Source organism: Hemicordylus capensis, chromosome 3 (assembly GCF_027244095.1).
Source record: "Hemicordylus capensis ecotype Gifberg chromosome 3, rHemCap1.1.pri, whole genome shotgun sequence".
NCBI classification, from domain to species: domain Eukaryota; kingdom Metazoa; phylum Chordata; class Lepidosauria; order Squamata; family Cordylidae; genus Hemicordylus; species Hemicordylus capensis.
Window position 1 is genome coordinate 149,695,499 of NC_069659.1, and position 476,469 is coordinate 150,171,967.

Sequence of the window (476,469 nt, forward strand, 5' to 3'; positions counted from 1 at the left end):
TCTATGAAGTGAGAACATAACCACTTAAGTACATGAACAGACTTAAATAAGGTTCAAGAACTGCACTTGTCAGTCTGAGTCCAGATCCATATGAACAGGCCCTAACCTCTGTTGCATCTAGAAAGAAAAAAGGACAAAAAAGGGAGCCAGCCTTACAATTGCACTATAGCAGGATTTTGTTGAAATGCTGACCTCTACTGGCAATAAAGGGAATAGGGTGTTAGTTGCTGACTTTACCAAAGTTTTCAGGTAATACAGGTGGATAATTTAAAATTAGGGCATGTTTGTGTTTTATTACGCGATAAGATATATCGAGGTTGAATGGTGAGACAGATTGGTTGATTGATTAACACATTTAGATGCATTTGATATCATCTTTACAAACGAATAGTAGGGAAACACCTGATGGTCCTGAAAACCATAGCGGCAGATTAACCAATGCATCTTGCTCCTGAAATCAAGCTACAAATGCAATAAAAAGGAAACAATGAATGTCTTCTAGGGGCAGAGCCACTATTGAGCAGATAGGTTCAAAGAACTGTGGCCAACACCAATCAGGGGCTACGCCTGGCACCCCAGCCACACCCCCTGCATCTGATGTCAGATGCAGGGGGTGTGGCTTTGCTCCCAAACAGAGCATATTCTGGGCAGCGCCGCATTCACAGCACACCAAGGAATGCAGCGCACTGAGGAATGCAGCGTACCTTCTGCGAATGCAGTGCTGGCAAGTATTTGCTCTCAAATGGGGCCACACGGCCCCGTTTGGGAACAAAGCCACACCCCCTGCATCTGATGTCAGACGCAGGGGGCATGGTGGTGGTGGCCGCCAGCAGGAAGAACACAGGCCACCAGCTGGCTTCCTCCACCAGTGATGTCTTCCCTATCTCTTGTAATAAAAAGTGGACTGGGAAGATGAGGTTAGAAGGTTGGTGGGGATACTTCAACCTATGGAAGATATTCAATTGTACCCTGTCACTGAGACTCATATCCTACCACTTATATCCAAAAAACAAACAACAAATGGCCATTTTGTGAAGGCCATTGAAAAGCAATTCCCCGTGGTGGTCCTCTACCTAGCACACATAATGGCCCGATGAAACTGGAGGTTGGTGAACCCGTGGTTTCAATTTGAAACTCCAAATTGAGCTGTAGATGTTAGTCAATCCGTGGCCCGACAAACTCCAGTTGTAGGAGAGGGTAGTCCCTCCCTGCTGCTCGGCCACCGAGGTTGATTCCAGCAAGCTCCATGGCCAGACTGTGGGCAAAGCTTTGGCATATCAGTGGGGCAGCCATGATCGGCCACAATGTCGAAGTGGACATGCTGAGCGCAATGGTCCATTTTCAGCACACTCTGCCCGCCCTCGTCAGGGAAAGGGCATTTAAATCGCTTTAAACATCCTGCCATGCCAAGGTAGTGCTCCTTCTGACAACGATGGCACTGGCATCCTCCAAAGAGCCCTGCACTCTGATAGTGCTGCACAAGTACACAACCCTGCTGTCCTGGGGTCGCTTGAAAATGGGGGCTCTCCTCTCCCACAATTCCCCGCACTGTCAGATCTGCATACGGTGCAACGCCGGACTGGGCCATGGAATTCTGAATGGGTTTGAAGATCCCTCCCAGTGTCGTCCCCCGTCTGTGTCTTCCCCAAGGTGGCGGGTGCTCTAGGCCATGTTTAAAAGGCAGCCCCAAGCAGGGATTCTGGAGCAGCCAAGTTCTATTTTTTACATTGAAAAGTTGGGGAAGGAGAGCCCAGTCCCTTCCCCTTTGGGGGGAGTCCGTGCTCCCTAGGCTTACTCATGAGCAAGGCCAGTCACCAGGGTCAGTAGAGCTTCAGTCTTAGGGAATGTACAACTGCTTTAAGGCAGGATCATCCAACCCAGGATGGACTACTTGCTCACGAGAGTGCCAGGCCATGGAGATACCCCCTTACAACGCATAAGAAGGACCATCAGAATGGAGAGGAGAGAATTGCCAAGCAAAAATTCTACTGTTGCCTGATGGCAAAACAGGCCACTGGGGCTCTATATCAAGCTAGGTGGTTGTTTGGAGGAAAGCTGTGAGGAGGGGTGCCCTGGAGACTGCTTTCCTTGTCTTGGCAACTGACACCAAGTTGCTGTCAAAGTGTGCCCCCTGCCAGCCCCACTGCCCATGTGGACATGTGCACCTTTGCTCATGCCCCAAAATAACAACCCCACTGACCTGGTGTTGCTTGAAAATGGGGGCTCCCCTTTCTTGCGATTTCCTGCACCGACTGATCTGCATAAGGCACGACACCAGACCAGGCCCTGGAGTTCTGAATGGATTGAAAGTCCATTCTAGTGTCTTCCCCCATCTGTGCATGCGACTAGGCTATGGCACATGGAGTGTCTAGATTGTGGGTGTTTGTGTGCAAGTCTTCAGAGGGAATGGGATTGGGTTTGCAGAGATCCTCTTCTATCTTTTACCATAGAGAGTTGTGGCCCCATACAAGTGGGGCCCCTTTGGTTGGGTGGGTGGCCAATTCGTGAGCTTGCAGTCTGTGGGTTGACCAGTGCCCTCAGTGCTGCATTGGTCTCCCCTGAAGACCCTCTCATGAGAAGGCAAGTCTGCCAGCAGCAAGCTGCTGGTTGAGAAGGATATTCTGTGGATCTAGATTTATTTGTAAAATATGTACTGGTTTATTGTAAATGTTTGCTGGTCAATGACCGAATAAACTTATATCTATCTAGATGGACTGCTTTGCTGGTGTAACCCCTCGCAACATCATCCTAGGTTACAGTGGGACAGACTCCCCCTCCCAGCAGGCGTGGATGGAGCATGCTGGAGTGGCAGGTGAGTATGGAGTCCAAACAGGTGAGTGACAGGGATGAAGAATGCCTGCTAGGTCCATCCCACGCCTGCCACTCAAGTCCACTCAATGGGAGGCACCTGACCATGCGGGTAAAGGGGGTATGGGATACCTGCTTTGCCTGGGGCACCCCCAACCCTTGGGCCAGCTCTGAACGCATGAAGTAATGGGCTTTTGAAACTTTGAGACTGCTCTGTATATCACCATGATATATCAGAGTTGGGTTTTTTTTGCAGCTTCCACAGGTGGACTGCAAAGTTTAAACTAATCATAAAATAAAGGCATTTGCTTTATTTACCCACTGAAATGAAAAGTACTGAGAGGGTCAGGCAAGAGGACATACTTCTCTGGCCCTGTCTTTACAGTACCACAGCTATTCAATGACATGGACATTTGTCAAGTATCTTCTACTTCCAGATTTTGTTTGGGTTGACAAGGATTCAGCAAGATAGTTTTATTCATTATCACATTCACTAGTTTCTATTTTATTCCCTTGTTTTTAATAGATTAGTTAAAATGGTTGTTAAAGGAAAGGTTAAAAATTAGTTTAAAATCGCCCACTTGCCCATTTCTTTTGTGGGTTGGGTGGTAGGTAGTGAGGTGTTTCGTATTTCTCCATTGTTCCCTATGACCAAAACACTTGAACCGTTTCAACTTTGTTTTGTTGAAACAGACGGCTTGACTGCTGTTTTCAATGAAACATCTTGGCCACTTGTGTTTTGTTTCGAGCTCAAAACAAAATGCAAAATCCGTTTTGTGCACATCCCTAGGTCCTACAAGCAATCCTGACTATGGGAATATTTGGAAAAACAGAAATGAAAGAAATACATTCACACACTTATAAGAAGCTTTTATCGGCAAATACTCTTCACTTCCAATTTAGGTGGATGGGATTTTATACCAGATTTTTTTGGTTATTAACTTACTGGAAAGTCTTGCTTCTTCCATATCAGGTAAAACCAGGGAAAACACCACAATTTTTTTAAATGATTCATTATCAAGTCATTTGTATATTAACAAGCAACAATAAATGACAATTCAAGTTTAAAAATAAAATCAGTACCTTGTGCATTGACACCCCCAAAGTCAAATCTCTCACCTCACACAATTTCACTTACATACCCCTCTTCCTCCTCCATTCTTATATCCCTCTCTGTCCCACACACATTCTAATCATCTGAATGCTCTGCCCACCCCACACAACCCAAGTGGCATTCTGGGAGTGGACATGGTCACTGGAAAACTCAATTCTAAAGGCATTGTCGGAAATTTAAAAAGCAGTTTTTACATACCTGTTCATATTAATATTCATTCAACTGGAAGATTCCTATTCAAGCTGCATAAATATTGTTAACATAACTAAAACACACATTCATTCAGACTGAACAAACAATGATCAGAAGACAGGCCATCTTTCTATCGAAAGCCAGACTATTCCAATTTTTATAGACTGGGTTATAATTAGGGATTCACATAAATGAATACTTGTCAGTACCAAAAACTTGTAAAAGAGTATCCCAAACATTTGAAAAATGCTTAAATGAGTACCATCTGAGGCCATCTCGCTAACCTGCCCCCTCCTTCTGCCAGTTGCCCTTGCTGCCACACCCTCACTGCCGCTTGCCAAAGGCTTTCCCTACAGACAGGAATGGGGCCTTTCCCCTTCTGAGTGGCTGGAGAATCACTGGGAATGGACAGCAAACAGTCTGTTCCCAGCGGCTCTCTGGCCACTCAGAAAGAGAAAGGCCCCACTGCTGTCCACATATAGGAACAGGGCCCTTTCCACTTCTGAAATGCCCAGAGAGCCACTGGCAAGCGGCGAGGGCTCAGGGCAATAGGAGCAGCGATGAAGGCATCCAGAGTTGCCCATGGTGAGCAAAGGGCTGTGCTACCAAAGTGTCAGGAGGAGGGGGAGCTAGTGAGACATCCAATATTTGTGCGTACCAGACCATTTCTGCAGATAATCACTAGGGGACCTAGTCTTTAAGATGATGTGAACCCCAGGCCATAATCTTAAAATGGCAGCCATGTGTGAGCCTATTAATCTACCACACTTATAAACTTTCCTTCTGCCCCCCACAAATTCTCAAGGCAGTCTACACAATGTGGACTTCTCCATCCATTTCTGTTCAGATTCTGAGCTGAAGTAAACACACAGGTCAACTTCGTCTTACAATCTGCCTTCCCACCCTCTGCCCTTGCAAAATGTTTGTTATGCATTCTACTTATCTAGACAGCTGCACCAACTGGATCAGGCAAGCAACCCCAATTGCTAAAAGATTGGTATTACAAGGCTAGAAGGCACCACACGACTGATTCCTGGACAAACTATCTAGCCTAGCACTACATAAATCTGTTGAATTTAAAAAAAAAAAAAAAAGACAACAAGGAAGTACCTAGTTTTCGATAAGCAGAAACCTTTAACTGACCCAGGACATTCCTTCTTTATAAAAGTGAAACTTACTAGTCCTGTTTTGGGAAAACACCACTGTCTGCAATTCCTGTATATGACTGAGATCATTACACACGCACCCTTTTTGTTATTAGTATTGCCCTTGCCCCACTTTTCTTATCACATTGCACTACTATTCATTTGACATAATTTTGACTGTTTGCTTGACATAATAACGTGCATGTTATATGAAAAATACAAAACAGTTAATATTCAAATACAAACCCAGCTATGCAAAGACCTTAACTTCTTCCACCAAGAGAGAGGAAATGTTAGATATCAGTCAGGAAATCCCTCATATGGTTAGCGGTCCTATAGAACAAATCATCCTTGGACAAACTACATGTATCCTGTTATTGAGATGGTTTTGTTGATGGTGTGTTCTCAAATCTAGCTTTTTTTCCCTACCTCTTTTTACAAGTGTTATTCTTACGGAAAGTGTTATGGTTGGGGTTTTTTTAGTGAAAGCACACCCTAAAGTATGATCCTGAAATTAGATATGCCATACCCACAGAAGACTGCGTGCAAAAGGCAGTCAATCTAAAAGATCACCAAGATAACATCTGAACAATGTACGGTGCCTATAAACCACAGTGTCTGAAAAACATGAGACATACACAGTAGAAAAATTAAGGCTTATTTTAAAAGTGGATACATCTTTATAATTAATTCTTGAAAACGTGCCCGTGGGGATGCGTTCCGGCACCCTGCGGATTGGCTGGGTGGTGGATGCGCCGGATTGGCTGGGTGGCGGCAGCTCACGCGCAGCAGGAAGCCATTGAGCTGCTGCCGGGGGAAATGGTGGTGGCGGCGCGCCCACCAGGGTCAGGAGGCGGTTGAGCTGCCAGGAAGAGGAAGTGGCGGCCAGAGGGGAGGAAGAAACCGGCAGGAAGCAGGAGAAACCACGGGCAGTGGGGGAGAGAAGGGGCCAGAGACGCCCACCGGAAGACAGAGTCAGGGAGAAGGGGCTGATGGGGTGGGGGAAGAGTCGAACTAGGGGCACAGACGCTAGGCGCCCGGTCAGCTAGTAGATATTATTTACTGTTAAACTCTTTTCTTGTTTTCAGTTCATTGTGACTCAATCCTGGAGCCTGTTCTGAATGTCAGTGCTCAGCCATGGAAGACAAACTAATAGTAATTTTAAAATGTTCCTGAGCTTGGGAAGAATTCCTTTTGCCAAGGAATCACAAGTGAATCCCACCCATGTGGGATAAAGAAGCATGCCTTTCAGCCAGAAGGCATAGGCTGCAGGCAGACTTTAGCCCTGATATTACTCTAAAAAATAAATAAATAAACCAAGGACAGCATAGAGTAGCAGCCTTCATCCGTTTACAGATCATCAGCTGAAGATCAGTGATACAGAGCACTAGATACAGATAATAAACCTGATCCAGGTTTCCAAGGAAACCTGACCTATTAAGAAAAATATGAGTTCCAATATTTTTGTCAACGAATTCAATTTTATTTCCCCTATTCCAATATCTTCACTTAATTATAATATCTTTATTTTTATTTAAAATGTACATGGTTACTTAATGTAACCTACCACTGTTCATATTACATTTTAGTAACCCTGTTCAGTTACATGCTATGCTTAAAGAAAGGGAAAATGAAGATTAACATCTTTCATAAGTGTCATTAGGAACCTCTGCAAGATGACACCCCAGAGTCCTTTCTTCTTTTATTGAAACTGCATGGCCAAGTACTTCCGAACATTTCTCAAAGCTGTGGCCAAGGAGATGAATAACATACAGTATTCAAAAATATTTCAGAGTAGGAAAAAAGATAGGGGGAATTTACTTTTGGCAAAAGGAGCTGTTTGACAAGCTTTTCTGGTTTTCCACATTTCCTAATTTGGAATTTGTTTTATGCTGATTTTTGAAGGAACAATCAATTTTTCAAAATAAATACTGAAGTTATAACATATTTTATGATTGAAAGTACTTTTCAAGTGGAACCTCTCCAGTAAGTATCCCCATTCAAGAGGCAGGCATTTCCAGTACCACCCAATATTGTTTCCTTGTCCAATATGTCACCCATGAAGAGACAGCTTCCTCTTCTTGACTTAGACCTTCAGCGGTCTATCCAGGAGCTGGCTAGAGTCTTTCCTTTGGGCAGCATATGAAATGTGTTGATTAAAGTTCTTCATTGCAGGCATTCATCAGTGCTGGAGCAGAAAATTGGTAGCTACATTAAGGTCATTATTTGAAGCTCTCAAAGCTTCCAAAGCATCTACTCGGGAAAACCCCATTTCCATGAGCCTTGCAACCTATCAGAGAAATAAGACAAAAACGGTCTTCAGTTGGAATTTAACCAAGCAACCAACATAATAATATGATTTAAGGGACCAAACAATAAGTAAAGGTACTACAGGCTAGAACCCTGGTCAACTGGACCTTGCTGTAACATTGATATATGAAGGCCAGTTCTAATGATTGATGTCCAAAATGGCACAGGCCTCTATGAAACTGTACCAACTCCATGTTCATGTGGAAATCATTTTATTGAAAGTGCTATAGCATTGCTTCCCATATCAGGTCCACTATTTGTATTATTCAGACCATGCAGGAGCTGCTGTGATGCCCTTCTTCCCTGCACTGCTAGAGTTGCATGGCTAGTTCCAGGCAGTATGGAAGGAACGGACACAGCAGTTCCTCTGAACACCAGCGTTAACCCATTTTCAGAGGACTGATGCTGATGTGGGAAGAAACCGCAACATGGATTTCTCCCATGTGGCCTGGGTCTCCTCATGTTATCTGGCAGCATAGGAAAGACTGATGCTGCAGCAGTTCTTCTAACACTGCCAGGATGGTACAAGCGCCTAGCCTTAGTTTTCAGCAATTTTCCCTGATGTGTTAAACATTTTGGGACAGAGAAGTAAATAATGGAACCTGAGACTTCTCCATTTGTAACAAAGGGTTCTAAGACAAAATAATGTCCCGGCAGACCAGCTGACCCCACACAAATGCTTCTAGCCACTTACTTAGACTTGGTTCACAAGAGACCTTTTGTTATCTACTCTTGCCAACTTCAATGCTAATAGTTCTGGAGTCACTGTACTAGGTGAAAGGTTGCCTGCTCCCCACAAGCAGAAAAGGGTTTCTCTCAGCAACCAAGTAATTTCCCCAACTTCACAGATAGCCTCCTGAATGAATTAGTGTCCCGAGTTATGGGCATGCAACTGAAGGTTCACTTGTCTATAGGCTCCAGATCTAAGCAAATGTAGTAACCCCACAATAGGGGTGTGCACGGACCATTTGGTGTGGTTTGGTCCAAATTTGGACCGAACCATGAGTATGTGAACTGGTTCAGTCAAACAGATCGGCTGGTCTGGTCCGTTTGATGAACCAGCTCAAACCTGTTTGAAGTGGTTCAGGATCAAACAGCTCAAACTGTCCCAGTTCATGGCAGTCCAGTTTGCAATCAAACTGGTTCTGCACATCCTTAGCTTCATAGTCCACTGAATTCAGCACTACCAATACATGTACAGCACCCTGCCCATACTATACTGAAGTACAAATACAAACAACTGAATGGACTTTACAGTTCTCTACTAATTTTGTTTAGACAGGGCTTCCCAGTGTGGTGTAGTGGTTAGAGTGCTGGACTAGGACCGGGGAGACCTGAATTCAGATCCCCATTCAGCCATGACACTTGCTGGGTGACTCTGGGCCAGTCACTCCTCTCTCAGCCTAACCTAATTCACAGGGTTGTTGTGAGGAGTAACTTAAGTACACTGCTCTGAGCTCCTTGGAGGAAGAGCAGGATATAAAATGTTAGTAATAATAATAATAATAATAATAATAGACTTCAGTAGAATTCTCTAGGGATGTGCACGAACCTGTTCGGAGACCCTTTTATGGGCCTCAGAACAGGTTCAAACACTGGCCGGTTCGAAAGTTCGAAGGGGGTAGGGGTAGGACTTTAGGGGTGAGGGAGGGTGCACTTACCCCTCCCCCCACTTTCCCCCTGCTAGTGCTCAAGTTAGCTAAAATCCCTGGGGTGGCAGCATACCTCCCTGCTGCCCCATCTGCTTCTTTGGCCGGAAGTACTGGGTGCGTGTGCGCACGCTGGCTGCGCATGCACACATCACATGTGCACCCTCACACGTCAGATGTGCGTGTGCTCGTGATGTGCGCGCCCAGTACTTCTGGCCATTTCCGGCTGAAGAAGCAGAAGGGGCAGCAGGGAGGTGCACTGCAGCCCTGAGGAATTTTACCTAACTCCAGCGCCAGTGGAGAGAAAGCGGGGAGAGGGGTAGGTGCACCCTCCTCCGCCCTTAAAGTCTTACCACACTTCTTCGAGCCACCCCCACCCAGTTCTGTGCACATCCCTAGAATTCTCCTGCCACTCTCTGTTTAACATAGCTCATTTTGCTATCATTGTTTGCTCACACTTGGTTTTTTCCTCTCTCTTCTGCTGCATGAAGATAATGTTGTATTACTTCCTGTTTTCCGGAGGCTGCTTCTGACTAGAGATGTGCATGAATTGTTTTTTGAGAATTGATTTGAACTTGAATCGAACCACAAAAACTCGAATTGAATTGAAAATTTGCAATAAATTTGCCCATAGGCAACAATGGAGAACTTGAACTATCTCATTGTTCCCCACGGGTAGGTTCTAGGGACACCAAAGTGGGTTGGGTAGTAGGGCATGATGGGTGCTACTTACCACAAAAGAAATGGGCAAGCAGGGGATTTGGTTTTTTAAAAAACATCCCCCCAAAACCCCAATGGATCCAATCAGGGTTTAGGTTAAAAAATTAAAAAATAAAATAATTGCCCACTTGCCCATTTCTTTTGTGGGTTGGGCAGGTAGCACCCATCACACTGTATCATCCAACCCACTTTGGTGTCCCTAGGACCTACCCATGTGGAACAATGGGGTGATTTGAGTTCCCCATGGTTCCCTATGGTCAAAACAAGCAGAGTGCACACATTTTGCAACTCTAGAGGAAAAACCTGGGTAGAAGTGATTGTGTGGAAGCAAGGTTAGAGGAAAACCTGGGTAGCTTTTCCTCTTACCTTGCTTCCACACAATCACTTCTACCCAGATTTTCCTCTAACCTTGCTTCCACACAATCAAAAATTGGGAGTACACACAGTTCCTAAACCCAGGTAGAACACAGTTTTCGATTGTGTGAATGACCTCATAAATGCAAGACAGAAGCACACACAGTCCCTCCCAACACAAAACTTATTTATTTATTTATTTAACATATTTCTATACTGCCCCAAACTTGCATCTTTGGGTGGTTATTTTGCCAAACACACAGTCCAAAGATAGCAAAAAAAGAATCACTGACCCAGAATCTACTGCCAGTCACAGTGCCTGCACATCATTGGCACAAGTTGCTCTCTTACCCACAATTATGACTGGTCCTCACCTGCAACAACTGCCACAGCAGCACCCTTAGCAGCCAGCAAGCATAGCTATAAGCTCAACTACAGGAACATCCTCAGCCTTGTTTTGACTGAATGAGTACACCTTGCAATGAAGAATGCAGATTGCAGAGCAGACCACATCAGTGAGTGAAGCACAAGTTACTCTCAAGGCCAGACATAGAGCTCATGTCACAACAATCACCAAGAAAGTATTACATGGAGAGAGGGAATGCTGAGCTGCCACTGTCCATTTCTCACCACAACACCATCTCACAAACAGACCAAACAATAACTCAGTGAAGGAAGGAAGGCACCCAAGTGCCACCTTTGTCAATCTGAGATCCAGCAAAACCAGATAGTTATAGCAGCAAGCAATAGCACAGCAAGCTTATTATACTTAGTTACTCACTGAGAAAGCCACAAAATCAAACTTTCCTTCATTCCATCCTACTTCCTGCCACAGAGAGACAGGAAGACAGAGCAGTCATCACCTAATGGACCAATGGTCTGACAATAAAGTAACAAAGCTTCTAGACTCTTACTATGATAAAAAGTCTTCTTTCTTCTCTTCTCCTCCAGCTTGTGTACATCCCTGCCTGCCTGTATACAGTATGAATAACACCATGGCCTCAGATTGGTGTTGGGTCCTGGCTGACACATGGGGCAGGGCTGACACATGGGGGCCTGGCTGACACATGGGGACAGCCTGACACATGGGGCAGGGTACCAGTATGTATTTCATCACCAGCCATGGCAGTGGCATGCGTGCATGCCTACGTGTGTCAGGAGCACTAATGGGCAGACTATGACACATTTGTGTTTGGGGCTGGCATTTTTCCACAAGAGCAGCCATGGCAGCAGCAGAATGGTGCCCAGCACCCGCAGTGGGGATGTTTTGCCTGGCCGCAGCCCTGGAAAAACAAGCGCAACCCACATGACCAAGTTCAGAGTGTGTGCCATGCAATGGATAGACACAAATTGACCCTGCCCAGCTGCTTTCATTATGCTGGCGGTATGTCCATGAACCCTTGGTGAAGGTTTGGCTGCTTGGACAGCCATTGCCCCAACTGGTGATCCATGGCCGCCAACAGATCACCTGTGGCATGGTCAGTGTCCAGGACCTCCACATGCTGCACAGCACACTTGTGCTTCACAACATGAGAGGAGCTGGCCACATCACCACCAGCAGATGTCTCCTCGCTCTCCTGCCCCCACCAGTGTGCCATGAGGGACAGGAAAGTAGCGTGCTTCCTACTAGGATTGGTCCAGAGATCCGCAGTGAAGTGCACTCTGGTGTCAGGCACTGCTGAGTGCAGCTGCCCGAACATAGCCTCCCTGCATGCCCGGTACACGGAGGGCACCATCCGTTTCCTAAAGGTGGTGTGTGAGGGGATTTGGTAGTCGGGGCAAGCAGTCGGGGCATTCTCCACAACCTGGAATGGCTGCTCGTCCAAAGTGATCATATCCCCAGTGGCCTGGATGATGAGATGAATCACTGGGTGGCCAGACCGCTTGTCCACTGACTACACCCTCTGTGCAGGCAACTTCCCCTGCCTGGGAGCAGGAGCAAGTGCCTTGCCATTATTTGAGGACACACCAGGCCTATTGCTACCAGCAGAAGCAGGGACCCCTGGGTGATGCCATCACAGGTGCTGCAGCATCCCCATTGTCCCAAGACACTGGGGTCCTTACACCTGCTGACCTGTGTCCAGCAGTGGGAGTGGACAGTATGATGTGGGTCACCAAGGTGGAGTGTAAAGTGGTCCCACACCATGCTGCTATCAGTCTGGGACTGTTTTGGTGGTGGTAGTACTGGGGCTGCTGGTTTGTTCTAGGGGCCACCATTACCACCACCCTACATCTGGGGCTGAGAAGGTCCAGGAATAACTGGAATGACTTCCACCTGCTCCTCCTCAGTCTCAGACTGGGTGAGGGGCAGTGTTCTCTCTAATTTATTTCATCTGTGTGTGGAATTAGTTTTGTTTTGGGCAGCAATATCAAGGCATGAGTGTGCGCATGTTCATTCAGAGTTGTGCCTTCCTGATTCAACCTGAGCAGACATTAAAAAACTTGTGAACACACGCATGTGTGCACGCCTTATAAGGAACACAGTTGGGGAGGCATGGCACTGATAACAGGGACTGGGGAGGATGGAGAGAGTGATCTGTCTTGGCTAGAAGTCAACAACACCTCCTCCTCTATTGCCACAAGAAGAAGAGGTTCTTCCCTGGTATGGGATCCCTTCTCCCACACCTAACTTCTACCATAGTCACAATAGGTGGCTGGGTGGTGTGGGGCTAGGCTCCACTGGATAAGAAAGCCTGCACATAACTACATCTGCAGAGATGACTTGGGATGTAGGCCCTTCTCACTGTTACCCGCCACAACCAGCATCACCTCTCCTTCTGCCTGCCACTCTGCTCCTGGCTCTGCTTCACAGCCTCTGGGATATCATGGGTTGTGGGTTTTTTTTTTAATTAAGCCCTAATTATTATGGGAGGGGGTAAGAAGGGCCTTTAATGGGGTGTGGGGTCAGGGGTAGTTTTTTTAATGTTCTGTATGCCACACACAGTGCTATCTATAGCACTGTGATGCACACACAGCAGCTAAAAGAATTACGTGCCCCCAAATAAACAAGCAGGCAAGTCAAAGGGAAGGGGAGGCAAAGGGCTACAGTCCTGCCACATCCCTTCCCCAAACTAGGCCCTATTTAAAGAACTTAACTTGACCAAGGTGGGTGGGGTTCTCACCTGTCGATGTCTTTGGCTGTGGGTTTCTAGCAGCATTTTTTGCTGAAGTCAGCCAGGTGTTGAGCAGACACTGGGACTCAACAGTTGTGGGAGGGGAGATAGGCACCAGTCAGGCACCATGAAGACATAGATTTAGTGGGCATAACAGAAACCTGGTGGAACAGTGAGAACCAGTGGGGCACTTTTATTCCTGGATACAAACTCCATAGGACAGGGGGGGAGGATTGCAGGTGGACTAGCACTGTATCTGCAGATAGTATCAGATAGAACAGATAGTATCCAACAAGCTAGAAAACCAAGGAGGACGGCAGTCCTCCACAGAATCATTGTGGGTGACAATACAAAGACTGAAAGGAAATGTGTTACTAAGGATGTGCTATTGCCCTCCAGACCAAAACACTGAGTGTGACCTGGAGTTGGAGAAGCAAATCAGAAAGGCATAAAAGAGAGATAGAGCTGTAATAATGGGTGACTTAAATAACCCTCACATAGACTGGGCAAATTCACGTTCAGGAATTGAAAGAGAAGCCAGATTTTTAGAGATGCTAAATGACTGTGCCTTAGAACAGTTGGTTGAGGAACCAATCAGAGAGAAAACAACCTTGGATTTAATGTTGAGTGGAGCCCAGGACCTGGTGCTAGACGTCAGAGATGTAGAAGCATTGGATAATAGTGACCATAGTGTGATCCAATTCAGCATATATGTGAGTGGAGCACGGCCAAGGAAATCCAACACTGATGCATTGGACTTCAGAAGAGGAAACTTCTCAAAAATGAGGGTACTGGTAAAAAGGAAGATGAAAGGGAAAGTTGGGAGGGTCAAATTGCTCCAGAAAGCATGGAACCTATTCAAAACCACAATAATAGAAGCTCAGCTGGAATTTATACTATGAAGGATGAAAGGTACCACCAAATTCAGGAGGGCACTGTAAGATATTCCTCTCAGGGGATGGAGCCACTCTGGGAAGAGCAGAAGGTTTCAGATTTCCTCCCTGGCTTCTGGAAGATAGCGCTGAGAGAGATTCCTGCCTGCAGCCTTAGAAAAGCTGCTGCTAGACTGTGAAGACAATACTGGGTTAGATGGACCAATCTGGAGAAGGAAACCACTGGCGGTGGTGGTTTCCCTCACCAGCCGGCTTGGCTGATGCCTTCCTTGCCTACCCACTCGTATGCCACCACCATTTTCTTGCCTATACCCGTGGCTATCTGGCAGCTGCTCGCAGACTCTCGCGAGAGCTGCCACACATGGGATTAGCGACGGGAACATCTTAGAGAAATAACTATAAAGGAGAAGATCATTCTGCACTGTGAAAAACACACATTTAAAATAGAAAACAAATTCTGAGCAGGAGCGCAGCTCAGGTAAGGTGGAGAGAACTCTGAGGTGAGGGGGCTGTGGCAGCAGGGTGAGGGGAGCAATCAAGTACTTGCTCCCCTCACCCTGCCACCTGAGCCCCACTCCTGCTCCTCCCCACAAGAGTAGCAGCAGCAGTTGACCGGGCTTAACCTGCATAGAGCATCTGCACGCTAGTACCTGATTGCTCCCCTCACCCCTGCCACAGCCCCCTCACCTGAGCTTAGCTCCTCCTCCTCTTCCTCCTCCATCCTCCCATTGCTTCCATCTCTTGCCCTTCTAGAACTCTCTTCATTAGCAAACCCCCCATCCAGCTTGATCAAATGAAGAGTGGAGACAGTGATGCTACCTCCACTGCTTGGGCTGGAATTAGCTGCCGTTTGGCTACTCCCCTCCTAGAACTGTCTTCTGCAGTTCAGTTAGACAACCATTATGGAAATTATAAAAAAGAGTTGGTGTCTAAATTTGCTGATTTTCCTTTTTCAGTTCCCTTTTCCCTTCTGTACACCCCTTAGATTGTAAGTCACTATTTTAAAATAAAAATCACTGAGAGTGCTTTAATGTAGTACATAAATGTAAAATAAATACATCACATACGTTAAACAATAAGCCCATGCAAACTACTTAATATAGTTCACATTTTCTTTAGAAGCTTTGGCATTAAAAATAGTTTTCTTATGCCTATTGCTACTCACTCCTTTTCCAATCAAATATCAGGGGAACATAACTATGATATAAGTAACAGAAGGAAACTGGGTACTCTTTTATGTAGTTACCATCCACTGGCAGAATACCAGATCTGCAGCTCTATTCACAACTCACTTGAATATGACCACGAACATTAATACAGGATTCAGCTGGATAACATGGTAACTATTCAAGAGAGCAGAATTGTGCTCAATGTGCTCCTCTAACACAAACCCCATTTTCCACAGTGGCAGGACTGGTAAAATACTTGAAGAAGAGCAGGCCCATACAGCTTTTATAACGGTTTCAAGACATTTTAACATGCAATACATGGGTAGTATGTGCTTCAGTGCCTCACTCTGCACTATTTCCTCACCCTTTCTTGTTCAGCATGGAGATGCCTCAGAGGAAAAGCACAGTCTCTGGACCCTCAGTTGTTGGCTATAGTGCCAAGCAAAGATTTGGGGGAAGCCACAGATGTGCCTCAGGTTAAGCAGAATACCAGTAATGAGCCACATAATTTTGATTTTCTTTTTTCTTAACCAAAATAATCAATATGTAAGTGTTCACCTGTTCTTCAGACACTTCAGCTGGAGGTAGTACCTCATGTTCAGTCTGACGATTATCCTGATAGTTTGCATTACGTCGATGAAGTAGAGGAGGAAAGAGACGATTCCAGTTAATTATTCCTCCCTGCAAACAAATATCCCAAATTAAACATAAAACTAACAGAACCATTACAATGGAAGATAAATTGATCTCCGCCACGCAAAACCCAGTTTAAAACAAAACATAAAACTTGTATGAAATTTGTAAATAAATAAATAACCTAATAAATTCTGCATGACTCTGTCAAAACAGGACAGAATACATTCTACTAAATAAAGTTTGTTTTCTACAAGCATAAATGCACATTCCTATCTGCCACTGGAAATCCTCCCTCTCCCAGTCCAAGGCTGATTTAAGTTTGTCCCACAGTTCAATATTCTATCCCATATGTGGCTTGTCCTGCTTGGGACTGAAGGGCAGGTCTGTTGTAGGAGTAGAGGTAAACCTTCCTTTCCCCGATTCTATTATAAAATGTCCAATTTTCAGATTTTTCTGGTAGTTAGGATGTCAGGGTCTAAGCATGTGCCAAATTTGAGCTTGTGAGGAAATACTTTTCTGTCACAGTTCCATATCTCCAGTTTCAAAGCAGAGATGTATACATGTCCTGCTTTTAGAATTTTTGAGTAAGTGGGGCATGTCAAACCATGTTATTTGAGTGGCATGGAATTTTGATATGTGTGTATGTCCGTCTGTCAGTCAAAGCCAATCATCTCTCTCTCTCTCTCTCCCACTCCATACCCCATCATCCAGATACACATTATGCAAGAGCAACTCTGCTTATGAGTACCATCATCTGAAGTGTAAAAAAACCAAGGACAGATTGGAACATGAATTTATCACACCCAAAGCCACAATTATTTGAAAGCTCAGTACTCAGTATCTTCTGAGAGACATAAAGACGTGTTCCAGATGCCTATGTAAATATTCTTAACAATAACAAGAAGCAACAGCTGCACTTGTTATTTGATCTAAGCACTAGGTTGTCTTAGTAAAGGTTTTACCAGGTTAAGGCATTTGATCCCCCCCTCTGCCCACCAATGTAAAACACACTTACCAAGTTTTCACTGTAATTTCTGCTTTTAAAGTAATCCCTTTTTAAAGAAACATTTGACTAAAGAAAGGGGATAGTGAAATAGGAGACCAGTCATAGTTCATATCAGTGATTTGAGGAAATCTACTTTTTAACACGCCTTGTACAAAATGTTTCCGTATCTGTGGTTCCAAATGGCAGAGGACTGAATTACTAACTTGTCGCATATTTAGCCCTGACAGAAGGAAAATTCAAACTTAAACCAGTATTGTTTCATATTGACTGAGAACAGCAGTCCAATTTGCACCAATTCCAGGAACCTTTCGTAAAAAGTTTATTCAAAAGAATGCAGTTTGTTATAAGGGAGATTGCCTAGTTTAAGGCTGAGAAATACATTAATTCTTACACTGAATACTGTTTTAAGCTTGTCTATTTAATGGCTTCTTAATAATCACTTATATTCAATTAAAGTTCTAATTACTTTAATATTTATAGTATTGTCTCGCTTCTGTATTGTTACATATTGTTATATTTATAACAACATTGATGAGAATCATTAATAAACTTGAAGTAACTTATGTCTAGGTAGTGTTAGGCAATATTTCTTTTGGGGGAGAATTTTGTCCCAAACAACCCATTACTCTTTCTAAAGGCAGAAAATTCTCTTAGACTTTGCTGAGCAGCTAAATGGAAAATGTCAGGGGGTTTTGGTCACCCTTGCCTTTCCTGTTTTTTCAGCATCTGAATAACTGGACTACCACCTGACTTCCATTAATGAAAAGTTGTGATTTACATTAGTTATGAGCCCACTGAAAAATATTTGATTGCTGTTCAGAACTTAGCTTTAATTATTCCCTGTGGTGTTTCTGTGTTGCAGAGGTAGACTGTTTTTCTTCCTTTCTTCCTCTCAGATTTGTGAAAAGATTCTACTTCTTTCTTGTTTCTATAGGTTTCCTTCCTGCTGAGGCTATAAGTCCTGTTTCTCAGCAGAACTTTGTATTAAAAGGAATCTATTTTTGTCTGCTTGGATTGTTTTTTCCTTTGGATGATTATTTTTTTACCCTATGCTACTTCTAAAGGCTTGTCTATGTTAGAAGCTACTTCTTTTGCTTTTATTTCTTTTATAATTTTTTTTGTTTTGGCCGAGACAAATACTGATGCCAACAACTTTAAACATAACATTTTAAATACAAATGTAAAATGTATGTTAAATACAAATGTAAAATGTATGTTTAAATTGTTTAGTATTTCATAGACATATTTCTATGATCTTGGCCACAGAGACTGCACAGGACACTGCATCATACAACATGATATTTTAAAAAGTTTTTAAAATGTTTTGCATTGTATTGAATTTTTTTTTTGTGTGTGTGTGTTTGTGTGTGTTGTGGGGGGTTTTTTTGGCCATGTTTTATATGCTTTTATTGGATGTTTTTACGTGTTGTGTTGTAAGCCACCCAGAGAATAATTTGTTATGGGGTGGCTAATAAATAAAGTGTATTATTTCTTGTTTACACAGTCAGACAGGTGTTATTGACTGGTTTGTTTTATCCAGACATTGAGTCCTTCCCAAGGACCTGGGATGCCAGAATTTTATTATCAATGTTGTTGCTGTTATTATAGATATTGTCGCAGAATATAGGCTGTTCCCAATAACGTTGTTTTTTGTAATTGGCTGATGGTGACTGCTGATGGTGATTTCTGTGGCCCCTATAGTATTGAGGTGCTCTTCAAGTTGTTTTGGAATTGCACCCAGGGCGCCAATTACCACTGGGATTATTTTTGGTTTTCTGCCACAGCCTTTCAATTTCAATTTGTAGATCTTTATATTTTGTTATTTTTTCTATTTCTTTTTCTTCTATCCCCTGGTATTGCTATGTCAATTATTTTGACTTGTTTTTCTTTATTCTCAACTACAGTTATATCTGGTGTATTGTGTGGCAGATGTTAGTCTGTTTGTAGTCGGAAGTCCCATAATATTTTTCCATCTTCATTTTCTTCAACTTTTTCAATTTTATGGTCCCACCAGTTTTTGGCTACAGGTAGCTTGTATTTTTTGCAGATGTTCCAGTGTATCATCCCTGCTACATTGTCATGCCTTTGTTTGTAGTCAGTCTGTGCGATCTTTTTACAACAGCTGATTAGGTGGTCCACGGTTTCATCTGCTTCTTTACAAAGGCGGCACTTGCTGTTTGTTGTGGATTTTTCGACTTTTGCTCTTATTGCATTTGTTCTTAGTGCCTGTTCTTGCGCAGCCAGTATTAAACCCTCTGTTTCGTTCTTCAAGTTGCCATTCTTAAGCCATTGCCAGGTCTTGGTGATGTCTGATTTTCCACTTATATTGTGCAAATATTGACCATGCAGGGGCTTATTTTTCCATTGTTCTGCTCGGTTCTTGACTTGTTCTTTCTTGTAGGCCTGCTTTCTTTCATTGGTGTTGAATAGTTTTGCGTTATTGACCATTTTAAGTGCATCTTCTTCACTGTCCTTGATATATTCTTCAAGGCCTCTTTTCTCCTCCTCTACTGTTTGATGGAGTTGCAGCATTCTTCTTCCACCTGAGCTGCAAGGGAGGTACAGCCTATCAACATCACTGCGGGGGTGCAGAGCATGATTGATGGTCATGATTTTCCTGGTCTTACGATCCAGCGTCTCTAGCTCTGCCTGGGTCCAGTCTATTATTCCTGCACTGTATCTGATAACAGGTATAGCCCAGGTGTTTATGGCATGTATGGTGTTCCTGCCATTGAGTTTGGACTTGAGGATTTTTCTAACTCTCCTGATGTATTCACTTCCCATTTTTCTTTTAACTTCAGTGCGTGCGATGTTATCAGCCTGGAGAATGCCCAAGTATTTGTAATGTTCTTTCTCTTCCAGGTTCTTGGTCTTGCTTCCATTGGGCAGTTCTATTCCTTCTGTTTTTGTTATTTTCCCTCTGTTCATTATTAATGCAGCACACTTGTCTAGTCCAAACTCCATTGCCATATCGCTACTGAATATACGCACAGTGTTTAGCAGTGATTCGATTTCTGACTGGGACTTTCCATACAACTTCAGATCTTACATGTACAGCAGATGGTTGATTTGACTTGATGTTTTAGATGTTTGGTATCCGGGGCCTGTTTTGTTTAGTATTTGTGAAAGTGGGGTCATGGAGATTACAAACAACAGAGGGGATAGTGAGTCCCCTTGGAAAATACCTCTTCTAATGCTAACCTGTCCAAGTGTCTCGCCATTGATTGTTAACTGTGTACTCCACATGCCCACTGCTTTTTTTAATATATCTGAATGTTTTTGCTGACACCAGTTGTTTCTAAACATTTTAGTATCCATATGTGAGGCAATGAATCAAAAGCTTTCTTGAAGTCAATCCATGCAACACTTAGATTGTTTTTTCTTCTCTTGCAGTTTTCTAAAATCATTTTGTCAATCAGCAGCTGGTCTTTTGTGCTTCTGGTGTTCGGGCAATTTCCTTTCTGTTCAACTGGAAGCGGTTTGTTAGTTAATAAGTGTTGCATCACTTCATCTGCTATTATTCCAGTTAATAATTTGAACATGGTTGGCAGGCAGGTGATCGGTCTATAATTACTTGGAACTGCACCTTTTGCTGGGTCTTTCATTATGAGATGAGTTTTCCCAGTTGTTAGCCATTGTTCAACATCACCGCCTTGCAAAATGTGATTGAACTGTTTTGATAGTTGTTTATGAAGGCTTGTTAGGTGTTTAAGCCAAAAGCCATGCAGTTCATCGTTGCCTGGCGCAGTCCAATTTTTAATTTTCTTTGCTCTTTCACTTATTAATTCTGGTGTTATTATTAGATCTTGCATTTGTTGGTTACATTTTTTGATCTCTTTCATCCAGCCTTTTTTATTATAATCTATTGGATTGTCCCATAATTTCCCCCAGAATTGCACTGTTTCTTCTTTATTTGGTGTTTCTACGTTTCTTGCAGTTTCTCCTTCTATGCTTTGGTAGAAACGTCTCTGATTCGACTGGAATTGGAGATTCTGCCTGTGTTGTGTAATTCTGGCTTCATATCTGCTAATCTTCTTTGACACTGCTGTTATTTGCGGCTTTATTATTTCCAGGACTTCTCTAATTTTCCTTGAATCTAGGTGGTATTTTTGGATCAGATACTGTTTGGTGTTTGTATGGCACCTGTTGTTGTTGTTGTTGTTGTTATTATTTCATGTCAATGTCACAGCAATATCACTCCAACATTGCATATAACAAAGTAAAATTTCAAGGTGCTATACAATGTGGTCCAGTGTTCACAATCTTTAAAATGGAAATAATAATGACCTAACAGGTAGAGCTGGGATGAGGATTTGGCATAAATGTGAATGAAGTGACACTAAAATAATTAGTAGTACTTGTAATAAATAATGTGCTATATTAGATGCATTAGAAAATTGTATGATATTCGACCATGTAACATACATCACATTTTGGTGAAAGTACAGCTTGTTTGTTTGCTTGATTTATATACTGCCTGATTTCAAAGGCTCTAGATGATTTACAAAAAACACAATACAAACAAAATAAAACCAACTGTTAAACAATTACAATTTAAAACATTCAAAGATTACCACAATCAAAAAATTTAAACAGCAATTTAAACAGTGGTACATACACTGGTAGCTTCCAGATTGGATTACTGTAATGCACTCGTATGTGGGGCTGCCCTTGTATGTAGTCCGGAAACTACAGCTGGTTCAGAATGCGGCAGCCAGGTTGGTCTCTGGGTCATCTCGGAGAGACCATATTACTCCTGTATTGAAAGAGCTACACTGGCTGCCAATAACTTTCTGGGCAAAATACAAGGTGCTGGTTATAACCTATAACCTAAACGGCTTGGGCCCTGGGTATTTAAGATAACATCTTTTTCATCATAAACCCTACCACCCACTGAGATCATCAGGAGAGGTCCACCTATATTTGCCACCGGCTCGTCTGGTGGCTACTCCATGATGGGCCTTCTCTGCTGCTGCCCCAAAGCTTTGGAATGTGCTCGCTGCTGAAATAAGAGCCTCCTCATCTTTGACAATTTTTAAAAAATCTTTAAAGATGCATCTGTTCACCCAGGCTTTTAGTTAAATACTGTTTTAATAGATTTAGCACTGTTTTAAAACATTGTTTTAAAATTTTAAATTGTTGTAATGTTGTAATGTTTTTGCTGTTATTTATTTTAATTAATGGTTTGATTTTTCTGTTGTGATTTTTTTGTTTTCTGTCCTCCAGAGGTTCCTAACATCTTTCCTTCGGATGGCAGAAGGATAACAGATTTTTCTTCCCTTCCACCAAAGAATAGTTAGTTTATTTGGAACTTTAATATTCTGCCTCTGTTGAAAAGCTCTTGAGCTGCTTTCAGAGATGAGTAAAATTATAAGTAATTTATTAGTAATTTGTAATGTATGAGTAGTAATTTGTAACATAAGTAATTAGTAAAGATGAAAATTTCCTGCCACGATCTGCAGCTGTGCAGAATGCTGCAAGGATGCCCCTCTCATTTAGTACAGAGATTACAGTAAAGACACCAATTTTATTCTAATTTCTGTCATCATTTTCTTTATAGTGTTAACTAATTTTTTTATCACATTTCTAATGCCTTAAAAAAAGCTGATGAGAGAAAAGTTGAATTCATCCAGTGTTAAGTGTTAACTGGCCCTCTCCACCCCCAGCACAGTACCTCCAGTGACTGTTGCTGGTGTCTATCTGGTGTTTCTTTTTAGATTGTGAGCCCTTTGGGGACAGGGAGCCATCTTATTTATTTGTTATTTCTCTGTGTACCTGAACCATTTTTGGAAGGGCGGTATAGAAATCAAATGAATAAATGAATGAATGAAAGTGATATTGTTAGCTGAGACCTATGTCTACAAAATTAGACACTGATATACCAATGGGATTAAATTTTTAAAAGTTAATAGGTTCAAATAACAGCACTGTTCTTGTATGGAATATATATGTATTTAACCAATGTTAATATTTAACCAACATTTAACCAAATTTTGCTGGGGAGGACCAGCAATAAGTGGATTAGGGTAGTTCCCTTAAAGTATCAATAGTTTTGAAAGTAGGCCTTAAAACCTCATTATGGTGGTATTCTGCAATCTTATCAGAAAATAAGTGTGTTCAAAACTGAAGGGGTGATGCATCCTCTCCATAAGTAATTTTGAGCACGTGGGGTCTGCTGGATGGCTCCAATAAAAATCTATCTTAATTACATTCAGGGAGGCCTGCCAATGGATGAGTTGAAAAGAAAACAGAACAATGGTCATCTGGCGGCCCCAAGCATCTCACTGCCTCAGGGAGCTGCCACAGTTTTGTCATAATACAGTTTTATTATAAGTAGCTCTGTTGCACTGAATACAACAGTGTCCATTTTCTGAAAGCTGACATGAAATAAACAAAGCAGAGTAATAGAATGGCACAAATGTTAACTAATCTAATCTAATCTAATCTATCTATCATATTTGTAAACCACCCCAAACTTCCCTCTCTGGGCAGTTTACAACATAAAACATATTAAAAATTAAAACCTTAAAACAATTTAAAACCACAGTCCAGTTAAAAAGCTTGGGTGAAAAAAATAAGTCTTTAGAGACTTTTTAAAAAGTGTCAGAGATGAGAAGGGTCTTCTTTCAGCAGGGAGCAAATTCCAGAGTCTCAGGGCAGCAACAGAGAAGATTCATTCCTGCATAGCCACCAAACAAGCTGGTGGCAACTGCTGACGAACCTCTCCAGATGTTCTCAATGGGTGATGGGACTCATGGTGAAGAAGATGTTGAGGCTATTCATACGAGCGAGCAAAACCCGGCTAAGGGAGCCAAGCTGATTAGGGATCGCGCCCGATCCCGGTGGCTATACGGCAGCAAACATTTAGGGAGTTGCCTCCTAGATAAATGTAAAGTGGCCTAAGTAACATCCTAGTTAAATAAGGTTAAGGGAACGAGTGCTCCCGTAGCCTCATTTAACTGATCGTGTGTCTGCCGCGGCTGATTGCGGCTGTGGCGAGCACACTCGGGGGGGGGGGGGTGTCCCAGTAATGCACTGCATACTCGTGCAGTAAATTATTGAGGCTCCGGGACACTTACCGATCATGAGAAGAGCTCTGTTCTCTTAAATACCCAGGGCCTAATCTGTTTAGGACTTTATAGATTATAACCAATTTGATAGTAATTTAACACACTGACAGACCATCTCTCAGTCAGAAAGCTCTTGATGCATTTCACAAGAAAATCAGCACAAACAGAATAAAATCGCATATAAAAATAAAGTAATAAAAGCAATAAATGGAGATAGTGATTTATCTCCAATAAATGGGGTGGGATTGAGCCAATTGAGGGACAGGTGATTTATGAGGTTGGTGAGTATGTCTTCTTTTAGATCTTCCCTCAGCCAAGAGACCCAGGTTGACAGCCTAAACAGTCTTCCCCCTCTCCAGGTGCTGCTGATTAATGCCAGCTTAGTAGGCTATCTATCTATCTATCTATCTATCTATCTATCTATCTATCTATCTTTCTTTCTTTCTTTCTCCAAGGCATACCCACCACTAATCCCATGCATGGTAGTTCTTGTGAGAGGGGACGGGGTGGAAAATGGCGATGGCGGCCAGCGGACGGGCAGGGAAAGCACCAGCCAGGCCAGCCGGCGAGGGAAAGCACTGCTGGTGGGTGGGTAGGGAAAGTGGCGGCAGCTGGTGGGCGGGGAAAGAAAGCACAGTGAGGGAAAGCCGACTGGGAGTGGGAGAACGGACTGGAGCTGAAGGGGGGAAGAGAGCAGACTGGGGCTGAAGGGAGGGGGGGAAATAAGATGGGGAGGAGAAACAGGAAGAACTGGGGGCACAGATGCTCTGCACTGGATCAGCTAGTAACAGCTATTACTCAGGACTTGATCTGTGATGAGGGTCTGATATGGTCTGGCATGCCCAGCAAAGTTATCCATGTACCACTAAAGGAGGTTATTATGTGGGGTTTTTGTTTTGTTTTTTAAAGGGAACTTCATCCAAGTCCCTTACTGATTCTGGACACCTGTTCTGGGACTTCAGTACTTCACCAGTTTTTAACCTTCAATAAATATCATGAATTATAACCATTTTTGTCATTATGAAGTAATTTTGCATCCCATCCACATGTATAATCAGAAACAAAGGGAATATTATTGAGATAGAAAAATTCCATTATTACTGGTTGAAAGAATACTTAATATGTCTTCAAGTATTATGTTACAAGAATTCTGATAAAAATTAACCTATTTTTAAAAGTTTCAAAATTTGAAATACCTATTTACTGTCTTCAATTCTGTGTGTTACCATAGCAACCATTTCCTCCAAAAGCATTTTCTAACTTTTTAACTTAACACGGTTCTCACACAGCAGCATTAATGTGATGTGCTATACATAAGCAAATAGCTGCCACGCCTTTTGTAGAATTTCCAAGCTGACCTTGGATAAAAAGCACAATGTCCACTTATGGATGCCACATTTTATGCCACAGTGAGTTGTGGGTTTTGTAATTCAGAGAATCTAGCATTCTCTTTTTATTTTATTTATTTATTTATCCTACCCACTCACCTCCAGTACAATACTGCTTGGGGTGGCTTTTTATCTGTCCATCCAGTGTTTTTCAGCCTCAGTCAAGAACAAAGGGGGCAAATAAGCTCATATTTATATACAAAGAGCAGAGGTGAGGCCAGGGGCGTAACTAGGTTGTAGTGGGCCCTGAGACAAGATTCTTAAATGCCTCCCCCCCCCGCCGAGAAATTTTTTTTTAATGACTTCAAAAGGAAGATCGGGTAGGCACTGGGTGGGGGAGAGCCTCTGAGGGGCCCCCCAAGGGTGGACTCGTGGAGCCAAACAAGAAGGAACTAGCAGGCAGCACCAGAACAAGGAGGAGAAATTTTTTTTACATGACTTTGAAAGGAAGATCGGGTGGGGGAGAGCCTCTGAGGGCCCCCCCCAAGGCGGGGGCCCCGAGACAACGGCCTCCCCCTGCCTAATTGTAGTTACGCCCCTGGGTGAGGCATATGACAACACAGTTGTCTGGTTTTTTTGCACAGGAGAGATGACCTTGTATCCTGTCAACTAAAAGGTTAATGAAAGACTATTTTGCAGATAACTTGTGAAAGCAGGACGTACAGATGGCCATCTTTTTCTTACCAACAGGTCGGTGCAAAGCTTTGGCTGCAACAGAATTCTCTGCACAGTCCCCCTGGCACCAAGTTGAGGTAACCATTCCCACCAAGCACAGCCACACTTTGCCCAAAGCCAGTGGGACTCCTTTAAGGGAAATGCAGCCCTCTTTAACTCCTGCATTATCTTGGAAGGCATGCACAGAGTGCTGGGAAATGTAGTCCTTCCCAGTGTTCTCCCCATAAAACATGATGACAGGTGTATATTTGGCTTTGCACAGGCCTAGCCACCAAGTATACCTGAACATGTGTGAATGAACTTTGTTGCAAAGGGCAGGGATGAAGCATCCTTGCATTCTGTAAACAGGATACAAAGGGTGTGAAGATTGTGTAGTAATTATTATTGTTACTAACACCTCATATGCTCAGCTTTCTGAGCTGATGAAAGATCAGCTTTCAAAATAACAGAAATGGAACAAACAAGTGCGCAGACGGTCCAAGCACTTCCAGCTAAGGCAGCACAGCAGATGACAAAGCTGAACTTGAGAGGTTGTTGCTAGTTCAGCATTAAGAAAAATAAGCCAAATGCTACCCATGCCTCCCCCTCTGAGGGCAGCAATGGCCTAGAAATGCTTGAATGGGGGGGGGGGCGGAGAGACGGTTTGCATGACTTTGGAAGAGACAAAATAACACAACCAGAAAACAGTACTTTAAAAAATAAATAAATTGCAGCCATTTCCTTCCCCCGCCACCTAGACATACGTTAACTTTTAAAGAAAAAAAGATTATTAAAGAAAGGTTGTGATTATCAAATGATCACTCTAACATTATAATTAGGCATTCTGTGCTGCCAGAAAGCAAACGCTGAAGTTATCACAATCAATTCCGAAGAAAATGTGTGAATGCTTCTTCAACAAATCACGTAATAACCATGAGCCTTAAATCTCTGAGAACAACTCAATTTTCGTTTTGACTAAAATGAAGGAAACACTTTGTCATTTGAACACAGCTTAAAACCGCCAGATAACCACCCTCAGGCAGCATATTTGGGACAGCTGTCTGCATATCTCTCACCTACCTGCTTTTTTATGGGCCTTCCTAGCCAAAAGTCCAACTGGATCTTATTTTTAGAGCTATACTCCCATTATCCCAGATTCACTCCAGCTAGCATGACGTTCTGTCCCCACATAGTAGACTTGTGAAGCTAGCCTTACTGCAGGAAGGAGACATTTGCTGTTTGTTTGGTTTTAAACAAAAAACAAAGAAAGCAGAAGAAATGGGTGCTCCACATGGATGGCAGCACAGATCCTTTGCATAATAAAGATAGACAACAAACAAAGGCAAACAAAGGCAAAGTTTCAAAATCAGAAAGAAGAGATACACTTGCTGGGGTGTGTGTAGGGCAAACATGAATACTCTCTTCCTGGAGTGGTACAGTGGGGAAGTGTAAACACAGTACAAAATAAAATTCTCTCTAAAAAAGCTTAAGAAGTATAGCAAGCATGGAAGAAATTATTTGTGTTGCCAACACTGGTGATGTCACTGTCCAGTAAGAATTCTTTATGACACGTGCAAACCAGATTCTGTAAAGCATTTGCAACAGTAATGCACTTGCTAGCTGGAGAAGAATAATCACCAACAAAATATTGCATCTGGTGAGAAAAGGTGACACCTCTGCAACAGATGTTCCTCTTTGAGGGCTGCTGTCTGAATTATGCACAAACAAGTAACAACTGTGCATTTACTGTGTAAAAATGAAAAAGATGCATGATTTAAACCTGACATTTTGTAGACTAAATTTCAACATGTTTTCTAGTCACAGAAGAGCCCTTCTGGATCAGACCAAGGGTCCATCTAGTCCAGGATCCTGTTTCCAACAATAGCCAAGCAAATGCTGGCAAGGAAGCATGAGCGCAACAGTACTCTCCCATTGTTCGCCCTTCGCTGGTCACAGCTATTCAGAAGTACACTGCCTCTGAAAATGGAGGATCCATTTAGTGATAACCGCTATTAGCCGTTGATAAACGTATCTTTCATAAATTTGTCTTACCCCCTTTTAAAATGGAATTACCCCCTTTTAAAAGCCAGTGATCACCACTGATGATTCACACCTTGGGTCAGCAGATTCCATAAATGAATTATGCATGGTGTTTCCTGCTCTGAATTGGTCTCTTTCCTCTAGGTTCCTGGAACCTAGCAAACTTTTGCTCAGAACAGGATAGCCTAGTAATCAGAGAGCCTTTCCGAGGCTTGATTTGGAACAAGCCTGACACAAAGGAGTTAATTTGACCTGTTTTGAATTGTGCCTGATTTATCATTAGCCCCTCTCCCTTCTGCCAGCCACCCTTCCCCTCCAAAATGTGATCTTATGGAGGGGGACATGTGCTGAAAAAGGCTCACAGCAACAAAGAACAGCTTAAGGCCTAAATGCTGTTGTGAGCATGTGCTGCAGATAGGGTTGCCACATGTCCAAGATTGGCCAGCACAGTCCAGGAATCAAATGTCTTGTCCAGGATGTAGAAAAAGTCTCATCCTGGATACAAAATATTCAGGAATTTCAGCAGGAAGATTGCGTAACGATTTACACATTTCCCCCAGTACTTCTGTCCAGGCATTGTTGCTACATAGTGTCAGTGTTTAAATTCTTACCCTTTGTCTGGCATCAGTACTGCCGACAAGACTCGCTCTCTCTCTCTGGTTCAGTAATCCCCTGCCACTCTTTTCTGAATCATCTTTCGCATTAGTGAGAGTAGGAGTGGGCCTCTGGGTTTAGTTGTGAAGTCTATGGACAGAGAGAAACCCCTTTTCTCTAGTAGCACTGTTGAGGTCCCACTTCTTTCTAGAACATTCATGACCTAATGCAGCATCTGCGGTTATGTGAGGGGCCCTCTTTGCCAACAGGAAGTATCTCATGTGTGGAGCAGAAGGGAGAAATGGAAGGGGCAACAGGTCATAAAACACAGCTGTGCTTTACTGAAAGATGCAGCTCTGCTAGATGCAAGAAACATGAAAGCTGCAGCTCTGTAGAAGAAGCTCCACTCCCAGTTGCTGCTCTCAAAACTAGATGAGCTCCTAACCCTCTCCTGTGCAAAATGCTCTATAGAAAAATGCACAAAACAGCTGCCAAGCTCCACTATTAAGCATTCTTTCCAATCCCAGTAAAAAAAAGTAGGGTTTTGAAATTTACAATGAGTGTGAAGCACCAGATGGGGTTTGTGCGGGGATTTGCCCGCTCTCCCCACACATGAGCAGTTTCTCTTTGCTGGGAGGCTGGGGCGGCCGCCCAGACACGCGGCTGCTCCGGTCGAGGACTCCCGCGCCTGGCTGCAGCTCCGTCGGGAGCTCCAGGGGCCGGGGTCAGGGGAGTGCCGCCGCACTGCCCCAGCCCCCCGAATCCCAGGAAGTCACCAGGCAGGTATGTGGTGCCTTTCTGGGGTCCCTGTCTCCTCCCCCACCACCCCAGTGTGTCAACCGTGGCTGCAAGCAGCCACGGCAGACACACGAACAAATAAACAAGGTTAACAGAATGCTCGCTCCGTTAACCTCGTTTTGGGTGCGGGGTATTTAGGTGGACTAGCCGCCAGAGAACCACCGGGCTCTCCTGCAAGCCCAGTGGTTCTCACGACTGCTTGGAAACGGACTAAGGGAGCCCAGCCCGGTTTCAAGCAATCATGTGAATAGCTTCTCTGTTTCTCAACAGTTGTGCCCAGGAATTTGCTCTGACTAATATGGCAACCTTAGCTGGAGCAGCCACTAAATCAGGAGACTGGGGGGATGTCATTTCCAATGCCTCTTAGCATCTATGGATGCCCCCGCTCATATCTGAAGAAACATCCAATAATGCCAGGAATAATTTGAATTACATTTCTCAGGCATCACTGGACACTCCCAGGAATACTCTCTGGCAAAAGGCCACAAGGATAATATTGGACAAAGAGGGGTGCTGGTGTCAGTGAAAATTGTAGCAGCAAAAGCCTGCTTATGGCAGTTGGTGGCTCCAAATTTATCCCCTCACAGTTTGGGTCCAATTAAGAAATGGCTTAAGGGAAACCCCTGAATTCATCATTCTGAACTCCCCTATGTGAGCCTTGGTGCCATCACAAATACCCAACCCCCCAGCAGTAGCGGCCAGTGAGGGCAGCGCCAGGGCAGTAGCCAGAGGCGCCATTTAAAATAAATGAATCGGTGCTTACCAATGTTAAGGCAGCACCTGCAAGCTGCCTCAAGCAGTGGCGTTCCAACCGGCATCCTGTGTGGGGCGGCAGCATGGCGCTGGCCTCTGCATGTGTGTGGAATCTCTGTGCACGCACAGACGCCAGAGGGATGCCGGTCAGGGCACCGTTGCCCCGCACGGGATCCTGGGTGAAGGACCACTGCTTGAGGCAGCTTACAGGTGATGCCTTAACATTGATAAGCACCACTGTTCCTTCTAAGAGGGATTCCCAGATATTGTTGACTACAGCTCCCAGAATGCCCAGCTGTAGTGGCTTTTGCTTGGGGAGTATGGGAGTTGCAGTCAACAACATCTGGGAATCCCTCTTAGAGGGAACACTGCTAAGCACCTGTTAATTTATTTTTAAAAGGCACCTCTTGCCGCCGCCCCGCACGGCCCTCGGTGCTGCTCTCACTGGCTGCTAGTTATGGTTTTTTGAACTGAAATGCCCCAGAATGAATCATTTTGGTTGCCTTTTTCTCCATCTCTTCCAGTTCTATAATGATTCTTTAAGGTGGAGCAATCAGATTGCACATAGTATACCCAAATGCAGCCGTCCCATATATTTAGACATTATCAGGGCTAGGCCATGGGGAGAGTGGAGCCAAGAGCCAGAGGACAGAGCTTGGAGCCAGAAGGACAAACTAGTAATCAGAAGAACAAGACAGTAATCAACAACCACAAGAACAAAGCCAGAACATAGCAGAGCCAGGAAGACTGCTGTCCAGGCAAAGTCCCTGCCCAAATAGGAAAACCGATATAGTATGTTTTGCCTAGGAGGGCCAATAGCCAACTGAGATGAGCAGGGCCAATCCAGTGCTGGAGAACCCTTCACTGCCCATCAGGAGATGCTCCAAACTGTAGCCTCAGTTGCTCATCATATGGAATGACAATAAACAGAGCCAAGAGCTCTCAGTGGATCCTGACATATGTTTACAAAGCAACTTGGTAAAGGGGAGCTTAAGGAAAAGTGGTAACATTGCTCTCATTCTGAACTAAGACATGGACATCAAGATGTAACCATTGTAGATTAGCACTATCAGTTGGGAAACATTATTCATATGATCATTTTTCTAAAACATGCTAAAACATGCTCAATGCGTTTTCCCAATCTAATTTAAAGCGTATATTGCACAAGGGAGATGTAGATAAAGAAAAAACACAAAACAACTCTTCATCTATAGGCAGAGGAAATCAATTAAGCAATTTAAGCACCTAGCCAGGGTTCCACAAAATATGCTTTTGTACTAAGAGGCTTGTGTGCAATTGCTACTATCTCCCTTTTCTCATCAACTCTTTCATCTAGATGTTGATTCCTAGTGTTAAGAACACTGTGTTGATCAAGACACTCAGTGGTTACGAGGATGTTGGGAAAGAGGGTGAAAAAAAGAAGAGTCTGAAAATGTATTACTAAGGGGAAGCATGCAAAATGTTTATCCACCCTAAAACTAGTATTGCAGAAACTATCTCCTTCACAAAACTATATACAAACCTCACGATGCAGATACACATATTTCCTACACAAAAAATTACATACAAAGCTCTGCTCTGGCAGCTTCTCCGAGGTTAATGTACATTAGGCATTGGATGCACACATTCCTTCTAGACTAGTCACGCAGATGTACCGGGGTGCCATTAGGGGCTGGCAGCTTAGTGTCCCAAATCTCAGCAGCTGCCTCCTCCACAAATGGAAGGTGGGCAGCTGCCTGTGCTGCTGCTCCAGCGACAATACTCACTTCTTGTCCCTGTCTCCTCCTGCTCCCTAAAACATGCTGTGTTGAGGTCAAAGGAGGCACTTTAGTCCCCAATAGATCACTTGTCTCCTCCAGTTTCCCTTTGGGGAGGAGTCAGGCATAATTATTGGGGGGGGGACATGACTGAGTATAATTATCACAATGGGAGCTGTGGGCCCAGGACCTGGTATTTTGACTGACTAGCAACGTCCCTGCTGTGTAGGCACTTTTTTGTGTTCTGGTGAACAAAAATCTATATTAGTTTTACTCCAAAATATAGATATATTAACAATATAGAACCACAGTCTGTATTCTCACTATATGAAAAATAAGTAACATATTATCATAAAAATAATCTGAATAAAACCTGTATAAATCAGATAGAATCTTCTTTATATATATTTCTCTTAGATGTACCCATTGCTAATCCCATGCATGGCAGCTCTCACGAGAGTTTGCGAGCAGCTGCTGATAGCGCCGGGGATGGGCTAGATAAATAATATGGCGGTGGCTGGCTGACCAGCCGGCCGGCCCAAGAAAACAGTGGCCGGCAGTTGCCGGCAACCAGCAGACAGGAGGGCAGCCACAACTGGCAGCTGGCTAGCCAGCCAGCTGGCAAGCAGCCAGAAAACGATGGTGGGAGCAGGTGGACAGCAGGGGGGCACAAAAGAAGATGGGGGTGGGTGGGTGGGGAAGAAGGTAACAGTGGCTGTGGGCGTGCAGGAGAAGAAGACAACAGCAGGTAGGGGGCGGGTGAGGAAGGAAGAAGACGGCGGGCATGGGGCAGGTGGGGAAGAAGGTGGGCAGGGGGAGAATGTGGCGGGGCAGGCAGGCAGGCAAAAAAGCGGCAGTGGCAGGGGAGTGGGGCGGGGGGGAGACAGCTGCGACAGCAGTGAACTAGGGGCACAGATACCCTGCGTTGGATCAGCTAGTATATATAAAAGACAATTAACAAAATATACTTGCTAAAGTAAAGATAAAAGCCATCATAAATATATAGAGAAAGGTCTGTAAATATATAAAATAAAAAAGTCTCAAAGGGGATGCTCCAACGGGTGTCCTAAGCCTATGTGTGGAATGAACTGCTTCACATGTGGTTTGTACTCCCGTGGTGTGGCACAGCACAAGGAGGTACTTTAACAATCTGATGTTCTGAGCCAAACAAGTTTCAACTGATACACAGTTTTTGTCAGCAACTCCCACAGCAACAGATCTGTTAGAAGTAGACTAAATGCTGAATGTTTAAGCTATTATGTGGGATCACAAGGAGTGTGATTCATCACAATTAATCCCACTGACAAAGACTGTGTTTGGCTCTGGACATCAGGTTGTTACAGTACGCCCTTTTATTATGCTCTATTTATCTGAGTGAAACTGGGAATGGACATGTTTCAGTATGAGTTACTGGTTGTTTATTTTAAAAATCAGCACAAGACTTGCTAAGTTTTACAAGTGGGAACAGAGGAAACAATAATATTTTTTGGAAGTGACCTAGGAAGTCTTACGTGGAAGTCTAACCCTAACCCTGCTTGCTCAGACCAGGAAACCTCTGCAGTATCCCTGGCAGATGAGTGTCCATTCTCCCCTCTTTGAGTCCTTTAAAATATGAACCTACAAAGCTGCCTTCATAGCCCCTCTCTTTTCCTCAGTAGCACTTACAACTTCCTCAAACATCCACTCACCACACCCTATAAAAAATAGAGAAACTAGCCTGATCTTCCACTCTATCCCCAGTAGCCCTCAACAACCATATTCTGTAAGACTCTTTAATGTTAGCCAAATGCCTATAATAATGATGGGCAGGATATGTATGCAAAGAGGACAAGTATATTCCCTCCCCATAGGATGCCTGTTGGTGAGGACAGGCACCCACTGCCACAGGGTAGAGTTTGCCCTCACTGCAATTTTGCCTCAAGTGCTTCACTTCGTTTTCCCCTGAAGGAATGAATGACAGCCATTTCACCTATATGAAAACGTAAGGGCATACATTCAGCAACACCACTGAGGGTGCGAACAAACCCAGTTTCCTGCTCTTGGTGTCCTCAGCTATTAAATGGTTTTACTACCTTGTTATGGGTTCTGTTTCTTATCTGTAGACAGTTGACAGCAGACCTGGGTTGCCACTAAACAGCTGCAAAGCAGAGGGGAGAAAGAGGGTGTGACTGGTGAGAAAAGATATGGCGAGCAAAGCTTTGCTTAACTCTGCTCTTTTGTCACCTATCGTATTGCTACTGTAACTCACCTCTTCCACCCCAAACACTTTTCAGTTTGCCATGTCACAGAGAAAAACAACTGGGGGAAGAGATAAATAGTGCCTCTGTCTTCCATTTTTCTGCTGTAAATCAACCCTGTTGCTTGCAGTTGTCTGGATATGACCCAGGTATGTGGTCAAATGTTTGGTTTGGCCCTCAGTAATGGAATATTGGGACCTGCTTATATAGCTATCTGTTTCCACATGTGTGTGTCTGTGCATGTGTGTACACACACACACACACACACACACACACACACACACACACACACACGTGTAGCTGTCACTGCTTAGGCCCATCTGGTGGCTCTTATAATTTCCCCATCTCCTTGCCTTTGAAAAGCAAGAAACAGGGAACACTGAGACAAGAAGTGTAGAGCCCATTCTTCCTATCTCTTGCCTTTTGAAAATGCAGGAGTGGGGAAAGTAGCAACGGTCAGGCCTGAACGATGGTGGGAGACCCAGTGAGGCAGTGGCAGTAGCAGCTGGGTGCCTGCAGGTTCAGAACCATCTGTGAATGTCTATTTGCCAAGGGGTGGCTTTCCCACCGTTTGGTAAAAAGCCACTCCAATGGTGGCAGGGGGAAATAGGTAGAGTGATGAGGGCATCTTGCCACCCCACCAGCACCCTAATAATGTATTGCTTGAGGTGAGTGCCTCACTTCACCTCGTGGAGGAACTGCCCCAGCATGAAACACAGGCAGGGCTTTTGAATTTGAGTCTCAATTTTGCACAAGCAAGACTATCACGTGCCTTTCTTGAGGTGGCAAGCCTGTAAAGGTGGGGAACACATCCAATGAGCTTACATTTTTAATGAAGAAAAATTGCCACCCAGGAAAGCAAAGTTCCTAGGACACAGGGGATTCTGAACGGAGCAATCCCACGCCACCCTAACTCAATCAAAACAATTCCTTGCCACTGATTGAACCGGCACACCCAGGATCATGACTTTTGTGTCCCTACCAGGTGCTTTAGTGAGAAACCGGTGAGGAGCAAGAGTGGGAGAATTGTACTCAGTAGAAACATATGTTTGAGGGCAACTGTTTTCCAGTCCTTTAAAGCACAAGAGGGCTTTTCCCCTTGCAGGGGATGGGGAAGTAAAATTGGGCATGAGTTCTCCAAGCTGAATTTCTCTCCCCACTTTAGGCCATAGGATGAAGGGAAGTAAGCAGCTTCAGCTTAATACTAAAAGCGGCAAGTGAGGGCTCTTGACTGTGTGTTGCTCTCTGCTGCCAAAGCGTAAATGCAGCATGAGGGCAGCACCAAGTCTCTGCTGATTTGTGAGGCCTAGAGAGGCAGAGATCTCAGCAAGATTTTTCTGCATACTTTGAGGGTCCCGCCTGGACTGCAGGGTCCAACTCCCCAAGCCTTGCCACTTCACCCACTTTGGTGTCCAGTGCATCTGCTTATGTGTCATGCACTTTACACACAAGGGAAATGTTAAAAGGATTGGAAAGATTATCGGGAAGCAATGTTACCCTGCCCCACCCCTGCAGTGAGAGAGGGGCACAGGATCTATAAAGTGAGGGACAAGAGAGCCAAAAATGAGTGGGAAGACTTTGACATTGTTATGGATGACCTGGAAAGCAAAAGTTTGGGAAAGTCTGTTGTGCAATCAGGGAAACATGACAAGAGGAGGAGAGGAACAAAGATACAGTACTTGATTATGGGAGGTGTTTGGGTGGTCTGAAGCACCTAACGGCACAGCAGGGAAATAACCTGCCTAGAGAGCAGGAGGCTGTTGGTTCGAATCCCCGCTGGTGTGTTTCCCAGAATGTGGGAAACTCCTATATCGGGCAGCAGCTATATAGGAAGGTGCTGAAAGGCATCATCTCATACTGCACAGGAGAAGGCAATGGTAAACCCCTCCTGTATTCTACCAAGAAAACCACATGGCTCTGGGGTCGCCAGGAGTCAACAACGATTCAATGGCACAACTTTTCCTTTACTTTACTTTCCTTCCCAGTAGTCTGAGTACTTATAAAGTAGAGGGGAGAAGAGATGCCCAAAATTTGAAAGAATCTCAATCTCCAGAACAATTGACAAGAAGGAATATTTATGGACCTGTCAAAAAAAAAAAAACCCACAGTCTCCAACCTGAGAAACTAAGGCTTTTGATATCAATTATGACTTCAGTAAAGTCATAATTACCATCATGAAGCTTGTAGGTCAACCCTGAAGTACTGGTTCATCAAATAGTTTATGTATTATTATGATTTAGACAAAATTATACTTGTATAAATGGAAAAACACAAACATGATCAACTAAAAAATCATTAGTTGTGTATTTCCACTTCACAAATACATTATATCCTTAAGAAAAAATGTTTCCATTACCTGCTGTTGTCTTTGTCGCCTCATGTGGGCAAACTGAGACATCAAGATTTGCCGATCCAGTAATTCCATTCGTTGTTGCCTCTGTATGTCTATAGTTGCTCCCATTCCAGCTCTTATCTCATTGGATGGTTCCGCTGATGAGAAAATTGGTTCAAGAGTCCGAGCAAATATTCTTGCAATACCACAGGGCACACAGAGTACACGGTACACTTTCAATACACTACTGCTGTAGCACATTCCAGAAATCTGAAAGCACAAAAAATTTAAAATGCTCAATATACACCTAACAGAATGACTTGTTTATAGGCAAAAAAATTTATGTCTAACAAATTATTATCTGATGTGGTCCATATCATCTGATATGATGATTTCAATAATCTGAAAAATTATATAAATTTTATAATTATTTAAAATTTTATAATTATATAACATAATTATAAAAATTATATTAATGCTAAAAAAGATTATTTTAAGACCAAAGCAAAACTCCTATGATGACATTCTTTGTGTCCCACACGCTATTCTAGATTTTTCTGAAACATGAGTATATTATCAAGAATATGGTTATTGTAGCAACTAATACAATGAACTATTTTTAGTCTGAATGATAAAATTGAAAAATATGCATATTCAATCTCAATACTTACTCTAAATTACTCTTTCTGAAAGCATATGCAGTCTTAAAGTGTCAACACACTTAAGAGAGGAGCTGTACTAGTCAGTCATTATGTGCCACAAGTGTACAGATATCTGTACACTCATACATGAATGACTGTACCTGCATTCATTTAAAAGGTGAAACCGAGTAAAGTAAACGGTGCTGTCAAGTTGGAGTCGACTCCTGGCGACCATAGAGCCTTGTGGTTGTCTTTGGTAGAATACAGGAGGGGTACTTTGGGAGGTTTGCTGCCAGAGCCATGCAGCTCCCACTGCAGCACACGGCCTCCCAAAAGTGGGCTGGGTAACCTTAGCCCACTTTTGGGACATTGGGATAATATCTTCAGTGAAGCTATTCCCATGACCAGAGGAAATCAGGCTAAGGGAGCCTGGTCCGATTTCCCCTGGTCATCTGCTGCCACGGGAGCCACGCGGCTCCCTGCAGCACACCGCAAAAACTACCCTTCCCCTTAAATGAGGTTAGCGGAGCGAGCGCTTCGCTACCCACATTTTGTTGATTGTGTGCTGCTGCAGCATGGTTCTGCACCACAACATATGAGGAGACCCCCGCTGAGAGGCTGAAACAAGCCTCCTGGCCCCGAGGGTCTTTCCAGTATGCCCCGCAGACTCAACGTGGGGCATCCTGGAACTACCGGGGGCTGTCTGTCTCCCGATCCCCCCCACCCCTGCTGGCTCCGTGACGGAGCCAGCAGTCATGTGGGCAGCCGATCTGGCCGCCCAGGGACGGCTCCCTGCCTGTGTGCGGGGAGAGCGGGCCCTGAACTACCCTGAATGGCACTTCACACCGATTGTGTGAAGCGCCTCAGTGAGTTGTATCCAAAGAAAGTTAATCATGACTAAGTCCCATTGAAATGAATGGGACCTAAATGAGACAAGTTAGTCACAATTAATTTATTCAATGGTGCTTAATCGTGACTAACTTTCTGTAGATACAATCTGCTGACTGTCAGCTTTACATCTGATGGCAATGATTTTCACAGATCAGCCTGAATCAACATCTGTTTGGCTTGTTCTAAGCCACTTCAGTCAATTGTCAAGACTCTACTTTAAGCTTAACGACTTCCTAATCATCATCAGTCATCATCATCATCATCATCATCAATCATCATCATCACTTTGTGTACTCAGAAAGTACACAAAGCACATCATATATATTACCTTGACATAATTCTTACCACAATCCTGAAAGATAAGTAAGTATTATTATCCCCACATTGCAGCTGAGGGGACAATGAGGCGAGTCTCACGATCGGCGAGAACTGCCATAATGGGGTTTGCAGGGAGAGCGGGCTTAGCCCGCTCACCCCGCAAACGATCCCTGCTGCAGCCCTGGTCAGCCGAATCATCCACTCACACGACTGCCAGCTCCGTCACGGAGCTGGCGAGGGCTGTGGGGAATGGGGGCAGCACAGCCCCCAGAATTTCCAGCATGCTCTGTGTGAGCGTGCAGAGCATGCTGGAGAGACCCCCAAGCCGGGAGGCAGCTTTTTAGTCTCCTGGTCAGGGGTCTCCTCGTGAGTTGCCACGGCGTGGAGCTGCACCGCAGCAACACATGATCCGAAAGCCCGAGTTAGCGGAGTGCTCACTCCACTAAACTGGGCTTATGGGTGGGGTAGTTAAGCGGGTGACCCGCTTAGGAGAAACCAGGCTCTCCTGCGAGCCCGGTGGTTCTCACGGTCTGGCAAAATCGGGATAGGCTCCCTTACCTCGATTTTGGCAGACTGTGAAAATAGCCTCAATATGATACATCAGCAGAGGGTACAACTTGTGTCTGATATGCTATTCATTTCCCCCTTGATGTCTAATATGGCTCGTGAAGGTGTGACACACTAACTCCTGACACCAAGACAAAATAATCTCACTGTGCCAATGTCACCCAATGACAACCAGATAGTTATTCCTGGAGCAAACTAAAAGGCAAATTCAACACATATTCTAGTATAGTGTGACGTCAGTATTTTTATACTGGTGTAAATTTCTCAGACTTCAGAGCACAAGACTGTTTGCTACATATTTTCCATTCATTCCTTCAACTATGTAAGCGTATGTATGGCATTCTACTAGGTTTTTGTAATTTCTTTGACATTTAGAACTTCCTCTTCTGCTGGTTCAGGAGTTACTGCTTAAAAAGCTAAGTACATGCAAACTGAAGTTGTTTTCCCTGCTATAAAATCTGTTTTTCTGATTGAAAAACAAGAAAAGCCCTTGGAGAAGGTCTAACCTTTCTAAACCAAGAATGTTAGAAAAGGAATAACATGCTGGAGTTCTTATGCACTAGCCTCATAGTTACAAACAATGTATTACTATAAATAAGATACAAGAGATGAACATTCATCTCAAACCCTAAATCACTAGTGAGCCATCAAGCTAGATGCTTACTGATTGAAACTGGACATTTCCAAAAAGAGTGGGTAGAGGGTCCAATTTACCTCTTCTTAATGTCCAGTTTCAATCACTCCAATTTGGAGTTAAGAGCTCAGTACTACTATATAATAAGTAGAGGACACTTAGCATTCTGCGTGAAATCTGGCATGTTGAAAATATCTCTACTTTTTAAAGTATTTTGTTAGTGCTCAGTTGAGTGACTTTAATTTTTTTTTTTAAACCTATTTATCTCTGTCTAGTGGTCCGCATCCTGTCATCCCAACATTAAACCACAAAGAAAAAAGGAAGTGGCTGTGGCTTTGTTTTCACTTCCGATAAATCAAACAGACATTGCTACAGGGCAGAGTTATCCATAAAAGATACACAATTCAGCTAGAATTATCCAAGCTCAATTAAAACATGAAAAGGGAAGAAGTTAGAAACTGCTGTCCACACAATTATATCCTATGCATGTGAAACAAGATTGTTCCATCACCCCATGCAATGTTTCTTCCTTTGTTTTCTGTGAACAGACACCAGAAAACAAAACAAAAATTGTAGTTTAACACGTTCACCATGACTCAAAAGGTGCTTGCTATTAGTAAGAAACTTAAGCAACACCTTCGTTATCTCACCATCAGCTGTGGAGTGCTGTTTATTTCCAAACAAGTGACAGTTTGAAATCGTGATAACCAATAGGAACTCAACAGCCAGTATATGGCTCAACAGGACAGGAGGCAATCAAGTCTAGATCTCAATGTTAGTCAAAAGTCTATGTTACCAGACAGCCATCTGGAATTTAAGCTATGAGCTTGACAAAGACTGTTGCAGAGTCAGGCATTTGGTTCCAGGAGGAAAGCAGACCTCCAACTGGACTAAAACAACACAGGCGTGCAACCAGACCTGATGCACACAGCCTGGAAAGGCAAAACACCCTAGATCCTTGAATTCTTTGTGAAGCCAATTTCCATATGGAGCAAGCAGGGGTCTTGGACAACACAGTAACCATATCCTAAAATGCAATTAAGGCAATCTCCAAGTTAATTATTTGGCCCTATAGGTAATTGCACTCCCAGGCCCCAATAAAGACAAGACATGTATAGTTGGATGAACCAGGTCCATTTTTATTAATTTAGATAACACAAATCCTGAAGCGAGGCATGACAATTCAGAGTGCAGTTACCACAACTAAGGGGCAGTCTCACAAGGAGGACCGCCCAACCCCGGGCAACAGACTGGGTGTTAGTTCCACCTGGATGGAATCTGAACATCATAACAGCCAGGGGGTGAAACCCCACTGGGGGTAGGTCAGGCAGCCCCACCCACCCAGGCCACAAAACTCTTGAGTGTTGGGTGCCGGCCTGCCCTCCAGTAGCACAACCCTGCCCACTATAGTCGCATGAGAGCAGTGGGGAGCAACACAGTCCTAATTACCTCCTTCAATTTTTGAGCCTTTTTAGATTTACAACTGCTGCTAGGGGACTCCAGAAGGAAAACCCTATAATATTTGCTTTTAGACACATGGTATGTGTGTGACTTCTAATGTGGGAGTGTGATGGCATGGTCCTCCCTTTACTGTTCTGAAGCGTCACTGGTTGAGTAGCTACTTTTGCAGTCTCAAGCCCTGACTCCCTGAGCTGAAGTCCTAAGCTGAAATCACTATCTTTGGGTGGTTCCTCATGAGGGCTTTTGCAAGGAAACCCTTGGACCTTTGAGCTGAATCAATGGAACCTGAAATGGAAGTGCCGAGGCTAGGCCATTTCCTGTGTGGGCTTACTACAGGAAGCCTGAACCACATTGACTTGGAACCCTCATGCTCCCCTGATTGGCTATTGGAACACCAAGTGCCTTACCTTTTGGAACTTGATGCCAAGTTGGCAACCTGCTGCCTCTCCTTGCTGACTGCTTTGGCAGCACCCTTGTGGATAGGGCCCTTGCAATCTCCCTGATGAGATCTACTCCCCTGGCTAGTAGCACAGGTACAAAAGTTGCTCTTTACTCTTTCTCTCTTGCTCTTCTGTATGGTGTGCACAGATCAGTCAGACTGTGAACCAGTTCGCTGCGAACCAAGATGATTCGAGCGGTCTGATTGTGAACTGCTCCGAACTGAGCAGTTCAATTCATCAACCCGACCAGCCCAGCCAGTGGGTTCGACTAAACTGGTTCGGGGACATGTAGTTTGATCCAAATTTGATCCAAACCGCAGCAACCCTGCTCTTCTCTATTTCCCCCTTTCTCCCCTTTTATCTCTACCAATCACTAGGCTACCCAAACTTTCACTTGCTCCCTCTCCCCTCTTTTTCTCTCTCTACCTGGGAACTGCTTTCTTTCTTGTCACCACCAACATTGCCAATTACCTTTTTTCACATTGTGCCTTTGCTCTGTAACAAAATACAGAGCAGAGGCACAAAACCTTCTTGGATTTCAAAACTTCTCTCAGAGTCTGTCCATTCTTTTGAGATACTCTGACATGTCTCACCACCATCTGGACTGCATCTGTGTGAACTATTACATGCCTGCAAATTTAGTTCTGAGTTATTTTCCCATTTTGGTCTCAAAGGACTAGTGTACATGTGTATAGGATACATGGGTGTGAGCAAGTAATCTTTCCATTGCGTGGTAACCTTTGCATGGGACAGAGCACAATCTGAAAACAACATGTGACTTTCTTTTTAAAAAACTATTTTAGAAGTGTTTATTTTAGAAATCAACAATGATGACATTTAACTTCCTCAAACTCACGTGTGATGACATTCAATGATGACATTCAACTCTCTCAAACATCACTTGTGATGTGATACAAAAAAGTATCACATCACATCACTGTAGCCGCACCTCAACAGCAGCCCAAGGTATAGGATAGGTGGGCAATAAATTTAAAATAAGAACTAAAAAATTGCATTATAAAGTGTCAGAATTAACCTTACCAGGTGGTATTAAGGAAATCACATGAATAAAAAGTGTTAAATAATACTTTATTATACTGCCTTCTCTTTAGTTGAAGGAAGGGTAAAATATTAGTTAGGAGTTTAGATAACATATCTTAAGGAATAATTCTTTGAAAACAAGCCATGTATAAAATATTATGGAAATAAACACATTTCCATTATCTTTCATAAATGGCCTATGTTTCAAGGAATAATTGTCTGTCAAATTCTACCATTTACGGAACCACATATACTGGTTAATACCCAAATAAAGTTAGTAATGACTAAGTCCCACTGAAATTAATGGAATTTAAGTTAGTAATGACTAACTGGTCTCATTAATTTCAATGGTACTTACTCATGACTAACTTCTTTGGATACAACCCAATGAGGAGATTCACATGAGCAGCAGATACCAAACTAGGTTCTGTTGCTTGTGTGCAGGAAGGGGAGTCGTGCAGTTCCCTGCAGCAAACCCAACTAAATGCCCCCCCCTTAAACGAGGTTAACAGAGCGAGTGCTCCGTTAACCCCATTTTTGGGGTAGTGTGTCTGCCACGGCTGCTTGCAGTCACGGAGGACAGACTTGGGGAGAGGGGATGGGGGACCCCAGGAATGCATCACGCACCCGTGCGGTGCATTACTGGGGCTCTAGGAGTGGGGCACTGCACCCCGGCATTTCCCTTTGCCCGACTTCTGGAACTGCTGGACAAGCTACAGCTGGGCGCAGGAGCACCTGAGCAAAGCTGCCAGCCATGTGGGTGGGTGATCCACCCACCCAGCAATGGGCTAGTGATTGTCTGTGTGGAGAGAAGGTCAAACCTTATGGCTCTACACACTGATCGTGTGAAGAGCCTCATAGTCTCCAGACTATCTACAGAAGTAGAAACATGAATGACTGAACCATGAAGTTATTCTCTGATTTATCTCCAGCTGCTGGCACTTTTTATTCTATATATTTTTATTATTTATTTTTACATTTATATCCAGCTTTTCCTCCGAAGAGCTCAGAGCGGTGTACATGGTTGTGTTTATGCTCACAACAAATCTGTGAGGTAGGTTAGGTTGAGAGATACATGACTGGCCCAGAGTCACCTAGAGAAGTTTTATAAAATTCAAAGAATATCAGATTTTATTTAAAAATATTTCTAGGCATCAATCTCTACTTCCACGTAGTAAATAGTGACACAGGATGAGGTAATAAAGGACAGCCCTAAGGTTGTTTTCATGTTTCAATCTGCATAAAAAGATTCAGGTCAAAATGTAGCAAGTAGTTCTGATTTTTCAAAATGTCAATTTCTTCAGCTATTTACCATTGGAATGCAATCTTACATAGCTATTTACTCAAACTATGGCCATGGCTTGAATTCATATGGTACTAATTCCAGCCATGAGAATATATCCTTTGTCAGAAAAAACAACAACACACTGATCATATCTCAAATGTATACATTTCGTGTAAAATATGATTACTTGTGGGCACTTCACTTAAAAACCTAACAGCACATCACCCTAAGTAATTTCTTGGGGAGAAAAGAAGGGACTTTGGCTTTATAGTGGTAGCATCCTTGACATGAATGCTCAGGAAAGTACAACACTAGAGCAGTTCATAACATTTGGTGGTAAGGCTTATTTAGTTTCATTTATTTAAGATATCTTTAGGTGCTTTTCTATTTTAAAAAATTAACAACGCAGTAGGGCTGTGTGTTGTGTTGAGTACATGTTGAACCTCTCATGCCTTCTGTTGGGAGTTGCTGGAATGAATTCTGCCACAAGAGAAGGGAGACTCGAACAGTCAGAATTCTTGGGAACCAACCTTTGCTGTCATTGCAGAATTCTGTCAAAGCTCTGTCAGACCCCCATGCCTGCTTCCCTCCTCCTCCATCACCATCTTTGACTAGGTGGCAGCAAGGAATAGCATGTACACTGCTTAATATTCACTCTGGAAGGAGCACACATACGGGAAACTGTCTTATGGCTTCAGTTTAAAAGAAGTCTTTCCCATCCTTTAAAAAAATGTCCTTTATAGGTCCTGTGAGTGGCACAGATGCTTCTGGGACTGGTATGCTGCAGCCATGGGGATTCACAACCAACAAGGCCCTCTTGCCAGTCACCACCCACCTTACTTCCAAAAAAAGAGGTGCCCAGAGGAGGACTTCTGAAGATGACTTCAGTACCTGATAGGAATCTAAAGGAGCAGGCATTTCTTCAGGTAGAAATGAGTATGCACTAAAAAGCACTTTGCATTTTAATTCAAAGATGTATTTCAGCACAAGAAAGTTTTGAACGTGACTCCCTATAGACTCTTCAGAACGGAGGTTGAAGCCATGCCAAATATATAGTGTAATTGAATTAATCTGCTTTTGTCTCCAACACAAAGGAAGCGACGTCTGTCAAAGGATATCAAGGAAGACTGTTTCTCCACATCTGCCAAAATAACTAGTGTAGACATTTCCTTGTTTAAAAAAACAAAAATGAAAGCCTTAATTTTCCTGCCAATTCTTCCAAAAATATCTGCTATCAACCAGCTATTAAAAGAAAAACAATGAAAGAAGCCTTAGCCAAATATGACCTAAATAGCTAAATGAGACTAAAAATAAGTTGCTTAAATCAAAGTTATATTGCAGCAAAAAACAGAAAACAGCACAACAGTCAGTACAATAGTTAAGATAAAGATAGGAAATAAAGAAGAGTTAAACCTGACAATTTTAAACTCTGCCACCATTTGCTTATATCCATGCCTGTGGACCATGAATTCTGAATATATGCAGTTCTCTCAGTGATGGAGCTTCATGCATGCATGGGGCTCCTTTCCAGTTTTCAACAGGAAAGAGACTAACTCTACAGATCCCATCTGAACACTGAATTATAGTCATGAATTATATAAAATGCTGTGTCTTGAGAAGCACTGAAATTTAGTATTACCTTAAAGACAAAAAGGTTATTATTCACAGAAACCTTGTTACTGGTAACGAACGAAAGTGTATATCCAGAAAAGGTGAGGAAGCTCACTTTACTGCTTTAAAAGTTTTGAGTGGCTCATTCTCCTATGTTAAGAATCAGCAACTGGAGGTCACTGGGTCAAAACCAGCCCCCTAAGGAGCAGATGGTGCGTGTGGGGAAGAAGCACCTGTGGCAAAATGATCTGAGAAGAGCACTTTTGGGGGAGTAAGAAATTGGTGCGTTTGCCTGCCATGTCCACTCCTGTCCCTTCTAAAGCCCTCTGGCAAAACCAGTTGTCAACCAGGTCTCCAGCTCCCAGATTCAAAAAGTGTAGGGCAGATTCCAAGGAAGCAACAAGAGAGACCTGTCATGAGACACTACAAATGTGGCTATGGTGATGCAGTTCCAAGGAGGGAGAAGATCCTACAGAACATCCCTCAGCAACCAAGTCATGGCATTGCAGCCACAGTTTTTTCTTTATTTACTGCCATAGGTAAAGGATCAAGCATGCAACTTTTTCAGAGGCTCTCCATACACACATCTGTGGAACAGTTTGTTTAAAATTACCCTAAATCTAAAATATGCATAGCAGAGACAGACATGGAGATGACTGGTTGGGGAAGGAGAGAAGCACTGAAAGAAATGCTTCAAAGATTATTTCTCCCCCACTTCGCCTGCGTGTGTGTATGTATAAAAGAGGGCTCAATAAACATAGCTTGTGTGATTTAGTCCTTTGTAAATAAAGAAGTAAAATTTCATACTTGTTGGCAACTTTTCATTAGCTGGCATCAACTTGAGTTTGGTGCTGGTTTGGCACTGGATATTTCCTTCAAATTTCAAGTCTACAAAACTATAATAATAAGACACCAAAACCATGAACTAATCAGAGATTCTATTTTTAAGTATTTATTTGTGTTAAATGATGCATATACGTTAGGTATGCTATTCTAAAGAATTCTTTGTATAAGGGGAAGTAAAGTGAGGGGAAGAAATTAAATGTAGTTTCCAAGTTTAATTTAATTATGCCAGTGCTAGAAACTGACTCACTGTCTTTTAAAAACAATAAGCCTACCTACTTACGTTAAGCCTACTTTACTAGGGACAGTGGGCAGCATGAAGATAATTTCCACTTACACAAGAAGAAAGTTCTGCTCCCATAATGGGGAGGGGGTACTTTTGCTGATCCCCCTTTCTTCTGCTGACCCCTTCACCTCCTGAAAATATATCCCAGAGGATCAGAAGACCCTCAGGGCAAATTTGGGGGACAGAGGGGGCTGCAGAAGAAATAGGCATTGGTGACCAGTGTCCCCCTCTATTGAGCAAGCAGAAAAAGTCTGGATGGTGCTCAGTATCTATGGAACTTTAAACATATTCACGAGGGTGGCACAGTGATTGATTTGTTTCAGAGGCTAAGCTGGGAAGACAACACAGAACCAAAAAGCCGTTTCAGTTGGGGTGGGGGTTGCAACTTTTGGAATCAAAGTCCTGCTCCTGTGCCTTTAAAGCACCATGTTCTTATTGTGGGGAGGGAGATGTCTCCCTTCATTTATCTCATTTCAGTTACAACAATTGCTGTAATTTTCAAAGGAACAAGTTATAAATAAAATTAGAGGGTAGTTTTCAATTCTCTAGCACTATGCTGCAAAAAAAAAGTTTTCAGAGAGAAAACAAGAGAGAGAGAAATCCCCGTTCAGCCATGATACTAGCTGGGTGACTCTGGGCCAGTCACTTCTCTCTCAGCCTAACCTACTTCACAGGGTTGTTGTGAGGAGAAACTTAAGTATGTAGTACACTGCTCTGAGCTCCTTGGAGGAAGAGCAGGATATAAAATGTTAGTAATAATAATAATAATAATAATGATAATAATAATAGACTTCAGTAGAATTCTCTAGGGATGTGCACGAACCTGTTTGGAGACCCTTTTATGGGCCTCCGAACAGGTTCAAACACTGGCCGGTTTGAACGTTCGGAGGGGGTAGGGGTAGGACTTTAGGGGTGAGGTAGGGTGCACTTACCCCTCCCCCCGCTTTCCCCCCACCGGTGCTCAAGTTAGCTAAAATCCCTGGGGTGGCAGCATACCTCCCTGCTGCCCCATCTGCTTCTTTGGCCGGAAGTACCGGGTGCGTGCGCGCACGCTGGCCACGTGTGCACACATCACATGCGCACCCGCACACGTCAGATGTGTGTGTGCTCGTGATGTGCGCGCCCAGTACTTCTGGCCATTTCCGGCTGAAGAAGCAGAAGGGGCAGCAGGGAGGTACACTGCAGCCCCGAGGAATTTTACCTAACTCCAGCGCCAGTGGAGAGAAAGCGGGGAGATGGGTAGGTGCACCCTCCTCTGCCCTTAAAGTCCTACCACACTTCTTCGAGCCACCCCTGCCCAGTTCTGTGCACATCCCTAGAATTCTCCTGCCACTCTCTGTTTAACATAGCTCATTTTGCTATAATTGTTTGCTCACACTTGGTTTCCTCTCTCTTCTGCTGCATGAAGATAATGTTATATTACTTCCTGCAGCTCAGGTGGAAGAGGAATGCTGCAAGTCTATCAAACAGTAGAGGAGGAGAAAAGAGGCCTTGAAGAATATATCAAGGACAGTGAAGAAGATGCACTTCAAATGGTCAATAATGAGAAACTATTCAACACCAATGAAACAAAGCAGGCCTACAAGAAAGAACAAGTCAAGAACCGAGCAGAAAAATGGAAAAAGAAGCCACTGCATGGTCAATATTTGCACAATATAAGTCGAAAATCAGACATCACCAAGACCTACCTATGGCTTAAGAATGGCAACTTGAAGAAAGAAACAGAGGGTTTAATACTGGCTGCACAAGAACAGGCACTAAGAACAAATGCAATAAGAGCAAAAGTCGAAAAATCAACCACAAACAGCAAGTGCTGCCTTTGTAAAGAAGCAGATGAAACAGTGGACCACCTAATCAGCTGTTGTAAAAAGATTGCACAGACTGACTACAAACAAAGGCATGACAAAGTAGCAGGGATGATACACTGGAACATCTGCAAAAAATACAAGCTACCTGTAGCCAAAAATTGGTGGGACCATAAAATTGAAAAAGTTGAAGAAAATGAAGATGTAAAAATATTATGGGACTTCCAACTACAAACAGACAAACATCTGCCACACAATACACCAGATATAACTGTAGTCGAGAAGGAAGAAAAACAAGTTAAAATAATCGACATAGCAATATGAGGGGATAGCAGAATAGAAGAAAAAGAAATAGAAAAAATCACAAAATACAAAGATCTACAAATTGAAACTGAAAGGCTGTGGCAGAAAAAGACCAAAAAAATCCCAGTGGTCATTGGCGCCCTGGGTGCAGTTCCAAAAGACCTTGAAGAGCACCTCAACACCATAGGGGCCACAGAAATCACCATCAGCAATCACCATAAGCCAATTACAAAAAGCAGCTTTACTGGGAACAGCCTATATTCTGCGACGATATCTATAACAACAGCAACAACATTGAGAATAAAATTCTGACATCCCAGGTGCTTGGGAAGGACTCGGTGTCTGGATAAAACAAACCAGTCAATAACACCTGTCTGACTGTGTAAAATAATAATAATAATAATAATAATAATAATAATTTATCTGTATGAATTGGTTACATCTGCACAAGCTCATGCTTGAAAAGTGCTTAATTTTGTAGATAGAATCACCACAGCTCTATGCTCTGAATTTGTATAGTTGTGTTACTGCCTGCAGTGGTTTGCAAATAAGCTTATTTCCTCCTTACAACGTATTTTTCTCTGAATATACATACTTTGATACATAGTATGATAAAGCAGAGTACTTTTCAAAGGAAAAAGCTTATGTTAAAAAACATCATTTCTCCTCCAGCCCACAACAAAGCACAGGGAGTGTGTGTCACTAGGAGACATTATGTGAAACCAGGATGCAATCCTGCCTCCGCATGACATCTGAAATGGGCCTATAGGACCTGCTGTTGTGCACAAAATGACACAGACCACAAAGTTAATGAAATATTCTTATAGGGTTTTTTCTGACCAATGGATTACTTCATTTAAAAAAAAGAATTCTTAACACAAAAGCAGTGGCCATGCTCTTGGAAATTAAAACAATTCAATTTTATACAACAACATCTCCAATATGAACATCTCCAACATCTAAATATGCTATATTACGGTTCCATATGCTAAACTTTAATCTAACTTTCTTGGGTTGTTGAGCATGCTCAGTGGGGTTCTCTTTGTCTGGTGGGCTGAGCATGTCCCATGTTTCTTCTTCAGGTTATGATCTGTGAGCCACAGGATGGACACTGCCAAAAGACCATGCTCTTTTGAACTCCTTTGTTGATAAAAACAACACAGTTTGGACCAGACATGGTGGCTATACATTACACTGTTGACAAGGTGAAAGTATGAAAGCCTAAGGGACCAACATGGCTATTTTAGGGGCTATAAGAAAATTTGAAGAGACCCAGGAATGTTGGGTGCAGTAAACTGAGAGGCTCTCACAGTATTTTCTTGCTAATTATATTACTGAGGCCAGCATGAAATGTGCAATCCTGCTGAGCATTTGTGAAGCAAAGACTTATGGCCTGATCAGAAGTTTGGTAGCCCCTGAAAAGCTTACAGACAAATCTTTTGAAGACTTGATGGCTGTTGTAACTGATCATTTTCTTCCCAAGCCTTCTAAAATTATTCAGTTTTTTAAGTTCAACAGTTATGAACCAGGGATGTCCGTGGCTGTCTTTGTCGCCAAACTGCACCGCATCTCTGAGCAATTTGGGAGGTACTTTGAACACTATGCTAAGAGATCTGCTTGTGTGTGGCATTAATGAAGAAAGGATCCAAAGTTGCTTGTTAGCTGAACCTGTTTTAGATTATTAAAAGGTCTGAGAAATTGCAAAGGGCATGGAAGCGGCTACCCGCCATGTTTTGGAAATGGAGGGGGGGCAACCCCGTTCAGGCGGCTCAAGTCCTCAGTGCCCTGGTGCATAAGATATCAGATGCTGCACTGCCACCTCAGGTTTTTTCTGGTGATCAACGCCCTGCTCCAAGGAGGGTATCTTGTTTCCGCTGTGGGGAAAAAGGGTATCTAGGGTCTATGCAGCTTCTAGGGACCTGCTAGCTTCTGCCTGCAGCCAGGCAACAGCTTGTTAGACCATTCTGGCCCAGTCAAGGGTGGCCATCCACCCAGATTCCTCCCCCTCCCCCACCTCCCAGCATAGTTGCCGTCAGTTTTGTGTGTGGCCAGGCAATCCCTGGATGTTGATTTGTTCACCATCTGGTCGGGTAAGTGTCCCGCCCTGCTGGCATTGGGGGTAGAATCTTTACACTTACCCAATTCCAGGAATTAAAGATCTCTATACTACCCTAGCTGGTGGGAAAACATTCACCAAGATGTACTTGAGTGATGCATATCAACAGATCCCTCTGGATGACAGTTCCAAACCTTATGTGGCAATCAATACTCCTAAAGGACTGTTTTGCTAGTGGCTCTCGGCCTTGGGGCAAGCTGCCTGGGGTTGGAAGATCTTCCTGACATCTCTTCTATCAAGAAGTCAGCATATGTTGTTTGAATCCTGGTTTTGTTAAGTGGTTGGTTGTGGTTGGAGCTGTGGTTGGTTGGACTGAGGAATGTGCCTGGGAGAGCAGGAAAGTGGGGTTGGTGTGGGGGCAGCAATACCACTGGTAGAGGGCAGAGGGAGATATGGTGGTGGGAGTTGGGCTGGCCATTACAGGGGGAAACAGTCCAGGCAACTGAGGCCTGTTCCTTTTTCCAGCTCTTCTCCCAACCCTGAGACCCCTGGGAGCTCTGAGAACACTCCCTCGAGGATTAGGGTGCTGCTGCTGAATGCCAGGTTGGTTAATGCTAAAACATCTCTCATTCACCATCTGATTGTGGATGAGCATGCTGACCTAGTATGTGTGACAGAGACCTGGTTGGACGAGCTGGGTGGGGTTGGTCTCTCTCAGTTCTGTCCTCCAGGTTTCCTGAGTGGGCAGCAGCCCTGCCTGGAGGGTTGGGGAGGGGGCGTTGCGGTCATCTATCGAGAAACCCTCCCCATTTCCAGTTTCCTGGTCAGGCAATCTCAGAATTTTGAGTGTTTGTCCTTGAGGATGGGCCTCCGAGATAGGTTGGGGATTCTGCTGGTGTACTGACCACCCCACTGCACTTCAGTCTCCCTACCTGAGCTGGCAGGGGTGGTCTCAAGGTGGCCTTGGGGTGGTCTCAAGGTGGCCTTGGGTTCCGCCAAACATTGTTTTGGAGGATTTCAGTGTCCACGCTGAGGCCCCCCTAGTGGGTTCGACTTAGGATTTCATGGCCTCCATGACAACCATAGGCCAATCTCAGCTGGTATCGGGCCCTACCCACATGGCAGGACACACTCTGGATCTAGTTTTTGCCAACTGGGGAATAAATGATCTGGAGGTGGGAGAGTTTGAGATAATTCCCTTGTCATGGACAGATCATCATCTGGTGGGGTTTAGTTTGACTGCTCCGTCTGCCCTCTGCAGGGGTGGTGGAACGATTAGAATGGTCCACCCCCAGAGGCTTATGGATCTGCTTGGATTCCAGACGGCCCTCGGGGAGTTTCCAGTGTCCAGAGATAGTGACCCTGTTGAGGCCCTGGTTGATCTCTGGAATGGAGAGATGACTCAGGTTGTTGACACGGTTGCTCCTAAACGCCCTCTCTGGCTTGGTGGAGCCCATTCATCTCCTTGGTTTTCCTCGGAGCTTAGGGTGATGAAACAACTTGGACTATGGCTGGAACGAAGCTGGAGGAAGAGTCGTGCTGAATCCGATCGAACACGGGCTAGAGTCCATTTTAGGGACTACTCCGTGGCGGTGGGGGCGGCGAAGAAATGTTTTTTCTCCGCCTCCATTGCATCTGCTCAGTGCAGACAAACAGAGCTGTTTCGAGTGGCAAAAACATTGCTCCACACATCCCCCCAGATAATGGGGGAGGAATCATTTACAGCCCATTGTGATCATTTTGCTTGCCACTTTGCAGATAAAGTCACTCACATCCGTGCTGACCTGGACTCCAGTGTTTTGGCAGTTCCGGCAGATGTGCCTTTGGTACCATCTGGTCCCACTGTGTTGGATTCTTTTCAGCTGGTGCGGCCTGAGGATGTGGACAAGATCCTGGGCAGTATGCAAGTGACATTGTGCGCTCTTGACCCTTGCCCTTCATGACTAATAAAAGCTGCCAGGGAGGGTACAGGCAGATGGTTGGAGGTGATCATTAATGCTTCATTAAGAGAAGGCAGGATGCCATCGTGCCTCAGGGAGGCGGTGATAAGACCACTATTAAAAAAGCCCTCCCTTGATCCCTCCAACCTGGACAACTATAGACCTGTATCTAACTTGCCCTTTTTGGGCAAGGTGATAGAGTGTGTGGTGGCATCCCAGCTGCAGAGGGTCTTGGATGATACGGATTATCTGGACCCTTTTCAATCTGGCTTCTGCCCCGGATATGGGACTAAAACTGCCTTGGTCGCTCAAATAGATGACCTTCGCCAGGAGCTAGACAGAGGGAGTGCGTCCCTGTTGGTTCTGCTGGACCTCTCAGCAGCATTCGATACCATCGACCATGGTATCCTTCTGGACCGCCTCTTGAGTATGGGAACTGGAGGTACTGTGTTGGAGTGGCTCCATTCCTTTCTTGGGGGGAGGTGGTCCAGAAGGTGGTGCTGGGGGACTACTGTTTGGCCCCGTGGCCATTGGCCTGTGGGGTCCCACAGGGTTCGATTTTGTCCCCCATGCTGTTTAACATCTACATGAAGCCGCTGGGAGAGGTCATCCGGAGACTTGGACTGAGTTGTCAGCAATAAGCAGATGACACTCAGCTCTGTCTCTCCTTGTCACCTGATCCTAGGGAGGCGGTGGATGTCCTGAATTGGGGATTGGAGGCCGTGATAGGCTGGATGTGGGCTAATAAATTGAGACTGAATCCAGACAAGACGGAGGTACTGTTGGTCAGTAAGAGAGCCAATCGGGATGAGGAGATTTTACCGGTTCTGGATGGGGTTGCACTCCCCTTGAAGGAGCAAGTACACAGCTTGGGGGTAGTACTGGACCTGGCTCTGCTTTTGGAAGCTCAGGTGGAGGCAGTGGCCAGGGGTGACTTTGCACCGCTTCGGCTAGTGTGTCAGCTGCGTCCCTTTCTCAAGAAGGCAGGTCGGGCTACAGTTACCCATGCCTTAGTTACATCACAACCTGATTACTGCAATGCGCTCTATGTGGGGCTGCCCTGGAAGAATATCCAGAAACTGCAGCTTGTATAAAATGCAGCAGCTAGGGTTCTATCTGGAACTGCCTGGTGTGATCACATCACACCTATTTTGAAAGAGCTGCACTGGTTACCAGTGTGTTTGCGGGTCCAATTCAAGGTGTTGGTTTTGACATTTAAAGCCCTTAACAGTTTGGGCCTGGGATACCTGAGGGACCGCCTGCTACCAAGGGTTTCTGCCCGCTTGACAAGATGATCTGAGGGGGCTCTGCTCCGGGTGCTGACAATGAGGGAGGCTTGGTTATTGTGCACGCAGGACAGGGCCTTCTCTGTTGTTGCCCCCAGGCTTTGGAATGCTCTCCCAGTGGCCATTTGCTCCTCGGGCTCCGTCACAGTTTTTAGAAAGCTGGTTAAATCTTGGTTTTTTATCCAGGCCTTTACATGATTGTTTTATTGCTGCTTCTGTGTGTTTTTATCCATGTATAGTTTTCTGTGTTTGTATATTATATTTTTTAATATCAGATTTGTTTTTATATTTTTAGCTAAATACTTTTAACTCATTTTTATTATGTGTTTTAACTTTTGTAAACAGCCTTAGGATTGTTTTTACTGAAATAAATAAAATTGCTTGCTGTTTGCCATTTCAGTGGCCCCAGGCATTTTCGAGAGGACTATGGATACTTTATTCCAGGGCATGTCTCACATTTGTATATACTTGGATGATATTTTGGTAACCAGGGAGATGGAGGTGGAACATTTGCAAAACTTAGACAAGGTGATGACCAAGCTCCTGTTGTCTGGAGTGGGTCTCAAGAGAGACAAATGCATTTCCCAGTCCCCAGAAGAATCCACAGAATGGATGCAGCAGGGTTACACCCAGCTGAGGAAAAGATAAGGGCCATAACTGAGGCACCACCCCCAAGTTCCATGTCTGAACTGAAGTCATTCCTGGGCTTACTGAATTATTACAGTAAATTCCTGTCAAATTTGTCAATAAATAAATAAATAATTTATTATTTCTCTGTGTAAACCACCCTGAGCCATTTTTGGTAGGGTGGTATGAAAATCGAATAAAGAATGAAAGAAAGAAAATGAAACCTAGCTCTGTTGCATGTCCTTTTGCATACTGGTATTAAATTCTAGTGGGGGCCAGGATAAGCAGCTGCCTTCTCAGAAGCCAAGCAGCTATCAACGTCTTCTACCCTAATAATAATAATAATTATTATTATTAATAGACTGGACCCAGGCAGAGCTTGAGATGCTAGATCGTAAGACCAGGAAAATCATGACCATCAATCATGCTCTACACCCCCGCAGTGATGTAGATAGCCTATATCTCCCTCGCAGCTCAGGTGGAAGAGGAATGCTGCAAGTCCATCAAACAGTAGAGGAGGAGAAAAGAGGCCTTGAAGAATATATCACGGACAGTCAAGAAGATGCACTTCAAATGGTCAATAACGCGAAACTATTCAACACCAATGAAACAAAGCAGGCCTACAAGAAAGAACAAGTCAAGAACCGAGCAGAAAAATGGGGGGGGGAGCCCCTGCATGGTCAATATTTGCACAATATAACCAGAAAATCAAACATCACCAAGACCTGGCAATGGCTTAAAAATGGCAACTTGAAGAAAGAAACGGAGGGTTTAATACTGGCTGCACAAGAACAGGCACTAAGAACAAATGCAATAAGAGCAAAAGTTGAAAAACCAACAACAAACAGCAAGTGCCGTCTTTGTAAAGAAGCAGATGAAACAGTGGACCACCTAATCAGCTGTTGTAAAAAGATTGCACAGACTGACTACAAACAAAGGCATGACAAGGTAGCAGGGGTGATACACTGGAACATCTGCAAAAAATACAAGCTACCTGTAGCCAAAAATTGGTGGGACCATAAAATTGAAAAAGTTGAAGAAAATGAAGATGTAAAAATATTATGGGACTACCGACTACAACCACACAAACATCTGCCACACAATTCACCAGATATAACTGTAGTCAAGAAAAAAGAAAAACAAGTTAAAATAATTGACATAGCAATAGCAGGGGATAGCAGAATAGAAGAAAAAGAAATAGAAAAAATAACAAAATATAAAGATCTACAAATTGAAATTGAAAGGCTGTGGCAGAAGACCAAAAATAATCCCAGTGGTAATTGGCGCCCTAGGTGCAATTCCAAAACAACTTGAAGAGCACCTCAACACCATAGGGGCCACAGAAATCACCATCAGCCAATTACAAAAAACAACGTTATTGGGAACAGCCTATATTCTGCGACAATATCTATAATAACAGCAACAACATTGATAATAAAATTCTGGCATCCCAGGTCCTTGGGAAGGACTCGATGTCTGGATAAAACAAACCAGTCAATAACACCTGTCTGACTGTGTAAATAAATAAATAAATAATAAAAGAACTTGCTTTGTCTTGTGATGCTTTGCCATATGGTATGGGGGCAGTGTTGGTCCATAAAAAGCTGGATGGTTTGGAGCTTCCCACTAGTTATATGTCTAGAAAATTGGTTCCAACAGAAAATAAATATTCACAGTTGGAGCATGAAGGGCTAGCAGCAGTTTGGGGGACAAAAAAATGCCCATTCGTTTCTGTTTGGCAGACATTTTGTCCATCGCTCAGACCACAAACCACTGCTGGGTCTATTTGGAGAAGATAAGCCGGTGCGTTCACTGGTTTCACCCAGGATCCAAAGATGGGCTTTGACACTGTCAGCTTATGATTACCATTTTGAATATAAACCAAGGCCATGGGGCACGGTGATACCCTTTGTAGACTTCCTCTGCCAGCTATGACCAAAGTTGTACCTCAGCCTATGGAAACTGTCCTCCTTATTGAGATGAGGTCCACTGTTTCTATGAATGCGGATAGAATCCAGCAAGAGACTAGTGCAGGTCCTCTTTGTCCAAAGTTTGGAGGATGGTGCCTGCAGGATAGGGATGTGCACGAACCTTTTTCAGCATTCTATTCCTAGAACGCCAAACAGGTTCGGAACACCAGCTTTCGAACCAGTTCAAACGCGGAGACGAGGGCTCCTTTAAGGGATGGAGAGGGTGCTCTTATCTCCCTTTCCCCCCTCTGGCACTGCTGTAAACACTGCTGGCATGGGGCGGCTGTATTCCCTTTTGCCACCCAGGTCAGTGTAATAGCAGAAGTGGTGGGCACGCATCATAACACCTCCACTTCCGGTATTACACTGAGCGGGGTGGCAAGAGGGAATACAGCCACCCCGCACTAGTGGTATTTACAACAGTGCTGGACGGGGTGGTAAGAGCACCCTCCCCACACCTTCCCCTGCCTGCCTCTCGGGTGTGCACCCCTATTGCAAGATAGACAGACATGGGGACACTGCCCTACAATTGTACTGGCAAAGATGAGATTCCTTGATTGTTCAGGAGGGGTGTTTGCTCACAAGTTCACAATTAGTTATTCCCTCAAATTACCAACCTGAAGTTCTGACATTGTTGCATGAAGGACACCTGGGTATTGTGCACACAAAGGCATTAGCCCACAGTTATGTTTGGTGGCCTGCCAAACATAACTTCAGTCATAGTCAGACAGTGTGGTAAGTAAGGTGCCCTTACTTCTCTGGGAATGGTCGCAGTACCCTTGGTCAAGGCTTTAAATAGATTATGCTGGACCTTTTCTGGGCAAAATGTTCCTCATCATAGTTGATGCCCATTCCAAATGGAGTGAAGCCCACCCCATGACTTTGTCTACAGCTGAAGCCACAATTGATAAGACACTGCCTTACTTTTTCTATTTTTGTATTGCCTGAGTCTAATTCTCTTGGGTTGTTGAGCATGCTCAATGCGGTTCTCTTTGTCTGGTGGGCTGAGCATGCTCAATGTGTTTCTTCTTCAGTTTGTGATCTGTGAGCCACAAGATGGACACTGCTTGCAGAGAGTGCTCTTGTGAACTCCTTTGTTAATAAAAACACTGTTTGGACCAAACGTGATGACTGTACATTACAGAAAGTTCTAGTGATCTATCATCCTCTAGCATTTCCTATTTTTCTTGCAATTCTCAATGGGGTGAATGAGGCACCACCTATTACTTACTTTATCATCATGACTAAAAACTCAGTCTTCATGCTGTATTACAACTACTGGGTACATGTTTGGGGTGCATGCTACTACTGGTACATGCACTAAAATATTCTGGAACGTTCCCTTTGCATTAGTTCCTGCCAGTTTAGCATGAGAGATGCCTACAGAAAAACTATAATGAGTGTATGTGTCCTATGTGTGCTATGTTTTCCTTTAAAGGTAGCTCAAAATGAGGATATGAGCACAAGGACTGTGCATGTATTGCAGTGACCCTCTTTTTACCTATTCCAAGGAGCCAGAATGTTAAAAGCATTTGAGTGCATGCTATATCTATGCAATTGTCTACCCAACCATGATTATAGTGTTTACAGACTCAACCATAGTAATGAATATACAAATACATATTCAGATCTGAAAATCTGACCATACTCTAATGGTAATGTCTACTATAACCATTAGATAAGATACATAATATACAAGTGGGAACTCACAGCAAGATGTTGCAGTGTATTCCCTAACAGGAACAGGAAAGGTCACTGAACATAGATCCTTGTCAGGCTGTTTGTGGGTTTTTTTGTTCAAATACAGGGGTTCTCAGGCTTGGGTTCCCAGATGATGTTGGACTACAACTCCCAGCATCCCTAGCCACAGTGGATAAAGACCACTGTGCCCAGCCAATGATAGGAGGTCATCCAGAGACCTAAGTTTGAGGACCCCTGTTTGAATAAAAATCAGTTTACTAATTTACAAACTAATATATTTATTTATATCTGAAGAGTTCCAGATACCACTACCTTTTTTTTAAAAAGGGCAAACTATTTTGCTTCCAAAATGTCAAGGGATGACCCAACTTCAGCATATGATAAATGTAACTTTAGTCATTGCTATCTGTGGCAAAATACTATTTTGCTTTGATTTAAATCTATAAGCAGCTTTCCTTCTTAAATAGATATCCTAAGTGGGGTGTAGTATAGCATAAATACCATGAACAAAAGAACAGGTACACAGGAGGGGGCTCTTTCAAATAATGGGGAAAAACAAGAGCCTACATAAAAACTTCACTTATCCCCAAAATTGTAATCTCTGGTGCCTTTTCTGATTTCTGTTACAAAAGAAGATGCAACTGCCTGCCATGGGATGCTGTTGCACAGGAGACACTGGGAGATATATATATATATATATATATATATATATATATATATATGTATATATATATATATATATATATATATATATATACACACACACACACACACACACACACACACACACACACACACACACACACTGAACTTGTGATCAGTTCTTCATTCACCAGAAGGAGGAAAGAGTCTCTCATGTGATCTGGAAAAAATATTAAGTGAGTACATAAAATATTTCTGACTCTTTCAGCAAGGAAACTATGATGTAATTCTTTAGAACAGTTTTAAGGGACTTTCCAGGCCGTAAGAAAGTGTGTGCAAGGATCCTGGGATGCACACCATGAAGTAGGGTTCAACCTGTATGGTGCTGTTCAGCTGGATGATGCATGGTCCCACTGGCAACAGTGTGAAGAACTTGCTGTGGGTGAAGTCAGCTGTTGAGCTGGCGTTAATTCCTGCTGCTGTCTGGGTCTCTGCTGAATAATCTACTTGCATTCTCATCTGCCAAGAAAGGGGGTACAGGAGTGCCAGAGAGTGGGCTCCTTGGCTGGAGCCTGCACCTTGTAGGCTACACAGACCTTTTGCTCAGGGAACACACAGTGTCCATCTACGGCTGAATTCTCTGCATGTTTACTTAGAAGTAAACCCTGTTGTATTAAATAGAACTTACTCCTAAGTAAGTGTGAATATGATTGCAGCCTCAGTTATTGTGGTAATTCCAGGCCTTTACTCAGCTTGTTACAACCACTGCAGGGCAATCACATTTGTCCCAAACTCAAAGTACAAAACTGAGATGGTGGGAAGCCTGCTTCTTCTCTTTTTTATTCTTCTCCTTCTCCTTCTCCGTTTTATTGAATTTTATTGTTTCATCTTGTTGTTAAACATTCTGGGGTCTTAAGACGAAGAGCAGTATATAAATATAAATAAAATGCTCCTCCCCAGAATCTGATGCTGTGCTAATTCTTAATCTTCATTAAGTATTTATTTATCTATCAAATTAATACACCACCCGATATATGTATCTTTAGACAATGTACACAATGTACACAATTTAAAACACAACAAATACACAGAGTAAAACCAATTAAAACAATTTCACAAGATACAAAAGTTAAAACAATTTCATGGGATGAAAACAATTAAGCAGTTTAAAATTTATTTAAGTTAAAAGCCTGAGAAAACAGATGTGTCTTGAGGGTCTTCCTAAAAGCAATGAGAGACGGAGATGCTCTTATTTTGACAGGGCGCATATTCCAAAGCCCTGGGGCAGTCATAGAGAAGGCCCGGTCCCGAGTCTCCACAAAACGGGCTGGTGGCAACCATAACCATACCTCCCCGGATGATTCTAATAGGCGGCATTAGTGTGGAGAACCATAAGTGTTATGGGAACTTATTGGGAAGTGTCTGTGACACAATGAGTAACTTTGTACATTGGGTTATACAGATTCCATGCAGGTCTTGTCATTTGTTGTGAATACAGGAAAGGGACCAGCATTGACACTCTATGGAATTTAGATGGACATTAGTCTTACATGCAACCTCCATAGTGACTTTATACACAAGTTCAGTTGGATTCTAAAGGTTTGTTAAAGAGAATGTTCTGTATTGCACTTAAGGTTTCTATTTAATTTTTTGTAAAAAAAATAAAGTGAAATTACAAATATATGTGTGTCTGTGCATTGCGATTTTGTCAGTTATCACTGATGACAAACACTAGCCAGTAGAACTCTCTGATGCACAAACACATTTCAGACTGCATTCACAAAAGCAATTAATGTATTATCTGATGGAAAGACTACATTTTCTCAGGTACCAAATACTAAGTTAAGGTGCTTGAAAAATATAATCTGTGCAATGAAATATCTGTGCAATCACTAAGGAAGGATGTATGTAAAGCCTATGAGAAACAAAGGTACATTTGCTGTTGAAGAAAAAACTTGACTGCACTGAAAGACCTTAAATATCACAATATTCATTTGAATCATTTCAGAATATTCTTTGTGCAAGATAAAGTGAAATATACATGATTATAGTTGTGATACCACCCTTGCATGCTTCATTGTATTCATATCTATTGTCTTTAAGTTTAAATTATTGGCAGCATTTATGAACCAAATTGTTGCCAAATTCACCCTCCTTTCTGGTATTAGAACCATGAGATGAAAACAAACCTGGGCTAGGCACATGAGAATATTTAAGAGGCGTACAGGTGGATGGGATAAGGGGGAAACACATGCCAGCTTGTAGAAGAGAGAGGTTTGTAAGGGCAGGGAATAGATTGGGCATTTGGGGTGAGTATGGGGAGCTGCTAAACAATTGCTTGTGAGACAAAGAACTGTGCTACACAGTTCCCCACCCCCAGTTACCGGTTTCAGCATATAGAGATATAGATTAGATAGATAGATAGATAGATAGATAGATAGATAGATAGATAGATAGATAGATACATCAAAACTTTATGAGTTAAAGAACAAATGTGTGCTTTGAAATATAACACATCGAAGAGAATAATAGCAGTAATAAAGTAATAATACTTACCAGTCCACTTAAAGCTACAATCCAGATATAAGACCCAGAAGTTAAAAGCTACAAGACAAAAACGTGAAGTTTAAAATAGGAATTAGATTATGCAAATATTATTTTCCAATTAACTACTACTATAATATATAAAAAATAAAGTAGCTGGCATGAACAAAAAATTGATAGATCTGTACAAGTAGGAAAATAATGCAGAGACAGAAGGAAATCCAGAGTACAATAGCAGAAAAGACCCTGAGTCACAAACAAGATTTACCAATTAAATTAAAAGAGTTTGGGATTATGTCACTATAGTGATGGGGTGGTTTGAGTCCATCTAGATGAGAATAAAAAAAATGTAACCAGTACAACTGAATAAGCATACTCCAATCTGCTGAGATTTTCATGCTGTTAAATACAACTGGATTAGACCCAGGATTTTCTCCATAGTCTCTTAATAAAAACCAATTATTATTTCTATAAGAGGAGCAAAATGACTTTAATTAGCCATCGATTTACCCTAAAAGACAGCTTTTTACGTGAAATATATAGCAAGAAGTTATGAAGCTAGAATAAGCAATCATTGATAAACTAGTTTATGAACAAAATGCTCCCCATCTCTATTCTTTAAAACAGCAATGAGCATCGCAATGAAGCTGCAGATAGATCAAGCATGCTGGGATACTTAAACCAAGAATGGCCAGTATTAAAAGAGCTAAAAGTCTGCCTAAGTAGTGCAGGAGAGGCAAGCATGAGTAATAATCTGAAACTGGCATATTCAACTTCGAGCTCTAAAACCCAGAAAATGAACAGGTGCATATTTTGGCAATTTCCACTGGCACTGCATTTTTGGACTTGCCAAAAGTGTACATGCGAAGCACTTCTTACAATTTTGCATACTTTTTCTTTTGTAAATAACAGGATAGCACGTGCACCTTTTTCAGTCTTTTTAGATCTTTGTCTGGTTAAACCTTGATCTAAGGAACACACCCTGATGTATGCTCAGACTTAATCTACTTTTGTACTGTATTGTTTGTATTGACATTGTTAACATTTTGTATTGTTTTGTTTGTATTGACATTGTTAACTGAATTCCAGCAAATGCTTTGAATGTGTGTCAAATGCTGGACAGTCTGAAGGAAAGAAGCATTTTCAAGTGTCAAAACCACATCATTCAGCAAGATCTCTGCTGCTGACAGACTAATAGATCCTTGTGATGAACTGTTTAACGGTACTCCTATCAGCTTGCCATGATAAGAAGGAAAAGTTAATAAGGCAAACAGAATGTAAGATAACTGTCTAGCTGCAAGGTTAGTAGTTATTGCCCTAGCTGTCAGAGGAAAATGCTTAACCAAAATAGCAGACTTCATATAAACCTTACTTTATTTTTCCTAGAAGTTGGAAATAAATCTGAGTAACTGCTAGATCGTATATTTCAAGAAAAATACTTTATACTTTCAGAAAACAGTCATTTTTGTTTCTCTGATCCCACAGTTGTTGGTGCAAACTCAAATGTGTCTTACACCTGGCAACGGTCAAGCTAATTTAGTCTGCATAAAAACTTCTGCACTTCATCTCAGTTAACTGAAGACTTTGAGGTTTTCCCCTCCCACTTCATTTTGCTTAACATTCAACCTGAAGAAGAATTCTGGAGAACCTGAAAGCTTGTTCAATACTTTGAGATATTTTAGTTGGTCCTAATCAAAGTATTACCCTACTATGGACTTGTTTTCGCATGTTAATTAGGAAAAATAAATAATTCAAGGTCAGGTTGAGGCAATACAGGTAGTACACTCAAGTTCATTACTGAGGGTGTTGTCCTTAGATCAAGGTTTAACCAGACCAACACAGAAGATAAGCCTCCTAGTACTGATATGTTCATGGCCAACCCAGGTTATTCGCTAAGGTTAGTCCCTATTCAAACTCTAAAGGTTTCTAGTTCCTGCAGGGTTCCAGTTCTGTAACCGATTTTGTCACCGACTTCCATCTTTCACACTTGCAACATGCATACTGGTTTACTGCATACAGTGTTGACAGAATTAGTGCCCATCTCCAGTACATTCTACTATAGCAACACGCAATATAATATTTACTGGAAGTTTTCAATTTTAATTATCTGCCTTACAGTTTAGGAGTAAACAAAGCATGTGCTACCTGTTAGAATTTTCAAACAATGTACACTGCCAAGAAAATGAAAAGCAAACAAATCAACACATACAACCCCAGCTATAGAGGCAAAGGGGCACCTTTTAATGTGGTAATTCTCTTTACTGAGCAGGGGGAGAGTAACTGGCCCTATCCACCCCCAGCACTGTACCTCCAGTGACTGTTGCTGGTGTCTATCTTATGTTTCTTTTTAGATTGTGAGCCCTTTGAGAACAGGGATCCCTCTTATTTATTTATTATTTCTCTGTGTAAACTGCCCTGAGCCATTTTTGGAAGGGCGGTATAGAAATAGAATAGAATAAAATAAATAAAATAAATACTGTACCTGCAGACCCAATATATAGACCAGCGTCTTGTTTGTGATAGAAAATTGGCCTAGAATGTGTGTCACCTGCACTCTTGGAATGGAGCAATAAAATGGTACAAAAAGAGCAAACACAGGGCCCAAGCTGTTGAGACAAAACACAAATGCATATTAGGGGTCAACAGAACTCTCTCTCTCTCCAAATGAATTCTGAATAATGCAACCATATCGTGCTGCTTTTCAAAATGAAAATACTAGATGACAGTCTCAAAAAATTTACTCAAGGAAGTCCCATTGGAATTAAAAGGACAAGTTAGACATGAGTAACTTTCCCTCTTAATTTTAATGGAACTTCTTCAAGTAAATTTTGTCAGTCATTATGCCTAATGTACTTACACCAGAATTCTAATAGAGATCCCACCCACCCCCGCCCCACATCACATTAGCATTAGGCATACCCTGGCAAAATAAACATCACAATGAAAATGCAGAGGGTGAGGAAAGGGCCCTTGATTGCATCCAACCTGCCTCACATGCATTCAGAGGTACACCTAGGTAATTTTGGAGCCTCAATCTAAAGGCCTTTGTAGCCCCACCCCCACAGCTCACAAATTAAGCATCATCATGCTCAACCAGGCACCCATACCACCTGGGACAGACTAAAGAGGATTTAGCCCCTGGGGCTGTGGAGGCCTTGGACTTAGGTCCCAAAGTCCAGGGGTAAGAGCACCTATACATGCATTATTTATATTTCTAAATCAATTTTAATCCAAAGTTTGAAAAATAATGTCCCGAAAAAAATAGCAAGTAGTCACTGATAAACTAGTTTCTGAACAGAATGTTGTTAACAAAACTTAGATAACTATAAATACATTAACAATATAAATAAAAGGATCATGAGAGGCTCAAAGTTTGTCTACTAATCTAACACTTATAAAGACTCAAGATCACCCATTTTGAGTCTTTGTAGATAATAAAATGGAACAATACCATTCACTGTGCAATCTTAAAACATACTTTACATAAAACTTATTTTATGTGGTACAGTCAAACCCAGTTACTTTGTCAATAATTTTTCACGTTTGACCTGTTCTTACTAATGCTCTAATGTGTGTCCATGACATAACACCCTATGCCCTCTTCAAAATGGCTGACCCAGGGCTGGGTCCCACTGCAGAAGCAATGCAGGCAGGGTGCTGCCACCAGGTCTGCCACCAGGGGCACCCTTGGCGTACTCTCCCTGGCTGGCTGGTGCCCACTTCCCAGCTGCTGACTCTGCTGCCAGGAACAGTTTTGGATTTAGCACCAGGGACAGTCTTGGATTTAACCCACTGTAGGGTGCTTGCTCTGCTGCCAGAGGCACTTTGGAGCTCCCTGAATGTCAATTGACTGGTGCCGTTGTATCTCTCTATTTCTGCAGGGAATTCCATGGCAGCAGGGAGAGTCAGCTACACTACCGCCTTTAAATGGAAAGGTAGCAACTTGTAGCAGCAACCGATCAGCAAGCTGTGAATTTGGGATGAATGAGGGAAACACACCCTGGAGGCGGGCACACGATAGCTAGAGATCTCCAAGACCAACCTGGTAGGCAGAGGCAGCCCCTTGCTGGCTCTGCTAACAGGGCCAGCCTTGGAATCGTCCTGGGAGCCAAGTGCCTTGTTCCACTGTAAAGTGTACCAATGAGTGACTTTCGACTCCTGGTGACCACAGAGCCATGTGGTTGTCTTTGGTAGAATACAGGAGGGGTTTACCACTTCCTCCTCTGGCGCAGTTTGAGATGATGCCTTTCAGCATCTTCCTATATCGCTGCTGCCCAATATAAGTGTTTCCCATAGTCTGGGAAACATACCAGTGGGGATTCAAACGGGCAACCTCTGGCTTGATAATCAAGTCATTTCCCCGCTGCGCCATTAGTTCAATTGTCTCTCTCCCTACTTTGCAGGGAATTCCAAGGCAGAAAGGAGAGTCTGCTACACTACCACCTATACACGCAAAGTAGTGGACACAGTGGAACGCAGGACCAAGCCTGAGTTTGGGGTGAATGAATCAAACATGTGCCTCGGGGGTGGGGGTGGGGGGAGGAAAGACCTATCTCTGATCTCAAAGTGCACTTTCGCTGGCTCCAGGGCGCAGCCACAGGGCTCAACACCCGCAACTAGGAAAACAACTGCTCCAATATGTTCGGAACAGGCAATCCAAAGTGAGTGCTGTGTAGCAGAAATCTGGGCTACTAGGCCTCAAATCCCTGATGAGAAAGTGAACCAAAGTTAATGTTTAGGATGAACTGATGATTTTTGGAATGTGTGATAAGGAGGGGCTTGGGGGGCAACAATGAACAATGGGATTACTGTACTCTGAAGATCGGACATACGTAGTTGGGACCATAATGTATCTTGTCTAGAAGAACCATGATTGGTCCTTCTAGGGGGGAGGATGCTCAGTTTACAAGAACCTTTGTATAACTAGATATTAACATAAAGATAAGAATGAGTATATAATATATCACCACCATTTTGTGGGGTGCTTCACCCATCACCTGTGTGTGTCAGGTGAAAGCCTGGCCGTGATTTTCATTACCTAATAAAGTGCTTTGAGTCTGACAGAAGGGGTGTTTGGCCTCTACCTAGAAAGAACCTAGAGTGTAGTATTTCTGCTACAGCTGTCAGCACTCCTTGCTGAAGTAAGAGCCTCCCCATCTCTGACAATTTTTAAGAAGTTGGTTAAAACACATCTGATCACTTTTGCTTTTAACTAAATTTTAATGTGAATTGTTTTAAACTGTTTTAGTGTTTCAACTTTTGTTTTTATTACGGGATGTTATGTTGTAAACCACACAGAGACACAAGTTTGGAGCAGTAGTTAAAAATATGCTAAATAAATAAAATACAGAAGAATTTGCTCAGAAAAAGGTTTTCACAGAAGGGTTTGTAGATTAAGTCCTTGCATCTCTGACATGAAACAAAGGTTCAGGTAATGTACGCTGACCTTTGCTGGATTTAAAGTCAGAGCATGGGGGAAAGTTGTTTAATATTTGTGAGGTTGTATGGTTAGTTGTCATCCTCCTCAAAAAAGAGGTTGTGGTATTAGGCTTAAAGGCCATTAGAAGTTACTTTGTAAGGAGTCTAATTCTTGGAATGGAGGAAATAAAAATTGGTTTCACTTGTACCTCAACATGGTATCCAGACTCTCTGGTAACACTACACCAACCAGATGAGACACTATGACATCATCATGCCCATCACTAACATCTCCCTCTGTTCCTAATGATCAATCTTGTGGACAACCCCCTCCACACAAACTTCTGCATTAGTCCTCCCTCTGGAGGTTTATCCTCATTATGGAATTATGAACTGATATACCTTTGGTGGCTTTCTAGCTTCATAATTAGCTTTTGTCTTTAAGGTGCTTTTTAAAAAGCTGGATCCTGTGCTGCAAGGTCAACTAAGGTTTGTTTTTCAGCTTAATAGAAGGGACTTTACAATGAGGTGACAGAATTGACTGTGACACTTTAGAAAGTAGCTGGGAAGAGATCTGCTTAATGCTCCCCTACATTAACAAAACAAAACCATAACACATCAGAGAGAACAGGTACACCTATCTGTGGTAGCTGCCTATGTATAGTAGTTTACGTAGATGCTAGCTGTCTACTTATATAAAAGAGAGTGGTCCCCCTGCCCCACACAGGATAATTTAAAAAGTAGTCCATATTCTACCACCTCATTCTACTGTATGAATACCGACTTACAGTGATGGGATGGAGGGTAGAGTGCAGAAAGGAGATAATTTTAGTCCTTTTTGGAGTTCTTGATTATGTAATTCTTTCTGGTAGACACCAGTGTATCACAGACTTTTCCATAATCAATAGTCTCACGTGGTTTATCTTTTAGTGGGCTGCAGGACTGAATACCATCAGGGATAAGGGTTATGTAAGGGTTTTATGGCGAAGCATTTAAACATGCAAATCCCTTACTGTCATGCAGTCTAAAATATTCTATTCCCAGCCACACATGGGACTGAGGACTGTGTAGCAAAGCTTTAGACGTACAGTATGTTTACCACATTTACCTAAGTTTGCATTTTTTTGTATGCATAGTGCCCCACAACACATTCTTTTCAGTTGCACTTTTACAATATAGTGAGACGCTCTTAACACAATTGGTGGGGAGAGTGGGCTTAGCACACTTTGTACGCACATCTGTGGGGAGAGTGGGCTTAGCACACTTTGTACGCAGACGAGGAGCCGCTCGTAGCTGGGCGGCCAAATTGGCCGCCCACACGACTGCCGGTTCCGTCACAGAGCTGACATGGACGGCGGGGATCAGGGGCCTCGTGGCCCCCAGAAGTTCCAGGATGCCCCGCACGAGCGTGCAGGGCATCCTGGAGAGACCTCTGAACCTGGGAGGCTGTTTGCAGACTCCCAGCAGGGGTAAGCTTGTGTGTCGCCATGGTGCGTAGCTGCGCCGTGGCGGCACACGATCAGAAAACCCAGGTTAGCTGAGCACTCGCTCCGCTAACCTGGGCCAAGGGGAGGGCTACTTTGGTGGGCTAGCTGGCAGAGAACCACCAGACTCACCCGCTGGTACTCACGATGGGGGAAAACCAGACTGGGCTTCTTTAGCCCAATTTCCCCCCCATCGTGAGAATAGCCTCAGTGACAACGCAATGCTGTGCTGGCAGAGGGAAAGACTTGTGCACACACGGTCCACCCCTATGTGATGCTGAGGGTCTAAACGACTGTTGCTTATGATTTTTTTAAACTCAAGCATTTTTGTTTTCTTATAAAGACAATAGGTTAAAATGATGAGCAGTTGAAAGCCTATTAACAGTTACAAGTTCCGTAAGTGTATTAATAGCTCATCTCTTAACACCAGTTAACTGTCACTAACTGAAAAAAATCTGACTTCAAACTAAATTAGATTTTTCATGGATTGAGAACTGCACTGATATAATTTACTCATGCAAAATTCCCCACACCAAAATCTAGAAATGTGTTGGGGAAGTTTTGAAATTCTCTAGGTAATTTCCTATAGAACTATTCTCTAGCATAAATTGCTTTTTAGTTTATGTATATGTCATCCTAGACATTATGTAAAACAACTTTTATTTTAAACTTTAGGCTTTGGGGGTTCTTTTTTTGGAGCTTTTGCTCTGAAGGGGGGAGAATCAATAGTACAGAATATAGCCCATTAGCCCTTCAGAAATAGTCCTTCATAAATTTTTAAAAAGTATTTTAACATTTTCATTCTCTGTCACATAAACTCATGTGATGCTTAAGGTATCAGTCATCTTAACTTCTACGAACAGACCACAATACATAGAGAGAACTTGCTGTGCCACAAACCTCACTCTGCCTAGAAACATGGTTTATATTCTGAAAACAAAACATTGACTAAAAGATAAATACATCTGAGAACTATACACTTCTTCCCTTCTGTATGTGATAGTCATTCAGAACTAGGCTTGGACAGAATACCTTCCCACCTCCAATATTCTCAAAAATGTCTTAGGGAGAGAATGTGGGAAGGGAATTATGTCAAATTTGCAGGAAAACCCTGAGTTGTTTAAAAACAATTCTTGTGAAGGTTTCCCCCTGTCCCCCAGCAGTTGGCGCATGAATCAGCTTTCCAGATAGAACTTTTCCCCCCAGTATGCCCCTCATTCAGAAGAAAAAAAATTAAGAAAAAACAATGGCAGCCAGCCGCAATTAGGGGATACAGAAACAACTGAGGTTCAAATATTGTTACTTGTTTTGTTTAGTTTTTTGAAAAGGCAAACAAATCATTCTAAGCTGCTGACAGAATCTATGTATGCCCTCCCAAATCCATTCACCATGCTGCTGCCACCTGAAATTTCCCTGCAAGACCCCCACTCTTTGTAGCTACCTTGCATGCCTTCACAAGTTGTCACCCTATTGCCAGCTCATATTCCTTTGCAAGGCCCACGGCCTCACAGGCCCCTGGAAGCCCCTACTCTCCCATTGCTTCAACCACTACAGTGCGCACTTCAGTGCTGTGCATTAGATGGGTCTCAGTGCTACACATACAACAGCCACCTTCAAATATCTTAAGAGCTGTCACAGTGAAAGAGGAGTGAACTTGTCCTGTGTGCAGCGGTGGGCTCTCCTTTGCTGGAAGTTTTCAAACAGAGGCTGGATGGCCATCTGCCAAGGATGCTGCAGCAGTTTCCTGCCCTAAGCAGTAGACAACCTCCAAGTTACCTTCCAAAGCTAAAATTCTATGATTCCCCTCTTATCGTCACAACAATCCTATGAGGCAGGGGAGCAACAGTAGGAGAGGGGGCATGCCTTTATCTCTTGCTTGTGGGCTTCCCAGAGGCATCAAGTGGGCCACTGTGGGAAACAGGATGCTGGACTAGATAGGCCTTGCCCCTGATCCAGCAGGGCTGTTCTTATGTGGCAGATTAGGCTGAGAGTATGTTATTTGTGCAAGTTACCTGGTTAGCTACATGGCTGAGAAGGAGGCTTTGGACTTGGGTTTTCATTCAGTCCTACTCTTCCAATGCTCTAACCATGACATCACACTTCTCAATCTTGCACACAGACACAGATATGCCTATGAATACACTGCACATGCTCAGGAATTCTGGACATGCTCTGATTCATTATACGAAGTGGATTGGGATCTTACTCCAGAGCAGAATGGAACAGGCACTCAGTACATGCTCAGATCACTGAGATTAATGAACAGGAGGCATATGAAGTGAATTCAACAGACATATAGATTCAGTCACAGCACTGACTGCAGGGAGGGGCACTGACTGCAGGAAGGGACACAGGATCGGAGGAAGCGATAATAAACAGCTGCTAGTCTTCTGTGTTGTGCAAGATCACTCTGTCAGGTTGTTAGAGCAACCCTTTAGACTGCATAAATAAAACTAGACTGCAAACAAAATTTCTCTGGACTTAGAAGGGTTTGGGGCCTTGGTTCTCTTCTCTGGAAAAATACTTGTTTTTCCCCAGAAACTGCTTTATAAAATAAATAGAATCTCTCAGCTACTTTAGAGCCTTAAAAAAACCCACTCAGAAGTCTCAATCCGCCCCCCCACCCCCGAGCATGCTCTTTAAGATACTCTGCTGGGGTCTGTTTCCTCTGTCAGCTGTGGCCACAATGAGCCATCTATGGATATGTGAATTAGTCCTGTGTGTGGAATCTGAGAGTTGGGAAATGGTGAATGGGACATAATCTTCTAGAGCATTCTCCCCACAAAGAATTTTTTTTTAAAATGTGGGTAGAGAATATTCTAACCCATGTCTACCCAAACACAATTTTTCTTCTCTACTTAGTAATATATTACTTGTGGAATGCTTGTGTCTGTCTCTTTTACTTAGATCAGAGCAATCATACAAGTTGATAGAGATTTCACAAATTTAAAGAGAATTATATGCCTTCAAATACCTATATGAAACAAACAATAAGCATTCTGTTGACGAATAGTTTCATATATCACAGAAACACTCTCATATTAATTAATCATTTATAGTATCACATCCATAATTGTAACAAGATTATATTAGTATTATAGTTTGCAGAATTCAAATTTGAAGCCCATTTCCCCCTCTTTTGGAATATTTTTTTAGTGGTATGCATGAAGCCATTTTTGTGTTTCAATTTGTACCCGAATTGAAACACCCCTGTTTTGTTTTGGGATTGAATCTGACACACACACACCCCGAATCACCCCTGGTTCATTTTGTACCTGAATTTTCCCGAATCCAAATAGATTCAGATTTTTAAAAGGGTCCCGGGGCAAAAAGCGTGGGGGTGGGGGTAGTGCCCAATGGGTGGAAGCTACCACCCAAATGTCAAAGGAATTGGGCAAAGGGCTGATTTTTTGTGAATTTTTGAAGTTTACGCATCTTTAAGACATGGCCTTTGTGGCTGAGGATGATGAGAGTTGTAGTCCAACAACATCTGGGGGCCCAAGGTTAAGAAACCCTGCCATAGGGAATAATGGGGATTCCATCAAATGCACCCCTTCATGTCGGGGGGAAAGGGGTGGCCCAGAGCGAAGTGTGGTGGGTGGTAAGGAAGCTAACAGAATGGGGACAAGGAAGCTACCAGAATTATTTCAAAGGAATTGGGCAAAGGGCTGATTTTTAACGATTTTTTGAAATTTATGTGTCTTTAAGATTTTCCCAATAAGGAATAATGGAGGTTTCAGCAGCCCCATAACTCCACTTGAGGGGCACTGAGGTGGCCCAGAGCGAGTGGTGGTATAGTGCACATAGGGTTTCTGAGGTATTCTAAGTGTAGATTATCTGGTTGTAATGAGAATGGATTCATGGTTTGTCATTGAAAATCTCATATGCTACCAGAGAATCTACACTTAGCACACCTCAGAAACAGCAAAGCCCTGTACCCCATGGGTTAACAAAACAGGAGGGTGGTTGGCACCTTATGTGCACTACACCACCACTCGCTCTGGGCCACCCCAGGGAGAGCTGATCCACCCGCACTGAGAACGCAGTGCTGGCCGGAGATTTTGCCTGCAAACGGGGCCAAGCAGCTCCATTTGCAAGCAAAGCTATGCCCCCTTCATCTGACATCAGGTGCAGGGGGTATGGCTGGGGTGCCAGGCGTGGGCCCTGATTATCAGCAGCCCGGGTTCTTTGAACCCATTTACTCAATGGTGGCTCAGCCCCTGGGTACAGGCTAGCAATGCCCAGAAGGAATGGTCACTTGGGTGAGTTGGATGACATTGATTTTCCCCATGCCAGAACTGCTCCCCTTCTGGGCCAGACAACAGTTGCATAGAAAAGGACAATTTATCCCCCCACCTCCCCCAGATTTGGTTTCTCTAATTAGATGTGACCAGAGCAGCAAGGGACTATACATAAAGAAGTAGTAAAACTGGGTGTAAGGATCCCACCACTATACAGCTCCATAGCTTGATGTTTTGCATCAATCCAACAATGGCACAGTAGCCTCTCATTGACCATATTGGCAGAGCTAGACATGACAGGACCATATGTTCACCCCATCCAGGTACAGCAGAGGGGTTAAAGATTCTTCTTTAATAGTAAAAGGTATGCTTAGGAGTGGGGCACTGAATCTCCCTCTGAGAGTTAGCCAGGAAAGGAGAGAAGTGCCGGAAGCAATTGATTGCGGGAAGTAAGATATAGAAGGTGGGAGAGTTCAGAACCTCTCCTACATGGTCCTTTTAGTGTTAAAGTGCAGAGCAAACTTCATGTTGTATTAAACACATAATTTGGCCTTGGCAGAATGTTTTTTTTAAAATAGCTGTTGCAGTAGAGGGTGTGGATGTGGGTGTGTGCGCGCACACACACTCATCAGAACTGAGGTTTTGGAGGAGGAATCTCTAACTTTTTGTCCCCGTCAGAGTCCTGACCTGGCCAACTTCTCTGTGGCCGCTATTCACACAGGAGGAAAACTGGTCCCCCGCCACCCTGCCCCACTCCGCGAAGACGTCCCAATCTGAGTGGTTGATATTTACAAAAAATAAAAAATAAAAATCCAAGCATCCCAAGATCCAACTACAGGTTTAACATAACATGTAGTCTGGCTGTGTCACCCCATCCTTAATTTTTATGTGATTGGGGAGAACACACACAAAAAATGTCTGCTCCCCTAGCATCTAAATTGATATTTAGTTTTCAAGGCAGAATGGGGAAGTTTTGTCTTTCTCACAAAGGGTGGGAATGTCTGGTACCTGCAGCCACACACACAGCCCTTCTTGCATCACAGACACAGCTCTTACAGGACAGGCTAACAACCACATTCTGGTAAAATATTGTCATTTATTTATATATCAATATTTAGACCTCTTTTTTGTAAAATGTTTGTAAAGTTGTTTTAAAAACAACAACAAAAAACACCACCCAAGGCACTGTGCCAACACCACATATTGCTGTACTAACTTTTTCCTTTTAAGACACCCGATGAAGAAAATGTTGATCTATGAAAGCCACATTTTTAAACAGTATGTATTGATTAGTATTTAAGATGATATCAGACTTGTACTTTCAAAAGGAGTATGAAAAATGTGAGATGAATAGATGCTCTCACTTCCCATGAAAACTTAGGTATGGTTCAACCACAGGAGGGGAAATATCACCACCTCCATAAAAGGATAGTCTGTCATAATCACTCTTAAAAACAACATGCAAAGGGGAAACAGTTGCATATGAAATGTGTGGCAAATACGAGCACAACCCTGGAGACTTAATAAAGCACTGGTACGTGAGTACAGAAAATTCTACATTTTGTTTTCTTCAAAAAGACAATTAATTGTTGCAAGGAGTCAAATATTCTGATGTGCACAGGAGTGAGAAGCAGCTGTAGAAACATATTTATGATAAACCAGTTTTTCTTTCTTTCTTACAGAGTGTCAGATCTGCAGTGAACTTTTATGTACATTTTAACTTTTATTTCAATAGCAAATTATTTTTCATGAAGGTATCGGAGCAGGGAGAGAGAGAAATTTCACTGATAGAAAAAAGATACTTCTAATAAATATCATTGTTCTAATCAAAACTTGGCTTCTTTGATAAGCTGTACCATTAGGCTACACTGACAAGAGGTTTTGATTGTCTGACAGGTCCTGAAAAACAGGTCTTTGAAACAGAGGTAGTAAATTAAATGTTGGCTCAGGACAAGGGCTCACAGAATATGAAAGGAGAGTCTTGTGGCACTTTAAAGACTAACATATTTATTGTAGCATCTGCTTTTATGGGCTACAGTCCACATCTGAAGTAGTTTTTGCTGTAACATACCAACATAGTTATCTCTGAAAGTTACAAAATAAGAAATGTTATTAAGCTATTCTTATGCATGTTTACTCAGAAGCTCCTTTGTGCTCCATGGAGCTTACTCTCAGGTGCATAGGATTGAAACCTAGAAAAATATTTTCTGACAGAAACTGAAAATCATATCCTTTCAAACAGTGTTGTCAATGATTTCAATATAATATGGGCTATACCAGAAGAAGTGTCTTTGATAACATCTTGATTTTTTAATTTTAAAGGATCAAGTCTTACATGTTTGGATTTGTGGTTCTTTATCTTTTAACCACTGACATTAGTGCCACAAAGTCTGGAAATTAGCCTGTTTAGAAGGTGGTGAAAAAAGTAATGGGGATAGGTTAATGGTGTTACTGTAAATATATATTAAACTATGATAATTTTCTCATTGCAGTATGTGTTAAATGCATTTTAGTACTCAATTGTGCACCAGAGTGGCTTGCTGCCAGCTCAAATCAATAGACCATCAAGATGACAGTAAGGCTTTTCAACTTTTCACAGGCAATCATATTTTAAATGAAAAATGATTGTATATGCTATCTTACCCATACTAACAAAGACCTTATCCCTGCCAGATGCAGGTTATCCCTTCCTCATTCACAATAATTCAACTTCACTGAAACTTTACTCTCCAGCCCAATAATTTCTTCATACTGTAAGGCTACAGACTATTGTATTTAAACTTTATTTTTGATTCACTCTTGACATTTTGATAGCCACTCTTTTTTTTTTGCAAGCTTATTAGATCGGCTTACAGTTTGCTTTTGAAATATTAATGTTGAGATGCATTTTCTTATCAAGCTGCCTTTTGCTTATCACATATTTATTCCAGTTAGAAAATCTGGAAAACAATTTTCAGTTAATGCCTTTAGTTTGGGCAGCCCCCAAACATCTGTTGCAGCTCCCTCCTTATGGAACACCTTGCCTCCTGAGATTAGTAATGCCCCCTCCCTTCTGTCCTTTAAGAAGCTTCTGAAAACTTATCTATTCTTCCAGGCTTTTCGTTTTTAGTCTCTGTGTGTGGATTTTTTCCTTTCTCCCCATTCTTTCTTTTTTCTCCACTACTGTTGCTTTAATTTATGTAAACCGCCTTGACTCGAAGGAAGTCAGGAGGTCAATAAATTTGCTAAATAAATATGGAATGGAACCATGATACACTGCCTGTTAAAGGCAATGATTCAAACTACTTTTTATTCGGCTGCACATCTTGGCCCAAAGGCTAACACTGCTCTAACTGGCTGTTGGGTGGGACAGAAGGGCACTTTTTTGCCACCATAACCAAATACAGGTTTAAAATGTTATAACTACTAAGTACTGAAGTATCATGTATGGAATAAAATATGCTTCAACCTTGCCTCTCAGTTATCCCCACTCAACTTGGTTGAGCTCCACTGTCCAACACAACTAATGGTAGCCTTACAGTGTGAATAAATTATTGAGCAGGAGGGGAAAGTTTCAGTCTCCCACTCCCAGTCTCACTTCAAGCATCAAATTAAAAAGATTCCAGCTTTCTTTAAACGGCTATGCATATGGACACCTGGCTGTTAGGACTGAATGTACAGCTAGAGATACATATTCCCCGCTCAGCTAGAGATTCATATGCACAGATGTCTGCTTCTGAGCAGGCCCGTAGCCAGCTGGTGGCACGGTGTGTACCTGCCACACCAAAAAATTCACTTTCCTCCCCAGCCTCACAAGTTATATTTTATAACTTGCCTCTCCTGACCTCTGCAATCCTGCCCCCCCCCCCAATTTTGAGGCTGGCTACAGGCCTGCTTCTGAGTACATAATTGCCCTTAACGGGATCATAACAATGATGTTTCTGAAAGAGAAGTAGATTTTAAAATGTTGGCCTGAAACTCCACGGTTGGTGCTGCTAAGCCCAAAAGTCAGGAACCACATGCCAAGAAGTTAGTAAGGGACATGGATTGGAGTGTGGTAGTGCAATCTAATGTTGCTGCTTAAGAAAATCTCCCTGACACAAAATGAGAAACCACTAGGAGTTATGCTAGCAGTGTCTTCCCCTTTCTCTTCTCAGCATTGTTTGGTCTAAGATAGGTTCCTTTTTTCTTTCTCAAACAAAAATACCACGTATAATAAAGGCAGGAATGCAGTCCCTAAGAATGAAGTCTCACTTCAAGACAGTGTGTGCATAGAACTGCAACCTAAGTGGTTTGTGCTAAAGAAATATCACCAATCCAATCCCAATAAATAAAAGCTTTTGCAGAGAGAAAACAGTGTCACAAGCAACTGTGCTTTGCTTGCATTCCAACAAGCAAGAGCAGCTTGAGGAAGGGCAAGTGCCCTCCCAGACAAGTAGTTTTCCTCCCCACCTGCCCCCCACCAATTCTGTTTCAGAAATCTAATGTGGGACATAGGTCGTCCACCCATAAATGCACTTTGCCCCTTCTGTGCTTTAGAAAATGGGGGATAGAGGTTACCCAATAAAAAGAGAGAGAGAGAGAAGTGGGGGAGTACATTCTAGTCATCCAAGGGCAGCTATAGAAGCGCAGAAATAATTTTAATATGAATTGGACTAGTGGTCTGTCTATATTAATTAAGTCACAGGATAGCCACGGTTGTAAAGCACGAGACTCAATGTGTGAAGCTTCATGAAAGCCACATAACCACTTCTGGTGCCTCCACAGCCAAAGACACTTTTAACTTTTTATCCACTATGTATGTTGGAAAACACACATCAACCTTGTTTCTTTCCTTTCAGTTATTTCTGCTGTGTATTTGCTGAGCTCAAGGGTCCAACACAACTAACTATAACCACGCAGTGTAAGAAATTCTTACATTGGATAAACCAAAGTTAATACATAAAAGAGTAATGAGTAGTAATTGTGCAGCAAATTGTTAGAAGCTCTTGTGAAATAAGACAGCACTGTGCTGAAAGCAAGATAAGAATTTGTGCGCAGGAAGATGAGTGTCAAGAACAGCAAGAGTAAAATATTAAAATCTCCTACTTAAATGTAGCGGGTGGGGGGGGGAGAGCAAAACTCCCTCAAAAACTCAAAAGACTAATCCCATGGAAAACTTCAGACAAAAATTGCCACAATGACAAAGTAAACCCTGGGGGCCTATTTTAGGATACTAGGGACCTTCAGACAAAGGATATTTCCAGATTTTTGGTGCAGTGATGCATCATTGACAATAACTTCTCCCATGAACAAAAGGAGAGTTCCACTCACACAGAGACCTCTTGCATGAATGCAGCTCTTTTTCCATTCATGGAAGGAGCTGCTAAGACACACTGCAACAACCAAGGTCTGGACATTCTTAAAGGTGATTAGTTTGTTGACACAAATGAATATATGCATGAGATTCAGTAAATCACTGTCCCCCATCATACTTAATAGTTTCCAGCCAGTATCATAATTGTCATTCTTGGGCAAGGTATGGTGGTGACCTAACACCAGGGGTTCCAGATGATCCTATCTGGATCCTTTACAATCCCACTTCAGGCTGGACTTCAGCATTGAAATGGTGTTGGTCATCCTGATGGATACTCTGTATCAAGAACAAGATGGGAATGTGTGTCCCTGTTGGTTCTGCTGGACCTTTCATCAGCATTTGATGTCATCAGCTATGGCATCCTCTGAGTCCTGGGTCACCTTGCTGGAATGGGAGACACGCTTTTCTGGTGGTTCATATCCTTCCTGGAGAGTACGTTCTAAATGGATTCCTGATGAGGGATTCCTGCTCAGTGCCCTAGACTCTGGTTTATGGTGCCCCACAACAAGATTCAATTGTGTCCCCATGTAATTTAACATCTACATGAAACTGCTGAGAGAGATTACCTGAAGTTTTTGATCTTAATACCATCACTATGCTGATGACACTCAGTCTCTCCTTTCCATTTAACTCCAGGGATGCTGTAGAAATGGTGGGCCAGTGCTTGGAGCTGGTAAAGCTCCAGAGCGGGGCCAATAAGCAAACTTAACCCCAAGAAGACAGAGATCAAGAGATATGCTGCTCAGGGTGTAGGCTTTCAACCAATGTTAGAAAGGGTGGCACTCCCTCTGAAACTTCAGGTCTCCATTTTGAGGTGCTTCTTGATACAGGTCTGATGTTGGATGTGCATGTGGCAGCTGTGGTGTGGGGATCTTTGCTCAGATTTGGCTGGCACATCAGCTGTGCTAATACCTTGAAAGAGCAGATTTGGCCATGGTAACACAGGCTTTGGTCACCTCAAGACTGAACTTGCTTGGAGCTGGTATTGACTATTGTAGCACAATCTACATGGGGCAACAACCCTAGAAGAACAATTGGAAACTGCAGGTAATACAGAATATGATGGCCAGGTCGTCGGGATCATATTATGCCGATCCTGCATCAGCTGTGCTGGCTTCCAATTAGTTCCCAAGTCCAAGTAAAGCTGTTGCTTATTATCCTACAATTTGGTTACAAAGCAGCTGAAGAACCTCCTCTCCCCATATGAGCCTGCCTGCACTTTGCACTCATTTGGGAAGACCCTCCTGTGTGTTCCGTCAGAGGGACACTTGGTTGGCATATATTAGAAGGCCCTAGCTGTGCTCAGATTATAGAACATCCTGCTTCAGAAGACGGGTTTTGCACCTACTATTTCCTACTGCTACTGACAGATGAATCTTTTTAAAGTGGCTTTTCATCTGTGTTAATTTAGTAATCTATGCCATTTTAGTGGATACCGTCTGCCATGTAATATGACCCATTTCATATTTAGTTTTTAATTTATAATTTCACTGTTTTTTACTTGTTTTATATTGTTTATGTATGCTGCTTGTGTGCTCAAATAATGAGATATCAATATTTTTTAAAAATAATTATACTGCTACATGGATTTCCTTGCTATTCAAATCCACAGTCTTTCTATCTCTTTTGTCTACTCCCTTTTCTCTAACAACATGACTGATCCCTTTCCAAGGACTTTGTGTAGAGGACGATGACTGGAGGTTAGGTAGGGGGCTATAGGAGAGAGGGACTTTTCTACAATGGCTTTGAAATCCCCAACTGTGAAAGGAGCTTGCTGGCACCATTACTGTCCTTTAGGTCCTAGACAAAGTCCATCCTGTTTATCCAAACTTTACGTTACTACTCTATCAGTGTATTACTGTTAACTGTTCTTTTTTTGATTATTATTGTTTTAATATTGACATTGTATTTTGTAATACTGCCTTGTAAATTGTATTTTGTATACTGCCTTGAGGTCTTTTTAAAAGGAAAACTGGAATATGTATTTTAAAACAAAGAAATAAGAGAGCAGGGGCCACACACAACTTAGGTAGAAAACTCAAAGCAAATAAAAATTAAAACAATGTATTTTACATCTACCCAAACTTACATCTGCTCACACTTTTTAATGGTTGCAGACACTGAGGTCATTCACACAATCAAAAACTGTGTTCTACCTGTGATTGTGTGGAAGCAAGGTAGGAAGAAAACCTTTTCTCCTACCTTGCTTCCACACAGTCAGGGGCATACCAAGGTTGGAGTGGGCCCGGAGACAAGATTGTAAAATGGGCCCCTCACTGCTTCCTTTCCTTCACCTTCTACTAAGTGCAGAAGAGATCTCAGTACACCGGGGCGGGGGGCACTAGGACAAAGAAAAGGGTGGCTGCCCTGCCCCTCTTTAATATAAAATCTAGCAGTTAGTTGAATCTATGTCCAGCACTAAAAAACAAAAAACCCAGAGTTCTTTCAAGACAGACACCTCGCCGCCCCCCCCCCCCCCCGACTTAAGCCCTATCAGTCTTAACCTCCTGTACGCCATCTCAAGCCTAACACCAGGATTTGGGGCTTGTCCTTGTCTCTCTTTAACATTCAGCTTGATAAAGGTAACTTCAGTGTTTCCTTATGATATTTTAGTTGGTCCCAATAAAGGTATTACCTTACTTTGGATGCTTTCCCTTAATAGACCAATGGCTACCTACTGGTCAAATTCTGGCCACCCAGAATTTCAGGGGCCCTATCCCAATCCTATCTGACAATGCCATGGATTGTACTTGGGACCCCCCGCCCCTTCTGCATGCAAAACATGTGCTCTTTTACAGAACTAGAGCCCCATGATCCCTAACAGACAAACGTACACCACAGTCGACAAAGATTAGGAATTCTAACATAAAACACAGAACACTGGAAAGCAGAACTGCATAAACACCTAGTCAAAGGGAACCATGCTTGTAATTAACACCAAGGCTGAAAGCTAAGCAGTTAGCACAAGGCCAGCCATGGTACAGAAGGGTTTTTAAAAAAAACTTGTTCTTGTTAAATTAGTGGGAATCATCAACTTTCTGATGCCAATCTACCCAGTGCCTGCTTCTGCTTTAACATGCCACCGGGCTCTTGGTCTGCTCTTTGCCCCCTGCTCTGATTCTCACCCTCTCTCACCCTGTGCAGCTGCTCTTCTGCTTTGGATGTCAGCCAGCCCTCAGCACCAGTATTCCACCTATTTTCTTTCCTCTATGTGCAGAATGAGTTTTGTTTTGGGCAGCAGTTTCAAGGCAATGTGTGCAAATTTCGTGTGCCATTATAGATACAAGTGTATACACACACACATCCACAAATATGAAAGAAAAAATGGATTTCAGTTATTTCCTTTCTTCCACTTCACGTCTGCACATATATCTCAACCAACTGATAGGGAACAGATTCAGTCCATAACAAAAATAAATCTTGAGTTCATCCTAGTGAACATAGGCTTACTATGGAGTAAGTGTACGTGTGTGCGTGCATGTGTGTGTTTAGTTTGTGCCAACCTTAATAATGTTTAGCCATTCCATAGCTAAAATAAGGAATTTAGTCTCCTTTGTCTCCTGCATTCAGTACCCCACTTAGTTAAAAGATTGGTTAGAGTGTTGGATGAGAATTGGGGAGAACTGGATTCAAATCCTTCCATACTCAGCCAGGAAGCTCAGGGGATAATGTTAAACTAGATACTTTCCCTCATCCTAACCACCTCACAGGATTGTTGCAAGAATGAAAGTAGGAAGAAAGAATCATACAAACACTATCCTGAGCTATGCCAACAGAAAGAGAAGTCACCCACCAGCAATCAGTAATCAGTTAGTCTCTCTCTCCCTCTCTCCTAATTTGATTTCAAACCAGACAACAGAATGGAATACATGGAGTCATCTCAGTTTCTTGGGACTTAAGTAGTAAGCATTTCAGGGACGGAAGAGAAAGGCAGCTTAAAAAAAAAAATCCCCATCATCAACTGATTTGCAAAGTCTTGTTTTGATGCAAGTCTTTTTTTTAAGCATTTATTCAGCAGCTCTTTAGCCCCTTATCAACTCAGCCTGCAAGATCCCAACATTGAACACTAACTGTTCTCTCTGCCTCCATCATGATTACTTTTAAAAATACAAGTTTCTTTTACCTTCCATTGCTCCTCCCCTTCTTGTGAGACAGCAGTACCAAGGCAGCCCCCACCCCTTTCTCATAATCTCTCCCCCTTTTTTCATTTGTTTTCTTCACATTCCACTTGTTCCCTCAACCTGATGGTTACTTTTTAAAAATAAAAGGTTGAAAGGTTCGTTTACTGTCCTCCGCCTGCCTTGCCTTCTTGAGGGTCAGTCAGCACAGCAGAACAAGGCAATTACGCAGCCCTCAGGCAGTTTCTTTTCCTTGACATTCTTCTTCTCTTCCCTCTGCCTGATACGACTTGCATTTGCTTTACCCCCTGCCTTCTTGTGAGTCAGGCTGCCAGCAACAAAAACGAAACAAGGCTTTTCTGCAGCCCCCAGCCAGGCTCCAGCCAGCAGCTTGGCTTCAACGCTCCAGCACTCCCTCTCGCTGCTGCTGCCTGACTTTGCCTGCCTGACCTCACTCCATCGGCATGCTCTTAGTTTCAGTGAGTGAGTCTGCGCAGAGCATGGCTGGCCGAGAGCAGCCACGCTTAGAGGCAGGCAGGAGGCAAAAAGAAGAAGTGGTGGGTACTGGATTACTTCGCTGCTACCGCAGCAACAGAAAATAAGAAAGAGTAAGAAATGAGGAAAAGAGAAAGGGCAGGGGCTGGCCTTGGGGGGGGGGGCGGCATCAGAGGCTATGGGCCAGGAGACATTTGTCTCCTTTTGCCTAATTAATGTTATGCCCCTGAACACAGCCACTTCTATACAGGTTTCCCGCTTACCTTGCTTCCACACAACCAAAAATAGGAAGCACACACAGATCCCAAACCCGGGCAGTTTTTTATTGTGTGAATGACCTCATTAATTACTCCGTGCCCCACTTTCAACAAACACTTCAAACAGACCTCTCATTTTATGGTATGTCAAGCTGGATTCATATTTCCAGAAAGCAGGCTCCTTCATTTATAAGAATTTGCCAGTTTGTGTGATGAACTGAATCAATTGGAGAGGTATGCTTAGGTTAATTCTGAAGAAACAAAAAGTGTGATTTTATTCATTTGCTTTCAAGTTCAAGTTGCTTTCTCCCATTTCAGACTTTTTATCCTCTAAGCTGATGTTCTGAAACCCAGGAATTCCCCAACTTTAAATCATTTTTTAAAAATTCTTTAAGGACTTTAAAAAATAATTTTACTGCTATTAAGCTTCTGGTTTTCCAGAACACAGACCTACCAACCTATGATAAGGAGGAACATGATTGTCATAATTAGTCATAAAACATTTCCATTTCTTCTTCTGTTTCACTAGGTCTTCTGAACTTCCTGGAGACACAATAGTTATGGCAACAGGCAACATCACCACTAATAATGAGACCTGTGATCTATATGAACACCGAGGTTCAGCACGTATCTTACTGCCTGTGTTCTACAGCCTTATTTTTGTAATTGGAGTGCTTGGAAATGGACTTGCCCTCATCGTGATAATTAAAAACAGAAAAAAGATGAATTCTACTACTCTCTACTCAACAAATCTTGTTCTGTCAGACATCTTATTTACTACTGCCTTGCCTGCAAGAATAACATACTATGCACTGGGCTTTAACTGGCCATTTCAAGAAATAATCTGCAAATTCACGGCACTAGTCTTTTACATCAACATTTATGCGGCTGTGAATTTTATGACATGTTTGAGTATTGACAGGTTTGTAGCCGTGGTCTGCCCTTTATACACCAGGATCAGAAGACTTAAAAGTGCCACATATATTTGCTGTTTTGTGTGGTTTCTTGTATTCGCTCAAACTCTCCCATTACTTGTAATACCCATGTCACATGAAGATGGAGAAAGGATTACATGCATGGAATATCCAAACTTTGAAAAAATCCCACATCTCCCATCGGTTCTTCTTGCTGCCTGCTTCATTGGATATGTCCTGCCCCTTGGGATTATACTAATCTGCTATTCTAAACTTAGTGCTAAACTTTGCCAAAATGCAAAAGAAAACCCATTAGCTGAAAAATCAGGCACAAACAAAAAGGCAATTAATATAATTATTTTCATCATTGTTGTCTTCGTCATCTGTCTCACTCCTTATCATCTTGCCATTATTGTATATATGAGTAAGAAGCTTCTGCCTCAATTTAGTCCTGAATGCAGTGATCAACAAATCTTCCAGAAGACTCTCCACTACACTGTGTTCTTGATGAATCTGAACTGCTGCTTTGATCCTTTCATCTATTTCTTTGCATGCAGAGGATACAAAAGAACAATAATGAAAATACTGAGACGTCAAGGAAGCATATCACTATCAAGTGCTGTCAAAACAGCTCATGAAGAAAGCTCCCGTGATATTGGAGACACACAAATGGCTCCTCTCACATCAACTTTAAATGGAAAAAGGTGAATGCAACATACTTCCAGAGTCTCAATACAAAATAATTTTGGCAGAATCAAAAAGCATGAGGGAGTTGGGTTTTTTTAAGAAGCCAATACTCTGAATCTTCCAGGGATGGGAGAATGTGTCATGTGACATATGCAGCAGCAGCATGAACATGAAAAACTAATATTTTCTTTGGTTTTTTTCATTTTGTGTCATGGCACAAGTTTTTCCAGAGTGCTTTCATCATATTCTGTACTTTTTCATTTCTGAATCTTAGTAACCTAAGCAAGAGAGACATTATGAACAGGTTTTTCTGGCAAGGATACAAGCTAAAATTAAACCAAATTTATCTGAATAACTGGGCTGTGATTCATACCCACTTGGTTCATCTGACTAACACAAAAGCAAATAATAAATGCAAAGAAGAAGATATGTGGAAGGATAATAAAATGTCATTGTATACTAAAGGAGAATGTCTATGGTGTGGTGGTGGTGGTGGTGGGAGTTTGTTTGCACTGGGAATTACACTTCAATGGTTCTTGTCACTTTTTGCTCAGAATTGGAGAACTTCTACTTAGATCAAGGTAGTTTTGGGGGTGTTTTGCTTTTTAAATGCTATATATCTGTACAGACAACTGTGTTTTGGCAAAAACAAATAACTTGGCTGAGATAGGGGAGTTTGCAGCACCCTCATACACGACACCGAGGAGAGTGAGAAAGAGAGAGTGATGATAGCGGAATTACACTGTAAGAAAAATGCAAAGGAAAAAGGGATGACTTTAATGAAATAAAGGCTTGGTGAATGGATGGTTATCAGCAAAATAGGTTTTTTTAAATTAGTTAAAACCCTCCAGTAGAAAAAATAAAAAGCAAGACAATGACTAAGGTAAAGGCTATTATTAAATATTTGTCCATACAAATAGGAGCTATGTGGCATGTGGCGGTTTCTCACCTGCCCATGGTTGCCCGCTGTTCAGGGTAGACAGGCCTCAGGGGATAGAGAGGGGGTTGACAGCCACCCTGGTCCTCCTCCACCTGTCAGGGAGAGGGCTTGTCCTGCTCCTTCTGGGGAGCTCTCAGGGCCTGCCAGCTCCCACCTCTGCACACCATCTCATCCATGGCTGAAACGTCTTTTCAATAAGCCCTTGCATTCAGGGCACGCCCATGCATCTCCCCCTGGCTCCTCCTCTCCTGGCCCTGCTGCCTCCCCATTAGCCCTCCAGACAGCCTCTAGGGTAGCTGTCTTGCTATGCCCCGGCTCCGCTTCCAGCGCCAACAAGCAGCACCATAGCAAAGGGGCATGGGCAGCTTTCCTTCTGTCGCAACCAAGCAATGGCTCATTGGGCCATGCCGGTCCAGTCCTGAGCACCCCCCGACACACACACACTGTTTCCTTGCCCTCTCCGTGTTCCGGGGCTGGGTGCTCCTGGCTTCTGTTGGGCCCGGACAAGCTGGGGCCTCTCCTACTGCCACCGCACAGAACGGTAAGTGGTCCGCGCCTTTGGGAGCCAGCAGGAGGACCTGACATGCTATTAGTACTTGGTTTAGCAAGCAACTAAGTCTCTAGCTAAGAAACCCAGAAGCAAAAATACAGACATATTAGAACAGGACATGAAATGAGGCTTGGGTGGCAAGCTACTTGAGACAGGACATGATATTTTTAGGGACAAATGACATGAAAAGTAGCTGAATGTTTCATTATGGAAGTGCTTATACTTCTGTACGTTGCTTTTACTGCCCAGCAATATATATGCCTCTAAATAGTTGCAGAGTGATACCCAAAACAGTTACTCTGGAATAAATATAGCGCAGCTGCGTGTGCAGGTGTGGAACTGTGGCTGGTTTCAAGCTGGAATCAATTCCCTCCCAGCTGCCTTCTGTTTATTGAGAGAGATTTACAAACCTCAATAAACAGTCAGGAGGACTCCCATGTTGCCCTGGTGCTAGGAAAAATAATGTGACACTTGGAAGCTACTCAATATGTAAACTTTTAGGTCCTTCTTTAAGCACATCCTTTACCCCCCCCCCTTTTTTTTTTTAGGTCTGAGACTCTCAAGACAAGAAGTATCTTTATTTGCTTGTAAAATATAAATATCTATTCTTTAGGTCCATATTCAAGTATATATGGAAAATTAAAACAAACTTATAAGAACAGTGTTCTTATCACTGTTTTATCTTCTTGATGTTTTCCTGAATGTCTTATTAACATACTTTCCAAAAAAAAAAAGGGTTACGAGATCATGTCCATGTGTTTCCATGTCTACATGTCCCTCTCCATAACTTTTACTTTTTTTAGCCGATACAAACAAAAGTTATAGTACATAGGAGGAGATCCTAGAGATTCCTAACAGGGATATTTGATCCACCATCTTGAAACGATATGGCAACTACACAAATTATAACCACCATTTATTTACGACTCCTGTGTTTGCAGTCCAATACAGACCAAATTGACAGTCCATGGGTAGGGCTTCTGAAGAATTATGAAATGGGTATTTTTATTTTGATCTGCCATCTTGAAACAAGATCTGACCACTCAGCTTATTCATAGCTCCATGAACCATGGTCAGATTTACCATGTTGAAACAAGTGGAGAATAGGATCCACTCAATCTATTCAGAACTTCTTGGTTTCGGACTAAGAACAAGAAAAGCTAGGAAGAGAAAAGGGGTAAGTAATCAAAGTTACCTAGTGATTACATGGCTCTGTTTTAAAAATTGTGGTAGCAAACTTCATGTCAAACTGATAACTAGAGACTGACATAATAAAGAATCACAGAATTGTCTCAATCACACAACATCAAATACTGTATTTTCCTGAATCCAACACTAGGTTTTCCCCAGGTTCTTTGATCTTGGAGATCAGGAGGTTTTCATAAATTCAGAGCCCTCTTTCTTTCAGGTAAATACATGTATAAGCTGCATTTAATGTATATTTAAAAATAGGGTTGTCTAAAATTCTGAGTCCTCTTCTATTCAAGTAAAAACAGTATTTTGCATAAGTACAATGACAACCACCACCAACTTAAATTTTGTGTTTGACTGTGGTCATAAACAATGACATAAAGTCATTCAATTAAAAAAAAGTTAGCCTCTCAAAGTAAAGCAATATTAAATACCACTGATTTCAACTTGAAAGAATTAAACATATACTTAACTCTTTCTGGGGTGACCCAAGATACTGCCAAATGCTGCCTTGCTCCACACGCTTTGTGTGAGCAAGCTCACTTGCAAAACTGACTCTTGCAAGCTTTGAAAATAGTGCATGGGTGAGGAAGAGGCAAGGTTGCCAGCAGCCTCCCCAAAACTTCTTGTGCTTCTTGCAAGCTTTACAAGGAACGTTAGGAAATGTATTTCTTCCAAAGCTTGCAAAGGTCAGATCAGTCCCAAATATTTGCTCCAATGGCGATGGAAGGGAGCATCTTTCTGCCCTGCTGGTGCCTCAGTAATCGGCTACCTGAATTCTCCTCATGAAAAGACCTCCCCTTGCTCTTTCAGTGTAACCAGAAAAGAAACATGTTCAACTTGGACTGGACCGCACCTTTTATTAGTTAGTCATACAGATGGATTGTAGAACACATTTAAATCCTAGTCTGATGAAATTGGTAGAACATTTCTACCAATGCTGTGATTTAATTGTAATTTTATAACATATAAATGAAACTATCAATAGCATTAATTCAGATGAAAATTCCCCATGGATCAATGGGTACAAATTTGAGGAAGGTTTACCTATACTTAAAGTTCCTTATGTGACTGACAGCTTTACCTGGCAAACACAAAAGATCTTGAGGAAACATGATCTGAAGGTTAATGTGGACTTTAGAGTGCCCATGAACCTGAAGCAGCATATGGCAAGGTTCAGGCTTTACGACAGTAAATGTGAGGTGGGGGGAATTGTTTGATTTGTGAGCATGAAGAGGGTAGTTGTCTAAGCCTAAGGAACAGTCTATAAGATCATCTGTCTGGAATGTGAAGAATTTTACATAGGGGAGACAGGTATAATGGTATAAAGAGCATTTGCCAAACATGCAACATAATAAAAACCGTTTGAAAGCATGGGCAAAGTATATGAAGGAAAGACATAAAGGATAAGTTGTGCAAACAAAAATGTTTATTTTGGCTCTAGAAGGAAATATAGTAAAGTGTAAGATTAATAATGGTGGCTGCTTCTGTGATCAGAAGGCTGGTGATCAGAAGGTCCCAAGCCTTCCCATCAAAGAAGCAACTGCGAACATGTTTACAGCATTTGCCTCTTCAAACACTGTAAGCACTGAAAGGATGATACTTCTTGGCTTGTCAGTGCTAGGGCGGGGCTTGCTAGTGTGCTCTAGGAACACAGTACTCCAGTATAGCATCCTTTTTTAATGACTGTCTGAACAGGGCTTCCGTTTCTAGAGCAAGAGATCTCGACTATCTATTGTGGATGGAAGAGAGGCTCTTTGATGCAAGCAGAAGCCAGCATAGTTAGTAGGCAGGGAAGGTGTATAGGTCAAGAGCACGAGAACTCAACAATAGCACTGATGTACAGGGATGGAATTCAAAGTAATCTGAAAAGTATTTTAGGGTTTCTCCCAAAAAGAACTTGACCTTTGAAGACTATTTCAGAATCTTTCCCAAGGAAAAACTGAAATTCAAAGAATTTCAAAGAGGTTTCTCCCATGAAGAAGTTTCAGGGAATTTCCTTCGATAGTTTGTGCAGAACATTAGTATGCAACATTTATATGGTACTTTCCCTGAATGCTCCAATTACTTCTTATAGCATTACCTTGATATTTCTTATTTATATTATACACACAATTCTGCACTTTTACATTATGTACACTAAGCAGTGTGTAAAACAAACAAATTAAAACTGGAAGGGAAGAATTAGTCCATTAATTCAAATAAATACATGAAATTGAACTTCCACCTCCCCATCCCTGCTTTGGTTCCCTGTCTTCCAGATATTTCTGCTATGGTCCAGACCAGCAGTGACCCCCAAATGCCTATAAATAGTCGTATATGCAATGCAGTGGCTTAGGCTTCAGTGTCTTCCAGCCATTCACTTAACTTTGCTAACTTACACAAAGCATTTGAATATTTAGATGGCGTGATCTCCACATTGCAAAAAGACATGGCTTTTCTGCAAAGTCCAGACATATCAAAGCAATGTCTCATGATCTCCCCCTGTGGCTTCACTGTGGGTAGAAAGGAAGGAAGGAAGTCTGGTGACTTGCAGGAGGCAAGATGATGTTCCTCACTTTATTAATACGGTCTGAAAAAGCAGAGGGGTAACTTGTTTCAGAAATACCAGCAGTAACAATGTGATCCGTGAACCAAATCCTACAGACAAGCTCATAACTGACAATAACAATTACTAGTGCTAGATAAATTACTTTATTACAAGCATTGACCAGAACCAACAAGCAGATAGCCATCAACAGCAAAATTAACATTTTAACAAGACAGAATATATATACTACTCAACACCTTAAAATGACAGATAGATAGATAGATAGACAGACAGACAGACAGATACACACAACATACTAATAATCATAAGAACTTAAGAACAGCCCTGCCAGATCAGGCTCAAGGCCCATCTAGTCCAGCACCCTGTTTCACACAGTGGCCCACCAGATGCTACTGGGAAGCCTACAGGCAGGAGCTGAGGCTTCATCAAAATACTTAATCTAAGTCGAAATGCTGCACTCAAAATTCTAGTTATAATTAATATCTTGAATAAACTCTTGCCTGACCTTGCAGGCTGCAGCACAGAGAATTTAGCTACACCAAATGTTGATAGATTCCAATCTTCAAGAAGAAAGGAGGTATAAAACTCAACTGACCAGCTCCACATATTCAGTAAAAGAGAGGCAATAAAAGTGATGTGAATATCCCAATAGAATGGACAATATAAAAGCACATGAGTCACAGTTTCAATTTCCTCTATGCCTCATGGGCATTTTCGGACAATATCTTTTGTTTTCCTATATCTGCCCTCAAGAACCACAGATGGGAGAGCATTAAAGTGCTCCATCGAAAATTATCACCGCTGATTCAAGGTTGTCAGACTAGCCACTAGTGAGATAACTGGTTGGTTTAAGATAGTTCAATAATCCACCATGGCTGTTACTACTAGTGGCCAAGCTAAAATCCTTCTGTCGTTCATTATCTTGGGTATGTTGCTTAAGAATTTGTTTAGCATTGTCATATCCCAAAGAGATTAAGAAAATAGGAGAAAACCCTTATGTACCAAGTTTATCCTGCAAAAGCCTGCTCCAAGTGGATTGAAAACTGTCAATCAACGTGAATGGAGTCAGGTAAGCTGGAATTTTCTTTAACTTTTAACCAGAAATTAAAAAGAAGGAACCAAGTCTTTGCCTCTACATAAATCAGGCCTATTTCTAGTTGCAATACAGCATTAAGTACACATCTTGCAACTGAGAACAGAGCCCATGGAAATTTAGATTGTATCACTTCCAACTAAGTAAAACTGTGATATGTACAGAGCTGAGCACCATATAGCAGTTGTGTTAGGGCCTTGGCCTTGAACACTTTAATGGCAGCCAGGATGAAATCACCCCCTCTAGAATGGAAAAAAATTGAGGATAGCAAGGCTGCTGCTTTGGGAGTTCGCTCTTACCTGCTCAATCAGGGAATTACTAGGGCTATAATCCAATTAAATAAATCTTAGTGGATTAATTATTTTAAAACTACATATGTCACCGCATATGCCACCGGCAGCTGCCACCGGCTCGTCTGGTGGCCACTCAGGGACGGGCCTTCTCCGCTGCTGCCCCAAGGCTTTGGAATGCGCTCCCTAGTGAAATAAGAGCCTCCCCATCTCTGACAGCTTTAAAAAAGTCTTTAAAAACACATTTCTTCACCCAGGCTTTTAATTAATGTGGTTTTAATGGTTTTAAAATATTATTTTAAAAATTTTAAATTGTTGTAATGTGTGTGTGCCCCCTCCCCCATTTTTGTCTTAACGAATGTTTTACTTTGTTTTTATTATGTTGTAAACCGCCCAGAGACGTAAGTTTTGGGTGGTATAAAAATGTTTAGATAGATAGATAGATAGATAGATATGGCAATTGCCATATCCTGTGTGTTTGGGGGTGGACTCCCTCTTCCAAAATGATGCCTGCTACATCTAATAAAATATATTTGTTTTCCTTTAGAATTATTTTTTCACTTATGCAGATTGAATAACTGACTAAATCATATTTGTTTATTTTATTACTATTACTATGGTATTATTACTATTACTGCACTTTAGTTGAAAGACATCCAGAGAGACTTGTAATTGAAAACACAAAAACATTAAAAACAGCACCACCAGCTCAATCTCAGAAACAGAAATAAATAAAGCACCAAATTAAAATGGTTCTAAAATGTAATACTAAAAAGCCTAGGCAAACAAAAATGTCTTCCCTGGGCAGCAGAAAGACTGTAATGATTTGTACCAGGAGATTCTCTCTCAGGAGAGGCAGGATGCTGCAGCGGCAAAGGTCCAATCTCCAGTTACCAGCTGCTCTAAGAAGGGCTTCTGTGAATAATCTTACTGAAGATGTTATCCCTGGAATCATTTCTTCACTGGAGATTATTCCAAGACTATCCTTTAGAATTCAAGGTCTGATAACAGGCAACAGAAAAAAATGAGTAGAATTCCAATGGCATTCTAACCTAAAGGCCAGGGACAGGAATCACCCCTCATACAGCCATGGTTTTCATAACTGCCAATACCATTCCCGGTCCCCAAACCAGCACTAGAACAGCTGATGGCATCACTCCACTGGAGGGTTGGTCCCTGCCAGGGGCGTAACTACAATTAGGCAGGGGGAGGCCGTTGTCTCGGGGGCCCTGCCTTGGGGGGGCCCCTCAGAGGCTCTCCCCCACCCGATCTTCCTTTTGAAGTCATTTAAAAAAAAATTTCTCCTCCTTGTTCTGACGCCGCCCGCTATTTCCTTGTTGTTTGTCTCCGCGAGTCCACCCTCGGGGGGGCCCCCTCAGAGGCTCTCCCCCACCCAGCGCCTACCCGATCTTCCTTTTGAAGTCATTTTTTAAAAAAATTCTCGGCGGGGGGACCCAATTAAGAATCTTGTCTCAGGGCCCATTCCAACCTAGTTACGCCCCTGGTCCCTGCCCCTGTGAAAGAATGTTATGCAAGCACTGGCAGTGACAGAACTCCACCCAGACTTCCTGTGCTGCATGCTATCGGACCTTTCAGTCATTTTAAAAAAATAATAGTGTAACCCTACAATGTGTGAACATAGTGGCAGGACTTCACCCAGACATCTGGACTTCTGCCTGTAACAAGATGTAGCTTTAGCTATGATACACTGATGTTTATGCAGCTAATGCTAAAAGGAATGTATATAATTGAGGTGTTGGGAGTTACAGACAACTAGCTGCCTTACAAAGCTGCTCTGGAAACTATGGGAAATTTCAAAAGCCCTTTGTGGCATGTTATTTAAGGGGTGAGTGAGTTTCATCTGTTAAAAAAATAATAATCAAAAATTCCACCGTTTACATGCAAATTCTTGCACTAAAGGAGCACTGTGGAATATACCCCCACCCTGAATTGTACCAAAATATAAAAAGTGTCACATCTTTGTAAAAATATTGGCATGCCATATATTAATTTCCCACTCAGATGTAAACAAATCAGTGTTTCGATTGTGGTGATGAAAATTCTGTGTCTTCCTCTAAACAGACATTTGTTTTGAACTGTTAAATCAAAGGCAACACACATCTGCATGTGCTCTATAAGAGTTACCAACTATAGCACAACCTGTGGTTTTTATTTTGAAATGCTTTCTCCGAACAGCCCAAAATTATCATTGTCACTATCTTTCGCAAGGTGATATGCATCAGTACTAAACAAGAAAAGGAAGTGAGCCTGCTGCAGCAGCCTTAACACTCAATTTGCTTGCAAAACATTCTACTTCTTCTCTTGACCCTGTGCCAGTTCTAGCTGAATTGCACACTTTCTTTGTGGAAGTGGTCCTGAGGTTCTCTAAGGTACACAACCAGTACTATTGCATTGTAACTTGACGCAGTTGCCACATTAGATATGCACTCTTAATTTTGAAAAGCATTGTTCTCCAGACAATCCAATGTCTAAAAGAAAAGGAAGTCCAAGTTTCTCTAAGAGGCAAAGGATTAATTTTTTGCCATGGGGAATCATGATTTCACTGTCTTCTAATTCTTGCACTCTTTTGATTACTGAGTTGGTAGAGGTGCAACATACCACAAATACTGCTTTTAAAAATATATATTTTAATAGGGGAACACAAAAGGTGAATCATTTGGTATAGAGCCTGAGTAGGAAGGCACGAAGGCTGCTGTTGCTACACTAGGCTTCCCTCACCTCTTTTCCGGATACTTCAGCCACAGGCTATAATGGGAAATCACTAAAACATTTATAACTATTTGTTGATTGCGAAAAGGGGATGAAAATGCATGCATGGTGAGTCCATTATACCCTATGGTTTTCAGACAGATTGGTTTGAGAGTTTCTTTCTAGGCACATTTTACACTTTTGAAACTTGATTATGGCTATCTAAATCTTCCCAATCACCACATGGCAAATGGAACCTGGGCGCTTTCCAGACTAGAACCTACAACGAGGTCAGGGCATATCTCAGAAGTGTGTTTCCATACATGCTGCATCATGACACCGCAGTCCCTACATGGACAGCAGGGTACTATTCACATTTCCAATGCCTTGTTTCAAATTTAATTGCTGCGGAATAGAGCTAGGACACTGTATATCTGCGTGAAAAAGTTGCTGTTTTTTCAGGTTATTAGTTGCTGCAAGACTGCTCCCCCTGCTGTTTACGTTTTGAATGCAACTTGCCCGAAAGGGAGGCATTTTGCTGCTGCTGAGCAACAAGACTGTCTGGAAAGCGCCCTGGAAGGGTTACTTTTGAGATTTTCACTAACCTCAAAGTAGAGTTTTGAATTTTTGAGACAAAAATAAGGCAGAGTCAAACTAATGCTCAGTCTGCTGTTCTGAATATGAAACAGTGGTTAACAACGCACGCACATCCATAGGCTATAATGGTAAATCACTACATATTTATAACTTTTTCTTTTCAGAACAGGACAAAAATCACATGCATGGTAGACCCTCCAGGCCATTGGTACTATAGGAACCAAGGTACTATAGGAAGTGTTTATTTGCATGTTTATTTGTACCATTATTTACAACACACAGAGGAAAAGATAAAGACAAGCTGTTGGAGAGGAAGAATTCAAACTATGTTACAACAAAATGACAAAATCTACTGTCTTGAAGCCCTACCATGTCTGAGTTATAACAATGCATTGATGTGATAAGGGTGAGACTGCCTTATCTGGGGTGCAGGGCTGGGGTCAGTGGCCAGCCAAGTCCGGCCCTGACCAAGTCCATGGTCAATCCCAAAAACTCAGGTCCCACATGGGGAGCATTCCTGGAGGAGGTAGCAGCAGTACAGGTCTCTCACACCACTGCCTTCTCCCAACGACTTCCCCATCTACAAATAGATAGTTACTTTGGGGAAGATGCAACAAGCTCTGGATGCAGAGACTCTAGGAGGAAGGCTCAATCACTGGGCGGGGAGTGGTGGAGGGGTGAGCGGAGAAGGAGCCAAGGCTTAGAGACCCTGCGGTGGCTTTCCCCACTCCCACCCTCCTTCCTTGATGAATAAAGGAGAAGGTAGCAGCAGATCCTTTCCTTCTCCCACATCCAAGGGTGCCACATCCCACTGTTCCCATTCACCAAGTGACAGGAACCCACCTACCCACTACTGCTGTAATGTCTCCCTCCCTCTTACCATTCCAGTAAGCTCGGAGGATGGAGTGGTGGGCATAAAACGTCATGAGCAGGATCTGGGTCCAAGGCTCCAGAAACTTGGCACTATGTCAGCTGGGGTCTGAAATGAGAGCATCATGGGAAACTCTAAATGCATATATCCTCTGCACCTCTCTAGCTTTGAATCTCCACGAGCTCTCAAGGTTGCCAGATCACATTCAACACATACATACCCAATCCCATCAGGATCCAACACTTCCTGATCAATTAAAATGGTCTCACATTGAGAAACGAAACCCTTAACCAGATCTCCAGTATCTTGGCTCGATGTCTAAGTGGTACCCTGAAATCCCTTCATCTCGCCAGGTACAACAGCCACTAAGACTCCCAGCCCCTATAACGAAACCTTGGCTTCCCATTGGATAAGCAAGTGACAGCTGTCCCCACATGGCTTAACTAGGTGAGGAAAGGGTCCTCCCCACTTTTCCCCCACCTCAGCCAGCAGGCTTGAAAAAGCATCCCTGAATTTGTTGCCTTTTACCATCTGGAGCTAGACCAGAGGCTTGGATTGGATTCTGTTTATAAGTACATCTTTTAGACTGTGTTAGGAATTAGACAAATGTTAGGAATTAGCAAAAACATTTTAATTTTCTTTCTATGCCTGTGCTCTTTCCTCTAGCAAACCTATTCATTCTATATTAATCAAAAGCTTCTTATTTTAAAAAATACTGTACTGGGTGTGTGTGTGTGTTGGACACTGGGAGATTCCCTCTCCTATACGTCTGCCCACCGGTTATACTACCTGTGGGCAGGCACGAGCTGTCTCCCAAATCTCCTTCACATGACGTAACTCAGATCTTCATGGCAACCACGGGGATTTCCCAATGAGTCATTGGCTCAGTGAATATGGTAGGTTATTTTGGGTTATTCCTTGAGCATTCGAGTGTAGCCCGATTTATATCTAGGGTAAAAAGAATCCACTTTTTGCACAAGTTTTTTTGGGCAACTTCGAACTTGCAGTAAACTCGCAGTAAAGCCTGCTGTGTGAAAAACGTCATGGGCAGGTTACTTGCTGATGAAATATAGATTTGCAATGATTATTTCCCTGTGCAGGGGTGGCAGACCCATTAGGATGACCCACCTTCCAAAGTCGATAGATCTAGATACAGAGCCTGTGAGTCTTCTGCCTCCACAGAGGGAACTAACTGGGGATCTGAGCACCTGTTCCAGCCCCTGACCAGGAAGTGAGCTGGCTCTGGGACCCTGCAAGGGCCCTTGCCAGTGGACTCAGCCACAGCACACATAGGGCAGAAAGGAAAGGGGCAGGGTCTCAGAGGGTAGGGTCACCCAGCATATTTGTATGGGCCCCTGGCCTGGGGATTTCCCAGTGCCAGCTAACCTCAGGAGTAAGTTCAGAGGAGGCAGCCTGAAGGCTTGGCCTCTTGCAGAGGCATTATGTCTGCAATGTGGGGTGGTGACCCTCTTTATAGAGCTCATGTGGTCTCTGGTGGTAAGTGCCTGTGAAGGGATGCACCATAGTTGATGAACCTGCATATGAAACTGGCTTTTGCCACTAAGTGACACTGCATATATCCTTGGCCTGTGGCCTCTTTCTGCAAGACCCAGACATGTCTAGTCACAGCCCCTAGGACACCAAGCTCCCCATTTGGGGCAGGGATGATCTTAAAACATGTTTAACTGTACCTAATACATAAACAGAATGCGTGATTTTAATATGTAAACTGAAAGGCATTTTTAAAATAAATATATTTTTCCTAAGCAAGTAATTACATTGCATCAGCAGAAAATAAAACCCTGTTTGGATTTGACAACAAGACATCAAAAAAGAATTCAAATGCTATATACTAGTATTTTAATATCATAGTAATAAAACTGGATGGTTGAAAGTTATCCAGACTAGATTGTATATAATAAATCCAAATCTATTTTATACTCTAATAAAATAGATGAAAAGTGATCAATACAATTTCATTAAAATAGTGTCCATGTATCCAGCTGAAAAGATAGAATCCAATAGTTCATGTCTGAAATATCATGTCCTCACCAAAAAAAAAAAAAGGGAGAAGTGTTGACAGATACTCCAAAGTAGTTGCAATGAAGCATTGTGGTTTAGAGATAAATTGTCAAATCTTGATTTTCCCAATTTCTAATTAATCTTGCAAATATTTTTTGACTATAAAGTCTTCATCAGTGGCAATCTTAGAAAAAAAATCATGTTGTAATGTAACCATGCATAGTATTTAACAAAGGCCACTATAAAACTAAAACAATTGTACAAGTTATACAAAATAGTGTGTCCTAATTTTCAATCATCCAGTTTTATTACTAGGATATTAAAATACTAGTATTTAGTATTTGGATTCATTTAATGTCTCATTACATTGCATCATCCATTTCATGCACCTTGAAATAAAGCTGTTTTTAAAAGAAGGAAACTAAATGCTGCTCTATAGCCAAGGGTAAAAACAGTTAAAGGTATCAGTAATATCAGCAGCTATGTCAGGGTTGCACAACTTGTGACTTGCCAAGCTGAATACTACCCAACAGCTATGGATGCCAGCCCATCAGAGGTTTAATAAATCTCTTACTTCTATCTGCCCAGTGCTGCAAAAACAAGGAGGTTGTTAATAGGGATGTGCACGAAACAGATTTTGCATTTTATTTTGAACTCCAAACGAAACGCAAATGGCCAATATGTTTTGTCGAAACAACAATCAACCTGACTGTTGTGACAGAACAAAACTCGTAATATTGTTTCGGCCACAGGGAACAATGGGGCAACTCCAAACACCCCATTATTCCCCATAGTTAGCTCCTAGGGACACCAAGGTGGGTTGGGTGGCAGGGCATGACGGGTGTTAAATACCACCCAACCCACAAAAGGAATGGGCAAGCAGGCGATTTTAAACCAATTTCTAACCTTTCCCCAAAACACCTCTATGATCCCATTTAAATGATGAACCATCATCATTTTTACAGATCCAAGAGGGTAGCAAAGACTGGAGGTTTATCAAACTTCTAGTGAGCTACATTTGAGTTAGTGAGTCACAAATTGTGCAGGCCTGGTAAAAAGTAAAGCCTTCGCTATGTCAGAGGACAATGCAACACCAGCAAAGGATGTTATTTATTTGATTTGATTTGATTTGCCACCCTTCCAAAATGGCTCAGGGTGGTTTACAATTAAACCACTAAAACAATAAAGAGCTAAAAACAAATTAAAAACAACAACAATTAACAATTTAAAAACATTTTAAAACAGCAATTAAACAATTACAGTGATTAAAAGCCCCAAAATCGGGTTAGAATATTAAAACAAATTTTAAAACCCTGGAAAGCCAGGCCAAACAAATACGTTTTAAGGGAACATAGAACATATGTTTGTTCTATGGCTATATTAATATCAAACAGCAGAGGGCAATGCTGTTGCATCAGTAAGTCGACTCTTTGGACGGCAAAGGCAAAGTTTAAATGTCATCCATCAAAATTCTAAGCAAAATCTATTCAAGATAAAATACAAGAAATGTCTCTATGATATTTTGAACAACCAATTCGAACCTATTGTAAAACAGGCTCTCTCTCCTTCCATATGACATGTGTCAGACTCCCAGGGAATGAGGTGGTCTCCTAGTCCTTCTTGAACTCCAGAATGACTGGAGGAACCCCAAAAAGGTCAGCCTCAGGAACAGCCAAGGGAAGAGGTTAGCTTGTCAACTGAGTCCTCCTCTTGGCTTGCTGCATTCAGCCAATTCCCTCTCCTGGAGAACTCCTGGCTCCCATACTCAGAAGCAGCTCCTCCTCATCAGCTGCCTTATCTTTAAATAACCCAGTGCAGAGCTGACAGGGCTCAAAACCTACTTCCAGCCCCGCCCCCTTCCTGACCTTGCTTCCTGCCACACTCAACCTAGATGTCTCCCTGAAGCTGCTTCCTGCAGCTCTCCTTGCCTTGCCCTCTCAACCCCACTGGGATCCAACTCACCTGGGCCCTTCTCATCCCCACTGCCCCCTAAAGGGAACAAAAGCCTCAGAGCAGGGATGTCACGCCCTTCTCTAGCCTCCATAGGGCCACCCAAGCAACCAGGTAACATGGAATCCCAACAGACACCACCACCGCCGAAGTGGTTAGAGGTACTTCATCTTCATGTTCAAATAGTCCTGAGAAGTAATCCGTGTTGGCATCTTCCCGCCCTTTCTGATGAAACACTTCAAACCTAAATGGCAGCAAAGAAAGATACCAACACAAGATGCTGGCATTCTGTTCCTTGATCTTATGCATCCACTGCAATGAAGCATGCTCAGTTACAAGGAAAAACAGATTATCTGTTAAGTAGTACTGCAGGGCCGCAACAGCCCACTTCGTGGCTAGGGCTTCCTTTTCCACTGTCAAATAGTGGTGTTCTGCAGGCCGTAATTTATGACTGATGTAGACTACAGGATGTTACTGGCCATGCATGGTCTCTCTGAGCTAATACTGCCCGAATCCCTGTCCCTGAGGCATTGGTTTAGAGCAGGAATGGCAATGAAAAATCTGGGCTTCATAAGACTGGTTCAGACAACAGGGCCTTTTTCAAACTCTCAAAGGCCTCCAAACTAACAGTGTCCCATTGTAACTGTTCTGGTTTTTGTTTTCTCAGCAGCTCTGTCAAAGGGGTGGCCCTGGAAGCATAATGAGGGATGAACTGCCCATAGTATCCCACAAGGCCCAAAAACGTTCTCAGCTGCCATTTGGAAATTGGTTGGGGGAAGGTCTTCACGACTTCAACTTTATCTGGCAAGGATTTTACTTGTCCACCTCCTATTATATGCCCCAAGTATTTCAATTCCTTAGATCCCAAAAGACTTTTGGGGGTGTTAATCTTCAGGCCTGCCCTGTCCAAAGCTTCCAAAACAGCATGTAAGTGCATCAGATGGGATTCCCAAGTAGGACTGAATATTATAATGTCATCTAGAGAAGCTAAAGAGTACTCCCAACATTGACACAGGACCCTGTCTATCAGATGTTGAAAGGTGATTGCAGCTCCATGAAGGCCAAATGGCATCGTGATGAAGTAGAATAAACCTTGGGGTGCTGCAAAGGCTGTTTTTTCGTGGTCCTGAGGTTGTAATGGAACCTGCCAGTATCCCTTAGTTAAATCCAGGGAAAATAAATACCGGGCTTCTCCCAGCTGTTCTATAAGTACATCAGCTCTTAGCATGGGATATACATCAAACTTGGGGATTTGATTTACTTCTCGAAAATCAAGAGAAAGCCATATGGAGCCATCGGGCTTAGGGACCAATACAACTGGATTCCTCCAGGCACTTTTGGATGGTTCAATCACTCCCAACGCTAACATTTCCTCCACTTCCTTCTCCACGGCCTCCCACCTTTTTCGGGGAATTGGCCTCCAGGCCGTCTGCACTACCTTACCTGGCATTGTTTCTATCGCATGATAGACACTCTGGACTCGCCATGGTCGGCTAGAGAAGAGGTCAGGAAATTTCCTAAAGAGGACTTGTAAAATAGCCTTCTGGGTCTCTGTCAAAGTACAGCCCTGTGGAGGTTGTACTGTCAGCAATCTGGCCACCCAGAAGGGAAGTCCAGAAAGATAGTCCACAATACAAACTGGGCTGCAGAAATGGAACACAGCTTGGAATAGTTCTTTATATCAGGCTTGGGCTGAAAGCTGTCAACACGAGGGTTGACAAATGTTGTCTTCCAGCGGCTAACAGAAAGCTGTTGACGTGCTTTATGGTCCAAGCTGATAACTCTCAGCTGGCAGGGATTCAAGGCTTATCAGCCCTCTGCAAGAGGCATTTACTCCTCCTGACAGTTTCCAGCTGTGCTCTTCGGCTTGTGACACGCCTTTGCTGTGGAGTCAGTGGCGGTTGCCTGCACAGCTCATCTTCTAGTCTGTCCGTCGCTGTCTCTGCTGGCTCAGACTGCTGTGCCTGCTCTGAAACATCAGTCGGACCTTCCTCAGCCGTCTCTTGGGAAGTGACAGCCGGGCTCTGCCCCTCAGGCACCCCTGCATCAGCTGAAAGGCTGTAAGCTTCCTCTTCCTCCTCGCTATCTGAGATCGAGGGCATGACATGTGCCATGGTTTCCTCAAGATGGTTCCAGGGCAATTCCCCTTCTCTTAGAGGTTGATCCTCTCCCAGGGCAGATACTAGCATATGGAAACAGTCTGGGGGCCTCTCGACCCAAGCCTTCAACAAGATAACATGCAGCCTCTAAAGAGTTCAAGCCCCTGATCTGCATTGCACATCATATGTCCAGGGCCAAACTCTCCACCATGACATATGGCCCCCTCCAAGGACCCCCAGGGCTTCCTGGGAACATGGTTGCTTTCACCAACACTTTACTGTCTTTCGGGAACTCTCAGGCCTTAGCCTTCCAGTCATAATATTCCGTTTGTTTTTGTTGGGCTCGCTCTGCGTTAATCAGGGCGGTCTGCTGGATCTGCGCAAGGTGTGCTTGGAGCTCCTCCATATACTCTTTAAGGAGTAGCGGTGTGGGTCCGTCTGTGGTGACCCAGCTCTATGAGTTCCATCGGTCCCCGGGGCCTCCGCCCATAAAGAAGTTCAAAAGGGACATATCCCATTGACGCCTGGGGGGTCTCCTGCATTGCAGACAAGATTGGATCCAGATAGGCATCCCACTGTTTCAGGTGATCCTCAGCAACCTTCCTGAGCACTGTCTGAGTGTTTGGTTGAAACACTCAACTAGCCCATCAGTCTGTGAATGGTAGATGGATGCTAGCCTCTGCTGAATCCCCAAGTTCGAACATAGCTGTTTCATAGATCGAGCCACAAATGGGGTCCCGTTATCAGAAAATATTTCTTTAGGTAGGCCCACCTGTGCAAACAGCTTCATTAAGGCCCACACCACCCTGGGTGTTCTCATAGTGGTCAAGGGTACCGCCCCAGGGTAGCGGGTTGCATAGTCCAATATGACCAACACATATCTGTTTCCCTGAGCCATACGAGCCAATAGGTCTACAAAATCCATCCCACTATGTTCAAAAGGAGCAGAAATAACAGGTAAGGGCTTCAACGGAGCAGGAGCCGGAGCCCTGGCATTGGCTTTCTGACACAAGGGGCACAAGCGACATTTCCAGCAAACACACAAGATCAAGGTGAAGACAACCAAGGAAACAGCAGCGAAGGTATATAGGGCACTGTAGGGGCCACTGAGTATATCATGCACCTTGAGGGCTGTGAGAACAGGTAGATACTCGGCTATGGGCTTCAGAGGATGATGTCACAGGGCAACATGGGAACTTCTTTTCCTTAGGTCCAAAAAGATGGAAGAATTCTGGTCCTGCCCAAAGATTAATTGCTCTGCTCGTCTAGCACAACATACATCTTCAATGCTTTCTCTGAAACTAGCTTGGGGAAGACTTTCATAAGGCAGATTTTGGTGCAGAACCTTTGATTAATTGTTCCACCACATACTTTTGTGCATTTTGAGGTGATACAGTCCTGTTGGTTTCTGCCCCCACCGTGTCTTGATGTGGGTATGCTGGTTTCAGGAAATTTCACTCTTTTATCATTTGGGTGCAACATGGAGACATGGAAGTCATTCTGACACTTCTTTCACTCTACATTGATTGTGTAGTCCTTAGCGAAGTAACCAGTGGACAAGCAGCATCTGAAGCAGTCCTTTTGTCCATTCAGCATTGGGTATTGTGGCATTATGAATGAAGACACCAATGTTTCTGTACAATTGCTCTGTGGAGGTGCTCTAATTTCACAGAGTATGTTGTTTGGGGGTATTTTATGTGCAAAGGTATCAGCTGTGTTGGGAGCAGGTGCACTGATACTGCTCTTTGTATCTCTCAGCAAGAGTGGTCCACTGCTCTTGCATGTTGTGAGTTAGTTTCTCTGTGATGCGTGTCAATGCATGGGGTGTCTCCAGGTACTGCATCCCAGAGAGCTGCAGGCCAGCTTTTGCTTCCTTGACTTGAAATAGCAAGTCTCCTAGTTCCATCAATCTTTCATAGTCACCAAGAGCTATTTCAGGAAACTTGTTCAGTCACACCTCAAGGTTGTCTTCAATAATCTTGGGTCTTCCACAGGTCAGCTCAAGTCTCCTCCAAGATTCTCTGAGGGCCATGGTTGGGTCTTGCACTCATGCATCTCTTATCCTCTTCATATGAATGAACAATGTGTCCCTGACCAGTCAACAAGCAGTTTCATCTCTTCCCTTGGGGCGAGGTTCATATCACCCATTACATTCTTGAACGTAGCTTTCCAGGTTCAGTACTCTTGGGGTTGGTCACTGAATTTGTAGAATCCAGTGGTTGAGCATTTTTGGCAAGCTAGGCATTTGGCTAGATCTGTGGACATGACTGGATCTTGTGCAGCATGTGGTGACTCAAACTTTGGCTCAGGTGACCTCATGGGTGGTGGATGCAACGGCCACACTGGAGCAAGAGCTTGCTGCACCCACATGGGAGCAGGAGACTGAGGGGCCCACACTGCAGGGAGGGGTTGCTGTGGCTCCACCAGAGCAGAAGACTGCTGGAGTCACACCAGAGTTGGAGGCTGCTGAGGTCACACTGGACCAGGTGTGGCCACGCTACTGAGGCCACGCCAGAGTGGGAGGCTGGGGGGGGGCACTGATTGCTGCATAGACAAGAGCAGTTGTTATATTTAGTTAGTTAGTTAGTTAGTTAGTTAGTATACCGCCCGTCCAAAATGGCTCAGGGCGGTTTACAATTAAAACAAACCACTAAAACAGTAAAGAGCTAAAACAAATTTAAAAAACAATATAACAATTAACAATTTAAAAACATTTTTAAAAAATTAAACAATTACAGTGATTAAAAACACCGAAATCGGGTTTTTAATTTTAAAATAAACCAGATATTAAAAACCCCAAAATTTAGGAAGCTGAGAAAGCTTGGGTGAAAAGATGGATTTTCAGGTATTTTTTGAAAATTGCCAGAGATGGGGAGGATTGTATCTCTGCAGGGAGCACATTCCACAATCTCGGGGCAGCAACCGAGAAGGCCCGTCTCTGTGTAGCCACCAAACAAGTTGGCAGCAACTGGAGACGGACCTCCTCAGATGACCTCAATGGGTGGTGGGGCTCATAATGAAGAAGATGCTCTCTTAGATACCCAGGGCCTAAGCTGTTTAGGGCTTTGTAAGTTATAACCAGCACTTTGTATTTTGTCCGGAAACCTATTGGCAGCCAGTGTAACTCCATCAGTAAAGGAGTAACATGGTCTCTCCGAGATGAACCAGAGACCAACCTGGATGCCGCGTTCTGAACCAACTGAAGTTTCCGGACTACGTACAAAGGCAGCCCCACGTAGAGCGCATTACAAAAGTCAAGTCTGGAGGTCACCAACAGATGTACCACTGTTTTGAGGTCATTGATCTCGAGAAACGGGCACAGCTGGCGTATCAGCCGAAGCTGATAGAAAGCACCCCTGGCCACCGCCTTAACCTGAGAAACCAGGGAGAGATGTGAATCCAGAAGTACTCCCAGACTGCGAACCTGTTCCTTTTGGGAAAGTGTGACCCCATCTAGAACAGGTGGATCAAAATTGTCCCTAGAGTTCTGAGCCCACACAATAAGTACCTCCGTCTTATCTGGATTCAGCTTCAGTTTATTCTCCCTCATCCAGCCCATTACTGCTTCCAGGCAGGCATTTAGGGAGGATGATTTTATTTATTTATTTATTTATTTACACAGTCAGACAGGTGTTATTGACTGGTTTGTTTTATCCAGACATCGAGTCCTTCCCAAGGACCTGGGGTGGCAGAATTTTATTGTCAATGTGGTTGCTGTTGTTATAGATATCGTCACAGAAAATAGGCTGTTCCCAGTAAAGATGCTTTTTGTAATTGGCTGATGGTGATTGCTGATGGTGATTTCTGTGGCCCCTATGGTGTTGAGGTGCTCTTCAAGGTCTTTTGGAACTGCACCCAGGGCACCAATTACCACTGGGATTATTTTGGTCTTTTTCTGCCACAGCCTTTCAATTTCAATTTGTAGATCTTTGTATTTGGTGATTTTTTCCATTTCTTTTTCTTCTATTCTGCTATCCCCTGGTATTGCTATGTCGATTATTTTGACTTGTTTTTCTTTCTTCTTGACTACAGTTATATCTGGTGTATTGTGTGGCAGATGTTTGTCTGTTTGTAGTCAGAAGTCCCATAATATGTTTACATCTTCATTTTCTACAGCTTTTTTAATTTTATGGTCCCACCAATTTTTGGCTACAGGTAGCTTGTATTTTTTGCAGATGTTCCAGTGTATTATCCCTGCTACCTTGTCATGCCTTTGTTTGTAGTCATGCCTTTGTTTGCAGCTGATTAGGTGGTCCACGGTTTCATCTGCTTCTTTACAAAGAAGCTCGCTTTACAAAGAAGCTTCTTTACAAAGAAGCACTTGCTTGTTTGTTGTTGACTTTTCTACTTTTGCTCTTATTGCATTTGTTCTTAGTGCTTGTTCTTGAGCAGCCAGTATTAAACCCTCTGTTTCTTTCTTCAAGTTGCCATTCTTATCCATTGTTATTATTATTAATAATATTATTTCCATTTTATATCCTGCTCTTCCTCCAAGGAACCCAGAGCGGTGCACTGCATACTTAGGTTTCTCCTCACAACAACCCTGTGAAGTAGGTTAGGCTGAGAGAGAAGTGACTGGCCCAGAGTCACCCAGCTAGTATGATGGCTGAATGGGGATTTGAACTCGGGTCTCCCCAGTCCTAGTCCAGCACTCTAACCACTACGCCACGCTGGCGTTATGCCAGCTCCTGAAGAAATTGACATGGAGAAGTAGATCTGGGTGTCATCAGTGTACTGGTAACATCCAGCTCCAAATCCCCTGATGATCTCTCCCAGTGGTTTCATGTAGATGTTAAAAAGCACTGGAGAAAGTACAGAGCCCTGAGGGACGCCATACTTAAGCTCAGATTTTGAAGAGCAACAGTCTCCAATTGACACCATCTGGAATCTATCCGAGAGGTAGGAGCAGAACCACTGTTAAACTGTGCCTTCCACCCCTCAACACCCTCAGACGTTCCAGGAGGATACTATGGTCGATAGTATCGAAAGCCGCTGAGAGATCGAAAAGGACCAACAGAGCCACACTTCCTCTGTCAACTGCCAATTGGAGATCATCCATCAGGCCGATCAAAGCCGTCTCCACTGCATAGCCCGCCCAAAAACCAGTTTGAAATCGGTCTAGATCAGGCTTCCCCAAACTGCGGCCCTCCAGATGTTGCTGAACTACAACACCCAGCATCCCTAGACACAATTTTTTGTGGCTGGGTATGCTGGAATTTGTAATTCAGCAACATCTGGAGGGCCGCAGTTTGGGGAAGCCTGGTCTAGATAATCAGTTTCCTCCAAGACCGCTTGGAGGTTATGGCTGTGCTGCCACCAAGGGCTGTGTCAGAACAGGAGGCTGCTGGGGCCATGCCAGGCCAGGTGGTTGCTGCAGATGGGCTGGAGTGGTTGGTGGGGCCACACTGGGCCAGGAGGTTGCTGTGGTGGCAATAGTGGTTGCATTGGCAGGAGTGGGGGCCATGGCAATGCTGCCACCAGGGAATGGTGCAATGATGCTGCCACCAGGGACCGATGCAGCTCATTTTTGTCAACAGTCTGTTGCATCCTGGCATCCAGGTGGTGTTTATTTTCATCTAGCTCTTCTATGGCTTCACTGGCTTTGCATGAGCGCTACCAGATTACAAAGTTGTGGCACTCCCGTTCTGCACTGTCATATGTGTGGGCAAATCTACACAGTTGACTTTTAGTGAGGTCCTTCTCTTCTTTGATCAACTCCCATTCTACCTCGCCTACTAGCTTACTCAACGTTTTCAGCCATTTAGCCCTTGTTTTCTTTAAGGGCTTGGCTCCTTTTTCTGTGGCTGTCTTTTCTTCTTTTCATCCAACTCTGGGGTTTGTTGCATTCCTCTACTCAATTGCTAGCCTCTCTCTTCCCTGCCTCTCTCCTTTTTGTTTGGCTGTCATACAGATTTTCCCCACTGGATGGCGTAGTGGCGCTATTTTAAGCTTTGGGGCTGTATGACAGGTTTGGGGCTGTATGGCAGGTGATATAGGTTCTGCTACTAGATGGCACTCTATGTGCTGCCTTTGGAAGCTTTCTAGAACTATAGCCACGTTTGTGTCAAAGGAGACAAACTGGAGTTACCAAGCTCCTGGGTAACATTATGCTGACCACGCAAACAGCTGCCACACATGCACAGGGGCTAGATGAGTACAGTAGGTGGGGCAGCTGCACGTGGGAAGCGCTGCCGCTTTCCCCAGCGGCATCTAGATGCTGCTGGTATAGATGATTTTTTTTAAGGTACCTCTCGCCACCCCTAGTGCCACCCTCACTGGCCACCGCTGGTAGAAAGCGAAACAGGAAACACAGCCAAACCCACTGTCAACATCTCATTGGCTACAGACTGGACTAGACCTGTCTAATAGCTGATTATAAAATAGACTCCGCTAATTATGTTCTGTTTAAGGTTAACTAAGAAGAAGATTGACCCAGTTATAACATGACTTCCTACTTGCATGCATTCTATACCTGTAATGCTCCTGTGGAAACACCATAGGTAATCAGGAAGTATGATATTCAGAATTTCTTCTAAATATATATAACATTCACCAAGCATGTTCTGGTGTAAAAAGTGGTACATTCAGCTAATTTCAGTGGCAAGATTGTGTATGCAAAATTTGGTATATATAGGTCATTGGGTCATGACTTTATTTCACCAACCAAAAAACCAAACAATTCTTCAAATTGTTCACTGCTAGAAGCCTCGCTAACTCAGTTCTCCTCCCTGCAACAAAAGGACTTTGTCTCCTTCCAAAGAAGGATGTTAGCAACTTTGTGATCCTTGATCTCCAGCTCCACAGACCAGCTTAGGATAGGTATAGGACAGTAACTCTATCTCTTTCTCTTTGCTGCTTATCCTTCATCTCTCTCCCTGTCCCTCTATGCTAGGGTCCTCTGAAGCCTGTAATCTTAAGGGCCAGCATCCTGTAATCAGGATCCCTGTCTCAGTCCTCTAAGAGATAGTTAACTGCTGCTCTGTCTTGTAAATTTCCAAACTTTAATAAATTTAGCAACTGTTCTTCAAGAAGCCTGTCTTGACTACCCTTTTGGATAATCTTAACACTGATGCTGCCTTTAGCCACAGACAGCTTTCTGGCTACCTATAAGACAACATGGCTGTATACACATTTGCATCCAATTCGAGTTTATTTTCCCCATTTAAGGCAAAGCCTAGTCACAAAGTATGGTAACAATCACGCTTCACAGCAAGCACGATAGCACAAAAGAACAAAGAATTCACACATCTGTTATCCCTCAGCATCCCAATGGTTAGAGTTTCTTAGCCTGTTGTCTGCAGGACCTCTAGAACCTTACCTGCTCTTCCTTGCTTTGTACAGTCTCTAGTAACGGCATCAACTTTCTGAGTTACCACAGCTGCTCCTGTTGGGGTTTTGCTTGTAAAGGCATCTTTTAAAGTGGTAATTCCCTTATATTTTGCAGGAGGGAGCAACTGGCCCTATCCAGCCCCAGCACAGCATCCCTCCAGTGGCTGTTACTGGAGCCTTCCTTATGTGTGTTGTTTTTGTTTTGTTTTTAATTATTTTGAGCTCTTTGGGGACAGGAGACCATCTTATTATTTCTTTTTCTATGTAAACCACTTTGAGAACTTGTATTGGAAAGCAATATATAAATATTTGTAGTAGCAAGACGTAGGCTTTAGGAGGAGGAGGAGTAGCACCAGCAGCAGCAAATGAAGGGCTACCAACAGAATAAATAACTAGCATACTAAAAAGTGGCTATTTGAACATGCTGACAGCAAATTGCTGATAAAAAGCACAACAAAACGTTGCAGTGCATCCCCAGCCCCTAACAGAAATGCCCCCTTTTCAGGGCTCCAGTCAACTTGGACCAGCAATCTTGAGAGTGTTGTTGGGCCTGCAGAGGATCACTTTTTAAAAAAAAAATCCACCCTTCCCCCACTGTGCTGCAAAGTGCTCAAGGGCTTAGGACTTCAGAGCTGGCTACCAGCCCTGAACCTGGGTACTATAGTGAGGTGGAAAACAGGGAAAGGATTGTGTGTGGAGAAGAGGTTTTTCAACTTCATGGCACACATTGCCCTGATGCTCATCTTCAGGATACTAAAAGCTGTTTGGGTCTCAGACAGGCCAATTCCCTTCTCTGTCCCCTTCATTTTCCATTTTGTTATTTAACTGGTTGTCAGGAAGGTTAGCTTCCTGTTGTGATAGGATGGGATCACATCACCCATGTGACCAATCCAAGTAACATTCGGCATCAGCAGACTCAGCATGCGGCCATGTCAGTCTGTCCAGCCAGTCTGGAGCCCATTTCAGGCTTCTCTAAGCACATGCGCGTGCACAAAGAGGCCTGAAATGGGAATGCAGACCAGCCCACACCATCAGTTGGAAGAGAGGCTTGAAAGAGAAAGAGTCCCTGTTGCTGCTCCTGCCACAATCCCTGCTTCTGTGGCCGCCTCCGCAGCTATTTTAAAAAGAAAAATGTGCCACCTCCTCTGCAATCCCTGCTATCATGGCTGCCTCTGCCGCCATCGGCGGTGATTTTAGAAGGTAAAATATGCCGTCTCTGCCCCAATCCCTGCTGCTGCGGCTGTCTCTGCCACCATTTGTGGTGATTTTCAATGGTAAAATGCTGCCTCCTTTATCCTCCTCCCCCCAACACAAGCGAGCCTTTACTTGTAAAGGGGAAAGTTTACTGGATTTCCTTTTACAGGTATGGCTGTGGCCGACCCTCAACCTGCAGATAGATGAGACTTCCCCCCGCCACACACACACGTATGCCAAGTTCGGGTACCTATTTCCTGACCACGGATACACGAAACCACAAGTGCTGAAACCGCGGTTTGCCTATACACACATTCAATATGGTCAGACACTTCAACAAGGATCCTGGTAATGGAGAGATTATCCTTATAGACCACAGCTACTCCACCTTCCTACCCAGGTCCTCTCACCTGCTCCTCAACAGAGTACCTTTGAGGGAGAAACTGGGACCAGATTGGGCCCCCAGTCTCCCCCAACCAAGGCTCTGTAATACATACCTGGTCGGCCCCTTCATCCAGAATCTAATTATACATGATTCCTGACTTGTTCTGGATCAACCTGGCATTACAATAGAGCAAGGTGAGGCTCTGTGGTAGATGGCACTACTCCCCAAGGTCAAAGAGGTGGCAGGACAGCCAGAAAGGGAAACAGCTATTAGATTTCTAATTTCCCTTCCCTTGTAATGGCCCACTGACTTGCCAACGTTACTTCTTCTATTCCCTACCACACCATAATCTGAGCCACACCATAATCTGAGGATACGCGCCGTCTCCCCATTTCCAGACAAAACCAGACACATTGTAAACCAATCTCACCCAGGACTTGATTAAAACAGAAACCAAACTATTAAATGCCCACCCACGTGTGCATTCTTGGGCCAGGAGGCCTGGCCCTCTCCCTCGCTGTCCTCCAAAGGAGCAACTCCTTTTGGTGTCACCTCTTTGGTGGTGACCCCGCTGGTGGCGGGCCCACAGCCACTGGCAGCACCCTACATAGCCCAGAGCAGTCAGCTCTGGGCAGATGGTGTCCAGGAACTGCTGTGTCACCCCTCTGGGCCCCAGTCCTGCAAAGACTCGCCACAGTTCAGCAGCAGAACTAGGGGGCAGACAGCCATCAGTGGGGGCAGAAGCAGGCACCCAGTCCCTCACCTTGGGATCTGCCTGGGAAGCAGATGTTCCTCTGCCTGTTCCTCTCCTGCAGGCTTCTGGGAGGCTGAAGTCACTGGCAGCACCGTAAATAGCCCAGAGCAGCTGGCTCTGGGCAGATGGTGTCCAGCAACTGCCGAATCACACTCACACACACACCAGGTAAATATGAACATATTTCCCTATAATACTTCAAGCATGATTCCTTCATGTATACTCCATCAAAATGTCTGATTTTAATCTGTTAGAGCAGCAGAAAACCACAACTTGCAGACCAAAAGGAAGCATTTGATCAGCTGATAACGGTCACAAGAATGAAATACTTTGTTTAGACACTAACAAATTATGATGCACAAGGGCTTTATTAAACAGATATAACCAATCAAGGAATTAGTTGCATTATGACACTTCCTGGTTCTAAAAGAGCGTTTCTATTTTAGTACACGGAAGCTATTTCAGAGAAGTCTGAATCTTTTACAGATCTAGGCGAATAAAGAAGGCATCTCTAAAAGACCATAGTGAAAGAAGGTAAGAAATGTAATCAACTGTCCATTCTCCATGTGTGCCTTTTATTAAGCAAACTTCTTTAAGATAAGAAATATGTATATCTTTTCCAAAGTTATAAGATTAAAAACTAGTGCCACTAGAATTTAAGACTTAACACTCAGATTTTAGCATTGTAAATTAAGTGAACTTTTAATCTTCTCAACTACATGTGACTGTAAAGATTATTCCTAGCTTTCACCCCACAATCAAAGAACTGGGTTGGGAGTGGAGAGAGAATTGTATTAGCAAGACAGTTTCCACAACAAAATGAGCAGAATTGCTTTCACTTGGCTGAAATAATGAATAGACCAGATATAAATAAATAAAATAAATATCCTCACGCCCCCAATTTAATGCATGGACACTCAAAAAACATAGAAATGCTGAAAATGATGGCAATTATTTCAAAAGGTAGAAGACAGTTTCTCCCGTGTATTGAAACAAAACCTCAGACAAATGCAGTACATATACAGGCATGGCTAGGATCCAAACAGATACTCTGGGCACACCTCATGGGCTAGTCATGTCATTTTTGTCTCTGGACGTGGCTTTCATCTCAGATCACAATGGGCAGTAATTTGCTATGTGGCGTATGAGTGTGCTGTTCATGCAAGTATGCCCCAAGGCCCCTTGGGTACGTGGAACTAATGACATCATTCTTTGGATTCCAGCTCATGTTCTGTTGAATTGTAACAGATGCATTATTAAAATAACTTTTCCAATATTTTGTTTTGTTTTGTTTTACACTGATAGTAAAATGTGTTATTTTAAAATGTGATGGTTCTTTTCACATTATCTTAAAGATGCTGGTAATCATAAATAAATAAAATCAAGCCACACAAAAACCACCAACCATTTCAAATTCTTGCTATTCAATTGATATCTTGATATTCAGTTATTCAATTACAGTGGTTTGACAGTTCCATTATTAAATATAGCAAATGGGTCAAAATTCTCAAGTCTTATGTTCTCAAGATGCAGATCTAAGGGCCAAGTACATGTTATGTTAAATTTGTAGTTTGGCTCTATATGCATGTGTTTTTCTAACTTAAATAGCAGCCACATACACGTGTGTAAGACAGATCAGGATTGGGAATGTGCATGGCAGAAGCTTTAATTCTACCATAGCCCCAATCTGTATTATGACACTCCCCAATTCTCCAGCAGCTGCTATTTATTCCAGAATGCAATTCTCAGTAAAGAGTTAAAGCCTCCAAACCCCCACCCCCACATCATGGTTCTAATTCTGATCAGGTCCCCCGGGGCTGCTATTAAAAGTTAGGGGGGAAATATACAAGCAGGGCCAAACTACACATTTAACATAATGTGTTGTTTGGCCCTAGATGTGCAGTTTTCTGAAAAATAAACAGCAATTCAAACCTATAAAGAGCCACTGGTATACCGGTAGTATCCTGTAGCAAGTAAGAATTGCCCGGGAATTGACCAGGAAGAAACGTTTTTGGAAACTGGAAGATAATATATTCTTGTTTTCCCCTTTTAGGCCATCAATGCACCACAAATAACTACAAAGTTTTTGTATGGCCAGGCATATTAGTAAAGGTTTAAATTTGCAGTGGACCAGTCATTAAAAGACTACTGTCCATATTAAGCAACAGAAACACTCTGGCTGACATGATGTGTAGCCTATCACCACCATCATCACCATCATCACCAGGAGCCCCTGGTGGCGCAGTGGTAAAACTGCCGCCCTGTAACCAGAAGGTTACAAGTTTGATCCTGACCAGGGGCTCAAGGTTGACTCAGCCTTCCATCCTTCCGAGGTCGGTAAAATGAGTACCCAGAATGTTGGGGGCAATATGCTAAATCATTGTAAACCGCTTAGAGAGCTTCCTCTACAGCATCAGGGCTACCTTACAAACCTGCAGCACCCCTGACCTCCATACTGCTACTTCTCACCATCAGTCAGAAAACCAGAAAATTCAAGCTTTTTTCTTGCATTATTTTTTTCATCTTCATGGCTTAAGCACTAGCATCTAATTCTACAGATTCCTTGTGCTTGCATTGGCCCTGTGACACAGAGCTAAGAAAAAGAAAAGAATACAAATGTATAAAATCTTCAAGTATATCAGAGGCTTTCAGATTTTTTGTTTGTTTTTACATCTCGCAGTGTTTCCTTCCTGGCCAAATAAATGGACAATTTAATTTTAAAAGCTATTGCCATGGAGATTTCCCCCCACTATTCTTCTCAAAAGGGCAAAATAGAGCCTTACTTCTCTATTACCCATCTGTATATTTTATTTAATTGTTTGATGGAGTCAACCAAGTCAGCATGTTATACCAGGATCTAAGGACAGACTCGTGATATCAGCTGTGTTACAGTGCCAGGTATATCCCCCCTCCCCTGGAAAAATAACAACAACACTAGTAGAGTGGCTTTTAGATGCAAAATACTGACCAGCCATCCAAATTGTATTTAGGAGACAAGGCAGGGATGCCTAAAAAATTATGACTGGGGGAGGCACAGGTTATCTACGAAGGTGTGAGTGGGCAGGTAATGTAATAAAGGTTTTGCAGACTTCTTAATAAGTTGCAGTTCAGTAAGCAGGGCTAGTCTTAGGAGTGCATGAGACTGAAAGTCACGCAGGGCACCCACCTGAAGGGGAAAGTGAGCTGAATTTGGTGGCTTTCTGTTTGTTGATTGTCTTGTACAAAGGCACCCCTCGCTCAGGGTAATATTTATCCTAGCTGATAGTAAGCTACTCCAAAATATCTGGTATGTACAGCTGCACTACCATAACTGAATTGGTGGTTGTTAAGGCCCTTAAAGTTGCAGACAGGTGAGTTGTCTACATTTCTGTCCCCATTCCACACCATCTCGGCTCATTTTGCCCTATAGCTTTGCATATTGCTGCTATGCCACATCTGGCAATTAAGACTGTTGCTGGAACAGTCAGGCTGATAGACTTCAAAGCTAACTATGATAAATTACAAAAGCAAAAGCTCAAAGGGCAGACCATAATCTTTGCAAGAAATGAGTATGTGTCAAAGTTGGCAGCACCCACCATTTGTAGAGATGAAAAGAAAAAGAGGCAACTCAGATGCAGCAGCTCAGAGGATGGTGAGAAAACACTTAGTTTTCTCCTTCAGCCACAAAAGCCAGTGGGTGGGGGGAGGGGAGGGAGGCGATGCAAAGCAGAACAGGACTGCACCAAAAGGCTCCAACAGAGCGAAATCTTTCAGCATGTTTGGTGGCTCAAGGAGACAAGCTTCCACTTTCAAAGTCTCTGCTGCTAAGAGGCTTTGTGAGTTTTTAAAACCCTCCTTCCCTCAACTTCACCATTCTGACTAAAATGTATCTCAGTTAATAGAGGAAAACATTTGTTATTCTTTGCTATGGTGGTATTGAAGAAGCCTGCTGTTCACAGTCTGTCACTTATATGAGTTTGCACTGTTGCATCCCATATAAGAAAACCCACTAAATATTCAGAAAGCCTGTCTGCTAAATCTTTAGGTATAAGGTATTTCTTATATGATGATAACTATGTAACAATGAGTAAATACTAGGTAATCGCTCTTACGCAACATTTGACAGTATCTCTTTGTGGCATATTAGATCTTTTGTGATATGCACAGCTCTGTTCTACAACAGAAGCAGGCAGAAGGTAAACTGTGTTCCATTGCTAGACTCCCTAGGCCAATTCTTGCAATGAATGTTGATTTTATTTTTATTTTATTTATTTATTGTTGCATTTATATACCACCTTTTGTTAAAAGACAACCCCAAGGCGGTTTACAAAAGTTAAAACATACAATAAAAAGACAACAAAAGTATTAAGCTAAAAAATATAAAAATGCAATGAATGTTGATTTAGTGGATCTTGGCCTGATCAAGGAAGGCACTTTTTATGTTTTTATAAAGGGGTACCACCGGGCTCTGAGGTCACCAGGATTCTACACCGCCTCGATGGCACACTTTACCTTTACAATTATGCCATCAATGTTAAGAGATCCTGAGTACGCATGCACTGTTGCTTTGTAAATTCCACTCATATTGGTGTGCACCATGAAGATTCTTTTGAACAGAAAAAGTAGACTAAGTAAAACTGGCCAAGTTCAAATCCAGTTTGGATTTGAACAAACCTGGGGAAACCACTTTGTGTACACCCCTAGCTGATAGTTTAGTTTGATCTGGGCTCAGTAAAACTACTAGAGCCAGCACATTATACTCATTTTTAATGCTATGATTTTTTATAGAAACAGTTCAAACCAAACTAACAGCTAGGGGTGTGCACAAAACGGTTTGCTTTGAATCCAAACCGGATTTGAACCAGGCTGGTTCGATTCCCCCCACCACCTTCAGACTAGGCCCAGGTTCAGTTTGAATATGAACTGGTTCGGAGTCCTACCGCAAAAGGGAATCCGCGTCATACAAATGGCCCATGTGCATGCATGGGGGCCAAAAAAATGGCCTCCATGCATGCACAGAGGCCCGAACTAGGCCCAAATTGGGCCCAGCCAGCCCTGGACAGGGGGAAGCTGGAGGGGGCCCAGGGAAGCTGCCGCCACCACAGCCGGGTACTTCAGATTATATGAGAGACTTGTGAGTACTTTTAAAATACACATAGAAGCCCCTCACTCTTGCTGGCCCCTTTACTGGATTCCCCCTTGCCAGTAGGGCTCCAAACTGGGCCTGCACCAGTTCGAATTTGAACCAAACGAGGGCCCTGTCCGGAGGTGGGCAAAACTGAACCAGGCCCAAACTGGGCACGAGCCAGCCCTAGACACTTGGGAGGAGGCCAGTGGGGACGAAGGAGTAATCCAGTTACTTTGGATTATATGGGAGACTTGTGAGTACTTTTTTAATACGTATAGAAACCCCCCATTCCTGCTGGCTCCTTTACTGGTATACGGGAATCCTTGCAGGATTCCCCTTTGCCAGTAGGGCTCTGAACTGACCTGTTAGGTTCAGTTTGAGGTCAAGAGCCTTGGACTGAACTAGTTTGAATGCAAACTGGCTCGATTTCAAGCCGGTTCGCATATCCCTACTATCAGTTTAGTACTCTGAATTACAGTTTTTTTAAAAAGCAAAGATAAAATGAGCTGCATTTACATTTAAAACTCTTTGTTAATATGTCAACTAAGATTATTCAGGCCGGTTTCATTGCACAAGCCTCTGCAAGTCTTACAGGTGGAAGGAAAGGGGGATGGGGAAAAATCTCTCTATTTTTAGTTAAAAGCATGGGTGCCATTAGGTATGGATCTGGAGGCCCAGGTCTGTGTGCCCGCTCTCCTAGAGGGCTCCATGATTTTCCCCAAGGGAAAAGAGAGCCCCTATTACCAGTATATTTCTGAAATGTCTTGGCCTAGAGTTCTAGAATTTGGCACACATGTAGGACAGGTCAGCAGACCTTGTATACCGATTTTGAAGCAGATTGGTCAATCGTTATTTTTAATGGGTTTTTTAAAAAAAAAATTAAAAAACCAAAAAGTCCTATAAGTGGCTATTTCATGGCAGAAAATTATAAAAACTTATGGAATTGAAGCCCCCCCTCCCTTGGACCATCATTGCACCTCCATATGGAGGAATCTGTCCATAAAAGGAGATAAATATCACCCCCCTTTTCACCCCCTTTTATATTTCCAGAATGACTAGGCCTAAAGTCCTGAATTTGGGCACACATGGGAGAGGTAGGATAGGTTAGCAGGACTCTGTGTATTGATTTTGAAATGGATCAGTCAATCCATTAATTTTAATGATATTATTATTATTTCTTGTTTACACAGTCAGACAGGTGTTATTGACTGGTTTGTTTTATCCAGACATCGAGTCCTTCCCAAGGACCTGGGATGGCTGAATTTTATTGTCAATGTGGTTGCTGTTATAGATATCGTCGCAGAATATAGGCTGCTCCCAGTAAAGCTGCTTTTTGTAATTGGCTGATGGTGATTTCTGTGGCCCCTATGGTGTTGAGGTGCTCTTCAAGGTCTTTTGGAACTGCACCCAGGGCGCCAAATATCACTGGGATTACTTTGGTCTTTTTCTGCCACAGCCTTTCAATTTCAATTTGTAGATCTTTGTATTTGGTGATTTTTTCCATTTCTTTTTCTTCTATTCTGCTATCCCCTGGTATTGCTATGTCGATTATTTTGACTTGTTTTTCTTTCTTCTCGACTACAGTTATATCTGGTGTATTGTGTGGCAGATGTTTGTCTGTTTGTATTCGGAAGTCCCATAATATTTTTACATCTTCATTTTCTACAACTTTTTCAATTTTATGGTCCCATTATTTTTATTATTATTATTATTATTATTATTATTATTATTATTATTATTATTATTATTATTTATTGTTTACACAGTCAGACAGGTGTTATTGACTGGTTTGTTTTATCCAGACATCGAGTTCTTCCCAAGGACCTGGGATGGCTGAATGTTATTATCAGTGTTGTTGCTGTTGCTGTTATTATTATTATTATTATAGATATCATCGCAGAATATAGGCTGTTCCCAGTAAAGCTGCTTTTTGTAATTGGCTGATGGTGATTTCTGTGGCCCCTATGGTGTTGAGGTCTTCTTCAAGGTGTTTTGGAATTGCACCTAGGGCGCCAATTACCACTGGAATTATTTTGGTCTTCTTCTGTCACAGCCCTTCCATTTCAATTTGTAGATCTTTGTATTTTGTTATTTTTTCTATTTCTTTTTCTTCTATTCTGCTATCCCCTGGTATTGCTATGTTGATTATTTTAACTAGTTTTTCTTTCTTCTCGACTACAGTTATATCTAGTGTATTGTGTGGCAGATGTTTGTCTTTATATTACCAGAATGGCTGGGATTAACGTTCTGAAACTAGGCACACGTGCAGATCAAGATGGCAGGACTCTGTGTATTTTTATTTCAAGGAAATTGGTCAATCCTGTGATTTTTAATGAATTTTTCCCTATTGTTTTAAAGCTGCCAGAAAGAGTTATCTCTATCCACACAGTACTTCACAAATAGTGAAAGCAGAACTAACTGTTACATCTTAATAAATATTTTTTAAACAAATGCACTTTGCTCAAGTTGGTTTGTTATCCAAAGGGTCTGCATGAGAACTCTGAAGCATAGGGAATGTGTTGTGTTTAATTTATTTTCCTTACGAATGCACTATATACTGAAGTTGGTTTTTTATTTGAACTGTAGAGCAAGGGACATGTTTTGTGTCCCAAGTTAGTTTGTGAATGGTCAAGGAGTTGTGTGAATCCACTGCGGCTTGCCCAGTTTTGTTTTGGGTTGGTTTTTTTTGGGGGGGGGGATGCACTCTGGCCCAGACCTGTGGATTTGTGGTGAATGATCAGTTTCCACTCCCTCCCACTTCTTCTCCAAATGAACTCTGGCCCAGAACTGTGGGTTTGTGGTGAAATGTATATAAATAGAGAGGATGCTGCCTATCTTTTAGGAGAGGCCCCGGAAATTTATTAGCTCCAGGGTCCAAAATTACCTGCACTCTTGGTAAAAAGAGTTGGGATGTGCATAAACATCTCAGGGAGCCGTGCATGGGGCAAGTGTTGGTTCCTTTAAAAGGACCTTGCCTGCTCCTCTGGCCATGTGCTTGCCGACTCCGCAAGCAGGCTGCTAGGAGTAGTGCTGCTGCCGCATTCAGCTTTTTGAACAGCGAGCACCATGCCCGGAAAAGCATGCTGGGAGCAGCACTGCAGTAGCACATAGCCTTTTGAACCTGGAAAAGCGGTGGGTCAGTGGAGTAGCAGGTAAGGTCCTGCTTACCTGCTTTTTAAAGGAACCGACATCCCGCCCCGCTAAACCAGTTCGAATCCTGGCACCCGAACTGGTTCAAGTATATCCCTATAAAAGAGCAGAAAAACAAGCTTGTAGAACAGAGGTAGAAACATACTATAGACTGCATCTCTTGCACAAAAAATGACATGAAGATTTGGTTGGATATGATCAAATATGAAACCCTTCTCCTCCCATTTGTATTAGAATTGTACAGCAATACAAGAAGTCCTTGGGCCCACAGAGTCTGATAAGCTCTTAAGCTATACTGGAACATCAGAGGTTATGTTCATTTTGAAGAACAGGCTGCCCAATTTAAAACACTGTTTTTAGAAAAAGTATTGATGCTTTTACCCTGAAAAGCACAAGCATGGAATTCTCTGGTTCTAAAAACCCCATCCAACTGTGAGACTATTATGACTGGACTACAGAACTTAATTAGTTATTCTGTTTTGTTCTTAGATACCATGTTCTAGAAGTTATGAATAACTACAATCAAAGTTTCATGATGGTGTCTGGAAATAACCACCCTGAAGAATACAGAATCTCTTCACTTGTCTTCTACAGCTTTATTTTCATTATCGGCTTACTTGTAAATGTCACAGCACTCTGGGTCTTCAGCTGCACCACCAAGAAGAGAACAACTATAACTATTTACATGATGAATGTTGCACTGCTTGACTTAATATTTATATTTTCCTTGCCTTTTCGGATGATTTACTATGGGAAAGGCTCTTGGCTTTTTGGAGACTTTTTCTGCCGGGTTCTTAGTGCTTTCACTGTGTTTTACCCAAACATTGCTCTGTGGCTACTAGCTTTTATAAGCGTTGACAGATACATGGCTGTTGTGCAGCCCAAACATGCAAAGGAACTCAAGAACACAACCAAAGCTCTGATAACGTGTATAGGCCTTTGGATAACAACTCTTGCTACAACTTCTCCACTGCTATTTTTATATTCAGATCCAGATAAAGCTTTAAACTTCACCACTTGCATTAAGATGATGGATATAATCTACCTAAAGGGAATCAATGTGTTAAATTTATCTCGGCTGACTTTTTTCTTCTTGATCCCCCTATTTATCATGATCGGTTGTTATCTGGTCATCATTCACAGTCTCGTTCATGGAAGAACTTCCAAGTTGAAGCCTAAGGCGAAGGAGAGGTCAATCAGAATTATTGTGACACTGATTATCCAAGTGCTTGTGTGTTTTGTACCATTTCATATTTGTTTTGCATTTCTAATGCTCAAAGATGGACATGTGAGCTATAGCCCATGGGGAGCATTTACTACCTTTCTTATGAATATGAGCACATGCTTAGATGTTATTCTGTATTATCTTGTTTCTAAACAATTTCAGGCCAGAGTGATCAGTGTCATGCTTTATCGCAATTATCTTCGAAGTGTACGGAGGAAAAGTTTGCGATCTGGGAGCATGAGGTCATTAAGTAATATCAACAGTGAGGTGATATAACAAGAATAAAATAATATAAAATATAGCTAAAGGACTTGAAGAATAAGAAGTATGACAAAGCTTAAAACAAATTAAAATAAATGTTCTGCTAATTACATTGTGGCAAAGGAGAAAATAATAGCTCTCTCGCTCTCCCCCCCCTCTCTATATAGAGAGAGAGATTACTCTAGCTCAAAATGTGCCAAGTTTCTTGCCTATTTAATAAATTTCATTGTGTATCATTATACTTTTCTGATCTTTGCTGACTAGGTGTCACCTTCAGAAAGCTCTAAAGGAAAGCACTGGAAAGGACTGCACTTCCTAGTGCTCCGCACACAGCTTCCCAGACATTGTTGAGGCTCTAAGGCTCAATTTCTCTTTAAGGGGCTCCGCGGGCACAGGGAACAGCAGAGCATTGCATGCTCCAAAGAGATGGGAAAGGCTGCCTCTGCGTAACGCCAGCAAGACTGTGTTGGTTATTTGGCTTCAGCTATTCAGAGACAAATATCTGTACAAGCCTACTTTCTATTCATATATAATTCCCCTCCCCCATGTTCATTTGCAGCCTTTGTTGCTCATCTGCTGCTGTTTGGGTGCCTCTTTTAAAAAAACTTGAAAGAGCTTCTTCACTGCATGATCACAACCAACTGGAGATCAGATAGTGAATATGACAATCAGATGTTGCTGTGTGGTTATATCAGGACAAGTTAAGTCTTCCTTCACTCTGAAAGCAGGGGCTGGGGGGAAAGGAGGGAACACATCCACACTGCCCAAATCGCCAGGGCAATACTTGTAGTTTTGCAAGGCAAGGCTTTCCACTTGATAGAACTCTAGCTGTGTGTAGTTAAACATGATTAGTATGATAAAATGTAGATGCACACTATCATCCACATTTGAATGTGCATCTTGTTGAAAAAAATGCCGTGTGAACGCAGAACATCTGCATTTGAATGTATCAAAACTACATCAAAATGAGTGTTGGGTTGGATGCCCTGGCAATGGGAATGCAGTCTCTATTACCTCCCTCACACCATATACCCCATTACAAACAGGTTTTGTATAGCAGGTTTCTGGAATCCTGCTATAATGGCAGGGTTCCAGGAAAGCATTCACCATGGTTGCTGGAGTGACTGCCCCTCCCAGCTATGGCAATACTAGTACAGTGAGTTGATAACAAGAAGACTTTGACGTTTTCTATTTGCTTGGATCTTTGTACAAATGCTGCAGATGAAGAAAGCTGGCCAAATAACTCTGAAGAAGCATGGGGGGGGGGGGGCAGATGGGACCAAAAAACTTATCTTTGCTAGGGTGAAGGCATGGCCTGTGATTGCAAAGGTTTGCAGGGAGGGAGAGAGTAGAAGAAAAATCATGCAAGGCAGAGCTAGCCATTTCTTTCACTTTCTTTCAAGGGCATAGGGACTTCAGTGGCCCAGGAATGGCTCTAGTCGATGAGCCCTTGTCCCACTTCTTTGCTTGTGTGCCAGCCACACACCCTGACTCTGACATCAAATGCAGGGGTGTGGTCAGTAGGAGGAAGGGTTTGCACAGCTGGCCCCTTTGCAGCTCATTCACAGTCAGCGTTTCATTGCCGGCTGGGTGCTTTCTTCTCTCTCCCTCTAGCTCCCAGCGAGGGACAGGAGAAAACCCCCAGCTGGCAACAAAGCACTGGCTAGAAATGAGCTGCAGGGGGCTGCAATTCCTGTTCCCAGCCAGCAAGTGCTTTGATTGTCCTGGGTGTGGGATAGGACAAGGGGGAATGTGCCATGGTGCCCCCGCTCCGACCCTAGAGGCCAAGGGAATGTTGCCCTCCCTTGTCCAATAGTGGTTACATCCCGATTTCTTTAACATGGCTTTTAGATCAGAATTTCAGAGGGGGGAAAGCAAGTATTTAGAAATGATAAGACTGATTTGGCTGATCATTTACCTTGTAAGAAATGCAAGAATTGCATTACAGTTGGCAGAAGAGTCTTTGTTAAAGAAAAGCTCTATGTTTACACACTCACAAGGATCCTGTTTGCAAAGTTAATCAGGTCTAGTGGTTAATGCTAGTTAACCTGAGCGATTTGACCAGGATTGCCCTCAAATTCTGCAGTCACACAATCAGCTTCACTGGCCTCACTAATCTTGATTAATGCTTTAACCAGGATCTTTATAACTGTGAGAATGCAGCCTGTGTTTCACAGTCTGATTCTATACATGCTTAGTTAGAAGTAAGTCCCATTGATTTCAATGGAGCTTACTCTCAGATAAGCATATACAGTCATCCCTTGCCAATTGCAAGGCTTCCATTTCTGGAAACCCTAGTGGTTGGTGAATTTGCGGTAGACAAAGCATAGAAAGCATTGGCAAACAGGTTTAGGGGAATCACAGTCGCAAAAAGACCAAATAAAACAGTTGAAAATAGAAAAGAAATCACCCCAGACCCCACAAAATGACCCCCAGACCCCCAAATTGCCCCTAACACCCCCTTTAAAAAAAAAAAACCCAGACTGCAGGTACTCAGGTAGGGTAGTCACAATTTTCCAGTCGTGGATATTCAAATCCATGATTGGGAAAACCATAACAGGTGTGGGGTTACTGTAATTACAGTCTTAGGATACAATGGCCAATGTTTGTAAATAGGGTGGGAAATGTTGCTATAATATAAGATGTTGCTATAATATGAGAAGATTACTCTTCTCCCATTTATCCCAAAATTTAACTGAATTAGTTGGGTTATTTTAAGAACTCTAAATGAAAGATATTACATGCCAAAAATGGCCTGGTTTCATCATTAATCCTAAATAAAAACTAAAGCACAGAGCATAGTTTTTTCAAACCCTGTGGGCAGAAAGTTTCAGTAGTCTAGCTTGGAAAAATAAAACATCTTTGTTATTGATATGATTATTGGTGTTAAAATCTGTTTAGAACAATAATGGTTAAAACAACAACAACAACAAGAAATAATAATAATGATAATAATAATAAGATGATGATGATGATGATGAGGATGAGGATGATGATGATGATATTCAGAATTTCTTTTTAGAACTAATAACATTAAACCTTTCCCTGATCATATTCTGGTGTAAAAAGTAGTGCATTCAGCTAATTTAAGTGGCAGGATTATTCTTGCAAAATTTGGTATCTACTAGCCGGCCCGCACAGAGCATCTGTGCGCTCTTTGGGGCCGGCTGTTCCCCGCTCCCTCCTGACCCACTCTCCCTCTCCCTCCCTTCCTCCTGCCCCACACTCTTGTCCCCCTCCCCCACTCTCTCTCGCCCCCTCCCACTCCCTCCTGCCCCACTCTCTCTTGTCCTCCCTCTCTTCCCCTCCCACCCCTCTCTCTCATCCTCCTTCCCCCTCTTTCCTGCCCCACTCTCAATTGCCCTCCCTTCTCTCCCCCTGCTCCTCTCTCCTGCCTTCCCCCTGCCCCACTCCCTCTTGCCCTGCCCTCCCCCCTGCCCCACTCCCTCTTGCCACCCCCCTCCCCCTTGCCCCACTCCCTCTTGCCCTCCCCCTCCCTCCCCCTGCCCCCTCACTCTTGCCCTCCCCCCCTGCATTTTTAAAAGTTCTACTTACCAGGCCGCCGCCACTCCTCCTCCCGGGTGGCGAACAGGAAAGTTCCACCGCCCGGTTCCCTCCCACCCCAGTCTCCCACGGGCTCCTGGCCTCGGCGGCCAGTCCCAGCACCGCCTGGCCAAGAGCAGCCTCTGTGGCCTGTCCCGCCAGCAGGCCCGCCACACCAAGTGCCGCCTCCGCGGCCTGCCATGCCCGCTGCCGCCGCTTGCCAGTCTTTGCGGCCGGCTGCAGGCCAGCCACCTCTCCCCTACCCCCACCTTCTGCCCCGGTATCGGGGCTGGCTGCCCGCCGCCCACCGGCTGCTTCCCTGCTTCGGCCGGGCCCGTCACTGCTTCGCCGCAGCCGGGCTGGGCCCACGGCCACCACCCGTCGCCAGGCCAGGCCCTCCAGCGGCCCTGGCTCGCAGCTGGCCAATTCTCCTCCTCCTGGGTGTGCCAGCCAATCAGGCACCTCCGCAGCCCAGCCAATCAGCTGGGCTGCCGGGATGCATTTTCCCTGGCACACCCAGGAGAAATATATATATAGCTAGGTAATCAGAAAATATGACTTTATTTCTCTACAATATCCCCATCACTTAATGATGCTGATTATTAAGATCAACAAGAGGGGTCCGTCTTTGGGTGCCACCAGTTCATCCGGTGGCAACCTGGGATAGGACCTTCTCAGCTGTTGCCCCTAGATTGTGGAACTGCTGCCCATGGATATAAGAGGATTATCTTCCTTGGAGGCCTCCAGGAGAGCCTTAAAGACCCATCTTTTTAGCCCGGCTTTTAATGATATCTAGTTTTAAGGATATCGAGTTTTAATTTTAATGAGTTTTAATCTAGTTAAATGGTTTTTTAAAAAATTTAATTGTTTATTATGTATTTTTTATTTTAATATAAACCACTCTGAGCCACTTTAGGAAGGGCAGTATATAAACTGAATGAATGAATGAATGAATGTTTCACATAAACAAATTATTCAAAATATATAATAGATTTGCATTTGTAATTGAAAGAATCCTTCAGAAAAACATATCAACTTTCAAAGTAGATTTTTCCCATTGCAGAAGAGCAGGAGAATTAAACAGATTCTTTTTAGGTACACAGTGTGACCATAAAATAGAAGTAACAATAGACAATATAAGGACTGTACAGAAGCCCCATTTGGAAAATATAGTAAAGGTTGCATCATAAGTCCCATATATGAACATCAAAAGAAATTTCTATAAGTACACCAAAGCAGGATTATGTGCACATGAAAGGATGCCCTTCCTTTAAAAATTTTAAAAGGCTTTAACTACATCCTTTGAAAACATATCTGTAATACCCAGAACTCCGATACCGCTTAACAGCTACTTACAATCCTGAAGGCAAACTATGGATAGTGAGGCCAAACGAATATTCCACAACTTCTACAAGGAGAAGATCAAACAACACTGACAGCACCCAGGATCCCAGCAAAAAAGACTGTAGGTTAAAAAAACAGAATCATGAACAATAAATGTAACGTTTATTGAGCTATGTAGCATCTTTTCTGACAAGACTGGGGCACATGTGCCTTATGGAAGACATTTCTAAGTTCTCAAGATTTTGGATATGACAGCAGGTGTTTAAAAGGTCATTATCAATCGGACAAACATAACAACCTTCCAAATTTATAGATTTTCAGTATCATTTCCAAACCCATCTGATGACTCAGAATCTGATCATAATTTTGACCTTCTTCAGCTGCCAAAACTAGGACACATTGTCATAATAGCATCTAAAACACTCTGCCAGCAAAATAATTCCTGAAAAGGCAAGTAGTGCACAAGGTGCAAGATTAGAAGATACAGGACCTTCTAATTTCCGAAAGAATTAAAGAATACAGATCACTTCACACTACTGGCTCATCTGCTTTGATTGTCTGCAACAATGTCCTCTGCATGCAATTTATTACCTGCTTTTAATTTGTGGCATGCTTGTAGTCAAAATTGTACGCCAGGCCTCCACATTGCTTGGCCATGTCCTTATGTACTTGTCGGGGGTTCACTGCCGACCTGCCAGGCGTGGAGGGGGACGGTGACAATCTCGCCCTACCTGACTAGGCAGTGCCTCCCCTCGTGAGCCCAGCGGGAGGCCATGCTCCCCTCCCTGATGCCAGGGAAGACTGCCCCCCCCCCCGTTCATCACGAGGCTCTGCCAGGCCCAAATGGCAAAGTCTTGCAAGATTTGGGGCAACTCTTGTGAGATCACAGATCAAAGTCTCGCGAAACGAGCTGGTCTTGCGAGACTTGCCCCATGTGTCAGGAGATATATAAAGCCAGCCTGGCCAAGGAGGAGGGGCCAGAGGAGGAGGAGGGCTGAAGGAGGCAAGAGCCCCATGACTCCTTATAGTGGATGGCAGGGCAGATAAAGAGGCCAGTCTGTGAAGACAACAGACCATGCCTGAGGAGTTGCAAGTCTCGTCCCTTTTGCTTGTGCCAGATATCTGAGGCCAAACACAGGCCAGCCACGACAGCCCCTGCCTGCACCCACTCACAGTACTGTACACCATGCCTCGCAGGCTATTCAGCCACAGCCCCTAAACATTCATAAGCATGTCCCTTTTTTCATCAGTGAAATGTTAGTGGGTATGTAGTAAACTACTGGCAATTTCTTCCTAGTATGCTATACCACAGCTACAACTAGAACCGTCAGCATGCCTGTTGCAGGAAAGACTGAAACAGGCAATGCTAGTGTAACAAGGTAATACTCCATACTAGGGTAACAATCTTATATGCCAGATATACTGGCTAGGAGACCTTTTTAGGATAGTGCAGAAGTTCCACCCTCACCCCGCCCATGCCGGTGTATCTCAAGATATGCTGGCATAGTATATTCTGAAATGCTGACACAACTCCGTCAATGCTACTTTAGTTCAGTGGCACAAGCCTCTTGCTGCACCACTAGATTGTTGCTAGGTTCGCTCCGTTCCCCATTCTAGGTGCATCTCAAGGCACTCCCAGACCAGAGACTCAGTCATTTTAGTCAACATGGAAGAAAAGCTTCAGCCCGATGTATTCCTGAGATTACAGGTCACTTTGATTTGGTGTTTCCTGGTGCCCTCAGTCACTAGTGAGATGTAATGGGAGTGGGATATCCCACTCTGACTGCATCTGAATACATGTCAGGGCAGACCAGACCAGCACCTCAAAGGTAATGGAATACAGACTTCCTTCCCTCCTGCTTCCTCATGTGTTCTTGATTAGTTTCAGGTGAGAGGTTCCATTTCCATTTCTATATTTCTATTCAGATTACTATTTTGTAGTAAAGCACCTGTTGAGAAGCCCTTTGTTAAGGGAACATCTGAGTGATAGCACACAGGATGCATGATCAATACAGGATCACACCTTATATGGAACAATCATACTTTAGTCCCTACCTTATATAGAACAAGTATGCAAAATACTTTAGTCACCATCAAATTATGCCCTCCCTCTATGATTTGGACTATAAGCACCTCTCCCATGAGGGTCTCTCTCACTCTCTATCTCATATCACTCCCAACACTTTGCCCATGCATACCTGGAGAACAGGACCCCACCTAGACCGCAGGTAGCTATGGATGCATTCTTATTCCACCTCTTTCTCTAAATCTTTCACCCCAAGCTTCTGTTCCCCTTCTTTAGTGCTATGGCATTGTGAATGTATATTAGGGGCAACCTAAGCCATTACCAGAGAGTCTGATAACCCCTTATGGGAAGACTTATCAGGAAGCCTGCTGGGTGCTAATCTGTGCCTTAATTACCCTCTTTCCTCATTCTACACCCTTATTACCCGCCCCTCAGTAAAGCAACTCTTTATTTTCAAGGCAAGTGTCTGAGTTCCTATCCTAAATTCCAGTGTGCCCATATCTGACCAACTTTCCCTGGTACTTTAAGGTTAAACATAGCTGTATACCAGTTTGCACCAATTAGAGCTAATTTCCTCCATTTTGAGCAAAGCATAGTCACTTCCTTCCGAACAAACCTGGTAACAAGATACAGAGAGGCTATTCACACACACACACACACACACATGCAAAACCAGGCTAAGGAAACCCAGCCTGGTTTTGCACGCACGTGTGTACCGCTGGGATCGGGCCCGATCTCAGCAGCACCGCAGCACAAACCCGCCTATGGAGCCTCCCTCTAAAATGAGGTTAAGGGAGCAAGCACTCCATTAACCTTGTTCTTTTGCTCATCTGTCAGCCGCGGCTGCTTGCAGACTGCAGCACTCTCAGAGAGGGGAGGGGGTATCCCCATAATGCACCACACACTCACTCAGTGCATTACTGGAGCTCCGGGGGCAGGGAGACACGTCCCGGCACCCCAACCATCAGAGCTATCAGAAGCAGCTGGTGCTTGTCTGAGCAGGCGATTGGCCTGCCCAAGGAATGGAAACTGCTCATGTGTGGGGAGGTAAGCTCTTCAGGGATTCCTCCCCACTAACCCTATTGCCCTTTCTCACTGGTCATGAGAAAGGGCTCAGAATCTCATTTGGCTTGAATTATATCCAAACTATTCTAAAGTTATTGCATGTGCTTTTCTAAAACTAAACGCAGTAAACTAGTTAAACCTACACAGGACCAATAGTTTAGTTTAGTGTTTACTGGCCTTCTAATTAAATGAGAGAAAGGAGAAGATTTTACAAGTAATCATAAAGAGCAGTTACTTTTTGCAAAAAGGATCAACTGTAATGTGAAGCCTGCCACCTGACTTGTGAAACAAAAGAGGAAATAAAACGAGAACTTACTGAAAATTTTCTGCTGCCATATCTCCTTTCAAATATCCTGAAGTTGTAAATGAGTAAGCTGCTGCAGAATGTGTCTTTGAGATCAAGACATACCATTCGTCCGCATACAAGCCTCCAAATCTAAAAGAAGAAAGGCACATGGATATTTAGCTTTCTTTTACACTTTTTATTGACATTCTTGAAGATATGTTTTGATTACAACTTATAGCCTACCATGAATTACAAAAATGGCCAGAAAAAAATCTCTGCATGAATATTTCCTAATATCAATACTTATTTTTGTATGTTACAAGAATAAAGAGCCTATATGTACATGTTTTCTCTTATATACTCATCAAACTCATCAGTCACCCTGTCCATTGCCCTCTTGAAGCTGCTGTGTCTAGGGAAAGATCTATTGGGTTTTTGCAGTGTGAGCTGTCAGATTTTGGCTTTCTAAGCCTTCATTATAAGAAAGAGAAAGGAAAGAAAATAGACAGTGGGAAGATGGGAAAAGAAAATATATATTTGAGAGTAGGGGTGTGCACAGAACCGCACAGCTGCGGTCCGGCACTGTGGAGGGGGTTCCTTTAAGGGCGGGGAGGGTTTACTTACCCCTCCCGTCACTTGTCCCCCTCCAGCACTCGTATTTATTGTAAGAATTGGGGCGGCAGGATACCTCCCTGCCGCCCCTTGCCCCTCCGCAATGCAAAAGGCTCCGGCAAGCCTTTTGCGCACGCGCACATCGCGCGCGAGCTTCACATCTCCCCGACGCCAGAGGCCCGGTCTACCCGCCAGCAGGGGCCGAGGCCAGGTAGACGTGCGCATGCGCAAAAGGCTTGCCAGAGCCTTTTGCATTGCGGAGGGGCAAGGGGCGGCAGGGAGGTATCCTGCCGCCCCAATTCTTACAATAAATACGAGCGCTGGAGGGGGACAAGTGGCGGGAGGGGTAAGTAAACCCTCCCCGCCCTTAAAGGAACCCCCTCCACCCGGACCGAACCGGCCAGGTCTGAACCGGTCCGGAGGCCTTTACAATGGCCTCCGGACCAGTCCGGACCCATCCCTATTTGAGAGGACAGTTAGAGATTGGGGGATAGAGGAAGGAAGAAATAGGTGTTTCTGTGTAGGAGTGGGGTAAAAAGAGGGGAACTGCAAAATATCTTTCCACCCTCTGGCCTGCCATCTGTTGCACAGGGGTATGTATGGGAGAAAGCACAAGAATAAGGAGCAGACCCATCTGCATGAGGACCCGCCTGTTGGGTGAATGTGTTCAGGCACCCTGATAGATAGATGTATATGTGAACATGGCCTGTGTATATGCACCCAAATGGCTGAAAAGGATGTGCACAAGACTCCCTTTCCTCCCTGCATCCTTCGCAGCTCACAGCTTCCACTCCTGGCCATCACACTGCACCAGTTACAGTTCATTGAGATTTTAACTGGTTATGCTGCAAAGCTATTACCCAATCTTGGATTGGATATCAGTGTTTTTCATTTTGAACAGGGAATAGGGGTATTTCCAGGTGGAAGGTTTTTTGAGGGAGGTTTGGGGGGTTTCACACACAAGAACTATTTGGCAGGAGTTATTCTTGGGTATCTGTATCTAACAGTTCTTGTGATCGCTGGTCCCACTATTTTCTGTCTGCACAAAAGTGGATACTGCAGGTTGCAGTCCCTTCCTGTTTGTCCCAGTGTCCCCCACTGCCCCTACTCTCACCACTCCGTAAAGTGCTTAATATGCATATGTGCAGAAAGCAACTTGTACTTTTAAATATACATTTTATTTTGTTTTCCTGATATTGTTTTTTCATGGATGAGAATGTGATATTTTTCTTGTCTGTGAGATTGTTTTACCCAGTATTTTAAGATTTTCTTATGGGGGGTGCTTTTTCATGGACAAGCACATAATTTTGTAGCACCCTTTAAGATTTCAGTGCCGTGGAAAGATTTTCTCATGGGTGCTGCTTTCTCATGGAGAACATCATAATTGAGAAGAACCAAATTTTCCAGCACCCTGTAATATTTCAGTGCCTTGGGAAGCTTTTCCTTGTCCATGAGAAAACAGCACCAATGAGAAACTTTTACCACAGTGTTGAAATCTTAAAGGGTGCTGAAAGCTCATATTCTAATCTATGAGAAAACAGCACCCATGAGAAAATCTTACCCGCAAATTTACACAGAAAATGTCTGTATGTGTATGCACACTCTCCTTGCAATCACTATCTCCTTGCAATTACCATCACAGCACATGCTTGAAGGAAGTGAGAGAGGAATTCTGCAGTTAAGACAGCTTTCAATTCAAGAGTCTTAAAGAATACTCTGCCTACATTTCCATAGGAAACATATCTGACAATACACAAATCTGTAATGGCCAAACAAATTTTGGATTTATTTACTTCCCTTTTTGAAGATAATTTTTTTAACAGAAGTTGTGGGCAGAAAAACAAAAGCAGCTCCTTTGATCATACGCATTTAAGCATGCTCACTTGCACTGCATTTGAGCATGCTCACTTGCACAGATTAAGAAAATCTCACTGTTATAATAAAGATCTGCTACATTGGTGGTTTACCAATCTCATGCAGCATTTCCCACACTACATATTTTGGTCAAAAATCCTGTGAAAGAAAACTTGATGAAAAAAATCAAGTGTCTCCTTGTTCTTTGGACTTTGTTGTTGACATCTTTTCTGAATAAATTACTTCCTGAAAATCCTGCTGAATTGTTTTCCTTTTCTCTTGCACCATGATCTACCTCCGATGACCTGGCTGCAATCTTATACACACTTTCCTGGGATTAAGTACCACTGAAGTTAATGGAAATTACCTCTGTGTAAACATGCATTGATTGTGCTGCTGGGACCAGAATTTCATTCCTCTTTTTAAAAATCTTATATTGCTGCTCTTTGTGGGAAAACCCAATAGGGCAGAGGAAGAAGTTCATTAGGTGCTGCTACCTGAAATAGAGGGTATGGAGGCTTCTGCACTTGGCTGTCTTTATCTCTTTCCCTGATACTTCAACCATAGGCTAGAATAGAAAATCACCAAAATGCTTATATAGCTGGTTTATTTCTTGTTCCAAACAGGGTGAACACTGGACACATGATAGACCCTTGTGAGGCCATTTTATCACAACATTTTTTGCTAAACAGCACAAAGGGGTTTGAGCCAGTCAGCTTTTAAATAATGAGGCTTGACTTGTGGCCATTTAAAGCTTATCTTTCCCATCTCTGATCTAGGAGGAAAGAGAGTAAACAGTGTAGCAAACAAACACTCCTTTGAAGTGGCAAAGGCAGTCTCCTGGTCCCTTGCAAGACTGCATCAAGAGCAACATCAAAAATCATTTCGAGGGACACAACCAGGGGCGGGGGGTGGGAAAGGAAAAAATTCACCCATCTAAAGACTAAATAAGAATGCTATTGCATAAAAGCAGCAATAAAGGTGTAAAAAAGGGGGGGTGAAAGATAGTAATATCGATCAACTGGGGGCAGGGCTGGGTGGCACAAGGCGAGAACTGGAAGAAAAGTGTACACAGGTGCACTCAGGTACAAAAATGAGCAAGTGCACAAGGACGTGACCTTGGGAGCCAATGCTCCCATACGTCTCTGCACAGGTAACCACTCCTCTACAGGCTGCGCTGAAGCCATCCACATCTTTTCCTCCTCATACAAAATTTTGCACTGCACTCAGGCTAGAGAAAAAGTAGTATTGAATATTCTTTTTTCACAGACTAGATGGCTAATCATGGCAGAGAGAGAAAATGGGAGGGGCTGCACACCATCTGAATCTTAGCAACACTGCCTACACAAATCAATGAAATGTAGAAAGAGTCTTGCATAACAGAGGAGCTGAGGTGGAGTCAATGAATTATAATCACAAAACTGAGAATTCATCCTAATTCATGGGTGAATGAAAGCAAGGCAGCAAATAAAGCTTTTCTCCCTGACTGGATCATCTATTCCAACCATTGATGCCTTCCCACTTGTCTACATTTGGCATGAAATCTGCTACTATTATATCACCTGAGCACCAAGTATGAATGTTCCAAGCCATTAAGCTTCCACCTGCTAATGAAGCTGGATGGGGTGGTTGCCTAGTGGCCTGCCATGTCCACAGCCCCTCACCTTATCCGGAGGCAGTGCACCTCCTCCACTCCTGTCCTGTATCTGGCATTTGCAAAAGAGGGAAAGGAAGCTGATGGAAGTGTGGAGGAGGACTGTGCAGTGGAGCTGCTCTCCTCCACACTCCTTCAGTTCTCTTTTCCTCTTTCTTTTGGGGGGGAAAAACAACAAAAGTGGGATGGGAGCCAAGGGGGAGGGCAGCACCAACTTGAGCAACAGAATAGGGTGGGGAGGAGAAGGGGCATTTGGAGGCCAACCAGGGCAGGAGGAGAAAGGGAACATGGGGTGAGGGGAAGAATGAACAGCATGCTTTGCACACTGCAAGGAAGGTCAGGGGCAAGAGCAGATGAGGTCACCGCACTGGGGTAGGGGGAAGAATGGGAGAGAACCCTGCTTACAGGGCAGGAAGGCACAGTGGTGAGCTTTGCACATTGCTGTGAAGATGAGGAGAAGAGCTGAGGTAGGGGGTAAACCTGGGTGGTGGGCAGCAACTTGTTACACCACTTCAGGCACGGGGTAGTGGTGGAGAGCGTGTCCCTGACATTCCAAATCTATACCACAAAGAACCCACAGCAAATATTTAAAAATCTGGACCAGTGTTCCCTCTAACAGGGATTCCCAGATGTTGTTGACTACAACTCCCAGAATCCCCAGCAGCAATGGCTTTTGCTTGGGGATGATGGGAGTTGTAGTCAACAACATCTGGGAATTCATGTTAGAGGGGACACTGATCTCAGCTACAGAATTTCTGACCTATAAAGGCGTAATGTGCTTAGCTATCATGCTCCCACATGTGCAGTCTTAAGAGATGAGTCATTGCTTACCTGAAATTCCTCTTTTACTGCTTGCAGATTATATGTGAAGAACTTCTGGTAATGTTGAAAAAGTAGAGCCAACAAAAGTGAGAGGGTGCTTGGTATTATTAAAAGGCCCTTTGACAGAGGTGCTTTATCTTTAAAAGACAAAAATACAGATATTCAGTGAAGTATCTCAATTATAAATATATACCTAAAACAAGTTAAAGAAAAAACATGATTAAAAAATTTTTTTTTACAGTTATATCCCGCGCTTCCTCAGAGAGCTCAGAGCGGTGTACATGGTTACTTTTATCTTCACAACAACCCAATGAGGTAGGTTAGATTGAGAGATACATGCCTGGCCCCAGAGTCACCCAGTAAGTTTCATGGCTGAATAGGGATTTGATCTAGGGTCTTCCCGGTCCCAGTCCAACACTCTAACCACTACGCTATGCTGGCTCATTTCATTTAAATCAGGATGAAAATAGCTTCCCTCCAAACTACAAGTAACTAGCAAATATATGTATGATTAAAATGAAATAGAACTGTACTAACACAACTTTCTTGTCATGATCCTGACTCATTTGAGTTTTTTTAAGGCAAATATTATTATTTCTTGTTTACACAGTCAGACAGGTGTTACTGACTGGTTTGTTTTATCCAGACATCGAGTCCTTCCCAAGGACCTGGGATGTCAGAATATTGTTAACAATATTGTTCTTGTTGTAATTATAGATATCGTCGCAGAATATAGGCTGTTCCCAGTAAAGTTGCTTTTTGTAATTGGCTGATGGTGATTTCTGTGGCCCCTATGGTGTTGAGGTGCTCTTCAAGGTCTTTTGGAACTGCACCCAGGGTGCCAATTACCACTGGGATTATTTTGGTTTTCTTCTGCGACAGCCTTTCAATTTCAATTTGTAGATCTTTGTATTTGGTGATTTTTTCTATTTCTTTTTCTTCTATTTTGCTATCCCCTGGTATTGCTATGTCGATTATTTTCACTTGATTTTCTTTCTTCTCCACTACAGTTATATCTAGTGTATTTTGTAGTCGGAAGTCCCATAATATTTTTACATCTTCATTTTCTTCAACTTTTTCAATTTTATGGTCCCACCAATTTTTGGGAACAGGTAGCTTGTATTTTTTGCAGATGTTCCAGTGTATTATCCCTGCTACCTTGTCATGCCTTTGTTTGTAGTCAGTCTGTGCAATCTTTTTACAACAGCTGATTAGGTGGTCCATGGTTTCATCTGCTTCTTTACAAAGGCGGCACTTGCTGTTTGTTGTTGACTTTTCTACTTTTGCTGTTATTGCATTTGTTCTTAATGCCTGTTCTTGTGCAGCCAGTATTAAACCCTCCATTTCTTTCTTCAAGTTGCCATTCTTAAGCCACTGCCAGGTCTTGGTGATGTCTGATTTTCCACTTATGTTGTGCAAATATTGACCATGCAGTGGCTTATTTTTTAATTTTTCTGCTTGGTTCTTGACGTGTTCTTTCTTGTAGGCCTGCTTTGTTTCATGGGTGTTGAATAGTTTCTTGTTCTTGACCATTTTAAGTGCATCTTCTTCACTGTCCTTGATATATTCTTCAAGGCCTCTTTTCTCCTTTCTAGCTCTGCCTGGGTCCAGTCTATTATTCCTGTAGTGTATCTGATAACAGGTATAGCCCAGGTGTTTATGGCTTGTATGGTGTTCCCACCATTGAGTTTGGACTTGAGGATTTTTCTAACTCTCCTGATGTATTCACTTCCAATTTTTCTTTTAACTTCAATGTGTGCAATGTTATCAGCCTGGAGAATGCCCAAGTATTTGTAATGTTCTTTCTTGTCCAGGTTCTTGATGTTGCTTCCATTGGGCAGTTCTATTCCTTCTGTTTTTCTTATTTTTCCTCTGTTCCTTATTAATGCAGCACACTTGTCTAGTCCAAACTCCACTGCTATATCGCTACTGATTTAATTTCTGACTGGGACTTTCCATACAACTTCAGATCGTACATGTACAGCAGATGGTTGATTTGACTTGATGTTTTAGATGTTAGGCATCCGAGGCCTGTTTTGTTTAGTATTTGTGAAAGTGGGGTAATGGTGATTACAAACAATAGAGGGGATAGTGAGTCCTCTTGGAAAATGCCTCTTCTAATGCTAACCTGTCCAAGTGTCTCCCCATTGATTGTTAACTGTGTAATCCACATGCTCATTGCTTTTTAAAAAATAAATATCTGAATGTTTTTGCTGACACGAGTTGTTTCTAAACATTTAAGTATCCACGTGTGAGGCAATGAATAGAAGGCTTTCTTGTAGTCAATCCATGCAACACTTAGATTGGTTTTTCTTCTCTTGCAATTTTCTAAATTCATTTTGTCAATCAGCAGCTGGTCTTTTGTGCCTCTGGTGTTCAGGCAATTTCCTTTCTGTTCAACTGGAAGCTGTTTGTTAGTTAATAAGTGTTGCATCACTTCATCTGCTATTATTCCAGTTAATAATTCGAACATGGTTGGCAGGCAGGTTATCGGGTTACTTGGAACTGCACCTTTTGCTGGGTCTTTCATGATGAGATGAGTTTCCCCCCAGTTGTTAGCCATTGTTCAATATCACCTCCTTGCAAAATGTGATTGAACTGTTTTGATAGTTGTTTATGAAGACTTGTTAGGTGTTTAAGCCAAAAGCCATGCAGTTCATCGTCGCCTGGCGCAGTCCAATTTTTAATTTTCTTTGCTCTTTCACTTATTAATTCTGGTGTTATTATTAGATCTTGCATTTGTTGGTTACATTTTTTGACCTCTTTCATCCAGCCTGCTTTTTTATTATAATCTATTGGATTGTCCCATAATTTCCCCCAGAACTGCACTGTTTCTTCTTTATTTGGTGTTTCTACGTTTCTTTCAGTTTCTCCTTCTATGCTTTGTTAGAAACGTCTCTGATTTGACTGGAATTGGAGATTCTGCCTGTGTTGTGTAATTCTGGCTTCGTATCTGCTTATCTTCTTTGACACTGCTGTTATTTGCTACTTTATTATTTCCAGGACTTCTCTAATTTTCCTTGAATCTAGGTGGTATTTTTGGATCAGATACTGTTTGGTGTTTTCATTCTTCAGCTTCTTGTCTTTCATATCTTTCAATTTACTAGCATCTGATCTAAGCCTGGAGATTTTATTTTCTAAACTAATCTTCCATTTAGGTGATATACTACTTTCTTTTTTTACAGGTCCACTGATCTTATATCCGAGCTCTTGTGTTGTTATTGTTGTTGCACTGTACATTAATTGGTTTGTTTCTTGCAAATTATTGGTTGTTATTTCTGCAAGTGCAGCACTGACATCTTTTAATGCCTGAGCAAGTTGTTTTTTGGCAACTGTTTTTAGAGCTGGAAGTCGAACCTTGGTGGTTGTTTGGTTCATGTGCTCAGTTATTTTTTGTTTTAGTTCTTGTTGCTTTTCTGTTAAACAGCATTCGGGTTTTTGAGGTGAAGGCAAAGGGGAGGTTGCCTTGTTTTATTATTAGTATTATTATTATTATTACATTTATATCCCGCTCTTCCTCCAAGGAGCCCAAAGCGGTGTACTACATACTTCTCTTTCACAACAACCCTGTGAAGTAGGCTAGGCTGAGCTAGAAGTGACTAGCCCAGAGTCACCCAGCTGGTATCATGGCTGAATGGGGATTTGAACTTGGGTTTTCCCGGTCCTAGTCCAGCACTCTAACCACTATACCACGCTGGCTCCACTATTATACCAATTACCAGCTGGCTCCACACTGGCTCCATATTATAATCCAGGTATGGACCCACAACAAAATGTTGCAGTATATCCCTGGTGTGCATATGTCCATTGAGTCTGTGTCTGAGCATGGTGAAAAAACAAAAGCTAGTAATCAAGACAGGAGTCCCTGCTCTAACTTGGGTCTTACTTCATGTGGAAATTTTTATTTTTTCCGTATTCTGGATTTTTTGGGAGAGGGCACTAATGCTCAGTCCCAGTTCCTTTTCATCCAGTCCCAAAGCTTCAAGAGTTAATGTTCAGAAGCAGGGCTCTTCAGTTGTGTGTAATTGCTCCAGGGTGGACTAAGGCAGGTTTCTTCTATTAAGTCTTATTGTATTATTGCATAATTCCTTTATGAGGAAGCACAGATTATATTTAACTTCCAATGGATAACTCAAACCAGCTCTCACACATCTGAGGTTACGGGACAGGAATTCCAAGTCAGAATGTCTGAGCCCCATGTTGTAATACTACAACATAAAATTATCATATATTTCCCAAAATCTTAAATCATAAAAATTATTCTCATCACAGTCAGAGTCCCTTTTCACGATACAGTATAGACACACAACTTTTTCCATTACACTGTCAGTGTTCATATTAGGCATTTCAACCTTTAGCACACAGGAAATGAGCACTTGGTTATTTTTACTTATATTACAAGGGAGAGTAGCCACAGCTGCAAACAACGCACAGTGGAAAGTATAGCTGTCTGCAAAACCCTCAGATGTTTTCATCACAAACAAAATGACCTAATCTGATACCAGAAAAAAGAAATATTTTAATGAATGTATGTCAGCTTAAGGTATAATAAACATTGTGACACCATAAAGTAAGTTGCTAGATCAATTATACTGGTGCAGTAACGCCAGTATAGTTAAAATGAGTTTTCAAGATTCTGCCATTATAAGCCCTGAACACTCTATTTGTCATAAAATAAAAACTGTGTATTAAATCTACCTGGCCACATGCAAACATCAACTAGGTGACAAGAGACACCACTCCTCCAAATTTGGTGCAGGTCCATTGAAAAATGGCCGATACAAAGCAGTTTAAACATCATTCAAGAATATACTGTGGCATAATCTTGTGTTATTTTGAAAAAGACCGATCCAGTATTTCCCAAGTTATTACCAACTGAAGTCCCCATAATAACAGGGTAAAATCAATCAAGGGCACTTAATGCTGATTTTGCCCATTGGGGGCAAGTTCTGGCAAGTGATTTCTTGGTTCTCAAAGTAGCTGCTTGATAAGAAGCGTCTAGGATCACTCTGGCACTTCTAGAGCTAAACAGACACTCACTCACTCCTTCCTTTCCTTTTATGGGTGTTTATTTTCTCCTTCAACTGAAGCAGCAGCAAGGGGCCTTTTCAGGGTACACAATGCGAGGTGAGGTGGCAAATGGACTTAGGAACATGAGATGGTGGCAAGATGGTAGGGGTCCTTGCAAGGGCACACGAAGTGGTGGCAAATTGCCTTTGCCCATGAACTTTCTACATTAAAGATATACTGCCTGTGACTATGGAGGCTCCACTTAGCCAGCACAGGTAAAAGTTACTATTAAACTTCTCTTTCTCACAGTCCCAATCAATGTTTCCTTTTCAAAAAGCCTGCAAATGCTTTCAATTTTCAAGCCTGCTTTCAATTTTCACTTGTGCTCAAAAAAGCATGGAAATTGCAAATAAAGGTGCCCATCTTAACTTCTGCATCATATAAGCAGTAAATATTTTGTACAGTCTGTTTTATGCTGTTTTAGAAATGAGGCTCCAACCATGCATCCACACTTTGCCTTGGCCTTTCAACTTGAGATAGGGCCGGACAGGGATGCACCCAGGCATAAATTTAACAAGTTCGGTTTTCCCAGTCACTTGCTAGAGATTCCTCTGATGACTTTCTGCCTGATTAATCTTTACAGGGCTCCCCTCAAATGCCACCAAATTTGGGCTCCACTCAAATGCCACTTTACAGTGCTCCTCCCAAATGCCACCTGTATAAAATGGCAAATCAGAAATTCAAGAGATCCCCCAATCCAACCAGAATAACTTCCTACAGATATAATTGATGATTTTCTGTTCAATACATCTCTACAAGGCACAGTTCTTTACCCAAATGCTACATACTACAACAGGGCTTAGAACCCTTGCATATGAGTAGAGCTCATCCCCGTTACTTATGACTAGACCCCATGTTCTTACTGATGAAAAGCTTGCATTTAGTGGTAAGCACGGATCATGGTTTGGGCCGTGGTCCAAAATCAGACTGGTCTGTGTTCCGCTGAACCAGTTCGGTCTGGTTTGGCCAAACTGCAGACTGGTCTGGCAATGTGAGGGGGCACCAGGGGGGCAGCGAGTAGCACCTTTAAAAGTAAAGCCGCAGGTCCTTACCCACATGACCTCCGCTCCAGGCACCTTCCTGCTTTCTGCTGTGGCACTGCAACAGGAAACTGCCTGGAGAGGCAGTCACAGGGGTAAGGACCTGTCACTTTACTTTTAAAGGTGCCGCTCGCTGCCCTCCCAGCGCTGCCTCGAACCACTGGGCCAGTCTGTAGTTCAGCCGAACCAGACCAAATCACTGGGCCGTGGACCAGTGTTCCCTCTAACAGGGATTCCCAGGTGTTGTTGAATACAACTCCCAGCATCCCCAGCTGCAATAGCCTTTGCTTGGGGGTTCTGGGAGTTGGAGTCAACAACATCTGGGAATCCCTGTTAGAGGAAACACTGCCGTGGACTGGTCTGATTTCGAACACAGTCACAAAATAAACTAACAACATCCAGCATTAGATATAACTTGTTCCATTATTCCTATACGGCAACATTTTGTTGAGGGTCCATAATAATAATGCTTTATATATCAATTTTCAATTTTTAAAAACGTTTTTCAAAGCAGTTTACATAGAAAAGAATAAGAATAAATAGATGGTCTTCTGTTCCCAAAGGGCTCACAATCTAAAATAATAAATAATAACAGCAAACACCAGCAACAGTCACTGTAGGGTTGACTAGTCACTGTGTTGGGGTTGAATAGGATTCCAGTGGCGTCACGACATTGAGACATTGCCCTGGGGCGAGATTTGAGGCAGCCATTGCCACTCACCTGCTGCTCACCCGCCCAACCATCCTGCCTCCCTTTCCCAGGCCACAATGCGAGACATCACCATGCCAGCACAAGCACACTGCCCCATCTCAGCGAGAACAGACACTGGCACAGTGACATCATTAGACCATGTCATGGTCTGGCAAAGGGAAGCAAGATGCACAGTTGAGTGGCATGAGCAAGGGGTGGGCAGCTGGTGGGGGCCATGCAAGCAGGTGGCAGTAGGCAGCCTCATGCCCATCGGGGAGGTGAAGGTCACAGCAGGTGACCCCTGGGCATCGGTGGCCCATGTGCAGACACACTGCCTGCCCTTATTATAGCTACGCGCCTGTAGGATTTCCAATTGTGTGCACATGAATAACACTGAGTATAGTATTAGGCTATTCCTGCACATGATTTTAATTTCCTTTGGGGCTAGTTTGAATGATATAGTCCCTGCCCACATGATCAGGAAGAGGATGTGCCAAGAGAACACTCATCAGGATGTCTGCAGAGGACGTCATGACAAGTGTACTCTCAGTACATCCCCTTCCTAATAATGTAGATAGGGACTCTATCATCCAAACCAGCCCTCTGTAAAATCTAAATGCAGATCTAAATATAGTACAAAGAACTAATGTCTGTGCATGTTTTACTGTAATCAGCGTGCTGAAATGGCACATCACATCATCAAGCATCAGGACATTTTTCTTCCAGAAAGCCCTGGTTCTGAATGTTAAAATATACCAGTGTGTAACTATATTTGCTATGAATACACAAATCAGATAATTTCAATATGTCTGGTGTTTTACATTCCTCTGGATGAAAATTGCTGTATTTCACAATACAATGTGTTAAATTTAGAGGTCGTGCAGCATATGACACACTATAAAGAAGTTCAAAGACAGGTCTTGTCTGCCCCCTGTCTGTTATTACATATATTTTTCTATCAGTTTGAAGTTGCTGGCCTGCTGAGAATGCCTATACTGTGCATCCATTCAAGGCAAGCTCTAATCCTTAAATACCAATACTGTATGCATAGCCCTTTTTAAGTCACTGGAAGTTTTGAGTGGTGCTCCACAGAAAGCATTTTGTACTTTTGTAGATGCAACTCAAAGCCAAAATAACATTCAGCTGTAGGCTTAGTGTCTTACTGAACATTTTCAATGTGCTATAAAATGCACAGATAAATCCATTTTGTTTGACAGAACCCCATCTCCTTTTCATTGTAAATAAAAAGAGTGACTGCCCTCTTTTCCCCACTTTCAGGATTCCCATATTCACCTGGTTGGCCACTGCATGAAGCAGGATGTTGGACTAGATGGGCCTTTGGCCTGATCCAGCAGGGCTTTTTCTTATGTTCTCAAATGTTTCCATGAAGCACTATTTTAACCTAAGCACAATTCTTGTTTAGCTGTTCTTGAGAGTACTTTCCTTCCTCAAAGGAGAAGAGTATTTTTCACAGCAGAGAGCAAGGCCTGATTCAACATCCAGCATAGCATTACCGGGCACTTCTCATACATGCAATGTGGTTGCAGACTTCCAGAAGCCCTCCACCATGGGCCACAGATCTGGCCCCCACTTGACAAGATCATCAGAGAAGGCTCTGCTCAACATGCCAATCGCCATGCACATGCTTAGGAACATAGGAAGCTGCCATATACGGAGTCAGACCATTGGTCCATCTAGCTCAGTACTGTCTTCAAAAACTGGCAGCAGCTTCTCCAAGGTTGCAGGCAGGAATCTCTCTCAGCTCTATCTTGGAGAAGCTAGGGAGGGAACTCGAAACCTTCCGCTCTTCCCAGAGCGGCTTCATCCCCTGAGGGGAATATCTTGCAGTGCTCACACATCAAGTCTCCCATTCAAATGCAACCAGGCAGACCCTGCTTAGCTATGGGGACAAGTCATGCTTGCTACCACAAGACCAGCTCTCCTCTCCTAAGTCATTGCACCCAGACTTTGGAATGGACATTTGCTCCTAGACCACCCTTGCTACCTTTAAAAGGGAACTAAGACCTGGCTTGTAGACAGGTCTCTGGCCTCTAGGGGGTGCTGTTTTTACTATTTGTGCTATTTTATGAGCTTCCTTTTATTGTTTAATTATACTGTATGTTTTAATCGTTATTGATTTTATATTGCTTTAATATTTCTACTGGATTTTATTATTGTTTTAAAACTTCTTTGGAAACTACCTTGAGAAATTTTATGAAAGGTAGTATATAGATGTAACAATAAATAATATTTATTTCTATTTTGGATCCATTTGGCTATGGCGTGGAGACAGCCTTGTTCGGCCTGTTGGCTTATCTCCAATTAGGAATCGACAGGGGGAGTGTGACTCTGTTGATCCTCTTGGATCTTTCAGCGGCTCTCACTACCATCAACCATGATATCCTTCTGGATCACCTGAGGAAGTTGGGAGTAGGAGGTACTGCTTTGCAGTGGCTCTGATCCTATCTCTTAGGTAAATTCCAGATGGTGTCGCTTTACAGGGTGTTGGTCTTCACAATGAGAGCTACTGTATGGAGTCCCACAGGGCTCCATTTGGTCTCCAATGCTTTTTAACATCTACATGAAACCAATGGGAGAGATCATTGTGGGATTTGGTGCAGGGTATTGTCAATTTGCTGATGACACCCAAACCTATTTCTCCATGTCAGCTTCATCAGGAAATGGCTTAACTCCCCTAAATGCCTGTCTGGAGTCAGTAAAGGGCTGGAAGAGAGAGAACGAACTGAACCTGAATCCAAACAAGATGGAGGTACTTATTGTGAGAGGTCAGGACTTAGGAAGTAGTTTCGATCTGCCTGTTCTGGATGGGGTTAAACTCCCCCAGAAGCAGCAGGTATGTAGTCTGGGAGTACTTTTGGACCCAATCCTATCTCATATCTCAGGCTGAAGCACTGGCCAGGAGTGCTTTTTATCACCTACAGCTGATATGCCAGCTACGTCCATTTCTTGAAGTACATGACCTTAAAACAGTGGTGCATATGCTGGTAACATTCAGGCTTGAACATTTTATTATTATTTATTTTTATGTATTTATTCAATTTTTATACCGCCCTTCCAAAATGGTTCAGGGCGGTTTACAATGAACTACTGTAATGAACTTTACATTGGGCTGCCTTTGTATGTGGTACAGAAACTGCAATTGGTGAGTGCTGCAGCCATGTTGGTCTCTGGGGCTACCTGAAGGGACCACATTACTCCCATCCTGAAATAACTACATTGGTTGCCAATTAGTTTCCGGGCCAAATACAAAGTGCTGGTTATTACAAACAAAGCCCTGAATAGCTTGGGTCCAGGGTACTTAAGAGAGCGCCTTCTTCATGAATCCCGATCATCAAGGGAGGTCTGATTGCAGTTGTCACCAGCACGTTTGTTAGAACTCAGACTCGGGCCTTTTCTAGGGCTGCCCCAAGTCTCTGGAACATACTCCCAAATAAAATCAAACTTTTAAAATAAGTTTTAAAGTTATATTGAGATTTTGAAACAGTTTTAAACATTTTAATACTTACTTATTGTTGGTTGTTTTAAATTGGTTGTAGTGTGCAAACCAACCAGAGAGGTGGGTGTGTGTGGGTGTGTGTGTGTGGGTGTGTGTGTGTGTGTGTGTGTGTAGAGAGAGAGAGAGAGAGGTGTCTAATAATACAAAAATAAATAAATAAATAAATAAATAAATGAAATTTCCTGTAAAGCCACACTGGCAACATTATACCAAGCTGTATTTTTATTCTTAAATCCACATGTGTGGTTCGTTTGAATCTGTCTGGCATGCGTTTCTATCTTGCTTGGCTACTGTTTTGTTGATGTTGGTTATGTAATTCTAACTAGACATTGAGGTCATTCACACAATCCAAAACTGTGTTCTACCTGGGTTTGGGAGCTGTGTGTGCTCCCAATTTTTGGTTGTGAGGAAGCAAGCTAAGAGGAAAATCTGGGTAGAAATGATTGTGTGGAAGCAAGGTAGGAGGAAAACCTGGGTATTTTTTCTCTTTACCACATACCACATTTCTCTGTACCACATACAAAGGCTTCCACACAATCATTTCTAACCATGTTTTTCTTCTACCTTGCTTCCACACAACTGAAAATTGGGAGCACACAGAGCTCCCAAATCCAGGTAGAAAACAGTTTTTGATTGTGTGAATGACCTCATTGGTTTTATATTGCTTTTAACAATGTTGTTGCCACACTAGGGAAGGGGAGGATTACGCTTTTTGCCGCCCGTAAGTAAAAAGTCTTTTGCTGCCCTTTTACTTTAAACAAAAAAAGTTTGCCTTTTTTAATATAAGGTAAAGGGGAGGGGACTTTCTCCTCACCCCCTCCACCCTTGCTGCCACCCTTGCCACCACTGCCCATAGAGAGGGGCGGCAAAATTTGAGGAGGGGCAAAATTTACTGCTCCTCAAATTTTGCCGCCATAGGCAAATGCCTACTCTGCCTCTCCATTAATCCTTCACTGCCCTAGGGAAGGGAACCATGTGTGGCGGGGAAGCAATTTTAATAATAAAGTGTTTATTAAGTTGTGTAGTAACCCTCCTGTCATTTTTATTTTACTTGGTCTAAATCAGTTTCACTGGCTTGTCATTAACAGAGATGTTCCATTTGCTGGGGATGTGCACGGAACCAGCGGGGTTCAGTTCAAAGGTAGGCGGGATAACTTTGAGTGAGGGGTGTGTGTACTTTACCCCCTCACACACACACCTCTTTTTCCCTGCCAGCATTCTCTGTAAAACCGGTCCAGTGGGGCGGCAGTGTACCTCCCTGCCACCCAATTCTCTCCTCGGACCGGAAGTAACCTGTGCATGTGTACACGTTGGGCGCATATGCGCACCTAGACAGGGTGGCAGGGAGGTACACTGCTGCCCCACCAGAACGGTTTCACAGAGAGCGCCAGTGGGGCAAAGTTCACCCTCCCCCGCCCTTAAAGTTATCCCCCTGAATTCAAACCGGCTGAACTGCTGGATGTTTGAATCTGTTCAGAGGCCTGTAAAAGGGCCTCTGAACAGGTTTGTGCACATCCTACCATATTGTACAGCTAGCTCAACCCTAGTTTTTAGTAACTATATTAGCAATTGGGATGATACCATGAAGATCTGCAGGAAATTGTCACTTTGGGCACTTTGAGGGGAGTGGTTTCAACAGTTCAAGGAGAAATAGTTACTCCCCACCACCATCACTCTGTGCCATGGTCCCACTAAGCATGAGGGGCCCGGACCCAAATGAAAACAGACAACTTCTCGTTAAGAACATACCTCTATAGCATGCATTTGTGTCTTGCTTGACCACAGACTTAAATTCATTTAAACAGCTACCAACCCAATCTAATCCATGTTCACTGAATTCAATAAGTTACATAAGTTACATGGTCGGCCTGATGGATTATCTCCAATTGGGAATTGACAGAGGGAGTGTGACTCTGTTGGTCCTTTTGGATCTATTGGAAGGCTTTGATACTATTGGCCATAGTATCCTTCTGAAATGTCTATAGGGATTGGGGGTTTCCCTGCTTTGGAGTAGTTCCGCTCCTGCCTCATGGGCAGATTTCAGATGATGTATCTTGGAAACTGCTTTTCTTCAATATCTGAACTTTCACATGGTGTCCCTCAGGGCTCCATATTGCCTCCAATGTTGTAGATCATCAGGAGATTTGGTGCAGGGTGTTATCAATATGCTGATGACACCCAAATCTATTTCTCCATGTCAATATCATCAGGAGAAGGCCTAACCTCCCTAAATGCTTGCCTAGAGGCAGTAACGGACTGGATGAGGGATAACAAACTGAGGCTGAATCCAGATAAGACATAGGTACTTATTGTGCAGGTTTGGAACCCAGGAGACTATTTTCATCTGCTGGTTCTGGAGTGGGTCACGCTCCCCTGGAAGGAGCAGGTACGCAGTCTGGAGGTGCTTCTGGATTCGAACCTCTTTCTGGTGTCCCAGGTTGAGACAGTGGCCAGAGGTGCGTTCTATCAGTTTTAGCTGATACGTCAGCTGTGTCCGTTTCTTGAGATGAATGACCTCAGAACGGTGGTACATATGCTGGTAACCTCCAGGCTGGACTACTGCAATGTGCTCTTTGTGGGGCTGCCTTTGTATGTAGTCTGGAAACTGCAGTTGTTACAGAATGTGGCGGCCAGGTTGGTCTCAGGGTCATCCAGGTTGGTCTAGGAGAGACCATACTATGCCTGTGTTGAAAGAGTTACACTAGCTGCCGATAAGTTTCCAGGCAAAATACAAGGTGCTGGTTATTACCTATAAAGTCCTAAACAGCTTTTAGGCCCTGGTTATTTAAGATAACATCTTCTTCACCATGAGCCCCACCACCTATTAAGATCATCTGGAGAGGTTCGTCTGCAGTTGACGCCAACTCGTTTGGTGGTTACTCGGGTATGGGCCTTCTCCATTGCTGCCCCTGGGCTTTGAAATGTGCTCCCTGTTGAAATAAGAGCTTCCCTCTCTCTAGCATCTTTTTAAAAGGCACTGAAGACATATTTATTCACCCAGGCTTTTAACTAGATTTATAGTTTTAATACTTTTTAATGTTGGGTTTAAAATGATTTTAATGTTTACATGATTTTAATTGTAAACCATCCAGAAAATCAAGTTTTGGGTGGTATAGAAATAGGTTAAATAAATAAATAAATAAATATCAGCAGTTGTCATCTGTCAAGTTTGCCCCTCTACAGTATACAAATGTGATGAAAGAAATAGAACCACCATGCATACACATGTGCTAGATAGCAAAAGCCAACTTTTGGAATACGATTTGTGTGGCTAGTATGTGTAGGCATGCATTTCAAGATACCTCTAACTCACTATTGAATAATCACTGAAAATATGCATGCACTGCATAATCTGGGAGCATCTAGAGCTGTATTGCTGAAGCTAAACAAGTACAGATCAGTACTTGTAGTGTGGATACAGGATGCTCTACTAATCCAGTCTACTATGGGTCGCCCCACATAAGAGTATCCCTGGGAGACTCTATGTATATACTGTGTTAAAATGTGATTCTTGAATACATGGAAGATTAAGTGAGGAGAACAGGCTATCTGTCCTATGCACACTGAAGATTCTCAGCCCTATGCACACTTACTGAACTGAACTCACTCAACTTATTCCAGATGGGTAGGCATGTTAATGGCACAGCGGTTAGGCATGTTAGTCTGATCCAACAAACCAAACACAACCAAAATATTGTGGCATTTTAAAGCCTTATTGTGACTTTAATAAAACTGCTTCCAGAGAAGTCACTACATCAGACTCTTGCAGCAAAAAAAGAGGCACCTTCAAAACTAACGAATGTGTTGTAGCATAAGTTTTCGTGGATTCATGCACTTCATTAGGTGGACTGTCCACGAAAAGTTTGTGCAGGTTAGGTTTTTAGGCTAACAAGACTATTTCGTCACAAGACTATTTCGTATTTTTCATAAACTAGAGACAGATGCATGCAGTGTATCCTCTCCGACTCCAGGGCGGAGGTTATGAACAGCATACCCCGGGGGTGAGTCATAAATTGAATCCAGTGACGCTCGGCTTAATAACTTTTGAGTAAATAACATGCTATAGGAAGAGGATCAAGAGCCACAGCTAGGCGAGCTAGTATTCGCCTTGGGCGAGAGTCGAGAAGCAACCCGGAGGAAATTGGGGGGGTGGGGATCGTCGGATTATTCCTGCAGCAGGGAAAAGGACGGAGGGCGAGCGGGGGCGGAGACTTCCCTGCGCCTGGTTTGTTGTTTCCCTAACATTGGGGAGGCATAGCCGGGAGAGAAAGAGAATTCCTCCCGCGCTCCTCCGTCACGCCTAGTCCCTCCCCCAAGCTTTGTCAGCGGAGGGAGGGGAAGGCGTCGCCCATCATGGGGAAGTGGTACTTACACAGCCCGTTGGAGCCAGTGCTGGGGAACATGGTCCTGGAGCAGGAGGGAGGAGGAGAGAGGAGGAGGAGGAGGTGGGGGTGGTCGCGGCCGGGGAGAGGCGGCCCCCAAGGACAGGACTCGGCGCCCGCTCCTTGGCCTCCCCCCGCCCCCAATCGGGGGGGGAGAATCCACGGCTTTGAGCCTTGCCCCCGCCGCGTCTCGCTGAGCTTCCTCAAGAGGCCAAGGAGCCTCGGCGGCGGCCGGGCCCAGGAACTGAGTGCTAAGGCGGCCGGGATGTGTCAGAGCCGGCCGGGACCAACAGGGCAGGGAGACTCCGAACAGCGCCCCCTGCTGGAGCCGCCGCCGCCGCCGCCACCTCCTCAAGTCACAAGAAAAGCAGCCTAGGACGAGTCTAGAGGCGCGCGGCGGCTGAGGACGTATATAGCCCACTGACCCGCAAGCTCGCAGCCGCCAAAGCCGGCTCCGCGCACGCTCGCTTTGTCAAACGCGCTCTTAAATCTATTATTGTCAGCAATCTGAACTCAGCTAGTCAGAATCGGAAATAAGGCCCGCTGTCTGAACTCAATGGGATTAATATTCCCATGCACAAAAATACAGCTGTTATTTACCCACACTGCCAGACAAGCTTATCAAAATGCTGACACCGTGGACTGGATCCAGGCTAAGTTTATGACTAAGCCCATTGAAATGAATGGGGTTTAGTTAGTCATGTCTTCTTTATTCAACGGGGCTTACTCATTAATAATTTCCTCTGGATGCTGCCTAGTGTTGGCATGCACATACAAGTACAATGGAGCATACTCAAAATTCCTTTAAGTAGTTTGACATTCTTTTATAAACCTGTTATACAGCCAACATAGTGAAAGAATGGTCAATCGAGAAAAGATTTCCCCATCATTCTGGTTTGATGTTTGCTTATAGGTGAAGTAGGGATTTCAATATGTGTTGTCAGTGGGTGAGTATGATTTCCTGTAGATAGCATGTGTTCTCAGTACAGAAGCTCCCTGTACAAACAAGAATTTCCACACACATAAGTTATTCACCCATTTTCTTAAATATGCTTAGTGCCAATTGTACCTGTCTAATAAATGCAGTATGATGGCATGTACAGACAAGACTATGGTAAGGTTTAAATTCTGTACCCACACCAGTGAAACTAATGCTGAGCAAAAAACAAAGAAAACCTGAAGGTTATTAGTTTTGCGTGTTAGACAAAAATGAAATTGTGTTAATACCTGAATAAGGTAAATAGCTCTGATAAAGATACAACAGTGAAACTAATGTTGACAACAAAAAGAAACAGAGCTACTGCACAATTCAGGAAACATGGATTTTTATTTATTTAATTAATTATTTTATGTATATACCTCCTGACTCCAAAGGCTCTAGACAGTTCTAGACAAAAGGCTCTAGACAAAAATAAACACAATAGAAACAGAATAAAACCCAACTATTAAACAACAATTTACAAATTCAAAACATTCAGAGATTACAGCAATTAAGAAATTTAAACAGCAATTAAAAATTTAAAACGTTTAAGGCCAAAATACTGCTTTGCATATGGCTGCCAATGTGGCTTTATAGGAAATAGTTACTAGTGCCCAAGCAAGCTAATATCCCGCAACTTCTACCCATATCTAGAATATGGAACTACTGTGATGTAGTGGTTAGAGTGATAGACGTAGTCTGAGGAGACTTGAATTCAAAGCTCGGCCACTAAATTTATTGGGGGATCTTGGGCCAATAATCCCAATCAACTTTGCAGGATTGTTGTGAGGATAAATAGAGAGACATGCATGTTGACCTGAGCTCCTCAGAAAAAGGGTGGGATTTTAAAATGTGAAATAAAACTAAAATGAGGATGGTAATAGTATCCTACCTTTCAGGGTTGCTGTTTAAATTACATGCGAAGCACTTAGGAACAAGTGAACCCCACCCCATTTACATATTTTTATAAGGCCTAGCATTTTATTCTGGCTCACCAGGAAGCAAATTAAATTAAGTAAAGCCAAGATTTTCAATGGACCACCTGAACCTGCTCCATAGACCCCAAGTTAGTAACTCCTACCTACCTTAAACAAAGCTCCACAACAGAGTTACGGGGGCGGGGGGGGCGGGGGGAATGAAGCCTTGCCATCAGCCATGATTGTAGCAAAGTGCTGGATATTTTCCTAATTTCCCTAGTATAGAGGAGCCTTTTGCTTTACAGCATGCTGATTTTCCAATATGAATAATATATAGAAATGAGAATACAGAGATGCAATCAATGAAACAAAAAACAGGGGCAAGGAAATTAACAATGGTGGTCCTTCAACTCTTCAGTTTTCTGTTGATGCTTGCTTTATACCTAGGCTTTTAATATTTAATTCATTGGTAGTTGAAGCACCCATGCTTGGGATAATCTGTATTTTAAATTGACTCTTTTATTTTGAATATTAACTGCTGTTTTACAACTGTTGTTTTTCGTGTATATTGTGGATTTTATATTTGTTTTTATTGTACGTCACCTTGGGAAGCTGTAAAGGGTGATTAATATATTCTAAAATAAAAATAAATGTAAAAATAGCACAAAGGACTGGAAAATATTTCCTAAGCACAGTACTAAAGACCTCCATGTTTGCTCAGAAGTTTCTTTGACTTCTTTGGGACTTGCTTCATAGCAAGTGTGCTATAAATAAAGACTACATGGAAGTAAATGTTGTAATTCAAAAAAAGAATATTGTTGTGTATAGCTTTGCAGTCTAGTCCAAGAACTTAGCTATACAGATTATTTCTCAGATGTGACCATGATCTAGTTTTTGAAAAGGAAGGCCAAGCTAGGCTGACCTGCCTCTGTGGCAGGTGCAGTGTGGGTTGGGTGGAGGTGTAAACGGGTTGAGGTTGATGAGCATCCTTATGCAGAGGGTGGACTGGTCAATCGTTCCTTAGAGGCTTCACGGCTCGGGGACTTCGATTTGCCATGATACCTGCTTCAGGGCTTCACAAACGGTAAAGCCTGAGTGGCTTGGGGGGTGTGAAGCCCTAGAAGTTGCCCTTACTCTTTGGGGTTGGCAGTGATAGAAATGAAGCAGGATTGCACTGCTTATATCCTTGAGTCAGGGTTTGTCACCTAGGGATGTGTGGGGGCGATTCGGGGGATCGGTCGGAGGTGATTCCCCGCTGCAGAGACTGCTGGGCGGCACACTGCTTTGCTGAACAGCATTCAGGTGCGGCAGGAGTGGAGGTAAGCACTGAATTCATTTACTCTTTTAAAAAACACCCAGTGGCGCGTTCACGGGCCGCCACTGGCCGGTCACCACATCTTGTGGCAGAGAATTCCATAAGTTAATTATGTCTTGTGTGAAAAGTACTTCCTTTTGTCAGTCCTAAATTTCTTGGCAATCTGTTTCATAGGATTACCCTTGGTTCTAGTGTTATGAGAAAGGGAGAAACATTTCTGTCAACTTTTTCCACACCATGCATTATTTTATAGACCTCTGTCATATCTCTCCTCATATTTTTCTAAACTAAAAAGCCCCAGGGATAGTAGCCTTGCCTCATAAGGAAGGTGCTCTAGGCCCCTGATCATCTTGGTTGCTCTCTTCTGCACCTTCTCCAAATCTATAATGTCCTTTCTGAGGTATGGTGACAAGGACTGTACTCAAATGTGGCCACATCATAGATTTGTATAAGAGCATTATAATAGTAACAGTTTTATTTTCAATCCCCTTCCTAATGATTACAAGCACGGTATTGGCCTTTTTCACAGCTGCCACACATAGAGTTGACGCTTTCAAGGAGCTGTCCACCACAACCCCAAGATCCCTCTCCTGGTCAGTCACTGACAGCTCAGACCCCATCAGCATATACGTGAAATTGGGGTGGGTGGGTTGTCCCAGTATGCAGCACTTTACACTTGCTTACATTGAACTGCGTTGGTCATTTTGTTGCCCACTGCCCCAGTTTGTAGAGATCCTTTTGGAGCTCCTCACAATCTGTTTTGGATTTCACTACCCTAAATAGTTAGTAAGGCTATTCCCACGATTGCCCAAAATCGGGCTAAGGGAGCCCAGCCCGCTTTTGGGCGATTGTGTGCTGCAACGGGAGCTGCACGGCTCCCAGCAGCTAGCCTCATTAAATCCCCCTCCCCTTAAATGAGGTTAAAAGAGTGATCGCTCCATTAACCTTGTTTTTTTGCTCGTTTGTCACCGCGGCATGTGGCGACACATGAGTAGACTCCCAACTGAGCTGCCCAGGATCGGGGGTCTTTCCAGGATGCCCTACGCGCTCGCACGGGGCATCCTGGAACTTCCAGGTGCTGTGCAGCCCCCAATCCCCACCAGCTCCATGATGGAGCTGGTGGTTGTGTGGGCAGCCGTTCCGGCCGCCCAGCTACGAACAGCTGCTCGTCTGCAGGGAGAGCAGGCTAAGCCCGCTCTTACCGCAGAAGCCCGTCAGGTACTTCACACGTGTCGTGTGAAGCACCTCAGTGTCATCTGCAAATTTGGCCACTTCGCTGCTTACCCCAACTTCTAGATAATTTATTAATAAATTAAAAAACACTGGTCCTAATACAGATCCCTGGGGAACCCCACTTCTTACTTCCCTCCATTTAGAGATCTGTCAGATTATACCTACCCTCCGTTTCCTGTACTTCAGCCAGTTACCAAGCAACCCTCCATGAACCTGTCCTCTTATCCCATGACTGCTAAGTTATCTCAGGAGTCTTTGATGAGGAACTTTGTCGAAAGCTTTTTGAAAAGACCAAGTGAAAGATGTGAATCTTGAACCCTGTGTGAAAATGAAAATTACAGCGTATTCACCAAATGCTGAGAAGCTAAAGAATTCAAAGTGCAGAACAACATATTGAAAAAAGTTGGAACACAACAATAAAAACATGTATATATCTATTAAACAGTTTTGGTAATAAATAACAAACAGAATAGAAGGAGCTTATTATGAGCTGCATTTTATTTCCCTGTGTCTTTTTTCTTTCTTTCTCTTGCATCAATCACAATATCAATTAGTTGTGTGTGTGTATACTGTATATGGTGTACATTATATGCATGTATGTTTGTGATGCATAATGTTTTGTTAAAAGACCAAAAAAAACACCAGAACGGTCATCTTTGAAAGTTTGCAGATCCCTCTCCCTGGAGATATATAAGGCATATAAACTCCAACTCCCAGTTAGAATACTTAGGACTGAGATGCCAGTATGGCAGTAAAAGTATTAATCAATTTATTCCTTGTCTCTTGATAACAAGTTATGTCTGCTGCTGAGAGCAACATCAAAACAATTTTCCTTTCCAGTGACATCATCATGACATGACTGCAGATGTTCATGAATAGCTGTTCAGAGGCATTCAGGAAACAAAAGCTGGTACTTCTTAGTACAACGAACCAAGCGGATGAGGCCTCACTGTGGTCTCCTGCCCTGTTTCTAATACTAGTCTAATTGCAGTGGAGAAAATCCTGTTCTGCTGCTCATGATAACTGTGTTTGTTATGCAGAGAGAGAGAGACAGAGAGAGAGAGAGAGAGAGAGCAGAAATGACTTTGGCTGTTTTTTGCCCTTCAGAGATGGCCAGCCATAGCTGGAGATGGAGTTTTGGAATAAGTGACCTGTTACTAAAGGGGTTGGATAATATGGACTTCAGGTCCGTTTCAGCCCTACAGCATTTTAATGGTATGAATTTCCACTTTGAAAAGTTGTCATTGTGGCTGCTACAACCCATGGTTCATTGAGTCTGAAACAATGTTTTTGATTTGGGGAGGCTATTCTAGAGCTCAGTAGTTTGCAAACCAGGTGCCAGATGGTTATCGAACAGTTGTTCACATCCCAAGGTGTCATTCTCTAACCTCAGGGTGCTAACAACTTACTAATAACCATCTAAAATAATTACTTTACTATTTATACATAAGAAATATCAACTATAGTTTAGTTGTCACTGAGGTAATAAATATCACTTTAGGCTGTAGGCCATGCTTTGCTACTGGCTTAGACTATCTTTTTGCCCAGTTGGTCTCCTCCTCCACCCCCCACCCCCACCCCGCCAACCCTACATGAAGATCACCAATCTAGTTGGACTCGGTCAATTGAAACAAAAATAGCCATTGTGGGCCTCTTTTCTTTGACCTTATTATTTAGCATGGGCCATGCCCAGGTGAAAGTCAACATCAAGCAGCGTATCATAGACACTGAGTGCCAAACTAATCTACTAAGCAGGGTCCCTTTCATATCAGTGATAGGCAGACTTAGATACTCTGCCTCTCCAGTGGCATACCTTACTCAATTGGAGGCTCCAAAGCACAGGAGGGTGTTCACTTACAGTCACACCCTCCCCTCAGCAATGCTAGAAGGCAGTTATAGAAAGACTCCATTTGCAGAAAGACTTTACCCCTGTGACTTAGGGCAGATTGAAACTACTGAGCATGTCCTCCTCCACTGTTTGTTTTACAGAGACATTTGCACCTCCTTCATCCTTCCATTGCTACGCAAGTTATCCGGCCTTTGTTAATTTGAATTAACAAAGCGATATCCACCCAAGCAATATCTGGAGCAGCTCATCCTAATTCTTCCTGTGTAGGTGTAGGTGAGCTACAAATACAATAAAGTATGCAGAATCCCTGCAATGGATGTCTAAGCATCATCTGTAAATGATTTAATAAGGATGATTTAAGCCGTGTACGTAAATTAGACCAGTTAGATAACTCATCAGCAGGGTCCAATCTTCTTTCATACATTCTAATATTCTACTGCAATGACATAAGGAGATTTTTTTCCCCCTCCCTCATTAGGGATATAGGATACCACTCATCTGCTGTACTGACATAGGTGCCAAATTACAGTAACAGCTTTTAGGGTATTGAAGCTTAAATGATGTATAAAGCAATGCATACTATTCAGTGTTTGGTGTCTATTAAAGATACTCTTGCAGCTCAATCCTATTATGCTTACACAGCAGTGAGTTCAGTGATGCTTATTCCTGAGTAAGTGTGCTTTGGATTGAGAATGTTTGTTGCTCTAGTTTCGCCTCCTTTTAATACTGTATTTGTGCAGAAGGTAGCTCTTCCACTTTCAAGTGTTATAGCTAGACAAACTTTACCATGAGAAATAGCACAGAAGCCCTATATTCTTGTAAAAGTAGTATGTTTTCAGAGCTGAATCCTCTAATTAATAGGAACAATTCAAATTAACAAAGCATGCATGCAGATGTACCTGTTGTCAGATGTGTCAATTACTTGCCAAGGCTGAGATCAGGAAAAACCAGTTCTCTTGTGAGGTCCTAGGAGGATATTTATTATTATATTATTATTATTATTTAAATGGTTACTTTAGTTTCTAGAAGCGGATGTTACAGCAAAGCAGTCTCATGTACTCTACTGGATTTGGGCCTGCAATTATTCTGTGCAGCAGTAAGGAATGCCTCCATTGTCTGCTGCTCCCCAACCATTATTTACAGAAATAATTTCAGATTTTGTTTTTTAACCATCAGATTTCAGACCTCTGAAAGAGAAGGATGTCCAGAACAGCTTCTGCTATGCCAAGTCATTTTCCTTTGAAAGAGACTTGGGGAAATCTTTCAGATAATCGTACAGTTCAAGGGAAGGGAAATAAGTAAGTAGTTTAATTGAAATCATTTGTGGGTGGCATTCTAGCAGAGGTAAATAGAAGAGGTAGTTTGTCCCTCTTAGGTTATCATAAACACTGTTTGTTTATAAAGGTAAAGGTAAAGTGTGCCGTCAAGTCGATTTCGACTCCTGGCGCCCACAGAGCCCTGTGATTTTCCTTTGGTAGAATACAGGAGGGGTTTACCATTGCCTTCTCCCATGCAGTATGAGCTGATGCCTCTCAGCATCTTCCTATATATCTGTTGCCCAATATAGTACCAGTGGGTATTCGAACCAGCAATCTTCTGCTTGTTAGTAAAGCATTTCCTTGCTGCGCCATTAGGTGGCTACCCCTAAAAATCATTGTGTCAGATATTCAGATATATATTTTTTTAAAGCAATGAGCATGTGGAGTACAGTTAACAATCAATGGCGAGACACTTGGACAGGTTAGCATTAGAAGAGGTATTTTCCAAGGGGACTCACTATCCCCTCTGTTGTTTGTAATCTCCATGACCCCACTTTCACAAATACTAAACAAAACAGGCCCCGGATACCAAACATCTAAAACATCAAGTCAAATCAACCATCTGCTGTACATGTAAGATCTGAAGTTGTATGGAAAGTCCCAGTCAGAAATCGAATCACTGCTAAATACTGTCCGTATATTCAGTAGTGATATGGCAATGGAGTCTGGACTAGACAAGTGTGCTGCATTAATAATGAACAGAGGGAAAATAAGAAAAACAGAAGGAATAGAACTGCCCAATGGAAGCAAGATCAAGAACCTGGAAGAGAAAGAACCTTACAAATACTTGGGCATTCTCCAGGCTGATAACATTGCACACGCTGAAGTTAAAAGAAAAATGGGAAGTGAATACATCAGGAGAGTTAGAAAAATCCTCAAGTCCAAACTCAATGGCGGGACCACCATACATGCCATAAACACCTGGGCTATACCTGTTATCAGATACACTGCAGGAATAATAGACAGGACCCAGGCAGAGCTAGAGACGCTGGATCGTAAGACCAGGAAAATCATGACCATCAATCATGCTCTGCACCCCCGCAGTGATGTCGATCGGCTATACCTCCCTCGCAGTTCAGGTGGAAGAGGAATGCTGCAAGTCCATCAAACAGTAGAGAAGGAGAAAAGAGGCCTTGAAGAATATATAAAAGACAGTTAAGAAGATGCACTTCAAATGGTCAATAATGCAAAACTATTCAACACCCATGAAACAAAGCAGGCCTACAAGAAAGAACAAGTCAAGAACCGAGCAGAAAAAAGGAAAAATAAGCTGCTGCATGATCAATATTTGCACAATATAAGTGGAAAATCAGACATCACCAAGACCTGGCAATGGCTTAAGAATGGCAACTTGAAGAAAGAAACGGAGGGTTTAATACTGGCTGCACAAGAACAGGCACTAAGAACAAATGCAATCAGAGCAAAAGTAGAAAAGTCCACAACAAACAGCAAGTGCCGCCTTTGTAAAGAAGCAGATGAAACAGTGGACCACCTAATCAGCTGTTGTAAAAAGATCTCACAGACTGACTACAAACAAAGGCATGACAAGATAGCAGGGATGATACACTGGAACATCTGCAAAAAATACAAGCTACCTGTAGCCAAAGATTGGTGGGACCATAAAATTGAAAAAGTTGTAGAAAATGAAGATGCAAAAATATTATGGGTTATGTATTATTATTATTATTATTATTATTATTATTATTATTATTATGTATGACTACAAACAGACAAACATCTGCCACACAATACACCAGATATAACTGTAGTCGAGAAGAAAGAAAAACAAGTTAAAATAATCAACATAGCAATACCAGGGGATAGCAGAATAGAAGAAACAGAAATAGAAAAAAATCACAAAATACAAAGATCTACAAATTGAAATTGAAAGGCTGTGGCAGAAAAAGGCCAAAATAATCCCAGTGGTAATTGGTGTCCTGGGTGCAGTTCCAAAAGACCTTGAAGAGCACCTCAACACCATAGGGGCCACAGAAATCACCATCAGCCAATTACAAAAAGCAACTTTACTGGGAACAGCCTATATTCTGCGACGATATCTATAACAACAGCAACAACATTGACAATAAAATTCAGCCATCCCAGGTCCTTGGGAAGGACTCAATGTCTGGATAAAACAAACCAGTCAATAACACCTGTCTGACTGTGTAAACAATAATAATAATAATAATAGACATAGTAATACAAGGTGACAGCAGAATAGAAGAAAAAAACAGAAAAAAATAGCAAAATACAAAGATCTACAAATCAAAATTGAAAGGCTGTGGCAGAAGAAGACCAAAATAATCACAGTAGTAATTGGCGCCCTAGGTGCAATTCCAAAAGACCTTGAAGAGCACCTCAACACCACAGGGGCCACAGAAATCACCATCAGCCAACTACAAAAAATAACTTTACTGGGAACAGCCTACATTTTGCAGCAATACCTATAAAAACAACAATACTGATAACAAAATCCTGGCATCCCAGGTCTTTGGGAAGGACTCGATGTCTGGATATAACAAACCTGTCAATAACACTTGTTTGTCTGTGCAAACAAGAAATAATAATATAATATGAAATAGTCCTTACAGCTGTGTGGTTTTTTTAAGCTACCATTTCAAATAGAGTTTTAGAACACAAAAAAGCTTGCAAACATTCTTTTTGCTCAGCTGTACACAGGGATAATGAAGTCTAGTTATATGAATACATTTTTGCGACAAACCAGTGAATCAGTGAACACTTCTTGACCTATTGGGCAAATACAGTTTAATAGGTTAAGTAAAATGTATCAGTGTTTTGCCATCAGCATCCTAGATAGTTTTAAGCTATTAAGGCACACCCTGTGTTATTTCACCACAATCAGATGTTGCAAGAGTAATGTTTCATCCATATGCAAAAAAGCTGTTCCACTCATATTTATGTAGCCAACAGGTGCTCAGTACATGATCTATTCAGTTTGAATTATTGGTTTATGTTGAAGATGATGACATTTACAAGAAAATGCTGTCAAAAATAAGATTGGGGCATAAGACAAGTCGTTGATATATTTAGGAGTAATAATATCCAGAAAATTATGATGCAAACTAGATTAGGGCTTCAAAGGGACACATGGAAGAAAGTAGAAAAGAAAGTGAATGGATTCCCTTCCAGTAAGAGAGTTAAGTTAAGACATGGAAGAAATGGGGGAGAAAGGGGGTATGGCCCTCAGAACTTGTCATTTTTTCTACCAGAGGCTTTCTTGAGGTTATTGTTTCATCATAGCCACTGTGGTGCAGTGGTTAGCATGTTGGACTAAGACTGAGGAGACCCGAGTTCAAGTCTCCATTCTGACATGTAACTTATTCAGCTTAACCTAACTCACAGGATTGTTGTGGGGATAAACATAACCATGCACACATCTTGACATTCCCTGGAGGAAGAATGGGATATAAATGTAAAAATATAAATTAATAAGCTGGAAAAGACCAACTTTTCCCCTGACACTGGAATTCGACTCAGACCCAGAGCCTTTCCTTTAAATCCTCTCAGAGAAAGTCCAATTCAGACATTATGCTGTATGAATATACAGTACAGATGTCTGTACACTCATACATGTGTTTGTGTAAATGACTGTACTTGTGTTCATTTTAAAAGTGAACCTGGATACAGGCCTTTCAAATGTATGGTATAGATCGGAAGTACACTTCTGCACCTGTACCTGTGTACACTGTACACACGTTGTAAAAGTGTTGTGAACACAATGTGTGAATGGGCCTTTCTGCCATAAGACTCGGGTTCCCCCCACCCCACCCCAGAGACCTCTCTCAGGACTGGTTCAAATTTTACTACCATACAGGGCTGCTACTAAACACTTAATTGCTTGCAAGTGCTTACCCTGGGCTTTGTTCCAATTGCACAGGGACGGAAGTGGTGCTGGCATGGAAAGTATCCATGTAATAGGAATGATGCATGGGGGAAGAGAACCCTCTGCCATGTACAGCATTTATATCTGGAGGGGTGAACTTTTGGGGACAGCTTTTACATGGAATGATAACATTTGCACTGATGTTTCTGCTACTGGGAGTCTTCTAGTGGTATCCTTAGAAGATTCTTTCAGCCCTGCTGGTAGGCCCATCTTCACTCCTCCCCTCTGCTACTCTCCCTCTTGTCTGAAAATCAGTCCCCCTAAACAATGTTCTACTTTTTGTGCCCTCGAGTCAGTGATGACTCCTGGTGACCACAGAGCCCTGTGGTTTTCTTTGGTAGTGTACAGGAGGGGTTTACCATTGCCATCTCCCATGCAATGTGAGATGATGCCTTTGAGCAACTTCCTATATTGCTGCTGCCCGATATAGGTGTTTCCCATATTTTGGGAAACATACCAGTGGAGATTCAAACTGACAATCTCTTGCTCACTGGGCAAGTCATTCCCTGTCCCCAGTGGGCTCACAATCTAAAAAGAAATAGAAAGGAGACACCAGCGCACAGTCACTGGGAGGACTGGTATGCTGAAATGAATAGGAAAAGTTGCTCTTTTCTTACTAAACATGACCACTTTGAAAAGTTCCTCTTTGCCCACTTAGCAGCAGAAGTGCCTAGTGCCCAGCCTCAGAAGGAAATACAAACATCAGGCATAAACATGTAAGTAGAACCCATAGTAAGAGGCTACATGTATCTCCTTTCCTATGCAGGTCAATCATACCACAAATTGAGGTGACACTTCAATTGAAATAATTCTGCAGCCCTTTTCACAGTGTTCAAGCATCATTAAATAGGGATGTGCACAGAACTGGCAGGGGGTGGTTTGAAGGTGGGGGACATAGCTTTAAGGATGGGGGAGGGTGCACTTACCCCTCCCTCCACCGCTGCTCTGTTTGTAAAGTCCCCATCAGGGCGGCAACATATACACACATGGCACTTCCGGCCAAAGAGGGCATGGGGTGGCAGGGAGGTACACTGCCGCCCCAATGAGGACTTTGTTTGTTTGTTTGTTTGTTTGTTTGATTGATTGTTTGTTTGATTGATTGATTGATTTATATACCGCCCTTCCAAAATGGCTCAGGGCAGTTTACAATTAAAACAAACCACTAAAACAATAAAGAGCTAAAACAAATTAAAAACAATATAACAACAATTAACAATTTAAAAACATTTAAAAACAAAAATTAAACAATTACAATGATTAAATTAACCCAAAATCAGGTTAGAATATTAAGACAGATTTTAAAACCCTGGAAAGCCAGGCCAAACAAATCTGTTTTAAGGGCTCTCCTGAAGGCTAATTGAGAATTCAAATTGTGGATTTCTGCAGGGAGCGCATTCCACAGCCCCGGAGCAGCTATAGAGAAGGCCTGCCTCTGAGTCACCACCAGATGAGCTGGTGGTAACTGGAGACGAACCTCCTCAGATGGCCTTAATGTGCGGTGGGGATCACGCAGAAGAAGGCGCTCTCTAAGGTAACTCGGGCCTAAGCCGTTCAGGGCTTTAAAGGTAATAACCAGCACTTTGTATTTTGCCCGGAAACATATCTGCAGCCAGTGCAATTGTTTCAAAATAGGCGTAATATGGTCTCTCTGGGTTACCCCAGAGACCAATCTGGCTGCCGCATTCTGAACTAATTGAAGTTTCCGAACTACGTACAAAGGCAGCCCAACGTAGAGCACATTGCAATAGTCAAGCCGGGAGGTTACCAGCTGGTGAACCACTGTTTTGAAGTCATCCTCCTCAAGGAATGGGCACAGCTGTCGAATCAGCCGAAGCTGATAGAAAGCACTCCTGGCCATGGCCTCCATCTGAGAAACCAGGGTGAGGCCTGGGTCCAGGAGTACTCCCAAGCTGCACACCTGCTCCTTCCGGGGGAATGTAACCCCATCCAGCATAGGGAGATCTAACTCACTTTTCAGATTCTGAACCCCCACAATGAGCACCTCCGTCTTGCTTGGATTCAGCTTCAATTTGTTATACCTCATCCAGCCCATTACTGCCTGTAGACAGGCATTTAGAGAATGAGTGCCATTTCCTGAAGATGAAAAGGAGAAGTAGATTTGCGTGTCATCAGCAAACTGATAAAACACAGCACCAAATCTCCTGATGACCTCACCCAGCGGTTTCATGTAGATATTGAAAAGCATTGGTGACAGAATGGAGCCCTGAGGGACTCCATATAACAGCTCCTGCTTTGAGGAGCGACTGTCACCAAGCTCCACCATCTGGGATCTACCTGAGAGATAGGAAAGGAACCACTGCAAAGCAGTGCCCCCTATTCCCAACTCCCCCAGGCGACCCAGAAGGATACCATGGTCGATGGTATCGGACACCGCCAAGAGATCCAAGAGGACCAACAGAGTCAACAGAGAGATCCAAGGGGACCAACAGAGACTTTACAAATGGGGTGCCAGTAGAGGGAGGAGTAAGTGCATATTCCCCACCCTTAAAGCTATGCCCACCCATCTTTGAACCCCTACCAGTTCGGAGGCCCTTAAAGGGCCTCTGAACCGGTTCCGTGCACATCCCTATAATTAAATAGCATGATAGGCTGGGATATGCTGGATCACACAGCTCGCGGGAAGCATTCCAAATAAATAACAGCATTAAAGAAGGAGATTGAAATTGCACTATTTTTGTGTTGGATCCTTATCCGCATACAACATTAGTATACTGTTAGTCAAACAGCTGGGAGATGGCTTGTTACAGCTGGAATGATTCATGGAGCATATGCTTATTTAGCAGGTTTCTTTTTCAATGAAGGGGGAATATTTTGTTATTATGAGACATTGTGCTTGTGCTGAATATAAAGTAATTAAATGAAATAATGCATGAGGCAAAGAACAACAGAAGAGACAATGGGTATAACCATGAGAATTAAGACAGGGCGTTGGCAATGTGGAGGAAGTGTAGGAGGAGATGATGAGGGGAGAGATAATGCCATGTCTGAAGTTGTGCAAACTGACATGACTTAAATGAGAATGAGATTTATTTTTTTAAAGGTAAGAGAGTGCTTTAAAACATAGGTACAGGAGAAGAAGATAGTCTTAGTAGAACTAGCACCAATTACCCTATACACAAAGAATGACTATTGGCAATATCCAGACTACATTGCTCAATAGTATTGCTCCAGTTACTCTAAAGGACTAGTAAATTCCAGTAGGGCTTCCTCTAGTAAACCTAGTCAGAATATCAGTCATTATATTTTACTAATAGAGATTATTTGCTCATACATACACCTTGGCTTGGATCTAAAAAAACTGCAATTGGCAGGAGAAAATGTAATAAATGCTATTCTCTCCCCAGCTAGTCCCCTGCTAATTGGGCAAAGAGGCACCTTTTACCGTGGTGATTCTCTTTATTTAGCAGAGGGAGAGTAACTGGCCCTATCCACCCCCAGCACAGCATCCCTCCAGTGACTGTTGCTGGTGTCTATCTTGTGTTTCTTTTTAGATTGTGAGCCCTTTGGGGACAGGGATCCATCTTATTTATTTATTCTTTCTCTGTGTAAACCACCCTGAGCCATTTTTGGAAGGGCGGTATAGAAATTGAATGAATGAATAAATAATAAATAACTATTCTGTGAGGTGTTGTGTTGAGCAAAACTAAGTGGAAGACCTTCTAGCAGTGCCATGTCAGACTGTGTCAGGGGATGTGTTGCGGTATGAGAAACATGGTGAATAAGGGAGAGAGAGGCTGCAGCATATAAACTCTTAGTGGGACATTAAAAAGTATTGAAAAGAGTTTGCACAAAAGAAATAATGTCTTTGGGATCACTGTTCTCATCCAGTGCTTTCCCACTAGGTCAGAAACAGCCCTTCCATGAGCAGAAGTGGTTTTCTGCTACTGTATATGAAATTTTGGGTCCATACCATTATCCTGCAATCTTGTACACAATTTTTACACCAAAGGAACTCACTGAAGTTATGATGATTAGTCTAGATATTAGGCCAAAACTAAGCATGATGTCATTATTAAAGCATTATTAGCCAGCAAGTCTAGTTTTTATTTGGTTAATAGTCAGATTGGCCCCCTCCATTTCAAGACCAAAGTGGGCTAGGGGGAGTTTGATCCTCCTCACCATCATAGTCTCAATCTGCGGAGGCCCAATCCAGCTACTACCTACTCCAGAATAGTTTCCATTAGCACCAATGGAATCGGGATTGTGGTGGGGGATAGAGTTAATCTCCCTGCTTCAGCTCCGATCCATACAGGACCCAGTCCTGCTGCTATTAACTAAACAATAACTCAGCCTGTCAGGGCTGACTATGGTTAACATGTTTTGTTTTGTTTGGCCCTCAGTGAGCATGAAATGAGAATGGAGCATAAAAAATGTAGAGAACACACTGCTCAAGATAGGTATTTGGTTTGGAGCAAAATATTTCAAAGGGTTGGACTTCAGCATTTGGATTTCAATATCCTGCGTCAGGAAAGAGGTGCAAGGGAGTGAGATTTTACATCTACTGAAAGTTTAGTATGAAAAATACTTAACCAGTTTTTTATCTTGATGGCTTGAGAGAACATGTACAATTTCCAGATAAACAGTATTTCGATAAAATGGAATCAGTTTTTACCTTGGGCTACAATAATTGCTGCTTCAGACATTACATTTTTTCCACATGTGTAAGAAAGTATCTGTTGTCATATTTTTGTCACATGTAGCCATTCCTGGAAGTCACAACTCAATATAGACAAACTTGCAATTCTCATAGCTGACACTGCACACCTTTTCTACAACATGCAGAAAAAACGTTACCCATGAGGCATTCCTAGTAGATGGGATACATGAAGTGAATTCTAATAACTGATTATTATTCTCTTTCTAATTTGTGTGTGTGGGGTGGTGGTAATCTTGCTGTCCAAGAGGCTTCTTTGCTGGTCTGGCTTGTTATGCTTTAATTCCCTGCTTTGGTCAGAGCTTGGTGATGATATATAGACCTGACTGCCTTCATGCATAGGGTTCATGATCTGCAAAAAGTCTGAGAACTTACCTCAGACTTTTTGCAGATCATGAACCCTATGCATGAAGGCAGTCAGGTCTATATATCATCACCAAGCTCTGACCAAAGCAGGGAATTAAAGCATAACAAGCCAGACCAGCAAAGAAGCCTCTTGGACAGCAAGATTACTACCACCACCACCCCACACACACACAAATTAGAAAGAGAATAATAATCAGTTATTAGAATATTAGAAAGTTATTAGAATCAGTTATTAGAATATTAGTGCTGAAGAAGAAGCCAGAGGAAACCACTAAAGTAAATTTGTTCATGCAACTGTATTTGCTATTTGTTTATTTTTTACTTATTTTAATTTTACAACATAATCTAGGTGCAAACTGACTGCTAGCACATACAGAGGAGAGCTGGTCTTGTGGTAGCAAGCATGACTTGTCCCCTTAGCTAAGCAGGGTCCACCCTGATTGCATATGAATGGATGACAAGAAGTGTAAGCACTGTAAGATATTCCCCTTAGGGCAGGCCTGCACAACTCAAATGACCTGGCGGGCCGAAATCAACCGTGACTTGGTTCATGGGGGCTGAGGTCAATTCCTAGGGTGCTGATTATTAGAGTAATACTTAATATCAATCAATCAACCAAATTAAAGAGAAATGAATTAAAAATGAATTTAATCAATATTTAACTTTTGATGTTCTGGCAGGCCAAGATTGATTTAAATTAATATGAAATAAGTTAAATTGAAATTCATTCTAATAATATAAATATTATACAATCTGTACAAAATACATAATAAAATGCATTGTTCTTCCTTTCCACCTCTGCCAAATCATCACACAAAACATGGAAGAGAACTTCTTCTCATAATTTTGGAAAAGAAGGGAGAAGGGGAAAGAAAGATGGAAAGGATGCAGCAGGAGGCTTGGCTTGAGAAAGAGAGAGAAAGAGAGAGAGAGAGAATGGAGCAGTCTTGATGGGTGAGAGACAGAGAGACTTAAGAGACTTAACTGTGCAGGTGCACCTTGCAGTTGGGAAGCAACGCTGGGCCAAATGGCAGGCCCGAGTGTCGCTCTGGTTTCTGCCGCTGTGTGCCACTGCTGCCATGAGGGAGGGTAAGGAAGAACACCTGCACCCCCGCAGCCATCTCCTCAGCCGCACAGCGGCTGGAATTTGGAGGGGTTAAGCAGCCGGGGGAGGAAGGGGAAATAGCCCCGGGGGCCAGGAAAAAAGGCCTCGCAGGCCGCATCTGGCCCCCGGGCCGCATGTTGTACAGGCCTGCCTTAAGCGATGGAGCCACTCTGGGAAGAGCATCTACAGTAGGTTCCAAGTTCCCTCCCTGGCTTCTCCAAAATAGGGCTGAGAGAGATTCTTGCCTGCAACCTTGGAGAAGCCACTGCCAGTCTGTGAAGACAATACTGAGCTAGATAGACCAATGGTCTGACTCAGTACAAGGCAGCTTCCTATGTCCCTATGTTCCTGCCATACAAGTTCAAGACCACCAGTTCAAGACCAGGGTAAAATACCACATGCAATGTATGTTATTGCAGACTGAGTTCAAACAAACGATAAAATCTGTTTACAGAAGAAGCAATTGAACATAGAATAACATTCTGAAATAGAAATGAAAATTACTAACAATAAAAATCACATTGAAGCCAGTAATTTATAAGCCTCAGAATTACTTTAATTATAAGGTATTTGTAGGGAGGAATTCTGGGCCAGGTACTTAGTTGGTTTAAAGTAGCATTGCTTCTTAATTAAAGCTGTGCTAATTTAAACCCTTAGAAATCTGGGACTACTTCCAAATCCAGACCTATAAATACTAACCCTTTTAATGTAAATTAATCTTATTTATAATATGTATGAGTTTGTTGCAGTTGTGTCAAGCTACAATAAATTCTTTCCAGCTTGGATAATAAATGTATACTCGCTTCTTTCTATTAATAATTTTATTTTAAATTATGGCCGTATTTCAAATGATGCCTCAGTTGTACTTTTCCCCTGGGAGAAGCACACCTTCATGAATATTTCTTGGCTAGATTTTCTGCTGCTTTTGTTTGTTGGAATGAATGAATGTCTTCCTGGGAGCAACCATTCCAGTATGTTGGCTGTTGTTGGTTGTGCCGTCGAATCTACATAGATAGAAAGCTCCCTTGTGGACTCATTTGTAAAACACAGCAAGTTTATTATCAAAGCTTCAGGACAAGTTTCCACAAAAAGTGTTATTGAAGGAAATATATAACATATATATACAATTCTAAACACACTTAATTGAGAGCATGGTGGGGGACAGGGGGGGCACATGCCTTCAAAGTTTTGCTAGGTGCTCTGGATCCATCTGAGTAATGATTGTCCCAATCCTCCAGATTAGGGAGAGGCAACCTTGGCTCTCCAGCTGTTGTTGAACCACAGCTCCCATCAACCCCGCAGAAGCCCTAATGTTGCTTCACACTAATTGTGTGAAGCACCTCCTAGTCTTTTGACATAGGATCTTGGTGGAACCCACCGACTTCTACTACCCCAAGGTCTGTCTAGCTGAGCATCTATTGAGTGCTTATACTGCCTTTCATAAGGTTCATCAACAGCCGGAGAGCCAAGGTTGCCTCTCCCTGCTCTGTGCTGGACCTTTTGCTTTTGTCCCGTTTGTATTTCTCAGTTGTCCTACATTTGGAACCTTGCGGTGGGGGGGACCTTGTAGAAAGCCTTTGCTCTTTAAACCTAGAGGATATTCTCATGATGGGGGAGAACCGGGCTAAGGGAACCTAGCCTGGCTCTCCCCCATCATGAGAAACATTGGGCTGGCGGGCGAACCCGGTGGTTCCATGATGGCTAGGCTGCCTAAGAACCCCTCCCCTAAAAGAGCGAGTGCTCTGTTAACCTGATTTTCTTGGTTGTGAGAAGCTGTGGTGACTCACAAGAAGACCCCCAACTGGGAGGCTAAAACAAGCCTCCCGGCCTCAGGGGTCTCCCCAGAATGCCCCACACCCGTGAAGTAAACAGTAAAAACAATAAATAACATAAACAGTAAAACCACCAAAAACAACAATCATAAAAAAGATAAACAGAAGCAGGAAAGCTGAGAGACCTGGCAGCCCCTAAGGGTAAAAGCCTGAACAAATAAAAAAGTCTTTGTGTTTTTTGAAAGCAGCCACAGATGTCAAAGAGTGGACATTCACAGGGAGAGCATTCCAGAGCCTGTTAGCAATGAGCAAGCCCTGTCCCATGTGCACGGCAATTTCACCTCTCTCAATGCTGGCACATGGAGCTAAGGCCCCACTGATGGACAGGCAGAAACCCTTGGGAGCAGGCAGTCTTTGTGACTCCATATGCTGCAACACTAGACTACAGGAACTGGAATCCTTATCCTTGAGCTGAAATCATTGTCCTTGAGTGTACTTTGTGTTGGATTGCCACAAGGAAACCTGCCCGAGACTACCCTGGACATTCTTGAACCTAATAAATATTTCAGAATATTACTCTGTTTGTGAGCTCACTAAGGGTAAATCTCTGTGACTGCCTGCCTGAGAGCTCCTGAACTGGAGCAGAATCCCTGAGCCACTTAGGCTGGGCCATTCCTTATGTGGGCTTGTTGTGGACTAACTTCTGTGTTCAACTGACTGGGAAACCCAGTGTTCCTCTTGCCAGCTTTGGTCTCCTTGCTTGCCACGTGGGCAAAACCTTTGTGGCTGGAACCCTTGAATCTCACCCAGGGGTAAACATCCTTCTGCCATCATGCATGAAACAGGAGATTGACAATAAGTATTAGAAATGCTCCTGATTATCTCTTTTCTCTATTTCTTGCCCCATCTCTTTCCACCCACATTCCAATAGCCACAGCCTTCACTTCCTTGTTCTCTCCCCATCCGCATCTTTCCCCAGGAATTGTCTTCACTTCTCATACAACCATATAACTCCCTACTGTTAGAAGTTAGGAATTCTCCCTGTCATTCGTTTTCTTGGTTAGGTAATTTTTCACCAGGCACCAGCATCAAAGTTTCAAACAAAGCTTTATTTCATTTGCTAGCAAAACAGCTTCTGGGTGTGGCTGGCCCCTCCTTCTGGCAATTCATCATCTTATATACTGAGCCGAAAACAACTTTCGCACCTGCGCATTGTGTACAAGCCAAAGCATTACTTTTAACTCCAAAGGTTTGATTTGCTTCTAATACCACACTTCACATTTACACTCTAAAGATATCTAGCTCATGGCCTTGGCTCCCCCCACCCCTTGGAGACACATTCCTCAAGGCGAGGGTGGGAGAAATTTACCAAGCACCGCAAGTGAAGCTGATAAGGTGTCTTATAATATTCCAACACTACAGAACCATTGGCAACAATAACATTTATATTGTGTCTCTGCATTTTACAGATAAAAGTTATCTCTTTGTTTTCAAAAGCTTTGCATTTGACTCCGTTGCTCCTCCGGGGTACCCAGAGACTGCAGTCCATTTGTTATCCATGCCTGTAAGTTGAGTTTTGAATAAATTCCTCTGTGCTGGTCAAAAAGCATAGGCCCACATTTGTGTCGTGTACATGAGTATAAGCAAGTATAGTAACAATGAAGCTCTTCTCACAATCAGTGAGAAGAGATTCTGTCAGGTCCGCGGATCTTAGCCTGCTCTACCCACAGACGATCAAGCTTGTAGCTTTGGGCAGCTGGATCAGCCACTCACACAACTGCTGGCTCTGTCACGGAGCCAGCAGGGGATGCAGGGATTAGGGACTGCATGGTCCCCAGAAGCCCCAGGATGCCCCATGCACACACGTGGGGCATCCTGGAGAGACCCCTGGGCCCGGGAGGCTGCTTGCAGCCTCCCAGCCAGGGGTTTACTCATATGTCACCATGCACCACAGAAACACACAAGCAACAAAATGCGGTTAACGGACTGCTCACTCTGTTAACCTCATCTAAGGGGAGGTAGGCTAGCCACCTTGGGAACACCAGGCTCAGCCACGAGCCCGGTGGTTCCCACGATCAATGGAAAATGGGCTAAAGGAGCTTAGCCCACTTTCCATTGATCATGGGAATAGCGTCAATGGATTGTTGGCCTCCCCAGTTGGCCAAGTTGGCCTCCCCAGGCAAATGCTGAGGCCAGGTGAGGAGCCGGGCAAGCCACCGCTGCTTGTGGCAGCTTGCAGGTGCTGGTGGTACCACTGGTAATCACTTTTAAAAGGTACCTCTCATGACCCCATCAGTGCAAATCTCACCAGCCACCACTACCTCTACACCCAGTCATGCTCTGGTACAATTCAGATACCAGAATTGTTCCATAAGCCTTTGGAAAGGGTTGGCAACCCTAAGAACAATCTAGAGAAGTCACTAGTGTTGTTGTGTCAAAGTCAGGAAATTGAAGACCAGTATCGTTCTTAACTAGAGCTGATAAATGTGGAGGTTCAGGAAACTGAGGCAGGTGAGAAGGTGTGGGTAGATCTGAAACAGAAAACTGAGCCGTGTGTGTGTGTGTGTGTGTGTGTGTGTGTGTGTGTGTGTGTCTTTAAGTTCTGCAGCATTAGAAGTCTAGTCACTGGACAGGTCCCTTTTATATGTGCAAATCCTTCTCAGAAATCCAGGCCCTAACCTTCAAGTTATGTATATGTATATGTCCTTCAAGTTCTAAGTCACAGTCTGTTTCATTGTTCTGAATGAATATGTGTAATGCAGTTACTGGTGTAAGACTCGCTGAATTAGATACTGTAATTATTAGAGGCGTGACTGCATGAGGTTGTGCAATTCGGAGGATGTCTGTCTGGAAGAACGTGCATAGTGCTGGGGAATTGGGAAATCCTCTGACACAATCCAGATGCTGCCAATTCATTGCTATGTCTCCATGAATAAATCAGTACACCTCAACTTCAGTTTCCTTCTTATACAAACAGGACAATAGGATTTCCCTTCTCCAAGGTGGCAAAATGATGCCTGGATTTTATAATGTATGCATCATGGCATGTTAATTCTTGTAACTCCTCTCATAGGATAATACAAAATAAAAATGTACTTGCGTCATCCAGTTCATTATATGATCCTCCCCACTTTTAATTCAGATTCATATATCTGAATTATATTTTCACTGACATCATAGGCACATGATGTCAGTGAAAAGTATAAGATTATGTTATTGTTAGTGTTAAGGGGTAGGGTGTGGGAGTCAAGCTCTATGTGGCCCCTGGTCACATTTCAGGGTTCAGAGGAGCCAGCTGTCAGTCTGACAGGACCAGAGGCAAGCAGGGCAGGCAAGAAAAAACTTGAGTAAGCTACAACCGAAGTTCAGAAGGACCAGAAGTGGATAATGTTGTCCAATTTCCAAAGGAAATGGTGCAGGAGAAGGGAGCAGGGAAGCCACACCAAATCCTCTTCAGTGAGACAAGTTGGTTGCTGAGACTGAAGATTATGCTCTGAGTTTGGGGGTTTATAGAATTGATCCTTGGTCACCTGAGCAGCCGATGAATACTGTCAGCTTGTATGGCAGCCTGGATGGAGCTCTTGGGGAACAGTCAGAAATGCTTATGGCAAAAATCTGGCACTGGAGGTAAGTCTCCAGAGACCGGCTGCTGGCACTCTAGTCTGAGATCCCATCTGACCCCTCTGCACTTCTGTGCCTTACAGATTGATAATAAGCAGTTGAAAAGTAAACGAATTCCAGTTTCTTTACTTAAAAAGTATATGTCTCCAATCCACTGAAAGTCATGACCTAAGCTCCATTCAGACATTAAAATAAGTCTACTCACAGTTACAGAGCCAACAGTTGGTCAGAAGTCCTGCCCTAGTACTGGCACTCACCCCCTCAACCTAGTAACTTGTGGTTTCAGTAGTGTCGGTATGAAAAGGGAAGCACCGTAATTGTGATGGCAGATGTTTATATGATCAGCAGCCTGGACCAATCCAAACTGCCAATCTTATTAAAATCCTAAAATCAGAGGAATTATGTCTCATTAGAATCAGAGGAACAGGTCAGCTGTGACTAAATGAATTTCCATTAGTTTTTAGTTAGGCAAGGGCCACTCGGGGTGGGGGGGGAGTGCCCCTCAGACAAGTAGTTTACCCCCCACCTGCTCCCTCCATTTCTGTTTCAATAATCTAATATGTGGGGCACAGCCTACCCACCCATAAATACATTTTGCCCCTTCTGTGAAGCCCACCCCCCAATTTATTTTCTGGTGCCACCACTGTAGCAATGATTAAATTTTGCTGGATTGGGGTTACTATCTATGAATTAATAAAATGCTATTGCTTAAGCCAGTCACCTGAACCGGAGTTAAAAATGTATTAACAATCTAAATTAAAAGAGCTAAAAAAAAAGCTATGGATAAAGCCACACTCAGGTTCTTATATAAACTATTTCTGAAAATCACACTAAAGAATAATACCATAAATGTGTTTTTTAAAATATAATATACAATTATATTTTAATTTTTATATTTTTAAAATTTTTATTTTAATATAAATAAATAATTTAAAAAGCATATTTCAAAATAAACATACTGGATTTCTTTACCCTTCAGGATATAAATCTTGTCTAATTTTAATAATTTCATTTTATTTTATTTAAAACACCATTTAACAACTATTATAAATAGATAGCCAGAACATTTTAAATTTAATTTAAAATCCTATATTATTCTAATATAAACCCAAACTATTGGGGATATCCCCTTCTTGGCTACTTTACAATATTAATGATTATTTAAAATTATCTGATACATTACATTATTTTCATAACCCACCATAATTCAGTTAGCTAAACTATTGAGAAAAACATATTGGCTGACATCCTGATTAAATTTGCTCAAGGACATCCCACTGAAATAAAATTTTAATTTCAATGGGACTTCCTCAAGTAAATTTAGTCGGAATGTCAGCCATTAATCATAATAGTCTGATGTGACTGAACGGCTGCAAAAGTTATTAAAATTCCTGGAAATGTTATCATTGCAGATAATTAGTCATATGATCCAGTTCACATAATACTTGTTCGTAAAAACAGAAGATTCAGTTCAAAGCAACCTATATCCCAAATAATAAAAAGTATATTCTTTTCTAGGTTTTATTTCTTTGTTTTTTAAATTTATAAACCACCTTTTGTCAATTTGATCTCAAGATGGTGTATATCAATCAAACAAACAATAAAAAGGAACAAAGCAATGAGAGCGAAACACCTTCTCCCTCAACAGTAGTTAAGAATCCAAAATGCCATACATCAACAACAAATTCCAAATCAGCTTTTCCCTGTTGTCCAAAGGTCCAGCTAAAAAGAGTGGTCTTGAGGTACCTTTGAAAGGCCAGGAGTGAGGAAAGGAAGCAAACTTCAATAGGGAAAGCATTTTAAAGTCTGTGAACAACTGAGAAGCCCTGTCCCACACATGCATGAAAACTGGGCTTCAGTAGGTGTTGGTGCACAAAATAGGGCCTGCCCAGAAAAATGGGCCATGGATAGATTCATTTGGGATGTGAGTGGGTAGATTCACTTGGAAGCAAGTAAAGTAAAGTTGTGCTGTCAAGTTGGTGTCGATTCCTGGTGACCACAGAGCCCTGTGGTTGTCTTTGGTAGACTAAAGGGAGGGTTTATTATTGCCATCTCCAGTGCAGTATAAGATCTTCCTGTATCGCTGCTGCCTGATATAGGTGTTTCTGGGAAACATACCAGCTGGGATTTGAACCGGCAACCTCTGGCTTGCTAGTCAAGTCATTTCCCCGTTGTGCCATTAGGAGCAAGTGGTCTTTAAGAAATATAGGGACCAGCTGTTTAAGAAATACAGGGGCCAAGAAATATAAGGACCAAGCCATTAAAGGTAATAACCATCACTGTGAATTGGAATGAAATAGTACATTTTAGATGGTATATTTCATTTAACTGCTCAGATTAATAGTGGTAACTAGCACTAGACTGGTAGACTGAATACATATCTAAAAAGAGCAGCAGGTTGGATTTGGAATCTGTTTATCTACATGGACCACAAGAAATAAATTAAAGGTATTTAAGAGAGCGTCTTCTTCGCTATGAGCCCCACCGGCCGTTGAGGTCACTTGAGGAGGTCCGACTCCAGTTGCCACCAACTCGTTTGGTGGCTACATAGAGACGGGCCTTCTTGGCTGCTGCCCCGAGATTGTGGAATGCGCTCCCTGCTGAGATACGATCCTCCCCATCTCTGGCAATTTTCAGAAAACACCTGGTTAGGGTTAGGGTTAGGGTCTCTTCAACCAGGCTTTCTCAGCTTTTAAAAATTTGTTTTTAAATTGTTCTGATTATTTAATTGTTGTTTTATGATGTTTTTAATTGTTAATCATTGTTTTATGCTTTATAATTTTTGTTTTAATTATTAACTGATTTTAATGGTGTTTTAATGTAAACCGCCCTGAGCCTTTTGGAAGGGCGGTATAAAAGTTTTAATAATAAATGAATGAATGAATGAATGAATGAATGAACCAATTATTGCCTGGCATTGGAGACAAACTCTCATGTGATGAAGGAATTAGTAGGAGTTAGTAGGACCACGAAGAGGGTGAAAATGAGTTAAAATGTCACTCATAACCTGTGGCATCACAGTCTGTGGAATATGAGTGGGTCCAGTTCCCCTGCTTGTTCTGCAGCTCTTACATTTTATAAGATGCCCCATTTAGTTGTTGCAAGGAAAAGCATTGCTAGTGCTACAGCAACAAACTGGGCTGGTTCATATGATTAGAACAAAGTCTGGTAATTAAATCCTAGATTTATGTGGTGCATGTGCTCCCAGTTTCCAGTCATGTAAACCTCGAGATTTTTGGAAATGTGGGGTTGGCACAAAGCTAACCCAACATTTAGCTGGGATTGACCACTGTAATTCAGATCTAAGATTCACATGCCCAAGTAAATGTTGGGCTGGCATGGTGCCAACCCCACATTGTATAAAGTTTCTGGGTTCACACTATCGGAGTCGTAGTACTAGTAGCAGTAGTAGTAGGGCTGTGGTGGATGGATCAAAGGTCTGATTCAATATAAAGCAGCTTCATATGTTCACAATATCAAATTACTGTGTTCTTTTTTTAAAAAAAAACCTATTTCTTTTTGTGTTTCACACTTTCAAAATTAGAACAAAAAAATTGCATGTATCCTGATCCACAGGCAACAAAAAATTAAATATTACTTTTGTGGCCATTCTTGAATGTAAAAATAGCTAAACTTATAGTTCCCTGAACCCTCTTGTTTAGCCTCCAAAAGGTTTGGACTCCTGAACCCTCTTGGCTTCAGAGATGAAATGTATATTAATGAAATAAGTTCTCATATATTCCTCCTCTTATCTTTAAACCTTAATGTGCCCCCCCCTTTTAGCAGACATTTGTGTCAACACTATCCCATTTTGTTTTATGAGAAATACATTACTCTGGTTATAATATGCAGAAGAGGTAAATGGTAAGCTGGAAGACAGCTTGGTTAAAATACAAAGATATGTATAGACTGAGTTACATCAGTTTTAGCTCACAGCAATTTCATTAAAATCATTTGCATCACTGTTGCTATTAGGGTCATAATTTAAGAAAGGAGTGGAGTGGTGGCAGCAACTTGAATTAAGTTACAGTGGGAAATCTGGTTTACCCAGCCTCTCTCATGAGTGTTAAAAAGTCATCCCCAAAGCAGTGACAAGTATATGAGTACAGGCATGTGAATCACCTGGAACACCCTCTAGACATGTGGCACCATCTTAAAGACAAGAAAAATAATCCTATGGGCTGATTCACACAATTAGAACAATATCCGTTAATTGTTAAATTCTAGTTTTGCCCAGAACACACACTCCATTGAGTATTTATATACCGCTTTTCAACCAAAGTTCTTAGAACGGTTTACATAGAAACATAGATAACAAATAAAGAGGGTTCCCTGTCCCCAAAGAGCTCACAGTCTAAAAAGAAACACAAGAAACTCCAGTAACAGCCACTGGATGAATGCTGTGCTGGTTAGTACTATCTACTTGACTAGTAGCAGTGATCTCAGGCAGAAGTCATTTCCTAGCTCTAACTCCTAGTTAGAGATGCCAGGGATTAAACCTTGGACCTTCTGCATGCAAGGAGACCAGGGAGAGAGAAGAAAATGACAGGAATCCTAGTAACTGTATGAAATAATTCACCTATGCATTCTAAGGACTGCTGTGCAATAGTTTTTATCATTGCTTCTTAATGATTCACATTCTAGGCTTTATAGGAAGACAGTGGTATCTCAACTAGCATTCCTAAATAGTTTTGAATAAGCACCATGATTAAGGGCACATGACTCAGGTTGCTGTGGTACTGGATCACTCATTTGTATCAGCACAAGCATAGTTTTTTATCCTCTCTTGGTCCCCTGCACATAGGATGGCTAAAATAAACCCTCTTCAAGAGATACTAGAAGAGAAAAAATGTCATAAGGGATTGAGATCCACATTTTAAATACAACAACACACATTTCTATAATTATTTTCCTTGTTCATTGTATTACGCCATGTGTTGACCGTGTAAGCTCTAAGGTTGCTTTAAGGTTTCAATGAGTCTGTTTTTCAGTTCCCAGCTGTTCAGACATGCACATACACACAAGTACTGTACTTACATACCTCTTTCAACATAGTAGACACATTCTATAGTTTAAGTAAATCTTGGCTAATTGTAATATGTATCTTTTCTACCTCAAGAGTTGCCCTGCTGCTAGCTATCTTGTTTCATTCCATTATACAGTGAAATGGAGCTTGTATTTTCCTCTGATGGACTAGTGCTATTTTGTGGAAGAAAATGTCAGTTTTTGCTACCAGTTTACTCTAATCCTGCTGTTTTTATAGACAGTGATGTGATTGGACATGCATGAAAAACAGGCTCTCTTTTAGTGTAATATAATTTTATTCTTCATTGGTTTTAAACTGTTACCACATGCTGTATATTTCCATTTCTCATGCCCTATTGGCCTTGGCAGCCAGTTTACATTTTGAATGATTTTTTTTCTCCTGATACTTATTGCTTATGCTACTAACAGCATTCCACTAGGTTTCTATTTTTGTATGTTTGCATTCCTAGTGACTTTCCCAAATAAATATTTCTAATCAGTATTTTATTCTCAGAAGGTAAGACAATGACTATTGAGTACTTCAGATTGTAGAAAACAATTCAAAACTATTTGCTAGACTATATAGTGAGAGAATGAAAGTTTAGAAGCTTGTTTTTTGACCATGAAGCACATTTTTCTTTGCAAATAATAACGCAACGTCAGATCACTCTGTAATGTTTAAAAAAGCATACCAATGGGAGTTTTTCTCTTGGGGTAAACAGCAGTGGTGGAAGGGATTGTGATGGGGCAAAAGGTTAAATCCCCGCATCCAATCTGGTGCTCCCCTTGTAGAAATGGACAAATAGATCCCTATGGTTCTAAATAGAAGAATATATCCCTATGGTTCCTATTTGTTTATTTAGGGAAAAATGCTCAAGCACATCAAGCTACTACTATGGATATTTATATACTGCTCTTCAAACAAAGTTCTCATAAATAAGATGGTCTCCTGTCCCCAAAAGGATCACAATCTAAAAAGAAACATAAGAAACATAAGCCACTGGAGGGATGCTGTGCTGGGGTTGGATAGGGCCAGTTGCGCTCCCCCTGCTAAATATAAGAGAATTGGCACTTTTAAAAGTGTCTCCTTGCTCAATTAGTAGGGGTTACTGGTGCCTGTCTGTTTGCTGTCTGCATATCCACTCGATCATTTGTTGAGACAGTGTGTGAGCAGGGCTGTCCAGAGAACAATTGTTGTGGGGTCACTAAAAAATAAAATTGTTATGAATTATTATTTCATGAAGCAGGCTGCTTCAGGCAGTAAATTATGGACCAGTTCACCGGGTAATGTATGGCAGCCATCCAGTACTCTCCCATGGATGGACGGCAGAGAAAGGAGAGCAAAATGGTACCACATCGTTTGCTTTCATCATAGAAGATGAAGGTGGAGGGATTTGGAAGTGTTTAATTGGAGTGTCCTGTTTAAAAGAAAACAAGAGAAAGAAGGGAGGAAGAATGTTTGGTGCTCTGCTTTGGGCAGTAAAAAGACTGTGTACAAGTGTCTGGCTTAATAACATTAAGCCATGAGCAGGCCTGAGCCAAAAGTCACACCTGGAGGCTTTACACATGTGGCTTTTACTTCAAGTCCACTCCGTATTGGACTGTGCCAGTCCACATATTAGTTGTATTTACTCCAACGTCTCTGCGGGCTATCATGGACCAGTACAGACGTGACTCTGTTTCCCCCCAAATTGAGGCTGGGCAGTCTGGCTTAGCCCGAAGTACGTCCAACTTTTAAACATCCTGTATTTCCAGTGGCTTTTGGGAAAAAACTGACATTTTTCTTTTCTGTGCGGAGGGGCCATTGCCTACAATTGGACTTACTCACACTTCCAAGGCTTTTTTTTTTTTTAAAGTCTGCTGGGTGGACTAATGTTACACCAAGTGTCACGTGAAGCTTTTAATCACACTAATATCTTCACCCTTTAATTGCTGCAGGTCCAGCTACTTTTAAAGAGACAGGTAGAGGGGATCTGGCAACTGCAGAGGGGATTTTGCAATCCTTGTGCATAGTTTACTTGGTGCAAAGTACAGCATGCCATGTGGACTTGCAGAAACAAAACCTGAGAACAGAGGGGAGGGGCTGCTTCCTTCAATGCCGCGAGTGGAGTTCGAAGTGGCTTTGCTCAACATTTACCCCGAAGCTTGAAGCCATGTGCAAATAACTCCTGGGGGTCAAAGCCAAGAAGGTGAAACTCATTTGCTCTTTTTATGAGAAATAAATCCTTCACATGTTTGCTTTGGTTCCGTGCAGTTCCTTGATTTTAAAACTGAGCACAATGGGTCTGAGTAAAGGGATTAAAGTCAGATTTGTTTGGCTGCAAGGTCAAATGTTTGGCTTGCACATCTTGATTCCTGAAGAACAGGATTTGATTCTGTGTATCTAGGTTGCTATGAAACAAATAAGTTACAAGAATGTCTCAGTACTGGTGGTTGATTGGATGACTGTATTTCCTTGTGCTGCTTGTTATAGGTAATTCTCACTGTCTGCAAATCCTCTGAAATATTCAGTGCTAACTGCAAACCACCAAAGGAAGAGTATTAGAATTTGAATTAGATAGATTTGAACTGGAGTAGTATTAAAATATAAAACTTGGTATACTGTGGTAATTTGTTTAACCTCTAGTACCAATGCTCATAGATTATGGGATTCCCTTACTTAAAACTGTTATTGTTATTTAGAATTTATGAAGAATTCATAATGAAGAATTTATTTAGACATTATTTAGGTTGTGGGCCCTTTGGGGATGGGGACCATCTTATTTGTGTATTATTTACTTTTCAATGTAAACCACTTTGAGAATTTTAGTTGAAGAGCAGTATATAAATATTCATAGTAGTAGCAGAAATATTATACATTTACAATTTCTGCATTCATTTTAGATTCAGTAATTCTCTACTTTCACCAACTTTAAGAAAACAAAATCAGGAAAAAGAAATCCACAAGAAAGAGAAAGAACTTACTCTACCAAGAAAGGAGGCAGAATGCTTGATCAAGGAATTTCAGATGCTAAAAAGGATGGAAATTAAATTAGATGGATGTATTAAAGAATAGGAAATATGAAGCAGCCAAGCTTTCGCCACATTAAATGAAGTGCAATTTTTTAAATGGGCAATGTGAAAATCATGGCCCATGATAACCATAATAAAAACTCTGGGTATCTAAATCACCCTTAAAGAGTGTAATAGGGGACATTAACTAAGCAGGGGCTTAGCAAGGTCATTTGGGGCCTGTGCTCAATAAATGAACATTGCCCCCTTTTTTGCAGAGCCAGAGGCACTGCAAACACCTGTGTTCATTGAAAACCTTTGAACACTCCTCAGTTTGAGCCACTTGTCAATTTAGAGAGCGGTGCAGACTTCCGATATCCTGCCTCAACCCTGCTGAGGCATTCCTGAAAGAGAGATTTATTGGTTTCAGCTGTCCATGACTTCTTCCTTATTTGTGAAGTTTTTTAGGCCAAGGAGGAAATCTTAACCTCACATTTACTGAAGTGAATATCACTGTTATTAATTACCTTTTACTCCACCCTAACTCCAGGAGCAGGGTGGAGCAAAGCAGTGGTTTAGGATCACAACTGTCCTGTGAGATAGATTGGGCTGTTGGAAGATTCCTTACCCAAGGTCATCCAATAAGTATCATGGCTGAGGGAAGATTTGACAGTGCTCCAGGACCAACTTCTTAATGCTACACCACACTGGTTCTCTAGTGCTAGTGGTAAGCTCTGGGGATCAAAAAACTGCTGTACATCATATGAGAAATCTATATGGCTGTTGGATGTCTGGAAAATTAAATCAAATGCCGAGTATCTCCACTTTCATTTAATGTGCTTCTTGCTGCTGTGGTCCAGGAGAAAATAATGATATATGAACACTTCAAGGAACAGTCTGGTGTGAATGGAGGTACCAATAGCAAGGACATGTGTGTTCTGAACATTTCTTTTTAATTCCTGGCCTTACAAAACCATAACTAGGCCTGTGCACAGCTCAACATGTTGGATTCCAATCAGGTCTGATCTGACAGTGAGACTTTCAGAAAGGGCCATGTCAGCCTCTCCCAACCGTCATGTCAGGTGGGGGTCAGTTGGCGATTGGACATGTTTATTGGATCCCCTGCCCTGCACTCTCATAAGAACATAAGAACAGCCCTGCTGGATCAGGCTCAAGTCCTATCTAGTCCAGCATCCTGTTTCACACAGTGGCCCACCAGATGCCTCTGGGGAGCCCACAGGCAAGAGGTATATGCATGCCCTCTCTCCTGCTGTTTCTCCCCTGCAAATGGTATTGAGAGGCATCGTGCCTCTGAGGCTGGAGATGGCCCGCAGCCACCAGACTAGTAGTAGCCACTGATAGACCTGTCCATCATGATTCTGTCTAAGCCCCTTTTAAAGCCCTCCAAGCTGGTGGCCATCACCACATCCTATGGCAAAGAATTTCATTAAAAAATTATGCATTGTGTGAAAAAGTACTTCCTCTTGTTGTTCCTAAATTTCCCAACCTTCAGTTTCATGGGGTGACCGTTGGTTCTAGTGTTGTGAGAGAGAGGAAAATTTTTTCTCTGTCCACCCTCTCCACTCCATGCTTAATTTTATATACCTCGATCATGTCTTCCCTTAGTCACCTCTTTTCCAAGGTTCCTTCCCCCACCACACCAACTGCTCTTGTAAGCAAGTTATGGTTTGCTGTCATATCAAAAATACTAGATTATATAGAATTATATCAAAAATACTAGATGTGGACTCCTACCTGTTAAGGCCCCCAACAGTAAGCAAAAGGCTGCTAATCCCATTCTTCTTAAAGAAGGCAACTCTAACTCCACTTCCAATCAAAAATTTGAGGAGTCTACAATATTATTTTAAGTCTCTTCCCATACTTGGATATCCAGCTGGGCACCTGCAAGCCTTAGAAACAGAAAAATAGAAAAAAAGGTCTACTACAAGATTATTTATCAGACTATCACAGAGCAAGCAGATAGAAAGGATGGAGCATACAATTATCCCCTGCTTGGAGTGAGGAAAGATATAACAGATGGGGGGAGATTATCAAGATGGGGACAGGGTCTTCTCTGTTGTTGCCCCCAGGCTTTGGAATGCTCTCCCAGTGAATATCTGCTCTTTGACATCTGTGGTTGCTTCTAAAAAACAACGAAAGACCGTTTTATTTGTTCAGGTTTTTACCCCTTAAAGGCCACCAGGTCTCTCAGCTTTTCTGTTTTTGTTTTTTTGGGGTTTTTTTAATGGTGGTGGGTTGGGTTTTTTTGGTATGTTATGGTTTTTACAGTTTAACTAATTTAAAGGTTTTTTAATTTGATTTTTATGACATTTTATTGTATTTAACTTTTGTAAACTGCCTTGGGATGCCTTATGAAAAGCAGTATAAAAATGGAACAAACAAACAAACAGCCCCAGATGCTGTAGCCTAGCCTCTTAAGGAAGGTGCTCCAGGCCCCTGATCATTTTGGTTGCCCTGTTCTGTACCTTTTCCAGTTCTACAATGTTCTTCTTAAGATACAGTGACCAGAACTGTACGCAGCACTCCAAATGTGGCCACACCATAGATTTGTATAAGGGCATTACAATATTAGCATTTTTATTTTCAACCACCTTCCTAATGATTCGTGGCATGGAATTAGACTTTTTCACACACTGAGACGACACTTTCAATGAGCTATCTACCACGACCCCAAGATTTCTCTCCTGGTTAGTCACCAACAGCTCAGATCCCATCAGAGTATATGTGAAGTTGGTGTTTTTTTGCCCAATGTGCCTCACTTTACACTTGCTGACATTGAACCACATTTGCCATTTTGTCCCCCAGTCCCCCAGTTTGGAGAGATCTTTTTGGAGTTCCTCACAATCTGTTGTGGATTTCACTACCCTAAATAGCTTAGTGTCATCTGCAAATTTAGCCACTTCGCTGGTCACTCCAACTTCTTAATTATTTATGAAAAAGTTACAGAGCACTGTCCTAGTACCAATCCCTGGGGGACCCCAGTTCCTACCTACCTCCATTATGAACACTGTCCATTTATTCCTACTCTCTGTTTCCTGTCCTTCAACCTTTTACCAATCCACACATGAACCTGTCCCCTTATTCCATGACTGCTAAGTTTACTTAAGAGACTTTGGTGGGGAACTTTATCAAAAGCTTTTGAGAAGTCCAAGTATACTAGGTCAACTGGATCACCTTTATCCACATGCCTGTAGACACTCTCAAAGAATTCCAAAAGGTTAATGAGGCAAGACTTTCCTTCCACACTCCTTTACCTGGATCCAGATAGGGGAAGGATTCAGGCTCACTCTTTAGGGAATGATCAACAAGCCATCTTGCCTTCTACATCTTGTGTTTAGAAGGTAGTCCCCCCCGCCCGTCACAAATTCTCTTTTAGGTTCCTGAGTAGCATGAATGGATCAAGAATTTGTAGGGTTTTTTTTCAACCATGTTAAAGGAGTGGGCAGGGCAGCACAGGGCAAGACCAACTTTCATGTCAGATGTCTATGGTGTTTCACCATGACAGCAGGGGGCCTTCCAATGATTCCAGCTGTCAGAAGGCTCCCTGCTGTCATGGTAGAGTTCTGACAACACCTGACAGAGGGGCATATTGATCTGACACTTATGTCCGACTGACACAACTACAAAGCCCTATCCATTACATTTTGTATCCTGAGAGGCTCTGACAAGAATGTTCAACAAAATCTAAATGTTGATGTCAAAGGATTGTACACAAAATGCTAATATAAATATGTACATGTGGCTCAGTTGCACAATCCATCAGTACCAAACAATTTTGAATTTGTTGAGAATAGAAGTTGTGGATGCACTTGAGTGCAGAGTTTGAGATTCTTTATATACCATGGTGTGATGGTTGGCAGCAGCACGAGATCTGTCAATCATCTTTTGAAGCCAAGGAACCACCCCCTGGGAGGGATAAAAATAAAAATACTAGAGTTGAGATAGGGCTGCTCTGGGACTAGAGGGGTTCCAGGGAGGGACCAGGTAGGATAGGATATGAGTCAATAGATCTGAATAGGTGAGAGTCAATCCAAGTGATGAGACCTTAGTCATATTCTTGATCTATTGCTCCAAATCCATGGTGTCAAACTATTGCCTGTTGATGTCTGGTTATAACAATTGCCAAGTCTTGTGTTCAGAAAACCAATACGTGTGTCTATATTTTGGCAGACAGAAATAATTAAGCTTGTTGTACTCAAGTAAATGGTTTTATTGTATAGTTAAATCTGTATCAATTGCATTTTACTTTCCTCTCATGTGACCCTCACCTATACTACTGGGATAATTCAGTAACAGCAACAATTATTGGTAACAGTAGAAGCTGAAAGAAAAAAGGGAGAGGAACAAACATATTCCTCATTACATTGATCCATTTAGTTAAAAGATGGATAACCTCACTAGTTTCGGTACAGATCCCCTCACGGGCAGTGTCTGGGCTGGGGAAGTGGGGTACTGTTTGTGACATGTGGTGGCAATGGTGGGATAAAATCCATTTAAGGGATTGTTAATGGGAAAAGTAGAACATATATGGTTTATATGTTTATATATAGGGATCTAGAGGTTCAGAGAAAACAGGAAAAAATGTTACAAATTAAGGTTCAGCAAAAGAAAAATGTTACTCATAGGGATTTTTCTCAATTTGAACAGGGTTCCAGACCCTTATATTTTCCTCATGTCTATTGAAAAAGCAGCCAAAAGCTTGCTTTTCTTAAAAAAGACTTTATGAAATTTATTCCCTGCTTAGTTAAAGGAGAACTAGCGGAAATATACAATGATATTCCTGAGGAGTATGCTGACTCTTATGAGGTGTTCAGGGAGGTCATATTTAAATATTTTAAGATGGGGCCAGGTTAATTTTGGAAAAAATTAAGAACCCTGCAGCCCAAAGTTGGCAAATCATATTTGGAATTTGGTTCCCAGTTGAGCCAATATTTGAAGAAATGGGTGGAGGGTGCCAGAGTGGACACCTTGTTGAATTAGCAGATCAATTTATTTTAAACAGGGAGGAGTCTCCTTTTAGGGTAAAGAGACCTGAAACAAAAAAAGGTAAGAAATCATTCTGGCTATACACCCAAGCCAGTAGTGAAGGACATAGGATCTCCTACAAAGGAGAAATCCAATTTTTCCTAGGGGCCTCACAAGAAAACAAAGGAGGACATCATCAGCTGTTTTCAACGTGAGAAGAAGGACCATGTCATAGAAAACTGCTTATCTAAAAAAAATAGTGACAAAAAGGGAGGTTGTGGTGGAAAGGGTCTCTCACATTAGGTCAGAACCTGAAATTCATAACTGTGGATTTCTTATTACCATCTCTGATGATATGAACAGTTTTATAAAAGAAACGGTTACAGTTGGCCAAAATTCTATGGTTGCAATGCTGGACACTGGTACTACTCTATCTCTGATCAGGTCAGACCTGGTTCAAGGAAAATACCGAATCCACAACTGAACCATCCAGATAAAGGGGCTAGGGAGCAAAAAACCGTTTGGCATCCTTATGGCCAGGTTGTCAGTAGAGAGTCGAGGTGACAGAGGATTATATGAGGTTGGAGTTATAGAAGATCAGTTTGTACCATTTATTTAAGTCAGGGACATAATGGGCCCTGAGATTCAATTGTGTGCCCTCACTAGAGCTTGAAGTTGACAAATTGACCACTGAGAAGCAACTGCAACTTCGGCTCAGATTGAGTCGGATAATAATTGTCAGAGGGCAGCTGACACAGAGTTGGAATCAGCTAGAAAAGAGGTGGGTGAGTCAGAAGCCTCTCCTAGTCAATGTGGCAACTTTGTTTTGGTAACTCTTCCTAGCTTGTGCCAATCGGCTGTTTTTAAATAAGAGCTGCAAATGGACAGATCTTTAGAGTTAATCAGACAAAGGGCTAGTTTAGAGCCTGAAACGGATGAAGTGGAAGCCTCTAGAGAAATGTTTTTTCTGGGAGAATGGGCTCCTTTATTAAAACTGATGGCCCAGGACCAGAGAAATGGAGTATAAGCCAGTTAAACAATTGATTGTATCAATGAAATTTAGGGTACAACTTATGGGAATGGCTCATGAGTTGCCTAGCTCAGGTCCTCTGGGAGTAAAAAAGATGAAATACCGTAGTGGCTGCACAATCATTTTTTCTGGCCAGGCATTTCACAGGACATCAAATCTTATTGTCAGGCCTGTCCAACATTCCAGCATGTGGGGAAAGGTGGACAGAAGGCAAGGGGGCCACTCAAGCCTCAACTATTATAGGTCAAGCTTTTTACAGAGTGGGCATTGATGTCATAGGTCCATTTCCTAAAGTCAGTAGGAAGGGAAATAAATAAGCGCTTATGCTGGTAGATTATGCTACCCGATACCCTGATGCGGTGGCCTTTGCCTCCATGGAAGTACCTATAGTGGCAAAAGCACTGCTAATTCCCGCCCCCCTCCCCCAACCTGGGTTTTCCTCATGAAATCCTTTCAGACAGAGGAACAAACTTTCCCTCTGAGGTAATGCAGGGCTTATGAAAGTGCTGTGGGGTGAAACATCTAAAAATCATGGCCTATAATCCACAGACCAAAGGTCTCACTGAAAGATTTAATGGGATTTTAAAGTCTATGATCCAAATGTATGTGGCAGAATATCCCAATGACTGGGATGACAAGCTGCAGCACTTCTTATTTGCACACAGAGTGCAGGAATCAACAGGATTTTCTCCATTTGAATTGACATTTGGCAGAAAGGTAGTAGGACCACTAGCTTTATTAAAAGAAAGTTGGGCAGACAAACTAATGGAGCACAAGACATCAGTGGAGCGGTATGTTTTAAAGCTTAGAGAAAATTTGGATAGAATGATGGCCTTAGTGTAGGAAAATTTAGCTAGCTTTCAAGACTCCCAAAAGTTGTGGTATGATAAGACGAGACTCCAGGAATTTCAGATTGGTGAAGAGGTGATGGTATTTCTTCCCACTAAAGCGGACAAAATGAAGGTTGCTCAGGAAGGACCCTACATCGTCCAGGACTGGCTAGAAGAATACATTCATACTGTAAAACTCAAAAACTCTAATAGAAAGACAAAGGTTATGCATGTTAATATTGCGAATCCTTTCTACCACCACCTATTAGATTCTGTGTGGCTTACAGGCACCTAAATGCCCTCAGGATTCCGGATACGTATCCAGTGCCAAGGGTAGACACCTTAATTGAGGCTTTGGGAGGCTTTGGGAGTCAAAATGATTTCTATGCTTGATTTGTGCAAGTGGTTTTGGCAACTAGGAATGGACCCGGCCTCAACAGAAAAAGCAGCTTTTGCCATCAGTGTTCCCTCTAACAGGGATTCCCAGATGTTGTTGACTTCAACTTCCATAATCCCCAGCCAAAGGCCATTGCAGCTGGGGATGCAGGGAGTTGTCGTGAATAACATCTGGAAATCCCTGTTAGAGGAAACAGTGTTTGCCATCCCTGGTGGCTTGTATGAATTTGAAGTTTTTCCTTTCGGCTTAAGGAACTCCCTGAATCATTTCAACACTTAACTAATAATTTAATACAAAGATTGGAATCCTTTGCATGTGTTTTTATTGACTATCTAGGTGTATTCAATGACTCTGATTTCAGTCATGTGCATCATTTGTGAGCTGTCTTTGAACACATCAGGGAGGCTGGATTAAACATAAAAGCTAAAAAGTGCCAGTTACACATGAGGTAAGTTACTTATCTAGGGTATAGGTGGGTGGAGGGAACATCACACTAATCCTAGATAAAGTGGAGAGAATCAGAGAGTGGAAGACACCACAAACAAAGAAACAGGTTAGATCATTCTTGTGCATGGCTGGGTTCTACCATCAATTTGTCCCTAATTTCAGTCCTGTAGTCTCACCACTATCAGACTTAACAAAGCCAACCAACCAAACAAACAAATAACTACAATGTCCCGATAAGGTCAGTTGGTCACCAGTTTGTCAGCAGGCTTTTGACGTTTTAAAGCAAGCCTTATGCAATGGCTCCTGATGATTTAAGGAGGTTTTATGTGAAAATTGATGCCTCAAATTCTGGAATAGGTGCTGTGTTATTATAAGATCATGAGGCTGTTAAACACCCAGTGGTTTACTTGAGCAGGAAACAAATATCTAGTGTGGAGAACTTATCCTCAATTCAGAAAGAGTGCTTAGCCATTGTCTGGTCTGTGGCCAAACTAAGGCCTTACACTTGGGGTCAGGAGTTGACCATACTAACTGACCACAAAACATTAAAGTGGCTTTAATCCATGACAAACAGTAACACCAAGTTACAGCACTGGTCATGGATTCTACAAGAGTTTTAAAATTGAACATGTACCAGAAAAGTAAAATCTTCCAGATGCCCTTTTGAGGCAAGAAGCATGACTACAACATTCCAACAAAGAAGAAGGTAAATGTGATATCATTTAGCAACATAGGAGCTGAGGTCCTGGGTGATGTGCTGGCAACCTCTTCCCTGTAGCAATATCAATGAAGTTGCCTGATGACATGGTTGAAAGTATAGATACTACATATTGCATTGTTTCAATATTTAATTAACAATTGTTGTTGGTTATAAGGTTGTATAAATATGTTTTGTAAAGGTAAACGTGACTCGATTCTGCTTCAGTGGTTTGTCACACCATCCCAGTTAGAATGGTGATGTTAACTTGGATAATTGCATAAGTTATGGTTGGCAGTAGCAGATCTGTCAATCATCTTGAGGCCAAGGAACCGCCCACTGGGATGGATTCTGGAGGAGTGCTTTGGAATGGATTGGAGAGGGGTGGGTATAAATAAAAAAACTGGAAAAAACACAGATATTCAGATAGGGTCTGCTCTGGGACTAGAGGGGTTCCAGGAAGGGAATGGGTAGGGTAGGATCTGAAGCAATAGACCTGAATAGATGTGAGTCAAGCCAAGTGTTGAGACCTTAGTTATATTGTTGATCTATCTGCTCCAAATCCATGGTGTCAAACTATTGCCAGTTGTTGATGTCTGGTTGTAACAATTCCCAAGCCTTGTGTTTAGAAAACCAATACGAGTATGTGTCCCTATTTTGGCAGAGAGAAATCATTAAGCTAGTTGTATTCAAATAAATGGTTTTATTGTATAGTTAAAATCTGTATCAGTTGCATTTTACATTCCTCTTGTGCAGCCCTCACCTATACTACTGGGATAATTAGTAACGGCAAAAATTACTGGTAACGGCAGAAGATGAAAGGCGGGGGGGGGAAGGAGAAGAAGGAATATATTTCTCATCAACAATAGTCCATTTAGTTAAAACCTCATTAGTTTTAGTACAGATCCCCTCATGGGGACGTGGGGTACTTTTCATGCCACACTGTAAGGAACATAGGCACCTGCCATATACTGACTCAGACGATTGGTCCATCTAACTCAGGATTGCCTACACAGACTGGCAGCAGCTTCTCCAAGGTTGCAGGCGGGTGTCTCTCTCGACCCTATCTTGGAGATGCCGGGGAGGGAACTTGGAACCTTCTGCATGCAAGCATGCAGATGCTCTTCCCAGAGCAGCCCTGTCCCCTAAGGGGAATATCTTACACAACTCAAATGCAACCAGGGCAGACCATGCTTAGCAAATGGGACAATTCATGCTTGCTACCACAAGACAAGCTCACATTCTTTATACTGTCGGATCAGTGGTCTATCTAGACCAGTGCTGTCAGTCCAGACAAGTGGCGTTCCTTCAAAGTCTCTCAAGCAGAAATTGTTCCTAGCCTGCCATTTTGAGTGCCTTTATGAAGAGATATCAATGTGTCCACTAGCATTGGTGAACATACTAGGCATGCTGGGAGGGGAAAATGAAGGCTTTAAAAAAAAACAACTCACTGATAACAGAAGTGAGGGACTGACATGGTAATAAATGCAGGGAGTTTAATAAATGCAGTCTATTACTACGGTTTATTTATTGCTCCAAGGGATGAATCATTATCAGGAAACAGAAAATATAACTCTGCCTGGAGAAGAAGCAGAGCTTCCAGAGATGTAGTGGAACTGTATATCACAGGCTGGCACCATCTGGTCAAAAGGCAACAGCAGGAAGTAAGCTTATCTTCTGTATCTCTGTGGCATGAGCAACTGACATTTTGGTATAAAGGGATATATATATTTTTACAGCCTTGAGCCAGTGTACTAGTAAATTATACTAGGATTTTTTTCTCAGTTGAAGACAATGCCTGCACCTCAGCCAAGTCACGTAACCACAAAATGCAGCCATATTGCTTTTTAAGCACTTCAGAGAATTTGGCAAGGGAGGTGGGGTTAGATGGAGGTTGCTATGGCAAAAATAAATGAAGAACACTTGGTCTCTGGATCACTGCCATTGTCTGGATTTCTGCCTTTACAAAGTAATATGAAGGATAATATACCATTGGGGTTAATTAAGTGTAGTGAGTCGGTTTGATCTATAGGTTGCCATAACTGGAGGTAAATCACAGCAAACCTAGACACGCACAATTACCTCAAAGAAACTGTCAGGCTTTTAATCCTGCAAATTATCTCAGTAAAGCCTATTGTTTCTGCAAAGAGGTTTATTTCAGGGGTAGGATTTCCATTTCTATCACAGAACAATGACCTCTTTAAAAACACTTCATTTTTTTTCTGCACAGACTAAGATGTTAATCAGGAAAATAGAAACATCAAGTTGTACACAAATGGGAAATCAAAAAATTAATATTATTTAATAATGATAATCTGAAAGCCCATTTTAATAGTTTTTTCTACCAGAAGGGCTGGCGAAATTTCCTGGAAGCTGACTATTGAGTTCAGCTATGTAGTAAACTGACAGCCAGCTGAGCCTGAGTTAGCTGGAGCTAAATGGGGGGAAATGGCAAACAGGTACCTACATATCCTACAATCCCCCTGCATTTAATAGTTCTTAATGAACATCCATTCTTTTTGTAGTAGATGAGTCACTTGTAGTTATTACTAAATGTCAGGATAATATATGACCGTTCATGAACATGCTACCTCCTCAGCATTTGCACTGAGAATGTGGGGGGGGGGGAGAATCTGCTTGCTGGCAGGTTTCCCAGCTTAGTCAGCTGTTCTGCTATGAACTAATTTTCTGGAGACATTTGTGCTATATATACTGCCAGATTTTTACAGCTGAATAGCACCCTAACTTGCTCCATCTTGTTTTTCCTTTAAGTCAAAGATACTGAAGCACAGACAAACCACAACAGAATATGGACTGGCATAATGTCAACGAAAATGTAAACTTTGGATACTTTCAGAACTCACATAATTAGCTCAGTTTAACGTCACCATTGTTAAGTACCGGGCTTATCTAAGCTGATTTGTGTTATCTGAAAGCATTTGACCTTGACAACAATGTATGGATGTAGATTGCACTGGGGTCCTAACCGGCTCACATAAATTCCTTTAACCTTAACTGTTTTGGTCTACATAGATATAGTGGGTGTAACGGAAACCTGTTGGAATGGCAAGAACCAGTGGGACACGATTATTCCTGGATATAAACTCTATAGAAGGGACATGGAGGGGAGGATTGGCACTGTATATCAAAGAAGGGATAAGCTAGAAAACCTAGGTGGACCGGAGTCCTCCACAGAATCATTATGGGTAATATTATGAGGACTGGAAGGAAATGGGTTACTAGGGACGTGCTGTCGTCCTCCGGATCAAAGCGCCGAGAGTGACCTGGAGTTGAAGATAAAAATAAGAGAGGCGTCAAAGAGAGACAGGGCAGTAATAATGGGTGACTTCATAGACTGGGTAAATTCACATCCAGGTAATGACAGAGAGGCCACATTTCTAGATGTGTTAAATGACTGTGCCTTAGAACAGTTAGTTGTGGAACCAACCAGAGAGATGGCAACTTTGGATTTAATCCTGAGTGGTGCCCAGGACCTGGTGCGAGATGTCAGAGTTGCAGAACCATTGGGTAGCAGTGACCACAGTGTGACACAGTTCAGCATATATGCAAGTGGAGAATTGTCAAGGTAGTCCAACACAGATGCATTGGACTTCAGAAGATGAAACTTCTCAAAAATGAGGAGACTGGTAAGAAGGAAGTTGAAAGGGAAAGTCAGGAGGGTCAAATCACTCTATAAAGAATGGCACTTACTTAAAACCACAGCACTAGAAGCATATTTGGAATGTATACCAAGAAGGAGGAAAGGAGGACACCAGAGTGCTACCAAGTAGAGTCAGGGAAGCTATAAAAGGGAAGACTTCCTTCAGAAAATGGAAGTCCTGCCCAAATGAAGAGAACAGGAAGGAACATAAACTCTGGCAAAAGAAATGCAAGGAGACAATAGGGGATGCAAAGAGAGAGTTTGAAGAGCATATAGCTAGAAGTGTCAAGGGAAATGACAAAAACTTCCTTAAATATATCAGAAGTAGAAAACCTGCCAGGGAGGTAGTTGGACCCATAGATGATGAGAGTGTGAAAGGGATTATTAAGGAGGATAAGGAGATTGCAGAGAAGCTGAATGAGTTCTTTGCATCTGTTTTCATGGCGGAGGATACTGACGGTATACCCGCTCCAGAATTGAGCTTTTCAGGTTTAGCAGCTGAGGAACTGGGCCAATCTGAGGTGACAAGGGAAGATGTTCTAAAGTGTCTTGAAAAACTAAGAATTAACAAATCATCCTGGCCAGATGGCATACACCCAAGAGTTCTGAAGGAACTCAAATGTTAAATTGCCAATCACCTAACCTAGCAAAAATATATAACTTGGCCCTACAATCAGGCTCTGTACCAGAGGACTGGAAAGTAGCCAATGTGACTGATTTTTAAAAAGGGATCCAGGGGGAATCCAAGAAATTACAGGCTGGTCAGCTTAACATAGGATAAATTGATGGAAAGCATACTTAAGGACAAAATTGAGAAGCATATATAAGAAAAGGCCTTGTTAAAGGAGAACCAGAATGGTTTCTGCAAGGATACGTCTTGTCTCACTAACCTTTTGGAGTTCTTTGAGATTGTCAACAGGCATGTGGATAAAGGTGATCCAAGTGACATAGTATGGACTTCCAAAAGGCTTTTGATAAAGTTCCCCACCAAATGTTCTTGAGTAAACTTAGCAGTCTTGGAATAAGGGACAGGTTCACATGTGGATCGATAACTGGTTGAAGGACAGGAAACAGAGAGTAGGAATAAATGGAGTTTTCACAATGGAAGTAGGTAGGAATTGGGGTCCCCCAGGGATCGGTACTGGAAGCAGTGCTCTTTAACTTGTTCATAAATGATATGGAAGTTGGGGTGACAAGCGAAGTGGCCAAATTTGCAGATGGCACTAAACAATTTAGGGTAGTGAAATCCACAACGGATTGTGAGGAATTTCAAAAAGATCTCTCCAAACTGGTGCCCGGGCGACAAAATGGCAAATGTGATTCAATGTAAGCAAGTGTAAAGTGAGGCACATTGGGCAAAAAAACACCAACTTCACATATACTCTGATGGGATCTGAGCTGTTGGTGACTAACCAGGAGAGAAATCTTGGGGTCGTGGTAGATAGCTCATTGAAAGTGTCGTCTCAGTGTGTGAAAAAGTCTAATTCCATGCCACGAATCATTAGGAAGGGGATTGAAAATAAAAATGCTATTATTATAATGCCCTTATACAAATCTCTGGTGTGGCCACATCTGGAGTACTGCGTTCAGCTTTGGTCACCGTATCTTATGAAGGATATAGTAGCGCTGGAAAAGGTGCAGAAGAGAGCAACAAAAATGATCGGGGAGACATGATCGAGGTGTATAAAATTATGCATGGAGTGGAGAGTGTGGACATAGAGAATTTTTTCTCCCTCTCTCACAACACTAGAGCCAGCGGTCACCCCATGAAACTGAAGGTCAGGAAATTTAGGACCGACAAGAGGAAGTAACTTTTTCACACAGCACATAATTAATCTATGGAATTCCTTGCCATGCAATGTGGTGATGGCCAACAACATTACTATTTATAAAAGGGGCTTAGACAGATTCAGGGTGGTCAGGCCTATCAATGGCTACTACTAGTCTGTTGGCTGTGGGCCATCTCCAGCCTCAGAGGCACGATGCTTCTCAATACCAGTTGCAGGGGAGCAATATTGCAGGGGAGCAAGAGAGGGCATGCACATACCTCTTGTCTGTGGGCTTCCCAGTGCAGAGGCGTATCTAGGGAAAATAGCGCCTAGGGCAAACACTGAAATTGCACCCCCTGTCCAAGCATCTGACACCCATCTTTCAGATAACTTTACCATAATATCAGCTGAAAAATACAAGTCAAGCTCGTGAATCTTTTAATATTTCAAAAACTATTTAGCAGTGGACGTAGCCAGACCAAAAAGGGCTGGAAAACTACAAATTTCAGTATGCGGGGGGCTCATGAAATACCCAAATACTATGTGGAGGTGTACTTGGAAAACTAAACAGAAGTGCCTGTCTAATTCTCTACTATGTATTGTAGCATCACTATTACATAAGTTTTAAAAATCAGTGGAGAATTTGACTTTTCCCAGATACTCTGTAAATAATTAAAGGATATGCAGAGTAAACTGTGTCACTGCTTGGAATATATTCTAGTATTTCAGAAAGACAGTTAAAATGAGAGAAAGAGAGCAAGAAACTCCCAGTGGGCCTTAATATTAAGGATTTCACACTGATTCAAAGACAAACTCACCATTAATAGCCATATTAGCAAGACATCACATTTAACTCACTTATCACAAGAAGCAAAGTAAGAGCAAATGAATACAATCCTAGCTCATAAGCATCAGCTCAGTATTCACAAGCCCTGATTCTCTGTACATAGTGCCAATCTGAATATGTGTACAGTGTCTTATATTATATTATAATTATTATTATTTTTACCCGTAGCCCCTTTGGGGGGATTCCTAAAGGCTGGGGGGGGTTGCAAAGGTTCCCCCTCACCCCGCTGGCCTCTAGGGCCTCACAGGGACCATTTGAGCATGTGCAGTGGCCGTTTTTAAAAATAATCTTTTTTTTTTTAAAAAAAAGGCCACTGAAAACAAAATGGCCACCGTGCATGCTCAGATGGCCTCTGCAAAGCCTGGCATGACCTAGGGCCTCACAGAGACCATTTGAGCATGCACGGTGGCCATTTTGTTTTTGGCAGCCATTTTTTTAAAAAAATTAATTTTACAAAATGGCGCCCCCTTCAAGTGGCGCCCGGGGCACATGCCCTGCCTACCCTACCCTAGATACGCCCCTGCCCCAGTGGCATCTGGTGGGCCACTGTGTTAAACAGGATGCTGGACTAGATGGGCCTTGAGCCTGATCCAGCAGGGCTGTTCTTATGTCTTGAAGCACCACCTGCTCCCAAATGTTTTTGCCCTCTTGATAGGACCACCTGAGGGGGGCACTGCTCCACGTGCTGACATGAGAAAAACTTGATTGTCATGCACATGGAACAGAGTCTTCTTGGTTATTTCCCTCAAGTTTTGGAATGCTCCCCGGTGGTTATCCACTCTTTGCTCCCTTTAAGTGGCGAGTAAAAACAATGCTGTTTATCCAGGCCTTTAACCCTAGAAGGGTGTTGATTTTTCTAGTTTTTGCTGCTTGTTTTTTTATTGGTGGTGGTTTTAATTTGATTTGCATGGATTTTATTGTTCTATTTTAATTTTGCAAAGCAGGTTGTGATAAGATTTATGGAATGCAGTATAGAGATGTAACCATAAATGAATAAATAAATCTCCATAATCATAAACATCTTTTTCCTTCAGGAAACCCTTTCCATAACTATTTGTCTGCCAAGGAATTCGACAAATCTAGATGGCCAAAGGGTCGAGAAAAGGCAGGCAGAACCTAGGAGGTCATGATAGAAATTAGGGCAGAAATGTATAGGTTATGGATGGAGAATGACAGCAACTTGAGTTTACTGGACTTTCAGATTCTAGTACTAGTTACCTGAGGTATTCTTTAGTTCCCCCCCAGCTGTGTAAGACATACATGTCTGTGAGTAGCTCCAGCACTGCTGTTAAAATTATCCACCCACGCGTGACAACCAAATGTGTTAGTCTTTCTCGTGGAATTGGCATGATGTTGGAAAGGGGAATAATGGAATTGGTTCATACCCACGTGATTGAGTCACTTAAATGTTCTTCCAGATGCTTAGGAATAATGAGCATCTCACTCATAACTGGGAGAAGTTCTGAAGGCCATTTGACCAAATCTAATTTTACTGGTTGGATTAGTAAATTATTGGTTAGTTGGCAACCTCAAGTCTATCCTGAGCCATATGGGATAAAATCAGTCTGGAGTCTCAGCTGCATACAAAGAAGCTTGTGAGTTAGTCTAAATGATATCATCAATACAGATAAAGAAATTTGGTTTCCTTGGCAAAGAATGAGACAAAGTGTCACATATACCCTTTGCTGATATGCCATCTGCAATCCTCCTACAATGCAGAGGAAACAAAGAGATGAAGCAATGACAGGCCTAGAGTGAAACCTTCCCTTCTTAGGAAGAATCACTGCATTACAGCAGAAGTCAGATGCAAAAAGAGTATATCCTATCAACATCAAAGAGTTCTGCTTTGGGATTGAAAATTACACATTAAATATAAAGGGCTTGACTTTCTGTAAGATGCTAAGTATAAATGGTAAAATGTTGGTTGGTTGGTTTGTTCCAGTCTTTGGGAACTAGAAGGAAGAATGAGTGACTATTAATCATGATTTATGATTTGAAAAAACCTTCAAGACAAATACACACATGGACAAATGTGTTGGTACTCCTCCATGAAAAAATAAGAACCCACAATTGTCTCTGAAACAACTTGAAACTGACAAGAGTAATTGGCACCCATCATTGTTTATTCTGCATTTAACAAAAATCAGACTTTGCTTTAGAGTTTTGATGCAACAGAATATTTCAAATAATATCACAAATGAAAATGGCATGGTCAAAAATGATGGGATCCTTAACCTAATATTTTGTTGCACAAACTTTAGAGGCAATCACTGCAAACAAGCAATTCCTGTAGCTCTCAATTAGACTTCTGCACCTGTCAACAGGTAGTTTGGCCCACACTTCCTGAGCAAACTGCTCCAGCTGTGTCAGGTTCGAAGGGTGCCTTCTCCAGACTGCATGTTTCCGTTCTTTCCATAGATGATCGATAGGATTCAAATCAGGGCTCATAGAAAGCCACTTCAGAATAGTCCAATGTTTTGTTCATAGCCATTCTTGGGTGCTTTTAGTTGTGTGTTTTGGGTCATTATCCTGTTGGAGGATCCATGACCTGCGACTGAGACAGAGCTTTCTGACACTGGGCAGTACGTTTCTCTCCAGAATGTCTCGATAGTCTTGAGATTTCATTGTTCCCTGCACAGTTTCAAGGCACCCCCTGCCAGATGCAGCAAAGCAGCCCCAAAACATAACTGAGCCTCCTCCATGTTTCACAGTAGGTATGGCGTTCTTTTCTTTGGAAGCTTCATTTTTTCATCTGTGGACATAAAGCTTATGTGACTTGCCAGAAAACTCCAGTTTTGTCTCATCTGTCCAAAGGACATTCTCCCAGAAGCATTGTGGCTTGTCAATATTCATTTTAGCAAATTCCGGTCTGGCTTTTTAATGTTTTCCTTTCAACTGTGGAGTTCTCCTGGGTCTTCTTCCATTGAGCCCACTGTCACTCAAAAAGCGACAGATGGTGCGATCAGACACTGATGGACCTTGACCTTGGAGTTCAGCTTGTATCTCTTTGGAAGTTGTCCTTGGCTTTTTTCTACCATTCTCACTATCCTTCTGCCCATTCTGGGGTCGATTGTCCTCTTGCGGCCACATCCAGGGAGGCTGGCTACAATCCAATGGACCTTGAACTTCTTAATCATATTTGCAACTGTTGTCACAAGAAAATCAAACTGCTTGAAGATGGTCTTATAGCCTTTGCCTTTAACATGCTTGTCTATAATTTTCTTTCTGATCTCCTCAGACAACTCTCTCCTTTGCTTTCTGTAGTCCATCTTCATTTTGGGGCACACAATGACACCAAATAGCAAAGTGACTACTTTTCTCCATTTCAATAGGCTGAATGACTGATTACACGATTGGAGACATGTGTGATACTAATTAAAGAAAACAGCTACTTTGAAAAATCACTCTAATCCAATTATTTATGATCTTTTCTAGGGGTACCAACAAATGTGTCCAGGCCACTTTAGAATATCTTTGTAGAATAAGCAACACTTTATCTCTTTTCACACTTGCTTTGCTTTACTGGATGACATATCAAAGGCATGCAGATATACATGGGGTGATTGCTTTTCAGGAGGCATAAAACACTTTTTCAATGAGCTGTAAGAGTACCAACAAATTTGTCCACGTGTGTCCACACTGAAGACAATGGATACAGTTTTAAACTCCTGTGGATGTCATAGAAGTTCCTTCAGTGCTGTCATTTTCAAGAACATCACAAATTATATTCTTAGAGCAGTGTATAATGGATATGAACACCAAACACAAAGATACTACAGCAATAAAGCTAAAAGAGATTAAAGCAATAACATTTGTGTAGAATCACACTGATTTCATATATTAATTAAAATGTCCTTCAAATTTAGGTAGATGAACTGGATAGCTATTCATTAGATTTATTTTAAGTAGTGATCCTGAAATGTTTGTGAATTGAATATTTTCTTGGAAAACCTGTAACATTTCCAAGTGAGCAGAACAATTAAGTTTCACTAGGTTATGGTGAAAATAATGGGAGAAACTCTTCCCATACCTTCTTCAAATTGTATTACAATCCCTCTTGGAATGTGGAGAAGGGCAATTGCCAGGGAGGGAGGCTTACCATTGGTAACTGGACCTGTGGAGCCTGGTTTATAAAGTAGATGCTATAACAATGAATACATTGATAAATTTAAAAACCACCAATACACTGAAAAATGAATTAAAATGGCTGACATCCAGACTTATGTCATATGCATTAAAAAAAGGATTGCATGCACAATGGAAGAGAGGCAATTTTTGCCTAACCTCCCTTTTCCTCTGTCCCTGCAAGTTGTGGGACCGTCAAAGGCCTATTTTGGGGAGGCACGGGGCTCCAGAGGGAAGGGGAGATGAGTGAAAATTGTTCCTCCTCCACTGTAAATGTGAAATGTTTTTCAGCACACATGTTAGTCTGGATTAGGCATGTGTATGGACCTCAGTTCGTGCACCAATTTGAATATGAACCAGTTCATGTTGCCGCCGAACTGGTTTGGCGGTTCGAATGCAGGCCAGGTGGTGCTGGTGGCAGCGAGCAGCATCTTTTCAAAGTGAGTACAGCAGGTCCTGCCTCCATGATCGCCCCTCCATGCAGCTTCCTGCTGTGGCAGTGCTCCCCCGCAGCAGCCCACGCACAGCCTAGTGTGGATGTTGGTCAACATCAGTGACTGCTATAGTAAGTATTTAATGTTGAAGTAAATGCTTTAGGGAAATAGAAAAGACTAAGAAAATAAACCAAGTTTAAATTCTGAATTCACATTTTTGCATTCAAAGCGGATGAGAGATAACCTGCAAACTGGTTAGAAAGACTTCAGATGCTCACTCTCTTCAAGCTCAAATGATCCACTTCCTGCAGAGGAGAGCTAGAGGACATAGATAATCTTCAGATCTTGATTTGAGAAAGGGAAGGGAAGACTTCCTTACATTTTTGTTTTGGGATCTCACTGGGACAAATGTCTGAAACAGATAAAATGGTGACAAACCTTTGTGTTGACATAAACTTTGCTTCTAGGCAGGCATATAGATAACTTGAATCTGATAAATATTCTTGTATATAGATATCTATATCTTAAACTGATATCATTTACATTTAAATAAATGCAAAGCTTTCTAGCAAAACATTACTGCATTTTAACTAAACTGGTTTTAAAACTTCCTTTTGTCACAACCTCTAGCACTGAATAAGAGCCAGATTGTACGTATCTGAGTAAACAGATACCTGTAAAGGCTCTTCCTTGAGTGCTGGGAGAGGAACGGGTTTTGATTTCAAAACTGCTTTTAGGAATATAGAACTAATCAAGTGTGACCTGGTCTGGATTACTGGCATTCTTTCAGGAATAATGTATACTAGCTGGGCTGGGCACAGAGCATCTGCACCTCCAGCCGGCCCACCCACCCGCTGCCACCTTTTTATCCCCCCCCATGGCTTTCTGGCTGGCTGGCCGGCCCACTTCTTCCCTCCCAGGCCGCTTCTCCGCGCCCCCAACGCTTTCTGGCTGGCGGGCTGGCCAGCCGGCTTCTCCTCCCCCCCCCCCGACCGACCCTCCCTCCTGCTTTCTGGCCAGCCACTTCTCCCAACTCTGCTGTTTTCTAGCAATCTGCCTTTTTTTTTTTGCTGGCCACTGCCACAGCCGCCATTTTTTTCTTTTCCACCCATACCCGTAGCTATCTTGCAGCTCTCTGAACCCTCATGAGAGCTGCCACAAATGGGATTACCCACAGGTATGCCTTAGAGAATTAAATAGATAGATACCTGAAAGAAAGGACATATTGGCTGATATACTGTGTAGAAAACTGTAGATCAAAGTGAGAGGCAGGCATGCTGCTGCAAGACACTCTGAAGCACACCGGCACTGCTGAAGAATCAGGGCTGCCCCATGCCTACTGATTTCAGTAGTTGTGACACTGCATCATTCTCAATGGGAGTATCATTGCAACTGCAATTGCAACTGCAATTCCCACACAATGCATAGTAGACATGGAGCAGCCCCACCTCCACAGCAGTGCAGGCATGCTTTTGGGTGCCTCACAGCAATGTGTGTGCCTCTCTGTGTGATATGTAAGCTATTATTTTTGTGAATTAGTTAATGTAAATGCCAGGAAAAAGTATGGAGGATTTAAAGACAAGATCAGAGGTGCCAGCAGTGATTGAGTGCTAAGCAGCAGCTGGCTGGATCTGGAGGGCTTTTTCTCCTACCTCCTTAAAGACCTGGGTATAGCTAACTAGGTAGGAGGGAGCCTTCCAACCCAGCTGCTGCTTAGTACATGATCACTGCCAACACCTCCGAGCTTGTTTTTAATTCACAGACAAGCAGCAAACAGGAATGCATGCAGCGCCTGAACAAAGGTAGGCTTCTCTTACTCTAATAGTAATCATGTGAATGAGCCTACTGCTTATCATACATTGTTATACAAATGCATGTAAAGTATCTATATACATGTTAATCAGGTGATCATAAGGTAGCATGGAACAGCTATAAATAGATCATATTCACATAACAATATTTTATGTCCAAAGGATAACTGGTTTTCTGAGCAAAGGATACGAAACTAAAGTAATTTATTTGGATTTAAGTAAACATTAGGATAATACCACTTTTTAAAAAAGAAGTAACTTCTGGGGTAAGAAGTTACAGGACAGAAGATAAAAAGTTTGTGTTAATGGTGAAATTTCAAGTTCAAGATGAGAAAGCAATAAAGTTCTCATCAGGGATATCTTGATGTCCCTTGTGGATGGTGGTCTGTACAGTCATATTTTCACTCAGAAGTAAGTCCAATTGGATCTACTTGGCAGTAATTGTGCACAGAATTACAGCTTTAGGCAATCAAGACAGCATTCCAGCTGTAGCATCACCAGTGTCATGTACAAGAGCATTCATAATTCCCTGTTCCTCCTAGAAATGCCTCACCTACTACCATAAAAGGACTGAATTTTATCTCTTTGCAGCTGCATCACACTGCTGATAAACAAAGAACCAGAGACATCTCTGTCATTTATAGCTGAGTCCCAAGAGGGTAACAAAAATGATTATTTCTTCCCAAATACATGATCCTACATTTTGTGTCACTACAGTTCAGGAGGTCATCCTGCATATCATTTTCAACAAAACCTCCTTACTTCCCTCCACAAGATTATCCATGATACACTACTGACGTTTCCAGTGTTGTTGTTGTTATTACATTTATATCCCGCTCTTCCTCCAAGGAGCCCAGAGCGGTGTACTACATACTTAAGTTTCTCTTTCACAACAACCCTGTGAAGTAGGCTAGGCTGAGAGCAAAGTGACTGGCCCAGAGTCACCCAGCTAGTATCATGGCTGAATGGGGATTTGAACTCAGGTCTCCCCGGTCCTAGTCCAGCACTCTAACCACTACACCACACTGTTACTCATCTGAAATTTGGTATGAGGTGCAAACAAGTGTCTAGGATGATTATCCATTATGTAATGCACTGTCCTTTTGAAAAGCCCTTGCATATATAAGTTTGGAACATTCAGAATCCAAAAACAAGTAATTCTAATGCAGCCAATGGATCAAATGTGAGGATTAATGGGCATACATTTGCTTGCATGCAAAGTTGTCCACATACAGCACTCTAACTATTCCGTACAGCAGGGGTGGGCAACCTTGGCTTTCCAGCTATTGCTGAACTACAACTCCCATCATCCCTAGCTGCAATTTATTGTTGTAGCTGTAGTTCCACAAGAGCAAGAAAACCAAGGTTGCCTACCTATGCCCTATAGGAATGAATGACAGCCAGGTAAAGTGGGACAAGTCTTTTATCCACCTGAGGCAAAAGAGCAGCTGCTGCCACTGCCATCTCCAGCTAGGGAAGGGATGAAGAAAGCCTCCATGAGAAGTAAGTTCCACGCTTCACTGAGAGAACCCGACCAATGTGGAGGGCATACTGTTTCCTCTTTTTGAAGGATCCCTGTGCAAAGTTTTGTCAGCAGTGATCAGGCAGTGAATTTGAGGAATACCTAAGCCCCTTTTGCAGCTCCTGCTGCCTGGGAGGGAAGAAATTACCCAGTGCATGTTTTGTCCTTTCAATGGGAGGATCTGGCTCCCAATATAGTATATTTCAGGGATCCCAGTGAAGGAAAAGGGGTCTCAATGGGAGTACAGTTGTGTGCTTCTTTCCAATCCAGGTGGCAGATGCATGAGAAGGAGATTCAAGTGCTCTTTCAATTTATCACTCCCACCCAAAATGGGGTTGGAAAAATTTCCCATACTTTACTTTCTTGGTGGGAAAATGTCCATTTCTAACATTCATTGGCCGGCATTCAGACTAGAACTGTGCACAAGTTCCAGACTCCAGCTGCATGGGTATACCTAGGAGAGAGGTGCCCATTTTCGCCCCTCTCCCCAGCAGCTCCTCAGAGTGAGGGTGATAATGAAGAAAATAGGGAGGGATGGAGCGGGGGGGGGCTGGGTTCTTTGAACCCATCTGCTCAATGATAGCTATGCCCCTTCCTGCTGCATTGATGCCTGAGCAGGGAAAGGGGCTTTATTTGCCTAGCTTCCCTTCTCTCTGAAGCCCTCTGTGCATCACCAGATAGTGTCCCTGAGGGCTGTGTAATTTGGGGGGCATATTTTGGTGAAGCTCAGTGGGCTTCAGAAGGAAGGGGAGACTAGACAAAATTGTCCCTTCCTCTGTTCAAGCACCAGCACAGCAGCAGTAGTCTGAAGCAAACTGTTGTATGTACGCAATGCTAGTCTGGTAGTCAATTGTTTCATAAAATTAATTAGTAACAATGAAAGGATGTGAATGTAACATTAGGAAGGTTTGGTCATTTCAAATCTGTAACTAATTTTTTCAAGTGACTAGGAAGTGAGTTCGCAGAGTACATGTGGTGTAGTGGTTAGAGTGCTGGACTAGAACCCGGGAGACCCGAGTACAAATCCCCATTCAGCCATGAAACTAGCTGGGTGACTCTGGGCCAGTCACTTCTCTCTCAGCCTAACCTACATCATATGGTTGTTGTGTAAGAGAAACTCAAGTATGTAGTACACCGCTCTGGGCTCCTTGGAGGAAGAGCGGGATATAATGTAATAATAATAATAATAATAATAATTTCTTTCCACTTAAAGCTTTGAGTTTGTATTATTCTAATGTTTTAATCACATTATTGACCTCCCTCCCAGAAATATTTCAGTTCAATTACTTGATTACAATGTGGGAAACGAATACAGTGTTTTTAAAAAACAAAACAACGCAGAGTCAAAGTAGATCACACTCTATTTAGAGAGTCAGGAAAATGTGCATAGTAGCACTTCCTGAGAAAAAATATTTAATGTCAGTTTTACAAAATGAGAGGAAATTGCATTAATAGAGTTTTTCTGGAAAACCCATATTGGTTTCACCTTGCTTCATGGTGGGGCCAGGCCTGATATTAGCCATTCACTTATATGGTCAAAAGTAGAGGCTTGTACTTGGACACACTTAGGTGGAGACTAAGCCTGTCCAACATCCCTGCTCAGCAGGGCGGATGGGTTCAAAGAATCCCCCAGCTCCTGAGGGCTCCCCAGCTCCACCCCTCCCTACTTTCTTCATTATCTCCCTGACGCTGAGGGGCTGCCGGGGAGAGGAGTGAACATGGGTCTCCTCTAGGGATGTGCACAGAACTGGCGGGGGACGGTTCGAAGGCAGGGGACACACCTTTAATGGCAGGGGAGGGTGCTCTTTTCCCGTGGCGTTTCCCCTGCTGGTGCTGCACATGAAAAGGGTCCGGTGGGGTGGCAGTATACCTCCCTGCCACTCCGTTCCCTCGTCAGGCAGGGAGTGACAGGATGTACCCCACACACATGCATACGTGGAGGCCCATAAAAGGGCCTCCAAAAAGGCTCGTGCACATCCCTGGCCTCCTCTCCCCCCAGCCACACACCTGCTGCTGAGTCTGTTGTTTGACATGAGAAGCAGATTTCCTCCCTCTCTAAAAATTCCCACATTTTTAGTCCATCACTTTCTCCTATAAAACTCAAGAGAGCCAGCTGCATAGTCCTGCCTGGGTTCTCTTTTAGGTACGCTAGATTAAAGTGTGATGGTATACTAGCAGCATGTTGAGAGTAGCAGAGACATTACTACTTTAAGTAATTTCATTCCCTGCTGAAATACATAAGTGTTCATGTAACTCCTTGAAAAAGTGAAAAATACCTGCAAACCTAATCCATGCACCTTTGAAGGCTGTGCAACTCTCCCTTCCATCACTGCAGCTTATCTAGCCAATAAAAACAAAAGTTATAGAAGTACATCTACAAGCATTAGACCTCAAAATAAGTGCCTGCAACCTTGGAGAAGCTGCTGCCAGTCTGTTTAGACAAAACTGAGTTAGATGGACCTATGGTCTGACTCAGTATATGGAGCTTCCTATGTTCGCATTTCCAATATATAGGGACAATATTTCGGCTATAGCTCAAACATAAAAATAACAGAAACTTAAAAAAAATATAACTATCTGAAAAAATGCCTAGGGATTTTATTAGAACACAATATGACCAAACTATCTCTCTTTATGGGAACATGCTATTGGGGATGTGCTATCGCTCTCCTGATCAAAATGCTGACAGTGACTGGGAGTTGCAGCAGGAAATCAGGGAGGCGTCAAGGAGAGGCAGGGCTGTAATCATGGGTGACTTCAATTACCCACACATAGACTGGGTAAATTCACAGTCAGATCATGACAAAGGGGTCAAATTTCTAGATACGCTAAATGACTGTGCCCTAGAACAGTTGGTCTTGGAACCGACCAGAGAGAAGGCAGCCTGGGACTTAATTCTGAGTGGCACCCAGGATCTGGTGCAGGATGTCATCAACCCTTTAGGGAACAGTGACCATAGTGCCATCAAATTCAGCATACATGTGGGGAGAGAATCACCAAGGAAGTCTAACACAGATATTTTGAATTTCAGAAGAGGAAACTTCTCTTAAATGAGGAGTATGGTGAAAAGGAAGCTGAAAGGGAATATCAGGAGAGTAATTTCGTTCCAGAGTGCATGGAGTTTACTCAAAACCACAGTATTAGAAGCCCAGCTAGATTGTATACCCAAAAAGAGGAAAGGTACCACTAAGTCCAGGAGGATGCCAGCATGGCTAATGGATATTGTCAAGGAAGCCATAAAAGGGAAGAAGACTTCCTTCCAAAACTGGAAGGCCTGTCCAAATGAAGAGAACAGAAAGGAACACAAACTCTGGCAAAAGAAATGCAAGGCAACAATGAGGGAGGCAAAAAGAGAGTTTGAGGAACATTTGGCTAAAAGCATCAAGGGGAATAACAAATACTTCTTTAAATACATCAGAAGCAGGAAACCTGCCAGGGATGCAGTGGGACGATTAGACAATGAGGGAGTGAAAGGGATTATTAAGGAGGATATGGAGGTTGCAGAGAAGCTAAATGAGTTCTTTGTGTCTGTCTTCACGGCAGAGGATACCGAGCATATACCTGTTCCTGAACCAGGCTTTTCAGGGATGGTGGCTAAGGAACTGAGCCAGATAGAAGTGACGAGAGATGATGTTCTAAACTGTCTGGAAAAACGGAAAACTAACAAATCACCAGGGCTGGATGGCATACATCCAAGAGTCCTCAAAGAACTCAAATGTGAAATTGTTGACCTCCTTGCTAAAATATATAACTTATCCCTGCAATCAGGTTCTGTACCAGAGGACTGGAGAGTAGCAAATGTAACACCAATTTTCAAGAAGGAATCCAGGGGCGATCCGGGAAATTACAGGCCAGTTAGCTTAACATCCATTCCAGGCAAATTGATGGAAAGCATCAAGGATAAAATTGTAAAGCACATAGAAGAACAGGCCCTGCTGGGAGTGAGCCAGCATAGCTTCCGCAAAGGTAAATCTTGCATCACCAACCTTTTGGACTTCTTTGAGAGTGTCAACGAGTGTGTGGATCAAGGTGATCCAGTTGACATAGTCTACCTGGACTTCCAAAAAGCTTTTGACAAAGTTCCTCATCAAAAACTCCTGAGGAAACTTAGCGGTCATGGGATAAGGGGACAAGTACATGTGTGGATTGCTAACTGGTTGAAAGACAGGAAACAGAGGGTAGGTATAAATGGAGAGTTTTCTCAATGGAGGGAAATAAGAAGTGAGGTCCCCCAGGGATCAGTACTGGGACCGCTGCTTTTTAATTTATTCATAAATGATCTAGAAGCAAGGGTAAGCAGCGAGGTGGCCAAATTTGCAGATGATACCAAACTCTTTCCGGTAGGGAAATCCATAACTGATTGTGAAGAGCTCCAAAAGGATCTCTCCAAACTGGGTGAGTGGGCGACAAAGTGGCAAATGCAGTTCAGTGTTGGCAAGTGTAAAGTGATGCACATTGGGATGAAGAACCCCAACTTCAAGTATATGCTGATGGGATCTGAGCTGTCGGTGACTGACCAGGAGAGGGATCTTGGAGTCATGGTGGACAGCTTGTTGAGTGTCGACTCAATGTGCGGCAGGTGTGAAAAAGGCCAATTCCATGTAGGGATCATTAGGAAGGGGATTGAAAATAAAACGGCTAATATTATAATGCCCTTATACAAAACTATGATGTGGCCACACCTGGAGTACTGCGTACAATTCTGGTCACCACATCTAAAAAAGGACATTGTAGAACTGGAAAAGGTGCACAAGAGGGCAACCAAGATGATCAGGGGCCTCGAGCACCTTTCTTATGAGACTAGGCTACAACACCTGGGGCTATTTAGTTTAGAAAAAAGACGACTACGGGGAGACAGGATAGAGGTCTATAAAATCATGCATGGTGTGGAGAAAATGGATAGAGAGAAATTCTTCCCCCTCTCCCATAACACTGGAACCAGGGGTCATCCCATGAAATTGATTGCCAGGAAATCTAGGACCAGCAAACCGAAGTACTCTTTCACACAATGCATAATCAACTTGTGGAATTCTCTGCCACAAGATGTGGTGACAGCCAGCAAACCTGGATGGCTTTAAGAGGGGTTTGGATAACTTCATGAAGGAGAGGTCTATTGATGGCTACTAGTGGGAGGACTGTAGTCAACCTTCAGCCTCGGGGCAGGGTGCCTCTGAGTACCAGTTGCAGGGAGAAACAGCAGGAGAGAGGGCATGCCCTCAGCTCCTGCCTGTGGCTTCCAGCAGCATCTGGTGGGCCACTGTGGGAGACGGGATGTTGGACTACAGGTGAAACTCGGAAAATTAGAATATCGTGCAAAAGTCCATTAATTTCAGTAATGCAAATTAAAAGGTGAAACTGATATATGAGACAGACGCATTACATGCAAAGCGAGATAAGTCAAGCCTTCATTTGTTATAATTGTGATGATCATGGCGTACAGCTCCTGAAAACCCCAAATCCACAATCTCAGAAAATTAGAATATTACATGGAACCAAGAAGACAAGGATTGAAGAATAGAACAACATCGGACCTCTGAAAAGTATAAGCATGCATATGTATTCAGTACTTGGTTTGGGCCCCTTTTGCAGCAATTACTGCCTCAATGCGGCGTGGCATGGATGCCATCAGCCTGTGGCACTGATGAGGTATTGTGGAAGACCAGGATGCTTCATTAGCGGCCTTCAGCAATTCTGCATTGTTTGGTCTCATGTCTCTCATCCTTCTCTTGGCAATGCCCCATAGATTCTCTATGGGGTCAGGTCAGGCGGGTTTGCTGGCCAATCAAGCACAGTACACTGTATACTTTTCAGAGGTCCGATATTGTTCTATTCTTCAATCCTTGTCTTCTTGGTTCCATGTAATATTCTAATTTTCTGGGATTGTGGATTTGGGGTTTTCATGAGCTGTACACCATGATCATGACAATTATAACAAATTACGGCTTGACTTATCTCGCTTTGCATGTAATGCGTCTGTCTCATATATCAGTTTCACCTTTTAATTTGCATTACTGAAATTAATGGACTTTTGCACGATATTCTAATTTTCCGAGTTTCACCTGTAGATGGGCCATATTATATCCATAATATGGATTATAAGACCAGCACCTGGCCTTGTTCCTGGAGCGTTTTAGGAAAAACCAGTGCAGATGCTACAGCTCTCCAGCCCAGCGGTTGCTCACTCCATTATGAATCAGTGCTACACTGCACAGAAAAGCTTGTTATAAAGATGCCAGAACGGATTGTAAAAGAATATTTCACACTTCGGAAGAGTACAGTGTTTTTTTCATTGGCTGAAGTTGTAAATAGGATGCTTTAAAACTAAGACTCCACCTTCCGGGGCTTTGCCGATCTCTGCTATGAGCTGCAGGAAAAGGGACCAAGAGGCACTGTTTGTAATCGCAGCCAAGGACACTCCTGCACCATTGCTACCACCCGTTTCGCCGAATGATTATGCTGCGCTGGTGGAATACAGAACTGGAGCACAACCCCAATCTTACCCAGCCTGGGAGGCTAGGAATGGGATGGAATTTCCGCCACGGGCCACTCCCCTTACGCCGCTCTAGGAAGAGCCAATAAGGGAATGGGGAGCAGTGTGGTGGGGGGGGTGGAGAGGAGTAGCCGCTCAGGTAACGCAATACCCAATCAGGTTCTGCGTAAGGGAAACAGGTTGGGAGGCGGCGGCGGCAGACCCTTCTGTCTACCTTACACATACAGCGAGGAAGAAGGCCTGAGCCACGCCCCTTTCCTCTCGACCAACCAGCATGCAGGATACATCTCTTCGCTTTCCCCTCCCCTCCCCCGCGTGCCAGTGTTTGGGGCCGGACCCTGGGAGCGCGAGCAGTGTGTTGCTGAAGGGAGGGGCCACCTGACAGGAGTGGCAGCCGCGAGAGCCGAGCCGGCGCCGAGACCAGCTGCGACACTGGAGTGACTGACCGGCCGGTGGCTGTGTGGGGGATGGGGTGCCTGAGTCGCCGCCAGGCAGCGCCCTGAAAGGCGGCCGAGCCGAACCAAGCCAGGTCTCGCCCGGTCTCTCTCTCTCTCTCGAGGGCCGCCAAGGGCGGTTCGGATTAGACGAGAAGAACTGAAGGATGGCGACGGTGCCCTTCCAATCGGCGCTGCTCCCCCCGGAGACTCGGAAGTTCACGCGGGCGCTGAGCAAGCCGGGCACGGCAGCCGAGTTGCGGCAAAGCGTCTCTGAGGTGGTGCGGGGCTCGGTTCTTGTGGTGAGTGACCGGGAAGGGAGGGAGGGAGATGCAGAGGAAGCGGCCGTGGGGGGGTGGCGCGCACCTGACGGGGATGCCTCTTCGCACCCATCCCGCCTGTCCGCCCGCACATCCCCCATCCCGCCATGGCATCCCAGGTGGGAGGGAGGGAGCGGTGGCAGGAGAGGCGCTGGCAGAGCTGCTCCGAGTTCTTCCTCCCTCTCCGCCCCCATCCTTCCCTTGGGCGGACTTGGGGGCAGGGAAGAGATGGGGAAGGGGCGTCAGAGACACCCCTCCGGGGCAGCCTTCTGGTCCTCCGAATCTGTTTTGAGCAACTCCTCCATCTCACAGGCGGCCGATCCTGCGTCTACTCGGAAGCCAGCCCCATTGCTTCCAACAGAGTTTGCTGCTAAGTAAGCGCTCGGGGTTGCTGCTTAAAATAGAGCGATGCCCGGCATGTCTCATTGCAAGGAGGAAGACCCGCATTCTTCATTGAGGCTTCCTCCCAGGATGATGTGCATGGCCGCTTAAGAGTGCGGGTGGCGCGAAGCAAAAGATGGGGACTGGCGGGACAGAACACCTTATGCGTCTCTGCCGTTTCTCGCCTCCAAATGTAGGTTTCTCTTTTCCAGTCGTTATGTCACAAGTCTCCAGCTGGAATCTAGAGGGCTTGGGGAGAACTGGTACGCTTGGTTAGCTGAAGAAGTGGAGACACCTGATTCCGGGTGCACTTCCTCCCTCCTTTTTCGCTCTCCCTCCACCCTGAAAACTCCTGTTTCCCGTTTCATGTATCGGGATATGGAGAGCACAGGAACGGGAAAGAGCGGGGGGGGGGGGGGTATCTCTTTCCATCTGCAGCGCGGCTAGCTTCAGACTTGCGTTTATTTCTCCTTCTCTTTCTCTGTAAAAACTTCCGTCCATTCACAATGAGTCCCGCCCTCGCTTCCTTCCCTGCAGTCTGGATGAATGAGTGAGTGGCTGTAAAACTTGGGAGGAAATTTCAGGTTGCCTATGGGAATCAAGGGCAGTACAGGACAAGATTTATATCATATAAACTTGTTTGTAAAACCGTATCAAGCTCTAAAGCCAACATACTAGCAGTTGTGACTATGTATGCAAACATTGGGAGAGAGGCTGAAGAACAGCTGAAGCAAGTTATTGTAGAAGAAAGATACCCACTTTATTTGGCAACTCAGGTGTAGTCCTGGTATTTCTTAAGACTGGGAATCTCAATTACATATTAATCCCAACTGTATACTAATCTAAACTGAAAGTTCATAGCAAGAATTTATAACACTTATTTCAAAAGAAACATTTATCAAAAAGCTTTCTATAATCTTTTAATAGATAACACATTTTATACTCCAGTAGTTCATCTTATTCTAGATCCTTTTATTTTAGATTGTGAACCTTTTAGGGGCAGGGAACCATTCATTATGTTTGTCTATTCTTCTGTCATGTGGTCAGTGACTGTAATAATAAAGATTCGGGTTCTGAACCATCCTCTCATTCCTTTTGCCATCAAAGTAATCACTTTGATAACTTTTTACTTAAAAAGCAGTTTTAAATGTTATAACACTTCTCCAGTTCTTTCCTACTGTGAGTGTGTTCTGTTCCCAGAATTTCATCTCTTTTGCTGCCAGGGAAATTTGATATGGCATGTATAATCTAATAAATATTGCTAGAAGATTAATATTTTAGGCCCCTGGCTCTCCCCCCCCCCCACACACACACCCAGTCGCCTCTAGCCCCTTCGCCATCATGTGGGTTCTCTCTCTCTGTTGTGCTCTCTTCCTCCTCCTGCCCGGGGAAGCTCTTCTCTCTGCTGCCGTGCTGCCCAAGCTCTCTCTCACTCCCCTACTCTTCCTGTTGCCCCAGCATGCCTTCCTGTTGCCCCATAGTTTCTTTCTCACTCTCTCACCTGCCACCTGCTTCCACCACACATGTACTCTCTCTTTTACTCCCCTTCTCCTGCCTCCACAGTTGATGCTGCCACTGCACTGGCCCACACTCTCTTTCTCACTTGTCCTCCTGCCATGCATTTTCTTTCTTTCTCGTGTGTACTCTCTCTCTCCCCTGAGGTCAGTGCTTCTGCCAAAGCACCATTCTCTCATGTTCTCTCTCTTGCTCCCGCTCCCCTTCTCCTACTTTGCACATGCTCCCCCCCCCTGCTGCCACTGCACTGGCCCACACTCTCTCTTGCTCCTCCTGCTCTGTACTCTTTCTTTCTTCTCCATCCTACTGGTGGTGCTACTTGCTGAGGCCACCACCACACTTGTGTGCTCTCTTGCTTCTCTTCTCTTCCTTCTGCCCCTGTGCACTTTCTCTGACTCCTTCCTTTCACTGCAGCCAGGACCACTGCCTCCCTTTCCTCCATAGAATGAGACCTCTTGGCAGTTGCAGCACCTTCCATAAAACAGTGAAGATTACTGTTCTAGATCACCTTCACAGTTACGCGAAAAATGGTGTTTGCCTTCTCAATAGTTAATGAGAAAATTCCAGAATTTGATGCTGCTGTTTTAAGAATCCTGACATATTATTTCATCTTTTCATTATACTGGATTTAAAACACATTTTGGGTGTTTTGGAACTTTTAAAATAGTTTTGGCTCTGTAAATATTTAATAATCCTAAAAAACACTCTTGAAACATGTTCTGTTTTTATTATTATTAATTTTATTAATTACTGTTTAATATTAATACAAGCAGTGTCAAATTAGACAGGCAAGAAAAAAGGGAAGGAAGCTGTTTTATGTTAAAACTCCTTTCCATTCCAGTTTCCTTTGCTGCACACTCATATGATTTTGCTAAGGTATTCGAGCTTGTGATGTCGAAGGGCAGGTGTATATCATACAACTGTGCTGCTGCTGGAGAGACATTTGTGTGACCATGGGGGCTGCCTACTTGTGGTAATGCTTGTCACAAGCAGAAACTGAAGCTTAGCAAGTCATTGTCCAAACCATATTAAAGAGATTGGTGGTGGTATTCAATATTTTAGCTATGGAAATCATGACCTGTTCACATTATATGTCTGTGATGAGGGAAAATGTCATAACCATGAGCAGGGCAGGCACACTGAGTACAGTTTTTGCTCAGTTCTTTCTTTTAGCATTCATTGTTGACTTGCCCATTCTCACATGCTTGATTCAGAAAGGTAAAAGCAAACAACCTCCATATCTAATAAAGTAGGCTGTTGCATTTTTTTAGAACTGTTTAACTGTTCTTTGCCACAGTTCTTTGTCTATTTTTCTAAACTTTAACTTTTCAAATAGTGTTCTTTAAATGTCATTTGGCTCTTCCTCAAATCTAGTACAGTTATCTTATTTGCTACCATCTTTTGCCCCTAGAGTTACTACAGAATTTTTAAACTTGGTCAGTTGGTATGAAATAGCCCCCTTAGCAATACATTTTTCTTCCCTGATCTTGTCTGTGGTGCTGCTAATATCTTATAGTTTTCTTCAAGGCCGCTTTAAAGTGGGTCCTTTCCTCCTCTTATCCATTCTGGTAAATATATGTCTATTCCACTCTAATTGCACTTTCAGTGCCCTTTTCATTGACCACCCCTCCCCCCTCCGTGTCTTGTTCTTGTTTTTTTAATTCCTTGTCTGGAGGGGCATTGAATAAACCTATTAAGTTAACTGCTATCTTGTTTGGTTTGTTTAAGAGTGAACTAAACTAAAATAGAAATAAAGACATATTTATTTGTATGTCTATTTCTATTAGTACACAGAGTAACATTTAGAATTAGACTGTACACTTGCCATTTTTGTCAGGATTCATTCACTGGATATGCTTCTTCATTTCGTTCTCCAAGTTGTCCAAGATCTAACATTTATCTTTATTTTCTTTTGGCTGTTAGAAGCAGGGGCGTAACTATAATAGGGCAAGGGGAGACAGTTGTCTAGGGGTCGCCTGCCTTGGGGTGGGGGCCCAGAGGCAAGTCACATGACTGACTCCCCCATCTGTGCACCCGCCCAGGCTTCCTTCGGTTGTATTCATCCTCCGAAACTGATGTGAGTGTTAAGACCTGGAGCTACCAGAACAGCATGTCTTTCTCTAGTACCATACCATTCAATGACTTGCATCGTCCACAATTTACAAAACCTTTTCAAAAATAATTTAAGATTTCTTTACTTCATGAGCTGAGCTTCAGTGAGGGGGGGGGCATTTTAAAATCTTGTCTCTGGGCCCACTCCAACCTTGCTATGCTCCTGGTTAGAAGTATAGTGTGCCTTGTCATTTTATTCTTGGAACTTTTATTAACAGAAGAAATCAAAACTGCCTATATGTCTTGTGTTGTGATTTAACAAAATAGTGAGCTAGATGTGCCAATGAAAAAAAAAGTTGCTATGATATTTCACATTGTACAAGATGCATATTAGATTAGTTCAGAGAGTAATTTTAGTAAATACAGCTTTCATTATGCAGCTTAGATGTGTTGCTGACTGCCACTGTACCTCTTCCTCCTACTTATCCCTCTCATATCAGAGGTGTGTTTGGATTTCCTACAGTATAACTTTCTAGCCCATTTGTGCTAGAGTTCTGCCAGGTGTAATGGGTCAAGGTGTTATATCCTTGAGAGGGAGAGCTAAACATGTACTATCTGCAAAGTTTCCTTTTCTCCCCCCCACCGCCACTTTTATTTTTATTAGTTTTCTGCATACCAATGTGACTTCCAGTTCATCTTTCAACTTAGTTATACTAAAACATCCATATTTGCTCTCATATATATATTTTCTTTGTATTTATATATCTAGTTATTATGTCTTAGTCCTTGTTTTCATCACCATAGTAATCTATTAGTTTCATTACTATAACAAACTCCCCAACTGTTATTTTTACATTTCAACCCCCGTTAATAAATCCAAATTCACATTGCTTTTCTCCGCAAAAAGGGTTTCCAATCTTCTACAAAGTTTTCTATATGACTATCTCTTACTAATACAGTAAGTTTTGCCGTTTCTGCATATTCATATGCCTTCATCAACCATTCTTCTCTTGCTGGAATTTCCGCAGATCTCCATTTCTGAGCAAGAACCATTCTAGCCGCTGTAGTAAGATATAGAAATAAATTTTGATTTTCTTTTGAGATTTCTTCATTAATTATGCCCAAAAGAAAGGATTCAGGTCTCTTATGAAATACACATTTAAAAATCTTTTTAAATTCATCATAAATCATATCCCAAAACCACTTTACCTCTCTGCAGGACCACCACATGTGGTAAAAAGATCCCTCACTATCTTTACATCTCCAACACTTATTAGATACATTTTTATACATGAAAGCTAGTTTCTTAGGTTGTTAAGTACTACCTGTACATCATTTTAATAAAATTTTCTTTTAAATTGTAACACGCTGTAAATTTAAGATCTTTCTTCCATAGCTTCTCCCAGGCCTCTAAGTTGATATTGTGACCTACATCTTGTGCCCACTTTACCATTGTTGATTTTACCACTTCATCTCTTGTTTCTTCACATAATAACAGATTGTACATTTTGGTAATTAGTTTTACATCACTTTCATATAACTCTATTTCAAATTTTGATCTCTGCTCTTCAAAGCCTATTTTCAAATCTTTTTTGAAAACCTCATTTAACTGATAATATTGAAACCAGTTAGTCACTCTGTCTTTTAGCAATTCCTCCTTTTTCAGTTCCCATTTATTATCACACTTATTCAACACTTCATTATATGTTGGCCATCAGGTTTTCATATTCACTTCTTTTACACATAACAGCTTCTAGTGGAGATAACCACAGAGGTACCTTGTTTTCTAAGTATTTCTTATTTCTTTCCCAAACTATTATCAAACTACTTCTAATGTAATGGTTAAGAAAGTCCCTATGTACTTTGGTCTTATAAAATAAATACACATGCCAACCAAATCTTCTGTTGAAGCCCTCCAAATCCAAAATTCTCGGGTTTCTTAATACTATCCATTCTTTCATCAATACCAAACATGCTGCATCAAAATACAATCTTAAATTTGGAAGGGCAAGACCTCCTCTTTCTTTAACGTCAGTTAAGTTTTTAAAATTCTGGGTCTTCTCCCTTGCCAAATAAAATTAGAAATGTCTTTCTGCCAACATTTATAACTGGTCAAAGTATTTATTACAGGTATCATTTGGAATAGAAATAACATATTTGGTAGTACATTCATTTTAATAACAGAAATTCTACCCAGCAGCAACAATTTTATTCTGTTCCATCTTTGTAAATCGACTTTTACCTGATCCCAAACAACCCCATAGGTATTTTGAAATAGCATTGAGTTTTTATCAGATAATCAAATACCCAGATATTTTACCTTCTTTTCAAATTTCAGTTGACTTATTTCATACAATTTCCTAATAATTAGAGTGGAAGATGCTGAAAGGCATCATCTCATACTGCACAGGAGATGGCAATGGTAAGCCCCTTCTGTATTCTACCAAAGAAAACCACAGGGCTCTGTGGTCGCCAGAAGTAGACATGGATTCGACAGCACACTTTACCTTTACTAATAATTCATGTATGCCAGGAAAATTCTGCTGCATGATTTACTAAGAGTAATTATATCCTTCAAAACATAAAAAACCTATCTAAATTAACATCCTGAACCTCTTTCATTGGTGAAGTTCATGGAGGTCAGGTTGGAATCTTATCCTGATTTGTAAGGCAGTCTAACAGGAAGTAGGAAATCATTTTGTGTGCAAGTTGCAGAGAAAGAACTCACATTTATCAAGCCACCTCTGCCTCTATTTACCATCTGTTAAAGGTGTAAACGTTTCTATGTGGTTAATTGTTTTACTTTACTATTTAATCAGTCTTATGACTTTAGTTGTAGTATGTGGTCTCTAGCACACATAACTTGAGTGATCTGTTTTGTGTGTGCATTTAAATCTCTACCACAGATATATTTGATTTGCATTTGCTGATAGCTCATTTTATAATATGAGATACTCTCTCTGCTTTACTTCTCCCTCTCAGGACAGTATAGGGGATAACAGTGGACTGTACTGAATGCCTAATACTGTTTTGGGCCATTGAGAAAATTGTGAAGATAATTGATAAAGGTGGCATTCCTTGTGGTGTAAAGATTGTCAAGAGGCAATCTGTAGGTGAACCTTAAAATGCACTATTCAGTCACGGCTGAATTGCAACATGCTCTATGTTGGGCTGCTCTTGAAGAATATTCATAAACTTACACTGAGTCAGATCATTGGTCCATCTTGTTCAGGGTTGTCTACACCAGGGATCTCAACCTTGGGTCCCCATATATTATTTGACTTCAACTCCCATAATCCCCAGCAGTGTTCCTTTCTAACAGTGATTCCCAGCTGTTGTTGACTACAACTCCCAAAATCCCCAGCCAAAGGCCACTGCAGCTGGAAATTCTGGGAGTTGTAGTGAACAACATCTGGAGATCCCTGTTAGAGGGAAGAGTGATCCTCAGCCCCAATGGCCTTTTGTTGGAGATTATGGGAGTTGTTCTATCAACCTCTGGGGACCCAAGGTTGAGAACCCCTGGTCTACACTGACTGGCAGGAGTCTTTCTCAGTCCTGTCTGGAGATGCCAGGGATTGAACCTAGTACCTTCTGCATGTAGAGTAGATGTTCTACCACTGAGCTATAGCTCGATCATACATGTGGGACTGCCTTTTCTCCTCTGTTGTTTTGCTGGCTTGTATATTGACTCATCATGATATGTTCACTTCCCAGTGCCTATCGCTCAGTCTTGTATCCCTCTCCCTCTCCTCATACTTATCTATCAACCTTGTTATCTGTTCCTCCAAAATACATTACAGCATGTTCCTGTGAATGAACGTTGTTTCCTCCAACCCATATGAAAGAGTACAAAAGCAAGGGGTCAGTACTCAGCTAGATGGATGGTGTCCTGAGCTTCTGTTTCCCCCTCTCTCTGCAAAACCAGCAGAAGAGAATTGGGCTGAAGAACCAAGAAAAAATGTGGGTGAATCAAGGCTCAGTTGTAAGCAAGCATAAGATGTAGGGCAGTAGAATGGGTTGTCTTCACTTCTGTGGGCTTCTTCTGAAGCAGAAACTCTGCACAAGAGAGAAGGGACAATCTTCGTAGATTGCCCCTGCTCTCTGCAGCCTCCTATGTCTCCAGAAAATCTGCCCCTGAGGGTTCCCAAAGCATTTTGGGGAGCTGCAGAGGTAAGGAGAGATGAGTGGAAATCGCCCCTTTTTTTTTTTCTTGTACAAATAAAACTTTTTATTGTCAATGGAGGAAGCTCTTGGGGTCATCTCGAAGAGGCCACACTACACTGACTACCAATATATTTCCCAGCAAAATATAAGGTGCTGGTGACTCTGGGACAGTCACTTCTCTCTCAGCCTAAGCTGCTTCATAGGGTTGTTGTGAAGAGAAACTTAAGTATGTAGTACACTGCTTTGGGCTCTTTGGAGGAAGAGCGGGATATAAAAAAATGTTAAAATAAATAAACAGCTTAGGCCCAGGTATTTAAATGGATGTCGTCTTCATCAACTGCCCTGAGCCATTTTTTGGAGGAGCAGTATACAAATCAGATAAATAAATAAATTATGAGCCCTGCCACCCATTGAGAGCATCCGGAGAGGTCTATCTGCAGTTGCCATTAGTTTATGTCACTGAGACATAGGCCTTCTCTGTTACCATGTGTGAGTTTTAAGGTCCTTAACTCTTCCCTTAAACCAGGCATCCCCAAACTGCAGCCCTCCAGATGTTGCTGAACTACAACTTCCAGCATACCCAGCCACAAAAAATTGTGTCTAGGGATGCTGGGAGTTGTAGTTCAGCAACATCTGGAGGGCCGCAGTTTGGGGATGCCTGCAAAGACTTAAAAAAAACCCATAGAATATATTATACTGTAGCTGTATATTGCAGTCAACTTTCTTATTTAGGTAAAAGATAAATATTTCCAACTTTATTTGACTTTCATTAAAAATAACACATGTTGAACACTTGTTTGGAGAACCTGAGCTAAGACAGAACCTCATATAGTTGTGTAGATAAAGCATTTCCTTCTGGTTTCTAGAGGATTATTTTGTAATTTGAGAGAATAACCCCAAGGTTATCAGCATGGTTTGTAAAATGAGTAATGATTTGACTTAATTTGACTCCTTAAAATGCTAGTTATTCTGAAAGCTTTCTTTGGAAACATCTGTGACTTTGATTTGGTCCTACAGATACAAGCCCTGGTCTTGTGTGCTCTCCATCGCACACTTCAATAAATCACTTTCTGGTTTGATAATACACGTTATTTGTTACCCCCCACCCCCCATAACTAATTGTTCTCTGGGTGGCTCACAACACAACATTAAAACATCCAATAAAAACATATCAAATCACAAAACAAAACACAATACACAACAATTTAAAAAAAATTTAAAAATCAATTTTAAAAATCAATTTTAAATGCCTGAATGAACAGAAATGCCTCCACCTGGAGTCTAAAAGAACAAAGTGATGGTGTTAGGCAAGCCTCACTGGGGAGGCGGTTCCATAAATGGGATGCGACCACAAAAATGTGACCAAAGGTAATCAAACTATAGTTTGCTGTACACTTGCTTGCCTCCAAACTTGGGATTGCAGTTTGTATCCTATTTGTGGGATATTGAACAGATTAACTCTGCTGCCATGTCCATGTTGCAAATCTAAACAGTGGAATAGAGAACAGCTTTTAAAATGTACTTTTAAACTTTCCTTTTTCTTGGGAAAGGTAAGTATAGAATTCATCTAAGCAAATTGTATAAGTTTTCAGGAAGAACGTCTGAGCATGTGAAAACTCATTTGCTTTGGACAAACATCACATTTGAAATTATTACACACATCTGAGTAGGCTTGGGCCCAAAACGGCTAAGCCACGTTTCGGCAGCAGCGGGGGTATTCCCTTAGGGGTGCGGGAGCATGCACTCATCCCTCCTGCTGCATTTTCTTCACCAGCGCTCCATTGTTTTAAAGCCACTTGAGGCGGCAGCATTCCTCCCTGCCACCCTGTTGCCCTCATTGGCTGGAAGTACCGGGTGCTCATGTGCCCGTCTGCCGTGTGCATGCGTGCATGCGACGGGCGCATGTGCACCCAGTACTTCTGGCCACTTCCGGTCGATGAGGACAAGGGGGTGGTAGGGAGGAACGCTGCCACCCCGTGGGGTCTTAAAATAATGGAGCTCAAGTGGGGAAATGCGGCAGGAGGGATGAGTGCACCCTCCCCACCCTTAAGGTAATACCTCCCCACACCGGTGAAACAGTCTCGGCTGCCGAAATGTTTCAGAGGCCTCTACAGTGGCCTCCAAAATGTTTCGGGCTCAAGCCTACACCAGAGAGGCAGAATCCCATAATATGTGGAAAGATTACCACTGCAAGAAGAGCAATCTATACAAAAGAATTGGCTGTAGAAAGAAAAGTGCTTATTTGAGATCACCCATAGATGGGACATTAATAAAGATGACATGGCTGTGTAAGGCTTGAACTTGGGTTGGAATTGTCAATGGTTAGTAGTCCTGCCACCTGAAGTGGCACAGCTTGACTAACAAGCAGAAGGTTGCCGGTTTTAATCCCCACTGGTACTATATCAGGCAGTAGCGATATAGGAAGATGCTAAAAGGCATTATCTCATACTGCGTGGAAGGAGGCAGTTGTAAATCCCTCCTGCATTCTACCAAAGAAAACCATAGGGCTCTGTACGCACCAGGAGTCGAAATCGACTCAGTGGCACACTTTACTTTTTAGTAGCCCTGCACCCTGTTTCCTTCCAACTTGTAAGTTCTTTCAAATGATCTGGCTGTTAAATTATACTGTCCCCCTCCCCATTGTCCTTAGCTTGTCTGCCACATGCAAAGCTAAAGCTCAGCTACTTGGAACAGAGGCACTTTTGGGATGGTTTTTTTCAGGACTAGGAAGTGTTTATACTTAAAAACCAGATCTTGGCACCTAAGAATTCGAAATATTCAACTCTGAGCACTGTAGGCACCTACACAGTTGAAATATTTTCCCATTGCTGACTCTTTCAATTCTGTTGATATTTGCAGGGTCTGGTATATCAGCTGCCTTTGGTTTACTGGAGTAGTAATACATCTTCATTCATCTATACTTGTACTCTTGGCATCAGATGAAATATTTGTTTGAATTGAGTGTTCTGTTTAATATGGCTTCAAATACTCTGTCATATATGTAATGTATATCCTGTCTTTTTGCCAAAGCTTTAAGGCAGCTAGCAATAAATATTGAAAACAAATAGGAACCACAAAGACAAACTGCAGCAGATGATAAACCAGTAAAGGCCATGGTCTAAAATTTTAAAAAATAAATATCTAGACATGAATGTAAGAAATACAAGATATTTAAAATATACTATAGAATACAAGCAAAGTAGCTAAAATATAGACTAAAACAGCTAACTAAAATAGTAAGGCAGCTAAATAAAATAAGGGCAAACTGGTATAGTAGTCGGTAGTTAAAATCTACTATCCAAAATTAATTTATAAGATTATGAATTTATAAAGTACAGCTCTAGTGGAATATATAAAATACAACTCTAGTGTACATATACGTAACTATCAATGAATAAAACATATCTACAAAGGTAAAAAATATAGAGAGAGATACTATTAGATGTTCTATAGGGTAAAAGGGGGAATAAAATGACTAACTAAAATAGGGCGATCCAGTAAAATAGTCAGTAGTTAAAATCAGATACACAGATTATGGACTGGCAGTCATTGTCTGATGGGTCTTTCATGCTGCCATGCAGAACCTAGCAACATTGCACATGAAAGTCCGCTTTCCATCCGAGAGCAGCATCTTAGTGTAGACTTGGATGGGGCAACCAGGGTAGCTGAGTAGTAGGGGGAATATGAGTTTATCTCGGCTATCTTTATAAAAGGGGCAAGAAAGGAGTACGTGTTCAGTGGTTTCCACCTCCCCAGAGGTACAGGGGCAAAGCCTTTCAGTAAATGGGATCTTCCTGTATTTGCCTTCCAAAACAGCGGCTGGAAGGGCATGACATCGGGCAAGGGTAAACGTCCTTCTGTGGCTTGGTATTTCCAGCTATGTCAAATACGTGGGGGGGGGGGGGGGGTGTACCTGGAGCTGTCCAAGGCCAGGAAGCCAGGCACCCTACTTAGGTCAGCTAGTGTTCTGTATCCAGGATCCTCTGTTTGATGGCCTTTTTTGTCTTGTCACAGTCCATAGCAAGGAGGAGACATGAGGAGAAGCCCAATAGCGCCACCTTGTCATAGACTGCCTGCTTCCAAGAGTTAATGGGGCCAGGCCCTAAGGGCAAAGGGTTAATTTGAGCCAGTGGTTGAGAACAGTCATACAAATTTTGGCCTCAACTTGTATCATGCCAGTTTCCAAACGCAGAGTATTTTAACATACGTGTGAATGATATTATTTGTAACTTGAAGTCTGATAGGAATTCACTTTACAGCTGAATGCATAATATAAAATCCCAGTCAAAACTCTTGTAGGAAGGAGAAAAAATAGAGATTATTGAATATGTTGCAGTTTACTAGGTAAGCCTTAGGTATATATACTAGAACAGGCTTGTTTCCCCGATTTTGGACTATGGATTTTTCTTCCAATATACCAGCATAACCATCTACAGGTTTATGGTTGGGAAAATGCAACAATTGGCTGTCCAGGAAAGAGACTTTTGAACTGAAAATGATGATATTTTACCACCAGATCTGCTTTTGAGCAGTGAAATTGCCTCCAACACTAGGGCAACACACAAATTGGCTTCAGTTGACTTTTAGCCTAGTACAAAATCAAAAATCTATCTGCTGCTTTGAGAAAATAGTCCACCTTACTTCTCTAATTTTCCTGATCACTGCCTTAGAACAGTGAATTTCAAGTTAGTGCTGGAGATCTCCAACACAGGAAGGATTTTTTTTTTTTGCTTGCTTTAAGTAGTTGTGTGTGTATATTGAAACTGCCTTGCATCTTTCAGAGGCTAATAAAATATCTGCAACCTCTCCCCATTAAGTTCTCTTTAGGATTTACAAAATTTAGACTGTTGAATTTCTGCAATGTGCATCTTCATCTTTTGCTTACTATCTGCTTCATCTTTTGCTTACTATCTACTATCTACCTACCACCCAGCCCACAAAAGGAATGGGCAAGCGGGTGACTTTTTAACAAATGTCTAACCTTTTCCCCAAACTCCTATAGTTTCCCCATTGTTCCTTATGGCCAGAACAAGCTGTACTCTCAAAATGTTTTGCACTTCAATTTGCAATACATTTGGAACCCTTCCTTGAAAAAGGAAAACACTGCAGAAGCACACAGTAAAAGGGAATCTGTCCCTCCCAACACAGAACACACATTTAAAATGTAGTCCAAAACTGGCCAAAAAAGAATCATTGTTCCGGAATCCACTGCCAGCCACAGTGGCTGTGCTGCAGTAACATCATTGGCACAAGTTGCTGTCTCTCACACACAATTATGGCTCCTTACTTCCTAATATTGCAGCAGCTACCACAGCAGCACCCTTAGCAGCAAGCATTAGCTATAAGCTCAACTGGAACAACTTCAGCCAGATTTAGACTGTATACACTTTGCAATGCTGATTGCAGAGCAGACCAGAGCAGTGAGTGAAGCACAAGTCAGTCTCAAGGCCAGACATGGAGTTCATCACACCAATCATCAAGTAATATTACTTACACACACAAAGCTGCTACTGTCCATTTGTGGAATGTTCATTTTTATTATTGAACATATATTGTCCTTTATAAAAATAATCCTGTATCTACTCCAATATTATGTGTCTGCTTCCTGATGTATGATCTGCTCTGCTCTAATTAAATTGGCCAATATCTCTACAAATATTGAAGAGCAAAGGAGACAAAGCCTTACCTACAACCTCTTTCCTAAGATGACAACTTTCATTGGTGGCAGTTAATAAGTTCTGCTATTGACTCGGTTAATAGCAATTAACTTGGTTCACACCCTTAAGTTAGGTCCCATTTCAAAAACTCCTAGATGCCTATACTTTTTTTTTTACTATTTCAAAAGCATTCCTGGGTCCTGGAGTGCTGTTCTGAATGTGGGTAAGCTTCTTCATGTACCATACCTACATCTTAAACATTCAACATCAATAATTAATATAATTTCAGCATTAAAAAGCCACTTTGAGTATCTTATTTCAAATTTAAATACAGGTATAGGAGTTGGACCACCTTAAGTGGTGTAGTGGGGAAATGCTTGACTAACAAGCAGAAGGTTGCAGTTTCGAACCCCCGCTGATACTATATAGGGGAGCAGTGATATAGGAAGATGCTGAAAGGCATAATCTCATACTGTGAGGGAGGAGGCAATGGTAAACCCCTCCTTTATTCTACCAAAGAAAACCACACTGCTCTGTGGGCACCAGGAGTTGAAATCGACTTGACAGCATACTTTACCTTTTTACCTTTTTAAATTTTACTTTTATGGGAGTAGGAGTTCAAATGAGACAAGTTTGTTTGATTTAGGGTAGTTCTGAACTTGCCTGAAATTATCCTAGCTGCAAGAAGCAGTCTAATAACTGAACTCAAAAGTGTGGAATATATGTATTTCCTATTCCAACTGCTGTTAAAAAATAAATACATCTATAGACTTGTCCTTTTTGCTCTGTTAAGAGCATAGCATTCTTGGTATGCCTGATTACATGTTTTACCCCTTGCATAATGAAAATTGTCAGGGTAATCTTGAATATAGATTGGCTTTTCAGCCTGTAACCAAGTATGAAAGTTGTTCATATCATGTTGAAAATCACCTTGGTCTTGCAGTTGATAAGTTACATAACTACTGTGCTGTAATGTTCATTGAACTTGGTGGTACCAGTGAGATACCACTCAATAAGGTTTACCTGGAAAGGGATGTATACAGCATAGGAGTCAACCTTGTTCAAATCCCATGTACCTTCTGTGGGACAGACTGTTGCCGGTGGGGACAGTACAGTGCCTGCACACAGAAGGGTCTTTCAGCCCTCAGAAACAGAACTAGTGCCCTGCCATATGGAAGGTGTCACTGCTGAAACCTAATCCAGAGTGACCCAGATCTAACTCCTCTTCAAAAGGTAGGTAGGTCTTCTATTCTTCCAGGAAAAAAACCAAGAGATCTTTCCCTCTTTTTCAAAAGGTAATGATTATGGTTACAATTTGTTTACCATGAGCCATTGCAATAATTTGGCCTCTTCCTCAGACTGTTCCTCCTTAGTAAGTTTTGGTAACAGTAGGGAGCAAACAAGACTGTAACAGGCCAGCAAACAATCACATCTGTTTTCTGGGCAACTTGTGGAGTCTTCTACTTCAGGTGCTTTATCTGTGTGTTTTCTAAACTAGGGCTTGACAAATCCCAGGTTCCAAAGCTGGGAGCTTTAGCACCTAGACTACGATATTCAAAGGCAGAGTTATTTAATAAAATCGTTACTTTTCCCAGACAGCCCTGTTTCTAAGTATGCTACTTGTAAAGGGAATAAAGAGAAGCCCATTTAACTTGCCGCTCTACATCAATCACTAAGTCTGCTAATTTTGTAAAGTGTCCATTGTCTGGCTCCTAGATTCAAAGAATTTGTCAAGGATTGTGCTAAACACTATTTATTACATCTTAGTGCCCAATTGAGTGTAAGTTTAGTTTATTGTGGTCACAGACCAGATTAACAAATTAATAACAATTAATAGCATTAATAAGAAAACTCAAGAAATTTTAAAGTTTACAAAATCACAAACCATTCAAATTACTAATACAGTCTTTACGGAGCTTCAACGCCATGAAACAGAACTTTTCCACATTATCTGAAATTACAGGTTTAAAATTGATCAGGATAATTTCCAAATAAAATTGGTCTGTGTGACCAGGAATAAATGGCTAAAATAGGAGCAATAAATTTGGTGCGAGCGTTCTTATAAAAGTGGCAGTAAAGAATAACATGGGTGATAGACTCTATATCCCCTGAGCCGCAGGGGCAACAGCGTTGATCATAAGGAAATCATTTGAATTTACCATCAAGTACTGCCGAAGGGAGAACGTTCAATCAAGCGAGGGTCTACTAGAGTGCTAAGTTAGAAGACCAATGCTGCATTCCTCTTATTCCAGTAGAAACTTGTTGAACATTCTTCAGCAGGCAGCCACCATTGGCTTTACTCATACTTTAGTGCCTTTGGGCAAGATCAGTGGTAGGAAAAAATTAAGAGAGCTTGCCTGTAAACTTCAGTTGTACTGTAGTGATCTAGTTCAGTTAAATTCTCCTTGTCTCTTGAACTGTTTTCTTGTTAGTTAAGGATGAATTGTGAGCCAGTTCGTAGGAATTCATAGCAGAAGGAGAGAGTGATGGGAATTGTGGCCCTTGAGGAAGCATGCCATCTAAGCCCCTACTAAACAGCTGGATCCTTCCTTTTGATAAAGGAAGGCCAGGGTCCCTTACTGCCAAAGAATCTGTGGCGACTGGAGATCAGTCTCAGAGGGGACATCTACTTACAGCCCAAATCCATGAAATTTCCTTTCAAGGAAGAAGGAGCAGACTCCCTTGCAGGGCCATAGCAAAGGTGGAGTGGGCCCTGAGCCAAAAGGTTAAGAGGGGGATCTGCCCTCTCTCCTTGTTCAGAGAGGTGCAAGAAGGGAGAGCAAAGGAAAAGCATCATTTAACCAGCAGAGCCCCCCCTTAGGGGCCCAGGGACATTTGTCCCCCTTTGTTGAATGGTAGCTACGCCTCTGCTCCCTTGTCTCCAAAGGGATCTAGGAGGTGGGGAAGCATGCATCACCATCCAATTCCCTACTTCTGAGCCTTTGGGCTACAGGTTGAAAGGAAGCAAGCACTTCCACTTCTGTTCCTGGTTGACTGAAGCCTAGTTCCAGCCAGCCGGCCGGCCAGTGCTCTTTGCTTCCAGAAATTCTCCTGGCATTTTGAGGGTAATGAGTTTGTACAGCCGTTTGTCCTGCTATTTTTTGAGGTTTGTGGAAAGCAGGGTCCCCACTATTTTTCTGAAAGGGTGTATGCTTTCTCTATTGTTAGTAAAGAACCTGTCCTTCTTGGCCTCTCCTCCCCACTTGAGGTTGCTGGGATGTCCACACACTTCACTTCAGGGAGCTATTGAAAAGAAGAATGACAAAACATTTACAATAAGGTGAAATGGAAGGAATGTTATATACTGTAGTCAAATTAATCAGAGATTATCAAGATCGATCAATATACAATTATTTGAGTAGATACAGACAATTGCAACCTACACATGTACATAGTACGTGTGGGTTTGTGGGGGTTCATTTTGTGCTTAGTCTTATTGGTTAATGAACACTGAAAATTACATTGAGAGAGCACTTCAGTCACCTGAAAGATAACCCAAATGAACTCTTACTCAAAAGGAAATTAATTAACCTGGCTATGGAATAGCAGTGCAGTAAAAATCCCAGCAGGATTTGTATATTTGAGGAGAAGGGGATTGGCCAATTGAACTTGGACCAAATATACTCTCACGTGTAGAGTGTGTATCAGCTGTATGGACATGAAAAAGGGGATGCTGTACTCATGTACAGTGTCCTAGAGTAGGACTGTACACATCAATAAACTTAAATTTCTCATGTCAGAAATCCCTGTCCCCACCACAAGGAGGCATCAGAATGTGGGGCAAGTGTCCCTGGTAGTGCAGTAGTTGTGGCAGCCCACCCAGCACTGGCGTGGCAGGTGCAGTGGTTCTCAGGAGCTGGGGTGGGTGGGCAGGGAGTGACAGGACAGACTAGGAAGCCCATATGGCTGCTTGTAGGATACGTGGACATCTAGGGATGGTATTTGGACCATCCCTAGATGCCTACATATCTTCCTAGCAGCCATGCGGGCTTCGCAGGCTGTCCTGTGTCACTCCCTCTTCCCCCCCACACAGCTCCTGAGAATCACCACCTGCCACACCAGTCCTGGATGGGCAGTTAAAGGGCCACAACCGCACTACCCCGGTTACCTGCCCCACATTCTAATGCCTTCTGGTAGTGGGGGCAGGCATTTCAAATTATGGAAATCTGAATTTACTGACACGTACAGTCCTATCTTAGAGCACACTCAGAAATCCCATCCCAGCATTGCCCTTCCTGCACTCTTCACAGTTGTGGTGCCTCAGCCTTCTGATCATGGAAAGAGCCACCATCACACTTAAAGCATTTGCTTCTTCAGACACACTATAACTGTGAAAAGAGCAGGGAGGGTTATGCTTCCTTGTGGATCAGTGCCGGGAGCGCTGTGAGACACGGTACAGCATCCCTCCTGCCCCACCCCACGTCTGAACAGTGCTTGTATCTGTCCCAAATACTCCTGTGTTGCCAACTAACTGGAACACAGATGGGTTAAGAGACAAAAATGCCTCACTTGGAGGTAGGGATTATTTTTATCCTGAGTTCTTGAAATAATTAAACTAATCGGTAAGATTGGTAGAATGGTACATATTTTAAATTTAGTCTTCATATTTGAGCCAGTAAGACAATTTTCAATGAAAAGAAAAAGAGCAAGGACAATTTATAGTGGATACCAGTCACAATGCTTCTTGAAAAGGACTTTTTGCAATTGGTTTTCCGCAGAGTTGGTTTTCCGCAGAGTTGGTTTTCTGCAGAGCTAGGGGAAGAGGAGCTATGTGAATATGTTGTGCAGGGAGTTCCTTAATTGCATATATGTATGTAGGTTGCTTGCAAAAACCTAGTCTGAAACAGAAGTGAATTTCTTCACACAATTAGGCATGTGCCCAAAACGTTTTGGAGGCCATTATAAAGGCCTCCAAAACATTTCAGTGCTGGGTTGTTTTCCCCCGGCATTTCAACACTGGCGGAAGTAGTTCTTTAAGGGCAAGGGAGGGTGTACTCATCCCTCCCACCGCATTTCCCCCGCCGGCGCTCAGTTACCTTTAAGCCCCTTGGGGCGGCAGCATTCCTCCCTGCCGCCCCGTTTCCCCATCGGCCGGAAGTAGCCGGAAGTAGCGAGTGCGCGTGCACCCGTGGTACGCATGCACGCATGTAATGGGCGTACGCACGCTCACTACTTCCGGCCACTTCCGGCCGATGGGGGAAACTGGGCGGCAGGGAGGAACGCTGCCGCCCAGAGGGGCTTAAAGGTAACAGAGCTCCGGCGGGAAATGCGGCGAGAGGGGTGAGTACACCCTCCCCCGCCTTTAAAGAACTACCCTCACCGGCGCCGAAGTTATTCGTGCACATCCCTACACACAATAGCTGTGCATTGCATCCTTATACTATCACAAAACGAGTCTGCTTGTTTAAAGTGACATGCTACCAAAGTCACTTTAAACAAGGAACAGAGGCTAATTTGCACTTGGACATTTTAGTGGCAGCATAAGCTGGCTGAAGACTTGTTTTGTACACTATTAAAATAGTTGAATTATTATACAACATTCTATTTATGTGATTGATTGTTTTATATAGTGTGCAGTTCTTTTACTTATTTTAAATACAGCATTCATTTAGTTAGTGTGTCTTTGGAATAAATGTTAAGGTTGCATTCCTGTTAGCACTGAACTCAGCTGGTACTTCCATTAGAGTTAAATATGTGTAGGATTGCACTACACATGACTTTAAATGGGTATACTACAACCACTAGATGGAGTAATAAGAATGCATTTTAAAATAAGGCTGCAATTTAAGTTGTGAAGACTTAAGGTTTATACTCCTTTTAAATGAAATATTGGTTTAACCTTAGCGGTTTTACCTCTTCTTCTTTTTTTTTAAACTGGTGCATCATAAACTGAACTTGTTGGTGCATATTCTAGTAGCAGACAGAACTCAAATCATGGAGCTCTTTGTATCTTTCTCTCTCTTTTAAAATAAAATTTGTCTGAACAATTTCTGTGTAATAAAATATACACCATTGGAAGTGAAAGTCTTGATTTTCATCTGCATGGAATCTTATATACAAACAAAGTACAGTGAAATAGCTCTTGCAGTTTCCAGGTTTCTATAGTATGTCACTATAATGGCTTGAAATATTTCAAGTGTGTAGGCTCTTTCACAGGGTGGCCAGCCAGCATCTCCTGAACAATATGTGGCTACCTGTATTTAGATTTATAAATGCAGCTCCTGTAGCTCCCATTTCTCTTGTTCTGTGTACTTCCCTCCCCTCCTATTGAGTATTGCTGAGACATCACAAAGCAGACCTTCTCTCCTGTACATCCTCATCTGCTCCCCCCCCCACCGTGACCGCGGAATAACTATGCACGAGGCCACAAAACCATGTTGCTGAGTCAAGTCACCAATGATCTTCTTGTCTTCCCTTCTGCAATCTGAATAGGATGTCTCCTCATCAATCAATATGCTTTTTTCTCCCGCCTGTCCTCCTGTCCTCCTTCTCCACCCTTCCCATTCTGAATAGAATCTCCCCACCAATCAGTACACCTTCCCCCCCACCCCCACTGCTTGGATGTCTGATGGGAGCTAGGCGGAAACATCTATACTAGAAATAGCTAGCACAGTAACTGTGTTCAACATCTTGTGTTACAAAAGAGCTGTGCCAGGCTCTAAAAGATGAAACTGCTGTTTTAAGGGAAAAGTTGCCCCCTTTTTTAGTATGCTCAAAACAAGTCTGCTGATTTGAGAAAAGAGCTGGCCAAATTCTGCCTGTGCTAAGATAATACATTGTCTTTATTGTAGTATGTATTTTAATAATAAACATTGGAAACCACTGAACTAGTGAGTGGTGTGTTTGTATTTGCACTGTATACAATCTTGAATTGCCTAAATGTGTGGTATTTTGCCACTGTGCATTCTAGTTTTTTGGCTAGTAAAAGGCTGGCAACTCGTGCTCTAGATAATAGTGGACAGAGAAGCTGGAAAACCTCCATCTAGCGCTACATTCTGTACAAGCTCAGTAAATCTAAACTTGGCTGAATTTACTGAGCTTCTCAGTAAACATAAATATGGGTGGGTTTATGGAGCTATCTGTGCATAAATCTGTACTGCGATAATTTTATGTTAAGATGCTTCCTATCTGTATGTGCTAATAAACAGACACTATTGGAATAAAGCGGGAGTATAAGCTTTTTCTTCACTCTCTCCCCTCCACAATTCATTGGATTTGTCCTCTTCCATCGTCCTCTGCTCAGTTACCTAGGCTCCTAGTTTGTTTCTGTCCACTTTCATCCCTCCCCCATTAGTGAAACTATTCCGGGGTGCTGGCTACACTCAAACTGGGCTTTTGGACTAACGTGGGGAATCAGTGTGACTAGGTGGAACAGTTCATCACAGAATAAATTTGCATAAAGTTTTCGTCTGCAAAATGAGGAGGAGTCAGAAATGTGATCAGATTTATTTAGAGATTATTGGAGTACAGGAAAAGAAGAAAAGATTGATTAGGCAAGATGAGGAAGCAATAAAATCTTAACTAAGAGTATTAACTAGTCTCACGTTAGAGGTGTTGCAGCTTAAGGTCCCAATTGTCAATGAATTAGCTTAAGGCTTTGCTTGAGGAAGGACCAAAATACAGCTTCAAAGAGGACAGAAGGAGAGCAAGGAGATTTAAAGGGATAGGCAGTTAGTATTACCAGTCCTGGTTTGTTGGTGTGTCAGATACACTTGCAAGTTGGGTGTGCAGGTAGACTTCCTTGCAGGGGTCAGATGGGGCTGGGGAGGCAACAGAAAAGCAGGAAGAAGAAGAAAGGGTGACCAGCTGAGAGCTACAACTCGAACCCCTGAGAACCAGCAGGGCAAAAATCCATGTGGAGTCGAATTCCAAATGTGATCCTGAGTCTGATCCCGAGGCCATGTGGCTAGGCCAGGGGGTTTTGTTCCTAGAAACCTATCCTGGGGCAATGCACAAGTCAAGTGCCCTGACTGCAGGGGCTGAAGCCCGCGTGTAACAAAGAACTTCATGTTTACATGAACCAATCAAGTGGGTGTGCTCTTTAAGAAATAAAAGATGGACTTGGCTGGTCAAGGTGTGCGTAAAGTGCTGTATGGGTGAACTCAAAAGCCTTATCGGAGACTGAGGCATCTCTTCCTGAGAGACAGATAAGTTTATTTTTCTGTTAATGATTCTGCCTTTGGTTCTGCGCCATCTCACGTTGCGATAGGTGGCTGGGTGTGTGCGCGCCTGTAGTTGTGAAAGCCCTCTCTCCTGTTGTTACTCCTCTGCAACTGGTACTCAGAGGCATCCTGCTTTTGAGGCTGGAGGTGGCCTATAGCCCTCCGACTAGTAGCCGTTTATAGACCTCTCCTCCATGAAGTTATCCAAACCCCTCTTAAAGCCATCCAGGTTGTCGGCTGTCACCACATCTTGTGGCAGAGAATTCCACAAGTTGATGCTGCATTTTGTGAAAAAGTACCTACGTTTGTTGGTCCTAAATTTCCTGGCAATCAGTTTCATGGGATGATCCCTGGTTCTAGTGTTATGTGAGAGGGAGAAGAATTTATCTCTATCTGCTTTCTCCACACCATGCATAATTTTATAGACCTCTATCATGTCTCCCTGCAGTCATCTTTTTTCTAAACTAAATAGCCCCAGGTGTTATAGCCTTGCATCATAAAGAAGGTGCTCTAGGCCCCTGGTCATCTTGGTTGCCCTCTTCTGCACCTTTTCCGTTCTACAATGTCCTTTTTTAGATGTGACCAGAATTGTACACAGTGCTCCAGGTGTGGCTGCACCATAGTTTTGTATAAGGGCATTATAATATTAGCAGTTTTATTTTCAGTCCCCTCCCTCATTTCATTTCATTTCATTTCATTTCATTTATTTATTTACTCACTCACTCTTATTTATTTATTTATTTATTTATTTTTACATTTATATCCCGCTCTTCCTCCAAGGAGCCCAGAGCAGTATACTACATACTTGAGTTTCTCCTCACAACAACCCTGTGAAGTAGGCTAGGCTGAGAGCAAAGTGACTGGCCCAGAGTCACCCAGCTAGTATCAAGGCTGAATGGGGATTTGAACTCGGGTCTCCCCGGCCCTAGTCCATGAAATTGGCCTTTTTCACAGCTGCTGCAAATTGAGTTGACACTTTCAACGAGCTGTCCACCACGACCCCAAGATTCCTTTCCTTTGTTGGAACTTTGTTCCTCATCAAAGAAGGAGCTCCCTAAGGTAGCCCAAACCCAAGACATTCAGAGCTTTAAAGGTAATAACCAGCACTTTGTATTTTGCCCAGAAACATAGCAGCCAGTGCAACTGTTTTAAAGCAGGCATAATATGGTCACTACAGGTTGCCCCAGAGACCAGACTGGCTGCTGCATTTTGAACTAACTGAAGTTTCCGAACTACGTACAAAAACAGCCCTATGAAGAGCGCATTGCAATAGTCGACCCTGGAGGTTACCAGCTGATGCACCACTGTTTTGAGATCGTTCTCTTCAAGAAATGGATGCAGCTGTTGAATCAGCTGTAGTTGATAGAAAGCGCTTCTGGCCATAGACTCCAGCTGAGATACCAGGGTGAGGTCTGGATCCAAGAGCACTCCCAGGCTGTGTATCTGTTGCTTCTAGCAAAGTGTAACCCCACCCAGCACAGGAAGATCTAACTCATCTCTCAGATTCCAATCCACCACAATAAGCATCTCCATCTTGCTTGGATTCAGCTTCAATTTGTTATCCTCCATCCAGCCCATTAATGCCCGTAGGCAGGCATTTAGGGAGTGGATGCCATTTCCTGATGATGATGATAAGGAGAAATAGATTTGGATATTGTCAGCATACTGATAACACCCTGCACCAAATCTCCTGATGACCTTGCCCAGAGGTTTCATGTAGATGTTAAAAAGCATTGGTGACAGAATGGAGCCCTGAGGGACTCCATATAATAGCTTCCGTTTCAAATAGGAACCATCACCAAGCTCCACCATCCGGAATCTTCCTGAGAGATAGGAGCGGAAGCACTACAATGCAGTGCCTCCTATCTCCAACTTCCTCAGGTGATCTAGAAGGATACCATGGTTGATGGTATTGAATGCTTATGAGAGATCCGAAAAAAACAGCAGAGTCACACTCCCTCTGTCGATTCCCTGGTACAGGTCATCCATCAGGCCGGCCAAGTCAGACTCAAGCCCATAGCCCATGCTAAAGCCAGTTTGAAATGGGTCTAGATAATTGGTTTCCTCCAAAACTGCCTGGAGCTGGTTAACCACCACTCTCTTAATAACCTTGCCTCACCATGGGAGATTGGAGACCGGCCTATAACTATCCATTATAGAGGAATCTAGGGAAGGCTTCTTAGGAAGTGGTATAATCATAGTCTCCTTCAAACAAGGAAGCATCCTACCCTCCCTCAGCGATGAGTTAATGATATTAACTAGGCCATCTCCAACAATTTCCTTGATAGATAGAAGCAGCTAAGTTGGGCAAGATCCAGAGAGCAAGTGGTAGGCCACATCACCCCAAGCAGCTTGTCCTCAGGCATCACAGATTGAAACTGATCCAATGTCCTCAGGCATCACAGATTGAAACTGATCCAATCTAATACTGCAAGAGAGATTGCTGGACACTCCCTTCATTGGCTTTGCAGAAATAGTGGAATCCAAGTCGGCCCAAATACAAGAGATTTTGTCCACAAAGAACCCATTAAAATCATCACAGCAGAAGTCTCCTAGGACTGGTTTGAAATGGAAGGAGCCTGAATCAAACTCCTCACATCCTGGGACAGCTCTGCTGAAAGCGCGCCTGCATAAGCAATGCATGCAGACCCCAATTGTGTGTTTGCTGCATGCACCGCCTCCGCATAAACCTTCAAATGGGCTCTATGCTGTGTCCTGTCAATTTTGAGCCAGGTTCTCCTCCATTTGTGTTCTAGTTGCCTTCTTTTCTGCTTCAGACCCCATAACTCCTCTGTATACCAAGGGGCCACTTTTAAAGCAGTTTGGAAGGGACACTTAGGAGCGATCATGTCTACTGCCCTGGTGAGTACCCTATTCCAGGTTCCCATCAGGGCATTGACAGAGTCACTGGCAGGACCAACATCAAAACCCTCCAAGGCTCTTTGGAATCCTAATGGGTCCAGTAGCCGTCTCGGGCGGACCATCTTAATAGGTCCTCCCCATCTGCAGGGCTGGGTTGTGGCTGTGAAACCAACTGTAACCAGGTTAGTGGTTCATCCATGACAATGGGGAAACCACGGGTCACCCCCCTGATCCGAAGAAAAGACCAAATTGAGTGTGTGGCTGCCAACATTAGTTGGTCCTGAAACTAGTTGGGATAGGCCTATAGTTGTTATGGCCACTATGAACTCCTGAGCTGCATCAGACAAGTCAGCCTCACAGTGGATATTGAAGGTCCCCCAGCACTAAAAGTCTGGGTGACTCTAACACCAACTCTGAGACCAGCTCCGTCAGCTCAGTTAGGGAGTCAGTTGGGCAGCGGGGTGGATGGTACACCAACAGAATTCCCAATCTATCCCTAATTCCCAGCCTAGAAGAACACACACTCAATATAAGTCAACTGTCTTAGAGGGGCCTTGGTAAGGGAGATGATATTCTTATGGACCACAGCCACTCCACCCCTCCCCCCACTTCTCCTAGCCTGCTCTACAACTGAGTAGCCTGATGGGAGAAGCTGGGCCCAAACTGCGCCACTAGCCTCCCCCATCCAGGTCTCAGTTATACAAGCCAGGCCGGCTCTCTCATCCATGCTCAAGTCATGGATTATTTTGGTCTTATTCTGAACCTACCTGGCATTGCAGAGGGGCAAAGCCAGGTTCTGTGGGTAGTTGGAACTGCTCCCCAAGATCAGAGAGCTGACAGGGCAGCCGGAAGTGGAAACAGTTACTAAATTACTGGTTTCCCTTCCCCTGTAATGGCCAGCTATATAACAGCCATCCAATATTGGATATAACCAAAGGAGGTTTTCCCAGGGTGAGGCTCATCCATTGCACTGTGGGTGCACTGACCCCACTGATTTCCCCAAATGTGGTAATCTTGACTGCATAATTGTGGGAGTCCAACTAAAGGATTATCGTTTCCTCTGTTCATGCTATCGAATAAGATATAAATCCAGATAGATCAAGGAGGTAAAGTTAGATAAGTGTGTTGTACTATCCCAGTGTTGTATTTTGCTCCACTAATTAGCTTGATATTTTATTACACTTATTCAAAAACTGACTTCTAGGAACATAGAAAAGCTGCATAATGCTGAGTCAGACCATTGGTCCATTTAGCTCAGTATTGTCTACCCACACTGGCAGTGGCTTCTGAAGGGTTGCAGGCATGAGTCTCTCTCAGCCCTATTTGGAGATGCATACTGTGCGGGAGATGGCAATGGTAAACCCCTCGTGTATTCTACCAAAGACAACCACAGGGCCCTATGGTTGCCAGGAGTTGACACTGACTCGACAGTACACTTTACCACAAGATCAGTTTTCTTAAATATAAATAGACTTGATAGCTATTTCAAAGCGATAACTTTGTAAGCTGGAATACATTTCTTTCTTCAGTACTTAAAATAATATGTTGACTATTACAAGGTTTGTGAGCAACTTCACTTACTTTTCCCATCAATGCATTTTTGTGTGAAGTGAAGGAAGGGTTGTAAACATTTTCCTGTTTTAAGGGCAAACTAGATGTGACACAGGAGATCAGGATTTCTTCCCACAGTTAAAGTTAAAATAGCACCCATGGATTGGGGAGCAAGGCACTGCAGTTTGAGGTAGGGGAGGTTAGCCCTTCCCCCTGTGTTTTTCTGATTAACTCTCACCTGAAGGTTCTCCTTAGGGAAAGTAGAACCTATTTATGTACCCCCCTGAGAGCAAAAATGGATTATTTTGTCCTGAACAAGTAAACAGTATCTCTGAGGAGATTAATTGGGATATTGGCACAGGGGAAGGGTTAGCCTCTCCATAACTGCTATATTATTGTTTTTTAAGTGTGAAATCAGAATTGCAGAATTTGAAGTCATGTCTGATTTGGTCCTTGTGTCTTGTCAGTCTATCTTCCATTTGCGCAGGTATGCAGTTACTGTTGGATTGCCTTTTTGTGATCATCTAAACGACAATCTCTCTTGCCTGTGGCCTCCCACAAGTTAAAGGATTAACTACTGATTTGTAGTTAATCCTGTCATTGCATTACTTCACTCCCCATTTGGGGTCCATTCAGTGTGTCTCAGCTTCTGCAGTAGGCATTAGTGTTGCTTTCTGCTCGTATAGGAATGGGTAGGTAGTTAATAGTGCTTGGTGAGAGACTGCAATAGGGGAGATGCAATTAGCATTGAGCTTTTCACCATCTGCAGGGAGCCAAGTGTGTCCAGAGAACTCTAAAAGCAGATGGGAAGAACTGAGGAGTTTGTTCCAGGAAAGCCCACCCTCTTTGTAATGGGGACCAATGGTTGGGAAGTGAGTGCAGTGCGGGCTTGTCTGGAGCAGGGCAGAGCAAGGCAGCCTGGGGTTGCATATGGGCCTTTCCTGGGAGGTAAAGACTGGGGTTGGGCCGCTTAGCATGGTTACAAGAAATAAACCCACATTAGTGATCGTTTGTAGAGCCATTTTCTGAATTTTTGGGAAACCTTTGTTAAATTTCACTGGAGGTGTAGGAAAGTTGGAAGCAGCACTCCTGCTGCTGCCTATCTGTTTGAGCTGAGCACCACACTTGGTCCCAACTCCGTTTCTTCCACACCCCCTAGCACTGGTGTCCATCACCCTTTTTGACAGCATTTTGTGTGCTGGCTGGGTGTATGCTATATTCATACCTATCTGCTGATTCTAAATATGTTTGCTCACAAGTCTTACAGCAGAATCTTAAGCATATTTACTCAGAAGTAATTCCCTCTGATTTCAGTGGGGCTTACTCTGTAGTAGGTGGATTTGGCATTGCACCAAAACCGTTTTCAGAGGGCTGTATAAATATAAAAGTTATTCAGCTGTGTCGTTCTAGCATTCCTTCATGAGGAGGATGGAAAAATAGGGTCAATCTTATATTCCCTGGTGGCTTCCTTTTTAGCAGTACAGGCATATATGCTTATTTGAAATAGGCTTGTACTATAACGTGTTAAAGTGTTTCCATAGCAGCAGTAGGTGGGACATGTCTCCTGAATTTTTATCTTGCGTGTATGGAAGGGAGGGGGTTTCTTGTTGATCTTTTTCAGTGCAGAACTAAACACACACACACACACACATGCACACATTTAGGTCAAGAAAAGAAACATCGTCTGCTGGTACGAATTCTAAGCTAAGCATTCTGGGAGAGTCTTTTCTTGCAGCAGATGAGGATTCTTTGTGCCTGGCAGCAGAAACTGCAGTATCCTTGTCTGCTTGAATAAGATTTGAGGATATTTGGCAAATGGGAATCGAGACAATTTGCTTAATATTACTTTGCAATCTATCTATATTAATAGTGTGTGTGAGAGAGCATCATATTTGAGAGAGTGAGACACTGTGAGGTGTGGCTCTCATTGAAACCACCAGGATTTCCATCACTCTGCTGAGCAGGCTTGCATTAAATCTTGGTAGATATTAACTGCTGGACTTGATGAAGATGGTTCAGAAGACTATCCTTTGTGAAGCAAAGGAATCTATTTTGCAAATAGATTAGTTTGCTAGAAATGCAAGCTTCAATGTATTTGGAATGGGTTGCGCTACTAGTGTGGTTCTCTTTAAAGGTATCCGTACCGTTATTGAGAGAAACTGTTCCTATATCTGCAAGCATCAAAGAGAAAATAATGCTTTGGAATTTTCAGCACATAGTTTGATGAGAGAAGACTCTGGAATATTGATCCATTCATTCCTGGTAAATGTTGAATTTTTTCATTTGATTTCTTAATTAATTTAATGACATTTGGTAGTGTTTCAGAAATTGTTTGACACATATTGAACACTTTAGTGTCTACTGTTAGCACTATAAATGCCTTTTGGAATGAGTATAGCATTTTAAATTCTGCTGCTCTTACCTTGCTGAAAGTCTTACTTGTAAAGGTTTGAGTGATAGCTGTATATAGATATGTGCATTTATAGCAAGCTCTCTGTTGTTGCACCTTTTTTGTTTTTAAAAATGACCCAAGTGTATGTCTTGGTTATGCAGACATGATTGATCTGTAATTAAGAGTAGAAGGTGAGGGGGTAAACATTCAAATGAGATTTTACCATACGTATGGTTGTTTGCAAGAATTAGCAAAATACATAAAAGGAAAAAAAGAAGTCAAGTGTGAAACCTTTTCAAATAGGTTATTTATTTTTGTCTAGGTTCTTTACAGATGTTGATTAATGGGAAATTCTGTAGGGTGGCATCTACTTTTTGCTTGTTGGCTTCAGACCAACAATGGTTCTAGTACCTAAGAGAATTGGAAATGTAATAGCTCGTAGGTACAACTTGCTCACTAGTCATTAAAATTGTGCATAGTAAAAGTGACTTTTAATGGCCTTTGGAATTACTGAGGGTTAAATACCATACACTTACTTTAGTTCCTTTGTGTACACAGCATGGCTGTTAAAATTTGTATGTTCAGTCTGAAAAGGGGTTTTTTTTTGCCAGTATATGTATTTACTAGGGTACTTCTAGTTTTGGGGAAACATCTTGCATTATGCTCTCTTTACAGTTAATGGTAGTCAGTTATTCCGTTTAGACCCTGTAGATTGATCTCTGCTGAGTACTACATTTTCTAATAATCAGAAAGTAGGGAGTCAGATCTAGTGCAACCCCGAGCAAATAAAAGTCAACTGGAAAGTGCAGCTGCTAATTTACTGCATATTTTTACACCGCCCAAAATGTATGTTTCTGGGAGTTTTACAACATTAATTAAAAACAAAAGCAAGAAATTTAAAAGCAAGAAATGTAAAACACAATTTAAAATTTTAAAACAATATTCTAAAAACAATATTTCACATATGCAAAATTATTTTCAAGCCCATTTTAATAATATACAAATTAGGCACCTGGAATTGGAAAGCCAGAATATGGCAACCCCCGGGGAAGTAACTTCCCTGGGGAGAAAGAGGTTGCCAGTTCGAATCCCTGCCGGTATGTTTCCCAGACTATGGGAAATATCTATATCGGGCAGCAGCGATACAGGAAGATGCTGAAAAGCATAATCTCATACTGTGTGAGAGATGGTAATGGTAAACTCCTCCTGTATTCAACCAAATAAAACCACATGGCTCTGTGGTCACCAGGAGTCAACACCGACTTGATGGCACAACTTTACTTACCTGGCAAGATCTTCAAGGGCATGTGGTGACTGAAGAAAGACCGAGTCTTCTGTAAGGGTTTCCTAGGTTAAAGCCTACAAAGGCAGGAAAGGAGTTGGAGGTTCAGTCTCTGCTCAGGTGACAGGTTTTAAAAGGTGCAAAACCTGGTGCCTAGTCGGATGATAGGACAAAAGGGTGCTATTGTTCCCAATCTGCACACTCAAAGGGACTTGCTGAGAGTGATTACACACTGAAGCGCCTTGAATAGGGTTTGGCTTCTAGTGGCCTTCAATGCTTTCAGGTCATTCACATTTTCATTGTTCACTGGAAACTGGACTTTTTCTGAGACCCAAGTTAGCTTAGCAGTGGGAGAGCCTTCTATTTCCAGGTGGATTTCCCACTGATCAAACTCCTATCTGACCCTATTCGAGACTAGGATTTACCTTTCCCTCTTGAATGTCAGAAACCAAGTTCTGTTGCTGACTGTGTTCCTATTCTAAGCCTCCAGTTCCCAATGCATGCAAAGAAAAAGGAGTAAGGGCAAGAAGCAGGCTAACTTTGTTCTGGGGCCATCTCTTGGGAATATAAACTGGATTTTAATATAAATTGAATAGAAGCCTAGCAGAGGAGAGAAAGAGTCCATCCGCTTCCCACCCAGTGCTGCCTGGGATGAGAGACCAGGTGGGTGTTGTGAGCTCTGATATAACCGTGAAAGCCGGTTTTGTCTGGGTGGTGCACAACGCCAAATAATACACACACACAGGGAAAAGCTTATGAGATTTTACTGCTAGCAAGTAAGGCTTTCGGGGTTCACCTAAACCGAGAGCCCCAGTTACAGGTAAGTATTTATACACAGAGGATAGCTTAGTCATCTATCATGGTGTAACAAAAGTCTTAGAAGGAATGCAAAGCCTATCATCAGTGCAGATCCACCTTTGTTTACATTAGAACGAAACAACTGACCATCCCTTAAATTGTGCCAATTTCCCAGCATCCGCCCTTTATAGCCTATTCCATTTCCCCATTCGTTGCCCCTTCCCTTATCTTCCTAGAGGTGTCAGCGAGTTATATGGGCCCCTTGTCTATGTTTCTCTCAACAGCTGCAGCAGATTTACTCCTTAAGAGGTAAAGGCTACCTCCCTGGGCAGAGAGGGCTGGGGGAATTAACCCCTTAGTTTCCAGTGTGAAAGAGGCATAGAGAGTTATGGGACTTCATATTAAGATGGCTGTGCTGTGGTTCCCTAGGCCTTAGTTTTAGGTTAGACTGCCCTCCCAACGTGGATGGTTTTCATGGGTATATCAGCTCCTTCTTCTGTTGCCTGCCTGCTCCTGCTTCCCCTGTGGGTCTACTGCCTCTGGGTAACATCTGTGGGGAATGTGTGCAGGATTGGGACCAGCTCCTGGGTGACTCCGCAGTTCCTCAGGTCATCTGCTCTGGGCTTTATAGAAACACCACTGGTTCCCTTTGGGGGATATCGAGGGTGAGGGCCAGGTTGTTTGCCTTGAGATCCCTTATGGGTGTGTAAAGGAGGGCGGGTATTATAATTGGGCCTCTCTTTGAAATCTTGAGTGAGTTGAGTTTAAATGTGTCTGGGTCTGTCTGGAGATGGGGAGACGGGGTTGTATGCACTGATTATGGGGCAGCTATTCCAGTGGTAGTGGGGAATAGAAGTAACGTTGACAGGTCAGCAGGCCATTGCAAGGGAAGGGAAATCAGAAACCTAATTGCTGTCTCCCCTTCTGGCTGTCCTGTCGGCTCTTTGACCTTGGAAAGCAATGCTATCCACCCACAGAGCCTCGTCTTGCTCCTTTGTAATGCCAGGTCGGTCCAGAATAAACCTGAAATCATCCATGATCTGATTCTGGATGAAGGGGCCAATCTGGTATGTATTACGGAGACTTGGTTGGGTGAGACTGGTGGTCCAGTCTGGTCCCAGGTTCTTCCTCCAGGGTACTCCATTGAAGAGCAGGGGAGGGGAAGTGGGCGGGGAGGTGGAGTGGCTGTAGTCTACAAGAGCAATATCTCCCTTGCCAGGATCCCTGTCGAAGTGTCTGACCATCTTGAATGTGTGTACCTAAGTTTGGGGACCAGGGATAGACTGGGACTTCTGATGGTGTACTGATCGCCCTGCTGCCTGACGGAGTCCCTAACTGAGCTGACAGACTTGATCTCAGGCTTGGCGTTGGAGTCTCCCAGGCTTGTGGTGTTGTGGGACTTCAGTGTTCACTTTGGGACAAATTTGTCTCGGGAGGCTCAGGAGTTCATTGCGGCCATGGACCTATCCCAGGTGGTCTCGGGACCGACACATATTACTGGTCACATGCTTGATCTGTTCTTTCACTCTGAACAGGGTGGTGTTCCATGAGTGGGGACTCCTGTGATTTCCCCTTTGTTACATCTTTGTCACATATATCGCGTGAGCATAGATCTTCAAATGCGCTCTAGGTAATAATCTGTCAGATTCGAGTTGTGTTCTAGTCGTCTGCCTCACCGCTTCAGCCCCCGTAGTTCTTCCGTATACCAAGGGGCCAGTTTCGAAGCGGGTCGGAGAGGACACTTAGGAGCGATCATGTCCACTGCCCTGGTGAGCTGATTATTCCAATTCTCCACCAGAGTGTCGACAGGATCACTATCAGACTGTCTTGGCCGGCCTGATGGATGCTCTCCAATTGGGAATTGACAGAGGAAGTGTGACACAGTTGGTCCTTTTGGATCTCTCAGCAGCTTTCGCTACTATTGATCATAGTATCCTTCTGGAACATCTGAGGGGATTGGAGGTGGGAGGTACTGCTTTGCAGTGGTTCCGATCCTACCCCACAGGCAGATTCCAGCTGGTGTTAGAGGTGTGCACAGAACCGCACCTCTGTGGTCCGGCACAGGGGAGAGGGACTCTTTAAGGATGGGGGAGGGTGTATTTACCCCTCCTGCCACTTTCCCCCCCACCGGCGCGCATGTTTTGTGAAGCATTTGGGGCAGCAGGGTACCTACCTGCCGTCCCCCCCATTCCTCATCAAAAAGCTTCAGAAAGCCTGACTGCGCTTTGAATTGGAGACCATCCATCAGGCCGGCCAAGGCAATCTCCACCCCATAGCCCTCCTGAAAGCCAGTTTGAAATGGGTCTAGATAATTGGTTTCCTCCAAGACCGCCTGGAGCTGGGAGTGCACCACCTTCTCTATCATCTTGCCCAACCATGGAAGCTTGGAGCCTGTAATTATTTAACTCTGAGGGATCCAAGGCAGGCTTCTTCAGAAGTGGTCTAATGATTACCTCAAGACAATCATTGGTACCCTGCCACCCCAAATGCTTCACAGCCAGGCTTTCTGAAGCTTTTTGGTGAGGAACAGGAGGGGTGGCAGGGAGGTACCCTGCCGCCCCAAATTCTTCACAAAACAGGCGTGCCACTGGGGAAAAGCAGCGGGAGGGGTAAGTGCACCCTCCCCCACTCTTAAAGGTCCACCCCCAGCGCTGAACTGCTCCTGTGTCCGGACCGGTCCAGAGGCCTTTAGAATGGCCTCTAGACCAGTCTGTGCACATCCCTAGATGGTGTCTCTTGGAGACTGTTCTTCAAAATCTGAACTTTCTCATGGTGTCCCTCAGGGCTCCGTATTGTCTCCAATGTTGTTTAACATCTACATGAAACCGCTGGGAGAGATCACCAGGAGATTTGGTGAAGGGTGTTATCAATATGCTGATGACACCCAAATCTATTTCTCCATGTTGACATCATCAGGAGAAAGCATAACTGTCCTAAATGCCTGCCGGGAGGCAATATTGGGCTGCATGAGGTATAAACGGAGGCTGAATCCAGATAAGACGGAGGTACTTATTGTGCGGGGTCGAAACTAGGGGTGTGCACGGAACCACACAGTTGCGGTCCGGCACTGTGGAGGGGGTCCCTTTAAGGGCGGGGAGGGGCATGCGGCGCAGCGCGCAAGCTTAACATTTACCCGACGCGACAGGTAGACGGAGGCCCGGTCTACCCATCGCGTCGGGTAAATGTGAAGCTCGCACGCCGCGCCGCGTGTGCAGAAGGCTTGTTGCAGCGTTTTGCAATGAGGAGGCAGAAGGGGCGGCGGGGAGGTATCCTGCCGCCCCAATTTCTACAGAAAATACGGGCGCTGGAGGGGGCAAAGCGGCGGAAGGGGTAAGTAAACCCTCCCCGCCCTTAAAGGGACCCCCTCCACCTGGACCGGACTGGCCAGGTCCGAACCGGTCCGGACCCACCCCTAGTCGAAACTCGGGAGACGATTTTGATCAGCTGGTTCTGGATGGGGTCACACTTCCCCGGAAGGAACAGGTGCACAGTCTGGTGGTGCTTCTGGATCTGAACCTTTCCCTGGTGTCCCAGGTTGAGGCGGTGGCCAGAGGTGCTTTTTATCAGCTTTGGCTGATACGCCAGCTGTGTCCATTTCTTGAGATGAACGACCCCAAAATGGTGGTGCATTTGCTGGTAACATCTAGGCTGGATTACTGCAATGAGCTCTATGTGGGGCTGCCTTTGTACATAGTCCGAAAGCTGCAGTTGGTTCAGAACGCGGCAGCCAGGTTGGTCTCTGGATCATCTAGGAGAGACTGTATTACTCCTGTGTTGAAGGAATTGCATTGGCTGTCAATATGTTTCTGGGCAAAATACCAGTAGCTGGACATTACCTATAAAGCCCTAAACAGCTTAGGCCCTGGGTATTTAAGAGAACATCTTCTTTCCTATGAGCCCCACTGCCTGCTAAGATCATCTGGAGAGGCTCACCTGCGGCTGCCGTCAACTCATCTGGCGGCTAATCGGGAACGGGCCTTCTCACTTGCAGGCCCTGGACTTTGGGATGCGCTCCCTGTTGAAATAAGAGCCTCCCCATCTCTTACAACTTTTAAAAAGGCACTGAAGACACATTTATTCGCCCAGGCTTTTAATCAGATTTAACATTTTAAATGTTAATAATGGGTTTTAAATGTTTTTAATGTTTTAAATGATTTTAATTGTTAATTGATTTAATGTTTTAAATGATTTTAATTGTAATCCGCCCAGAGATGCAAGTGTTGGGTCGTATAGAAATATTTTAAATAAATAAAATAAAAATTTTAAACTGTCAGACTCAGTAGCTCTACTGTGAATGGTAGCACAGTTGAATGAAATGTTCTTAAGTGACTAGTGTACTGCAAGATGCTTTAGAAAGCTCATAAAAGTAAACACTTATCTATCTGTCATTGTATGTTAAAACAACTTTATGGCTGAGCTAATTGGGCTAAATTAATAGTCTTACAGAGTTTCTAGTAGGCAAATATGAATGAAATTGCTGTTTATAGCTGTTCAGTACAATAGTAAATGTGTTCATGTATTTTAAACTGGACTAATGCTAATTCGGGGTGTAAAAATGTTGCCAGATACAATGTCTCTTAGTGTTTGTACAAGTGGAGACTTGTGAACATTCACAACGTTTTTGTTGTTGAGTATAATATGGTCTGTGTCCATTCTTCATTTACAATATTTGCATGTACACACACAAAATGCATGCTACTCCCACCCACTGTTAACATTCCACTCTCACTCATGCATTGTCTGATAGTTGACTACCTTTGTGATAATGTGCTGTTTCCCTTCTTTGTAGCCCTTACGTTCCAGGAGCAACCTCTGTTCCTAGGCACAGTGTTCTTAGTTCTCCTTTTTGTTGTCTCCATTTGAGTGGGACTTTGTTTTTCTGAAGGAAGACTTGTCTTTCATAGCCGCCTTGATCCTACTTGTTAATGATGCTGACATCCTTTTGGCCTTTTTGTATTCCTTTCCTAATTATCTACAGCATAGAATTTGTCTCTTTCACACCTGTTGTACATCACTAGGTGAACATTTTCATTGAGTTATCTTCCATGATTCCAAAATCTGACTCCTGATTAGTAATTGGCAGCTCAAGCCCGTTAGTGTACATGTGAAATTTAGGGGTTTTATTGCCCATGTGCATCATTTTATACTTAGTTACATTGACCTGCACTTGCTATTTTACAGCAAGCAGCTCCAGACAGCCCTAGTTAACACATTTTGCTCAAGTTGAAGCTTCCAAGGGAAGCCCCTATGTAGAGTTTGTTGCAGTAATCAAGCTGTAAAGTGGATAAGGCATAGGTAACCATTGGCCATATCTGCTTTTTTGAGTGCTTTCTAGATCAAAACTCGCTCCATGAGCTATACTTGCAAGGAAGTAAACTGCAAGCTATAGAGCACTGATATTTTGTTGTGTTCAACTCTATTCAGTTGATAGGCCCTACATTTTACACCAGTTGAAGCTTTTGAGTAATCTTCAAGGGTAGCTCCATGTAGAGGGCAGTAATGGAGGTTATGAAAGTGTGAATGATAGTAGGTAGGTCTATGGGCAAACATAGTTGCTAGGGATGTGCTTGAAACACAAAATGCTTGAAATGTTTCATCGAAACAGCAGCCAAGCCAGCTGTTGCAAGGAAACAAACTCAGAATGTTGCGAGTGCCATTTTGAAGGCTGTTTTTACGAGGAGATCTGGCCTACTGATTGGGGTTGGCGGGTAGACCAGGCTTCTGCCCCAGACTTGGAATGTAGACCAGTCCTCCAAGGCAGGCTGACATCCTAAGTCTGGGGCAGAGGCCTGGTCTGCCTGCTCAGCTCTCCCCGAAAAAACAGCTCTCCAAAATGGTACTTGAAATGTTGTGACTTGAGATGGGGGTTTTTTGTTAGGAGCTCGAAACAGGCACTTTATTTTAGGGGCATTTTGTTTCACGTTTTGAACTCGAAACATTTGCACATCCCTGATAGTTGCAGTCTTCTCAAAGGGTGTAGTTAGTAAAAAGTGTTCTTGCAGGCTTGTGTGGGTTAAGCCAGTAAATGGAATGGATGGGCGTGGAAAGAATTCTCATCTGCCAACTGAGACACGTCTGACACAAAGCTTTTATTAAAGGACACCAATGATGGAGTGAAAGCAAAACAGATTAATAGGATTGCTAACCTTCCTGTTCAAATGTTATTGTCAGCTGCATGACTCACAGAGTAACTAGGGATGTGCAAACTGGCTTGACATTGAGCTGGTTCAGTTCAACAGTCTGGGGTTCGGTTCGAGCCAGATTCAGTTCTACCCCGGACCGAACACCCCCAACTGTTTGGGGGGGGGTTGCGAGCTTTAAAACATTTTTTTAAACCTTTACTCACTTTGGGGGAGTTCCTTGAGGCGGTGAGGGTGGGTGGGGCAGAGGTACTTCCTCCCCTCGCCGGCCTCCGTTATTGCTGCCAGCAGCCTGTTTGGACAGTTTTTTGGCCTGTTGGGGCCTTCGAACTTTGGCACAGCAGCCATTTTGGATTCCACCGTGCTTGTGCAGTTGGCCTCTGTGAAGCCTGGGTCATGCCAGGCCTCACAGAGGCCAATTGCATAAGTGCAATGGCATCCAAAATGGCTGCCGCACAGAAGTACTTAGGCCCAAACAGATTGAAAAACTGGCCAACAGTAGCAGCAATAAGGGAGGCCGGTGGGGGGAGGGGGAACCTCCGTGGATCTCCCTGCCACCTCAAAGAACTCCCCTGAAGCGAGTAAAGGTTAAAAAAAAATGTTTTAAAGCTCACAAAACCCCCAGACTGAAACGAACTGGCGGGGGGGGGGAGGTTCGAGGGGGTGCCAGACCGAATTGGCCCGGTCAGGTATGAATTCGATCCGGACTTGAACCGAACCGGGCCAGCCGGTTGCGTGCTCATCCCTAAGAATAACAGGTACAGCTTTCTTTGGCACTGCATCCTCATTCTAAGTATGACTGAGCCTGTTGCATAACTATCTGTCAAACTGCTTCAAAGGTACAGCCACCCTGTGTCCGTAATGTTCAGTCAGTGCAAGTTCACTTGGAAGTGACCCTATCATTGTCCATCTGTTATTATTTGAGAGAAGGACCTTGAAATATGTTATAAAAGTAAATACAAGTATCCACATACTTATATACTTTATAGTGAAAAAGAGGTTTGAAGCAAATAATGTCTGTTATTGGTTTTTAATCATTAATTTCACAAACCAGGTGCCACAGCATTCTTGTTCTTCTTGAAATCTGGTCAAAATAGCAAAACTGAATTTAAACTTTCATTATCCCATACAAAAAAATAGATGCACTAGCTAAAAGTAGACTCTGCTTCATGTAGACATTTCAAATCCGGTAGTGCAGATGGGAGTCAAGTGAGCAGTGATTCTGAGAAACAGAGCATTACTTCATCTGATGTGAAAATACTGAGGTGAAAGAGAGAGCAACTTTACCAGCAGCCTGGAAAATATTTCAACTTTTTTTGCTCCAGTATGAAACCTTGGGCTGTCTGAGCATGGTGCACTTAAAATATGTGTTCAAGCACTTTTCAAATTTGTCACATACATGATGATATCCTTGCCAACCACCCTGTAACTAGTGCCATTTTACTGATGGGGAGGGCTGAAGTGGAAAGTAAGCAGCTTGCCTAATTCTACACCGTGAATTCTTGTCTGAGGTGAGACTTAAATTTTACTAGCTTGCACTTGGTCATCCCAAGTTATTGAAACTTGTTTTCTAGCAATGATCTCCCAAGCATGTTCAAGTTCACTAAGGTTCAAAATCCAGTCATCTCATGGCTTCAAAGCTCAGTTGAGGGTACATTAAAGTGGTCTCTCTTATATTTAGCAGAGGAGAACTGTCCTTATTTAATGCAGCATAGTGCCTCTTCAGTTGCTGGTGTCTTTCTGGATATATGTTTGGATGGTGAGACCTTTTGGTTCAGAAAACAATTTTCTCATACATCTTGCTATGTAAACTGCTTTAAGAATGCCTTTATTGAAAACTGGTGTATAAATATTTTAATTAAAATTAATCTGCATGAGCAAGTGATGTCTTCCACTTACAAATGAAGAACTTTTCTACCAGAGCTTATTGTTGCAAAGATCTTTTTTTTACCTAGTGGTTATGAATTGTTGTTATTTCTTGTTTACTCAGTCAGACGGGTGTTTTTGACTGGTTTGTTTTATACAGACATCGAGTCCTTCCCAAGGACCTGGGATGGCTGAATCTTATTATCAATATTGCTGTTATTATTATAGATATTGTCGCAAAATATAGGCTGTTCCCAGTAAAGTTGCTTTTTGTAATTGGCTGATGGTGATTTCTGTGGCCCTATGGTGTTGAGGTGCTCTTCAAGGTCTTTTGGAATTGCACCTAGGGCACCAATTACTACTGGGATTATTTTGGTCGTCTTCTGCCACAGCCTTTCAATTTTAGTTTGTAGATATTTGTATTTTGTTGTTTTTCTGTTACTTTTTCTTCTATTCTGCTATCACGTGGTATTGCTGTGTTGATTATTTTGACTTATTTTTCTTTCGTCTTGACTACAGTTCTCTCTGGTGTATTGTGTGGCATATGTTTGTCTGTTTGTAGTCGAAAGTCCCACAATATTTTTGTATCTTCATTTTCTACAACTTTTTCAATTTTATGGTCCCACCAATTTTTGGCTACAGGTAGCTTGTATTTTTTTGCAGATGTTCCAGTGTATCATCCCTGCTACTTTGTCATGCCTTTGTTTGTAGTCAGTCTGTGCGATCTTTTTACAACAGCTGATTAGGTGGTCCACTGTTTCATCTGCTTCTTTACAAAGGTGGCACTTGCTGTTTTGATTTTTCGACTTTTGCTCTTATTGCACTTGTTCTTAGTGCATGTTCTTGTACAGCCAGTATTAGAGCCTCTGTTTCTTTCTTCAGGTTGCCATTCTTAAGCCACTGCCAGGACTTGGTGATGTTTGATTTTCCGGTTATATTGTGCAAATATTGACCATGCAGTGGTTTATTTTTCCATTTTTCTGCTCGGTTCTTGACTTGTTCTTTCTTGTAGGCCTGCTTCGTTTCATTGGTGTTGAATGGTTTCTCGTTATTGACCATTTGAAGTGCATCTTCTTCACTGTCCTTGATATATTCTTCAAGGCCTCTTTTCTCCTCCTCTACTGTTTGATGGACTTGCAGCATTCTTCTTCCACCTGAGCTGCGAGGGAGGTATAGCCTATCTACATCACTGCAGGGTGCAGAGCATATGATGATGATCATCATCATCATTTAACTTGCATATCAGCCCATAACTTATTAAAGTCTAAAAATTTCCAACTCACATCAATGTCTTGAACTGAAACCTTTGAGAACTCAGAACTCATAAAGATGTATATTTGGTGGTGCTTGGCATATGCCCATGTTTTATGACACAAGAGATCCAGCTAATATATAGTTTGTATTGACATTGTGCTGAGCTCTGCATAGGAAAAATTCAGACTGTTCACATTTTAATCTCTAATAAGAGTGTGTGTGTGTGTGTGTGTGTGTGTGTGTGTGTGTGTGTGTGAGAGAGAGAGAGAGAGAGAGAAAATAAATGAAAATTCTGATAGTTTGTGCAGATGCATGTTTATACAAGAACTGGATAGCAGCCAAATACTAAAGTGATCAGTAATTCCAGATGAAAACAAACTACCTTTCAAGAAACAGGTCACGATGGTGTTGAAGACTTGGGAATGAACTTTTGCTCTTCCTCCCTCACAGCCGTTGTTCTCTTTCACAGCCCCTTGAGGATAGAAGGAAGAATAGAACACTAGGAGGCAGCTTGGGAAGATTAGGCCTCCCTTTGAGGGTCTGAATTTGGCTTCTGGGCTGCCAATTATAAAACTCGACCACACCACAGCAATTTTTGAAGCTTTCTTAGTATCATTATTAAATTAACCTAGCAACTTCAAATAGCTGCATTACAATAGAATTTGTAGGGAAAGGTTTGGATCTCAAGACTGATTTAAGGAGGGAGAGAGAATGTCCTCCCACACTGTACACTTAAAATACACTGTCCAAATAGTACTACTGAGCACTGCTCAATGGTATAATCTTTTACAGTTTGCCTTCCATTCTCATTAGTGATTCCTGTGAGCAAATGTGACAGTTTGACACATTCTGCTTAGCTGATGGCTTAGGGATTCACTTGATGTATGTTGCTTTCATCCTGATCTATGTGGTTCATAAGGCATATCAGGTCTCTTCTTGGATTTGATTTTATAAATATAAATTGTAAGTCCTATCTGAGATGTCTAATGTGCAGTACCTGGGGAAATGAGGGCCTATAGGCAAGTCTTGTTACTTGCAGATTCTCTATACACAGTTTCGTGCATTTGCAGGTGTCTAATTGGCACCTGGTTTCATTATCCATCCATGCATACAAAAAGGTTAAAACCCACATATCCATGGTTCCTAGAGTGCCAAAAGTGACTGTGGAGGCCACTTCTGGCTGCCATTTTGTCTGGAGGAATTAGGAGGAGCAATTTTGTGGCTCATTTCTTCAGAACAATAGGGACAGCCCTGCTGGATCAGGCCCAAGGCCTATCTAGTCCTGCATCCTGTTTCACACAGTGGCCCACCAGATGCAGAGGTGCATCTAGGTAATTTAGGAGCCTGGGCCTAAAGGCCTTTGGAGGATCCCCCACTGCAAGTTAAGCATCATTTTTTAACACATGGGTTCTTGAGGGCAAAAACCACACCATCCAGGACAGACTAAAGACAATTTGGGGGTTCCCAGGGAGTGTGGAGGCCCTGGACTTCGGCCCCAAAGTCCAGTGGTAAGAATTCCTCTGAGAAGCCCACAGGCAAGAGGTGAGGGCATGCCCTTTCTCCTGCTCTTGCTCCCCTGCAACTAGTACTGAGAGGCATTGTGCCTCTGAGGCTGGAGGTGGCTCACAATGGCTACAGACTAGCAGCCATTGATAGACAATGAAAACAGAACAAAACATTTTTCTTCATCAATTTTTTCTGTTTGTGGTTTCGAGAGCATTTTGCAGATGGGGGGCACATTTTGCAGATGGAGCTCCCTGAGCACATGGGAGCACAGTACAGTAAACCATTTTAATTATTTTAATGTTTTTCCATGGTCCATTCTGTAACCTCACCCCCCTTTTCCATAGGCATAATGCCTCGTTACTTGCGATTTCATTACTTGTGGTAGTAGGTGAGGAACTGAACCCCTTTAAGTAATGAGGTTAGCCATTATTTTCTTTTGGCTCAACTTTTAGCTAAACAAGATGCCTTCAAAACCTTTTTAGTTTTGTAAATTCATGATGAAGCTGACTAAATTTGGATATTCCACATTAGTATCTATGTCATGGTGGTTATAGTGATAAACAGTTATCACTTTTCTGCCACCATTGTAATTGTTTGCAGAATAGCTATTCCAGGTAATTGGAAGCCTTTTACATCAGGACATGCAGAAAAGAGTAAGAACTGAATATCCAACAGTTTTCAAATAAAGGTGTTTGTATTTGTTTTGAACTTGACCCCTCATTAAGGGCAATACCACCTGATCTCCCTTGGGCTCCTGCTTGTCTTTTTACTATGGATACTTTTCAGCTTGAGCAGCTTAAGAATGTAGACAGAATCCTTGGAAAGTTGATCCCCATCACCTGAGTGCTTGACTCGTGTCCACCTTGGTGAATTTAAGGCAGCCAGAGGTGAGATTGGCTGAGAGGTGGTAAGAGTGATCCACACTTAGAGGCGAAGATACCAACTTACTTAAAGTTGGCAGTGGTGAGACTGCAGTTGAAAAAACTCTTACTTGCTCCACTGTATTGGATAATTGCCAATCATAATTTAACATTCCATTTTTGGCAAAGTGCTAATGGACATGGTGGCCTCTAAACTCCAGGTTTTTCTGTATGAAACTGATTATGCCAGCCTGTTTAAATCCAGCATCCAATCTAATTATGGACTGAGCCTTAGTTGGATGATAAGAGCTAGATGAGGAGTGTATCCCTGTTGGATTTTCTAGATTTCTTTGCAGCTTTATAAACAGTCAGCCAAGATATTCTCCTGGAAATCATATTTGGATTGGGACTAGGGATTCTGGAAGATGATGCTGTGGGACTGCTCCCTTGAGGCCTTTGGCAGTAGGCATATGGTGTCCTGGAGTACTCCATTTTGTTCCCTGTGTTGCTTCCCCCCACCTTCCCAGGAGTACGGAAAGACCAGTGTGCCCTGAGAGGAAGGCATGAAAGCAGGCACCCAGGCCAGGGAGCTCTTGTCCCCAATTCCTGAAAAGACCAACAGCCTGAGACAACATTTTATTACTCTTCTGTTGTTTGCTTCCTTTAATATTGTAAACCGCTTTGGGTGCCTTTGTCAAGGCAGAAAGGTGGTATAAACATGTAGTAAATAAATTATAAATAAATTACATCTACATGAAACCATATTGAGATTTGTTGCCACCCATTTGAGACTGCTTTTCTTAGCTTTATCGACTATGAAAAAGCATTTGATAGACTCAAGCACGACAAGCTAATAGAGATGTTATATAGCATAGGACTTGATATAAGAGATATTGACATTATTAAGGATGCATACCGGAACCAAAAAAAAAAATTGAAGAAACAGACTGGATAGACATTAAAAGAGGAGTCCAAAAAGGATGCATCCTCTCTAGCATACTCTAAAATCTCTATTCAGAGAAAATAATACAAGATGCCTTAGTTGAAAGGGATGAGGGGGGGAAATAAATGGTGTCAACATTAACAACCCAAGATATTATAGGATTAATTAATTAATTTTATTACATTTTATATCCTGCTCTTCCTCCAAGAAGCCCAGAGCAGTGTACTACATACTTAAGTTTCTCCTCACAACAACCCTGTGAAGTAGGTTAGGCCGAGAGAAAAGTGACTGGCCCAGAGTTACACAGCAAGTGTCATGGCTGAATGGGGATTTGAACTTGGGTCTCCCGGTCCTAGTCCAGCACTCTAACCACTACACCATGCTGGCTCACATGATGACACAGTCATTTTAGCTACTTCCTAGGAAGACCTACAAAACCTAATCATAGAAATAACAACACGTGAAGAAATGGGCCTTAAAATAAATGCAAAAGACTAAAGCAATGTACATCGGTAAAACAAATATTTCCCTCAAAATACAATGCAATAACAAAAATCTAGACCAAGTAGAAAATTGCTGTTATCGAGGGAAAAACCATTATCATGATAATGACCAAACAAAAGAAATCTGAAGCCACATAGGTCAAGCAAGGACAACATTTAACCAAATGAAGATCTTGCTCTGTGAGAGTAAAATCGATTTGCAATTCCGAATCAGAATGATGAAATGCTACATTTGGTCTCTCCTTCTGTATGGGCCATCAAGAAAAAAGTACATGAGAAACTGGAAGTCTTTGAGATGTGTCTCAGAAGAATACTCAAGACTAAATGGACTAGCAGAACAACAAATGAAGTACTTCAAAAAGCAGAAACACATAAACAAATACAGATAATCAAAGCTCGCATATAATCACAAACTTGCGTATTGTGGACATATCCTCATAGAAGTAAATTATCAAAATCTACTTCTAACACTAGAAGCAAAGCTAGCAGGAAAAAGATCACGAGGAATGAGGAAGAAGGGATGGATGGATGACCTGAAGGATTGGCTAGAAATGGACACAAAAGATATCATCCGTGATTCTAGGGACAATCCATGATCTATGGTTTTTGCTGACTGCCAACCCCCCAATTGGAAAAGGCATATGAAGAGAGAGAGAGAGATTTGAGACTTGGAATTTGTTGCCACCCATTTGTAGAAAGGGCAGCTTGCATGCCCTTTCTCCTTACCCTTTCAAACCAAGGAGTCTATGAAGGTCTGAACTGGGATGCCTGTCTACGTTGCGGTTGGGAGATTGCTGCTCAGTTCCTTGGCTGCTGGTCTATGATGTTATACAGCATTCCATCTTGCTTCCTGTGTTTAACATATACCATAATTTTTGGTAGAAACACCGCAGCGGGTACATTTTAAAAACTTGTTTTTCACTGCCTGTGATGTTATGCCAATGAGATGTTGACTCGGGAATTTGGAACAAGCCAGAATAGTGCTCCCGCAACCACACACACACACACACACACACACACACACACAAACAAAAGCATGATGTCCCCCACTAACTGTGGCATTTACACCAATGTGGCGTTTATGCGGGCTTTCTGAAAATTTTCAACCTTTCCCCCTTACTGTGGCGTTTCTGCCGATGCGGCATTGCTGTTGAAAATTATGGTATATGAAACCACTTAGGAGGTAATTGGGAGACTTGGGATTTGTTGTCACGCATTTGCAAATGATACACAACTTGCATGCTCTCTTCCTTTCTGTCTCAGGCCAAGGAGGCTGTGGAGGTCTGAACTGATTCATGAAGTCAGTAATAGACTGGATATGGGCAAACAAAATGAAGCTTAATGCAGGTAAGACAGAGGTAGTCTTGGTCAGTAGGCTAGCTGAGCCAGTGATAAGGGTTCAACCTGTTCCTCAAGGGGAGTGCTATCAGGTCCTGGATCAGGTTCTCGGCTTGAGGTTGCTTTTGGACCTAGTGGTAGTGGTAGCCAATTGGGCCATCAGCTTAATCTAAAGGGCCAACAGCACTTGTCCCTGGAGAAAGGAAACTGGTTACATATAGATTACGTTGTAATGTGCTGTACATGGGCCTGCCCTTAAAAAGTGTTCAGAAACTTCACTTGTCTCAATATGCGTCCTCTAGAGTGTTAACCAGAGTTGCTACTACTACAGATATTTATATACCACTTTTCAACAAAGGTTCCCAAAGCAGTTTAAATAGATAAAGAATAAATAAATAAGATGGGCCCCATCCCCAAAGCATTCACAGTCTAAAAAGAAACATAAGATAGACAGCAGTGACAGTCGCTGGAGGGGTACTGTGCTGGGGCTGGATAGGGCCAGTTGCTCTTCCCCACTAAATAAAGAGAATCACCACTTTAAAAGGGTGCCTTTCCCCCCAGTTAACAGGTTTGATAATACATGTTACTCCAATTTTGTGCCAGTTGCACTGGTTCCCTGTTCATTTCCAGGCTGAATTGAACGTGCTCAAGCTATCTTATTTTAAGGACCTAAACAGTTTGAGGCTGGCATAGCTTCCTCCATTCCTATAGTCCTGCTTGTCCTCTATGATCAGCTGAGGTAGCCCTTTTCATTGTCCTGCCACCAGCCAAGCTACAGTTGGCAGGAATGAAAGCAAAATACTTGTTGGTAGTAGCAGGGCTCAGATCATGCAGCTCCCTACTCAAAGAGACACATCTTGCCAGGGGTTAATGAATTCTGGTTGACCTTGATGATCAGTCAAAAATATGTGATTGCCAGGTCCCTCCTCCCCAAGAATGGGGATTTATTTGAATACTAGCTGGGCTGGGCACAGAGCATCTGTGCCTCCGGCTGGCTTAACCACCACCGCTGCCTTTTTCTCGTGAGAGCTGCCATGCATGGGATTAGCGATGCGTACATTTAAGAGAATTAAATATATTGATTCTTTTTTTAAAAAATGATCCCCTGCCTTTTGCTGCATAGCCCTCTACAAGGTGGGCTATAAATATAATAAAAAACATCCTAAAATGCGGTTAAGTGAGAGAGAAATACAGAATATATAACCAACAGCAATAAAAGCTAAGTTATCAATAGCAACCACAGCATTAAAAAATGTCAGTGTTCTCTGGAAGAGAAATGCTTTCACAATCTTTTTGATGAACACAACGAAAGAGTCATAGTGGCTATATCTGGGGAGAGAATTCCATAACTATGATGCTGCCACAAGAAAAAACCTTGCGCTGGTCCTCTTCTAACAAATACAAGATGGTATAGAGCAGGAGTGAGCAGTTTTTAGGCTTTCTGGAGCTACTTTTTAAACTTTTTTTTTTTTTTGCCAGAGCCTTGGCTGCTAACAGCACAGAATAGCAGTTGGGAAGGTAGAGCCTGTTATAAAATGGTGACTTGGGTAAAGGTTTTGACCTGTCTTGTTGCTACTAACAACTGAATAAAGTTATTGAATGTGTGTACTTAAGTTTGGGGACCAGGGATAGACTGGGACTTCTGTTGGTGTACCGATTGCCCTTCTGCCCAACAGAGTCCCTAACTAAGCTGACAGACTTGGTCTTAGGTTATTTATTTATTTATTCGTTCGTTCGTTCAATTTCTATACCACCCTTCCAAAAATGGCTCAGGGCAGTTTATATAGACAAATAAACAAATAAGATGGAACCCTGTCCACAAAGGGCTCACAATCTAAAAAGAAACATAAGATAAATACCAGCAACAGTCACTGGAGGTTCTGTGCTGGGGGTAGATAGGGCCAGTTACTCTCCTCCTGCTAAATAAAGAGAATCATCACATTAAAAGGTGCCTCTTTGCCAAGTTAGCAGGGACTAGGTTTGGCGCTGGAGTACCCCAGGCTTGTAGTGGTGGGGGACTTCAATGTTCACTTTGGGACCAATTTGTCTGGGGTGGCTCAGGAGTTCATAGCAGCCATGACAACTATGGGCTTATCCCGTGGTCTCGGGACCAGTGCATATTGCTGGTCAAACACTTGATTTGGTCTTTCACTCTGAACAGGGTGGTGTTCCATGGGTGGGGACTCCTATGATTCTCCCATTGTCATGGGTTTACCACCATCTGGTTAAAGTTGGACTCACAACCACGTCCCACCTTTGCAGGGGTGAGGGGCCCAGTAGGATGCTCCTCTCGAGAAGATAATTGGATCCAATAGTATTTCAAGAAGTCCTGGAGGGATTTAGTGTCGGCTCTGCCAGTGTCCCTGTCGACACTCTGGTGGAGAATTGGAACAATCAACTCACCAGGGCAGTGGACACAATCACTCCTAAGCATCCTCTCCAGCTTGCTTCGAAACTGGCCCCTTGGTATACAGAAGAACAATGGTGGTTGAAGCAGTGAGGTAGATGACTAGAGCGCAAGTGGAGAAAGACTCGAATCTGACAGATTATCACATAGAGCACATTTGAAGATCTATGCTCAGGCAATACGTGCGACGAAGAAGCGATTCTTTTCTGCCCGTATTGCGTCTGCAAGTTCACGTCCAGTGGAGTTGTTCAGGGTTGTGAAGGGGCTGGTGTGTGCCCCTTCCTCCTTGAACCAGTACTTGGAACCAACAGTTATTTGGTGATGTTTTAAATGAGGTTTTTGTGGACAGAATCTCTCGTATTCAGGCAGGCTTGGATTCAAATTCGACAATTGTTATAGTGTCTGATGCCGAGGCGTCCAGTAGCTTCTCTTATATGATTACTCTGGATCAGTTTCAGTTCGTGACTCCTGAGGATGTGGACAAGTTGCTTGGAATGGTGCTGCCTACCACCTGCTCTCTTGATCCTTGCCCAACATGACTTATACTATTTGGCAGGGAGGCAGTTGTAGAGGGCCTGGTCGCAAGACAGCCAGCGTGGTGTAGTGGTTAGAGTGCTGGACTAGGACCGGGGAGACCCGAGTTCAAATCCCCATTCAGCCATGATACAAGCTGGGTGACTCTGGGCCAGTCACTTCTCTCTCAGCCTAGCCTACTTCACAGGGTTGTTGTGAAAGAGAAACTCAAGTAAGTAGTACACCGCTCTGGGCTCCTTGGAGGAAAAGCGGGATATAAATGTCAAAACAAAACAAAACAACAACAACTAAACCATCTACTGTACATGGACGATCTGAAGTTGTATGGAAAGTCCCAGTCAGAAATTGAATCACTGCTAAACACTGTCCATATATTCAGTAGCGATATAGCAATGGAGTTTGGACTAGACAAGTGTGCTGCATTAATAAGGAACAGAGGAAAAATAAGAAAAACAGAAGGAATAGAACTGCCCAATGGAAGCAACATCAAGAACCTGGAAGAGAAAGAACATTACAAGTACTTGGGCATTCTCCAGGCTGATAACATTGCACACACTGAAGTGAAAAGAAAAATTGGAAGTGAATACATCAGGAGAGTTAGAAAAATCCTAAAGTCCAAACTCAATGGCGGGAATACCATACAAGCCATAAACACCTGGGCTATACCTGTTATCGGATACACTACGGGAATAATAGACTGGACCCAGGCAGAGCTAGAGACGCTGGATCGTAAGACCAGGAAAATAATGACCATCAATCATGCTCTGCACCCCCACAGTGATGTAGATAGGCTATACCTCCCTCGCAGCTCAGGTGGAAGAGGAATGCTGCAAGTCCATCAAACAGTAGAGGAGGAGAAAAGAGGCCTTGAAGAATATATCAAGGACAGTGAAGAAGATGCACTTCAAATGGTCAATAACGCGAAACTATTCAACACCAATGAAACAAAGCAGGCCTACAAAAAAGAACAAGTCAAGAACCGAGCAGAAAAATTTACAGAGGAAGTGCGACTCGGTTGATCCTCTTGGATGTCTTGGTGACCTTCAATATTATTGACCATAGTATCCTTCTGGAACGTCTGCGGGGAGACGTGCTTTGCACTGGTTCCACTCCTACCCACCTGCAGATTCCACCCTTATTCAAGGAGCTCAGAGTTGCGTACATGGTTTCATCCCCATTTTATCATCTCAACAACCCTGAGGTCAGTGGCTGACCCAAGGTCACCCAGTGGGCTTTGTGATTGAGCAGCAACTTATATTTGCATCTCTCTGCTCCTATTCTGACAGTCCAGCAACTACATCACACTCTTAAACAACCAACAGCCTGGATATGGATTACATATAAAATATGAATTCCCACAGCTATGCATGTTTTCAAGATGGTTGTCCAGGTCTGCCTGATCAATAGGCTATTATAACAGTATTTCTACTTTATTATTGTTTTCTGCTCCCTCAGATTGATTGCTTGGTTCTTAACCTTGTATTAGTTTCAATCTAACTGGCCTTATCCACCCCCAGCACAGTACCTCCCGTGACTGTGACTGGTGACTATCTTATGTTTATTTTAGATCGTGAGCCCTTTGGGGGACAGGGATCCATCTTATTTATTTATTATTTATCTGTGTAAATCACCCTGAGCCATTTAGAAATTGAATTAATAATAATAATAATTAATAAATTTTGTTTTTCACTCTTTAGTTCAGTTGGATAGATGCTCTAGTTATCTGCCTCACTGTATGCCTTACAATTCCTTTGTGTTCTAAACTTTTGACAAAATTCAGCATTTTTGTGAAAAGCATGTAGGCTTCTCTAGAGCATTTGTAAGATTTTATTTAGTTACCTTGAGAACTTGGGTACCACAGTTTGGTTGTGTTCACACAGAGAGCTGCTGTATCACAAGACTCTGGAGACTTAACTTGTTTCAGGCACATGTCAAGAAGAAAACTTTATTTCAATGTTTCTACAGTCCTGTTCACTGTAATAGCTCTGACTTGAGTTACGATATTGAATCTCTTGTTGATAAACACTAAATTATGGAAATCTGCTGACCTGGAGGATTTTAAACTTCTGGATTTGTTAATTTTACTTGATGGGAAAAAAATGTTTTGTGTTGCTGGTGCTGATTCGCCTCCTCCCACACTCTCCCCCTTCTAGGGGCTGGCCTTCATCTGTCATGCATTCCCACCATAACTTGACTCAGACTGCTGTGAAGTAGCAGAGCTAATTTGAACTCTGCACAGCTTGTAGATGGAAGAGCATTTCACTTTCTAGATCACTGGCATGTTGTTGTTAAAAGACAAAATTGTTTCAGTTGACAGTTGTATTAAATCTTTTGAGAATGCTGGCAAGAACAAACAGTAAAAACGTTAAAAAGGAGCTTGTTATAGAGTCTCCACATAAGTGCCTGGATGGAGCACCTTCTGAAACAGAAGTGGACAGCCCGATGGATGATTTGGTAAGTGTGTGTGGGAGGGAGGGAGAGAAAATTAAGAGTTTTGAATCCTGCTATCTTGTAATGCTGCTTACTTTGGTACAGAGTAAAAGGTCATACCTTTTAATGTTAATAGTTTCCTTGCAGTCTGCTTTTGTGTGAAACCAAGTGGCTATATTCTATAGGATATCTTGTTTCTCAACCTCTTTTAAAATGCTTTCTAGCTTATCTTCGTGTCTCATTAAATTAATATAATATATAAATAAAAATAAATATATTACTATACTAATTTAATATGAGAGAGATAATAATTTAATATGAAACAAATCCAGGAATTTGGATTTATTTGATATTTTAAGCAATTTGTTGAAGAAAATGTTCTCTTGTTTCCAGGATTTTCAGTTGAAGACATAATTCAGTTGTTGAAATTACAGATACTGCTCCCTTGTTATCTCTCTGTTTTTGCCTCAAGGCAACACGTTTAATGTGCTGACCAAAGATTTTTGTCCTCTTGATGGGCTGAATATTTTCAGTGAAAAACAAGACACACAATGCATTTTCTAGGTAATTTTCTGCTCCATGTGACTGACTAGACTACATGTTCTATAGGCAATTGGTAGGATAAGAAGGGTTTGCTGGCTTCTTGTTGCCCTTCCTTTCTGAAGAATCCATGTGAATTTTGTCATTCAGATGTTTTAATTTGTATTTTGGGGCTAGAAAAGGAAGAATGTTATGCCATGTCTTGATAGCTCACAAGTTGGCCTCAAAGGAAGCTTGTAAGCAAGAGGTCCACCAACACACTGCACTCTGGCAATTAGTTCTTTCAGCTGTTTGGCAAGACATTAACTAGAATATCATGTGTTAAAATTTGCAGCTGCAAGTAATTGTTAAAATTGGCAAGCCATCAGCATTAGAACCTAGGTGTATAATTTATTAGTGCATAAATGGGCAAAATTTACTGGACCATTTAAAACATAGATGTCCTTCACAGAGGAATAAACATTAAAAATATTATATCAGAGAAGGTCCCATGGGTTTTGATAGGAGAAACCAGAGAGCGGTATCCTAGATGCTTGCTTGCTTCTGGTTTCATATATTTCAGATCCATGTGGATTTAGTGTTTGTGGGGAGCAAAGAGAGAATGTTAGCCTTTTAATAGCTCATCAGTTTACAGCAAAGGAAGTGTTTACTGGTAATAAAATTGAATGGAAAAATGAGCCACACCCCTTATTTAATTTTCTATGTTGAGATGCCAGTAATCATAGGGTGTGTGTTCTACAGAGCGTCCAAGTTTATATCAGAGATGTTCTGAGTGATTTTTTTTATAGTCTTGCCTTCTCCTTGGAATTTTAGTTGACTTTTTTTCTTTAGACCTTTTGGTCTTTTATGGTTTTATTGTAGCAAGATAAGTGTTTAAACTGATGTATTTTACTTTATTTCTCTTTGCAGATAAATGAAAGTTTTTCACACTCCAGGCAAGCTGGGGAGAGGGAGAAAAAACTCACTTTAGCCTTTTTTCATGTTTCTTAAGTAACACTGAAGCAGGAATTTGTGCCTCTACCCCGTGAATTTGTGCTTCTTGTTATACAAACACTGTAAATGGAAGAGCTTTGTCTCCCCCCACTTAAACCCTGTTTAGATGCAGTGCTTAACAGTGGTTTGTTTTTCTTAACTATGGTTCAGTGTTACTTCTGAATAGTGAACCATCATTTATCATGAAGGATGTAAAACTCTAATTTGAAGTGGATTTTCATTAACTGTGGTTCTTCATAATGAATGCACTGAGCCACAACTTAGTTTGGTGTTTCGTACCTGAGCTGGTGTGCAGCTTTCTGTTCCTGTGCTCCAGTTTTGTCACTTTATTCCAGTTTCTTGAACAACCATAGTTTGTCATTGTGCCCAAACATGATAAATTATGGTATGCACAAATTATAATTTGCCCTTAAATCAATATCCTGAACCATAGTCCAATGCTTACTGCGGCTCATACATGTAACACCAAAACATTGTTTGGCATTACAACTTTAGTGCACCTGATATCTGCACCAGGGGCATAGTGGGGGACATGGGGCCCATGTTCACTCCTCCCGGCAGTCCTTTGGAGCGAGTGGGATAATGAAGAAAATAGGGAGGGGTGGAGCTGGGGTCCCTCAGGAACTGGGGGCCATGGGTTCTTTGAACCCATCTGCTCAATTATAGCTACACCCCTAATCTGCACCAAGAAAACTGTGGTAAAGACAGTTTTCCTTCCTCTCGAGCCTTTCTGTGTAAAAGGTAACAAGTAGATTTTGCAAGCTGAAACAGGGTTTTGTTGTAGGTTTAGCATTTTAACCAGCATTGATGCAACCATGATTTAGATTGACTATACGTATGCATTTATCTGCACCAGGCCTTATTTGAAATATCAGAAGGCCCTCCATTTTGGCAGACTATTAAAAATGCAGTTGTGGGTTTAAGGCAAGTTACTGAATACTGATCTTTTCTGGGTGTTAATCCATGAAAACTGTCATCTCTAAGAGTGATTCACCAAGTGTTTTAAAATGCTATTTTTCAGTGAGCAAAAAGACAGTAAGCAAATTTGGTAACGCAAGCTATGCTTCATTTTATATATTCTATCTTTAATTAATGTTAAAATACTTAGTGTTTCCCCTAATATATTCACCTCTGGCTGTAGCCTTGCACTTGGTTATATAGTATGCTTTTGAAATCAATTAAATCTATAATAATTGAACAATGAAATATCTTCCAAAGTTTACCTCTGGCATTCACTTTAGTACTGTATTATGTAGTCAAGAATTAACTATGGTGTTCTGCTGTATTCCTGCTCCTGCACAGATAACTACATGTAAATGGAAGGAGAGCTGGTCTTGTGGTAGCAAGCATGAATTGTCCTCTTTATTAGACAGGGTCCATCCTTGGTTTGCATTTGAATGGGAGACTTCATGTGTGAGCACTGAAAGATAGTTCCTTAAGGAGATGGAGCCAGGGGCGTATCTAGTGTGGGGCAGGCAGGGCACATGCCCTGGGCACCACTTGAAGGGGGGTGCCATTCTTAAAAATTAAAAAAAATTAAAAATGGCTACTGAAAACAAAATGGCCACCATGCATGCTCAGATGGCCTCTGTGAGGCCCTAGGCCAGTCCAGGCCTTGCAGAGGCCATTTGAGCATGCACGGTGGCCATTTTGTTTTCAGTAGCCATTTAAAAAAAATTATTTTGAAAAACGGGCACCGCACATACTCAAATGGTCCCTGAGAGGCCCTAGAGGCCAGCAAGGGGAGGGGGAACAGTTACAGACCCCCTACACATGGCCTTTAGGAAGCCCCCCTGAAGGGGCTGCAGGTAATTTTTTTAAAAAAATATAATATGTCACTGTACGCATATTTAGTTTGGCACTAAGTACAGAGAATCAGGGCTTGTGAATACTGAGCTGAAGCTTATGAGCTCGGATTATATTCATTTGCTCTTACTTTGCTTCTTGTGATAAGTGAGTTAAATGTGATATCTTAATAATATGGCTATTAATGGTGAGTTTGTCTTTGAATCAGTGTGAAATCCTTAGTATTAAGGCCCACTGGGAGTTTCTTGCTCTCTTTCTCTCATTTTAACTGTCTTTTTGAAATACTAGAATATATTCCAAGTAATGACACAGTTTACTCTGCATATCCTTTAATTATTTTCAGAGTATCTGGGAAAAGTCAAATTCTCCATTTATTTTTAAAACGTATGTAATAGCTATGCTACAAGAATTAGACAAGCACTTCTGTTTAGTTTTCCAAGTACACCTCCACATAGTATTTGGGTATTTCATGAGCCCCAGCATACTAAAATTTGTAGTTTCCCAGCATTTTTTTGTCTGGCTATGTCCACTGCTAAATAGTTTTTGAAATATTAAAAGATTAACGAGCTTGACTTGTATTTTTGAGTTAATATTATGGTAAAGCTGTCTGAAAGATGGGTGTCAGATGTTTGGACAGGGGGCGCAATTTCAGTGCTTGCCCTAGGCGCTATTTTCCCTAGATACGCCTCTGGATGGAGCTGCTCTGAGAAGAGCATCTGCATGCAGAAGGTTCCAATTTCCATCTCTGGCATTTCCAGATAGGTCTGAGAGACTCCTGCCTGCAACCTTGGAGAAGCCACTGCCAATCTGTGTAGACAATACTGAGCTGGATGAACCAATGGTCTGACTCTGAATAAGGCAGCTTCTTATGTTCCTAAGTAGATGGAAATAGATATAAAAATAATAAGAAGCAATTTCTCTGTTTTGTAAGGTAATTTAGGACTAGTTTGGTAGTATGTAATCTCTTATTATGATGAAATTTCTCCTCTATTCATTGAGAGCTTATTAATATTACTGTACAATGATTGAAATTTTACCTACCTTATTTGAAATTTTACCTACCTTATTTACCTACCTTATTTCTGTATTGCTTTTGCTGCTACCTGTAAAAATTCAAACTTTAAGTATACTTAATAATATTGTAAAACATGAATAGTGAAACTATACTCTTAACAAAATGCATCTGGATTTAAGCCATAACTTGCCAGGTCTCAAAATTAGATTTTATTAATGAATAAATCATTTTTTGTGATTTCTCCTCTGTACAGAAAAGCAGAGTTCACTAATGAGTCATGGACATAGTAAATTATTGTTTTCTAAAATGTTTTAATTGTGATTTAATTTATATTATATACTGCTTTTCAACAAAAGGTTCCCGAAGTGGTTTACATAGATATAAATACATTAAATAGAAGGGTTCTCTGTCCCCAAAGAGCTCACTATCTAAAAAAATTTAAATCACAATTAAAACATTTTAGAAAACAATAATTTACAATAATGTCCATGACTCGTTAGTGAACTCTGCTTTTCTGTACAGAGGAGAAATCACAAAAAATGATTTACTTACAAAAAAATGTTTAAAAGGACCATTTTCACAATTTTCTACAAATAGTTAACATTCATGATTACCTATGTTATCAATGAGAGATTGGATTGCAAAACCTGTTATGTGTAATGGTTTCCCCCCCTTTTCCTTTACATTTTTTCCTTGGGGGGGTATTCCAGAAATGTATGTGACTTGCAGGGTTTTGCTGCTAGGATGGGGAAGTAATGTGCAGAGGAGGAGCAGCAGCAGATTTGTCTTTGTAGACAAATCTCCCACACAGATTTCTGGCAAACCTTGGAATGCTGTAACTAAAACAACTTATTTCCCTGCACCTTGCTTTTACTCTGTTTCACAGCTCCTACTAGAGCTGTCTTTCATCTACTTTCTTCCTTTGGTCCCACCTTAATTGTGTGTGTTTGATATAAGCTTGTGTGTCTTTCTGCCATCATTAGGTAGTCAAGCCAGCTTGAAAAACAAACACTACAACCATATTACTGTAGCAGTGTTAAATATTTTTTCATGTTAAACTCACACAATTATGGTAAAAGTGGACTAAGTTCTTGATGCTCTTTGATTACACCTGTATAGTTCGCACTGGGTATGATAGTGAGAGAGGATCATGGTCATAATCTGGTTCTCATACTTGCAATACATTTTGTGTGTCACTTAAACAGAGAAGTTACACAATTATCATAGGTGGTTCAGTTGGTGGGGTGAGAAAAGCAAGCTTCCCTCAGACAAGTAAGTGACGTTCCCTGCCAACCCAATCCCCTTCCATTGGCCCCTGTGGCAATTTTAAAAAAGAAGAAAAATTTATATCCCCAGAGTGGTTTTTTTTTTTGTTCCTTTAGTATCAATATATAAAGTACTTAAAATGTAGCATTGTTAAAGAGCAGAAGTAATTGTTATAGTACTACAGTTGTCTGTAGTCTTTCTAGGCTAAAACCTATTTGTCCCCATCAAGTGAAGGTACAGAATGGAAAATGGTTGTAAGGGAACAAAAGGGAGTCTGCCTCCCTGGAAAGTGTTAGTGTTAGTGTAAGCAATGCCAAAGTCAATATGTTGTCTAAATATCCTTTTGTTAGAGATGATGAAATATCCTTCCTCTCACTGAGGATATGATGTCCTAGAAAAAGTAGGAATTGATTTTCTTATGTGAGAGAAACTAATTATACCTACTTTAAAATTTAAGACTAGTCATTTGAATGTAAAATATTAGTCTCCAGAGTAGTATGCTCTGTAAAAATTAGTAAAAATAATAAAATAAAATAAAATAAAAATAACTTTATTTTTGTAGTTGCCCCATAACAGGTTCTCTGAGCAACTCACAAATAAAATAGGGAAAAAATCAAAACATTTAAGAAATTTAAATAAAATTTAAAAAACTCTAAAGGCCTGGGTGGAAAAAATGGTATCATCTGGAACCTAAAAGACTACAATGAGGGTGCCAGGTGGGCCTTACTGGGGAGGCTGTTCCATCAACCGGATGCCATGACTGAGAAGGTCCTCTTCCTAATAGCCACCTGCCTCACCTATTTGTTGGAGGCACCCGGAGCAGGACCTCTGTGGAAGATCTTAAGATCCAGGTGAAATCAATGAGACAAGTTAAGAATGACTTGATTTCAGTGGGACTTAGTTATGATTTAGTTAGTTTGGATGTTGCCTATAGGCTGTAATATTTTTGAAAGTCATGTATATTGAAGTAAATAAAGGACTGTCTGTGTGCAATTGCAAAAGAAGGGGAACACACACTTTTGCTTGTTAGCGTTTGCTTTAGCAAGCTAACAGGATCACTCTACTAGAACATAATTGTATAAGCCAAAAAAACCCCACAGTCTTTCACTGTTAAAACAAACAGTACAGTTATGTTTTTCAAAAGCAGCTTTTCCTGAGTAAAAGAAATATGAACATTAAAATGATTGAGCACTTTTAATAGGCTATTGTATGCAACCTTAAGAACTCTACCAAGGACTTCTAAAAATTTTTTGACAACTATTTTGTGTTGGTTGTGTGTGTGTTCTGTATTTTGTATGTGTTCTGATGCATACTTCATTAACATGCCAGTACTTGAACACATTGCTTTAGAAGTCAAATACTATTTCTAGGCAATGGAATTTTCCATAAATATCTTTCGGGATCTGGCCTTAAATATGACTCCTGTTGCGAAGAGCAACATTCCATGTTACAAAAGAAACATGGGTTTTTCCAGCTCTGGGCTTCCCTCATAATCCTGGTGGTGGTGGTGATTTACAAGAGAACAAGTGCAAATGGCCTCTTTAGCTTTCTCTTTCTTTTCTCTTTCCCCCAGCAAAGAGCTGAAGAAGCCTGCCTGTAGAGCAATATTCTAGATTGTGTGGCCTGCACAGACCCCTCTGATAGCCCCTGACTTGCCTCTCCTCGCCTCACCTACAGTGCATGCACAGGGGCGTAACTAGGGAAAATGGCGCCTAGGGCAAGCACTGAAATTGCGCCCCCCCCGCCCAAACATCTGACACCGATCTTTCAGAAAACTTGTATTTTACCATATTAGCATTACCATAATATTAGCATTAAAACACTGACATAATTAAAACAATTTAAAAAATCATTTTTTATTTTTCAGCACAGAAGCTAATTTGGTATCCATATCAGCCTATTTACATACCCTTAATCTGAAGGCTTGCTCTTCAGATTTTAAGACAAAGAGATATCTCCTGGTAACAGTTTTCACACTGCCAAGATATATCTCCTGATAACAGTTTTCACACTGCCAAAACATAAACATAACATAAATACAAATATAAACTAGCTTTCATTTCTGAACAATAATGCATTTCATTTCTGAATAATAATGCATTTCCCCATAGAAACCTCAAATATACACTTGCATAGGTGAAAAATCAAGGGGAAAATAATCAAATTGAAAGCCTTGCCCGTACAAATGAACTAAAAAGATTGGAGGGAGTTTTTCACTGCTTCTGAAGCTCTGCAGAAACGCTTTCCCACCCATGAATCTGCTATTGCACTACAACTCCGAACATCTGCTCTCTTTTGCCATTGTGGCTGGGGATAATGGGAATTGTAGTCGAACAACATCTGGGGAACAAAGTTTGAGGACCCCTGGTCTAGACTATCCGGAATCTCTACACCCGTTTCTCAATCTTTAAAAAGATTTGATTTAATGAAATACAATTTAGTTATACATAAAAAACACACACAAATAAATCAAAACCACCACCTCCACGGCAATTATTTATCCCCAATGTCCGTTTCCAACACACGCCCCCTAGAACCAGGCATAGTTCAGACTTTAATTAAAAGGAACTGACTATTTAATTTGGGAGGGAGAAAGAAGAGGGTGTGTGAGAAAAAAATCTAGTTTTTAAGCTAAATACACACACCAGCGCATAACACACTGGCCCATTAATAATACCATTAATCCCATAAAAATCCTCACCATCCCATTAAATGAATTTAGCAAATGCTTCATTTTGTAGCTGTTGGCACTGAAACACATCCACTTTTGTACTTTTCTGATCTTTATACACAGACACGGTAAAGCATTCTAAAACATCCTACAGGAAGGAACCAAAAACATCACAATACAATAGTTATGCACTTGCACTAATCCACAAAAGGAGGAAATGCACAAATCATTCACCCTAATCATGTTTACTCAGAAGTAAGTCCCACTGAGCCTTACTCTCTAGTAAGCATTTAGTTTAGGGTAATTGCAGCTTGAACTGAAGCAAAAAGCCTTTGATGAACTTTCCTCAATTTCCCCATTACACACCCAAACTCATGTCTCATAAAAACAGCAGCACCCCTGCAAAACATTGCTAAAAGCCTGTTGGTGATGTAGTATCTTTCGTAAATCCTGTGAACTCTGGAATGTATCACTTCTCTCTGGGAGAAAACAGACTTCTGAATCCACCACCAGACAACTTCTGGGAGCATATTTTGATCAAGCTGTGTGAGGGTGGAGCGTTTGGGGGTGAAGGGAAAAGTTATTAAGCCCTAAGTTTCTATCCATCCAACAAGGTGGGTGTTTGGAATGGGGGGCGGTGTTGTTGGAACACTCTGTCTTCCTACTCGCCTCTCCTTCCTTTCACGCTCCCTCTCTCCTTCCTACTTCTTTTTGTGGGCTCTCTTTTTTCCCCACAGCAGATCTTTGGGAGGTGATGAACAAAAGGCTGGTAGGAACAGCCAGAAAGCAAAAGGGATGGGGTCGTATTGGGTGGTAATGTGGGAGGGGTGTGTGTGCAGCTGCATAGTAGGGAAGTACGGAAACAGAGATGGGGGGGGAGAATGAGAAAGGAGCCAAAGTGCCAGGGGTGGGGGGAGGAATGAAAGGAAAGGAAAACTGACCACTTGCAAACAACAGATCTCACTAGTTGCCAGTTACAGCAGCAATGAATTAATAACCCACCAGCACAGGAGGATCATGAAAGGAAAGTTTTGCTTCTTCTCTCGCTGGTTTTCAGAATGATTCCCTGAGCGACTCTGCTCTCTCCCCCTCACATTCAACCTCAGTCCCTCTTTCCCAGGAGGCTGTCATCATCAGCCTGCAATCACGTCTAACCAGCATTGCAGATTAAGCCTTGATAAGATGGGGGGGGGGACGAAGGAAGCTATCGTTTTCTCTGCTTTCTCACACAAAGGGGAGAGGGATGGAAGAGAAGAGAGAGAACTTTGACACTGCTCTTTGCTGCATCTGAGAGCTACTTCCGGCTCGGCAAGGTGCTGCGGCTGCCTGCCAGCCAGCCATGCAGGGCCTGTGCCGGGCCAGCCATGGGGAGGGGAGGGTCGTCAGGACACGCTGCTGCTGGGAGATAGGGGCCCCCTCCCCAGCCGCGCCGCCGCCTACGCCACCTCCGAGACAGACAGACGAGCAGGAAGGGGCTTACATGGGGTTTCACATAACAATGAAGGTGGGGAGCTGGTGGCTGCCATTTTGATTCGTACACACGCACGCACGCCGGCCAACCTGTTTCCTTCAATCTCCCCACCACCACCAATCTGAAGGGAAAAAACATTAAAAAACACAACAAGAGACATATCTAGCTCAGGCTAGGGGGAAAGGGGAAGGACTGGGGCAGACTGCTGTCACCACCCCTTCAACTGTCAGGGTAGTGGGGAGGTCAGGTCACCCGCCGGCCGCTGCCCCCTGCCCCCTGCCCCACACCCCAGCAAAAGCATGTGTGCCCCAAGTTAACATTTTCCCTCCTCAATCCTCCCCCCCACATCCCCAGGTAAACATAATTTTTTAAATAAATAAATACACACTTTGGAGCTGGAAAACACACTTTATTGGGCAAAAAAGGATCCTATCGAGATGAAGGAGCAGCCAGGCTGCAAACAGATGCTCTTCTCCTCTCACCCCAGCACAGCAGCGTGCAGCTGATCATGTTCATGCGTCACGACTCATGTGACATGTGCTCTGACCGGCGGTGGAGATCTGGGGGGGGGGCAGTCGGCAGGCAGCGAGGTGCCCGGAGCTGAACGCTCACCATGGCTGGGGCGCCCAGCGCCCTCCCAACCGACAGTTTGATTTTGTGGGCCCCTGGGAGATGTGCCATGGGGTGCCCAATGGTTTGATTTTGTGGGGGAGGGGGCAGGTGGTGGGGCCGGGGGTCAGTGGGATTTTTGCACCCCCCTGCAGTGGTGCCTAGGGCACGTGCCCTACCTGCTCCTCCTCATTATGTCTCTGTGCATGCAACCTCCTCTCTGCTTTCTGCTGTGCCTTCTGCGAGTGGCAGCAGCCTGCAGGGAAGGTGCCTGGCGAGCACCTTCAGCATGTGCCCTCCCCTCTTCATTGCTGGGGGGCACCTTGGACCAAGCACAGGGTGAAATGAATGAAGATCATCACGAAATGAATGAAGATCACTGCTGTAGAGGGGAATGGTCCAAGGGTGCGCTAGCAGGAGATAATCAGTGGGTGTATGGTGGCTTACACACTACTTGCAAGTGACCCCTCTCACCACCTACATTTGCACTCTAAGCAAATATAGGTGTGGAATGATGTTTGCTAAGAGAATATGTAGGGCTGCCTTAAGATATCATTGTGATAAATTTACTTGCCTTCAAAAGCAAGTTAAACACAGCCAGAAAATATAATTGCTCAATAGAATATATGCGAAGGAAGCCCCTTAGATAGTTTCACTAGCTAACTCCTGCTCCAGTGTGAGGTTCTAGTAGTCACTGCCATCACTCTCTGCTTCCAGAGATACCTCAGAACTGGGTCTGAACAGACCTTTGGAGAATCCCCTTTGTCACCTCAGAGTGGGATTCTGGCTTGGTTCACCCCTTCTGTAGTTCAACCGAGTGGCCAGATCATGGGGAGCCGACTCCAGAGTCTCTGAGCATGCACAAACAAAGTGTGATTGTTCTCTCTAAAATATTACTTTTATTAATCTACAGGGTCCAAGGTGGGTAGGGGAATTAGGTAGGCATTAGCAAAATAAAGCTTCTAACACATTCTACAGTCTAAGCAAAGCACTTACATATCTGGGTGATGGGTGGTCCCGCAAATCGATGGTAAAAAGCTGACAAATTAACACAGGCCAAACCACACTTTTAAAAGAATTTTGTAGGTAAAGCTCCTGGAGGGGTACTGTGCACTTTGCACCAGTCAGAGGTAGGCCACAAGGGATCAGGTTGATAGCTCCTCAAATCAGGATGAGAGGCCCTGGTGGACAAAGTCAACTTTGAGGCTGCCACCTGTCCGTACTTCAAGGAGTTTTCCAGTTACCATCCCCACAGGGGATTTGGGGTGCAAAGTATTCATTTCTCCTGCTCTAGGCAGGATTAATGAATTGGTGAAGGTTCAGTGATACTCTCACTTTCAGGATAATGAAGGCTGACTCCCGTAATGCACAGGGTTCCTTCACAATATATTTAATGATTTAAAAATTAAGACATAAAATTATGTGAGTAACTAAAAGAGAAAATGCTAAAACTCTGGAATATAACTTTCCGCTGGGGGAGGGGGCAATTTCTGGAGTATAATGTTCTTCTGAGAGAGGAAGTGTTGGGTTACAACTTTTCATACTCGTAGCATTTTTTAAGCTACTTAATTGGTTAATATCCAATTAAAATATGCATGTGTTTATAAAATAAATGATGATTTGAGCCTGTGCACAGCATTGTGTGTAAATAATTTAGCTGAACCTTTTAATGTCCATTAATTAATAGATTCTTATAACTTATCAAATGCTTGTTACATATTGAAGCTATCCATGATATGCCTCAGTTTGAGACTTGCAGGAAATAATAGTTTTCAGGAAGCATATGTAAAAACAATTGTTTGAGAAACATACGTAGGAATTTTTTCCACTTCACTGCATATAACCAGTTGTTCTAACTATTGCTGACAGACCTGGGCCCCGCTCCAGAAAACCACAAAGCACAGCAGAACATTGCACCCACTCACTGTTAGGCTTGTACTCTTGCAGGACTATTTGTAATGAGAGTGGTACCTTCTTACAGTACTTGGCCCACTGTTGGGAGTGGGAGCAGGGAGAATTGGGGTAGGGAGAATGGGGGTATCTCTGCTTGCTTTACCCATTGGAGATTGACATTACAAGACTTAGCTGTTAAGAGGTCACCAGTAGCATTGTGATAGGGAGCATGAAGATTGTACTTAAGCATGTGTGAACATGTGTGCGTGCACACGACTGTACCTTCCATAGATCACTCATAGACCACTATATATATCACTGACTGGTGGATCCCCTTCCCCTACAGTTGAATTTTGTGTTTTGGTATGATTGATTTGGCTCATATTTGCAGGGGGTGGGCCTCATTCACTGGATCCAGGCAATCTGAGGCTTTTTCACTAACATAATACCAAACACCTTTATTTGACCCGTCTTAATTACATTCGTACTTCTATTAATAACTGTAAAAGACATTCAGTAGAGTTCTTCATACTAGTGGCAACAAGTTACTTTAATCTTTAAGTGTTACCAGTTTAAGCCTGTATGCTTAAAAATAAAAAATTTAGCTTGTGTGTGTAAATGATAGGTTGAATCTAAAGTTTTCATTCCCTGAACAGAAGCAGTTTCTATTTGCAGAATAAGGTTTTTGCTCTTGAGAGGTGACCTCCCATGAGTGCAGCAATCCTTCCAAGAATAGAAGTTCATTCTTTTGCAGAGCAAAAAATTGGTTATGGTTGAGAATTGACACTCAGGGCTACTGGATCTTTGTGCTACCTACCTACCTGTCTTGCTTTGAGATTAACTAAAGACATGTAGTTCCTCACTGGCAACCAAGTGGAATTAGTTGTCATGTTAGGGTGTAATTAAAATCTCTGTTCCCCATAAGAGAGAGAGAGAATTGTCTATCTGGTTGAAATTATACTGAAGCACTATATTTCCAGTATAGCTAGATGAGTTGTTTCAGCAGTTTATAAAGCCTGAACATTCTATTGCTCATAAAATCAAGACTGTTTGTCAGATCTGCCTGGAGGTTTGCAGACATCAACTAGGTGACGAGAGAGTTGATATCTGTTTGCAGACATCAACTAGGCCACTCCAAATTTGGTACAGATCTTATGTAAAAGGATAACTAACACACAGCAGTTTAAAAATCAACCCTTAAATACTAGAAAACTGCTATGTTTGTGTTTTTTTGCCATCAGATGTAATGTCCTTTTCAAATGTGTGTTTATTTTTAAATTCAGGTATATGTTGAAACATAATCCTATGTTTTGCAAAAAAAAAAAAACCAATCCAGTATTTCCTCTGCAATCCCCATAATAACAGAGTAAAATCAATTAAGTAAATTTAGGAACATAGGAAGTTGCCTTATACATACTTAGTCCATCTAGCTCAGAATTATCTATACTGAATGAAGGCTTTCCGAGGTTTCAGGTAGGAATCCCTCATGATCCTACTTGGCCGGGAAGTGAGCCTGGGACCTTCTGCATGCAAGCATCTGAGAAGAACAAAATATGGCTTGCAGACACTTCTGGCTTTGAAACTGAATGTCATACTACCCAAAGCCTATAACTCAAAGCTGAGTTGTAGCTTGATTCTAGAATACTGTAAATACTGTCCCTAAAAAGCTTTGATCAGGGTTTTTTGTTTTTGTATAGCCATATTATTTCAAGTGGTAAGGAGCAACTAAGAGGTCAATGACATTCCTACAATACTTTTCATTTAGGGGGAAATGGCTCAGAGATATTTGAAATCCTGCTTGGGAAGCAAGGCAGATAAAGTTTAAACTCCATTTTATTTGTGACAAAAATATGTCTGGTGTGCTACTGAAATTTTTGTGCATTTCCTTTCTAGTAGCTTGGAAATTATATCAAGGCATACTATTTCCAATAGAGAGGATGGAGAAACCAGTAGCCTGCTGCTGACTGTTTTAGGGAATCTTGAATCAAATCTATTCTCTCCTATGCATTTCTAATTACGAATAGCCATACCAACCAGTATGTTGTCTCCTTTAATTAGCCTTTATGAAGGAAATTGCATTACCAGGGAGATGAAAGAAAGACAGAGGTAATATAATTCAGTTGCATGTAACAGTAGTAGGGGTGTGCACAAAGTGTTCCAGCGCCTCTAATGCAAGGCGCTGAAATGCTTTGAGCTGCCCCAGCCAAATTGTTTGGGGAGGTGAGTGTGTGCTGTAAAAGGAGAAAGCCAAGTCCGTAGCTCCTCTTCCACCCCACCGCGGCACTGTCGGTATTAAACAACGTGGCACACGTCTGCAGTGCTGCTCCAAGCATCCTGCAGGGGGTGTCAGCACATAAATGGTGTGTGTGCATGCATAGTCAGCAAGGTGTTGACACTGCCTGTAGGCTGCTGGGTCAGCATTGTAGCTGTGCGGTGACAGCACTGTGGAGTATCTGTGGGGTGCAGCGGAAGAGTAACAGAGGGGCAGGTAAGACCTGCCTTCCTCTCCACCCCCCACCCCAGATGTGCATAAAACACTCTCTACCCCCCACCCCTGGATGTGCATGAAACACTTAGTGTAAATCCCTGTTTAACAGGTCTCTGGTCCTGACAGGTCATTGCACAGATCCTTATATTTAACTCGTTGCTGATAGGAAAATGTTTGAATATAGTTACAGTACATTGAGACTGAATGATCTAGTTGGTTAGCAATGTAGTCAGGAGGACCTTTGAATAGATAAAACTGCAATGTAGATAAAAATTACCGTAAGTAGTTGAGTAGATAAAGCTACTGTCACATTTATTTTCAACTGAAAAAGACCCCACTTTCTTCCTCCCCTTCTACTTTTTATTTTTTTTAATCTAGATGATCACATTAACGGTTTCTGCAGTGAAACTGCTTCTTGCTTTTGCTGCTAAGTATTTGCTTACATTTTTGTATGTAGGTGTTATATTATTCTTTGAACTAATTATTTTTGTGGTGCAAACCATGTAATTATACTTGCCCTTTATATAAACATGCATTGTATGCACTTTTTATTTAAAATTAGTTCTAGTTCTCCAGCCTTTTTGAGATAATGTTTCTTTCCAAATGTAACATTTTGTTCTTTTGAAGTTCTTCCAAAACAACATTTTACTTATGGGAATATTCCCATGTGGTAGTCATTAAACAATCCAAAAATAGGTTAGTCCAAAGTATTTTGTGCTGGATCTGTGCGTTTCTGATAGCCTTTTCTAGGAAGAACCTATCCCATTGTCTTAAAATTTGATAACTTTTCCACATAGAATGGAAAATTTGTAATCTTTGAATAAAAATCCTTCCTATTTGCATGATATACTTAAATCAAATGAAAGCAATCTTACATCTTATCAGCACCTAAACTCTGTAAATTTTTGTTTGTCCAGTAAGGATTTAAATATTTTATAATAAAAAGGGGACTAACAAAAGCATTGTAGAATGGGAATTCAATCACAAAAGGAAACTTAAATAGTGCTAGTTATTTTTTATTCATATTTATTTGCATAACTGAAGCCGATTTTGATATATTACGATGATTACCAAATGATAAAAAGTATGTGATACCATAATTATGCTATGGCATAATTCGTCTCACAGATATACAGACAGAGGTCTTTAAATAAAAAAAAAACCAAAATATTTTTGTTCAGGGACTGGATAAGGGCATCACTTGTTTCCTTGAAGGTGAGGCATAATACATTACTACTACCTATTCCCTTCAGTTCCAGCCGATTCTCCTTTCTCCCCCCCTCCCTTCAGCCCCAGTCTGTTCCGCTTTCCCTACTTCTGCTGCCGCCTCCATTTTCTCACCCATCGCTATCCAGGCAGCTGCTTGCAAACTCTTGCAAGAGCTGCCACAATGGGATTAGCCACGGGTACATTTTAGAGAATTAAATATATAGAAGATATTTCTATTCCTTACCTGGGCAATTTGCCTCAGTTCAATTACATTTATTTTAACAGCCACTGGTGAATTTTTAGTCACAAAAAGTAAAATTGGATGCCCAGTGTTAAATGAACAAAATTCCAGAATTTTCAGTGATACAATAAAGTAGATTAACTGCTTTTTAACTGTCAGATAAATAGATAAAAGCCAGCCCAGGTATAAATGTGACAGTATTGAATTGATTGAAATAACTATATTGCTTCTATTCTGTAGCCTAGAATTCTATTCTATGAACTGTATAATCTTTGTGCAAATCTGTAACTTAAGTAAATCTTGCCTTATAATTCAATTTTGTATAGTCATATTATCACAAAAATTGGTTGTGTTTTGTGTTGAATGTGTACCTTTCTGGTTTGGTTCAAAACTCTGGGTGGGTTCAGATGTCAAGCAGAACTTTATTTCATGTAATGTAGGTTGCTGTTATCCAAACCCATGCAATGGCACTAACCTTGGTTTGCTTATGGCCGTTCTTACCACACTTGCTCAGACCTCTATCAACAACTGTGGTCTGTGAATATGCTTTTACTCAAATTGGGGGAATTACCTCTGAGGCCAGTTTTTAAGTGTGGAATACCAAAGGATTGTAAGTCTGAGTAAAGCAGGGCGTGACAAATCCCAGGCGCCAGGAAGCCATGATGCCTAGACACTTAACTGTGGTGCCTAGACTAGATATTCAGAGGTAGAGATATTTAGTTTAAAATAATTATTTGTCCCAGGCAGCTCTCTTTCTGTTCCAACTATATTATGTGTAATGGGGATAAAAATAAGTCCATTTACTCTCATCATCCACAATGTCTGTTAGTAAGTCTGGTGATTTTGTCATGTGGCCATTGCTCCTAGATCGAAAGAAATTTTGTCAAGGCCTGTGTTAAGAGTACTTATAAGGAAGCAACAAACTCAGAGCCAGGATCATGAAAACAAAGATAAGTTTGCAGTAACAGAAGCTCAATATGAAACAGAAATATTTGGCAACTTGTTCCACAAATACAGATCAGTTACACAAGCAAAAGGGATAAGGACACAAATTGGGATTGATTAAATGAGCAAACCAAAAGGGAAGGGGTGATAGCAATATACCGGTAGAAATAGAGGCAGATCTACAGACTTGCTTCTGAATTCTGCTGATCTCATGTGTGACCCCTTAAGGGTGCTGAAAGTCCCGCTCTAGGTTTTGCTAGCAGAGGGGGTGAATAGCCTGTGGGGTGTAGTTACAGCATCCAAGATGGCATAACAAGGTCTGAATGGGGGGCCAACCCTGTTAGTGCACATATGCAGATCCTCAGATATCAGGAGCCCTAACCACAAGCCACCTAATGGTGCAGCAGGGAAATGCTTAACTAACAAGCAGGAGGTTGCCGGTTCGAATCCCTGCTGGCACTATATCGGGCAGCAGCGATATAGGAAGATGTTGAAAGGCATCATCTCATACTGTGCGGAAGGAGGCAATGGTAAACCCCTCCCGTATTCTACAAAAGAAAACCACAGGGGGCTCTGTGGGTGCCAGAAGTCAAAATCGACTTGACGGCACACTTTACCTTTTATTTTATTCACTGTATGTGCAGTCTTTGTACAGTGTATGCCAGTAGAAATGTTCTCATATTTGGTTCCCACATTTATATCCATGTTCACTTTAAAAATGAATGCATGTACAGCCATTTAAACAGAAATACACCCAATATTTTTAGAAAATCTGAATACAACTTCATGCATATCAAACACACACTAAGGTCCTCCAAATATTACTTATTTACTTCCTAACTCACTGAATCCATCATCTTCTCTATCACAATCTCAAGGTACCATGCTATATAATCCCAGTGACCATTTGAAAAACAAACAGATCATTTTAAAAGGTAGCATCATAATTAAGATTGGAACTAGTTAAAAGAACATGGATTGTCTGCTTTGCATGCAGAATGTCTCAGGTGCAGTCCCTGGCAGCCTCTCCAGGTACGGCTAGAAAAGACTGAAACCTTACAGAGCTGCTGCCAGAGTAGTCAGTCAGAGCAGTCAGTCAGAGGATCGTGTGCACTGACTGACAGCAGCGCTCCAAGAGCTGGATGGGCTAGGGGTTTGACTCAGCAGAAGGCTGGAGTGGATCTGAGGACAAGATTTGAAAATGCATACCTTCCCCAAGTTCAAAACCTTGTTCAACCATGAAACTCACTGGGTGATTCTGGGCTGTCACCGATCTCTCAGCCCAACCGTACAGGGTTGTTGTCAGGATCAACATAACCATGTGTACCTCTCTGGACTCCTCAGAGGAAGAGTGGAATATATATGCAAAAATGATTAAAGAAACACTTCACTAAAATTATAATGTTGCATGCAGAAACTCATGGGACTATATTCTGCAGCAATGAGTAACTGCAGATTTGTAAAGCAAAACCGTACAAAACAGAACTGGAAAGTAGTTTAGTCTATGGGCCAGAAGGGTCAATCAGTTCATTTTGAGTGAATAAATGGTGTAGTGTGTTTGGATTGCTTATGACCCTAGTAGAATTATTAGCCATAATAAGTAGCTTTCACCCCCAAAACCCACCGATGTGTTTGTTTTTTTAAAAAGAAGCTTTAGAATACGTAATAAGCAACAGTGACCATATGATGGCCAAACAACTATATTAATGTAAGCCGTCACCCCTGCTTGTGGCCTTCTTGGAGGCATCTGGTGAGCCACTGTATGAAACAGGATGCTGGACTAGATAGGCTTTGGCCCGATCCAGCAGGGCTGTTATTATATTCTTATATTTGCAAGTACTGTGGAAGGTGATGAGAACTGTTGGTCCTGTCATATGCAGAACAGGGAATAAAAACCTTTATAATTACAAGGCTTATTATGTTTTCAAAGCTATTTTTTTGCACACAAAGGTGGCTTTGAGGTGTGTGAAAGCTACTCATCAAAAGCCATCATGTCTAATAATTCAACTAGGGTCATAAGCAATCAAAAAACCAGACACTACCCTGTTTATTCACTCAAAATATAGCAATTGACCCATTTTTAGACCCCTGGCCCATAGACTAATTGGTATAAAGAGGGGCTGCTCTTGGGATAGAAGAAAACAAACAACAATTAAAGAAGCCTTTAACAATTCGTTGTGTCTTTATAAAGACAGAGAAGCAAGCAATATTTTCTGACACTAGTTTAGCTATTGAAAGACTTTTGAGGAAATTGGTTAAAAAAACCTATGTTATAGATATGTCAGATGATAGTTTAGAGACACCATATCAAAAACAGACACAGGAAAAAAACATCTAGAGTAAAACTTCATAAGCATAAATGGTACCACAAAAAGGGGATGCATGCTTCCTCCTTCTTTAAGGAATCAGTGGACATTAACTGGAACACAGAAAAATAACAATCCTTATACCTTAGCACAAATATATAAAAGTTCTTTGTTTTGCCATTGTTATCCATTAGTCGATGTCCAGCAATAACAGTCACCTTCTCCAGGCTGTGAAAGGAGTTCTTTAGAGCTAGACATAATGCCTTTCCTTTTGCACTCCTGCAGGGCAAATACTCTAAAATGTCATTTAGCGGAGAGAACCTGCCCAGAGGAGATAGAAACAATCCAGCATGTTTTGTTATATTGCCCCTTGTATAAGGACTCCTGTACAAGGTATATCTCCCCTCGATTGCAGAGGTATCTGGACAGACTGGAGGGGTTTTATACCAGGCTATTGCTTTCCAATATAAATCCACAACTAGTATGGTAGCTAAGTTTTGTTTCGCAGCAGTGGAAAAAATGACAATTAACACAGTCATGATCCAGTTGGTTGTAATATGTTTATTTTATTGTTTGATTGAAATACACTTTGATTGATTGACTTTGTTTAATATTTTCCTTCTCCCCTATCACAATTTCCTTCATCTTTACCCCATTAGTGCTGACTCTCCTTTGTCATTTCCTCTGCCTGGAAGCCCTGCCCCAAATTCACACCACCACGGAAAAGAAGGTGGGGGTGGGTGCAAGAACAGGGTCTGCTTAAGGAGCAGCAACACAGATGACTGTTGTTGTGTTAGTCAGTTTTGAATATCTGAAGGGGATCCTTAAGAGATATGTTAAAAAAGCCAAGTGAGATATGTATAAAGCTCAGGGAGAATTGATGCTGAAAGGAAGAGAGGCTAAAACTCCTCTGTGGAGGCAGCTTGAGAGATGACAGGAGTGTGTGTGATCAGGGTTGAGGGTGCTAGGCTCAATGATTGCTCCATGACTGTCTGTGCAAGCTCACAGCAGGATCCTTTGTAGTCTGTAGCCAAGTGCAAGCCCACTTTGGGAGGGCCTGAGAAGAACCCGGTCTTCCATGCAGGGAGTCTTGAACATTTCAGCCAGTCTAAACACACAATTTGATATATTGCAAGCCCATTACTGAGAGAATTTCCAGAGACTTGGGGTTCAAAGAACGATCAAGGCAGTGCACATTAGTACAATGTACACATTAGTACAATGCTAGAGATTCTCATAGTTCTGGATTCCCTGAGCTAGGGTTCCAAAAGAGCTCCCAAGTGGCAAGCTAGCGTGTTCAGCTGAGCCCAGTTGACCACCCAACTGACGACACATAAGAAAGAGGACCGTTTATAGAAATTTTGGGCTGGAGATGAATCCTGTGGCTGGGAAATCAGCATATTATGGCTTCATTGAAAGCCAATGAGTAACTTCTACTAAGTTTAAAAAATAAATAAGAAAACTACAGATTTCTGATAACTCAAATGTTTCTGTTGATTTTTAGGCAAAACCAAAGCTGATTGAGCCAATAGACTATGAGAATGTCATTGTTCAGAAAAAAACACAAATACTCAATGATGCCTTGCGTGAGATGCTGCTTTTCCCCTATGATGACTTCCAGGTAAGTGTTTCACTTTTCTGAATCTTGCATGTGTTGATATTTAATGTAGTATGTTAATGGAACAGCTGTTCAAGTACTATTGGGTTTTTTTGTTTGTTTTTTAAAACCCAATATTATCTTTTGCCACAAAGTGGTTCTTCAAATAGATTATTTAACCCTTGCTACCTTGGCAAAGAGGCACCTTTTAACGTGATGATTCTCTTTATTTAGCAGGGCGAGAGTACAGTATGTTGCTGGTGTCTGTCTTATGTTTCTTTTTAGATTGTGAGTCCTTTGGGGACAGGAATCCATCTTATTTATTTATTATTTCTCTGTGTAAACCGCCCTGAGCCATTTTTGGAAGGGCGGTATAGAAATAGAATGAATGAATGAATGAATAAAATTATCTTATTTTACCATTGCTATTGACTTTTGTGCAGTGTGGAAGATTGTGCTTTTGCATATATTGCTTTGAGTCGTTGAAAAGGTGACTAAAAGTGTTATAAGCAAACTTCAACTGGTTCAAAATGCTCCTACCCAGTTATTAATAGGAGCTGGCTTGATAGAGCATATTGTTTAATATTGTGTCATTTGTATTGGTTGTCTATTACGGGGCTCAATTAACTTCTGTCCCTTACTTTGAAAACCCTATGTCATGGGTGTCAAACTGCTGTCATCCTGCAGATGTTGGCCTACAATTCTCATCATCCCTGGTACTGGTCCTGTGACTGAGGATGATGGGAATTGTAGGCCAACCACAGCAGGAGGACGACAGTTTGACATTCCTGTCTTACATGGATTAGTACCCAATGGGGTGCCACCCCCTGCATCTCCACCAGAGATCCTGCTCTCTGTAGGCCTTCTCCTGCTCTCTGATGGGTAGGTGTGAGAGGAGAGCTTTCTTTGTCACAGTGCCCTTGTTATGCAATACCTGCCTGGCCTCATCACTGTTGAATTTTCACTGTATGGTGAAACCATACAATGGCTCTTAGGGACAGCCTTTGAGGAGAAGGCAACTTGACTGTTGATGAAGGGACTCTGTTTTTGAATTTCCCTCTCTCACTCTGGGACAAGGGAAGGGCTTTGTGGTTTTGTTCATGTTAAGTTATGTTCATAACACTCGGTACATCTTCTGATTGGTTATCAGTTCTTTAATTTATTGTTAGCTGTTTTGGCTTTCCTGTTTTTCTTTTTAAAGCAAGACAGACTGTCAGTTTTTTATTTTAAGCAATTTATTAATTGTGATTATTAATCTGGATTGAGGTTTTGGAGATTATATTAAAGTTTCCTTTTTTGTTTTTAAGGCAGGTGTATTTGTTTCAGAGAATGCATAAAGATTATGCCTCCAGTCAGGGCCTTCTCCAACTTCTGTGTGGCAGGGGCAAATCTAGGGTAGGGCAGGCAGGGCATGTGCCCCGGGCGCCACTTGAAGGGGGGCGCCATTTTTAAAATTATTATTATTATTATTTTTAAAAAAGGTCAATAAGTTGATTAAACACTGTTTAGAGATTAAGTCTTTAAGAATTTCATAATTTACTAGTTATAGTTAGAAAACCTAATCCTGTATAGTCAGTTGACTAAAGAGGTGGTAAAGTTGCAATGTTCTTTATTCACCAGTAATCTGTCTCTAACAAATCAGTGCTCATCTTCTTTCCCTCCCTCTCCCAACTAGTCCTCCGCTTTTCTTTTCCCCTATTCCCACCTCTATTTTCTCCCACTCACACATTGTTTTCTTACCATCTCTATTCCTACCCACCTTAGCAGCCAACTGCTGCCCTCCAACAGCTCAGTTGTGTGGTGGCTTAAAGTGAGAAGAGTTGGTTTTTCTGCTGGCCAGACTGCTGCAGCCAGTGAACATGTGCTGGGGCTGAAGGAATAGCTTTCCTCCTCTCTCTTTCCAGGCCAGTGAAGGATAAGAACTACAGAGTGCTATGGCAACAGTGGACATTTTGAAGATAGGAGAAAGAAGAGAAGGTGAAGCCAGGTGGTGTGAGAGGAGTTCCATGGCATCAGGCAGGCAGAGGGGAGGTTAGAGGACTCAGAATCTGCTGCTCCAGATTCAGCAATAGAAGCTGCACTTTGAAGATGAGTTCAGTGTAGGCCTGCAGCAGCTGCCCTTCCTGTCCTCCAAGGGTGTAGCAAAGTTGGAATGGGCTCTGGGACAAGAAGTGAAGATGGGCCCCTGTCTCTCTCCCTACCCCCCACCCCCAGTTCTCTTTTCTCGTGTCTTTGCTGCAGAAGAACTGTAAGGACAGGGTGAAAAACAAAACATCCTCTTCATGCTTCTTCTATTTTTCCTGTGCAAATAATATCACACACTTCCCATGCATGACAGCAAAGGGTAATCCCAGCCAGCCACCCACGCCCCACTACAAGGACATTTGTCCCACCTTGTTCAATTGTGGTCAGCCTCTGCTGAGCTCCATTAAAGTGGCCAGTATTTGACCTCTGGTATAAGATCTTAAGAATTGTGTGTGTGCCCTTTAAAATTCTTTCAAAAGACTACTTTTTCCTTTCCAAGAATGTAGTGAGAGTGATGTAAAAGGCTTTCTCACAATCTACTTCAAAATTAAATCCCAGTCTTGTAGACCAGGGTTGCACAAAATCCAGCCGTTCTGCAAATGTTGGACAACTCCCATCATCCCTGAGTATTGGCCACTGTGGCTTGGGATTATGAGAGTTGTGATCCCACAGCAGCTGGAGGGCTGTTGTGCAGCCCTGCTGTAGATGGTTGCATACATATGGTCTCATAGTTGACAATTTTATAGCTGTAGTGCGAGTGTAACAACGAAATAAGTGGTGTTATACTGTCTCATGAGCAGAACTGGAATTGGCACAGCAGCATGAAACTACTTGTTCTAACTGCATTGGAATTGACCATTATGGTTGGTTGTGGCTTTATGGCATTATTTTTTTTTTAAAGGTTTCTTGCATAGCATCCTGGATGTTTTTCAGCTGTCATGGAGCAGCTGTGACAATGACACAGCCAATATCTTATTCCTTTCCTGAACACACAGCATAGCCTGGGGACCTGCCTCCCTTGCCCCTCCATTTCTTGTCTCATGTAGAATGCTGCTGTAGGCCAGTGTGCTGTCACAGCTTTAGAACCAAGGTGCCCACCTGACTAATTGAAAGGAAACTGGCTCATACTTTGTCAGGTCACTTTAGCTTTTATTTTGAAAATGCCTTTAAAACACCTTTCCCTTCTACTTTTGAAAAGCATTGCAGTTCTTGCTTTTTAAAGAAACTATGCCACAATGTACTGTTGTGATGTGGCTATATATGATCTTGTCTGCCTGTGGAATACCATGCCCCAGGAGATTTTGTTAGCCTTCTCCCTAATGAATGGCATTTTGCACCAGGCTAAAACCCTCTTTATTCCAACAGACTTTTGACTTCCTCAGTATTTGATCATTTCTTCTCTGGCTGACTATTTTTATCTGAGTTTAATTAAAGTTAAAAATTAAAAAGTTGTGTGATTATTTGATATGTTGTAAGCTTACCTAACTGCCTCATATTAAGGCAGAAATTCAATCTATAGATGGTTTTAATAAATCAAAATCAAATCAAAACTATGTATTTGACAGATCCCTGGGATTTATGAAAATTGGGGGACGGAATGAAGACTTTTGTCAGTTTCCCTTGAAGCCCTCTATCTTGATACAAAGTAAAACCAGTAATATTCTGGTAGACTCCTAATTAGATTTGCTCTTAACCCTTTGCAAAGACTGGATGGTGGTAAATTACTTTATCTAAAAGATTGAGAATGTTCTTATTGGAATTGGTTAACATTTTTCTGAAGATGAGTTATTCTTTGTAAAGAGGTCCTGTTTTAAAGAAGGATGTCCTCCTTTTTAACATGGTTGACTCATGATGTTTATCTGTATGTTTGGATAAAACTATTTTTAGCACAACCGGAAAGAAATATGTAGCATTGAATGCAGGAAGCAGGTGTGACTGCAAACAATAGCAAGTGTATATATGACTAAAAGAAGTTTAAACATCTTGAATTGATAGTGCATCATAGTGAGACCCCAGATATGTTTAATACCATTTTAGAATGTAGACCCAACAGCTAAAGAATAAACAAGGTCATTTTTGATAATCTGGATGAGTCATCAGAGTCAATATCCAGTGACTGATTAAGTGCCATCAAGTCGGTGTTGACTCTTAGTTACCACATAGATTGATTCTCTCCAGGATTATCACTTGGCCTTTAAAGTCTTTCAGTGGTGCATTCATGGCTCTTGTAACTGAGTCCATCCACCTTGCTGCTTGTTGTCCTCTTCCACTTTTCCCGGCATTATGGACTTCTCAGGGAAGCTGGGTCTTCACATAATGTGTCCAAAGCAGTGTTCCCTGTAAGGTGTGCACATGTGCATGCGCTTGCAAGGTTTTTGATGTCCACTGAGTTAATTTTAGATCCTGCTCAGGTTGAATCAGGAAGGTCCCTTTCTGAATGCACATGCGCGCACACTCCTTGATCCTGCCGCCCAGAACAAAACTCATTCCATACACAGGTGAAAAAAATTAGAGAGAACAGTGGTACAAAGTATGATAGTTTGAGCCTGATCATTTGTGCCTTAAGTAAAAAATTCTGGATTGATTTGTTCTGTGATTCATTTGTTTTTCTGGCTGCGCATGGTATCCTCAAAAGTTTTCTCCAGCACCCAGTACTTAATATTCATTGTACTTAACAGACTAAATAAAACTACTAGTAACAATGAAGAGATTTTGTATTGACTGAAAAAGGGGTTTATGGCTATTGAAGGTATTGGGGAAACATGTGTCTGAGAGAAGTTTTTTCATTTGTTTAATGCTATTTCATATCTATTGTAGCAGCTGCCTCAATATACTTAATTGTTAATTTTACATCAAGCTAAATTTGTTAGTTTTGTTCATTACAATTTAGCGGAGAGAGCCACCAAGTTTTAATTTTGTTTGTAAGTGCTTTCTGCATGGTCTTGCATTTTATATACAGAGAAGACGTTTAAAATCTCCGTTGTATAAAAATCATTCCCAGCTTTTTCAAGTAGCATCCAGATTTTTACTGCAACTGCCCTGCTCATTTCAGATTGCTTATAGTCTTAAAAACTGGCAAACTGCAAAGGAAGCCAAGCCTCACTGGCTACAAATTCCATGGAAGTTCACACCGCTCCCTGTATTTATTTTACATGCTGACAGTCTCCAAGAATATGAAGGGCAAGGACTGCCCTGCAGACTGAGGAATGTGGCCAGCTTAGAACCTAGTAGCTTGTTTGTAATCCTTACAATAGATTTTCATCTTCAAAGTGCAGCATTTGCTGCAGAGTTACACATATCTGAAAGCTTTTGCATAAGCTTAACACTTATGTTAAGTGGTGTCCCCTATCCTAAACAAACATGGAAGCTACTTGCACATTTGTTCTCTCAGTTCCTGTTTGTGGAGCTGAGAGCAGCAGGTGAGATTATGTATACTGTGTTTAAAAACAAAAACGAAAATACTGCAGCAACACAACTCAAATTCTATACCAGGAAAAGTCCTTTTTGCCTGACTGAGATAGGTGAGAACTTGTGTAAAACATGGAAACTCCATCCATGGCCACCTCTGGCATCTTCCCCAGGTGTTTTTAGGCATCCCTGTGTCTAGCCTATATGGATAGGCTAGACATTAAAAACAAAAACTGAGATGTTCATAGTGTCTTGGCAGTTACTTTACTATGTGACCTGATAACTTTAATTTCACTTCTATTCCAACTTCGAAGAATCACAGCCCTCAAGTCAGTGTACCCTAGCTAGGGGATTCTGAGCATGCTTTACATTTCTGTCTCATTCTGAAACCTGATTGCGCATTGACTACTCCACTGACAACAGTGCATTTTTATCACCAGCTAGTAAGTAAAGGAACATTTAACTACCCCGAGTATGTGGTGGAAAGAGAGCAATTGTCAGTCTGCTTATAGTCTCTAAGAATTATTCTCTAGTTCCTCTTGAACGTGAGAAGTATAAGTTGCTGTCTGCTGTTCAAGTGGCTGCTGGAAGATGGCACTAAAAGAGCCCATTTGATGTTTGAGAGTTTGGGGGTGGGGGATTTTTTATTGGCAGTGATGTAGGGAGGTTAGATGAGGAATGAGTCTTAGGATTGTCTCATAGTTTAGGGAGAAGAATGAGTTGGGACAAGCCAGAGGGATTATTAGTTTGGCGGGGGAGGGGGGATGAATTCTGCTGAAAGAAAATGGAATTTAAATAATTAGAAAAAATGAAGGAAATTTCTTAGGACTCAATTTTAATGATTTAAACAACAATTTAAATTACTAGTCAGGGTCTAATATAACCTTAATACATATTCAGAGAGAGATGTAGGTTTCCTTTTTAGAAGTCAGGTACACACTATAATAGGTATACACTTTTCATAATGCTGTTTCTTTGGGGCAACCAGGCCTTGCATTTAATCATTATACTGTTTGCATTTCGCACACATGCCCTTCTTAGCCATAGGTAGAGGAACTCCATTAAAATACAATAAGACCTTGATATTTGCATGGGTTCCGTTCCACAGTACAGCCATAGATGCGGGAACTGCAAATATCGGGTCATTGTGGCAATGGGGAATGGGGGTTTCCAGTTTGGGGAAACCATAAAAAAAATCGAATTTTGTGAAGGGGGGACTGCAGGGGGGAAACTGCCTACCATACTTCGCTGTTCCACTGAGTCACACTGTGCCCCAGAATGCCCCCAGATTGGCTGAAAAATCGCGGGGTTTTTTCTTTTTAAGAGGAGCCATTTTGAGGTTCCAAAACACAAAATGGTGGCCAGAAATGACCTCTGCAGTCATTTCCGGCCACCCCCGATCTGTTTATCCACCAAGTTGATGTGTGTGTGTTTTCCATTCCCCCCGCATATACTGAGATTGGGTGTCTTATTACCCAACTGTGGATATGTAAATCCGCAGAAATTGAGGTTCAACTGTGTTCGCAAATGGGGTCTCTCTTACAGCCTGCTGCTATGATAGATGTTTCTTTTCTGAAATGGAGGATATATTCAGAAAAAATTTCTTCAGGACTACATGAATATGTTCTGTTCACTTTTGGTATCACTGCCTATTCCTGTCCCCTCTCCCATGCATTTAAAGCCAGACTTTGTTGCTCAGATTTACTCCAGCCCCCTCCCCTGCAATCTTCTATTCGTTCATTGACTTGCTTTGTATTTGCATTTTTAGAGGGGGGTCAAGGGCTTGACTGTCTGTGTGTGCACTTGTGCATTTGCATGTGTGTGTGTTCACCACCAGCAGAATAGGACTGATCAGGTCTGTTATCTCTCATCCCCATATACTGCTGTTAACCTGCTCATAGGATATAATTAAAAGTTATGATTAATATTTGATCTAGGTTCTTTATTTATTTTAACTGATTTAGATTAAATATGTGATTTAAATTTTTAAAAATGGATTTTTAATTTTAAAAAACCATTAATTTTTATCAACCCTGATCTAATTTTGAAACAAAACATAAACATGAGTAAGAAACAGACTTTCTTGTTTAACTATTTTCCTTGATTTAAAAAAACTATATTTAGGTGAACTGCACCTTAACTTAATGGTACTTATTAGACAAATAGAACTGTATTTTTGCTGTTAATTGTAATTTTGTTCTCGTTAATAGACAGCGATATTGAAACGAGAGTGTCACTATATATGCTCTACAATTCCTGTTAATGCAGAGAAAGAAGCTCGCAGCTTATTTGTGACAGAGGTAATATTTTTAGTGTATGTGCTATTCGATCCCTTGTGTTTAATTTTTTTCTTTTAATGGAAAAGAAAACTTTATCAAATACTTAAATATTTGCCAGATTTCTCACACTTTGAAAGGGTTTTTTAGGATAGTCCCCAATTTGGACCTAAAAACTTCCCCATGTAAGAAATCTTAGTGATATAGTCTGAAATGAGATAGATTATCACTGGGTAGGTGTCATTCTAGCTTAGGTTCTTTAGCTTTTTATAATTTTCAGTTTTAATTTGAACCCAGTGATTGTGGTATTATTATTATTATTTATTACATTTATATCTAGCTCGTCCTCCAAGGAGCCCAGAGCGGTGTACTACATACTTGTTTCTCTTTCACAACAACCCTGTGAAGTAGGTTAGGCTGAGAGAGAAGTGACTGGCCCAGAGTCACCCAGCTAGTTTCATGGCTGAATGGGGATTTGCACTCGGGTTTCTCCGGTTCTAGTTCAGCACTCTAACCACTACACCATGCTGGCTCTGACAGCTTAATTAGTTAACTTTAATCTGATAACTTTTTTCTTTTCTTGCTTAATTTAGTTAATTTTATTACTTTTATTGTATCTTGTGTCTATCTTATTGTGAGCCGCCCCAAGCAGTAGTGCACTGGAGGGGCGGGGTATAAATATTTTTAATAATAATAATTATTATTATTAGACATGGATGCCAGTAAAATCTGATGGGCTTTAATATAAACATTGTGCAGGGTGGTACAATGAGGAACTTATTGGTTTTATTAGGAGTAAGGAAATTCTTCTCATTCCTCAATGTTGCCTTTCTTTAGAACCTTGTTAATGTTTATTAACTTTGCCTCAATATAATACTATGGCATGGTAGGCTGACCGAATTTAATGAGCCACATTCCTCCTGTTAGCTTTCACTTTCTAATGTGTTCAGTATCAGTGAAGTTATCTTGGTGGCATTGCTTTAAGAAATTATTTAATAAAGTCTGCTCATACATGTGTGGCTACCATTTTTTTAAAAAGTCCTGTTTTCTTTGTTTCATAAATTTAAAACTCTGTAGTTTGTCTTGCTGTATCATCTCTGTACAGAGCTAGCTACGGGAGCTATTAAATTAACTTCTATGAAAAATTAGTTGCTAGCATATGTATTTGACCAGTACACAAGATAAGCTAGTGCTGAAGCCAAAAAAAAAAGGGGGGGGGGAAGAGAGAGAACTTTTGTTAGTGCAGCATGGGTGGAGTAAAAATGTGTGGCCTCTTGATTCAGTGTCTGAAAGCATGCAGTTGCAGCCAGTTCAAAAGTGAAACCATATGATCTATTTCTTCAATTATATTATTTGATACAGATTTTAGAATTTCTGGGTGTATGTGTAGTTTTGCGAGTTTGTTTCTGAATATGATAACCTTATGTATGGTAAGCGTTTTATAAGAATAATGAAGAAATCGTATCAAAGTTTTTTCAGCTGGTACTATTTTAGATACTTAATTTATCTAAAGAAAACTTTCACACTATTAATAAAATCATAGTGTTAAGAAAATAGCAATATATGGAACATTTCAGCTTATATATTGTATGCTTTTTCCTTATTTCAAAAGTGCATTAAAACATACAGCTCTGACTGGCATGTTGTTAATTATAAATATGAAGACTACTCAGGAGATTTTCGGCAGCTTTCAAAGTGAGTAAAATTGATTAGCTCATACTTCCACACTTGCAAAATGCCTAAATTTTGGCTTTTATATGTAAAATATATAAAATATATAAAAGTGTTCTTTGAAATATGCTGCCTGTCTGTCTGTCTATTGTTATTAGAAGCTGGTTAGCATTTTTACAGCCTTGAAACATATACTGTACAGTAGTGTGAGATTGAAGGGCTGAGTTGGGAGCTATCAGGGCTTTTGAAGAACAGCTTCTTACTCCAGCCCTCTGGGCGTATGAAAGGTTTTCATCAAGAGATCTTCAGAGTCTCTGAAGATCAGAGTAGACATTAACACAATGTGAACACTTGAATTGGAAGAGAAAAAATCAAATCATATGTACATGTACATAAGCTCAAGAGTGTACATAGGGCTCTTTGGATACAGATATGGACTCATATGTCCAAAGAAGTGTGAACTTCTCATGCTGCTTTTGTCCACCACCCTGCTGTAATAATTAAAGTAGCCATGAATGGAAACATGGCTACTTTAAGCCATGTTTAAAATTACATTCTTTAACGGTGTAATGTTAATGTAATTTTAAATGTCCTTGTCACATTTTCATTTTCGCAGTGAAAATGTTTTGCTCGCAACTTTCAAATTAGCCAAATACTAATTGGGATGTACTACAATGTGAGAATTATTGGCTGCATAAATATATAGTTGATAACTTATTTATATTCTCATTATGAGAATATGAATCATTCATAACTATCCATATTCTTACTGTCATAAGGCCATAGCTATGGAGATATTAATATTTTAATTGTGTCTTTTTTACAATCTTGTTTTTAAAATATTCTGTAAACCGCCTTGGGATTGCTTTTATGCAAGGTGACATATAAATTTAACACTAAATAAATAAATAAAATAGTGTTGAATGTTCCATTTAATGCAGAATTCAGGTAGACATGTGTCAGGCAGGAATGGTGAATGTGCTATTGCCAAGATTGGTATATTGCTAAGAGAATATACCAGTCTTTTCCTTAATTAGCATTTGAATTGTTTGTTGATTTCTTTGCAAATATTTTTCCCCATAGAAGTCATTGCAAGCCATGCATAATGGATTTTTTAAAAAGCTATCACTTTTGTATAAAAATGTGTATATATATATCATTTATTGTGTGAAGTGTGCCCTCATATAGAATCAGCCACACATACATACAGTGGCAAGTTGTGACCTGTCATGTGAAGTTGCTTTAAGTGATTGTGAAATGACAGCTGTGAAGTACAGTGTTCTGGATTTATTTTTCCTTAGCAAAGGAACCAGATTAGAAAAACTTCCAGTTCATGTGTATGAAGTTGATGAAGAAGCAGATAAGGATGAGGTGAGCATATGATCTTCTGCTGCCTACCTTTTTGTATTAATATCTGTTCAGATATTCTTACACAAGAATCACAAAGTAAGCAAAGAAACTCTAATAGAAATTGACTTGCTTTTCAGAAATATTTTAATAAGTGTTGCACAGTTTGTCACCCTAGTCAAGTTACCTGCACTGGACATCAGATCTCCAGAAAATACATGGAACTTGCTCTCCCAGAACAGCTTTCAGATCAACTTCCATTGAGCAAAATAGTCAATACATCCATTCCTTTGCACATACTGATCAGTTTCTTGCACTTAATGGTAATGCATGATTGTGAACCGCCCAGGGACATTTTTGTCTGAGGTAGTATATAAATGAGTAAGATAGGAGTAATGTTCCGGCCCACTTACTCCAACCAGCATTCTGTATGAATGGAAGCTTCTGGACAGCCTATAAAGAAAGCCCAGTGTAGAGTGCACTGCAGTAATCTGATATGGATTTGAACAATGGATAACTGAGGTCAGTTTCCTCTCTCCAGATAGGGCCACAGTTGGTGAATCAGCCAAAACTGCTGAATGGTGCTCTTGGCCATAGCATTCACTTCAGCATCAAAGAACAAATCTGGGACTAGCAGCACCTCCAAACTGAACACTTGATTTTTTTTTCAAGAGGAATGCAACCCTGTCCAAAACCAGAAAAACATCTCCATACAGCATGGTAGGGCTTCCCACCAAGAGCACTTGTTCACTTTTTCCCCAGATAAAAGCCTCCAAGCACCCATTATGAGTTTCCACTGTCTCCCTGGGAATTTAATGTTGGGAATGAAAGGTAAAGCTGGTCTCACCAGTCAGCATATTGGTGAAACCTTAGCCCAAATTTCTGGATGACCTTGCTCAGAAGTCTTATGTAGATATTAGAGTGTGGGGGACAGGATGCATCCCATACAGCCCATCCTTAAGGCAGTGACCATTGGATGTAACAGCAGATCGTGCAACACCACTTTCTGGGATCGGTCCAGGAGTATTGAAAGTCATCGAGAGATCCAAGAAAATCATCAGGGTGTGTCCCCGATTTATTTCTTGGTGCCGGTAATCTACCAGGGTGATTAAGGCAGTTTCCTTCTCATAGCCAAGCCAAGCTGAAAGCCAGACTGAAAGGAAACCAAATAACAAACCTAAATAAAAAATATATATTCTGGCAAAGCTCCTGTGCCTTTCATAGCTGCGTAATGGATAAAAACTTGTGCATTTCTTTTTCAAGCATAGAAATATAATTGCTTCACATAATAATTGCTTCACGTGTCATTTTCTGCCAGCCCCACAGCTGTTAATCTTGTAAGAACCAGAAAAGAGGTGCATTGAATTTTCTTAGTGAAAGAAAATGGATGGATCAAGTCTGCAGGGTGACAGTACGTTGGATATACAACTAGTCTCTGCAGTCTGCTCTGTACTTCATCATTTTTAGGTTCCCGCTGTCTTCAGGTGCATAGTTGTGTCAGCACTGTATCTCACCGCTTGTACTGATTTTAAGAATGGGAGCTTGAGCTTTCTTACATAGGGCCATAGCTCTGTTGTTACTCTGATACAAATCTCTTAAATTACACTTCCATAATCTGCAGCCCAAACTATAGGAGATGTAATCAGATTTAAATAACTAATGTGGAGCAAACTGAATTTGAAGTAGTCATTTGTTAATAAGGGATGCAGTTATTTATGGAATAGGTAGTGTCTGGTACAAGGATCAGGTCTGCTTATCAGTATTCAATATTTTTGTTGATTCAAAAGCCATTGAAAACATGCCATGTATACAGCTGGGATGGGGAAATGACTTTATATTCAGGAATCAGGAAGCAACTTTCCATTGTAATATTACTGTATAATTAGCCCAGGCCTTTGCCTTCTATTGATTTAACAGACGAAACAGTCTGAAGTGCATTCACAGTTCACAATGGCTGCTTGATCCTTATACTGTGCCTTAAGCACTAAAACAAAATATATATAAAGCCCACACAGTTTAGTTCTACCATAGTTAAATAAAACAATTCAATATAATTAGCAGACAGGTCAACAGAGCCTCAATAATGAAAAAATGTAGGGTTTTTAAAAAAACTTCCATGTTATTTTTGGAATTACATTTATTTGAGTTTATAAAGTTTTAATCATAGATGTCCATGCATTATTTTAAAGTCCCTTTACTGCCCAAAATTGCCACCACTGCTGCCGTTGCCGCCTCCTCCTCCTCCTCATCCAGTGTGAAGTTAAAAAAGCATTAAGATTGAAACATTTAGAAAGAGATCAAGTCCTGGGAGTTCAGAGCATGGGGCAAGGGAAGGCAGTTGCCCTCCAACCTCAGACTTGAGCCAGTCCTGCTTGAATTACATTGAGTTAAATGAGGCTTATTTGCATCCTAGGATTGAAGCCTGCCCATCCCCCCCCCAAAGTCAAGTCTGGGCCTTGCAACGAAAAAGTCTGTCCTGTGATCACATCTCTGACAGCAGTAGGAATTGGATCAGAGCTTCCAGTAAGGAGGCTCATGGCCTTTAAATGCCTCTATCTCAAACTTTTTAGAACATTAAAAGTAATAACCTGTACTTTCAATTGGGTTCGGAAACCCATTAGGAGCCAGTGCAACTGGTGGCTTTATTAAAACTTTGACAGTGAAGTTTTTACTGCTGCCCTATTCTCTTAATCAGTGTTTCTCAACCTTTTTGGTGTCAAGGACTGCTAAATTCTTCATGCAGAGTTTCAAGGACTGCTACATTCTTCATGCGCAGTTTCCCAGACCAGCAGTTAGTAAAGGGTTTTCAAGTTTCTCTCTCTCTCTCTCTCTCTCTCTGACTTCTATACTGCCCAAAACTTGCATCTCTGGGCAGTTTACAATTAAAATAATATAAGCATTAAAATCATTAAATTTGGAATCTTTTGCAAACATGGAATATGAGCATAATAAAAGAGCCCCTGGTGGCGCAGTGGTAAAAAACTGCCGCCCTGTAACCAGAAGGTTACAAGTTCGATCCTGACCAGGGGCTCAAGGTTGACTCAGCCTTCCATCCTTCCGAGGTCGGTAAAATGAGTACCCAGAATGTTGGGGGCAATATGCTAAATCATTGTAAACCGCTTAGAGAGCTCCGGCTATAGAGCGGTATATAAATGTAAAAAAAAATATATATATATTAGGGGTTCTCAACCTTGGGTCCCTCAGTTAAACTCCCATAACCCCCAACCACAATGGCATTTGGCCACTATGGCTGGGGATTATGGGAGTTGAAGCTCACCAACATCTGGGTACCCAAGGTTGAGAACCCCTGAATCTAAAAGCCTGGGTGAACAAATTTGTCTCCAGTATGTCTTCAGTATGTGCAGGGTGGGGGTGCTTGTGATTACTCAATGGAGAGGAGATGTTGGGCCATTAGAAAAATTCAAAAGCTACATGGGGCCAATGAAAACAACACACAAGCAAGCTTTTGAATTCCCCAAAACACTTCATCAGGCTGGATGTCAAGCAAAGCAAAAAGGAGGTGAGGAGAGGAGAGCTGGGCAAGTTCAGTAGAGCTGGAAATCTACAGTTTAATCCTCTCATGATGGAGGTGGAGTTTTAGCAGGAGTTGTGTAGTCGCAGGGCCGGATCCAGACGATGTTAGTCAGGACCACCCACTGAAATTAATTTAGTCATCTCTCATTTGTGTCAATGCTGCTTGGTCATGATCACCTGGCTTGATCTGGATCCTGCTCTTAGATGTGCACTTTGTGAGGCGGGCCTAATGAAACCCGCGCAGCTCCTCCAAAACTCCTTAAAAACGGTTACATGGCAGGTGCTGGGAATGGGGTTTTTTTTAACGGTGAAAGAAAATGTGAAGAAGAGCGGTGGGGACCTGGCATTAAAGGGAAGGGTGTGATTCTGAGATGGCAGAGGGCGTGGGGCGTTGTAGTGGTGGATGCCTCATTTTCCTCGCTGGGGAGACGAGGCACTGTTCAGGGTGGGTGAGGTAATGGTGCACCAGACCGCGCTCAGAAGGTCGCCTGGGTCCAATAGCTGCCGCCACTGTGCTTGCGCACCAGTGTGTAGCAGGTGTTCCCCCATTCTCCCTCACAATGCGCGCTTCTGTGCTCCTCTCCCAACTCCCCTGCGTGCGCCAATCACACCAGCCTGCCTTTGGGGCCACGCAGCTCATGTGGTCCAACATGCTGCCCGTGCATACCTGCGAGGCGAGCCAAGGCAGCCCTCATCCCTCCCTCCTCTGCTTAGCCCTCACCGTGGCATGATTCCGGCCAGAGGTTGTCCCCCACACCCAGCGAGGTAATAAAGGGGTCTGCACCGTCTTCCACCGGGTGCAGACCAGGGGATTATAGGGGGCCGAGGGACCACAAAACCCCACCAATGCAAGAGGGAAATGGCATTTCCTCTAAAGGTGCCTTGGCTGCAACAGACAGCTGGTTTTAAATCAGTTTGGATCGGACACGAACCGTGCTGGGCATCAAATCCCCAGGATCACTTCATTCCAGTGCCATTCATCCAATGACCCTTTTGCATGAACGCACAAAATGGTATCTTGCCTCTTCCCCCTACCACGCCGCCTCCCTCCTCCACTTAGCCCTCCTTCGTACGCATGCTTGCTCCCCCTCCCCCGAGGAAGGTCCACCTGCACTCCCTTTCTGCAAAGCCCGAGCCAAGGCAGCCCTCCTCCCTCCCTCCGCCACTTAGCCCTCACTGCGGCATGATCCCAGCCAGAGGTTCCACCCCCTGGCGAGGTCACAAAGGGGACCGCCGTCTTCCACCAGCAGTGCAGACCAGGGGGTTACAGGGGACCGAGGGACCACAACACCCCACCAATGCAAGAGGGAAACAGCGTTCCCTCTCAAGGCGCCTCGGTCGCAACAGGCAGCTGGGTTTCAATCAATCAACCTTTGGCTGCAAACAATGAGCATGAAAGAACCAGCAGCCTTTCAAGTGGCACCCAATGCCATACCTTTTCCTCGATGCCCCCGCACTGCATACAGTTTGAAGCTGTAAAGATAGCGAATAAGATAGCTGTAGGAAGATCTCAGCAGCACATGGAGGCAAGGCACAAGAAGGGTCCCATGCCTCCGTGATACTCTTCCTCTTCCTCTTCCATGCCATGCGTAAAATTGAGGAAGTGAGTGCCTTGATTGCAGTTGTTGGGGGCGGGGGGTTTGACTCCCAGTCAGGAACCGGCACTCAACCCTTCGGGGACCGGCAGCGGTCCAGGGACCGGTGGTTGAGAAACTGTGCTCTAAATTACTAAAATGATACAAAAAGTATTTTGTTTTGGTTGTATGTTTTATCTTATTTTGATTGTACATTGCTTTGAATAATAATGTTTAGAAAAGTGTTATTTCCTAAATAATTTACAAAGTTGCTCATAATAAAAGATAGAAGTATGTATCACCGTTTTATAGCCTTTTCTTTTTAAAATAGGATGCAGCATCTCTAGGATCTCAGAAAGGGGGAATTACAAAGCAAGGATGGCTGTACAAAGGCAACATGAACAGCGCTATCAGTGTTACTATGAGGGTATGTTTAATTTCCTCTGTTTGAAGAAGTATCGCAAACTTGTAATAGACTGTTGTGTTGTTGTGTACTCGGCATATATAGATCTGGATCGTGATCCGTTGCACTCATAAGAGTGGGTTTTTTGCCTTTGTTGGAACCATTCGGGCAGAATTTACTAGCTCCTCAAAGCGCTTATCCCCGCCCCTTGCATTTCCTCAGTTTGGGTGCATTTCCTGAGTTTGGGCAGGCAAGCATTTTCTTCTCAGTTCCTTTCTGACCACCATCGTGTCAGCACCTCAGACAGTGAGCTCCTCGGACCGGAACTATTTCTGTGTAGAAAAAGTATAAAAATAGTTCAGTTTATTATGTGTAATGACTCGTACTGCACCAGGCAATTCTTACTCTAAATACTTTCAACTTAGTTAAAATGGACAGATGGTTTATTTGGTTATGACCTTGAGTTGAACTCGGACTTTCATTAACTCTTGAGTATTTTTTCCCTTATTTCTTAACGTTATGGATAAGAAAAAGACTATTAAATGTTGTGTTCACTGCAGTGCTAAACTTCTGTTAGCAGATGATAATGATTTGTGTTTGCTTTGTTTGGGGAAGAACACAGCACCTCCACCTGTAAGATTTGTTTAGCTTTATCTCATCAAATAGGGCATTATGGCTGAGAGCTGCCCTTTACGATGACGCACTCTGCCCTGGCACCCCAGTACTGAGAGCTCTGATTGATGCTCCCTTGCCCTTGACATTGGGTATGGTGTCAAAGTTGACATTGAGCACAATGCCGAAGCCTGGGAGTGCTCCCGCCCAGTCTAAATCCTCAACCCAAGGTTCCATGGCAGCCTCTACCGAGACATTTAAAGTCGTAAAAGGCATAAGTCTCAGCATCAGGGCTCCGATGCCAGAGAGGCACCACTGCACAAGTAACATCAGGGGAAGAGCACATGGACTATAACTGAGGAGGCTTCCACCATGTCCTGAGCCACTCTGTCCCCAACAATGCTCCAATTAGCACCAATGATGCCTCGATCTTGCCCTGGGACCCCAGAATTTGTGGTCCTGGAAGTTGTAGTCCTGGAAGTTGTGGTCCTGGAACATCTCAATGCCGATCATCAACAAGAGTGGTACTGACTACAGCATTGTCTACCCGACGTCAAAAGCATTTTTTCTTGCCAGCCACGACATCGATACAATCGTTTTCTCTGGCATATCACCCAACTTTGTGTCCCTCAGGCTTTGCAACCCTCACTGGTTTCCTTCAGAATAGATGTCAACGATGACAACATAGAAGCCAGTTTGGGACTAGGCGATGCTCAGCGACTATTAAACATGCTAGACTATGACGAAAGTACACCATCGAGCTTGATCTTCTACAGCTTTTTGAGCCATAGTCCCGATGCTGAAGAGGACAGCATGACTTTCTCGATACTGAAAACGCCAGGCGCTTCGAGTTATTGTGCCTTTCAGCCTTTCCATTCTGTAGCTAGCTGGCTTTCAACAATGCAGCCTTCTAGTCCACATGTCTGCAGAACAGTTAGAGACTATGTCCCCACACAAGCCTTGATTCATGAAGGGGGTTCCACTGGACTTCTCAGACTATCAGGACTATAAGCTTTGGAAGGCATGATGCCAGCTGTCAACGTCGATGGTTCTGATGGCTACGCAAGTCGCTCCTCCTCTGGACTTGCCTATTCTTATGGTTACATATGTCTTGATATTGACTCAGGTCACCCCGTTGCCTCCGCCAGTTCCCTCTGTGACTTGTATATCGCCACAGGTTACTTACTCCCCCTCCCCCCCCAATTTTGGAGACTGACACTGTACCAAACTGTCCTGTTTTACTTTCTTGCATCTCCACTCAGACCATGGAGGTGCCTCAGCCTCAAAAAAGCCAACCTACTCAGACTTTAATCCTGGACAAAACTTCCTCCACCACTCAAACAATGTCTAAAAAGAAGGTCCCTGTCCCTTCTGGACCATGAACCATGGTATTGACAGAAGACTATGAATCTGACTCAGCTACATCTTCGACTTTGAGTTCGCTGACCACCCTGATGATCAGTCTCTCAAAGTGGTACCCACTGATAACATTTAGCCAAATGAAGAAATGTGTTCGTACCATTGTCAGATCTCTGAAATGGCAACGACGCTTGGGCTGGAACTGAAGAAGCAGACTCTAGACATGGAAGATCCAGTCTATAAATTCTTCAGTTCCACTGATTCAACTCAATCTGTTCACCTTCCCATGCTGCCAGTTATATCTAAGGTGGCTAAATCTGCTTGGCAAACTCTACAAACTTCTGCCCTGACCTCCAAGCGTCTAAAGAATGTATATAGAATTCAAGAAGAGGAAGATGGTTTCCTATTGAAACATCCTCCCCCCCCGCAAACTTGGTGGTGGTGGATTTCGCATCCTCCTCAAAACCTGGGAGAAGACACACCACTCCAGGGGACAAAGAGGGACACAAACTCAATGTCTTAGGGCGTAAAATTTATTCCACTTCATGCCTGGCAGTGAAAATTGCTAATTATACTGCCTGCTTTGCCAAATTCACCCACTCTCTTTGGGATGATCTATTCCAGGAGTAAGCTGACCTCTCGCTGGAAGAGTGAGACACAGAGTGGAAAATTTGCCCTTTGATGGGAAGGGTCTTTTTTGTGAGATGACTGACTGCACTATGGAGTCCATCAAGAAATCAAAATCCACGGCAAAACATTTTCAGCACCTGCCCAATCATACACTCCTAAGTACTGCCAATATGGTCGATGGCAGTACTCTTAGACAGACGAGAGACTTCCACAAGCCTTACCAATGTTTTGGAAGGAAACCTTTCAACCAAAAGTCTAGGGCCTCGCAGGGCCAGTGCCATAAACCTGCTCATTCCAACAAACAGCGTCTTTGCTCAGGAGGTCATTCCACCAATTCACCTCACCTAAGAGTCTGTGCCCTCGAGTTCTCTCCAAACTACCATTCTAGGCGCCTCCAACATCAGGCTAGCAAGTCATACCTTCACGTGGCGCAACATAACATCAAACGGTTGGGTACTTTGCATAGTCCAAATGGGCTATGCTATGGAGTTTGAGACCCTACTGGGATTCAGTGGGAACAAGTACATGCCTGCGTCCCCATTACTGATGGAGGAAGTTCAGAATCTCTTGGACAAGAGGGTGATATCACTTGTTCAGTGGACAGATCAGTGGTGGGGTTTTTACTCCCACTCCTTCCAAGTCCCCAAATGAGATGGGGGACTAAGACCAATTATGGACCTGTGGTGGCTTAAACATCATGTGAGAGTGAGCAAGTTTCGCATGGCAACTTTGCAGAGCATCCTTCCACTTCTCCACGGGGAGGAATGGTTTGCACCATTGAATCTCCGGGACACGTACTTCTACACTGGAATCCAAACCAACACAGACAGTTTCGAAGGTTTATGGTGGGTCACCATGTCTACCAGTACAATGCCCTGCCATTTGGACTGGCGACGGCACTTCTTGTAGTTACGAAATGCATGGCCACCATAGTGGCTCACCTTTGGGCACAAGGCCTAACCATTTTTCCGTTTCTCGATGACTGGCTCCTGGCAGGAAGACATACACATACACACAAAAGAGGTAGCTTTGCAACTCTTGACAATCCTGAGTTTACTCAAGGATCTGGGCATTCAAGTCAACTGGACAAAATCCAGACTAGAGCCTGTCAAATGCATAGACTACATAGGAGCAGTCCTCAATGCACAGTTGCAACGTGCATTTCTACCCAAGGAACGCTCCCACTACATCAAGGCACTAGTAACTTCTTTTGTGATGCAACCCAGACAAAAAGCCCACGAAGTTCAGAAACTACTGGGTCTGATGGCATCGTGCAACTTGACTGTGCACTTTGCCAAACTACGTCTCTGGCGTCTTCAACTTTGGTTTCTGACTCTATTTAGTCTGAATGTGGACAATGCACAGATGCTCTTAACAATTCCACCGCCAATCCTTGTGTCCCTACAATGATGGACAAAACAGGTCAACCTGCTGTCCAAAGTCCCCCAACCAGGTACCCCAACTTTTGGTCTGCTTGACGACAGACACATCCTTATGGGGCTGGAGAGCCCATTGTAGGGATCTTCAGGCTCTAGGCCCATGGTCACCGAGCCAACACCAGATGCATAAACATCTTGGATCTCCTGGCAGTGTTTCAGGCTTTCAAATCCTTCCAGCCGGCCCTAACAGGCAAGCTTGTCCAAATCAGCCTGGACAATACTATGGCCTGGACAATACTATGGCAATCACTTACTTAAATAATCAAGGAGGGATGGTATCCTGCTCCCTTTGCATGCTCAGTCTGCAAATTTGGAACTGGCCATAGCATGACAAATAGGCCTGGCCATGATTCACGTCAGAGGAGTGGACAACACCTTGGCAGACCATCTCAGCAGGTTCTCACTTTATCTGCAGCAACACAAATGGGAGGTCAATCTCCAATACCCCCACCCGTTGTTCTGAACCTAGGGTACACCACAGATCGACCTGTTGACTATGCTTGTGAGCAAAAAGTGCCTCCAGTACTGCTCGAGGGCTGGATTGGCCATGGCTCCAGAGGATATGCTTTCCAGTTAAACTGGGCTTGAAGGATTATATACGTTTTTCTGCCTCATCTTTTGTTGAATAGAATTCTAGTGAAAATCCTGAAGGAGTCTGTGAACTGCATCTTGATTGCTCCATGGTGGCCCCAGCAGCCATGGTTTCAGCAAGCACTCAGACTGTCGAAAGGCGGCCACAGTGATCTGCCTCAATGCAAAAATCTTCTCCTACAAGAAAACGGAAGGCTCTGCCATCACAACCTAAAGGCTCTCAACTTAACCGTGTGGAGGATAGGCTCTTGAAGGACATCCTCCTCAATAGCAGAAAGAAATCCACACGTGTCAATTACAACAGCAAGTGGAAAAAGTTCAGACTTCATGGTCAGAAACATGGCTTCCTACCTCATAAGGCTACCTCTGGGGAGGTCTTGCTTTACTTCACATCTCTGGAGCACCGTAACCTGGCCAATGTTTCCATCAAGGTTCACCTGGCAGCTATTTCTGCTCACCATCTTGGATAGGACAGGAAGACTGTCTTCTCTCATCTGGACTCCAAGAGATTCCTTAAGGGGTTAAGCAACCTTTATCCACCTATCTGGTGGCCCACTGATCAATGTATACTGTATTTGTTTATTTTGGCCAAAGGCCAGCATAAATACAAGAAAAAGAAACAACAACAACAACAACAGTATATACTGTACAGTATACAGTATACACTGATCAATGGAGCCTATCCCTCATCCTATCAGCCCTGACGGAGCCTCCATTCAAACCTATGGCTATGACACCACCTAAGTTGGTAACGTTAAAAATGGCCTTTTTATTAACCATATCGTCAGCTTGCTGTGTCAACAAGCTAAATGCTCTTTGGATAGATGTCCCCTGTGCTAGGTTATATGAGGACAAGTTAGTGCTTTCCTTGGACCCTGAATTCAGGCCTAAAGTAATCACTTATTTCCATTTTAATAGTGACATCATCTTACCTAGCTTCTTCCGGAATCCCACAACACCTCTTGAGCACTCGTTCCATTCCCTGGATGTGAGACGTGCTCTCCTCTTATTCTACTTGAACCTGATCAAGCCCTTTAGAAAGAAAAAATGACTTTTTGTAAGTTACAAAGGGTAATGTGAAAGATTACCAAATATCAAGACAGAGACTCCCCCACTGGATTGTGGAGTTGATTTTTCTGGTTTACAAGTAGGGATGTGCATGGAACTGGTTTGGCAGCGGGGGTGCTGCTTTAAGAGGGGGAGGGTGCACTTACTCCTCCCGCCGCTTTCCCCGTCTGTTTTTTGGAAAGCCCATCGGGGTGGCAGTGTACCTCCCTGCCGCCCTGTTGCCCCCATATTCTGGAAGATGGGGACAACGGGGGTGGCGGAGATACGCTGCTGCCCCAATGGGCTTTCCAAAAGACGGGTGCCAGTGGGTGGAAAGCGATGGGAGGGGTAAGTGCATCCTCCCCTGGTCTTAAAGCAGCACCCCCACCACCTTCAAGCCTCCCTGCCGCGGTTCCATGCACATCCCTACTTACAAGTGCCAAAAAGTAGACCCTCCTAAACCATATGGGTCCATTCTACTAGGGCTTATGCTACTTCTGCTGCCCATATGGAAGGAATAAAACTTGGAGACATTTGCACTGCAGCAACCTGGTCCTCTGAGCATTGGACCTTCGCTCTGCAGCGCAGGCCAACTTTGTGTGTGTGTGTGCGCGTGCATGCGCGCACGCTGGAAAGGATCTTACTTTAGCATACTACACCTGCCACTAGACTGACAGCTTGTTAGTCGCCCACTCTTTATGAGTGCAACAGGTCATGATCCAGATAAACCAATTACTCACCTGTAACTATTGATCTGGTAGTGATCCGTTGCAGTCATAAGACCCTCCCACTGGCTGCACTTTAGCATGCAAAGTGACAATATGTATATTTCCAGAGTAAAAAACCCACCACTACTTACCTTGTAGAAATGTACACTGCTTCCATAAGACATTTGGATTCCAATGTCAGTCCTCCAGAAACTGAGGGGAAAATGCTAGCCTGCCCAAACTGAAGAAATGCACCATGTTCTGCGTGTGATGGTCGGGGCTATGGGCACTTCACGGAGCTGAAAAAATCCTTCCATGGTGGCTGCTGTGCAGGTGCAGAGCCCAATGTTGTGAATGATGCCTGTCCACTGAAGGATCAAAAGTTACAGGTGAGCAACCTGTTTATTCAATTGTTAACAAAAGATTTTTTCCCCTGCAACTAGTCATTCAAAAGAAGATTTTTCCACCTACTCCAACTTGGCGATGGATCATATAATCTCAATTTCTACAAAGATGAGAAAATATCTAAAGAACCAAAGGGGTCAATCTTTCTGGATTCCTGCATGGGAGTGGTCCAGGTAAATAAAGTATTTATTGTCTTTAATATTTTGTTTAGGCTTTGTAAAGATGTTTCTGTTTGTTTGTTTGTTTGTTTAAAATATTTATACCCCGCCCCTCCAGTGCACTACTGCTCGGGGTGGCTCACAACAATAATCACAACAATCTTTGCAGTCCTAAAGTGCTAGAGAAATATTATACTATATAGATCAAGTGTTTGGGGGCTATGAGGTTTTTATCATTTAATTCAAATAGTCTAAAATAATCTATGTAACTTCCAAATAATGTGGTAATGGTAGCAATGTTCAGACTTAAGACATTGATCCACCAGCACATGTAGATTTTTTTCAAGACAGCACTATAGGTTCGAAACATATAAGGAAAATATTGTCACTGAGTTACATTAGTTGTTGGTTAGAATAGACCCTTGTGAGTGGCTTACCGTATTTTATGGACTATAAGACGCTACGGACTATAAGACGCACCTTAATTTTAATCCAGTTTTTCAGAGTTTTAACATATTAAACTGTTAAAACATATAAGACGCACCTGAATTTTGGCGGATATTTTTCGAGGAAAAAAGTGAGTCTTATAGTCCATAAAATACGGTAGATGACGTGCATATGGAGTTATGTACTGGGGAAAAATCAGTCATAGAGAGGAAGCAGCTTAAAAATACATGAAGATTTGACAGAAGCAGAAACAGTTCTATAATATGACTATAAAATGTTTTGCATAACTTCTTGTGTGGGATTCCACTTGTAGGAGCTGCATCACATTCATAGCCACCCTCCCAAATGCTTGACCTTTATTATATTAATTTCCCTCTTTTTTTAAAAAAGGTTTTGAAGCAAAACATAATACAACATCTGAGGAGAGTTTGCCAGCAGCAAATGCCAAAAAAGATTGTTTGCATGTGTGTGCTGATAGTCTATTTAAAACACATCATGCAGCAGCAAAATCTGGAAACAACCATGTTTTCAGATTTTTGACAGTTATTGCAAAAATTTAATCTTAAATGACAAACCATACAGTGTTCTGGAGATATTAAAATATTTTATGTTGTGTTCTGCTATACTGTATCCTAGATTATAGATGTTTATAGTTGTTGCGAAATTAGTGAAATGTAGTGTGTCTGTTTTTCAGTCTGGTACTTACACCCACTATAACCTCTCACAAATCTCTTATGTGAGCAACAAACACAAATAACAAAAATATAAGAAGACCTACAGCAAGAATCCCAGGACTTTACAAAAATAATTTCTTTTAAAGAACAACATAAGCTATTAATACCCTTATGAATAGATCACTTGTTGCTTTGGTTTACATAATACTTGGAAATGGAAGAGCAACTTTTACTAGCCCACTCAAAGTAGCCTGGTAATCCAGGTTTCCCTGTATTGTGTCCATTTCTCATTGAGTATGGGAAAACTCACATATCCAACTTAATAGTTGTATTCTAGATTTAGTACTAAGCCAGTATGTAGATGCAGTACATATTAGTACTTCATAATGCAGTACTAAGCCAACCATTTTGCCCACTTTGAGAATTTCTTAGTTTACATTCACCCCAGCTGTTTTGTGTCCACTTCATTCAGTTCTGTTCTTTAATGTGAGGTGTTGCCTAGGGATGTGCATGAAATGAATTTTGCGTTATTCATTTGGAGCTAGAAATGAAACGCAAAGTGGCCAAAACGTTCCATCAAAACAGCGACCCAGCTGGCTGTTTTGATGAAACAACTTGAAACAACTTGAAAGCGGGTCTTGTGGCAGCAAGCATGAATTGCCCCCTTTGCTAAGCAAGGCTCACCCTAGATTGCATTTGAATGGGAGACTAGAAGTGTGGGCCCTGTAAGAGATTCCCCTCAGGAGATGGGGCTGCTGGGGTGGCGGGGGAGCATCTTCAGGCTTGCATGCAGAATTTATTTCGAGAGAGGAGAGCTGGTCTTGTGGTAGCAAGCATGACTTGTCCCCATAGCTAAGCAGGGTCTGCCCTGGTTGCATATGAATGGGAGACTTGATGTGTGAGCACTGCAAGATATTCCCCTCAGGGGATGAAGCCACTCTGGGAAGAGCAGAAGGTTTCAAGTTCCCTCCCTGGCTTTTCCAAGATAGGGCTGAGAGAGATTCCTGCCTGCAACCTTGGAGAAGCCACTGCCAGTCTGTGAAGACAATACTGAGCTAGATAGACCAATGGTCTGACTCAGTATATTGCAGTTTCCTATGTTCCTATGTTCCTATTTCAAATGTTTCAGCCATAGGGAACAAAGGGGAAACATGAAACAATTCATTGTTCCCCATGGGTAGCTCCTGGGGACACCTAAGTGGGCTCTGTGGTAGGGCATGATTGGTGCTACCTACCACCCAACCCACAAAAGATTTGGGTAAGTGGGCGATTTTAAATAATGTTTTAACTTTCCCCCCAAACACTCATAGGATCCTATGGGGTTTGGGGAAAGGTTAAACATTTTTTAAAAAATCAACCCACTTTGGTGTCTCTAGGAACAATGAGGGAACCCATGAGGAATGAACAATGGAGTGTTTTGAATTTCCCCATTGTTCCCTATGGCTGGAACAAGAGGCACTCACAGAGTTTTGCATTGTAATTTGCATTGCATTTTGCAACCCTGCCTTGAAAAATACTGCAGAAGTACACAGTAAAAAGGAATCTGTCTCTCCGAAAACAACACACGTTTCAAACACATTCCAAAAATGCCCCCAAAAGAATAACTGATCCAGAATCCATTGCTAGGGATGTACACGAACTGAGGTTCATGCATAGGTTCAGCGCCAAACCAGTTTGGTCAAGATCTGGTGCCAGAGGCATAGCTATAATTGAGCGAAAGGGTTCAAAGAACACAGGCCCCCAGCTCCTAAGGGCCCTCCAGCTCCACCCCTCCCTATTTTCTTCATTATCTCCCTCACTCTGGGGGGCCGCCAGAGAGAGGGATGAACATGGGGGCCCCTCCCCTAGCTACACCCCTGTCTGGTGCCATGCCCCCACCCCTGGCGTCACTGAGCCAGTTTGAACTGCATCAGAACTGGTTTGGCGCTGAACCTGTGCACAAACCTCAGCTTGTGCACATCTCTGTCCACTGCCAGCAACAGTGCCTGTGCTGCACTAACATCATTGACACAAGTTGCGCTCTCACACACAATTATAAATCCTTGCTTCCTATCATTGCAACAGCTGCCATGGTAGCACCCTTTCTTAGCATCAAGCATAGCCATAACTAGAACTGCATTTTGACTGAGTACACCTTGCAATGCAAATTGCAGAGCAGAGAGTGAAGCGCAAGTTAGTCTCAAGGCGAGACACAGAGCATAGCAATCACCAAGAAATATTATCACAGCAATCACCAAGAAATATTATATACACACACACCTACCTGCCACTGTCAATTTCTTGCCACAACACTATTATTATTATTAAACAAACCATAACTCTATTAAACAAACCATATTATTATGGTTGCACCTCTATTAAACAAACAAACCATAACTCAAGAAAGGCAGGCACCCAAGTTCTGCCTTTTGCCATTCTGAGTTCCAGCAAAACCAGATAGTTATAGCAGGAATAGGACAGCATATTGAGAAAAGAAAATCACAAAATCAAATCTACCTTCCTCCTCTCCTGATTTATCCTCTTCAAGAGAGGCATAAGGGATCTCTCTGCCTCCTTTCTGAAATTTGAAATTCTTTCCTTTTGTGTTCCCCTCCCATCCCAAGCCAATGGGGGCACGGTTGCCCATGACATCACTTGATTTGTATGATAACAAGCTAACCATGAAGCAAGGAGATTACAAGACAATCAGAAACCAGTGCCAGAAAACCAATAAGCAAGGGAAAACAGGCCTCCAAGTTTGAAATGGGGTTGTTCTGCTCTGAGTTTGAAATAGGCTCTGTTTTAAGAGGGCGTTGTATATCAAGCTCAAAACAGTCGAGATGGCCTATTTCGAGTCGAAATGTTTTGCGTTTAACACATCCTGCATGTCCCTGGTGTTTCCTTAACTGTGATTTAATGTGATTTAATGTATTGGGTTTTGTATGCATGCATGGGATAGTATAAAGCACAGCCAATATTAATGTGTTCAGTATTAATATGGATTGCTTTATAATGGTAAAATAAATAATTCTAAACAGCCTTCAGTAACAGTGTGTGTTGTGCATGCAATATCTACATTATTTTTCATATATTTGGAGGGAATGGTGCAGAAAAGATAGAAAAGCCTATCTACAGTGGCTAATATATTCATATCATTTATTTTGTTGCAGAACAACAAAGTCAGGCGTTATGCTTTTGAGCTCAAGATGCAAGACAAGAGTAGCTATCTCCTGGCAGCAGACAGTGAAATTGAAATGGAAGAATGGATAACAACTCTAAACAAAATTCTCCAGTTAAATTTTGAAGTTCTAATGCAAGAAAAAAGAAACGGAGACCATCATGATGGTAAACACAGGTTATTTTTGCTCATTGCTTTAGAGAAAGCAATTCACTAAAATAGGATTTATGGTGCTTTGTAGGTAGTTCACAGATCTCATTGCTGTGTTCAGTTGGTTCAGCAGGTATAGTCATTCTTGAGGGCTTGGCAAAGAACTGTTCCAGAAGCCACAGCTGTCTGTAGATGTGCCAGGTTTCTTCAAGGTACTAATTTTTTACCTCTTAGGCTTGGTACCCTATTGCTCACCTTGCCTTTTGAAGGAGAGGGAAAGCTCTAAATAAGAAGAGGTTTGCTGGATCACACCAAAGGTTATAGTGCTGCATTCAGTAGCCACTAATTGTTAGATGCCTCAAAGAGTACTACAAGCAGAATGCACATGAAGGCAATAACCTTCCTCGGTTATGACTACAGCTCCCAGAATCTGCAAACAAAAGCCATTACAGCTGTGGATGCTGGGAGTTGTAGTCAAAAACATCTGGGAATCCCTGTTAGAGGGAACACTGACAGAAAGTCCATGACGTGCATATGCTGGGCACGTGCATGTGCACGTTGCACTCACTCACACACATGTCAGGTGTGTGAGTGCAACGTGCATGCATACGCCCGGCATGCGTGCCAGCTACGTCCTGTTACTTTCGGCTGAAGAGGACATGGGGCAGCAGGGAGGTACACTGCCACCCTGACTGACACTTTTTAAATGGCACGCCGGCGGGGGGAATGCAGAGGAGGGGTAAAGGTATCCTCCCCCGCCCTTAAAGGTATGCCCCCCGCCTTCGCACCAGCTAAACAGCCAGCCATTCAGACTGGTTCAGAGGCCCTTAAAAGGTCCTATGAACAGGTTCATGCACATCCCTAGTATAGTCCAGGAGCTTGGAGGTCTCACAACCAGTTTATAAAACATACAATTGTTTTCAGAGCACATGAGATGAAGTTTCTAAAAGAACTGCACTGGCTGCTGCTATTATTTCTGAACGAAATACAAAGTGCTGGTTGTTACCTGTAAAGCCTTTAATGGCTAGGGCTCAGGGTACTTAAGAGAGCACCTTTTCTGTCGTGAACCCTGCGGCCTATTAAGATCATCTGGAGAGGTCCGGTTACTGTTGCCAGTTACTGTTGCCACTCGTTTGGTGGCAACTCAGGACCGGGCCTTCTCTGTGGCTGCCCCGGGGCTTTGTAATGCGCTCCCTGCTGAAATAAGAGCATCTCCTTCTCTGTTTGTTTTTAGGAGGACCCTGAAGACATACCTGTTCTTCCAGCTTTTAACTGAAATTTATATTTTAATTTGTTTTTATCTATTGTGATTTTTATCTGTTTTATGAATTTTAAATGTTTTATATTTTATATTATGTTGATTGATATACTATAAATATAATATAATTATTATATAAATATAAAATTGAGGGATATTATCCATTTTATTTATACCTGTATACAGCAGAAGGATGTCAAGTACAGATCCAGTTCTTTGATTTCTCTGTAGATATTTGAACATATGGGAAATTGATTACTATACCACAGCCTGTCACACTGGTCTTAAATTCGTTTTTGTTCTTAGACTTGGTTACAGCGTTTTCCTAAGGTTATCAGTGATTATTTATAGTGTATATGTATTTATAGTTTTATGTTTTAATTTACAGATGATGACCAAAGCAAGATGGATAGTTCCTCCTCCAGTATAGATAGCTATCTTCCTGAAATTGCCAAGGTAGTATTGTGCCTCTTACCTGAAACTGTGGATCATGGAATTATGAGATCTAATTTTAATCAAGGGAGGAATGTTGACAGTATCGTACTTCCATTTATATGGTTTTAACAGCATCCATTTTGTTGTGTTCGGCAAAATCTAATGTGTAATCAGTTTTTGTAACTCTACTAAGTCATTAAATACTTTGAAAAATAGTTGTTTAATATTAAGCACTCTTTTAAGACTGTTTTTATAACAAAAGGTCTAGCATGAACTTAACCTTTACAACATGCTTTTGTAAGATAGGCAAATATGAAGGAGAAATAATTACTATCGGCACTCTCATGCTGACTTCTGCCTTATTAATTAGAGCTATCACATAGTCCTATCTTCAGAAAGCTAGGAATTCCACTAGTTGGGATCTAGGAAGAGATAGCTTCTAAGCTTTTTTTTAAAAGGGAAGATGTCCACTGGCTTTTAAGTTTAGGTGGTTAAATGTGTTTGTTTTTAAAACTCTTACTTAAAACTTACATGCAGAATGTAATTCAGCTGTTCAATAAACTTAGTTTAGTTAAAACGATCTCTGTAGATTCAAACTGTAAGACAAAATAGCATCCAGTAGCAGATCTGTGGCTCATCAACTTCAGCCTGTGAACACTGTCACCTTCATTTTATGTACATAGATGGTTATATTTGGCATTCCTGCTCTAAAATTGAATTATTCTTATCCTGTTAATATAATGCAAAGAATGCCTAAAACATTATATTAAATCTTCTTTTGAAAAACTGCTAATTCAGATGTCTCTGAAAACTTATGTGAGTTAAGCTGGACATGAACATTTTATTCCCTTTGTGTGAATTATTCTAAAACGTATACACTTGTACTTTTTATATGCACATACTGTGAAAAAAGACAAGTTTAGTTTTGTAGGTGGTCATTGGGTCCTTGAGTCTGTTGAACACCTGCTTATTATATCTAATCTTGGTGCCACAAATGCTGCTTCCTTTTTCTGTGAACTCTAGAAGCTATTTTGGTTTTGTGTGCTGTTTTCTTTTGCACTCTGGGGCTGAGTCCTCTGTTGCTATTTGCAGCCTTTCCAGAAAACACCTGAGTGCTTGCGAACTGTACTTGAATTCTTGCTTTCAATCTACTTTGCATTTTTTCATATGCAGAAATTAAGAGTTTATGTTCAGTTGGCTAATGTGGCATCCTGCCTAAAGGATGCCTTTTGCAGTAGTTTCTGTAGTTATTCTTCTGTTGTGTAGTAATATTATGTCAGAATATTCAGTGGTAACTTGCTGCTTATGATATGCCTGCTTCTCCCTCTTTCATAAGCAGACTGAGTACTGGACTGTAGAGTTCATTGTGCCATTCTAATTAGTGGTGCCCAAGTTTCCTCCTTTCACTGACTCTTTGTTGTTGTTTTTGTTTGTTTTTGAACGAAAATATTCCAAGCAGGATGTGTGTTGGTCAAGAAGGTTGTGTTTTAGTACAAAAATAACTAATATGCAAGGCTTGCAAAAACAGGCCCTAATCTAAAGGAATATAGAACTGAATACAGTAGCAAATGAGAAGTTGGCCACATTGTTAGACTGTGTTTTGTCTCAACCATTGTTTTTCTTCTTCATCTCCCACTGCTGTTCATTAAATTTTTCTTCTTGGCTAGTTTCTGAAGCAGTTCCTCTGCACTACCTTTTTCGATCTTTCCACCTGTTCTAGTGACCCCATGTCACCTTTTGACCTCTCACACTTTGGCATTTTTATTGCAAAATTATGGAACTATACTTTAGGAAGCACTGACTCTGATTAAGCCCTGCTGTCTAGGAAGGCTATTGGGAAAAAAGGGGTGAATAAAAAGAGGAAATGTAAAGTTCAGAAGGTTAGAAATGAGAACAGAACAAAGTGGAAAAGAAGCTCGCCCTTTTCAGGTGTTATATAGCCATGTGTTCTAGTTGGTATGTCCCTTGCCAACTGGAGTATGCTGGCAAGACCTGCACAAATCTGTCCCTTAACCACAACTCCTTGCTCTCCAAAAATACAGTGTGTGTGTTTCAGCAGACAAGTGCTTAAGGAGCCGGTCGGTGCAGGAGCCAGGGCTTGGTGGCATGCTCTTGCTGGCATTGTAACCATCAGGCGCATAAGGAGGCTGGTTGCAGCCCATGTGCGGCCGCTGCTGTGGCCCCTTGACCCTGCCCCCCACATCTGACGTCAGACACAGGGCGCCAGCTAGCGACACCCCAGTGTCAGACGTCAGATGTGGGGGACGTGGTCTCACTTCCAAACGGGGCAGCATGGGCCTGAGCGACTCTGCCTGCCTTAAAGGCAGGGAGAGCCATTCCGGCTGCACTGCCAATGCAGCGCGGATCGATCTCTTTCCTATTCAGGGCCGCATGGCCCCGTTTGGGAGGGAGATCAATCAGCCCCACTGCGTTGGCAGCGAGACCAGGAGCAGCTCTCCCTGCCTTTAAGGCAGGGAGAGTCACTCCGGCTGTGCTGCCCAATGCAGCACAGGCCAGTTCGTGGCTGCACCGATTTCGGCTCCAAATGTGGCCATTTGGAACTGAAATAATGCACCTGCGTCTGACATCAGACGCAGGGTGTGTCTGCCCTGATTGGTGGCGACCCGGGTTCTTTGAGCCCGTTTGCCCAATGGTGGCTCCGCCCCTGGTAACCATGTACAGTGTGCACAGTTACAGAATGCCTGAAGAAGACTACACCTGAGTAGAAAAAAGAGGGGCTTGGGTATGTGTAAAAGAACAAAAAGAAATGGAATTGCTGAGAGCAAAATTTAATGGGGAGGGTAAGCAAAAATGAAATAATGTAAGATGAAGGGGGAAAGCAGAAGGAGCAGAGAAAGAAGAAAGCAAATTAAGAAAGAAGACTAAATTCTGACATTTATTTCATGAATGGTGCAGTAGTGATTTATTAAAGAATAGATCTCGATGCATTCAAGTAGAACTCATCTTCAGGGGAAGTCATGTACGAAGCAGGATACTCAACTTCTAAGCAGCTTAGCTACTCTTTAATTAACTGCTACTGCACCATTACTGTTTCCTTTCTCCCTATTCTTTGGCATGGTGCTTTCCCCTCCTGTGTGCTACCTTTATTTCTCAATAGCCCTATGAGGTAATGTTAAGCTAAGATTCGGTGACTGGTCCAAAGTCACCCATTGAGTTTCATAGCTAGGTGGAAATCCTGCCCCATCCAAATCCAACACTGTTGGATAGTGTGTAGGGTTTTAAATAAGAGAAGAGAGAGATCTATATAGTCATAGGAATGTTTTTGGAGAGGGTAAATGAAATGGAAGACCATGCTCTAAGGCTTAAAGCTGAAATCATAGTAAATCATTATAATTTCACTTGTAAAAGCTTCTCAACCTATCTGTTAATTATGGTAGAGAAAGGCATTCTTGGGTCCCAGGTAGCCTTAGGCTGTCATTGCCCTGCTCCTGGGCACTCTCTGGCATCTGTTGTAGATGGAATCCAGCTGGATTAGGAGGGACTGGTTGGAAAAGGAAGGCGTGATGGCCAGGTCCTTGCTGCTACACACTAGCCCCTTATTTGAAATACAAGAAGTGCTGTAAGTCAAGTTTGAGAATAAGATGGAACTGAGGGAGCTAACCAGATCAGAAAAGGAATTAAATAATATACTAAGGGAAGCAATAAGAGGGGTCAGTTCTACAAACGTAGGGTGAAAGGAGAAACCTGCTTTCTTCTGTATCCAGGTACCAGTCACCAGGCCTAGCTTTTTGTTCTAAATGCCTGGATTTTTGCATCCCTGGTTAATCTTATCCATCTCTCTCTTCTTATTGGGCCAACCCTCAGGAGCAGATTTTTGGGGGGTGGGGAGGCACAGGGGATTGCACAAGGGATTGGCTCTTTCCCCCTTGAGCAGTGTAGCTTAAACCTGTTCACTCAAGTCTTTCTTAAGATTCAGTCAGTTGTTGGTTGCTGCATATACTTCTACGTAAAGAACCATTTTACTGAACAATGCATGAAAAGTACTGTATTTAAAAATGTTTATATTTATGACAACTCTGTGAAATGGCACCAAGCCCAGTCTTCTCTAGGAATATTTAATTAGTAATCTGTGGATCTAAACTATAATGCTAAATTGTTTTGTTTTGTTTTTTAACTTAATAAACTACCAACTTAACTGTTTACAGCAAAGCAAAATGAGAAAATATAGCTAATGGTTAAAATGTCGCCTTTTAGAATGTTTACAGTAAAAACAATTTTAAAATTATCATTATTTTGCAGGGTTACAGAGATTCTGAGATCAAATTCAAAAGTGAAAGCAGGGTTAAACTCTTTGCCTTGGATCCAGATACACAGGTTAGACAAATGGGGGGGAAATGAAGCTTTTTCATTACATGTTTTTGTCAAGTTAGAACTTACTTTCACTCTCCTCTTTTAAAGAAACTTGATTTTTCTGGTATCGAGCCAGAAGTAAAGCCATTTGAAGAAAAGTTTGGGAAGAAAATCCTGGTGAAGTGCAATGATTTATCTTTCAATCTGCAAAGCTGTGTGGCTGAAAATGAAGAAGGACCAACAACAAATGTAAATACTTTTGAGAGTTCCCTAAATTTGGAATGCTGAATTTATTTCATTCATAAACATAGGAAAGCACAAAAACTCTCATCACTTCATAAAATCTTGTTTGGAAAATGGAATTTTGAGAACAATTACTGCATCCTGAGATGCCTTTTGAAGTTTTATGATCCAGAGCAGGAGCAAAATCAGATGGTTCTTGTCAGAGGCAGGGGAGGAAGTCCAGAAAGTTGTGGAGAACTGGATGACTAGGGAATAATTGTAGTTGAATAGGATTCCAGGATGGTTTCGTGTCTTACAGTGCTTGGGAATTCTTATTGTTGGGTTAAATACAAATTTTTGAAAGAGCACAAAATCTTTAAGAGTGTATATGTTGCTGTAAAATACTTAGCTCTGTATAGTACTTTAACTTATCGAATGCTGTGCTTAACTTATTTAACTCAATTTATATTGGAAGAATAGTGGTATGGTATAGTATGGTATTAGTAACTTCTTGGTGTGTAGTACACAGTAGTCATATTTACTTGTCTTCCAGTGTCTTGAAGTTTGAAAATAATGATATTTGGCTTCATAATGGTCACGGTCTTAATGATCTTAACTATCATATTTCTATACTGCCTGATATAATGTCCGTCTTTCCTTTTTGATGTCCAGGTAGAGCCATTTTTCATCTCACTGTCACTATTTGACATTAAAGAAAACCGGAAGATTTCATCAGACTTCCATGTGGACTTGAACCACAGCACAGTGAGACAAATGATACCTAATGCATCACAGCAGTTGTTGAATGGCAGCAGTGATTGCTTACATCAGATTCAAGTTCTTATTCCAGAGATTATGTTGCAGTATCCAAAACAGGTAAGGATAAAGATCTCTCAACCTTTTAAGTGCAGAACAAAGACACACTACATTTTTCTGTCATTAAAATAATTTCTTTCTAGGGAATCTTCTCCGTAATGTGTCCACATGCTGATATTTTTCTGGTGGCTAGAATAGAAAAAGTCCTTCAGGGGAGCATTACTCACTGTGCTGAGCCATATATGAAAAGTTCTGATTCTTCTAAGGTATGGTATTTTTCTTATACTTGATTGGCTGAGAAAAGTGGTTTTAATTTGACTCTTTGGTGTTCTGCTGTAATATGATGACTCTACGTAGTGTTGAGGTATTGGAATGAAATTTTGGTACACATTTCAAGGCACAAATCTACTTTTTAGGTTTGAATACAAGCACAACTTGAATACAAGCACATCATTCTGCCTACAGCAGACTCAGAAATAAGACCTTTCAGACGTTGCTTAATTAATTAAGGTTTAGTTGGAAAAGGAATTTTGTTTAAAGTTTTTCGGATTAAAAGCAGGAAAGGTTTGACCTCTTAGGTGATTCCTAGGCAACAGGGTTGATCTAGTTTGATCTGGGTTGAGATCCATAAGAAGTGGGGTTACTGCGCCTGCGCAGGGACCATGTGGTAGCTATGCCGAAGTTTGTCGTGGTGTCCTGGCCATGCCCCCGCACCCTGAGCGTACTGTTTAAAAGCGGCCAGGTCTCATGTTCCTCAGTTCTTTTCTGACCGCCATTGAGATTGGACCTCGGTCTGCTGCTAGTCGGGAAGTTCCTTGTATTTTTTCAAAAACCTTTGTGAGTTTTGTGAGATTTTGTAAATTTGTTCTACTTTCAGATTGCTAATACGGTTTTTTGATGCAGACTGGTTGACAAGAAACACTTTCCTTCTGACCCAGACCAACTGACATACTCTCTCCCTCGATTTTGACCCGGACTGGCTGACACAACTCCCTTGGTTTTTCTGACTGCTTGACTGGACTAAGGACTCTTCCACTTTATCACTACATGAAAGCTGAGGAGAAAAAAAACTTTAAGAGGTGCGAGCACTATAAAGCCAAACTTCCCTCTAAGGATTTGCATGACCTGTGTCTCATTTGCTTGGGAGAACAACATAACGTCGTCTCATGTAAGATATGCCTCTCTTTCTCAAAGCAAACTCGAAAAAACCGCACACTCCACCTTCACTCGGCGATATATGACGACATGCTGAGCCCTTCAACACCGGGGACACCCTGCCCTTTGGTGTCAGGGGTGAAGACCCCTCCAAAGTCCTCCTCAGCACCTCCATCGACAATGACTTCTCATAAGTGTAAGTCGCAACCTAGACGAGCAACCTAGATGAGGCATGACTTCAAGTCCTGCTCATTCTTTAAAGGATGATTCGAGAAAGCATGAAAAATGGAGCTCAACGTTGACTGCTTCCTCAACATCGCACTCAGCATCGATGGAAATCCCCCTTCAACACTGATGCCTAGAGGCGATTCAACGTCGACATGCAGAGAAGAACGCTCGTTGACATCTACTTCAGGGTTGAAGCCTGTTCTGCCGCAAGGCTCTGTGGGACACTGCTTGGTGTTGACGCCTCCGAAACTCCAGGGCACCAATTGGCTCTCCATGCTGAGTGATAAACGCCAGAGGCTCATCGACCTAATGGCAAAGCGGACTCCTTCACCCTCAAAGGTGAAGCTCCCCTTCTCACCTCCAGGAGTTGGCAACACCACCCTCGATACCACCGACAGTGTCAATACCGAGCCTTCGAGCTCAACTCAGCTGCCTGCGCACCCGCTTTCGACATCGACTGCGCCGATACTGAGAGCCCGTTCTCTCTCGCCGGCTTAGACGCCATGTCATCTTCTCCTCCTGCTACGCCAAGGGTGACAGTCCTCCCTCTCTCAACACTTCATACTCTAGTGATCTCTATCTTCAGACAGGTCTCTCCTCGAGACTGACCGCCACCACCGGCCTTCAACATAGATGATGGAGATCATGCCAGTACTGCTGTGAGTCTTGTTCCAGCAGAAACTAATACGCTCCTCACATTGCTGGACTCGACATCGAATACTCCATCGACGTCAATGTTCTTGGGTTGTCTTCCATCTGAAGCAGAGCCGCAAAAGGCTGCATCCTCGTTCACTCGCCCATCACCTGCGTTGACAGCAGCCCAGTTGCAGAGCCCTTTCTCTTGGCACACGTGTGGCTTCACCCATACAGGGTCGACCCAACCTATGGGCTCTTCTTCATCAGCGGCTCCCTATGTTAGTGAATCTACCAGGTCATGGAAACCTGTTTCTCAACTTCCCCCGCCTGCGACGTTGTCTACTGTCACATGTCCTAAGTGTATCACAATGTCCACCCAGACTATTTCTACAACTCTGGCACACCAAGCCTCACAGACTGAATCCACTGTGACATGTTCAGTGACTACCCAGACGGAAATCCCTACCTATATGGGCACTACAGCAACGACTCAAACTATGGTTCCTCCCTCACCATCTGCCTTACACTCAGACCATTGTGGTTCATCCGATTTTTAGTCAGAGCATGAGGAGGAGGAAGACAGTGTTGTGGAGCTACCAACTGATGTGGCCCCTGCTACTTATGTCTCACCAAATGAGGAGCTCAAGACATATCACAAACATGTGCGAGCCATGGCTGCAGCACTGGGGCTGGATCTTTGGTTGGAGCTGGCCACCATAGATGATCCAGTCTATAATTTCATGCTCAAAACCCAGTCAATGGCGCCAGTGGCTTTGCCAGTGCTTCCTGTTATAACGCTGGCTGCCAAGTGCACCTGGAAGGAACACCTCCACCCCAACGTTTAAGCGCCTTGAGAGCTTTTATTGTATCCAGGACAAGGATAATGCCTACCTCCACAAGCATCCTGCACCTAATAGTCTAGTAATTGACTGCGCCTCCATGTCTAAATCTAGGAAACGTTATACGGTGCCACCTGACAAAGAGAGTCAGAAATTGGACCTCCTGGGCAGAAAGGTTTATTCAACCTCCTGCCTTAAGGTGTCCAACTACTCCACCTGTACAGCTAAATATAGTCATAGCATCCGGGAAACTTTGTTTGCAGACTTGGACGCTTTGCCCCCAGATGAATTTTGGAAGAAATTCTGCCACACTCTGGAACAATCCGGTGACCTGACCAGGCAGCTGCTTAGCATCACCAAGCACTTGGCTGAAAGTGAGTCTCATGCAGTGACAGCAGCAATCATTCTTTGTAGACACGCTTGGTTGTGCTCCACCAATTTACAGCCCGATATGCGAGACAAGATAGAAGGCTTAGCCTTTGATGGCTCTGGCCTTTTCAGAGAAGCAACTGACTCAACGATGGAACAGCTAAAGAAATCAAAGTTTATGACAAAAACATTTACAAATAAAGCCTCCACTTCAACATCTTACCAACCAAGATACCGCTCCTCCTTCCAGCGGCAGAGACCACCATACCATCACCAAAATCGCCAGGATTACCGGAAGCCATATTCTCAGTACCAGATAAGGAATTTTCAAGCCAAATCAAAATCCAGCCAGTCTCAGTACAAAGCCACCGACACCCAAAAGCATCCTTGAGCCATCTGTCTGCTCATCGACACCACCTCTCTCCCCATCCCTGCCTGTGGGGGTTCTACCATCATCTCCACTGCCACATTACATCAGACTGGCGGGCCCTGCCCCCCACATGGCACCATATAACATTAGACCGCTGGGTCCTGAAGATCATATCCTTGGGGTATGCTATCGAGTTCAGGATGATACCACGGTTCATGGGAATGAGATTCACCCCTTCAACAAGTGCCTTGCAAGAGGAGGTGAAGGAGTTGCTGGAGAAAGGGGCAATAGCCCCAGTGTCGTGGGTGGACAGGTGGAACGGCTTCTATTCCCGCTACTTTCAAATCCACAAGCGGGACGGGGGGGTGGGGTCGCCCCATCATGGACCTCAGCCGTTTAAACAAATTTGTGCACGTCCGGAAATTTCGCATGATGGCGTTGCAACAAATTCTTCCACTTCTATAAGGGGAGAAGTGGCTTGCAACGCTGGATCTCAAAGACGCCTACTTTCACGTCAGTATCAGACCTCAACACTGGAGGTATCTGTGATTTACTGTAGGAAGCCAAGTATTCCAATACAATGTATTGCCCTTTGGACTGTCCACCACCTCAAGGGTCTTTACAAAGTGCATGGCCCCAGTGATTGCCCACCTGCACACACTAGGAATTTTGACTTATCCATACTTGGATGATTGGCTCTTGACCTCAAAGAGCAAAAGCGAGTTACATTCGCACATCTGCTGTGTGTTGATCCTTCTGCAGGACCTGGGCATCCAGGTGAACTGGAAGAAATCTCACCTGGACCTGGTCCCAGTGACCACTTACATAGGGACAGTCCTGGACATGGAGAACCAAAGGACATACTTACCAGAAAAGCGATATGTTCGCATTCGAGACCTAGTGGGACTCTGCCAACAATCTCCTGTTCAATCAGCCCTTACAATTCAATGCCTCTTGGGCCTAATGGCTTCCTGCAATACAGTCATCCACTTTGCGCGCTTGACCAAACCAAACTGCAGTTGTGGTTCCTGTCTGTCTTCCACCCGTCCAGACACAGCCAATGAAAATGCCTGGAGATCCCACCCCAAGTCCTGGACTCTCTCACATGGTGGAAGCAGCAAAGGAATCTCCTCAAGGAGGTGCCCTTTCAAACCATTATTCCATCAGTCTGGCTGACAACAGATGGGGAGCGCACTGTGGCCGTCACCAGACCCAAGGGAGGTGGTCTCCAAAACAAACCAAGTTACACATCAATTTTCTCAATTTTTTTCTTCTTGCTGGCAGTTTTTCTTGCACTACAAGCTTTTCAACTGCTCCCCCAGGGCTCGTCTGTCCAAATACAACTGGACAACACGACAGCTCTGGCATACATCAACCACCAGGGCGGCACGGTGTCTTGCAACCTGTGTGCCCTGGCTGTTCAAATATGGAATTGGTGCATCCGGCACCGGGTCTCACCTGTGGCTGTCTACATCAAGGGGCTGGACAATGTCCTGGTGGACGACCTCAGCCGAGTTTTCCTCCAGGACAAACCCCATGAGTGGGAACTCAAATTGGAATATATCAGCCCCATCTTCAACCAATGGCTTCAACCAACTGTGGACCTGTTTGCAACAGCCTTGAATATGAAGTGTGCCCACTTCTGTTCCAGGGCGGGGCACGACCCACTGTCCTTAGGGGATGCTTTCCAGCTGGACTGGACAGGGGAATCACCATACATGTTTCCCCCTCAACTGATAATTGCCAGAGTGGTGGCTCATCGTCTTGCAACTCCAGTTCCTTGTATTCTGGTGATGCCGTGGTGGCCAAGGCAGCTTTGGTTTCCACAGGTACACAGACTGTCCCAGAATCGGTACCGGCATCTTCTGCAGGTGCTGGATTTTCTGTCTCAAGATGACAGTCACGTCCTCCACCCAGACGTACACACTCTATGGCTGACCATGTGGCACATAGGATTCTGAAGGAAATCCTGTTGAATCGTAGAAAAGAGTCCACCAGGCGAAATTACACTAGCAAGTGGCTCCGCTTCCAAAGCTACGCCAGGACCAGAGGTTTTCTGCCCCAACATGCATTTGTCAAAGAGGTGTTACTGTACCTCTTCTCTTTGAAGGTTCAGGGCCTGGCTAATGTTTCCTTGAAAGTCCACCTAGCTGCTCTCTCGTCACGTCACCCGGGCTCAGATGGAACAACTCTCTTTTCTCACCCAAAGAGTAAGGCATATCTGAAGAGCTTGTCTAATGTCTACCCTCCAATAAAGCCCCCGGTAGAATCCTGGAGTCTCTCATTGGTTCTCTCCACGGTCACAGAGGCACCATTTGAAACCATGGCGACGGCACCTTTACAACTAGTCACCTGAAAGACTGCCTTCTTAGTTGCCATCACGACAGCCAGACGTGTAAGTGAGCTTGTGGCTCTGCGGATCGATTCGCCACACTAGATTCTACCACACTAGATTCTAGTCCTGATGCGCATGGACCCTATTATTCTACCCAAGGTTGTGTCGGGTTTTCATCTGAACCAGGACATTGTCCTCCCAACTTTCTTTAGGAACCCATCTTCGGCTCTGGAGAGATCCATGCATTCTCTCGACGTGCACAGAGCACTCCTATTTTACCTGGCACGGACAAAGGACTTTTGCAACTCAGTACGCTTGTTCGTGGCCTATGCAGGCTCCTTCAAGGGCGCCTGCATTTCTCGTCAACATTTGTCCAGATGGTTAGTGGACCTCATATTGCTTATATATAAGCTTCAGAACCAAACTCCACTGGAAGCCATCAAAGCCCATTCAACCAGGGCACATGCTTCCTCAGCTGCACACCTTTCTGGAATGACTTTCATGGACATCTGCAAAGCAGCAACCTGGACTACCTTCGTGAAGCATTATGCCATAGATGTACGCTCTGCTCTGCTGCAGAGGCTAACTTTGGGAGGAGCGTTTTAAAGAGGGTGTTACCTTAGCTGCTACTGCTCCCTCCTTCTTTTGGAGCTTGCCAAACACCCACTTCTTATGGATCTTGACCCAGATAAACAGGTTGCTCACCTGCAACTGATGATCTGGTAGAGATCCGTCAACATCCATAAGACCCTTCCTTCCTACCCCTCTGCAGTAGTGTACTAAGGTGTGCAGCCCTTGACTGTTTACTTTACCAAGATCACTCTTCCAAAAAACCCCAAAAAACCACTTACGATCTCACCTGGATGGTCGTCCTTTGAGGCAGTCATCCAGAGAACTGAGGAACGTGCATCCTGGCCACCTTTAAATAGCACGCTCAGGTCGTGGGCGTGTGACCAGGACACCTTGACAAGCTTCGGCATAGCTACCGCATGGTCCCTGCACAGGTTTAGGAACCCCACTTCTTATGGATGTTGACAGATCTCTAGCAGATCATCAGTTACAGGTGAGCAACCTGTTTTTTCTGGTGCCCAAATGTCTCCTCCTAATTTTCTGATGAGAATTGCAAATCTTCATGTTTTTATTGTTTATAAAATTAAGTAAATGGACAGGAAAAAGGTGAGGGGGTGGGGTGTAGAAGAAGAAAACCAGGGTATATGCTGAAAATGATTGCAAAGTGATACATGGATGTATGCATCTAATCTTGCCCACGATTGCTGTGTACTGGCTCTGCATTTATATTTAGTGTTCTTTTGTAGAACAATATCTGTACTAGTAAGACTCAGTGATTTCTTTTTATTGCTTACAGGTTGCTCAGAAGGTTCTGAAAAATGCTAAGCAGGCATGCCAGCGACTAGGACAGTACAGAATGCCATTTGCTTGGGCAGCTAGGTAATGGATGACTATTTGAATTCATTTTTCTTCAGAGTGGAGTGTTGCCTGTTTTGGTTTCAACTAAATTTAGTATTACAGAATTTTCATTTTTTTGCAGATAATAGGAACAAAGCTAAATTCACTGGCTGACATCCTGACTAAGGTAGTGGCAGTGCACCATGAAGTCATGTCTCTCTTATGGTGCAGAGGGTACAGAGTACTGATAGTGATTTTTGCCAATTTCTGCTTTCCCAAAAAATATCCTGTATCATCTGAAAACATGACTCCCCACCTCATCCTGTGCACCCCGCATTGCAGAGCTATGAAAGCTCTTTCCGGTGCAGACTCCTGCTAACTGAGCAAAGAGGCACCTTTAAAAGTGGTGATTCTCTTAGATTTACAAGGGGTAGAGCATCTGTCCCTATCCAACCCTAACACAGCATCCCTCCAGTCAATGGCAGCTGGTGCTCGCTGGGACAGGAAGGGTGATGAGCAGGGCAGCTTATGCCTTTAACATGGTGATAAGCCCCTCTGCTTGCAGCTGCCTTGCTAAGACTTTAGTGCACTGGCCATGACATGGTTGAGCCTCTCAGATTTTTACCAGGCTCAACCCTGAAATGGCTGGGACACTTGCTTCTTGGCCAGCTGAGTGGCAGTGGAACCACTTCAGTGACAGGACTCATTACCTTATTAAAGGCATAAGCTGCCCTGCTCACCACCCTTCCTGCCCCAGCGAGCACCAGCTGCCACTACCTCCAGTGGTTGTTGCTGGTGTCTGATTCTTTTTAGATTGTGATGTTATGTTTGTTTTTAGATTGTATGCCCTTTTGAGACAGGAAGCTGTCTTTTTTTAATGTAAGCCTCTTTGAGAACTTCTGTTGGGAAGAAGTATATACATATTTGTAGTAGCAGTAGTAGTGGTGTGTTCCTGGTGCACTGCCACTTGTTTAGTCAGGGTGTTAGTCACTACATCTTAATTGCATTCTAGTCAAACGTTTTGGAAAATAATAAATACTACTTTAATATTTAATAAATAATCAAATACATGGTGGTGTTATGTGTATTCAGGCAGGACTTTGATTTCTTTTCTTGTGGCCATTTTTGCTTGCTTCAGTCCATTGACTAAAGTGAGGCCAGGGGCGTGACTATAATAGGACAAGGGGAGACAGTTGTCTGGGGGCCCAGAGGCAAGTCACATGACTGACTCCCCCAGCCGTGCACCTGCCCGGGCTTCCTTCAGTTGTATTCATCCTCCAAAATTGATGTGAGTGTTGAGACCTGGAGTTACCGGATGAGCATGTCTTTCTCTAGTACCATTAAATGACTTGCATTGTCCACAATTTACAAAACCTTTTAAAAAATAATGACTTGCATTGTCCACAACTTACAAAACCTTTAAAAATATAATTTAGGATGATGTTCTATTGTGGCACATAGGAGGGAGGGAGGGAGGGAGGGAGGGGGAGAGAGAGAGAGAAAGAAAGAAAGAAAGAAAGAAAGAAAGAAAGAAAGAAAGAAAGAATTTTACTTAAGTGCGGGCGGGGGCATTTTAAAATCTTGTCTCTGGGCCCACTCCAACCTTGCTACGCTCCTGAGTGAGGCAAAGTATGCAGAACTGGCTTCAGGAAGGCAGCCTTTGGTGGGACAAAGTTTGCAAATTGAGTTCAGGAAAACAACCTTTTGTGTTTACCGTTGAAACACTTTTCTGAAGAGGTTCTTAAGTAAGTATTTATATTTCAGGTCACTATTTAAGGGCAAGTGTGGAACACTGGATAAAAATGCAAGATTTTCACCACTCTACAAACAAGATAGTAATAAACTCTCAAATGAAGACATGCTTAAATTGTTGGCTGATTTCAGAAAGTGAGTTTCTTGTTCCTTAACTTCAGACATGAAATTTCTTAGCATGTATTCAGTTTTTATTTATTGTATTTGTGCACAGTTACAGACTTTTGTCTCTGACAGTAAACTACTTCTGTAATGAAGTAGTTACATTTCTTTTACATTACATTCTTTTACATTACATTCTGTAATGATGTGAGTTACATTTCTTTCCAGAGCCAAAACTTCATTTACAGGTTTCATGGAGTCATTTCCACTTCCTCTGTAGATGCCATGTAGGTCCCTTGGCATCTCCATCTTCTGTCCATGTTGTTAAAATAGATTATATGGCTATTCCATGGTGGCAAAATGACCTGAAATGGGGCAGATGTTACTCACATGTATGTAACTACATGGTTGGATTAAATAGATATTATCTGGAGCTTTATTGAGAGTAGTCTCAGTGCTCCAGGTAACAATTGATATATTTTAATTGCCGCCTTGCATACAATAGGCGATTCACAAACCTTCCTACTCAGGAAGGACAATCAGTCACAATGCATTCCAAAAAAGCCTGTCTGGACACTTCTATTCAGGAAAGTATGACAAAAGAAACATGCCTCCAAGGCATGTATTGGGATATAAGTATCTCTAACCCCATGACCCAGTGTGCTCTCCCATGGCTATCACTGGAGACTCCAACTGAAGAACATCGCAACAAGTGTGTTCCCCTTTCCATCCTACTGGGGACTCCATCTTTGTACTCCCTTGGGATTTTACACTGCTACAAGTATTCCCCTCTCTATTCATTTTTGGGGCCACCAAAAATGAAATCATTACCTGCCTGGCCAATTTAGGAACATAGGAAACTGCCATATACTGAGTCAGACCATTGGTCTATCTAGCTCAGTATTGTCTTCACAGACTGGCAGCGGCTTCTCCAAGGTTGCAGGCAGGCATTTGCTGTCCTCACGCTGAGGCTTAGCTCATTGTGCCTGGTTTTAGATTGGTCCCCTTGCAGATCTATCCAGCTGGCCTCACACTGGAACTTGCCTCGTGAGGAACCCCACTAATTCCTTCAACTCTCCTGCTCCCTACTTTGCCTGCCCGGATGGGCATTAGACTCCAGCTGCCTGAGTCAGACCTTTGTGAGGACAGGTGATATAGCTTCTTGCCTAGCTCCTTGAGGGCTGAATCTATCCCTCACTCTTATTTCTGAAACCTTACCCCTCCCCCCTACCTTAAAGTAACTCTCTCTAGCCCACCTGGGAATTTATACATAATTTGGAACTTTAAGCTAAATGTGCCTTACAATAGTTTATTTTTAAACATATTTGTAGTATGTTTATGCTAAGACTGCCTTTATTGCTTTTACTTGTTTTTCTTAGAATAAACTCCTTTTGTTAATTAAAATCTCTCTCTCAAGCCGATTTTCTTGAGTTCAGGTGCCTGCACAAATTAAAACTGCTTGGAATTTCCTCCCCTTTTGAGCTAGGTTCCCCAAGTTCACCCAAACTGGGGGTGTTGACCAATCATCTCCAAGCAGTTCCATCAACACTCTTTAGAGGCACTGTCCCCTGTGCAAACAGGCACTGAGAAGCCTCAAGAGAATACCAAGAAGAGAAACAATCCAGGAAAGATCAAGAAGTGGAGGACTTGGATGAAGTCCATTCCCAGTACTCAGAGTTAGCCTCTTCTGGGTCATCACCCAATGATCTTTTGGGAAACTCCAAACCAAGTTCCCCTTCAGAGGAGCTGAAACTTTATTCTGATTAAATTCCTAAGGCTTTGGCCTTAGGACTAAAGTTAGACCAACAGAAAGCTGACCTGGACCCACTGTTTGGACTTATTGATGCAGATGCTCATACTCCTTCTTCACTTCCATTGAATGCTGCCCTCCAGGAGATTGTAAAAAATTATTAGGCAAAAACATCCTCTCTACCTCAGCCCACAAAATGCCTGGAAAGCTTCTATTGTGTGCAATCCGAAGACGAATCATACACATTTTACAGAAGCACCCCACACTGAATTTGATGGTGGTTAAGCCACCTTAAGTGGCACAGTGGGGAAATGCTTGACTAACAAGCAGAAGGTTGCCGGTTCGAATCCCCACTGGTATGTTTCCCAGACTATGGGAAACATCTATATTGGGCAGCAGCGATATAGGAAAGTGCTGAAAGGCATCATCTCATGCTGCACGGGAGATGGCAATGGTAAACCCCTCCTGTATTCTACCAAAGAAAACCATAGGGCTCTGTGGGTGCCAGGAGTCAAAATCGACTTGACGGCACACTTTACCTTTAAGGCATTGCAGGCAAAGTCTAAAGTCAAATCTGCATCTAATCTAGGAGAATGAGAAGACAAGTAACTTGACTCTGGGCAGAGGCTTGTACTCAGCAGCAGCATTACATTTGAAGATTTCAAAGTGCCAGGTCTATAATGCCTGGTACAACCACTTTCTATGGGAAAAGATATCCCCGTTCCTTGATCACTTATCACAAGATAAGTGGGATTCAGCTAAGGTTTTCCTCAAGGAAACAGCACAACTTGCTAAGGAGGAGCTATATTCCACCAGGTAAGCAGAATGCATGGCAAAGGTCATGGCAATATCTATGATGATTAGACTGCATGCTTGGTTACAATCTTCTGTATCTTCAGACTTCGTGATTGATTTTCCCATTCTACAGGACATCATTTCCATCCTGGGCTGTTTCCACATGACTCTTTCTGACTCTATTTTCAAGGGGTTTTCATTACATGGTCTTGATACTGAAGAAGACATAGGTTCTGGTGCATTGCCTATTCCTATTCCCAAGACACCTTCCCCTTCCTTGGCAAGGGTAACTCCTCCTTCCTCTCTAACCTACCATCCAAAATATCCATGAAAAGAGAGGTATCATTTCTCGGGCCCCAGTCTCTCCTTAGAAGGAGAATGTATTAATGGAGTTCTCCAGGAGCTCTTGATTCTGGTTATGTCAGGAGGTTAGGGAGATTCAGAGATTTTCTCCATATGACCTCCCCATCCCTCCCTTATGACTACAATCAGTTAAGACTCTGGAAATTAATGAAACGCAAATCTACTTCTGCATCCTAAGATAGGGCTCTTGCTAAGGACCCCAGCACCTTTTTCAAAAAGCCACCAAATCCACCTTCTCCCCCACAATCCTTGCCAGAAAAGTCTAGAGAGCATACACACCCTGCGTCTCCAGATGTACAGATCATTCATCCTATGATCCCTCGGGATAATCCCAGAACTCCTGAGAAAGTAAAATCAGCTAATGTATACATTTCCACCAGTGTTTCCTTTAACAGGAATTCTCAGATGTTGTTGACTACAACTTGCATAATCCCCAGCCAAAGGCCATTGCAGCTGGGGATGCTCGAAGTTGTAGTAAACAACATCTGGGAATCCCTGTTAGAGCGATCACTGATTTCCACCTCTGATTCAGATAATGCTTCTATACAAAATGAAAACGCATCTGACCCTTCACCTGATGCGACAGTACCTAATCAACCTTCTAACTTCCCCACTGAGGAGACAAAGTCCTTCCACATTCAGGTGGCATAATTTGCGAAGGTCCTTGGCTTGGAACTAAAATCCCCAACTCCTGAAGTTAAGGACCCCATTTATGATTTCATATCTTCCTCATCTTCACAACCGGCATCTCCTCCTATACAGCTAGTTCTAGTAAATTCTGCAGATCACCTTGGGATGCCCATCTTCTTCAATCTCAAACTTTAAACAACTTGAGAATTTCTACAGGGTCCAAGAATACAAGTGCTCTTTTCTTTTTAATCATCCCCCACCTAACTCTCTAGTGGTAGATTATGCCATGGGAAGGAGATCTGGGAGAGATCCCGTAGAAAAGTAGGGTAGGAAAATGGACTCTATGGGTTGTAAGTTCTGTTCATCCTCTTGTCTGCCCATTAGAATAGCCAGTTACATGGCCCGTGTGGCCAAATATCATCCTATTTGGGAGAATTTTAAGGAAGATCTCAAGGAAGCTCCTGAATTGCTTAAGTCCAAATTTGAGGAAGTACTCCTTAAATCTGCAGAAATTAGCCGGCCAAATGCCTTATGGAAACTGAGTCCCACACACTCGTGGGTGTGATATATCTTTATATATATCTGGTTACATTCCTCTATACTCCAAACTGACATTTGGGACAAAATAGAAAAGCTCCCATTTGACGGTTATGGCTTATTCAGTTATTTGACAGATGACACCATGGAAAAGATGAAGTCTATCTTCACCTCAATCCTATGCTCAAAAGTATAGGAGATGTGGGGGGACAAAAGTTTGTTCAATGAGTAATGAAAAGAGCCTTCCTTCCAGAAGGAAAGAGAACTATTATTTGTACTCTTGACATAGGCATTTAGAACAAATCCAAAACAAAGGGCCAGGACTATTCAAAGGCTCTTAGGTTTAATAGCATCTCGTACAGTCACAGTGAAGTATACCAGTTTCAGAATATGCTGTCTTCAAATGTGGCTTCTGTTGGTGTTCATACTGAATGTGGACAGTCAATATGTGACTACTCATCCCACGGATGGTTCTAAACAACAACTTATATACCGCTTTGCAACAAAAGTTTCCAAAGCGGTTTACATAGAGAATAAATAAATAAGATGGATCCCTGTCCCTGAAGAGCTCACAAACTAAAAAGAAAGATAAGACAGACACAGCAACAGCCACTGGAGGTACTGTGCTGTGACTGGATAGGGCCAGTTATTCTCCCCCTGCTAAATCAAGAGAATCACCACATTAAAAAGGTGCCTCTTTGCCCAGTTAGCAGGGGTTAACTGCTAAAGTCACTCAGATGATGGGCCATTTTGGAAAACCTAATGGAGGACATTCCCTTTCAGCCTCCTACAATAACGGTGACAACAGATGCCTCCCTCGGGGGTTGGAGAGTGCATTGTTTGGGACTCAAGGCACAAGGCCTATGGAACATCAACCAGGCTACTCTCCATATAAACCTTCTGGAACTACTTGTATTTCTCACCCTGAAGTCATTTCTACCACTGATCAGAACTCATACAGTGCAAATCCTACTAGACAATACAACGGTGATCGCCTGTATCAATCACCAAGGAGGGACAGACTCCAGATCCCTGTGCATTTTAACAGTTCATCTCTGGGACTGGTGTATGCCCACAAGGTTCTACCTCCAGCACTTCACATAAGAGGCACGGACAGCCTCCTTGTGGACAATTTGAAAAGGCAGACAGGTGCTCTTCAACAATACAAATGGGAAATAGATCAGACCATTCTCTATGACCTCTTTGTTCAATGGGGTACACCACAAGTGGACCACTTTGAGACCATAGCCATCAAGAAGTGCAGACTATACTGCTCCAGGCAGGTCTGGGGAAATGGTCACTGGGTGATTCTTTCAAGATGCCATGGAAGAGTCGTGTGTTCTACTTGTTCCCTCCTTTCCCTCTACTGTCCAGAGTACTCATAAAGATCCTGCATGACAAGATAAGGTGCATCATACTCATACCATGATGAAACAAACATGGTTCCCACCTACCATGATTCATCCTATTCCTTTCAAAGGGAAATCATAGTTGCCTGCCACACTCTCAAGACTACAGACCCTGAAATTGAGCATGTGGAGGCTGAACTTTTAGACAACATCCTACTCCATAAGCGGAAGGCCTCCACAAGATATAATTACGGCTGTAAATGGAAATGGTTTTCTAGTTACACAAAAACCAAAAGCTTTAATCATTCACAGGCCTGTACAAGGCAGGACCTGCTTTATCTTACCTGTCTAAAGCAATCAGGCCTTTGTAATTTATCTGTTAAGGTGCATTAGGATACTCTTTCAGTGGTACACCCAGGTTGGGATGCTAAGATACTTATTTCTCACCCGGACTCAAAAAGATTCCTTAAGGGCATTACCAATTGGTTTTTTCCAGTACGGAAACCTGTTGAGTCTTGGAGCTGCTTTGGTTCTCTCCACTTTGACAGAAGCCCCCTTTGAGCTGTTGCCTTCAGTGTCGCTTAAATTTCTTATCCTCAAAATGACCTCCTTACTGGCTATCGTCAGTGAGCTAACTGCCTTAAAAATTGGTCTTCCGTATACCAGCATCTTCACTGATAAGGTGGTAATGAGAACTCGCCTTTTGTTTACCCCCCAAGATAGTGTCTGATTCTCACATCAACCATGACATTGTCCTTCCCCCTTTCTTCATGAATAGGAATGTGCTGAAATGCATTTGGGTGTTGAAATTTTGAGCACATCCTTTTAAAACTGAGGACGTAGACAGCCCTTTTAACACAGAGGGGAGCAGGTCCGTAATGGCAGCGCTCCTCCAGCTGCCCCGTGTGACACTGGTATGCACATGGCCTCCATGCATGCACGGTGGCTATTTGCATGGTTAGCATGGTTGCTGACCACGCAAACAGTTGCCACACATGTGCATAGGCCATGTGCATGCCAGCGACATGCAGGGGCACCTCTCCACTGTTTGAATGCTTCTAAGTGACTTACCTCATCATTCATCGCAAGACACCAAGTCTTCCAGCAGTCTATCTGGAACTGAGTCATGCTGCCAAAGATACTGAGTGTGCATCCATGTTGTGAATGATCCTGAATCACCTAAATATCACTTGTACAGTTAAAGCAATCTGTTTTTCTGATGAACTGAACCCATATGCTTAATGGTCAGACTACCTGCTTTCAGTCATAACTGTCTTGGAGTATTTGAGCTAAGATTAATCTATACAGGAGGACCTTGATATTCGCGGGTGTGTGTGTCTGTTCTGTGGTTGTACCAAGGATATGGAAACCACAGATATCAAAGCATTGTTACAATGGGGAATTGGGGGTTGGGTTGCCAGTTGCTGGGGAAATGCGGAAAAATGCCGATTTTCAGCCAAATTTGGGGGGGAAACATGGGGTAAAGCTCCTTACTATGCTTTGCTTCTCCTCCCACATTGTTTTGTGTCCCCAGAATGCCCCCAAATCAGCCCAAAACCCTTTTTGTTTTAAAAACAGAAGCCATTTTAAGGCTCTGAGAAACAAAATGGCAGCCGTAAATGACTTCCGCAATCATTTCCGTCCACCTCCAACCCGCAGATGCATGAGGTCAATGTGTTCTACTCCCGCGTATGCTGAGGTTGGGTGTCTTTAACGTGTTCGCAGATACGCGCATCCGCGGATAACAAGGTTTCCCTGCACAAATCTTTACCTGATGGTCTGCATATTACTGTAGTAATATGAACATGTCACTTTAAAAAAATGTTTTACTTAACTAGGAATAACTGCTGTAGTACAAAGAGCTTAATAAAAATTTAAAGTATGTAATATTTCCACTTCTATTTAGTATGCAACAATTTATCTGTGTTTACATATGCCTTTCTGTGCACACTCTTTTCCTTTACTACATTTCCAGAACATGCCCATTCATACTACTCTCACAGCTCATCCCTGTACTGCCCTCTTGAGTACAGCTGCCCATTCACACTACTTGGTCTAATAGTGAACTTAATGATCATACTGCCACCTACGCTCTCTGCATCACCTTCTGCTAACAGCCCTGTCTGCCTCTAGGCCTAGTGAGCTGACAGGTGGTAGTTCTTTGAAATTCTTAAGAGGTTGGGATGTACATACAGTGTAACATTCTAGAACACCCCAGCAGCTCAACCAGTGGCTAGAATTGGCCTATTTCCATCAGCTGAATCTTGCTTATCAGTAAAGGTGAAAAACCTTTTGTGTGAAGTTCTGAGATGTAGCACCCTTATCCAGACAGGTTTTCTCTATTCATGGTGGGGAAAGAATGGTGACTTGCAGTTTACAGCTATGGGTGAAAAGGCTAAAACTGAAGGTAGTGGTCAGTACAAATAAAGGTATGAAAAATTTCTAATGACAGGTACTCTACAGATCAAATGGAGAAGGGAGGTTGATAAATTCTGTTTGCTGCACATCTCAGTGCAAAAGATGGAACATAGAAAGCTGTCTTATACAGAGTCAGACCACTAATTTATCTAGCTCAGTATCATCTGCCCAGACTGGCAGCAGTTTCTCCAAGGAAGCAGGCAGGAGTCTCTCTCAGCCCTATCTTGGACATGTCAGGGAGGGAACTTGGAACCTTTTGCATGCAAGCACGCAGATGCTCTTCCCAGAGTGGCCCCATCCCCTAAGGGGAATATCTTACAGTGCTCACACATGTAGTCTCCCATTCATATGCAAACCAGGGTGGACCCTGCTTAGCAAAGGGGACAATTCATGCTTGCTACGACAAGACCAGCTCTTCTGTCTTAGAGGAGACTGCATATGCAGTTTAAGGATATACAGTATAGTGACTGATGATAGTGTTAACCTTTCTTACTGAAAATGGTTAGACTACATGATGCTTGTAGCCTGTCTGGATGTTCCTTCATTTAGTTGTCCCTTTGTTTTTATTTTGTTTGTTGCTTATTGTTGCCTTTTTCTCCACAGACCTGAAAAGATGGCCAAGTTACCCGTTATTTTAGGAAACCTAGACATAACGATTGATGATGTTTCTCCAGATATTCCAAGTAAGTATTGGAAAATATTGTTAAATAGCTGAAAAGCTTTTTCTCTTCAATTTTTTTATTGGCTTTTAATATATTTTCAGATTTTGTTAACTCATCATACATTCCCATGAAACAGTTTGAAAACAGTATCAAGACAGTATTAACGTTTGAAGTAGAGGAGTTTGTTCCCTGTATACCAGAACATACTCAGCCTTTCACCATCTACAACAATCACCTTTATGTTTATCCAAAGCACTTGAAATATGACAGTCAAAAGTCATTTGCAAAGGTGAGTTAATGTGCCCACTAATTACATTCAGATTCAAATAACCAAATTGAATCTGAATTGAATTAAGTTTTTGTTGGGAATTTTGGTGTTTTGCCTGATGTGTTTAAAAAAAAAAAGTACATGTGTGTGCTTGTGCTTCTTTTAGGCAAGAAATATTGCAGTGTGCATAGAGTTTAAGGATTCGGATGATGAAGATTGTCTCCCTCTAAAGGTTTGTTGATCTGATCTCTGACTATTAAAAACAGATAATCACCACCTGTTTACAGTGATTATGAACATACATGTATACTATGTGAAATATTAAAGGTTTGCCATAGAATCCTGGATGCTATTTTTTTCCAGGCCCTATATTAGCTTGAAATAACATTCAAGCTAATAACAGTTCCTTTTGAAAGGCTTGTACTTGTAAACAATTTTTAATATGAGGACCTTTTAATAGTTTCTTTACTGCAATACATGGAGTACTGATTAATTATTTATGTAGTATAATTCCGATATATGATGCTCTATATGCAAAAATAACACATCCATGCTTAAATGCATACAGTGCCTTTTTTTTTTTTGCTTCAGAGTAAGAAAATTTAGGTTTCTTGAGGCAACTGCCTTATATCGAATTGGATTCATTGTCCTTACTAGCCCAGTACCCCTTACTAGCCCCTTACGAGCCCAAGGAGTGGCTCTTCAGGGTCTTGCCCTCCCAACACTGCTGTCTGTCTGTCTTATCTATCTATCAATCATGTTTTTATACTGCCAAATATATACATCTCTAGGTGGTGTACAAAATTTAAAACAATATTTAAAAATTATCACATTAAAATACACGAAACAATTAAAATAGTTGCATAAAACAGAAATAAAAACCGTAGCATAAAACAATTATTAAAACAAATATTTAAAATTAATTCTGATTAAATGCCTGTGAGAACAGGTGAGTCTTGAGGGTCTTCCTGAAAACAAACAGAGAAGGAGATGCTCTTATTTCAGCAAGGAGCATATTCCAAAGCCCTGGGGCAGCTACAAAGAAAACCCTGTCCTGGGTCGCCACCAAATGAGCTGGTGGCAACTGTAACCGATCCTCTCCAGAAGATCATAACGGGTGGTAGGGTTCGTGACAAAGGAGGCACTCTCTTAAATACCCTGGACACAAGTAGTTAAGGGCTTTATAGGTAAAAAGCAAGCACTTTGTATTTCACCTGGAAACATATCAGCAGTCCACTGGGTTTCCTGAAAACCGGTGTTAGGTGGTCCCTTTGAGTTGTCGCAGAGATCAATCTGGCTGCCACATTCTGTACTAATTGTAGTTTCCAGACTATGTACAAAGGCAGCCCTACGTAGAATGCTTTACAGTAATCAAGCCTGGAGGTTACCAGCATATGTACCACTGTTTGAAGGTCTTTTACTGCCAGAAATGGATGTAGCTGTAATATCAAGCTGACAAAAAGCGCTCCTGGCCACTACCTCAGCCTGAGAAACCAGGGAGAGCTTTGGGTCCAAGAGCACTCCCAAGCTATGTACCTGATTTTTGGGGGGAGTGTAACCCCGTCCAGAGCAGGCAGATCTAAACCATCTCTCGGGTCCCGGGCCCCCACAGTCAGTACCTCTATCTTCTTTGGATTCAACTTCAGTTTGTTATCCCTCATCCAGCCCATTACCACCACCAAGCAGGCATTAAGAGAAGATATACCATTTCCTGATAAGGTTTACATGGAGAAATAGATCTGGGTGCCGTCAGCCTATTGATAACATGCAGCACCAAACCTCCTGATAATCTCTCCCAGCAGTTTCATGTAGATGTTAAAAAGCATTGGAGACAGTATGGAGCCTTGTGGAACTCCACACTTTGGTTCTCACTTTGCAGAATAGCAGTCTCCAAGCGACACTATCTGGAATCTACCAGAGAGGTAGGAATGGAACCACTGTATAACAGTGCCGCCCAATCCCACCTCCCTCAGGCAGTCCAGAAGGATTCCATGGTCAATGGTATCAAAAGCTGCAGAGAGGTCCAAAAGGATCAGCAGAGTCACACTCCCTCTGTCAATAGCCAGTTGGAGATCATCCATCAGGCCAACCAAGGCAGTCTCAACCCCACAGCCCTCACGGAAGCCAGTTTGAAATGGGTCTAGATAATCTTCATCATCTAAAACTGCCTGAAGCTGAGAGGCCACCACCCGCTCCGTCACCTTGCCCAACCGTGGAAGATTGGAAACAGGTCTGTAATTAGCTCTGAGGGATCAAATGCAGGTTTGTTCAAAAGTGGTCTAATAATAGCCGTCTTAAGACGAGGCATCCTGCACTCCCTCAGAGAAGCATTTATAATATTTATCAGACCCTCTCTGATAATATAATTACAAAATGAGATAAGCCAAGTTGGGCAAGGGTCAAGAGAACAGGTTGTAGGATGCATAGTCCGAAGCAGTTTGTCTACTTCCTCAGGAGTTACAAACCTAAAATGATCCAATCTAATCTCATAAGAGGAGTTGCTGGACACCTCCACAGTAGACTCTGCAGTACCTGTGGAATCCAGCTCGGCCAGAATCTGAGAGATTTTATGCACAAAATGATTAAAAATGTCACAGAGAGTGACCGATGGTTCCAAGTTTAAATTCAAGGGGGATGGGGTAAATACTAGCCCTCTCACAACTCTAGACAACTCAGCTGGACATGAATTAGTGGGAGCAATGCAGGCAGAAAAGAATTGCTTCTTTGCCACCTGCACTTCCAGAACATAGATCTTCAAATATGCTCTGTGTTGTGCCTGATCTTCCTCCACTTGTGCTCTGGTCGTCTACCTCGCGGCTTCAGTTCCTGTAATTCATCTGACTACCACGGGGCTGTCTTTAAAGCAGGTTGGAGAGGACGTTTAGGAGCGATGGTGTCTTCCACTCTAGTGAGTTCATTATTCAATGTTTGCACCACAGCATTGACAGAATCACTAGCAGAGCCAACCCTGAACCCTTCCAAGGCTTCTTGAAATCCTATTGGATCCAGTAACCTCCTCGAGTGGGTCCTTCACCCCTAATTGGCTGTAAATTCTAACTTAACCAGATGGGGATGACAATGGGGAGATGACAGGAGTCCCCACCCACAGAACACCACCCTGATCAGAGCAAAAGACCAAATCGAGTATGTGACCAGCATCATATGTCGGTCCAGAGACCAATTGGGATAGGCCCACAATCTTTATGGCCACTATGAACTCTTGAGCCGCTCCTGACAACCTGGTCCCAAAATGAACATTTAAGGCCCCCACCACCAGCAACCTGGGCCACTCCAATGCCAACTCAGCAACCAGGTCCGTCAGCTCAATTAGGGACTCCACTGGGCAGTGGGGTGATCGGTTCACCAGCAGAAGTCCCAGTCTATCCCTGGTCCCTGGACTTAGGTACATGTATTCAATATAGACCAAATCCCTGACAGGGATCCTGGTAAGGGAGATGGTATTCTTATGGACCACAGCCACCCCACCTTCCCTCCCACATCCTCTCACCTGCTCTGCCATGGAGTAACCCTCTGGGACAAGCCTGGTCCAAACTGGACCATTAGCCTCTCCCGACCAGGTCTCCGTAATACATACCAAGTCTGCTCCTTCATCCATAATCAAGTCATGGACCACCTCAGATTTATTCTGAACCGACCGGGCATGACAGAGTAATAAGGTGAGGTTCTGTGGGTGTTTGGCATTGCTGTCTGAGGTCAAAGAGGTGGTAGGCCTTCTGGAAGGGGCAACAGCAATTCAATTTCTGAATCCCCTTCCCCTGTAACAGCCCGCTATCTCTATTAATGCCGTATCTTCATCGATTCCCCACCTCCACTGGTGTAACTGCCCCAGAGTTGTCCCCTACCTCCCCATCTCTGTTCAGCCCAAGACACATACCTGTACCAGGCTTAACTAAGTACTAAGCAGCAATGAAGTGACTGCTTCCAGCAGACAATAGGTTGGCCCCAGCCCTCAGTCACCCCCCCGAAAACTGCCACCAGAGGCCGGCCCCCTTTGGCAGCTGGCTTCGGTGGCCACCTGTAGGCAGCACACTCCAGCGGCTGTGCCTTGGTGCTGCTCGCCCTTATAAGGGCCAGGAGTTCAAAAGCCTGACCAGTGCAGCTCTCACCACTAACAATCAGGCCAGCCCTCCCAGGTGCAAAAAGTTACAGCACAATTAAAGTGAACTAACACATCAGATAGCAGCCTGCAAAAGGGCGAAGCACACAGGAGCTGTTGCCAAAAATCCCTCTCGCCCATCCAAGAAAGACTGGGGGCGGGGAGGTGAGGGAAGAGGCCAGATGAAACAGCTTACCCCCACAACATGCCTTCAGTCACCTTCTGGTGACATTAACTAGCGATCCCAGTGACTGAAGCAGGAATGTGATGAATGCAGAGCTCCTCAAAAGAGAGACTGTTCAGTACTTGTTAGTAAAGTAAATAAGAGTTTTGAAACAGGACAGGGCTAAGATGTACTAGCTCTGTGACTCTGGATGCATTTTCTTGGTGGAAAATAGTTTTTATCAGCTTTAGGTAAACTATGAAGCCGTTATGTTTTGCAAGTTATTCTGGAAGTCAGTTTTGTTAATATAATGAATATCTGCTTTTACTTTGGTGTTGGGGAACCTTATTGGTTTGGGGCTCCCTAAGATTTGTACAACAGGAGGGTAAATATTTTAAATAAACTCTCTACATGAAGCACAACACTGTTAAGTTGGTCTGTGTTTTTCTTTGATTTTAGTGTATCTACGGCAGACCAGGTGGACCAATATTTACAAGACAAGCATTTGCTACTGTTCTGCATCACCACCAAAACCCAGAGTTTTATGATGAGGTACCCAGTTTTATACTTGTTCATTTTAATGTTTTTTCCCAAATACAATAAGTGTGAAAATGATACTTTGAAATAGAATAACAAATTTCATGAATTCATTCAAGCCAGTTATGAGGGTAATAATAAAGCAAAGTGTGCCGTTGAGTTGGTGTCGATTCCTCGTGACCACAGAGCCCTGTGGTTGTCTTTGGTAGACTACAGAAGGGGTTTACCATTGCCTCCTTCTGTGCAGTCTGAGATGATGATGCCTTTCAGCAACTTCCTATATCGCTGCTGCCCGATATAGTTGTTTCCCATAGTGCAGGAAACATACCAGTGGGGATTAGAACCGGCAACCTCTGGCTTGCTAATTGAGTCATTTCCCTGCTGCACCGTTAGGTGTCTGGGCAGTAACAATACTAGCCCCTTTTTACAGTACTGTTCTGAGTACTGCAATAATGTATGTCAAGTGCTTGAAGTACTTAGCAAAACAGCAATATAAATAGTACTGTATTTCAATAAGTTATAACATGGAACTGATCCAAATATGCAGGACCCACAGTCTTTCTTGGACGTGGCTGTCCTGAGACCAGGTCACATTTTCATTAATGATGCCATTAGACTTGACATGCTGCTTTGTGAGCAGTCAGAAGCTGGACCAATAGAGTGAGTGTTTGTGTGTGCGTGTGTGTAAATATGGAAGATGTATAAATGTGGAAGAATCTCATGTTTGAATGTACCCCATGGTAAAATTGTCCTGTGCATACAAAGGTTGGTGTGTTGAAGAGAATTCTTCTAATTCTAATTGGTAATTAGCTGCATATTTGCACTGGCCCTAACATGCTCATATTTGAAATATAACTTTTTTAACTATATATAACTAGAACTTTATGGGTAGCACTTTGTTGTTATGAAGCTGAAATCATGCAAACAAGCTGACCTTGTTCATCGATTTCTTGCTGAATACAAGGGATGTGCACAGAACCGGCTGGCCTGGTTCAGTCCGGCACCCCCTTGAACCCGTAGTTCGGTCCGGTCCAGGGGGGTTCGCGGACCATTTTAGTTTTTTTTTAAATAAAAAAAAATTAACCTTTACTCCCCTTGGGAGAGTTCCTGGAGGCAGCCGGCGGGGAGGGGAAATCCGCGGATGTTCCCACTCTCCCCACTGGCCTTCCTCATGCCCCCCTCGGCCGCTTCGGACGGTTTTTGGCTTCCACCCGGTGGTGCGGTGGCCATTACGGAGTCTGCGTGCCTGCACATTTGGCCTCTGCGTGGCCTGGGCCACGCAGATGCCAAGTGCACGGGAGCATGGGCTCCATAATGGCCGCTGGGTGAAGGCCAAAAACTGGCCAAATCGGCCAACGGGGGCATGAGGAAGGCCGGCGGTGGGGGGGGGGGACCTCTGCGTATTCTCCCTCTGCCTCCAGAAACTCCCCCGAGGAGAGTAAAGGTAATTTTTTTAAAAAAACGAAAATGGTCTGCGAATCAGTGGGTGTGATTGGTCCATGCTGGGGCCGAACACGAGGTGGTTCGGTTCGACCTTGAACTTTGAAACCGAACCAGTTCAACATCAAACCTCTTTGCACACCCCTACTGAATACCCAAAATCATTTGAGTGTGCAGACATGCACCTCTGCATCAAGAGCTTTTCCATTCACTTTAAGAGAGGGAACTCGGCACATGCATCCATGCTCAGATATGTTTTCTCCATTTTAAATGAATGGGGCATTCTACTCATGCAAGATGTTCACATCCCTCTTGATTTGCTTTAAGCACTGGATGCAGTTCACTTCCACTATTTTTAACAGAACAGGATTGCAACCATTGTATGATCTTGCTGTTATAAGCTTTCCTTTTTAATTGCACTGAAGGTAATTTTGTTTATACTATAGGAAACATTGATGCATATATACATGTTTATTTCTTGTGTATACTACTAGCAAATATTTTTTGTAACCGAACAAGTTTTTTTGTTTTTTGTTTTACTCTTAGGTAAAAATAGAGTTGCCCACACAGCTACATGAAAAACACCATTTGTTGTTTACCTTCTACCATGTCAGCTGCGATAATTCAAGCAAAGGGACTACCAAGAAGAAAGATATCATTGAAACACAAGGTATGACATAGTTTTAGTGTGATCCATTTATTTCAAAGTCAAACACTTCAATAGTATGCGAAAATTCAGTAGTCATTCTTTTTATTTATTTATTTATTTACATTTATATCCCACTCTTCCTCCAAGGATCCCAGAGCGGTGTACTACATACTTGAGTTTCTTCTCACAACAACCCTGTGAAGTAGGTTAGGCTGAGGGAGAAGTGACTGGCCCATAGTCACCCAGCTAGTATCAAGGCTGAATGGGGATTTGAACTTGGGTCTCCCCGGTCCTAGTCCAGCACTCTAACCACTACACCACACTGGCTCTCTGATATCTTGATTTCTTATAAGAAAGAGTTCAGTGCTAAACACGTTTACTTTCCTTAACTCAAACTGGTTGCTAGGACATGTGTTACTTTTGCTCTTTTAAACAAACTGAAGCTTAATGTTTTTAAAGTAAGAATATGGGGCAGCATCTAGGATAATTCATATAGATGCTACCCCAAGCACAATTGAAATCATAGACAAGTTTGTCATTAGTAACTTAACTTGGATGCTGTCCATGGCTTGAATCCCTGCTTACTGCTCCACTCATGATAGCTCCTGACATGAATGGAAGGAAAATTGTGTTAGCTTGTGCAACTTGTCATTCAGCTTGTCATGGAAAGAGCTACTGTGAGTAGAACAGTGAACTGGGATTAAAGCATATATGCTTTTTTCTACTGAGTAGAACCCTTCTTAAATATCGACAATATTTTAGTTCATACCTTTCATCAAAAATGCATCAAGAGTGCCTGGATGAGTTTATGTTAAGATATACTTGAGATGTGCATATATATTTAATAAAATGGTTTCTCTTTTCATTTCTTGTAGTGGGGTATTCTTGGCTTCAACTTTTAAAAGATGGCAGAGTTGTGACAAATGAACAACATATCCCAGTATCTGCTAATCTTCCATCTGGATATCTCAACAATCAAGAACCTGGCATGGGCAAAGTAAAGCAATTTTGAATTTTTTAAAACAACATTTTGTGTTTTATCATGACAAAACAGAATTGCAAAAATAGTAGTAAAGAAACAAATCTTTAATATTGTTAACGACAATATTGTTAATAGTATAAACATTTTGCTTTGTATCCAGAATGTATAAGATCTTAAACTGCCCAAGTATGTGCAGTCCAAGTTTTTAAAAGGGGTTATCTGTTCACTATCATGTATGTTATACACAACAATGAAATATTTTGTTTGTATACAGAAATGATGCAAATGTTTTCAGCTCTTATAAAGAATTTAGGTACTTCCTACAAAAGCCATGCATTTAGAATCTGTTTTTAATTCAGTGTTGTTGAAAATCTCCCATTAATATTAAGCATTATAAAGTTGTTACGTAGTTAATATTGGCATAAAATGGGATGTGCCTGAATCATTTCAGGTAGACGTGTGTCGGCGTGGTGGAGAGCAGTAGCTTTCAGAACGAGTCACACAGGTCCTTACCTGCCCATATGCTGCCATTCTGCTGCTGTTCCTTTTGCAGCGCAGTCCTTCCCAAAAGGCTGCGCGTGGCTGCATCATGGTGGCCATTTGTGTGGTCAGCAACACCATGCTTACCATGCAAATGGCCGCCACACATGGCCATATGCATGCCACTTCTGCAACACAATCACACAACTGCCTTTTGGGAAGGACAGTGCCGTGACCAGGGTAGCTGAAGAGCAGGTAAGGACCTCATTCTTTATGCTACTACTCATCCTTGCCAAAACGATTTGCCTCATTCTTTATGCTACTACTCATCCTTGCCAAAACGATTCGGATGCGGCCACCTGTATTGTTTCAGTGCACTGAAACGATCCAGGCAAATGCCTAGCGTAAAACAACTGTGAGTGTTTTATGAATTCGTTGTATAACAGCCCTAATAACAGAGAAGTAATCAAGGATTTCTGGAATTGTATTTGTACCTTTGTTTTCCTTTTAATAGTTTTTAAAGAAACTTGCTAAAGATTATACATAGATTACGCACCTGGTTATAAGCCATGTGGTCTTTTTCAAAAAGATATCTGTTTTTCACAGCTTAAAATAAAATAAAATGTCCTACATACTCCACAGCTTTCCAAGCGCATAATTCACAAGGAGCCAGGAAACAAGTTGGCTGCAATGTTGCTCTGTTGCCCAACATGCAGGGAGGGGGATTGGGAAGTAGTTTTTGTTCTCTCTGCTCCCTGCAAAAGCCATTTTTGCTGCTAGGAATATGTCCCTGAGAGACGTGCAACTTTGAGCGACATATTTCTGGCAGCATACAGGGATTTTGTAGGGAGGGGAGAGAAATGAAAATTGCTTCCTGATCCCCCTTCCTCTGCATTGGGTTGTGGAGCCCTAATGTCCTGACTCCCTGTGTGGGCTGAACTCCTTGCTCTGCCCTTGTAAAGCTGCAGAGAATGTAGCCATTGCTTTTATAAGTAACTGATTTGTGGGTTTTATTTATTTATCTGTTTATATCATTTTAGTTTTACAAAGAAGCTCCAAATGTTCACACTCGGCACATAAGCAAAATTGTGTTTAGATTTGCATACCTTAATTTTCTTTTTTCTCTATGTATATACAGCATTCTAGTCCCGAAATTAAATGGGTAGATGGAGGCAAGCCACTACTAAAGATTTCCACACATCTAGTTTCCACTGTATATACACAGGTATCTATTTTTTCCACTACTTCTTTTTAACAGAGTTGTTGATTTGGTGGTATCTTCAGGTGACTTCTGCAGTTTTAATAATTTTTCAACTATAGAAAAATCTGTAGTACTTCCATGGTTAAAGATTGTAAAATGTGCCCCCATTTAGTAAAACAATGGATTTCAAGCAATAAAAAATGTTGTGCAGTAGTTTGAGATGTACTTGAGTGGTTTAAGAAGCTTTTTGCTGCTTCTCTTGGCCATTACATCTTTCAAGGAAAACCTGCGGGCACATAACTGATTTGTCAGAAGGGGAACATAGGAAGCTGCTATATACTGAGTCAGACACTGGTCTGTCTAGCTCAGTATTGTCTACACAGACTGGCAGCAGTTTCTCCAAGGTGCAGGCAGGAATCTCTCAGCCCTATCTTGAAGATGCCAGGGAGGGAACTTGAAACCTTCTGTTCTTCCAGAGCAGTTCCATCCCCTAAAGGGAATATCTTTCATTGCTCACACATCAAGTCTCCCATTCAAATGCCACCTTGCTTAGCTAATGGGACAAGTCATGCTTGCTACCACAAGACGAACTCTCCTCTCCAAAAAAGAGGATAGTTCAGTGCTCATCCTGACTTAGACGACAGTATCAGCTATTAGTGTGGTGGACTTGTTGGATAAACCAAACTTGTATGGACAAGCCAAAGAGACAAGGAGAGAAGCCTAAATTATTTGTTGGTCTTCTGGTGCATGATTGCTTTTTTCCCTTCTTAGCGGTTGGAGCACACTGAACTAATAAAACTGGTGGGTTTATGCTACTTGATCAGTGTTACTACATGATCAGTAGGCAAGGGTGAAGAAATGTTGGCTCAGTTCACCAGCCGGACAAAAATTTTACTAGTCAGATGATTCCTTGAGCTATGGTGGTACACTAAATAAATTCTAAATAAAACGTTTTCCCCAGAGCTGCAGATACCAAATTTGGTATCTGCCAAGTTTGGTATCTGCCACTTAAATTAACTGAATGCACTACTTTTAAACTTCATAATATGCACACGGAAATGTTGGTTTTTGGTGGGTGGTGTTGGTTTAGAAAAAAATCTAAATAACATGCTTCCCACTGAGCTGCAGACACTAAGTTCTTCATGGGCAATCCTGCCACTAGCTGAATGCACTACTGCTCACTCCAGAATATTCTAATATGTGTTCCAGAGGAAGCTCGTGGTCTTGAGGCCAGCCTTCCCACAGTTAGCTCCACTTTGCCCTGCTGAAGTTTGTGAACACACCAAGGCTGTGGGTGCCAAGCCAACGTATTTCAAAGGAAGGGACTCGCAGGTAGCCTTGGAAGCTACAGGCTGTGGCCTGTCTTTACTGGCCAGGGTCAGCCTTCCTGTCTCGATTGCTGGGTGGCTAGTCAGTAAAGGGGATGGCAGCACCCACCACCATTTAAAAAAAGAAGAAGAAGAAGTGGGGTGTGTGTGGAGGAAGCACTTCTGCCCAAGACAAAACTTGCTGCTGCCTGCCAGAGCCAGCACAAAAACCATGCAAGAACTCAGAGAGCAAGCAGCTGTGCCTCGTCCTGTGAAGCGGGGAGTTTCCTTCAGCTCTTCCTCCCACTGCCTTGCTTCCTCCATGTGTTCAATTAGCCAGAGTAGCTGCTAATCACAGCTATGTTGGCTCGCATTCCTTAAGGACTCCTTGCTACTCCAAGGAGACCAGAAAGAAGCAGGGGCAGCAGGGAAGGTTGCCAGGCCTTGAACTATGTTGGTATGTAGAGACACAAGTTTTGGGCAGTATAGAAATGTTTTAAATAAATAAAATAAAATATATTGATCAGAATTTTTTCACTCATCAGGCATCATTTTTCACTTGTCGCAGACTAGTAGACAAGTGGATTTCCTCAGCCCTGCCAATAGGTATATAAATCCAGAATTAACTATCCATGACAAGATCTGATCTATAACAACTTATGTCTGGAAGCATGGAATTGCTGAGAACCCGGGTCTCTTGCCTCGTGCCTCTCAAATTCCAAACTCTGCTGACTGATGTGTGCTATACAGTAAAGGCATGTGGGCCTATTTCTACATTAGATTCTTTTCAAATTAAATTTGGTGATGTATTATAATAGTGTGTTTGATCAATCAAATTAAAATTTGTATTAACTGACTTTACTTGTTTTTCATCCTAGGACCAACATTTAAACAATTTCTTCCATTACTGTCAAAAAACTGAGTCTGGAGCTCAAGCCATAGCAGCTGACCTTGTCAAGTATCTTAAGGTATAAAATTGTTACATGATGGGCACAGATCAGCACTATTAAAGGCAAAGAACTGTCATTTAAAATCTCACTTTCAGAAATCACAGAAAAATTGCTACATTATTTCCTATCCCATTAATTGCATTTTAGCTCCGTGTGATAACTTTTCCTTAGACAATCCTAAAAATATTGAAAAACGTCTGATCTCATAGGAGGATCTCACCTGTAAGCCCACATGATGAGGATACCCTGCCCAGAACTCCCTCAGTCTCCACCAGAGATGTTCCTGCTCTTATCAGTCCTGTATTTCAGGATTACCAAACCCCTCCAACCCTAACTTGTAGGTAGTTTTGTCTTTAGGCGTGGAAGAACCACTAGTAACTCAGTAAGGTTTAAAACAAACCTGTTTTGTAATTTAAAACTGACGGTTTTGTCTTTATTCAGACATATCAGGTATTATATTCTGAGTATGGGTTAATATAATGTAAAATAACTTTTACGTTCCTCTTGCTCTTGTCAGGCAGACTTTGGCTTCTGTTAAACTGATGTCGTGACCCTTGATGGCTCCTGAAGAACCTCCGTCTTCCTTTATGCACCTCTTTTTCTTGTTGGCTCCTTGGCTGCACATTCCCAATGCTGAGAAATTCTCTTAGCTGATGGATAGCTTCTCCCTTGATGCAGGCACGGACTCTTTTGACAGAGTACTACTCCCAGGAAATACCTCTGAAGAATTCTGTAGATCAGGGATTCTCAACGTTGGGTCCTCAGATGTTGTTGGACTTCAACTCTCATAATCCCCAACCAAAGGCCACTGGGACTAGGGATTATGGGAGTTGGTCCAATAACATGGGACCCAATGCTGAGAAGCCCTGCTGTAGATCTTCAGTCTACCTTTAGCAGCTTTCCCTCTTGTCTTCTGTCATGTGCTTTAGCTCTCTCTGCTTCTTCATGTCCTCTCCACATCAGTCTTTGAAAGATATACTTTCTTCTCTGCTGCCTTCTTCCACCAACTGACTCTCAGGACTGTGGCTGGAGCATAAAACAGCCTTAACACTGCAGCCACACCACCACCACTCCTTGCCACTATAGGCAACATAGACAACAAATTTTAACAAGGCTCTCACAAAAAAGTGATTCCTCCACACTCCTCTGTCTAATCTGGAAAGGCATGAAATAGAATTAGATGTACGCAGCACACAATTTACATAGTTATATTTGAATTACAATTCTAAGCTCATCTAATTGTAGACGAACTTGCTTCTTAGCAAAAGTCTTTATGATTGTAACATTAGAGTGTTGATTTAATGTTGGTACTATTTTAAAACAAATGAACAAACAAAGTTCACACATGGGCCACTTTCACACATAATGCCAAGCAGGAGGCATACAAGCCTGAAGTTCCATTTTGTGGTCATCCAAATGTGTGAAACTGCAGCTTCGTTACAAGAGGTTTTAGAGCTAAAACCATAATCTGAACCTTCTGTTTGTAGTGAGTTTGGCTGCTCCAAACAGAGGTTTGAAGGTGGCATTGTGTCACTTGAATTCTGTCACTGCCGTAACCCGAGGCTGCTGCCAAAACCATAGAGAGGGTGGTTCAGATCAGCCAGAGACACTCCAGCTCTGTCTGCCTCATGAGAGTGGCAAGTCATAGAGACACACATACGGGCTGGAGGGCTGTCACTACCCAGCCCCCTTGCTAGATCCACTCAAGCCCTGGGTAAGGATACCACACCAACTCCTTTCCAGGTCTCAGAGACTGGTGGACAGCCAGAGTGAAAGCACTCACTCTGGCAGTCTGGCCATCCCTTGATGCATGCATGTTGATTTTTACCCAGAATGGACACCTGGCTTGCTAGGGATAGCTGAAAATGGCGGCTCCCCTCACTCATGATTCCCTGTGGCAGCCAATCTTCATATACTGCAATACCAATCCCAGACTGGGAATTCTGAATGTCTCCTAGAAGCAAATCCCTCACCTTGCTAGATTGAACCCACATTGAAGCTCGGGACACATAGAGCAGCCCGGATTCTTTGGGAGGCTGTAGGGATTGAATATAGAGGGGAAGGCAAGGAGTATGTTTTTAAACAGATATACTGGGAGCCTCACATCAGCAAAGGCCCCTATAGTTGGAATTCCTAACTCAGGAGGGTGCAGTCCCACAGAGACCCAAAGCTCATGGAGCCTCTGGTCCTCCCTAGTAGACTGACCCTTTCATGAGAGGGCTAATCCCCGGCTGGCAGGCCAACAAAAGGGCAGGAGTGTGTGGAGGCTTCCTGGACTGCTGACCCGATTCTATGAGTTCAAGAGCATCCTTTGTCACAGTGGACCAGACCACAGGATACTTTGCCTACCCTCATATACACATCCCCTCCTAGGAAGCCGTCATGATTCCTTTCCAGAGTAACAGAAAAAATAATGCCTCTCTCCATTCCCCTGTTATCAGTAATAGTGCTTGTGCAAGACAGTTTGGCTGTGGGGCTCTTGCAAGTGTGGTAGTGCAAGTGTCGTTAGGAAAAGGGTTTAAATGTAATTTTAAATGGTTTAAATGCTCTTTCCCTGCTGCGAGCGGTTCATGTAGAAAGGGAACAATCGTGCTGGGCACTGCCCCCTTGATGATTGTGGCCAACAGCCGCCACTCTGATGACAACCTTGCCTGCAGTTGGGCAATGTGAGTGGATGCGGCCTCAGTGGACCAGAAAAAGGGAGGAGCTCTTTCCCCAGAAACCGGAGGTTGCCAGTCATCTGTGGGATGATGCCAGGTTTCACCGATTAACCACGGATTTGTCAACCCATGGCTATGTCCAAAAGTGGCCTTCATCTTGTATTTGATTCTGATTTTCTTTTCTTTTTTTTTAAATCCTAGAGTCTTCATGCTATGGAAGGCCATGTAATGATAGCTTTTCTGCCTACTATTTTAAACCAGTTGTTTCGAGTCCTTACTAGAGCAACTCAGGAAGAAGTTGCAGTGAATGTAACAAGGTAATTAATTTGATGCAAGAATCCCATGAGTTTAACCGCATAATGCTTAAACATTATGCTTTAATGTTAAATTCCTGGGAGTGTGCTAATCTTTGACTTTAGAAAGACTCTGATAGCAATGATTTACTGTGGTAAGTTTTATGCTGATTTCATTTAGGGTCATCATTCATGTAGTTGCCCAGTGCCATGATGGAGGGCTGGAGAGCTACTTGAGGTCCTATGTCAAGGTAAAAATCATACAAATATTTTGAGTCAAATGTAGTGACATTAAAATATGCCTATTCACATGCTATTTTCATTTTTCCCTCTTCAAGTATGCTTACAAAGCAGAGCCTTATATTGCTTCTGAATATAAGACCGTACATGAAGAACTTGCCAAATCTATGACAACCATCTTGAAACCATCTGCTGACTTCCTTACAAGCAACAAGTTGCTTAAGGTATATTTTTAAAAAACCCTTCATCACTCTTCTTGGTATTGTCAGGGACTACTGCAGCCACTATTCTCAGACAAAAAAAATCCTTTTAGGCAGATCCTTTTACTTATGTTATACTGATCCTTAATCCTTTTACAATGTTATACTGATAAAACATTTTATCACTGTCAAGAAAATAGTTTCACAAGTTGTAAGGGATCGTTTATATAAAATGTTCTCATTTCATTTTGTTTAATAGTACTCCGGGTTTTTCTTTGAAATTCTCATCAAATCAATGGCCCAGCATCTGATAGAAAATGCTAAAATAAAGGTATGTAAATGGAAAGGTACATATGTGTAACTAATCCTTAAGTTCACCGATGTTTACGTTTACAAGGCATCTTGGGGATGGGGGAAGAGATGAAGTGTTTATCATAACAGAACTAGCGATTAATTGAAGTTCTGAACTTTGTGTTTAGATTTTTAAAAGAGTACCAAACTGCAAGATGTTAGGAAACTTAGATCCAAAATATATCCATCTGCTTTAAATCTTTAATATGCTTCCTATTCCAGATGCCTGTAAATAGACGCTTGTTATTTTCAAAATAATGGGCAGCACCCAGACTAATTCGCCATCACTGAGTACCATTGAAATCAATGAAACAAGTTAGTTGCTTGTTAACAGTTTTGATCAATGCTAATTAAATCTGACATAATTTCTTGCTCTCTTTTAAACTATATTGTAACATAACCTAACATGAAAAATAATGGAGTTTAAATCAATTGCATAAGCCAAGATATTTTCTGTCATACTATCTAGTTATAAGGTTTTTTAACCACAAACGCAGGTTCACGCTCGGCAGAGCTATCCAGGGTTGTGAGGAGTTTGGTTTCTGCTCCTTCTACTTCCAGTCAGTCCCCGGAGTTGCTCTGCTGTGATGCCTTTAATGGGTTTTTTGCTAATAAGATCTCCTGTATTTGAGTCGACTTGGACTCCATTATTTCTACAAAGTCTATGGAGGAGGTGTCCAGCAATCCCTCTTGCAGTATTAGATTGGATCAGTTTCAGTCTGTGATTCCTGAAGATGTGGACAAGCTGCTTGGGGTGGTGCAGCCTACCACTTGTTCTCTGGACCCTTGCCCAACTTGGCTGCTTCTATCTAGCAGGGATATTGTTGGAGGTGGCCTAGTTAATATCATAAATGCATCACTGAGGGAGGGTAGGGTGCCCCCCTGTCTGAAGGAGGCAATGGTTAGACCACTCTTAAAGAAGCCTTCCCTGGACCACTTAGCGATGGATAGTTACAGGCCAATCCCCAATCTCCCTTGGTTGGGCAAGGTGATTGAGAGGTGGTGGCCGACCAGCTCCAGGCAGTCTTGGAGGAAACTGATTATCTAGACCCATTTCAAACTGGCTTTAGAACTGTCTGTGGGGTTGAGACAGCCTTGGTCGGCCTGATGGATGACCTTTACCGGGGAATCGACAGACGGAGTGTGACTCTGCTTGTTCTTCTGGATCTCTCGGCGGCATTCGATACCATCGACCATGGTATCCTTCTGGATCACCTGGGGGAGTTGGGGATAGGGGGCACTGCCTTGCAGTGGTTCCGTTCCTGTCTCTCGGGTAGATTCCAGATGGTGGAGCTTGGTGACAGTTGCTCCTCAAAACAGGAGCTGTTATATGGAGTTCCTCAGGGCTCCATTCTGTCACTAATGCTTTTTAACATCTACATGAAACCACTGGGTGAGGTCATCAGGAGTTTTGGTGCTGTATGTTATCAGTATGCTGATGACACGCAAATCTACTTCTTTTCATCTTCAGGAAATGGCACTCATTCTCCAAATGCCTGCCTACAGGCAGTAATGGGCTGGATGAGGGATAACAAACTGAAGCTGAATCCAGGCAAGACAGAGGTGCTCAGAATCTGAGGGGTGCATTAGATCTTCCTGTGCTGGATGGGGTTACACTCCCCCAGAAGGAGCAGGTGCGCAGCTTGGGAGTACTCCTGGACCCAGGCCTCACCCTGGTATCTCAGGTGGAGGCCATGGCCAGGAGTGCTTTCTATCAGCTTCGGCTGATTCGACAGCTGCGCCCATGCACTCTACGTGGGGCTGCCTTTGTACGTAGTCTGGAAACTTCATTTAGTTCAGAATGCGGCAGCCAGATTGGTCTCTGGGGCAACCCGGAGAGACCATATTTTTCCTCTTTTGAAACAGTTACACTGGCTGCTGATAGGTTTCTGGGCAAAATACAAAGTTCTGGTTATTACCTTTAAAGCCCTGAACGGCTTGGGTCCGAGATATCTTACAGAGCACCTTCTTCTACATGATCCCCACCGCACGTTAAGGTCATCGAAGAGGTCCGTCTCCAGTTACGACCGGTTCATTTGGTGGTGACTCAGAGGCGGGCCTTCTCTGTAGCTGCTCCTGGGCTGTGGAAAGCACTCCCAGCAGAAATTTGCAGTCTTAATTCCTCACTGACCTTCAAGAAAGCTCTTAAAACCCATCTGTTTGGCCTGGCCTTTCAGGGTTTTTAATTAGTTTTAATTGTTCTAACATTAACCTGGTTTCTAGAGTTTTAATTGTACTGATAGTTTAATTGTTTTTTAAGATGTTTTAATTGTTAATTGGTGTTCATATTTATATTTCTGTTTTAATTGTTATTGGTTTTAATGGTTTCTGTTTTAATTGTAAACCGCCCTGAGCCATTTCGGAAGGGCGGTATAAAAATCAAATAAATAAATAAACAAACAAACCATTGGTATTATTGTTTCTATCCATGGATACTAAATCTGCTACTTGAACCAATTCCTGTCCAGATTGATCACTTGTCAGGTTGCAGAAAAGGAGTGGACAATATTAAAAATTGTAGTGACCTCCTGAAACTGTTTCAAATGGGTCCCCTTCATATATTGACTAAGAATGTTTTTGCTGTTTCCATTTGTAAGTCCCAGCTTTCAGTTCTGTTTCTGTTCTGTTACTAGTTGTTACGAAATCAGAGATTTCCTGCTTCTTACCACCATGCTGTAGAAACCGTTGTCAACATGCTGATGCCACACATTACTCAAAAATATAAAGATAACTCAGAAGCTTCAAAGAATGCAAACCATAGCCTTGCTGTCTTCATAAAAGTGAGTATGTTTCTTTGTCAGCCTTTTCTAAAGATGCCAGGTATTCAAACCCAGAAGTGCCTCAGTTTTTATGAGAGTTTCTCTTTAGCAGTTACTCGTAACAGAGCTCCCAAACTGCTCATTATCATAAAAAGAATCCAAGCATTGTGGGTGCTCCATGGCTTAGATGATGCATCTTGCCTCTGCAAGACAGGCCTTGTTTATGGAAACTCGGTTTGACATAAATCTATGTCAAGAAAGCAGACCATATAAGATTAAATATTTTGCCATTAAAAGTGATTCATAATTCCATACATTTGATTGTGAGCAACACTAACAGATAGGTACACTGTTGTTCAATCCTTGCAGTTAGGATGTGTTTTGTCAATTAATACTGATTGTCATTACACTGTAGAGAAGAGCACATGTTCCTCGTTGGAAATATATCTGGTAATATGGTACATTGTTCTACCCTTGGCTGACTGAAAAACATTTTTACCTTGCTTATCACCCAACAAGACTCTCAGAAACATTGATTAAAATAATAACAGTAAACAGAGTCTTGCCTTCATGGTTTCTCCTCTTCATAGGGCAGTTGGTGGTGCTACTAGAGTCAGAGGCACCAGTTAGGAGATGCATGGAACCAGTTAGGAGATGCATGGAACCAACCAGTTTGGTTGGAATTAGAATCAATTTAGAACTGGACAAGCCAGTCCGTGAGCTGGTTCAAGTTGAACCCCCAGTTCTGTTCGTCAGTCCAGTTTGGTTCGAGAGGGATGCTTGTAAAGGGGAATCTAGTGAGGATCTTCCTTTACAAGCAAAGGGGAAGCCTGCCATTAAAATCCTTCTAATGGTGGCTGGAGGCAGAGGGTGGAGAGAGGTCACCTTACCACTGGTGGTGCCGGTGGTGGCTTCTCCAAAGTACAGACCAAATCCGGTGCTCCTAGCAGTGCAGCCCAGCTCCGGCCTCCGCGCATTACTGAGTCATGCTGCTGGGAGCTCCAGACCTGGTTTAGAGGAGCCACTACTGGTGCCACCTGTGATAAGGTGCCCTCTCAAAAGCCCCCTTCGCCTGCCATTAGAAGTATTTTTAAAAGCAGAGTTCTCCGTTGCTTGTAAGGGGACTCCTCACTGGATTTCCCTTTACAAACACACCCCTTGAGCCGCTGAACCAGTTCAATTCAAATTGGGGTCAGTTTGGTTCTAATTTGGACTGGCACACCTTTTTGGTTTGGTTTTCGGTCTGGTTTGAGCTCGAACCTGTAGAACCGGCCCAGTTCAAATTGAACTGAATTTGAATGGAACTGGTTCCACACATCCCTAGGGCCAGTCGTAGCTGGAGAAGCAGTAGCAAGTGGAGATGGCAATGGTGACACTTCTCCTTGCTGATGGTAGCCGCTGCTTCTCCTTCTCCTCCTCCTCACAGGGCATTTGGTGGTTCTCTTGGCCTCTGAGGTGAAGGAGGGGCACAGCCTGAGTTGCAGAAGTAGGTAGAAATATGTGGTAAGTGTAAATTTTAAAAAAAGTTTAGAAAATATTTAACAATATATAGTTCACATTTAGGACATCAGTGTAACTTCTGTGTATTAATATTTTAATTTATAAACACATACTTAATGCTAAGATGTTTTGTCTTTGGCTTCTGTATGCTGTCCCAGGTTACTTAGAATGATCAAAATCTAGATTAATGTGTGTGGAATATATTTTGCAAGGCAGGGTAGCTTTTGCTGATCCTGCCCTTCCCTTTGCAGCCCTCTTTGTCTCCTGAAAATATGTCTCTGAGGATCCCACAATGAAAATAGGACATACTTTCAGAGACACAAAGGGCTGTAGAGAGAAGGAGGAAACTGGCAAAAATTCACCCTCCCCAATTGCACTTGTGACATTATTCAATACTCTTGACTTTAGTCTGAATGTCAATTGTTGACCCATACAAACAGTGTTGAGAATATAACTTACTATATGTTCTGCCTTGAGAATTCACAAAGTATTTTCCCCCCTTGGCAGAGATGTTTCACCTTTATGGACAGAGGATTTGTGTTCAAGCAAATTAATAACTATATCAGCTTCTTTGCTCCCGGAGACCCAAAGGTACAATATTGGAGAAATGGTTTCTCCTGTGAGAAATGTTTTTGCTGCTGCTGTTCCGGCTTTTGTTTCGTGTTTGGGGTGTGTGTGTGTGTGTGTGTGTGTGTGTGTGTGTGTGTGCGCGCGCATATGCATGTACATAAGTCCCCTCTCCCATTTGTTATATTAAATACCTTTCCAGTGCATGTCCAGTAGCTAGCTCCCTTCCCCACTCACCAACGGAAATCCGTCTGATCTCAGAAGGTAGATGCGATTGCACCATTTCTAAACTGGTTGCAGGAAAAGATTTGCTAAGTGTTTCAAAAATTAGGTCTTTAAATTAGATCTATAATACTCTTATGCAGCCAACAGATAAATCATGTGCCATGACTTACCACTGTCCCTGTGATATCGAAAGGCCTTGTATGGAAATCGGTAGCTGTGCCAGTGCTAATGGGGACTAATCCAGCTTTTCTAGGAGCTGGAACTGATGACCAAAACAAAAATCTGTTTTTTGTCTTTTTGCATAAAATATGCTAAATTAAATTATATGTCTAATAACCTGTTACATTACATGTCTAATAACCATAACATATTTTGCAGACCCTTTTTGAGTTCAAATTTGAATTTCTTCGAGTAGTGTGTAATCATGAGCACTATATTCCTTTGAATCTTCCTATGCCGTTTGGAAAAGGCAGAATCCAGAGATACCAAGGTAAATTCACACATGAAATATTTGTTTGAGATTTCTGAAACGTCAAAGCTGCCTCTAAGAAACATCTCCAAATCTTATGTGATTTTAAAGAAATGCATACTGAGATTTGTCTTGCTCTAACAATTTTCTCTAATTGATGTCCTACAGTGATGCAGTAAAAAATACAGGTATTTCAGTCTTGGCAAAAAAAAGTGGGGGGGGGGGAGGAACGGTATGGCACAATGAACCTTCATCAGTTTTCCTTTCTTTGTGCAACATTAAAAAAAATCCCTATCTACTATTTATTGGTGTTGCCCTACTTTGCTTCTTTTTTTTTTGAATTAGCTTTTCTTTCACCAACAGTGGAGTCCTATGACACTCATATAGGTACGTGTGAGGTGTGTTGCTTGCTTCTAAACTATTGTAGTTTGAAAACAATGTGACATGCAGAAATGAAGAATGTACAGTAGTTCCACTTGTGGGTCATCCTAGAATTTTTTTAAAATAAATTTGACACAATGAGCTAAACAAAATGAAAATACATCAACATATTATAAATTTCTGGAAAGTTTTTCATTACTTTTATTATTCTAGCATTAGCCAAAAAATCTAGAGTTGGCTGTTTTGTTATAGTTGTGATCCCAAAAACTGCACAACCACTTTCATGCTCCCAGAGTGCTTTGAGCTTTTTTCTTGAACAACATTGTCACCATTGGCATTGCAAGATACTTTTGCAGTGAATGGCATTTTATAATACTCAAAAGAAAGGAAATAAAAAGTCCTTCTTGGCATTCCCAAACCCTCTCTGGATCTTAGCTTGTCTATTAAAGTTAGGTTGAGGGGAAGAAAGTGGCCCAGGGTTAACTTGTGCACTTCATGCTTGAGCAGGGATCTGAATTTCCTTCTCCTCTTCACTCTACTGATCTACTGTGTGAATAATCCCACAACACATGCAAATCAATCAATTCTTGTCCTAAATTTTAGAACTTTTATGTAGGTTGAACTAGGCTCTGGAAGCAATATATTGGAAAAACGATGGCTGTGTTCAGCAGACACCTGTGCAAAAGCTGCACCTTCACTGACTGGCTGCTCCACCTGGAAATCTCTGGTTCTTTAGCTTTAGTGAACATTTTCTATAACATTTTAAGAGATAACCTGAACAGTCATGAGAGAGATATTTGTTTTTTATAGCATGGTGGGATGCAGAATCCTGCTCTGACAATTTTTACTGGTATTTTTAAATGTTACAACAGTTATAATCAGATGGGTTTGTGAAGGGAAGAGTTTCCTACCGACATGAGCCTCCTTCCACACTGCAGGGTACTTATCACACTGGTAGGCACACAGACTATGTGCACATGTGTGTGCACGCACACTCTCACTCTCTCTTATACCAGCACGTTCTGCTGACTTGAGCAGCAAGTAGAGGATGAATTGTAAACCTATTTCTGAGTGACTCAAATTTCCTGAAGAGTATTGGCTATTTGACAATTGATAGTAACCCTTAATATTATCTTCAAATCATGAATGTTCAATACTTTTTCTAAAGGGTAAAATATCAAGTTATAAGAATTAAAATAATTTGTTATCAACTTCCATGTTTTACACATTCATGTTCCCCACACACACATACTCTTTTTTTTTTTTTTTTTGCACCGCAAGAGTATTATTAGACTCATAGAAATTTTGTCCATGGAGTGAGCCTTGTAGAAAATGACCAGTGATCTGAGGAAGTAATTTATCTTTTGGGTCCCCAAGATGCAGTATCAGTCTCCCCCACAGTGGTTTGTGGTGGAGGGACATTCAGTTCACCTAAAGGAACTATTTGTGCTAGGGGTGTGAGATTATTTTTATTCTTTTCGCTTTTCTTCTGCATCAACCTGTGTTATAGCCATAAAAGCCATTTTAGCTGTTCTTGCCATGCTGTTTGTATCTCATTTTACCATATTACCTGGAAATCTGTGGCTAGCACGAATGCTTACTGAAGTGCACTGTGAGATTATTTCTTTCAACTTACAGCATTGCTGCAAAATGATATTCTGCTTTTAAACTATAAAAGCATGGTAAAGATCCCTAAAATGTTATGGTAATGGGATTGATCCTATCTTAATTATTGGAAGCTAACATCAAATTTAGGGTTGCTGGTCCCTGGATTTTTTCCAACAGAGGAAGTAGAGGTTCACTAGCCATGTATCCAGTTCTTGGACTAGCTACTGAATTTCTTGGTTGCTATTGTGTGTGTGTTTGTGTGTTTAAATAAACAGCATGCTCCATTTTGTCATAAAATTGCTTGTAGTGATCCATATACTCTTGTGGAAGAGTGGCTGTCTTCTGTGTTCTTCAAAAGGCATAAATGTGGCTCTGTAGCAGCATATAAAGCATGGAAGAGGTTTGCTTAGGTCACAGCCAACCACAAGCTGAGCTACTTTTCAGGAACCCGGACATCGTTTATTCACTAAATAAATCTGCATGTGTACAATAAATACTGATTGCTGTGTTTATATCTTGAGTCTAGATACATTTCTTGGTATTTGTGCTGATTCTTGTGAATAGGAGTTATTTATAGTTCACAGTGTTTGAACTAAAACACAAGTGAGAGCATGTAGAATATTGTGACAGTTGTGATAAATGTCATTGGATTATATGCTGTGATAGATTATATTCTTCAAGTCTCATGTTTCCTTTCAGATCTTCAGCTTGACTATTCCTTGTCAGATGAGTTCTGCAAGCATCACTTCTTGGTAGGACTGCTCCTCAGAGAGGTGGGAAATGCATTACAAGAGTTCAGAGACATTCGTCAAATTGCCATCAGTGTTCTGAAGAATTTGATGATAAAGCATTCTTTTGATGAAAGATACACTTCTAGGGTAAATAAGTTTTCCCTATAATTTTTGTTTGAACTAGTTTTGTATATTTAAAGAGGGGTACCAGTAGCTCTAGGGATACTCAGGCAGTGGCTACTGGTGGTTCCTGGAACTAGGGAGTGGGGTACTAGATGCTGCTAGGTTATGGGCAGAACCACAAGTAGTGAGAGATGTGTAGATTTGTATTGTAACACAGCACAATCAAAACACAAGCGCAAGCGTGCACACACACAGGAAACGAACCTGTACAAGCCACAAGTAAAGCACAGACCAAGCAATAAAAGGCTGCTTCTGTGGAGAGTAAATGTTTTCTGGTCACCAGGGCAGAGCTGTCTGCCTGATTATTTCAAAAATGAACACTACTAATAATAAATAGCAACAACAAGAAAGAACTCTGAGCCAAAGTGGAACAGTGGTTAGTGTGCTGGTCTAGACGGGAAATCCAAGTTCAAATGTCCATTCAGCCATGAAACTCACTCGGTGATTCTGGGACAGTCACTTATCTCTCAGTATAACCTTCCTTATAGGGCTGTTGGGAGGATAAATGTAACCATGTGCACCACTCTGGAGGAAGCACAGGCAATACACGTAAAAGTAAAAGGCAAAGGATTTATACGATCTGAAGAGATTTCAGGAAGATCTACCATAGATCAAGTGGTGATTCTGCAACACGTAGTGGAGAACTAGGTGGCCAGATTTGGCTTTTTAAAAACCCACGAGTATACCCCTTAGGTTCTGGCAACTCTGGTGGAGAAATGTGTACTGTTTTAAGATCCCACTTTATGCGGCCTTTTGCAGATCTAAAGTCCGCCTTTGATTCTATCCCTAGAGAGAGACTATGGAAGAAACTATTGGCAACTAACATCAAAAAATTACTCCTATTGCTGACACATAAGCTATATAGTAACACCAAATTGAGAGTCAGATGTGGCATACAAGGTCAATTTAATGATCAATCCCAACAATACGAGGAGTCAAACAAGGCTGTGTGCTTGTCCTGTTATTATTTCATTACTATATAAACTTTACTATATTAACTCAATGATACAACATCTTGACAAAAGAGTCCCATCTTTTGTAGCTGTTCTCTGCTACAATACAAGTTAGCTGATAGGCATATCTCCTTGCTTCTGTAGGTTATCCTTTCTCGGTCTGTTGTAGGGCTAAGAAGAGCCCTAAGATCCTTTGTGCAATTTTGTGAGGATGAAAAGTTGATAAATTGCAAAAAGATTGAAGTAATTACCTTTGCCAGGAGAATTAAGAAGAATAGTTAGTTTGTTTATGGCAATAAAATAGACCAGGTACACTGTTGTAACTATTTAAGAATAATCTTCCACTCATCTGGACGGAAAGATGCACACTTAGATTATGCCTTAGAAGTAGCACAGAGGAGTGCTTTGGCTATCCTATCCTACTATCATACCAAGGGAGAGTGATATGTCCCTGTGGTCCTGAAACAATTTGAGGCAAAAGTATTGGCACAGCTACTATACGGTGCACAATTGGGACCTTACTCTAATGTTGCCCTGGTAGAGACGGTACAATCCATGTTTTCAAGATCAGTTATGCAAATCCCTAGATGCATCGCAAATACAGTATTAAGATTGGAACTGGAAGTCGTGTAGAGACCCAGATGTGGATTGCCATCTTTAATTACTGATTGAAAGTGGTATTATATCCAGTGGAGCTGGCCCCACTGATACTTGAAGATAACTTCCAGTCATGGAGAAAATCAGCTTTTAAAGAAAAGCTTGCCTTTTATAGCTTTTCTCCTGAAATGCTGCAAATTCTGGGCTATGAACAAGCAAAAAAGGCTGTAAAGAAAATAATATTAGATATGGAATGGCAAAAGGAGATAAGTAAGACCCTGAAATGACTTAAAATATGGAGATTTGCTTTAAGTACTAAGCCAGCTGATTATAAGTCAAGCTCTTAATTACTCCTAAGTACTGTAGAGCATTTGCACTGGCCCGCTTTTATATATTGCCCTTGGTGGTTCTATATGGTACATATGGTAAGATTTATTATTCTGAATGCCATGTGATGCACAGGTCATAGGGGATGTGGGTAATGTTTTATTACATTGTAATTTCTTTAGGGACTCGTGTTAATTTTACCACTGATTAAGGACATACCAGCAGAGAAGATGAAGTATATATTTAATTTCTCTTAGACCATCAAGCCAATGCTACTTACAACGTAGCTAAGTTTTGTTGAATGGCTATGAATATATGACAACATCTAATGACTAATGTAGTGGAATAATTTACTGTATTGTTGAATATTCATAAAACTGTTTTGTTGCATGGGTGTGAAATTATGTTCCTTCCTTCATGTTACTGTACTGGTCAAAGACTGTAATAAAGTTTATCCTATCTATCTATCTATCTATCTATCTATCTAAGCCACAGGTAAAGCAGAGACCAGCTACAATAATGGAGAAGAAATGCATTTTGAAGTTACAAGGGCAGCTCTTCCTGTGTATTTAAAAATGCACACAGAGATAATAGAACAATCATAGGTTTTTCAATGATGCTTGCTGCAGCTATGAATCATCTTCTGTAACTTAGAGGACACCATAGGAAACAAAGATGTATGAGGACACCCTCTCACTACTCGAAGCCTGCTGAACAGCTGGGTGCCACTCTCTGCCCACTTTGGGTGCACACCACTTAGCCTGGGTGTCCATCTAGCAAGCAATAAAACATTTGTTTTATTATAGAGATTGTTTCTTTAATCCTTGCCCAATGAACCATAACATAGTGAACATATTAATGTTACAGATACTGCCCACAATCCAGAGAAAACCCTAGTTAGCTCTCTGCATAGCAAATGGATTTTAAAAATTATTTTCCTTCCAACAGAATTGATTCCTGCTCTAAACCACACCCACATGGAAAGCCACTTTTGCAATTTTTAAAAAAGAATTTGGGGCTCAGAAATCCATGCATATGCCATAAAATAACTTACGTCAGTTTCTAATCTAATTAATTCAGTCTTACAGTTTGCTGTTCCTTCCAATGTTTTATGGCATGTTATTCTGGGAATAGGCCATAATGCTTTGCATACAGATCAGATAGCAAGGGAGAGAAAGCAGAGGTTGTATTCTTTTCCTCCAAACAAACACAAAGAAGCCAGCAAAAGATCAGGCTTACCAACAGCCAGCCAGCCTACTTGCTCACTAACAAAATGGTGATTGGATTCTTCTGAGTAGCTAAAAGGAAAAGACCCTTCCCCAGTGCACTCTAATTGACTAGTCACTCAGCCTAGCCTCTCTCTGATTGGTTTATAGGGCGATCCTAGGACTGCCAACTTTGCAAAAACAAACGTGAGCATGATTATTGGCTCCTGCTTTGTTATTAATATTAATATGTTGAAAGATCTGTGGGTTTTCATTGGTTCTTTGCTACCATCACCCACCTCACTCTTAAAGCAGTATCAGGCTGTAGGCAAGAGCAGCAGGAAACAACAGAGGGAGGCAGTAGGCACACAAAAATGGAGGCAGAGACAACATTTTGCCCATAGATAAGATCCACCACTGCTTAAAAGACTCCCAGTGGGTTACTCAGAGTCCTCCTGCCTCCCCATGCTGCAGATGTGCTATTTGTTCCCCATCTGAGGATTGCTGGCTTAAAGCCAATGTGTCTGCTGCTAAAGGGGAGGAGAAGGGTGAAGACCCTCCTCCTTTGATTCTGATTGGTTGATGAAGTTCAGCGTTACCCTTCCCTCAGGCTTACTGACAAACTTGAGAAAACTAGCACTAATTCTGAAACAAATTAGTAAGTAAACTTGTCCCATTAATTTCAGTAAGACTCCTTATGAGTAACTGAGTGTTGATGTGAGCAAGTGACTGTAGTGGCCTGTTTTCCTAACTGTAACACTTAAATTTGTATTTGTATGTGTGTAATCTCTCTCCATTTCCAATGTTACAGTTATGAGAGAGGCTACTCCAGTCACTAGATCATAGCAGTTTTAATGAAATTAATGGGACAAGTTTCAGGGAATGTGCACCTGAGGTACATAAGGGAGGGCTCACAAAAATATCTGTTGCTGTTTACACTAGGGGAGGTTCTTAAGACACCTCTGCCAATTTGTCAGCTCATGGGGGGACTGAATCAATGGGTAGAGGAATTCTGCTGGCCCTTCAGCCTTAGTCCAATTCAAACTCTGTGCCTGGCTCACACGTTCCATGGTATAAAATGGGCAGTTCTGGATCACCTTCAATGTGCAGGCTGCTCGGGAAGTGTTGCAAGCAGAACCCTTATTAAAACAGACAGTTTCAAAAAAAAAAAAAAATCAGAACCACAGGCTTTAAAATAAAATAAAATAAATGGCTTTATTGAGTACAAAGTAAGAGGCTTGTCACAAATAATGAAAGAATTTCCATGTGACTTGAATAGAGAGGTGAACATGTGTCCAAGCCCAATGCTTTTCCTCTGCTGTTACTATGTTAACCCATTACTATGGGTTTAATGGCTACTGCAGGCAAAGGCAGGGAGGAGAAATAGGAGTGGGTGAGTGATATGGTGCCTTTAAAATAAAAGGGAAGGGAAAGGAAACTGCATCCTTTGCTGCTCAGAGTAGCAGGAGCCAATCCTTCAGTGGAATGCAAATACAAGGGCCAAGTCCCATCTCTGGACTCTGAAGGAGGGAAGCATGAGACATGTTTGAGGGTCAGCTTATGTAAATTGTGGGAGGCTGCTAGGAACCAGGATGTGAAATTGGAGGAGGAAGGAGTTCCCCACACTGCCAAGAAACCCGTGGAGAGAGGAAACTGAATGGCTTCAAAGTTACTGGGGTCTTTATTAAAAGGAAGGGTGAGGAGAAAACAGGATGTGTGGGCAGGCTTTTAATTAGAGGGACTCCTGATAGATATCCCTGGGTGGTAAGACTGGCTGGAAACTATCGTTCCATAGGCTTTGCCCCTGTGATAACTGTCCTTCACAAGAGTGTACTCTCATGAGTGTGCATTCCTCACATAAGAACTGGTACTTAAGCCAAGGCCATGCTGTTCATCTGGGTTTTAGACCCCAACTTGATTCCTTTGCTTTATGGAGGGCTGCTGCTCATGAGCCTGGTTTTGATGGTAAAAAGATAGATGTAAGGGACCCTGAAAAGTGTGTGTGTGTGTGTGTGTGTGTGTGTGTGTGTGTGTGTGTGTGTGTGGCGCGCCCCATGCACTACCTGTCCTGGTGTGAAGGAAGAGTAGCCTGAATCCTCAGTGCAGAGTTGGGGTGTGATGGTGAAGGAGCAGATATGGATCTAACATGGATCCCAGAGATTGTGCAGTTTGGAAGGGTTGAAGCTGACCAGTTTTATAGGGTAAAAGGATGTTTTGTGTAATGCGGGATACATGGTGAACAGGGGCTGCTCTGGGTACTGAGGGTGGTGTGTAGCAGAGGATAATGGGATCTGGTTCATGATCCAGTAACATCCATAAAAAATTGGTTCTGTGCCTGCGCAGAACACTTTGAGCAAAATGTGTTAGCTCCTCATGGCACTGACCAACCTCCACTGTATGTGTCCCACGCTTGCTCATATTGGCAGTTTGGCGACTTATAATTTGGTTTCTTTCTGACTGCCAATGCGTTCAGTTCTTCATTAGTTCTTGGCTCCTCAAAAATATTTTAGTGGTTAAATTTAACGGTTTTGACTTGGACTGTGACTGGACTTGTTATTGGACTATCCTTTGGATGAATTGTAACTTCTTGTGCATGACTCAGACTGGAAAAGGTTATGCTTTGTGTAACGGACATTGGTACCTCAGCAAAGTGATTTAAAGTGTATGACTATGGAATGTCGTTTTCAAGCCCTACAGCTAGGGCTTGAAAAAAGACCACCTTCAAGAGGTGTACCTGGTGTAGGAGGAAGAACCCCATTATGGACAGTAATGACTGCTGTCTCATATATTTTGGGGGAAGGGCATAATGTGGCTGCATGCTCTGTCTGCAGCTCGTTCTCGAAACAAACTTTTAAAAATAGAGCTGTATGCTTCAGGGTAGCGTTATTGAAGGAAGCCCTAACTCCAAAGGGTGCTTCCACATCTCTGGAGGAGCTGATGGCAACTTGGAAGTCAGCATCGGGAACGGCATTCCAAATGCAGTCTAAATCCCCTACACCATTGGCATCAAGGGACTCTCCCTTTAAGGAGCTGAGAGTTCCTGAGGGGCACACTTCTTGCCATCCTGACAAGGATAAGGAAGCACAGGTGAGAGGATGGCTCGGACTCTCCTCCCCTGAAAAAACACAGGCAGAAGAGTGAATGGAGGGTAAAGCGTAAGTTAGTGCCAAGCACTACAACTCCATGTCCGTCTAGCTTACAGTGCCTATCATGTCCATCGCCATCAAAATCGATGCTGGAAAGGGGAACCCAAGCTGCAATGTTGACATTGACACCTCAGCATCGAGCAGCTTCTCTGTCACATGCACCTACCCCTCACCAATCTCAATTGATGCCGAGAACCCCAGTGTCAACGTCAGAGTGGAGAGACTGCTTGCCAGTGGTGGTTGATGTCGACATTGATGCCACTGACAACACTGAAACTCTTTTCAACCCCAAGGTGGAGCAGAACATCCTCACCATGCTGGAGTCGAATGACAGTACTCCCTTGACTTTTGAGGGCTTCTTAAGCCATGGTCTAGATATTAAGGAAGAAGAGTCATTCTTGGAAAACACCTTCATTTACCCCCTTGTGATCTGGGGTTTGTGGGACAGGTTTAGTGCCTGTTGGTGGATGTTGTGATGCATCTACAAATTCCACCTCTATGCGCCCAACTGACTATGTGGAATTTAGGAAATGGAAGGCAGCTAGAAGGCATATGGAATTGGTCCAGATGGCAACATAGATGACTCCCCCTAGAGTTGTGGAGCCTCCTATTATTTTATTTTATTTTATTTTATTTATTTATTAAAATGGCTCAGGGCGGCTTACACAGAGAAATAATAAGATGGATCCCTGTCCCTAAGGGGCTCACAATCTAAAAGAAACATAAGATAGCCACCAGCAACAGCCACTGGAGGTACTGTGCTGTGGGTGGATAGGACAAGACAAATTGCTACTCAAATGACTCCTCCAAGAAGAGTTTTGATTCAAGATACTGCTGCTCAGTACACTGTACCTGTTACTACACAAAATAGGAGACTGATCTGTGTGGGTCAAGATGCTGGTGTACAAGCATCCTTGCTGCTGTTGGTACCCAAACCAGTGAAACAAATGTCTATGTCTACACAGACGTGTTTGGAACGTGATACAGGAAAGAAAGTGTGCACTGGAAATACTCAAGCGCCAGTTTACTGCAGGAACAGGAACTGATAAGAATGTGGGTTCCAGCTCCTGTTCATCTTCCACTAGCAAGTCTGGGGCTCGTTCTGCAGAGCCAGTGTCTTCAGGTGATGACTATGATATTGACTCTTCAGAATCAGTATCAACAGGTCACAATTTGGACCCAAAAGTTGATGTCCCAATGGTATGATCAATTTCCCCAACAGAGGAAATGAAGTCCCATCATCTCCAAATTGCGGAGATGGCAGAGGTGCTTGGTTTGGATTGGAAATGGAAAGTTAGTGATCTGGATGACCCTGTATATAAGTTTTATGAAAAAGTCAAATGTGGCTCAACCGGTATACTTACCTGTGCTTCTGGTGATAACAAAGGCTGCTCAGTCAGCTTGGCAAGTGCACACATTAACACCAACTTTGAAAAGACTGGAAACACTGTACAGGATACAGGAAAAAGAGAATGATTACTTGTGCAAACATCCAAATCCAAACTCTTTAGTTGTTGACTGCGCATCTACTGCTAAAGAGTCATGATGTCATACCACTCCAGCAGATAAAGAAGGGAGAAAGCTGGATGTGTTGGGCCATAAGGCATTTGTGAATGCATATCTAGGTATTAAGATCACCAACTATATGGTGTGCCTATCCAAATACACACATTCCTTATGGGACTTCCTCCTTCAGGAAAAGGATGATATGTCGCCAGAGGAATTTCAGAAAGGTTTGGGGAAATATTTGCTAAGACATCTTCGGCAATGAGTCAGCAGCTAAGTAATGAAAAGCACTTAGTGGAAACTTAGTCTTGTTCTTTGGCAACAGCAGTCCTACTAAGGAGACATTTCTGATTATGCTCTACAAACTTGCAACAAGACATGGACAAGATAGAGGCTCTGCCTTTTGACGGCAAGAGTCTGTTATGTGACGGCACTGATGCGGCTATGGAGAAATGGAAAAATTCTAAATTCAAAGACTTTTACATCCACGATGTCATCCTTTATGTTGTCCAGGTGTGAACTGTATGGTCGTAAACAAGGTAGCTATCACCAATATGATGAGATAATTCCGTAAACCTTTCCAAAAGTACAGTAAGAAGCCAAACTTCCAAAAGAATAAGAGCTACCAAGGGGCTCATAGTAAGGCTCCCCAGCAGTCTAAACAACATCTTTAATTGCATAGTGAGCCCACATGTACAAAAACCAATGGGAGAGACAGCGCTCTCTTCCTTAGCAGCAGTGGTGTCAATAACACCAGTGATATCTCCAACAATAACATCAAACATCAATGTTGGTCTGGCAAGTCTAGACTGGTGCTTCAGAGAGTCCAAGACGTTGCCAGTCTATGCAGGCATGACATTCACACCAGCAACAACAGTGTTGATGGAGGAAGTGGAGATACTGCTAGAGAAAGGTGCAATCTCTCCAGTACAGTGGTCAAGCAGACACAGGGGATTTTACTCCCGGAACTTTCAAATCCCCAAATGAGTCAGAGGCATTTGCCCTAAAATGGACCTGAGGTGGCTGAATCTATATGTTGATGTGAGAAAATTTCAGATTACATTGCAAGCTATCCTGTCTCTTCTACATGGGGAAGCATAGGTTGCAGCTTTGGACCTAAAGGATGCCTGTTTTCATATCGGCATACAGGAAAGTTACAGAAAGTATCCTGAAGTTCATGGTGAGCTACAACATTTTCCATTACAATGTGCCAGACTGCCGATAGCACCCAGAGTTCTAACCAAATGCATGACTGTGGTGGTGGCACATCTACGCACACAGGGTGTGACAGTTTATCTCTAACTAGACAACTGGCTTCTGAAAGCAAAAACAAGAGAAGAGTTACTTTCCCAGATAGTTTGACAGCTCTCCTGGAAAGGTTGGGCATCCAAATCATTTGGGAGAAGTCACATTGGGAGAAGTCCGTCAAAAGACTACAATACAGATATAACTAATTTTGCCCGAAGTGTTCTGTGCAGGCGCAGAACCCACTTTTTATGAATGTTAGCAAATCGCTACCAGATCATTGTTACAGGTAAGCAACCTGTTTTTCTGGGGTGGTTAGCCATTTCCTGAGTGTTGGTCTTCCTGAGAAGGTTATGGGACATTAACTCTGGGGACTTGGGATTATCTGAAAGGCATATTGAATATCACAGGACAACTGACATCACAGGACAAGTCATGGGCGCCTGGCCTTTGGGCTCAGGAGTCATAGAGTCTCTATTGGGGAAAGCTCTTTTTCGGGGTGTTAGAGTGCCCAGTCCGGGCTTCTATAAGGAGGGGGGAACTGTCACTGTGCTCCTTCCTAGTTAGTCTCCCCAAGATGCTTCTAGCTGCAATGAACGCTCCCCAATCCTCCTGTGGGCAGGCAGGTCCAGACTGAGTGCCTCCTTTTGGGATACAGGGAGGGTGCACAGGAACCTAATTCTGGACCTCCTAACAGAAGTACCAGCAGTCTTGCACAAGAATACAAATATGAAAGTAGGACACCCCACTTCGGGAATACTGCATGCGTTAGAAATAATGTACATTGCAACCCTGAAGTGTGTGGAACAGCCCTGGATTAACCATTAAGCAAAATAAGCATGTGCTTAGGGCATCAAGGGAAGGGGGGCACCACAGAGTTTTCCTCCTAGCTATCATGCCCGTAACTCTTTCACTGCCACACTCAACTTTAGTCAATTTTTTGTAATTGTTTTTATCTGCCATATTTGACTTTACTCTGCATTGTTAAAAAAAGTTTTCTTTGGCTCGGTGAGCGACTAAAGTTTCGAGAAACTACTAAACTATGTATCTGAAGTAAAAAGTCATTGATTTGTGAAAGATTACTGTAAAGAGCAGTACAAAATATTGATAAAACTTCACGTAGAAGATGATCATATTTTATGATGTCTGACCTTGAAGATGAAATATTTTTCTCAGTCATTCCTTCTGTTGTGGCTATTTATAAGAAATTAGAGGTAGTGGAACTGTTGTGTTTTACCTTTTACTGCTTTATTAAGTCAGGTCTACAGAAACATAAGTCAAACGAAATGGTGACAGATGTGTATAGAGACATAGCTAGTTTTATGGGGGTGGTTTTGGCTTCTGTTTTCGTAAGCTATATTTGGGTTTTTGTCTCATTTGTTTTAGTTTTATATGTGTTAGTATTGCTGGCGCAACTGGCACATGTCTCATAACTGATCTCACTTTGCCTGTAAATTATCCTGATATCTCTAGTGTTAATGTTGATACAAGTTGCTCTAGAAGAAAGTCTGACGTTGAAATCCCTGGCATCTCTGGAAAGGCTGAAAAGACCCCTGCCTGAAATCTTGGAGATCTTCTGCCAATCATTGTAGACCAGGGCTTCTCAACTTTCAGGAAAGGAGAGCTGGTCTTGTGGTAGCAAGCATGACTTGTCCCCATAGCTAAGCAGGGTCTGCCCTGGTTGCATATGAATGGGAGACTTGATGTGTGAGCACTGCAAGATATTCCCCTCAGGGGATGAAGCCGCTCTGGGAAGAACAGAAGGTTCCAAGTTCCCTCCCTGGCTTCTCCAAGATAGGGCTGAGAGAGACTTCTGCCTGCAACCTTGGAGAAGCCGCTGCCAGTCTGTGAAGACAATACTGAGCTAGATAGACCAATGGTCTGACTCAGTATATGGCAGTTTCCTATGTTCCTATGAAATAATTGCTGAACATGAAAATCTACTGGACTATGGTAAAGTACTTCAGTCTGCAAAAGATGAAGAAAATAAAGCAGAAGATCTAAAGTTGTGGCTCAATTTCTCTGCTCATGATGTGGCTTATTGGATTGCTTGTGGACCCACTTGCTGTCAATACCACAATGGGCCATTTGGCAAATCTTGACGGACTTTCAATAGTGGCAAACCAACAAGATACTGTTCGCAGAAACCTATCTTTGGGGTAAAAGTGTAGGACCTTTATTTACTCTAAGTCCTTTAGTACTGCACGGCCCAACAACAAGGTAGCCCCAGGAAAACGGACACAGACACCAGCTGCTTTTAGTCAATCAATGATTCATGTTTATTATAGTCATTTAAACAGCAGGCTAGCTCCTAATTCACACACACACGCACACACATACTCACCAGCCCCACTGCAAAGATGATCAGTCTTTGAAAGGGGTGTTGGATGAAGCGTGGAGGCCTCACTCTGGGTGGTGATGCTTCTCTGGGGGTCTACTGGTTTCCTGCCTGACTTGTAAAGGGAAGTTTCCACTCCAGTTGGTACATCTGCAGTCCACTTCCATTTCCATGATCACAAGACGTACTCATCCTATCTCTTTGTTCTATTCCCAGTTCTTTCTCCTTTACAAAGCCGTTGGCAGCTCCCCCTGGTCTTCACCGATTCTTCCGGCCTTTGGCGTCTTTCCCAACCTTGTTTGTATTTGAGAGGGAGTGGGGCTAGGGCACACTTGAAGTTGCTCACTCATGCGTTCCTCCATACATACTGTTCGTAAGCATTACCTAAGCATCCTAATTTGTCAAGATCACATGGCTCATTGGGTTACAGAAATGAGCTAGTACAAATTGGTATATTGTTTCTTATCTCCAGATCATGATAAGCTTGCGATTCAGCCAGGTATTTCACTGTTACAAATTAATATATTGTTTCTTATTTCCGCATTTTTATAAACTTGCGATTTAGCCAAGTACTTTATGCATCACTACTATCATAAAGCTAGCATAATTCTACAAAAGCCAATGGTGAGCAATACAAGAGCAATACAAGAGAGAGTGGTTATTATATTCACCACCAACAGGGTCAGTTTACTGCTTTGTTTGTAAACTTTTTGCCCCTAAATTTACCTCTTGTTTTGTTGAAAGAGAAGGGTTCAGTGACTGGCGGAATACTATTGTAATTGATCATCATGAAAGAAACACTACTCATCAAGTCTCTGTGCTAACACACTTAAATTGCAGACAAGGTTTAGGCTTGTGACAAGAGTTGGAAAAACAAATTAAAGAAGAATGCAATTACTGGAAACATGTCTTGGAGCGTGTATTAGCTGTTATGTGTACGTTAGCTGAATATGGCCTGGCTTTTCAAGGAACAGATGAAAAAATTGGTTCACTGCAGAATCAGAATTTTTTAGGGCTGCTTGAGCTCATAAGTCAGTTTGATCCATTTTTAGCATGGCAGATTTCAAAATATGGAAATTCTGGAAAAGGGAATCCTTCTTGTCCAAAACCATCTGTGAAGAACTCTTTGAACAAATGGCTAAGAAGGTCCATGTGTTCATTGTTGATGAAGTAAATTCTTCGGGTTATTTTAGCTTGTCAGTTGACCCGACACCAGATCTATTACATATAGATCAGTTAAGTGTTTTACTTTGATACTTAAAAGATGGGAAGCCTATTGAACGCTTTTAAACCTTTCTGGAACTGAAAAGCCATACTGGTGAGGAAATGGCAAACATTACAGTACTTATGTGAAGTCTGCAAACTTAATTTTTCAAAATGTAGGGGTCAGATTTACAACAATGCTGCTAACATGTCTGGGTGTTATAAGGAGATGCAGCAAAATATTTTAGAAGAAAATAAGTTTGCCATATATGTGCTTGTGCAGCCCATTCACTAAATCTAGTAGGTTGAAGTGCTATTTACTGCTGTCAAGTGGCAGTTAATTTTTTTCTCTACAATGCATTTGCTCTATACATTTTTTTCAGCCTCAACCAGCTGGTGGAAAATTCTTAAAGCTTGTCTTGGAAATGAAAGTGTGTTAAAATCCCTCTCTGATACCCGATAGGAAGCACATGCTATGGCAACAACAGCAATTTTGAATGTGGGCCGGCCAACTCGGAACCCAGCCTGTTTGTCCTTAAGGATATTCTCTTCCTCCGCCCAATCAATAGGCTTGTTATAGAGGTGTCTGGCATACATTTTACTAATTATGCTTAACAAGCTTATAGGATGATAGATGGATCAGAACCTTGACCTTGCTTGAAGATAGGGACAATAACTGCAGTACTCCATTCTTCTGGTATGCGAGCTACCTGACCAATATGTGAGAAAATATTTGCCAAAACTGGGGCCCATCAATCAGTATTTGCATTTAATAGCTCTGCAGGGATCAGATCTAGTCCAGGTGTCTTGCCTGATTTTAACTGGGATTCTAAGCTAACAATTTATTGGGTGGTGACGGGGTACCAAGCAGGGACGGGAGAGAGTGTAAATGAAGCAAAAGGGGTGTATCCCTGGGATAACTGGCCAAGTAAAGGGTCTTAAAATGTGTCACCCGGGTGTCCACTGAAATGTAACACCTCAGCTTGAACTGGCCAACACATCCTCCAGAATGCTCTCAAGTCTTTTGCTCTAGAGGCTGCATATAATCGTTCCCAGGATTCCCTTTATTGCAATTCTCTCTCTCTCTCTCTCTCTCTTTTTCTTATTAATGATTTATATTGCGTCTTCTGTTCATCTCTAGTCACAGTCCTTTTAGCTAGAGAGTAATTAATGTCTGTCCTTCCTACAACTGGAGAGTCGTCTTTGACATTCTCTTTCAATTCTTATTTGAACTCACACATTTAGGAGTAAGAAAGTAAAAGTTTATTCTCCCTTTTTTCTTCTTATTGGTGCTACATATTGGCATATTTCATACACTTTGAGAATTCTTGTCAGATCATAGACCTGTGCAGAGAATATGCAGCAAAATTATTTATAATATTTACATACTGCTCCTTTAAAAAAAAGTTTGCAAGCTGGCATATAAATGAAAATCCTTTTCTGAAGCCGACAACTAATTAAACTATATGGATTTTCAGTTTTAAAGCATTTTAACTGGGAAGGGTAGTGGGGTGTCAACTGAAGTCATAAGGGATTGTAGCTAGTATGAGTGAGAGGGTAATTGAAAAGGGCATCTGGTTAAGCAATAGTGGAGATCTGTCTGAAGGCACTGGCTTTTTAATGTGTGTGTGTGAGGTTTTTTAGGGGGGAAATCCTACCTAGGTTTTAGTGAGTTTCTGGATGTTCTCATTAACGAGTACTATTATGTTTTGTTATAGAGCCATCAAGCAAGAATAGCTACATTGTACCTGCCCACATTTGGACTACTAATAGAAAATGCCCATCGAATTGATGTCAAAGATGTTTCACCTTTCCCCATTCATGCTTCCAGTACTGTGAGTAACTATTTATTTTGTTGCCAAAACCTTAGAACTTTAAGCTTAACTAGTAATATACATATGTATCTCTTCAACATGAAGTTTAGGCATATCATAGGTTGTACATTAAAATTACTGTTTTGTGTATTTATAACAGAACACGAAAGATGAGTCACTTAGCTTACCAGCTGCAAATCCACTGGTGACTCCCCAAAAATCTGTGAATACGCTTGATAACAACCTCCACAAAGACTTGTTTGGTGCTATATCAGGCATTGGTAAACATCTTTTTTTTTATTGCTTCTTATTAAGCTTTTAATGGTTTTTTAAAAGTACATCAGAATACATCCTACTAAGAACATCAAAATCGGAAATTTGCAAGTAGAATTCTGTTGCATAAAATAGATATTATTTCTTTGAAATGTAGTGGGAATGTGGTGCAGTAGGAAGTAGTTTTTGTTGTAGAGACCTGGGTTGAAATCCTTGTTCAGCTATAAAACTCGCTGACCATAAGACAGCCTAAGTTACTTGTCAGGATTATTGTGAGGAAAAATAGGATAGCCCCTCGTTAGGCCACCATAAATTCCTTAGAATAGAAGAAGGGTGGAATACAAAATAATACATAAAAGTTTAAAGCATATAAATAGGTTTCCTTCCTGTGAGTGACACTGGAGCTGTTTTTCCATGCAGTGGGGTTAAACAGACATCCAAATGAACCCCGGCCTAGTTTTTGGCATCTACCTAGTTGAGAGGAGGGTCAATTGAATGTGAACTGAATGCCATTCATAAGGTGCTGTGGAAAACCACAGTGGCAAAAACGTAGTGTTGGGAATCCACCTTCAAGTGTTTCTAGAATATTGTTCTCTGTGCTAGTGGAGACTATACCTCATTCCTTTTCTCCTGCTTTATTATTCAGCATCCCCATATACCTCTTCCACTCCAAACATTAATTGTGTGAAAAATGCAGACTCAAGAGGCTCTCTTATAAGTACAGACTCAGGAAACAGTCTTCCAGAAAGGCACAGTGAAAAGAGCAATTCTCTTGACAAGGTAAAAATGTTTTTATACACTTGTTTCTGTAATAGGCTATACTACATAATCTTAGCTGATTATTTTGCTTCAAATAGCTAGAGAGGAAACTATGGCAGAGTTTCAGTGCAAATTAAAGTTTACTAAATTATAGCTTGATATAAAATACCTTTAATATGCATATTCATTACATATACATATGAATATTAATTTAATTTTTCAGTGTGCGTGTTCACCTGATGACCAACAAAGTTGGAGGCAATGGAGGCTCTCAGTCAGAACCTGAGGTCCCAATAAGCAAATGGAGGGAAGGGGTCTTTTGAGAATCAGGTGGGCTGTAAAACCCAAGGAGGACTCTCAGGCTACTGCAGGGACAGGCCTGCACCTAGCACCTGTAGAACTGGTTAGTGAGGCATGCCTATGCATGCACATAAGACTAGGCAGCTGCCACCATCCATGAATCTTTCATGTTCCAGTCTAGTTGGCCCCTCCTTTGCCCAACTGCTATCACAGAGCTACATAAGAACCACCTTGTTCTAGGTGAGGATAGAATAAGTGAGCCTAAAGCGTTCTAGAAGACCTAAACATGTTCTTGGTGTATGGTTCTTTATTGAAGCTTTGTCTGAAAAGTGGTATATAAATGCTAAACATAAGATTTCTGGTGAGGCAGAGGTGAACTCTGTGCTGGACTGGAGTGAAAAATATGGCAATTAACAGAAAGAGGACGGTTGGTGTCCTGCACTTGCCAGGACAGATGCTTTCCTCTAGGGACCCCAGGGGCCCAGATGCAAAGTAACCAAGCCAGACAAGTGGGAAGAAGAGATCCACCACATCCCAGAGGGTCTAGATCACAGGTGCTCAATTCAAATGCCCTGGTGGGCAGGAACCAACCATGACTTGGTGTGCAGGGGCCAAGGTTAATTTTCAGCACATTAATTTTTAGGTTAAAATTAATTATTTAAAATTGAGGAAGCAGAGGATTGGAGTGAGGGGGAAAGGTGAAGGAAACTGGGATGGTACCAGGAAACCCGGAATTAGGGGACATCTGATCTCAACTAACCACCTGTGTTAAGGCACTGCTGCTTGTAAGCAGGATCGGCCAAGAGCTGTACATTTCTCCTGCTGTTGCTATAGCATGTTCTTTCCTGTGGGCCATCTGGCCCCTCGGTCTTAAGTTAAGCAGGCCTGATCTAGTTGTTAGTTAGCAATATTATAGTCTTGCCTTGACTGATGTTGCTGTGCAGGTACCAGGCCCTTCAGCGTAGAACTACCCCCTGGGACACAAAGCTAGTCATAATTCAGACTGCATAAGTTCCCTTTTCACTTTGTAGTAGCATCTATATTGTTAATTCTCCAAGATGGGCCATGTGTGGGGACGTGGCAGAAAGTAGGTGATTGACTGGCAGAAGGGGAAAGAGTTCCAGAGCAGCAGGGAGTTTTTCGGGGCAACTGGAAAGCAGTTTGACAGTTGGCTCAGGGGCGCCATGAAGCAACAGGGAGCTTAGAAGCTGGGGGCGGCTTTGGGAGCTGGACAGTTGGCTCTGGGGGCTGCGGGCAGCAGACCGTTGGCTGAGCTGCGCTGTGAAGTGGCAGGGAGCAGGGAGCTCAGAGGTTGTCAGGTAAGCAGGCGACAGTCCCTGGCAGTGGCAGGGGGAAGCAAGGACTGTGAGATAGAGGGGGCTGTGGGGAGAGCGAGCGAGAGAGTTGTGGGGGGAGAGAGAGAGAGTTGTGGAGGGGGGAGAGAGCAGGCGAGAAAGTTGCAGGGGAGTGAGCGAGCGAGAGTTGCGGGGGGAGCGAGGTTGGTGTCCCTGCATTCGCCAGGACAGCGGGGGGCTGCAGGCAGCAGATGGTTGGCTGAGCTGCACCATGAAACAGCAGGGAGCTCAGAGGCTGTCAGGCGAGCAGGCAACAGTCCTTGGCAGTGGAAGGGGAAGCAAAGACTGTGAAACAGAGAGAGAGGGGGCTGTGGGGAGAGCGAGCGAGACAGTTGCGGGGGGAGCGAGCAAGAGAGTTGGGGGGGGGACAAGCGAGCGAGAGCGTTGTGGGGGGGGTGCCACAGGCTCTGCACGACCGCACAGGTGCTCTGTGCAGGGTCAGCTACCAGTACTTATTTCTGAAAGGGTGCCATAATTAAAGTTGCAATCCTATGCACACTTACTAGGGATTGAGTCCCATTGAATATGAGAATTTCTTCTGAGTAACCATATACAGGATTGCACTGTATATAGTCAAATTCAGTGGAATTTCCTGTATGGTTCCATTCATTGATGTAAATCTACTATCAGAGCGCATTGCACTGCTGTTAATTGGTATTCAGCTGCCTTTGCCTATACCTGATACATTTTTTTAACATTAATTTTCTTAGAGCTTTGATTTTGTTGTGCTATTCACAACATGGTTTAATGTTTTCTTTGACCCTAACATGCCTTCATGTGGCAGAAGGAGAAACTTCTCAGAAGGCATTCTGCACACGCATTATGTACTAGTGGAGAAGAACATTATCAGTCAGCAAAGAAAAAACGTGTTACAGTGGATTTTTCACTACTAACCGTTCCATCCTTCCAAGAGGGAAATATTCACGCTGCTGTCCTCCTTCCATTACAAGAAGTATTTATTGTTTGTGGTTTATTTCGTTAAGGGTTCTGAGTGCAGTGTGATGTCAGTTTTGCCACACATTTGCAGCGTATACCTGGAGAAAGAACTGTAGCCCAAGTGATTAAAATATCATTTGGGTACAGAATACAGAATTTTATTTTATTTTAATTGTTGATAGGCTATATCGGCTACTTCTGCTAAATGGCAAAACTGTCATTTGATTTCTCTCTCTGCCCCTCCCCTACATGTTAATGCCTTAATTTGCAGTGAGAAGAAATTGACATGACTATTGATTTTCAACCTTTCAAGCCTTTTTTTGAAAATCATGGGCTTTCAGATATATCAATTTCCTGCATGATGGTTCTGTTTAATAATTTTCAGGGTAGTACTTAGCCTTGCTGATAGGCTGCTATAGAATGTTGATCTTATATGTGCTGATGGGTTTGGGGCAAAGTTTCCCAGTGAGGTGTGTTGGTAGCTAGGGGCTTTCCCACAGCACCCAACTTAGCAGAAAGTGCTTTACAAAACAGAAATGGGAGGCTTTATTCTTACTGACAGGTAAACTACACTAGACATGTGATGGTATATTTTTATCCCATCACTAGAAGGAAAGGGGGGTGGGGGAGGTGATCCCTAAAGGAAAACTTGGGAAAACCTTAATGTAAACGCTTGTTGAAAACAAGCTTACAGAAACATTTTCTGTCAAATTGCCTTTGGCTTTTGTGTGATGTTCATGTTTCCTGTGTATCGGTGAGAGCTCTTTGGAAGACAAGTGATCATGCATGCCTACTAGATATTCACATCCTTCCCAATCCTAAAAAATTGGATCTAGTTTCATATATTTTTTGTCATTGTTGTGATAGTGTGTTGGTTCGTCTTCTTGTATATGTTTTCCTATACTTAAGTCCCTTGTTGAGTATGAGAACTCTTCCACATAAGGAGGGATTGCTTGCCAGGAATTTATGTTGATCCTAAATAGGTTTACCTTTAAATGTGAAAGAAATGCCTTTGGGATATATCCAAGGGATTGCAAAGAACAAAAAGTAAAATACACTTTTTTTCAAAATACTACTGCAGTTTCCATCTGAGGCTCTCTCAGCTTTTAGTTACAGGTAGAAGAAACACTCAGTACTTGCAAGAATACTTTAAAAGCACCCTAGATGATATTTGGGGCAGCACACTTTAAAAATCATGGTTACCTAGTTGCAAAGAACTGGGATGTAGAAAAACACAAATTTACCTTTAAAAGCTTAGAGTCTTGTACAGTGCCTTGGATGGATGGGTGCAGGCTATTGTTTCTTAGCTTAGTTACGTTACAGGTACACAGTCCTAGACCAGTTGCAAGGATATACAGAGCAGATGAAAGGAAAATAAAAGTCTAACACAAACTGACTAACAAACTGGTCCCTAGGCTAAACTTCCAGAAGCCAAAAAGCCCTGGCTTCCTTCTCCCTTGAACTCACACATCACATGATGAGAATCAAGCTTCCTGCAATCCTATCTCTCAAGGATCTGCAGTTGTTTCTGCAGTGAAACTCCTTGGCCACACATCCTGCCGCAACCCCAGCCTAGCTTCTTTCTAAACAAATAAACCCTTCTCTTCCTGCCTCATGGCCCTCTAGGTCCCACTCACCTGGCGGCTGATTGTTTGAGCACTAGCCTGTCAGTCAGGACAGGGTACACTTCTGGTTCATTCTTTAGGGGAAAGGAAAGACTGGCTGATCGTTACAAATATCTGCTACAATACATACAATACAATATACCAGAAGTTTGATACAAAAGGATCTTGGGGAAAAAAGGGGGGGTTGCATTAAAAAGACTTATATCGAAAAGATAACTTGCCATCACAAAAGAGCTGCTTCCAAATAAATGCATGAGTTAACAGATCTTTTTTGAGAATAAATAATAATAATAAACAATCAAGACATGAAAAACTCTTTCTCTCTCCCCCTCTTGGTCTAAAAGATATTTGAAACAGTATTTTGGCCCAAAAGGTTAAGCCTAGCTTAGAGCCAAAAGATAATTCTTTGGCTCTTCCTGGCATCTTAAAAATCATTCTTAAATGAAGAAGTACAAAGCAAAGCTGTTATTTCTAGTCGCATAAGAGACTGGCTCTATCTTGGAACAAGTGACTAGTTCACTCTGCTCCATCTTTAGAAGTCCTTTTTTCTAGGCCAGTCCCTGGCTGGCTAACAGTCACTCATTATTTCAGACTACCTAGTCACTCATGATTTCAGGCTGTGTGTGTATATGTCTGTGCGCGCACGCACGCTCTGGAGCACTTCACCTCAATGGAGGGCTTTCACTCCATCTGCCCTTCCTGATTTCAAAACAATTGGTTCAGTTCATGTTGTTAGTCCTTGAGTAGTTTCACCAATGAAGCTAGAATTATTGTGTTGACTACTTACTTCCTTTCTCCTCTTTAAGGCCAGACTGATCTCTTATCAGTACGCATGCAGGGCCTTAACAGGCATATATAGAAAAGCTGCTTATCAATCAGTTTATGATTTTCACCACCACCACCACCCTACCCGCCGCTTCTTCTAGGCAGGAATATGACCACTTCAGCCAAGCTATGCCGATATGTCATTAATTTTCAGGTAGTCGCGCGCACATACAGGAGTTGTTAGGTTTCTGGCTGAAACTGTGAATACTGAATCATGGCGCTATGGGAAATAGGGTGTTAGGTTCCAAAGCATCAGAAAAAGCCTTGGGGGGGAAATTGATTTCCCTACCATTTTCCTCAAAGACCATGAAGGAGTGGTTTGAGAGAAGGAGCAATGAAATGCATGCAAAATGATAATTGGATCTGAATGAACAGTACAACCTTTTAAATGTTCTGGTGTATCTGAGTAACTTAGACTATCCATGTGTGAGTGTGAGTGTATATATGTTTCCATTTTGAGATTCTAGGCTGCTTGCAAACTTGTATAAAACACTGTATGTGTTTTTAAGATGAGTCTCTTAGCCAAATGTGGTATGTTTCAGAACCAACAAACTTCAGGAAGTAATGTAGTCCGATGCGACAAACTTGATCAATCTGAAATCAAGAGTCTACTGATGTGTTTCCTTCATATATTAAAAAGCATGTCAGATGGTAAGTAAAATCAGTTTTATTCACTTCTGTAGCAGATTACAGCCTTTGTCTCAGAGCAGCTCATGTGAATGGGGGGTGGGGGAGATGCTGAATCATCCATGCTGAGCTGCCTGGTTAGGCTTCTCCTAAAACTATTCTGTATTATCGGTAGGCTCAAAATGCTGCCGCCGCCACCACCCATTTTGCCTACAGAAACTCTCTGGGCTTTGGGTGCGATAACACAGGAAAAAAACTTATGCTGGTCAATGACCGAAATCAAGTATGTATGGATGTACAGGAAAAAAAACCCTCTCTTAATTGTTTCTCCCCTGCCTTTGCTGGGACTAGAGTATTAAACACTCCAGGTAGAGTGAGTGGAGTAGAGGGAGGAAGAAGGGAGAGTAGCAGGACTGTACATGCAAAATGTGGTCTGTGCAGGTCAGTGGGAAACACCTTATTTAGAATTTATTCTAAAAATAAATAAATAAATTATCAACTTTCTCTGAGCATGTTCTTGTGTAAAAAAATATATAGTGCATTCAGCTAATTTAACTGGCAGGACAGACATGCAAAATGTGGTATGTGTGGGTCAGTGGGAAGTGTCTTATTCAGAATTGCATCTAAAAATTGCAGCGGTGTTAGCAGTGCCCCAAAAGGCCATTAGGTTCAGGCTCCAAAATTACCTAGGCATATCTCAAGACTCTGAATATAGCAGCCTTTTAACATGAATTTTGTAGAAGAGAACAGGTTTTAACTTGCTCTACATATTTCAGTAATGCTCTCCATAAAATACTACAAAATCAGTTTAAGTAAAGTGGAAATGGGAATAATTATACTAATTAATTCTGATTATATTTCACGTTCACCATGAGCCTTGTGTATAAATAGCATAGAAGAGAGAATATGAAGAAGCTCAACTTGCCCCTTAGAATTTGAGCTATAATGTGTGCTGTTGCATAAGTGTCAGGCAGTGTAATTGTATTATATACAATGAGGAGGAGAGCTGACCTTGTGGTAGCAAGCCTGACTTGTCCCCTTAGCTAAGCAGGGTCTGCCTTGGTTGCATTTGAATGGGTGACTACATGTGAACACTGTAAGATACTCAGGGGCGGAGCTATAATTGGGCGAACGGGTTCAAAGAACCCGGGTCGTGCCCAATTAGGAGCCACCATTCGCTGCCCTGAGACGCCCCCCGCGTCTGACGTCAGATGCGGGGGCAGTAGTTTAGCTCCCGAACAGGGGCCGCGCAGCCCCTTCGGGAGCTAAACAAAGGCTGGCGCTGCGTTCGCAGCACCAGCCAGGAGCGGCTCTTCCCTGCAAGGCTCTTCCCTTCCCCACGCGGGCCCCTTCAGGAGCTAAGACTGGTGCTACGTTCACAATGCAGCCCAGAAGCGGCTCTTCCCTGCAGGGAAGAGCCGCTCCTGGGCTGCACTGCGAACGCAGCACCAGCCTTCGTCTAACTGCCGAAGGGGCCGCGCAGCCCCTTCAGCAGTTAAGCTGCTTCTCCTGAACGGAGCCTCAAGGCTCCGTTCGGGAGCCAGAACACGCCCCCCCCCCCGCGTCTGACATCAGACACAGGGGCGTGGCTATCCCCTGCGTCTGACATCAGATGCAAGGGGCGGGGCTATCGGGGCGCCCGCTGCGGCTGCACACGGACCGCTGGCAGACTAGCTACGCCCCTGAAGATACTCCCCTCAGGGGATGGAGCCACTCTGGGAAGAGCAGAAGGTTTCAAGTTCCCTCCCTGGCTTCTCCAAGATAGGGCTGAGAGAGATTCCTGCCTGCAACATTGGAGAAGCCACTGCCAGTCTGTGTAGATGAACTGAGCTAGATGAACCAATGGTCTGACTCAGTATATGGCAGCTTCCTATGTTCCAATATATTTAGTAGAGATATTTTGTTAAAAGTATGACTTGCAAGTAAGCTTTTAGTTTGTGTGCCATCCCTGATCGTTTCCTATTTCTGAAATCCTTACTTTAAAAATCATTGAATAGCTGGAAACAATGTTGACATTTTATTATTATGTTTTTAATTATTCTGTACATTATAGATGCTCTGTTCACATATTGGAACAAGGCTTCAACATCTGAACTCATGGATTTTTTCACAATTGCAGAGTGAGTTGGTTCAGCAATTCAAATACTTGGTACATTTTTCAGTCTTCTCAGTTTAAACAAAGCACTAATCTTAAGTTAAAAGCTCAAAGTAAATGTTGTGTATAACATTATACAAAGTCCTGGTGATAGTGAAACAATTACCCCTGCTTGAGGACTAAGATGCATCTTTTAAGTTGTGGTTCTCTTACATTTAGCAGAAGGATAACAACTGCTCATCTCAGTATAGTATTTTTTCCAGTGAGCTTTTGGCTGGTGTCTCCTTCATGTCTCTAAAATATATACCATAAGCCCCCTTTGAACATGCAACCGTCCCTTTATTTGTTTTACTGTAAATTGCTTTGAAAAGTGGTATATAAAGAGTCCTAATAATAAATCGCCTGTATTCTGAAAGAGACTTTCACAGTGCGCAAAAGTAACACACTTGCCTCCCTACATCCACAGTGTTAACATGTCAAAGAATGCAGGTTTCAGTCCTGGTGGTGTAGTTGGTTGAGAAAAAAATCCCATTAGAAAGGGTCTAAAGGTCAAACAGATTGGATGGGGCAGCTGTTTGTATATCTATGTGTCTGCCTCATTTACATATGAGGTAGGATTTGTGTGTACACAGACACATTTTTTACATGAAAAGGAATATTCAGGTAAACTGTACAAAGACTCCCCTCACCCTCATTTTATCTCAGTACACAGTACTGAGCGCTTTTAAGCACTTTTATCTCCACCCCATCTTCAAGCAACAGAGCACAGCAGTGTAAGAGAGAGGAGAGTTTTTGTGCTGATTTTTGTGCTCCTCATGTGAAAAATAGACCCTCTTCCTCCTGCTTGCTTTGTAAATGGGGCCAACATATTTACCAGACGCATGGTAGGGAATTCCAGTGTTGTACAGATTCTTGGATGTGGCCTGAAAATGCAGCGCAGATCCTTAACTATTCTTTAATCACTAATTGACAGTTGCCTGAAACAGCTTGACACACATTTCCAGCAGTTCTGACAGCTACCACCTCATGACTTTACTCAGCAGGACAGAAGAGACAGCATATAAACTGGCTGACAGGAGGGTGACAGCTGCATCATGGGAATGCAGAGTAGGAAGTACTTGTTTTCTGGGGGGAATTACAGGCAAATAGAGTATTGAAGTTATTTACTTTTGTTTTGTTTTTCCCCTGCCTTTTGGTTAGTAGTCCCAATTAAGCTTTTATCAAAATTGTGTCTGAATTTTAACTATAGTAACTCTTATGTTCTTTGCAGAGTGTGCTTACATCAATTTCAGTATATGGGAAAACGGTATATTGCCAGGTACTGTGTATAACTTAAATTCATTGTATAATTTTCTTACAATACTAAAGCCTGAACAGAATGCCTTCAGTTCTTGTCAGTTAAATAATGTATATATACCACTAGAAAGGAATGCCTCGTGATTGAAAGGTAAGTTGCTTGATTTATAGTCTCACATACATCACACATATTGCCTTACTGTAGTTGCATTATGGCTTTGTAACCTTACCCCAAATTATTGCACTGCATAAAGCCATACAAAACATACTTTCATTCTTTCATTTTATTCTTGAAACTCTGAAGGTTACAGAGTGTTTTTCCCAAGGAACCTTTGTAGCAAACAAATTTTGTGCGTTCAACCATTTTGAGCACCTAAATGATAAGTCACCTGTAAATAATTCATATTCCCTGCTTCATCCCATACACTCTTTGATCACACTGAACAAAGTATAACCATGCTATACAGGGGTCACTGGTCCTCTCAACTTTCATTCTGCCCCTTACTGTTTTTAGAATGCTGATGGGGGGCATGATATAGCTATATTGGGAGGAGTTTAGGAGTGGGGATTTTAATTTTATTAAGCTTCTTCCCCATGTAGTCTTCTATAAGACAAGCAGTGAATATGCCATCCAGTGCTAGAAGCACTGATCTTAGTCCATTGTAGTGACAATTGGCGTGGATTACTATGGCATCTTAAGTGTATCTAAATCAGCCTCAGCAACCCTTTTGACATAATTCTGTGATCTGTAGCTATCATCTGTGATTTATGTATCTAAAGTGATTCATTCCAGAGGCAAATATAGAAATCACAACTTGGATATATGGAGGAGAATAATTCATAACATATATTGCCCTTTTTTTTAATTCTACCAAAAGAGTTCCATAGAATCATTTCCTTCTGGCTGTTCATTAATCTATTAATTGATTCTGTTTCTGCTCCTTAGAAGGGCAACAAAGAAGCCATGCAGTGATCAAACCTTTAGAAAAGTAGTTCTGTCCTGACCTGTCATGATCTTTGGAGAAGTGGGGCTATTCTGTGTACCAATACCAATTTAAACTAGTTTGTCATGCACACAGGACAGGGTCTTCTTGGTGATTGCCCCCAGATTGTGGAACATTCTTCCTGGGGATTTCCATTTTGTCCCTATGTTCCTGGCCTTTTGCCGACAAATAAAAACTGTGACTGACATCGTGACTAAATTTACTAGATGATGTCCTATTGAAATTCAGTATTCCTTTAGTTTAGACTATTCCCTGAATCGTAGTACTGAGAAATTTAGTCAGGATGTCAGCCTGTGCTTTTTACCCAGGCCTTTGGAGAGTAGGGGCTTTGTTGGCCTTATTGTAATTGAAGTTTCTCTTCTACTTTTAGATGTTTCTCATGGATTGTTTTGTTACTTTACTTTACATTGTTTTATATTTGTGTTTGTTGCTCTTATATAAATGTATATTTTAGATAGTATATCACCTTGAGGCCAATGTTGAAAGGTGGTATATACACTTCAGTGTAAATATGTACCTAGCTGACAATATGTTCTGAATCCACATTATTTATATTGCTATTTATTTCCCCCTTCCTCAGTCCATCTCCAAGAAAAATAGCCATATGTGGTCACCCTATGAACCTATTAATCTCTCAGCAATTAATTTGTTTTACAGTTTTTCTAGTTTCCAGACATAATTCTCATAAATAGCAACTAAGATGGTAAACTAGTGTCTTGGCTGTATCATCTTAGGCTACAAATGAGATCTCCTGCATACAAAAAGTTGTCATAGACAAAATTTAGGTGCCAGGAAGATGGTCTCAGCCTTCTGAACTCTTGATTTTTCTGATCACAGGAATGTTTCTTTTCTTAATGGGAAGATGCAGGGGGAGGATTCTGTCATGGGAACCCTTGCCTGTAACCTGGAGTGGCACAGTCCAGAAGCAGGTTTACCATCTGAGCTGCTATATGTGAAAATTAGGTCTCTGTGTTAAAGATATAGTGCTAACAGTGCTTGTATTGCTATTTCTTGGGATAAATTATTTTTATTTCTTCATTGTCACATTTGTACTAATAATAAATATTGTATTTTGGCCTAGTAAATTATATTTCTAAGACTGTTATTGATTTTCTTTGAGCTTTGGCTGTAATTTCAGTGGGTTGTACTTAATATGCTCATCAGTTAGCAGGTTAATTGTAAGTGCAATAAAATATGTTGAGTAGCTTTTGATGAGTTTATAATAGTGATATATCACTTGATTGTCCTGCATGTAAAAATACTGAACTGAAAATTATGCACGTTTCTGATATTTGTGGGATGATTGAAGACATTCTCAAATATTAACTTTTCACACTGAGATGCACAAAGGAATGTGTTAGCATAAAAGTGCATGCAATCTTTACACACCCTATGCATAGAGCGAAGGAAACAGGGATGTGTGTAATTCTGGTATTGGTTTTCATTTCTTGTCAGCTCTGGTGGTGGTACACACTAGGAGGTTAGTCTACTGATTGCTAACACAGATCATTTTTCTATTTCCTTCACTTGATTGCTGGCAAGTTTAACAAAGTATATGGCTCTGCTCCCTTCCTGCCTTGGTAAGATATAGGTGTTAGTATCTCACATAATTCTGCTTTTACTGCATGTGTGCTTACTATGGAGTCTTTTACCCTCTTTTTAACTCTGACAAATCCATATAACAAACAAGCTCTCTTTTAGTTTTATTATAATTTGTATGCATGTTGCAAACTACAGCTCTGAATGTAAATACTTTTAGAGAAAGTTGTGGGCTTCTGCTTTCAAATTTTAGAAGCTTTTGAACTGAAAAAAATACTTGCTGTGTTGCTTGTGGAATGCTGCCTATTTTATTTTAGCTAATGTAACAAAAATCAAAATACAGCAGTCAAGTAGTTAGTTCTCTTGACTGAGTCTGCATTTCCCCCCAGGCTCTTACAATGAGTGGCTACCTTCAGCCCATTCAGCTGTTAATAAAGCTTATTCTGGTTGAGAAATAAATTGCCCTCTGTTGTGGACCATAAATAATTGGATAACTTAACCAGGATGTTAACTAACTAAAATAGATATAAGGCTGCCTTATTATGTATTCATTTTCTTATAGAAATTTTTGCTTGAGCTGCTTAACTAACTCTCTCCCTCTCTTGCTGCAGTGCAACATGTCTAACTTTTGCTTCTGTCCCATTTCACCCATCTTGCAGGAACCAGGAGGGGTTGGGATCCATAGTTCATGATCGAAAATCTCAGACATTGCCTGTTTCCCGTAACAGAACAGGGATGATGCATGCCAGATTACAACAGCTGAGCAGCCTGGATAACTCTCTCACATTTAGTCACAGTAAGTTCCATGACATCATAACAGCTGAAATCTCATCCAGTACCACGACACCAGAGGCAGGTCGAAACCCACACCAGAAAATGTCATGGACTTTATTTTTCTAGGACAAGCAACTAGATGAATTATGAGGAGTAGTACCAAGTGATGACAAAATGTGGAACATGGTTAACTACAGCATATTTAATACTCGATTATAATAAATATATATATACATTAGTACTTGAATAAATTTCAAAATTAAGAATTTGCATTCTGTGGTGTTCATCTTGAAAGATTTTTGTTTTCAGCATGCATTTGACACTATTACATTAGTTACTTCTTTCCCAGAACAAACCTAAAATTATGAAATGTGCTTGGTTGATCATGTAATCATATTTTGACACAAGGTTTGCGAAAATACTTTGGTGAGGCATAAAAGTACTGTGAAAAAGTCCATGATTTAGTTTGGATGTGAAAAAGCACCCAATAATGAAGTGACTTTTTCTGTGTTTTCAGTGTAAGAAAAATATCAAGTTTGCTTGGAATTTCTGTAGACAATGGTAAGACAATCAGGTTGAAGTCGACTTCTGTTGCAATTGCGTGAAATAAAATCAAGTTCTAAGTAAGCTGCATAATTGACTTCAACTTTGTAAAAAGGGTTTTGTGATACTTCAAAGGTCAAGAACAGGCAATTATGGAAATAAACAGCTGTATACTATCCGGACTGTGGTAAACGTTTCCATTTTGGTTGTAAGATCTGCACCTCGTGGTAAAATTCTCTTAACTACTTGACAGAATGATGCAAGCTTACCAAGTACATTGTGGTAAACTATAACTTGGTAAATCCTTTGGATCTCTTGGCGGCTTTCGATACTATTGACCATAGTATCCTTCTGGAACGTCTGAGGCAATTGGGGGTGGGAGGCACTGCTTTGCAGTGGTTCCGATCCTACCTCACAAGCAGGTTCCAGATGTGTGTCTTGGAGACTGTTGTTCTTTAAAATCTGAACTTCCGTATGGTGTCCCTCAGGGCTCAAAAATTCAGAAGACGATTTTGATCTGCCAGTTCTGGATAGGGTCACGCTCCCCCAGAACGACCAGGTGCACAGTCTGGGGGTGCTTCTGGATCCGAACCTCTCCCTGGTGTCCCAGGTTGAGGCGGTGGCCAGAGGTGGTTTTTATCAGCTTTGGCTGATATGCCAGCTGCATCCATTTCTTGAGATGAACAACTCAAAACAGTGGTACATTTGCTGGTAACCTCTAGGCTAGATTACTTCAATGCGTTCTGTGTGGGACTGCCTTTGTACGTAGTCCAGAAACTGCAGTTGGTTCAGAATGTGGCAGCCAGGTTGGTCTATGGGTCTTCTAGGAGAGACCATATTACTCCTGTCTTGAAGTAATTGCACTGGTTACTGATACGTTTCCAGGCAAAATACAAGGTTCTGGTCATTACCTATAAAGCCCTAAACAACTTAGGCCCTAGGTATTTAAGAGAATGTTGTCTTTGCCATGAGCCCCACTGCCTGCTAAGATCATCTGGAGAGGTTTGCCTGCGACTGCCGCCAACTCGTCCCGTGACTACTTGGGAATGGGCCTACTCCATTGCAGCCTCTGGACTTCAGAATGCGCTCCCTGTTGAAATAAGAGCCTCCTCATCTCTGGCAACTTTTTAAAAGTCACTGAAGAAACATTTATTCACCCAGGCTTTTAATTAGATTTACAGTTTTAAATAATTTTAATAATGGGTTTTAAATGTTTTTAATCTTTTAAATGATTTTAATTGTTAATTGATTTGATGTTTTAAATGATCTTAATTGTAAACTGCCCAGAGACGCATGTTTTGGGAGGTATAGGAATATAATTAATTAATTAATTAATTAATTAATTAATTAATTAATTAATTAATGGCTCTACTGATCCACCTTATATCCAAAGCAGATACCTAATACATACTGTACTAATATAACATCAGTAGATTCCAAATACTACAGTTCTAATTCAATTTTTCCTGAGATAAGAACTGAAAAAGCTAAATATGTTTAATTTTACTTCACAATATCATTCTACCAGGTTTCCCACCAATTGATTTCTAGCTTTGTAATTTTGCATTAACTGAACAGGCAGTTGTAATGCATATTACTTTATATAATGTTAGGGTCTGTGTGTAACACAGTTATCAAAAATTATTGAAACTTCCAGTGAAGGCCCAAAGAAAAACAACTTGAGAAATTAATTTCCCTCTGATTTTAAGACTTGAGACATGGCTACTGTAGTTTGAATGCAGCATACCTTCACAAAATCTCCAAGTAGTAAATATTGAAATGAAATTAATTCCTTGCATGAAAAGGAATTTAGAAGCTTACCTTTAAAAGTACTCTTGGTTTAAAAGTATATTGCTCTTTTGTTAATTTAGTGCAGGAAACTTCTTTATATAGTGAGCTGATTCAGATCTTGAAGAATTCTTCTTCATTCTAGCCAATTCTTGAGGCCAACATTCAGACATGTTTGCCCAAGTTTCTTCCTCAGTTGATAATAAATAATAATAAACTTTTTTAGCCACCCCATAACAAATTGTTCTCTGGGCAGCTCAGAACACAGGATTAACAAAACAATAAGATACAATAAAACCACATAATACTTTAAATCATAACAGGCAAAAAGAGAGAAAAGGAAATACAAAATACAATACAAAACAGTTTAAAAAACTCATTTTGAAATTAGTTAAAAATCAAATCAGATATGAAAATCAGAATTTAAAATGCCTGAGTGAACAAAAAGGTCTTTACCTGGCATTTAAAAGAAAAAAGTGATTAAGCCAGGCGAACCTCACTGGGGAGGCTATTCCATAAACAGGGTGCAACCCCGTAAGTTTTGGGTGGTATTAAAATATGTTAAATAAAAATAATAATGAATAAACCATCAAAAACCCCTCTCCCTACAAGCCATCCGCCTCACCTCATTTGGCAGGGGCACCTGGAGGAGGGCCTCCAAAAAAGATCTTAAGGTCTGGGTTGGGACATATGGGGCAAGGCCCTGATACTCCCACCAAATCTTCAAATTACTTTTTGACCTTCCCTCTCCCCAAGTTCAAAAAATAATCTAGAGATTTTCCATGAGATCTTTTTAAGTGAGAACATAGCACCAGCATACACACACTAAACTACAATCCAATAGTGTCCTAGAGTGAGCAGAAAATACTTCTGCTGATATAAATATGGTCCATGATTTCTGCCAGGTCTCCCTTCCAGCATTGACTCTCTGTTAAGTGCTGCTCTGGAGGATCTCCTGACCATCAGGAGTGGCATTTGTGGAAGAAGTACAGTGGAATGGAGGAGATGAGAAAGTGCCATTCTAAAAGTGTGACTCAACTTTGGGCTCCAACCCATTATTTTCACCCTGTGAAATGTTATTGTATCAGTCCCTTTAACAGGCATTTAAAAAGCAGTATTTGTAATATAATGCTTCTAATTATATTGCTGAGAAGGGGTTTTATGAGGACAAATTGAGTACATGCAACCCCCTTAGTATCTTTGCCTAAATCTGCTGCTGCAAAACAAAAAAACAAAAAAAGAATCTTGACCATATTTTATAGTTGCAGATTTACTTTATTACCTTGGTTATTTCTTTAAATTGTAGGAAAGGGATACTTGATTTGAACTGTGCTTGTTATCTTCCCCCCTCCGCCTCTACTTTAAGCTGCTTACCTGGAAATGTGTTCCCCAATAGCAATATGTTAATTTTGTATCATTATTTGTAAAAAGTGTTTTTGAGAAGTGAAGATATAACCATGTCCATGTAGGGAAGTGAAAAGCATATACATACAAACATATATAGCAAGAAAAAGTTGCAAGCTTGCAATTAACTTGCTCTGTACAAGCAAAACACAACAAATTTACTTTCTGTGATTTGCAAATCCTGAACAGGTTATGGTATAAGAGTGCAAGGCAGTTTAACTTAAAAATTCTGCTGGTTATTTTGACAATCTCAAATGCAGTAACTGGTTTAATTTCAAGCCAAACAACTTATCACCAAAATAGCAAATTAAAATGGTTGGTTTACCATTAGATTTGTGGCCTTGCTGAATAAAATTTCAGTGTCTTCCATGCCCAATAATTCCCAAACTGTGTACTAGAGCACAAGAGAACAACAAGAATGTTATGAGAGAAAAACAAATTAAATGCTCCTGGGATCCCAGTGTATGCACCCAGAGAAGAAGTTGCTCACTATCCGCATGATCACTTCTGTAGCCTTGCAACTTCTAATTCTGTGTTTTCATTGTGTATGATCGGAGCATTCCATTATTCCTGGTGCAGCAGAATTATCTGTCCATAGAGGCAGCTCCGTGTTGTTGCTCTGCATAAGCCCCTACTCCGGGCTTGCTATCTCCTAATCAAGAGGCAAGCCCCAGGACAGTGAATATCCCCAGGACAGTGAATGTCCAGTCCCCAGGACAGGACTGGAATAAAATCTGCCAGGTTCATGGGTCACGGCAAATCCTGGTTTGTTATAAGCCAGAATTAGTAGTAAAATCCTTTTGTTCCTCATGAGTATAAAAGTGAAAAGTGCTTCCAGTCTTAATGCAGGGGGAAAAAATCTTGTTTCAGCTGTCAGCAGGTTCGGAAATATTGGCATAAGCCAGACTGATTGCTTTCCTTTTCATTTTTGAAAATGTTTTGATTCTCATAAACATAGCTTAATTTTACTGGTCTTACATAGTATTGTGTTATGACAAATTTGGTTGCTGATATTCCCTTTCTGTACTGTCAATTTTACTTTTATCTTACAGCTGTCTGGAAAATAAAATAGCAACTTATCATGCATACAGAAACCTTTGGTTTAAAATAAAAGTTAAGATGCTTTCGGCAGTGGATTGTGGGTAGTGGAAAATTCGTTTCCTGACTCAGGCCAGGCTACTGGATAATCTCCCTGACCAATCTAAACCAGTTCTGAAGCATGAAGGAAGACTCTAGCACTGAGTCATCCCTTTCCTCTGCTTGAGAAGCAGACTGGCTGGCTTAAAAAAATCAACTTTCCAAAACCCAGAAAGAAAAAAGGAAATATTCTTGTAGGGTAAATGTCGCTGCAAGCCACTTCTATAGAAAGTCTTTCCCAATGGGGCTTGGGGTGACTAGCAATCCCCATTTCATTTTGCTTCCCCTTTCCAGTAGGCGAGAATAAAACCTCTCTCTCTCCCATGTGTACACCTGCACGTGGAGTTAATTCTTAATTGCTAATTTGGCCAAGCTATCTTTGAGACTTGTTCTGCACCAAAGAAATCCCCCTTATCCCACCCACCCACCCCCGCTGGGTTAATAGCTAACCCACTGAGGCTTGTAAAAAGAACAGAGAAAAAAACTTTGATTCAATTACTACAGACTTGTTCTGACTGAGGCTTTTGGCTTTTTAGAAACACTTCAAAAATAATTAGTTGGTTACAAAAATACTTTAAAAGCGCCTCGATAATGCTGGGGGGGTGACACACTTTAAACTTTAGTTGCAAATAACAGATATTTAGGGAATGCGAATCACACAAACAAATCAGAATAAATTGCCTGACGCAAAGTCTGACTACACAAACTGTTCCCGAAGCTGGGTTCCCGAAGCCACAAAGTCCTGGCTTCCCCTTTCCTTGACTCACCAAACTCCTGCTGAGAATCAAGCCTCCTGCAGATCTCTCACCCTGAGAGATTATCCTGTAGTCTCTAGCCATGAGGCATCCACCCTCATGCTAGTCTGCACTTTCTGCCACGACTTCCTTTCTTGTTCCCAGAATTCCGCCCTGCAGTTCTCTTGTCCCACCCACCTGTTGGACTGATTGGTCAAACAGTTAAGATAGGGATTCACTTCTTGTTAACTCTTTAGAGGGAAGGAGACTGGTCAACTACACTTTCAATTTTCATTCATGCTCTAAAAAGCATGGACATTTTGAAGTTAAGATGCCCATCTTAACTTCTGTGCCATATAAGCTGTAAAGACTATGTACAGTCTCTTATAGTATGCTGCGTTAGAAGTGAGGCTCCATGAACCCACACCTTTACACATGAGTAGACATGAACCTTAGAAGTACCCCATGACTTGACTTGTAAGTAGACCTACAACCTGAGAAAACATTGCATCCATGGTTGGAAGTAGACTTCATCCTTACTCAAGAGTCTTACTCTCATAGGTAGGTCTTGGAGAGATGCATCAGAAAGCCATCTGTAGGAAGTTATTGTGGCTGGACAGAGGATCTCTAGAATTTCTGGCTAGGCATCTGCTATGTAGCTCTCATTTTGGGAAAGCAATGTGCCTTGTAGAAGTGCACCAGGAAGAAACCGATCAGGGACAGTTCTAGCAAGTCACTGGGGAAACTACACATGTTGAAATTCTGCCTGGATGTATCCATCCCCAGCTAAATCTGAAGCTCAGAGACAAATGCAAAGTGTGGATACATGGAACCTCATTTCTAAAGCAGCATAATATACTAAACTGTAAAAAGTCTTTGCAGCTTATATGACAAAGAATTTGAGATGGACGTGCAATTTCCACATTTTTTAGAGCATGCCTTAAACCAAAGGTTTTTGCATGTCTGAATTTCCAGTCTTTTGGAAAAGGAAAATCTCATTGGTATCTCTGGGGAAGGGATGCTTAACAGGTAGCTCCTATCCATGCTGGCTTAGGGGAGCCAGTTCATATTCAAAGGCAGTCTGCCACTGCCTTATATGTTTTTGCAAGATCCCTTGCCACCTCACCCCATCTTGTGTGCCCTTGCAAGGCTTCCTGATACCCCGCTAGCACCTTAGTGGAGGAAGCAAAGACCATTAAGGACAAGGGGTGGAAGGGAATGTTTGTGTAAGTATAAAAGTGCCAGAGTGCTCCTAGACACCCTTATTGAGCAACTACATTCAGAATCAGGAAGTAGTTTGCCAAAACGTGCCCCTCTCCATTCTGGTTTTAGAATCCTTGTGGGGCAAAATCAATGATCTTCACCCTTAGTTGCTTTTACTGTGTGGACTTCAGAGGCTAGTTAGTCAGAAAACACTGGATCAGTTCCCTCCCTCCCCCCATAAAACAGGATTATGCTTAACTGAAACATTGAAAAGAAAATTCAAATATAAGAGATGTTATCTGATTGCAAAAAAAGGCATAGCTAGCAGTTATTTTCTAGAGTTAATGCTGTATCTCAGCCATTTCAGATCTGCCCCAGATTTGGAGGGGCAGTGTCTCCATGTCAATTAGTTCATGTCTGCAAATAGGCAGGCAGATTTGACAGACAGTTTCCATGTTATGACCAATGTAATGTTTCAGCAGTGTACTATTATAAACCCTGAACCACTCCTCATCTAGCTATACTGGCACTACTTTGCCAGTATAATATAAATCAAAGTCTGAGAATCTGTGCATACATTATTATTTCTATATATTTTAATACTTTTAAGATCTATATATTTAATTTTGAAATTTCTACAAGGGGATAAGAAAGCCAATTGGGCTAATATTTGATTAGCATTTGTAGATTATAAAAAGTGCAATACAAAATTCAGAGTAATGGCTGCTTCAAACTTCCACAGGCTATGGCCATTCAGAAGCAGATGTCCTTCACCAGTCTTTACTTGAAGCCAACATTGCAACTGAAGTTTGCCTTACAGTTCTGGATACTTTATCTTTATTCACAATGGCATTTAAGGTATGTATTCTTAGATATTTATACTAGATATTAGCATTATAAATTATGAAAACAATATCTCATTTAGCTGAAATGATTTAAATGTCAACTCAGCAATGTTTTTAAAATGTACTTGACAAAGGTGCTGCTCCAAATATTAAAATGTGATATTTTACCTTGGGTTCTCCCCAAATAACTAGTTAAAAAACCTAGAACACACTTCTCTCAATTAGGGTCAGTGTACTTCTCTGTAGGGATGTGCACAAGACCAGCAAAGCCAGTTTGGCTTAAATCCAATCCAGAATCGAGCCAGCCTGGACTGTGCACTATTGAACTGGACCTGGTTTGACTTTGAACTGAGCCAATTCGAAAGGGCTTGAAGGTCTACTAGTAAAGGGGGATACGGTGAGAATTTCCCTTTACCAGTAAAGGGGGAGGGGAGGCAGTCTTCCTTAAAGGTAGAGCAGGCAGGAGGGGAGTAAGAAAACACCTTGCAAGTGTGGCTATGGAGGGAAGGGGTGTGAAGTTCACTAAAATGGCCTCCATGCATGCACTGAGGCCATTTTAGTAATCTCCATGCCTGTACAGAGGCCCAAATTGGCCCGGGCTATTCAGGGGGAGGCCAGTGGGGGGGGGCATTGCATGCACACACACACCCACACCCCGCTGCGGTAGCCAGCAGTGGCACTTGTAAGGTACTTCGTTATGCCCCTGCTGCCCTCTCTGCCTTTTAGGGAAGCCCCCCTTTACTAATAGAGTTATGAGCTGACTTGGTTCGAAACAAGCCCAGTTCAGTTTGACCCTGAACCCGTCGGAGGGCACCATTGTGAGGTTATCTCCACAACATTGTTCCAGATTCAGGACTATGTAAATGAAGAGCACCTTTGAGAGCAACCTTTAATTCCTTGTGGAGGGAGAGCCCAAGGGAGAGAGTTCTTTAGTCCTGCTTACACTCCAGAGAGCCACTCTATATCAGCTGTCCTGATTTTCCAGACCTACTACCTAGCTTCTTTACTTCTGCTTTGTTTTTCCATAATTATCTCTAGACTACTATTCTTTCTGATTGGATCCTTTCCATCTGGGCAGCTTCCTCTTTTGATACCTCTTTCTTATTAAAAAAAAAAATCCTTCCATTCTTTATTTTTCCTATCTCTGTATATTCTCTTCTCTACCATGGCCTCTCAACAGAACAAGCCTGGGAACATCATAGTCTTCAGAGCACAACAAAGAGGAAAAGATTGCCTATCAAAATGCTCTGACTTGCTTGTGTTTAGCATCAGTTTACAGAGGGTGCTCATCGAGGATCACTAGGAGCCTTGCTGGCTCCAACTCAGTCACAGACTCAGAAGAGGGTACTTCAGAGGCCTCGGGCTCCAGCGACATTTCATGCTGCCACAGCCCACCAACACAGGGACAGATCAAACATGAAACCAAAAATGAAAGAGCCTTGGAGTGAAAAAAGAGAGAAGACTCCCCCAAAATGTGCCAGCTCAGAACTCCCTGTCCACAGCCAGCTCTGCTTCAGTGGGCTCTTTCAGTACCGGGACAAAGTGGCTACAAGCTTTCTTCCTGATATTATGGAATTGCTCAGAGTTCCTCCAATGGATGCTCCAGTGGTGGCCTTGCTCATTGAAGCTATATTGCCTAAGGAAGGGGATACCACAGTGAAGGAACCCACAGATAGACAAGCTGAAACTTCCATGCACTGTTCCCATGAGGCAATGGTCATAGCACTTAGAGCAGATACTACAGCATCTATCATTGTTACCGCTTCTATTATATGAATCAATGAGTTACTCAACAACCCACCATCTGATTCATCCAAGATGTGGAATGCCCTGTTAAAACATCAAAGGGTGTTAGTCTTCATAACCAATGCTACTCTGGACAGTGTTATTTTCACCACCAGAGCTATGGGGACAAAAGTGGTAGCAAGAAGAAACATTTGGCTAAAGGACTGGCAAGTAGACACCACCTCCAAATCTAACCTAGCTATGATCCTGTTCCATGGAAGAAAGCTCTTCGTGAAGCACTAGAAAAGGTCCTAGTAGAGACCAAAGGCCTTTTGTCTCTAGAAGAGAGGATAAGAGAGCATTGTGCAGATATTATCCAACCTTCAGATCATACGTGCTCTCCTATCACCCCAGAGACAACTCTCAGAATCAGCATCCATTCTGGACTAGATCCCATACCTCTTCCAGACAATCTTCACAGAGCCAAACCAGGTCTTCCTTCACTTTCCAAACTAAAATGCCCTGCCAGCAGTTCTGACTCTCAGCACTTCTAGGTTGGGGGACATATTACTGACTTTTTTAAAAAAAAAATATTTATTGTTAGATTTATATACCGCCTTTAATTAAAAAACAGTCTCAAGGCGGTTTACAAAAGTTAAAACACAAAATAAAAAAAAGTTAAAAGTATTTAGCTAAAAATATAAAAGCAATCTGATAATAAAATATATAATATACAAATACAGAAAACTATACATGGATAAAACACCCAGACGCAGCAATAAAACAATCATGTAAAGGCCTGGATGAAAATCCAAGATTTAACCAGCTTCTTTCACACCTGGGAGTCTTCAGCATCAGACAAGTGAGTGCTAAAGATGGTCCAGCTAGGGTACAAAACAGAATTCCACTGTTTGCCCAGGCACAGGTTCCTCCCCACACCCACGTACCATTCCCTGGCGGCGGGGGACAGGAATACTAGTTGTAAGGGAGCAACAACAGGAGAGAGGGCATGCATGTACCTCTTGCCTGTGGGCTCACCAGAGGCATCTGGTGGGCCACTGTGTGAAACAGGATGCTGAACTAGATGGGCCTTGGGCCTGATCTAGCAGGGCTGTTAATAAGAAATTATGTTCTTATGAATCCTAAAAGCAATCCAATATCTCTTCAACATAGGAGCAATAGAAACCATTTCTCCACTTCAGTGAAGGACAGGGGTTTATTCTATATTGTTCACTGTGCCGAAAAAGGACACATTTAAAGTACCTCAGCTGGCTTAAAGTACCTCAACAGTACCTGGATTTAAAGTACCTCAACAGATTGGTGACACGAAATAAGTTCCAAATAGAAACTGCTCTCCATCACGGAAGCTCTACAATACCTGGACATGCTAGCTCCCATAGACCAAGAGAGGCCTATCTCCATGTATGCATCCACCTGGACAGCAGACTGCTTATCCATTTTTGTTACCAGGGTCGACATTATAAATTTAAAGTTCTTCTGTTTGGCCTTTCTTCAGTGCCCAATGTGTTCACAGAAGTTATGCACCCTTAGTAGCACATCTGAGACTGCGGGGTATAAACATGTATATGTTCCTGGACAACCTTCTCTTATGCTCCTCCTCACTTCCTCTATCAAAGTCAGGCCTCCAACAGACACTTAACTGCCTCAAAGACCATTACTTCCTTATCAGCAAGGAAGAGAGTCATATCTGCCCCATGCATCAAATACAACACCTTGGGGTCATAATGGATACGGTTGACAACCGACTGTTCCTACCACAAGATTGGACTAAAACACTCTTCACTCTGCTACATGTGGTGACTGACCTCAAACAGGTAGACATTCAGTCATTAGGGTCTAGTGGTAGCATCCCTAGACTCTGTCCTGTGGGCTCGACTTCACCTCCACCCTTCCACTGTGCACTGCTGGCATACCAGAAGGCCATGGACAGGAAAAATCACCTAAATATTCCTCTTCCCCCTCCCCTGATACAACCTCTACATTTGTGGACTCATCAACAATTTGACTTGGGAAAAGTCTTTCCTGAAACTGAAAAGAATACTCATCACGACAGATGCCAGCCTTCAGGGATTGGGGGGCTCAGTTTGTATCAGCCAACGTTCAGCAAAAGTGGATAGCGGGGGTAGGGGAGACTAGACAGTATAAATTGGCTAGAACTTCAAGCCATTTATCTAGCCTCCCTTAGTTGCAGGAGCCCACATCTTCATAAGGATAGACAGTGTATCTGCAAAGGCACATATAAAACAGCAAGGAGGGACCAGATCCAGATCACTCCACCAGGAAGCATCCAAGATGCTTCACTGGGCATCAATCAAAGCACATCACGTTAGCAGGTTCCTCAATACAAGAGTGAACTGGCTGAAGCACCAGGACTCCACCCAGCGGAATGGAGGCTCAACAGCAAGTACTCCACTGGATCACCAGCCAGCTCGGAAAGCCCCAAATCAGCCTGTTTGCCTCCCCTCCACGCACCAAGTTGACCAGGTTCTTCTCAGGCTTTCCAACAGAGGGAGCAAAGCAGTGGATGACTTATCAGCCCCATGACGGAACATTCTCCTCTGTGCTGGTTCCCCTCCTAACCAGATTCCTCAGAAAGCTATGTTCTGAATGGGCAGAGGGAATACTTATTGCATCACACTGGCCAAGATTACCTTCGTTTTCAGGCATAGTGCAGCTATCAATGACAGGTCCCCTATTACTCCCAACTCATGAGGACCTATTCAGGCAAGGGCCCATACTTCATCACAATCTAGCTTGGCTATAGCTTGCCGCATGGAGGCTGAGCGCAGTATCATGGCACATCACGGTCATTCTCCACAAGTCATTGAGATCCTTCTGGCCTCCAGAGACCTTTGATGAATCATATTTATCATTGCACGTGGAGAACCTTCCTTCACTGGACTGCTCACTCTTCCCTTTTGATAGTGCAATGTGGGCTGGAGGAGTTCTTGGCTTTTCTTCAAGAAGTCCTGAACAAGGGACTCAAAGCCAACACCCTAAAATAGCAAGCCTCTTCCTTGACCGGTTTACTATCTATACCATGATGTCGTAACATCGTGGATCATTCACACTTCAGAAAGTTCCTTCAAAGTGCAGCTTTCCAGGCATCACTTACCATCGATTGATTCCCATTCTGGTAGCTACAGATAGTCCTGAAGAACTTACCACCACTTGAAGCTTTATGCATTTTCCTTTATGCATATTCTCCTTTAAACTGCTGTTTCTTATCACAACCATCTCAGCTAGGTAGTTGTCTGGCCTCTATGCTTTGTCAGTTAAGGACCATCTCTGCACCTTCTTCTCAAATGCAGTCCATCTTATTCCCAATCCCGTCTTTACACCAAAAGTTAACTCTACCTTCCATAGGTCTCAGAACATTTATCTTGATTTGTTCTGCCCTCATTCCACACATCCTAAGGAAAAACAGTGGCATATGCTGGATGTACATAGGGCATTACTTTGCCAGAACCTTGCCATTCTGAAGATTGGACTCATTTGTCTCCTCCTTGCCCACCAATATGAGACAAAAGGTGTCTACAGTAACTATTGTTCACTAGATTAAAGACTGTATTTTCTTAGCCTAGAGAAGTTCAACATCTCCCGGAACTGTCTCAGGTCATGGCTCATTCCACCAGATATGTGACTGCATTGGCAGCCTTCTCCACAAGTGGAGGAAATCTGTGAGGCAACCACATGGAAGACACTAGCTAATTTTATCAGACATTACAAACTGGACTCGCATTGTCCCAAGCTGCCTTTGGCCATCAAGTCCTGCAATTGATTCTTCCTTCCCATTAGATCCATCCTTAACCACCCAGGTAGTAGGCTGTGGTATTATTCCACAAAGGGTGCCCTCTTGCCCCAGCAGAGAATGGAACATTGTACTCACCATGAAAATATCTTCTTGCTAGTGTAAAGGAGGGCACTCGTGCCCTCCCATTGGCAGCTCAGTCTAATGGATGCCTCTCTTCATCTTGAGAATTTACAGAATAATTAGGATCTTGTTGGAGATTCATTTCTTATTATTTTTCTACTACTACTGTAATACTTGTGAGTAGCACCTCTTATTTTCTTAGCTAGACAACAGAACTGAGGGAGAATCTCCCTCCAAACGGTTTTAGAGGCTCTCTTCATTTACACAGTCCTGCCTTTGGAGCAATGTGGGTGAAGATAACCTGCAATGGGTGCCCTCTGTTACACCAGCAAGAAGAAACCCTCATAGTGAGTACCAATGTTCCATTTTTAGCAGTTAATACAGTAATAGCCAGGGGAGACAGCAGGAAGGCCTCTGCCTGTGAGTAATAAGATAGGGACCAGTTCAGTTAGATTCATGAAGGAAGTTACAGTATTTTCCTTTATTGTGTTGCTTGAATCTGAGTTTGCCAGGTTATTGAAAACTTTCTCTCTTACAGTCTGCTTTATGAAGAGACAGTTCTTATTGCAAACTCTTGTTTTTCTTGTAATCTAATAATAAACTCTTGTTGGTGATGTGTGCTACTCTTCATTTTGGGTCTGCCATAGTCAAATGCCTTCGGAAGCCCAGGACTGCTCAGGCCTCCTAGGGATTTTACCACGTTAACCTCTCCCAGGAATCTTATACGCAGAGAGTGGTTTGTTCCATGTTAAAATGGTGGGGGCCTACAGTGAACGCCTTACAGTCAAAGATTCTGGCTCTGGTAGGAGCTATGAGAAATGGCCTATTAAATAACAGCACCCCTGGATGCCATTCAATTGCTTTCAAAACTCTCATCAGTTTCAAGAGATTTTCTGCGTGATATGGGTGGGGAGGGTTGCTGACTCAAGTCCAAAACTCGCAAAAATAGTTATGTTGCTCACTGAATCCAGGTCAGAGATAACTGATTATTTAGGACATTTTATATGAAAGTTATAAAATCACAAGTAAAAAACTAAAATTCCCCTCTGAAAATTCTGTCACTTAATGTGTGATGGCAGCAGTGTTCCCTCTAACAGGGATTCCCAGATGTTGTTGACTACAACTCCCAGAATCCCCAGCTGCATTGGTGTTTGCTTGGGGATGATGGGAGTTGTAGTCAACAACATCTGGGAATCCCTGTTTGAGGGAACACTGGATGGCAGTGGTTGACATACTGCAGAAAATTATTCAAAGTAGTCCCATTGAAAATAGGGGATGGAGCCGCTCTGGGAAGAACAGAAGTTCCCTCCCTGGCATCTCCAAGATAGAGCTGAGAGAGATTCCTGCCTGCAACCTTGGAGAAGCCGCTGCCAGTCTGTGTAGACCAGGCCTGCGGGTTGCATGTGACCCACGAGGCCTTTTTTCTTGGCCTGCATGGCCATTCCACTTGCCCCCGCCTCCCTCCTGACCCGAACCTCCGTGTATTTTTAAATTTTTATTTACATTTCTGCCATTGCGCAGCCGAGGGATGGCTGCCAGGGAGGTGAGCCAGGAGTAGTCCTCCTTCCCTCCCCCCACCCACTGGTGGATGGCAGCAGCAGCTCCCAGAGTGACGCAGGGCCTGCCGTTTGGCCCTACATCTCTTCCCAAATGCAAGGCATGCCTGAGCAGTTGAAAACAGATGTGGGGCCAACGGCAGCCCCTGCATCGCTCTGGAAGCCACTGCCACCACTGGGGAGGGAGAAGAGAAGGACTACTCCTAGCTCATCCCCCTGAGCCATCCCTCGGCCGTGCAGTGGCAGAAATCTAAACGGAAAATCACCGAGGTTTGGCAGGATGGAGTGGCTCCTGTCATAAAGCCTGCACTCCCTCCCTCCCCCCCTCTCTCCCACCCCCTTCTCCTCCTCCAAGCCTCCTGCCCCATCCTTTCCCTCTTTCTTTCCCCCTCTCCATTCTCTCTCTCTCTCTCTCTCTCTCTCTCTTTCAATCCAAGCCTCCTGCCCCATCCTTTCCCTGTTTTCTTCCTCCATTCGCTCTCTCTCAAGCCAAGTCTTCTGCCCCATCCTTTCCCTTTGTCTTTCCTTCCTCCATTCTCTCTCTTTCTAGCCAAGTCTTCTGTCCCATCCTTTCCGTTTTTCTTCCCCCCGCCTTCTCTCTCATTCTTTCTCTCAAGCCAAGCCTCATGCCCCATCCTTTCCCTCTTTCTTTCCACCTCTACATTCTGATCAAAGTGTAATCTTCTTATAAAATTATGAGGAAAACATCTCCATTTTTCCTCCTTACAAGTTCTCCAGGTTAAGTGTAATGATTTGGCAGAGGTGGAAAGGAAGAACAATGCATTTTATTATGTATTTTGTTCAGATTGTATTGCATTTATTTTATTAGAATGAATTTTAATACAATTTATTTCATATTAATTTAAATTAATATTGGCCTGCCAATACGTCAAAAGTTAAATTTTGATTAAATTCATTTTAATTAATTTCACTTTAATTTGATTTAATTAATTAATTGATATTAAGTGTTACTTTAATAATCTGCATCCTAAAAATTGACCTCTGCCCCCATGAACCAAGTCACAGTTGGTTTTGGCCCACCAGGTCAATTGAGTTGTGTACGCCTGGTGTAGACAATACTGAGCTAGATAGACCTATGATCTGACGCAATATATGGCAGCTTCCTTTATAAGAGAGGAGAGCTGGTCTTGTGGTAGCAAGCATGACTTGTCCCCTTAGCTAAGCAGGGTCCACCCTGGTTGCGTATGAAAGGGAGACTAGGTGTGAGCACTATAAGATATTCCTTTAGGGGATGGAGCTGCTCTAGGAAGAGCAGAAGGTTTCAAGTTCCATTCCTGGCTTCTCCTAGATAGGGCTGAGAGAGATTCCTGCCTACAACATTGGAAAAGCCACTGCCAGTCTATGAAGACAATACTGAACTAGATAGACCGATAGTGTGACTCAGTATATGGTTAACTTGGCAAAGAGGCACCTTTTAATGTGGTGATTCTCTTTATTTAGCAGGGGGAGAATAACTGGCCATATCCACCCCAGCACAGTACCTCCAGTGACTGTTGCTGGTGTCTATCCTATGTTTCTTTTAGATTGTGATCCCTTTGGGGACAGGGATCCATCTTATTTATTTATTATTTCTCTGTGTAAACTGCCCTGAGTCATTTTTGGATGGGTGGTACAGAAATTGAATTAATCATAATAATAAATAATGAAGAAACAGTGGACCACCTAATCAGCTGCTGTAAAAAGATCACACAGACTGACTACAAATAAAGGCATGACAAGGTAGCAGGGATGATACACTGGAACTTCTGCAAAAAATACAAGCTAACTGTAGCCCAAAATTGGTGGGACCATACAATTGAAAAGGTTGTAGAAAATGAAGATGCAAAAATATTATGGGACTTCCGACTACAAACAGACAAACATCTGCCACACAATACACCAGATATAACTGTAGTTGAGAAGAAAGAAAAACAAGTCAAAATAATCGACATAGCAATACCAGGGGATAGCAGAAAAAAAATAGGAAAAAAATCACAAAATACAAAGATCTACAAACTGAAATTGAAAGGCTGTGGCAGAAGAAGACCAAAATAATCCCAGTGGTAATTGGCGCCTTAGGTGCAATGCCAAAAGACCTTGAAGAGCACCTCAACACCATAGGGGCCACAGAAATCACCATCAGCCAATTACAAAAAGCAACTTTACTGGGAACAGCCTAGATTCTGTGACGATATCAACAAGAACAATATTGATAACAAAATGTCGGCATCCCAGGCCCTTGGGAAGGACTCGATGTCTGGATGAAACAAACCAGTCAATAACACCTGTCTGATTGTGTAAACAAGAAATAATAATAAATATGGCAGCTTCCTATGTTCCTAAAAGGACAAAATAGCCTAACATCTTTAATTTCAGTGAGATTACTTTGAGTAATTTTCCACAGTATGTCAACCAGTAGCCCCATATAGCCACCAGGGCAACATTCCATCAGTAGGTCTATAATACAACCAGGAACTTAAAGGTATTTGGTTTATTTGATTCTGTGGCATTGTCAAATATAAATTATCTTATGCTTATAATTATCTTTTTTAAAGAATCAATTACTGACGGATCATGGGCATAATCCGCTAATGAAAAAGGTATTTGGTGTATACCTTTGCTTTCTGAAAAAAAACCAGTCGGAAACATCATTAAAAAGCGTCTTCAATGCTTTAAGATCACTAATTTATAAGGTGAGTTCCTTGAAATGTTAATTTCCTAAATTGTGTATAACACATTTTCACTGGCTGATGGGAGTTTTCTGAAGGTGCATAACCAAAGATGTTTGAGTGTGAGTTCATTTGTTTTCCCAGAGAGCAGCCTCTTGCGTCCAGATTATTTTTCAGAACTTGCCCCAAGTTTCAGTGGTCATACTTGAACCACACAAATGGCTACTTTTAGGAGACTGGTGGAGCTTTAATCTGTAACGTAGGTTTTGGCTTCAGTTAAGTTGCTTGCTGAGTTCAGCTGAGTAGTCAGTGACATTGCAACTGAACGAGAGGTGATGCGTGCACAGAAGTAGGCTTCTATATCTCCTTGTGGACCTGGGTGGGCCCCACTTCGCAACAGAGTAGTAGAGGCACAGAGCTACAATATCCATATTGTAGCCAGAGCTATAATACCCATATCAGCCAGTCAGGGTGACAGTAGTGGCTTTCCATTGCTGTGTCAACACAGACTGTATGGTGCTAGATAGACATCAAGCACTAACAGGTCTAACACTGGGGCAGAGGCAGTATAGAACTGAGTCTTCAAAACAAGTGATGGACACTATCGAAGGTGCCATCTGCAGCCTATGGGAGCCACAGATCTGTATTCTGTCCTCCTCTAGTATTTGGAATCAAGTACTAAATTCCTGCTCTTGCTTTGGTTTTGTGTGAAAGAGGTTGCAACTTTTCCTTACAGGCCACAAATTACTAATTTAGGTGAGGTAGTCAGGTTAGATTTTTTTTTTCCTTTGTTGGCTACTAAGTGTTGTGGACTTGATTTCAAGGATAACATTAAGGCTCCCAAACACACTGATTTATATGTTTAGATCCCTCCCTTTTGTTTAAATAATTTAAAGTAATTGTATTTAAAGACCTCTTGTAAAGTAAAGGCAATTTGATTTATAGAATAGATTGCTTGATTCTGGTATGTTTACTTTGATATTAGATTGATACTTGATGGTCTCACTTTTTTTGAGGAAATCAAAAGGTATTTTTTTATGTTCTGCAGTTTCCGTCTACATTTTATGAAGGGAGAGCTGACATGTGTTCTGCACTGTGCTATGAAATTTTGAAGTGCTGCAACTCCAAACTGAGTTCTGTTCGAACTGAAGCTTCACAACTCCTTTATTTCTTGATGAGGAATAATTTTGATTATACAGGAAAGAGGTCATTTGTAAGGACGCACTTACAGGTCAATATAGAATGTCGATTTAGTTTGGTTGGAATTCAGGGTAGGCTAAGTGGGCCCAGCCTAGTTATTGTTTGGGGGAGCCTCAGTATTTAATCTTTTGTTTAAGTTAGCTTAAAAGAAAACAGATATTTACAAAACTAAATTTCAGGTTAATGTTCTTATTTTAGAATGTGTGTATGAGTGTGCATGTGGATGTAGAATGTGTATGAGTGTGCATGTGGATTTCAAGGATAATATAGACTACAGGATAAATAGATTACAGCAAGCTCCAGAGTGATGGTGGTGGTGCATATGTTTATTTTATTATATTTTATTGTTCAATGTTTATACCGCCTTTCATAAGGCATCCCAAGGCGGTTTACAAAAGTTAAAATACAATAAAACTCCATTTAAAAATTCACATTTAAAACCTTAAAATCAGTTAAACAGTAAAAACCATAAAACACCAAAAAACACCAACCATAAAAAAGGTAAACAGAAGCAGAGACCTAGCCTGGCTATTTCATGTTGCATGCCCAGGCTTGCAATAGTCTGCACATCTATGATCACATTAAATAAGCCAGTTTGGCCTCTGGTATGTTATTGAGTATTATGGGAATAAGTTTCATTATTCTTTTTGAATGTATCTCCACCTGCAGATGATCCTTCTCTTTAAAAGGACAGTATTAAATATAAAAATTTGATTAAGTACAAGAATTCTCATGCACTCTATAGAATATATACATATTCTAGGAATATGCATGTACACAAGTTATATCCTCTAGCTCTCAATAGTTCACAAGATCTACCTTCTTCTCAAGTTAGAATTCCACCCCTGAGATTTTACAAATGTTAAATAGTGACATTTTCTGCGATCATGTCTTAAATACATGGTTGTGTACATAGCAACATAGTCTTTCAGTTTGCAGCCACATAGATTACCTTTCATCAAATGTTGCTGTAGTGGCATAAAATTCTTTATATCCAGCAGCTGTGTAGAGGAGCACCCTCTGCTGCTTCATTCAACTCACTAATGTTTCTAGATAGCCTGCAAATGTTGTGTGTGATGCATTAAATTAATAAGGGTTCATTAAAACTACAGTGATGTAATCTTACTTTATATACAGCGATGTTGCATCCGATTTCTCCCTTTTCCCCTCTCCTACGAGTTTGAAATTTTTGGATTCTTTTCCAATGGAAAGGGAAGCATCTTAATATCATACATGCTCAGGAAGGCCGGATATTATGATCACTCATTTCTGCTTCACTTTTTTGCCTTTTGGACCTCATATGGAGTCCTAGCTTATCTGATTCCCCCCTCACCTTTGCTTCACTTCAAGCTGTAAGAAGGTGATTCAAGTAACTGGGAGACAACTTATTAGACACATAAAACTAGGCAATTACTGACATTATTTGACCAAGTTCATTTTTATGTAAAGCTCACTTTTATGTAGAGCTTTTGTACTTTGTGTTTTGCTGGTCAAATGACCGTAACAATAAAGATTTGAAAACTAGGCAATTACTGACATGCAGGGCAATATGATACTCTCTTTGCAATCCTCATCTGTTTTCTCATGCTTTGGAATTAAATCACCTGGAGGATAACATCATTCTTGGATGACAGAAAAGAGTGTATGTGGTGCATCTATTTAATAAAACCAAAATGCAAATCAAAGAAACAGGTAAAAGATAACATTTACCAGGTTCTAATTAATAGTATATCATTATTTTGTAATGTGGTGGCTGTATTTTCACATTTTCACTGTAAACTAGATTTTATTAAGGTGTTCATTATTGATGGAAAACAAAGAAGAACATGAATTTTTTTCTGATACATAATATATTTTAAAAGACAAAATTAATTTTTGAATCTAATTTGATGTATATTTTTAAAACTGTCTTATGATACTCAGATACTTGATCATGCTTCTGGCTTCTTCTTTTCAGGTTATCATTTCTGTGAGTCAGTTGATTGCAGATGTTGTTGGAATTGGAGGAACCAGATTTCAGCAGTCTCTTTCCATCATTAATAATTGTGCTAACAGTGACAGACTTACCAAGGTTTGTAGTACCTATTTCTATGTTGGTATACAGAATTAGCTTCTATTAGCGCTATTCCCATAACATCGGTACAACACCCATGTGAACTTTACAGTTCAACTCTCAATAAGTCTATTTACTGTATGCGTAACCCTCACTAAGATTGATTAGTTAGTTAATTAGTTGCTTATTTGGAAAATGCATACTCATTTGTTTGACCAGTAGTACTTAAAGTGCTGTACAAGCAAATAACAAAATGCACAGAAATGCTTCTAGGATTATCCTGATAATGAAACCGATATTTTTCTAATCCAGCTGCTAGTTGTGAGTACAGGTGGCCCTCAATATTCACGAATTCATTTCCTGCAGTATGTTATTCGTAGGCCAGCTGCCTATATACCAATCTAGTTATCATGGGGAGTAGTTTTGCTTATTCAAGGGTCAACCCCCAGCCATAACTAAATTGTCTCAGCCACTCAAGCCTCCCTACACACCAACTGGGAATGTTGGGAGAATGGCCATTTAAACTTTAAAAAACCCTGCCTATCAGCTGATGGGGGACTTAAAGAGGCCATTTGGGTGGTCAGGTGCTTCTCTTGCAGATTCTTTTAGCCTCCACATATGCCAGCTGGGAAGTGCGGAGAGTGGCCATTTAAACTTTAAACCTCCCTGCCACACACAGTTCCTCCTCAAGTCCTCCTTCACACTTCTTGATTTTTCTTGCTCACTGGAAACAGTAGGCTAACAGTAGGCCCTGGAGCTGGTGGGAAAATCTGGATATGTGCACAGCTTAGTTTCCCACTACTCTGGTGCCCTCTTTGTATATCTCATTGTTCTGTCACATTATCTAGCACACTACATTCCCTTCTGATGTAAAGGATTTGACAAAACGCATTCGTACAGTCCTGATGGCTACAGCACAAATGAAGGAGCATGAAAATGATCCAGAAATGCTTGTGGATCTACAGTACAGTTTGGCAAAGTCTTATGCCAGCACACCTGAACTCAGGAAGACATGGCTGGATAGTATGGCAAGAATTCATGTTAAAAATGGAGATCTTTCAGAGGTAAGCAAAACAGCGAGTACTTCAATTTTAGTGACGTTTTGTGAGCTCATGTTACTGTTATGGAAAATATTTGTAATTTTTCTATATTATTATTTGAAATATTTATAGCCCACTTCTAACCACAGTTGTTAAGATGGCTTATGCTATGGTTAAAAAGAAACTAGACTAAATATAGTCCCTCACTGATTGGGGCTTCCTCACCCATAATCCTGCAGATGTCTTCTGGGGCTCCTGCTCCCAGGATAACAAGAGTTATTTGGGTACTGGGAATGGGGAAACATTTTACAAGCTTCCCTCCTAGTCATCAGCTTTCTAGTAAAAATGATTTCCATTTAGGAGGGACAGGGCCTTCTCTGTTGCTTCCCCCAGACTCTGGAATGCTCTCCCGGTGGCTATTCACCCCTTAGTCTCCATCACAGTTTTTAGAAAGCATGTTAAATCTTGGCTTTTTACCTAGGCTTTTATATGATTGTCTCTGCTGCTGCTTCTTTGTATTTTGTACTGTTTTTATGCTTGTGTTTTAAATTTTTAATCAGATTTGTTTTATATTTTTAGCTTAATATTTTAATTGTGTCATTTTTACAATCTTGTTTTTAAATTCTGTGTAAACTGCCTTGGGATTGTTTTAATGAAAGGCAGTATATAAATTTAACAATAAATAAATAAATAAATTTAGTTTCTAAAGAATATGTATCTGAATTACTATGGCTGCCTTCATGAATAATAAAGGAACAGTGCAATGGGAGAAACACTAACCCTTCAAACTAATGCTGCACCAATGCATGTGTAAGAAAGAGAGTATTTCTCTCCTGGGAGCCCTTAGTGTCACCTGAAAATATGTCCCTGAGAACTATGGTGACCCTTAGGGTTTTCAGCAGACAGAGTGTTTCCTCATGATGAGAGGCTCATAGAAATTTGCCCCGTCACTGAGTCAGAAGTGGAGCTGCTTCTACTCAATTTTCAGAGACAAAAAAGTACTGAATAGTAGTGAAACAATTAAAATCATTGGTGAAATGACTGAGTATGCCCCTCCCTTAAAATAATCATTATTCTTGCATCCAACTTGCTACTTTTAAGCTAACATAAACATTAGATAATATTTGGCATAGGCTTGTAATATTAGCATTTATACATCTTTGAAAGTCGGTGTGATGTTGTAGTTAGAGTGCTGGATTACAACTGGGGGAGATCAAGTCGTTCCCCCCCCAAACCGCCTTGATATTTATTAGGTAACCTTGGGCTAATCACTCTCATCCTAACCTACTACATAGCACTGTTGTGAGGATGTACAGCGGGGGAAGGAAAAACCATATATGCCACACTGGGTTCTTTGGTAAAAAGGTAGGATAGAAATGCAAGAAAGAAACATAAAACTACGCATTTTGTAATCAAGGTCAAATAGTTGTCAGCATCGTGTTACAAAATTGCTGACAGGCTAAGAAAATTCAATTTTCTGTGTTTGCATCAATAGGCATGATTGCCAAGGTCACAAATTCATTTCTAGATGTATGTATCGTAGTTCATTCTTGAGCAAAATTAACACTTGGATGGTAAATACCATGGATTCAGTTCAGATATTGTGTTTCCCAGTCTAAACCATCTGATGACTGGGAATATGCTGAAGACTACCTTTCCCTTCTTATACACAGAATTTCCTCCTTTCCATGATTAGTAAATAGTATAGTTTCTATTTACATCCAAATAGCGATCGGCACTGATTGCTGCTTGACCATGATTTAAAGCATAGGTTGAAATTAATTTGTAAGCCACGTTTTTTGACAGTCCTCATTAGTGTTAACCATAGCTTGTTATTATTAATCTATAATGATAGGAAAACATAGAAGGGAGAGGAGAAGAACTTTGTGGGAGCAGGGAAGGAGATAATTCCACTATAAATGGAGCAGTCTAGAGAATGTTATGTTTGTATTTACTTTTTTGAAGATTGCTATTGCATACTAATAGATGTTGACACATTTTCTTCCAATTACATGACAATACTATAGTCATTAGAGTTCTGTGCTTCTCCAGCTTCCAAGTTTTACTATAGATATTTTCAGAATTTCCAGTTGTCACTTGAAAAAATGTGTAATGTTGCTTTCATTCATGTTTTAGGCAGCCATGTGCTACGTACATGTAACAGCTCTGGTGGCAGAATATCTTCTGCGAAAAGGTATTAATCACACAGCTACTAGTATTATTTATGTAGTACTGAATACTAAACTTTTTTTAATGTATCATGAAATAAATAACACTGCTACAGGGACGAGAACACAAACTAATGGCTTACCACATTCTGTCCATTAACTTGTCACAGAAAATGCTATAGTAGAGTATATCAGGAGATAATTATTACTACTAATAATAATTTTACTACTACTGTATAACCTGTAATAATAAATATTGACTGAATTGAAAGTACAAATGCTACTTTAGAGAGTCATGAATTTCCGTATCACTGAAGTGTATTTCTAACTAGCTAAAAAGCTGAGCTAAAACAAGAGGGCACATTTTGTGAAAAACTACATACCTCCCCTTCATCTTTGTTCCAATTATTGTTTGCAGAGGTGGTCCTGTGAAATATATACATCTATTCCAAGTGAGAGCAGAAAGCATTGTCCTCTCTCTTAGGTACTTAGCTGCATTTGTATCCCACCTTCCTTCCATCATGAAACACAAAATTGCATATAGGAGGTACTCAGGCAGTCACCGATCCAGACACTAAACAGACCTAGACCTGCTTAGTTTAGGAACATAGGAAGCTGCCTTATATCAAGTCAGACCATTGGTCCATCTTCCTCAGTATTGTCTACACCAGGGATTCTCAACGCTGGGTCCCCAGATGTTATTGGACTTCAACTCCCATAATCCCCAGCCCCAGTGGCCTTTGGTTGGGGATTATGGGAGTTGAAGTCCAGTCACACCTGGTCACCCAATGTTGAGAATCTCTAGTCTACACTGACTGGCAGCAGCTCTCCAAGGTTATAGGCAGGAGTCTCTCCTGGAGATGTGAAGGAGTGACGTGGGACCTTCTGCATGCACATACTCTTCCACTGAACTATGGCCCCATCCCCTAAGGGGAATATCTTACAGCAGACAGAGCTCACATATAGTCTCCCATCCAAATGCAAACCAAGGCAGACCCTACTTAGCAAAGGGGACAAGTCACACTTGCTAGCACAAGACAAGGTTTCCTCCCCAGCTTCAACAATATGGCAGTATCATGTGCCCTCAGACTATGCCCTGGAACCAATGGCTTTATGGATGGGAGACTCATGAATACAAATTTAGTTACATCCCATCATTAGGATATCTGTTCAGAGTGAGGCAGTGTTTCTTGCCACCACTCTGATTTGACTATGTAACCATATTCTGCCTATGCAATCCCTGCTTTGGCTGTCATCTCAGACCCCTGGTTTTTGGTTGGGATATGTGAATATATGTGTTAATTGTTCTAAAGCTGGGAATCCAGAGAAAATTTTCGACTGCAAGTTGGTGGTGAACAGTATGTGATGGTGATAAATGCAAGGAAAGAGTTTACATGTTTTGCCACCAAACTATGTGTGAAGATTTGGTACAACCCTATTATTTAATTGCACAAATTAATAGTTAGAAATTGATATGAACAGTCTGACTTCTACAGAGATAATTGTTTTTGATAATAGATACAACAGTGGTGCGGAGCCATTTTTCTGTGACTCATTGCATGATGTTGTTGTAATATTTAAAGGCCTATATAGGAGAGGCCAATCACAATTCTTTACTAGCCAGTGACCCTGGTTGTTTGGCAAGACGCTCATGGTTGGCATCTCCCAATCATAGTGGTTCTTTATGCTGCAGAAGCACTATGGGGTGAACCCATAGAAGTGGCTCTCGCACCACTGCAGTAACATCTAAGGGATACAGCTGGTTTGCAACATTGGCCTATTGAAAACAAATCACTCTGATCCCAGCCTGTAAACACTTCTTAAATTCATGTTGATGTAGTTCAACTTACCTAATAGTTCTTTGACATAGTCTCTGTGCTCTGCACGAATTGGTGATGTGCCTGTGCAGAGACCATGTCAGAAGTTTCTAAGCTTCTTGAATTTGAGGTTTTTGGCAGTAGCCTTGCCCCCTCCCATGGTATGCATGTGCAACGGCTTTCCCTACTCAGTCTTTCTTAGTCTGCCGACAGATTGACTTCATCATGAAGACATTCTGAGTTTCCATTGCAACACCCCCAAAAATAGTTTTTTTGTTTTTCCTTCTTTTATCCTCCCCTCTTTCTTCTCTAAGTACCCTCACCTTTTCATTTTTTGTGTTGTTTTCATTTTTCTCCATGTCACCCCCGCGGTTCTCTCCGTCCTTGATCATCATTTGGATCTGGACACTCAACAAGAACTTGCCTTGGATCTTTTGGCCCCTCTACAACTGGTATATCCCCTTCCTGATCCCAACGGAGGAGACTCTAGGCCAGTCTTCAAACCCGTGAAGTCTGGTAAAGGAACTCAGAGCATGAGGTTGTGCAATCGGATCTAGAGGGCTATCTCAGGGATCCTTATGCTGAATGGACCCAATATTTTCCCCATCAGTCCTCTGCCAAACCCTATAATCCAGTTTCGGGACAACCACACAACTCATATCAGGATCAGTACTTATTGGGATAGACACCCTGAATATGGCTACTACCATCCCAAAGGTCCATACCATGAGTCTGAAACCAGGTCTGACTGTGACTCGTACCAAGATTCTGATCCTTATAGGCAACATGGAGGCCAACTTTCGACTCGGGCCTGAGATTAGTCCTCCAACCACTATCACAACGCCTATCCCAATAGATAGACAGTTTCCTGGGCAGATTGCTACAGCACATTTCACTCCAGGTCACCTCTTGGAACCTGGGACAGACCATCCAGGTGCTTCAGAACCCTCCACAGCCTTCTTCAGAAGACAAAGCTTTGCCACGGCAACCTCTTGCAAACCCTTAGTCAGACCCAATTCCTCCGTCTCTGCCACCAAAGGCATCACATCTCTCAAACCCGTTGCCTCGAGATCCACCACGTCTTTATTCTGTTTCAGTGCTTCACCTTAAAATTGCCAATTACCAGGCTTACACAATATCCAGTATAATCATTTTCTCTGGGGGGAAACTTGCACCTTTCCTCGACCACCTACCACAAGACAAGAAAGAACCTGCCAAGGTCTTTTTGAGAGAAGTGGTGCATCTGGTCAAACAAGAATTCTATTTAGCAAGGTACTCGGAGGAGTGTGCTTCTAAAGTTATGGTCACCTCCATTGCGATCCACAGACATAACTGGCTTTGCTCTTCGGGCCTAGCCTATGATGGTTGCTCGCACATAGAGGATCTCCACTTTGATGGAGACACCCTTTTTAGGGAAAAGACATGCGACACCCTAAAGAAACTTGGTAACACTGTATGCTCTATGAGCTTCCAGCCAGGCCTAGTAGGTGGACCTGCCTTCCTCCATTCAAACCTGTTCCTCAGTTCTCTACCTCAGATCGCTCTTTTCGGAACCAAACATTCTCCAGGAATGGCAAGAAACCACCTTCCACCCAAAGGATCTTCCACCCAGAGGACCTCTCCACAATGAAACAAGCCATCACTGAATCTTAAGAAGGACATTGTAGAACTGGGAAATGTGCAGAAGAGGGCAACCAAGATGATCAAGGGCCTGGAGCACCTTCCTTATGAGACAAGGCTACAGCATATTACTATTATTATTATTTTTACATTTATATCCCGTTCTTCCTCCAAGGAACCCAGAGCAGTGTACTACATACTTGATTTTCTCTTTCACAACAACCCTGTGAAGTAGGTTAGGAAGTGACTAGCCCAGAGTCACTCAGCTAGTTTTATGGCTGAATGGGGATTTGAACTCAAGTCTCCCCGGTCCTAGTCCAGCACTCCAACCACTACACAATGCTGGCTCTCTCATATGGGGCTCTTTAGTCTGGAAAAGAAGTGACTAAGGAGAGACATGATCAAGGTGTATAAAATTATGCATAGAGTAGAGAGAGTGGACAGGAAAAATATTTTCTCCCTCCCACAACACTAGAATCAGGGGCCGTCTCATGAAACTGACAGTTGGGAAATTCAGGACCAACAAAAGCAAATACTTATTTCACACAGCTCATAATTAATCTATGGAATTATCTGCCATGGGATGTGGTGATGGCCATTAGATTCGATGGCTTTAAAAGGAGCTTAGACAAATTCATGGCGGACAGGTCTATCAGTGGCTACTAGTCTGGTGGCTGTAGGTCACCTCTAGCCGCAGAGGCACAATGCCTGTAAATACTAGTTGCAGGCGAGCAATGGCAAGAGAGAGGGCATGCCCTCACCTCTTGCTTGTGGGCTTTCCAGAAGCATCTGGTGGGCCACTGTGTGAAACAGAATGCTCGACCTGATAGGGCTTGGGCCTGATCCAGCATGGCTGTTCTTAGGTTCTTAAGTAATGACTGTCCATACATGCACTGTACAGGAACCCACCTTCCACCATACTTTCAAGCATGAGAGTTCATCACCACAGATTGCTGGGTCCTTGCCATCATCTGGGTTGGCTATGCACTGGAATTCTCATGCACACCCCCTCTATTCCTGCCAGTCACCACCTCTTCCACTCTGTCTTGTGAGAAGTAGCGTCCTCTATTTTAGAAAAGCCTGCCATAGAACCGATCTTCAACACAATCACCAACAGTTTCTATTCCCCTTACTTCACAGTGCCCAAACATAACAGGGGCCTACGGCTCATCCTTGACTCAGGGGACTCAATGGTTGTATAATGTACATGTGTTTTTAAATAGTCACAGTTCCCCCTTATCCTTTCCCTTCAGCCTCCACATCACAAGTATCTCCATTTCACGATTGGAATGAAGACCTATCAGTTCAAGTCTAGCCTTTGGTCTTGCTCTGCCCCCAGAGTATTTATCCAGTTCATGGCTCCAGTCATCACCCACTTTCAACAATGCAGAATCCAAATATTCCCATGCTTGGACAGTTGGCTGATTGTTGGCCGTACCCCGACAAGTGCTACTATGGCCACCATTACAATGACAGTACACTTTCTCAACTGCCTATGCCTACAAATCAGTTATTCAAAGTCTCTTATCCCACTCCGTTCACATCTATAGAATTCATAGGCCTCTTTTTCAATACCTGGTTGTACCTTCCCTACTGATGGCTTCATACCCTCCCATCATTAGCTGCAAATGTGGCCTCCACACCATCTTACACAGTCAGAACTATTCAGAAATTACTGGGCTACATGGTGTCCACAATGTATGTTGTGTCCCACACACGCCTAAAGTCCCACATTCTCCAACACTGGTTGTTCCACAGCTTTGATCTGCAGACGTACTCTCAAGCCAACAATCTCTGGGTACCAATATTAGTCTGCCATTCTATATACTGTTGGACCCACACTTCCCACCTGTCAGTTGGAATCCCGTCCTCACCATCGACACTTCAGAGAAGGGCTGGGGAGCACATATTGTGCACCTTCTCCTCCATGGCACCTGGGACACTGCAGAAATATCACCGTATAAATTACCTCGAGTTATTTGCAATATTCAAGGTTTTGAAAGGTTTCCCACCCATTCTACAGAACTCAGTGGTGAGAGTCCAGGCAGACAATACCAGAGCAAAAGCCTATATAAACAGGCAGGGCGGCACGAGTTCCACATCTCTTCTGTTCCTTGCCATTGACCTGTGGCACTGGTGTATAAACCATCATATTACTCCCATAGCAGTGCACATTCTGGGCACAACCAGCAAAGAAACAGATGCCCTCAGCAGGTCTCAGATGGACTCACATAAGTGGCAGCTGAATACTTCCATACTCCACTCTGTTTTTCATGTCTGGGAGACCCCAGAAGTAGACTTGATTCCCACTATCCACAACCATCAATTCAGGCTCTTCTGTTCCAGGGCAGGCCTTGACAGCCACTCCCTGGGAGACTCGTTTACCCTCAACTGTTCAGCTCTCTTTGCCCATCTCTCCCCACCCATACCGCTCATACCTCAGGTCCTCCTCAAGATTCAGCACAGCGCCTCAACTGCATCCAGATCGACCCATGGTGGCCACACAGGTCATGGTTCCCCAAACTTCTTCACATATCAGCTGGACTTCACCTTCGCCTGCCAGCACATACTCACCTTCTTACCCAAGCCTCCAGGAAACTTCTCCATCCTGACTTCCTTCACCTCACAGCGTAGAGAATATGGCCTCCTTCCTGCAGGAACTCCAATGCATCCTCATAGCAGCCAGGAAGCCTGCAACAAGAAAGTCTTACAGTCATAAATGGCAACCTTTCCTACTATTCCTAACTATAAATGATACAGCTATGTCCCACTCACCTCAAAAGACTTCTGCTCCTATCTTTTATGCCTCAAGCTGTCCAGATTGAAAGCCTCCGCCCGCCAGGTTCATTTGGTGGCAATTGTGGCTCATATCCCTTGCTGAAGTCCTCCTGGTTCCAGGACCATACAGTCAAATAGTTTCTGAAGTGCTTAGCCCACCTTTACCCTAATGACTTGGTCATAATGCCCGTGTGGGACCTTTCACTAATGTTCTCCTGCCTCATGAGCCTTTACTTTTGACTGCTGGTCTCAGACTCTTGACCAACAAACTTGTCATCCTAGATTCACTTCCAGTTGCCAAGTTGGCAAGCTAAGAGCCTCATGTGCTTACCTCATCTTCCATAAAGTGGTCCTCCGACCTGATATTGCCCTCCTTTCATAAGTCATGTCCTCCTTCCACCGCTCTCAACCACTTAGCTTACCAGTTTTCTTTCTGGATCCCCAATTACTGGCCTCAGCAGCACTTATACTATCTTGATGTCCGGATAGCCCTTGCCTTCTATGTTCAACACAGACCACAATGGCACACATTGCCCTCTTTATTCAGCACCAATGATGGACCATGTCTTGGCAATCAGGCGTCAGCTCAGACTCTCTCCTGCTTGGGTAGTCCAAATGATCCAACTTTGTTATGACATTGTGAAAAAGCCACTGCCTTAAGGGCATTAAGGCTCACTCCACTAGGGCTGTTGCTGCATCCACTGCCTTCGACTGAGTGGTTCCTCTGGATGTCATCTGCCAAGCTATGACCTGAGCGTCCTTCATGAGGCACTTTGCCCTAGACATCACGGCCCATAAGGATGCGTCCTTTGGCACTGAGGACCTGCAACTGCTCTTCACATGATCACCCACTTCCAGGTAAGAGGCCTTATTGGATATAGCTTGCCATAAGGCCATTCGTATGAAGCACAGAGACCATATCAAAGAACAGCAGCTTGCTTATCTGTAACTTTGGCTGTTCCAGTGGTCATTTGTGCTCTTATACGCCCTCCCATCCTCCCCTCTGTAGTTCGACATCTTGGCAGACCCAGAGACTGAGGAGGGAAAGCCTGTGCATTTGCATACCACTGGAGGGAGTGGGACTACCACCATATAGCTTGAATTTAATAAAAGCTTGAAAACCTCAGACATGGTGTCTGTGCAGAGACTAGAAGAGTCAAAGTTGCAGGTAAGCAACCTGTTGTTTTTCATAGATTAGAAACTTTTTAAAGCAAAGATAACAAAACAAGGAACTGATGACAGATGCTTATTGCTTTTAAAAATTAAATCTATATCTATTCTGCTTCTTCCCTTCCCTGCTTTCTTCTGTCTTCAGCTTGTGCCCAGAAGCCTTATTCACACAAAAGCAAATATAGTGGTAATGGGCTTCTGAATGTGCCACTTGAAATGGCAGGCAGGCTTCTCATGACTAAATGCTTCCTCAAATGGAGAAGTAGAAATCTCATTGTATACATTAAAACAGAAGTTTTTGAATGTGTGTGTCAAGGAGAAGTGTTGAATATTAGCCTTCCTGCAGGTCAGTTTTGGACCTACAGATATTATTTTTTCACACATAAGAAACATTCACTTATTCAGGAATTGTAAGCACAGAAGTTGTTCTAGACTTCTTATTGCTAATTCATAAAGCTCCATGTAGTCAGTGCAACTTGTTCAGATATCCTAGAATCTGGTTTTTGATTTGACAAACCTGCTACATGTCTCCTTGCTGGCCACTGAGCCAGTCCATTGCACATATTTTCAAAATTTGTTTTTCGTGTAGCTGTCAGTTGGATTGTTCAGTTTATGGGAAAGCATTATTAAAATATTTAGCCTCTGTGTTCCACTATCAGGAAGTGATATACTTTTATACATGTTCCCATGATATAACTATACAAAGATCATTTGAAGTGAAACCTGTTTATCTGTTGTTATCATATTTTGATTTTTATGCCTGTAGTGAACTGATCTGCTTGCTAAAGTTCATATATATATTTCTCTCTCAATCACAGGAATGTTTAAGCAAGGCTGTATAAGCTTCAGAGTAATCACTCCAAATATAGATGAAGAGGCTTCAATGATGGAAGATGTGGGGATGCAGGATGTTCACTTTAATGAAGTATGCAAGCTCAATTCATACTTATATATCTCATTTGTGTTTGTATAATTATATTATTATTTTTATTTATTAATTAAATTTTTCTTATATACTGTCTCCTCCAAAGACTCTAGGCGGTGAACAACAATATCAATAACAATTATTTCTTGTTTACACAGTCAGACAGGTGTTATTGACTTGTTTGTTTTATCCAGACATCGAGTCCTTCCCAAGGACCTGGAATAGCTGAATTTTATCATCAGTACTGTTGGTTATTATAGATATCGTCGCAAAATATAGACTGTTCCCAGTAAAGTTGCTTTTTATAATTGGCTGATGGTGATTTCTGTGGCCCCTATGGTGTTGAGGTGCTCTTCAAGTTGTTTTGGAATTGCACCTAGGGTGCCAGTTACCACTGGGATTATTTTGGTCTTTTTCTGACACAGCCTTTCAATTTCAGTTTGTAGATCTTTGTATTTTGTGATTTTTTTCCTATTTCTTTTTCTTCTATTCTGCTATCCCCTGGTATTGCTATGTCGATTATTTTAACTTGTTCTTCTTTCTTCTTGACTACAGTTATATCTGGTGTATTGTGTGGCAGATGTTTGTCTGTTTGTAGTTGGAAGTCCCATAATATTTTTGCATCTTCATTTTTGACCACTTTTTCAATTTTATGGTCCCACCAATTTTTGGCTACAGGTAGCTTGTATTTTTTGCAGATGTTCCAGTGTATCATCCCTGCTACGTTGTCATGCCTGTCATAATCATCATCATTATCATCATTCAATTTGTAAATACAAAGATCTACAAATTGAAATTGAAAGGCTGTGGCAGAAAAAGACCAAAATAATCCCAGTGGTAATTGGTGCCCTAGGTGCAATTCCAAAAGACCTTGAAGAGCACCTCAACACCATAGGGGCCACAGAAATCACCACCAGCCTATTACAAAAAGCAACTTTACTGGGAACAGCCTATATTCTGTAACAATATCTATTATAACAGGAACAACATTGATAATAAAATTCAGCTATCCCAGGTCCTTGGGAAAGACTCGATGTCTGGATAAAACAAACCAGGCAATAACACCTGTCTGACTGTGTAAACAAGAAATAATAATAATAAATAACTACCTAAACATAAAAGGGAAAATATGCTCCTTTCAACATGCATCTGCTTGGATTCAACAAAATAATCTGCCAACTATTGTTCTAGAGAATCTATTCCAGAATAGTTTAATCTCTTTCCTGTAAAATTATTGCTTATGATTTCCAAGTTATTTGAAAATGTTTATCTTTATAGCCTATGGGGCAACTGTGTTTTTTGCTCCACTGGACAATTATTGCACATTCTTTGCCATGTACATGCTCTGACTCAAAGACTTTATCTTGATATGAACTCTAGACCCTGTTAAACATATACGTATGTCCTAAGAATATCAACTTATTCTTAAGCAAACACATGACTGATTTAAAAAAAAAACAACCTAAGGGAAACACACTGTTATTCTGCAGCTTATCATTTGCATGATAAACTGTATGATATGTTTTCTACTTATTTCTAAGAAAGCTAAGTTGATAGATCTGGTATTGATCATTTTCTAAATTTTCTTTCAACTTGGTAGAAAATATTGGTTTTTGTATCTATTAATAGACATTACTGCATGCCTTTGACAAGTATCTATTCAAAGAACAGTCACCTGTATTGTAATGTTCATAGTGTACTAGTATTACTTGAAGAATGTTGTTACAAAAAAGAAAAAGAAAGCTTAGGCCTGATGTTAATTTCAGTCTCATTGCCTTATTGGACTGCTTCTAGTATAGCCTGTTATTCTGTTTCCTAAGAAGCATGCTTATATTTGAGACAGGGGCAACAAACCTTTTTGAATATTGGGATGATGATTGCCAGCCCCCAGTCCTTGGGAATGCTACCATGAGGTCAGAACTGGGGCCCATCACTCTAAGTTATTTTTTTATGAGCTCCAGAGGGATAATGTCTTCACAGGGGGCCTCTCCCACTCTAGATTGGGAGACCACAGACTCAGCCTTTGCTGTAGTGACTGGTGGCCAACTGGGCAGATCTTTTATATCCAATATTGGGAGGCCCACTTCCACAGTGGCATATTCATACAGGTTCTGAAAGTCCGATTCCCAGATCACTGGAGGGATATGAGAGTCTGCCAGAGCCATACCATTCCTGGTGGGATTGGCCATGATGTGCCAGAATGTGGCCGAGTCCTTTGCTTTGACCACCTGGATGAGATGAGACCAGGTGGCCTTCATGGCCTCTCTTTTCTTGCATGCCAGTAGGTGTTTGTATTGTCTCATGAGGTATAAAAGGTGTGAGAGGACCGTTGCAGCTTGTGCTTCTGTACTAGATTTGTGGATATGATAGGTAGAGGCAAGGGATTTCCTAGCTTCTACACAGTCCTTATCAAATGATGGTTTGAATGGATACACAGGCGGCTTTGTTGAGGAGTGAGCCTTTCTGATTAGATACTTTTGTAGCTCATGCACTAGGTCCTCATAGGTCACCAGGGGAGCACGGGTAGGTGCCATTGATGTGATATCTCACCAGTAGCTCTGGAGGGGTTCCATGGTGAGCAATTCCTTTAATGTTTGATCAAGCTGAGGGGTCCATTTGGCATGACACCTGCCTAGACCAACAGGTAGAATAGTGGGAGCGTAGCACGTCTCCAAGCACGACTGTTGGGTAAATGACGCTAATTGAAGGGAGATCAGAAAGTGATCGCTATCTAGGTAAGGTATGACCTTAAAGTTCTCAACAAAAGGGAGCAAGTTCCCGGAAACAGAGATATAATCAGTGGTACTTGTTTTGGAGCCGGATAGATAGGTGAGTTCCCCTAGATGATTGCCTGCAAATGAGCCATTTAGAATTAGGAGGTTAAGTCTGGCAGTTGTTTGTGATAGGCAAAGACCCGCATAGCTTGAAAAGTGGCTAAGGGGCAGGAGCTCGGTATCTGAGCAGGGGGTGGGGAGCTGATGTTGAGAGAATATGGTGTTGTCATCAAGCCTGAACTGATGCTGAAGTTGCCTCACAACACCACCAATGCTTCAGGATTGGCCCTAAGAAGGTCATTTGTATAGCATTCAAATTCAGCCCATATAGAGCTGATTTGCGGTTTCCATCGCTGTCGTGGGAGATTCATATTGATTAGTAATAGTGAGCTAGAACCAAGTGGATTAGAATAGCCATAGTATATTGTTTGATCAAAGGTAAGGGGTGTCGTTACCCTCAGGGTGCTGGAGACTAATATCACCAGGAACTCATTTTCACTGTTCTCTGGGTACAAGTCCTCAAAATGCACTGGAAGCCTCCTTCTCAGCCTGCTAGCGGGTGAGTTTGTGACCTCCTGCAAGGGCTGGACCTCACAGTCAGAAATCTCAGAAGCCTCAGGTTCTGAATCCTCAGGCCTTGCCAAAAAATCGATCAGTGGCCTTGCTTTTTTTAAGCCTCTGCCAATTTTCTTTGGAGGTCTGCAAAGTCAGAGTGAATTGCTTTCAGCTTGAGCTCTCTGTCAATGAGTTAACGTGAAAAGTTAGAGTTGCTGGAAGATTTGTCATGGGGTGGGGGGAGAGTTTATTGAAGTTAGAACTGATGGTTTTCCTGTTAGCAATAAGCCTCCTAGTGATGAGCAATCTGACCCTCGGGTCTAAAAAAATATGAATAGCTTGTAAATTGTGTACCCTTAAGCAGTGAGCCCAAGTGTAGGAGTTCAGATGGCACAGCTGCTGTTTAAATGTTAGGAAAATATGTTTACAGCCTATTCTGCTCAGAAGAAAATGAAAATCTTTCATCTCTATGATTTAAATCTGGCACTTTAGGATCTCAGACAGTGAGGTCAGTATAATTTTTCAGCTTGACCATATTTAGGAGTCCTTTCCGGGGAAATCAGTGAGAGTTTGGTGGATCTGCAGAACTCTGAGGAAGTTGTCAATGAGTCTTTTTCTGGTTGACATGGTATTCTTGGAGCCAACACGGAGGGAGAGGCTGGCTGAGAGTTACTTAATCACTATCAAGATAAGGGACCACACAGGACAAGAAGCCACAAACAATAACAAAAATACCCTGTGCCAGACAAAAAAGGATATGTCTGAAACTACTGACTAAATCTGTGAATCTGTGGGGTACAGAATAGTACATATGTAACCCAATATAGGGAAATTTGTTACCACTAAAATACCAGGCACCGATTAGTATGAACAAGAATATTTACTATATGAACCAAAATCAAATAGGAAATAGTTCCAACTCTATAAAGAATAATAATGAATTATATATACATTCCAAATGAAAATCCTAATAATAACCAATAAAAAATAAAGCAATGAATGAGTGAATAAATGAATGAACAAAACCCATATATATTCCTGAGTGTTAGAATTCTGGAAAAATGATAATACCCAAAGCTAATGTCCATAAAAATACAAATGTACAAGAATGCTGACAAAATGATAACCAAAGATAATGTCCATAAATGTCCATACGAAAGAAGTGCTGGGAAGATGACCGTATGTTGGATGAAAGGGATCTGAAAATAAATCGCACTGTACTGTGTCCAGATATCTGCTCCCCCGATGTGGGTGTGTAGAGATATCAGAAGTGGAAACGCCAGCCAATGCCTCTGATGTAGGCAGATAACAGTAGATGAAAGTACCAAAAATTAGTGCCCAACAGGCACCCGGGTTTTATGCCCATTTCAAGGTCACCCTCTTCATCATGGGCAATCATTCATGTATATCTGTTTGATGTGGATAAGTTTCCATGGAAGAAATCTTTCATCACTATAAGATAGTGATGTTATCTTAAGATAGTGGGGGAGATGTATGGTATGCCTGGGAGATTTAGGGGCCCTATTTCTCACTCCCAAGGGATGGCTTCGGCCAGGCTACTTGGAAGATTTGGGAGCAGTTTGGCTTAATGGTGGCTCCCCTTTGGCACACTCCTTATTGGGGGCATGGAGGCTCTCCAATTCATTGGTGCACACGGCCATAGATCTGTATTTAATGAAGGGCGTCTTGTCAGAAGGATTACTCACGGTTTCACTTTGCCTTGCTGCTGATAAGAATGAATCGAGCTTTAGTAGTTTCTGCTGCCTCCTCCTCCCGGACACCGTTTTCATTATAAGGACTTACTCTGTTGTCTCTGTTTCTCGCCCCCCGCCCACCCTTTCAATGACATCATGAATTAGGGGGAAAGGTGCCCTGGGGGAAGTTTGTGTCCAGTGAATGTGCGGAGCTTGAGCAAGGTGCTGCTAACCGGTCACCATCTTGGCCCCACCCCCCACCTCCAGTTTCTTTCTCATCCACTGCTTGTGCTGTTTCACAGAGGTTCTTGCTCCGTTTTCCTTTACTTGGCTGACAAGTAAAGTTGAAGGATGGCCATTTACAGGGGAGGATTTATTTAAAATATTTTATCCTTCCTTTTAATCAATATTGTGTACAGATCAAAGTATTAAAATAATGGCTCAATAGCAGTACTTTTGATAAATAACAATAAAAACTCAGCATAGATATAGGAAAATTCATCACATGCTGCTTAAATGTCTAGGCGGGGGAGGGAGCAGGAAGGAGAGTTTTAAGCTGTTGACTAAGCTGGTCTTCTGGTAGCAAGCATGACTTGTCCCCATAGCTAAGCAGGGTCTGCCCTGGTTGCATATGAATGGGAGACGATGTGTGAGCACTCTAAGATATTCCCCTCGGGGGATGGAGCCACTCTGGGAAGAGCAGAAGGTTTAGAGTTCCCTCCCTGGCATCTCCAAGATAGGGCTGAGAGAGGTTCCTGCCTGCAGCCTTGGAGAAGCCGCTGCCAGTCTGTGAAGACAATAATGAGCTAGATAGACCAATGGTCTGACTCAGTATATGGCAGTTTCCTATGTTCCTATGTAAATTCTTGTACAACTTAAATGGGAAAGGACAATACCCAGCTAAGACTTGCTGTTCTCTGAACTGTTGACTTAAAGGGATGACTTTGGTGGCAAGAGGAGTGTGTTTGACCTCTCCCATGCTGATATTTATTTATATATTTATTACATTTATAAACCGCCCCATCGGAAGGCTCTGGGGTGGTGTACAACAAAGGATTCACCTCTGCAAATGCCTCCCCGCCTCCAAGCTCTTTCTCTCTCCCTTTTAATGTAGTTTCCGGGTCCTGGCTGCAGGCTGAATATGTTAAAAATGGCTGGAGGGGCATGGGCAGGGAAGAACTGGCAGGCAGGGAAAGATAAGCACTCCCTCCTACTCAGCAACTTCCCTTGGATTGCCTCCTAGGGAAACATAAAGCTGAACCCCTGCATTTCCTTTGTAATATCTAGTCTTATTCTCTGCTATCAGTTCAAGGCAGCCCTGCTCCTGATCCCACTACCTCAGGAAACAGAAACATTGTAAAATTAAAGGTATATCTTATATTAAAAGACTTTTTGGACCAGCATACCTGGTATACCTTTGTTTCTCTAGCCAAAACATTTTATAGAACAAATATATTGCATCACTTTGATCCAGTTGAATAGATATTGAAACTGTAAACCTTTACTTTGTGTAATTTATAACATTTTATATGTACATTAACTATATTTTAAACATTTTAAAATATTACACTGTGACACTGTTCTTAGAATTGATTCATTTTAAATTAATTATTTTTGAGGGGGGAAATGTAGATTGCTCCAAAATAGTTTCTGTGTGCTTAAAAACACAGTACATTTTATTGTCTTTCTATAACTAGGATGTACTTATGGAATTGTTAGAACAATGTGCAGATGGGCTATGGAAGGCTGAACGTTATGAACTGATTGCTGACATCTATAAGCTTATCATTCCAATCTATGAAAAGCGGAGAGATTTTGAGGTACTCAGTATAAATCTACTGTTCATACTACTGTATAATGATTTTATGTAATACCAGTCACAGCTGTCATATATCAATTTTTTTAAAAAAATTGGCCCCTACTCAGCTAAAGTTAGTTGTGGCTTAATACCTTTCCATGCATTGAGATTAAAATGGACAAGCAGATGCCACTGCTATGGATGAAAAATATTAGCATTATTAGCTAAAAATATTAGCATTTCAGCTTGCCCAGATGTTGAATGCAGATAATTATGTACGTTTTCTTCTCTATCTAGTGGTATTTCAGAACTTTTAAGAAGTCTGTCTTTCCTTTTACTTCTAGAAACTAGCTCATCTGTATGACACACTGCATCGAGCGTACAGCAAAGTCACGGAGGTTATGCATACAGGAAAGAGATTGCTGGGTACATATTTCAGAGTTGCATTTTTTGGACAGGTGAGCTCAGTCCAGGGTAATTTTTTTCTCTGCTCCAACTTAGCATCTAAAATAATGTGATATGTTGCAGTGTATCCTTTTAACCAACATTTATGTAATATCTATATGATATACTCCACTGTGTACGTTTGAAATTAATGGACTATTGAGCTAATAATTGTATTCTGAATTGTATTCTATTTTCTTCATCAGTAAACTTTCTGCTCTTTTCTTTTTTCTTTACTGTTACTTTCTTAAGGCAGCGGTAAGTTTTCCATTAATGGCCCTTCATGATTTTTCTCTTAAACAGTTTATATGGTGTTTTATTGTGATCTGTCATTTGCTGTCTGACCTATATGTCAGTCATCACAAGAATAATATTCAGTTCTCTTGATGGAAGAAAACTGCACACGTTCTATATTTGTATTGCATGCTGCTTATACGAGAATCAAAGCCAAACTTTTTCCACTGACATTCTCTGTCTAGAATGGAATGATACATTTTGTGTGTGTGTGTGTGTGTGTGTGTGCGCGCGCGCGTGTGTGTTTTCACACGCATGTGTGTGTTAATTAGAGGAAAATCAAGTTTTGCCCTGTTTATATAGAGGGTACTGAATTGTACAACTGGAGTAATATAACATTCCATTTATTCTGTTGTCTTTTATGACTATAGCAATACCAGTTTACAGACAGTGAAACAGATGTGGAGGTAATTACAGTAACTGCTTTCCAAAGCAAGCAATGCAGTAAAGATTACTGCATATAAGCTTAGTTTGATGTGGGTATTGTCAATCTAGCCTGCGTTTATACATTGCTATGTTGTGTGCCTTGCATTACATTGACCATTTCATTTTCAGATAGGAATATTTGTTTGTAACTTAAAACATTGGGCAGGTTCACACGTCATGTGCAGCAAAGGTTTATTTTAATTTGGGTTTATTTAACAAACCAGAATTGGTGCCACAGACAATCACCAAAAGTTTGCCTATCTTTTTGTATCTTGATTTATTCGGATCTTGCCCTTTCTCCTGCTTCCCTGCTGCCTGGATTCTGTTCCAGCCTGCTTTGCCTTGCCTTTCTCTTGGCAAAGTGTTCTCTCATCAGCTACTCTCTTACGATTGGTCCTGATTAGAAATGGGCTTGCAGCAGCAGGGACAGAGCTTCTTGAGTGGTGTGGTGGCCTCTCCTCATTGCCCTGCTGTGCTCAGCAGGGCAATTTGCGGCAATGAAGAGAACTTCCCTTGTCCCCGCTCAAGCAATTTGATTGTGTGTGCTCTGAAAGAGAGTGCATGTGATCATGCTGCTGGAGTTAGAACAGAAGTAGGGACTGTTAGTGCCAGCATCAGGAGGCAGCACTAGCACTAGGCAAGTGGGGAGAAACTACACAGGGAGGCCCTAAGGGGAATATCTTACAGTGCTCATGTGTGATTTCCCATTCAAATGCAAATGGGGTGGATCCTGCTTAGCTAATGGGACAAGTCATGCTTGCTACCACAAGACCAGCTCCCCTCTCCAGAGATGCAGGATGAGGTCATTGTCTATCTATCTGGCCCTATGCATCCCCAGCACAGCGTTCTTCCAGTGGCTGTTGCTGGTGTCCATCTTAAGTTTCCTTTTTTAGATTGTGAGCCATTTGGAGACAGGCAGCCATTGTATTTATTTATATCTATGTTAAACCGCTTTGGGAACTTTCATTGAAAAGCAGTATATAAATATTTGTAGAATTGCTTCACTTTGCCTCATGGGGAGTGGCCCCTGCACTGCTTGTGGAGTAGATTTTACCAATTTAAAGTATTAAGTAGCTATTTTCAAACAACATTCCCCTTCCCCTCAGGAATCAGTTGAACACCCTCACAAAACTTGCCCCAGACACTTGCATTATTCCCAGACCCTACTACAGTGAACAGGATTCATACTAACTCTGCAGGAGGGAAAGGATGTTTCACTCACGCAATGGAAAGGGGGTGATCTTCGGTTATTCTTCCTTCTTTCTGCTGCCTCTGATACCTATCCTCCACTCCCTACACAAAAAAAAGTTCCTGAAGGTTCCTTAATTCTCAGGGACATGTTTTTAGAGCATCAAAGGGAAGAGGAGGTTGATAAAATTGCCCCTCCCTATTGCATGAGTGATATGTTCTTCCCACTTCTAGTCACATTAGTCTGGATTTTACTCAAAGTAGATGGATTTAGTGGTGGAGGGAGACCTGTTTACAATGATCTGTTAATCCCTTCTGTGATTTCTGTGATATCTTGTTTCAAAAGCTAAATGCCTTTGGCCAGTTTGCATGTGTATGCATTGAACAATATAGGTAAGGAAACAGAAGCTGCAGGACTGGGTTCCTAGCAGAGAATAGGGAAGTGTCCTTATTTATAGCTAGGCAGATTAGAAAGGAGTTAAGTTCAGCACAGAGCAGCAGTGCAGGGTGTTTGCTGCCTAGAACGGCTTTGTTTCCTGGCTGCTTTGGGTTTGAGTCTTTGTACACAATGACCCTGCATGGGCAGTGCTACTGAAACACACTTGGTTTAACTTTAGACTGTTGGTTTGGATGCCATATGCAGCCAAGGTAAGCACAAACTGAAGTTCACAAACTAACTTTATACCTCAGGTTCAATAATAGTTTTATGGCCTAAAACACACCTAAGTTTCTTCCCAATGTGGGTTCAGATAAGCAAACAAACCATGGTTGATCCATACCCAGGTTCTGCATCATGTGTGAACCTGCCCATTAATTCAGATCTGGCTTTCTGTGTGAAAGCAGACCCTTGCTTGCTTACACCTTCCATGGAACATATTGATTGTGCTCTGGGCTTCAAAGTAAATGAGTCAGCTAGTATACAGACGCTGATATGTCCCATTAAAAAAATGTATAAAATAAATGTAAGCATTATATTAAAACTGATCCAGAACATCTTTGGTTTGTATTGTATGGCCCATTTGGAAAACGTCAAAACCCTTTTTTTTCATAACAATAATATTTTGTTCAAAATAACTCATACATCATTTTTGGAGAGGACTAGAGTACTGGCGTGAGAAACATCATGTGAGAAAAGGGCTGTCCCCTCAAAACATTAATGTTGACATCTCATTACTTTACAGCATTCCCTGAATAACCTCCAGTGCTTCCATTTCCATATTGCAGTAGCTGTTGTACTTTTTTTGCTCATGGTTACTCAATAGCTTTTTTTTTTTTTTTTTTGCTTCAACCCTGGCATTATACTTTGACATTGCTTTAAGAATTAGACATTATTATTCTTGGTCATTTATTAGTATTTAATGTTTTTTTTTCTAAAGGGGTTTTTTGAAGATGAAGATGGAAAGGAATATATTTACAAAGAGCCTAAACTCACACCTCTTTCAGAAATTTCTCAGAGGCTGCAAAAACTCTACTCAGACAAATTTGGATCGGAAAATGTCAGGATGATCCAGGATTCTGGCAAAGTAGGACTGCATTTGTATATATATTTGGAAATACTCTTAAAATTTAAATCTTAAAATTATTATTTTAAAACATCTGTCACCACAAATTTTGATATCTATACACAATACTATTTATAAGAGAAGTAAGAGGAAGGCTGGCATTTAATTCTAGCCTTTTAGTACTTAATCAGAGTACAGTGCTGTTCCATAGATTTAATCAATTAAATAGTCAGATATACAAATAATGGAGCAGCCTTAATAAAAATTAAGCAAGAAGTTTGGTGACATACCCCACTGATTTTTATATTGGAGGCTTCATGAGAATCTAACTTATTTAATCAGTGTCTCTTTAGAGCCTGAACTAAGTTTTTAATTATTGTTTATATTTGAAGTTGAGATTTTGATTCTTTTTCCATTCCTTTAAGGTAAATCCTAAGGATTTGGATTCAAAATATGCCTATATTCAAGTTACACATGTAGTTCCATACTTTGAGGAAAAGGAATTGCAGGAGAGAAAAACTGAATTTGAAAGAAATCACAACATCCGTCGCTTTATGTTTGAGATGCCTTTCACTCAGTTGGGTAAAAGACGAGGTGGAGTGGAGGAGCAATGTAAAAGGCGCACCATTCTTACAGGTACTAGACAGAAAGAGGCACTTCTTCCAGGGACAGCACTTCTCCCCCATGCCACCTCTTACAGGATTTTGTGGAAAATACCTATTTCCTTTCCTACATTAACTGCTACATGTAGTTCTTTTGCAACCAAAAGTGCCTTGAAGAAAACGATCTGTCTAAAATATTCCACATTTAGTATGATAGATATATATCAGGTCATATATTTTATGACAGGATCGTTGCCTAGAAACCTAAACCTAAATGACTCTTCGCCCTGCCCTCTTCCATGTTCTCTCTTGAAAAGATGTTTGAAGATTTGTGTGTCGAACGATGCTTAAAAGAATTATGTGCAAACATCCACGTTATATGGAAAAACCTAATGTTGATCATGACTTTCCAGTGAGTGCTCTTACAGAGATATGCTGGCATCTTGTAATGTGTGAAGCAACTATTATTTTACCAGGAGCAACGCGCACATTAATGCTGCTATCTTGATTTTATTGTGCAAGTTCTCTGATTTGACTGAAAGCTGGGGGCGGGGGGATCTCCTGAACAGTTATTTAAAACTGGGCCACAAAGCTGCCCATGCAGCTCAGCTCCAATAGTTCTTGAAAAACAAAATGTGGTTAGTCTGTGAGCCTTCTTTTTTTAATGGCGGTGGTCAAGGTCTTGATCCAAACTTTTGTTTTGTTTACCTCTCTCCACACCCAATATGAACAGTTAGGACCTAGTGAAGAGCTAATTATGAAAACGTTTACTTAAGCATATTGTTTATTGCCTCACTAATAGGTCAAGGCTGAGTATAGTTATTTTACATGCTGACTCATGGGGCTGCTTTGTGCTAGAATTCTTATAGTCAGTCATTGAGGACAGGTACTGCATGATGTTGTTGCTAATCGCTAATACTATTATAGCTTTACAGTGCCAGTAAAAAACCAAGTGGGGGCAATAATCTTATTCCATCAAAGGCAAAACAAAAACAAAAAAAACCCTTTACCTTACAGGGAAGGTTATGGGTGTGGCAGTTCCAACTGAGCTCGAAAACGCAAGGAAATTTGATGGCGCATGGTGTTCATGTAGGAGGGCATGAGATCTGATGTCTAGTCTGAGATATTGTACTGGCCTACAAAATAATTACCATGGAAACCCAATTTGGCTGGATCTCCCATGCTCCAGTGCACTACATGTATAGGCTGGTGGCAACAGCAAAACCTGGGGACTAGTGTTACAGCAGTGTTTATGAAGCATTTGGTAATATGCCTCTGAGCATATGGTGAATGCCGTTACACAATTAGTTCCAAAGTCCATACTCCAGAGACCAACTCAGAAATGAATTCAGAGGCAATGAAAAGAAATCATATACTGTTAAACAATAATATTTATAAATATATGCGCAAATTTATTCACATGCATTAATACCCTCTCCCTCCCCACCCCCCCCACACACTAGGGTTGCCAACAGTCCAGGATTGGCCAGGATATTCTGTAATTTTGGGGGGAAGTGCATCCCGTCTGGGATGCTCTTTTTAACTGGCAGGATGGCAGCAAGCGCAACCTCCACTCCCCCATGACTCTTTCCCTGCTCAATTTTAGGCTGTTGCTGAGAAGCTGTTCCACTCATCCACACCCAACAATCAGCTGATTGGCAGATGGGCAAGGTTTGCACGGAAGCCTGTGTGCTGCTCCTGTGGGTGGGGTATGCAAGGTGCTGGATTAAGGCTGCAATCGTAGTTACACTCAGGAGCCAAGCAAGCCCTGTTGATGAACTCTGCAGAACTTACTTGTGAACGAACTTGCCCAGGATCAGCCGTGTGCTGCTTCTGTCAGTTCCTGGTAATGTGTGGTGACATTGAAGCACCAATAAAGTAGCGCTGGGGTTTGAACACGCTGCCTCCTGCCGTGTGCCAAGTTCCCTAGCAGAGATCTGCTCTGTGGAGGAACGCACATTTTCCTTACTTTCTGTCCGAATTCGGGTCAGTGAAAGAGGAAAGTTGGAAATGCAGGATTGTAGTTTTTGTAAGGGGATGTGTGGTAGTGTGGCATTAACATCAGATCAGGAGAGGCACGTTGTTGATGATGATGTTGTTGTTGTTGTTGTTAATTATTAATTCGATTTCTGTACTGCCCTTCCAAAAATGGCTCAGGGCGGTTTACACAGAGAAATAATAAATAAATAAGATGGATCCCTGTCCCCAAATGGCTCACAGTCTAAAAGAAACATAAGATAGACACCAGCAATGGTCACTGGAGAGACTGTGCTGGGGGTGAATAGGGCCGGTTACGCGCCCCCTGCTAAATAAAGAGAATTACCACATTAAAAGGTGCCTCTTTGCCAAGTGAGCAGGATTTAGACTGAATAATAGTGGGGGAAGGGAAGGAGAGTTAGAGGAAATCAAAAGGTAAAGCCTGTGAAACAGCACAAAGCTGGAAGAAACCTTTATGACCCTCTGGGCCAGTGTTGTTCATTCCAGATTCCCCATCGGAGGGTGGGGGGCATCACAGCCTGGACCAGTGGCAATGCAGTGGCAGACTGGGTGGAGAATGCTCTGTGTCACCCTTGGTTTGTATGAATGGCCCCACCGCTGAGATGGCTCTGCCCTGAGACACCCCACTGGACTTGCGTCTCTTATTCCAGCAACAGAATGTTGACAAACCTCTCTCTCTCTCTCTCTCTCTCTCTCTCTCTCTCTCTCTCTCTCTCTCTCTCTCTCTCACACTCACTCTCTCTCACTCACTCTCTCTCACTCACTCACTCTCTCTCTCTCACACACACACACACACACACACACACACACACACACACACACACTCTCACACTCTGAGCTTTATTCCCCTCATGAGGGTGTTTTGAATGAGGGTGAAAGCAAACCAGTTCCAAAGAAGGAGTCTCATATAGGTTTCTATTCCACAGAATAGATAATGAAGCGGATCCTAGGCTGGCTTGCAGTTCCAGGCCTCAGTCTTAGTATTGGCCTTACAGCTGATTGATAGAAGAAGGCTGCCACTCTCTTCCCTCGCCAGTCTCCTGTTCTCTGTCCTTTCTCAGATCTTCCTATCTCAAACACTTGATAAACTCCCTTTCGTATAAATCCAGCTTCAATTTAGGATCTTCTATTTTCTCTCTCAAAGTCTACCCTCAGAATTCTGGTCTCTCAGTCTCTCTCTTAGAACAACCCTCAAGGGCCAAAAAATTAATGCAACTCACTCCCCATCTGAGACCCACCCCCCGCCAGACACACACAGTTATGGAAGCATGATGTTTTATAGTTGAAACATGACTTGTTCCCCCTTGCCCAGAGCTTCGCATAACAGCCCTCACCATAAGTTTAGAGGCATACATTACCAAATGCTTCTTACACATTGATATAATGCTGTTGCCAGCAGCCTTTGTAGGTAGTGCATTGGAGCATGGAGGACCTAGCCAAATTGTGTTTCCATGGTAATGATTTTGTAAGTACAATATGTCAGACTAGACATCAGATCAGATGATCTCTGGGCATGAACACCATGGGCTATTGAATTTCCTTGTTTTTTGGAATTCCGCTGGAGCTGCAGCATCCATAACTGTCCCTTTAAGCCAAAGATGGGTTTTTTTTTGCCATTAATAGAATATCCTTGCTTTTTAAAACAGAAGGTGTCATATGTGCCACCCTCAGTATAAGTATGTTCAGAACAAGGAAAGTGAAAAATACTGTTTTAACATTGCTAGGCATTATAAAGAGGCAGACACCAGTGCTTACATTTTTAAAAAGCCATAACTTTAACAAAAATGGGAAATATAGCAGGCATGGTGGAAACATGGTGAATTATACAGTTTAAGCATTACTTGCTTCAGTTCTGGCTGTGACATACAACTGAAGTACCGATACAGGGAAATCTCTGTATCTGTGGTGGTTCCATTCCACAGGCATGTGTGCGCGCAAATGCTGAAACTGCAGATACAGAGGTTCACTGATTCTGTGAGAAGTGGGAGCGGGGGTTAGGTTCCCTACTGTACTCCACAGGTGTCCAGCACCCTGAAATCCAGGAATGCACCGCCAAGGCCCAAATTCCCCATTCCCCCCCCCCATGAAAAAATACTTTTTAAAAAAGACATGAGCCACAAAATGGCTCCTCCTGACAAAATGGTGGCTGGAAATGACCTTCGCGGTCACCTCTGGCCCTCTAGGAACCGCGGGTACGTGAGTTTTAACCTTTCGTATCCTCAGATAATTAAATTGGGTGTCAATGAAAACACTCGCAAAATCGTGGATATGCATATAATGAGGTTTGCCTGTACTGCTTGCACCATCATATGCTAGTCAAAGTTGCACCTGTTAAGTGTCTGCCTGCCACACAACTGTTAAAAGCCCTGGGCCCTCTGGCCCTTACAAGGAACTCAGTAGCCCTTCTCTCATATGAGAAACAAGGTTAAAGGGTAGTAAATTCCATATGGGAGCACTGAGGCTGGTAATTCTGAGGTTAAATGAAGCAAAACAGAAGCAGCCAGAGGTAAGAAGTGAGGCCTATGTGATCAAACCTCTTCTTCTGTTTACCTCAGAGACATGAGTTAAACTATTCAGTTGAAATGGTTGCCCTTTTGAGACATTTCTCCTTCTCTGGGAGGAGGGAAAGATTTCATCAGCCAACCCTGGCAGAGTTCCCTTACGCAGCTGTTTCTTGGGCAACAAGGGCAGAGGCTGTTTACTCCCTGCTTCCTCCTCTGCCCACTCACTCCCTTCCCCTCCCCTTCTTGCCTCATGAGCATTCCAACTTCAGTGAGCATGTTAGAACTTGGTGTTATGGGACCATCACCACCCCCCTTTGTTTGTAAAAGTTCAAAACATGTATTTGGACAAACCCATGAAATTTATTTATTTAAAATGTTTATACCCCACCCCTTCAGTAGACTACTGCTAGGGGAGGCTCAGAACATTAATAAAATTGATACAATGTAAAATATGACTAATAAGGTTAAACAAGTTAAAATACCAGGCTAAAACCACATTTAAAATTACATTTTTTAAAAGTTGCAAATTAAAATTTATTAAAGGTTCTCGTGTGGAAGACGGGCCATTTAAAGAGACCTTTCCTGTAGGAATTGGGTCAGTCTGTGCTTTCCTGTTTGGATGCAGTTAATCCCATTATAAAGATGGGGGGAAAGAGACCCAATGGTGGTCTTGAGATTTCATGTCGGCTTTTCAATTTTTATTCCTGATAATTTAGCTATTTTCCCATGGATTTGATCTAAAAAATGACACATTTGTAGTGCAAGCAGAAAGCTTTGAGAAGCCACAGAAGGTTGGGGTTGGGTGAAAAAACACAGAATGCTGTAGGACTGTGTACATCAGTAAAAGTCAGAATTCCACTTTGGAATTCCTGGCCCCCACTGCAAGGAGGCAGTCCCTCGTGGGGCAAATGCCCCAGGTAGGAGGGTGAGGGTGGTAGGGGCCCTTTAAAAGCTGCCCAGCAGTGGCTGCAGCAGTTCTTAGTAGTGTCCGGGAGGCAGTGATGAAGGGAAAGCTGGGCACTCGTGTGGGGCAGCTGGGAACTGCAGGGATGCCGGGAGCAAGGGATGTAGTTCCACCCAAGCTTCTCAAGAACTACATCCCACACACCCACCCCAGGCATCCTTGCAGTTCCGAGCCACCTCGCTGGGGAAAAACCAACACTTATTCCAAAGACATGTATACCAGCACTGGGCAAAAGGAGCACACAGTCTCCCAAGGCTCATTCTGCTAAACCATTTTACATAGAATCATATTATTTGTATTGCATGGCAAGGTTGGTTACTTCAAATATTTTAAAAAATGTTGGTTTCTTACCTTTGCAAGATGTCATGATTGTAATCAGAAATTACAAATTACAAAATTACACATCAGAAATTAACAGATTATTATGTTTACTTTCCCTAGCTATACATTGTTTTCCCTATGTAAAGAAACGAATTCCCATAATGTATCAGCATCATACTGATCTAAACCCAATTGAAGTTGCCATTGATGAAATGAGTAAGAAAGTTGCAGAACTCCGGCAGCTTTGTTCATCAGCTGAAGTAGATATGATCAAACTTCAGTTAAAGCTACAGGGTAGTGTCAGTGTCCAGGTAAGGACCTAATCCTTTTCTTTCCTTCAAATTTTCTTCTTCTTCTTCTTTTGTCATTGATTAAACTATATGGCAAGCCAGCAATCCAATGAAGAAGAGCGTAGGACTTTGACCTTAGACACCTCGGTGCAGCTCTTTGCTTGTTTGAATGTCCTGCCAAACTAGTTATCACTCAGACTCAGTTCATATTAAGCCTCTCCATTTCTCAGTAGCTAGACAAGTGCTGCAACTGGTGTGTCACAGTTGGTTTTATACAGCAACAAGAGAGTTAATGAAGTAAAACATCCCTTTCAGAAATGTCTTATTTTCATCCTCAGTTCAGAGGGCTCAGGAAAACTGATTTTAGTACTATTGTAGGAAAAACATATAATTGATATTCATATTATTTTAGGTTAATGTTGGGCCACTAGCTTATGCAAGAGCTTTCCTAGATGACACAAACACCAAAAGATATCCGGACAATAAAGTAAAGCTACTGAAAGAGGTTTTCAGGTAAGCAATCTGAAAATCGATTGTTGCTTTTTGAAACCCTGACACTTGAAAAAAAAAACCCTTACATTTTATTTTAAATGTACAATATATAATTTCAGACAATTTGTTGAAGCTTGTGGGCAAGCCCTAGAAGTAAATGAACGCCTTATAAAAGAAGATCAGCTAGAATATCAAGAAGAAATGAAGGCTAACTACAGAGAAATGGCAAAAGAACTCTCTGAGATTATGCATGAACAAGTATGTATTCACCTTTGCCTTTTTGTTTCAGGGTACAGTAGGTGACACTAGCAAGATAACCTTTATCAATAACTTTTTCTTTAAAATTGTATATTTGTTTGAGTCTGCAGTGAGCCCTCTAGATTTATTCTTTACAGATCTGGTTTGCAATCCAGTAACATCCATAGAAATGGGTTCTGCACCTGCGCGGAAGACTTTGGGCAAAATTTGTTAGCTCCTCACAGTGCCGAACACAGTGCCACCACTGCACGTGCACCACACTTACTCATATTGGCAGTTTGGTGCCTTATAGTCCAGTTTCTTTCTAACTGCCAGTGCACTCGGTTCTTCATTTATTCTTGGCTCCTCAGAAATATTTTAGTGTCTAAATTTTAAGGTTTTGACTCAGACTGTGACTGGATTTGTTTTTGGACTACCTTTGGAAACTCTATTAGAACTTATTGTGTATGACTTGGACTGGAAATAGTTATTATTTGTGAGATGGACATCAGTACCTCAGCAAAGGGATTTAATGTGTATGACTACAGACTGGTAAAATCACTGATTTCGGAATGTCGTTTGCAAGCTCATCACCTAGGGGAAAACACACCTTCAAAAGGTGTACCGTAGGGGAAAGATCCCCTCTATGGATGGTCTTGATTGCTGACTCCTATGATTGGGAGAAGGGCATAACGCCACCGCGTGTGCTGTCTGCAGCTCATTCTCTGAAAAACAGAGCTGCATGATTAAGGGTGGGGTTGTTGGAGGAAGCCTTAACACCTAAGGCTACCTCCGTATCTCTTGAGAACGTGATTGAAACTTTAAAATCGGCATCAGGGACTGCAACTGAAGCGCAGTCTAAATCCCCAATGCCAGGGCCATTGACATAGAGGGACTCACACTTTAAGGAGCTGAGAGTTCCTGAGGGGCGCACTTCTCGCCACCGAGACAGGGATAAGAAGCACAGGCAAGAGGATGACTCAAGTTTGCCTCCCCCTAAGAAGCACTGGGAGAAGAGTGGACAGAAGGGAAAGCATTTGCCAAAGCTCGACACTACAACTCCCTCTCCATCAGGGTTGCAATGTCTAGCAAAACGATTGCCACCACTGAGGTGTCCCTGTGTGTCAATCATTACAAATGTACCTAATTTGGTTCAAATGGGTTAGGCAGTCCACAAATTAGCCCGCTTGCACCTCAGATGTTCACGCAGCTGCCATCTTGAGTTGGAGTGGATGACATCATCACACACCACACCATTAGGACATCCCTATGTGTCCCTACAGTTGTAGCAAATTTGGTTCAAATCAGTTAAGCAGTTCGCAAGTTAGCCTACTAGCGCTTCAAAGGTTTATGCGTCTGCCATCTTGAATCGGTGTGGATGACATCATCACAAACTATGCCATTGAGGTGTCCCTGTGTGTCTCTACAACTGTACCTGATTTGGTTCATAGTGGTCCCGGCGTTGTGAAGTTGATGGTGGAGACACACAGAAACACACACACAGAATGTCAGGTGATCTCATAAGCCTTCTGGAAAGTAGGCTAAAAACCATACTTCCAGAAGAATAAGAGCAATCAAGGGGCTTGTAGTAAGGCCCCCAACAGCCTAAGCAACATCTTTGATTGCATAGTGAGCCCACATATACAAAAACCAATGGGAAAAATAACACCTTCTCTTACAGCAGTGATGTCAGTAACACCAGTGTCATCTCCAACAATATCAAACATCAGTGTCGGTCAGAACATCAGACTGGCAAGTCATACTCAAGCATGGCACCATATAACATCAGGCCAGTGGGTGCTTTGAATAGTCCAGACCGGTTATGCCATTGAGTTCAAGACGTCAATCTATGCAGGCATGAAGTTCACACCAGCAACAACGGCATTGATAGAGGAAGTGGAGGCACTGCTAGAGAAAGGTGCAATCTCTCCAGTACAGTGGGTGAGCAGACATGGGGGATTTTATTCCGTATACTTTCAGATCCCTAAGCGAGATGGGGGCATTCGTCCAATAATGGACCTGAGGTCGCTGAATCTGTATGTTGATGTGAGAAAATTCCAGATGATCATGTTGCAAGCTATCCTGCCTCTTCTACACGGGGAGGAATGGATTGCAGAATTGGACCTAAAGGACATGTATTTTCACATCGGCATACAGGAAAGTCACAGAAAGTATTTGAGATTCACGGTGGGAGACATTTTGCAGTACAATGTGTGCTACCCTTTGGGCTGGTGACAGCACCAAAAGTATTTACCAAATGCATGGCTATGGTGGTGGCACTTCTATGCACACTGGGTGTGATGATTTATCCTTTTGTTGACGATTGGCTTCTGAAAGCAAAAACAAGAAAAGATTTACTTTCCTAGGTAAATTGTGTGACAGCTCTCCTGCAAAAGCTGGGCAACCAAATCAATTGGAAGAAATCACATTTAGTTCCTCTCAAAAGACTGCAATACATAGGTGCGGTTCTGGATATGATTCAGTAGAGGGCTTTTCTGCTGGAACACCGTTTTATAAGGAAACAGAAGTTGGTTCTAGCAATACAGTTAAACCCAGTTCAGAGGGCTCAGGCAATTCAAGTTTTAATGGGTCTGATGGCCTCTTGCACAGCCTTGGTTCACTATGCCAAATTACGCATGTGAGGAAACTGTAACAATGGTACTTGGTGGCATTCCGCCCAAATGTGGACAGCCAAAACCTTCATCTATGCATTTCAGACTCAGTTCTGAACTCACTATTATGGTGGATAAAGGACATGAGCCTTCTGGAGGGGACACCATTCAAGGTACTGGTACCAGAGTTTTGCATAACGCCAGATGCCTCTCTGATAGGATGAGGGGCTCACATGTCAGACTTGGAGGCACAGGGACTCTGGAGCAATACTCAAAGAGATTGGCATATAAATTTCCTAGAATTGCTGGCAGCATTCCAAGCGCTAAAGTTGTTTCAAAAACATCTGCTGGGAAAAACAATCCAACTGCAGATGGACAACACAACTGCTATAGCATATGTGAACAAACAAGGGGGCACAGTATCATGCTCCCTCTGTGATTTAAGCCAGCAAATATGGAACTGGTGCATACCACGGAAGATACATCTGGTGGCAATGCACATAAAGGGGATAAACAATACTTTAGCGGATGCCTTAAGTGGGTCTCAGGTGCTCCTTCAACAACACAAGTGGGAGATAAGCACAAGCTGCCTAAAAGGCCTCTTCCAGTCCTGGGGACAACCCACGGTAGACTTGTTTGCGACAAAGGACAATGCCAAATGTATCCAGTACTGCTCAAGAGCATGTCTAGGACGGCAATCGAAGGGCGCTGCATTCCAATTCCAATGGATGCAAAGCTTATTCTATTTGTTTCCTCTGTATCCACTGCTCAATAGGTTGGTGGCAAAGATTCTGCAGGACAACACCCGTTGCATACTAATCACCCCATGGTGGCCAAACAAACTTGGTTTCAACTAGTACTCAGACTATCAACAGGTGTACACGTACGGTTAAGACAAACAATGGATCTGTTCACCCAGGAGCAAGAACAACTGTTTCATCCAAACCTGGAAACACTAAAGCTAAGAGCGTGGTGGATAAACTTTTAGACATTTTGCTAAATGATAAAAAGGCGTCCATGAGGGAAAACTATAGTGCGAAATGGAAACCATTCAGAGCATACACTAGGGCATGCAGCTTCAAGGCCAAGGATGTCTCCATAAGGGACATCTTACGTTATTTAACGACAAAGACAAGTGGCCTGGCAAACACCTTGCTGAGAATTCATTTGGCTGTCATTCCCTCTTTCCATGGAGGGTGTGATGGGACAACTCTGTTCAGTCACCCCGCTAGTAAAAGGTTTTTAAAGGGGGTGAACAATCTGTACCCACCAGTACGGAGACCCAATGATACATGGAGTCTTTCTCTGGTCCTATCGACTCTGACAAGAAGGGCCATTTGAACACATGGCGACAGCTAAACTGAAAATGGTTACACTTAAGACAGTATTTTTGATTGCCATTACTATGGCAAGAAGAGTGAGCTCGCTCGCCCCTTTGCGTATTGATGAGCCATACACAAAGTTTCACTATGACAAAGTAGTGATGCGTTTGGACCCGGAATTCAGAACAAAGATTGTTTCTGACTTCCACATGAATCAGGATATTGTTCTACCTACCTTTTTTTTGCAATCCTGAATCACCACTGGAAAGAGCAGTGCATAGCCTAGATGTACGGCGTGCTTTTCTGTTCTATTTGCGGAGGACGTCTGCAATTAGAAAAACCAAAATGCTGTTAGTCAGTTATAAACTGAAAGATGGAGGAAATCCAGTCTCTAGATAAAGGACCTCTCAGTGGTTAGTGGAGACTATCTACCTGGCCTACAAGATACAGAAGGTAGATTCGCCTAAAGCAGTACAAGTCCACTCTATGAGGGCGTATGCATTCTCGGAAGCACATTTGTCAGGAATTAAGTTCAAGGATATTTGCATGGCTGGAATAGACATTTTAAAGCATTATGCAATGGACCTCCACTCAGTAGTGGCAGCTAATTTTGGGAGGGGTGTACTCAAGCAAGTTTTGCAGTAGCTGTATGCTCTCACCTCCAGGAGTGATCTAGCTCATGAGTCAACTGTTTTTATGGATGTAACCAGATCACGAACCAGATAAACAGGTTGCTTACCTGTAACAGGTGATCTGGTAGTGATCCGGTAACATTCATAAAATGCTCCTAGCCATCCCTGCTGCAGATACTGCAAACAATATTTTCCATGTCCATGCAATTAAAAGAAAGGCTGCATTGGAGCGGCCATCAAGAAACTGGACTATAAGGCACCAAACCATCTATATGAGCAATTGCAGTGCACGTGCAGTGGCAGTTGGTCAGCACCGTGAGGAGCTAACGAATTTTGCCCAAAGTGTTCCGCACAAGCACAGAACCCATTTTTAAGAATGTTACTGAATCAATACAAGATCACCTATTACAAGTAAGCAACCTGTTTAACTCACCCAATTGTGCTAGTCAGTCTTTTAAGATGGAATAAATGGCCATGATTAGTTTTATTTTGTGTATATACTTACAGTTGGTTGTCTATTATCTTTGTATACTGGGCCATTTGTATTATGAAGATGTTACTTTTGGAAGGGTTATTTAAAAAGTTGGTTGTAAATTACCAACAAGTAAATAGGTAGGTAAGTAAATTTATTATGGTCCTTAGACCAGCTTAAAACTAGTAATTATTTAATGGTGAAAGAAAGGAGTAGTTAAGACTTGCATCCTGGAAGTAAGTTTTTGTAATTGATGAGCTTGGTGCCTTGAAAGCATAGACTGTTGTTTTAGTTAATTCCTGTAATTAATACATTTGTCTCTCCATAAATCCTCTTCCACATCTTTCCTTATGTTTGGTACAACACAGATATTTTCAGATGTTACAAACCCTCTCCAGATCAGTTCAGCACCAGATAATCAGAACTGATTGTGGCCTTATATTTGCTAATATAAAAGCACAACAAAGGCTGTTGTGCTCATTTATCACTATTCCCTGCCTCACTTTAAAATAGAACAATATCACCATCAGTGATACTGTATCATGGCATATTTTAGAGCTCATTAGGTAGTCCTAGAATGTGGTCAGTCTGTTATAAGCTGTTCTGTTAACCATTTCTAGCAGGATTGTGTTCCAATAATGCGTAGTACAAGTGGGTGTTTAAAACTCAGCATATGCGCTCACTGTTCCTCAGCAAGTTTAACTTAACTTAAGAATATGGTGTTTTAAAATTAAGAAATGCAATTATAATGGGAATCAACTTTTATGTAAGGAAGTTCATTTTATTGAAATATGTGTGTATCTTGCATTTTGAGATCTATAAACTTGGTTGTCCTAAGTGTTCTACCAACATTGAAATGTCCATTTTGCTTTCTTAAATACATGTGGAAGAGTAAACATTTTTTTTCTGTTGGCTAGAAACATTTTAATATGTTCTGTAGAAATCTTAATGGGCATCTCTCTTTCTTCCTCCCCCTTTCCACTATGCTGCTTTGAAAATGGGATCAGCTGGGATGGTAATACCTTTTAGTTCCTTTTTCAAGTTTTGTATTGCCTTTTATACCCATGGTACAAGATAAAATGTTGCTTTTTTATTTGTAGTACAGAACTGAGGGCAGACTTAGTCCTGCTTCCTTCCTTTGCTCTGATAGGCTCAATGATTGCTCATTTTGCATGTCATATTCTTGTGTAACTGAATTCTCATCAGTCAAATGAGAATATTTTTGCTACACTCATAAAACAGAGCAATGAGGCTTTTAGTAGAAAAAAGAGAACCTGCATTCTCGAGGAGAATTCTTGGAAAAGAGCCCTACATCTCAATACAACAGTGAATTTTGAGTTCACAATCATTCTGCTACACTATTTCATACGTATAATCCTGTGACTAGTGCTGAAAAATTGATATTGATCTCCTAAGGTCACCTGAACTGACCTGTTTTCAAATGTTTTGTTGTTTGATACTTCCATCTTACCCTAATCACAATTAGAGGTATTCTCCACTTAAAACAATAGGAGCCTGCATCAAGATAAATGTATTTAGGCCTTTTTCCTAATTTTTTCCAAGAATGATTTGCTGCTCTAACCTAACTAAACTTAGGTCTCTGTCTAGTAGCCCTTTTCTCATTTTGACTAGTGTCCAAAGCATAAACCCATGGAAGTCTCAGAATTCTGATAAGCCTCCTTCTCCTCTCATCCCAAGTATGTGTACGACATTTTCCTTTTTATCTTTAAGATTGCTGCTTTTGAAGAAAAGGCCAGTGTCATGCCTAACTCGCTACGTATTTTCAACGCCATCAGCGGGACACCAACAAGCACAACTGTTCATGGGATGCCCAGCTCTTCTTCAGTTGCATAAGCATTTTGTAAATGAAAATACCTTTAACCTGGAATACATATGGATTTTGTATCACTTGCAAACTCAGGATGAAATCCAAAGTTGACAGAGGACTGTGCTACAGACGAATGCTAAGAACTGAGCATGTTAAATCTTTGGGTCAGTCAGGGATAAAGAAACAGTAGGTGATAGCATAATAAAATATATACTGATGGTGCACATATTTTTTATATTCTGCTGGCAATAGTCTACATAAAAGTATTTTGGGGAATTTACGTGTTGAGAGTTCCCTTCTGTTCTTCCTTCAGTGGTATTATAAAATGAATGGCACATTACAGGGAGGTGTTGTGGAATGTAAGTTTGCAGACCTAAACCATAAACGTGTTCTTCAATGTATGCACATACACATTGATAAAAAGTACAAACACTATTTTAGGGATAAATAGACACTAATTTGAGGGGTTAATGGAAGTAGAATAGTTTTTGTACTGTCCACTGATGTTTGTGTTCCATTTTATACCTTGTTGACATTTTGGAGAGTATCTGAGCTGAAAATGAATCAAGCAAATTAGTCCAACCAAAGGTCACCATGTGATACTAATAAACTCTGTAGTAGGCAAGATATGTACATATTTGTTTACTGATCATAAAGTCTGTACATAACTGTATTGCATTTCTAAACATTTTTAATACTCATACCAGCTTTCATCCTTCTACAACTGTGAGAAATTCATGTTCATTCAAAGTATATGCTCTATTTTCTTTTACATTTTGTTGTATATAAATGTGCAATATGAGGTTGTATACAGTTTCTGTTTATGCACTGTTTTTTAAAAACAGAATACATCATTTTTGCCAAAGTGATGGAGTATGTGAGTGGTGATAACTACTGTGGTAAATGGTGATGTAATTTAAAGCTTTTACTATATTGTTTTAAGACATTAATTAGTAATTTTATATTTGAGAAAGATAAAGGGTTTTAATTTTATTTAACTGGAACCACTGTCCTGCTGTAATTAAACATTATGCACTACATCTATATTAAAAAAAAGTTTAATTTCTGTGCAGTTTGGTTGGGTCATCTTATTTTGGCACCACGATAGAATCTGCTAAAATGAAACATGACATTTTCACAATTGTGACATGAAAGTTTATCTTTTTTCTTTGACATATTTGGCTTGGTTCAATTCAGTACTTCTTTACAGTCACAGGCCAGTACAGTTTACAAACAGAAGCCCAGAAAAGTAAACCAACCAGGTTATGATACGGTGATTAAATACATAGATTAAACACATAGATCAGCTAGATTTGATTCTTAATGAACTCCTGATTAATTTTACTGCCTGTTAAACAGATCTTAGCCACATTATAAGATCTCTGGTTTCTCTTCAGATCGTATGGACGTTTTGCCTTTTACTAGGGACTATTTGGCTCAGTTTTGCTCTGTTATATATGAAGATCTCAAATTAATAATATAAATACAACTCAGAAAAAGTCCGTAATTGTTTTCTGCAATTCAGATTTCTTGGAATTCAAGCCAGAAGGTATCCTGACTGCATGATTCATACTTCAGGAACTTAGCCAAAATCCTGGCAGTGGCATTCTGGATAATTTAATTGGGCACAATTGTGTGCTACATCAGGAGGCAGCATTAGGTTGATCGTGAGCTACCAGTCAATCCTGGACTGATTTTCAGTAGCTCAACAGAAGATTCTGCCTCCCTTCTCCCTTTCTCCCTTACAGCTAGTACATATCTGATTGGCTGATTATGTGAGGGATGTGGTCATGGTGCTCTCAGTTGCTCTTCCTTGGTATGTTCAAGTTTTTTCCTTTATCTTCCTTTTCCCCTAATAGTGTATTTTGCTCACCTCCCCCGAATATCTTCCTCCTAGAATTGGCTAAGGTGTTTTTCCAGGGTCTCCCCATATACTAAATATCTTCCAGCTTTTGCAGCTTCAGTTGGTCTTCAGTTTCTGATCAGATCCCTGGTAGGTTTTTTTTAAGAGTAGAAAGGCTTATTTTACTTGGTGAATTGGTTAAATGGAAAAGCAAGTGGGGTTTGTTGCATAGAGTGGCAAAACAGTATGCTTTAGCTCTAATATTTAGTTTAAGCATGCTGACACAACTTACTGTCTCTTTAAAAATTGAATATTAAAAAAATTCTGTCATTGATTCAATGTCTGGCCTTAGGGTTATCTGTCAGCTTCCATGTTTCTTATCTGTAAAATGAAAATTGCAGCCATTGTTAAACTACCATTATTATGCTGTTTACACACAGTCTACCAGATGTTATTGACTGGATTTGGTACTTTAATTAATGGAATCTTTATTTTTTATTATTATTATTATTATTATTATTTAAATATACTGCTTTTCAATGAAAGAAGTCCACAAAGTGGTTTGTATAGGAAAAGATATGAGAAAATGGTTTCCAAAAAAAAGCTCACAATCTAAAGAAAAGCACAAAGGAAACACCAGCAACAGCCGCTGGAGAGATAATTTGTTGGCATAATAACATACATATGAAACTTAACCAGTGACAATCCTCTCCCAAAATTTCTAGATTAAGTGCAGTGTTCCCTCTAACAGAGATTCCCAGATGCTGATCACTACAACTCCCAGCATCGCTGCAATGGTCTTTGGTAGGGGATTATGGGAGTTGTAGTCAGCAACATCTGGGAATCTGTTAGAGATTAAGACATAAACAAGATGTGACAACACCTGATCCATGTTTTTTTTTAATCCAGCTCTGTCCCAATCATGTAGAAAATGAGGGAACAGGCATCTAACTATCCAGGCATCATCTAGGGCTCAGAGATGAGAAGAATAAAATTCTGTTTTTCCTCTCTACCCAAACCTCATTTCCCCCAAAGCAGGTTTATTCTTGTGCTGGAGGTGTAGACCAGATCATAGAACCAGTATACTTTCAGTATAATGAGAATTCTGAGGTAGCAGTAGAATAGCATTTTTAACAAGTTGTTCTAGTAAGAACTAATCAGCCTACTTTCCTTTCACTGTCACTACAACTGGACTAAATTTGGTTCAAATTGACCAGTTTAAAACTGGTAAGGCCCCTGGCTCAGACAATTTGCCGGTGGAGGCCATCAAGAATAACATGGTTTGGTGGCTGCCAGTATTAGCCTCTTTGTTTACAGCTATTGACCAGACGACCTCGCCCCCTAGTGAATGGGGAGTGGCGATTGTAATTCTTACATACAAGAGAGGCCAAAGACATTTACCATCTAATTATCGCCCTATTAGCCTTCTTAATGCTATTGGTAAAATGTATGCACTTCACCTACTCAACAAATTCCAGGACTGGATGGATAAAGAGCAGGTGCTGGCTGATGAGCAGGCAGGCTTTAGGGCCAATCATTCTACTATTGAGCATGCTTTAGTCTTACAACATCTAGCGGAGAAATATTCTAATTTATCCCATTCCACCCTTTTTGCTGCCTTTGTGGATTTTAAATTGGCATTTGATTCCATATCCAGAGACAAATTATGGGAAAGGTTGTTTAACTTCTCTATTGATCGACGTTTGCTACTTCTAATTTATAAACTTCATAAGAATTCACATCTGAAGGTCCGATGCAGTTCAGCTGGAATCCTCACTAAGGAAATCCCTACCTTTCGAGGAGTGAGGCAAGGTTGTACACTTGCTCCAGCTCTTTTTAATTATTACATTAACCCCATCGTGGATTTTATTACTAATCCATCTTTTCATCCACCTAAATTGGCCAATGGACAGGTTAATATTCTGCTTTATGCAGATGATGCAGTGATTTTATCTCAGACTCCTGTTGGGCTTCGTAGAGCGCTTCGCTCTTTGGCTACTTTTTGCCATGAATATGCTCTGGAAATCAATTATAACAAGACCAAAATTCTGGCCGTCGCTAAACGCCCAAAGACCTTGAACTGGTCTTTGGCTGGACATAAATTAGAACAGGTTAAGACCTTTAAATATCTAGGGGTTGTTTTCCAGGCCTCTACGAAACGCCAAGCATATCTGCAATATGTTACCCAAAATGCACGTAAATCAGCATTGGCCATTCAATCATATTTCCATCAAGATGGGGCTCAATTTGTACCAGCTGCCCTTAAGCTATTTATGGCTAAAGCCTGCCCTCAGTTGCTTTAAGGGTCGCAGTTGGGCCCGTATACTAACTGCATACCTCTAGAGGTAGTTCAGACGAAGTTTTTGAAATCTATCTTGCAGATTCCTAGATGTGTTCCCAATGTAATACTGAGGGTTGAAACTGGTATGCCTACGATGGAAACCCAGATGTGGTTTTCCATTTTGAGCTTCTGGTTAAGGTTGTCTTTTTTTCTCTACAGGCCTTGTTCACCTAATTTTTATGGATAAATTTAACTCTAGTTGGAAGCTGTCAATATCTTGTCAAATAAGTTTATATGGCTTTAGTTTGGACGTTTTATTAGAAATGGGTTTTTCTCGTGCAAGACTGATACTAAAACTGGCCCAAGGGCCTGGGGGAAGAAGACAGAAGGAACAGCTTGGGTGGGGCACTGACTGTGCTGTCTTTGCTTCTGCCCCTCCTTTCCTCAGGTGTGTAACATCTCCCTGGGCTGTTGCTGTGGCTGGGGCTTTTTCTGCTGCTATATAGGGCAGGCTGGCCCAAGGGCTCTCGTCCTTGTGGCTCTCTGCCGTGGGGCGAGCTGCCTGGGGCCCAGAAGATCTTTCTCCTTCTGCCCTGAAGATCCTTCTTCCTGAAATCAAGAAGCCAGCAAGAGACTGCACAAGTCTGGTTCTGGTTTTTATTAAGCCAAGAAGCTGTGGTGGGTTAGTCTGGGGAGATGTGTCTGGGAGAGCGAAAAAGTGGGCATGGAGTGGGGGCAGCAATATCACAGGTAGCGGGCAGAGGGGGGTATGGCGGTGGGAGTTGGGCAGACCGTTATAGGGGAAAACGGTCCAGGCAATTGAGGCCTGTTCCTTTTTCCGGCCCTTCTCCCAACCCTCTCACCCCAGGGAGCTCTGATAACACTTCTTTGAGGATTAGGGTGCTGCTGCTAAATGCCAGGTCAGTTAATGCAAAAACATCTCTCATCCACGATTTGATTGTGGATGAGCGTGCTGACCTGGTATGTGTGACAGAGACCTGGTTGGATGCGCTGGGCGGGGTTGGTCTCTCTCAGCTCTGTCCTCCAGGTTTCCAGATCGTGCAGCAGCCCCGCCTCGAGGGTCGGGGAGGAGGCGTTGCAATCATCTTTTGAGAGATCCTCCCCGTTTCCAGGTGCCCGGTCAGGCAATCTCAGAATTTCGAGTGTTTGTCCTTGAGGGTGGGCCTCCGAGATAGGCTGGTGATTCTGCTGGTGTACCGACCACCCCGCTGCACTTCAGTCTCCCTACCTGTGCTGGCGGGGGGGGGGGTCTTGGAGGTGGCCTTGGGTTCCCCAAGGCTTATTGTTTTGGGGGATTTCAATGTCCACACTGAGGCCCCCCAGTGGGTGCGACTCAGGATTTCATGGCCTCCATGGCAACCATGGGCCTGTCTCAATTGGTATCGGGCCCTACCCACGTGGCGGGACACACTCTGGATCTGGTTTTTGCCAACCGGGAAATAAATGATCTGGAGGTGGGGGAATTTGAGACCACTCCCTTGTCATGGACAGATCATCATCTGGTGGGGTTTAGTTTGACTGCTCCGTCTGCCCTCTGCAGGGGTGGTGGTCCGATTAGGATGGTCTGCCCCCAGAGGCTTATGGATCCGCTTGGATTCCAGACAGCCCTCGGGGAGTTTCCAGTGTTCAGAGCTGGTGACCCTGTCGAGGCCCTGGTTGATCTCTGGAATGGAGAGGTGGCCCGGGCTGTTGACACGGTTGCCCCCAAGCGCCCTCTCCAGCTTAGTGGAGCCCGATCTGCTCCTTGGTTTTCCTCGGAGCTTAGGGCGATGAAGCAACTCGGGCGACGGCTGGAACGACGCTGGAGTAAGAGTCTTCTCAAATCCGACCGAACACGGGCTGGAGCCCATTTTAGGGACTACGCCGTGGCGGTGGGGGTGGCGAAGAAATGCTTTTTCTCCGCCTCCATTGCGTCTGCTCAGTGCAGAGAAACAGCTGTTCCATTTGGTAAAAACCTTGCTCCACACATCCCCCCCAGACAATGGGGGAGGAGTCATCTACAGCTCTTTGTGATCAGTTTGCCTGTCACTTTGCAGATAAAGTCGCTCGCATCCGTGCTGACATGGACTCCAGAGTTTTGGCAGTTCCGGCAGACGTGCCTCTGGTACCATCTGGTCCTGTTGTGTTGGATTCTTTTCGGTTGGTGCGGCCTGAGGATGTGGACAAGATCCTGGGCAGTGTGCGGGCGACTTCGTGCGCTCTTGACCCTTGCCCTTCATGGCTAATAAAAGCTGCCAGGGAGGGGACAGGCAGATGGTTGGAGGGAATCATTAATGCTTCATTAAGGGAGGGCAGGATGACATCGTGCCTTAAGGAGGCGGTGGTAAGACCACTATTAAAAAAGCCCTCCCTTGATCCCTCCAACCTGGATAACTATAGACCTGTGTCTAACCTTCCCTTTTTGGGCAAGGTGATAGAGCATGTGGTGGCATCCCAGATGCAGAGGGTCTTGGATGATACAGATTATCTGGACCCTTTTCAATCTGGCTTCCGCCCCGGGTAGGGGGCTGAGACTGCCTTGGTCGCTCTAGTGGATGACCTACACCGGGAACTAGACAGGAGGAGTGCGTCCCTGTTGGTTCTGCTGGACCTCTCGGCTGCTTTTGATACCATCGACCATGGTATCCTTCTGGGCCGCCTCTCGAGTATGGGAATCAGAGGCACTGCGTTGCGGTGGTTCCGGTCCTTACTTGGGGGGAGGGCCCAGAGGGTGGTGCTGGGGGACTACTGCTTGGCCCCGTGGCCATTGGCCTATGGGGTCCCGCAGGGATCGGTCTTGTCCCCCATGCTGTTCTAACATCTACATGAAGCCACTGGGAGAGGTCATCCGGGGACTTGGACTGAGCTGTCAGCAATATGCGGATGACACTCAGCTCTATCTCTCCTTGTCATCTGATCCTAGGGAGGCGGTGGATGTCCTTAATCGGGGGCTGGAGGGCGTGATGGGCTGGATGTGGGCTAACAAACTGAAATTGAATCCGGATAAGACGGAGGTACTGTTGGTCAGTAGGAGAGCCAATCGGGATGAGGAGATTTTACCGGTTCTGGATGGGGTTGCACTCCCCTTGAAGGAGCAAGTACGCAGTTTGGGGGGTACTACTGGACCCAGCTCTGCTTTTGGAAGCTCAGGTGGAGGCGGTGGCCAGGGGTGCCTTTGCACGACTTCGGCTAGTGCGCCAGCTGCGTCCCTTTCTCGAGAAGACAGATCTGGCCACAGTTACCCACGCCTTAGTCACATTGCAGCTGGATTACTGTAACGTGCTCTACGTGGGGCTGCCCTTGAAGAATATCCGGAAACTGCAGCTAGTGCAAAACACGGCAGCGAGGGTGTTATCCGGAGCTGCCCGTTGGGAGCATATCACCCCCATTCTGAAAGAGTTGCACTGGCTGCCGGTTCGTTTCCGGGTCCAATTCAAGGTGCTGGTTTTGACCTTTAAAGCCCTTAATGGTTTGGGCCCGGGGTATTTGAGGGACCGCCTGCTCCCAAGGGTTGCTGCCCGCTTGACAAGGACATCTGAGGGGGCCCTGCTCCAGGTGCCGACAATGAGAGAGGCCCGGCTGTCGTGCACTCGGGACAGGGCCTTCTCTGTTGCTGCTCCCAGACTTTGGAATGCTCTCCCAGTGGCCATTCGCTCCTCGAACTTCATCACGGCTTTTAGAAAGCTTGTTAAAACTTGGCTTTTTACCCAGGCTTTTACATAATCGTTTTATTGCTGCTTCTGTGTGTTTTTATTTGTATTGTTTTTATGCCTGTTTTTATATGTTTTTATTTTTTTTAGCTTGATGTTTTTATTGTCTTTTTATTGTATGTTTTTAACTTTTGTAAACCGCTTTGGGGTTGTCTTTTAACGAAAGGTGGTATAGAAATGCAACAATAAATAAATAAATAAATAAGTTTTTCTGGGATTACAAATATAAAATACTAAACCTGCGAATCACTTGGACAAGATTACGATTACTAAGTACTGCAGGATGTTCACACTGGCCAGATTTAATGTGCTACCTTCAGCTGAACTAGAAGGTAAATTTAGAGGGATACCAAAAGAGCAGAGACTATGCCCTTGTGGCTCTGGAGAACAGGAGTCTATCTTTCATATTTTACTCCGCTGCCTCTTCTATAAGGATTTTTGATCTCATTATGTTTCCTCATTACTGGCTGACTTCCCAGGACATACAGATGTATTCTATGTCAACTATCTGCTCTCAGATCAGAATGAGGAAGTAACAAAGTTGCTAAATTTTGTGAGGCAGCTAAGAATGCTAGACAACAGATGGTAAACCAGATTATGCAAACTGGAAACTGCTGATTAGGATGAGATAATATTGGATCTTTGTATATATTACTATTATATCATTTGTGTATTATTATGTATGCTTTAAATTTTGGTCTATGACCATAAATAAACATGACATTGGTTCAAATTGAGGTCCACAAGTTAGATCTCTTTGCACCTCAGAGGTTCATGCGTCCACCATCTTGGATCGGGGTGGATGACATCATTACAAACCACACCATTGAGGTGTCCCTGTGTATCACTCATTACAACTGTACCAAAACTGGTTCAAATCGTTTGACTGTCCACAAGTTAGTGCATTTGCGCCTCAAATGTTTACGTGTCTGCCGTCTTGAATTGGGTTGGATGACGACATCACAAACTACTCAATTAAGGTGTCCCTTTGTGTCTGCTGCAACTATACCCAATAGAGCCAGCGTGGTATAGTGGTTAGAGTGCTGGACTAGGACCGGGGAGACCCAGGTTCAAATCCCCATTCAGCCATGATACTAGCTGGGTAACTCTGGGCCAGTCACTTCTCTTTCAGCCTAACCCTACTTCACAGGGTTGTTGTGAGGAGAAACTCTATGTAGTACACTACTCTGGGCTCCTTGGAGGAAGGGTGGGATATAAAATATAAAATAAAATAATAATAATAATAACAATTTGGTTTAAATGGGTTAGACAGCCCACAAATTAGCCGACTTGGGCCTCGGACTTTCACATGACCACCACCTTGGATTTGGGTGGATGACATCATCACAAACTATGCCATTGAGGTGTCCCTGTGGTTCAAATCGGTTAGGCAGTTCACAAATTAGCCCACTTGCACCTCAAAAGTTGACGTGTCTGCCATCTTGGATCGGGGTGGTTGACATCATCACAAACTATGCCATTGAGGTATCCCTATGTGTCGCGACAACTGTAACTGATTTGGTTCATATTGGTCCAGGCATTGCGAAGCTGAAAGGTGGGGAAGGCACATGGACGCGCGCGCGCACACACACACACACACACGCAGAATGCCGGCTGATCTCATAAGCCCTTTGGAAAGTAGGCTAAAAGTGCTTTCCTGTGGCAAAATCTCCCTACAAATACACAAAAACTAGCACATCGGGGAGCAAGCTTTATTGCAAATGTGCTACTTGTTCTTTTTTTACTTCAGAAAGCTTTGTTTTTTATGTGAGAACTGCTGAGGTCCAAAACACTGTAGCATGCAACTCTCCAACTCATTTTAGTCTTGGTCCTCTCCCTTCTGTTTCATTGACGCACTTGCAGTAAAATATGTCGGTTTCATTGACACATTTTAAGAAGGAGCACACCCTCCAGAGGTGGAGGGTATCTAAAACAGGCAAAACTGGTTCTTAGGTATTCACTGCTACAGCTTTAGTTTCTCTGATTTTGGATACAGATTTCACACATCAGAAGATATACTCCGCCAAACAGCAGTAGGGCAGTCTGTCAATTGGGATTGTGCTGCTTCTTGATGTCAACAGACAGGATTCTTGAATCAATGACTTAATCCAGGAGGAGGGGCTTCCACTTAGCCAGACAGTACTAGAGTAGTGCAGGAAGAAATCTCTCTTTTGAAACAAATTCAGGCATTATTACTGACACCAGAGAATGATGATTAAAACACCACCATAAATATATTTTTACATTATTTTACTGAGTTTTGAATGATTTTAAAAGTACATCAACATTATCAATACTTTTTCTCTCTCTTACAACATTTCAAAACATATAAGGAAAAAAGCAGAATAGTAAAGAAGAATTTCCCTAACCAGTTGGGAAAAGCTTTACTACACATTAGGGATGTGCACGGGCCTCGGTACAGGTTCCAACAACCGGCGGTTTGACCAGTTTGAGGGCAAGGGGACACCTTTAAGGGTGGCGGAGGGTGCTCTTATGCCCCCTGTTGTGTTTCCCCCACCAGCACCGCACTTGAAAAGGGTCTGGTGGGGCGGCAGCGTACCTCCCTGCTGCCTCGTTCCCTCATTGGACCGGAAGTGACTGGAAGTACCCCGTGCACATTGGTGCAAGTCCATGCATGTCATGTACCAGGATTTAGAACATTATGCAGCATCCTTCTTCCATAGGGCCCCTTCACCAAAAGATTGTTTATATATCCAATAGTGTCTTGTAAAGGTGTGACAGTTCTACAACCTTATTGAACTGGGTTCTCGGCCACAGACAATTGCTGAATCAACTATAATACCTGTATATTGGAGATGGGGGGAATTTGTGTAATGATTTGCATATAAAAGCAATACATTCCCAACCCAACTGGACTAGGGTGGCGCAAGATACGTCCTTTCCTAATAAAGACTGGGAAATGAAGATTCACATTGGTTGACAACCTGCCCTGCTTTCATTTGAAAAAACAGGAATTTACTGATAAGTAATAATGTACTAATGTTAATAAGTAATAATGTTTTATTTAAAAGATAGTGACTCAGGGTAATATGGTGAGATTACATTGTTATCTAGTTAGCAAAGAGAGGACTGATTCGGATCTTAGGTCAGATGCAGAGTGTGCAGAAAGGTATGGGCTGCTCTTCTACCTCTTGAGAGCTGCTAGGGTTCCTGGCTGATTTCTCACATTGTCTTTCCAAACCATCTTGATCTGGTGCACTAGAGCCAAGAGCAACTGACGTGCTCCAGTGGAGGCTCCAGACAGTGTGCAAAATGAAGAGCAGGGCAGTGTGTCACTTGCAAAATCCTGAGTAAGAAGCTAATTGACCTTTTTGTTACTGGTGAAGGAAGCTCTGACTGATAGCTATATCTATACCATGGTAACCCATGAACTGTTTTTGGCTGAGTAATAAGCATGAGGCCTAGTCTGTGATATGTCAGATGTTCAACTTCTTCTATTTGCTGTTAAAAGCAACATTTTTCTTCCAAGCTGAAAGCAATGAAACTTCTTAGGTGCATAAACAAAGTCAATTTAAAATGTGAGCATCGTATCAGCTGAGTGAGCATTTTGAGCAACTTCCTACACTGGCCAGGAAAACCATCCTTTAAGAGTGTAAGATCCAGTGGATGACAGAAATGCTAGTGCTCTGGGTCTTCTACAAAGGCGAGCCACCATCACAAGTGAGCCTCTGGATTTCAAAGTCTGACCTATTCGTTGCACTTTTCTGTTGTAGAGGGAAGTGTCCACAAACGCAGTTGCTAGCTCACCACGGGCAAACATCTTTCACTTTGGATGTTCTTGAGCCTCAAGGAAGTGGGGTATTCTCTTGTCACTGCCCTAATACTCAAAAATCATGAAGCAGCAAGGAGGCTTGTAGCTTTTTAGTTTTTAAGCCTCCCTGAGGCTCAGGGCAAAAGAGAGATGTTTGAGGATGGCTGGAATTCCATACACTCCATGGCAGTTACACTTGACCTTGTGTCCTACAAGACTGTGCCTCTTCACTCAGAGATTGGGTTAGCATCATGGCAACACAAATTTTTGCTGCCTACCAAGGCCCATCAAACACTGTGGACCCCTTTGTAGAAAATATGAAAATAAAAATAAGTAGTTCTGTTCAATGTACTTTTGGAATCTATGCAAGTGGAACACAATTGCTTTTTTGTATTTTGTAAGGCCATCACCTTGCTCTATTTTTTTTTAACCTTTTCCTTTAGCAGTGGTGACTCAGCTTTGGTGTACTTCTTCCCACTTCCACCACGTAGGGTTGTGTTAAACACTTGTTGAAACGCTTCCACCTTATCTCAGAATTTCAGCAGTGTTTTGGCTGAGTAGAAACCTCCAAATTTTATTCACTGTATGCAAAATTGTTGGGAAATTCCCAGTGAGGAATATTATCTTATCAAATTGTCTTGACTTCTGTCCAAATTCCTTCATTTTTCTAAAGTATGAACCTCCCATATTAACATCCAATTTCATTTCTAGCAAAATGTGCTCACAACTTGACTTCTGTTAGTTGGGTGTGCCACTGATTTTTATTTCGCAGGAGATGCAGTATGCATGCACATCGTTATCCTGACCATAATTTACTTTCAGATTCAGAACATGTCAAATAGCCATGTCCAATCAGTTTCTGAAGATGAATGTTAAGTTCACCAGTCACTACTGCTACAGCAGCATCCCAATGGAATAAATTTAAAAAACCACTACATCGTTTCATCAATAGTTTTCAGTCATTTGCTGACATGAACCTCAACGGGGACAGGAGAGAACTACAGTGTAGGTGTTGTGGGCACAGAAGCAGCAGCACTTCTGAGGGGTATGCCAGTTGCACAACCAGCATTACCACAGTTTCTCCCATTGTGGCACTACATCAACACTGATAGCACAACCACTGTCCTCCCTATTGTTGCTGCTGCTTATGTGTCCACATAGGAAGTGGCACAATACTGTTTTATCCTGGCTGAAGCTCTGCATCATGTCAGCTGTGGTCTTTAAACATATATTTGTTAAGCAGATTGTCATATCTTGGCCACCTTCATATGTCCTTGTTAAGCCATGATTCAAGAATGAAAGAAACTTTCACTAAATGTATCTTAAAGCTGTCAACTTAACAGAATCACAATTGCTTATAGGAATCAATAACAGATCAGCAAGAAAATCAAGACAGGAAATGATTATATCACCAGCTGAGTCACTAACACTTAACTATGTTTGAGTAGATTATTTTTGTTTTTCTTCTTCCTCCTCAAATCAGTCTTGAGGTCAAGCTCTTTGCCTCCAATTAGGATGTCATAATGTATGTTACAATATAACTGTGGCAACTTCTATTTAGAAGCCTTTAAAGTTTCAGGGTGAATTCTAATCTGATGTAAGACATGCACAACAGAGAGTCTGTGTACTGCTATTCTGTTTCACTTGGACTGGGGACACTGGGTTCTAATCCCTGTTGAGACGTAACACCTTGGGCAAGTCCCTAATCACTCACCCCAATACTGGTTTATTAGAATGAAATGCAAAAACAAAACACAACCATTTGTGCCACCTAGAGCTTTCTAAAACAAGGTCAAAGATAGTGTTATGAACACACCCACTTCCTTGAGTTGAAAGAAGTTCCATACATGCAGCATTTCTTGGATTCTGCCTTCTTGTGGAGAAGAAATCACTGTAGACTTATGGTGCTCTGTAATACTTGTGAGGTTACACAGGCATGGGAGTGCATATGTATTATGGGTGGAAAGGTAAAGAATTACATCATGTTGTTTCACCTGACCTCCCACTGCAAACCTTTCATGGTTTTTCAGCACTTTCCTTTTACCCTACTTGTGCTAGAACAGGAATCCTTAATCTCACAATAACCTGCTGAACAAGTGTGTCCATTTTCTTAATGGATCTATGGAAAATTGCTAAGCTATGAGGAGCAGAGGTTGAAAAGCACAGGTGGAACCACACCCCAGTCAAGTCTTTTTTCCTTTCCTATATTTACAACTGGGAACATAGAAAGCTGCCATATACTGAGTCAGACCATAGGTCCATCTAGCTCAGTATTGTCTACACAGACTGGCAGCGGTTTCTCCAAGGCTGTAGGCAGGAGTCTCTCTCAGCCCTATCTTGAAACTGCCAGGGAAGGAACTTGGAATGCTCTTCCCAGAGCAATTCCATCCCCTAAGGGGAATATCTTACAGTGCTCACATATCTAGTCTCCCATTCATATGCAACCAGGGCAGTCTCTGCTTAACTAAGGGGACAAGTCATGCTTGCTACCACAAGACCAGTTCAGCAAAGTCATTTGGAGCAGATTACAAAGTTCAACAAATTACATCTATGGAACAGAATTTTTTATTAATGTGCTTGCAAAAAAGAAGTAAAAGAACGGTTTGAAATGTGTAGGATTTCAACTTCAAACATTATTCATCTTATTGTATAATGACCATATGTGGTAAATTTGAATATGAGAAGGATCTTCTGCTTTTCTTGGGCATTTTGAATTCTGGACTTACTGGTCTGATTATTGAGTGTAAAACAATCTGTTGAGAACAATAACAGTTAAAATATGATTAATTCAGAATTTCTGCTAAAAATACAAATATGTGTGTGTTTGTGTCCCCAAGCATGTCCTAGTGTAAAACGTAATCCATTCAAGTAATTTAAGTGGCAAGATTGTTCATGCAAAACTTAGTATCTGTAGATTATCGGGAAGTATGGTTTTCAGAACTGCTTCAAAAAACTACATTTTAAAGAATTTTCACCTAACATATTCCAGTGTAAAAGGTAGTGGTGGATAATGACTGACAACAAACCTCTTGGCTCACCAGTGTAATGAACTACCTAAACTATCTCACAGGACGGCTGCTAGGAAAAGCAAGGCGTGGACGGGAAGTGTTGTTTTGTGATAATGCAAGTGCACACAAACAGTTTTGCACCTTGTTATGTGGGGGTGGATGGGTGGGAGGAAGAAAAAGATGCAAAATTGGCCTAGGTCCTTTTTTACTTTAAGAATTAAAAAGAACAGAACTGTAAGACATACAATGCAATAAGTGGATATTACCCATACAATAAAGTATAAGCATATGCCACTTTTGTTATAATGAAGCACAGAACAATCTGTGCATCCCACTTAAAACAAGCCATAACTTTATTTGATGTTTGTCAAATAAAGTTGTGGCTTGTTTTAACTCAAGCACTGATGTCTGCCCTTGATTATGCCTGGCAATGTTAAAGAAGTATTTTGCATTGTCCATGGACTGAACACACTTCTATGTGGGATAACACATGGGATCCTCCATTTTAAAAAGCTCCTCTGCTCTCTCGCTGTTGCTTCCCTGCAGCTGGTAATTAGAGGCATCTTGCTTCTGAGGCTGGAGGTGGCCTATAGCCAGCAGACTAGTAGCCATTGCTAGACCTGTCCTCCATGAATTTGTCTTTTCAAAGCCATCCAAGCTAATGGCCATCACCACATCCCATGGCAGAGAATTCCATAGATTAATTATGTGCTGTGTGAAAAAGGATTCTGTAGGTCACTACAATATCTCAGGCTGGACATCAAGTCTCATTCCCCACATGGTGTGAACTCCTCACTTTTTGCAGTTCAGTTGGAGCTCTTGCACCCCTAACTATTCCTGTAAACCAAGCTGAGGGATGTTGTACTTTAATTGAATTTGCATATATACAAATGAGTGTTATATTAAGTTGTAGTAGAAGAGCAGTCCTGCCAGCAGCAGTAGGTTATTATTGATCCCCAGAAACTCTCCATTCCAGCCTTTCAAAAATGTATGCATGCTCTCTCTCTCTCAACATTCTCTTTACCCTCACACATTAGGGGAAGTGAGATGAATCACCTTACATTCTTAAATCAGCACATTACATAACTTGGATGTGGATACATGTACTTTTTCTAGATGTCTATAACTTCCCCCATTCAAGATATTTTGAGAGCTGTTAATGCTTTATTCAGAGACATCCACTGGCCTCTTGGATTATTAGCCAGCATTCTGCCAAAGAAACGGTCGAGCAGAAATTACCTAATCTGTAATAACACACATAAGTAAACCATTCTTGTTCTTAGGAAAGAGAAATTCACAGTAGTGTTAAACCAACAGGGTGAAACTAGGTTTCCTGTTTTTCACGAAGAATGAATGTGAGTAGGAGTCACAGTGGAGGAAGTAGGCATGGATGTATCCAAAGGGTGGTGGTGATCAGTACTGTTGACATAGCCATGGTTGACATCTATTCATCCTAATCTGTTCTGCTTTCTAGCCATCAGGCAACTTTTTGTACCATCTGGCAATGCTCTGATGTCTCTTTTGTCACAACTCCCACCTGTATGGGAACAAGTCCTTACAAACATACATTTGGAAACCCAAGGCTGAGAGGATGACTTGGAGTGAACAGTGAGCAAGAGAAGAGTTAAATATCCCTTCTCCTTTTGATATCTATTGCTCCTCTGCACTCAGTTGTATCCTGTCAAATGCATGATGGGGAATCCTAATGTAGTTACACAACCTGATAGATTATGACTTCCTGAGGAACCTGTTTGTTATGTACTTTATGCTGGTAGTCTGTATCTGACTGTCTCTTACACGTGGGGTGTTTATCCATATATGATCTCATTCAAAATCTCTCTTCAGATATGTCATTCAGATACTTGATCACTTTCTCTGTCTCAACATTTTTAGATCACCCGGCAGTGTGTGTGTGTGTCCCAATATCAACTTCGCAATGCCTGGACCAATATGTACCATATTTCTTGTATTGTTTTATGCCTGTTTTTATATGTTTTTATACTCTTAGCATGTTGTTTTTATTGTGTTTTTATTGTATGTTTTTAACTTTTGTAAACCGCCTTGGGGCTATATTTTAACGAAAGGCGGTATAAAAATGCAAAAATAAATAAATAAATAAATAAATAAATTGGGTACAGCTGTAGGGACACATAAAGACTCCTCAACAATATTTGTAGTGATGTCATCTTCCCCAATTCAAGATGGGAGAAGCATAAACATTTGAGGTGCAAGTGGGCTAACTTGTGAACCACCTACCTGATTTGAACCAAATTTGCTATAGCTGTAGGGACACATAGGGATGCCTCAGAAGTGTAGTTTGTGACAATATCATACACTCTGATTCAAGATGGCAGATAGGTGAACGTTTGAGGCGCAAGTGGACTAACTTGAAGATCGCCCAATCAATCTTAACCAAATTTGTTACAGTTGTAGTGAGTGACACATAAGGACACCTCAATGGCGTAGTTTGTAATGATGTCATCCACCTCAATTCAAGATGCCGGACATGTGAACATGTAAAGCTAAAGTGGGCTACCCTATGGGAATGATAATTATCAATTAAAATTACAGTGAAAGGAAAGAGGGCAGATTAGTTCTTACCAGAACCAATTGTTATACAGATGCACTAATAAAGACTTTACAAAAGGAATATAAGAACTCCACAGCCAGTATCATTAATATTAAAACTTCTAAAAACTCTAGTTAGTGGTCAACTTGTAAAAGGGTAAGCTAGTTAAAAAAGTAAGGTATTGCTTTTCCTCTGTTCATAGGAAAAACAGGTAATGCAGAAGGAAATGGATACTTACTGCAGCTGTTTTTGTTGCATCCAGCTATAAAAAATATTGAAGGTTAAGGTACACTTGCTATGCAAATAGCTTGGAATTTTATTGTAGAGATTATATAACATATTTTGCTGGAAACCCATTTTAGTACCACTCAGACTTGGATTTAAAATGTTGGTGTAAATATGTGAAACAAAATTGTTCATTGTCATGGGATGCAATTTATCTAATTATTTCTGGAAGATCACTGCAATTAGTTTATAGCATTTAAAAAATAAGTGCAGAATGGCTTTCTTAGGTTTTATACAATCTACCCTGACCTGAAAACATGAATTTATAGACTATCATCATGTGTTTTCCATTAGAAAAAAATGACATATCATGATAAAGATAAGAGCAATTAATAACTATCTTTACATTTTTTGCGTACACACAAAAGAGAGAGAACCCTATTTGTATAACTGAAAACAAGCAAGATAAAAAAGGAATACCTATGTGATAATCAAATTTCAAGTAGTACTCAATGCTAGATGCAAGCCACCATTGGTTTAAGTGACTTATTGTGGCTTCACATGCTCAGCTATACTGCATTCCATATTTGGAATGTTGCAAATCACCCAGAGACTTGCATTTTGGGTGGTATACAAATATGTTTAATAATTATTATTATTATTAATAATAATAATATCAATAAATCAATAAAAGCTTCCAGTTGAACAGAAAGGAAATTGCCCGAACACCAGAGGCACAAAAGACGAGCTGCTGATGGCAAAATGATTTTAGAAAATTGCAAGAGAAGAAAAACAAATCTAAGTGTTGCATGGATTGACTACAAGAAAGCCTTCAACTCATTGCCTCATACATGGATACTAAAATGTTTAGAAACAACTGGTGTCAGCGAAAACATTCAGATATTTATTTTTAAAAAGCAATGAGCATGTGGAGTACACAGTTAGCAATCAATGGCGAGACACTTGGACAGGTTAGCATTAGAAGAAGCATTTTCCAAGGGGACTCACTATCCCCTCTGTTGTTTGTAATCACCATGACTCCACTTTCACAAATACTAAACAGGCCTCAGATGCCAAACATCTAAAACATCAAGTAAAATCAACCATCCGCTGTACATGGAGAATCTGAAGTTGTATGGAAAGTCCCAGACAGAAAACGAATCACTGCTAAACACTGTCCGTATATTCAGTAGCAATATAGCAATGGAGTTTGGACTAGACAAGTGTGCTGCATTAATAATGAACAGAGGAAAAATAAGAAAAACAGAAGGAATAGAACTGCCCAATGGAAGCAAGATCAAGAACCTGGAAGAGAAAGAACATTACAAATACTTAGGCATTCTCCAGGCTGATAAAATCGCACACACTGAAGTGAAAAGAAAAATTGGAAGTGAATACATCAGGAGAGTTAGAAAAATCCTCAAGTCCAAACTCAATGGAGGGAACACCATACAAGCCATAAACACCTGGGCTATACCTGTTATCAGATACACTGCAGGAATAATAGACTAGACCCAGGCAGAGCTAGAGACGCTAGATCGTAAGACCAGGAAAATCATGACCATCAATCATGCTCTGCACCCTCGCAGTGATGTAGATAGGCTATACCTCGTCAAGAAGATGCACTTCAAATGGTCAATAACAAGAAACTATTCAACACCAATGAAACAAAGCAGGCCTACAAGAAAGAATAGGTCAAGAAGCGAGGAGAAAAATGGGGGGGAAGCCACTGCATGGTCAATATTTGCACAATATAAGTGGAAAACCAGACATCACCAAGTCCTGGCAATGGCTTAAGAATTGCAACTTGAAGAAAGAAACAAAAGGTTTAATACTGGCTGCACAAGAACAGGCACTAAGAACAAATGCAATAAGAGCAAAAGTTGAAAAATCAACAACAAACAGCAAGTGCCACCTTTGTAAAGAAGCAGATGAAACAGTGGACCACCTAATCAGCTGTTGTAAAAAGATCACACAGACTGACTACAAACAAAGGCATGACAAGGTAGCAGGGATGATACACTAGAACATCTGCAAAGAATACAAGCTACCTGTAGCCAAAAATTGGTGGGACCATAAAATTGAAAAAGTGGTCGAAAAGGAAGATGTAAAAATATTATGGGACTTCCGACTACAAACAGACAAACATCTGCCACACAATACACCAGATATAACTGTAGTCGAGAAGAAAGAAAAACAAGTGAAAATAATCGACATAGCAATACCAGGGGATAGCAGAATAGAATAAATAGAAATAGAAAAAATCATAAAATACAAAGATCTACAAAATTGAAATTGAAAGGCTGTGGCAGAAAAAGACCAAAATAATCCCAGTGGTAATTGGCGCCCTGGGTGCAGTTCCAAAAGACCTTGAAGAGCACCTCAACACCATAGGGGCCACAGAAATCACTATCAGCCAATTACAAAAAAGCAACATTACTGGGAACAGCCTATATTCTGTAACAATATCTATAATAATAACAGCAACAACAATGATAATAAAATTCAGCCATCCCAGGTCCTTGGGAAGGACTCGATGTCTAGATAAAACAAACCAGTCAATAACACCTGTCTGACTGCGTAAACAAGATAGATAGATAGATAGATAGATAGATAGATAGATAGATAGATAGATAGGCAGGCAGGCAGGCAGGCAGGCAGGCAGGCAGGCAGGCAGGCAGACAGACAGACAGACAAATAAATAAATTTGTTGTCTGCATGGTGGCTGACTTTGTTCCCATCTTCGACGAAAAAGATGCACTGGAAAACAGTGTATGCGCTCTCTCTCTCTCTCTCTCTCTCTCACACACACACACCCCTGTGTGCAAGATTCTGTTCCAAGTCATGCTTCTGAATTTCATCATTCAGGTTTCCATAATGTACAGTAATGCCACATTAAAGCACCCTGTGGTAGTTATCTTATGGTTTGGTAGAGGAAATGACTAGCAAAGATATCCTTAGACAAGATGTCTGATCATGGGTATGCTGGGGCAGGGCACACAAATGCAGAGAACAAATGCAGGCTTCTCTGAAGTATCTGAACATGCAGCTTAATCTTCAATCAGTGGCAACTTATCCATTTTTATCCATTTACAGTTTTTATGCATGTATTTTATAGTTTTTAAATTAGATTTGTTTTATATTTTTAGCTTAATGTTTTTACTGTCATTTTATTGTATGTTTTTTAACTTGTGCAAACCGCCTTGGGGTTGTTTTTAATGAAAGGCGGTATATAAATTCAACAATAAATAAATAAAACAGATTTTCCCCAGGATCTGCTCCTCAACTGGCTCTCAATAAGCATCCAGTACTGCAGCCATGGTTCCTGTTTCAATTTATGTCTTGCAGTTCCCTCTTCCACCTCAATTCAGTTATGAAACTCAGCCATAGGTCTGTATAGTCTTAGTAAACTATACCTGGGAGACCCATGGTAAATCTCACTGTTAATTTATGTTGGCTTGGATGCTGTTTCCATGAGATAAAGAGAAGATAAAGCTTCCCTTCCATTTCCTGAGCAGCAGTAACTGCTGTCTAAGAGGAAGGAACATGCTAACCACAACTATTTTTTGTTTTGTTTTTGCTGCATATTAACAAGTAGGAATGTGCAGAACGTTTCAAGATTGAAACGTTCCAACTCGAAATGGGCCATTTCAAGTGTTCCGAGATAGAAACAGAATGCCCTTCAAATGAAGGGTCTGTTTTGATCTCAGAACAGAATGACCCCATTCTGCTTTGGAACACTCAAAACGTTCTGAGCGAATTCCGTTAGAACGGGCTCACCTGAATGGCCTTGCCTCACAGTCACTGCTGTACAGTGGCTAGCCACCACTCTTCCTTCTGCTTCCCATCCCTCCACCAATTTTCCCGAGGCAGTTGCCTCACCATGCCTCATTAGCACTAGTCCTAACAATAAGCTGTGAAGTAGATAGTTTGAGAAAGGCAGTGATCGGGAGGCAAGATCACCCAGGGTATTTTATGAGTGAGTAGAGATTTGGACATAGGTTCTGGTAGCAATTGTCAGTTCTTGATAGTAAGCTTCAAAGTAACTCTTTTGCTTTTCTTTAACTTCTGAGACTGAAGTCATATTTAATTAACTGGAATAAAAATCCATAGATCAAACTGTTCTTGACTAATCTACTTTTCTTGTGGAAGTAGCAGGGCTGAGAGCATGATGAGTCGTCTATGCCTTGGATTCAGTGGCTGGCTTTGGGCTCATCACTCAGCATCCATGTTCCTCATCTGTAAAATGAACACCAATTGGTTGTCTTTGATCAGATCTTTGTCCAGTTCTAGGCCAGTCCTGAGTAGCCACCAAACGAGCCGGTGCTAGCCATAACTGGAGTTCCCCCAGAGGATCTTATGAGGAGGGAGGGTTTTTGACAAAGGAGGGACTCTCTTAAATATTCTGGATGTAAGCTGTTCAGGGCTTTATAGGTAATAACCAGCACTATGTACTTTTGCTCTGAAACCTATCAGCAGCCAGTGCAGTTCCTTTTCAAATGAGAATTATATGGTCTCTTTGGGTTATTGTGGTGACCAGTTTGGCTGCTGCATTCTGCACCAACAGTAGTTTCTGGACTACATACAAAGGCACCCCCACATAGAATGTGTTACAGTAGTCAAGCCTGGAGGTTACCAGCGTATACCAGGTATATGCTGTACCACAGTTTTAAATGGGCATAGATGACATTGATGATGATGAAGTTGATAAAAAGCACTCTTAGCCACTGCCTCAACCTGAGAAACCAGAGAGAGAGACTAGACATTAGCCAATGTAACACTGATTTTCAAAAAGGGATCCAGGTGGGATCTGGGAAATTACAGGCCAATAAGCTTAATGTCTGTTCCGGGCAAACTGATCAAAAGCATTCTCAAGGATAAAATTATTAAGCATATAGAAGAACCATGCTGGTTCTCCCGCTGACGGAGAACCAGCATGGCTTCTGCAAAGGTAAATCTTGCCTCACCAACCTTTGGAATTCTTTGAGAATGTCAACAGGCATAATCCAGTAGACATAGTATACTTAGAATTTCAAAAAGCTTTTGACAAAGTTCCTCATCAAATACTCTTGAGAAAGCTTAGTCACTGGTTAAGGGGACAGGTTCATGTGTGGGTTGGCAACTGAAGGACAGGAAACACAGGGTAGGTATATAGGGACAGTTTTCACAATTGAGGGAAAGTCAGGTTGCTTACCTGTAACAGATGTTCTTGTAGTGGTCCATTGTCCTTCACACTTTGGATGTCTGCACCTGCCTAGACAAGACCTTGGAACCTTCTAGAGCTGAAAGCTATAGGCTTTTTGGTGGTAGCCCCCTCCCCCATGGTGATACACATAAAGCCCCTCACAGATAACCTCCCTCAGTCCCTGACCACCATGATCATACGTAACAGGTAGGTGACTGCTACAGCGTGGAGGAGGGAGGGTCATGTGAAGGACCACTACAAGAACTACTGCTACAGGTAAGCAACCTGACTTTCTTGTTAGAGGTCCTATTGTCCTCCACACTTTGGAAATTAGCTAGCTATTCACTAGTGGGAGAGAAGAAGTCATCGGTGGGAGAAGCAGTCATCTACTGAAGAACTGTGCTCCAAACTGAAGATTGCGGCTCCAAAATATGAATGGGCTCTTGTCCAAAGCATAGTGGCACACAAAAGACAAGGGTCCTTTCCATGTTGCTCCCCAAGAGATGACATTGAATGGAATTCCATGGAGGTAAGCTGTAGAAGTTGCCACTGCCCTTGCAGAATGCATTCTAATGGATGGCGGTAGTGGATTCTTAGCAAGTATGTAGGCCTGTTTGATGGCAGATGTGATCCAGGTTGACAATCTCTGCAGGAGACTTGTTTTCCTTTGTTTCTCCCAGCATAACAGATAAACAAGGAGGTGGACTGATGAAATAGTCGAGTATTATTTATTATTATTCATTTATTTGATTTTTAGATGAGTATGATGAAGATAAAAGGACAACACATGTTTCATATTCAGGGTATGCCAAGCGTGTTTTTCATCAGAAGACAGCAAGGGAAAGAAGACTGGAAAGCAGATGTCCTGAGAAACACTTTATTTTTATTCATTCTTTCTTTCTTTCCCCCCTCACATGGTATTGAGATACCACTTTAGGTAAGTATCAGATGTATCAGCCCCGAGAGCCCTGAGCTCTGATACTCAAAGAGCAGAGGTAATTATTAAGAGGAATTATGCTTCAATGGGCAAGTATTTCAGTGGGCATGTAGCCATTGGCTTGAATGGTTTGTGCATGAGCACAGAGAGAACCAGCTTGAGATCCCATGGAGGGGCTAATCTTGGAGCTGGGGGATACAAGTGGAGCAGTCCTTTGAGAATTTTTCTAAATGGGTCCAGTGAGAAAATATGAGCATGGGGAGTGTCAGCCAAAACTGCAGCAAGATGAACTTTCAGTGACGGAACAGCAAGATTTAACTTTTTCAAATGAAACATAAGAAAGAAGTTCAATGAGGCCTCTTTGGGGCTGACTCCTTTGAAGGTCACAAAAATGGTAAACTCTGTCCATTTTGCTCTGTAGGAGCATTGTGTCGAAGGTTTCCTGGCAGCAGATATGACACCCAGGACCCCCTGGTCTCAGATCACCTATTCGGTGATCCTCCAGGCCATGAGATGAAGACTCTTCACATCTGGATGCCGTACTGATCCTTGCTCTTTAGTAAGTAGGTCAGGATGGCTGGGTAGAGGCAGATGCTGACCTTTGGCCATGGCTAGCAGAGCGGGGAGCCAGGCTTGTTGAGGCCACCAGGGAGCGATGAAGATGCAATCTGCGGCTTCCTCTCTGATCCTGCATAGAACTGTTGGTATGAGTGGTGATGGAGGAAACATGTATAGCAGTTCCTTGTTACAAGACAGGAGAAATGCATCTCCCAGGGAGTGGCATCCTTGGCCCGCTCTGCTGAAGAACTGTGTGCATTGTTTTTTTTTCTTGGTGACAAAAATGTCTACGTGAATGATCCCATATACTGGAGAGACCCTGCACCGCTGAGCGATCCAATATCAGTTTGTGGGATTGTGTTGGTTGTGTCAAGGAGTCTGCCCATATATTTTCCTTCCTTGCAATGTGTATTGCAGAAGGCCAGACTTGATGATGGAGGTACCACATCCAGATACTGATGGCTAGGTGAGACAATGCTGGAAAGTGTATGCCCTCCTGATAGTTCTGATATGACATTGTGGTCACATTGTCTGTCATAGCCTGCACCAAATGGCCTGTTAGCAGTGACCGCCTCATCCGAAGGTGTGCAGAGATAGGATGCTGACAATGGATGCCATGAACCCAGAGGCGTATCTAGGGAAAAGAGTGCCTAGGGCAAGCACTGAAATTGCGCCCCCTGTCCAAACATCTGACACCCATCTTTCAGATAACTTTACCATAATATCAGCTGAAAAATACAAGTCAAGCTCGTTAATCTTTTAATCTTTCAAAAACTATTTAGCAGTGGACGTAGCCACACCAGAAAATGCTGGAAAACTACAAATTTCAGTATGCTGGGACTCATGAAATACCCAAATACTCTGTGGAGGTATACTTGGAAAACTAAACAAAGTGCCTGTCTAATTCTCTACTATGCATTGTAGCATCACTATTACATAAGTTTTAAAAATAAATGGAGAATTTGACTTTTCCTAGATACTCTGAAAATAATTAAAGGATATGCAGAGTAAACTGTGTCACTGCTTGGAATATATTCTAGTATTTCAGAAAGACAGTTAAAATGATAGAAAGAGAGCAAGAAATTCCCAATGGGCTTAATACTAAGGATTTCACACTGATTCAAAGACAACCTCACCATTAATAGCCATATTATTAAGACATCACATTTAACTCACTTATCACAAGAAGCAAAGTAAGAGCAAATGAATACAATCCTAGCTCATACGCTTCAGCTCAGTATTCACAAGCCCTGATTCTCTGTACATAGTGCCAATCTGAATATGTGTACAGTGAGTTATATTATTTTTTAAAATGTACCTGTAGCTCCTTCAGGGGGCTTCCTAAAGGCGGGGGGGGGGGTCTGCAAAGGTTCCCTCTCTCCCCGCTGGCCTCTAGGGCCTTGCAGGGACCATTTGAGCATGTGCGGTGGCCATTTTTAAAAACAAAATGGCCACTGAAAACAAAATGGCCACCGTGCATGCTCAAATAGCCTCTGCAAGGCCTGGCATGGCCTAGGACCTCACAGAGACTATTTGAGCATGTGCGGTGGCCATTTTGTTTTTGGCAGCCATATTTTATTTTATTTTTTAACTTAGTGTGGGGTGGATATGTTGGTGAAGATAAGTTAGTGAACCAACTTCTCTTTGGTTCTGGGCACCAAGAGCCAGTAATCTAAAAAGAGAATAGACAGATGGCTTGTTGGCAGAGGTGTGCCGCCACCACTAACACCATGCACTTGGAAAAGACTCTTGCTGCATTGGATAGACCAAATGGCAGGACCTTGTATGTACTCTTCCCAATACAGAAGTATAGGTATTGTCTGTGGTGCGGCCAAATTGAAATATGAAAATAGGCTTCTTTAAAGTCTATTGCAATGAACCAATAGAGAGTGGTCATACAGAACTGATAGGATCAAATAAAACTGTTGAGTCTGAGAAGATCTAGAATGGGTCTCAGGCCTCTATCTCATTTCAGGATCATGAATTACCTAAAATAAAAACCCCTGGCTGTGTTTGTGCACACTGGTTGAAAAGCGCCTTTCTTGAGAAGTGATCGAACGTCCTGTTGTATGACAGGGGTAGATTGTGTACAATGTGTTCCCAAAGAGGATGGAAGTGTATGGAACTCTATTGCAAATCCCAATCTAATTATAATCATTACTCACTGGTCCATAGTAATTGCCTACCATGCTTCTGTGAAAGGGAAGAATCTTGAACCAGTCATAGTATTGTCCTTTTATTGAAGGCTGGCTTGGATTGAGGAGTGGTTTTCTGCGATGGTGTAGTTGACTTGCAAAAGGACCAGAGTTCAAATCCCCATTCAGCCATGATACTAGCGGGGTGACTCTGGGCCAGTCACTTCTCTCTCAGCCTAACCTACATCACAGGGTTGTTGTGAAAGAGAAACTTAACTATGTAGTACACCGTACTGGGCTCCTTGGAGGAAGAGCAGGATAGAAATGTAATAATAATCTGTAAGGGACAGAGGAGCCATGCAATTTCATAACCCCATGAGAAATGAACCTGTTCTTCTATATGCCATAAATAATATAGCTTGAGAGGCAGATACTTATCTCTTCTCAGCTATCCTGGAGACCTTATTTCTTGTAAAGTCAGAGCCAGAGGTGAGGGGCTGGAGGTGAGATATAATGTTTTTGTGTGCCACACTGTGCATGGCGCATTATTTGCGTGTAGGAACACAGGAAGATAGGAAGCTGCCATATACTGAGTCAGACCATTGGTCTATCTAGCTCAGTATTGTCTTCACAGACTGGCAGCAGCTTCTCCAAGGTTGCAGGCAGGAATCTCTCTCAAAAAATCTTGTCCTATAAAAAAAATAATCTTGTCCTATCTTTGGAGAAGCCAGAGAGGGAACTTGAAACCTTCTGCTTTTCCCAGAGCAGATTCATCCCCTGAGGAGAATCTCTTCCAGGGCTCACACATCAAGTGTCCCATTCATATGCAACCAGGGCAGAGCTCGCTTAGCTAAGGGGACAAGTCATGCTTGCCAGCACAAGACCAGCTCTCCTCCTATTGTATCAGTTTGAATCTGTAACTGACATTTCCATCAGTTCCCCCTAATTGTCCTTTCAAGTGGCAATCACAGAAGCTGATGACAAAGGTGTGCTATCCCTTTAAATGCCACAGGCCTTGGACGGTTCTAAGCCAGGCCTGCCTTCTGAGGGCTGGGATGGTTTCTTCAGCCTTGAATTTTTCAAACAGGCTTGGCTGCTGTTCCCTGATGGCTTGCTTGAATTCTTGCAGTCCTCAATCTGGTCTCTCTTTATTTTATTTATTTATTTATTTATTTATTTAATAGATTTATATACCGCCCTTCCAAAATAGCTCAGGGCGGTTCACAACATGATAAACAATTAAAACTGGGTAGCCATTCCCCAGGTCATCAGTATCTAGCCAGCAATGACTCTCTTCCCTGGTAAACTGACTTCCTGAAAGGGAACGGGCACCTTAGCTCTTTGCCTGCCCTTCCTCCTTCAGCTCTGACTCCATCTCCAGCCGTCTCATGCAGTATCTTCCACCCAATCTTCCTGAAACCCCCATCACAGGCCCTTAAGTGTGTGTGTGTGTGTGTGTGTGTGTGTGTGTGTGAGAGAGAGAGAGAGAGAGAGAGAGAGAGAGAGAGAGAGAGAGAGAGTTCACTTCTCTCTCAGCCTAACCTACTTCACAGGGTTGTTGTAAAAGAGAAACGTAAGTATGTAGTACACCACTCTGGACTCCTTGGAGGAAGAGCGGGATATAAATGCAAAATAAAATAATAATAATAATAATAATAATAATAATAATAATAATAATAATAATAATAAAATATACAATGTTATGTACATAATTACATAAAATCTTTGTGTATTAAATTTTGAATACACACTAATTGTATTTCGAATTATTCTTCTTCACGATAACTAAGGGCGCTCAACAGAGTGTTGCATCTGGGCGCCAGATCCCCTAGGGCCGGCCCTGGGGGCAGCCCACTGAAAGCGGATACTCTCTACTCTATCTGCTCCTGCCAAACTTGTTGCAGCATTGGTATGCAGATATCAGGAGCAAGCATCAGGGTGTGGAAGAGGCTGGCTCCGTAGTGGTTCCAAAGGTGCTGCCCCAGGGAGCCCAGGTCCTGAGAGAGCTACCTTGGGGTACAAAGGTTCTGATCTTATCTCTTGGGATACCTGGTTCTAATCTGATATCAAGATTCAGGCCTGGGGCTGGGGTTGGTCCTGCCTCCTCAGAGTTGGTGCTGTGAGCAGAGGCTATAACATTCTGGGCCATGACAATAATCAATAGGATTTCTTTTCCAAAGAATTATAATGTGATGCATAGGCACTTCTCATTCACTGAAATGTTCAGGTCACCTGTGAACAGTATTGCTGAATGCAAAATCCCTTTCCTTGTTAGTTACTCGAAACCATTTCCACATAATCAAATTACTTCCTCTTAGTCCCTCTGAATTACTCGTCTTTTATCATTACCTTCATCAGCATTTCATTTAATAGATTAAACCTTGAAGGGATGGATTGCATATGTGCAATACTTTCAGGATAACGTTCAGGGATCATGTTCCCCATCTGTAGTTGCATAGAAAGCCCAAGACTCGCCATTTCCAATAGTTTAATATATGATTCATTCATTTGGTGGGGACCAAAGCAAAGGCAGGGAGAGGAAGAATGAGAACCATATGCTATAACAACAAGCCAGAACTCTTGTATTTGATTACAGCATTCACAAAAAACATTTTGGCATAGGCATGGAACGCAGATAACTCCAACAGCCTAATTACTAGAAGTGTATCTCCAACCTGCCTGCTAGGGAAATGAGTAGAGAGGAAGGCAGCACAGGGTGATCAGTGATGTAGACACTTAAAACCTACATCCACTACAAAGTTAAGTGTGGCAACCCCCAGGGCCCCGAGAGTCATTGGAGACCCACCCCTGCGAGCCCCCGGCCCTACTCGATTGCAAACACCAGCTCAGTTAGTTATGACAAACGTGTTAATGACAACAAAGGCAAACATAACCACCCAATCTGCCCTCCTGCGCCTGTGTTGGGTCAGGAATAAAAAAAAAAACCCTCCACCATCACCACCACATACTACTTGGGGCAATTTGGAGAGCCAGTGTGGTGTAGTGGCTAGAGTGCTGGACTAGGACCGGGGAGACCTGAGTTCAAATCCCCATTCAGCCATGATACTAGCTGGGTGACTCTGGGCCAGTCACTTCTTTCTCAGCCTAACCTACTTCACAGGGTTGTTGTGAAAGAGAAACTTGAGTATGTAGTACACCACTCTGGGCTCCTTGGAGGAAGAGCAGGATATAAATGTATAATAATAATAATAATAATAATAATAATGGCCCCCAGTGAGGCCCCCACCTTGGCGTGGTTGTGGGGCTTGCGTGCTCTGAGGAAGGTGAGAGCTATGCCAGAGGTCCAACCATACTGGACAGGTCTCACCAGAGGAGCCAGACAAAGAGTGCCTCTCCCATCAACAATATGGTGAGACGTAACTTTAATAAATCTATCGGTCGTCGCCCGGGTCAACAAGGACCGTGCCAGGTGCTGGAGTCCCTGGACATCTGGTGGCAAGTGGGCAACAGGACTCAGGATCTTCAGTTGAGCAACCAGGGCTGGAGACTGTAAGGTTACAGGAAGAAACGTCGCTTAACCGGAAAAAATATACGAAAAATGCCAACAAGGAAATAATGATCTGCTATTACAAGTCTAGTCCAACTAGAAGAGGTTATTTTAAAAGAATGTACCAAATTTGGAAAGAGAAGCATCCAGATACAGAAATAACAGAACAAAGGCTAGCAGACCAGAGAAGATTCATAATAAGAAATACACAGAAGTTGAGCTGGAAGAACTGCAAAGAGCAACACAGACTCAAGATATGGAAGAAGAATTACCACCAACTGAAGAAGTTGCTCAGGTGCAGGTGGAGGAGGTGTTGGAAATAGAGGATGCCACTGTTGCTGAACTGTTTCAAAATCAAAACCAGGCAACCTCCCCTTTGCTTTCACCTCAAAAAACCGAATGCCATTTAACAGAAAAGCAACAAGAACTAAAGCAAAAAATAACTGAGCACATGAACCAAACAACCACCAGGGTTCGACTTCCAGCTCTATAAACAGTTGCCAAAAAACAACTTGCTCAGGTATTAAAAGATGTCAATGCTGCACTTGCAGAAATAACAACCAACAATTTGCAAGAAACAAACCAACTAATGTACAGTGCAGCAACAATAACAACACAAGAGCTCAGATAGAAGATCAGTGGACGTGTAAAACAAGAAAGTAGTACATCACCTAAATGGAAGATTAGATTAGAAAATAAAATCTCCAGGCTTAGATCAGATGCTAGTAAATCGAAAGATATGAAAGACAAGAAGCTGATGAATGAAAACACCAAACAGTATCTGATCCAAAACACCACCTAGATTCAAGGAAAATTAGAGAAGTCCTGGAAATAATAAAGCAGCAAATAACAGCAGTGTCAAAGAAGATTAGCAGATACGTAGCCAGAATTACACAACACAAGCAGAATCTCCAATTCCAGTCGAATCAGAGATGTTTCTACCAAAGCATAGAAGGAGAAACTGCAAGAAACATAGAAACACCATATAAAGAAGAAACAGTGCAATTCTGGGGGAAATTATGGGACAATCCAATAGATTATAATAAAAAAGCAGGCTGGATGAAAGAGGTCAAAGAATGTAACCAACAAATGCAAGATCTAATAATAACACCAGAATTAATAAGTGAAAGAGCAAAGAAAATTAAAAATTGGACTGCGCCAGGCAACAATGAACTGCATGGCTTTTGGCTTAAACACCTAACAAGCCTTCATAAACAACTATCAAAACAGTTCAATCACATTTTGTAAGGAGGGGATATTGAACAATGGCTAACAACTGGGAAAACTCATCTCATCATGAAAGACCCAGCAAAAGCTGCAGTTCCAAGTAATTATAGACAGATAACCTGCCTGCCAGCCATGTTCAAATTATTAACTGAAATAATAGCAGATGAAGTGATGCAACACTTATTAACTAACAAACAGCTTCCAGTTGAACAGAAAAGAAATTGCACAGAGGCACAAAAGACCAGCTGCTGAATGACAAAATGATTTTAGAAAATTGCAAAAGAAGAAAAACAAATCTAAGCGTTGCATGGATTGACTACAAGAAAGCCTTCGACTCATTGTCTCACACATGGATACTAAAATGTTTAGAAACAACTGGTGTCAGCAAAAACATTCAGATATTTATTTAAAAAGCAATGAGCATGTGGAGTACACAGTTAACAATCAATGGCGAGACACTTGAACAGGTTAGCATTAGAAGAGGCATTTTCCAAGGGGACTCACTATCCCCTCTGGTGTTTGTAATCGCCATGACTCCACTTTCACAAATACTCAACAAAACAGGCCTCGGATACCAAACATCTAAAATGTCAAGTAAAATAAACCATCTGCTCTACATGAACAATCTGAAATTGAATGGAAAGTCCCAGTCAGAAATCGAATCACTGCTAAACACTGTCCGTATATTCAGTAGCAATATAGCAATGGAGTTTGGACTAGACAAGTGTGCTGTATTAATAATGAACAGAGGAAAAATAAGAAAAATAGAAGGAATAGAACTGCCCAATGGAAGCAAGATCAAGAACCTGGAAGAGAAAGAACATTACAAATACTTGGGCATTTTCCAGGCTGATAACATTGCACATGCTGAAGTGAAAAGAAAAATTAGAAGTGAATACATCAGGAGAGTTAGAAAAATCCTCAAGTCCAAACTCAATGGAGGGAACACCATACAAGCCATAAAACACCTGAGCTATACCTGTTATCAGATACACTGCAGGAATAATAGACTGGATCCAGGCAGAGCTAGAGATGCTAGATCGTAAGACCAGGAAAATAATGACCTTCAATCATGCTCTGCACCCCCGCAGTGATGTAGATAGGCTATACCTCACTCGCAGCTCAGGTGGAAGAGGAATGCTGCAAGTCCATCAAACAGTAGAGGAGGAGAAAAGAGGCCTTGAAGAATATATCAAGGACAGTGAAGAAGATGCACTTCAAATGGTCAAGAACGAGAAACTATTTAACGCCAATGAAACAAAGCAGGCCTACACAAAAGAACAAGCCAAGAAACAAGCAGAAAAATGAAAAAAAAAAATAAGCCACTGCATGGTCAATATTTGCACAATATAAGTGGAAAACCAGACATCACCAAGACCTGGCAATGGCTTAAGAATGGCAACTTGAAGAAAGAAACAGAGGGTTTAATACTGGCTGCACAGGAACAGGCACTAAGAACAAATGCAATAAGAGCAAAAGTCGAAAAGTCAACAACAAACTGCAAGTGCCGCCTTTGTAAAGAAGCAGATGAAACAGTGGACCACCTAATCAGCTGTTGTAAAAAGATCGCACAGACTGACTACAAACAAAGGCATGACAAGGTAGCAGGGATGGTACATTGGAACATCTGCAAAAAATACAAGCTACCTGTAGCCAGAAATTGGTGGGTAGTAGTGTGCACGGATCGGTTCGGAGGCCATTCCACTGGCCTCCGAACCGATCCGGACAAGGGGTGCTTTTGGTTCGGGAGGGTTGGGGTGGGGGGTTCCATTAAGGGCGGGGGGGGCTTTACTCACCCCTCCCGCGCTTTGCAAGTTTGGTGCCATAATTATTTTTAAAAATGCGCCGCAGAATTTCTCGTTGCTCACCGCTCCTTCTTGACTTCAAAATCGGGCGGCAGGATACTTCCCTGCCGCCCCCGAAGCCCCCTCAAGCCATTTGAGCTCTTGAAATCTCGCCCGGACCGAGTGCCAAAGCGCTCGGGCGGGCGGCGGGGAGATGTCTGTCCGTCCGCCCGCCCCCTTCCCTGCCTTCTGCGAAGTGCAGGGAGCCTTCTGCGCGCGCGTGCGCAGAAGCAGGGAGCCTTCTGCGCACGCACGCGCAGAAGGCTCCCTGCACTTCGCAGAAGGCAGGGAAGGGGGCGGGCGGACGGACAGACATCTCCCCGCCGCCCGCCCGAGCGCTTTGGCACTCAGTCCGGGCGAGATTTCAAGAGCTCAAATGGCTTGAGGGGGCTTCGGGGGCGGCAGGGAAGTATCCTGCCGCCCGATTTTGAAGTCAAGAAGGAGCGGCGAGCAACGAGAAATTCTGCGGCGCATTTTTAAAAATAATTATGGCACCAAACTTGCAAAGCGCGGGAGGGGTGAGTAAAGCCCCCCCCGCCCTTAATGGAACCCCCCACCCCAGTGCCGAGCCGCAGGTCCGCGGTCCGGTGCACACCCCTATTGGTGGGACCATAACATTGAAAAAGTTGAAGAAAATGAAGATGTAAAAATATTATGGGACTTCCGACTACAAACAGACAAACATCTGCCACATATTACACCAGATATAACTGTAGTTGAGAAGAAAGAAAAACAAGTTAAAATAATTGACATAGCAATACCAGGGGATAGCAGAATAGAAGAAAAAGAAACAGAAAAAATCACAAAATACAAAGATCTACAAATTG

The 476,469-nt window shown here is 42.3% G+C and overlaps 4 protein-coding genes across 38 annotated transcripts; 3 read left to right on the top strand and 1 right to left on the bottom strand.

Annotated features, from left to right (window-relative positions):
- Positions 1-3,661: 3,661 nt before the first annotated feature.
- Positions 3,662-149,116, bottom strand: UBAC2 (UBA domain containing 2). Of its 3 annotated transcripts, XM_053307705.1 has the most exons (9): positions 148,738-149,102; positions 134,057-134,184; positions 129,136-129,255; positions 125,741-125,847; positions 64,107-64,230; positions 61,637-61,684; positions 36,757-37,002; positions 16,026-16,148; positions 3,662-7,549 (listed from the first exon to the last, which is right to left on the bottom strand). In XM_053307705.1, exons 1-9 carry the CDS (start codon positions 148,766-148,768, stop codon positions 7,442-7,444), a joined length of 1,035 nt encoding a protein of 344 aa, XP_053163680.1. In that variant the 5' UTR covers positions 148,769-149,102; the 3' UTR covers positions 3,662-7,441. The 3 variants fall into 3 exon arrangements, with proteins under 3 accessions (XP_053163680.1, XP_053163681.1, XP_053163682.1); XM_053307706.1 differs by lacking the exon at positions 16,026-16,148 and having other exon boundaries at positions 148,738-149,114; XM_053307707.1 differs by lacking the exons at positions 3,662-7,549; positions 16,026-16,148 and adding an exon at positions 34,232-34,300 and having other exon boundaries at positions 148,738-149,116.
- GPR183 (G protein-coupled receptor 183) lies at positions 68,897-86,722 on the top strand. Of its 7 annotated transcripts, none has more exons than XM_053307704.1 (2): positions 68,897-68,922; positions 83,502-86,722. In XM_053307704.1, the coding sequence occupies exon 2, from the start codon at positions 83,533-83,535 to the stop codon at positions 84,592-84,594; it is 1,062 nt and encodes a 353-aa protein (XP_053163679.1). In that variant the 5' UTR covers positions 68,897-68,922; positions 83,502-83,532; the 3' UTR covers positions 84,595-86,722. The 7 variants fall into 7 exon arrangements, with proteins under 7 accessions (XP_053163679.1, XP_053163673.1, XP_053163677.1 ...); XM_053307698.1 differs by lacking the exon at positions 68,897-68,922 and adding an exon at positions 74,234-74,301; XM_053307702.1 differs by lacking the exon at positions 68,897-68,922 and adding an exon at positions 75,269-75,342.
- GPR18 (G protein-coupled receptor 18) lies at positions 106,315-121,080 on the top strand. Its single transcript, XM_053307708.1, has 3 exons — positions 106,315-106,335; positions 111,585-111,632; positions 119,845-121,080. Exon 3 carries the CDS (start codon positions 119,864-119,866, stop codon positions 120,854-120,856), a length of 993 nt encoding a protein of 330 aa, XP_053163683.1. The 5' UTR covers positions 106,315-106,335; positions 111,585-111,632; positions 119,845-119,863; the 3' UTR covers positions 120,857-121,080.
- Positions 149,117-209,179: 60,063 nt separating the features above from the next.
- DOCK9 (dedicator of cytokinesis 9) lies at positions 209,180-443,906 on the top strand. Of its 27 annotated transcripts, none has more exons than XM_053304832.1 (56): positions 254,827-254,853; positions 260,096-260,239; positions 281,173-281,289; positions 288,909-288,998; positions 290,587-290,669; positions 291,947-292,016; positions 297,432-297,527; positions 304,332-304,466; positions 308,722-308,896; positions 310,526-310,593; positions 314,833-314,907; positions 314,992-315,132; positions 315,778-315,981; positions 316,065-316,187; positions 323,220-323,302; positions 325,025-325,147; positions 333,560-333,639; positions 333,720-333,907; positions 334,053-334,118; positions 338,626-338,718; positions 340,690-340,813; positions 341,668-341,789; positions 343,393-343,479; positions 345,641-345,730; positions 348,574-348,689; positions 348,847-348,916; positions 349,004-349,129; positions 349,365-349,436; positions 352,090-352,236; positions 354,223-354,306; positions 354,886-354,997; positions 355,322-355,363; positions 357,665-357,843; positions 372,118-372,234; positions 372,374-372,494; positions 373,133-373,266; positions 378,829-378,937; positions 380,967-381,033; positions 382,279-382,326; positions 385,507-385,643; positions 393,173-393,288; positions 403,007-403,144; positions 404,169-404,351; positions 406,278-406,391; positions 407,222-407,437; positions 409,550-409,607; positions 417,785-417,891; positions 424,612-424,734; positions 425,057-425,170; positions 425,822-425,857; positions 428,441-428,587; positions 428,992-429,202; positions 435,076-435,266; positions 435,658-435,758; positions 435,857-435,995; positions 442,744-443,906. In XM_053304832.1, the coding sequence occupies exons 1-56, from the start codon at positions 254,848-254,850 to the stop codon at positions 442,864-442,866; spliced, it is 6,381 nt and encodes a 2,126-aa protein (XP_053160807.1). In that variant the 5' UTR covers positions 254,827-254,847; the 3' UTR covers positions 442,867-443,906. The 27 variants fall into 27 exon arrangements, 26 of the variants coding, with proteins under 26 accessions (XP_053160810.1, XP_053160816.1, XP_053160826.1 ...); XR_008318483.1 differs by lacking the exons at positions 254,827-254,853; positions 260,096-260,239 and adding exons at positions 269,990-270,010; positions 437,656-437,915; XM_053304835.1 differs by lacking the exons at positions 254,827-254,853; positions 260,096-260,239 and adding an exon at positions 209,180-209,600.
- Positions 443,907-476,469: the final 32,563 nt, after the last annotated feature.

Excerpts from the sequence above, each read along its gene's own strand:
- GPR183 (XM_053307698.1), top strand. The coding sequence starts at position 74,255 with ATGTGTGGCAAATACGAGCACAACCCTGGAGACTTAATAAAGCACTG. Across the intron at positions 74,302-83,501 it reads GGAGACTTAATAAAGCACTG|GTCTTCTGAACTTCCTGGAG; the intron begins GTACGTGAGTAC and ends CTGTTTCACTAG.
- GPR18 (XM_053307708.1), top strand. The coding sequence starts at position 119,864 with ATGAATAACTACAATCAAAGTTTCATGATGGTGTCTGGAAATAACCAC.
- UBAC2 (XM_053307705.1), bottom strand. The coding sequence starts at position 148,768 with ATGTTCCCCAGCACTGGCTCCAACGGGCTGT. Across the intron at positions 37,003-61,636 it reads TTGTAGCTTTAAGTGGACTG|ATTTCTGGAATGTGCTACAG; the intron begins GTAAGTATTATT and ends TTGTGCTTTCAG. Across the intron at positions 7,550-16,025 it reads CTGAAGTGTCTGAAGAACAG|GTTGCAAGGCTCATGGAAAT; the intron begins GTGAACACTTAC and ends TTTCTCTGATAG.
- DOCK9 (XM_053304831.1), top strand. The coding sequence starts at position 238,063 with ATGGGTTGCGCTACTAGTGTGGTTCTCTTTAAAGGTATCCGTACCGTT. Across the intron at positions 407,438-409,549 it reads AAAATGGAGATCTTTCAGAG|GCAGCCATGTGCTACGTACA; the intron begins GTAAGCAAAACA and ends TTCATGTTTTAG. Across the intron at positions 428,588-428,991 it reads TGATCCAGGATTCTGGCAAA|GTAAATCCTAAGGATTTGGA; the intron begins GTAGGACTGCAT and ends CATTCCTTTAAG.